We start from the raw sequence: 576,716 nt of genomic DNA on the forward strand, positions 1-576,716 counted from the left end.
GTTTTGACCATAAGCAGAATTAGGGGGTGAGACTGGTAGTGCCCCCAAAAACATGAAAATTACCTATAGAAATCATGCAGAATATTGTGTCATTTTAAGGGTTCAAAATATAAAAATCTATTAATAACAAAAACAAAATTAAAAGTAATAACTACTGAAAAATTACACAAGACATTTTGTCTCACTATTTTTGTAATATGAGTTTATATTTTATAGCATACAGCAGTAGTTTATAAAATAGTTATCTCCGAACAAGTTTCTAAATGTGAGATGACTGTATTAAGATAACTATTTTTATCTATCAAAGAAAATATGTTAAAAGCCGTGTTTCCAAATCTTTTTAGAATGATAAAATTACTAATTAGTCATCACTTCCTGTCAGTTTTGCTACATGTGAACGATCATTTTCTATGATGAAAAGATCCAACAATTATCAAAGATGCAACATGGCAGAAACTTTTATTTAAATTACCAATTCTTTATTGTAAGAGATTATTGTTGATACTGAAATTATATTAAAAATATTCACTACATATGATTAAAAAAAGTTTGGTAAGTGGATACTGCTCTGTTGTACCATTGATTAAATATACTTAGTATATTTACTATAATTAAATCTACATACTAAATAGTATATATACTAAAAAATGTATGAAGATGTATGCACTTATGCACAAAAAAAACAGTTTAATATGCAAGAAAAATAAAGAAATGTGGACAAAAAAATGTAATTATTAATAGAGTATAAACTGATTGCGTCGGTATTATTGTTATGTGCTCATTCTATTAACTATTGTCCATTACATTTTTGAATTTTAATATAAGCAATAGCATTTTTATTTATTTTAAAATATTAGAAATTTATGCTATAAACCTATTTTTACAGTATTTACAGAAAGATGTTATGTATTAGATTTTGAGTTATATAATTTGATATTACCTATATGACATAAATACACATAATTTTAATAATTAAATACTAAAACGATATAACAGTGGCAGGTCTACTATTATAAATTGTTATTATTTTTAAATTGAATCACGACAAATACGTAATCAAGATTCTTATTTCGATTTAGTTTAGTTTTTATTGTTAGTCAAACACAAGATGTCAAGATTTCTCATGAGCAGTTTACTCAAAAACCAAAGATTTTACAATTATAAAAGCAACATTTTTCTTTATGTATTTCAAATTTTGACAAAATTAAATATTTTAACAAAGTACAGCAATTTTAATTATTTTGTTGTAATTCAAAAAATATTATTCGTGGGGATTTGAAACTACATAATACTCATATATTATTTTGTTATATACATAGTACATAGATAAAATGATATTTTCAAATGTTATGTTTTCGGAAAAAATAATAAGTATGGCATATAATGGGCAAATATATTCAATATCGCATATATATATATTATACGTGGACGTAGCTACCTACAAATGATTAATATATTTATTTATATTTTTCGGTATTCGAGTCAAAAATATCCTCTATAAAATTCTCTTAACATCGTGTGTTCTATAGCAAAATAGATAATAGCGGTAATCAAACTTATTGTTTCACGCAATTATTGTATGCTACTCATAAGCGTAACTAGGGGGAGGATCTTTGCCACTCTTCGGTGGGCTTATATAAATAGTTTTATATGTTATCAATACTAGTGGTGTAGGGGTAAAGCCCCCACGGGTTGCTGATATCAATCTGACGTTGTTAGGGGTAATCTCTTAATATATTTTTCCTTTGTGGTCATAAAAATACATGCAACTATTGGATAGAGTCTACTGGAAATTTTATTAAACTAATAAATATATAATAGTACATTCTAAATAATAACGCCACTGCCGTCTGACGTATTTCACTTCCATTGCATCTTGCGATTGTATTAAAATTTATTGTATCTACTGTTAGCCCATATTGCAAATTTTTTCTGAAAATAATTTTTTGTTTCATACATTTACATCGTTTTTTCTTATCAAAATGTATTACATTATTGATAGTTCTTACGGTAGTTTTTTTTTTGAAATTAATTTTTGTTTCATTTGTTTAAATTTTTTTATAATCAAAATTTATAATGCTGTTAGCCTTTTAGGCAAGCTTTTTTGTTTAAAGATAATTGATTTTTTTTATTTATATCAATTATACATACCTTGATTTGTTATTAAAATATGAATAAATTTAAAATCATATTTACACAATAAATTACTGTTTAATTTTGTATTTATGAGTAAATAAATCAATTATTAAAAATTAATGACTTATAAAATCGTTAAAATATTTTCAAAGCTTATTGCAAGAGAGATTTAAAAGAAGAGGCAGCAAAATAGGTTCAACAATTAGTAGTTATAGACCTATCAAGAACACTACTTGTAAGAAAATACATTGGAAAGACTATAAGAAAAATAAGCTAAAGGTATAGCTATAGGTACTAAAGAGTGATGTAGCAGCAATAGAATATGACGGATGAACAAGAATTTGCAAAATGGTCATAAGAATCAAGAATCTCTCTCCCCGAATTGTAGGTGTATAAAACACTTGCATATGGTATAATTAAACTAAATTGGTATTATGTCATTTAAGACTAAAGGTCTATAAATACATTGTATTCAACTTCAATCTGTATAAATTACAATGTAGGTGAGTAACGCATCTCTAGTGGTATAGTTTCAACTTTCAGGTAACGAATTTTAAATCGTCTGTTGTCCCTTAGGTTGTTATTAAAATATTAATAAATTGAAAATCGTATTTACACACGAATTATTATTTTCAAAGATTGCATATTGAAAAGAGATTAAAAAGAGGAGGCAGCGAATAGGTTTAATAATTAGTTATCAAAACTACCGAGCAGAACGCTACTATAACTTATAAGAATAAGCCAATAGGAAGACTGTTTAAACTGATTACCAAAATAGGTATTTAACCAAATAAACTATAGAGTAGGATTAGAAAAGGACGAATGATGAAATTTTTACTAAAAATATAAATCCTGTTATTAATATATTAGAGACTGGAGTTGTGAACGTGATTGTACTGTTTTAAAATAGAAAAATCGTGGGCAAGTGTATCGCTCTGCTTGTATTGTAGAGATGGAGAGGTCATTATAATGGATGTGTTAAATTTGAATGCAATGATGATAGGTATCATTATGTACGAAAAACGATTCTGAATGGAGATGATTTGTCAGTCTAGGATAATTAGTAGGATATTTTTTAGAATGTAAATTTTTTTTTTTATCGGCATTTCAAAATAAATTTAGAAAAAATTTTAATTGTCTACAATATTTAATAGCTTAAAAGAAATCAAAATATTTTTAAAATTTAATCGTAAATAGATAACGCTAATATAAACATTTGGTGAACATTTCAAGTATTTATAATGTTTCTTTTTTGAGTTACAGCAAAATAAAAAAATCGATTTTGTTAAAAACTGGTTATGCGTGAAAATCCCGTTTTTCGTTACTTTTTTAGGGGTTTTTCTGACACTTTTGAAAACTACTGGACATTTTTTCCTATTGAAAGTACCAACTAGATGATTTTTCCTTTTTAAAGAGGGGCGTAAGTCAAAATTTTTCAGTAGTTTTCAAAAGCGTCAGGAAAAACCTTAAAAAAGTAACGAAAGAACCTACATCGTTGTAAAATCAATACATTCTTCACTCCGTTCAGAATCTAATATAGTCACAAAAAAAAACCTATTGGTTTTTTAACATTATCTTATAAGCAGAGCCGTAACAAACTCATTTGACGCCTGAGGCAAGTTTGAGTATATGCGCTCCCCTTCCGTCAAAAAAAATCTCATTTTGAAAATGTTAAACTATTATATATTTGTTTATTAGAGAAGTAGTCAACTAGTATTTATTTTAAAATTCATTTTAATTGACACATAAAAAATAAATCTCATATTAATTTATACTCTTTTTGTGCAAACGTCGTTTGAAATTTATTTGTTTACTTATCTTGTATACCTCTTCAGCAGTCTTGTAAAAAAGTATTAAAATACTGCTGTAATACTAGTGTATTCGTATGAAACAGTATTAAAAATACTTTTAAAATACTTATAAAATAATGTATTTTACGAATACTCACAAAGTATTTTTTTTAATTTTTACAAATCTACATACCTAAACCGTACCTACCTAATACTGTATATTTTAAACATTTTACAATCAATTCTCTGAAGATTTTTAAAGATAATAGCATGTTGGCCCAAAACAGTTAAAATATGTTCTTTTATAAAGTCAATTTTTATCGGAACTTTTTTTTTAATATTTAACATTTTACTATTTATTTTTATAAGAAATTGATAAAACTGATTTATTTATAATATTTAAATACGAATATTAAATATAAAAATATTTCTAAAATTTATTCAGAATACTTAAAAATATTTCAAAATGTATTTAAATACTAGTTTCCAAATACCTGTATTTGAATACTTTACAAGACTGCTCTTAAAGTCTTAAGTGTTTTGTGGCTGGATATAACTTTGGGTTACCCAAACAAAATAAAATAAATAAACAGCAGGGAATAAAACTGCAGAAGACGTGATCTTAAAGTAAGAATAAATGCTAAAATGCATTATGTGCCATACAAACTTTAGTATGTTATTTGAGCCCTCATCGAGAGTTAGTGCTCCCGGTGACAGTTACAAGTAGTGTAATTGAATATTTTTTTTTAAGTAAGACATTTTTAAATGCTTTTTAAATACTATATATTGGTAGAATAATATTTTAATTTAAACAATTTATCAAAGTTTAACGCCCCCATTTCATTGGCGCCCGAGGCAAATGCCTCATCGCCTCACCCTTGCTACGGCCCTGATTATAAGTTATAAAATGTAGAAGTAGCAAAACAAAATTCGTTATAGACTCGACGCGTGGCCTGGCGCGGCAGTAAAGTACAGTGTTGTGCGCATGCGTAAAAACGTAAAATCGCAAATATTGGAAGGATAAATAATGAATATTATTACATGATTTACCATTTGTGCAAGTTTTTTTTTGTACCATCATTTTTAGTTCTTAATATATATTATGTTTAATCGATATCATGATTTTATACTTTTGTTAATGATAGTAAATTAATAAAAGAAATTTCAAAATTATAATGATAAATGATGAGTGATAATCAACAAAAGCAATACAATATTTAAATTTTCAAACTATAATTTCACCAAAAATAATACAATATAAGTTATTGGTTATTAATATTCTTACTAAAAGTAATAAGTTCAAAGTTGATATTGGAATTAAGCGGAATGCTAGATGGAACTCACTGAAACCACCTGAAACTGAATTATATTAGTGGCTACCGCCACGATTAAATAAAAACAAAATCAGGGAGGGGGGATAAAATTTGTTGTTTTCAGTCGCTGTACGTTATCAAAATCCAATTGACGTTTGTGTGTTTGTTTATTTTCTGTGTTATCTTTACGTGTTCGTCTGTGTTTTTGAGAGCTTAGGTTTGTTTTATTGAATATTTTATAATATAAGATTTTTCTCTCGTGATAAATTATTTTCATTATAATACAACATTAATTATTATTTATGATTATAATTGCCAATTGTCACCAATTTCATTAATTTTAATTATTTATAATATAATTCAAAATCATTTAATTTGATATTAGTATATAGTGTTGTTTGTATACTTTTATTATGTTCAAATAATCGTTGCCAAATAATCCATCATAATCATGCCGCCAGTACTAAAATGCATAGAAATGGACAACTTCAAGTCCTACAGGGGTCATCATATGATTGGTCCTCTGAAGAACTTTACAGCTGTCATCGGACCCAATGGTTCTGGTACGTAGGAAAAATCTATTTTTTAACAGTGTAAAGTATTGTTTCACATTACTATAATTCCATTGTTTGTTGTTTTACAGGTAAATCTAACTTTATGGACGCTATAAGTTTTGTTATGGGTGAAAAAACTACCAGTCTCAGGGTAAAACGTCTTAGCGATCTTATACATGGTGCTTCAGTTGGACAACCCGTTTCTCGCAGGTATTTGTTTTGTATAATAAATTATTTATTTTATGTATTGATCAGTAAAATAATTGGTAATTACGGTGATCTACCTTTTTTAAACAGGTTTTTTTTTTAATATAAATATTTCCTTTTTGTACAGTGCTAGTGTAACTGCAGTTTTCAAAATGGATAGTGAAGGTACTGAAAAACGATTTACTAGAACTGTGCAAGGATCATCATCAGACTATCGAATCAATGATGATGTATATATTTTTTTGTTAAATAGTTTATATATTCGAATTGTATAAATAAATGTCTGTGTTATTGTAGTCAGTATCCAATCAAGAATATTTTGCACAGTTGGAACAGATTGGCGTGAATGTGAAAGCAAAAAATTTCTTAGTATTTCAAGGTGCAGTTGAATCAATTGCTATGAAAAATCCAAAAGAAAGAACTGCTTTATTTGAAGAAATTAGTGGGTAAGTACCTATGATAATTTATGTATTTTTAGATACATTCTTTATTTATTTAATAACTTTATTTTTTAGTTCTGGCGCACTAAAAGAAGATTATGATAGATTGAAAGCAGAGGTGATGAAAGCAGAAGAAGAAACTAACTTCACATACTTGAAAAAAAGAGGAGTTGCTGCTGAACGTAAAGAAGCAAAATTAGAAAAAGAAGAAGCAGAAAAGTATCAGAAACTCAAGGATGAATTAGTAAATACTAAGAATATTATTTATTATATTAGTTTAAAACTAAATAATTACATTTGTGGTATTTACTATGAGAATCATAACTTTTAAATACTTTTAGGCACAAAAAGAAGTTGAATATCAGTTGTTTCGGCTGTATCAAAATGAGAACATGATAAAAAACTACGAACTGGATTTAGAAGACCGTAAAAAAGAAGTTGCCAAAGTAGAAAGTAAAAAGGAAAAAGCCGAAGAAGTAGTCAAGGAAAAAAAAAAAGAGCAAGGCAAGGCTAGTCGTGATTTGGCTAAAGTTGAACAAGAAATCAGAGAAATTGTAAGGCACAATTTTGATTTACATATATTGCTGACTAATGAATTTTATGCTGTTCATGTATATTATTAATTTTTTTATAATCATAAAATATTAATTCCAGCTGTTCTAATAACTTACATTAAAAACTAACCAATAATGCACATAATTAGTACTTAATACTTATCTATAGTTATAGAGAATAGAAAAAAAATCTAAAAAATATATATATTGATTTTTAATTTTTAGGAAGTAGAGATTAATAAAAAACGTCCATCTTTCATAAAGTCCAAAGAAAGAGTGGCACATATACGCAAGAAATTAAACACTGCAAAAAAATCATTAGCCGAAGTAGTAATGGCTAATGATGCTCACAAGAAGGATATTGATGAATTGGAAGCTGAACTTAAAGAAGTTGAAAAACGGCGTCATGATTACGAAGAGCAAGTGGCTGGGGAAAGTCATAGTCAGGGAAGAGATGTACAGTTAGAAGATGCTCAGGTACTAAAATTTATAATTAGTGATTTTTCATAAAATATAAATTATAAGAGATAATAATTATATTCCTTATTTGATTTTTAGGTTTCTGAGTATAATAATTTAAAAATTGATGCTCGTAAACAGTCAGCATTATTTTTACAAGAATTAGACTCAATTAACAGAGAACAAAAAGCTGATCAGGATAGGTTAGATAATGAGTTACGTTTGAGATCAGAACTTGAAAATAAAATAAAACAGAAAACTCACGAAAAAGAAGAGGCTCAAAAACGAGTAGACAAATTAACTGAACATATAAAATCTAGTGAAAATGCATTGGAAGAACAAAGACGTTTATTTGATGAACTCCGTAAAGATGTTGGTTCATCTAAAGACAAAGTGTCAAAGTTACAAAGGGATTTGGATAATGTTACAGAACAGTTAGGTGATGCTAAGGTTGATAAGCACGACGATAACAGACGTAAAAAGAAACAAGAGTTAGTTGAAAATTTCAAAAAAGCATATCCAGGAGTAGTAAGTTTTTTGTTTAATCAAAAATAATATGTTTTTGTTTTAATTTAATAATTTAAATAATTGTTTTTACTTTTTAGTATGACCGTTTGATCAATATGTGTCATCCTATTAGTAACCGTTACAATGTAGCGATTACAAAAGTGTTAGGTAAATATATGGAGGCCATTATTGTAGATTCTGAGAAAACTGCACGTTTGTGCATTCAATACTTGAAGGATCATATGCTGGATCCGGAAACATTTTTGCCCATTGATTATTTGCAAACAAAACCACTTAAGGAGAGATTACGAAACATAAGTCGTCCACACAACGTCAAGCTCATGTATGATGTTCTGGAATTTGATCCAGAAATTGATAGAGTTGTTTTGTTTGCAACCAATAATGCATTAGTGTGTGAATCTCCTGAAGATGCCAATCATGTGGCTTATGAACTTGAAAGAGATGGAAGATATGATGTAAGATTAAAACAAATTTAAATTATTTATACTTTTATATAAAAAATAATAAATGCATATTAATGTATTATTGTTATTTCTTATAACATTTTAAGTTTTGTATTTCTCTTTGAACAAATTTACTTTTCAGCCAGTTGAAGAATAAAAATAATTTTAAAAATATTATCTTAATAAAATTAATTAATTTGCTTTAATTAGGCTGTAGCTTTAGATGGTACATTTTATCAAAAATCGGGTATTATATCTGGAGGTAGTTTGGATTTAGCTCGTAAAGCAAAACGTTGGGATGAAAAACATATGACTCAATTGAAGGCTTCTAAAGTAAACTAGATTTTTATATTTTTTTCTATAGATACTGTTTTTAATTAATTTTTTTTTTTAGGAAAAATTATCTGAAGAATTGAGAGATGCTATGAAAAAATCACGTAAAGAATCTGAATTAAATACTGTAGACTCCCAAATTAAAGGTCTAGATATGAGACTCAAGTATGGAAAAACTGACAAAGAAAACACTGTTAGTATACAATTTTACCTAATACATATTTCACGTTATAAAAATTGTACTTTGTTTCTTGATTAGCTTAAACAAATCAGAGATTTGGAGAAGGAATTAAAATTCCTAGAAAACAAATTAGAAGGGAGTGGAGTAAGTATTTTTTTAGACTTAAGAGTTGAAGTATTATATATAGAAGTAAAATTATTAATTAAATTAATATTTTATTTTAGCCTCGTATTGAAGAAATTGAAAGAACAATGCGGACACGTGATATTGAAATTCAATCTATGCGAGGTCGCATGAATTCAGTTGAGGATGATGTATTTGCTGATTTTTGTCGTCAAATCGGCATGACTAATATTCGTCAATATGAAGAACGTGAACTAAGGTCACAGCAAGAGAGGGCAAAAATTCGTTTGGAATTTGAAAATCAGAAAAATAGAATAATGAGTCAATTAGATTTTGAACGTACAAAAGACACACAGAGTAGGTTAAAAAACCCTGATCACACGATTGTAAAATATTTATCATAACATATTGTTTATCTAGACAATGTAACACGTTGGGAGAGAGCAGTTCACGATGATGAAGATGAACTTGAACGTGCTAAACAGGCAGAACAGAAACAAATGTCTGAAATAGAAACTGATATGAAAGAAGTAGATCGATTGAAAGCTCAACGACAAACTAAAAAACAAGAAGTTGATCAAATGGACGAAGTGATAAGCAAAGTATGTTAATAAATATTATATATTGAGTTATAATTAGACAGTTGAAAAGAACATTTCTTATGCTATTTAGGCAAGAAAAGAAGTTGGTGCTATTGCTAAAGATATTCAAGCAGCTCAAAAGCAGGTGACTAACCTGGAGAACAAAGTAGAAATGCGTAGAGCTGATCGACATGCAATCCTAACTCACTGTCGGGTATAGTAGAAATTAATGTCATGTTAAATTTTTTTTTTTTTTTTTATTAATGTTAAATAATTTATTTAGATGGAAGACATTAACATACCGTTATTACAAGGCAATTTAGAAGATATTATTCAAGAACAATCTGTAAATAACTCTGAAGAACAAGGGCGAGACAGTACAGCTAATACACAAGAGATTTATGATCAGGAAGCAAGGTTAATTATTAACAACATTAAATAAAATGTATTTATATTTTTAATATATTTATTTCTTATTATATTACATATTTATAGAATTACTGTTGATTACTCTTCATTGCCTGATAATCTCAAGGATTTAGAGGATTTAGATGATATAAAAAAATTAACAGATAAAATGGCCAAGACTATGGCTGAACAATCAATGAAACTGCAAAAGATTCATGCCCCTAATTTTAAGGTAAATTCATTGATTCTATCAAAATAACTATTTGATTTTTTTTGTTTATTTATAAATACTTGATTAAAGTATATATTTATAATTATTAATTCAATACAGACAGTACAATTAATAGTCTCTTAAATGAGGTATTATACTGAATAATTAATTATTTTTTTAAGTCTTAACCATTTATTAAAACTTGATTTGTTATGTATTTCCTGAATATTCCCAGAGAAAATTCTAAATTGTATAATAATGAATAATCATCAATATTGTTTTATTATTTGTGTAACACATTTATATTTATTTTAATGTGTATTTTTCTATTCAAAATTCAATATTTAAACAAAAATATATCTCTAATAGGCAATGCAAAAATTGGATCAAGCTAGAGAAAAAATGCAAGAAACTGACCGGGAATTCAATACTGCCAGAACTCGTGCCAAGAAAGCTAAACAGAATTTTGAGCGTATTAAGAAAGAGAGACACAATAAATTCACAGAATGTTTTGAACATGTAGCAAATGAGATTGATTTGATATACAAGGTAAAACTAATTTATTTAACTTTTAATTACATGTGTTGGTGTACACTGGTGGTAAGCATCCGGCCCGCACGGCTATTGTATGTACCAACTGTATATGGTCCACTTTCAATTCTAGAAAATAATTTTTTTTTATACATTTTATTATTTTAGTTCAAAATAGTATTTTTTTCCTAGTAAAGAATTTAAGAATATAAAATTTTCATTTTTGTTTGGCCTTTTTATTTTGTGAATGTGGCTTGAGAGTTTAAAAAGGTTGCCAACCATTGATGTACACAAAACTTATCATTTATCTTGTTTTAATTTTGGTTCATAATTGTTTCCAGTTCTTCTCCTAATCTAACCTTACTTGTGATATTTATAATAATTAAAAACCCATTTCAGTCGTCTTTCGATGTTTGTAGCAACATCAACAAACGCTCTGTATTAAATTATTTTTATGTTAATAATATCAAAATTTTTATTTTTGTGTTTTTTTGGATAGGCCTTGTCTAAAAATCAATCTGCTCAGGCTTTTTTGGGACCTGAAAACCCAGAAGAACCTTATTTGGATGGTATAAACTATAATTGTGTAGCTCCTGGTAAACGTTTCCAACCTATGTCCAATTTATCAGGAGGGGAAAAAACTGTCGCTGCATTAGCTTTGTTGTTCGCCATTCATAGGTACAACACAATATATTTGTATATATAACCATGAATATTATTATCTTTAAAATTTAAAATTTTAATCAAATATTTTTTTATAGTTATCAGCCAGCTCCATTCTTTGTACTTGATGAAATAGATGCTGCTTTGGACAATACCAATATTGGGAAAGTCGCTTCCTATATTCTACAGAAAAAAACTAATTTACAAACCATTGTCATATCTCTTAAAGAAGAATTCTTCCATCATGCGGACGCTTTAGTTGGAATCTGTCCAGATGTAAGTAGTTATATTTATACAGTAAGCTCTTGATATCTGCAGAATAGGGCGGGGTACTGCTACTAAAAATTAACAAATTCAGATTTCATTTTTTTGAACTTTATCTTGTCTGGAATTTATTAGATTGTATTTTTTTATTTTTTAATAAATTAAATTTACACTTGTAATGATATACAAATTTAACTAAAACCCTGTTATCAGGTTATTGCAATCTGATTACATTGATTCATGAACTGTAATGATTTTTGAAGTATACATAATTCTTATAATTCAGTGGGTCTACAGTTCTATATTTTAAATGTTATGAATTCTATCAAAATTAAGAGCTTGTTTGTTATCGTTCTGCCACTGATTAAGATCTTAATACTAATAAAGAATTAATAACTAATATAAAAATATAAATATGCATAATGAAAACAAGAACTAAATAACAAAAAAAGGGTTACCCATTTTCATTATTAGAAATAGATGAAAATTTAACAAATAATTATTATCCAGTTAGGTAAATAATTCATTCAGAAAATGAGAAATCGACATCTTGTTAGTATGCCGTCAACTTATGCTCTAACCTAACCTTACAAAATATTGTTATGTACAATTAATTTTAGCAATTTACATTATTATTTATTATATATTTTTAAATTGTTATTTAATAAAATTATGCTATTTTACAATATTATTGCTGGGCAATGTATGTTGACAGGACAATAATCAAACAAGTATCTAAAATTGTTATCAATATTAAAATTTTGCACATTAGCCACAGCCTTTAATCGCAAGCTCACAATAATTGATATTAAATATATACATTTATTTTTATTTTTAGGAAGGGCAGTGTTTAATCAGTAAAGTGATAATGATGGACCTGGCAGAGTATCCTTTAGCCGAAACTGACGAAAGTATAGCATTTTCTCTACGTTAATTTATGATAAATATTTCAGACAAGACCTTCAAAAGAAAATGTACAGCATATGCCACCTGATTTTTAAATACACAATGAGTTAACTATTTTTTTATTTTTTAAATTTATTTCTCATTTATATTCTTACTAGTTTTATTACAATTTAGTTTTTTTGTATACTTAATTTAATTACTCACTAAATTATATCTATACTTGATTTATTTAGACATAAATAGATTAAGATACATACAAATATAAAATTACTTTTAGCTCTACTATAATAATTTTATTTGTCAAATAATAAAACATAATATGAACAGATAATTAAAACTAATTATTTTAAATTAATACCTAGCCATAATTTGGTTAAAAAAAAAAAATGCACATTAAATATTCATAATGCATTTTGTTTTTGGTTCACTAGATTCTTAATATTAATTTGTAGTTCTTCATGATGACGTTCCTTTTTTAATAGTTTTACTAATAATTCATTTCGATAAGTATGATTTGATACTTCCAAATTATTTGTATTAACCTAATATAATACGGTTATATTAATTTAAATGAATACACTAAAAAATAATTATTAATACCATCATTAACAAAGAAAGATAATATCTAGCAACTTCTACTTTGTCAATCCCTCCTACTAAATCTTTGAATAATTTTTGTTCCCCAATAGATTCAAAGCAGTTTAATATACGTGTTCCGTATTCATGTACATCAAACTCAATCATTTTTTCTTCTTTTTCCAAAATTGATCGAAGATTATCATGCCATTCTAGAACTCGTTTTTGCATTTTCAATTGTTCATTCATCTAAACATTATAAAAAATTAAATACTATTTCTTGGTGCTGAAATTAACTTACTGTTTCCATTTGATTTTTTTCATAATTCTGCATTTTAATAGAACTTCTTTGATATGTTTGAACATTTTCAATTGATTCTTAAACAAGTTCAACAAATAATAAAACTATCATTGTTTGACATATTTAAACCATAATGTGGCAAGAGTAATAATGATCAAATCTAACTTAAACTACTTTTATAAAAAAAAAAAATTTGGAACAGTGGATATATTATATAAGATGTAAATTTTATAAATATAGAACAAGACTTTTTAAGAGATATATTATAATTTAAAACATACCACCATTTTCCAATGTTTCTTCTACTCTCTCATCGTGAACCAAGGAATTCAATTCTGTATTTATATGCATAGGCAATAATATTTCTCCATCCTGCAAAAATTGTATGTTCAAATAAAACAATACAAATAGATCTCAATTAGATTAACTTTCCAGAAGTCATTGGAATATATTGCAAGTTGGTACATCAGTACTTAAAAAGACAGCTAATATCAAATAACTTTTTTATATCTTAATGTCCATGATCAGTAGTTAAATCATATACAGAGTCCGGCTAAAAAACCTCCCATATTTCAAGAGGCAGTTGCAAATAAACAAAGAAGTAGAAAAAATTCTTTTATTTTTTTCTAATAAATATTATGTCATTTTTAATTATTTATTATAAACATTATCTCGGTTAAGTGGTGTTCTCCATTGTTAACACAAGTTTTTGATAACTTTTTGACCTTTGTGTCATTGCTGGTGTAATGGAGGCCAATGCCTGGTGATTGGCTCCTTAAATGTCTATAGGGATGCGGAGCGATGATTGTACACTGTGCCTTTAAATATCCCCAAAGAACATAATCACAGGGTGATCACGTTAAAAAATTTAAATTTAGAATTTTTTTTTAAATCATGTCTTACTTTTGTTATTTTTGTTTTGTTTTTGTTCCTTGCCATTATATCTACTAAAAATAGCACGTATACCACTATCCATCAATACCCTCTCCACTGTTGTACCAACACCAAAACTCACTCAGCCATAGGCGTGTACAGACTTAAATTCCCGGTCAAGCCTGGAAGAATTAGTGCCCCAATAATTGAACAGTGCCCTTAATTTTTTTTTGACACATTAACACAGTAGGTACATACATTCTAATTGTAATAATTGTAAATATAAAACTGTATAAGATGTATATACCTATACAAATAGTTGTATGTGCAATGTGCATATGACATTAATGTGCAAGGCATACTTGTATATTTTTTAAGTTAAAAATAAAATTACATATTATATTAATACATACCTAATGCATGTTTATATGTCTAACTATACATATAAACTTGGTAGGTAATATATAAATGTGTAATTGTGGCGAACGCCTATGCACACAGCGCTATTTCTAAATAAGGGAGATTTTTTTGCGGGACCCTGTATATTATTAATAAAGATTTATGTTTTAAAATCTTAATAGTTAATACCTTAAAGGGATTCTCAACTTAATAAATATACCTTTCATGTCTGCTGCTATATATTTTTAAATAATCTACCGTTATCATAAAAAATAAGGTAACCAATATTAATATTAGTTAATTTTGAAGAATGAATGTCCTAGATTCTGCATTAGTATGGTAAATGTTTGCTTACTTTTTTTGGGCGTTCCTTTTTTTTTGCATAAAATTTATCTATATTATAATTACACTTGGAATTTAAAACTTGAGTTCTTGGATCATTGAATTCATCATTTGGAGTTATTTGACTAACATTTAATATGTTTATTGGGCTATAAAATATTATATAAAGGCATCTTAAGAATATAAGTATTAATTCAAATATATTTTATTTACTTTGGTAAAATTTCATTAACACTGCAAACGTCATTGTTAATATTCTGATAAAAAATTACTGAGTTGGAAGCACTTGGTAGTATTTCATCAACATTCAATAAATTCATTGGTAACTAAATTATTATAATTGTTAAACAAATTGTAGCTCATTTAAAACATATATTAATATTATTAATTATAATATAGGTACTGTTAGTATTGAGTCAATGTTATTTTGATATGTGATAGGATTTTTAGATTTTGAATCTTCTTTAGTGGGACAATAAAATTCTTCATTTACAGCCAAATCATAATCTAAAGGGAAATTTATCCTTAAAAAAATAATTTAAAATTAATAAAGTAAAATAGTACAATACCTAATAATCATTATTTTTTTATTAAGTAATATAAAATATATTCTTACTTAAAATCATATTTTTTTCCAATTTTTTCTCCATTTTCATTACAAATATATGGCAATATTTTACTGTATTTATTATCTACTTTTATATTGGTGTTTAATACAATTTTTGCTACACGTGGTTTATTACCCAAATTTATTAGTTTGCAGTCAAAATTGTTCACTGTATAATTAAAATTTCATATTATTTATTGACTAATGACTATAATGTAACAGCCATAGTATATCAACTTACATGTTCTAACAAGATGACCTTCAATTGGCCCAAAAAAAGAATAATATTTGATCTTTTTATTACTTTTATTTTTTTTATTTCCTACTTTCTTTTCTGTAAAATAATCTGGATCAATGTTTTCATTTAATCGACTGTCATATAAAATAAATACTTAGTATTAATTATATTTAGAATCAAATCACAATATTAATATAACTATTATAATTTATATTAGCTAGGTATGTTACCAATTAGAAGTTATATTTCAAAAAATTTAAATAAAAAAATAAATAACTAAGAAAAAAAGTAGGAATGTCTAATATTGAAAAGCTTGTACAGTTGTACGCATGTTGATGTTAAATGAAAACACACTAAAAAAGACGGCAAATGAAAATTGAAAAAAGTTATCTTAAAAAAAATGGACAATCAAATATTACAATTTATATCAATAAAATAAAATGCCAAACAATATTGAATTAAAAAAACATATCAATACTTTGATTAATGTAATAACAATAGAATAAGAATATAACTCATAAATGTTAAATAATAAATTCTCAAAATTTAAGGGAAAATGTATTAATATTAAATGGAATAGAAAACTTGATAATATATAAAAAATTATTTTATAACTCACTAAGATCTGAATTTCCCAATAAGTTTCATCATGGCATTGATTGTGACGTCGACTTTTTTTTCATAAATAAGTGAAATATTTTGAATGATTATAGCAGCTTCTACGAAGACTGAGGAACTATCATTTGGAGATTTTCTCAAGTGATTTGAGTAAGAATTCAATTTCTAATATAAAATACGCATTACAAAATGCAAATATAATATGTATAGTTTTATATTGAAGTTCACCTTAGTAAGATCATATTGAAAAATTTCACATTCATCTTTTTTTGTAATTGATTCAATAGGTTGCAACAAATGTTTAAATGCATTGTCAAAATCATCATCTTCTTGATATTGAAGTACAGACATTTCTGCTGAAAATAAAAATATTTGTGCCATTTAAATTTTGAATTTTAATAAGTTTATTAACACATCAATTTTATATTTTAAGAAAATACTGATTGATTCATTTTTTGGAATATTAATGAGACATTGAGACATAAACATAAATGACGCATTTTAGAAATTCTCATTTATAGTTCTTAACCTATACTAGAGTTTCTTTTTTTTTTTAAATATTATAATTAACGATATTACTATGAATAGTAATATTATTACTATAATAGGTTATCACTTATAGGAATATAATATTAGTTTGTAGAGACTGGATATACACATTTCAGATTTCTTGTTATGTTTCCTACCAATATTACATGTTTAATTATTAGTTCTAAAACTATTGGGGTTGGGGTATATTGGTAAATACCTACTAAATATTTGAATATATATATACGCACCTTAATTATACCGAATTTTCCAAGGAATTCTTTCTCGCTTCAACCGACTTCCTTCAAACGTACGTAGGTATTACATTTCTTTTATCTTATTTTTTTATGTAAAAATGTACATACCTATTTTATACTGGTCTTTGCAAAGATGGAGTACAAGAGGTCTTTAATAATTTAGGTAACACAATATTATTGAATATCGATTGTTCATCAGCCATCATCAAAATAAATATAATAAAAAAATACTAATAATCACGGGTGCGTTTAAGCTGGGAGAGAGGAGGGTTAGGTTCAATCTTCGGTGGACTCAAGATCAGTGGTACAGTATGTTATTACTTAGATAATAATAAAGTGTATTTATCAGTAAAATTAATAATTTCTTATTCTTCGTGAAAAGCCAAATGTCGGGCGGGCCGCGTTTAGCATTTTATTAATGTTAATAATAGTTAATAATATAATATTATTTATAGATTTACTATTCGCATTTACCGGTAGGACCTATTTAACTATAACGAAATATAATATCTACCTGCATTCTATGCATAAAATAAACATTGGGTTTTGATGTTTTGAGACAAAACAGTTGATAACAACCTGTATTATTTTTAATTTCGTATGACATGATACAATATTATATTATTATATTTATTATAATATATACATACCTATGTATAATTAATGTAAGTAATAATGATTAGATATTGATTAAATATGCATATGAACATAAGGTCGTAAGATACCACAGATATATATATTAATACATAGTTCTGTGTAGGATACATATAAAGACTATATCTATATCTAATACATATATCTAGAGTCTAGACTCTATGTATACGGTCAGTTAGTCAATAATTTTGATTTCTAATGATATTGTATTACATGTTTATAAGTATTTTTATTGATAGTAATATAGTACATTTCAGTTAGTAATAACTAATAAGGTAAGTTGAATAGGTCGGAGTTTGTCGATTGCGTCCCAGACGCAGGTAAACGATGTTTTTCCTACCTTTTCCGTGTTCCAATTGCGTCGTAAGCGTTAATGTGACAGATAAATTGACACATTAAATCTAATATTTTTGTCATAAATGTCATATATGGTGTATTGGTGTGCAGGTATATTTAAACACGAATTGGTTTTTACCTGATGAGTTTATGTCGTTTATGAACATTCAACATTTTATCTTAAGGCTGGTATTTTTATCGATTTACGATCACGTAGCGATTTAGTACATCAAGTGCCTTAGAGTCGAAAGACACTTTAAAGTTTATAGTTTATATTGGAAATTCAAAATGAATTCCATTTTTAGTGAAAAAAAAAATATAGAAATCCGTATAATTGATAAGTTTAAATATTGTTTTCACAAAATGTTGGCCAATGATGTCGAGCGTTGGAGTTGCACAAACAAGAAATGCAAATGTTATTTTAAGAGAAGTGGATCACTGTTATTAGAAAATGAAAGTAACCTAACTAATGATTGTCACGAGTAGGATTTCTCTGAATTATTAAAGAGACAAAATATTCGAAACCATTTATAACGAAAAGCAATACTGAAGATACCACTTAAGGTCCTCAAAGTTTATACATACGTTGATGTATACCCAGAGGAATTTATATGGTCAGAAGAAAGATATTACCAACTCTACCAAAAAATAAATAATTATTTTTTAAACATGCACCGTTTTGTGGTGCACTTTTGTTGGCATGTGCATTTGAAAAACCCTTGACCATAACCAAGTGATTGGGATTCGGATGCCTTTCGAAGACAAATATCTACATCTGCGACGTTGGGTTAGGTTATTATTTTTATTAATAAAACGACAACGGTAACTAATCTTGTATGTTATCTAATCCAGTCCCGGTCATCTACCTAATTAGATATATAAATTTCATACATTAGCAGAAACCCAATCGGTATTTTTTATATTAACTAGTAAAACAGTATAATTTTTGTAATCAATATTTATTTGTTAACTTATTCTTATCAAGTACGATGATTGGATACAAATATGGGGGAACAGAAAAAAAGTTTCAGGGAAAAAATGTATCCGGAAAAAAGTCTCGGGGGGGGGGGGGAAGTACAAATTGGAATGTTTAAAATTAAACTTATATAATCACTCTGTAAAACAGCAAATGTTTTCTAAAAAAAACCTGGTACATTTATAATCATAATAATAATAATAGCGAATAAATATATAAAACAAACATTAAAAAAAAATAGTAATCAAAAATTATATAAAATTTATGTCAGGAAAACTTTATACGTTTCAAAATAAAAAATTGACATTACAAAAAAATTAATAAAATAAAATAAATTATTATCACTTTAACTTAATATTTTGACCTATAGCTTTTAAGATCTTCAAGTTCTATTTTATTTTCTCCAGAACGCGTGCATAAAGTATTTAATCTTGTTTCCATATTTTTTTTTCTTCTTTTTATAGATAGTTCACCCAGTTTGTACTGTTTTCCACAACAACTTAACGTATATTAGGTATAAACTATAAGTCTATAAATGTTAATATTAAGCGAATAGTATAGATTTTATCATTTTATTTTTGGTTTTTCACACCAACTAACATATTATACAGAGTGATTACATAAGTTTTATTTAAAATATTCTAATTTGCACTTTTTTCCCTGAGACTTTTTTTGCTACCATTACAAATATGTAGGTAAAGTTCTTAAATTCCTAATATATAAATTAATACTTAGGTTGTTTCACTTCTTATAGATACGATTCACGAATCTATCGAATCATTCGAATCTGTTTATATTTTAATATTTAAATCATAATTTTTAATATTTACAACCTTCAGTTAAGTAAATTTGTAAATTTTCTACAATACAGAACAACAGAACCAGTTATAACGTGTTACGTGTGAATTATTAAATGTTATAGTTTGATACTTTGATAATAGTTATTCGTTTTCGTGGTTCACGTTTGCAGTCGATAGATAGCATTGTCGTTACGGTTTTTCTATTTTTAATTTAATTTTCACGTTTCTAAGCTAATAACTGACGTAATGCGCACAACAATGTTTTCTTTTAATCCGTGAGTCCACATGTAGTACATATTGGTATTAAAAACTCAACAGGAGTGTCGACTGAAATTCATATAAGGCATTGGTGCAGGTGGTGAAAATAATATCTATAACCAATAAGACATTTTTTGGCTTCATTTCAATATTTAGTAACTACAGCACTAAGTATAGGGCGTTAGAGTAAAACTTTTTGAAATATGCTTATTGACACCCCTGGCAAAAATTAAGTAGGTGCCACCGTTTGCGTATTATTGAGGGGGTACAGGGAGTGGCAAAGCGGTAAGTGTATTCATTGTCCCGGTCCTCGCAGCAGTCTTTGGCTTATTTAGATTTATATTTTAATAAAGAATTGGTAGTTTTTGGTAAGCTAACGTGGGCACGCCCACACGTCTATGGTGGTAACATATTAGTGTGTTTATCGTTCGTGTTCAACTGTTCGAGTATGTTTTTACGACAGGTATTGAGGTTTATTTGATATAATAGTAGCCAGTAGATCGTAGATAACTATACAATTAGTGTTTAGTAGATCCAGAGTAAGATTTGATTAGAATAAATAGATGTTATAGTGTTAGATAGGTTAAAATTATGTGTGGAAAAATCGCATCAGATCTTTTTTTCTTGTTAGGAGAATGAAATAAATTATGAATAACTAATATAGTTGCCGGTGCTATTTCAATAGCCAACCATCTATTTTATCGGTACGGTTGCTCTGGTCATCTCTACTACTACAATATGTACCAATTGGCTATAACATATAGGCCATATAGCACGCTCGTATGTTCGTCAATGTAATATATTATAGTATAATATAACGTTATATAGATATGGTATACGATTTATTTTTGATTTTCTCGTACTGGACGATATAAAAATATCTTACAATAATGTACTGTGACAACAATGCACGTGTATGAGACAGGCGGTGTCCCATAATCGATCAAGTCTCGTCGATGTTCTATATTATATATTATTATTCCATACCTAATACCTGCAGTATATATATACAAGCCACAGTATTACTCTCTCACTCAGTCTTCTGCAACTATTTATATATATATATATTATTGCATTAACAATAACGCAATTCGTCCAAACGATATAAAGCCAATAAAAAAAAAACAACAAAACGCGACTGCAGCAGATGAGGCCGCGGCTTCCGCGACGCGCGGTGTGTCCAGGTGTGCGCTTTATCATAAACCAATAAATTTCCAGGCACGTACCCCGTCGAAAATAGGTTACGACGCCTATAGAAAATAAATCCTTAGCCCGCCGCCGCCGATTCCCCTCAACACATCACCCCCTCATCGTCGTCCCGTTGGTACATTATATTCTCTCATTCCGAAATATTATTTATTATATATATAGTTACTATGTATAATGGTATATACCTAAATAATAAACGCATGCACAGCGCCTAATGCACACATAATAAGACAGATGTATCTCGTCCATATATATGTGCGTGTGTGTGTATTATTATTATAATACATATATTATATAATATACATATAGGTATACGCACTATTACGGTCTAAATATGACTCGTTATATCGTGACCTATAATAATATAATATGTATATACGGAGAGATCGCGTACGTCGTTTCCACGTGCCAATACAACATTTTATTTTCATTCTAATCGATATTATTCAAATGTGATTTTATTCTCGGTTTACATCCGCGCACAAGTTCAAAGTTGCAGACGAGCGAGTAGACGACTAAAGACGTCACTTTGTAATATTCGATTGTCCGAGATTGTTGGCCAATTTATATTTAAGACTTCCTAGCATTTTAACTACGATGTCCTTAACTAGATGTCGTTCTCTTTACGAATGTCCATACTCTATGTCAATATTAGGTATCGTCCTTGTTTCCATTGCAGTTTTATAGGTTCTGACCTTTGTTTACTCGTTAAATCTAAAAACTCATTTATCGAACATAGGTGTATAATTGAAAAAATGTTACATTTTTAGGGGTTTTATATAAAGAGTGTTGCTACTGAATTTAAGCTTGTTAAGCTCTTTAAATAATGCTCTATTCTGTGCTCCAGTTAGGCCTTAGGTTCACGCTTGAGTTTGGTCAGTTTGAGTTTATTACTTATTCTACATATATTCTGTTGTCTGGAATTCACAGTCAGCTGTCTAATATACAGTCATCTCAACAGATTGAGCGCGCATTCAACTCAAATTTATTAGTTTTGTAGGTTTTTAAACTACACATTCCACACATTTATGACTTAGTGTTTTAGCGCATTTCAATCCCCAGTAAATACTAGACGACTTGTTCATTATCTTATTAAAATAAAATACGAATCGATGTTATAAATACAGAGCGTTGGCTTCTGCAGTAACAGTGTTGATGGGACGTACCCGTTGTAGGGGGACATACTATAAACCCAAGTATAGTAATATATATATATGGTGGGTAGATACCTGCGCAACACGATGGATACTCTGTATACAATTCAAATATAACATATAAAACGCATATTATATAAAATACAATTTATATATTCTACGATTTAGGTGTATTATATTATACACCTACCTATAGCGCTTTTGCCGCTTTATATATGTTACAATAATAATATATAACGTGCGGATATTGTTATTATATCGTTGTACATATATTATTATTATATATTTTTACGATCCGATTCACTGTGCGTGCGTATACATACCTATATAATGATATATATTATATTGTATGACGACGGTCCAGTACAGCGGCGGCTGTGCATGCATATAAAGAGAGCATACAGGAGGTTATTTGTCGCGAGCTCTAATTGTTCGGGTGAAATTTTTCTGTCACCCGTATAATATATGTATACATGTATAAATATATTATTTAGTGACCGTTTCATTTTATATAATAAAAAAATACTATGTATGTATAGTAAGGAACACATAATGTATACCGTCCCATTCATACGTGATGGTGTAGCCGCCGCTGTCTTCTTTGCAGTCCATTCAACGTGCCGACCCAAAAATGGTTATCTCGCGTGCTGTACGCTTGTACATTATATTATTATTATTAATAATAACAACAACAATAATAATTTATATAATAGTATATAATATACAGTAACCAGCCGATATCCCTCCCTCAATACGCACATAATTGTGCAAATACCAACGCCGAAACGAGTCGTATTAATTTCCGCCAATTCACTGTTTAATACGAAATAGTGACCGACGTACGTAACTGTTGGTGCACACGCAATACCTATTATAGGTACGTTTAAAATTTAAATAAATATTATATAAGTAAACAATATATTATAAATACATCATTCGCTAGATTCTTGACACATATAATCCGATAGTTGTTTGTAAATAATGTTCGTTGGTGACGTTGTTAGAGGGAAACGGGATGAGATGGTTGCTTTTACCCTCACAGAAATTTTAGGAAAATTTAAAAATGTTGTTAGTTATGTTCTGTGAATGCATTATGTAAAACGCAACTAATTATTCAATTTGTAATTTGTATAAAGGTTATTGTGAAATTCTAAAACACTCATAGAGGCCATCACATCAGCATACCAAACTTATGAGGGATTCTAGTTAAGCTATCCCACTATATAACAATAATTATCAGCCCATCCTAATGATATGTACATCTACTTGCTTTCGCATAATTACCTATGTATCGAGAATATGTATTATTCAAATATAGGTTAAAATATTGTGTAATAAAAAATAAAAATAAAAATATGCATTAAATATTAAAATATTTTTCTACATTCTACATATTTTGAAAATTTCATTGCATACATAATAAAATTCATAGTATACATAAAAGTTAAATCCCCATCACGAATAAAGTTTTTGAATTATAAAAAAATAATCTACATTGTTATTCATCGTTAAAATTCATAATTTATTTTAAATTCAAATTATAAAATTATATATAAAATAACTGCAATGATTTAGATTATGTCTTAGATTTTATAGAACCAGATTGATCTACTTATGAGGAATATTATATTAAATTTTCATATGTTAGCTATAAATATTGAAGATTTTACACATATTTTACTATAAAATATTTATAGATAGCAAAATTCGTGACTTCGAATGCATGTATCATATAAAATAAAATGGTGCCTATGTATTTTTATAATTTGTTTATAGATACAAGAACAATTTATATGAGATATTGCACTAAATTTTCGAAAATTTTGAACCACCGAATAATTTGTAATCAACATTTACAGAAAAAAAAAATTAAAAAAAAAAAACCAAAAATTTTTTATGCCGATAAATAGCTTTAGTAGAGTCAAAATATTTTGTAAATAGTACCATGGATAGAAAATGATAATGTAATTATTATTTATGATATATTAATATTTTTATTAATTTATATTATATACTGCATAACTTGCTTAAAAATGACAGATCAAATTACCAAACTATTAATTTATTTAACATAGATAATATTATTATTATTAATTATGCTATTGATATTTATATAGTTTAATTATAGGTTAATTCAATCTACAGTTAAAACTAACAATACAAAATAATATTACTTTTAATAATATTATTTTTGATTTTTATATTGAAAGCAATAAATTGTAAACAGGACTACATTTGTATAATTTTTAGCTTTTCGATTACTACACTACAAAATTATAAATAAAAACAAATACACACACATATACACATTAAAAAAAAAGATTTAAATGTTTTATCCATTATTTTATGTAAATAACTCAAAACGATAACAAACGTCCAGATGTGATATTTCATGACGTATTGACTTCTGGGTGAAATGTACGGACATAAATTTCCGACCAATACATAATACCCATCACATACATTTACATTTTGATTTTTTTTTTTAAATTATACTATGTAATATATTACTTTTTTTAGCAGTATTAATCATATATAAGTAATTGTAATTTGGAAATTTCAAATGTCTATTAAGTTTAAAAGTAGCGTTAAATTAATTTTATAATCGCTAAAGCCTAAAATAGTACAATTGTTTTTGTAGATGACAATTACAGACTACTATAGCGTGCAAATAACTCAAATATAACTTTCATAACTATATAACGATGATGGTATACATTTATTTCTTGTAATAATTACTAATTTGAAAATCGATAAGTTAAACTATATGAACTTACTTTCAAAGTTTAATATTTTTATATATATTTTTAAAGATGAATACATTTGTAAATTTAACTCATTACAATAAATTAATAAACACGTGACAGTAACATATCGTATATGCAAGGCCTGATTTAGGCATTTTGTGGCCTTAAGCAAAATAAAAATTGTTGCCCCTTATTGCCAATAGTAGCATATATAGCCATAGCCCCCTCCAAAAATGAGTTGTATAAAACAAAATAATAATTTATTACAATTTAGTATTTAGTTATACATTTTCACAAATATAATTATAATATTATAAATTTTTTTATCTCTACAGGCTACAGATTTCTTGTACTTATTATTTTCATTTACATTTTACGCTGATAAGTATTAGTTATTTTATTTTTTTGAAATATTATATATTTCTTATATTTATTTTATTGGATGAAAGTAGTACTCTAAAAAAAGAAATAAAGTGTATAAAAATCTGAAGCCATAGGCAGTTGCCTTTTCTGCCCATTGGTAAATATGGCCCTGGGTATATGGTATATTGTATATGTAATAATGGTAGGTATATTGTATACATTGGTATATTTATTATTTATTTAGATATTTAGATATATTATAAATATATATAAAAAAAGTTTGATCATAAAAATTATATTATTTAATTACCTAATAATAAATGGAATAATTCCGTACATATAAAAATGATTATATATACCTAGTACATATACCTTTATATAATAATGAATCTATTAGTAGGTTTTAGTCTTCATTTACATATATATGTAGGTATTTATATGCGAGGATTGGAGAGTTTTATAATGCTTCTTCAATAACTATATATTTTTTTAAATCTGGTGTAAATAATAATTTAGAATAGTATTATGCTTTAAAACACATGTATACAAAAATCGGAACAAAGTAATGTATAATAATTTTAAAATCATTAAACCAGATTATCAAAAAATGTACATATGTGCATAGTTCATACTTTCAGTCCAAAAATAAATAAATAAATGTTTATCGATCTATAGATTGTAAATATAATAATAAACAGAGGAACAATAAACTGAAAAGAATTGAAATTCGAAATAATAGAATTCCAATCGTAACCAAGAGTATAATTACTAATTAAAATTGTAAATTATATAGATAACTTTTTTTTTTGGCGAATTTCGTTGTGTTAAAGTCTATGCTTTCCCATAGTTTAGAAAAATTGGCAAACTCTAGTCTCTAAGATATATAAGTATATAACCATATATATCTAAAGATTTCCGCTGAAGGTATAGTCTACCTTATACCGATACACTGATTCAGTTATATAATTTTTAATGACTTTAAAGTAATGTTAATTATATTCTTTACCCAAGTATTTAGTATAATATATGTATTAATATATATGTTAATGACTAAAGACCAATTAGTATTCGAAGGATTGTTTTGCTCGTATAGTTATAAATTATAATATATAAAAAAAAAGTACAAACGTGAACATATCATTGTTATATTTGTTATAAAATTATAATAAATTACTAAAAAAGGGGACGTTCTGGCGTAGGCCATGACGAATAAATTATGCAGATAAATCAGAAATTTTATTTACCTATTATTTATCGTTGTTTTGAGCTGAATGAGAATTAAAGGATAAAATATCTATTTGAACGCATTTATAATGTGTAAATGTTTTTATATTATATACCTATTTTAGTTTTAATTATTATAACCAAACTTTTGGTAAATTAAGTTATTGAACTATAAATTGATGTATATTTTAAATTGTATATAAGTAATTACTATAATAAACATTAAATACTATAATTAATTTTGTTTTTATGAATTTTAATTGGTAAATTAATCATAATTATATTCATTTGATAACATTTTCAATTGTTATAGCTAAAATTTGAAAAATTATAAGAATTTTCATAAGTTTGTATTTAAAGCATTCTAAAAATACTAAAAATATATTGAAACAACTTTTTTTTATAGATATTTGAAGTTTCAATTTTATCGAACTTGGATATTGAAACTAAAGATTATAGTTAAATTAGGCTGTAATTATAAAAGCATAAGTCCAGACTATTAAAACTTTTTGCAATTATTAATGCCATTATTTTCCATACGCGATGGAATTTTCAAAATATTTAAACTTATTTTAAGCTATTTATATCACAAACCTTTTCAAACTGTTCTACAATACAATAACGAAAAAAAATCAGTTCAGTAGTATGTTTAAACTAACTAAATAACTGTTATAGAAATTAATTATAATATATACTTTGAATGTTTGAAATAGACGCTGACATATTGTTTCCGATTAGAATCGAATTACGTATGAAATGATTTACTATTGAATCCATATTATTTAGGAAATATATCCATTACAGTGAGACTTACACAATAACGCGATACGCTCGAAATCTGCTATACAGCTGACTGACTTCCTAGTTCCTTGGTTTTTTAAATTTAATGTAAATGGTTATAATGGTTAATAGTCGTTTTAGAGTAAATTCAAATAAATAATTCTCTGCAGACGCAGCATGATCGAAGAACTAGGCTCGTGTTCGATGGAGGGGTTTTGGGGGTTCACCCCATTGACTTTTTTGCATTTAGGTCATTAACAACTATTGGTTTTATTGTAATAAAAGAAAGTTTACTTCTGCAAGACCTCTGAAGTATAATATTAATATATGATTGATAAATTATTATAAATAAATGCTTTTTAAATATTTAAAAATTAATATAAATATAATACTAATTTTATTTTTATTATCCCTTCAATGAAGAAATCTTGCACACGGATTTTTGAAGGACTCTTTGAGGACCACAATAATAATTATAACATCTTACATATTCATGTGCAATGTGCATAGGTAATAGGATATCTATATAGTATCTATTATAATGTCACAATGAGGATTTTCAGACTTATACCGATTTACAAAATTAAGGAGTAGATTGTCTTTTTAATATATTAGTATTTACTATTTAGTACCTATATAGTATATACTATTCTGAATCCTGTTATCAGTAAGTTATTGTTAACAAAACTTGACTGTTTAGAGTATAGTTTACCCGGAGGAACGTTGAATTGATGTCAATAAAATCCCAAAATCTTTACGCAATTATAATAGAAATGAAATAAATTCCATTCATGGTTTCATTTTCATTCATGGAAGGTCTCGAATGTCTTGTAAAAAAATAATCGTAAACACACTTCATGTGTTGCTATATAATACCAATAATAACAGCGGTAATATGGCCCATGTATTTGTCACCAATACCTTTCAAGACGATTTATTCGTTTAGAAATGTAATTTTTCACTGACGGGTGCACAGCGATATAGTGTCGATTATTCCTGTTCAATAGATTTTGACACACATGCATATGTACGTGTACATACCATACCTTCTTCAGTTGAATCACAACGGATTTCGATTTCTAAGTCACTCGCATGGAAAAATCTTGTTTTTACTGACCTTATAATATGGCTTGAAACGATTTCAACGAGGCATTTAGCAAAAAAAAAAATAATAATAAATAAAAAAAATACTAAACGTATTCGACAAGAAGGCCCTATACATATATATGCTGCATTCATCGACTTTAATCAGGGTGCACTTTATCCCCCACAGTTTAATTCTCTCTACACTTTTCTACCCTCGAAATAATTTCGTAGACAATGTCGAACAAGTCTTAAGGGACAGTAACCACCATGAGCCACCCGGATTTCGTTCGAAATTGAAATACGGCTATATTGTAGGGGAGAATCGGCGCCCCAAGTTCAAAAAATGGCGGACCTTTCGTCTGTGTATAGGCTGTTGATTTTAGTTTTGTGTAATATTTACGACCGTATCTGATCACGGTAGTGCTGTATTAAACGCTCCGTATAAACTCATACAGAGGCAATTGCCGTTTTTATTATGTACCTAATTTAATATGGACGAACAAATTGTATCTATTTTTCAGGAATTACTATTATTATATATATACTACGTTATTATATATATATTTATATATTAGATGAAACAACGTGGCGTGCAATAAAGGTATGCGAGTATTACGATAAATATTAGTGTTAACTCATGGAATTTTTTATTACTTTATAAATATTATAATCAATTTTAGTTAAACATAATTAGCGTTGTTGTTATAGTACTTAAATAATATACTATATATTATGGTATTACATCTAAAAAATATGTTAGTATAAATATTTGTGATGCACTGATGCACGTATAATTTAAATAGAGTAATTCACAAATATTTATTTTATTAGAAAAATTTTATGTGTTCTCAAGGACAACATTTTTAAATGCTTCAATATTTTATGTAATTTTGGGAATTTTTCTTGTGGAAACATTATAAACTTTTTTATTTTTTTTTTTAAATAAGGACAAATATTTCTTATGTAGGTATTTGTTAACTGTTAAGAAAATTATTTTTTTGAAAATTTTAATGTAGTTTTTAAATTATTATTAAACCCTGTACTGGATAATAATCCATGATAATAGTTTGAAAAATATGAGGCTTATAAAATGGTATTAAAATTATAATGATCGATATACAAAAATGTAAATGTATTAAAATTTATAAAATGTAAAAATTGTAAGTATACAATAAGTTTACTATACTAAATATTATATAACATACTTAATATTTTATGTGAAATTATACCCAAGACTTTTATCCTTAGTACATAAAGTTTAATAACCCAGAAGCTATTTGTTCAAATTTCAAGTTGCAACGCGTCAACATTTTGAAAAAAAGTCATCTGAATAAGTAACAATTTACAGTAAAAAGATGGTATTCAATTAAAATATGTATATTTGTTACAGGATTAAAAAATTCTTTAAATGATGTAAAAATCTAAGCATATAAAAATATGGTCTTTAAGTAGGTATAATAAAAAAATACTAACATCAGAATTTCACTGAATTCGAATAATTTTATTATTAAAAGAAAATATGATGACGAGCACGGTGAATCATTCTGTACATAGTATTTGATAATATATTTTTTGAAAAGAAAATTATTTGTTTCACTTAAAATATAAATACAAAAGATTAACGAAAACTGTATTATTTTTACGGTTTTGTTGAACAGAATAAGTATATAGAAATAGACGTTGTTTATTAAAAGATAATAATTATTATATCGATCATCTACTATGCGATTATGTTTGTAAACATTATACACTTCCTAGCTAACACACTCACACACACACACAAACACACAGTTGGTAATTTAAAACAATCATAAAATATAAATATTATCATTTTTTTGTACGCTAAAGGGGAGTAAATTGTGGGCGTGTGTTTTTTGTTATAATATAATGAATACTGTACAGCACACGCCTACCATCACATAATTTATCAATGATAAAACACTTGTTAAACATCATTTTTCGATTTATTTTTTTTAACGCATGCCTTCGAATTGTTTAATACACCATTTGTATAATTTATGTATCGCACGCGATCACGACACTGTTCATTTTTATATTTTAGCGCCTTGCACACATTTTTCTTGTATACCTACAATATATTTTATAATGCAAAAATCTATAATGCTTTGCGTGTTGCGTCGATACATACTTTGGATGTACATTATCGTCGTCAATATTAAGTTTTAATGGCCATCGATTTCTCGTTTCACAGTTCGACGGAAAAGAGTGTGATCAAAATAGGGTAAAACTTGCTTATGTGTATTTATTACCTAGATAATATTTATACATATATATTATTAGCAACACGATTGATCACGTGAAAATACTTTATAAATAAAAACATATGATACATAATTGTATGCACCGATTTATTATCACCATACCTATAGGTGTAGTGTTTTGAATAAAGCGTGTTCAATAATATTGTCGACAAGCAAATAAAGAACAGGTGTGAATTTCTCCTTGTAAACCGCCATTTCCGAGGCCACCCCTCAGCCTCTAATCCGGTTGAGCTTATTTTTAATGGTCATATGACTTTATGTGCTATATTTAAATTATATATAAATATATATTATAAGTTATAACATATGTCAATAACGTTAAATTATACAATTTTATAATTGATTAATTTCTACGACAATAATAATGTAGATTTAAGTCAACAAGTCGAGTAAAAGAATAATATAGGAAACCAACATAAATATATATATTATAATATGTTGCATACAATAATAGTATAGGCATATAGGCATTATATATATATATATTAGTATGACTGGTTCGTCGCTTATCATTGTGGTTAGACGACAAACCGATTGAAACTGTGTTGTAAAAAAGTGGGTTTGTGGACATAATAATTAATAATTATGTACAATACACATACATATATGTTAATACATATGAGTATTATGATATAGGTATAGGAGGTACCTACATTTATATACATCATATTAATATAATACACGTATTTATCATAAACTATAAAGTATAATAAGTATGAAGTCAGTTCGTATAATACACTCGAATGTTTACTCAATCTATAGAAGAATGTATTTTTTTATTCTGCAAAGCAATTCAATATTTAATCCATGGTAGGGAATAAAATAGCATGATTAATTGTCATTTGTCAAATGCATTGTGAATACCAGCTGACGGCATGATGTGCGCAATAATGAATGTGTATATATACATATGTATTGTTATAAATTATATAAGCATATTATGTGCATTTGTCGAAGTATTACAATTTTAGTTATGATTTGTGAGGATTAAGGATTATTTAACAAGAATGTATGGCATATATTATTATGTCTACAACAAGACGGAAGTATTTGGACATTTTTTTAAATTTAAAGTGTGTTTTATAAAGACTTAATTTATTGTATAGGCACCATATTAAAGTGTATTGAAAAAAGTATAATATCGTATATTAAAAAAAAAATAAATAATTTTCGTCGTATTCTACATTTGCTTGATGAGTTATTATTTATTAATTATTATGCATTTATTGTATATATTATTTTATTTAAAATGAACATGTATACTTAATTTAAATACCTATATAATTTCGAGATATATTTTTATTATTGGATTAAAGTATTAGTATTTTAGCAAAACAATTAATGTAGGAATTTTTATTTTTATTAAAAATAAATAAATATGATAATTTCCAATCTGAAAAATTAAAAACAATATGTAAATTTGGGTTCAAATTACATGCATTGGCTGGCCGGATGAAAAGGCCCTTCTGGTGACACTACTCCACCAATGTAGGTATTAATTATAAAAATAATATTTTTTTTTATAATTATATCTGTAGATATACCTATATAGTATATACTTATTACATATTTTCATTGAAACAATGGACAACGTTTTGGATACATTTTGAAAAAAGTGATGTTTATAATATGTAGTTTTTAACAAAATAGGTTTTAGTTTCATAGATTTTAATTTAGATTTATTTTGAATTTATGTCAAAGAAAATTTTTAATATTTCTATATAAAATATTAGAACTACACTGCTTAAATTTTTAAAATAACCATTTTATGTTACCTAAATATTAATTTTTTTTCTTTACAAAAGTATGTATATGTCGTTTAAAAGTACACGCGTTGTATCATGTGTCTAAAGCCACTATTTTTAATCTTATAGTTATGAATACATTTTGAAGTTTGGTGCCATAAGGGTTTTAGCATCATTCACCCTAAATGCGGATTATTATATATTCGTGGAGTCTAAGTACACAAAAAAAATATCATAGCCCCCACGGACATTATATTTTTATATTATGTCTAAAATGTTTGATGTTTAGATTACGTATAATTTAGTTAATAGGATAATCGGAGATTTGTTTAATTAAAAAAGTTAATAGTTTAATGAATTTAATCTTTTAGCGTTATATTATATTATAATCGAATACATATTTATATTATATATAATATATATATGTATATTACATTATATATTATAATATAATGGAATTTTGTTGAAATAATGTTAGGTTATTTAACTATAGCTAGATTAAAGGGAAATAATTGAAGAGGTTGTTATAAAGAGAGAAAGAATAATATGACTATTCGAAGAAATTGAGATGAAGGTTATGGATGAAAATTCTTATTAACATAGTGTGTAATTCTAATAAGTTGAAAAAATAACAGTTTAAATAAAACGTGATCAAGAAAATTCAATGTATTGAGCATTGTAACTATTCAGAGCCAGTCATGAGTACTACAATAGCAGTTAAGTCATTTTGGTTTGTTTTTTCGTGCGACTTACGGTAAGCAAAAATAAGGGATTATAAAAAGGGAAAATTATCTACAATACTAGGTAACTCATGTATATTATATTCATTACTTATTGTAGTACCTATACTAGTGACATCTATATTTTATTAAAATTCCATAAGAACTTTTCGATTTTATTTTCTGGGTTAATCTGATGGACTAAGAATTTCATAAAAAGTAGGTGTTAAACGGTATATAGTGACATTAAGATAGCTTAGTAGAAATTTCTAGAAGACATGATTAAGGGTCTAAAGCAATTAAAATCTTATTATTATTTTCTTAAGAAAAAAACCAAAGAATGCTAATTATATAATATAAAAAAAATATAAATAAAATTTAGTGAGAAATGGTGAAGAAAAGGGTTGTAATTTATCTGAGAAAAAAATCCTGTAGAATTCAAAATAACTTTAACAGGAGTAAAAGATAAAAAAGAGAATTTAGTAAGTTCGACAGCAAGAAATCGTTAAACAGTGAATTAACCAAAGTGTAAAGTAGGCGGAGAAGTTATTTTGGAGGGTGCAAAGAAAATGAGAAGTAATGGTAACGACCGACAGGTGTGAACAATTATATATATTTTTTTAAAAAAACCTTATATACAAAAACTCACAGATTTCCAGTTCTAAATATCGACTATAATAATATAGTAATTACTAATAATACGCATGTATATTTTTTTTTATGAGAAAAATCTTTGTCGTGAAAGTTAGAGACCGATTTGCATGGGGATAATTTTGAAGTATTAAAAAAATAATTCAAGGATGTATAAATAGTGTGGTTGTTGAATTGTATGCTGCTTGGATAATATACGGTAATCCTAAGGAAAAAAAGAGATGAGTAAATCAATATTTTTACAATATGATTCTTATATTAAAAATGTTTTACTTTTTTATTTTTAACGCAGTCGATAATATTTAAGATAATCCATTAACACAAAAAAAAAAAAAAATCGTTATAGGTAAACGGACGACTATAATATATTATATAGACCTACTGTATACATGTTAACATCACACGAAGAACACAATAAATAAACAAGTCAAAAACATAAATAACGTCCACCTGATTAATCGTAAATATAACATCATATACTTTTTTGTATTGTGACGTAGGTAGAGCAATAAATTTATGTTTTTTTTCTTGCGTTTCAGTTTCTCACACGATGTAAGTACACCTAATATTATTATAATAACATAATGTACCTATATACGTGCGTCGTCGTGTCACATGCCGCATTATACTATGGATACTAATAGATCGAAATATGTCGTCTCGTTCTGCACAATGTGATCTCCGTCGTGTCATCGCGTGTGTGCAAATTAAATCGAATTAATAATAATAATTGGGTGCTACAAAAGAGAGAAGAGGGGAAAAAACAAAAAAAAAACCGTCGAGGAAAAACCATCGTACGGCCGACTGACGGCGGAAGATGAACAGCTGCTGCCCGCGGCGGCGGCCGAGTTATGATAATAATAACAATAAAATCATTTTCCACATGTGCGATCGTCAAAAAAAAAAAAAAAAAGGAAGAGACCGAACCACCACTACCACCGCCGCCGTCGCCACTGGCTACAAACTAGACCTGTCAGCCTATATAACGCGCTGCGGCCGTCTCTTTCCCCCCATATATAATCCCTCTCCCTCACTCTCACCTCCGTATCTCCTCCTTCTCACCGCTAGTCATATTTATACATATACTGTGTGTTATTGTAACATATTATGCCGCTAATACGTCCCCTAAAAGTCACGCATGTACAAAGGGCCCACTTTGTTGAACCTCTGATGGCGGCGGCGACGTATACCTATATATATATATAGTATAATAATAATAATAATAACAATAATACGGTATAAAGATACATACAATAAACAACAGATTTATATTGTGCGCGGCTGCAGACGTGGAGCTCAATCATCCGAAAAACGCTGTATTAGATCCGGCGGCAGATTTATATAGATTTTTTGCTTTCTTTCCACCCCGTGTGACATTTAAGCGTTTTTAGCGGATCACCGTTGACGTGTATAATATAATAATAATAATAATAATGCGTATGATATTATATAGCAACTCTCTACTCTTCGACCCGCCACCGATAACGACGGTTTTGTTCACGTACTGCCGTGCACGGTCGTCGTATACAATAATTATAAATAACATAATATACAGCTTACAAGCCGGGTTGGAGTGTGTAAGGGGTTCCGCTTTAAGTTTAAATTTTCCCAAGAAATATTTTCACAATTTTTTTTTTATAAAAAAAATGATAGGGGTATTATTGAATTGCTTGTCGGCGATGGGGTGAACAAATTTATTGCTCTGAATTTATTTGCTGAAAATAAATTCTATGTCCATTCGCCACTGTGGATTTCCACTGATCGGTTCAAATTAAACCACATTTGATTGGCCATGCTGCAATATATAATATAATACGTGTTTAAATAATCATTCGTGCTCCGCCAATAATTTGAATTGGCAAATTTGTGTCTAGTATTTGATTCGTGACCATAATATAATTGTTTGTCATTAAAACTGTGACCAACACATGGGACATTTGCATATATACTTGTATTTGTATGAAAAACAAAATCGAAACGATCACGAATGCAAATATAGTCAAATATATAAAATGATAACTAACCGTTTAACTGTTATAAACATATTATTGTATGCAATTAAAGTAATTTAATTTCTATTTTTTTTTCGTTAGATATATTTTCTTCTATATTTAATTTTACGACAAAGAGAGAAATTGTCAATCGACTATAATATCGTAAACTGTAATTTGTAATAAGTACATAGCTTATACATACATATTTAAAATAAACAAAATAAATCTATGCTAAATAGAAAATAATATAATTTATTACAGGCACGAATCCAGAGCAAAGATCTAGGGGGGGGGGCATCAATTTTTTTACAACACAAATAAAATTATAATATTATATAGATATTTTATTCATAATTTAAACATTTTCTCATAATATAGTAGGTATAGGTAATCAATGTAATAAATAAATTATTGATTATTTAATATATAAGCATTACTATAAAGCGACAATATGTAAAAAGAAGTTGAGATTTCAATAGAGAGAAATAATATGTCCGGGGGGGGGGGAGGCTGGGCCCCTGGGCCCTCCTCCTGGATCCGTCCCTTATTTATTACGATCAGTTCAATAAAAGTCCTATAAAAAATAATGGAGATGTTGTTCACCAATTATTATGTTTGCACTTTGCACTTGGTATTCAGATTGTGTAGATAAATATGTTAAATAGGTATATATTTCTGTAATAATTATTAATATTTACATCGTATGGTAAAATTAGTGTTAATAATTATACCTACCTAAAGCATTCTGTTGGACAAGTATGGTTATTGGTTACCTATATTAAACGATTTGAACGAAATCAATTTTATGCAAATAACACTTAATAATGTATATATTATAAACTCGTATAACAGCTTGAGCTTAAGACCTTAAGTTAAAGTTAAAATAAACATTTAATATTATCTTAATTCTTAACGAAGAATATAAAATGTCTAAATTTTATCTATATTATACACATATTATTATCTTTATTTTATACGTAATATATGACATTTTAAATTTCTATTTAATTTCTAGCTTGAGTTGAGGATAATTGCATACATTGCACTTGCATAGTTGTAAGATGATTGCAGTACCGTATGGGTAAAAATGTACTTATATATATACGATTAAATGTTTATTAAAACAATTAAAACAGGCCATTTAAGACATTTAAACGGTTATTCTATTAAAATCAGTTAAATTTGAGACAATTAGATCCTTTGGAGACATTTATATAGATGTGGGTAAAATTTAATTACTGTCATTTGTCATTTAGTTTGCCGTAGAAGATAAAGCTATCAAAGTAAATTATATATACTATAAAATAATACGCGCGGTGAAACTGACAAGTTAATAATATATATAGGTAGTGTGGCACATATTACAATGTTAGTTTGACGTCATTTTAAAAACAGCTTTAAATAATATTACCTGTACCATTGTTACATATTAATATATATTATATTATAGAGTAAAAAAAATCTTAAAATATGTAATAAGATTTTTATTATTAATTATTTTCATACACCTGACTAATCAGTTTATGAGTTTGTTGCAAAATTAATAATTTATAAACTAATGTAGGTATTCAGATTAATTAATAATAATTGTCAAAAATCTATTTAAAGCATTATAATATACAGTTATTAAGATATGACTTATAAATATTTTATAATTATTATAGTTATCGAAATATTAGAATGTTTTTAGTGTATATATATATATATACAAATGGATTTTAATTTAATGAATTATTTATAAGTACTAACAAACATAAAAATATACTCGTATTATATACATTTTATTGTAATAATAATAAATTTAAATTTATAAACTAGTTTTGTCTATGGACATAAAATGTGTGTTGATTTAATAATAATATTTTTTTTTAACTAAGTATGTATATAATATATATATACATATATATAATTACAAGTAAAATGGTATTAGGCACTTGATAAATTATTTTTCGTTTAAAAACTATTAACTATTAGTAAATTATTATTATAATAATAATCAATAACAATATATTAGGTATACGCAATACGTATAATATGTATAATGTACATAGTTTATAATCATTATGTATGTTCGTAAATCAGAACTTTCAGCGCCACCGGTGGTTTGAATATACGTTTTAAAATACGTCGCTACTCGAGGGGTGTCCTGAATAAAGCAGCCTAATTGCCTTGGGGACGATTTTCCGGTATTTAAACGGCTGTTGTTTTCTCAAAGAACCAATACCGCGGTTCTCTTGTTAATCCCCTCTGTGAGAATGTACGCGAATATTTAGCGTCGCATAAGCGGCTCCGGCTGTAATACTGCGAGCACGTCCCCGCGTCGTCGTTATTATTAAAATGTTTAAAAAATCGAGCGCGTGCTCATAATATATAAATATCGCAGTAACTATAATATGTGTATAAGTTCAACGTATACTGCAGTCATTATGTTAAATAATGTAAAATCTCAGAGCGTTATTTACTCGTTAAAACTACGCATGTATAATAATATGGCACTTCGACGATTTATAATATAATATTTATTTATTACTGTTATCATCGTGTGTAATATACACGTGATATTATAATGATATTAATTTTGAGTATTCAAAAATTTTCTATGAAAAGTATAAATTGATTATTTAATTTAGTGTACATAAGAATCATAAGATATTTTATTATAGCTTATTACATATTTTTATTTCTCTAATCGTTCGACAAAAAAAATGTAGAATTCATACAAGGCTAAAAAAAAAAAAAAAATTATAGTGTTTTATTTTGTAACAAGAGATCATCCTATAGTATGCTCTACACACAGTAGTACACAGTACGAATGAAAGTATATTATAATAATATATATATAATATAATTTTTAAACGAGATGACCGTGCGACGCACATAATGTATTATAATATAATATGATATAGAGCCGACTGCTCACGTGTGTATGTGTATAGGAATAAACACAAGGGGAGGATTGCGGCGACGGTCTTCGTTGTCATGCAAATCGGAACAAATTTAAATAACCCTATCCCTCGTTAAAACATTACGTCCGGGCGCAGCCCACGGACGCGTTTCATTGACTTTACCGACCCCATATCATAGCACAATGCTCCTTTTATCGTTCACATTATTATTGTACGAGTATAATAATAATAATAATAATAATAATATTGTTATTATTATTATTATTATTATTATTGTACATAATGCGCTGTAGCCTCGCACCGGTTAAGTATTATTCCATATTGTCCGAAACCTCACACTCATTGCATTATAGATATTGCATATATATATATATATATATACACACACACATGATGTCATATAATATATGTAGGCGCATACTATAATGCATATATATATGCTGTATATACGGCAGTTGTACTCACAGACATTTTTTTCTGACCAACACACCGAAAAGGTTGAGACGAAAGTATAGATTGTTCGCAGTATGTACACATGCAACGGTGGAAAAAGTACTCGCATGTAACTATACTCTACACCCGTTTAGGAAAAATTATAAATTCATCGACAGAATGTCTGAAATCGTGTTTGGTCACTTAAAAATTCATATCCGAAACGATCAGTTCCGACTATTCGCCGTTAATGGGCGTAAAGGCTTTTTTTCGGCAATAAGCATAGGCTACATAAGCTCAGTCGCTAATGCTAGATTATACACCCGTCGATGCCCCATAGTCCTTTGTTTTCTTAAGGGATTACATATTCTTGTTTTATTTCAATTCTTTAGACTGGAGGTTATTACTTTGATCAACATTTAGCAAGCATTATTTTCGTATGGGGTGTGACACCAATTAGTGAAATCGCTACCGAAGGGTTTTATACTGACCGTTTTTCAACCATTAATAATTGATTGAACCCTTTTAAAGTACTTAAGCGTCTTAAGCAAGTAATCGTATTTCATCTCTGACATAAAAAATATACCAGTAGCAATTTTGATTGTTATAGTTCAAATTACACGAGTAAATGACATATATTTATACTTAAAATATATAGTAAATACTGCATTTTAGTAATATTATTGGTTTATAATACTGAAATCATATTTTAAATAAATAAATAATTTAATTATATCAATACAAATATTAAACAACATCTATCGGTTAATAAATCATAATAGTATTATAAAGTTAAATTTTAACTTTTTAAAACATTATTAGTTACTACTTTATTAGTACATAAAAAGTAAATCTAAAACGTTTTTAGTTGTATTTTTATTGCACGTGAGTTTCATTAACCGATTTACTATATTTAAGTGCAATTTTCTTTCTTCGTGTTTTTTTCTTAAAGCGTCGTTTGATTTTTGTAAAAGTTTAAAATGTCAATGAAAATATATAAGTAAAATGGTATCGGATATCACTAATAAATAATAATATAATATTATAGTAAGTATTTATCTAAAAACTAAATACTTATATGCTATTTATGAACACAATTTGATAATTGTATGCTAAATGTATATATGTATACAATTATCTAGTGTATATATTTAACATATACATATAACATATCTAATATATTTTTTGAATACATAAAAGTGTAAACTTAAATCATATTTTTATTATTGAAATATATAAATTTAAAATCATATAATAATAATTAAGAGGTATCTACCAATAACATAAATCACGACAGTTATGTGCCTAAATTGCCTACCCAAAACGCCGCTCGATCATTATTTTATTATTGAAATGTATTAAAAAAATATTACATTTGTAAATTATGAGATATCAAGAAAGTTGACCTACTTACCTACTTTTTTAGGTGATATAATAGCCTAAATGAAAAAGAGTGAAATATTTTAATTGTTGAATTTAAATACCGATATATGGTGAAAAAAGAAGAATACAGAAGTTTGATAGATTTATGTTACATACAATTATAATATTATTTTAAAAAATAAGGCAATTTATTATAGTTCTTATCCTTACACTAAATGTTAGAATTTTTAGCATTATAGGCAACCAAACTTAAAACGGGAGCATTTTTTACGGGCGACGAAGTGCACGGGGACAGCTATAGTATTATTATAAGTTTATCACGTATCGATATTCTACGCTTTCAATCCAATAATTAATTATTATAATCATATTCCTAATTATTTCTAAACATTTTATTTCAACAATGAATGTTGTTATTTTTTTGTTATAAAAAAATATGTAATTAAAAAAGTTCATCTCAAAAATTGCAAACTCAATTAATTAATAAATATATATTTATTGCTTTCCTGCGAGGTGGGTAGTTGGGAGATAAATTATTCACTATTTATTTTAATCAGGGCTTGAATAAAATTATTTGTTGGATTTTACACCGTTGATTGTTAAATTGTGTCTTATGTGATAAAATTCCGTCAAAAAGTTTCGTTCCATAAATGTATATTTGAGAAAAAATTTTTTTTTATGAAATCGTAATTATATACAGTCTGTATATATGCATATGAAATATGTGTGTGTACTATAACAGTGTGATATGGTCATTTTTGGGCCTATATATAAGCGTGATGATATTTGTACTGGTCGTCGGCCATCAGCTATATTATATGTTCTTATATATATTATTTCTGGCCGCATCTGGTAGTCATATTTTTATCTCGTTTTTATACATGTTCTGGTGCTCATTTTGTCTGAAAATCTCAACGGCAAACACGAATAAATGATCTGTACATGTTAACAGGAATAATGAGGGACCTGCGGGGGCGGGGAAACGAGTTCTGGAGAATTGTTTGAAAGTCGTTGCTCAACTATATATCGGATGTTCAGAGAATGCACGGACGAAAGACAGGGGAGGGCAGTGATGGAGGGCTGTTTACATTGGCGATTTAGCAAAAAGGTGCGCGCGCGCGTATAAATATATACATATACAGACGGATTACCGTTGTGCATCACGACCGAAGGATTAATGATCGGATGGTGATGTGCACGGGGGTAGTGATGAGTGGATGACGGCGTGAGAGAGAGAGATCGAGCTTGGGGGGGGATGATCGTACAGTTGTGGAGGGTGTTGTGCGCGCGGGGAACGATAAAAAGTTGAAGCGATTTGTCAGGAAGGCTTTCATCGGTATTTCCTTTACGCCCCTCCCCACCGACAGCGCATATTTATTATACGCGAGTCGCGTATAACGATAGTATTTGTAATTTTTTTTATTATTATTATATTTTTTTTTGCGAGGCGACAAAATATGACGTCTTGGCAAAATCCGATGTTGAATGATTGGACCTCATCAACAATGATCGTCTATATAGACGCGATCGCTATTGCACAGTGCACACAAGCTTACGCTTACGTTTATATATAAACACACGCTCGCGTGTGCGTTTGAATAAGCGACCTAGCATTACACACTCTCACCCGAAATGGTTTCGGGTCGTTCGTGACATCGTTTTCGTAATAATGAAATATGCGTAATGTACATAAGTGTGTTGGTGGGGAGAGAAGATACGCTTCGAACCTCATGTATACATATATGATATATTTATTATAAGTACGAGTATATCGTTTATCTGCATCAATCGGAATGACATTTTTTAATATTTATATTGTAATAACTAATAGCGCAATTATAATGCATTTGGCATATCAGTTGTTGGCTGCAGGAATCTTACTCGTGTTCGATTTATGTATTCACCATAGGTATGCTTATTCTAATTTTTTCTTTATTAATCTCAGATTTTCGGAAATTTTCAAATAACATATTGAAAGACCGTATTTTTAAATTCTTTCTACTTTTAGTTTTACTACTTAAGCAGTATGAACAGTTTGGCAATATGAACTTTTTATTATCTTTGTTAAATTTTTACTTTTTGACTTTTGTTTTTAAAATGAGAATTAGTCTTTTGTAAATTATTTAGTAGATATTAATATAGTCCTTAAATACGATTTTATAAAAATATATAAAATAAATGCATATTGGATCAAGTGCTTATTATACTTGAACAATTATTTTTAAATATTACAAATGTTCATGGAAAATACTATTACTAACATTTTCAAATCAATCATCCATATTAGGACCATTTCCACCAAATCCTAATTAAGTACATGAAGTTGAATAATTAAAAGACTAGTAATTTAAATTGTGATTTTGATATGTACAATTTTCAGAAAAATTAATAATTATCCACTAAATAATTTACAGTAGAAATAAAAGGTTTTAATTTTGAAAAATAGAAGTTAATACCCTATAAAGTACTACTTAAGTAGTACTAAAAATTATGTACTTAAAAATTGCATAAATTCGATTTTGAATAACTGCAATGTTGAAAAAAGTGGCGAGCATGCTTGAAAATGACTTAGTGAATTATCCTTTATACAGAATAATGTGCATCAGATAGTTTTGTATATACACGAGCGAGTACACATTGCCTAACATTTTATATAAATATAAATATAAATTCGAATTCAAATTTTTAAATTTGTAAGAAATCACAAAACAGAAAATTATTTATTTATTTTATAGAAAAAAAATAGTGAACTATTAAGATATCTTAAGCCATTAATACTTGGCTGGCATAATTTTTGTATTTCAATTTTAAAAATAACACAATATTATGTGAATGTGATTTACAATCTAGAAAGGCGCGGCATTGAACTTTAAAAATTTAAAATTTTTAAATTTTGATCACTACAAAACAAAATTTTGATTAAAAATCTTAGTCATTTCAGACATTAGTGAGATAATTAAAAAAATGATGTTGAAATATTTTTTATTTTACAATAATTATACTCCAACATAATATTAATAATTTTCATAATCAAAGTGAAGCTATTCCATTAACGACGTGCTTAAATGTATTATTTTTAAAAACCTATCAGAGCATCGGCTGTTATATATTAATTGTTTTCAAACTCTTTATCAAAATTCTCAAATATATTTAATTATTATACGAATTTTTTAATGCTTATTATCGCTATTATTTTACACATTATACAAATAATTAGACAGTTAAAGCTGTTAAAGACAGCTCTTAAACAAATAACTGTAGTGATCGTTCCTATAAATTAAGTTAGATCAAACTGCAGCCATTAAATTCACTAACCTATAAAGGGAGACAGCTGTCTTACATAAGTACAATAAGTTCGTTTGTGTGTTATTTTTGACTGTGAATATTATACAGTCTCTTATTGTGGCCAAAACGTATATTTTTTATTTCAGTTTTTTTTTCATTACACAGGTATAAAAACACCTATATAATACCACAAAAATATATTTACACAATTAAAATTAAATTTTCGTTTTATCGAACATAGTTAGTTTTTAATATTTTAATTAATCTTAGAAGAGACCTATACTATACTGACATATAATATAAAAATTGTTATAAAGGAAAAATATAAAAATATTCACATATATCATGTACAGTATTATAAGCATTTAAGCTACTAAGATGATCAAAGTTTTATAAATCATGGTTAAATTGTTGAGTCCTATATTATATAATTTCTAGTTTTAAAATATATATGTTATAGTTAAAGTGTTAAATTAGTTAGTTTATGAAATAACTAGATAATTCATAAAATAACTAAAACGTGTAGATAATGTACATAATTTATGCTTAAACAAGTTATTTTATACATTCTCTGGCATCACTTCGTTAATGAGTTAAATTGTACAAAATATTATGTATGTATAAAATATAATAAAATATAATATAAATATATACTATATCATACAATATCGTTATTTTACTGTCCAGCATAGTAATAAGATACATAAAACTGAAAAGATTATTGTTGATATTACTAAGATTGTCAATAAAATTGATAAGATTTTAAGTTTAGTAATAGTCTTATACGATGGTTTTTATCAGATTGGATGTAGTGATGGTAAAATAAATTTAAATAATACAAATTATTTTAATTTTTAATTTTGTATTTATTTGATACCTAACCTATACGTTATAATTACGGGAGTGTTAAAAAGCTATACTCTCGGTCCCAGTTAACAGTATTTCCAGAAAATTTGTTAGGTGTGGAATCTGTTCCAAATGAAAATGTTGCGTGTACCTACAAATAAATAATTAATTTAATTTAAAATAAATAAAATATTTTAATATATTTTAAATTGTAATGTATTTTATTCTTTAACATTTATCAAATTAAAATTGTATAGAATAATTAGATATTTTATGAAATAATTAGTTGTAGGTTTACATTCAGTATAATTTTCATGTATAATTTCATACTTTAACTAACATTTGTAAGTAATTCATTAACTACCTAGTTATTTCGTACAAAATAACGGAATTCAATACTTTTAATTCTAATATGTTATATATGGTTCAAAATGTTAGCATAATCAGGTAGATATATAAAACTCATTTGTACATACAATTTGTAAAACGACTGAAAGCATTATTGCGTTAGTTTAAAATAATTATCTTTAAAATCGAGTTGATTGTATTAAATACACATAGGTAGGTTATGGAATTGCATTAACATTTTATGATGTAAAAAATGTATGTGCATTTCTATGAAACGCCCAGATTTCAGTATTTCAGCCAACAGAAAACATCGAGACTTAAAAGTTGTATTTTAGAGGGAGGATCTTTCCAACATTTATATATATATATATATATAGTATGTAATATTTGTTGAATTTTATGACCATTTAACAACTTTTTGTTTTTCCCTCCAAACTACAGTCACCCGCAACGAAATATTTATTTACTACATCTTAATTTTTTTAAAGTAATATCATAAAATGTAAAAATAAACGAAACAAGATTAACAAAAAGGGCTTTATTAGATTAAATATAGTGAACCTAGAACGAATTTAAAAAGAATTGTTCCATTTAGTTATTAATGTAAAACAACGTAATTTACAGTCAAGTAGTTGAATTTATTTGGACAAAACAGTAAACACATTGTTAAAGTAATAAAAAAAATATGATACTTTACGCCGATAATACTAGTACAAAAGAGCTTTTTGTTGTCAGTTTTATAACTGAACATTTTATGATACTAAGTCTAAGTGTTTTATTAATTGATTCATAAAACTAGGAATATGTGGGACATAAGAATATTATTGCTATATGTTTAATTTTTTCTAATAAAACACAAAACAGTTCGATTATTTTTTAAATGTAATTTAATAGTTTTTAAATACCTAATAGTAATTTATTCTTAAATATGTATAGAACAAATAATGAATATATTTTAACATAAATTATAAATAATAATATTTTTAATCAATATTAAGAAATAGTTACCTATTCAATAAAGCAGTAAGATTGTTAAATTGTATTACTTATTTTAAATTGAGTAAAATAGATTGTTAAGGATCATCAACGTATAACATTTCAAGTTTTACAAATTCCTAATAAAACTTCATTCAATTTCAACAATTTCCATTAATTTGATTTATATCATATTATGTTATTTCTAAGGTTGTACTTGAACTGTAAAAAAAAAAAATGAAATAACCGTAAATGTCATGGTATTTTTCAACAGTTTTTAAGCTTTGCTTAAAATCTAACCATAACAAACATCCAAAACAATCAATACAATAATCCCGATATTACGTAATTAAAAAGTAATGAAGTAAAAATAATATTTTAAATTTGTAACCATGCAAAATATTGTCAATATTTAATCTATTTATTTCAAACATTTAAACATTTCAAACACAGATATGTATAATTTTAACACATTAGTAATTCACACACGTGAAGATAAATTTCTAAAAATATATTATATTTGGTTATTGTAAATAATACTTAAATTTTGATTATTCATATTTCATAATTGTAAATTATTAATACAGAATTTACTTGTTAGGTTAACATTATAAGTACTTTGTAGGAAATATTTTTCTTAACTTTTGTGAATTGCTTTATTTTAGTATGATGTAGAATATACAGATAATTATTCGTAATAATTAAACTGTGTTACTATCATATTATATTATCATATCTCGTAATTTATGCATTATAATTTGAAATGTTATTTATTTTTTTAAACTCCATTATAGCATAAAACGTTATGTTAAATGTTAATGGTCTCTATTATTTAAGGCAATTTCGTGTTACAAATGAAATTAAAATTAAGCAACGTGTTTTCGCGTTTTATAATAGGATTATTATTTTGAAAGAGCCATTAAAATATTAAAAAAAAAAAAATGTTTTTTAATAGCATTGCATAGCCACATAGGTAGTATAGCTGGTACTTATGTGATGTATATATATATATATTTATAAATTAAATGTTTTATTACGAGATATTCAAGGAGAGTGTACAAATTAAAGACACTATAAAATAAGCATTTTTCCTTGCAAATAGCTGGTGCCTGAAAGTTATCATGGTGTTTTTACGAGTTACAATTGTAATCAGCAATCACGTAGGTACCATAAGGATACTGGTCGGTTTATCAAAGTAGTTTTTTATAATTATTATTTTAAACATAACCTTTTGCATAACAAAATGCCACTGTTGTAGGTTTATCCTAACCTACCCGTTTTACATCTTTACGGAGAGTATAGCATTTTTTTAACTCCATTAATGATATTCCCTGCAGTCAGGCGGACGGAATTAACGAAATGGAGTTCATTTATACGGATTTTAATCAACGGCCATTTCGCACTAAAGTTTAAATAATACATATATTGTCTTCAATTCAAACGCTGTTTGTAATAAATTAATGTGATTATAAGGTTATTGAAATATAATGCAAATGTGTTAGATTATAGGTGTTGGAGAATATTTATGTATATGTATAGTTTACAGGATATAGGGAGGTCTACACCAGTTTTCTCACAAAGTTAAAAATATGGACACATTTTAGGGGAGAGAGGAGTGCATGTTTAGGGGCGAGGGATCGAATGTTCTACAGATAGTTTACACAGCAAAAGCAAAGGAACCCCTGCAATCTAAAAAAAATCGTTTAAAAACGCGTTAAAGTGAATTACTCAATTTTTTCTCTATTTAAAACCTACACGTCAATTTAGTGTAGGCCAAATTTTCTAATATGCTTTATTATGGGAATACACATTCTGTTATATACTACCTAGCTATTTATCAACAGAAATTTAACGTGTAATAATTAAATAATAAGTGTCCCGTAATCAATAAATATATTATCAATATACGGTTGATCTGATGAGAACATTTAATATATAATTCACAATCTTTGTGTATTCTATACATCCCTGTAATGTCATATTATAATATTGTACACGATATAATATTATTATAATTTATAGTTTGGATTTTCGTGCTTATTACTATGACGCGCGGGCAATTTCTCCGAGCGGATATCGAAGTCGTCGAGCAGTAGCGCGGTCGTACCTAGTACCTACACCTGTTTTCCGGCGCAGTTTTGATGCGTTTTGATTGGCCGTTTAAGCCCGAACAAGGGCAGTCAGCCAACAACAAGTCATTATTATTGTTGTTGTGTGGAATAAAAGCGAACAAAAAAAAAGTTTCACCGCACAATCAGGTTAATCGGTTTATAATTATTGCAGTGGGACGTAGATTACGGTTATATCCATTGTTGTTCCTCTTAACAATGGCTGCAAAACGTTTTTTTTTCCTCTAACACTCTCTCATTCTCTCTCACTCTTTTTCACTCGCGCACAATACATAATGACGGAAAATACATTTTTTATGGCCTGAGAAGTTTTGCCAGGCACACACACCGACCGGGCTATTATTATATTTTACATCTGCGCTAAAGTTAATTAGATTTGTGCGTCTACGTGACATCTCGCTTATATTATATTACATACATACCTCTATTCCTATGCATTCGGGTATCGGTGCGCGCAGCAACGCCATTCGGTAATGTGTCACGCAATATTGACCTTAACAATGATAAACAAAAATTAGCTCTTTAATATCGTTTAATGCTGAACAAATTGTTGTGCGAACAATGCGGCTGTTTATTGGAGGTATAGTTTAATTGTATATATTGTATATATGTATGTATAATATATCATATTATATACTTATATGTGTATATGTAAAAATATTTATTGTTAATAAAATACGATTAGGATATACTGTTAAATTTTACAGGTATGCGGTGTTCTATACATATAAATATATAATTCGATGATCAATTTATAGATGATTTATTAATTACTATATTAAAACAGTCAAACGCACACACGTATATATTATATAAATAATATCATAATATTTAAGAAGGTAACAAAAATTTTTTCTATACAAACTCCACAAGAATAATAAAAAAAGGCGATTTAATACTAACATATATTAAAATTGATCTAATGAGTGTATACTTGTATTGTACGTATAATAGGTATATAGTAAGTCGGAATTTAAATGCAATAAGGATTTTTTTTTTAAATTTTTAATGTGTTGGTATTTACACATTTTTTTAGTTTGAATTGTAAAATTAGATACCTAATTGATATATTTTCTCAAAATTTGTTTATTATATTTAATACAATACTCAAAATAATATTTGAATGAGTATAAAAACACATAATTAGTAGATTTTTTTTTAAACTCATTTTTTATTAAACAATTTATTAACACATATTTATACAATAACTGCAAGTGTTATATGATAATTTAGTTATTTTAATATATACATTAGTGAAGAAACCTTCCAATGAAGACACTTCAGCGTTGTATCTTGTTCTTGTATTTTGTATGTTAAGAATACAATTCCGAGACGGATGTTACTTATATGGATAAAAACTATAGCATCGATGAGTCATTTTCAATTTTTGATCATAATTATTAAATTTATATTTTGTAATATAAAAAAAGAAAATATTTAGCTAATTTTTAAAGTCATACCAAAAAGTACTGTGTTATAATAATTAAAAAAAAAATATTTTTGAGTGTTTTTGATAGTTTTCAGGAGTCTTAGTAATAAGTAATAACTACTTAATATGTAGTTATATTAATTTATAAAATATAATATAAGCAAATCAATTATTAAAATAGTTACAAATTATTACCTATTTTGTATTTATTCATTATTTTATCTGGCTACTGTTAAGTACCTAATTCATATACGTAAAAGTTTATATTAACAGTTTTTTAAACAATATTCAATATACTATGATGGTTGTATGGTTGTAGTCGTTGTAGAACCTTGAAATATACTACAAATAGATTTGTAATATTGTACTTTCTATATAACGTGCACTGAAATTTTCTTCAACTTAATAGTTAGTACATATTATTTTGATCGTGTTAATCACACAATACTGTGTTTATATCAAAATAATATGAAAATAATAATAATAATAATATTAATGATGACGAAAAAAGGGTAAACAAATCTGTTTCGTCTTGAACGCGTGTGAAACGCACTTACATGATATTATATAAAATAAGCGCGTATATACACACAATATTTAATCACGTTAAAACTGTGTGTCGCGTGTGCAGTCGTGTAAATGGCGTCACGTGGTGGTGCGAGCGTGTATACGTGTATTATGTGTGTATGCGTGTGTGTAACGATAGTAACGATAATATATACACGTTATAATAACAAGTTATATATTATATGTATGTGTGTGTGTGAACATCTCTCAAATCGAATTTGGCCGTCTCTCGGCGCGGTCGCTCGCTGCAAAGTCGTTTAGCTATGATCTGTACATACATTATATGGTGTGTGTATATACATACGTGTAATCTAATAACGACCATATAATCTTTATAAACGAACACGGTCAAAAGGACGACGTTAACTCGATATGTTAAAACACCCTCTGCAGCAAAACGTAATCTGATTAGCGAGTTGGCCCCCGCGCTTTTGAATAGCACAGGCGGCCGCCAAAATAGGACTATATATACACACGTCACACATACACACCGTGTACACTGTACTTCTGTACTTACACACACACACACACACAGACACTCATACACCCATATATATATATATTTATGTAGTAGTCAGTATAACATATATATAGTGTCGTAGAGCTGTATAATGATCTGCGAGAGAGCTAAATACGTATATCATAATATATTGTATTAAACATGTCACAGTCTGTGCGTGCACCATTCATGATGATGATATGCTGTTTGGACCATCACAGCGACGGGATTTTGAAATACGGCCGATCGTTTTGTTGGATATTAACGGCGTCATCGGTTCGCGTTTAATCGAGTTGTGCGTCGTCGTCGTCGTCGTCGTTGTCCGACGGGTGGGTGGGAGGAAAGTCGGAAGCGACGGCAGTGGTGTGGGCGTGTGGCGCGCCGCGGACGAGACGGGGCCGCGGCAGACATCGAGGGTGTATCGATTACGATGTAATACACTTTGCTTCTTTTAAAAGGGCTTTAATGAAATACCGTCAATGTCGATTTGTCGGCTCCGGACGACTGCATTTTATTATGTTCCACACTACAAGGATGCACGCAGAGGATCCGCGATATTGTCCTACATATAAAACTAACATAAATAATAATATATAATATTATATTATAATGTGAAACACGCGATTGCGTCAAGACTGTTAATTCCTTATTAATTAATTTTATTATTAATTTTTTTTGTGTATACGGTCGAAAACAAAATCAATTTGCTACAGCGCTCAATAAAATCATATTGAGCAAATAAAATAATGAATTACACAAAATATTACGTGTAAATTATAGAGTATCTGTATAAATTAATATTATATATATATAGAGAGAGAGAGAGATTCACTAAGTATGGTTAGTTTTTACCTCCATTTTCTCTTTAATTACGAATTTCGGATATTAAGAATTTTGAAGTTAATTTAATTTAAAATTAAACATGTATACTCTATATTTTAAAATAATTTAGTTTTTTTATATTTCTTAATAAGGAGTATCATATTATATAATGATACAATCTTTTGTTTTCATATGAAAATTCTTCGTTTTAACAGTTAATTTTTAAGTGGATGATTTTTCTGAAAATGTTGATTAAGGTTGTTTAACAATTGATTTTTAAATTTAATCTAAAAATAATTTGTTCAAATTTTGATTTCGATAGAATAAATTATTTACAGTAGTAAAACAGGATTTAAAATAAAAATAAAATAAATAAATACAAATTTATAGCGCTACAGGACACTTAAGTAGTACGAAAAATATAAATAATTTAAAAATACGACTTTTAGGTATATTTAAAAATTTAATAAATGAGAATTTGAATAACTGAATTATTGATGAATAAACAAAGGAGTAAATATGTTTGGTGTATCACCCTGTATATTTAATATATATATAATATCGCGACGGTAAAAATAGTTAATTATTTTAAAAAAAAATATGAAAATATACTGCTTAAACTTGAGCTTTCTTTAAGTTATTAAAAATATAATTTTTCATAAATAATATCAGTGACTACTGTTAATATTGATAGATCTCACTCACGTAGATAAATATGATTACATTTCACGTTGCGGGGAATGTCTCATTTCGTCGCAGTCCTGAGTTATACTAATTTTATCATACAACTCGTGATCATTGATTTCTTTGACAAATTATCATTATGTCATATAATCTTGAAGGATATAATATTAAATGAATTAATTTATGTCTTCTAATCATTCCAAAAGGAATTCATTTATCAATATTTTATAAAATTTTACAGTAAAACATTGTCACAAGTAGTAGGTATATGGGTTTTACCACTGGATGATTTTATTGATATTATTTTTTGTATTTTAAATAACTATCTTATTTTCTTATTGTGTTTGAGGCATAGACTGTAATTATTCGCTTAATGAAAAATTAAATTCTAGGCATTATTTAATAGTTTTAGAGTCAAAAAAATTAATAAAATAACTAATTGTTGTTTGTTTTTTTATTACTCTTTTAGATTGTCAATGCATTATTTTGTCAAATTTAATTTTAAACTGTTTAATCGAATTCATTTAATTAAATTAAAACTGGACATTAGGAAGTATTATAATATTATTTATATACTTTGAATCACATTATGGTCCAAATTGAATATCGTTAATACTAACTATAACAATAACAATACCCACTCAATATCTGTGCCAAATAATGTATGGGTTATTATTTTATCTGTCCCCTCATAATAGAGGTAAAATGTTTAAAATCGAATTATCAAAACATCCATCCATTAAACATTATACGTATTAAATGTCATTAACTATTAAGCATTATTACATTTTCAATTACTATCGATAGTTTTATTTAATCCCGTTGTCAAGAACAATAATATATTTATGTGAATTATAATCTAATATAATAATGCGACCAATATTAATACATACAGCGTACGCTATTCATTTAGTAAATCCTACTGTAAAAGTGTAAATATATATAAAAATTGTTTTTTTTTTAAATTTAAAATTCATTGAATTAAATTCTATAAAATATATTTTACAACATTTTAAAATGTATTTTCTTATAAGTACCTATATTTATTTTAATTTTGTATTACGATTTAAGAAGTTAAAACACGATAATGATAAACGTTTTCATTCACATATTTTGTATAAAATACAATATAATATATATTTAGGTACAAAATAATATTATAAGAATTATTTGAAGTTTTATTATAACTGTCATAATATTTTAATACAATACACTTATTTACTGTACCTTCTAAAAAAAAAAGAACATGGTTGTACATAAATCGACTTATCTGCAATTAGATTAGGGTTATTTGAATCATAAATTCCTAAGACTTTTAGCCACATTCGTTTTCCAGAGTATTTTATGCTTTACACATTTTTACTTGAAGTAATATACATGTATACACAGTAGTAAAATATAATATAGGTACATTATACAATATGTTATTGAAAAATTATGTAGGTAAAAAGGTACTTCGGTCATAATGTGAAATTCGTAATATCTTTAAACATTTTTATATTTATCAAACAAGTCCAGTAAAATTCAGTCATAGCATTTAACGGCTCATAATATAGTCATGCATAATACACACACACACACACACACATACACATATATATAAATATATATTTATCATTCGCTACGGATACGTATACACGAAAGCTTAATTTACAATAAATCTGATAATATTTGAAGCGCACGTTCCTATTAGAACTCAACATTTTCACACAAGAATCATGATTGCCGATATTTTTAAAAACAAACATTTTGGAACTGATATTATAATTACATTTTATAATATGGTAATTTGTAACTATCTAATAAACGTGGATGGAGATATAAATCAATATACCAATAGGTATTTTGTGTGATATATAATAATAAAATAATTTCGAAGTAAATGCAATCGTTTACTGATTAGGAAGATTTTTAAAAAATAAAATATTAACCGTTATTATATATTTTTTCGTTTAACTAATAACAAGTAATGTGATAAAAATTTTGTAAAATGTAATAATTAATAATGTTTAGTCTTGTTATTATAATACTATAATTTATTAAAATGAAATTCAAAATTTTAAATATTAAAGTCATGAAAATGTTATTATTTTTTTAAATATGTTAACGTCCATTGCAAATAAGCGTTACAACCAAATTTAACAATAAAAACTCCCTTATATTGTTCACATTATATTATACGCCCTCGGACGATGATTGAAAAGCATACATAATATATTAATATAATAATATATTGTATAATTTTTATGTAAGTAAGTAGTATCAATGAACGAATGTCGAAAACCAGCAGCTGCAGCTGCAGAATTTACACAGGACGGAAAATTGACGCGAAAACAGCCAATTTAAGTTGAAATTATTCCCAAGCTAACACTAATATTATTATAATAAAATAAAAATTCCGGAACCGAATCTTCTGCAGCACAAAAAGTATGAACTCTGATTTTTTCTTCGTAAGCATCATGTAATGTCATAATTTTATATAAATATATAATATAGTCAATTAAACGCGCTGGTTGGATTTTAATGTTTAACACGATAATAATTATTAATTTATTATGCTTGTAATAAACATGATAATAAGTTATAGTAGTGTGCCTTGTGTGCCTATATAAAGCGGTGATATTGTTGGGTCACCCTGTATACAGAGCAAGTATGTTATATATGTATTTATAGAGATGCACACGTACACGTGTTATACCCACTTTGGACCGAACTTCATTGCTCGATAAAAGGTAAATTTATGTCACGATAACGTCCCGGTATATTATGTCCGTTATTGTTGTTGTTGTTGTTATTATTATTATTATTATTATTATTATTATATTCGCCGGTCCGCAGGAGGATATATTTTTATAGCCGGGTGTACACACGGGGGTGAATTGATTAGATATATCCCGGTACGATACCGATTGTGTGTGTGTGTGTGGGGGAGGGGTGGTGTATAATATTATTGCCCATACAGATATAATGTTGCATATAAATAAAATATAATAAATTTAATAATATGGACTCGGGACGTTACGAGTCCGGAGATGCGTGTCTGTTCGTATATAGATCCCAAGCGGGTTGTTCGGGGGCTCGTGTTTCCGACCCGTTCGAGTACTTTTCGCCGCCACTCGGGTTATAAACGCCCTTCTTATATACATATATATATATAAACACCCACCACATACCTTTTCACTTCTCCTCCACATCATCACCGACGACTCCACCTTTATCCCTACCATCACCACCACCGACATCATTCCCATCACCGACTACCGCTGAACTGCAGTATCAGTGAACTCAAACACTCGCTTTATTGCTGCAGCGATCGTCATTGTCGTCTTCGCCGTCGATATTTATCTGGGAAAATGCAGAGTTGTATAATATATATGCGAAATATTGCACAATAATTGTATACAACCACGCCATATTATGATTTTATTTTTATCAGAAAAAACAATTAAAATAGTATTATGATGTTTACAGACGTTTTTCACTGTAGATAAAACGGAAAGAATACCAAAAAAAATTCGGAATCCCATCATTTTATACAAACCTATAAATGGTATATTGTATGTATTATAAATTATTATGTATAAATATAAAAAGGCATTGCGTTTCCGCGATGTCGTTATAAATCTTCTCGTTACTTGCGTATATATGATGCGCGCCATGTTGGTAACCATTGACCGTTCAAGAAATTCTGTATACACATATATATATATATATGTATATATATATATATATATACATATGAGTATATGTATAGATATTAAATAAATATGTGTGTGTATATGATGTACGTATTATACGAATACATGAGGAAACAAAGACCGACCTTTTCGTCTGTCCGGAAAGTAACTTTAAATGGATGTTATGGAATTAATACAAATGATAATAATAACGGCGTATATCCTTTGCTGCCGTATATATATATATATATATATATATATATATTACTATTACTTATATACATACATATACGGCATCACGTCAACCCCGATCATCGGTTCCCGCTGCTATTTATATTGTTTTTATTGCCCTCCGAGCCGTTTCCATCCAATTTTATCACTGTTTTACTGTATATACATTTCCTATATTATATACAAGCCTTATATACTATTATTATTTCCACCCCCTTGTTGCCTATAGTTAGCTGTCGTACGCCAAATGTGTACTTTGGTCTTGAAGTCAATATCTACTGCCAACCGGATGAGTACATCCGGTATATTATTATTATATCGCCACCGTCTACTTAGTATACTTATAAATACGCGCGTATATTTTCCGGTCTCCGGAGTACTCCGGAATACCACATCCGCAGATTATCCTCACGCCGTAGCCGCTTGTTCAATTAAACTGCCGATGGCCACTTGTTGACGATTTATATCGTTTATAAATTATTGTTAATTATTGATTAATAATCGTAAATATATAATATATTTCACAAATATCACTGTAGTATATAAAATAAGAAAATAATTTCATAACAGTGTGTCAGTCGAAATATTTTTTTCATTCGATGGTCGTCATTTATTGTGTGATATATGTCTTATACTCGAATATTACACACAGAAACACCATTATTGTTTTAAAGCTTACTACATAAAACATAGAACCTATGTAGTACACTTAATGTATATTAGTATTTCAAATCATTTTACTAGATAAGTAACTCGAAAGTGTTTATCAATATGATGCAGTGATGATATTAAGCAGCAGAGTGCATCAATTATAGAATAAGCTGATCAGCTTTAAAAACTTTAAATTTTATAATCTATATGGTCCTAATCTTACATAAATAGTTAGTATTTCTCATACCTAAAATTAATATAATAATTAGTTAAAGTTAAAATTAATAATTAACACTTTTTTTTAATAATACATAATTAAATAATCTTATTAAATATTAATTAAGATGATGCTTTATCTTTAATATATATATATAATATTATATAATGGAAGCATATTATGTACATAAAGGTATTATTTTTACAGAAACATATAATTTATTATATTGCATAGTGTATATAATCTATTTATCTATAGGTATAGTCATAAGTTATGACTCACAACTAATGGCCTAATGCACAATCATAAATATGTTCGTGTTACTGAATAATGATGACGCTCAATTATTTGTTTCAGAGAAAAAAATGTATTCAATAGCATTTAGGAAATAAATTTACAGATAAGTATTTTTTTAAATTTTTATTCTCAGTATATCACCAAAGTATATGTAATATAATTAGTACTTACTTACTTCTAAACTTCTAAAAAAAAAGTTTAAACATTATTATAACATAGCATTATATATACATCCCATATTATACTATTTATTTTATTAGCCATTAGTCATTACTTATCTATTTAACAGGTAAGTACCTGAACGTATTGCTCATTGTAATTATTCGTTTAATTTTTTTATATTTTAAATTAGCTGTAGGTAGATATGGTTATCATATATTTTTCACTTTTAAGTATAAATATACAATTATTTTGATAAAAAAGAAAACAGATAAACGTTCTTATACTATCATTATCAAAACACATATATAAACCATTCAATGCATTTCGCATTATAGATAGGTAAGGTAATATAAACAATGTCGATGAGAAATGAGTTTGAGCATTAGTGTAAGATTTTCGACTGCTGTAGTATGGGCTGTCGTTTTCCTCTCTCACACAGTCACACGTATAGGTATTGCAGATCCCGTTATTAATGAGACTCGCAATTTACAAAACAATGATACCGATATGAATGTCGACAAGTTGAGTGTGGTATACTCCAATATGCAATACACTAATACATATTACATGGCAATAAATAAACAGTATGTAATATCAACCGTTTATTATTATCGGCGTCTTAAAATAATATATTTATAATATTAAACTGTACGCATACTATATGAACGCGTTGATACATCTACATAAACATATTTTTATAAAATACAATATGTGGCGTAACAAAATTGGCGAGAATAACATAATTAATGGATTTCAATGTGACTTTAAAAAGACTTGTGACGCAAAATTGTGTTGGCTATTTGTACAATATATGCAATTTAATACTGTACTGTATTGTACTTACAGTTTAATATACTTTAACTGTCGTTATCGCAGAATCGCGTGTCGGTGTCGCAAAGTGTCCTTGTTAATGACCATGGAAACTGAATTTTTATATTAGATATAATATAGTAATAATATTTCACGGTGCATCGCTGCAACAATCATATTGCTTTACCATGTAACGAGATGGAAAATATTTGTGGGGCGGGGAACGTGATATTTAGTCATTATTATCCGAATTAATAATAATACGTGTTGCACGCTCATTCCCTTTCGCTCTATCAACCCCTTAGCCATCGTTTTACAATAGTCATCACTATTCACGTTGTATTATAAATATATGATGTTCGTATTTCATCTCTCGATAACGTCAATGAGCATCGATTACACATTTTCATATACGAGCAATCATCATAATTTATCTATTTAAAATACAATAGAAACTCGAAGGAGGGGAATTCGACGTTTGACCGGGTGAGAGCAATTGAATAAACTCGAATAATGTGACAGCATGAGATATACAATCGGACCGTATGCATTAGACTAATTCGCTAGTAAAACGTTTTAGTACGGTGATTTATAATATTATACGCATACTATTATTATTATTGTCATTATTATATATATATATATATATATATATATATACGCTAGTGATTCGTTTTAATTTTTTTTAAATGTCCAGTGTTATTGCTATTTTTTCGATTGTGTAATTTTTATTTATTGTTATTAATATATATATTTTATTATTATAACGATATTAAACATCACATGCATTTTTTTATAAAAATATTTAAAAGATAAAATTACTGTAAATATCGGTTTATAATTTAAATATATAATAATATATTATATAAAGTTCAGTTAAAAATGTTAACTATTATCATTATATAAACATATTATAATTGTTAATAATCTGATACAACTATTAAAAGTAAATAGTAATGTTATTATATTTTTATTAAATTATCAAATATATAATATTATTATTTTAATTGATTTATATATTTCGTTTGGAGTTAAATACGAACTGTTTTTCTATTTACAATATTACGTATAATATTATAACATATTATATTTACAATTTATTAATGAGGTGTTAAAAATTGTAAATAGATTTATACACTATAAAGAGCATGTACTATATAGCTAATAGCTATGCGTGTATATATATATATAAATACGTCTAAGTATACATTATTTTGTTTATAATAAATAAAAACATATTATTAATTGCAATCGCATCTGAAAACGTGGGTGATGAGTGTTCTAAAATATTTCAATTAATATTTGAATGAAGAAGAAAGCGAAAACGGAGAAATCAAGACTTCACATTATTTAAAAATAAATATCGTAGATAAAATATTTCCTTTTAATATCCTAATTATTTTTTAATTATAAATAGATTTTTGATACTTAAAACAACTGTTTTATATTACAGACATTAAATTTGATAATAAAAGCTACGATTTACTATAAGAACTTTCAATTAAAATTTAATTATACGCTCCTTGTTGAAATATTTTTATTAGTAAAAAAAAAAAAAAAACAAATTATAAAATCGCGTTTTAGACAAAACAGTATATTAAACGATAATAATAATTGTATTACTAGGAGTTTTATTTTATTTTATTTTAAATAAACGAAATAAGAAGTATAAAAATAAGACTTTAGCAAATCAAAAATACAAATGTACATACATAATATATGCACTGCTTATATTATTCGTTAATTTACTAAAAAACATTTCATTTAATTTTAAATGTTCAGTCTGTAAACAAATGTTTTCATGATCGTTTTGTAAAAAATAAATGTTCATTTAGTTATACTAAATAAATAATTACAAAAGGTTTTGGATACATAATTTGATGATAAAATCGTAACTATACATATAAATAAGCTTACATAAGCTAACTAAGTTTTAGCAACTATTTTAACCTACCCATGTAACGATATTGAACCTTAGTTTAAATTGAATTTACAAATGGGTGCACGTAAACCGTATTAAATAAATCTTTTTGCCCACAAAATGTTAATTTTCTGCAAAACGGTTTGTTTTTCAAACAGAAATCAACGATGTATATAAGTGACCTATACGGGTATAGTGGATAAGAGATGGTGTGTTAGTGTGATGAGGGGCGCGGGAAAAAACAAACAACTTTGGGATTAACAGCCGAAAGATAAAACAAGAGAAAAGCCATTATTGAATTTAGAGGGTGTGCGGTCGAAAGGGTTTTAAGAGTTACAACTCGAAAGTCGCCCCGACCTCACATTTGTCTAAATTAACCCCCGTCCCGTCCATTCGGCCATCGTTGAGGTATAAGGGTGGCTTTGGAAAGTTCCCCAGTCGGTGTGTTATTTTTGGACAAAACTTTCTGGCCATCTGACCACCACCCTTGAAATGGATATCTGAACGACTTTTGACTGCTGTTCATACCAAAGATTCGCTGAACGCTTGCCAACCCTTACGCGCTGCGCCCGACCACTTAACTCCCGCACTAATGTTCTCGATTTGAATTATATCTCAGTCGGTATTTACAAACTTTCGTCTTTATTAGAACTGACATACTTTATAGTCACCGTTACACACATTAGCCGGGCTAGTGTGTGCGCGTATGTGCATATACCACATCGCCACAGAAAATATATATAGATACACATAAATACGTCGTGCGTATATATTAGAGTTTTTGGCGCAAAATTGTCTTGCGCTGAGATTAAAACGTTTAAATCATATTATCGTGCACAGCATTTACGCAGTTTGACAGAAATACAACCGGCGAAAATAACCGTCGTACAGCCATATCGCAACCGTTTCCGATTGAAATTAAAAAACTTCACCCCGACTTGGCACACACACGCGCCCGCGATATATTATCACTGGAAAGAGCGAAAAAAAAAATCAGAAAAAACCTTTTCACCGTGCGCTGGTGTTGGTACAAAAGACGTTTTCCTCCTATTTCTTTTTGGTCATTATTACCAAGCGTCTTCGGGACTGACCTTGCAGGCGTATACATTGTTATTGTATAGGTATATACCTACATAAACTACGCTGCACATAAACGATTAACTCCTATGAATGTATAGACCTTACTGCCGCCGCCGTAGTAAATGGACTCATTCACAAATTATACCCCTTTTCTCATTCACGTGATGCTGTATACTTTTCGTTTTTTTTATTACTATTCAATGGGATTTAATGAACCCACGCACACACCGTTTATCTATACATACAGCACTACGGCGGCAGCTTATTTAATTTTTTTTTATTATATAAAATATACGAGTTCGGATTTATTACCCGATTTTGTTGCGTGTGTTATAACTAGTCAAACTGCGCGTAGATATTTATGTCGTTATACATCATGTACACACACGCGCACGCACACATATATATTATATGTTTAAGCATTACACATGCACACACGTCTGCCAGAATGATGACAATAGCAAGTGCATAGGTATTTATAGGTACGCAGGTTTGTAAATCATTAGGTAAATGATACGAATGATACGGTTGGAATATGATGCGTGTCTGAATGGAGCGTCTCTATATTGTCGAAAATAATGAATGAAATGTATTTTATTGGATTCTATCTTGGTTTAAACTCCAGTTTGGCTGAACGACAAGACGACTGTGATTGATTAGACTTGACCGATTTATGTAATATTTTTATTCGGTCAATGGTCGAAAATGTATTACTATTATCTACGAAAACTATACGACGAGCGTATAATCTTAATGTGTCGGCCTTATTTTATTCGATTATTAATTATTGTAATAGACATTAATTTAAAGTAGTGATATAACACAATCTTATTATTTGTTGAAATATCAAACGCACCAATGATTTACAAAAAAGAAAAAAAATAGATACATTACATATTATTATTTTTAATATAAAATAATTTTATTACACACGCATATAGTGTACCGTTTTTTGAATTATATTATTCTATGTATTAGACGATTGAGATTTTGTATATTTCATTACAATAATGTAATAAAATGCAATTTTATGATATTTTATGGAATTATCTTTTCATTAATATTAGTGTTCTATAATTTTACTTATTCTATTTTAATTTTTGATTTCTATGTAACTTTAAATTTATGTTGAAATTGGTAATTATAGTCCAATACAATTATTTAAGATTCTAAACGAATGCACAATTTTATTCTGTAGACACAGAATAAAATTAAACAGTAAAAATTTTAATTTCAAATTCTGACAAAATTAGATATTTAAATTTTAAACAAAAAACAACAACAATAGTTATTTTGTTATAATTTAAAAAGCATTACGATTCGTAAGAACTAGCCAGAAGCTTTTCGCTATTAAGTATATTTAAATTAACTACACAGAGTTATATTTTCAAAATATATTAGTGTATACTACTATATTATTATTAATAGAAAAATATATGCGGGCGATTCTATTCAAATTAGTTTTTTAAATTTATTCAAATTCTTATTCTTGGAATTTTTAAGTATACATCAAGACTTTTTTTTTTGAGTTATTTAGATTTTTATACCATTTACAAAGTGACCGCGGTAGCTAAACCAATTTATTTTTTTAAATTAAAACAAACTTTTTTTTCTCTGTAAATTGTTAAGCAGATAGTTTTGTTAAAGTGTATATCTAAATCAAAATTTGAACGAGTAGTATCTGATTTATTAAACTGGATATAGATGCAGGATAATAACCTTTAACGACAATTAAAAAAAATATAAAAATATTTATTAATGTATTTAGTATTTATAACTGTAGGTACTTAACATTTTTTTAAAAATGATAAAATGTTGATTAATTGCCTACTAATTACTAAAACTTTCTAACTATCAACGGTATTATGCATCAATATTTTCATAAAAGTTATCTGATGCTCAAAAATGTTTAGCAAAAAAGATTTATATTTGACAGATAACTGTCGAAAGTTCCAACTTCTCGTTGAAACTTATTTTATGCACTTTTCTTTAGTATATATTTACTCAATTATTAAAGTTAGTTTAAATAAAAAGATATTAGTTTCAGATTATATTTTAAGTTATATATATGTGAACTAATGTAAAAATATATGTTTAGCAAACGTTTGAAACAAATTAATTCTAAATTTAATCCTTTGATAGTGCACTCAGTATTTTCATTTAGAATTTTAGGTCCATACTAGAATTTATTTGGAATCCTAAAACAAAATAATCCAATAATTGTCAAATTTAAAAACCCAACGAAGTTTTTTCAAATGATGATGGTATACAAATTAGGATGAGTGAACATACCCTAGACATTTAGCTACATAATTTGATTTAGGATTATTGTCTTATAGATGGTTATATAACGATATAGATTTTGATTATAAATTAATAAACAGTTAACTACCTTGCCCAGAATTCGTAAGGAACATTAATTTCAAAATTCCAATATTTAAAGTATCAAAGCACGAAATAATTATCTTTTCCTAGTATCACAAATCACAATGTTCTAAAAATATAATTAAGTATAATATATTCCGGAGTATTTCCTTTTATAGATGCTTGTAACAATTTACTGAACTATGATATTTTTTTTGATTCACAACTTAAACTAAAAAATATAATAATGGATATTAGTTTAACTTACATCTATTTATTGTGTATATATTTGATTCTTATTTTTTTTTCTCTATTTAAATACATTTAGTATTTAGATCTATGCTGTAAAACTAGAATAGCTGTACTCGTTATCCTTTTGGTGAATTAAAAATTTAAATAAACAATTACAGTATGATGTTTTAAGGTAAAACCTATATTTTATTGTTGACTTTGAAATCACTTTTTTTTTTTTAATGAAAATGGAATATTCTTTCTAGTGTTTAACAAGTTTACATCTAGAGCACCATGTGCAATTAACAGTAATATTGTCTATTCGTCTATAGATTATACATTTATTGTGTAAAGTGTAGAAATTATAGTCGAAGACAATTGTCATTAATCATAATGCATTAGTAAAATTAGTGTAAAATGAATTTTCAATCACAAAAATAAACGTGTTAAATAAAATCCATTTCTACAGTTTAATTAAAAAATAATCTACGTTTAAAATTTAAACACACTAATATGCTCGTAAAATAACAAACAAAAACAAAATTACCCAAAGTTTTCGAGTTCTTAATTGTATTTTCTGGAAACAAACACAACAGTGTAATATTGCGACTAGATTTGAATTTTGTGTAATAAAGTTTGTCGGTTGTGCATGTAAATTGCGACCGTGTCATAAAATAATAAATGTCCTATTAGCTCACATGCTTAAAGTATAAATGTAATTTAATTTGTTCAAAGTATATATAATTAATGTCTACAAAAATAATAATAAATTATAAGTCATAGTTCTTTAAGTAAATTATATTTTGTTGAAAGTTATTTTGACATATACTCTGTGAGAATAATTAAGAATAATTTGTGAAAAATAATGATAATGTAATTCAATTGTATGAGTATGATTTTTTTTTTTTATGCTTTTATAAGTATAACGATTAATGAGTACTGTTAGTGAATGAATTTGTTTTTACTTTTTTTTATTTTTACATTTTTATAATTTATAACTTTATGTAAATTTGTTTAAAATATATATTTTGTAATAATTAACAATTTTTTCCTATACACCTATATTTTAAAAACTAAATTACTATTAATATACCCTGACAGTGACTCGATTAGAAAATTTTCTTCATTAGGTAAAAATAATAATTAATTAGATTGTACACAAAATATAAATAATATAATTATATGAACCTATTTTAATGATCACTCAATAAATGATGTTCATATGATCATATTTATTGTTTACAGGCTTACAGCAATGGTTCTCAATCTTTTTAGAATCACGATTCACGACCCAAATTTTTCCTTGAAAATCTATCACAACCTACGTGGTTTTGCTTTTACAGGACCAATAAGAAGTCCTAAAAAATCAAAATTTGTATAATTACTTTATAGCACGAAGTTTGTAGGTTTATAATTAATTTAATTTTACAAAGGTATTTTTAATAATGATACCTACGCATGTGAAGTGCGTGCTTGTTTCTTGCTATGGTTGATAACAACACATTATAATTTTTATTTATACAATCTAAATAACATAATAATGTGGATTATGACGAGTATGTTAAAATCTAAATAATTAAAAAACCTTGACGACTAACTAAAAATTAATTTGCGACCCACAGTTTAAGAAATTGCTGGCTTATAGTCCAAGTGAAAATTTGAGTAAATAAAAAAATCGCAGTAAATGGTGGCTAGGCAAAACCATATAATTACTCTATATTGACAAAAGCTCACCGAAGAGCAGTATAAAATATATGCGTATACCGCATGCGGACTGATTGTTGTTATCTGAATATGTGACACTAATATTATATTATTATAGTCTACGAGTATACAACGCCGTGTACGGGTTTCGGACAGCGTATAAATTTGGAATATATATATATATATGCACGACTGCTTGCAACTGAAGCAGTCCGTCGGCTTACTACATTATATATTTTAACGACAGTGTACGCACACACACGCGCGCGCGCATATATATACATAGAATATTACGCATTATTACAGTACAGATTATATAATCGAGCGTCGGCAGAATCGGTAAACGAGCTCGCGCGATTTCACGCAAAAACGACTTGTCGGTCCGGTCCGCGCCGCGCCGTTGTTATTATTATAACACCATTTGGCCCGTGTCAGTCATATATTATATAGAACATCGAACCGGCCGCGTGTTTGATTGACACCGTGTAGCAGCTATATAAACTTGTAGTGTATAATATATATAATATAATATGCCGTTTTCAATTAAACACCGCACACACGCGCAATCGTTGACTGTAAACGACGAGCGGTGTCGACAATTACATCGTGTTGTCGGAAATTAAACGCACTATTAGTCATTGATTGGATTATCGGAGAATTCGCGGCCGTCAAACGCACATGTCGCCTCCGTTCCGGCTTAATACCCTCTTTAATAAATTACGTCTGGACGGGGAAAAAAAAAACGAAAGAAGTATATTTATATACACGCGATATACAATAATAATATGTATAATGTATTAAATATAATAATATATAGAACGATCTCATTATACCATATTATACTCATGTATATAGTCCCTTTTTTTTTTACAAATTTTTCTTGGCTTTCGTTTCTTTTCGGAAAAAAAAACATCTCAATACAATGATATATACATTATAATAATACGTAGACTCGCATATGTAGGTATACTTATTTATGTATATATACGTATACGACACCGCACCCGCAGGGACCCCTGGACTCGAATTTTGTTGTGGGCGTGTAGGAATTTCACGGACAAACGAGCCCGGAGGAAGTGAACCCGATTGAATGTCCGCCGCGGGGTGTACCTATATAATATTATTATTATAATGAATTATATTATTATGTATAGGTAATATATTATGTACATATTATATTATATATAGGTACACCGAAGAGGTGTATATAGCTGCATTGCCGCTCGCGCAGGTGACACGACGAAAAAATTATAAAGATCATACCGCCATCGCCACCGCCGCCGAACCAGATATCGCGGGTATTATTAATATACAATATTATTATTACGATATACACGGCATAACGAAATAGTAAACGCTATACGTCGTATTATGTATTATATTATAATAATATACACTGTGCGTCTGTCTCTGCTGCAGTTAACCATGGTGGCTGGTGTCCGTGTATGACCGGCGACGACTCTGGCTCGGGTTCGCGCAGTGTTGTGTATTATAATATGAGTTTACGATTATAATATATATATATATACAATGCACATTATATGCACATGTAATAGGTGCCAAGCAGTCTGTGACCTAAAACGCGCGTTTCTCCGATTTTTATCGCTGTACACGCATGTATATATATATATATATATATATGTTTATTATATAGTAGTATATATATACGTATACTTATATATGTATATATGTTCTTGCGCGTGGAATGCAAGATTATAATATGATATATTATTATATCTACCTTTACCTGCGTATATATATATATAGCTGTGTATATACACACATACAATATGTATAATATAGGCGGCTCCTCAGTGTTGTAAAAACATTGGGCATATTAAACGGTTTTAACGGCCCTTTAAAACGACGACGGCCGTCAAAACACTAACGACAGCCGCCGTCGACGTTACGTATGATACGTGCCGTAAAAAAAAATAAATAATAATAATAATAGTAATATAATAGCCAGTATAAGCGCGCATAAACAGTGTTATAATGGGTAATGTTGGTTCGGATCGACTGTCCCGCCGCTGCGTGTTACTATATAACTGTTGTGCACAATACCACGTGAATGTAATATTATAATGAGTAATGATGGACGTATACGTTATTCGATATATTATTATTATTATATAATATTACACAGATGGGACGCGATCGCAGTACGACACTTGTTTTGATAATAAGACGCTTACTTCCGATTCTGCGAAATACTAACAATTTATTATCCGTTCCTATGTTATTATAGACGCGACATTTTCATACGTCGTATTATACAAACTGCACATAATTTAAGTATAATATTACGGCACACTGTTATAATGGTTCACGGACTATTGAGTTTTATTTATTTTTAAACCTTTATATATGAAAATGTATTAATATTATCGTCGATAGGAACATGGAATTATATAAATCATATTTTTTTAATGCAGTTCAATAGATTCGTTGCTTTTTATGCATGAATACAATAATAATTACTTTTTTGTAACCAATAGATTTCTCTATTTCTATTTATAAATTTTTGAAAATTGTTAGTATCACAATGAGTATAGGTAAGTGTGCATTTCATAACGTGTCCGTTGTAGTTATTGCATACAGAATACTCAATATAATAATGATGATGATAATTATTTAATTTATTATATACATATATTTTTAACACAAGGACAAATATAAATTAGTTATATTTTATAACGAATATAATTAAAATCAAAGATTTATTTAAAAAAAAAAACTATATGAACGATTTCTTGTTTTTAAATTTGGATAGATTGATTCATACAAAATCAGCACTTAATTGAATTCCCATCACTTTAAAGTTTCTTTTTTCAATATGACAAATAATAATACTAAATACGTATACGCCCAAATGGATATATAAATGGATTTCTACACGACAGACCATCATATTATATACATGATGTCTCAAACGCGTTAAGCCACACATATGTATGTATATAATAATAATAATAATAATAATATATATTCGAGGGAATCACTAAATCGAACCTCGCGGGAAAACTTTATCACGTCACAAATGTTCCAGCCACTTATCCGCACATACAATCTTATTGCCTAAAAAGCTCCTTGTTCCGTTTCTTTACGCACTTACTTCCCGTCTGCGGCACCGCCGTCGTGGCGTACACCCACCCTCTATCACCGCCGTTCTTGAGCATCTCCTCTAAACTGTCCTGAAAAACTTTTCGCCGCGGCATAATCCGATATCAGTATCGTATTACGGCTGATATGTATATGAACTTATAGTAGTGCCAAGATGGCGTCGGGTTGTTGTTGGGTTGTTATCGGGACGTCTGTGGAGAGATAAATGACTCCATTTTAAAAAGCGTCCTCGGTTTTCACACCGCGCGTGAAAAACAACCTTATATTATATACGCTCGCGACTGTCGTTCGTGCCCTCCACCCTCCTCTCGACCCGTCAGCGAGTTTCCGGTGCGGTTTTCTCCTCGCCCTTTGCAGTTCGCGTTCCAGCGTCGCGGTGTAACCACCCTCCTCCCTATATATCCGCCACTGAACGACGGAAAGAGATTTAGAAAATGCTCTCAGTTTATTGCCGTGGCGACGGTAGTGGTGGTGGTTGGCGGGGCGGTCGGCAAACGGCGGTAAAGAGAAAAAAAACCTCCCTATATATTATATACGGCGCATCTTCCGGTGTATGATCGGATATTTGTAAAACAATAATGCGTTCGGTTCGCCTTAAGCGATTCTTAAAACATCAATAATAGTCGAGAGGAGGATACATATTATATATATGAAAGTGTGTTGGCGATGGGTGGTAGAGCGTGTACACTGTTATGGATATATATATATATATAAATAGTGTATATTTTTCGTTGCGGACAGGACGTTTCGGAGAGTTTCGGGTCCCTCGTTTTCTCCTCTTCACTATCCTGTGGTCGTATATGAACTTTCTTGAGTTTACGCCGAAAGTTTTCAAACACACTTACACCGCAAACAGTTGTCTACTGTTCGTCCCGTGTTTTTCGAGTATAATTCCTCTTGGAAGTAAAATTTAATGGCCGTGTGTGTACTGGCTGCTGCTGCAGAGTGTGTTATTTCGTCATTTCGTACATGACTATATAATATATATATATAACTCATCCCGATATTATTAAACAGCGTACTGCATGGCTACATTATATCATATCTACACGTTCTATAAATGAATATATATATATTCACATAATTATATTTGTACCCATATACGTTTAAATTAATTACGTTTTAAGATTAAGCACATAAAAATGGTATACCATTAAAACAACATAAATAAATAAATTCTGTTTTCCTTTATAAAAACGATTATGGTAATTACTTTAACAATTAGAAACACTTTGTCACTTAAACCTATCTATGTCATATATTTATAAATTAATGCGAAATTGGTAAATTATCCATCTATACGTCATAATATATTATTATTATGATGACGCCGTCATACAATAAAATCTTCAGAGTACTTAATAATTAAATACAAATTAATCTAGTTTTTATAAAAATATAGTGTTAATTATTTCTATAAGTTTACTTGCCTGCAAACGATATGTAGAATCAAAAATAATAGCATTGCGTCCAGAGTTCATGTAGATGTAGAATATATAATATAATATTTACGAATATACTAAACAAAATTATTCTGTATACTATTTGTTTCCGAGTTGAAGAAAATAACTTTAAGAAATAATGGTTTTTAGAGATTTATTTTTTAAGTTCCAGTAGAATAATTTTATTATATTATAAGATTATTAGGATATTAATAACACTAAAGATAATAAAGCAGTTATGAAAACCCTGATTATAATAAATAAGTGTAACTTTTTCTCGTTTTATTATTTTTGAAAAACGCCAAAAATAAAAAAATAATAATTTTTTACGTAAAAATCAGAGTAGGTATACATTTATTACTGTTGTTGAACTAAATGAGTATTTACAGAGTTAAATTTTATTTGTATTATTATATTTACTGATTAAAAATCGATTTGACGATAATCAGCGTAGTCCAATATTCCGACGACATGTACGATGTATCAAAATCACTGGTCGTAATAACAGTATCGCAGTTACACTATCATAATATAGCAAGTTGTTAACTGTAGCGTGAGTGCGCGTACGTGCGTATGTGTGTGTGTATGTGTATGTGGACTGAAGTTATTTCATTTTAAATACGATTACGTTGATGGGTTACCGGCCATTTATGGACGTCCGGGGGGTCGAACCACGGTGTTCGCGCAGTTTTTACAATTATTATTATACTCGAATATTTCGCTACGGAATTCAGTTCATATCCGCCGCTCAAAGTCATATACCACCCGGCGGGTTTTTATAACTCTCCAATGTCGTTTTTATGAAAGACACACTGTATAATAATAGCATATATACTACGACGCGTACACATTATATTTACGATGAACACGGTGAATAGAAGGACGCGGTACAATGGGAATGCCGAGACCTCATTCAGCGTAGACTTACCGGCACCGGATTGTCTGGTGTTGCTGCTGCAGGTGTATCGAAATTGATCCGATTTTCTTTCCGTTAAATCGAATTCCCTTGTATCGTTAAGTATATACGAAAATAATTCGGCGAAACTCGTGAATGAAGCCTTCGTTGCGAGACACGATCCTAAACATTAAAATATGTTATAAGCGTATAATTCATCTACAAAACTCCTATATTTTTTACGAACAAATTACATTGATTCATTGTTTATTATCCAATGTAACTTATTAGAAAGCGCCTAATTGTAATTAAATACATAAGCATTAAACATACCTATTGTTTTATTATATAGACATGAGATTAAAAATCGAAATTCATGAAACACGAAAGAAATTAATCTACGTGTCGTTATTTTTTATTATTATGTTCATTGGTGTAATGATGGTATACAAATGTAATAATAATTGTTTTGAATTTCAATCATAATGAATAATAAATGAGAAGTATACAATAATGTTTCCGGAGATATAGGCTACAATATAATATAATATATTACACATTAAAAAAATAAAGTGTTACTTATACAGTTGAAGAAAGAAAGAAGTGACATTATTTAATGTGAATATAAAAATTATGAAAAGAATTCTCAGTTTGTAATATGTACCTTTTACTTGCTCCTAAATAGTCTATATTCTAAGTAAAGTTGTGATAAAATACATTGTTATTCAAACAACCGCATGACAGTATAATTAATAAGATTTAAATCTTAAACCCATTAATAAATTATAATAGCAACAAAGTACTTGTGTACAGCGTGTCCGTTTCGGGGAAACATAAAAAGGTATTATAGGAAATAAACTCAAATATCAGATTTTATATAAAGCTTATATTTATATATACTATACATTTAATATTAAATACTGGTTTATAGTACCACAGAATAGATAGATCATAATTTATAATGTCTATAATATTATAATAGTTTTAGAAACAGCAAAATTCCAGCGCGGCATCATCATTTCTCTCATACTATGAGAGTGTGATTTTCGCCTCAATGGCCATATAATGACTTGACTATTTACTCTTTTCCTTATAATATATATATAAAATATTTTTATTTTTATTCGTATTTTTTTATCGACCGTTATGGTAATAACAATAATAATTCCCGACTGTACGTCGGATGAGAGAGTCGAATAAATATGAAATTAATGATGCTCTGGAGGTGCTACTGTCGGTTTTTCTCACCTGTATTGAAGACATTATACACACGCATATATATATTTTTTTTTCATTCATAAGCCGGAAACCGAGATGAATGAAGCCCCCCAGCACGACTCCACGCACGGATTTCTACACTCCCGCACCCCATTAAAATACATACAATGTAATAATGATAATAATACATGTGAACCGTATAATATAAAGGTAGTTCTTCCCGCCGTGAATAAATCGCTGTGGTGTACTATATAGGTTATTATAGTCACATAATATATATATATATGTATACAGATTATGGAATAGTATTTTTTTTTCACTTCTTTTCTGACTGCAAAAGGATACGTAGTTGGCGGGACCTTTAATCGGATTATTGAGTGCCGTACAGTATACACGAACACTTGACTTTCGGTCCAACGCGGACCTGCCCATATGATGATATGCAGGTGAACATACAACTGCGATTTTCGGAGGTCGTTCAAATATAAAAATACCATTCGAAACCGTCAGTGCATATACATAGTATATTATTCTACACCGATGATTTTGTGCGTACTGTATTATGTATATATTGCTATATTGCTACTCCGACTATTATACATTTATACACCTGTTTAAACATACCTACTTAATATATTACAGCAATTTCCTATAACGACAAAAAAATATGTACCACGTTTTAGTATTCTTACAGTATATATTTTCTATTATATCCTAAATATTTTTAGAAAAAGAACAATGAAATAAACTAATACATAACAGTAACATTTACAAATGACTTCTTAAGTTGTACATAATATACACATTATAAAGTATGTACTATAATATATTTAGTATAGTATAATTATATTATATTCGTTTAGTGAATCTTCGTAATAAAATAAACAATTTTGCGTTTAAATTTTTTTATGTATTTTAATCAAATGGTTACAATTTGAAGTTTTTACTATGCACAAACTACTATTACATTAAACCTAAAACTTTAAAAGTATAAACAAATACTACGATACATTTTTAACTACTACTCTTGAGTTTATTTAAATATAGTAATATAATCGTATTGTTTGTCTTTATATACGTATATGTATTCAATGTTTCGACTTGGAAAAAATTAAGTAGAGGAACTCGTATACGATTTAAATTGTTCGTTCCAAGTGCAAAATTATTTAACGCCGGAGGTTCTGCACCAACCTCTCAGATATTAATAAATTTTTCAAATACTAAATTTTTACTTTATTGCTTTATATATATAAACTAAAAATATAATTTATTTTAGTGAACATAGATTTATGTTCATCTAAATATTCACCTATTGAATTAAGTTGTCACTGAAAAAATAATTTTTTTATATAAATACAGAATAAAATTTACAATTTTATATACAAATCAGATAAAAATATAATAATCAACACTTTTATTCATTATTCTTAGTTAATAAATAAATATATTGATAAATAAGTAATAAGAAAGTTATTATTGTGTTTGGGAGAAAATGAAGGATTATTGGACAAATAGAGTGGGCCGCTACGAGCGGAGTGACTACTTTAAAACAGTAGAATATAATTGTACAGACAGGTTACCAAATAAACTAACTAGCCAATCAAAATTTTTAAAAATTATTACTTTTATCAAATTTTTCGACTAACTTATTGATAATGTTATGAAAAAAATGTGATGAAAAATGTATTTATTACATTATTAATTATTGGTTGTACCATTGCATACCCCCGTTACAATCAAAAATTAAATAACAATAATAATATGTAAACAAAAATAGTAGAGGATACCAGTTTCCTCAACGCACCACTCCATCCACAAATTCGAGTTTTGTATGTAGTTTATACAAATACAATAAATTATTATAGTTAAAATCAAATTCAAATATTTGAAGCTATAACATTTAAACGATTTCTATTGTTATATAGTTGCTCAAACAAAGTGTTATTAAGATTGAGATAAAGCTTCAAATTTATCTGACGATTTAAGATTATTGCTTACCCATTTAAATACTCCAAGTACTTAAAAAGAAAATTATGAATAAAGACTTTTAAATTATATTGAATTAATAATCTCACTCAATAGATAATCTTATTACCTATACTGATGAGATAAAATTTCATGGTTAGTAATAAGAAGACAATCATATTGATAATTATATGATAATTTCTGTTAGTATTTCTTTGATAATAATAAAAAAAATATTTATTGATATATAAGTAGTATAAGATATTATTTTTTTTAGTAACTAGGTTTATTATCTTCAATTTTATAAATTATAAATCTCAAAAATACAACTTTTCTCCGAAGTGGTAAAATTTTCATAACATCTTTACCTAAATACAATAAAATAACTTAATGTAGTATTATATATATATATATATATATATTATATACATATATGTATCCTAAATAAAGACTAAATTATTTTTTTGTTTAGGTACTTATATATTCTAATCAAACAAACGATAAATGATAATTAAATGTTTTGGAAAAAAACATCAAAATCTAAAATCAAATAAATCCTAATTATAGACAAGGGTTCTATAAGTATAAATAATATAGTTTTATTCGGTTATAATTACAGTACTAAAATTTACGCAGAAGCTATATGGATAATTTATAAACAAACTTTGAAAGCTTTGTCCTCAATTCCTATAATATACAATACAAAAAAATATAGCTTTTGCTATGACAAATTATAATAAAGTTTTTTATTTATATTTTTTATTCCGTTTGTTATGATTACTATTCAAAATCCCTCGCAAAAAAGTCGGATGCAATTCCAATGATCCGTAATTTCAATTTTTCATTATTTCGTCGTTTTTATTCACAAAAAATATTGTTTTACAATTCAATTAATGTAATTCGAAGCCACTTTTTTTCATCCCCCGCCATCACTAATCCCTTGTCGTCGTTAGCTTCTATGAATATAAATTAAAACTACAAATTGAATCGTGATTGAACCCTCGATCGACTGGTAAACAAAAAAAAATATGAAAACAATATCAATATATATAATATATTGAAGTGTATGTATGTATATATAAATTATTTACATTTTTCCATAAAACTGCACGTATTTTTGGAACGTTACCAGATTATATGAAGAGATTTTGGGGCCATTAAAGTGTAGTGGAATGCTCTATGCATGTGTGTGCGAGTGCCGGCAGTGCTCAGGTTTATGAATTATTAAAACCCAAATATCCCGTTCTACCACCGGTAACTCATTTAGAGATGCTAACAGATTTTGAAATTATATGAGTAATTTTGTTTACAAATGGTCTCTGGTTGGAAAACTCATTACCCGGAGGATCAACGGCTGTAATTGAAATGACCCGTAGATTAGGATGAAGGAGATTGCTTACTAGACGTTCATTAATTGTGCTTGGAAAATGCGAAATTAAAATTAATTCCAGGTCAGGTCAGGTTGGATTCGAAAACTACAGGACTCGACGCGCTAAAATGATTACCCTCCTACACTAATTCCTGTGCTAAAGTTGTGTATTTTTGTATTAAACGAAATCCTAAAGCCCGCGTATAAAATAAAGGATAAAATCACCTACTTCTATAGACATATAAGCAATAACGTATTTTCCTTTTAAATATAATACACAATTAGGTACCAATAATGTGCCTGTTGAACATTTAATAATATCATAGTTTTAATAAAATACTTGTCCTGCAGTAAATATATATTATATTATTATATATTATATTCTTAAAAGAAAGTTGCTTAGCTGCCTAAATAAAAGACGTAGCTATTTAATATAAATAATTGTAAGTTGATAGCCCATCAGATAACGACGATGTTCATGCTCTCGTAAAAAGGATATATTGTTATTGTTATTATAAAAACAAAAATAAATATGAACTCGATAATTCAGTAGGTTATATAACTTTTTTAAAATTAAAATATAATAAAAATATAAAATATAAAAAATACTATTGTTCCGTGTGATATATAATATATAAAAAAAATATTAAATACATAACGTAGTAAAACATTAAATATCTCTTTATTATTTATAAAGAAAAATCACTACTATCGTTGAATACTTGCTAAGATATCACCCTAAAACGTGAACACTCTATTAAAAGTTGAAAAGTCTCATTTCAAATGCAAAACGCTGAACTTTAAAGTATGGCAGACTTTTAAAATGTTTATGGTAACTCGTGGCCTGATGTTGCCATGCCGGTGTGATCACCATTTTCCTTCCTTAATGCTGTCATACCCGAGCGATTCGATGAAAGAATACATGCCATTATTTTTTACTACGCAGCTATTTTTTCGGACCAATATCAGCGGCTGTTTAAAAAAAATAAATAAATAAATAATAATAAAAACCCATTGTAAATAATTTGGAACCATTATGGAGCCGGATATGAGAGCCAACGCGTCCCCAGAATGGCACATAGAAGACACCTGGAACCTTTGTGTAATGCCATTGTGGCACGCACATACAACTCTTCTGACTTGGGAACCGCACTGTATAAATATAAAATTACGTACACGCTGTATTAGATTGTTGTATATATAATATCCGGGGTTTGTATATTATATACTGCATGTATATATAATATTATGGTATTATATTATTATGGTACACGTTATGGCCAAGATCAGGATTCACAATATAATAAAACCCTTAAGAAAAATGATTACATCCGTTAATAAATATTTGCGGTCCTTCGATGATATATTACTGGGTATTATGTTTGAGGAAGGGAGGTGGGTGCAATGCGGATCGTACATCTCGTAATTTTATCTTTTAAAAGAAAACAATTGTGTCACATAAAATGTATATACGTTTTAAAATATCAAGTCACTGAAAATATCTTTTCGTAAACTGCAATAATACAATATACCATACCATAAGTATATATTATATAATGCTGCTATGGTTATGCATATTTAGGAAATTTAGGTTATAAGTTTATAACGATGAATATAATTTAAACTGTAATTTTCAACTGTATGATTAGTCGTTAGATATACCTACTTTATAACATGATAAAATACCATAGATACCTATCTACAATATATATAATAGCTAATAAATTATTAGCTATTATACATATAAGTATGTGTTTAATTTTAAAAAACCATTTGAATTACTATCTCAATAAAGGGTAATGCATGTGGCTCATTTATTTTATTATATTTTAAATCTGGATTATTTTTTTTTTTTTTTGAATAATACGTTATGTACGATTTAAGAATATTATATTATTATTAGTTATAAATAATAGACCAGAGTACTATAATATTTAAAAAATATGTATACAAAATTTCAAAATTAAAATTATTCAGTTAGTTATATTTTTAAAATTGTTTTTTCAAATCAATCACTAATATTCTTTTTTTCATTCTTCAAAGTATTAATGGGAACCATTGAATACATTATAAACAATTTTATAATTTAAAAAATATTTAAATAATGAAAATAAAATGCATACCAAATATAAACATTTAAAATAATAATGCATTGTGGTAACATTTTCATTATAAATGTAAGAGTTTATCATTTTAAAATGTATAGTTTATTTTGAATACTTAAAAATAAAATGTATTTGTTCAATTTTTAAATTAATGCGAAACAGCTTTATAGCTTTATGTTTAAATTCGGTGTCTAATTACATTCTGTATCAAATAACGAGTTGCTTGTTTTCAACTCGTTTTCACGAATAAAAGGCTGAAACAAAACTTTTCATCTGCAGATTAACTTTGCGGTCCTTTTTTAGCATCTCTAAGAGAGTTTTGTTATACCAACAACCTAAATTAATCATATGTATATAATTAGTAGACTCGGAGTATAGAATGAAAAGTTTATAGAATAGAAATAAACGTATGGTAATAACGACCAAATGAAAAGTCTTGAGCACACAAATTAAATATATATATAGTTTTGTGTACTACACAATTGATATTTTAAACATGTAAATGAGTAAATATAAAATTAACGATCGATGTTTTTTTATCGACCTAGTAGAATCTACTTGTTTTGAAGTGAGAAGAAAATAGATTTCGTAATTTTTTTATACAACTTTCGATAAAACTATACGGTGTAAACGATCGATCATATAAAAATAAATATAAATCTATAAAAATAATACTTTGTGTGTGGACTGGGAATTTGTACTTGTGTGGATATTTTTATATATATATGTGCCAAGGGGTAAAAAGCGGCGAATAAAAATGTTGCACGGTGTATTACAAGGGTATAAATGGCGCGCGCGTGTGTCCGAGCATCAATGGTTGGGTGGAGGTGAGGGTATAAGTCCTTTTGAATTCCGAAATTGATTCGATAAGAATCTGTGCGGACCGTTACCATGACTACTGTCGACTTATGAAATGGACAGTTTTTCGACCAAATGTACCTTTATCCCTCCCCTCCACGAACCCCACTACATTGCCCTCTCCCTAATTCAATTGAGAAATCTGTTTCCACATATAATACAACACTATCCAACAAAGACCTAAAAATATATGTATATATTTATTTTATATATATATATATAAATGTATATAAAAGCGAAAGTCGATATCATCATCTTCAACGACAACAAATACAAACAACAAACTGTACCTTACATAGTTATAATAATAAAGTGATGTCACGGCAACGGTGACCTCAAAAAATAATATACAATATTTTACTGTATGGGTATAGTCTCGAATCAACTATTTATACGTATTTCTTTTTTATAAAATAACGTTCAATACACAAATATAAATTTGAAATTATAGCTACACTTAATTATTATAGTAATGTAATACATTTATACCGAGCAATTAATAATATGGCTATAAACTGGCTACTGGCGTTACTGCACATAAACATGAATATAATTTGTATTCATAGGATTTACAAATTTCACAAATTAGCCCTAACGGCTAACACAATTATTACCTTTCAGCGTTACTGATTGACTATAGACGCTTTAAATACTTTAAATCAAATAAAACGTACTCATTTCATTCGAATGAATAAACAACTAGGATGCTAACACACTTGCACACTATTAGTTTTTCATCTCTGACACACAGTACAGAAAATTAGCATTCACCAGAATCAATTTTATGCTGTTGGATTTAATGTACCTAATTGAATGAATTGATCTATTATTAAACTTAAAATTTGAATATTATTTGTGATTTTGATTTAGTATTTTTTCGATATTTTAATTTTTTCATGTCAAAAGTGTTTGATATTATAATAAAAAAATGCTTACATACCTGAGAAAAATGCTGCAGTTATCGTAGAATAATTTCAGCTAATACACAAACACAGCTAATGTTCTAAAATTTAAGTTTGATAATAGATTGGTTAATTAATTTTAATATTAAAGCTGACAACACAAGATTGGTTCTGCTGAACGCAAATTGATTATGATTCACGTGGATTAGAGAAAGAGAGAAGACAAATTGTGTACTGACATTCTATATAGCAAATACGTATAATATTCAACAACTATGTATAAGTGCGATAAACAATGTTTATGATTTACAATACTAATTTTGCTCTACCGTATGACGTGCAGTATGCACGCACACGTGTTTAACGTGTAAATAATTGTTACAAAAGATTTAAAATAAAAATCGAATGTTGAAACATACTTATTCCTAAATTATATTTACTTACTTTCAATAGTTCGCAAATATATTATTATATGATTTCTATACTATAACTTGTATGTCGTAATACACAAATATATTTGCGTGAAAATACATTAAATAAGATAAAAATCGTTTTTTAAGTTCGTACTTAAAGATTACACGGAATACAAATTATTTTGCAAATAATAAATTAGTTTCTTGAAAAATGTAATGTTTGAGGAACATAAAAATATGTCAATAAATTAATTTAACTTTCGTAGTTTGCAAAAGTACTTTCCAACAACGATTTCATAATATTATAAAAGACATAAACAACGTTTATTAGTTATATTTTTATTTCTAATAGGTATATTTTAATAAAAGTAAAGAAAGTTAAAGCTTATAAGGTAAAATTAAAAATGTTGAGTACACGAAGCACATTTTTCTTATTTTTGATTTCAAAATCTTTTTTTTTTTTGTACTAATATTTGTTAAGCCTATCGGCTATCAATATAAAAATAAATTGATAATAATTAATATTATATATGCCCTCATTAAAGCACATAATAAATCTTAAATTTAGATTTTATGACGTTTTGCAAATCAGCTATACAAATAATAATAATAATAAATGGTAAAATAGTTTGTTTTATAGAAGTATAATTCAAAATTATAATTAAATTTTTTATTTAGTGTTACAATTATTTTTTTATTTTGAGATTGTTGTTATTTTTATCATTTTAATTATAATAATATTACTACCTTCAAAAAAAAAAAAAAAATTAAATTTAGGAAACTTAGTGATGAATGAATTCTTAAAAGGTTTAAACCATAAACAATCATACCAATGCTTTTATTGTGTTAAAAATACACAAACAAAATATACATCGTTATTACACTAACAAGTAACAGCTGGGTTATATACATTATATTAAAAAGCTATACAGAATTCTATTGATCAATTTACCTTGTGTTTTCGGTTATTTGACTAGATATAACAGTATATAAATCTTTAAAATTGTTTAGAAAACTTCAGATTTTTATTTTTTGTTCCTTATTACTTTTACTTATGTTAATATAAAAACTTGCCTTACATTACACGTCAATCGGCTTCTTGTTAGTGTTTTGTGTATTATTACGGCTATTGACCATTTCACTAAATGGCATTGACTAAATGTAGAATTCATTATAGTTGTATTATTTGCTATGTAAAGAAAAAAAACATTAAACATTGAATGACTGAAAAATTGAAATTTTATCAAGTATATAATATATATTATATATTGATGTTTATTTTGTATGCTAATGAAGTTGATGTCATGTTGAAGTATGACATTTGACAGTATTCAGTAATGACCGTTATTGTTGTAACTATTATTATATTTATGTTATTCTTGAGTAGTTTTCAAAGATAAATTAAATTATGGTATAGTTGTATCTACGTACCTACCTATAGTTGTGAACGGAATCGTAAAATTCTTCCGTACATCGCCACTCGTCGTAATCGTGAATAGTTCTAAATAAATGTTTCAAACTAGTTGCTTAATAACAAATAGATTTACGACTTACGAGTTTGATTATAGCCAATAATGTCTATACTCTATAGTCTATATAGACATACCATGTATTTATACTCACAACATAATAAATATATAATATAATATTAAACTTTTTCAAAATATTTATTGAATCATATTATATTATGTCTGTACTTTATAGAGTGTAAATTATGTTTTGTGCGTTGAACTTTGTAAATTTGTATTTTTTTTTTTTTTTTATTCATGTATACGTATTATGATATGATTTTATAGTTGAAAATAAATAGGAAACAAATAAACTCACCGTAAATTATTTAATGTACGCTAAGTGCCACACCAAAAGGCAAAAACACAGACTATTATAGTTATTATAGTATTGTATTATATTATATCGTATTCAAATATTTAATAGGTAATAATCGTCAGAAATAAATAAATAACGCATAGATGTATATAATAATATTATGTCTTTTTAAATCAACATTTCACTTATTTTTGTTTAAAGATTACATGATTTGTTTAACTTAAGGTTTAGTGGTAAATTAAGTATAACCGTACATGTGTGTATAAGTGCAAACGATTATCCAAACGTACCTTCACTAAATAAATAATATTATTAACAATCATTAAATATAATATATACAACGTATTTAAAGGGGGATATAATATCATAGTTTATTCACATTGTAATTACAAATTATTATTATATTAAATTATTAAAACCATTTATTCCCGACATATTATTATACAACAGATATTACAAGCCGTAAACAAAATCGTAAAAACGTATTTAACGTATTTACTTATTTTTGTATTTTGTATATACATTAAACATACTTGTACATTAAATAATATGTACCATTATAACCAAGTAAGTGTTGTATTATGTATTAATATATTATTGTAATGATCGGCGGATAAAAAAAAAGCTAATAAAGGCCTTACATAATATTAATTATCGAGATAATAATAATAATAATGATCGTCGTCGAAGCGTCGTATACCTACGCGTGGCCGGGCAACGCTATACGATGGGGTAATTGGGTGGGGGATACACTGAATAAACAAAAAGAACAAAGTATAACAAAAATCGTACACACCGCGGACTACGTCGTAATACGTATATTATGTACAGAGTGTATCGCAAAGATTTGACGTACAAATAAAATGTAAAACTGTCCATCCAACACGATGCTCTCTGTAAATAATGTCGGCTATAAAGATTATAATATGATAATAAGGATCGATGGGGTTTATATGAAGCACGGCGCTATACTTAATATTATAATATTATGATACCTATACCGTAATTATATTGCTCTCTAAATGTTTATATAATAACAATAATATGCACAAATACCTAAAAAAAAAATTATATGCGATGACTAGACGTTTTGGATAGGCATAAGTTTTATGTATTATATATAATAATAAAGTTATGTATAAAATATTTATGTACTTATGAGTAAGTATATAGAAATGTACAAAACAATAAATAATAATATTTATCATCATCATCATCTTCGGAATTGTACAGCGTTCGCGGTTATCAATGTACCTACAATATAGTAGGTGCTCGCATCTCGACGTGTTCATTCGTGAGTCTTCAGGTCCAAGGTGCCAGGATGTCCGACGCCTGGCCAAGCCTGATGCTATATACCTCCACCGATGCCACCGCCACCACCGCCTCCGCCACCGCCTCCACCACCGTAGTGCGCGGCCAATTCCCTTTTGAGCCGTTTAGCCGCACTATCGTCACGCATGTCTTCGTCTTCGTCACTCTCGTCCGCGGCCTCTTCTTGCTTCCTCTTGGCCGTAGCCATCTCGGCAGCGTGCTTTTTCCGCCACTTGGTCCGCCGGTTTTGAAACCACACCTGGAAAACGACAACAATACAACGTTTACAATTTAGGTATACGAGCACATGATTTTTGGTATTCGATATGTTGAATTGCACGGTCAAAGAAATGGTAGCCAAATAAGTCATCGAAGTCATATACGCTATAATCGTTTTTTAATCAACAGTCCGTTACACATGGTGTATATTACGTGCGCGTAGTCGGTATAACGAATTAATAAAAGCTGCTTAAGATCGGCGGCGAGTGGTAGGAGTATGAAGGTGGTTGCGTGATCATATACGATAGTACATATATATATATAAGAGCGAATATATTATATATACTTCTTATACTGCTCGCGTATACATACGTGTATAATGTATATAATTAAATATATATATAAACCATATATAATAATATTATCGTTTTCCACATAATTAAAAGAGTTAAGACCACGGCCGTTATTTCGTAAGCTTTACCGGTGTGACGGTGGTGGCGGAAAAGGGTTTTTACCGGGTATATACGGGTGGCGCGTATACTGCAGCGATACACGACTATACATATATTATATACCTATTATGTATATAGGTACGGGGCGGCGAGAGGAGACGGAAGGGCTAAAACTTTATATTATATCGCTGTATGCGATTTTAATTATAAAGTTAAACCATTTGTGGGGGGAACGGCCCGTAATTAAGACCGTCCGGGGGCCGTTTGTGCCGGTGTATTTGCAAATTACGCGGTATTTAGGCGTCCATGTATTCGCCATTAATCAACCCCCGGGCTTTTGCAAAGGTCGTTAGACGGTCTTGTTTTTAATAACCGCATTAAGACGACGCCATCTGGACTGCGCGCGCGCCCACCACCGCTACCGCACCTACTCGTCGGCCGTCCCCCTATAACGCCCCCTCTCCACACTTGTTCCATTGAAACTGCTATCCGCCACTCGGTAGTCCGTGGCGCGCTTACCCCTTCTACACCCCCGACGTATCTACGTTATACAGCAATAATCTCGGCGTCACATCTTGCAACGTCTTGCGAATGCCGCCGCTGCCGCTGCCACCCCCGCACGAGCGTGTTCGATAATACTACTAATTGCGGGGGGACGGTTTGCTTTACAAGCTGACGAGATCAAAACTGCTGCGAGCGGAATCAGCACGGCGAGTGGAGTGGTAATTCGCAGTGTTGCCAACCTCATAACGACGACGATGGTAGTTTATGTCTTCCCCATCATACTGCCCCTCCTCCACAACAAATCGCCACCTCGTCGGACTACACACGCGCAGCATAGCCCGTCGATGTTCGCGTATATAAAATACATATTATATATTATAAACATAGACGTATCAATGATTTGGGGCGAGTAAACATATATTATGTACCTATTATGGTTTTATAGGCATTATGTATCCACCGCAATAAACTCGATAATATCTTGTATAAATGATATGTCAAATGATGTCAATAATGTCAATTGTAAAATCGTCTCAATTGCAACTAATTTTTTTTTAAATTTAATTTCCGGTATTCAAATACACTCTACTTTAAGTTTGTATGATATGATGTTCTACAGTTTCTAATTTAGTGACCGTTCACCGACCGTATAGCACGAAGGCGTATGTGTAATTTTTGTTATACGCATATTATACCTAAATAAGAACGTAGGAGAGTTAAAAACAGAATGAATATGGCTTATGTCTATAGTGATAACGTGACTTTTGAACAAGTTGATCCGATTAAACAGCCCAGTGATAAAATATGTTATAGATATAGGAATATAAAAAGAGTAACGAACGGTATAAAATGAATTTGAAGGCAGCTTTAATTTAACATTTTCGTTTTTATGTTCCATTCAAATTAATTAACGACGTCGAGCACAAGGTATTAAAGGAAATTAAATCGGATGAAAATTAAAAACGGCTCTCGGAAGTGAATATTAAACCGCATAATCTGCGACCTGGTATTAATAATAATAATAAAAAATAAAAAACACACGAAAACTGCTTTTTTTATATACGCGCAATAGAGACGATTTTTTTTAACGCGGTGTACGTGCCCTCACCTCAACACATTCGCAATCATTTTTTTTTTTCATTCCGTGTTTTTATTATCATCATTTTATACATTTAAAACAGGCGGGCCAAGTGCTCTCCAGGGCGTTTGTCATTTGAATAAAAAGTGCGCGCAATGTGCGGTTGAAAAGTTTTTTAACCTGCACCCCCGACGGTATTAATTTACATTTTGTGCCGCCAACCCATCCTCCCACCATTCTTCCGCCGTCGTCGTGTCGTGTGTATATATACGTGAATATACCGTAACAACGGGTTATGTCATTAAAAAAAATAATCTACCCCAGGACAAATTAAATAAGACCGGAGAGGGATGCATATCTATTGTTTATACTGTATATACATATATGTTCGTTTGCATGCAATCGTTTTCGATGGAATTTTACTACGTGGCTAAATTGGGCAAAAAAACCACGTGCGGCCATCAAAACTCGCAGTTTTTACTATTATGGACACAATGTGGCCCATTAACTCAAAAAAAAAAAAAAAATGCTCATACAAAACGCTGTATGTATAATCTGCTAAATTTATAATATATAAATACAATTCACAGTGTGTATAAAATTACAGGTTACGTTGTGACCGTAATCTGGTATAAGTACCTACGTTATTATAGATAAAATTAAATAAAAAATCATTCATTATAAACCTTACATGCGTGTTTAAAAATTACACATTATCCTAGAGACGATATAACGGCAGCAGTACATCATAAAAGTTAACATGAGCCAAAAATGCTTTAAATAATATTTTTTTTCTTGATTTCTTCGTTTTATAGGTAAGTATAAAGTTTAGTTGGGGTAAATATCCCTTTGCGGTCGTATACACCCCACCAATGGCACGACAACCATTTAAATGGGCGAAATAGAAATCGAAATACCTTATATACATTTATGTTAACTGAAAATGAATACATATTACATTATATTATAGTATTGAAAATGCGAATTCGATATACCTATAATAATCTACATAACCTATGTATAATATATAAAAATTGACGGATTTTCAGAGGCAAATATAAACCTAATAATATATTTTACATTTTAGAATAAAAATATGTAGCACGATTTCTCTCGTATTTTCGGGTTGAAAAATCGCGCGTGTAATTACCCGGAAACTTTGGGAAATTGTGCGTGTAAATACGATTATATAGCTGCAGTGCATTTATACTGTATACCCGTGGAAAATATGCGCACATGCGGCTTACCTATATATAATATTATATACACAATATCCGTACACCAAACACTTCCCTCTACATATATATATTATTATGTACATGTTTGTCCGGTAAATTGCTCGTGTATAACGCACGTTGTGATTATGTATTCGTTCGGGACCCGCGGACGCTGCGCGGCTGAATAATATAATAATATTAATAATGGAAACGTTAATTAACCGAATCAAAATCGACCCGAACGATATTGTTATACATAATACGTACGTATAGATATATTATACGTATACCTGTACACCACCATATTATAACGGGCCGGATACGACTACGCCATTACGGGATTAATAATAATTAGCCTATTGAGTCGGACAGCGATAACACACGCATATATACTTACAATTTGGAAAACGGAATGGCGGCGGCGGTGGCGGTGGCAGATAGAACCCGTATTATAATTGGACCGATGATAGCTGGACTCGGCGATCCCGATGGACCTAACGGAGTTTGCGGCTGGCAACGTTACAATATACAATGTGCGTGGATATAATGCAACGAGACATAATATGATATTATTATGTTTATATTTAATATTAATATATGTATATTATACGGATTGCGTTCGTTAGAAATCGAATAATGCGTGCGTATATTATATATAGGTACCGGTTCGAGTATGTCATACGAATGATATAAAATCATTTTTACATGGAAAATATAATAAATAATATTATAAATATTATAATTTATAATGCAGTGTAATAAATATGTATGTATACGAGATGGAGTTGGAGGGATCGGAGAGGCGATAAATCATCGAAGGTAATCTGATTATGTCGCGGGGTCCGTCGCTTTTTCGCCAATTCCCGGTGCGGGGAAAATGAAAAAAAAAAATCCTTGATGTATGCGCGTCACCGTCAAACGAAAAACTCGGCCACCGCCGTGGTAATATCGGTCCAATGCGCGTGCGATAGATTTATTAGGTCGGTAACACGCGATACCATTTTTATTATTATTCTCAAATTTATGTTTTCACCCCGACTCCGTCATTCAATCACTATATATACTGTATAGTTTGTTGTTCATATATTATTATTTTCGTGCGTTAATAACATTACGGACAAACGGTTCATTTTATTCCTATTACACTATAATATTACTAATGTATTAAACATACAATTCGCATTTTATTTACAAAAAAATAAAAATGTATACCTCTGACGATGTAATATATGGGTAAACAATAGTTATCTTGTCGGACCTGACGCGTGGTTACGGCTGCATGCAGTGTATATACTATATATTTATGCCCAAGAAAGCGCATCAACACCCCGCGAATTATATTAGACGCGCACAGTCCAGTGATATATATATATATATATACGATATGCCATAATATTATAGATATCTATATGCATATTTATATATTATCCACAAATGCACAATACTTAAATATACCGCAAATCGTGGTAGACGAAGTAGGAGTGACGTGTAGACTTTATGGTTATGGCCGACTATAGACGTCCACAGTATAATTTATCGCACACGGCGTGAAACGGAGAGATCGTGGAGACGAGTAATATATATATGATTGTAAAAAAAAAGTATTATAATTATTATCAGGCTGACTGACGGTACCGCAAGTTTTGGATGGGTTGCGGAGAGGTGATGGTGGAGGCGAGAAAGCACATTTCGGGGCCGGATGAATGCGATGGTTTTTTTCCGCTTTATTTATATTTTTTTTCGACGTTACCGCCGCCTCTCGTATGTACATGTACATACGATGTTATCGCGTCACCACTGCCGTATATTTATATACATATATATGTTTATGCACAGTGCACACACACACACACACACACACACACACACACACACGTGCGATAAATTTATTCAAATGCTATTCGGAAATTATCTCCGAACATGATCGAGCACTGCGTATACACTGTGTGCACACATTTAAACACATATACATATATGTACGCGAATTCAAATTTGTCGCGAGCTCGCGATTTTTAGACGTGTCGTTCCGCCTATACATGTTATACCGCTACCGCTCACCCCGCACCCCCAACCCTCCTAAATGTACCGCAGATGGTATCGAACACACACGCTCGCGAGACCGGGGATGGCCGCGCGGTACATTATTATGCTAATTCGGGGATTTCCGGGACGCGCGTATACACAATGTATATGGACCGTGTGCGCGCGCGGTGTATATACGATAGTAGGCGGGGAAGAAATCCCTAGAATTATGTTTTAATTAATCGAGTGTTAGACAAGTTAATGCCGAACCAACGCCTCGATCGCACATCTATTGCATATTATGTATTATACTATATAGGTATATACATTATATAAATAGATAGATATCTGGTAAAGGTATAATAATGTTTATATCTGTATAATATGGATCATGGATGCTAATATTGTACTGATCTGAAACTTGGCCATTAAGGAAAACGGCGATGAAAGAGTATATTTCTAATACTCGAAAGATCTTTGGATCGATAAAATATAATTTAACCGGGGAATAACGAAAAGGAAAACAGATAGATAGAAACCATATTATCTATGTCGTTACTCGTGGTAATACAAAGGCAACACTGAATCAAAAAACAAAAGAGAAAATATCATTAGAAAAACCAAGAATAAGTTGAAGTGACGTTATTAAAAGGTCGCGGAAGTAAGAATAAGAGTTGGACCTATAGGATTATAGAATTGGAAAAAATGGAAAAAAAGTTGGATAATCGATTGAAAGACGGAATTTCCTTTGGGCTATAAATAAACCCTAAAAAAAATGAATATAGTTGGATCGAAAAAAACAAAATAATGTTTTCGTTCTTTCGTCTTGTCTCGCCATGGCAGAAGCGTATATCGTTTATTTTGCCAAAAAAAAAAATGTTTATATATATAATTACAATAAAATTGTTATACCTAATATAGACAATATATATATATATATATATATATTTCTTATATATATGCGGTCGTGAATCGTGTATTTATGCATGTAAACTCTCACGCGTGTTTGAGGATAACGCGTGTCGTCCTTATCGCCGACACGCGCGCCGGGTAATCCGTGGTAATGCCGTATCGGCCACAACACATCCTGAACAACGCCGCGATGTAATTACGTATTAAAATTCAAATTTAATCCGGTAGGGAAAAAAAACAAAACGAAACGGTGACTTTATATAGGATAGCGATTTTATACTGTAGTTTATTTTATACGATGCATCATCTGTAATAATATGCACATAATACATTTATACATATTATATTGACGACACGCGTTATACATTATATAAACATTATTCGGAAGAAATTATGTCGGAAAATAATGGATATACGACCTATAAAACTGTACACGCGTAAGCACACGTATCTTTATACTGATATTATCTACAACTATACTGTATAAAAGACGTTAACATTGCGATTATAATATTATCGTATTATAATAGTAATATATATTTAAGTTCATTATTGCGCGTGATTCGACGGGAAGAATATAGAACATCACTACACTTTCTATTTTTTAAATAATTTTACTAAAAGTACAATTTACCTATTAGACCTATATATATACCCACGTTACTATTATTTCAATGTTATATATTATTAGAAGTCGTTAGTTCTTTAGGAACACGTATTTTGTATTCCTTTATTGCCCTTTTTTTCCAATTCTGAATTCCAATTTCCAAAACACTGAATATAATGTAATATAATATACTATAATATACATGGATGTAATAAAGTCACGAAATTTGTTAACGATACCGAAAACATTACAGAGCTCGCTAAAAATACATGCGTATATTTTTAATTAAGTTTTTCTAAGTGTGAGTTGGATATGCGTTTATTTTTTAACTGTTACGCTCACGTATTTATATACATTGTTTTTACAATTTTCAAACAAATTAATTTTAATGCATTAAAACCATAAACCATGTAAACCTTTATTAATATAATAATATAATACTAAATACACGAATATTATTGTTGTATAAAATAACATACCAATAAAAATTACACCGCATCCCACAATTAAATGCAACACGCGATATAATAACATATTATTAACATTTAACATATTATATGTCGTATAATGCGAGTACCTATATCAAATACCTCGTAATTTTGTACAGCGGTAAGAACCAGTGACGTATTGTATTTTGAGGGAGTTTTTTTTTTTTATATTCAAACTGCTAAAGTAAAATTTCTTTTATTAGATCTGTTGATACGTTTCAAGGTATATTTTTAAGCTAAGTTTATAGTTTATGTGGATATTCCAAAAATTATTCAGATTTTACTGGACCATTAAAGGATATTTTAAGCACTCCTTCAAAAATCACCCAAAATACTTCACTGGTAAGAACGATTTACGAAAAAGAGTCGGACTTTCTGCGTGCAAGTCTCCGTGTACGATGAACTATACATATATTCCCAGTTCAGCCGCGTCAAAACGTTTTTGTGGCATCATCATATTTTATTTATATTATATACACACGACGATGTAATGGGCGGTGTATTTATCGTCACCGCGTCTAACGGAACACTTTATTTATATGTACGTCGCGTGAACAACCCTCTCTCGCGCGTTATTTTATTATTATTGTGTATATAATGTATAGGGTTTATTTTTTAAATTGATTACATCGCGAAAAACCGATGACCGCCGTTCAAGCTCATATATATATATATATATAAGTGTAAGCATATAATAATTGGTTTATCGAGTCAAACCCTTCAGGCTGAAGGGGTGCGCGCCGCCAAAATGTATATATACGCGCGCGTTCACGGACGGTTAACCCGACGCACGAGGATCCCATCGGCATCACGGCAGTAGCGTACCCATATGGCGTTTTCTCAACGGCTAATCCGATTTGGCCCGCTAATGCGTAGTATATACGTGTGCAGTGTGCTAGCACGTTTTGGGCTTCGTATATTACATGTTATTGCATAGTATATACACAAGCAAAAACCAAAACGAAAACATCGAAATCATTTTGTATATATACGTTCCATTATAATATTGTTGTGCCCCTATCGCGTGCATATAATATGGAGAAATATAGAAAATGAGAGAGAAAAAGATGGAAAGATAAAAAGATAATTTCGTTTGAACAAAAAAAATAAATAGGTAATATACAAATGACTGGTCTTGTCATCTTTATTACACACATACATAACATATATTATACACATTATATTAATGTGAACACTTTTGAGTCACATGCTTCCAATGCGTACACATAATACATATACTTATATATACATATATGCCACAGCCATCGAATTAAGCCTTCTAGCAAACGCTATTAAGGCCGGATAAGTCCAACGTCTCGGGAGACCACGAGAAACGGAGGTAGCAGGGGCGGTGGTTTTCTCAACCTCAAATTATGCGCGTATATAATGCGATATCGAACTGCAAACATGCAACGGCGGCGAGTTGATTGCCGACTAACGGTGTCTTAAGGATTCGACCGACTATGTATACAAAATTAACCCGGCAACATTATTATTATTATATTATTCCCGTACACACATTGTGGATATATTATATTATTATGTACGTAAAATTATGGTATTCGTGTAATAGGATTATATTATTATGATGTTTCGAATTGTAAATAATTTTTTTAATTATTTTAATATTGCTATCGCTTGTGAATTATAATTAGGTACAATAATCTATGAATAAATGAAACGAGACTGACGAAAAAAACTGTAAGTAATATAAGTACCGAAGGATTTTCACAAACGGCTGCACGCGCGGTTGATAAATGAATTGTTCTGAGGAAAAACACGAAAAAAAGGAAAAACCGTTCCAAAAATGTATAAACAAGCTATTATACCTCCAAATATCGTTATTGTGTGTATATATATATTATGTAGAACGTTTCAGAAAACATAAAATGGATTATTATACACGCGCGGGAGTATGAATCACTTAAAACCCGTATCAGATGATGCGATGAGTCTTTTACGCACAATAATAAAATTAAACGTTGCGGACGTGAAAGAAATAATATATACGTATTATTTTGGAGAAACGGGACGATAAGGGGTAAATGTTAAAACAGAATCGTCGAGTAGTATATATAATATCAACGCGACAACGCCACTAACACCATACCGTTATAAATGTATTATACATAAACATAATACATATTAATTATTAATACTACGTAAGTATATAGAACAAGAAGGTGTAGGCAATGTATGCCTAAATTTGTAATACGAATGACCGTGTCGGTCTTTTTTTTGAAAATCGGTCCACACGCAGGCATATTGATATCAGACTGAGATCCAAAGAATAAAAAAGATAAACATTATCGTATTCAGGGTTGAAGACATTTTGATATGTATATTACACTAAACTGATCATGCTATTATAATATATAGGTACAATATACCTATATAAGTTAACGCTTATCTCGCAATACTCACATATTTAATAGTCAAAACGGCAAAATATACCGAGTATAAACGTAGGTAGATAAACAATTTATTATATTATTACCGTAATATTATACATTTTAACATTTTAAACTAATAAGCAAAAGTAATAACTGTAGTTATTTCAACAATAGTATCATGATGAGGTATACGACTAATACGCAAGTGTGGTACAAAACGTTAAAAATAAAATTGTCGAGATATTAAGATGTCGACAGTCGAAATATTGACGATTAAAATAATGACCATCGCTGTATTTTCTATAAATAGTATAAATCAAAAAAATTAAAAGCATTGATAGAAAAAAAATTATAAATTTAAAATTCTGTTTTCTGATAACAAAATGGTCAAAATCTATATGTTTTTAATTAAATAATTTTATAGTGTGTAATAATATAAAATAAAATAATAATTTATAAATTGGTAGTAAATAACATATAAATTTAAAATTAATAGTTTTGGTTGTAGCACAAGGTATTAAAAGGAAAAAATGGTCTGTTTCTATAAATATTTTGTTTTTAATTTTAATTATTTTTACCGCAAAAAAAATGGGCACAACAAATTTCAATTTGTCAATATTTACTTGGGCAACAATTAACTTTTGTTTGTCAAAACTCTGCACTTTTCAATATTTTGACCGCTAACATCTGTCGACATTTCTACTATCGGCGTATCGACGTCACGGCTTCCCTAATAAGCTATCTATGTAGTCTCGTAGGGGCTATTCAAAAGGTCGCATCACCGTCTCGGAGTTCTTAGTGGGTGATTGATGAGTCACTGATAGTCAATAAGTGATGATTTAACATTAACCATAGTAGCAGTATATATGTTAGCAATAACTATACGAGAGCAGCAGTTACAATTAATATGGTATCGAATATTCGAATGCCTTTATCCGGTTATTATAGTGCTGGTGCACAATGGGTGGAGTATCAGAGCATCTAAAAAATGTCACGTAATAAGCCACGCCATAACCGCGCTGACGATACTCACGAGTATCGTCGTTATTACTGCATTATTAAACACGTATCTACATACACGCGTATAATATATCAAGCAGTATGCCGACATTAGGGACGCCGCGGCGAAAAGACGTGTTTTGACTAACGCGAAACACGCTTGTCTGCACGACTTGCCCCGCGCGCGCTCGTGTACGTAGATGTGTACACACGCGATGCGCACACGACCGGGACACGTGCACTTTTTATATAGAGATTAATACGACGGCGCGCGGGAGGCGTTGTACAAGCAGCGGTTACAAGCGGCGGACTCGTCGCCGGGAGTGTGGGTGGGTGGGGGGGACGGAAGATGCGTGCACTAATGAAGCGTCGTCATCGAGTGTCGGATGTTTGCGGCGGGCTGACGGGCGGGCGAGTACGGGGTACGGCCGCGGCGTGACGGTGACGGAGGGTGCTGCGCTGTTCTGCCGCCCCTGCACGTCGGCGTGATTTATGGCATCACCGACGCCACCGCCGCCGCCGCTGTCGACGGACAGAATGTAACGGTGTCGGTCGGAGTAGTTCGGCGGGAAAAACGACGGAGCGGATCGTTAGCGCTTCTTCGCGGGGCAATTAAAAGCGCCCAGCAGTGTCGGCCTCCGTGTCGGTTACCGTGGTAACGGTTGTTTGAGGAAGAGACAAGTGCACAGTGCTTACATACATATATATTGTTGTGTACGGGAACGGGATAAACGCGGCGGCGGCGACGGCTTCGCGGTGGGTGTCGGGTCTGACGGGCGGCGGTTCGCGGGGTTGTGCCGTGGCGGCATAACAACCCGAAACCCCGTCACTATAATTGGAGGATTACACAGATAATTGAATCGCCCTCAACGCGTGGCGACAGTGTGTGTATATGCTATGCGTATGTTTATATATATATATATGCCGAAAGGACGTTAGTACGCGGTAGCGGATGCGGTCGGGATGAAGGAGCGGGGACGACGCGTTGAAACCGTACGACGACGCCTTTCAATAAAAATGTAAATTCGTATAAAATATAATATTATAATTTTTAATAAAAAATGACGAAAAAATCCTCCTCGTATTATATAATACGTATATAATAATATTGTATCATATATATATATAAGCGGGGAAATAATTCAAACACCCGCCGTCACTTAAGCCCGTCTGCATAATTATATATATGTAGCCGCTGAATGCGCTAACTATTATAATACGCGTTGTAACCGACGAAATTATAATAATAATTTGTTATCGGGGTCCCTTAGATATAGGTATTATAAACATACGCCGATATATTTTATCCGTGTTATATATAATAATATAACAAAAATACGTTCGCGCGATATCTGGTAACCACTGTTACAGTTATGCCGAAATTATACGGATATGCGTTTTACAAATGCGCGTACATAGGAGGTTGAGGGGGCTTAAAAGTACTATTATGGCAACAAAAAAATAACAGTGATAATACTAAATGTATTATAATAATACTAACATAATAATACTTATGTAAGATTAAATTAAAGTATATCAACAAAATACAATGTATGAAAATAACTGTAACTAATTATAGTGTTGATAGAACATAGAAAACTAGAAAATATTGTAGCTAATGTCTTACCTTCACTTGAGACTCGGTCATGCCCAGCGCGTACGCCAGTTTCGCTCGTTCCGGACCCGCCAGGTACTTGGTCTGCTCGAAAGTTTTCTCGAGCGCGAATATCTGTTGCCCGCTGAATGTGGGCCTCGTATGCTTTTTTTTGCCGTCCTTCTCTTGATTCGAATTGTTCACTAGAAAATATAATCACAATTAAACCACATTATTACTACTGTTTCTATAATATTTATTATTTGTTACACGCGTATTTTTTCCCTAAAATATTATTGAGTACGCACTATAAAATATATTAATACATTCCTGTAGAGTTGTTGATATTATATGCAATACATATTTACTTGTATACGTTATTATTACCCGTGCAGATTTTATAACGACGAGTTATCAGTATAAAAATAGGAGAATATAAAAATAATACATAAACGCGTATAAAATGAAAGGTTGCGTTCATGTATTTATAAGAAATTCTTGCCATGATGTATGTATTATATATAAATATACTGCAAAAATCACAGTGTTAGGATTGTATTATATAAAAGAAAAATAATAAAAAATATACTTATACTCAATTTGTTTCGTCTATATACACCACCATCCTGCAATTGTCATATATATATATATATATATATATATGTATTGTAACATCGTAAACTCTTAGCGACAATTTCAAACAACTCCGGAATAGCTCTTATTATTATCGAATTTTGGTATATATAGGAGCGGTGCTAGGAGAAATAAAGGAAACGTCTCCGAGCAATATAGAAACAATAATATATAAAATAACAACGTTTCCCCTGCGGCGGCGGTGGTGGCGTTTCCTTTTCGATATTGCTGGCAAATAGTTATCGTAAACACAACAATCTGGCCGAATGATCGTTGCGGTCGATTTTCAGGGCGCCGAAAACACGCTGTACGTAATATGTATTTATATATATATATAACATCCTCTCCACGCATTCGGTTTCTCTCTTTCTTTCTTTTCGTGTCTTTTCCCCTATGCTCCTTCTCCACGTGCGCTCACTCATACACACATACATGTATAATATATATATATATATATCGTTTAAAACAACGAGCAAAAGTAATATAATAAAAGGAGCAGCAACCCAACAACATAAAATACGTTTAAAACGAACGCGTGTGGAGAAAATAAATAGCTTATATACAGTGTACGTATATCTTCGTACACGTGTGTGTGTGTGGATATGATATATATACGCGTATTTTTTTGCCGGAGAAAAACCGCGAGGGAAGCAGCCTGGTGCAAGTGTGCGTGCGTGCGTATAAGGTACTGTGGGATGTCGGAAAATAGCGGCTCGGCGCTATATGGGGAGGATGACAGAGAAAGGGGCGTTATGTTTTTATCACTCGCTCGACGAGACGAGCGATATGTGGGACGGGAGCGGCGGGCGATATTCAGGGTTCCGGGAAAGCGTGTCAACGAGAATTTCATTTTGTTAACACAATCCGCGGCGGCGGTGGTGTCGCACACACGCGCACACGTGTACCCCCGAAAAACGTTGTTTTCGTCTTTGCGTCCCTTCGTCGCCATCATATCGTACATATTATCCGTACGCATCCACGGAGGAGAAGAAGAAAAACCAAATAAACGATCTATTTCTCGGCGGCGCCCGGGGACCGCCAAATCCCGTTTACTGCATTTCAATGTAATTCCGTCGGCTTTCGCCGCAGCCCGCCATCGCACTTTAGCGCGCGCACGCGCGCGCGTGTGTATAAACGTATACATATATACGCAGAAAATTACTTCCTTACGCCCATCGTCGTGACTTTTTTTTCTTCGGGATATGGATAAAACGAAAAGAAGAGACAACTAGCACAACGCTGCGACGGACTGCTTATCGTGGAAATCGCGTCCCCGGTATCATGTACCGTCACGCAGCAATTGAACGTACGACTTAAAACGTGAATAACTATAAACACTTCTAACCGTTGTATACTTATGTGTCATACGCGATAAAAAAAAATCGTTAATGTCGTTAACAAAACGGTATAATTTGTCGACTGTCAGTGTAGGGACCTATTATATTTGTGTAAATAATATGTATAATATATATATATATTATATACCTATTCTCTATTATAGTCTTTAATACTGCAGTTGTGTACTTACTACCAAATTCAGTTTCCACGTTGCCTTTGACAAATATATTTCAAATATATAAATATATTCACAGAGATATCCTCATCGATGTATTATTTGTGATAATAATTATTATTTCTTATTAAACAGCTAGGTTATAATAGGTTTTAATAATTTTATTATAAGAAACGTGCAGTGTAAAACATATAATATTTGTGTATTCTCAGTTTTTTATGCGTACGATTATTGTACAGAATAATTTAACTACTAGGTACTCATAAAACCTATATATAGACTCGTATTCTCGTGATGGGGAACTGTATTCTAACAATTCGATTTGGACATTGACACATTCAAAGTTCTGTTCAAAGACTTCATTATATAATTCAGTGTACCTATATATATATATATAATAAGACGTAATAATGCAAAAACTATGAAAAGCTGTGTTGGAAAGTATAAAATTAAACGACTACTGGTATATAAAAATGTAGACCATTAATTAATATTTTAAATAAATAAAATGAAATATAATAAGAAAAAAAAATTCACTAAATGAAAATACTAGTAGGAACTCACATGTACCCAAAATATTATTATATTATTATGACATATAAATTCATTTTTTCGGCGTGAAAGGCGAGGAAAAGCAAAACAATAGTATTATGAAAGAATACGCGAACAATTTTTGATAAAAAAAAAGCCTTTTCAATTACCCCTTCGTATATATTAAATGGACGATACGCACTTGCGGATTGTGTGTGTATGTGCTGTGCACATCGTTTCGGAGACGGCACACATGCCGTTACACGAGATTTCGGGTCGGCCGGCGATATTATTAAGCTTTAATACGGCGCGCGCTCGTATATATATTTATATATGTATATATAACACGAGGGCGGAAGTTGCGGTGCGGTCCCTTTAAATCATTACATAATTTGACCCTTATAAAATTCACCTCCTACCCACCATTCCACACACATCGTCCGGTGGGTGCGCGAATGAGGGGAATACGACAGTGGCGGCCGATAGATATATATATATGTGCATTACAGCGCGTTATTGTGTACCGTAAACGATGACGACGACGACGACGACGACGACGACGACGACCACGAATACGACGATAAGGGCGGGAGCGGCTATATAATATCGTTGTCCCCCACATTGTTTGACACTGTGACGGAAGCTAATTGAATAGTTTGTAGATTGAAAATACGATATCGCGGGCCTGCACTATATTCTCGCGCGGGGAATGATGACCGCGCAGCGGGCGGGATATAAGGGTAGGTATATACTCGCGCGCGCGCAAGCAAGCACTCGTGCGATTTCGGCCGACCGCCCGAACGCCCGCCCGCGCAGTGGTGCAGGCGGCAGCGGCGGTCAGTTCCGCCGGAGATTACCACACGCCATAACACTTTCGCCACGCCGCAACAGCTTGCGCCGCGAACTCCGCCGGACCGCCACCGACGTATAGAGAGAGGCTGCAGCGCAGCTTTAAATTATATTGTATAAAATTGTTCTCATATAGTCATATACATATATATATATATATATTTAACACAGTAGACACACACACGTGCGGACCGGACGAATAATAATTTCGTCATGTGGGTTTGTAGGTGTGCGCGTGTACCTATATAATATGTGTCATATCATATCATTATGAGATATTATAAGAATAACGAAAAAACGGTTTGTGCGTATGTAGTAAATACGAAGTGAATTAAAGAAAATAATGAATCTATGTGTAGATATTATTGTAATATAATTAATATAATATTATAAATATTAGTACGCGATTACGTCGATACGTGAGAAAATTCGACAAACTGATGACATATTAATAATATATTATAGTATTATAAACAAGACTTATGGAATTTTTCCGATTTATTTAGGTATTTCTATGTATAATATTTCATTTTTAATTTACATAGTTACGGCGAATTTAAGTACCGATCACATCTACATTTATTACTTTTAAAGGCATGATGAGAGATAATTCTCGTATGTACGACGTATGTAGGTATATAATATATAAAAACTAAAGTTCTGCAGACTTCTGCAAATTGAAGGTTTTAATCAAATACTTCATATACCTAAGTTAAATATTATAACGTAACTTATAATTAAATATATACGTATCATCCAATCGTTTTTATTTTTCCAATAACGTTCATCAGTCTGCTGAATGTTCTTGAAAATTCGTAAAATCAGTATGAACTTATAATATAGGTATTGAATATAATGAGTTATAGTATAACGTGCAAATATATATATAATAATATTAGAAAATTCAAGACTCTTCTCTTATCGATTTCGAAAACTAATAATGTTTAGATGTGATACATCGTTGTTTGAGTATAAACTAGTTTTAAAAAGAAATGTGTTTTAATATATTATTATGAGCCTCCGCCGTGGTATTGGCAATAAACCCAAACGAATATAATATTATAAACGTGTACAATATAAAATCTTTATTTCATTTTATTTTATTTTATTTTTTTTTTAATAGTTTTTATACAGTCTTTGCTATTGCACTGCGATGACCGATTGTAATTTTTCGAGAACCATAAAAATAATATACGCGACGAACGGTCGAAATTATTATTATTGTTTATAATATAATACACGTAACAAATCGCCCGGAAAATTGCGTAGCGTTCTAATATTTTATAATGATATATTTATGTATATGTATATATATGTACACATATTATACAGCTTATTATTGCGTTAATAACAATTTTCGAACAACAGAGTTATTAATAATATTTATTTATATTATATACGAAAGTACGAGACTAATGTATTATTAGTCATTAAACATATTATTGTCTATTATGTACGCGCACATACACATAAACGGTCTTATAAATCATTTAAAAAAACCACACTGTACGCCTCCATAATACATTAGGTATATACCTATACATAATATTAAACGATTATAAACATTATATAGCCGTCGCACCCCTTTAAGGAAATATATATACATATAACATTTACGCACGTCCGATATACATATTCTATACGCAATATACTGCAGTTAATATGGCGTATACACACGACGGCCATATTGCAGCCCCCAGACCGGATTTTCCCTCGAGGGAGAACTACTGCAGCGCCTATATACATATATATATATATAAGCGTGCAGTTTATAGCAGTAGCAGCTAATATATACATATATAGACTGCACCGTGGTGAATGCGTAGCCGCGCACTGCAATATATTTATACATAATAATAATGCATTATTATTATAGGGGGGCTGTAAATCCCTTGGCCATGTACTGCGCTTGCGCAGCCGCGAAGACGAGTGTACATAATATATAAAATAATATAATAAACCTAAAACCAACCCCTTTTTTTGCTTCTTCGACCATTATATAAAATATATAACCTATACCTATACGACGATAAAAGACGAGACTATATTTACTATTGTTTTGTGCTGCTGCTGTATAGGTAAAGGCACACATAATAAATATCTTGTATGATCTGCGCGTGCGGTATTCATATTGCAATAATTTATATAGATATACATCTATTAAAGCTAAATATATAGACTCGACTGATGTATACATCGATATCGTTATACATATTATATTATATATAAATATATGCGAAGAAAGAGATAGGAGAAAGGTCATCCTGCCATTATATGAGAGTGTGTCAGATATATGTACTTATTATTATTATTATTATTATGCCCATAAACCAAACCAATTAATTCCTCCTCACTAGGTGGTACACCAGCTATAATATTATATTTATTGTTTTTTATGATCCTTTGTTGTCAGTTTCGCGACAAACAATATAATAGAAAAAAATACACCTACACACATATAATAATATATGCGCGTGGTACAGTTTAATATATATAGTGTGTGCCAATTAGACACACGTAACAGTCGCGGTATTATCTGTACATTCATATGCATGGAGCTATATATTGCTATAAATAGCGATTTGTTGTTGTTGTTATTACGATCATTAAAACATTTTAAATGTCGCTCAAATAGACAGTGTATTATATATTATTATATCCCACACATAACACGCCGAGTATTATACGGTGATGACGTGTCGACGTAAATATAATATATTATAAAGGGTAGGTACCTAATCCAAAACGGTGCAAAATTACGTGGTAGAATAATATGAAATTTTAGCATAAAATCCCCAACTTCACATACATATATTATACACTTGAAATTTTGTAACGCAACATTTTATTATGATAACCGCGTGCAGTGCCCATTTTTGTGTGTTTACCTAATATACGCTATCACGTTACCGATATTATGCATAGATATTTATAAAATATATATAGTCATTATAGTCAGTACGATGAACACGTTCACTTATTACATATAATATATACATCCTGATGTAGGTATTTTATACTCGTATAATATATCTGTATATACCTACTACGCCGCATACGAATATATAATATGATATGATGTGACGAAAGATAATGGTATACATTATTTTATACACACATACACACAAAATATAAAAAATACGCTCGTCACGGTGAAACTTTAGCACCCCTAATAATCCTTTTCGGATATATGTGGGTTGGAGGGGTACACAGAGCTTTTACCACAGGCTGTATGTGTGTGTATATGTGTTTTTATCCCCCTCGGTTATTTTTTTTTTTATGCTGAAAACGAAGTTTTGTGTCCGCGGTGTGCCGGCAGCGGACGAGGGGTTTGCAGCAATCGCACACATCTGTTACCGCTTTTGACCGCCGCGGCGGTTGCCGATATTTGCGCGGACGTCATTTGTCACTGGCCGGTCGAAATCATAGGCCAATAAAAACGCCGTTTTCCCGTCTGTGTATACATAATATCATTATACACACACACTCACTCGCATAATTCTCATATGTATATTATTGAATATCGTATACGAAAGCTTGGAATCGCTTAAAATATATATGTATAATAATATATTGCATACGAATGCTTGAAATTTATGTGCGTATTGTGCCGCGTGAGTGTCTATAATAATAAGGCGAAATTCGATAGATAAAAAATAAACTGGTGCGGTAAACCTATTTAGTCTATACAAATAACAGTAAACCGCGGATATGTCATATTATATTATATTATGTCATATCAATTATAATAGGTACCTACGATTCAAAAAAAATATGTAGGTATGTCTGTTAAATTTTTCAATCGGATAATTTGGTTTGTTGTAGCGTTATTTTTTGACATTTTTTATATTTTAAATTTATAAATTATTTCCTTCTTATGGAAAATTATTTTTGCATTAAACTTATATGTTCCTATAACACCGAACATTTACTCCTTAAATATACCTTATATTTAAACAAATAGTTTTTAAAAACAATCTAACTAAAAAAATTCAATTATCAAACATAGTTTTTATTTCAATGAGAATTTTTCAAAATAGAATTTACAATAGAAGGACCCTATTTTAAAATATTTATAATATTATAATATCTATTTATTTTTATTTATTTATCTATGTAAAATTATTAGTATAAGGACTATTATTATCTTAAGAAATTACGTATAGGTAGGTGATCCAAAGAATGTTATACTATTTCGAAATTTGATTTACAAATGAATTAAAATTTTCAAAATATTATCTATTATAATAATAAACAGTAAAAAAATAGTTCATTTTAAAAATAGAGTTGTTTATCACCAAATTACATTTCTTCAGAACTCATCAATCAAGAGTATAATTATGTGAATTATTGTACTTTTATATTATTGTATGTAGTAGTTAAATACGTATTTGTATGATAGAAATGAATATGTATAATATTATTTTCACCTACTTAACCATTAATATATTTCAATTTTTTACTTTTTTTTTTTAATATTATATACCTATAATCCTACATAGATAATAGATATACCATATTATGAAATCGAGATAGATAAAATATCGACTACATCTTTATAAAATCCAAAAAATATTACACCATGACAGTAGATTTAAGTACCTATATTATAAAGTTATTTGTTTTTTATAATATTTATGTGGAAACGTTATATAACAAAAACCTATTTTTATAATATTATATATATATTATACATGGTGTTACTTACGACTAGCCAGCCTGTCCCTCCAGGCAATCGGGTTATTGACCAGCCCTTGAAAGCCCGGCCAGTAGAGGTTCCTGGTGGTGAGGTCGGCCAGCGTTGTGGCCGGATGTTTGACGCCGCCGTTGTGGAAGTATGACGCTGCCGCAGCCATACCGGCGGCCGCGATGCCGGCCACGCTGTTGAACGCTCGCTGCTGGTGGCTGATGGCGGCCGCTGCCCCAGTGGTCGGCGGCCGCGACAGTATCTGTTCGATACCGTGTGGGTTGCCGGCCGTGCACCCGTTCTTCATCTCGGTCATGGTGTGCAAAGCAGCCAAAGGCGGACTGCTGCTGCACGGCACGTCCAAAAAGTTGAACATTGGCGACAGCATATTATGGTGATGGTGGTGATGTTGCTGCTGAGACAACATCATCGTAGAGCCCAACGACGACCTATATATTTAAACAATACAAAAACACATAATACCAACGGCTTATAAATTGTTTCATATTGTATTTTATTATCAAACATTTGTAACAACAGCGCATACACCTATATAATATATATATAGTATTTATTATTATCAGTAAAACACGCGGAAGTTAAATTAAATGTTAAGTGTTTTTCAAAATGATTGTTTTTATTATATCTATCTGTTTTCTTAAAAAATGTTGTTGCTTTAAATAAAAATTACACTAAAAAATAAAAAAATAAATTTTTGTTATTATACCTACACTTTATTCAAATTGATAAAAAAAGAGCCTTTAAATAAAACAATAACCGTCGTATTTATATATACGATATACCTACTATATGTCTATATTCGTCATGTGTAGTGTAGATATATTATTTTATGTATAATGCCTAACGTTAAAATAAGTTACTGTTGTCGTTTTGAAATAATTATAAAAATATTGGTACTGCGCTATGTATATGTGTAATACAATGTTATTATGTACACACGCGCTGCAGCCCGCCACCATAATATAATAATAATATTATATTGTATACATATACACGCGTACCTATATATGCTTAAGTACGAATAAAGGTTTTACTACAGTGCAGTGTCCGTACATCTATTATATATATTATATATGTGATATGTATATACGTGCGCTGTCGTCACGTCCAACCCACGAGGAGACCGTTACATCACAATGATCCCGCGTCACGACCCTCCGAAATGTATTTACCGATGTAGAAACTACATATAATATAATATATTATTGTTAATGTTCATAATACTGGAAAATTCCCATTCTCATTGCTGAAACTGCTGCAGTTATACACGACGTGGTAAATTATTCTAGTTTCATATTATATATATACCATATATACTATTATACTATATTATTTGACGTATCATGAATATTATATATATATATATATATATGTATATATACCTACGGATTTTGAGTTCCGTAGCCAAATGTAAAATATCTTTTTGAATGAAAACGATTATCACATACGACATACATTACTATAGGTATACCTTAAACATAATATACATATTATATATGTATATATATATATACGCAATATTCCTTAAACTATATCCACAATTTGTCAATGTATATATACATATATAAAGGTACCAATAATAATATATCATCTATAATGTGTGTGATATTATGTTTTTGAATAAAATAAATAACTATTATTTAAGATTATAATATTCCATAAGACGTTCAATTTTTCGGGACAGAAGCACATAATAATATAGATTGCAAAAACACGAATATTCCATTTCACAGTGGAGAAAATGCAGCAGTAAACAAAATAATTCATTGGTAGTAACACTATTTGGCATTAAATGCATTATTATTATATACTTTATATGTAAATAATATATAAATTATTATATATATTATTTTATTTATATACTTTATTGTATAAAGTCACATGAAGCAAAAATATCTTATGATTTTTGTCTGCAGTGTAAAATTGCTTTTAATTTTAAAACAATTTTTAATATAGGTACCTACCTACAAGAATTTAAACAGTTAACTATGATATTTATATAATATAAATAATATAGTGTCATGAGTGAACAGAAAAAAAATCTTAAGAATTATACTTTATACTATGATGATGTGTATGTTTAACAGTATAATATGTATAGTAGTAGCAGATACATTATACTTATAGCTAGGAGTGCTTCTATTTCTACGTAAATTGAGTTTGAGCAAAATATATGATGTGCCTATACTAATTTCGTAAGTTGATGACTTAATAATAAACAACGAACTTATGTTTAGCAGCGTAAACCTATAATACCGATAATGTATCACAGTACCTATATATATGGAGTTTACTTTATTGAGATACAACGATCACGTGTTGTTTTGTCTCAATAAAGTGGTTTACCTCAATAAATCAGAATATATATTTTATTTTTTATATATGAATATTTATTATATTATTGGTTATGTTTAGATTTATTGACATGAAATAATAGGTTAATAATCGTATAATAAAAACAAAATCCAAATGATGAATCTATATTATGATGTATATAACATAAAATATTAAGTGTATATATTATGCCCACTAATTGTGTACCTATATTTAATATAATATTATATAAAAATATACTAACCTGGACGAGTCCTCAGCCTCGCTGGTCGTCCCGCTCTGCGCACCCGGCGATGCCGTCGTGGTGAATGTTTGACACACCTGACGATTTCAAAAGTCACCGTTCGGCGACGGCGACGAGTGCAGCGACGCTATAGATTATAGGTCGCCGTACGTCCACTCGGTTCCGAGCTACGAGACGTTCGCGTTCTCCGACCAGTACATGATGAAAACGATTTATTCTTATACAATATACAACTAGAGTGTCGATAGATTTAACGATGGTAAGTATACGAGACACGCGCGTCTTTATCAAACCGTACCTATATATTGTACTGTAGATATTTTACCTATTCAAACGAGTACTGTCGTCTATTTAAAGTCGAATAAAAATAATGTATTTAATATACTGACGATGTATATCAGATAAAAAAATTTAAAAAAATGATAATAATATAATTATAGTGTAACGCGAATCACGATATACGCACGACGACGACGACGCAAGTATGAACGGCAACGTACAACGACAACAACAAACCGTATTATAATAATATATGATGATACGCGAGATCGAAAAGTGGTCCGCGGCGGCCGACCGGTGGATGGATGTGACCGAAAAAAACGACGCACGATAAATGAATGCGTGTGGTGTGCGGCGACACACATACACCTCGGGCCCAGAGTCGACGGCCGAGCGGGGGGCTGGTCCCGCGCGCCAGCCGTGGGCACCGCCCACCGGGTCGCAGATTGGACCGCCGGCCGTGCCCGCCCATTGGCACCGCCACCTCCGCCGCTCCCACCGCGCACACTTCGACCGGCGGCGGCGGCGGCGGCCGTGTTAATCAATTACTACTCAACCGAACTCGATTTTAATGCTTTGTTATTATGATGTTCGTTCGTTACGGTTAACAGGGGTTTGCGTGTGTCCCCGCGTCGCCGAGCCACGCCCCGCAAAAAGAATATCATCGTATTATAATATTTTAATACAGATATAGGTAGGTGTGTGTATATATGTATATATATATATATATATATATATTACACGGGATGGCGAAACTAAAAAAAAAACTTAATATTAATATATTATAATATATATAATAATAAAATATAATATACGCGTGCATGTGGCATGTACCTATACACCGCTATATATACCTAACCTATACAATTATAGTCTATATTTAATTTTTACGGCTTACATATATAGCTAATTACGATCATTAAATATTTTATGTTTTATCATTATAAATTATTATTATACTGCAGGTAGGTATCTATTGTTCTATATAATATAATATATATATATGACGCTAATAAACTATATCGCGACTAATAATAACCTATACATATATATTATGTGAGATGCGTGTAATACGCTTTTGCACCCTATACGCGTATACATAGTAAAACAAAAAAAACGCATCTTCTATACGACACTAAGACTTGGCGGTATTTTATATAAAATTATTATATTGTTTATAGCAGCGCTGCGTTTACTACAACGGCGGTGCTGGTCGACTCGCGACTCTAGACGACGCGCGTGACTAATGGTACGACCGAGTTCGTCGTTGTCTGACATAGCTAGGTCTCGTGTACCTATACCTAACTTATAATCTACCAATATATAGGCAGAAACAACTTTCCCTGTAGTCATCGGTTTAAACTGAAAAAACATAACACTTCTTGATGCAATAATATACATGATAAATGATAATATATATATTATTATATTAAATTTTTATATTATATAATAATATATAATTATAGCTGATGTTTATACGTTTTCCGTACGGATCGAATCTTTTTTAATTGCAATGCGGTCTAACTCATCCATTAACAAATGATAAAAAAAATATTGAATTTCACCCTCTCACATAATATCATATAATATTATTTATATATACACTGTGTTAACGCTAAGAGGTACAAGGTATATATAGGTACCATTAAATATTTCAGTTGGATGATCTGTATTGAAATGGGGTTTTCGCTGAATGAAAGTGCTCTAGCTATATATAGAGTAAGAGTGCTTTAATACACATTTTCAGTTAAACGTTAAATGTTTAACTCTTTCGATACGCGTTGCGCGATACAACTTTTTAGATATTTAAGTATTTTTTCTAAATAATTTTTACATAAAAATGAGATTTTTTTCTAATTACAAAATTGGCAAAGTTATAGGTATATAGTCAAAAATACTCTATCCGAATCTGTAAAAAAAATTTGTGTTACTATTAAAAAAAAAATAAGGTATATTACACATGCACGTATCAAACGGGTTAAAAGTTTGACATTTATCTGAAAATGTGTATTTAAGTACTCTATTTTATTCAGCGATAACCCCATTTCAATACTAGATCATCCAACTAAAATACTTAGTGGTATGCCTCTTAGCTTGAACACACTGTATATAAATATATATATACCAATAAATATACCTATATTCCTATAAATGCTGTGGTTTACAATAAAGCTATATATTTCATAATACTTGGGTAGATAAGTATATATAAATATTATATACTTATATAGTTATATACATTGAACAATAACCGAAAGGTTATATGTAATACAAATACTAATTATAATATATAAATATATATTTATACTTATAATAAGGCGTCTTAGGTAAAGGTGCCAATAAGGTAAACGATGCATTTATACTATATATATATATGTAATATAATAGTATTCATATACGGTATACTATATATGCATATTTATAATAGGAACATGATTATTATAGTTGCAAATTTGCAATATTTTTCATACCTCTTTATATTTTATATATTATTATATTATTCTCATTCAGATAATATAAGACACGTGCATTACCTATATATAAGCATAATAATGGTCAGAAATGATTCATAATTTCCAACAATGATTTGTCATTAAAATGTCTAATATATTATTGGTACCTATATGTATCATAGATAAATGTACTTATAAGTTATTATGTAAATAGTTGCGGTAAATATAAATTATATATACATTTTTTTTAATATGGCGTAGATATATATATATATATTCAATAAAGATTGTTTTTATATATTTTAAAAATGACTATGAAAACGTTAAAATTGAATGAATTGGATTTCAAAGATCACACCCCTCCAAAAAACAAGTCAAGCGTATATGATGGTATATATACATATATATAAATATATATATACATAATACATCATACAATCATCACGAAAATTCGTCAGTCATTTTTCATTATTCCCCTTTTTAAAACGACTACGTGCTTCTTATATTATATTAATGTTACATATATATTTACACTTAACATTGATAAATAATATTCATATTTAATATTAATAATAATGTGTTTGTTGCCATTATAAAATCGATATCACAATAGATAATAGTATATAAAATATATGTATATAGTTTCACAAATTTCATAAATAATAAATGATAATGATAAAAAATAAAACAATTTTATTTAACTTGATTTTACGTTTGTGGGTATATATATAGCGGTGTAAGCTTACAAAATAAAAACATACTGATCATAAAATACATTATTCAAGTAAGTTGCAGCAGAGCAAATCTAAAACATTAATATAGGTATTAGGTATATAATATAGCTTTAATCTTTTATTTTTGATTATATAGATATATATATATTATTTGGAGTAATAAATATAATTATCAAATATAAGTACTATTATAGGTACATGTAATAAATTACCTAAAATAATTTATCATTTAAAATTTAAATAAAAAATAAAATATAATATATTATAATCATAATATATATATACATGTGTACCTATGTCCTATACTTCTATATATATAAATAATATTATATATTATATATTATATTTATCAATATAATATAAATAAATGTCGTGTTTTTATAAACAGTACCTGTAGCAATAATTAGTACACTGTTTTATAACTTTTTACAACTGTATCATTATTAATTATTATACTTTTTTAGTATTTAATTATATAAATTTAATATTTAAATTTACCTAAATACGTATATCTATTATATAACTTTATTATTCTGTGATAGTTTATGATTATTTATTTTCAGTTTTTATATATTATATTAATTAGTTGGTATACATTATTTACCCCAAAAATATAGATATTTTATTTATTTTATTTTAGATAAATTTTATTTGAATTCAATAATTATTAAACTATATATAAATATTATAATGTATATCGTACATATAGTTTAAACTGCAGCATTTATAATACATATTTTATAAATGCTAATTATATTTACACACATTATTGCACCATATAATCTAATAATGATGACTGCGCTATACTATAATACCTGAACACACATTATTGGTATATTTACTATTACAGTTATATATACTATTACTTATAAATATATATATTGTAATTAATTATTAAGCTTAATATTTTCATAATATTATTATGTTAATGAAATCAGGAGGATTATATAATTTTAAAATAACAGTTAAATTAAAATATAATCTAATGTATATTATATTAAAGTGATCTCGACTAATAATAAATCCTTTAATACACCATGAAGTATTCTGTTGTTAATTAAAAAATATTATATAGAGGGTGGATCCCTCCAATTTTTGTGTGTTATCATTGACATGTCATACTATTGTATTCAGTTATAATAATATACCATTACTAAATAGTGGGGATTCAAAAGTCACTAATTTAACAATGTCCCCTACATTTTTCAAATTTGATTTTTATTCTAATAACTGTTTTTGATTTCATAAATGCATTACCCGATATGACGAGATAGTATATAATATGTGATGTTATATATTTATAATAACTACGTGCGATAAAAATCATTCAACTTGTTTTTTACATAAACTATATATCATTTTTATGGCTTTGAATAGATTAACGAAAATTATAAATTTTAGTTCGTTAGCATTTGCCACAGTTCACTCATAAATCTAATCGAATGTATAAATATCATATAAATCTACTATGTATGAAAAACGAACAAAAACTACGAAACAAAAAAACAAATTATAGACGATTTACAAGCCACATCTATCCCAATTAAATTATTAAAGTATAATGATTATTCTATTATAATAAAAAATATTATACGTAATATTATATTTTAGGAGGCGTATTATATGTATAGGTTAGTAGTAGTATCGTTCAAAATTGAATTAACTTAATTTAATTTACCATCATAATAGATCACATATATATATATATGTAGATAAATTTAATATTATTTATAGTCGTGTTTATATAAATAGTTTGTCCTTACATAAGCTTTGTGTAATGTAAAAAATTAAACATTGGTACATTTTATCATTTATTATTTGTATGAATTATGTAGTAATTATAATATATTTCAGTGAGTCAATTTTTTCTATTCAATATATTACAATAAAAACTTAAACGAGAAAAAAAATAATAAATTATATCAGAGACCGTACACCTATACATATAATATACATGTATATACATACAATAATATCCAGGAAACTAACAGCGTTATTGTAGAAATTAAATTAAAATTGTTTCTTTAGAACAGAGTTTAAAAAAGTTATGATCCGGCAAACAATTTTATATCTATAAACTAACTAAAACAGTAAAAATTATTTATAAGCTCATACCTATATTAATTTTGTTCAGCTTTGTACACAGAATATTATAAAAATACTTTCTAGTTTTAGAAATCATTATTTCGATATTTTTTTATGATACTGTACGTCTGTACATTAATTGTATCACATTTAATTTGAATTAATTAAATATATCAAATAGTTTTAAACTAAAAATATATATATTTATATAATAGATAATCATCGTGTAAATAATATAAAATTATATCATTTAATTTTTAAATCTGTCATTGATTACATTTATTTTATTTTTCCCCTTCAAAATATTATAATAATTAATAATATACAATGGAAATAATTGATTATATATAAGTCAGTTTTAAAATTAAGATAAAAACAATTAATAAAGTGAACTCTTGGATGTATAAAATTACTGCATTATCGAAAAATTGTTTACAAAATAAAATGTATACCTATATTATAAATATATGATTATAACAAACAAATTAATATTCTCTCGCGAGCTTGTATAATATAACCGATTTCCATTGAATACATTATATATATATACACTCTTTGCTAGTTAATATTAATATTAATTATTCGTGGGTATATACTTACGATATTATTATGTATGTTATATAATATTAGTATCATTATATTAGGTACCTAATATATTGCAATAATGCAATAATTTATTTCTAATCTGATACCCAGCATTGACCATACAATTGTTATTATTTATTGTTGAACACAACACTAAAGCAACGAGTCATAATAATTTCTATGTGAATTATAAATATAAAATGTAACATGATAAACGAAATACATTTGGAAGTAGAATACATTCATGCCAACCACCACGTCTATACATATATCTTACTGTACGTTATAGGTGTATTTTATATAATATGTAATATATGTAATTTTCATATGTATTTTTGAACGTATTATTTTCTACACTAATGTATACGACATACGAGAAAATAGCAAAAAAATATATCGTAATTATTTACGTGCCATCTTTTAACAATCATTATGAATCATAACACATTCATTACGCCGTTTTCATTCTATTATTGTATATTGTTGGTATAATATTATAATAATACATTTGTATGCCTTGTATGCCATTGATATTTTTGAAAATAATAATAGTAATAATCATTTACGGTGTACTGTTATAGATTTAACTGTACTTACATAATATTTGATATCGTAACACTATCAAAACGATGCAATATGTATCGAAAATACATATAGAATACGATTACAAGATGAATACCTACGTATATGGGATCGGATCCCCTAAATGGTAATTTTGTTTGCCCTAATTTGGCGTCAAAAACATCTGTCTGCCTTTATGCGAAGATATACCTATAAATATAGAGTAGGTATAATAGTGTGTCATAACGGATACGATATAATGAACCAAACAAATAATTTACCCCTTACAAATTTCGAAACACGTCAATATAAAAGGGAGAGGAGAGACAATAAAAACTACACACTTTATTGTAGGTCAACTATAGGTATATAATATATTACATTTTTGATATTATATATACCTATACTTAGAAAACCGGGAATGGAAACTGAAATCCGCGTATTATTCTAAATAATTAATGATCACAGTTGTTAAAATATAGGTAAGGTACACTACGAGGTTCCTTTTTAACACAAATGAAAATGTTTATTAAAAAAATAAAAAATGTACATTACATTAATATCATAACGACCATTTTTTATATTTTATACTGTTAAATATCGTAAATGTATATCAATAGTATAAACAAATTCAAAGACCATTTGTGTTTCAGTTTTTGTTCTTCTAAATAAAAAATATAAATAAAAAATATTGTTCAATATAAAAATAAAAAAAAACAAATGGAAAAAACAGAGAGAAGAAATCTTCTGGCAGGGATATTGTATTAAAACAGAAAATTAAAAAACATCAATTTACGCCGTTCTTTCTACATTGTTTATTGGATGCTAACTTTTTAATACAAAACTTTTTTTATACCGATAAGACTGTCGCAAAAGCAGCCAATTTTATTATTTCTTTTTGTTCTTTTTTTATATCCTTGATAACTTAAAAGAACCACCCCTGCTTATATACAAATGGCTTCGATATTGGCAAAGGTTTTCATAACTTTTTTTGATTTCTATATTAAACGTGTTACAAGTACAGTAATAAATTATACGCCCTAATAATGTTTTTTTTAACCTATCCACCTCCTCAAACTCTGCATTTACTTTTCGAAAGAAAAAACCTCCCGTCATCCCTTTGCAAATTAAGTTACTTTTAGTATAATAACGAGAAAAGAGGGGACGTTCTTTTTTTACACTCCATTAGTCTTCTAAACTATAAACAATCTCGTTTATTTTGAAAACATTTACAGCGTTATTATGCTACTATGCCAATTTTTAGTGTAATTGATATTTTGTCGCACATGGTGACAACACCCAAGTTATTGAACAAAAATAAGATAAATACATTTAAACACTTCAATACAGCTAACCAATTATAGATTGTAATAATTGTTTTAAATTCAGAACAATAGGTTTAATAATTTACCTATTTTCCTAGGCCTATAGGTATATATAGCTATGTTCCTAGTCGCTATATCATTCCATATCTGATCAAACAGTTTAAAGCAAAACATATTTTTACAAAAAAAAAAAACCCCATTTGATTTTAATTTATAATTTTATATATAATTAAATATATTATTGTTAATAATATAATTTATAACAGCCAGTTCAACTTAAACTAATAATAAGTTATAATAAATTTAAAAGTGCATAACACGTGCTGTATAAAAATTAAATAATATACCTATTAGCTATATTATAGGTACCTCTACATAGATTATAAGACCGCTACAATTTTTTCGTTAAGCCTTTATCAAGAGCTATAGATATTTTCTTTTTTATTATTATATAAAAGAGATGAAAAATAATAGTTTTCCTAACATTCCATTAATGAATAGGAACATTTTATTAAATCCATATAAATCTTTATTTTGTAAACTAAAATCATTTTTTTATTAGTTAAATTTATATCGTGATTATTTTCAAAGAATATCTAACTACAGATTATTTTAAGTAGCCCAATATTTTATAATTGTGTAACCTGTTACTTTAATCCAGTGGCGTAATTATGGGGGGGAGTGCACCCCCCACAAGGGTTGATGATTAAGCAAATAAGAACAGAAGGCTCGATTTAATTTTATAATTTGACTATAAAGTTATAAATATAAATATATAATGTAATAAGCTTTGTTGTAAATACGCCATATACATCTATGTTTTTAAAATAACTGGTTGATAATAGATTATATTAAATATAAACATTTTAAGTTTAAGTATAAGTGAAAAACTTCATGACAATAAATTAACTAGCTGTTATATTAATATGTTTATAAAGTTATGTAAAATGTTATTGAAGACCTCAAAACAAATGATCTCACCTTTGGTGGTAGGTATCATATTATATTATAAATATTTCATCTGTTACTACATGCTATATTTTAGTATTGCCTATTTTATTGAATTTTTTTGACATTTTAAATGTATTTCTTAAGGTTTTTTAGTGCATTAAATTCACAGCCCTAGTTATTACCGTATTTTTAAATAGCTCCTTTTAAAATGTTCAAAACAACTCTTGTTTATTTTTAGTGAAAGTTTGTAATACCATTAAAACGATTAGAATGTTCTTTAAAATGATTCAATTATCATGTTATGGTGATCACATTAAGCGAAACTCACTATACCTACATACTATAAGCATAAGGTAATATATCAACCAATAAAAACGTGTTGTTTATGAAATCCCTTTTACGTGAACCTTTTATATAATTATGTTATTATCACAATAATAATTTTAAATATGTAAACAATACATTGGAGGTATATAAAAAATTATTGATAGTTATTACCTAATTGATTTAACAATATAAACAATAAAAAGTTTTTGAGTTATACCTACTAGACAATTAGGTAAAATGACCTATGTATATGATTTATAAAATTTAAAAATAATTATAAAACAACACATATATCATTATTTATTATACATGATCACCTATATCCTATTACGTAAACTATCATAGTGTTATAGTTATTCATTTGAAGCTTTAAAGTTTAAACAATAAAGTATATATACTAAAATAACCTATATCTTTACCATTTACGTCAGCATGCATTACAGCACTCGAGAAAGAGTATTAGAAAAGTTTTAAAGTAAATATTGTCTTTCAAATTTCTCCAAACATATCTCGCATGATATATAATATGTACAATAAATAGCTATCAGTCCAATAAAATGTATGATATATATTATATAATATATTATTTCAATTAGCTCCATATCATTATTGATTGTTATGTACGAAATTATATTGAAAATTCATTAAAATATGTTGATGCAGTGTAGATCGATTATTATAATTATAAATAATTCTAATATGAATTTAGAGGTAAGACAATATTTATAAAAATTATATTGATAACAACAATTCATACGAGGGTCTGCTAAATTTTTAAGTAGGTAATTTGAGACATTTAATTTTACAAATATATACACCTTTTATTTTATAATAATACTAAAATAAATTTGAGACGTCTTTCATTTTCATAAAATATATTTTATCTTATAGCTTTAATTATAACTCTAAAAATAATAAAATGATACAGCCGATATACGTTAATGTTTGTGCATATACAGAAAATTGCCTGTGAAATATCCTGTTTGTAAAATTGTTTAACTTAAATAATAATTAAAAATGATAAATTAATCTATTTATAGAGAATCAATATATTAATGAATAATTATTTAAATATTAGATTAAACACATAAATTACAGATACGAAAAACTATGATGTAAATAATAACAATTTAATCATCAAGTTTAGTGAGTATAATAAGATCAAGATTGATTTTAGAAGTACTAATAACGATGGAATCAAATTCTGTCTAACACTTTGAATAAATATTATACTCTGTATAACTACATATACGTATATATAGACATAGTCATTCTGAGATGAGGGTAGTGAAAAATGGACAACGTCCGCATGGATATATCATATAATATAACATTATGCGTACACTGCGGATCAAAAAGAGGGTGCTGTGCTCGAGGCACATGTGGTCAGCTTGATTTGTTTTCGATAAGCGAAAAGGTATGACCCTCGGGACCCTTTCTTGTACAAAGTATAATAAAAACCACGCCCATGCACTTACATACGCGTCGTAATAATTTAAATTTTTTGGTGCGTGTGGAAAAAGCATGACTTCTACGAGTGAAGTGAGCGGGGAACCAAAAAAGAAAAATGAATTGTGGAATTACGAGTTTTTATAGTGAAAAAAAAGAACATATAGGGGCAATACAGTTTTACGGTTACCTGTAGTCGTAACTCGGACGGAATATTGAAAACATCTGATCAAGTCGTAAAATGGTGTGTTTCGTAATACCGTTGTGGCCAGCATGTTGGATGCGAAATAGGAAATATCATTTCATTGTAAGGGATTTATTAAATTCTGAATTGAATAACCAAAAAAAGAAAAAAACATTTTCACTATTTCTTCGACGAATGTCATTATATAAGGCATTCTTTAAGTTATATACCTCTGCAGCTATATTATATCTATTGATTATTAAATCTTGTATATTTTTTAGAAATAGACTCAAACTTACAACTATTGTAGGTATACTCATCGTTACATTCAATCAAATATTATAGCCTTTTAGTTATACCCTTAATATTTCAGAAGCACTAATCAAAATTATATATAATATATATAATACACAACTATTCAGTATTCATGCAAACATTCATTTCAGTCTATTAATTTTATCATTTTAACTCATAAGACTGGGGATAAAAATTTTATACTTTGAAACAAATTCTCCTAACCGAAAAATTGTTTCAAAACATCGTTATATTTTGATATTTTTTTGTATTCTGCCTTAATAATAAATAATAGTTATTAATTACAGTGGTTAGTACTTTTTTTACTAAACTTACCAAAAAACTGAAAATAATTTTAATTTTTAGAAATTATGATTCTCATCACTGATAAAACTTGTATTGTGATATATATGATTTGAAATTTCATACACAACCATAGTATGATAAATATATTAAAATCGAAAAATATACTCATATATTATAGTCATATTTAAAAAAAAATACAACAATTTAATTTAACTGAATACATTTTTTTTTTTTTAAGAAATTTGTACTTTTCAAATGCTCAATTACTCTCGTTTACTACGTAAAAAGATTATAATTAAAATATATAAAGTTATACACCTTTTCTAACCAATGTCAAGTAGCCGCCATAAATAAACATAACAATAAATTATATTGAACCATTTAAATTAAATGGTTACACAGCAGTTTTTCCATTAAAAAATAAAGTATATACATTTCAGAAAAGTTTCATGTGATATATTTATCATACACCTATACATAAAAAAGAGCTAGAATATCTTAAAGTTAATCATATTCTAAATTCACATTTAATAAGAGATATTATAAACTTAAACTTAAACAACTTAGTATTAAAGTACATAATTTAATGTTCGTATGTGTATTTAAAATAAACGCATGCTAATGATATAATATAATCGTATTATAAATGTGATTTTTAACATACTGATTAAGTATATAAGATAAACAATTATTATAAAAACTAAAAACCAATAGAAATAAAGAACGGTGAAAAACTAATATATAAATTGAGTTTTGTTAGGTCGATATTTATTATTATTATTTTTTTTTAATCAGCTGTAACTATCATTTGTTTTCTACGTTTCTCAAAACAAGCAAATATATCTATTATTCATTGGTGGGATTTAATTAAACCTAAATTGAAGACTTAATTCTATGTGATAATTTAATATTTAATAGAAAACAGTTTACCTTGCATTATTGCGGTATAATTTATGTACAATGCATATCATATAATAATTCTCGTGTAGTTAATCGTGTTATGAAATGGAGAAAATAGAATTAGCTCGTTTTGATTTCCCGTCTCTAATTAAATGGAATTATTGATCGGTGTTTTGACTAATCATTCATCTACGCTGATAAAATAAAATGTTATTGTCAATTATAATGAAAGTAAGTATATAGATACCCATATATTATAAATAACAAAATTGTAACAGTGGAGACAAAAGTTTTTCTCAAAAAACTTTTCAGAAAAAATCTTGTAATTAATATAGACATCACGGTCTGGTCTTGCAATAAAACAATATCATAACTTAATGAATTTGTTTTAATATAGACAATATAAAGAGACTTATTTAGTACATACAGTTGGTATAATATATACTCCACCAATTATATTCCTATACCTGGCACAATATTATATCTATATACATCAGTCATAGTTTTTCTGCAATATCTTAAAGCAAAAAAAAAAATCACTACAAATATTTTTTTATTTTATATTCATTTAATATTCATCAATATATATTTTTTCATTCGAATACGTCGTAAAAATAAAAATAAAATAAAGATCGTACTTCGTCTGTCAGTTTGTGTACGGCTACTGCAGTACAACACGATATTGTACAGTGAGGACATGTTTACGCCTCAATTCCAATTGAATATTCTAAGGGTCCGGCGATGGCATCAATATTTTGTACTTTCGTGCATCTTGGGGGATTACCGTAGGGTAAAAACAAGGAAAGAAAAGAGAGGGGTAGGGTCGGCAGAGGGCGAAAAAGGGGTGGATATCGTATTCACATGCGAAGGCGTCAGGAGAAAATTGTATATATCAGTTTTGAAGCGCTATAAAATATTTCATACACGTTGTTATATATCAGTCGGGGGTAAGCGGAGGTTTGTACGAAACCCTTGAGTATAGGAGAAAAACCGAAATCAAAAAAAAAAAAAAACTTGGACAGTCCGAATGGGGATTTTTATTATTATATATATTCTCCATCCGTATTCAAAACGCCTCGACCAATGATAATTCATTCGAACGTGTTAACAGGACAGCTATACGTGCATGTAGCACATCTAATGCTTCGGTTCTTCCTATAAGGGGAATAAACAATGTTTAGAATGTATAAAATAAAAACTTTACAACAGTAAAATAAAAAACTTTACTATAACTCGTAACTTATGCGACCATCGTTTCGGCGAATGGCGACATTTTGTTTGCTCTATACACAAAATCACTATATTATGTTGTGCTCTAAATTATGTACACAAGGTTCGGTTTTTATGGCGGCTATATAAATAAAAATGCAATTTAAAAAAATCATAATCTTAAAGCGATATAATTTTTTTTTGGAATAGATTGAAAAAATTGATACATTACTGCAGTGTCCGAGTCAATAAATTAGTCAATAACTAGATAGATTGCAGTTATATTATTATATATTATTTTTATATACTTATACTATGTACTTAAATATATTTAATTACCTCATATGTGTTTTTAATTAATTGTAATTAGGTTTACCCACGATTAATTAAAATTTTTATTATGATGTTGAAGAATGATTTCCTTTTTATAGGTATTAAAGCTGCCAGTATAACATGCATTGTTTGAATGATTTATCTAGTACCACAAAAATTAAATATTCTATTGTAAAGGTATAGTAGGTATAGTCCTACGCCATAGACAACCTTATATATGATGATATAGATCTACATTAGTCGGCAACGACAAATTTTTTTTTATACATTTTATTATTTATAAAGTTTTAGACAGTCTTTTAAATTTTTTTCATAATAAATAATTTAAAAATATAACATTTTTATTTTTGTTTAGTTCGCGAACTTTTCTTAATTTGTGAATGTGGTCTGAAATCCCAAAAATATTGCCGACCACTGATATAGATTGTATAAATATTATCATGGTTAAATAAATTGACATGCATAATAATTATTGTAATAAATAGTTAAATACCATGAAAATATTATAATAATTAATATTTTTCAAGTAAAAAAAATATTCTAACAAATAGGACTTAATGAATACGGTTAACTGAGTTCAATCATTTTCAATTTTTAAGTTATAACGTAAATAGTTCCCACAATGTTTTTCTAAAATGTTCCCTGGTGCAGGATTATTAATAGCAATATAAACATAATATAAAATATCTTAGCTAGGCTAATTGTCTTCACTCAAACCCTTTTTTCGTAAACAAATATACAATGATATAAGACATAGGTATTGTACCTATTATTGAATTTAAATTTAGAGAATCTATTACGATGTCCTACTCCACACCGACCACAACTTCTTTATTAGCAGAGATACAGAGTGGTATCAACTTGTCCATTTTTTTTAAATTTTGAGCACAATAGTAAACGTATTTGTTCTACATTTTTTTTTTTTTTTTTGTCATATACCTATACAATGATTAGTTAATAAAATGTTTCGATTTTCAACTTTGAAGATGGTTTATAATAGCAAATTGTATCTACTTTGTACTAAATTACTATCGACATTTTACCATTTTTATTTTAGATATTTGAAATTCAAATTTAGACAAAATTACATACCTATTTAAACGATAAGTGACGATGCTAATTATATTATTTTTCTTTAATTCGAACGCATTCAAGGTGAGAGTTAATAACAATTAACAATAATATGATATTAATATTATATATTATTATAATAAGTATGTATCTATTATTAATAAAATAAATTAAAATATTGAATCAATCTACCTTAATATTACTAGTAAAATAAATTACTTTAATAGCAAATATCAATAGCCAATAAGCAATAGGTATCAAATAACATATCTTGAATTAATATAGTCAATATATGAACTTAGTAATATAGTTTGACATCGAATATTAGTGACCCAATTGACATCTACTATAGGTCTGTAGAGCAGAACAGTATTCACTTACTCACCTTTTTTGGTATTGTTTTTACTATTATTATGGGAGGATAGTGCAAAAAAACGAAGACAATATCAGGCTTTTAAACGGGTAAAAAGTTGAATTTGTTAGTATTTAATTACTTTTTTATTCATAGGTACTTAAATAGACAATACAGCTATATGTTTTATACCGTTTTAATATAATTACAAAATATAAACATATTTATTGCTTAAATAATATAGTTGGATATTTTGTATTTTAATATATTATTATAATTATAATTGTTATTGTTAGTGCGCCATCTATAAACAAAACTATAAACAATCTTTAATATCATTTTACAGATTATAAAAAAAAACTACACATTTACTGATAACAATTATTTACAACAAATTAGTTATAATTTATTTTCAAAAATATTGTATTCAATTTAAAATTAATCTTATAACTAAACAATTAACATTGTAAATGAGAAATTGGTAATATAAAGTGTAAACAAAAAATATTTTTATTATTTTTTAAATTCTTAATTCATATTTGTATTTAAAAATGAGCTTCAATAAGAATAGTTCTCAAGACAAACCTAATTTAGCTACAGAGGAATAGTAAGTGAATTTTTGTTATTTAATAAATAATTTTATTTACCCTCTAAAAGTTTACTAAATTCATTTTCTAAAATATTGATTTCTTCTTGTAACTTTGTTCTAACATTTTGTCTCTTCAGCGAATCTATTAGTTCCAATTGTTTTCTGAATCCTGTAATTAGCACATCTTTTTCTCTAATACATTTTGCCAAGACATCGTCGTTCTTAGATAATGCTTTTGTAAATTTTTCTTCGGAGTCTTTATGTGCGGCTTCTAGCTTTTTTACAGTTTCTTTTAGCTGTTTATTCTCATCTGAAGTTTTTATAAAAATTGATTTTTGTTTTTCATGTATGATTTGTTCATGTTTAAATTTTCTTTCTATACATCCTATTTCTTTCAGTATTCTGTTCACCTCAGAATCTCTAATTTTCAATGTTCCCGTTAAATTTTCAACCTCTTTATCATGTTTCCTTACTTTTTCTTTGAGTAACGATACTTGATGAACATATTTGTCTTTTTCCTCAGTTAGTTTTTTATTTTCTTCTTGTAAATGATCATTTAAATCATCTTTTTTCACTAGTTCATTATTTAAACGATCAATTTCTTTTTGTAGTACATAGTTTTTGATAGTTATTTCTTTACTTGTAACAGTCTTAAATTCTTCAATAGTATCGCCATTGTCAATAATTTTCATAAATGTATTAAATTCTGAAGATCTAATTGGTTTTGATTTATGTTTAACATCTGGTGTACTATGCTTATCATAATCGTCTATCTTACTTTTCATTTCATTGATTTCATCCATAAATTTTTTTGTTATCTTGTTGTTTTCCTCATACTTCATTTGTAGTACTTCTTCATTTTTTGATATTTCCCCTTGTTCCTTTGGTATGCGAGCCATAATTTCTGAACTTAATATATATTTAAAACCCCGCTGCAATTTAATCATCTATTTTATTACTTATTTTTTATTAAAATTAATTATAATCGATATTATTTCATTTTAAATTAATAAAATAAAAATTAAGTAAATACATAAAAAAAAATATTGCTTTGTTTACATTATTCATTGTCCTAATGATTATGGTAACTATGGCATTATCAATTTGCAGTGCTACCAAAAAAATGTTTTTGTAATTCCAAACTTTATAATACATATAAAAAAATGAGTATCTACATTATTTTCTTTTAAATTTCAGTTGGAATGATACTTACAATGTAGAATTGGACAATTTTAAAAACTTTGGCGACCCTGGTGCTGAATGGTTTGGCCATAGTATAGGATTAAAGATGATCAAGTAAGTGTGGAGCTAAACATTGTATGCAGAAAAATTAAGCAAAAAAAAAAAAAATATTAACTATTTAGAGATGTGCCTATTGAAGTATAAGAATGACAATAAAGCACTATCTTAAATGATGATTAAAAATTATTAAATACCAATCTACACTAATAAAATATAAAGATATTTGTGATGCCAAGTATGTAAAATACTAAAACTAAATGCCTTTCAATCATTGAACGATAGAACACAAGTTTTTAAATAAGACTAATTACTTATGGAAAAAATATAACTTAGTAAAGTATATTTAAGTTTTTAAAAATAATTAACTCTATGGTTTAGGATTTTTAAATGGTATAAAGAAACAAAAAATTAATTGCAAGATTGAAAGATTTCAATAATTCATTGGCCTAAAAATATATTACATTTTAAATACAACAATGTTCATAGTTTTTTGTTCTCAATTACCTATATTTTAACTATAAAAGTATAGTGATGGTGATAAATTAAAGCTTCTCCAAGTATACTTTTTATGAAACCTCCGAATATGTCTCATTAAATAGTAGACTAATTCGTGAATTCGTCCTTGTTGTATTTTAAAAGTAAATTTAATAAAGCAGAAAGTTCTTGTAATTTTCAACAATTAAATATTGGTGTAAAATATTTTTCTTACTTCAATAACTCAATATTCTTAGTATTGACATATTTTGCCATCCAATCTAAATTTTAATTATATTATAATTGTTAAAATTTAAAATTACAAAATGTATTCATGATAGATGCAATATACCTATGTTAACTTAAGTCTTAAGTTATAAATAATTTAACACATAAACTTGTATGTTCTATTTTACTAATAGCATCTTAGTTGTGAGAGAATGTTTTTTACTATCTTTCTTGAATTTTCTCTTGAATAATTGACACACCGCATTAATTTAAAAAATATATCTATAAAGATAAATTTATTTAAATAACTAGATTACATATAATTTTTTTAGTATTTTTCACATTCACATTCAGGTTTTAAACTGAATTATTACTATTTTGGTCTTCAAAATATACATTTATTCTAATTGTGTATGTTTTAAGTAGTTTTTAATTACCTCATAGTGAGATTAATTTAAATTTTAAATATATTTAAAAGATTAACATTTTATCTTAGTTTCTTATTTTATAGTTTTATTCTAAAAAAGTTACTAAGTTTCTCTTGTATGTTTTCCATGAAATTCATTATTTTTGTATATCAGAGGTATCTAAAATATTAAGCAATGGGAATTTTAAATGTATAAAAAAATAATAAGGATAATGATTATTTAAATTGATTATATAAATACATAAGTGAAAAGCTTATCCTTTTTAAACTTTAATTTGTTTAGTCATCTATATTTTAATTATTAATACAATGCATATGTATAAATTAATGCTCGAATTTTCAAATGTATATAACCAATTCATATTTTCATAGATTAAAAAAATAAATTATTTATTCAAAATATATTCGTTTATTTTTTTTATAGGTGTATACAATCAAACTGTAAAATTAGTCAAGAAGATCCCATTTTAGATGTTGGATGTGGAAATGCATTACTTTTAACTCAATTAGTAATTATATTTTTATTTTGTTATAAATATGTGTAATAATTAGCGTTGTTAAAAAATAACAATTGTAATCAGGCTAAATTAGGATTTTCCAATCTGTACGGCATAGATTATTCAGCGCCTGCAGTAAAATTAGCAAATTCAATAGTTAAAGATCAAAAAATAGAAAATATAATACTAAAGGAATTTGACTTTTTGACTGATGATGTAAAAACTTTACCGACATTTTCATTGGTCTTGGATAAAGGTACTTACGATGTTATTAGTATGGACGATGAAAGTAAAGAAAAGAGAAGTCGGTACAAAGAAAACATAATCAACTTGTTACAACCAAATGGAATGTTTTTAATTGTTAGTTGTAACTGGACACAACTAGAATTGAATGAACAATTTGGCGATGGTAAGAAGTTATTTATTATTAATTTTATTTATTAATAAAGAATAAAATTGTTTTTCCCTTAAGCCTTTCAAGTTGTTCACACTATACCAACTCCGTCGTTCCAGTTTGGAGGAGCTGTTGGTAATACATTGTCAGCCACTCTTTACCAAAAATTATGAAAAAAGAAAAATATTATGTTTTATTTGATGCTGATTAATTTACTATTGTGGTTTTCTTTACAATAAACTCTACGCTATTTAATTGTGGTTATTTTGCAAGACAGCGGCAACTAAAATCGCCAAACATATGGATACCATTGCTCGAACACCACCTGCAACATAATTTAATAAATTTAATCATTTTGAAATAACCTATATTAAACTAACTCTATTTCCAAACATTCCACTCACTACTGCAAGTCCCGTCATCGTCGGCAAACTCTTCTCTACATTGACATATTTTTACGTCTGCATTTATTTCACTAATGTTGTGCGTACAATGTGCCAGCTGAATGCATTGGATGTCTCGTTCACAAGGCATTCCCAGTTCTGTAAACCGTTGTCGATGAGTACTAAATAGCTAGTATACTTAAATATGACATTTTACATAAAACGAACTCGCCATTAGTTATTACTCATTACCTTGCGGCGATGTTATGCAATCGTCGTTGATTGGATGCGTTTGATCTGCGCACAGACACCGCCGTTGTCCGTCCACCGGATCCTTGCCGCACGAAGTCTTCGGCCATGCCTTGCAGTTGTAATCGTTACGGCATTCAGACCGTCGAATAGTGTCTAAAACCAAGTATAATTAATGATGTGCTTACATGAAATGAAAAATGAATATTGAATAATATGTAATGTACTTATGTAATATGTTTTTAAAACATTCCCATGGAGAACGGTAGACAATAAATTAACAAAGGCTTATTTATAAGCACTTAATTACAGGGCACAGATTTAAATGCAATCATAATGTTTTTCTAAGTGTTATAAAACGTTATTGGGTTTTACAAAACACAAAATTAATTTTATACTTACATCAAAGAATCTAAAATTAAAATATTTGAGTCCCATTATTATATTAGCTTTACTTTTTTGTTTTTGCTTATATGTTTATTATTATTGTTTAAGTATTAAAAAAAAAAATCAATATCAGGAAAATTATAAAATCAATCATTTTCATTCCTCTGTGGTATCTTGGTACATTTCTAATCTTTTTAGAATAAATATTATCAATGTTTTATCTTAATTATTTTAATAATAATTAATAATTATATTAAATCGTAAGTACATATATTTTTAAAAACAAGTTTTCGTCGAATATTCACACCGGATAGTGGGTAGTCAGTCGATAGATCACACGTACCAAAATTCATTTTGCGTATTTTGACATTTTCATTTTATTTTTTTATTTCATTTTTTTGTGATTAGTTTGTAAATTTTTATAAATGTTAAAAGTTAATCATAGAAATTAATAAGTAAGTATTTAAAGCGGAAGTTTAGAAGTTAGCGCAATTGCTTTGCGTATAGGTACAAAAGAAAATTTAAATTTAAACAATCTCAATTAGTTTACAAGAAACGAAACTAAATCAAGAAAGTTAGGGTCACCTATAAACCGTAAATAGTGTATACACATTATACTATTCATACGAATAAATAAATTATTTTTATTTATTTTTTTATTAAACACGCATTTTTATAACATCTAAGTGCATTATATCGATTTTTAAGGCATTTTTAGTTTAAAACATTTTAATACACCTTTAATACCTATTAGTATTAATATATTTTAGTGACCGTGACTGCCTATCAGAGATTTTATCAACGGGTGCGGTACCGCGGTTGCATGTAACCTTTATAATCTAGACCATGAGCATAATATATATATATATATATAATAACAGAAGCTTAGAGTCTAGACTTTTGACTATAAATACATATCAATGGTGAACGATACATTCGGGGGATAAGGACTTCATTTACTCCAATTTCGTCGGGGTCACCGGAACTGGCGAAAATGATAAATGAGACTGACCCAATCTTATAAACCCTTTGAAAGTTTTTAAGTTTATTATCAATACTGTGTGCTGTTGCAACAGTAGTATAATTATTATAGTAATGTATGCAATACTACTAATAATAATATATTATATACATACCTTTAGGCCTGGAGGCCGCGTTACCGGGAACTACACCTCGTTTGGCCCTCGGTGCTACAGAGGAGGCATCGCAACAGGACAATGTAATAATCGCGCATACCGCGACCAAGATCCTGCTTAGAACGCGCATTTTGGCAGAATGACCAAAACTCAAAGTCCTGCGGTGGAAGGGTCGGTTTGGTCGTTTCCTGTCGTGCAACGCCCACGCCCTTACCATTATTTATTATGTACATAAACACACACACACACATACACATAAATGGGTTATATAATAGTTCTATATTTCGCTCACGTTATCTGAACATTTCGACATAAACCTTGAGTCTTACATATAAGAATTCAAAATTTTAATACATTCGTCGAAACAATTGTTTTGATTGACTATATTATATAGGTAGGTATATATTGTTACTGTATATATATATATATAGCATATACATAAACCTATAACACGATTTGAATGATATTACATTTTCGACGAGCGTGATCGGGAGCAATATCATTGGTATAATATATTATTATGACACTGTTGTCAATCTTCGTGACTACATTTAGCCAAATATTACATGGAAATCGGCAAATGACACTCTTAGGTACACTGTAGCTTAAGCCCTTGAATAATTATAATTAATAATTTATTATTTTATGGCCATACAAAAACTTTAAAATATATTTGTATTTCTGTATCTAAAAGTTGGTGTATAGGTGTCCACGACAACTAAAAACATTAAATACGTCTTAGCGTAAAATTGTTCAATTTTAATGTTTAATCATAAATTTTTTATGTAACAAATGGCCGAATAATAATTTTTTGAATTTTATACATAATTTAGGTAGAAGTGTACGTTGCAATGTTTTAAATGATTTTTATTAATCGGTGATATTTGACTTGACTGAGATAGGTTTTTCCACTAATTTGATTGAATTTTTTTTTAGTATGTTAACTATAATTACAACTAAGTAACAAGTAAGTGAGAAAATAAGCAAATATTACATTAAGGTTATCATATTTGCTTATTGTGATTTGTGATTCACTAGCATACATTGTAAATTTTTTAAATAAAAAAAAAAAATTTTAAAGTGTATTAGTTCGTAAAAAGAAAATCAAATGTACCTAATGCTAAAAATTATAGATTCATAACTAAAAATGAATTGTAACTTGTAACTACTAACTTGTATTTCAATCCAGAAACTATTAAAATAATCTAAGCTACAAAAATAATTTACCCACCTATTTTAAAGGCGTTTTTTTATAAATACATACTTTTATGAAACCTATCACATTGAGCTCAAAAATGTACAATTATTCATACGTTATACATAATAAATCTAAACATAGTTTAGGTTACCTACCTACCCATAATATTCAAAATTTTTTTACACAACCATTTTGCAACGGGAAGTTAATTCAATAACTTAAACTACTAATGTTCGTTCATGCAAAAATTACAAAAATCAATCATAGTTCATGATTGATGGTGAAAAGGAAAGGTTGGAATTATAATTAAAAAACTATAGTATGCAGGCTTAAGTTAAGGATATAGAAAAAACCTATCTCATAAAAAAATATTTTTTTATATACCTACTTTGAAGACGAACAAAAGAAATAATATAGTTATAATTTAACATTTGAACAGTTTTATAGGTATAGATACGTTGAGATATTAAATAATATAATTTTAGTTATCGACGACACACCTACACTACCTATATATAGTATAGTCAGCCACCATGTTGGTACGAACCTACTTAATTTTACAAAATTATTAAATAGATCTCTAGGAAATTTATAGTGTGTACAATTATTTTGAATTTACCTACATAGATATTAATAACTAAAAAAATTGTCTGGGCAAAATAATTATTGGGGTGTCGCTGGTTTCCGCCAAAAATGTACTTTCCGTTTTCTGCCAATACCTTTTCCCGTCAAATTAGAAAAAACGTCATTCCTTTTTCGTTTATCCATCAGTTATAAATTACAAAATTTTAAAGTTTGGGAACCCTCCGAACCCTTATATAAATATTTAATTATATTATATTTTTGAATAACTATAATGTGAATTCAATTTCAACCAATCAATCGAGCTGAGCTATGATATATTGCTATCAAAACTACCTATGTAAATATAACAAAATATTCAGTAAAAATGACCGAGTAAATAATATAATTAAATATAAGTAAATACAATAGTAATTTTACACAATAATATGTACATACCTAAAACCTAATATATTTATTATTATTATTTTTTTTTATATATACTTACAACTAAATGCTGGTAATTTATAACTTTTAAATAATTGGATTTAAATATTATGTAGTGATTACTTTAACAAAAATAAGTAATTTCATAAGAATAAAATGTTTTTTTGAAAGACTAGTATTGAGTTTTGACGATATTTTTTCATGTGTTTTGTCTTGGTTATTTTTTACGATAAAAAATCGTGCATAATGATTTAAGTAGTTGTAGGTGTACAATTATATTATTTAATTATATAGTGTATCAGTGTATCTATACTGTATACTGTATAGATACATTTAAGTTATTAAAAAATATAATATTATACATCAATGCAATTTACTATACCCATTATCTAAATCAAAATATTATATAATGATGAGATGGCCGTTCATCGCGTCTATACGTCAAAGTTTCAAACGCATGAGGCACGAACTTTGGGTTAGTAGGTACGACATTTTGAATTATTTTTTTTAACATTGAAATAATTTTATTTCCTTGTTATTTCCTTTTAATCTGGTAAAAAACTTATACCTTTATACTATACCTATCACTATGGAACACTGCAGGAATGGTATTGGCTTACAATTGATAAAATAAGATTGATCGAGATACAAAAAGGTAGAGTTCAGTTTTTTAATGAATTAAAATTCCTGTCAGTAAAAAATAATAAAATCTGTTGTATAATGTCACTATTATCACTATAAAACAACAAAAAATTATAACTATCTAAAATAGTAATAGATATGACCTATTTAAGAACTTAAAAAAATGTTACGTGCTGAATTTTCATCGACCAATTCAATAATTTTCCTAATCCGTTAAATTGTTCATTTTAAACACTGTGATTTTGGTATTTAACCTACCACTATAGAGAGTGGTAACTAAAATAATATAATGTTATATATAAAATAAATAATATAATTTAGACTTTTTAAAGTTGAAATTAAAAACAATTATTTAAAACTGTTTATAAAAGGTTCAAACAATTTACATCGATTGAAAAGAATCAAACTGAAATTTAAGGATGAAAATAATTATTATTAACATTAATATTATGAGTATCTGTGGAGACAAATAATTTGCTTATATACCTTTCGAAAATTTGGTCAAATATTGAACACATCTAATTTTTGTACATCAAAACGAACACAGCAAATTGACTTACGATGAAATTCCCAAATGACAATACATAGACAGATTATTCGACAGCATATAAATTCGAAAACGACTGAACCAATCCGAAAATAATGTTTTCAATGAGCTTTTTGTTAGGTTATTAATTCTCATTACTATGTAATTGTTTCATTCAAATTCATAATTTATATATGTTTATCATAATCATATTTGTTACTCATTGTAGGTATATGCAGGTATGCAACCAATTATTAACCATAGTTTAACATCGTTATGTTATCGTTCGGCAGTTTATGGACCCAACGTCCATGAGCTACATTTTTGAAATTTTTAATTAATTTACTATTATATTGTGCAAGTGGTTACTTACTTCTTGTATAATTAAACGTTAAATATTTTCACTGGGAAAACATGCACATATAAAGGACATGCTCAATATGAATAATAATTATGATCTTCTTTATACTTTTACTAAACAAAAACATAGAAGTCACAAAATTATGCGCTCACTAGAGCAAGCATTTAATTCTAATAAGCACTATAGTGACATAGTGTAAGTATAATCAAATGAAAATATATTTCTATACATTTATTTTAGATTTTAGAACACTACTTCTATAACAAGAAATTTAAAATGCAATCAGTGTTCTTTTCTGTACATCTGCAATAATAAAAAAAAAAAAAATTGAATAACTGATATAGATTATTTTACGTATAGTTATATATTAATTATTTAATGATCCCTATGATCATCCAGTGTTTATGAAGGTATATGTAATATTTTACGTACTAGGTTATGGTATAAAAATATTAATCCTAGCGTAGCCCGCAAACCCGTTTAAGTATTTAATAAACACTATCATCCTATTCAATAAATTCTTAACTATACAATCCCGATAAATAGATTTATATTTTAGTATGGGAAATCACTACCCTTCATATTGAATATTCAATCATACTTTTTGGATATAAACAGTTGTATTTCCAAACACGAAAAAACATATATATATAACCCGATGCATTCATTACTCCGCTTAAAATTTAAAATATCTATTCGAAAACAATGTAAATGTTAAAAATTTAAGTATAATAACTACAATAAATATACATACTCTTTATGTATACCTATATAATATACATATATATATAAGCTCAAGGCGGTCTTGATGACCCTATTTTTGATGTTATAGGTCGCATGGCTCGTTTGCACGCTATGCTCTTAAAGTTTCCACTTTATCAGATACAATGACGTTCGTTTTATTATATAGGTACCCTTAGATTGTGGTACGTTGATAACGTTTAAATGTGACTATCGAGCGAATAAAAAATCGTTGTCGTTGTACGTTGGATATATGTAAGTACGCAGGATTAACTGTTTTTTTATGGGTTTTGCATTATCTCGCTTGTAATCACGAGCATTATAGTTAGGAATAAATGGAAATTAAAAACTATACGCGTGTATTTCATTATAAATAATTAGTATACTATGGGGTATATATATATATATAATTGTTAACTTTGTAACAGGTAACAACCAAAAAACACGGTATCTCAATCACTTGCGATTGTTAAACAATTCTAAAAGTAGGTGAACATTAAGTAGACCCAACCACGATAAGCAAATACAGCGAAAATTCATCGAACATCCGTTAAGTATCATCAGGTACAGTAGATTCGTGTTATTTCGAATCTTAAGGGAAACAGAAAAAAGTTCGAGATATCAAGTTTTATTAAAAAATAAAAATAATAATATAAATGTATGTTGTAAAATGTATATGAATAATAAATAATACGAATGCCTAAAATACATAATTTGAATACTTAAATACTGAAATGATTTAATAAATTATTTTTTTTTAAAGTTATCCTCTTTTTTTCATATTTCCACAATTGAACTTCATTATTTTCTCTTTCTGTTTAATAATTGATGATAATATATTTAGTGGAATATTGAATTCATTAACGATTTCACATTTTTTACGGTCACCTTTTTCAACTAACTGTATTAAACGAACTTTGTCCGAAATTGAAAGAACATTTAATTTACGCTTCTTTTTTATTTCACTACGAACGAACAAACGGACTACGAAAGACTGCAAACGTGACTACCAACGCGCTAAATCGCAATCACTATACTGAATGTACTGCACAATTCCTGTTTAAACCGTAATAAAAATATTATTTGTGAACTCGAGATAACGAAAAACGATTAATTTTATATCCAGTTATCGAGATCAAAACACTATTAAGTGTAATAGTAGTTTCAAGGAGAATTCAAAGTAGTTCGAGATAACGAAAAATTTGAGATAGCAACGTTCGACATATTAAGAATCTACTGTAATATCATTTTTTATTTGAATGCAAATAGTATTCGCGTTTGAAAAATAAAGATTTTAATTCACATTTAGTCTATTTACATCATGATATAGCATAATAAGTTGATATCATCATCGTACAGATTTAAAATTTAATACCTATCAATAATATATAATATGAAATTATAACAATCAATCAAATAATGTACTCAATGTTTAAAGTTAAAATTAATTCAACGAGCTTTCTGTTATACTAATATAATTTTATAAATTATTAAACGTCCTTAAAATTAAAGCATGACACATCGTCTCAACCTCAAAATTCGTTTTTAGTATACAATAATTTATTGTTAAAAATTAATTTCAAAATTAACCATCCATTACGGTAGTGAATTACCCAATAAAGAGGTACACTTGACATCTAGTATATATACAGTAGAGCGGCTTTATCCTTGAATTTTTTAGCACTGTTCACTTATTCATTATGTTATTAATGCAAAATGATAATTTACACGTTTTTGATCAAAATAACTAAATATAACATTATATACCTTCAGCCATCGTTTTATCTATTTCAAATTATTTTGATATTTTGACTATAAAGTGATAGACAAAAGTTGTCGTAATTTATAGAATTAACTACTTTTAAGAATATTATGGATTTTATGATGTCTCGCTACAACACGAACATTGTAATTAAGACTATAAATGGTAATTAAAATATGCGTGTTTATCATAGTAAGTTTATATTTTTCACACTAAGTAATGAGTTATATTAAAATAATCGTTTAAAATAACAAATAAAGAAGAAATAGAATTTCTAATGATTTAAAAAGAAGACAAAAGTAACAAACTTTGTAGAAAAATCGAACGTTTACTCAGCGTTTGACTACTCTGCCACTTAGTATATTTTTTTTTTCAAATAAATAAGAAGGTTTGTGATTAAATTAAAATTTAATAATAAAAATTATAAACGTTTATATAATATATACATAAATATTTTTATTAGATAAAATTACAAATTTAAAGTTAAGTAGGTACCTAATAGTAAATAGAATGAAACTCAATAAGCGAATATTGTGTTAAAAGCATATTTTTTTTAGGTTCTCTTATTGATTTGAAATAATATCATATACTTATCAATAATTAATATTTAGCATTTTGTATTAGTAATAAATAATAATACATTAGATTCATTTTATCAGGAATCGTGGATTATAACTATATGAGCATTTTGAATAAATTTAATTTTTTTCAGTAATTATTAAATCGTTAAGAACTTTGTTAATTTTTTGAAATTTTTTGAATGCAGATTCACCACAGTAGTCCACAGATAACGTATAAAGTAGTAGATGATGGATTTGGCCGAAAAACTACTGCTGCAAACGTCGATGTAGACTGATATTTCTCTTAAACGAATTGAACTAATTTATCGTATATACCAAGTCGATGATGTTTTGGATCTGTACAGAATTTAAAACTATATCTTATCACTGCTAAATTATATACAATCATTTGGACTTAGCATATTATATTTATTTTAATAAAACACTTAGAATATTTTTTCCAATAAATGTCAATTCTTAGCCATTTGATAATAATTAATAAAATCCTTATCATTTAACGTTTTATACCAACTGAGGCTTGTTACAACTTCGGCATATATACAATGCTTTTTCGTACTAATATAACGATTTTTCAATAAATAATACTCAAGACAAAACATTCTATACAGCAAACTGACTATTCCATATTTATTTTGTTTTTTCTTTCTAAAATAGAAAATTACACCAACTCTAGCGACCTAGCGTATAATAGTACTTTGAATTCTTGCCAAGTAATCAATGTATACAGTGATTTTAAATTATTATTTTTTTTAAATCAAAGTTTGAATAAATCTTCAATATTTTTAATATACTTTAGTTAGTATTTACTTAGTTTTCCATCGATATTTTTTTACACATGCAATAATGTTATTTTTTTTTAATTAATGATTAATAGTATTAAAATATTATAATATCAAAATATCTAGATTCTTGAAAGTATTATTAACCTAACCTAACTTTTTTTTTTATATAATATTCTTTTTTACGATGCTACCTACGTACTCGCATTGTTGGCGTATCTTACTCATTACTTTTAGTTCTTACTAACTTCCATCAGTAGTTTTTAGTTTAACCACGATACACGAGTATTATATATTTTTATTGCAAAATAATACTACAAAATGTATATTTTATAATGTTCCTATAATATGCCAATAGTTTTAAACAGAAATAATAACATTTACTATTTAATGAATGGCTGCACAAATAAATTTTAACGGTCTGTTAAAAGTACAAGTACCTATAACAAACTGGCATGAATAATGAATATACTAAAACAATAATTATTAATTTTAAGTATTACATATTATAGAATAAATAAACTACACTAGATAAGATGGGATTCAGAAGCTTAAGAAAAAGCTAAATATATCAATTTTCAATTAAATCAACTTTTACTTTAAGACAAACGTCTTTATATCACATATTGAATTTTTAAATTTGTCACTTGTTGTTAAATTAATTATACATAAAATATATAATTAAATTGTATTAAATTTATAGATACATATTAATAATTATATAAAATTATAAATACCAAGAACCAAATGCAAAAGGTTAGGTTAGATTAAGTATTTTAGTTGATTAAAAATTAAAATAGTAAATATTCAACCCTCCAACGCTATAAATTCATCGCTTAATAAAATATAAATGTTTAAACCAATTTACTATATGAAGAAAATTTAATTAAGTAATTGACACCATTATTATAACATTTTACTATAAAATATAGTTAATTTAACTAATTTAACTTCGCTTAACTTAACTTATTAATTCATTAATACGCACTCTAGATTAATTTTTTATCAAAAATTAAGTACAAATTAGTAAAAGTCGTAAATAATAGTGACTAAAATTGAATAGTTAAGAAAATAGTAAATAGTTTCCAATATCGAAGTATAATTACTAACAATTATTGAATAATGTCAATTTAAATGGAATTTCGATGTATAAAATATTGAAATAATGTAATTTACATAAATATTAATATATATATATAATTTAAAATTAGTCTACCTATTATTTATTAATTAATAATTATTATTATATCATTTAATACGTTTACGATAAATGTATTAATTTTGAGGCATTCTTATTGTGCTCGACTCATCATATGATCTTAACTTTGTGTATCCTATAAACTTCCTCGCTGCTTTTTTGTGTAGGTATTGATATTTGTATTTCAAAACCTTTATCGTCATCTATATTTCAGTGTCATCAAAAATTTAAATATAAATAATTTTTAGATTAAAAAGGTGGATAAGGATCACTGTAATGGATATTAAATTTAAATTTAATGATAATTATTTAATTGTATAGAAACAATTCAGCACTAAACCTATATAACTAAGTAAATTTCATGGTATGTTTTTTGATATTGCAATTAAAGTAATTTATTTTATTATTAGCATTACTGTAGGTTAATTTATTGTTTTCCAAATCCATTACATTACCATATTATTAATATTTAATTAGGTACCTACAGGGACGGCCTGGGAGATAAATTCAGGCCGGGAAAATTTATTACCCAAGCCACATATTAATGATTACCTGAAAGACGTTACTTTAGTGGTAGGGGTAGAGTATGGCTAAGTTTATGTTCTTCCCCCTCCCCATCAATACTACCCAATTTATTTTATAACTATTCATTTATCTAACATTTTAGTTTTTATTACATGTAAGAGGACATAAAAAAAGTAGACATTCAATTAGTATCAATATTTTAATGAAACTTTTCATCTCAATTCAATTTGAAGCTTGAAGACCTAGTTACACCTATCTTTATAACTATGTATTATCTTTAAACAATTGAACAAAAAGTTCAATTAGCTGCTATATGTTTGAATTTTTTACTATAAATTATATTTTATAAACGCTAATAAACAAACCAAAAAGAATAAACACTAAATTCAGTTTTTATAATTAATTTTATATTTTAAATATAAATAATGTTATGACATTTTATAGACATGTTGAAAGATGCTACTTTTTATAACAATAAATCTATTATTTGATCATTATCAATATTTATCAAAATTTATTTTTCAACTAACATTAAAATAAACGCTTTAGCATTTACATTACAAAGTTTACTTCTTAACATTTTTTTTATATACTTTAATGTAGGAAATGTTCGTTCGCAGGCAACTTGGGTAACAGTAAAAGACAATAAATACTTATAAGCAACTGTTAATACTTGATAAGCGATACTGTATAAATTGTATTTTATCAATAATTTGTAACAACACAGTGTACTGTTTCTAAAATTATTACACATAACTTGACTTATTTTCTCAATCAACTTCCAAATCATCCTTATCATTTTCAATCCCCCAATTTATTATTTCATACTCATCTACAATCGACATTTTTAAAAATGCCCAGATATTTGAAAAACGTATTGATTCTCCACCAAAACTACACAATAATAATAATAATGCTTTCATACATCCCAAAATACCCATTTTAAATGAGCAATTCTAGTTATTATTTATTAGTAATAGGTAGCCTAAAAACTACCACAAATAACTTATTATAATATAATTTACTTTACGGGCTACGGGTGTTCGAATCGGGATTTTTATAATGTTAACCTAACTTAACCTAACCGCGGTTTTGGTATAATCAGGCGCATAGATCCACTATCGATTTTCTATAAATTATAACTAACATATAGTATAAGATAGTATATGAAATAAATCTACGTCATCGATCGACTATAGGATTCTTATTCACAATCAACGACGATGTCCATAATCAAGTGTACTGACGCAGAAGCTAAAAGCTCAGGTATGTTGAGTAAGAGGTCATCAAACAAATACAATTCGGCATTGCTCATCACCATAACCAAAAGGTTTGGATGTAAGTATTTTTTCGACTTTGTATGCGCTCTATATGATCAATGCGCTAGACCAATCAGATCACAGAGGCCTCTCGCTTCACATCGTTCTTTTTCCCTCATATTTTTTTTATCGGATTGTGCACATACATTTGCGACAACCACCACAAATACGAAGCAACTGACCTGACACTTGGAATTTGCAAGCGCTCTACTCCTGTTGTAGAGTATTATAAACAATATCAATCTTGAATATTATCAAGTGGTCCTCCGGGTATTCCATGCACATATGGCGAAAAAAAGTTCATTACTTATTGGGTTTAACAGACTACAATACAGTTTAATGACATTGCGTATAAAGTATAACAAAATATATATAATATACGTACAATTTTCTAGTCCCATGAATAATTTTTTTCAATTAAGTTCAGTAAAATAATTAACTCGCTTAAATTATAGTTATAAATCGCTTATAATTCGATTAAACATCTTATTTTGTCCAAATTTCAATTCTAAATATCTATAAAAATAAATGTGCTTAAACTAGTATATTTTTTTTAGAGTTTTTGGTTTCGATATGTATAACTTATAAGAAACTATTGTATTACTATATTTTCAAGTTTTAAATATAATTTTGAAAATTTAATAAATTTTTAACTATAAATTAATTTGCAATATCTTTAAAAGAGTTAAAATATTTTAAAAATTATACCACGTGTATAAAATGATAATATAAACATCTTAAAATATCTACAGTTATTCGTTTTTGAATTACAACAAAATAAAAAAATTGTGTGATAATTAATCATTATTTTACGAGTCGATTATTCAATTTTGTCAAGTTTAAACTTCAAGTAGACATACAAATATTTTATCAAATTATGTTCAACTTTTGTTTTTAATTGCAGTAGTAACAACTAATAAGGAACTTTGTATTACATTTTAAAATTTTAAATAAAAATATTATTGATATATATTTTATATAAACGAATTTCATCAAAATCCTAACTTTAAAGAATTATAAAAATAAAATATATTTCTTTGATTTTTTGATTTTAAGAATAATATGATGAAATTGTGAGAAACCTCGTATTTAATTTTCAGAATTTTCGACAAAAATTTTCCAACGGAAACCACCCCCTTTATTTTAATGCATTATAAAGCTCTAGAATAGTGGTCGGTGTCCTGTTTTAAATTCTTGAACGACAATATTTATTTTTATATACATTTTATTATTTTAAAAACCTTAACAGTATTTTTTTTAATAGTCAATAATTTAAGAATATAAAATTTTTGACTGGTCCGAGAGTCTTAAAAGGTTTCCGACCACTGTTCTAGCATATGATGAAAACACAAAAATACATATCATTATAAAATCAATACATTTATCGATTCGGCCAGAGTTTATCATATTAAGTATATTATATATTTATACCATACATATTGAATCCACTTGTATAATTAATAATATATTGTATACACAATACACAATAGTTTAAATCAAACAGTAAATATAAATAATTATTAAGATTTTATTTTTAATTTGAGTTTGTATTCGGTAAATTATTTTAATAATAAATGTATTCATATTAGTACAAATTGTACAATATATTCATAAATTATATTAAATTAAAATGCAACATATATAATATCTTTTCACTTATGTATTATCAATCTTAAATAATGTGTAATAAAAAAATGATATAATATTAGTACCTATATTATATATTATATTATAAATTGAAATATTAATTCAACTAAAATTAGGCAAACAATTTGTAAGGTAATAATATAACAGGACCTTAAAATATTATTTTTAATTTGTGCATCAATTTAGTGAAGTATAATATAAAATATTATAGTTAATAGATAATAAATAGTGTGTAAATATAGAAGAAACATTTTCAAGTCTACTATGATTATGCACGGCGATCATTCCAAATCCATGAAGTGAAAACTGCGATCAATAAAATCGTGTAATTGAAAGTTAATAAATCAGCATCTACAAACATTAATTTCATAAAAAATATTAGTTTTACATCTTAATATGTCTATATCTTTGCAGAAACATAAAATACTAAATATTAATTGCATTAGTTACTATAATTATAATCTTGATACTTTATTACCTTTATTAATATCTATTTTAACATAACAATAAGTGTCAACATTATGAACTCAATCTATAAATACGTAAAATTTTATTCAACCTTTGTTTTTATCCAGAAAATAAAATACCTAAAGGTCTGATCAAATTAAACCATTGATACTACCTACACACTAGAAAATATAAAATCACTCCGGCTAGTTTATTTTTTCAAATAAAGCTGTCAAATTCAATGAATCTAGTTGTGTAAAACACTATCATTATATAATATTAATTTAAATTTATAATTTTACAACATACCTACTTGGTTAAATAAATTTAAAAAAAATCTCAAATATAATATTTGCGCTTATTTTATACGCTATGTACATTTTAGAAAAACCTTGTCGGTTTATTGGAATATTTTAAATTATGTATTTTATTTTAAAATGTGACACAAGAAACTTTTACCATATTATATTAAAATACTATGTATAATACAACTAAATTGTTTTCTACGCATATCTGTACCGAAATTGCCTATCCAATGCACCGTTTTCATATTATTATTGTCAAATAATTGTTTTTTATTTTTACATAAATAATTAAATGATTTATTTTTTAAATTAATTTTATAAGTAATAATAAAATATTATAAAGATAATTTTAAGAAAAAAATTGGACAAGTGGATACCGCTCTGCTGTACAATAGGTGTCGATTGGGTCACAGTGTTGGTCGATGAATGTATCAAATTTGAATCCATTGATTTACCACTGTAAACAAAAAGCAATTCTAAACAGAGACGGCCTGTCAACCTGTATCACTAAGAATATTAATTCAAGATAATTTTTTTGATATTGCTATTAAAGTAATTCATTTTACTATAAGTATTAAATACTCGTATATGATAAGTTGATTTTTTTTCCGAAAACATTGTATTTACTATAATATTAAAATTTAATTATTATAAATTATTATATATTATTTATATTATATTACTTGTATATTATTTTTAACTTTTTATTCAATAAACCACCTTATCAAAAAACATTGTGAATAGCCTCAAGGTAGAAATAGGTAATATTTAGCTTAAAATGAATACATATTTTGAAAATACCATATTGTGTATAGTATGTAAAAGTTTAAGTTCTTAAAAATAATGTTTTTTAACTATAAAAAACAACTAACATCATTATCCTTCGTTCAAATATGAAATTTTGTCCAAATTTGAGCTTCAAATTACAAAAAAAAAAAATGGTACTTTTATATAATATATTTTTTAGATTTGTTAGTTTTTAGCATACTATGCTTAATTTTTTGTTTTGTATTTCAATTGAATATTTAAATGAAAAATAATATATTTTTTATTATTTTACTTTAATCAAAGAATATTATTTGTAGAAACTTAAAATTTTTGAATATACATATATTACTATAAACTATACTCAAATATATTTTAAAAGTATTATTACAATTTACTATAGTAGAAAATATCTTCAGAAATATATGTAGACTAACAGATCAGCTCAGAATTGTTTTTTGTATAATTTAATTCAAATTTATCAAATCCATTAAAGTGACTATTTTAATTGATTGTTTTAGGCTATTAGATAACAGAAATCCCAGTAACCAATAATATATCTTAACATACTATAACAGATTGAGTTTCCTGAATTTTATATATATTTTTTTTTTTTTAATTAATAATTTAAATAAAAAACGTAGTGCCTTTAAATAATTTTATAGTTTAATTTTCAAAGTTTTCTTCAGTCTTGACAATTGAATAAATAAATAATGTGAATATCCATTTTAGTGTTATTATTTCTCTTGATAAAATCAAAGTCTTAAATGAAAATAAAAAATCCATTATTTAAAAATTGATTGACTATCAATATGTCTAATAAACATGAACACTAAAGGTCAGATGTCCAACCAACTTAGATAGTTGCACTATTAATAATTTGTCGGTCAATCACTCTAAACTCGACCAAGTCACGCAACCTTTAAAATAACAGAGAACAAACGGTCAATTAAAATAATTTAAACCGACTTATTGGTTTCTGTGTTGATACACCTTTACTACTACTGACATATTATAACAAGTAAAACCCATAAATATGTACCATCAAAAATTATCAATTTAAAACCAATACCTATTAAATAAAATACGTAGGAAATACTTATCTCATCCATTTTTAAACAAAATACATAAAAATTTAATTTACCCAAAATATTAAATGTAGATACTGATAAACATATAAACATACAACACAAAGTTATTTTAGATAAAAAAAATTATTCATTTGTCTGTACTTAATTTCCATATTATTTCTTCTGATACAATTAATTAGAACACGGGGTTTACTCTTGGTATATTTTTCCTATATTATTAGTTATTTCATGCATTACTTAAGTGATTGTAACATTTAATTATTTATATGTTAGTAATAACTATGATCAATATAAAAAGTTTTAAATTAAAAAATTAAATAATATGTATTTACGTGGAATAAAATATGATTGATTTACAAAATAAAATTTAAATAAAAATATAACAAATATATTTCTTGATAAAGCGATAGAAGAAAATGTATAAATATAAGAAGTAAGAAGTCACCTATAAGTAACACTTGTCTAGGAGTTGTTTAAATATCTATTTTATATATTTTTGTATTCATTTTTTTTTTTTTTTAAACAAGTCATGGCACCAATTTCTTTATACTACGCCTGGAGCTGCCTAGTATAATTTGGGGAAATTGGTTATGGTGGGTTTGAAGACGATAATGAATGCTTTTATAGAAACGTGCAGGTTCATCTTTCACAGTTTTCACTGAAAGATCTTTATGTACTATACGTAGTTATAAATAAAAGGTGGGGGACATTCATTGTTTTCTTGAGAACAATATTCTGGAACTATAAGATATTGTTAATACTAGAATTTTTTGCCATGCCAAATAATTATTTCATTTTTATGTTAATGTATTTCTATACATTTTTTTTTTTTAAATAATAATACCAATGAATAATTTTTAGTTATGATATTATAGTATATTATTGTACGAATAAATTTAATATATAATTACAGTTGCAAGACTCCTTTTCCTCGGTAAAACCGTCTTTACACGCACATATTTTCAATCTTGGATTCGTTAATGTGGCGTTATTTTTACATATGGCATTTGGCAAACACTCCACGTCTGTTTCGCATGATGTTTTTAATGCTGGAACAAAAAGCGGTCCTGGCGAAAAATTAGTACATACTACATACTAATACGTAAAACTTTTAATACTTTGTAATGCATTTATATACGAGTAAACTAATTATTGGAAAAATAATTGATCTTAGTATAAATTATATCAATCCAGAAATTAATGTATTATATGTTATTTTAGTTTGGAAATTATGGATTAAAATGGTCTATGGTATGTGAAACATAATAGTTACATCAATAATAACAATTAAAATATTAACTTATTGAAAGATTCAATAATTAGACACAAAACCAATGTATAACTAAAAATTAGAAGTTACTCACAAAAAATAAAATATTATAACAATTAACAAAGGATTAGTCAATGAATAAATTCCATATTTTATTCAATTATTATTATTAGATTATTTAAGTTAAAAAGAGTTAATAGTTGGATATGATTAAATTTATCATCAAATAGTAAACAATTATCAGTAATTACTAATCCATATAATTAATTTTATTCATAAGTATATTTATAAAAGTGATACACGAAATATTAATGTATAAAATAAAAATATTTTGTGCTACACTATAAACTATAATACAACTTAATAAACTATATATTAAGTGTTTTAATAGAATTACTAATTTTGTTCCAAATAATTTCGGACCTTATATTATATTATATGAATTGATAAATTATTTATTGCTCATACAGTTATACCTCTTGGTTTTTTTAAGCAATCACCATTCAATGGCAGTTTTCCATCTGCACACAGACATTTTTTTTTCTTATCACTTGGATCAAGCGCACAAGATGTAAATGGCGTATCTAAACAATCAGAGTCTGTAGTACAATCTTGAACTGCATTATTAACTGAAAAAAAATATTTAATTCAATTATATTTCTAACTATAATTTTATTATATTATTTTAATATTATATTTTAAAATTATCCATTATTTACCCAAAATATTAGTCAATTTTAGCCTTTTAGAAACACAATAAGATGTTTGAACAATAAATAATAAAGAGCAACGCAGGATAAAAGTATAAGTATGACGGTGATTAGTTTTTACATAAATAACGCATTTATTAATACAAGTTTTCAAAAAATCTATTAGGCACACCCTCGATTTTTTAAAAAATAGTTGTCATAATTTACATGTACATTGAAGTGTGAATTTTATAACATAATAACACATTATATACATTTTAGTAATTACCAAGTTTTTCAGTTTTAAATTTATAATTACAAAAAACTATTTAGACAATTTAAACTATAAGTATTATTATATAAGAATTTTTAGATATTTTTAATGTGTCTATTTTATAAATATGATTATAACAATAATGTAATATAGGTAAGTATCTAACATATTTATTATTAAAATATGATTTATGAAAATTCATAACATGATATTAACTATTTTATTCATTTTAGTTATTATATGATTTAAAAAAAACTTTAAAAACGTGACATTTTTTGTTGAAAAAAAACTTTTTTTTAAATATGTAACTTAATACACCAGATTTTTTTCAATCTTTAATCAAAATAACGAACAATAATTGATAATATACATATCTATAATTAATATATTTATCGATAAAATATTTTATCTGAGAATTGCAATACTGTGATAGAATGAATAATGATCAAGTGACATAACAAGTCTTGTTATAAGTAAAAAATCAAATTATGCTTAACTACCTTTTTATTTTTATTTGTAAAAATATTGTTAATTTAAAATTGTACATCAAATAAAATTGTTGAATATTAAAATATATACTATTAAAAAATAGTATACATTACTACTATATTAATACCTCTATACACTAATACAATATGTAAGTTTTAGCACAAAATATATATACAAGGTATGAATATCACGAAAGAAAAAGAAGTTAATTGACAACACTTTGAAAAATAAATAAAGAAGAGAGTAAGGTACTAAGGTATAAGAATGCTAAGCTGAGTTAGAATATAGTAATATGGTTTCTTTCAAGTAGGCGCAGGTTTTAATAGGGTTAAAGAAATTAGAAGATTGGATATTAAACGGTTAACATTTTCTAAAGATTTAAATTTAATTATTTTGAATAGAAAATAAAATAAAATAATTTAAAAACTTTAAGAAGTATTATAATATACCTGGTCCTACAATAGTATCACACTTCTGCATATAATTCTTTCTATGATATCTTTCATAATGTATTATGGATATTTTTAATCATTTCTAATATTCAATAAGCTTATCATTTAATTTTTTACTGTTATTTTTTCTTGTTATCTTCCTTTTTGTAACCAATAATATATTATTATATAATTATTAAAATCTAAAATGTTGTTATTAGCTAACATCTGTAGTTAAACTTAAAATTAGACAATAACCTTATCATAAGCCAAGCGTTGTACATTACTTGTTAAAATGTTTAATATAAGTATTTTAAACTATATGGTATGATTAGACAAAAAGCCTATTACATTTAAAACTTGACCTAAGTAGATAAGGTGTCTATAATTGTTTTCGTAAAGGTCGCTTTGTTGACATATTATATTACTTTAACTTGTATATGCCTATAAAAATATAATATCTAGCCTATTTTCTATACGATCCCAAACCTGACTAATGCACTTGAAAAGGTTGTCAGAATTGAATAACATACCTATTATTTCTATATTGGCTATTCTTTACCAAGTTGAGCAAATCAGTGTAGTATACTATTCAGAGGTGGATTTACGCATAGGTAACCTTGGCACATGCCTAAGGCGCAAAATATTTTAGGGGCGTTAATTTTTATTATTACCTTTTTAATAATTTTTTTACTTTTTAGTGTTTTATATTAAATTATTATATATTTACTAATGAAACTAATATATTGAATATTTTTAGTTGATATGATAATATTTGATATAGTATTTAGTATTTATATATTGTAATAATTATTAATTAACTATAGATATTTAGGCAATATTTTCATTTTCGTACGTATTTTTTTTCATAAGAAACTATAAGTGTCGACGACACCCGGTATTATATTTATATCTTTATGTATTATTACTGATTTGTCAAACATATTTTATTTTCATTATTTTTTTAAGAAAAATTAATTAATTCTATTTGTTTGGAAAATGGTTTATCGTCTTTACTATCGAAATAGTTAAATAAAAGGATTAATAAATAAAACGAGTTGATTAGTAACTAAAATCATGTCAGTGGTGTGATTTTTTTTCTTAGTCAATTAAACTCCGCAAGAAGGTATTAAGTTATAAAATGTAAATACTCTTATCTAATCAGCTATATGATATTATGAATGAGTAAATAATAATTATAACCGTTATAAATTAATTTTATTTTTACTTTTACGGAAACATAGGCCTATGCTAATTGCATAGGCTCAGATCCATGGCTATACTTGTACCTATACAAGTCTCCCACTTTTCCTTTAACAATGTACATCAGCGTACAATGTACCTTCAGGTTTCTGAAAGAATCAATATTTTAACGAAAGTATTAAATTATATTTTGACGCTGTTGATTTAGTATACACATACATTATCATTAAAAACAATCAAAACGAATAGACCGAAAATTCAAAAATATAACAAGAACATTGAACAATAATAATACAAATGTTGACACTTCGTTATACAGTTATTACAAATCCTTTATTAGGGGCGGGAAATCGTTGTGTAATAGTATTATAGATATCTCACTGCGGTTAAAAAATGCAACCAGTAAATCGATTAAAACACAAACTACTATATCAGTAAATGTCATCGGAATATGTTTGCGGGCTCGCTTGGACACTATATAATAATATTATTTCTGCACTATAAATAAATGTTATGTAAAAAAAACATGGCCGATGAGTGTAAAAATAGTTTTTATATAACCAAATCAGTGATTCCCGAATTCAATAGAATAGTTTTATGGGCCCGAAAACTACTCTAACCCGCGATGTGTTTCACGAACACGCACAAACGCGTGAAATTCGCGTGAAATGGAACACCGAAAGAAACCTCAAGGGGCAAAACGCCAAAACAGACAATCGTGTGTATACAATATAATACATCATACTTTAACGTTTATAATAATTATTGCGATTGTTTGCACCGAGTTTTGTGTACATATATATTATGATATAAATTATATAATACTATAACGCCACATAATTTATTTTCCATCGTTACGTCATTATTTTAATATTATACTGTAAACCAATTTATAAAAGTACTAGTTAGTATACTACTAGTAAAAAAAAAAGGTCTATTTTATATATATTCACGTGGGTGGCAGAAACATGGTACCTAACTACAAAACAAATTTTTAATGTAAAATTGTATGCACTTAGAATTTTTTCTCTCTATTTACGTGCTCGACGAAGGCGTCAAACAGTTCGTTCGCAACCGTTGCCGCCATGGTTGTAGCCAGTAGCCACTACCACTATATAAAACAGTACACTTATAATACATAAACATTATGATATTATATATATGTATACATAAGTACCCGTGCTGTTACCTTAGCTGCCGCCGCAGCCTTAGCGTGCGAAACAACCGTAAATAGTGAATATAACATATAATATAGTATATGTAATATATATAGGTATATATATATTTTTTTTTGCTCCCCTTACAATTTTACTTTCTCACCCCCCGTACACCACTCGTAACTCTCTCCTTTTGCGTATTTTTCCTATCCACCACCGATTTTTTAATTTCCCTTCATGTCCGAGCACGAGCATTGATAATATTATTCGCACAAATACAATATATACACATTGCACTGGAAGTGTGTACTGCGGATCAATAAAAAAAATAAAACAGTTGTAGGTACATATTTAGCTAGTACTGAGCACACGTCAATGTATCAATGTGCAGTATAACATTTGACCATTACTACTGGATGTAAACTAAAACGATCGAAATTACGTGCACGCATGCGAAAGTTTTATCGTTTCTTGATGTTTATAAAGGCTATAACATCATGTCCTCATACACCAAGTAATTAACCGGGATTTGAGGTGGGAATGATAAAACACGACACTTACGTGTAGATTTTATCATCTATAGATTTTAGAAGTGTAATCACAGCACTGCACACGTATAAATATATATATATAGAACGGGCGGTATAGCCTTATTAATATGTTCTGTATGTGTACTTACTGATCCGGCAATTGCAATATTGACGGTTAAGATTTTGTTTTTTTTTTCGGCGATTCCTAATCAAAACAAAAATCAACGGAAGTACCAACAAAATATGTATGAATAAATGAATAATATCATAGTCTGATCAGAATTTTTTTTTTTTTTTTTTAATAAACCAAATTCGGGTATTTACCGATTAAGAGCATAATCCGGAACCTAAGTATAGGTAATATAACTACGCAAACTTAAGATAAGTACCTGTTTAATACGGTTAAAGGCCTATAGTCAGAACACCGCAAGCGTACAGGTCTTAGACGGTCATTAAGATCGCGGTCGTGAACAAAAAACGAAGAAGTTCGTGTGTAATTCAATATTATTACGTGTACGCGGATTTGCGCAAGTAGGGCGGGAACCGTAAACGAATCAAACGTACACGCGTCGCAGTAGGTACACAAATGTCATACCGGCATGCGGCCGGATCGCGCTCACCTGTCACGTTCTTGTTGCTCGAGTTGGCTCCGAACGTCGTGGACCATCGCTTGTTCCGTGCGGCGGACGACGGCGACGGAACGGCTACGCCGGCGGCGGTGTCTGCCGCGGCGGTAACGCGCGAGCGGCCGCCAACGACGACGGCCATGCCGGCCGCCGGCTGCGGCAACAGCAAGCCGGCCATCAGGCAACAGCAGTACGCCGCCAAAAACGCATGCACCGTCCACTGGGCCATGACTGTCTCGTAGACGTGTCCACGGCGCCGCGTCTCAACAGCAAATGGCCCGCGGCGTCGGCCGCCGATCGCAATTGGTGTGTGTGTGGCGTGCAGTGGCGCGAGCGTGCTGTACGTGTGTACTTGCGTGCACGCGCGCGCGCGTGTGTGTATGTGTTTGGGTGTGTGGGCGAACCGACGTTAAGAACTATATAGGTAATATGTATTATACATTATTAATATTATACGAATATTATATTTTTTAAGACTTTTTTTAGAATTCGACTGGCGCGCGCTCGCCTCACGCCAACTGTGGCGCCCGCGTACCCACATAATATTATTATTATTATATTATTATTATTATGTTTTGTGTAGCGGTTTTCGTTTTCGTTTTGTTTTGTTTTTTCGATTTTTCACATTCAAATAAGGAAATCGGCTTAACACGCAAACTGATTAATGAAGTTTTTATTGGACCGTATACATAAATAAGTACTGTGGGTGAGGGGGTGACGGGTGCAATGAAGGCGGTCAATGTATGTACATAATATATAATATAATACGAACATAGCGAATCCGTGACGGCAGCGATGGGAGGCCGACCGACAGAATTTCGTTATTTTATATTTTTTCATTCGTTAGGTTATAGCCTTATAGGTTATGTATATATATGCACAAACTCGGCTATAGCGGTCAATGGAATTAAAATTCATTATTTAAAACGCGTCCACCGTTCACGATTTTTACAAAATAAATATACACATCATACACACAAACAGGCCAGACCACATAATATGTAGGTACATAATACCTGTTATGAGTAAATGTATGTGCAATAATTTATAAAATTTATTAGGTATATAATATGTTGTATATATTATGGTTCTGTACACCTATACATATGCCCATGAGAGGTCACCTATACAAGACTTTTGAATACTACTAATATATATATTAATATTATATACACAACAATATGCACGCTTATATAGGACACAGCAACGCTATTGTGTTTTGCGTTGTTTTAATGTACATAATATGTAGGTATTGTTAATTTATTATGCAAATCGAAAAACCAGCGTTGCTTTATTATTATAATGTATTTATACGCGAATTATAGTTATTTATTATAATACATTATTTTTTTCTTCAAAGTTTCACTATTTTTCTTAAACTTCATAATTAAATATTCCTATGTTTTTTTATCAAGTACTTATATTTTTTTTATATGTTTATGATAAAATATAAAATTCTAAACCTGGTTATTCTTCTATAGCTCTTAATAATCTCTTAGACACACTAGTGCCCAACTCAACTGTAATACTTGCTAACCCGAGTCGACAGAAATAGACATTTTTCTATACAGGCTTTGTGGTTAAATATTTATTATACGAAACAATATATACCATAAGATTTAAGTTGTGCGTTAGTTTTATTAAAATAACCGTCCATTAAAAAATTAAATAGACATAAAGCCTTAGAAGTTAAGAGGATATAATATAAATTTGGAATTCAATGCCTGCAGTGGAGTATAAAGTATATTTATTATAACAGTATAGCACATCATCATAAAGTTTTCCCACAAAATATAGAATATTTATGTGTATCTACCTTATATTAGTTGTATTAAGGTGGTTAATGAAATATAGAATGGTTATATATTTCGTCTAGTCCTTAAATATTACTCTCAATCAATAAAAATAACTAATAACTAATAAGTAATAAAAATTGTTTATTTCTGTATTTTAACAGATTTTGATAAAATTAGGTACTAATAATGGACTATGGGTAGATAGGTAGTATTATGCACAATGCATATATGTACAGTAAACTTTGGGGAATAATAACATAATTTGATGAGCACATATTTATTAATAGTTTATAAAGCTAAAAGTGTTGACGTTATACATTGCTTGAATATATACTGTATAAAATTACATAATATAACAATTGATAACTACTCGTATATTATATTTTGTACTTTTAAATTAAATAATAAATTACGTTTTATAACTATAAAAAAAAATGTATATTACAAATTTTAAGAGAGTGAATAAGTCATTCGTACTTTTTAACTTATTACTTTAGTAGTAACATTAATTATAAATATTATTTATTTATTTCAAGGTTTATGATCAATAGTATTAGTTTCATTAATTAAAATCATAGTCCACGCAAAGCTTGTATTTTATGTTCTAAAAATATTCATAATATGTATTTTTTAAATATTAAAATATGTACATAATAATCATGAAACAACTTAAATAGAAAAACTTTAACTTTATTAAGGTGACTTTTTCCAATGTACAACATTGGGGCTATAATTATTGTGTCATCTATAAATATGAAATGTATGGTATTGGGGCTGATTGAGTCGTTGGTTTTAGAGGTTGAAGAGAATCGATGCAGCACTACCTCAAAGAAGGTAATTTATTTGGTTTTTCTATCCATATAGATGAGCTATCCTGTAGAAACGTCCGTCCGTTTGTCGTCAGAAATTTGACACAGAGGCGTCTGTTACTTAAAGTATCATTTTTACCACGGTTACAAGTGTAATGGATTTTTCATTTTGACCTTCTATGATTGAGTGCCATAAGCAGCGTTTAGTACCACAAAACACGGTTCCTGTTATTTTTTCTTTTACCAAATTCGTATAGTTAATAGCTGTGACAGAAGAGTGCTATATTATAGCCTGTAGATATTAACTTCAGTAGGTTGTTTTTCTGACTTTAGGGTAGCGATAATAAAATGTGTTTAATCTTTAGTATTGTTGTCTATTTTGTACATTCGTTGAAAAACTAAAGGTTCCACTCATGTGCCACTAGTCCAAAATTGTTCAGGTACTCAGTTCCGAGACGTCATATCCGGCTGTATTACCTGATTTTTGATTTTTTTATCGCGCATGTTAGCTTATCTATTGTGATCTTTTAGAGATATTTTTTTGTAGAATTTTTTGTAAAATATTATTTTTTTTATTTTCATTGGTTTTTTTTTTTTTACTTTCTTATTTATGAGGATTTAGTAGGCTATTTGACTATGTTCTGATCGCTATATATAACTTAAGTAATTTTATCTCTAAAGTTATTTGGAAAACGTACTTTTCACTCAAGAGGTTTATACATTGATGATACCATAAGTTTTTCCAAATCAATATTTCTATGTTGTTAATGGTAATACCAACGTATTTTACTATGGCGTGTCTTCGACAAATAAGACACTTCCATATATTTTATAAGACCGTTCAATGATGTCATTCCCTTTATATTAAGTCTTTTTTATTCTTCTTAACTGTGCGTCTCTCATCGAGGGCGCAATACTTGTGTTAACGAGTTATAGTGGTTGGTAGGTTTAGTTGACAAGAATTACGTTGTAATCACATCCATTAGATACCACATATTATATACAATTTATTTATATTTGATATAAGGCATATTTCATATAACGCGAATCTCGCCGTTCCATCAGTTCCACTAAGGTAGAGATTCCTGCTATACCTCTTATTATTATATAGGAAGTAAATATTATAGAATATAGAATATAGATAAATATTTGCTCAACTATAACACAATAATATTCGTGTACATTTTAAAGATGATAACATCCAAATGAGAACTCTTAGCTTTTCTTATTCACGCCACCGCCGTGCCAATCTATCTGACGACGACTATAAAACTTACGTATAGGAACTTACATATGTAACCGCTTATACTTAGTATGGAAACTCACCAAACCCTTTTTTTTTTAATTTGAGTGTGAATGAATTTATCGATACAAATTTTAAATTAAACACGCGCTGCATCTCAAGTAGACTAAATACAATTTAGTATAGTTACGAGTGATTTAATATATATGCGAGAATTTCAAATTATATTTTTAGGAAATAAATTACACGCAAAACTTTAGACTTGCGTAGTAAAGTAGTAAACCTATATACTTGGCCAAATTGTATCTAGACTTGACTACTTGAACAATATTTTGTAGGTACTAATTTTTATTAATGACGCTTTATTAACTTAAATTAATTCAATCATCATCCGTTAATTATACAACCATTAGAATATGATGTAAGCATGCCGTTAGTAAATAGCTGTAGTATACAAGAAATAATTATGTTTATTCTTGTGAACTACTTCTTGGAGCATGATATGGTTATACATATATTTATTATGTTTCATAAACTATGTGTATTTATTGATCACATCTCATCATATTATTATACAATTTAATACGTTTTAATAATAATTTCTAACAATAACATTATAATTGAATATTTTTAAAATTATCACTACAAACTATTAGATTACATTCTAGACTTTAATTTATCGTTTATCTAAACGTAAATACTTTAAATGGATTCCTAACGTACCATAAACATTAGGCATATGAATGTCAAATAATATTTTTAATCGTATATTATGTTGGTGCCTAATCTAACATTTAATAAAATAATGTTTTTGTTATTATTAAGAATTTTTCATCGCTACCTATATGTCTGTTGTTTATTAAATACTTGGTTATTGGTTAACAGTTAACTAGGTAAGTAAATATATTATTACTTATTATATATATTATTTAATTTATATTGTATATTTTCAAGTATAAAACATTGTTCCTTGTCAGTTTATTAAAGTACCCATCTATATAGTAGTTTTAAATTTGTTGTGTAAAATATTTTAATAAAATAAACCTAACCTATAAACAATGCAGACTACAGCAATACAACTACACGTCATTAACTATATTTTAAACTCACAAATCTATATTTTGTAATATAGCTTTACTAGTTGTATGAAGTTTTATAAAATTCATATTTTATAGGTAGGTATAGTTGTATAGAATATGTTTAAACTTTTAAAGTAGATACCTATAACAATGAAACTTTTAATATCTGAACAACTAAAAACTAGTGAGGTATGTCATTTCGAAATTTCAGGTAGGTACCTACACAAAAATTATTTTATAATAGAATAAATTGTACTTATTGGTTACGTAACATATTTACATAGGTTAATTAACTATAAGCATGCCCACTCCTAGTTTTTTTAATTAATAATTTATTTATTCAAATTCTGATTTTTGGAACTTTTAAATATACTTTATTTTTCAAATTCTTGAAATTATATGCACTACTCAAGAAGTTTCCTGTAACGATATAAACTATTGTTTTTCAAATGAGAACCCTTTTATTTTACTTTAATTTTTTAAAAAATATTTATACACCCAATTCAAAATTTGAACGATTAGGTTTACAGTTATTAAAATATTCGTACTAAATTACTTTTATACTAAATAGTATAAACTACTATTGGGTTTAGTAATTATTATACTTTAGCCATCTTAACAAATAATATTAAATTAATACACTTTTTAAGTCATCATAAAAAAACATATCTTCTAAATCTATTATCATCAGTAAATCATAAGGACGTAGGTATTATCTTTAGTAATCAAAGTTAAATAACTATGAATCTATGAATTTTGATTTTATTACTTCATAATTAAAAAAAAAATTTATATGTTTAATTATTTGATGGAAAATACCAGTTTTTATTTGAAAAATATAAATTTATATTTCCACAATAAATATTATTCCTGTTGAAACTAATTGTAAATAACAAAGTTTAAATAAAAAAAAAATATATTACTCCTTAAGTATTGAAAAAATCTCAAAAAATTGAAATTATAATTTTTAAATAAATTTAAAAATTTAAAAATTAGATTTTAAATAACTACACATTATTAAAGATAAAGTAGTCGATTAATATGCTCGGTAAATCACTTTGTATACAAGGTATTCGTTATTTAAAAAAACTTTTATATTCAAGTGATTTGCTAAATCTGATAACAGATCATTATTAAAAAATTAAGTAATTATACTGAACGATAAATCGCAATCATAATGATAAAAATGTATGTAGAATTGATAATAATATTGTCAACATTAAGTCAACAGAGTTTTATTGTTTTATCGTTAAATTGATAAATCTGTTATAAAATGTATAAGTACCTAGTATCTATAGTATAATAATTTGTGTCTTATAACCTTATAGTCTATAGTTGGTCTCAGGACAGCTCTGAGTGTTAAAGATAATAATTCAGACTATCCAATCAATAGTTAATTATATGTTAAAAATGATATATAAAGTAAAAATATATTTTTTTTTATCTTCTTGCGTTGTTCAAAGAACAAAAATTTTGATACTTGATAAAAATTGCAGGTATATTCAGGCATTTGTAACATAAAAACTCATCAAGAACATAGACGTCATAGACTGTGTTTTCTAAATAATAATAAGCATGTCTGTTTGTACGATATTATTTATTGCTACCATTACCGTTTCGTGGTCCAATATACCAATCACAGCTATGAACATTCTTGCTATAGAGCCAGTTACAGGTAGAAGCCATTGGAATTTCATGAGCGCACTTCTCCGTGCTTTGACAGACAATGGCCATCGCATTACTGCATTTACTCCACTCCCCGACGGAGAGCGAATCAACTATACGGAGATCGACATATCAAATGAAATTTCTGCGATGGATGTCGGTATTGACTCCCATTTCGTAATGGAAAACTTTAGAAAATCTACGGTAATGATACCTTTGGTCATGAACTGGACCCGTTGCATTTGCAGTATCATATATGAACATCCTAAGATGAAAAATATCATACTTAATAATAAACAGTTTGATTACGATTTAATTATTGTCGAACGAGCTGCATCGGAATGTGTCACTTACATAGCCGCCAAATTGGATATACCGATCATATTCTCGTCCCCCTCACCGTTGAAAACGACAATTGAATATAGCATAATAGGAAACGGTCCCAATCCAGCATCCGTGTCACATATAATGGCCTATCACTCCGTTCCCAAGACGTTTTTTCAACGATTAACGAATTCTCTATTATACGCCTATAGCTCATTTTTAAGTATACAAAAAGAAACTGAAATGAAGATAAATAACCCTGGTGAGCACGATTTAATGGAACCAGTTAAACCATCTATCGTGTTTCTTAATACCCATTACATTACTGAAGCACCAAGACCGTTTCCACCAAACGTAATACAAGTAGGTGGCATTCATTTACAATCGCCCAAAAAAGATATACCCACGGTGAGTAAATATTCCATAAAAAATCATTATCCCAGTAGCGTCATTTCACTGCTATATATTTTTTATTCTAACCTACAATACCCATATTTTTGCTTTAGAAAAATAAATAATAATAAATATAAATTATCAATAATGTATATTGATATTTCATGTTGGGTGAGCACTAAATAAAACTTTTAGTTAAATCTAAAAAAGCTACTATTTATGGGTAAAAAATTATAATTTAAAATGTTATTAAAAAATTAAAATGTATGATGATTATACGTTATGATGCAACGACAAAATATTGTAATCACGTTTTTAAAAATATCGATACAGCGCTTCGACCACCTTAAAACACGAATGTTCCCTTCTAGGCTTTAGCGCAAACGGTCATTCCTATATTAAGTTTCGGGCCGAACAATCTGAAATACGAGTGCTTTTGTAAAGAAATTGCCTATACAAAAAATGAATAAAAAATGAATTAAATTTCTTTTGAAAAAACCTAATAATTTTTTTTAAATTGAATACTTATAAAAGAATAAATAAATATAGTGTCAATTTTAATGTATAATAACCACATTGTCATATAACTTAATAAATATCAAACTTTTTATTTCTTCCTTTTTAGCCGGGCGTGAGCCACTTACCTAGTTAATAAATATATGCAACTTATACACACCTACTTTTTAATTATAATTTATAAGTAGAAATGAATAGTATAAATTCAGTGAATAACCAAATATATTAAGCTATTGCTATAGAACAGGGGTGGCAAATTATTTGAACATTTTTTAACGCTACGTACCAAAAATTAACATTTTTTTCGAGCGTGTCATATTATTATATATTATATTATTTCCTGCAATATTATAAGAAAAAAATTATTGTAATTTTATTGTATGATTAATGTATTAATATAAAAAAAGCTTAGTTTAGGTAATACATAATATAATAACATTACTTTTTTAATTATTTATTTTTTTAATTTTTTTTTTTTTTTCAATAGGTACTTGATGCCAATTTGTTAATATTTGGATTAAAAAATTATTTTAACTTTTCACGTGTCATAGATTTTCCATCCCTGCTATAGAATAAAACTAATCTGTTAAAAAAAAATTGTAATACAGATGAATAAAAATATGAGCAAATGGATACCGCTCTACTGTACAAGTTATCGAGTACATCTTATACCTAATGGATATATGTTAAATTTGAATTTAATGATATATCATTGTTTTTTAAAAAAAAATCTGAGCAGAGAGTGATGTTAATCAACATCACTAAAGACTAAAGTATATTCAATTTTGTATATTTATTAATATTGTTATTATTAAATTATATTGTTGTTTATTTTTAAGTCATTACCATCCTAACTATAAAACAGTGTAAATAGGTTCATAGTAAATAAATCTACATATTTTTGAAAATATTAGGATTAGTAAAATTCATAGTTTGTATAAGTTTTAAATCCTCGAGAATAATATTTTTGAATTACAAAATAAAATTGACATCGTTATATTCATTTTAAAAATATGTAGGTAATTTTAAGCAATTTTAACTTCAGATGCCAACAAGAATAATTGTATGTGTGTATATTTATAAATATATTGGATACAATATGAATTACTAATTATTTATGAAAAACATTATATTAAATTTTCAAACCTTAAATGTAAAATTTGAAAATTTTACAAATTTTTACTTTAAAATATTCACTTAATTGTCAGAAGTTTAACGTATTTCGCCAAATTATAAACTTAAAATGCATACCAAAAAGTAAAAATTATATTGTGTTGGAAATACTAACATAAACATTTGGTGAAAATTTAAAATATCTACAGTTATTAGTTTTTGAATTACCTACAACAAAATATCAAAATTAATTAAGAAGAAATAGTTATTATAGGTATTATACGAGAATATATTATAATATTATATGGAATGTGCAATGTCGTACAAGTCAAACGGTCATAAAAAATAATGTCTTTCTGGTAAACATTTTTTTTTTTTTTTTTATAAATAACTGTTAGAAAAACTAATAAAGAATCTGATATAGTGATATCCAATTTTAAAACCTCAGATATAAAAACAAAATTTTCATAAATTTTTGACTACAAAAATTGTGTACCCTTTTTAAAATGTTATTAAAATTCTAACTTTGATAATCTATTATATTCTAAAATGAATAAATTATGCGGAAGAGGAACCTTATATTAAATTTTCAAGTAGTTTAACCTAGTGAAAATTTTATGCCAAACACCCCAGTCATCAATACCAAAATGACACTACTTATTTCTGAGAGTTATAAATTAATACAGACTATTAGTCTGATACTAATAATATAATATAACAATTTACATTTTTTGAACTACAGGATATTTTAGAATACATCGATAATTCGCCGCATGGAGTAATTTACTTCACTTTTGGATCGATCGTGGAAATGTCAACGTTGCCGGACCATATCCAAAACGCATGTAAAGACGGCCTGTCGAAAGTTCCTCAGAGAATATTATGGAAGTATGAAGGCGAAATGAAAAACAAACCAATAAATGTGATGACACGTAAATGGTTTCCTCAACGTGAAATACTATGTAAGTATTTATTATTTACTTACATATATGTTATATGATACAATGAAATTGTTTTTAAATTAAACGCAACACAACATATTTTTGTATCATTCGTTTCTTATAGTGCATCCAAAAGTAAAATTATTCATCAGTCACGGAGGTATATCTGGTGTATATGAAGCTATAGATGCCAGTGTTCCAGTTCTTGGACTTCCCGTATTCTATGATCAACCTAGAAATATAGAAAATTTAGTGGACGCAGGAATGGCAATTTCTATAGACTTATTATCTGTAACTAAAGAAAATATTTTTAATGCGGCTAATAAATTAATTAACAATAAAAAGTGAGTTGAAGCAAACATTAAATTTAAGTATCATAATATAATAGAATGTTGTTGGTTAAAATGATAAAAACACGACACTGTAAAAACTTTTTTTAAAGATATCGGAAAAACGCCAATTTAGTTTCTAATCGTTTCAAAGATCGACCTATGACTCCAGCAAGATCGGTTGTTTATTGGACAGAATATGTTTGTCGTCATAAAAGTACACCTCACTTAAAATCTTACGCATTCAATCTGACGTGGTATCAATACTATCTTTTGGACGTGATTGCTGTTATGCTATTATTAATTATATCTACCGTTTATATCACTTATAAAAAACTGATATAGTGATGTGTATGTAGTTAAATATTTTTTAACTGTTAACGAAAATAAAAAGACGTATGCATAATAAGTAACTGATTAAGATTAAATTATTATTTATTACTTTTTAGGCATTTAGCAATTGTAATAAATTACAATGTTATGATATTTATACATCGTTTTATAAATTATCATAATCCATTATTATTAGATGACATTAAATTAAATAAATAAAATGTGTATTAAACTGCACAAGTAAAATAATAACTAACTGTTGAATAGTTATTTATTTATAAATTACTGATATATTTCATACTGACGATATTTATTCCATGTGATATATTGGTTTTGCGATATTTCATCGACGATAGTTTGTCGGTGATCAAAAAATCGAGTACTTACTTGGATATATTTAAAATAACCATTATCCTTCTTTGTTTCTCATCACAATCTATCCATTACGTAATCACCACAGCAGTTCGTTAGTTTTAAATACTCTTTCCCTATTGTAATAAAGAAAAAATGTCATAATATTATAACATTTAACTTAATTCGTGGTCTTTAAATATCAAATCGTGATTTTTACTTAATAGTCTAACCAATCTAAGATCCAAGCAATGTCTCTCTAGGAAATAGTAGTTTTGTAGTCATTATTGTCGTGGAAAAATGGATATCTGAAAATGGTACAAATTAATATTACAATAGGATCGATACATTAGTAAATTACCCATACTACTATTGCGTCCCAGAATTTATAATTATACATTCTCCCATAGTAATAATATAGTAGATTAGTATTAGTATCATTGAGTAAATTGTAAATAAAGCATTTATATTCAATGATAATACTTTAACTGTATATCACACTGTATAATATAGGCATCTGTGTTTAATATATACTATAGAAATAATAGTTTATATTTATATATATATGACATATGACTGAAGTGAGACGAATGGCGGACTTAACGATTATGAATTCTATCTCATCTAATCCTAATGACTGAAATATTTATATTGTATGTGGAAAATAACTTATTAAAGTATACATTTTACGCATCACCTAGGTACCATTCATAGGTATGGAGTAAACCATTTTCATGCAGATAGGTTACAATGATAAAAACACTAAAAACTATAATATCATTACGTTTTAACAAAACAAATTGAACTAATCATTCAAAATTTTTTGTGTAAGTACCAAAATTCTCAGTATGAAAAAATACCTTTTTTCAAAAATGACTTCAAATTTACAACAAAAATTTGTTACTTTTCGAGATAATGAATTTATGTATTAACTGTGAAGGGAAATAATAACTACCCGGAGAGTTTTTATGGAGGGGCTGAAAGGGGCTTCAGTCCTCCCCCCCCCCCGAAAACCAGGAAATATTGATAAAGTCCTATCATAATATGTAATAAATTGTAGAAGTTCAATATAATTATTAGCAACAACTAAGAAGTTATTCATGTAATGAATCTGACGATTTTGATCGTAACAATCATGATAATCATACCTTTGAGCTCGGTACATGGTGCTTAATTTTGACGTGCGGTACTACTGCATTATCGTAATTTCTATTTGTTTTACCTAGAATTGATTACTGAAATATACGCGTCTGTCGTGTCTCAATCGCGAGCATTACGATCCCGTATGAGCTAAAAATAATTCCGAGAAGTTGTGACGGCGACGTCCGATAATACGGTGGTCGGCTAAATCAGCCTTAATGGAAAAATATTGAAGGCCAACAACTGTAATAGAGGCTTTAAGTATCTGTGATAATTTAATGTACACAAACACGTATGAACAGTGCCGTAACTACCCTCCGTGGCGCCCTTGGCAAATTTTATTTTGGCGCTTATTTTTGTTTTATTTCATAGGTATCTATAATCTTTATATAAATAGGTATAATAATATTACATTATTACTTGTTAATCAAAATACTGCCATATTTTTTAAATAATCAAGTGTTATTAGCAGGGGCGCACCTAGGATATTTTTTTTTATGGGGGAAGGAGGGGGCTAAACTCAAATCATTTTTAAATATTAATCATATTTATAATAATATAAACAAAGGGCCCGGAATGACAGGTATAAATATATAATATTATGTTATACCTAATATTTCAATTTTGTTAGTTGATAAATTTTTCATATAATAATTTAAAGTCAATATAATTAATCAATTTATCAAAATGTTTGGGGTTAACCATTTTTTTTTTGGGGGGGGGGCTAAAGCCCGTTAGCCACCCCCTTGGATGCGTCCTTGATTAATAGCAAATTACAAAAAAAAAAACATTTTTATTTAACTCAATTGCGCCCCTTATATTACTGCAGCGCCCATGTCGCCAACCTCTAGTTACGGCACTGTGCATAAATTACTAAAAATACTAGCTATAATACCAGTATCCACCATTTCAAATGAACGCAGCTTTTCGACGTTGGGAAGACTCAATAAGTATTTAAAAAATAAAACTTAAAAATTCAGGCTAGTAGGAATTGCAATTTAACAATTCATATTTCATAGACATTGACATACCCATGTATTTACAAAAAATAGGGACTGAACGACATTTTATTAGACAAATTTGACAACAGTGGCAAAGAAAGAAATTTTAATTTAATATAATTATTAATTAGTTATGTCATTATATATTTTATTTCGTTATTAATTTTGTGAAAACATTAAAAATTATAACAAAAATTAAAATTGTGTAAGTACTAAATTCCTAACTCTAGTTTTTAATAGGCTAAATTGGGGAATTTTGGTTGAAAAAATACCTCAGTCCTTCCCCAAAAAAATATCTAAATACGCCCCTGATAACTACCTTGTATAATTTCATGTTTTCATACGTTAACACTATAGAATATAGATGTCTATTGACTATTTATCATCATATCAATCATACATTTATATTAAGTAGGTAAATAAAAACAATATATACCTGTGGAACACCACGATGTAGTACCATAGACCTATAAACTAAGTTTATAGGTCTATGTGTAGTACCTATATTATTATAATTTTATATGTATGATAATTTTCAATAAGTTAGGTCAAGTCAGATAAAAACATATAAATAATCTACTAAATACACTAAAACTGCAAAATCATTACTCATTAGTCATTAAATTAAAAATTGTTTTAATATTCATGAGTACAACAATACCTAATACATTGTATTAATGATAAGTTACGCGCGATCTAGTATTCTTCATGAACACTATATCTTACGACGTTTTGACCTCTCCAGCAAGGTAGAGCGTTAACAAAACAATTATGTGAATTATTCACAGTAATTCAATTCTGAGCTACACCAAAAACACAAAATTGGTTTGGTCAAATATTATTTTGCGTAATAAAGGTTTGTATTTCCTTAATTGTTATAATCCCTGGTTATTTTAAAAAGAATTATGATTATAATTAACCTTTGACCTTCCCCCCTTAACAGTAAACACGAAGTACCAACTAGATCCGATTTGCTATCAAAAACAACCATCGAAGTTGAGAATCCAAACATTTTTATATTTTACTGCTGAAATATATAATGATAGATAGTAGATATCAAAAATTTTTTTAATTATTATCGACATATTCGACATTCATAAAAAAAAGACGGGCAAGTAAGGTACCTACCATTTGCCTACCTTTTTTTAGTGTTTTTGAAATGTTTCTTTTGAGTTACAACCTTATAAGACATACACCATAGAAGTCATAGAATAATCTGTGCAAATATCCACTAATAATAATCTAAAACATTCAATACTTACAAGTTATAATTTATAAACAAATTTTAATATCAGACAATAAGGGCCATACCACTCATACCACGAGCCATCACATTATGTCATAATATTATTTCCTAAATGCTAAATTTAATTTTTACTATATAATCTAATTGATTAAGTAAACCAAACTTAGGCTAATAATAGAAAGATAAAGTTATAATTATAAAATATAAGACAAGTATAGGGTGCCTCCAAATACGCCACTGCCAATTCCAATGTTTAATTTGTATAAAATACTATAATAGTATACTATACTACGTATATATAAAATTATTATTGTGACTTAAATGAGTCGAACATTATGATAAATTTAAAAGCGATTCCGATTAGTAATTTGTTTTTGATGTATATATTATAATTTATAATATACCAATATCTTTTAGCTAATCATATAAGAGATAAGTCAAACGATAGGACTTCTCCCTTTCTATAGTATAATAGTATGCATAACAATTAACTAATTAGCGTAGTAATAGTACATATCACATATGTAATAGCTACCTATAATTACTAATTAGTAATTAATGATTGATAATGTAGGTATTTGATTAAAATTAAAACCGTAGATTTAATTGTTTTATATTATTTTAAAGATTCCTCACTCCGCAGTTTAAATAAGACATATTAATGTGAATTTCTTCAATTAGTTAAACTAACAACTAACGATGTTCATTCTAGGAGATTAATTTGTTATTGATTACGATTATCGTAAACTGTTAAAATCCCCAAAATGTACTGGTTGCAAAATTACAGCATTACAAAATAGTCCGCTAAAAAGTTGCATTAATGATTATAACTGTCTAGTGACCTTCATGATTCGACGATGAAACCATCTCATGGAACCTACCAAAATGAAGTAGCATTAAAGTCCTTGAGTAGCTCATTAAACGCAATTACCTTGCAAGTACTAAGTGTGTCATTATGTATATATTTCGAAATTATGATGACAATAATAGTACAAGTTCAGCCAAATGTTTAATACAATTTTGAACATAATCGAGATTACTTAACAAATTAAAAATTCAATACTGTGCAATTTATTTTCAAATATGAACGTATATTTACACATTACCACTTGCATTATTATTTCCATGTTGAAATACAAAAACCATTAAAAATATTAAACAGTACCTACACGTATTTTATTAATATTATTAAAAATTATTATTTGAAACTATATTAATAGAGTTTAAGATATCGGGTAGATACTATAATAATAATAATAATAATAATAATTATAAACGTCTGTCAATACAAAAACACTGTTATGAACAGAATTATTAATACAATTACTCAAAATTGTAAAATGTAATAATAATAATTGTATAGGTAAATAGGTTACATACCATGTATCTCGGAAGTTAGCATATAGCATTCTACATATAAAATACGGTATATTTAAACTTTTAAATTTTAATTCTATGGGTCGCAAAATTGTTTTTATTTATGAAATATAAGCAATAATAAAAAATTAAAAATTTTAAAATTAGTAATTTAATGTACAATATACAATATATTATGATAACAGAGTGTACCAATAAGTCATTAGTACACAATGTAAGAGGGGACTGATAACCATTTAACAATATTAATGATTAGAAAATACTTAAAGGTATCTACTATATCTAAACCATTGTAGAAAACCAGACCACATACGTCCCGATCCAATCATGACTAAAGTTATCACAGACTGACATTTTTTACCCTTGCTATAGATTTTAATATTTTACCAAACATTGGAAGTCCTACAAAATTTCCCCAGCTCAACGTCTTCAACATTTTAATTTATCATGTATTAAAAATATGAAAAATTTTGTTAGTTTTTTTAAAATAATCATAATATTATAACCATGTTATAAAGGCTATATTTAAAGATATTTTGTATTATTTATCCAATTTATACAATTATATCTAATTAGTAATAAGTAAATACAATAATATGTACCTACCTAATAACTATTATAAACTACAACTAAACCTATTCTTTAGTATGACAGTATATAATTTAATTCCAAATATTTTTTTTAGTATTTTTAGTTTTTAAAATGGATTTAAGATATATTCCATTAAATTTGTATAACATAATCATTTTTCCAGGTCAATTTATTATTTTAAACATTATTAGGAATGGAAAACAGAGTTAAAAAAATTAAATGCAAATTAATGTTTTTCAAATGACAAATTATAATACTATCTCTTTCACATCTTAACAATTATTTATATTGCAGGTCAAGTTAACAAGGAAATAAACATATCTAATGGAAGTTCAAATAGTTCATATAACATAATACAATAAAAAAAAAAAATTTTGATAATTTTGTATAAATTGTTATTTCTGAAAAAGAAGAATTTCATAAAACATAATAAATTAAAAATTTTAAACAACTTATTATTCAGCGCCAATTCATATTGCACTTATTGTACTATTTTTCTAGATCTACAAAGTAAATATAAACTTAAATTTTATAAAATATTAATACTTTAATTGAATTTTATAAGCACTGATTTTACTAAAAAAATCAATTAAAAATTAATATTTATTGGGATGTCAAATTGAATATGTTAAAAAATTCAATAAATCTGCACTAAAAACCTTCCCATAAGTTTGAGATCAGGAAAAGTTTATTTCAAATTATACAAAGTGAATGCTTTAAAAAAAAAAAAATAACATAAAATTAAAGACAAATGGCACGCCATGTTATTTAAATACGTTGGTGGTTTAGTAAACAATAGTAGTAACCCCTTTTTGAAATATAATTGAAACTATTCAAAAAATAAAATAAAATTATTATGTATATGCATTTATCAAGTTTTCCATTTAACATAAATATGTTCAATTATTATTATAAAATACATATTTGTTTGTTTACTACGTCTTATTTTTATAAGATACTTGAAAAATGCATAATTGTCAAATGCAGTAGTAGATTGGATATCTATACTTTTACTTATTATTAACATATTTATTTTGACTACCCATAATATATTACTAATAGGTCTACATCAGCACTATTCTTAAATAAAACAAGCATTTAACCTTACGTAAAATTAACTTACATATAATCAAAAATAAATTATTTTAGGTATTTTTAATGTTATACATAGAAATATAATTATACACTTAAAATAATTTTTGTTAAATAACCTTATTGCTCAACTTAAATCTAATAAAAACCGTTAGTAAAACACTTTTAGTAATTCACTGATGAGACTGACAAATTTGAATAACATTTATATTCATTATTCATCTCATGTGTTTTGAACTCAATTTTTATAACAGTCTTCATTGAAAAAAAAAAAATAGGTATATACAATAAAAGAAGACGAAAATCAAATTGACTGTACAGCAGAGCTGAGATGTATTTGTTGACGTTGATTACACTCGCCTCTTCCGGTGGTAGGTTCTACTCTGGTGCGAGATACTATACGAGCAGTACTGTGTTTTATCGCCATTTGTAATGTGTGCCTGCGATTTAATCTTTGAACACATGATACACATAATGTAAGCGGCAAACCATCAGAAGATTTAATCTAAAACAGAATAAAACATTCTTTTATCTCAGATAGATCATAGACCAAAAATCGTCTTTTTTATAAATACCTATCTAAATAATATAGTAAACAAGAAAGACAGATCTTTAATTAAGAAATAATATATAAGATTAACTCCTTATATATTTTTTTAAAATATTAACTTGTAGTGTACAACTAAAAATCCACGAATTAATTTGACTATAAAATCTTTTTATATTAAACCTATTATTTTAAGTATATTGAACCACTGCCCTACTAAACATGTCCTTATGACTTCACAAATATTTAAAAATATATATACATGATATTTAGGGATGGATTAATAGAATTTTGTGAATGCTTTTAAAATTTTATAAATCTGGGTAAAAAAAATAATTTTTTTATTGGTGTTAACAAACAAAGATTACTTAATAAGTTCATACATATTTGTTATGACTATTTATATAAAAGTATAATATACACTATTCAGAATAAAACTGTACCCCGAAGGCAGACTTGTGTGCAGGGCTTGGCTTCACTATACAACAGGCATACAGATGCAAGACACAGTTGGGGAGATAAACAAGCATTCCACGACCACTGTTGATAGTTGATACCTCATCAATTAAATTTAACAATATTTGTGTTTTATTTTTAGTAATTTATATTTGTTTACATTTGATCTCACGATCTCACTAGGAAAATTAGTTAATTAATTCAATTGTTTTTAAGATAATAAACCTTATTACAGCTGTATTATCTATTTAGAGTAAATTTTGCTAATAAAATATATAATTTTTTTTCAATCCTTGTTTCAAATATAAATATTAAATATAAAAAAAACAATTTGATTCTAAGAAAGTAGATTCTTGATTTTACAATATTTGACACTAGAATACATTTTTATAAGCAATAAATTAAAATTTGGAAAAGAATCTGTTACTCATAATTGTTAAGATTGATTTTACTCATTCAATATCTATATAAATATATATAATATCTATAAAAATGCAACTTCTACGAATATTGCATTTAATTTTTTGATAGATCAAAAATACAATGCAACCTTAGATAATTCTACAAATTTGAAAACATATAAATTCATTATATACCTTTAAATATTGGATGCCTAGAACGTAACTTAAACTGGGTACTTAAATTGGTAGGTTATAAAAATAATTTAGTAATTAAGACATTTTTTTTTAATTGAGGATTTTTATCACTACTATTTAAATATGACTTTAAACTAGTTAATTTATACAAATCATTTATAATAATATTACTATTGTAGCATAATAAATAACACGTAGATGCTTATAACAAACAAATTATTATTATTATTATTATTATTGAAGCACTTAATTTGTTAAGAAGTGAACATTTATGAATTAAGTATTGATTATATCATAAATCATAATTAAAACTTACAAATTACTTTAGAAAAATGTATTAAAATAACAATTAGTTACAAATTTATCTACAGCATTTAAATGTTGACACTTATGCAACACAACATGTGTGTTCATGTGTTAACGGTTTAACACATAATTAAATTTTAAAATTATTCCATACTTTATGAATATCTAGTAAACAAGAACCTAAATAATAGTTGAACTGGGTATCTATTTTAATAGTAAAGATAATGAACTTGATATATAAACTATGATTAATCTAAGTATTTCCCATTTGGAATAAAAAAAATGTGATTTATTATAAATTATAATTCATCATTAAACATGATTTGTAATAAGCCCACAAATCTCATTTTTCATTAAGTAACCAAAAATAAGACAATGCATTCAATCAGTGGCATATTTGGGGGAGGGGGGCTGTCTACAATGTCTGGACACCCCCCAAACCCAAAAAAAAATTAAATATTTAATGTCGATAAATTTGGAAGGGAATTTGGCAAACAATAGTATGTGATTCGTTACTAATTTAATATTATACAGTCATAAACAAATAAGGAAGGAAAATAAATTTAGTTTTAAACAATGTACTTATTATCCTATTATATTTTTAATTATTTATATAACTGTTATTCTTATAGAATCACTAGTATCGAATGTAACAAACAACATATATAGTAATAATTAGTAAATTATTGTGACCGATAATGGTAACTAATGTGTATTAATATGTCTTAATTATATATATTACTATATTAAGTATATTATATAATATTTACTTTTATTTTTAAATTAAAATTATGTTTACAGTAGGTATTTTATACCTGTATGATTTAAATTACATAAAAATTAATACTTTTAATTAATTAAATAAAAAATATTTCATTACAATATTTGATGAGTATATTATGAGCTTAGTGGTAGTAGATGTAAAACAGAAATATTGCAACCAATTAACAAATAAGTATATACCTATATTATCTGGACATCCCCCTAAAAAAACATACAAAATATGCCACTGCATTCAATAAAAAAAAAATGAATAATTATAGTAACTTTCTTTTTAATTTATAAAAAATATGATTTATGTTTTATTCTTTGTTAATTATATTACTTTTTATATCCAAGTAAGTATGTTTTACTTAAAACATCATAAAATAAAACATTTTCTATAATTTTAGAGAGTATGGAAGAAGGCAGAAAATTATCAACTATTAGTTATAAATCAAGGGCACTTGAATGTTATTGTTATCACAAACTAAACAATAATAATTAAAAAAACATAATTGTCAAACCCACAATCAATCTACTTGATATTCAAATAATTTAATATAGTTCAAAACCAAATATACAAAAATTATTAAGCATCGTTTTCTTATGCATAAGACAATTTTTCAATAAATAAATAGCCTATCTCAGTAAATTTAAATTAACTCCTATAAATAAAAGGTAGGTAGCTAAAAGTAAAGTAAAAGAAAAAATGTTTAAATTCTATTCTACATAGGTAACACAAAAAATAATATTAATAAAAATCTATTTTTATTGTAAACTTATGTCCTCAATAAAAGCAGAAATTGTTTTCCATGATTTAATTTTAAACTTGATAATGATAATATAATGTCTAATACAGTTCAACTATTATTAATCTAAATTTTAAAATAAAATAATTGTATTTACAAAAGGTAGACATATAACTAATTAGCTATTAATACAAATTGAATTAAATATTTACTTAATTCCATAATCATCCAATACCCAAATCAATATGACATCACCAATTTAATCATTGTTAAAATTACATACAATCTTTATGATTTCAATAGTGTAACCAATTTAATATCCTTGACTTATTTTCAAATACTTTTAATTTAAAATATATCCAAATAGTAGATAATTAGGTATAGTTGGGTCAAGGTTACAAATGGACCATGGAAAATGTTAAAAAAGGACATCCAAATTTATATTCCAAATTCGACATATTATTAAACTGCAATCAAATAATGTGTAAATAACACAGCGAAAATTGAAAGAAAAAAATAGCAATTCACTTAGAAAGCCAATATTGTGTAAGACCTTGAAATCACAGCTAAAAAAAATTGACAGCAAGTGAATCTAACGAAATTTCACACGTCATGTGGGTACCAATGTATTTATACGATTTACAGTTCGAGCAAAACATGGTAGGTACGAGTTATAGATGTGTCACGTGTAATTAGGAACTATACCAAATTTAACACGACGTAGAGCCGGAGAAATTAAATTTCAAAAACAGGCATCTAGGTGGTAGTACACAACCGTTTGCGTTATAATATTGTGATATTGCCAGCGTATATTATGCGTAAGGAGTTCGAGCGTCAAGGCTACAGCGTCCTCGGCGCCTATGAAAGTAACACACTTTTAATAACCCTGAAAAACAAAAAAAATAGTTCACCGAAAACCCGAGGTCAAGGTTGCGGTGGCGACGGAGAGCTCGGTCGGAATCAACAGAGAAATAATTTGGGTCTCGTAAAAATGTGAAACATTTCTAGGTAAACCATGGGCCAGGAAAACGTCGAAGCTATGAAAAACGACGACGATGCAGTCGGCGAGAAACTCGTCCCGTCGCCCCCGCGACCGTCTCGGCGATGGCGCAAAAAAACAGACGTGTTTCTACACACATTTAGGTAGTGCTAAATCGCAACGGCCCGGTGATAACGCAACACGCACACAATCTACGGGCGCGCACGCGTGTGTGTGCGTGTGCAATGTGCATAATAATATACGACATGGTATACATTACTACACACACACACACGCACAAGAGAGCGCGCGTGCGCGCACCGATTTCATCATACGCGTTTCGAAACACAATAATGAAATTCAATAGAGCCGACGAAAACGAAAATCGCCGCCCGAATTTTTGTTTACAACCCAACCCACCAAAAACGATCGTAGAACCGACCCAAATTCCGGACTTTGAAGCGTCAGCTAAAACACGACAGTAGAACGATAATACAATAGTAATAAAAATATATCGACGTCAATGACCGCCGCGGTGCTATCGATGTGCCTTACCTTTATGGGCAAATAGTCTCTGATCTTTTGCACCAAATTGTATTTTCTGCCTAGTTCGCCGTAGATGTGAACAACGCGCTTGTCGATTTTCGAACACAGACGACATATGAAACCGCAACGGACAGCGTTGTTCACGCTTCCCATTTAGACGTGTCGTCGTCGGCAACAAACGCAACGAAACGGCAACACGCACACGCACACGCACGGCACCACACATACACACGCGCGCAAGACAGGAGACAGCAACGAACAGCGGCGGCGGCGTCGGCGAACTGCGCGAGATCGGTCGATCGACACGGCAGACGGCGGCACACGCACACGAAAATGGTGTGAAAACGACGACCGCGGTGGCGGGTAAGTGCACTACAACAATAATAATAATAATAATAATAATAATCAGTCTGCGGCGGCAATCACGGGACGAATGGAACTTGGAAGCGAAAACCGAAATATTTTGTCATTCAAAAAAAAATTAACGCAACTCCGTGCTCCGATGATAGTGCGACAGGACGACGGGGCACGGACCGACAACCGGTGGCGCGCGCCAACAATCGGAGGTCAAACCTACCCGGCCGCCCGGCGCGCGTTCTGTTGGCCATACTGATCGGCGCCTGTCGATCGCAATCACCGAGGTCTTAACCTCAAATTCGTCCGAACCCAAAAACCCGATTAAAAATCTTTAATGATAGGGCTCGTAATTTTATAGGCATTAAGCAATAAGTATTATTACTTTTACTTTTTACTTAGTGGTGCATTTGCAATTTGCATTACTATCTGCCTTGCTTATCGCTGCATTTGCATTTGGCATAAGGCACCTTTCATAGCCTCATAGGTGCATTCGTTGTCCTCGAAACCGTGGTGGTTGCATCAGTTTTTTGTATATTTTTTTTCCAAAATACAAGACACTATAGTAGCTGTTTTTAGTGCTTCGATATTGAAAAAATATTGCGATAGAATACAATGTTGACAATATACCGATTATGTGTTCTTATTACTTCCTAGAAGTCACATTGTGAGTGAATAGCTGTATCTTAGACGTTCAATTGTTCAATATTTATTTATTTAAATTTATTTATATTAACTGATTCTATTTTCCTCTCTAGAAGTGTTCTTGACAGAAAAGGGGACGACGTGAACGTGAATGACGGAAAATTTTCATTTTACATTAAGGAAGCGCTTAAAGAAGTTTTTGGCCAGGTACAAAATTATGTTTACTAATATGTATTGAGTTGTATAAACGTTTGTTGTTGTTGTTTTCTATTTTGTTTAATGACCCAAACTGATTATAATTCAACACCCACAGTATTTTTAAAATTTTGCTGACACTAAACCATTTTAATTTTTAGTTCATTACATTTGTGATCAACAATTATGTTGTGCAAATATTTTCAACAACAAAAATTCTAAAATAATTATAATTTTATAAATTGTAACATTATATGTATGCTATATACATTTAAAACTTTTTTATTATTTGAAATTCATATATTTAATATTTAAATAATATCAAACGGTTAAAATGAAAATAACTAAATATCTCCATTTCTTTGAGTATACTTACCATTTTCTATAATTATTGGTAAAATTCTATTTTATGATCTGCTTAATTTTTACATAAACTTTATTTAAATGGACTTACACTATTAACTTTTGGTTATATTTACTGCAATTAAATATCTTATGACCACAATAACAATATTAAACATTTTAATGTATTGTATATGATTATAAACTCTTAATTTAAAACATGTTATTTCCATCTGTTTTATGAATTGTGTTTTGTTTTTAACAAACAATACCAAAACTTAATGTTACTCTAAATATTGGAAAAACATTTAAATGAATAATAATAATGATTAACAATTTTAAACTGATTTTAGTTTGGATCAAGTGTCAACTTTGATATACTAAAGTTTGAAGCTGGAAAAGGCATAATTCGGTGTCCATCTACTTTTTACATAAAATTTCGAGGAGCTCTTACTTTGTTTGGACGTCACAATTCAAATACTGTTGCATTCAACGTCCACCGTGCTTCACCGTGTTTAATATCATTCATCACAGAAGATAGGATTTATAAACATGTCACAAATAATTAAAGATGGTAAAGACACAATTATATTTGCCACAAAAGAAGATCATCAGTCACCTAGTAAAGTCATATTATCACCTCCAGAACCCTCACCTGGTCTCATATTTCCTGATGGCTCCATAAACTGGAATTGCCCATGTTTAGGAGGAATGGCGACTGGACCTTGTGGGGTTGAATTTAGAGAATCATTTACGTGTTTTCATTACAGTAAAGAAGAACCTAAAGGTATGGAATGTAGGGAAAAGTTCACAGCTATGTGGGCATGTATGGACCAATATCCAGAAGTATATTCAGAAGGTTTAAAAGATGATGAAGAATTTTTAAATGCAGAAGAACAAGCTGGTGAAACCGTGAAAAATGAAAAAACGAATTCGTAAAACTTGTTGTTAATCTGTTCCGTTTTAGAATTTTTTTCGTTTTAAATAGATGTTTTAGATATTAAATTTATATTTTTGTTTTGTTTTTATCTGTACTTAATCATAATAATTATCAACATATTCTATTAGTAAAAACAAAGTATTTACTATTCTGTTTATGAGTCATACTTAATCATTATTTCATATTCCAGATCCTCAAAAAAATATGGAAGCAAAAGGTAAGTCTAATAGTAGTACTAATTATTTAACTGATTGTCTCTTTTATTTAAAAAATATTAGAAAGAAATGAAATTGATGAGAGTAATTGCCTCTTATAAATATTTTACGAAAATGCTAACTGATGATCAGATTAACAAATATTAAAATATCAATAATTTATTTTTCATAAATTTAATCTATAGATGTCAGATTATGACTATAATTGTATGATGAGACATGTTATTCTGGCGGACATTTAGTTTAATAATATTATACATTGACAAATATCAGGGGATCTTGGACATCATTAGACAATAATCATTAAGCTACCGAAAATATCATTGTAACATTTTCCAAGTGTGGATAACTACTAAATCATAGAAAATTATAAGAAAATTGTCAATTTTTGACTGTATTATCAAATATGAAAAAAAAATCTAAAGAGTTTAATTATACTTACTATTTTCCTTTTTTTCATCACTGCCAGACGCCAGTACTCGAAGTATTTTAGATTTTTACTTGTTAGCGCCCCATCACTATTAGTCGAATTCAATTAAGTCCTAATAATTGTTAATATATTCAGTTAGCTTATCATTTATTTTTTTTATGAGAAGTAAACCTTAAAAAAAGTGGCACCTAACAATACTCCTGGGAACTTTCACCACTACTCATTCTTTGTATTCCAGAGCCCAAACTGGAATCTTCAATTCGATATTCATAATAATATCTTTAATTCAAAATAAAACTACTTGCTCAGAGAACAGATTTTGTCCACTATGATCGACAATGCTTGTCCGTCCCCTCTCCAATTCTACCATCTCTATACCTATTGTGTGATGAAGCCACGCCCCTGCGCACAAAATCATGGCACACATATTGGGCATTTGGAAATCGAAATATATAATTCAGGCCATTCAGCGATTATATAGCTTAGAAAATATCAATCTATGGATTTGTACAACCGTTGACGATCAACACTTCATCTTATACTGTGGTGTTTGAATGCTTGATAACCATTTAACATTTACCAATCTATCATTAAATAATTTGTATACTATTTTTTTCGACTATTGCATTTTATAATAATATAGTTATTAAGTTTATAAAGTTAGATTCTTCAAAACAACTACCGTATAATATGTAAGTAAGAAGGTATTTAGTACCATGAGTTGTGAAGTTGACAGATAATGTAGTACAGGGGTTACCAATTATTACTTGCAATACGTTATATAAGACCAACTGGTATTAATGTAAAATATCTGATCGACTTTGCAACTCAAAGTGCCAAAACAGTGGCGTATGTAGTAATAAATCAAGTAAAATAATACTATCTCTATACTCTATGTGCTTAATATTATTTTTTAGTAATAATTTAATAATAAAAAGTATTCATTTTAATCATGTCAAACTACTTTTAGATAATAATATTAACTCTTCAGTTGTATATACCTAACTGGATACCTAATAGATTTAAAAACTAATATTTGAAGCAGGGGCAGATTGGGCCACCGGAAATTGGGGAGTAAAAACAGTACTTCTTCAAATAACTATTTTTAAAAGTATTTTTTATCAAAAAATGATGATGAAATATACATTTTTTCTACTAAGTAGTAAATACTAGTGGTTGCTCGGCTGCCCGAATCGAAATAGTTATTGGCATTTTCATTTTTGGACATTTACCAAGGTAGTGTCAGTACTCAGTAGTGATCACGACCATGATGATATTATAATTTTTTAAAAGATTTACTTTTTTGAATGACAATATACATTTTTAATTTTATATTCTAAAGCAGAATATTTTTTGGAATATTCTGGTACATAAAAATCAAATTTTGGATAGAGCTTATGAGTTACCTATAAGTATTTAAAGTTTAGGTGAGTGGAGTGGAGAGGTTCGTGGATACTTCGTAAAATATTAGTCTATTAGTTATTACTCCGCTCACTTAAACTTTGAATTACTTATAACTCATAAACTGCTGCAAGAGTCCCTGCACGTATACGTACAAGCGTGTACAACCAAGGATATTTAAAGGCCAAGGGCAAATTTATGAGGGCTCTTCGGCCATCAAATACGATATGATTACCAAAAAATTCATTGAGATTAACAAAATTTTCGCAAATGTATTTTTCCTAACCTTAACCAAGTAAGCTTATTTAAATTTACGTACTGCATTACATTTTCAATAATTTCTTGGTAATGTGTATTACCAAATATGCTAAAAATATAATTTAGCCTTAGATAATTATAAATATTCATGGGAAATAGGAACTTAGATGTTTATATAGCCTTATTATAGAACTAAATAGATAGATATAAGATGAATTAAGAAAATTAAAAAAAGTAAGCTATTATTTTAAATAAAATATTAAATTTATATCAGAAAACTATTTTCAGTAAAGTTGTCTACTAAACTATTACATCATTATAACCTATACCTAGTCTCTAACTTATGTTCAATGATGAGAAGTATTAAATGATTAAGGCAATTCTCTTCTGACTTAGAAGTTCTGAGTTTGAACATAAATAACTTTTTATTAATTTTAATTTACTCTAAGATCTTTCTCCTGGAGACACAAACGTAGCAACGGTTGAAAGTATTTGAAGACAAATACATATTTAAGGAAGTATATTTTGACAAGGATGCCCGTAGAAATTTTCAACGGGCGGGAGGAAGGCAAAATGTATATTATACATATTTATATTATATATATCCATAACTTACTATAGTGTAACTAGCTGCCCATATAAAATAATTAATTGATGCAACGAAACACAACAAACATTAAATTTAGTAAACAATGATTTCTTTAATTGAAAAAATAAAGTTTTTAAAAATATACCATAATAATATACAAACATTGAAAACATTGAAAATACAAGCGAGGGGCCTGGTACCTCGTGAGTCATGACTCATGACACCCTGTGGATGCTCTTGTATTTTTAAGTCCTTTTTTATACAGGTATTTGTTTAAGACTTAAGAATAGAAATTGATGCAACTTAGGTATCAGCAAGCAGCAACAATAATCTTTCATACATTACTTATTTTATAATAAGTTGGGGTACAGTACAATGGGTACATATACTGATTGCGGTCTAAATTTTATGAATTAAATATTTTTGAAATACAAAATTATATTGTATATTTAAAACTTCATTTTCCTTTTAATTTTTGTACAGACTTAGAACTGTCTATAGCATCAGTACCTACTGCTGGTTGGTTAAAGATTTTGTTATTTTTTTTTAATTAATAATATAGTAAAAACTAAAAACTGATGATAGTTTTTAGGTTAAAAAAATTATTTTGATTTTATTTAAAATTATCTATTGTCAAGTAGATATATTGTGTAAGATATTTTTAATTAATATTATGGCACTGATAAAAACATATATAAAAATCTCTATGTAGAGTGTCGTTAGATAGGTACATATAATATGGGGCTTTGGTTATTTGACGAATGACAGAAACATTTTTATTGGAATATTTGAATTTTATTTAAGTTGGACGGTTTAGCTGCACCTCATAGTGTTGAACATGAGCGCCCGCAGAAAATTTATCAAGGAAGGGCATAATGAAATTAAACACCAAAAATTACATTAAAAAAAGTGTATTCTTTGTAAAGTACAAAATGTACATTAAATTAAATACCAATCCCACACATTAAAGTAAAAATATCGATGAAATGTTTATAAATCAAAATTAAAATTAAAATATTCAACATTTTATTTGAATTCCAAGGAGGGGGCAAATGCCCCGTCTTTCCCTCCCCCACCGGGCGCCTATTTGTTTTTTAAGTTTATTTGTTGTGGTGTGAGTATATAACGTAGAAGACGAGAGCGGTATTCAATGCAAGTCTTTTGGTATGGGCAGAGGCGAATTTAAGGAGGGCCTAGCCTCCCCCCCCATTGGCATAAGTTAAATACACATATTTGTATGTATTTGTTAATTACTGAAAAATTTAAGATTTGCGTTTTGGACTATGGGCCTCTCCAAATTCTGGATCCGCCACTGGATATGGGTGTGTTGCCCAGGTGACGACGGCCAAAGTGTAGGCCTAGGTAACAAAAGTTTAGGGCGAAAGGAAGTGGTAGTGAGGTACATTGTTGGGGTAGACGGGAGGGCAGATTATTTGTCTGAGAGTGAATGTACAATGGATGGATTTTGCTTCATTGACTTTTATCCCCCAATCTTTGCATAGATTGAGATGATTTTGGATGAGGTTTGAGGCTGTCAGGATCAGAGTGGATCGCTAGAATAAAAACTTATATGATATTATTTTTATATATTCAATAGTTTGTATGTGTCGTATATGCCTTGCACATGTTATAGACTATATACATATAGTAGCATAGTGATAGTTATATACATTTCTAAAAACCAGTAGATATACAGGAGGAGGGGCTAAAATCTACGATAATATATAATTTTTTTATGAGGAAAAAGATAAATATTAAAAAATATCAAAAATAAACTATTATATATCTAGATTTTAGATAGGTACATAAAATATACAGTCAGTTGTGAATGTATAAAAAGGCAGTCAGTCACACTTCCTAGATCCGCCACTATTAAAATAAGCAGAAAGCCTGACATACCTCATATCAGGGGTCACCAAATGGCGGCCCGTGAACAAATTTTATCCGGTCCACAGACAAAAAATAAGTAACATACACTACGACAACATTATATGTGTTATTTATGTAATATGTACTTAGAATTTTGATGGCCGACGAAAAATTTTCGGATTCCTATTGGGGCCCTTAAAAAATATTAATTTCCGGCCAAGTACACCTATTATAACTCTTGACTACCCAATTTAGAAGTTTTCTTGCCACTTCATCTATTAAAGAAATGTGTACTGGTGTACCTCATTAGCCTGGTTAAACACCACTTTGTATATCGTGAATAGCAATAGTATTTCCGCAATATACAAAGTGATCCTTTGTCGTTAAGATTACGGATCCCTTCATAATTACCGGTTACGAGTGTCACGTACGAATAAAATATCTAAATATAGTTTTCTAGTGTTGTTTTTATGTATAAATTCTATACGATATGAATGTATGCAGTACGCTGTATTTAATTTACTTTATCCATCACTTGAAACCGGGCAAGGTACACTTTTCCCGGGCAATCTGATCGTATAATGCCCGGCCAATGTATGTATAATTCGAGTATTAAAATGATCATTATTATATTGTCCAAAATGTTTGGGCATTGTGCAGTGTCCGGATTTTCTGTACTTTGCCCGTAACATATTTAAATAATAATAATGGTAATAATGTATTTTTTTTTCACAGTACCGTACAATGGAAAACCCTAAAGCAATTCCTTGTCCATGGGACTTAAATACGTATTTTGGACGATGGATGTATTATTCTTGGATCACTAATCCAAAATTGAACTTCACCTCTTCCGCTATGATTAAAGAAGCCAAATTAATACACTTCTCTTGTTTGTATGTACATATTTTTTTTTCAAAAAATAAATAAATTTAAATAATTATATAATGAATAATGATCATATTAAATCGAAATTGTCTTACTAAAAGTGGTTATCTATAGCATGCTAAAAAATATAAATAGGTAATATAAGCAATATAACCAATAAACACATATAGCAATATACCTATTATCTACATAGTTATTTCATTTTTGATTATCTCTACATTTTTATAATCGTTATAAATTAATCATTCATCATCAATAAAATAATAAAAATATAATTTAATATAATATAATTCTAATACAGTTAAACGACAAAATCTATAATTTTTATTAGAAATCTTTAATGACTATGTTTATATTGTATAATATTATACTTAATGATATTTATTTATTTAATCATTATTTTTTTTATCATTATTATTATTTTATTTATTTATCATTATATATTTGAATATTTCTATATATTTTTTAATATATTGATCACTGTCAATGATTAATAACCAATAGATATGGATCAATTTCCAATGATATCACTGATACAAAACTGTTACATGAACATCAAATCTACGAAAATGTAATTCACCCCGACACGAATGAAATACAAAACACCTTTGGACGATTGTCATTTATGCCAATCGGAAAAGCATTATTAGTTGCTGTTTTACTATCTCAATTGACGTAAGTTACAGGCATACTCTAATTATGTCCTTATTAAAAATTTACAATTTTTAAATTATTAAAATATTATAAATACAAGATTATAAGAAAAATTACAAAATGCTATAGGTTAAATGTTAATCACAATGATTTTTAAGTTTTTCCTATAAGCACATTATTTTTCTGATGATTTTGATTTACAAAAACCAAGTAGGTATATAGTAAATTATTTATTATAATTTTTAAGTCAGAAATATTATTTAAGTTTTGCTTATCTGAATAATGCACCAACATTTGCATGATTGTTTTACCTAAAATTTAAAAATTTCATCTTAATAAAAAAAATTTTGTCGTAGTCAGAATAAAAATAAAAAATGCGCCAAAATGTCTTGATTTTCATATTTGACATATTTATAAATATGTACATTTCTTTTAAAATTGTATTTATCTTATTTATATAATTATACAGATATTACTATTTTACATTGAGTAAATTATTGTGTTTACTTATTTTCGCATAAAACTAATCCTGTAAAGAGAAAAAATAATATGATATGTAATAGGAACTTGCTCTCAAAAGTCAATCCTTCACAAAAAAAAAATCACTCACTGAATTGTGCTTTTTTGATATATCTACCTATACATAATTAACTATCAACTAATAGGTATTATAATCTATATTATTTCTATAATAGATAATATTTTAGAAATTAAACATAATTTTATGTTTGTATAATTAGAACTTAGGCCTAATTAGTAATTAGTAAATATTTTATATTAATAATCAATATTCAATACGTAAAATTTACTCGTAATATAATAATTATCAATCAGGTTATGGGTTAGATTATATATACAGAATGTTCAGTGAGGATTTATACATTGCAATACCTCCTAAAATAATGGAGATCATAATTCTAAAATTGAAAAATTTAATAATTTAATAATAAATATGAAAAACAAACTTTAAGGTATTCTAGGTATTATTCAGTAAAATAAACAAAAAAAACTCATACTAAGTATTGAATTATTTGGAGTAATACAAAATTTATTTTTAAAAATTCTAACTTTCAATAAAAAATGTTTATTTTTTTCAATTTAATACTAATAATTTGCATAATTTCTGGTTTAATTGCATATGTTAGTTGATAGGATAATTAAATAACTTTCAAATAAAAAATAAATTATGTGAAAATGTTGAAAAGTTTTAGAAAAACATAAACAAATGTATAGTATAGGTTTGGTTTTAAATTTAAAAAAAAGTTAAATTGTCCATCAACTTAAAAAATAAAAAGTTGGACCCCCTCTTTAAAGGGTATTTCTTCATCATTGTAAGTTTAATTTGTATAACGTCGGGCGTCGACCGGTTACTTCCCCCCGGAACAAATTATATATGTCATTAAATATAACTCGTGAGGTATATTCTAGTTCAAAGAATATATTTATTATAATATTTTAGAAAGAATACTTCCAGCTATGCTTGGCATGGTCTCAATCAATCATACGATGCATTTGTAAATTTTACCAACCGTAACGGAGATACCAAATTCATTCCAACTACTCAATTTAGATTCGGAATATCCATGTTGGCTGCAACAGTAACATCGACTTTTGCTGCATTTCACATTGAAAGATTTCTTGTTAGCAAGATATGTCATCCAATACCTTATGTAATTATTTAAATTAATCCAATAATATACTAAAAAGTAATATAGATAGTAATATGTTACCTAATCGTTATTTCATTAAGCCTTTTCTTTCTTATCTTTATTTTTCTCCAATTAAATAATATATTATACACACCAGGGGCGTATACAAGAGGGGGGGTCGACCCCCCAACAACCCAGAAATAATTTCGAGTAACGAGGAAAAAATTATTATATGTTGCGGCACAATTTGTATTGCTATATTTTGTAACCCCCCCCCCCCCGAATTTTTTGTATATGTGCTTGTCGTGCCTTATATACATATATATATAGATCAACGTGATTATTAGTAATTATATTGTTAATTAATAATTTTATAATTACCTATTTAAATTTCTTGCAAGTGTAATAAGAATATTAAAGGCTTGATTAAGTAAATTCATTAATTTAAAATTAAAATAATATTTAATAAGTATTTATTAATTTCCAATTATCAATAGCGATTTGTTCCATTGATAACACTCGCGGGTGCTAGTTTTATAAATGTCCCAATAATGAGACATAAAGAAATCATAGAAGGTGTGAGGATATATGACTGCAATAAAGAAAAAGTTGGATATTCAAGAGTTAGTATTCAGTATTTTAAGTCAAAATTAGTGTAGATTTCATTATTTCAACAATATTTTTACTATTTGTTTACAGTTTGCTGGATTAAAAGGTATAGGAGAAACCATAGTTACAAGAATTGTAATGCTCGCTCCAGGAATAGGTATGTGAGATTTCTTAAATAAGTTAAATATTAAATAATGTAGGTAATTAATTATTAATACATTATGCATGACTTAAATTATTTTAATGCATCACACGAAACAAAAAATATTTCCTACTTCCTATAATAAATAAATAAATAAATCAACCTTTTTAATTTAATTTTACGATTAATTTTGTGATTCAATCAATTATAGCTGTGGTAATAATAAGTGGCTAAACGTTCAAATGATACGAGTCAAATTTAAAAATAGTACCAAACCTAATTAAATAAGTACCTACTTTAATATCGTAACATGTAACTTTATTGGCTTATTATTATTATATTCATAATATCCTAATTACCCACCTTATAAATCTTAAATCGTACCTGCTCTATAGCTCTATTCGAAACATATCATATATCATATTCAATATTATGAATACAAATATTTTCTAAGAAATTATAATACGTATTAAGTACCAGTATATATAATAAATATATTATATTATATAGCTGTAGCTTAGTGCCCTTGTATAGGTAGGTTATTAGTGTAAAATATTTTTACTTATTAGGAATATTATATATTTGTATTTTGTACTAAGAAGAGTTGAATAGTCGAAAATAATAAGAATAAATTTATGTTAATAATTGACAATACGTCAATACGTTACAAATATATTATATAGGTAATATACCTATTGCAGTGGCGAATCCAGAGGGTGGTGATTGGGACGATCCCCTTCCCGTTCTCTCAAAAAAATAATTTAAGTCCCTAATTTTAGTTTTTGACGTAATTATACTTCAAGGGTAACAAAATTATAGTGATATATTTTTTTATTACTAATATCTTTATAAAAATTATTTTTTTTTGTTCTGTACGAAATCGTGGAAAGTAACATATGTATGTACCTAAATAAATACTTTATCAAAATTAATGTGTGCCCTTTAAAAATCACCCCCCCCCTTGTTATCTTGGTCTGGATCTGCCCCTGACTTATTGTATTATTAAATATACAGTAGCATCACGTTAATCTGAACATAGGCTAATCCGAACGACTTCGATTGTACATCGCCGCCGTTCTATTATTGTACTTATGTAGACCAATTATGGCAATAACTGAGTATGTATATAATTTAAAATAATTGTAAATTATTCAAATTAATTTAAAAAAAAATGTAATCAATTATTATATCTATTGAACTCAAATAGTTTATACTTTATACAAAAATAAACTGAAAAAATAATTAAAAGCTTAAATTGCAAGATAATTTTGTAACAAAATCATAGGAATAAGTAATCCACACGACCCCTTTCCCAATTCCTTTCGGATTACCGCGACGCTACTGTACTTAAAATTTAAATAAATTCTTGCGATATTTGTAAAAATATAATTGTTGCTATTTTTAGTTTTAGTTCATTATTTAGAAGACGTTTTAGATAACAAAAGCTGCTGGTTTAGAAAAAATAAATGGGCACATTTTCCTTTTAAATCAATTGGATTTGGAATTATGTAAGTACTACATATTATATAATAATTAATTTTTAGAGGTATTTTTTACCAAAATATGTGACATACCTACCTACGGAAATTAAATAAAACATACAGTTATATAACACTACAGTCTACAGATAATAGGTATACATCATTAGAATTATAGCTAGCAGTGAAATATAATATAGAATATAATGGAATTATTTTCATTATGGACCAATAGGTATTTGTAAATATGTTTTAAAGGGGGATTATAAATTATAATTATAAATGAAAAACATGCATTATTATGATAAATATGTTTATTTGAACCGGATACCGAACTATATGTGTCATGAGATCCTTCTCTCTTCTATAAATATTTACTGATAAGTGATAGCTAATAATATAACACATGCACACGGGTAAGGTATATTTAGTGATTATAAATATAGGTGTATAATTTAAACGATTTTAAACTTTTTTTTTGTACATACACATTACACTGTTATATGCATGGATCATGGATGCGATAATCCGAACGGCTTCGAGTGTACATCGTCACCGTTCTATTATTGTAGGTACTTACTACTATACATAATTTAAAAAAATACTAATAATTTTAATTAATTTAAAGAATAAATGTAATCAATTATTATATTTATTGTACTCAAATAGCTTATAGTTTTATACACTAATTAAAAAAAAAATTAAGTTCAAAACATTATAAATTACGTTATAAAACGTTATAAATTACAATCATAGGTGTAGAATGGGGGGTTTAGGCTTAGAAGGCTACAGCCTACAGCCCTCCAGAATTCTGTTTAGCTCCCTGAGTAAAAATGTACTACAATAGAATCTCGATAATCTGACAGATATCAAACCACGCTACTGCCGGATTAACGAAAACGGCGGTTTAATGAGAGTTCACATAAAAACGCATATTTACTTATTGAAAAATTAAAAAATGAATAACCTTATTGTACTTCAACATTAACTGAATAAAAATAAAATATCTAATAAGTTTATTCGGATTAAATCTGCTATTGATTTAACCTAGTTTTATCTAACGTTTTATCGTTTACGATAGTAACTTTATATACTTATACATCGGTACATTAGGCTAATATAGCTGGATTACTGGACGTATCGGATTTTCGAACGACCGGATTACCGGATTCTACTGTATTTTATACGTCCATGTAAGATAACTAAAAAAGGCTATAGCCCCCTCCCCCTGCAATATAAATTCATCTCGCTAAACCTAATATAATATGATTATTACGTTATAACGGGAATAAAATAAAAACAATAAACAAAATCAGTAAACCAAAATACCAAAAATAAAATGAATACCTCCTACCATTAAAAATATTATATCATTAATCATTATTAAAAATTAACAATAAACAAAAAATATATTTGTAACGTAAAAAATTTACAAACGTTATTAGATTTTTTTTTTTAATTAATCCAATAACCTGGCCAACAAATTCTTTAAGTTTTGTAGTTCTTACATTACGGTGTGATTATAATTATACCACAAATGGCAATATACTTATAAAGTTATAACGTAAAATAAGGTTACCTAAACGAAAAATATCAAATAACATTTGAACGTACAATAACGTTAAAATAACCGAAAATGAAAATAAGATATATTTTTTTTTAATTTAAGCCCTGATTCAAAATGCAAGACAATTTTATAACTAAGTCATAGGTAGTCCGAACTCCGAACGAACCCTCTCCCTAATTCGATTTGCAACAATTTGTAGTTCTATCAATATTTTTATCAAATCTCGCCCAAATTATCGGTGGAAAGGTAGGTACTGTCTGTCATAATGTATACTTAGTCAAAAACTGATATAATTTTGGCCAGTATGATCATCAAATTATTATTATAAAAACAGTCTTCGATGTTTCCGGGTGATAAAAGGGCAGTCCAAATCAATAATCATATATATACATATGAAATATGAATAAATGATTTTATATTGCAAAAAATTTTAACTATTTTACCTGAACAGGAACGGAAACCAATTCGGTATCAGTCACATGGCTGATTGGTTCCTAACCGGCTGTACCTGAAAAATGAAAATTAACATCCAAATTAGTTCCAGACATTCAAGGAAACACACATTCGAATAGGTTCACGATAAAGACTTTCGAGAAAGGCTAAATACAATCTAATAATATTATTTAATATTATTATAACATATTTCCATCATTTTAAGTACATATGAAATAGAAAAAAGTCTTAAATAAAAAAATATTTATAAAAACAGAAATAGACAGATATAAAAATAATGAAATTAATAGATTAGTTGAGTATAACTTATAAAAAATGTTAAAAATTTTGTTAAAAAATTGTTAAATTTGTAAAATGTTAAAAAAAAAAATTCTACATGTTGAAACTCTGAGTTACCCAGGTAATTTAAAACATAAATAAATCTGAAATAAAAACATTTATTTTTAGAGGAAATTTTAATTTATAAATAAAATATATACTTACCTATTGTTATATTATATTTAGTTCATTTACCTCTAGTAATTAATTATATTCTATTTTAATTTACTAATATTCCCATGATGCCATAATTGCTTTACAACTGTAATATACAATACCTACAGCTTTGTAAATATTTTATTTTTTAATTTATCGCACTATATTTTTGTTATATATATCGTATAATGACTGGTTGGCAAAAATAAACAAATCAAACTAATCAGTAGACACAATAAACATCAAATGAGTAAGAAGTAAAAAAGAATGCATAATGCAAAAGTAAACACTGCTAAAATGTATTTTAAACTAAATATATTTAATTACCTATTTATAAAAATAAGTTGAAAAATCAAGTGACGCAGATGATAATTAGTTTAAAAAAATTAATTAAATATTTTCAACTGATTTATCTCTTAATATTATTTTATCTTTTAAAATTATTTATAACTTACTATTCGCCAATATTCTAACTCAACTTAAAAACTTTTCATCAACTTAGGATAAAATAATAACTCCAAAATTATTATAGATTCTGAACGGAGTGATGAATGTATTGATTCTAGAATGATGTGTGTTTTTATTTTTGTGTGTTATCACGTTTTGGAGTAGTAACAATTCTTTGATTTTTGACTTCAGCCCCTCTTTGAAAAAGAAAATTTTGGGTCAAAAATAAAAAATGTCCAGTAATTTTCAAATGCGTCAGGAAAAACCCTCAAAAAATAACGGAGAAAAGTGAATTTTTACGCATAACTAGTTTTGGACAAAATCGATTTTTTGATTTTGCTGTAGTTCAAAAACAAATTATTGTAAATACTTGAAATTTTCACCAAATGGTTATATTAGCATTATCTAATTACGATTACATTTTTAAAACTATTTATAAGGCCTTTGAAATTTTCGATTTTTCTAAAAAAATTTTTCTTGAAATGTCGATAAAAAAAATTGGCTTTCCAAAAAATCTTTAAAATTTAATAAAAGTATTTTAAGTTGTTTTTGCTGTAGTAAAAAAAAAATCAAAAATCATTAGTCACAATTTTTATTTATAATAAGCATTTTTAAAGTTCAAATGTTTACAAAATATGTCAAAATTTGCAAGGAATAATTTTGAAGTTGAAAATTCATAAAATTTTTGTTATTTATACCTAAAGTTAAAAAACCCAATTCAAGGGGTTATCCAAAAGTTTTCCTTCAAGTAACTGTAAAAAAAAATTCCAGTATCAATAAAGAAAAAAATTTATGAGCATATGAAATTTAATCTTTTACGAAATCGCATAAAATAACGATATATTACAATTTAAATATAGGTAATAATATAATATATCCTACTAATTATCATTGACTGTCAAAGTGACAAATCATCTCGGTTCAGAATCGTTTTTCGTGTACAATGATACCTGTCATTGCATTCAAATTTAACACATCCATTATGGTGACCAGTGACCTACTCTCCATCTCTACTATACAGCAGGGCGATACCCACTTGCCCACCTTATTTACGATTTTATCTTATTATCAAACACGAGTATAGACATACAGTATTATTTTTTATTTATATATAACCGGCTATTTATACCACAAATTGGAAATTCGTTAAGTGCTATTAAATACGTTTTTATTTACAAAAAAATTAGTATTGAACTGAACATGAACCCCAAATACAGATCACAGTCTTTACCACAACTGTAGGTCAATAGCTACATCACTTCTAAATAGCTAAAAATACATATTACAATGATTATTTACTCTATATTTATCATTATATTTTTAAGTACTCATTTATTTCATAACAAATCGTGTTAATATAACAAATAAAATAAAACATTTTAACTAAATTTATTTACAGACTCGTTGGTATGCTGCCAACAGCATGTGCTATATTTCCACAATTTAGGTAAGTAGGTAAACTAGGTAATTGTTTTTAGTTCATTGATTTTAGCTGCATAATATTAAATATTTTCACTTTCTAGTTCTATTCAGTTGTGTACATTAAAGCAATTTGATAAAGAAGCTTACAATCAAGTCACAGAAAAATCTACTGAACTTACAGATACATTATATTTCAATAAAGGACTTTAAAAAATATCATGAACTCATCATTATATAAATAACATTTGAATATTTTGTTGTATCATATTATTATTAACTAATGTATATTTAAAATTTAGTAATAAAAAAGAAACCTAATAGTCTATTAGTAATAGACTATACTATTACATTCGGTCTTAACATAAGTTTTATTGACAATTTAAAATTTCTGGATATACATATTTGTTTAATTTTATGCTTTAACAGCTAATAATAAAGTTCACTTTGTAATTTATTGAGTAGTTATGACTAATTAATTGTCAAGGTTTTTTTAACTCAATATTAATGGGGAATAGGGTTTACCACTAATCAATCAATAAACATATAAAGAATCTGAGTATGTTGAAATGACTATAGTTTATCCAGTAATAACTATCCTATTCATGGTAAAGCTGATAGGATTTGTCAAAATAGATTTTCATTAAATTATTGGTACCTTTGGCTAAAAATTAATCATGAAGATTAAATGGTAAGTAAATTACAATTATACAATAACTATAACTGTAATTACAAAAAAATATTTTATTACTAAAAAATAAATACATGTCTTACATAATTATTAGTTTTAAATAATATACAATATTTAATAAGATACATTTGAAACCGATGTTGCCTAAATTTAAACCAAACATATTTGGAATCTTTTAATTACAATACCTCTGATGAGGTAACTCAAATAAGAATTATTTACACATATGTAAAAAGTAAATTTGTTATAAGAGATGCCAACAATACAATTAAACAAAATTATCAATCATAAACTTTTAAATAAATAATAATTTGATCATACTTTGAGTTGGGGGAAAAACTAAAAATGGATATCAAACTAAATTACCTATATTATTAAACATAATAATTGGTAATTTATTTTATTTTTTAACTTAATTTTTAAATGGTAAAGAGAAAATTAACATAAATAAAGTAATTAACTGTAATAAAAAGTAAAATAATTAAGCATTTGTATAAGAGACACAATAGTATCATATGCTATCTATATAAAGGTAATATTATTTCTCATACTAACCATTTAAAAATTAATATTAATTTATATATTAAACAGTCTGTACCTTACCAACAAAAAAAAGTTAAATAATTATAAATTAACAACAAGGTAAAACAATTAAACATGTAACAAGAATTGTTTTGGAAAACATAAAAACTTAGTGTTCTGGGTACTGTATAAATACTATAGAATATGATAAATAATACAAATATAATAATCATAAGCAGGCAAACATTGACTCATTTGAATAAATCAATGGAACTGTTAAGTTAACATTGATAATCATCTGTTCAGAATTAGTAGGGTCAATAAATAAACATCTACCATCAGCATGAAGTACATCTAATGGAACACTGTAAGGTTGTACTGGGCCACTCCATGAATGTTGATCAGTATCGTTACACAAGGAACTGGTGGTCAGTATAGCTGTAGTTTGTGAAGCGCTTGTATTGTCACCATATGACGAAACATGCTGTATATAAACCAAATTATTATAAAAAGTGTTAACTATATTTTATTATGAATGATTAACTTCAGATAGTGAACAATTTTTGTTCAGTCCGGTTAGACCACACCATTTGATTAAATTGTATATTATCAACCTGTTTCGGACTATCAAACCATAGCCAAAAAATTACTTTACCATGTTTAGTAAAATAAAAGCTAGACAGTTTTTGTAATAAAAAAATGTGGTATTACTGTCTCAGCTTACCTCTTAAATGAAACAGCTTATACAAAGAATTACGCATTATAAAATAGTACCTGAATGGTGGCAACAAATGTGTGACTGTAGCCATCAAATGCAACTGTGATTATATAAATAGTATTTTGTACGAATTGTAAATGGGTAAAAAAACAAAAGTTTTGTATATCTTGACACCTGAACATGTGTGCAATTGAATTTCCATAATATATCATTTCTTGGTGGCACTAATAATAAAACAATTGATACATTTTTTTATATTTTAAGTAATTTTTAAATAAAAATTGTATAATTAAATTAATAAAAAATGAAAAATAAAAATGTCTTACTGTAAACAAATGAACATATAAAGTTGCAGAATGTGAATACCATAAGCAGCCAGCAATTGGACAAGGAAGCATGTTTGCAAATTCTGCTAGAGTGTGGTTTGACGCTGTTGTATTTAATTGCTCATTTTGTCCTATCTGATGGTTTGAAATAGGCTCATGATTCTGTAACTAAATAAAAAATTGCTTTATTAAATATAAAATAATTAAATGTATTTATTGTGTTACATGTTCTGGAAAAGACCAAGGACTTGTTAATAATCTTGACTCATAGTACTGCAAGGTTCTGATCACTTCACAACTTGAATCTGGTAGCTGCATGAACTGGACATCATTTGTTTCTATGTAATTTTGTATAACATCATTTTGTACTAATGCTGTATCTTGTGGCCCTAACAGAGAAACCTAAAAATACACTAAATTCAATTTTCTGGATCTAATGAGAATACTAGCATATGTGAAAATAATTTACATCGTCTAGTGGATTAAATGTTTCACAATTAACAAATGGTCTTGACATTTCTCCACTTTCCATACGAACTGACATAGCCCAACGTTGATCAAACTCTTGCTGCTCTTGTTCAATGTTTTCTGCAGACTCATTACTCAAGGTATCAGAGTCATCAATACATAGCACTGTTTCTATATCAGTTTGATCATTTCTATAAAAGATAAATTATTTAAAATATGAATAATTATGTAAAATATTTATCTAATTTTACATGCTATAGTTAGAATTATCTAGCTCAAAACTCGCATTAATATCAACATCAGCCAGTTGTGGGATATCAGGAAAAGCTTGAAGGTTAGGTAAGTAACTATTTCCAGATACAGTAGATTTGATTTCTTTTGTAGGTATATTCAACTTTTTATTACTGTTTTTCCACTTACTCTAAAAAGTAAAAACAATATTGTCAATAAATCACAATATCAATAAAATCTTTAACAAGCACAAATTACTCGGCACAAATTTTCAGCAAATGATGAAGTTCTATGTGAAACTTCTAAATTTAGGGGTTTTGATTTATCCAACTAAAACATATTATATTTTAATTTATTAATAATATAATAACCGATGACATAAATTCACAGATCATTAATAAAAGTTTGTAAATTGTATTTTATAAATAAAGATAATTCATCATTAATTTAATACTATGAGACAACACTGAATAGTAACCTAAACATGTGCATACCTATTATAAAATACATATTATAGTGTTTTAGCCAGAAACTTTCATTGGAACAACAGCAGTTAAATCATCTTTGTTGTGGACGTTATAAGAAGCATGATAATATTATGTTTGATAAACTATGACTGATGGTAAATTTCAATTTAGTGTTGTAATTTAGAAAAATCAAAAAGGTATACACACGACAGTTATATCACAAAATTATGTAATTATAGAAAATTAAATACAAAGATTAATTTTACAGTTAATATAATTTTTTGTACAAGCATACTTAAACCATTGTTTCTGATGTGATTTAAAAATATCTCAAAAATGTATGTGTATTACAGGTTTACAATAAAAATCAAGTTATAAAGCATAAATAAATACTTTGTTAGTTAATAATCACTGTAATATTATATATTTAGATTATTTGTTACTCTTACTTTGTTAGTATTGAAATAATTAGGAAATTAAAATTTTAAAAAAAATACCTGATAATAATTACAATATGGATTGTTATTGTTTGAAATAGAGAGACAAGTATTTGTTGTAGATCTATTAAACCTAGTTCTATCTGTTGAAAGCAACATATTTCTTAAAAGTGCACTTGTAGTCTTTGCAATTGGAGGTTGATAGACAATGTTTTCCATAGAGCTAGAAGAGGACACCTAAATTTAAAAAAATATATTAATTATAGAATGCTTTTTTTACACATTAAAATAAATTTAGTAATAAAAGAAAATAAGATATAATTAATCAAGATAATAAAAAAACTTAAATAGGTACTGTATGTACATAAAATAAAATAATTAAATATAGATAGTGGCACACAATACATTTCTTATATGCCCAGAGCAACAGTAACTATAGATCTTCCTAATTATTATTTGTAGGTGAAAATGGGAAAAAGAGAGGAACTCATGTCAATATTTCAAAAGGTGTCAGTAACCTACCTTGTTTGCTACTGTTACAAATAATTATAATTAAAAATTTACCGTAAATACATACATGAATTTCAGAATTAGTCTTTAGTGGTCTAACAGTTGAACGATTTTGAGTTTTTTCAACTGAAATATTAGTAGATACTTGGGTATGCATCTTTATACTCTCTAATGATGTTTCAGAAGACAACTCATCATATTTAATTTTTGATTTTCGTGGTCTTCCAACTGATCGCTTTTTTACCAACTTCTTGGTATTGTTTCTTTTCATGGTCTGTCTTTTCGTTTTCATAATGTGTGCCAAAGTATTACACTCGAAGTGAAATCCCATTCGATGCAAATTCAATAATTCAACATACTCGTCTTTCTGTAAAATAATGACTCATGTTAATTAAAAAACCTTGGACGAAATAAAAAATAAAACGAAAATAAAATTAGGTGAAAACGAAACTATTTCGAAGACAAACCACCCAAAACATTTGGTATAAAACACAACATAGGTACATAATATTTAAATCGAAATCGTACAGTAGACGAGGTGGACGGCCATAAGGAAATCGACAAAAGAATGGCACTGCAGGCAAACACGTTGGTGGGCGGCCGGAAAAATATTCGTTTGTGGACCACGGGATAGATGTCCGAAGGCTGTTGGCGCGAATCACTGGGGCGACCGTGACGACGAAAATACGGGATAATAGACGGAGCGGGACAGCGACCTGAACAATGTGCGATCGCCGATTATTGATTAGGCACCGGACGATCGAATCCCGAAGTTCGATTGTCGGCCGTCGTCGCCAACGTCAAAGTCCCTTAAACGCGGCAACCATTGGCCGGTTTACCTATAATTCTCAAGCGTTCAGTGCGAACGCAAAACCGGTTTGCGGCAGCGACGACCGCATTCTAAAAATACACGGAATGGCGACGGGAAACCCGGAAAAAACACCGCACGACAATCGTATCGCGAACGACCCACATAATACGGATAGAGTGTACAGGTATATCTTTATGCATGTGACATGAGTATATACTAAACAGTATATATCGTTAATCATTGATATTACGAATTAGGATATTATATTGTATGTTTATATATATATACGTATAAATGCCTACGAATTTACGCGATAATGAACAAAACACCGACCACGTCTACCTCAATCATCCCGTCTTGTTTTTCGACGATTACAATTATTATTATTATTGTTGTCATTACAAAATGTGTAACTACAACACAATAAAACCACCTGCAACTGACCTTTAGATTGCCGGGCAGACCGAGATTCAGAGCACGCTTTACCAGCGTCCGGTACGATGTCAACTCCTTTATCGCATCCGTCATTATCGCGAATCATACGGTGACGTTAATTGTCTCGGTGATATTACTCTATTACCGGCTCGTACATGCGTAATGTCGCACGTGACCGTTAAAAAAAAATTTTTTTTGAACAAAACACTTGAAGCTTCTCGCGAACCGTGATTTGAGTATGTGACGCGTGTAACCCACGGCAGGCGTGTGTCTCGTGGAATGGCCCGTCGATACTGTTGTTCGAATTCTTTAGGTTATGATGACCGTTTTTTTTTTTTTTTACGAACAAATTTTAAAAATAGCCATACAGAGCAACCGATTTGAAAATAATCCGTTTGTTGATATCTACGTGAATTTTGATTTGTACAATCATTATCTTTTAATCGCCTCATTCGACTCTTTAATTTTGAATGATAAACATTCAACTCTTTAATCCAGCATTCCAGCGCCAATTTATTATCCTTTATACACTACATAATATTGTGTTTTCTAATACATTTATTTTTTTAAATTCTATTTTATCAATTCTTTTGAAAACATTAATCATTAACTAATCGTAATATCTTTGTTTTTACAACTTTACAAGAATTATTTTGTTTGCAATTATACTTCATGCATTAAATATATTTATTATTCAGTCACAATTATTCAAACATTCTATATGTATGTTTCGTTTATTTGTGTATTCGTGTATGACTAAACATGATTTATTTTTTACATTACATTGTAACTTATAATCTAAAAGTAGGTATATAAATTAATAACATTCAATTTTGTTAAAAAAAAATACATTTTTTTGTTAATAATTATGTCTGTTGTTTTGTATAATACTATAATGTTATCAAAATTATTATTTTACAATAAATACATTAATATTTATAACTTATAAGCATCTTTTGGTTCATAAATCCTAATATAACGGCTATAACGAGCCATGAGTTAGTATAGAATATGAAACTTGGACTACACAATTTAAATAAGATCTAAATAGTCAATATGATAAAAATGTTGATCTAAATCATCTAAATAGGAAACATAAAACACAACGTATTCCGTAGCCTATGAAGAGTTCTAGAATTGTACCCCTTTAATCCTAAATTATCCTAAATGAATAAGGTCAAGTTCCTATTTCAGTCCTTTTTTAAATTACAATAATATTAAAAATGAAAATAATAATATTTTATTACTATTTTGCTGAAATATTTATTATGCAGACATGCAGTTAAAATCGTTTATAATATAATAATAATAATAATTGTATAATTGTATGTTAGTATGTAAATAATAAGTAATATTACTAATATTACACAGGACTCGTATGAACGTAAAAATGTGATAATAGCTGTATGGTGTGGTAATTCTACTATTACTACACGAATAGAGGGTGCCCGTACCAAATTGTTTGGTGCCCATCTGTTAAAAAGTTTAATGTTGTGTCTTTTTGATAAGTAAAGTTGAAAGAATAAAAATATTTCACTATTTTATTTTATCATTTGTTTTATTTTTCAAACTTACCAGTTACAAATGATACACACTGACTTTTTTTTTTTAATTGTAGTTTAATAATAACATGAATGTATTATAAAATATTGTAAAGTTACCTATATCATATTATTATAAAATACATTATATTTTGTATAAAGAATAGATAAAATCTATATTTTTTTAGTATTAATATTTGTATTTTAACTTTTAAGAAATAAAAGTTTGAGGACAAAGGATTTTATGTTATTACAGCTTATAATTATAAAATATTCTAACATTCATGTACTTACGTACGAAATTTTAGAGCCCTAGAACGGTTAGAACTATCCTTGTTTATATGGAAAATAGTTAATAAGATGTACTTCAGCACAAACTAAGAAGATATCACAGAGATAAGATATAGGTATTGATAATTTATTACTTAATCATCGACATAATTAAGATAGATACGTAGAGCATGAAACTGAACTCCCTATCACGTTTGATGTCTGTGTAATGTCCATGATAAAGTATAAACACTTAATACCTATCTAAAATATCTTTATAGTTCACATTATTGTCTTAATGTCTAATGTCCTTTAATAATATATTTATATAATATATTAAATTATTACTATTAATCGATGGAATAGATTATTCTAAAATCAATGATAATTGATAATATTTAGTCCTACGTAGTAACCAAAAAACATTCCTGTACTTAAAGCAGATCAAACATTTGTAAGCTCGTTAGATGACGTAAATATACCAATATAATATATTATTATTATATATTTATATTTCTTTAAATAGGAATCTTGTATCATTTAAAAAGGTTGACTAATGAGTTGACCATTTCAAGTGCCTACCTATCTAGGTGGATGCCTTTACAAAAAAATGATGTATATATTAATTTCTGAGCAAAGTAAATTTGTTTTATAATAATTTTTTTTTTTATTTTAATAATTTAAATAATTTATCAATCTTTAATAAAAAGCAGGTAAAAATTGTCTGGTCTGTACTTTGTACAATTGATAATAAAAATCTACCAATACTTTGAAGAGTAATAAAACTAATAAGAGAAAAACAAATTCGAAAGAATTGCACTATTTATTTACACAAAACTATTTTTTATTTTTATTTTTAATATTCTAATAGTGTTTATGCATGACAAACAAATTAAATAAGTTCAATAAATAAAAAAACTATAATGTAATTATATAATAAATGATTTGTTTGAAAAATATAACGTTTAGAACGTTTAGTGGAGGTCTGAACATTTTATATTTTTGTTGTCATTTAATTAAATACTATATATATTATACAAGTATATGATTATATTTTACATAGTATATTCAGTGCTTGATTTGTGGAGATTTCTTTTTTAAATTTTTTTAGCGTACCCATTCTATTTATTTGAAACAGAACGCGAGGAACGCAACATTTGAAATAATGAACCTAATCTTGTAAATCATCAGTTTTTTTGATGCAAAATTTACCTATAACCTATAGCCATAATATTTGAATATTTGTATCGACTATGAAAAAAAAAAATTGATTGTTAAAATTCCTTACCGTAAAATATAGTGATAAGAAATTGTATTATGCCCACAGAAATATAAAGATAATATGTATTTGTGATTATACAAAGAATAATAAATATTCTATTTTATGGATTATATCTTTATAAATCGTAATATAATAATATAAATTATATAATTGGATGATGTAATAACTAATAGTGTTTCTTTCTTTTAAAATATTTTTGTATAATAAATTGAATGGTTTTTGGTATTATAGGTAGCTGAAGGGGCGTGGGTGGCTTTGCCCTCCACGATAATGTGACAGTAAATTTTGTGTGGAACACTCATTCATCCAACATCCACCGAGTCCCCCTTCTAGTTTTTTTTCTAATCAAGCACTAAGTATATTACAAGCACTGAGTATGTTATGGTATTTTAATCGGATTCAAAATATACATATTACATAACATTTCTTAGACAAACACATACGGAAGGACATAATATTCTTTGATAAATGCTTCGGCTGATCTGGGCATAATAATTCTGAATACAGATTTCAGTTTGTTGTCAAGTCTACTTGAAATAGAAATTTAAGTAGAAATTAAAATATTGTCATACTTCAATTTTTGAAGAAATTGTAATAAAAAATATTAAAAATGTGATCTAAAGTACACTTGATGACAAATTCAAATCTGTTTTCAGAATTATTATTTAACTATTTAATCTAAGTTCTACAGTTTACAGTATAAAATATTAAAATCCCCATTTTTAGCATTTAGTGTGACACTTCTAATATATATTATTATCACATATTAATAACCTTACACTGCTTGAATTTCTATGCCAATATCGTAAATCGTAATGTGTAATACTGTAGTAGTGAGTGTATTAGTGTAAACCGTTTAGTAATTACGTAAAACAAGTATATTATTTAATACCAATAAATTGTATTGTATGTAACCACCATGGGCGGATAGGCCATTTTTGGCCAATCAGGAAATTAAAAAAAATGAGCCCGCACATGAAAAAAAAAGTCTAAAAAGGGCCCCATTACTGAAATACGAAGGAGGGCCCACCGGGAAATGCCCGGTTTACCGGTAGGCCTATCCGCCCATTGTATAATACCACAAATATCTATACTATACTATTGTTCTGTGATTATACTAGATAGTAGATAAGACACTACCAGCGTTATAGTGTAGGTTATAGATTATAGATCATCGTTTTCCAAAGTGTGTTCCGCGGTGCAATTTCAAGGGTTCCGCCGATGTATATTGCGATTATTTTATACTATATAAAAAATATTTTTAAGATTTTAATTTTCATGGTTGTATTGGTGGTACTTTGTGCAATGTAGGGTTAATTAAATAATAAATGTTTGTTATTTAAGTTATTTTAATAAATATAATTTTAATTGAAAATTGTTTTTTTTTTTAGCTAATTTAAATAAACAATAATCATTAACATATTCTTAAAACATTTTTTGGAGTATTGATTTTTCTTCTTTTTAGAAAAATTGGGGTTGAGTTGGAATTAAAGAGATTGAGGTTCCGTGAAACACTTTTTTTAAGGGGCCGCTACACCAGCATTTGTTTTCTATGTCTATCTCATACATAATATAGGAACAAAGATACTCCGTATTTCCACGATTACGACTCTCTGGTTCAGTTTAGGGCGAAAGTATCCATTATATATTTTATAAAGAAGAGTATTTCCTGTGCATTGACCGGATAATTATTTTATAAATACAACTTATACAAGCATGTTTTAATTTAAAATAATTTCGATTATTTTTAACCATTAATAACTTATTCAAAAATGTAAATATTAAAAATCTATCCCAATGGTTTTTAAACTTTTATTATAAACGGCACACAGTACACTTCAAAAAATTTTCACGGCATACTGACCTTTTTTTTAGATGAACAAAATTGTTTTGAATTAATTATAATTATATATACATTTAATAAGAAATATGTGATTGATGAGCTAAAAAATATTTTTACGAATGGTTGAACATACCCGCATTTTCTTAAATCACAACTCAATGCAATCGGTAATTTATGGAAAAACCGCGGCACACTTAGTGAATACTCGCGGCACCCAGTTTGAAAACCACTGATCTATCCGATCAATGCACAGGAAATACTCTTCCTTATAAAATATATTATAGGTGCTTTTGTCCTAAACTGAACCAGAGAGTTGTAATTGTGGAAATATGGAGTATCTTTGTTCCTATATTATGTGGGAGATATACAGAGAAAACAAATGCTGGAATGGCGGCCCCTTAAGAGGACGTTACACCAACATGGCATCATGTGTTGTCTCTGTCTTACTAACGTACATCATAGCAAATTTGCGTTTAACAGAACATAATTTTTATGTTAGCTTTAATAATAGAGTACATTTACCTAATATCAAATTTAAAAGTAAGAATATTAATTATATGTTATATATAGAAAATATCATATGCTTTTAGTGATTATATCATTTTAAAGTTGTAGTATTTTACCTAATTACCTTGAAGTTTGAACCATATATTATGAACCAAGTATTTTACATAGCTATAATTCACTTTAAAATAATAATATTAATAAAAGCATATTATGACGCAAATTTGCTATGATGTACGTTACTCGTTAGTAAAAGTTTGGGAACCGCTGGTATAGTGGTATAGATATCACAATTGATTATTTATTTTCACACCACTGAACTAACTATATAAACAAAACTCAATTGTTTGATATGTGTTATCTAAGTTTGTGGTTTAGCGCCAGCACAGAATTTAATTTATAAATTGCTTAGATTGTAATTTGTATTTTTTTGGAGACTGTGGAGTATAGGTACAAATTTGAAATGGTATAATATACCTAATGATGTATGATATGTGTAACCGTGTCTAATATGTTTTTGTTAATTGTTTTTAGAATTTAAAAAGTTTTAACTTAATAATATTAATACATTATTCACTAGTGCTAATAACAAGCTATTTAACCTACGGAAGGCATTTAAAAAATAGTTTATTTTCTCTAAATATTCTAGTTTATTTTGATTGTCACTGAAGCGTATCTACTTTGGTCTGTTCAAAATCATTTCTTGCTCTTTCAAGCAAAATGGAAGACGATTATGATGAATATCGTCGTTGGGATGGTGACGTTGATGTAGAGGTTTGTTTTATAAAACTATATAGATTATCATCAATACTATGTTAACATTATTTAAAATGTTAATATTTTTTTTAATTATATTTTACCGTTTTGTTGTCTAAATACCTACTCTTATTTAGGCTGATGACAATGACGATATATTAGAAAATCCACAGGAAACTCTAACTCAATGCTTAGAGAAATTTAGTAGTGCTGACTATATTATGGAACCAGGAATATTTTCACAGCTTAAAAGGTAATCTGTAGTTTAAGATGCTGTCTGTTGCATTTTTGATAAAGTCCTGGAGAAGGTAAAAATTAATAATAAAAATTATAAATATTTTTCTCTGTAAATGAGAAAAATGAACAAAAAACGAGATAGTATTTACATTGTAAATTGCTAGATTGGCAAAATATCGGCCTACCGATTTTTAGAATTTTTAACGTTTGATTACATCTATAGCTACTTTACGATTTAAATAATTCAAATCAATTATATTTTCTATCTATGTTTTTTACTAATTTATCACAATAATAAAAAAAATACATATACCTGTTTTTGTAATTTTAACATTAATAATACAATTTTTTGAAAACTAAAATTTGAAAAATAACAAACCACAAAAAAAAAACTAGTAAATAATATGGTAGGAAATCTTATTTTAGATTTTAGAGACATCTAGTGAATTTACAGTTTTATTGTGCATTTTTTAAATTGCGACACCAGTTTTGCTTGACTCATTTAGTCAGGTTATATATAGCCTATATTTTATTAATTTATTTTTGTGCAATATAGCAATCTATAGCTAAATAATTAATTTTATATAAATTTATAGGTATTTTCAAGTGGGTGGAACTCCTGAGCATGTTATAGAATTGTTATCAAAGAATTATATTGGTGTTGCTCAGATGGCAAATATGGTAGCTGAATGGTTGATTCTAGGAGGTAATGATATATGTTTACTATTTTTTTATAACTTTACTTCATATTCACTTGTATAGAATTCATATTTTATTCAAACATATTTTTTAGGTATTTTGTTTTTTAGTTTAATTTATTAATGTATAATTGAAATTGAAATATTTTATAAGGTGTTGCTGTTGGTGAAGTTCAATCCTTTGTTGAAAATCATCTCAAAGATATGGTACTAAAAACATTTGATCCAAAAAAAGCCGATACAATATTTAGTGAAGAGGGAGAAGTAAGTTATTTATTATTGATATAAATTATTATTTAAAAGAGTATTAATTGTTTTTAATATATATTATGATCAATAGACTCCAGCTTGGTTAACAGAAATGATTGAACACAAAATATGGAGGTCATTAATTTATAGATTAGCAGAAGAATATCCTGATTGTTTGATGCTTAACTTTACAATTAAGGTATTATTGAAATAGATTTTTTTCTTTTACTTAAATTTATTTAGGGCTGCAAGTAATAGTATGGTACTATTGTGTATCATTTTTTTAAATAGCAATGAAATAAATTTTATTGCTAAAATACAATTTATTTTTCTTTACGTAGTTCAGGTAATGCGAAATTCCACTTTTTATTATTAAAATAATAAAAATTGTACATATATTTGGCCGCAAACCGACCAAAATTAGTTATTCTGTGCATTCCCCGATGATACTCAGCCATAAGTGAACCAGTTTTGAAAGCATTAAGACGTGGGGGGATGCGCAGAATCGGCTGAAGTTCTCTCACTGGACAGATCATATGTAAAAAAATGTTTTCAAAAACATCAATACTTTTTGAAATAATGAGTGTTTTATGATAAAAGAATCACCCTGTAAAATCCATAATCTTTACTTTGATCACAGAAATTATTGATAATTAACAGTATACATTTATTATTGAATAATATATTTTAATTACCTTAACTTTTTGGAATTTGCTTAAGATTATTTTATTTATTAATAGCTGATATCAGATGCTGGATATCAAGGTGAAATTACAAGTATATCTACAGCTTCTCAACAAATTGAAGTATATTCTCGAATATTAAAAAATTTTATTACTGAATCCATAAAAACATCCAGCGAAAATCGTCAAAATACAATTCAAGAATGTGCTGTAAGTTAATTTATATGAGCCATATTATTATAAGTAATACTTTTTTATAGAAAATGCATCAGATTTTTATAGGCTAAATAGACTGTGAAGCATAAGTCCTAACAATAATAATAATTATTATTATCATATTATTTTATTTGCCAATTTAATACATTTGAATAATGTATAACATAATAAATAAGCATTTACTAATGAGTTTATATTTTATTCAATATCTCAAATTTTAAAAATGAAGTGTAACAAAGTATTTGCAAAAGTACATTTTTTGAATATCTATTATTATGAAATGTACATTATCATTATGATTTTACAAATTATTTAAGTATTTATTTTTTTAGTCTAAAGTAATTAGTGAATTTACTAGTTTTTAATGTTTTTATAAATAATATTTATTTTTTTTTTTTCAGAAAATGGTTTGTCATAGCCAACATACTTATGTTTTTACATTAGTTGCTCTTCAAGTTTTAGCTAAAGAAACTAATGGAGGAGTAAATATGAAGAGATTTTCTCAAGAAATAACTCGCTGTGCTCAAGAAAGGTATTAGATTCATTTCAAGACTATTAAATAAAGATTTTTTTATTAAATTTGATGTTGTTAAGGAATGATGTGACTCCCATTACTATGGCATTAAATGGTGCGGCTCCGTATGACCAGCCTTGTGCAGCATTAAGTTCTATGTTATCACGAAATGCCTTAAATCCTGCTGATATAAATGTATTACATAAGCATTATTCATCAGCAGATTCTCCTCCTGTCAGTTTACTAAGAATACCACAATTTCTTGGTTTGTTTAATTTTTAACATATTATTACTAATATTATTTTATTGAATTTTTTTCAAATAAGTATCCTTTTTTCAGAATTATTAGTCCAGGCTCTATTTAAGCCTGGAATGAAATTAAATCCAGAATACAAACCTAAGTATATATATCTTTATGCTTATTCTGCTAGTGTCTATGAAGTCACATCTGGTAAAAAAAGAAAAGTTATTAATAAGGACGATTTAAAATCTACAATACAAGCAGTTGATAAAGTTCATAGTATTTGCAATTTGAATAAAAGTTCAACAGAATTAATTGCTGAAGTAGCAACTATTTACCATTGCATCAGGTATTGATTTTATTTAAGGATATTTCACTATGGTAAATAAAATATACTTAAGCATTAGTTAAGATATATATTATATTTTGTCTAATAAGAGAGCATTGATCAGTGATAGTATACAACTCTTTACTATGTGAATGGGTCAAACTCAACTTGCACAAAAAAATTATATTCTTTTATAAAATGTATAAATGCATAATATTAAGATTGTTTTAAATTACAGAATTATAAGAATTTTTATTGTTTTTTTGTAGATATCCTGCTGTTGCTGTTGGTTTAATATGTTGGGTTGAGAGTACTGTAACAGAGCCTAGTTTCTTCAAGTTATGTACTGAACATACACCTACACATTTAGCACTCTTGGATGAAGTTGTTACATGCCATCCACAGCTGCATAATATCATATTAAAATTATTTGTGTCTCTTTTTGAATCTAAACAGGATGAACTGGAAATTCTAGTACATGTAAGTTAAAAATATTAAATAATAGTTAGATGAATTCTCAATTTAAATTTCTTAATTTTATAGAATAGTTCATTAATTTGTTATTTTAAATTACTTTTTAGTTAAAATTAATATAGAATCATTCTTGATTATTGTTTTAGTTAGAGATGAAAAAGATGTTGCTTGATCGTATGGTGAACTTGTTGTGTTGTGGTTGTGTTGTTCCAGTAATAAAATATATTGAACAATGTTGGCATAGAGGAGATACTGATATTTCTTTGATACGCTATTTTGTTACAGAAGTAATTAACAATTTATACAATAAGAATGTATAAGTATATTTATTTATTTTTATTTAGGCTTTGGAGGCAGTCTCTCCTCCTTATTCAGTTGAATTTGTTGATTTATTTTTACCAATTGTTGAAAATGAAGAAATAACTGGTACAATGAGATGTGACGGAGAAAATGATCCTGTTTCAGAATTTATTGGTTAGTATATTTAAGTACTGACCTTGAAAATTATTTTTAACTTATTATCATATTTCATATTTTTTTTTTTTGTTGATTTTTTCAGTGCATTGCAAGGGAATGACAATATAAAATTATCACGTTTCAGATATTTAATAAATTTAAAAAAAAAAAAATGTATAACATTTTATTTCCATGTATAGCTTACTTCATTAGTGTAAATTTGTACAAAATCTAAGGTTTAAAATAAATAGTATTTTCTACAAAACATTTGTAGTTTATATTTACTTATTTTTTTTATAACTAACAATGATAACTTAATTCAGGTGGTCACATGACATTTAATTTCTTAAAACATTTTATAATTAAATAAAATCGAAGTATAAATAATAATATTTTTTTTTTACATTAATAGAATATTTACAATCTGTAATAACAGTTTACAATAAGCATATGAGTACGAAAAGGTAAATATGGGCTTGAATGCTTGAGGTGAGTAGCTACCCAGCAGTAGCACTCAACTAAAATAATAATATAATATTTAATTCATGATAAAATCTGGGAATAAATAATGATATTAATGTGATGTCATAAGAAATATGCATCTGTGTGGTCTTTAGATTAAATGAATAAAATGTTTACTTCAATATGGTTATTGGTCATTTTTATGTCATTATTTTCAGGGGTGCAAAGTACAGGGGGAGCTCGAAGGTTGCAGCCCCCATGAGCTCAATGAGATGGAGATCAGCTCCCTAAAATTGAAATTGCTAATACTATTAAAATGTTATAACACACAAAATAACAAATAACTATATTTTAATAATTGTTTAACAATTAGTAATGTTTAGTAATTATTTAGGTGAAACTGTACATGTGTTTATAAAATAAATAGTGAACCCCATGACATTTTCAAAACCTGGTGCCTCTGATTATTTTAGGTCATCAACATTCTTATCTCTGGATACTACTTTATTATTCTACCATATTATTAACTATATTACCCATAGACCTCATAATGTCATATGATTTTATCCACAGTCTTAGAATAAGATAAAATAATTTTACCATTGCTATATATCATACTAAGATAATACATAATATTATATACTGATTATGCTAATTGCTTATCATTACTTTATTTAAAAAAAAAATATCTATATAAAATTCAACAATATATATAGTGCAGTGGTCGGCGACTAGCGTCCCGTCAGTACATGGCTGTTGTATGACCCGCTTTAAATTCTAGAACGAGCAAATTTTGTTATACACATTTTATTATTTTAAAGTTTTAGACAACGTATTTTTTTATTTTTTATAATAAATAATTTAAAAATAAAAAATTGTTATTTTTGTTTGGCCCACAAACTTTATAATTTGTGAATGTGGCCCACGAGTCTATAAAGATTGCTGACCACATACAGGGTCCGACAAAAAAACCTCCCATATTTCTAGAGGCAGTTGCAAATAAACAAACAAAGAAATAGAAAAAATTCTTTTATTTTTTACTAATAAATATTTTGCCATTTTTAATTATTTATTTCAAACATATTGGTGAAGTGGTGTCTTCCATTGTTAAAACATCTTCGAAGCCTTTCCTGATAGTTTTTCATAATTCTTTGTGTCATTGCTGGTGTAATGGAGGCCAATTCCTGGTGATTGGCTCCTTCAGTGCTTCTAAGAATGCAGGGTGATGATCGTACACTGTGCCATTAAATATCCCCGGTGATCATGTTTAAAAAATTTTAATTTAGAATTTTTTTTTAAATTACGTTTTATTTTTGTTGGTTTTTATTGCGTTTTTTTTGTTCCTTGTCATTACATCTACTAAAAGTGACATGTATACCACTATCCATCAATACCCTCTCCACTGTTGTACCACACAGTACTATTTCTAAATAAGGATGGTTTTTTTTGCCAGACCCTATATGATTAAGTTAACAACAATAAATCATAACTAATAAGCTTTTAGATGATTGAAATTCAAATATGGTTTTAAAAAGTTTGCATTAATTACTCTTATGAAAAAGTAAGTAGGCAATACAAGTGCAAGTACCAAAAATGTAGTTCTATATCTAATTTATAATGTTTTTGATTACATTTTAATATAGTACAATAGTCGGTAACTTTTTACAATCCATTTTAAATCCAAATTATAGATCATCAAGCATTGTTGATCATTAATAAAAATACAGCATAATTTTAATCATAGAAATAATTATAAAATCACAATAAATGCTATAATCACTGTGATCTGCAGATAATGTTGTATAGATGAGTTAAATTTTTTACTAGTTGATTCTAAAAATTATCACTGTACATACAAAAAAAAAAATTACTATAGATTAAAATATATTACATGAATGTTATTTAATAAATAATTAATATAATACATTTAAAAATATAGTTTTTTAATATTTTTAGATATTCCTATTAATGTATAAATATTAAAATAAAATTAGAATGTTTTAAGTATTTACAATTTGATAAAATATCATGAATTTTCTTCATGTTTGACTCTGGACAGGGCTACATAAGATTGCTTAGTATTGTCATCATACCATCCAATTGGTCCAATTTCACAGTCAGCACATATAAGATATTTAATGCCCGATTCTACAGTCTTTGAAAATCCAATATTATCAAAAATATACATATCTGGAACCATCCAGTAATCTGTCAACAATTCGCATTCGACGGCCTCACAATTTTTTTTCTGAGACATGTGTGGAAGATTGAACTACAAAATACGAATAATTAGTAAATGATTAATTAAATAATAAGAAATGTTTGAAAAGTTACTTCGATTCTCAAATACTTTCCCATTGTAGATGACAAAATCTTAGACGGGCATTTTGTACAATAAACAGTATGTTTGTTTTTTTCTTCAGTAATTAGATGGTTAAAGTTATTAATAACATCAATTGTATTGTCTTCAGTCATTTTTAAGAGTAAACTATTTTACATTAAATATTAATAAAATGAAATGTGAAGAAATTATTAATTAGTTAATAATAAAGTTGGACTTAACCGAAATTGTAAATCCGTCTTATCAAGGTATCACTGCGGTTCTTTAGTTTTGATAATAATATTGATAACGAAACCAGGTTTGTTCTGTGCTTGTAACAAATATAGTAACTTACAGTTTGTAATAATGATAAACATAGATGATAATAAAGGTTTTATTATTCACTTGATCCAATAGACCAATTTATTTATTATAGGTGATAATAATGGAATAGATTATTATTAATTAAGATGTAGATAGATAAACCATTTAGTTGTTGTGGTTTAGCCATATCTTAGTCCGTGTGTTTAGCGAATAGTGTTAATATCAAAGTCCTGAATGTGTATTTCATTGTAATAGTTTTTTTATGTCTTATATTACGATCATGTTTTTTTAAGGTCAAGGATATGAGTTCCACAAACATTTTATTCACTCTTTAATTTACAATTTATATTTAATTTGAACGTCGATATTTTGAAAATGGGTAACCGATCATCGTTGCTGTTGCGTAAAGAAGAAATTGCTCAAATTAGAAATGAAACTGGATGTAAGTATTGAGTTGGTATAAGTGCATATAATTATATTGACTTAACTGTACATGTTTTTTTTAACTTTTTAACATTTCTTATGTATAATAAAAAAATAAAAATTGTGTTAAATTATCTAGTTTCAATGAATTTAATCCCAGTGTTTCATATGTATTTATATTTAAATGATATTAAAAAATAGAATGCTAGCTTTTATGACATTAACAAACTGGTTCTTATTTTGGGGATAATATAACTACAGGCTCATTAGCACTCATATTAATAATTTGCTTTCCAACTGTTTTTGTATTGTTTAATTCTAGTGAAAAAAAGTGTTAATTCAATTATGACTTAAAAAAATTGTTACCATTTTTTTTTTAATTATCTGTTTTTCTTCTTATATTTTGTGTACCAAGTCAAATTATAAATCTATGATATACACAGATTAACATATTTAACCGAGTTATATGACTAAATAAATTTTTATTAAATTATTTTACAGTCACTGCAAATCAAATAGAACGTCTCTACAGTAGATTTACCAGTTTGGATAGAGGCGATTTAGGTACACTCAGTAGAGAAGATTTACTGCGCATACCAGAGTTGGCTATAAATCCTTTAGGAGAAAGAATCGTTGATTTATTTCACGCAGACTCTGGGAATAATTGTGATCGTATTAATTTCTTACAATTCATGAGAGGGCTATCTAAATTCAGACCAATTCGACCAAATAAACCAAACAAACAAAATAATAGAATGGAAAAAGTGAAATGTAATCATTAATTATTAACAATAAACTGTTATAGGATAGCCTTTTTAATAGTGTATCAATATGAACAATATGATTTTAGTTGCCTTTGATATGTATGATGTTGATAATGATGGTATGATATCAAAGGATGAGCTATTGGTTATTTTACATATGATGGTTGGTGCTAACATCAGGTAACATTTTAATGATTAGTATGTTTTTTTATTTCTAAATTTTTAATCTTTTTTTAGTGAAGAACAGTTGTCTATAATTGCCGATAAGACAATTTCTGAGGCAGACATAGATGAAGACGGTTTGATTTCATTTGATGAATTCAATAAAACATTTGAAAAGTCTGATATCGAACACAAAATGTCAATTAGATTTTTAAACTAATTGAATATGCCCATTATCAACAGATCATTCCGCTCATATGTTCTTTTAATTTTACAAAATTTTCTAGGTACACTGAATTAGTTTTAATATTTAAAGAAAAATTATTATTTCAATCCAAAGACCAATAATTTAATTATTTTTTATTATTTTATTACTAATAGAGAAAAAAATTTGAATATAATATAATGTTATAATATATTAATATATATAATATTTATAATTTACAAATTTTACTGTGTTGTATTTCTTTAACAGCAAAAGGACAATTTTAACACAAAAATAATTATGTATGAACATACAACATTCAAATTATCTAAATTTCAATTACCGAATATATAAATAATAATAATAAAAAAATTAAATAACAGGACATTACAATAAAAAATACTTTCTATGCATTGGATGAGACAGCTAGTTTCTTTAAATGTTCCATAAACAGTTGCAAACTTACATCATCTGTCAATACTGGTGCTCCACCATCCTAAAATTAAAAGTTGATTTTAAAATGATCTGTCATTTACAATAATAAATATTAATTCAATACTCACGCCTCCATAAGCATACATATTATTATGTGTTTGAGATGGGTTAACTTTGCATAATAAAAATCTTGCCTAAAAATAATTATGAGTTTTAGGAAAGTTTATTATAATAAAGTTTTCTTAAAAACTTACTTGACTACCACCTTGTTCGGTGTCAATATACCGAGGCATTGGAAATCGGGTTTTAAGAATTTCTTGAGCATCATCAACAGGTGCCTGAAGCAACTGTTTGAAGTTACTATACTCTGGTCTATTTTGATAATCCATTGCTCTCCATTGAGCTATAGTCTGATATATAAATAATCACTTTTTTTTTAAGTCTATAAAAGCTAAGTGGGAAAAAACTATATACAATATTAACTCACCTCTCCGTGGAATATCAAAATATGGAAAAATGTGTCCATTAATAATATTTTGTCAGGTTGAATACTACTAGTATCCAATAGTACAGGTTCTGGCCTACCATTAAAACTATAGCTATAAAGAATTGGTTGTATCATGATTAAACTTTGTGTAACATCTTCACGCATCAACATGTGTCTAAAACAAACATTTTTATATTATCTGTAGATACTTTTTTTTTATTAAGTTTCTTTATAAACAAACCTATAATATGATGTTTCATCGGGGCTGTTATTAAAAACTTGTAGAAATTGAGACCTTCTTAAATGATACATGAATTGTGGATATAAACTGAAGTTTTCTGGTAATCGGAAACTATTTGGATCATCTTTTTGGTAATCACCAAATTTTTGACACTGTATTTAAATTTCAACAATAATTAAAGTTTATTTTTTATAATAAAAAAAAAATACTAAATATTTATTACCAAGCGTATAAGCGTACGATCAGCCCACCGCATAACATCCGGACTGTCTTCAGTTTCTGCGCGATTCACTACCATACGAGCCATTAAAACTGCAGATGCTTCTTGATCAAATGCAGCACTAACATGCATCATATTTTGAACAGGGTCTGCCCAACTTAAAAAATAAAACTTGCAAGTATAAAATAAAATTAATTTTATATATATACAATTACATACTTCCTGGCTAATGTAGTGACTCTAATCCGTTTATGACCACTGGAATGTTGGTACTGAGTAATAAACTGAATACAACCACGTCCTCCTTGAGGTATTGGTGATCCATGCTAAAAATAAGAATATTTACATAAAAATAAATTAAATGTTTGTGTTATAAAAAAGTGTTTAGGATTATTTACTTGATTAACAATCTCAAAGAAAAATGCACATGTAGTGTTAGGCATCAAACTACACATTTTCCATTGACATGTGCCACCTAAACCTAAGTCACAGTCAGATACACATGGGTTCTTGATACTTAATGATACACATGGACCTATTGCACCCATGACTAAATAAAATATATTCATTAAAATAATTTACATTATTGAATTGTAGTACAAATATAGTATATAGTACAATGAGTATTTACTTTTTAATTCTCTAGATGTTTTTACTTCCAAAGTAGCATTAAATGCCATTTTTAAATTGTTTTCATGATCTCGTGCCAATACCCTTTGGAACGTTTGCTTGAATAAAGATGAATTAAATGAATCACCCATTACCATATGGCCACTAAAATAAAATAATTAATAAAAATAATTATTTTTATCTTACACAATAACAATAACAAACCCAGTTGTATTACAACATTGTTTCATTTCCATCAAACCAGTTTGATCTAAAGCACAAGCATAGATATCAATTGTATGTCCATTGGTTGCTGCACGAACTGCCAAGGTATCATAATGCTTAGTTGCTTTTTTCATATATGGAGCATTATCTTTCATTATTTGATCATGAGAACGAATTGTATCCGATAACTTTTCATTTACTACATGACCTGGACCTTGGGAACATGCTCCACCAACAAACAACATTATCCGTGCACCAGTTTGTGGGTAAGTAGACTGGAAAAATTACTGTATACATTACAAAATATTTTCATTAAATAATATTAATTTGTGATTACCTCCAGTAAGCTAACTGCAATTGATAATGCCATTCCTGTACTCCTTAATGGTCTCATACCTTGTGAAACAGGCCATGGATCTTTTAAAAGCTCATTTAATAAGTCTGACATATTTACATCACAATTTTGAACTGGTTGTATAAATCTATGAAATAATAATAATATTTATAAAAGAACAAGTAAAAATAATATTACTATGAAAATACCGGTTTGCTGGTATATTAATTTGTTGTTGTTGTTGTTGTTGAGGTACACCAGCTTGTGCAGTTGGAGCAGCATATTTACCAATTCCTAATATATCTTGGATTTGTTTTGGTGGTAAGTCTTTAGTACCTCTAAACACATATGACTTGGAAATACCTTCACAACCCAATTCATGAACCTAAAAAGATATGTAGACACATACATTAGATTCATTAAATACCTTTATAGTTATATAGTATATTTTTTACCTGAACAACATTCCCAAATGTGATTAATCCAACAAGAGCATTTGGTGGTAATAAACTAAGAGACATTTGTAAAGAGTCTTTAAGAGCACCAAGTTCTTCATCATCCATACAAGTATCCACAACAAATAAAAATATAGGTGGCATGGTTTTAGCTCTCTAAATGAAATATAATTTAATAAAAATCAATATATAAATCTAAAACGTTATTACTTAACAATAAATATTTAAATTATTACCGTTATTGAGTATTCAATGGTAGAAAACGCTGGAATAAGTTCAGCTGGTTGGTGTTGATCTGAAATCGCTCCATATTGAGGAGGAAACTAAACAAATTAAAAAATATGATCAATATAAATTTAAATAATAATTAAGACAAAAGTAGTCATACTTACAGAATTACATTGAAAACAAAAATTACATATCCACATTTTTCCTCTATAATCCACTTGACATAAAGGATTTAAAATTGCTCGACAAGTATTTCGTGTACATAATACAGGATCATACTGTATTGGAGGTAAATCTATTTTTGCATACATAAAATATTAGAAATTAATTTATCTCAATTTCAAAATAAATTATATACTAACCCGGTCTTTCTTTCAATGGCTGGTAAAGACAACCTACTGGTACAACAAGACGGGTAGCTTCTAGCCTACTAGCTGGCCAAACATTCCACGACAAACGGACACCATCGCGCTCCTCATTTTGCTCAATAAATTCTTCGTATGTTGACATGTTTACTAAGATTAAAAAAAATATAGTTTGATGAGCGTAATTTTTTTTATAAAAGGGCAGTAATCTGTGATGAACTACAAATTGATAATAATACTTTTATATTATGTTGTTAAATTTTATCAAAAAAGTACCTATTCAATTGCAACTTAATTATGTTAATAAGAAACAGGATAGTTCATTTTCAAAATGATTTAAATTATAAAAATAAATTAACTAAGAAAAGTAGGTTATCTAAATAATATTTAAGAAAATTTAAATGCTGTATAAAATAGTTACTATAGTCATGAATCATAGTATTAAAGAAGACCTATTAATTTAATTTAAAAACAAAATAATCATAGGTACGTTTTAAAGAAATATTTGATAATAAAAAGTATAAATAGTAAACTTGTAGCATATTTTATATTTTCAATTTACCTTAACAATGCGTCAATGAGGCGATTTTCATTACTCTTTCATTAACTTTTATAATTTAATATAGTATTAATTTATATTAGAAGGTATTAAAAATTTAGAAACATTGAATACTGAAATGAAATAACACCTGAACACGTCACTGGTAACTGGTAGGCGGGCTGTGGCATATTCTGTGGTATAACTTTTGATAATAAACCATAGTTACACGCACGGCTAAATTATCACTAAATTTATATACCATATTTTAATAACCACTTTTACCTATACCGTGTCGTGTCGTGTCGGGAAATGGCAGCCATTCTTTGATTAGCCCAACCAAATGGCAAATATCATCTATAAACTTACTGATCTATAGTATTTGGTCCAACCATAGATATCTGAAAATATTTTTATATATCTGTGGGTCTATGACCAACTACCGTGCCAGACTTGTATTTATTATTTTGTTAAAATCTCAAATAAAAAAAAAAAAAACTAAACGTTCACGTAACACATATTTTGTTTAGGAATAATGTTATTTTTTTTTCTAGTAAAAACTTGAAATTTGTTAAAAATCTTAAAAAAAAATATAGGAAAGTTATACAAATTATTGGTGTGCTAAACTTCACCCCTCTCAATTAACGCCCATGTCCAGGGGTCCGGACCTCTTCCTTATTACGAAATTTTAAAAAGTAGAAAAATTTTAGTGGTGAATAGAGTTTATTGTCTTATTGACTATATATTTTTAATATCTATATTAAAAAAAAAATGTTGAACCTCCCACCATCCGAAATTATTAAAAATTGGTGCTAATTATAAAATATAAAACAATTTGTAAGCCTCCCTTCTTTACTGAACAGAAGTTCTGTATGCACGCCTGATATGCCTCATTCTTTAAAAAAAGTTTGGAATATATTCTATGACTAATTTGGTTTTTGAAATAGTCATTTAACACCATGAACTTACATCGACTTATGAGAATAAAATCAAAACTATTCTTGAAAGCAATACTGTTCGGGACTTTTCTTTGATATTGCTCAACCCTATAGAGACTATCAATTCAGGGGTTAAAGTGAGGGGGGACGTAAGAGAACTCAGTCCCCCTACATCTAATGGTGGTTAAAAAGCGTCCCCTTTAACAAATTATTCGTAAAGTATACCAGAACACTTCAATTATATTCAAACATTAGTGAATTTAATTCAAAATTTCGTTGAGATTAAATCTTCTTAGTTTTTATTTTTTACAAATGCATGTTATTTAATAGTAAACATTTATTAAACAAAATACAATTTATGTCCCTATTCAAATATTTGTGATGGTTTTTTTTCTAATTGCTCTTTATTAAATAATGTAAAGTATGAATGTATGGTATTAAGCATGCTATTAACCTCGCCCGTGTGTAGAATTTGAAATTTTTCTTTTATAATTTAAAGCACTAAATATACTACATTTTTATGATATAAATATTTTTTGTTTGGTTGATTTCTTTAATTTTCTTAGTAAAAGACAACCAATACTTACGACTTATTTTTATGAATTTATGAGAAAAAATATTCTCTTTAAAAATATTAAATTTGTATAAAACGTTTGTAATTCGTAAAAATGTATTATTTATGATATAAATTTTTCATGAAATAAATTACAAATATAAACATTATTCAGGGATAAAAATTAGTGTAAATTCCAACTTCGTTAATAATTTATTTCAGGAAATATAATTGACAATGAAAAATCCATATAAATAGATATTGAAGAATAAGCGCAAGCACCTTAGAACAAAATGCACAATACCCTAATCATTGTTTAAAAGGACTTTAGATAATCAACTGATCATAGCTTCTATAGGATAAAAAAAATCTGCAAACATTGGATCGGAAATCCTTTGCCCTCTTTTCAATTCTAAAACAGAATATTAATTTATGAATCAATTTTAAGATCTATTATTTGATCACATAATTTTTTTTAGTAGGAAACTGTTAACTCACTTCTAAAAAATAAAATCTTTAACTTTATTAAGAACACAATAATTTATAATAGTATAGTTGATATTCGTTGGATTACTATGAAATTATAAATATGGAAATATATTACTATATTAGTAAAATAAGGAACTGGAGGGGTCTATCCCACTTATCTTATTTCCCTCTAAAAATACACCTATTATACGACAATTACTAAATTTGTACAAACATTTATTTTTTACTTATTAAAGCTTATTTTGGAGATTAAAGAATATTCAGACTATGTTTGAGTTTAAAAATATATGTATTATTGTTAAAAAAAAAACCAATGTTAATTTACGTGAACACAACGTACAAGGTTTGTTATCACTATAAAATAGTCCTCTAGTTTTAGTCCCTCAACTTCAGTACTTCACACACGTGTTAATTAATCAAGCTTGTTTAACTCTAGTTAAGGAAAAAAATGGTCTTTTTTTTTTTAAAAAAAAGATAGATTGTTATATTGTTTCAAATGCAATTGAACCATTTGAACCTAAATAATTTAACAAAGAAATGAGATTAGAGTGCAATAAACATTTTGAAGCTTTAAGATTAGATTATTTTAAGTTTATAACATAATATTCAATTAATGGATGGTAAATAAAATATTATAAATTGAAAAGTTAAATGTAAATATATAAATACTATCATAGTATTATATATATATTTTCTTATTGTAATTACTAAGGTTTTTTTTAGTTATTAGAATAATATCATCTTAAAATTTCCAAAACTTAAAAATCCACTTTTTAAAGTCATACAATTGGAATAACAATCCGGGGTCCACTAAACTTCAGTCATTTTGGTTTCATAACAACTTAAAATTAGCTCAAAATATACAAAATTGTATCCACTATCTACCAATATACAAATATGCATAGCAATCCATTTATTTCTCAGATTCACTACAAATCTTCTGAAAAAATCCGTAAGAGTATAATTGCCAATTGGTGTACTATAGCAGTGTTTAATAGGTGTGAACAATGTGGCAATGTTCAATGAATGATTTGTAAACATTTTCAATTGTTTGTTGTAATACTTTTTTTTGTAGAAATTGCTATTAAAATTTAAATAATATAAAAAAAAGAATAGAGCTATAAACTTAATTTATACTTTATTAATCTACTATGCATAGACCCAACTATCAGTTTAGGTTGATAGTTACAGATATACGGATATAACTCTTGGAGTTATACCTAAATACCTATCATATATATATTTAAATTCTATTAAATTTATACCGAGTTACATGAACAATCACTAAAAATTAAATTAATGTGAGCTAATGATCCCTTGAAAATGATTTAGTGCTTCATTAAATTAATTAATTTTTAATGCAACTTGACATTATTTGATATTAACAAAATAGACATTGGTCATATCGAGACCAGGCACCATACTGGGATTTCATTTATATATCAATTCAATATTCATATAATAGTTTTGCACTAGATTTTAAAGTGGCGATAATTTATTTATTTAGATAAAATCAAAAGTGTTAATTTTAATTAAAAGGAAAATACTCTCTTTCAATAAAAGATCATTACATATATAATGATCATTATCAATGCCATTTTTTTCCTACCTTGAACAGGTATTATTTTTTTTTTCAATAAATTATACAATACAGTAAAATCATATTTTAATTACCTATTAATAAATATATACAAAAACAACAATACCAAAAAGTACCAAAATAATATAATAATGAACACGGAAAAAACTAAAATTAAAAATGCATAAAAACAATACAATTATATAACATATTTTAGCTGGCCACAAATCTTTTTCTTAAAAAATATTGTTTTAAATTAAATTGAAGATATTTGTAGTCAAATAGAATCACAATAAACAGAATAGAATGTTTTAATTGTTGAATGTAAGAAATAATGAATAAACTTTAAAAAAAACTATAAAGTGTTAAATTTGCTGAAAGGAAAGTTGTTGTTAAGGTAACAGTATCCACAAATTACTGCTAATCCAGCAACAAGCCCACTGATTATAAATGTCGTGCTCTAAAACAAGACACAAATCCAATTTAGTTAACTAATTTCTACATCTAATAATAAACTAAAGATATTAATAGGTTAGGTTTTTTCCTCAAAATCAAGTTAACTCTATAATAATAAAACATATAGTTGTTTTCATAAATATGGAATAGACTGTTGAATACCACATACACAAATTATTATTTCTACTAGTTTCAAAAATAAACTCGTGGTAAATTTGTTTTGGGAGAAGGCTTAAATATATATATTTTTACTACTCTACTGTAAACTAAATTGTCTGTGCACAGTTATGGTTATGATTTTTAAGGATACTTAGGTATAATATTTGGTAATTTATTGAAAAACAAAGTATAAAAATAATGTAATATTATACCGTATTTTTTTCATCTTTTGGTGATTTTTCATTATCATCTTTATGTCCCAACATTTTTTTATATAATTCTCTTTCTTGCACTCTCTCTTTGACTAATGCTGCTTTAACATTGCTGAGAATGTTCTGGACAGTTTTATTATTTGGATTTATTTGCAATGCTTTTTCAAGCTCACGAGCAGCTGCCACATTTTGTCCTTTTAATGCTAGTACCTTACCCTTACGCATAATTGCTTTTTCATTACGAGGTTCAACAGCGAGTACACTATCCAATGTACTTAAAGCTAGATCTAAACTATTCATAGACATGTGGACAGCAGCCATATTATTTAATGTCTTGACACGTTCGCATAGAATATCATTTTGTTCTGAATCTGAACCAATCTAAAAAAGATTAAAGAATAATCTAATTATTCTGTGATTTTTGGTTTGTATTCATAATTAAATTGTATATATATTATGCATATATAAAACTTAATCATAAATGTTTACATTTTACAATCAACCATCTATATTTGAAGTAAATAATATAAAGTAATAATTATTATTGTTGAATTAGTACAAAGAACTAATATTAATTTATAAATTTATAAGTACTATAATTTATTTTTATTTCATAAAATATATTATACATAGCATATGAATGTGTCATGTCATTTCTATGTACCTTAATAATGTAATGTATGTGGAGAGAAGTAGTTAGTGATTGTTTTTAATTCAGATTATTTTCAATTACTATATTTAATATTGACTCTTGGTTCCTAAAATATGTCATATTACACCCACCCATTTGATTTTTTTAATTTGAATTATTTTTGTTATACTAGTCATTGAAACAGATTGTATAGTTCCATGTTTTATATTTTTCTTCACTAACTAACTTGTCAAACATTTAGTTGATATGAAAAATAATATAATGTTATGTTGTCAGTATTTAGAGTGTTAAATTAAAAAATTTAACCATAAGTGATAACAAAATACTACTTTATGGTACACAATAGTAATCCTATTAAAAGGACAACTGAATTATAAACATGTTTAGTTTTTGTTTTTTTTTTGTTTTAAAGAAATCTATGATTGAAAATCGAATATTAGTAAAATGGAATTTTAAATGTTAAGTTCTAATATTGTATAACTGAAATTATTTCTAAGATTATGAATAGCACTTATTTTGTCAAAAAAATATTGATAATTAAATTATGAATGATAAAAATACATTTTTTTTATATACATTAAAAAAAATGTAGTAAAAATATTGTGATTTATGAAAACCTCAGTTAATTTCATAGTTATTCCTATATTAATAATATTAATATATTATCATACTGTATCTCCTGGTCCGCCAAAATATTGAAGAGCTTTTCGATAAATGTGTAAAGCCATAGTGTTTTCATTACGTGCATACCACCAGTTTCCTTTATCTTTTTTTTTGAGCCTATAACAAAACAAATAAAACTTAAAAGTTATTATATGATTTTCTTGTTTTAAATAAAAAACAATAAATAGAAATATTTTAATACAGTATCCTAACCCCCAAGTCAGTAATATCACTGGTCTATAACTATATAGCAGCACATAAGTGTGCCGTGAGTCAAAACCGTAGTATAATTAGGTGTTAAAAATAGAAATTTCTATTAAAATTTTTATTATTTTATTACTATAGTGTACCGTCAAAACGTATGGTTATAAGAAATGTACAGTGAACATAAAAAAGTTGAGAACCACTAAAATAAATAAAATAGAATAAATCTAACCTAATTCCACCATGGCACCATGGTATTATATAATAAATAAAAATTTTAATAAGTCTTTTTACAATTATTTTTATGTATTTTATAAGTTATAACTCATAATAAATAAAGTATATGACTAATCACGTTGTCCACCCTTAATACATTTGTATATACATAGTGATATAAATATATGAGTTTTTATTTTTCAACGAATTATAACCATTTGTATAAATTGTTACGTTTATATTATATTTAAAATATTATAAATATGACACTAAATCTAGAAACGATCGATATATGCATTTATATGCTTAAAAATGTCAAATATGTAAAAATAATCAAGAAAAGTTAACTTATTTGTAATCTAGACTTCATAAATTGAATTTATATCATACTCTGATATAATTCTGACAGCACAAAAAAAAAAAGTAAATATGTGGTATAAACATCCGACCTTTAATAATGAACCTAGATTGTCAAATGTAATTTCTAGTTTATATTAAATTGTAATTATTAATGAATGGCCAACCAAATATCTAAATATATTTTGCACACATAAATATTAATTATGTGATAGTTAAATTCAAAAATAATTAGATACAAATGTACAAACCCAATTTTAAGCCTTTCATTTGGAGTAAGGTCATCTGGAAGTATTTCTGGTTTTACAGTAAGTAGTTCTACAGTATAAACTAATCTAGCTCCACCTAGAACCTTTGGACTCAATCCCTTTTCACCATAACCAAAACGTGATGCTATTTTCAATTCAGCTATTTCACCTACATTCATTAAGCTTAAAGCTAAATCAACACCTTGAATTACCTAAATAAAATAATCATTTAAAAAACATTGAATGTACTTTTTAAATATAATATTACCTCACAGTCACCAAGAGTGATTTCAAAATTTTCTTCTTTTTCAAATATATCATCATTATCTTCAAGTCGACCAACTAAATTTATAACAATTTGTTCACCTTTCATTGGCCGTTCATCAAGAGTTCCTTGTTTAATGATTTTTTTCATTAAATCTCCAGAACCTAAAATATCTTGATAAGCTTGTACATTTGGTTCACCTTCACTCAATGGTTGAGGGAGAAGAGCTTCTTTATTTTTTTCACCGTCCAATTGGATATTATTAGAATTAATAGAAGATTCCATAAAACCGCCTTGTTCAGCATTTATAAAATCAGAAACTTTGGAAGTCACGTTTGGTGAAATGGTGTTATTCTGCTCTAGATTTAATTCCATGTCTTCCATTTTAAAATAATTAAGTGGTGTTCGGAAAAATAAGTTCAATAATTAACACTGTTGATCACCACAAAGACAACCGGCAAACAGCATGAATTGTGACAGTCAAAAATTGAATTGAATTATTTACAGTCTGAATGAATAAAAAAACTAAATAAAATAATAAATGATTAGAACAATTTACAAAAGTATTATGTAGAATTGTGAATATAAATTAATAATTACTGAGTAGTGAAATTATTTTAGTAGTTATTATTTTTCTGGTATTTCAAGTAAAGAGTAGCAATTGGTACAAGGTAACTAAAATAAATGATTTGAGTTTTTGATTTTGGAATAAAAAGAAACTGATAATAAACCTCATTATCACAATATCACTGAAAAATAAGTTCATGTCATCAGAACAGCAGGCTTGCCGTTGTTCATATATTATAGCATAGACCTATTAACTTGAACTATTATTATCAAACTAAATTCTGATTTACACCTATATTGATTATATATTTTTGTTTATTACTGTTCAAACATTTTAAACTTCAAGTTCTAAATATTTTCTATTTTGTTATGTCAGTTTGTCAGTTTGGTTGTAGTGTTGAATAATTCGATTTTTTTTTAAAACTCGTGGTTAAATATCAGTCTGTACTTAAAAATACTTCAAATACCTTAAATCGTGGATCATAGATATATTAAATGTAGAATATCTAAACTGTACTATTATCCAATATTTTTATTCTATAAAAATTTAGAATAAGTATATATATATATATGAGAATATAATACATATTGTTAACTAATTTATTTGAATGTATCATCTTTGATAAAAACAGATATCAATGTTTGTAGACGAAAAAAAGTAATCATAACTGTTATATTAATTATAACAATATATACCTACACGCACAATGTCTCAAAACGAAACAACGTTTGTAGACGAAGAAAAGTAATTATCCTACTTGTCTTTTTTTGAGTATTAGATTTATTAATAAAATAAGTTTTAATGTTAATGAATGTCAACGATTATATATTCTGATGAATTAATTTCTTCTATGGTTAGGCACCTATCATTTTGTATATCAACTTCTTACATTATACTGACAAATAATAATGTTTTGATTAACACTCATTAAACTTTTTTCATTTTGTTAAATTATATAATTTTTTTCCAGTTTACATGACCTAGTTAGTTCCTACGATATATATTACACCCTACTCACTTCCCAATTCAATGAAAATGTAAAAATAAACTTAAATTGGTAATATTTATTATATATTTAATTCCTTTTACTATTTTAATCAAAAATACAGTTTTTAACATGTAAATTTATTTTCTGATTAATACTAAAATATTAAGGAAAAAAATATTTATTAATTTTTATTTTATCTAACAATTAAATTATTACAGTTTCAAGTCATTAGTTTGTCGAAGATTGGTTGAATGTGGTTGGATGGATGAAGTAACCATGTTATGCAAAGAAAAGTTAAAGAACCGTTTATCTAAAGGACAAGCAGTAAAATCTATTACTGAAGAAGATTTATTTAATGATGTTGCTCCTGATGCTAGAAGTATGATATTTAATATTAACAAAATACTTCAATAAATAAATAAATAAATTACTATTATAGGAATGTTACCAGATACAATCAAAAGAGAATTAAAAGTAAAAGTACAAAATAAATTATTACAAACAGCTGGATATTTCGACGAAACAGATAGTGAATCGTAATTCAACATACAAGTCTTATCCTATTATGTATACAAAGTAAAATTAAAATTTCATTTTTATTAAAATATTTAATTCATCATAAACGAAAACAAATTTGAAATTATATTTTTTAAATTTTCCAGTTTTTACACCCATAAGTTATTACTTACTAGATATAATTTCCTCTTAGAAACCACTAACAGTTAAAAATCAGTTTTACAGTGCTAAAGTGATAGCTGATAAAAAAAAATAAAAAATATTGTGTAAATTAGAATCTAAAATCCATGACCTAGAGTTGCTAATAATTCAAAATTAAAATTCAAGAATCTGAAAGTTTATCTGTTGAAAAAGAAATCCTGAGACTGATGGTTATTACTTATTTGTCATAGATTTAATGGAAATAAACCTAGATATATTGTTGAAAGGGTTAACAATTATCATTTAAGGTCTAAGGAAGTATAGATTATTTACAATAGCAAATTATACAAAAATATAAATAATAGTTGGTAGGTATATTTATTTTTATATTAAAAACAATTTATGTTATACAATTTAATAAAACATATCAAAAATGTGCCGAGCATTTAGCATTTAGCTTATTAATTAAAATCTACAGACAAATTATCGAAAAAAAATTTTCTACTAGACTGAAGAAAATTAATTATTTTTATTTATATTAATTTAATATTAATGCTAAAAAATTAATTTCTAGGACGGTATAAATAATAATATAGGATATATAACCCTATTATTTGGTAAATTATAAACTAAATTTAAAAATACAAAAAAGTTGATTATAATATATAATGATTATTATAGTAATTAATAACAAACTAAATATCAATGAAGATAATATAGTGATTGTTCATAGATTTTAATACTTGTAGTAAAAATCATTTATTTTGGACATTCAGCAAATACAACAAGTATATTTAGTCATTCATTGATTTTGGCCACAAAACCATAAATATAAAATAATAAATTTAATAATTTTTTCAGTAATATAAAAACAATATTTAATGTTTAATTTTAATTAATCTAGTATTATTTGGCATTTATTTTTATTGATTAATGTACAAATATACTTATGTCTGAAATTAGTATTTGCTAAATGTCTAAATGGAAAATAGTAAGTATACATTTTAAACAGATTCAGTAGGACTTTGAAATTCACTTAAAGCCTTTATTGGATTTTGTACTTTCTTTTGAGAGCCTTTTCTTACTTTAGCTCTAACTTCTTCGGGTTTTTCTGGTCTTACAAGTGGTTTTTTTTCAGGAGCTTTCATTTTCCAAACAACAAGCTATGGAAATAAATAACATGAAAAATTAACATATTTTCTTCCTTCATAAAATAAGATAATTACTTTTTGGAGATCTGCTCCTTGTCTAGGGTATTTAGTACTGGCTACATATGAAGACTTAACAGTTAATACAACAGCATTCATTAAATTTTTTGCTGCTTGAATTAGAGATGTAGCACTATCCAACTAAAAATTAATTTTATTTGATAATGATGCATTAGACATTTATATATACAATAATATAAAAACATACCCCAGAAACAATAAGTTCACCACTTATATTTTGTACATCAGCTTTAACTTTAGACGTGATATTTAGCTGATGACAATACAAAGCAATACGTTGTAAATAAGCTAACAAATCTTTTTTGGTTGATGATTCTGGACATTGGTCGGCAATTTGTCTAGTAAGTTTATCTAATTTTGTTCCAGCTTCTGAAATTTTCTTAGCTGCATTAATAACATCCATGGTAGTTTTTAATGGTCCACGGCCACTTAACAAATTAAAAAATATGATTAATTGATAAAAATTATAAGCTAAGAAAATTTAAAATCAGTTATATAATAAGTTAAATATTATTAATAAATTATAAATTATAAAATATTTTTCAAAACATACCGGGTGAAATCTGTCATTTCCATCATGATCATGCACATATGTTTGGCAAGAACAATGATATCATTTCCTGTATCATCCCATTTAGCTACCTCACGATCAAACTTCAGTTTTTCACTCCTAAAGAATTCAACTTGTTGAGCGATTTTTTGTTTATCTTCTTCTGTCATTTTTCTCATAGCTTCCTAAAATACATCATTAATACAATTAATAAATAAATAAATCAACAATTACATCAAATTATTTTAAAATATTATAGTAAAAAAAATGAATAATAAATATTGTCAATACATACACGTGCTGTAGTAATTCCACTAATATCTGGATACTCATCCAAAGGTTCTCCAGTATGAGCACTTGCTATAAAATTATTTAAAGTTTATTATTTAAGTATCATAAATACTTTAGTTAAAAAAAGAAAATCGGAACTTATTTGACACATAAAAACATACTTAAAAAAAAATGTATCTTAAGAAATTTTTTTAATCCTAATTATATTACAAACTTAATATGTTTTATAGGTAACTTATAACACTTACATCTACTCCTTGTCTCAACTGTATAATGTTCATCAAACTCTATATCTTCAGGATCTAATTCTTCATCAGTCTGAAATATTCAAATCATTAATCATTTATATTGTTTAGTAAATAAAAATATGGAATAAATTTTATACTCTATTCATGAGAACTGCTCGACGTATCTCTCTTACACCATCATAAACAAGTCTAGAAGCATCAATAAAATCATTTTCATCTACTTCTTTAGGAGGATTGGTTGATAAAGCTTCTACAGCTAACTCAACACGTTGAGCAAAGTTGGGCATAACTAAATTGAAAAAAAAAACAAAAATTATTCATTATTTTTATGAATTTAATTAATTATTACTTTATATTTACCTTGATCACGTAATACTTTAATTGCTTCTAATACACGTTCAGTATATATACCCGGTTCATAATTATCCATTTCAGCAGCTACTACATTACAAACTCTAGCTGAACGGCCTCTAATTGCTCCAGCAGTTCTGTCTAATGGGTCAGCTGATCCTTCTTGAAGTGCAAGAACACATTTATTCACATCTTCCAAAATATGACTTTCTAAAATCAAATAAAATAATGTTTGTACGAGCTTAAAAATACAATTGATAAAAGTAATTCCATACCCGAAACAGCTAAAAAGTCATCAATGGTTGTTATATCGTCAACAGCTTCAGTCAGTAATCTAACTTGTGCTTGCCAAGCATCTTTAAAAACATCCATATTGTCAAGTGCTAATTTAGATCTGGGCCGAACAGCAAGAACTCTAGCTGCATTTATCACTTGTGGACATAAATTCTCAATTTGTGCAGCAGCTGTTCTGACCATTTTTACGCCATCTTCATTGTTTGACATGCTACACGCAAGATTAGCAACCTAAAAACAAAATCATCAAAATTAAATGAGTAATAATATAATTTAAAATTATTAAAGCTTAACTTACTTCAACAAGTTTGTTTGCATGTTCAGTGAATACTAAAGCACATTCTTCAACTTCTTTTTCATCACCTGAATGTGCTGCTTCAATCAAAACAAGTAATGGAACACTTGTTTCTAGAAAGCTTTAATTTAGAAAAAAAAATAAATTAGTTAAATTAAAAATTAATTTACTTTGAATTAATTTTACCTATCAGACACATGATCTACAACAGCTTTACGTAATTGTCGTCTCAAATCTCTGGTCTTACGGCACATATGATCAATAGCACGTTCCAATCCTTCACTAGTTTCTTTTACACTCATCTATTAAAAGGAATGTTTAAATTATAAAATTATTAACTCATATTTTAATTAAAAATTTTAGTATTTATCCTATATCATTAAAATGGCATGCCTTACTGTGATTTTTTTATTCATGCAAAATTGAAAAAAACAATTGAACATTGTAGGTGACATTGTTACAGAACGACAGTTAAACACAATGTATAATATTAAGTATTAACAGAACTAAAGTGTATCAAATTGCATAGTAACTACAAACTCAATTATGTACATATTAAAATTAAATTGAATCATGAAGGTAACAAAGGTGTGGTTATTGTTTTAAATTTGTACTTACAAATTAGTTACAATTGTTATATGTACAACTGATACTTGAAAATAAAGAATTTATGGGAATACAAAGAATTAAATAAAACTAAATTATTACTTAAATTGTTTTAAGACTATATGGATATAATAATATATAATCATTAATTCTAGTTAAAAATATAATTGAAACTGTATTATTGTAAATACTCAGATATATTCATATGCATGTATATCAGCAGTTCCCAACCCATGGGCCGTGGGCAGCGTAGAACTGGGCCAGGGACCATATAATATTAACATTAATAACATATTTATTTAAAATAATATTATTGTATAATTTATCATATACCTAATAATATTGTACATATTATATATACATGTATATAGGTGTACTATTAATCATTAGTGGGCCTCAAAAATTTTTTTACAAGATTAGTGGTCCTCACAACTAAAAAGGTTGGGAACCGCTGATGTGTATCATTCAAATAAGTATATTATATAAAAACAGTAAATTTATGCTATATCATTATTTAAAAATTTTAATTAAATGTATTTAAACATTAAATATACTTAAACATCATTGAAAAATCTTAGATTTGTAATGGTAGCTAATCACTAATCATAAAATATAAAAATAGTCAATGATTCAAGCTTATTAAATTATACTGTAAGTAGTGTAAGTTTACCATTACAAATTAGTATCATTTTAAAATCCCTAAATTTATGAATTCTAAAAAATTTAGACACACTGTATTAATGTATACTGCTATGGTGCCATAAAGAAAATGCTCAAATAGAATTCAACACAATTAAATTGAATTTCAAGATAATTACTACATTTATGTATACTCCATTCTAAAAGAGAATACATCAGGCGGCAACCAATTTCTGTTTGGCAGTGTGCATTTCCCAACTAACAGCATAGGTAATGAACGGTGGAAAGGGGTAAAAAGTGTGCAGAACTGGTACATGCTCTTTTGGAACAGAGTATATGTAGAGTGATTCTTTTATTATTAAATACTCATTATTTCAAAAAGTGTTGACTTTTTTCAAATTGTTTAGTTTCATGTTTAAAACCATATTACATTTTTATTTTTGTCAACCTTCTATTTAATAGTGAAATTCCTATAAACTTTTGATTTTCAAATGGAAAACTATATTTAAAATTTCATAAAATAGTAGGGCTATTTTTTTTTATGAATTTGAATGTTAAAATTACTATTTTTCATTTAACCCCGTTAGTGATCTATCCTCAAAGTTGAGTTGTTTGAAATTTTTAGATGTTTGTCCTACAGGTTATTACTGCTGTGAGGAGGCGTTGGTAACTACAGGTACAAAGCATCTCTGCGTCGATAGTCAATAATGAGTTTATTACACATGATTATATGGAACATGAAGTAAACTGAAACTGTCCAACTTTGAAAAGCTATATCTTGCTGAAAAATTAACGAAAAAAATAATAATTTGAACATTAAAATTCTTAAAAACTAGCCCTATTAATTTAGTATATTTTAAGTATAGGTTGCCACTTGAAAATCAAAAATTAATAGTGGTTTCACTATTAAATAAAATTGTCATACAGTTAGAAAAAGCACGAAACAAAATATTTTGAAAACAAAAAAAATGAAAAAAAATCAATACGACGAAATAATGAGTGTTTAATCCGAGTTTAATGATAAAATAATCACCTTGTATACTTAATACTTAACATCATAAAATATGTGAATAATAATTTAAATACTTGGACTGAATTGCAAAAGATATTTAATAATTTAATTGAACAACCATGAGCAACTAATTGTATTTAAGAGACCATTGATTACTAATGATTCATAAAATGTTTATTAGTTTATTATATTGAATTAAACTCCACTCGACTCATTAAAAAAAAAAAAGATTAGGTAATCGTGCATTCAAATATATTTTAGTATGATAATAACTATAAATATGAATTTTAAGTTATAGAACAATTCTTTCAATACACACAACTAAGAAAATACAGATTAGTGATTTAAGTGTAAAATTTTGTTTAAAATAATTACACAACAGTGATAAAAAAGGGTACACATAATGGGTATATTTTGTAGTCTATTTCTAAAAAATTAGTGTTAAGTGCAAGGAAGAACAATTTTGTTTTAACAAAAACCATACCCTTTTTCCGACCCTTTGGAGTTGCAATTGCTGCAAACACCAACATAAAAATAATAATTCTTAATGGAATATAAAGTTAAATGTATTATTTAAAAACAAATTTGATATTGATTTCTTTATTGAAAAAATACTTACATTAGACATATATTCAGAAAGCAAATCCTGCAATGCTTGGCGTACAGCATTACACTCTGCAACAATTCTTTCTCTACGCTCATCACGAGTACATGAAGAATCAGCCATTAATGCAGCTCCACTAATAATACTTTCAAGTCGTTCTTCTAAAGATGGACGAGTACGCACTTCGTTATAAACAAGAGGATCCATAACCATTCTTTCCTAAAAAAAAAAAAAAACATAAAATATATTTAATCATTATCATAATTATTGTAATATTTTTAAGGCAAATATTGATTAGAAGGTTACAAAGATTCTAATAAAAATTGTTTAATGCAAATTTGAGTTAATAGTTTAAAGTATAATAGAAAAATGTCATATAATTGAAGAACTTCATTAATGATCATTATTTATATATTAAATGTGTTCAACTAACATACCAACCATGGTTTGAGTTTAAGCAGATCACAAATAGTTTATTTCAAAGGAATTCATTAAAGGCAATATAAAGAATGCGCGCGCATGAATTGTGTGTATAATAAGTGAATTAATATTACTTTAAAATTAAATACTTTTTTTAATTAAGTCTTTATTTTAATTTTTTATAATAAAAACAAATTTCTAAATTTCTATAATTTAAAGATTTAAAATTAAATTTGGGCAAAATCTAAGTTAAATTTAAAAATGAGTGAGTTTTCTCACTATTATAAGAAATTTGTTATCAACTTATTAGTTTGATCAGCTTAACCAACAATAAAATAGGGTACTAATTAATGTCCATTTTTAATCATCTAAAAAATAACAAAGAATATGTAATTACATCAAAATCATCAAGTGCAGCAGCCAATTCACCAGGTCCATCATAAATTTGATTTCCATTATCGTTCATTGCTGCAGATCGACCTTGGGCAACATCACTAATAGTGTTGACAGCTTCACACACTTGTTTTAATACAAAATCACGATTAGCTTTAGCTGCAGCAAGTTCTGGATGTCTTACATAAACCTTGAGAGTAAATCCATATTTTTTTATCTTTACATTAGTTAGTTTTTAAATTATCAAAATTTTACTTTGGAAGCAGTTAACAGCATAGTTGAATGTTTTTTTAAAATAGCACGAGCTGCAGCTAGATCATCACGTAATTGAGGGTCTTTTAATTCTTGTTGACGTTTTGCAGCTTGACTCATAAGTTCACTAGCACTTCTACCAAATACTTTAATATTGTCAAGGAGTTCAGCTTGACTTGAAGCATTTTTAACTTTTTCTAAATCATCTTCAACCTAAAGTTAAATTAAAAATATATATTTTAATCTTTAACCTGTTGAATTAAGTTATTTCATAAAATATTATATCAATTAATAAATAAAGTTAATAATACTTACAACTCTTAATGATTTCAATAATAAATGTACATCAACCATATCTGCAAGTATAAGTAGGCGTGTTACGGCTGATAAGAGATTTCTTGCCGCTCTTACCATATTGCTACGTTTAGCAGAAGCACAAGGATCTTCAGCAAACTCTCTTGCAGCAATACTCATAGCATCACCTATATAAAATAATAAAGATTACGCCACAAACATTTCCAAACATAACTTCGTATAACATTAGTACTTGAAAAATCATTATAAACTACCATATTTATTAAATCATGCTACACTGACATATAATAACTTCTCAATTAGTATAATGAAAAAAAGTTTCATTTTATCTGCCTAAATGGGTTTTATGCTAGAATTAAAATACATCATTCATAAGTTTTTTAATAAATTAATAGAATTAGGTATTTATCTATATTAGTGATAGTAAGAAAATATCAAAATAAAAAAATCTGAGGAAATCATTTATAGCCGATTTGCTAGCATTATGTACAACCTAAAATTTAAAGTCTCCCAATATCTATTAAAGAATTATACCAAGTATATTTATCACATTATACAATTACAATTTACAAGCTACAGGTATTATAATAAATTAATTACATTGTATGAAATTATTTATTTAAATTCATTAATAAATAGTTATTAAATTTAATGGATATTAAATATGAAAAAATGTATATCGTTATTAATATATACATATGTATCATATATAAATTAATTTTATAATTTTTCATTATTTTTTAAATTGGACTACACTCATAGATTTATCTATTTTTTTTTTATGGTTTTCTCACGTTAATTTCAATATTATATAATATATAGGCATAAATGGTAATTATTTAAGATGTTTTTTTAATGTATCAAATTCTAAGTTTAATGGTACTTTATACCAATGCATTTTTGACCAAAACTATTTTTCTGTTATATTTATATTTGTAAAATGGTTTTTTTTCAATGCTTAGTTGTTATTGGTAAAAAAATATCTTTCTATATACTATACATTTATTTAGTCCACTATGAATTAAATATAGTACAAGGTTTCTTGTCACTATTAACTAGTAAAAACTTATGAAACAGATTTTAAAGAATTAAAAATATTTTTTTGTGAAATTACCAGTTTTTCGAACTTCTTCAACTGCAGCTAACATTTCTTGTTTTATATCAGGATTTTCAAAAGCGATTTGTTCTCCAACTTCGATAAAATTTTCTGTCGCTTTTTCAACAGCAGCAACTAGAACATGAGCTCTTTTTGAACGTCCTTTCTTCTTTCGTGAAGTACCTTTAGTGTTTACCAAAGTAGTCACCTGCAACAGTTACCAATATTAGATACTATTTGACTAAATAGTTTTTTTTTGATACAACTACTTACTTGTAAAACTAATGGTTCTAATGTCTTTTCCACAGACATAGTACGTATCTCTAGATTTTTGGGATCCCATTTTAGAGTAATGGGACCGAACTGATCAGTCATGATGTATAATTTATTTCTCTATAGTTATATAAATGTCAAGAATTAAAAACTGTTTGTAACTTTCATATGAGTGTATGCATATAACGTATAGACAACACCCAAGCTATGACAAATATTGAATTACAGTTACACTACACAGAAAACTGAATACGAAACGATGATATCATCCAATGACGATCACGAATACCATAGTATTGTTAATTGTAACAACATTATTTCAAAGATTAGCAATATTATACACAACAATATCAAAAAATAATAATACAAAGAAATAAAGAATAATCAAATGTTTAGCCAAGTTTATGACATAATAGATAGGTATGTCAGTAACTTATTGATACGCATGCCTCCTGGACAACTATTACTACGCCCAACCATAACCCCAGTTCACCAATTCTCATTGGTCGTTTGGAAAACCTTAAATGGCCAAACACTAGTAACATAAGGGAAAAAGTGGTGTTGCGCAGATTTGGTTAAGACTCTAATCGTTGTTGATATACCTCTCTATTTATTTTCGTCTATGATTTTTGTGTTTACCTTATTTCCTCAACGCAGATAAGTGGGACGTCCAACGTACCTATACAAACGGTGAGTCATTATGATTCATCCGGAACGTCCATTTTGATTGAGTACTTTCAAAGATATTCCTAAATAGGCGGGATTTCTCTTGTAAATTCAAACATACATTTATAATAATACACGGACAATTGGTTTCCGGCTATTTTTTTTGTTTTTGTTTTTGAGATGACTATCAAACATCATGTATCAGTTGTAGTTTTACCGTGTTTAAAATATATAAATATATTACCAATTTTTTTACTATAGTTATGGAGTGTATAATGTATATAATACATCAAAAAAGACTATGCCCACATTAATAACATATCTGAAACATTTAACAATACATTTCAAAATATTAACAGTATTAAACATTCAAGTATTTATAATTTTTATTGAATCAATACAAATAATTTAGTCTATAACGATAATATCTTTGACAAAAAATAATGAAGATGTTTTTTTAAAATTATTTTTTAAAACTTTTAAGTGATAAAGAAAAAACATTGTATTTATTTGTAATAGTTTTTATATTAACTTTTCAAAAGATGAACTTTTGAATTACGTGTATAGCCTAAGATAAACTTAGGCTAAACATTTACGACACTTTCGTAAATTGTAAAAAAATATTTTGTATTTAACTTTTAAGGTGGGGACTAATTGTCAACATATGGTGTTTTTTTGCAGGGACCAATAAATGTCTTATTATGATTTGGATTTGGATATTTATATTTCAATGAATATAATACTGTTTCTATTAAAAAAATAATTTGAGAGTGAAACCATAACGCTTAAAAACTTAGTAAATATATTACATAATATGGAATAAATGCACCACGCCTCTCACGAATTTCGAATTTTTTTTTTAAAGATGTGTTTTTTTGAGGAAACCATTATTTTGGAAGTTATAGCCTTCCAAAGTTTGCGACTTTACGTTTGTACGCATACGCACCACACTACTGCTGCGCGGAGTGCCTATAACATATTTAGATTTTTTTTTTACGGGCACAATTTTAAAATTCAAATTCAATTTAATACTATGGTTTATTAGACTTATACACATATAAATATAACCTAACAGTTGATACAATTAACGGAACGATTCTAGTTTAGCAACCTATCGACTTAAAATTTTTTTTTTCAAAATGTATGGTTTTTAACGCTTAATAGATTGGTTTGGAATTAGTGTCACTGGACGCTCCCTTCCCTCACATTGCCACCGTAATATAGTAATCTATTTTATCTATTTATTTATTTACTTATTGTTTTTCTATGTAATAACAGATTGTAAATGTCTTTTATAATGATAATAAAAATAAAAAAAAAATAGATCGGTGAAATCAAAACTTATTTAACATTACTTACTTTTGAAGTTTTTGCATGTAAACATTGACAAACACTATTTTCAAAATTCATAATAAATCCTTTCTTAAATTAGCTGAATCGAACATGTTTATTTAAATAATAATAAAGGTTAAAATTAAAAAAATATATATTTTAAGGATGTGCAAATGCTCCTTCATGCCACTCTTCGATTACAAATGTACATAAATATTATACAACAATAAAACATTACTTTTTAATAGTTTTTATGCACTTTAATTACATTTAATGTAATAATATTGTTTTGATTAAATTTGGCAACAGGCCAATATATAACATATCTTACTAATTTTACTAAAGTTATTATTCAAAACAAATAAAAATAATTAATAATAACTATAGTCTACATTAAAAAATATACCTAAATTGTTAACAGTGTTAACACTGTTTAAGTATAATGTTATTTTTTATATGATGTGTTTTAAATTACGTACCTATGTCCAATGTCCCATATACAAAATATACAAATTGTATAGTTACGGGGCGCGTCAGATAGGCAATTCAGGTATATCGCGGTCATTCGGTTTTTTGAATCTCGTCAAAGAGTAATTTTGATCACTTAAGCAATGATGATCTTAATTTCCGAAATTTGTACATTATTGACCTATTCACCTATTGATATGTATTATGTATAACGTAGTCACATCACTACGTAGTACTTATTAACCCAAACTTTTTAACTTTAGTTTTTAGCTCATATATACACACACACATATGTATATATATAAATATAAAATTACGATAATTATTATTTTTGTATTTGCAATAATAATATTCAAAAAATTATTTATAAAATATGCGTGGATATTCAATAAATTTGTGAAGATTTTTTGCTGATTAGACGTCAATTTTTTTTTAACGAAGCATCGAATGGTTTTTAATGGTCCTAAGATGAACTTTTCATATCAAGTTTTGACTTTTTCTGGCCAAGTGATCACTTTCTGATTGTACTACTTGTACTTTGCATGATATATTATGATAAACGTCAATTTTTGCTGGCTGTGGGTTATCTAGTATTTTGTTGATTTCTGATATTTTATAGAAGGAGGGTATATTCATTTTATATATATTATTTCTAATTTACCTACTAAAATAGTAAAATTATATAAATAAATTTTAAATAAATTCCATCTGTTTACAAAATGAAAACAATAAGTAATAAGGATTACATAGAGATAAGTAGATATACAGGGCGATTCATAAAGCGTAAAACACTCATTATCTCAAAAAGTATTCACTTTATTCCAATTCTTTTTTTAAATATTAAGTTATTGTAACGAGTTGGCACAACGATTATCAGTTATCACCGATACTAAGGCACTATATATAGGTAGTAGGCACTACATCTCTAGTGCTCTAGTCGAACAATATCGAATTTATATTAATAGTTTCTGGTCAAAGGTCTTTGTAATTGATAATTATTATTATGACCAGTGCCGTAAACACCTTCAGTAGAGCGATCCGCGATCGAACGACACAGGCATTATAAAATACATTTAGAGGCACAACTTAAGTTTACAGTACTTACTGAATTGATCTGAAAAAATAATATGTTTTATCCTAGAGCATACAAATGATAATTGTTACGGTATCTACCGACTAGGTATAACACATTAACTCACAAAAACCACCCGACTTTGAGGAGCTCTATTTCGTCAACGAATTAACAAAAACTGAAAATTTGAACGTGATAATTCATAAGAAAATAAGCCTTACTAAATTATGACATTTCTAGTATGGATTGCCATTTGAAAATTAAAAGTTGATGGTGGTTTCAGGGATTGAAACCGATAAAATCGGTTTTCTAAAAAACCGGTTAAAATCCCAGTTTTTGCATTTTTGCATACAGTAACAGTAACCGAAACCAAAAGCTTTGAAACACCGGTTAGAAAACCGTTACTGAAAACTAAGATCTTAAAAAACCCAAAACCGAAACCATAGAAATAGAATTGAAAAACCGTTCAAAAACCAATTGAAATTTAAAACTAAAATCGGTTTCTTTTGATTTTATAAAGTTAATTATATTATTTATAATTCAAGTTAAAACGAGTATATTTATAAATATTATGTTCGAATTTATTATTAAAAATCCCGATGCTTTTACAGAGTATTACGAACCTACGAATATAAGGTATCCTATTTATATTTATTATTTTCTATTATTACTATACATATTGATTCAAGAATCCAGATTAAAATATAAATATCACAATTGTTATTTTATTCACCACTATGCGGCTATGCACGTCTATATTGTTCCTTATAATAATTTTGAAGTTTTTATAACTTGTGTATATTATTATAATTAAATATTAATGTCATTGAATAATGATCTCAACTATTTGTTGTATGCAAAAGGAAGTACAACATGTTAAAGTTAACCACACGAAAATAGTTCTGTTGAACATATACTTGTATGTAGACTAATTATACAAATCGGAGATATAATTTTAGGGCTTTAGTTAATAAATAATAAAAATCGGGTCTACAGCTATTAGGTAGAGGAAAATAAAATCAAAATTTAAAAAAAATCATTCCAAAAACCAAAACCACAAATTTCCAGAAACTATTCTTGAAACAATAAATTTGAAAAACCTTTTTTGAAACTGAAACCAACACCAAACAATTTGAAAAACCGATCTTAAAACTTAAACCAAAACCAGAAAATGTAGGAAACCGTTCTTAAAAACCGTAACTGTAACCGTTGAAATTTAAACGGTTTTGATCTCTGGGTGGTTTACCTAATAAATATAAGGGTGAAAAATATCAAACAATTATATAATTCTAGAACGGCATAGTTCTAAAATTTTGAAAAAAAAAAAATTGGAAAAAAGTAAATACTTTTGGAGATAATGAGTGTTTTACGCTTTATGAATCTCCCTGTATACAAAACATGAATCACACGAAGAGACCATTCATTAACAGAACCTGATAAAACTTATTACTTTTTCACTTTTTAATGAAGGGGTTTATATGGTTAATAGTTTTGAGAGAAAACTTTTATAGTGGCTCTGTGTTTGCTTGACGTTGAACGATCAATTTTTTCAAGTTATTATAATCTATCAACATGTATTCTAAGCCAAAACCTTAAAAACGACTGATTTTCTAAATATGATTTGATTATGAAATAATTTAGCGAAGGGAGAAAGTGTTATAGTTTAAATAGGAGCCCCTTCATACTGAATGTGGTCAAAGGCCTGGAATATATCTAGAAATACTTTAGGGTTTAATTATTTGCAAAATATTTATAATGACATGGACTTTTTTTTATTGTACACTTAAACAATGAATACACTCAAACATTGTCTCCTCGCACCCTTTAATTATTAAGCACTGTTGTCGGTTATCACGAATATCTCAGAAAAAATACTCATTAGTGCCAATTCATGATTTTCTTTAAATTCTGAGCGGGTCGTATTTAATTGCTAGCGATTACAAATCTAATTTTTTTAGAGTGCACCTAGAAATAGAATCAGAGTAACCAGACTACTGAGTCATTATGGTTGGCTGGTAAATTCTCAACAGAACTATCTTCCTAAGTGAGTACGCTCGATGCCCAATTAGTGAAAAATATGTCACCTTATTCCCTCCCCTCTGGGCGTCCATGGCAATACTAGAGAAAAAAGATTACTTAAGAAATGGAGGAGTACTGTAACAGCAGTCTCATAACATTAAATACAAAATAAAAATATTTAATGCATAAAATTCTGAAGAATAAATTATAATACGCAAATCAACTGAATGCTATAAGTCTGATTGTTTATTACTTTATTAGTTTTAAATAAAAATAATAATAATTAAAAAACTTAGTAATATTAGATATATAAAAAAAAATTAAGTAGATTAAGATATATCTAATAACTATATTTTATGATTAATAATAATATAACTGTTAGATACACTTACTAAAGATCTATTCATAAGTTCAAATTAATATAGTAAAATTCTATAGCTCAAATAATTGAAACATTAATACAATGTTTATTATTAAATATGTAATATTGAGAATCTTTAATACCTTAAAAAATAATTTAATTGTTCATTTAAAATTTAACAAAAATTTATTCAATAATTGCTGAAGAAACCATTTGATTGACACCACAAGATCCATCACCTCTGTAGAGCAAGTAGTAACCCTAAAATAAATATTACATTATAGTATTGTATATTATATAGTTCAAAGTTATACTCTAGTAAAACAATTAGTAAATAATAGTATGAACAAATACATGGCATTAAAGTAAAAACATAACATATTTTTTTCACGCTATTTGGACCATTATTTTAATTGTTAATAATAAGCATCATATAATTATTGATAAAATATTATGATTTATTATGAGCCTTAACTTTTACATCCCATTACCTGCATGCCCCATTTGTCTCCCCAACTGTTTTTAATGGTCCAAAACGGTAAAGTTGTATTTAAATAAGGATATTCTGAAAAAAAAACATATTTTAATATATCTGTATTTAACTTACTTTTTCTCCCCATCCAGGTCCCCAACTATTTTTAATTAACCAATATGGTAAATTTTTATGGGTATATTTAGTTCCTAAAATGAAAATATTAAAGGTTAACTTAAGTAATATTTTAATTTGAAAATTATCATTAAGATTATTTTATTTGTATACAATTGATTATTAATAATAAAATATAATGCAATAACTTACTGTGGACTCCATATCCAACAATGGCTACACCATGATCCAGTGATTTGGAGCTACATAATGCATGGATTGGATGTGATACACCACCCATATAAAACTGAAATAACAAAAATTATGCATTATACAAAATTGTAAGTCAGTCAAGAATGTAGTTAGTTAAAAAAAAACATTTTTAGTCATAGATTTAGAAAACAAGAAGAGTCACTTTATCATATAGTAGGTTGTTAATCTAACCTAAAATCTATCACTAAGTAGGTTTATATTATGGATATTTTAAATTTGAATGCAATAGAAAACAATTTTTAGCGGAGTCACTTTTGGTACATACAAATTTTCAGAATAGGGAGCACAGCTAATTGTCAACACGGATAATCAAGGAACTACTAAATAAATAATGGTAATGTTTGGTAAAAATTACAACTTTCAATAATTATTTGTTTTTGAATTTCAACAATGAAAAAATTGATTTTTTCCCCAGTTATTTCGAAAAGTACTGAGAAATATCTTTGAACCTTAAAGGAACAAATAAATGCATCCACTTTTCCACGAGAAACCTTTTTGAAATTTGAAGAATCAGAACATTTTCTTTTTTTTATTATAACTGTTTTCAGATACAAAAAACTCTGATATCATTACAAAACCAATATTATATACAGTAGAAACCGCTTTAAACACTTTGGGACCAAGGTGAAATGTATCAATTAACCGATTATTTCTAATAAGCGATTGGTTTGATTTGTACTATGAAAAAAGAATGAAAAATATGTGTATGTATAAATATTTATTATTTAACTATGTAAGTATATTGTATAATTAAAAAAAAGTATTTACAAATGTATGTATTTTACTATATTATTTAAAATATGTGTATCAAATTTTATTTTTATGCATTGAGTAACTCCATGACCATATTTTCATACGAGTAATGCTGCAGGACACTTAGAGCTTCTACAATTTGATTAACCGTACTTACGACAAAGCTGAACTACAAACAATACGCACAGAAAGAGCATTCTTATATGTATAGGTACTGTACTTATGATCAAGTACAATAAAAATAAACGTAACGACAGCAAAGATAAGATTAAAGTACATTAGTTATTGCCAAGGTCGACTGACCTTTGCCTAATTGTTTCAAATAATCTATGTGATGTTTTAATAATCCGATTTATTTTCAATGTTCTAATATACAGCCGATCTGTCCTGGGACATTTTGTTTCAATAACGGAATTGTATCAATTACCCGTGTTCCTAATAAGCGACTTCTACTGTACTTGTACATATATATTCTTCTAGTTAGAAGTTTTTTTACTTATACCAACATAGCATGAGGATTAATACAGGAATATATTACATTTTTAGAATAGACATTTTGTTCTTAGATTTATTGAAATTTAGATATAGATTATAAAGTAAAGAACATAATAAATAAAATACATAATTTCTTAGACTTTCAAATACCTCAAATTATAGAATGTTAAAATTTTATGTGATGTACCTGCATAGCATTAGCATTGACTCCGACAGATAGGGGACCATGTTTAACTAAAAATTTGGCAATATCTTCTTCATCAGTAGATACATTCACAGCTTTGGATATTGATACTTTCACTTCACCTTTTTTTAACTGGCAACCTTTACGATCTGCGTGACCTTCATAAGGATAATCAGACTCTGTCTCTAAGCCTCCTAAATTTTCTATGGCTTCAAATGCTTGAGTCATTAAGCCACCACCACATCCATTATCCAAATTATCACAGTCAACCAGTTCTATAAAAATAAAGCTAATATTAATAAAACAAAAACCCAATTTTGAAATACTTCATTTATAATTCATAAATTACCTTGTTCTGAGAGCGATAGAAGTGTTTTAGATTTTAAGGCATATTGTCCTTCAATATTGGCTATGGCCGAAAATGCCCAACAAGATCCACAAGCTCCCTAAAATTACAATTACAAATACAATTCACCATTTAATTCTTATTTTTTATTTTATGTAATCTATATTTGTACTAATTTTCAAACAATTTCTATAGTTTAAATGTAGAAGACGTAGACAACGAATACGCTAGGTACTATAGAACATTTATTGTAGCTTAAAATTATATAAAAACAATTTTTAAATACCTGATTTTTTACTGGTGTTACTGCATTGTAGTCTCTCCAATCAAATTCATTAGGAATAGAAGTATTTTGTGGAATGACTGCCATGGGTAATGACGGTAATGTGTTTTTACTTGACAATGATAAATCCAGACCCAAATACTTTTTTTTAAATTCATTTTCTATCAAAACATTAGTAAAATATTAAATTCTTATTATATTATTTAATTATGTCTGTAGTAACCACAAGTGAATTTGTTTAATTTTAAAAAATGAAAAAAAGATAGACATTTAAAACAATAAGTTTACTACAATATTTTAACTAGAAGTGCTTCAGAGCATTAAATGAAACTTCTTAAAGTTCCTAATAATTAAAATTTGGTCAAATATGTTAATAATCATTAGTTTTTTGAAATGTTGAAGTAATTTAAAGAAAGATTGAAACATTAAAAAAATACACATTGCCAATACAAGTTGTTACACATTTTTTTAAAAAGTTTTTTTGATGTTATTTATAATTAAATAATTTCAAAATTTAAAATATCGTTTCAGAACATGATAAAATGTAATTTTCAAAGATTATTTTTAAATTATATAATAAATTTACTTGTAAGATCTGCAAATTGCGTAGCTCCATAAATAGCACTTCCTTGTTCATGTTTTTGTAATAATTGTACTCTCTTCATATTAGCAGCAAATATTCGAAATCTTCTATTCTTTTCTTCAAGACTAGAATACATTTTATTATGTGTCGTAATAAAATTTTCAAAATTTGTCTTTAATCGTAATCGATCATCATTTTTCTTTGCAATTAATGTTTTCTAATAAAATAATAAAAACTGTTAAACAACTTAAAATTAAATAACATGTATTATAGTATCTTTTAAAATAAAATTAATTATAGTACACAGTGTATAAATATTTTTTAGGATTGATGAAAATAATGCAAATTCTTCAGTGATCTAATTAGTTTAGCATAATATTCAATAAATGAATAATAAAACAACATTCAAAAATGTAATATAAACTAAATTTAATTTAGGTTTAAAATGTAATTAACATGATTATTTAACATTAAATATCATGTGAACTTACAGAACTTGATATATCTATGTTGGTTTTATTTGGTGTATAACAATTGAATTTTAAAGTATTTTTGTTGTACTCCCATGCTTGTTCCCACACTTTTATATTACAAATTCTACATTTCTGAAAAAACATGAGTAAAAGTAGCAACAATTAAATTTTAATAACAGTTAAATATTCATAAATATTTTACAATAAATTTGTTTCAATGAATCTTAAGGGAAATAAACTTTCTTTTTCTTCAGATATGTTGTTTAAGAAAGAAGCTATTGGTAAAAAGAAATATAAAAATCACAAAATAAGATGAAATAACAAATAATAAAGAGGAAGCAACTATTATGCTAGTGCTTGTAAGTACTAATACTTTATCCTCATTCTATAAATGAACTTTCAATTTTTATTTAAAAATTAAAATAAAATAAATATATTTTAATATAAACATAAAATAATAGCCTCAATATTGTATCAGTTTATCAATATTTGTTGACAGTTGTTGAGTTAATATATAATATACATTTAAAAACTAAATTACTATCAAATTATTTATTAATTTGTTTAGTAGATTACCTTTTTATCAACTTCGCCTGTAGAATTCTCACATATTTCCAATTCAATATTATAGATAACTCCAGACACAATCTATAATATAAAGTTAATTGAGTTATTTAAGTTTTTATTCAAATAATTACATAACTATTAATAAAAGCTTTTTTTTTTTGTTTTTACTTGTTTGGATACATTTATAATTTTTGATAATATGTGTGGTTTGTTAGATCCTTCTTGTTTATCAATAGATAGTAAAGCGTAATCCACTATATCTTTAACTTTCTTATCATCAGTACTTAGATTTATTTTCGCTCCAAGATTTACATTTTCATGTATGTCCTAAGTAAGGTTAAATTAATAATATATTTTCTTTTCGCTTAGATATATTTTAAATTAATATTACTCTTTTAGTCACAGCTATATTAGAAAATGAAGCAAGTTCAGAAGGTCTAGAACAAGCTACTTTAGTCACATTTTTATTGTTCAACCATGATTGTTCCCATATGGTTACATCACATGAACGACAATTCTAAAAAAAGAAGTAATTATAAAAAATTAAATAATTTACCAAATTTTCAATGAAAATAAAATAAACATACTTTGTGATCCATAACAATATCCTTGCCATTTTTTGAATCTTTTTCACACACCAATAGTTTTATTTTATAATTTATTCCAGCTACAACCTAAAAGTTAAATAATTATGAATTAGTATTTTATCAAATATTTTTTAATAAAATTTAATGTTATACCTGACTTTTTGCAGATACAACTTTGATTAACCCCAAAGATCTTTTAGACATTGTTTGTTGTGTAATAGAATCTAAGGAAAATAGAGCCAGTTGTTTGATGTTCTCAGTATCAGCATTGATTTCATTGTAACCTCCCACTGGCGATGGCTAAAAACAATAAATTAGGTACTGTAATAAAACTTAGTTTCAAACTTAAATTTTATATGTAAAAAAATACAACTTTTGAAATATTACTAAGTTTTGTCCTGTGTTCTTATGGAGTTTGACTGTCTGGCTCTGGCAATGTGATTCATTTAAAAAGTAGGTTTAAGCGTCCCCAACAAATTTAATAAATATGTATAGGTAATTAAAATTAAATACATTTTTCTGTATTTAAAGTCAATAATGTGATACTTTCTTATTCATTTATATTAAAACTTTATTTGCTTAATATTTTCAAATATTATTAGCAGTTATAATCTATGAAATACAAAACTATAATAATATATTATTGCAGTAGAATTCTTAAAATATGGCCTCCTATTAAATATGTTCACTTTATAGAGAAATAATTTTTCTACTTATAAAAAGAGGCCAATTTAATAAAGCGTTGTCAGATTTGTAAAATTGTATTGCTAAATTTTATTTTTTATTTTATCCATGTAGTAGTTATAACTCAATAATTTTTACAAATCATGTAACTAATAAAATACAAAAATGCTTGAACAAAATTAATTATTGTACAATAATTAAGTGATAGGTACTAGCATTTAATGAACTTTCACATTTTTAAATTATATTTAATACAATTGTAATCTTTAATTTGTAAATATTTATTATTTAATATAAAATATGTCTCGTTTTGCAAAAAAAAAATTTAATTATCAAATTTTTGCAGAATGAAACTTATACTAGATATTGCTCTCAATAAATCTAAATGAATATGATTCTCTATATTGTTATACTAATATCTAATACAATTACGAAGTCATAATGAATTTGAAATCAAAAATCAAATATATATAAATTATTGTTCAATTTAAAAACCTTAATTCTTATTTGAAGTATAAATTCATTAAACATATTTAATATTTTCCATACATATAAAACCTAAAATGGGTTTTATTGTTAAAAAAAATTATAAATTATATTTAGCCACTTAACTTAATCAACACTAAGCTTTCTTTTAAAACCTAAAACATACCACAGAGCAAGTTTTAAACATAGTCTCATTAATTTCCTGCAATTTGCCTAATATCCTAGAAAATTAAGCAATTAATAGAACTACTATAGTATATGTATGGAGTCACCTTAAGTTTTTAAATCAAATTTTTTAATATAATATACAATATTCATTAAAGTTTAAAAAAGTAGGAGTAGTAAGACAAAGAAAATTATGTAACTATGATAAACACTTGAAACACTATCAATTTAACAATAAAGTTTTGACATACGGATAAAAAATTATTAAACAAATAGTTGTATTATTATTATTATTAGTAGTAGTAGTAGTAGTAGTAATAGAAGTAATAAAAGTTTTTCTTTTAGAAAAAACTGCGTTGGTTTTATCATATCAATGTAATATTAGTTCTAAAAAATGTTCTGGTCTTAATATGTTCATAGTTATAATCAGGGTTTGGATTTTATAGCACCAATAATATTGAAATATGCGCTATAATATTATCAAAACAACCTTTAAATATGCCCTAAAAATATTAAAAATAGCAAAAATTTTAAATCGAAATTTAATTATATTTATAAAATAATTTTATGAAATTATACATTTATAAAAAAAACTAATACTATCTTATGTTACAGTTTCAAAAAACTTATATGTACTGATATACCTACGTTTTACATTGAATGATGACATCTTTTGTATGTAAATATTAAAAATGTAGAAATTTTTCTTTTAGAGTCACATAAATGAATACTATTTTTCATTCAATATAAACAAAAGTTACGAAAAATACAAAATAAAGCATTATTATGTATATCAGCAAAAAATATCATTAAAAATCTAAAATACTTAAAATATGCAAAAAAATACCAAAATAAAATTTCATATTAGGAGCCCCTGGTGCATAAAACAAATTAATAGCCAACTCTGCTGTTTTTATCTATATACAATAATAAGTAGAATATGCTACAAAATCCAAACCTTGGTTATAATAAATTATAATTCATTAATCTAGATCAGCGGTTCCCAAACATTTTTTTCCGCGGTGCCTTATTTTGGACCCAATTTAGCCATGGTGCCCTGCTGTGAATAACACGAAAGACAAAACAAAAAAAATACTCATTGATAACCAATTTTACGTAGACCGCGGTGTCCCTAGGGCACTGCAGTGCACATTTTGGGAACTGCTGACTGCTGATCTAGATAAATAGTTTTATTACTTTTACAATAATTATTATAAAATAAAATTTAATTGACAGACAAAGTTGGGAAAAATAATAAATTAAATTTTAATAAAAAGTTTAATCATTTAAATACAGACAGTGCGAAATTAACAAGGTATTAGGTAGAGTTTAAGGATTTTTAACATTTGATTATAGCTACAGCTACTATATGATTTAATAATTTGGTTCATTTATATTTTCTAGTAATGTTTGTACTAATTTGTTATTATCATTACCACCAAACACTCATAACCGGCCTATATTTTAAGTGGCCTACCGAGTTTTACTCGGTAATTCGTTAAGCCACTTCCGCCCTGAATATAGAAAATATTTGAATGTTTTTATTTTATTACTTCATTTCATATTTATTCAACAATAATCATAAATTATGAACTAAAATGGATTTATTTTAAATAATCTATAATATAAATAAATCTGACAAAACAAAGATATTTCTTAATTAAATTATAAAACAATGCTTTAACAAGTCACAAGTCTACAACCTCAATAATGACAGTACTTTTCATACAATTTTTATCTTTCTTATATTCTATACTAATATTTGTTGGTAAAAAAACCTTTTTTTATTTTATTTTGATGTTTTGAAATTTTTTGATTCTGATATCTGTAAAAATTACATTGATTATAATTATTAAATTTTCATTTTTTTAGCCATTAAATTTTGAAATAAGTTCTTACAGAAAAACTCTTTTTAGTGTATAGTACGCTAAATATGATTCCCAATTCAGATGTTTTTGTACCTAGTTTTAAATTTGCAAATATCTTTTGAAAAATCATTTATTTTGTTTCAATATTTTGATCAGATGTATAAATATTTTTATTGATATCAGAAATATTTAAACTTGCTGTTAATTTCTATGAATATAAAACAAATTAATAGTTTCTTTATTCAAATGGAAAATAAAATTTGTTTAACCTCTGGAGCAGGAATATAAATACGAGAATCGTGTAAAACACATGACATTTCTACAGCTTTATATGTATTGTTTTCTGTCTTATTAATTTTAACTTGACATACATCACAAACCTTAAAACAAAAAAAATTGTTTGTAATCCCAAGAAAAATTTAACACATAAAAACTCACAAAAAAATCATTTATTGATATTTTTTTTTCAGGATGATTTTCTATTTCTTTTTTCTGATTTAAATCATTAAAACGACATGCTGTTATTTCTATTTTGTTTTGATTTGAAGTCTGTAATTTCAAATTTAAATTTTATAGTCTTATTTTTAATTATTTTTAACCTTACATGTGATATATTGCCAATTTCTTCAACTTCAATTAATTTATGCCCATAATCTGAAAATCCTTCCATTGATTGCATTGCAATATCTGATAGTTGTTCTATAAATTTATTATTCTCAATCTACAATAGAATAATTTAGGAGTGTAATGGGTAGTATAGTAACAATCATCAAAATTAATGTTTAAAACAATCAAAAGGTTGATATTCAATAATGGTATTCTTACTTATTTTCTTCTTTTAAATTACATAATTATGCAAAAATATAATAAATTATTTGTTACAATAGTTAATACTATAGTCAAAAAACATTTAGGCCCACGGGATATATTTCAAATAGCTTCTTCTTTTTTTTTTTTTGTTAAATATAAAGGCTTATACATCGATGTTTTAGCAAACCTGGCGTAAACATAATGATTTTTGTTTTTTTTGCATACAGGCGAAAAGATTGTATAATTACAGGCTATAAAATAATTGATATAAATAATTATTTGTCTATTTTACCATCAATACAGTTAATAAGAAAAAATAATAATTTTAAAACTGTATTTTTATTATGTTTTTTTAGAACAGGAAGTATAATATGGCTTTTAAAGTTTTAGGGCCAAATATATAAGCACCAATTGATATTTATATAAATCTAGATCTATTGAACCTATAGGACTACTTATTAACAATAAATCCTTCATAAGATTTTAATTATATTTTTATAAAACATAATAAACTACCAATTCAAATTATTTTTAGAAACCTGGTTTAAATTTTAAAAATAACTGCAAAAATAAGATATTAATATATTCAGTTTTATAAATTATACTTTTATTTAGCAGCTACCATGAGTGAATTAGAGATAAAATGAAAGGTATACTCAGTGCTAAACTCAAGGTAGCTACTAAAGAAGGATACTTTAAAAAATATATTAATAAAAACTGCTTTATTTTGTTTTTAAAAATATAATAAAATATAGTACCGATACATATTCATCAATTTAAACATCCATAAAAATATAGTGTAACATAATATTAATTTCCAAGTTTCTACTTACCACATTATAATATTCTTATAAGTATATTTATATCTATCTATCTAAGCTTAAAATACTAAAAATAAATACTACTATACACAAATTATTTCTTATATTGATTAACACCTTTTTTTTTTAGTATTTAACTAGGAAATTTTAGGTAAGGGTTTCTGGATTCCTAGACAGCTTCCTATTTTGCTTAGGTGGAAATTTGGTACTAGGTATACTAAATATAAATAGTAACTATTAGAGATCAACTTTTTTAAAGTAATAAAAATTTGAAGAACAAACTAGTCTAAATTTTAAATTAAAAATATATGAGTAAACTAAATACAAATTGGCACACTATGGTGATCATACAATAAGGGGACAAACAAATAACCAATTCCAATAACCAACCAAAATATATTATTATATTACTTAACATTTCTATTTTTATTTAATCCAAAAATATAAAAGGTCAAAATATAGTATATTTCAAAGTTCAGTCAGTAATTATAAAGATAAAAATAATTGAAAAATAAAAGAAATAAGAATCATTAAGTAATCGCATAATTAATGTAATTTTCACTTCTTATGTTAAATATTATCTATTTATCTATTTCTAAGCCAAGATGCAAGTGAGTAGTGGCCTTTGGTTAGTAGAGTATTTTATCAATAACAAGTAGTTGATAAGTTAAAATCAACATTTAATTGTAAGGTGAATAAAGTAAAAATATAATAACCTAGAAAAGTTTCATATTTTTAGCGTAAATTATATTCTTTTTTATTTAATTATTATTTTTCTTAAAACACTTTGCATAGAAATACATTTTAAATTTAACTTTGATAATAAAATATATTTTATAATATAATATAAATCAAATAAGTAAAAAATATAAATTTTTTTTGTTATATTTTACAAATAATTAAATATCTGAAAATATTAGATTCCTACTCATTCCGTTTTATGTTACTGACTCTATTACTAGTACTAATTATAATTGTTTATCTAAAATACATTTTTATCAAATAATTTTAATTGTACGTTATAAAAAAATAAATAAAACTATTACAATTTACAATGAAATCAATAAATTTTAATTAGGTAGTAACAAGTTTATTGTTATTTATTATTATGTAATATAATATTATATGAAGTGGCGAAGTCAAAATAGGGCAAAACTCAGAAATAAGCAGACATAAAATCATATTTTGCTACAATTCAGCCTATACAACATTTGTTACACTTAAGTTTGTTTAAATAAAAGCCAAAAATAACATTTCCTCTATGTACTGGTAGCACTAAATTTGGTAAAGTTTGACTTTTGCTAGTAACCATGCCGTGGGGGGCCCCAGGCGCATGGTTTAAAGGAGCGCTAAAAAATTGAAATGCTTAATGATAAATAAAATAGGGGTGAATATTTTTAATTTTGCCCTGGACACCAAATATTAACAGTACGGCTCTGCATGTACATTAAATTAAAATTTGTATCTACTGATTAAATCTAGTCATTTATTGATGTAATTTACTTAACAAGGTTAAAGCTCAAAACAAAAATTAATTTAAAGTATTAAATACTTAGTTTAAAATAACTAATTACTTTTTACAATTTTACATCACTAATGAGTAAAACATAAGACAAAAACCAAATATTATTATTATTTAATTTTAGTAAATTATTACAACTAGCAGCTATTTAGACAATAATTAAAAATAATTGTTTGAATTAATTAAAAATATACATAAATTTATTAGTGACATATAAACATTTTGTATTTTATCATATAGCCATATCCACCACCATAAGAACATAATATTGAATCTAAGTCGATAGCTAAATGTAAATTATCATGGATAATGGACAATTGGCACCTGTATGCAAACAATTGAACTATTCGTACACATCATTTATTATGATTAAAATGGGGCTTTAATGATTCGTGTTAAACTTTTTTTTTTAATTTCAGTAAGATCAATTTATAAAGAATCTTGATTTAATTTTCAAGTCATAGTTATAAAAATTAAAAATTCTATGCATTTTAGCATTGAAATCAGATTAAGATATCTTAATATGTTTTCTTAAAATCCAACATATATTTTTTTCTATTTATTTATTTGAAAAAGCATAATAAGTTGTTGAATACAATATTATTACATTTTTAGAGCCAAATTTGTTTTAAAATTGTTATTAGGATCTAAAGAAGATAAAACAAGGAAACCAAACTCTTTTTTTTAAATTGATTATCAGTATTCAATAAATATTAATTAAATAGGTCTTTTTAGAATGAGAAACAGTTTGATTTAAATACCTTCAATGGCGTTTTTAAAATATTCTATTATTCAAGCGATAATTGACCATATACCCACAATTTTAACAATTATCTGATTTAATATTCTACATAGATAGTTTTGAACTAAGAAAAAATATGGTAATGAGATTGAGTAATTGCTAGGATCAAAATTTTAGATACCTAAAAAACAAATTAATTTTGATTTCTTAAGAAAAATTTAAAAAATCTATATCAAGGATTAAATGAAGTTCTTTATTTAGTGAATTATAGATTTCACTGTTCACTTAAAATTGAAATCAATAAATATACATAAAATTGTGCAATAAAAATAACAAATTCAAAATTCAAAAAAATACATGCAAGTATAAAGTGAAATACAAAAAAAATTTTCACATCTTTATAACTATTTTGTCATTTTAAATGCACATAAATTTTTAATTACAAATCAATTCCACTATTAATATACTAACCTTGTGATTTTGGGCGGAAACATTTTCTCCAAGTAAAACAATGAAAAGACAAAATCCTAGAAATAGAAATTTCATCTTGATTCCTTAGACTTTGATAATTGTAGTGATTTTAAAACATTGATGAATAAGAAGAAATAACGAACTGTAGGTGCAAACAAAACAATCTAACAAAGTAAATGTGTACTGCGTCTTAGAATTTAGAAATTAAATATAAAAGTATTTTGTTGTTGTGACTTGTGGTGTAACTTTTAAGATAATAACTACTATGCGTATATTAATAATATAATATTATGTCTATATACAGTTGTACTCTTTATCTGTGTATGAACATTGAACGGTCGATATAAAAAAGATCAACTACTGATAACACGAATAAAACAATAACAACAATGTTATTATTATATCTTTATTTATTTGATTGCAACTGGAAATAACATCAACAATAATAATTTTTTTATATTTCAGCATTTATACCACGATTAAATATAGTATCTTTAATCGTGATTTATACCTTTAATTTTTATACAATAAAGAACTTAAAAGAAACAGGAACACAAATTGTTGAAGAAGCAGGTTGTACTTTGGCACCCCTATTTTTCTTTGTCATAAAATTTACAAACAGTTTAATGATTATAGGGAAAGTAGGTAGGTGTAAGTAGTTTAATTGTGGAAGGATGTAAATAAGGGCACCGTCGGTTTAAAAAAAAAAATAAATTATATTCTAACAAAAAAAACCTTCAAGTGCATATTTTAGATTCTGAACGGAGTGATGAATGTATTGATTTTACAATGATATGTTTTTTTATTTTTGTGTCTGTCATCACGGTTTGGAATAGTAACAGTGCCAGGGGCGGATTTACGCATAGTCAACATAGACATGTGCCTAGGGTTCAACATCTTTCGGGGCACCGCAATTTTTCAGTATATTTCTACTTTTATTTATTTAATATAATAGTCTTGTAATACCTTGAGGCGGAAAAATGGTGAGTCCGTCCCTGAATAGTGCTTTGATTTTTGACTTCTGCCCCTTTTTGAAAGGAGATTGAATCTAGTTGGTACTTTGGGGGTCAAAAGTAAAAAATGTACAGTAGTTTCTAAAAACGTCATGAAAAACCCTAAAAAAAATAACAGAAAAACGGGAATTTTTACGCATAACCACTTTTTGACAAAATCGATTTTTTTATTTTGCCCCAACTCAAAAACGAATCATTGTAAATACTTGACATTTTTATAAAATGTTTATATTAACGTTATCTATTTACGATTTAATTTTTAAAATATTTAGAATTTTTTTAAACTATTTATAGGCCATTGAAATTTTTTTTCTTGAAATGCTGATAAAAAAATTTAGCTTTCCAAAAAATCTTTAAAATTTAATACAAGGTTTATTATAAGTTGTTATTGTTGTAGTAAAAAAAAAAATTAAAAATCGTTAGTCACAATTTTTGTTTATAATAAGCATTTAAAGTTCCAATGTTTACAAAATCGCGAAAATTTGCAAGGAATTTTGAAGTTGAAAATTCGTACAATTTTTGTAATTTATTATATCTAAGGTTAAAAAACCCAACACAAGGTTCTCCATCTCCAAAACTTTTTCTTCAAATAACTGTAAAAAAAAAACTCCATCGTCAACATAAAAAAAATTTTATGAGCGTATGAAATTTATTTTTTTACGAAATCCATTATAAAATGACGATATATTACAATTTAAATGTAGGTAATAATATAGTATATCCTACTAATTATCCTAGACTGACAAATAATCTCCGCTCAGAATCGTTTTTCGTATACAATGATACCTGTCATTGCATTAAAATTCAACACATCCATTATAATGACTTACTTATCTCCATCTCTACTATATAGCAGAGCGATATCCACTTGCCCACCTTTTTTTTTTGCACTATACATTCTATTTACGTATAATAGACCTAAATATATTGTTGTGTATAATTTAGTTTAGGTCATGATTGATATTTAATAAACCGACTATATTATAATGGTCAGTGAATTATAGGTCTATTAGATCTACAATATGTTAGTATTATATGGATTCGATTATCTATAAACTTAAATTATTATCAAAATACATAAATATTCCTACTAAAATTTTTTTGTCCCGATATAGTTTTGAAAATATTCATTTCATAAAAATTTAAAATTTACGAGCTAATTTTTTTTCGATAATCAATGTTTTGTATATTTATTTTTGAGAAAAAATGCTTGAAAATTTAATACAATGTTACTTAAAAGTTATTTTTACTGTAATTTCAAAATATTGAAAACAAATTATTATAAGTGATAAAAGTTGAAATTTTTACAAAATTTTTATAAATTATGAAATTTATTACGCAATTAAAATTCATAACATTATTAATTTTAATATCTTTGGACTAAACATTTTGTATAAGATTCCTCGAAATTTATACTAGTAGATGCTTACAGATATTGAAAGTACATAAACAAAACTATTTTATAATTGTTAGTAAACTATCTACTGATAAAAAGTATTTAGAAAATAAATTGGAAACTCATATAGTCAGATACATCTACTAAAGATTATTATATTTATATGTTAATATTCAGTATATGGTAAAATTGTTTACCAATATCTTAAACTTCAATAAGTTACCATATACGCTATTTGAGAGGGCGCAAGAGAAAAAAAAATGTTATTCATAACTTGTACTTTATTTGAATAAAATAAAAACTATATTTAATTTATTTTTACATTTATTATTTTATAACTTATAAGGCATACTTCTTTAATACATTAAATTGGAAAATATAATTGATCTAATATCTATATACTATAATACAAAAATTTGTTAAACAAAATAATAATACTGCAATACAAAATATTAATAATTTACAAAATGTTGATTAATATAGAATACATTTATTAATATAATATGGATAATGATGTTGAGAGAGGGCATTTTCTGTGTCATATATTTGTAAAATACACATTGGATATTTACTTTTTATTAATGTAAAAAATATTTATTTAATTTTTTGTTTTAATATTTTAAGACTCAATTATTATATAATTAAACAATAAAAGTAATTACATGAATTAAGAAAACTTTAAGTTAGAAAGCTGATTAAAATCAATTATTATATTAAAAATAATATTTTATACCTTAGGTGTTGTTACATTGGATCCCAAAAACCTGGAGGTGTTGGAGCATGATGTTGATGTTTAACAGAACGATGTCTTGAAAAGTGATTCATGGCATTTTTTGCGTCTATAGGATTATCATTATTTTCTTCATAAAATTTGCAACAGTCTTTACAATCCCAACCATTTAATAATTTTCGTTCATTATGTTTTCTAACAGGATCTTCTTTAAATTTGTAATTTGGTAAATCATTTTTTTTATCATTTAGACCAGGAATGATATCAAAACTGTCTAATAAATCACTATTAGGAATTTTGCTTTGTTTTTTAAGTGTTGTTGCATTATTTAATATACTCATTGATATATTGATAGGACTACAATTGGTTTCATCATTTGATTGAATGTGATTTTCAGTTTTATCATGTGAAATACTAGTTTCTTTTAATTTTAAAGTATTTGTTTTTACTATAGATAATATATTTTTACTAGGATTCATCATTTTATTAAAATTACTCGAAAATGTATTATCCAAATCATTTAGTTGTGTGTTATAAATTATATTTGTTTCACGTATATCTTTAGTTGTATTATTTTTGAAATTAAACATTTCAGGACTAAGCGAACTAGAAGAATTTAATATAGATATTTTAGGTGTTGGACTACTGAAAGTAGTAATATCCATTTTTACCTTTTCCTTTTTTGGTTGAAGCAATAAAGTTGTTTGTTTGGATTTCTTTAATAAATCTGAAGGATTTCCATCACGCTTAACTTGTAATTTCCAAAAATTATTTAATTTATCTTGAGATTTTATTTTGTTTTCTTTTTCAGATTTTTTTTTAATACTTTCATTAAATTCAGTTTTATCTTTAAGAGATAATTTTAGAGGTGAATATGATGAATATAATTTTCTTTTTTTAGCATGTTGAGTATTTTTGTTTGAAAGCGATAAAATCCATTGAGCCAATATATCCACAGCAGACAAATCTTGGTCAGTACTAAAATTTAACAAACTTGCTAATGTTTTAACTTGTTCATTAATTTGTTCTAATTTAATTTTCAATTTAGAACAAACACAATGCAAATCATTAGTTTCAATTTTTGACATATTAGTTATTGTCATCGTTTTAATAAATGTACATACATTTTGGCAAACATCTGTTAACATTTTAACATGGACCTCACCTTCATTTTGAATATTCATTTTTTCAAACAAAATTTAACGGTGGACAAATGCTATTTAGCAATATTATAGTTACCCGATGTTAATTAGCACAAATTTTAATATTAAACTGGAGACTATATGATTATGATTCGTGAAAAATGTATTTAATTATTAATTACAACAAGATAACATTCAAATGAAAATATATAATATGGTTTATTTTAAGTCATACTACTAATAATAATATAATTATAATATTATATAAATTATATTATACCTATTTATTATTATTATTATAGTGTCACAGAATAAATGTATTTCATATTCTGCATTGTATTGAGTGTATTCCTTTATTCTGTGATAGTGTACAGTGTATACAATAACAGATTATATTATATAAACATTATTATTAGGAAACAGGAATTAAGATACTATCTTCGCGTTAGGTACATATTATTAAGTAATATATACCTTTAGTACGTATATACATATTTTAAAATAATTTGATATCAAAAACTGTTAACAAAATAATAATACTTTATCATTTTTTCAGATTAACCAACAATAATTAAAATGTCAATTTTTCTTACAATGTGTTAAAAACTTAAAATTACTCATTAAAGAAATGTTTATTTAAAAATCAATGTATCAAAAGGTATTAAAATTATTAACAAGTGTTATTTAAATACAACTTAATTTAATTTATGATTTACACACTTGTGTAATGTTGGTTAACATGAAAATAGATAGACGAATGTTGTTTGTAGTTGGGCAAAAATTACTGTTTATTATTTTTTCGCACTGGATTTTTTTAGTTTAGAACTTAAGTGTGATTGCTTTGAAATAAGTTTATTTGGTGTGATAAAATTTTCAACAATTTAATATTAAAAATAAGGTTGTTACTATACTTATTTCTGTTGGATGTTTAATGGCTTTTGATGGAGATGGCGGACGATATTCAGGCAAGTTTTAATCGACCAGCATGGTTACGTTTTTATTGTTATTTTATAAATTAAAATAAAATTATAATTAGGATTATGATAGTATATTTACATTTTTGTAAACTAAATGATAATCACTTAAAATTTCATTCATTAATTTTATATTTAAGTGTAAGATTGTGAACATTTTCCTTTTATCTTATCTACTCAAAATAATAACTTGATTTACAAATATGTTCTTAAATGAAAATCTACTCAACATTATATATTAATAATAAGCAATTATTATCTTAAATTATTGAAAAATGTGTATAATTAATTTTAAGAAATATGGTACACATTTAATGCAAGTAATGATTGGACCATCTACCTAGAACATATTAAATAACTATTGTAAATAATATTTATATAGAACATCAGTTTATTAGAATTATTAATAAATATTAATTAGCATAACATTTTTAGATATAATTTATCGTAAAAACAGTCTCGTACTTATTTGCATACCTATCTTGATTTTAGTATATATTATGTACAATACTAAAACTATTATATTTAAATATTTACTAATAAATACATTTATAAAAACAGATATAATTCTAAGATGCATAAGTTTATATTGTTTCTAAAAACAACTAAATTTTATGTTTTTTTTTTTTTTTATATCAATTTTTCTGTTAGAAATATTAATGACTTTTTGCTAATGTGTGATACTAGTAAATTATAACCTAACTTTAATAAAATTACTCATAATATTGTGTTTAGTTAGGTCTGAACATAGTCAAATCATTAGTCCTAATGTAGTATGTTTTTAATCCTTTCTTCACAAATTATAAATCATAATAATTGTATATATGTCTATTATTATTTTCTTTATTATCCTTATTACTGTTAGCAAAATTTTAATTTTTGACTTGGAGGACTAAAATAGTAATTAAACAGAAATTTTGATGTTTACCTCTAAATCCCCATTGTAAAAATATATTGAATTAATATGTTTTAGATGTTACACTACTGAAATAATATCTAACATGTGTTAAAATTCAATGGTATTTTAAAACAAAAAATATTTTACAACAAACTACTAAAATTAATGAATAACTTTATATTATTGTTACTATGATTAAACTTGTGTGTATGAATTTTAGATATTTTTTAGTTTTAATAATCCCACTGTACTAATTTAAATCAAATTATTATATACTAATTAGTAATTATATTTAATTTTGTTAATTTAAACTTACTGTCAATAGTAAATATAACATTTTAATCTTTTTTATACTATTAAAATTTTTCATAAATAATAAGTGTTTATTCTTGTTCAATAGAAACATTTATTGTTTAATTATTACTTAAATATTTTTATCTAACCACTTATTATTGTTATTCATAATTATTTTTGAAAATAAATTTTTACTTTTTTAACTATATTATGTTAAATATATTAATTTGTATAATTATTATACAGTATATCAAGTAAAAATTTCTTAAAATAATAATTTACATATTTTTTTAGAGTATTCCACGTTTGGAAATGCTATGCAAGCAAATGTACGAATCAAGGGATGCTACTCTCTGTGTAGAAGCCGAAAAAGCTTTGGTTTCATTTCAAAATAGTAATACTCCTAACACACTATCCAAATGTCAATTGCTATTGGAACGAGCTGACTCACATTATTCTCAATTATTAGCAACTACAACTATAACTAAACTTTTATCACGCACTCCATTAACCTTAAACCTTGATCAAAGAATACAGATCAGTAAGTTATTTAGTTTTAACTATTTTTATACTTACCATGATTTTTAAAAATATTTTATACTTAATATCATAGTTATTAATATATTTTTATTTTAGGAAATTATATTTTGAATTATTTGGCTACACGTCCTAAATTGCCATCATTTGTAGTCCAAGCACTTGTATTATTATTTGCAAAGATTACTAAACAAGGATGGTTTGACGGAGAAAAAGATTCCTATGCATTTAGAAATGTTGTGTCTGATATTTCAGTTTTTTTACAAGTAATTAAAATGTTGGGTCTTATAATTTTAGGTTACATTTTTGTTTTATTACATATTTCTTTAAAACTATGTCCTCACAAAAATAATTGTAAACATTGAAAATAATAAGATGAATTCTTCATACTTAGTAGAAACTATGAAATCTAATATTTCAGTATGCTTTCTAGATATTTCAAAATTGTAACTTTATATTCATCTTAATGTATTATTGTCACATTGCTATTAATGGTCAGTTTATTAAAGATTAATTTTTCTCAAAATCTAAAATAAATATTTATAACATTTAATTTTAATTTTTAATTACTATTACATTTATTAGATTTTTATTAAAAAGTTTTATTATTAGTATTATTTTCTTTCTTTAATTAAGGTTATTTTATTTTATTAAAATAAGTATACATTTTATTAGATACTAAAGCTTAAATGTTTTAGGGAACAAATGTTGAACATTGCATGATTGGAGTACAACTATTATCTCAGTTAACAACTGAAATGAACACTGTAGCTGATGTAGAATCTCACCGAGCTGTTTTAAAACATCGTAAAGTTGCATCATCATTCAGAGATACACAATTATTTGAAATTTTTCGAATGTCTTGTCAAATGTTACGGGGTGCTAATAATAATCGAAAAAATTTAAATTTTACTGACGAAACCCAAGTAAATGTTTGGTTCATCTATATTATATATATAATTTGTATATGTTTTGAATGTATACATTTTTGTTTTTTTTTTTAGCATGGATTTATGTCTCGATGTCTACAATTAGCTCAGAATTGTTTAACTTATGATTTTATTGGTACAACTTGTGATGAATCGGCTGATGATATTTGTACTGTTCAAATACCCACAGGTTGGCGACCAGCATTCCTCGAACAATCTACTTTAACACTATTTTTCGATCTCTATCATTCCCTGCCACCTAGTTTGTCAAGTCTTGTAAGAATAGCTTTTAAAAATTGGACACTATACCTCATACTGAAATTAATTTTATTTATAATTGTTTAGGCTCTATCGTGCTTGGTGCAACTAGCTTCAGTCCGACGTTCCTTATTCAGTACTACTGAAAGAGCTAAATTTTTATCTCATTTAGTAAATGGTGTTAAAGATATTCTTCTTAATCCTCAGGTATTAAGTTTTTGAATGATCGTAAATCTTATCTTGATATTTGAATACATTTTTGATTTACAACTTATTAAATAATTTAATGTTACATAAGCTATTGTTGTATTTCTTAGTATTCAAATTATGATTAAAATACTGTAATAATTATAAAACACACATTTTCTTTGTAGGGTTTAGCTGATTCAAATAATTACCACGAGTTTTGTCGTTTATTAGCTAGACTAAAATCAAATTATCAGCTTGGAGAACTTGTGATGGTTGACAGTTATCAAGAAACTGTCGGTCTCATTGCTAAATTCACTGTTGAGAGTTTACAGGTAAAACTGGTATATCAAATTTATAAAGTTTATTTCATATTTAAGAATAATTAAAAAAATTAAATGCATTTTCAGTATTGAATATTTCACATAAATCTTAGCCCTAGTAGTAATAAAATAATATAAGTATAACTTTTTTTGTATCACATACAAGTTAACAAATAAAATAAGGTTTAAGCTATAACTAATACATTAATACTGTAAAAGTTTTGTTATTATTTTCCTAATGTTTTTCTTGTACAACAATTATTACATTAATATTAAATATTTTAATAACAATTTTACATTTTAGTATTTATTATTTGGCTGAAACTCCAAAAAACTATATTATGTATTATTAAATATATCTTATAAAGTATTTTAATATAATTGTATATTCGATTGATGTATATATAAAATTAAGAATCTGTATTTATTTAGGTCTATCAATGTGCTCCAAACTCTTTTCATTATTTATTAAGCTTCTGGCAACGTATGGTAGCATCAGTACCTTATGTCAAAGCTGCAGAACCTCATTTGTTGGAAACTTATACTCCAGAAGTTACCAAGGCATATATATCATCCAGGATAGAAAGTGTTACACTTATTGTAAGAGATGGATTGGATGACCCATTAGATGATTTCACTAATGTTCAACAACAGCTTGAGCAGTTATCTGTGATTGGCAGATGTCATTATCAAAAGACATGCTCATTAATTGCTCAGTTATTTGATCAATCAGCTACCAACTATCAAGAAATTATTGCTTCAGCTTCTGCTTCTATTTATGATCTAAAGATTCAAGAAGGTATGTCAAATAAATTATTTTATAAATTGAATTATTTATATTTCAGTCATATTTATAAATTACTGGTAAAACTTAAAACTGTTCAAACTATGGATGCAATAAAATATAAACTTAATATCGCTATTACCAAACCAGGATTAATAAAATTGTAGGCCCTAGGTAACTGGTCAAGGGTCCAGAATCCCCCTTCACATGCCAAATTTTTTAAAAATAGAAACATTTTATAGATGAATTAAGTTTATTTATTGATTAAAAAATGTTGCTCTCTGAAATTTTGGTCCTAAAGTGTTGAATCTCAGTCTTAATTCTTTAATAATCAAAAAAAAAAAATTAAACTTTTATTTAATAACTTTTGTAACTTTTTATTTGATTTAGTTAATTTTAACAAATCTTAAAAACAACTTATTTTACACTAATTTTCATATTTCTTTAACCATTATATTAAAGTATAAAACCAAATATTTGTAATACAAAAATAATAATAATAACAATATTGTCTATTATATTACTTAAACATAACTTTATAGTTACAAAACTTTTGTGACTTTTGGTATCGATTTCTTGGATATCGACTAATCATATTTCACATCTAATTCTTATTATTAAGAGGTCGTTATTCCACATGGCAACATGTGTTGTCTCTGTCTTACAAATGTAAGACATAAAAAATTTGCATTCAGTAGATTCAATTTTATGCTGTTAGCTTTAATATTAGAGTTAATTTACCTATTGTCAAACTTAAATAACTATGTATTATTAGTAACAATATTATCTTGGGTATCTAGAATATGTGTAAGTGCGGTACATTCATATGCGGAACATTCGATCAGTGGTCGATATTATTTTTCTAATATTTCTTAAAATATTTTATACAGTAATTGTGGTTTCATTCATCATAAACCGTCATATGCCCATTGCAATGTACATTTTATCGGTTTATGATTTATTCAATCTAATTTTGATAGGTAATTACGAATAAACATAAAATATCACAAAAACAATCATAGCCACACGTTTTATATTTGTAGGCCCTAAAAATGTTTGTAAGCCCTAGACATAGTGTCTACACGCTAATACGGCCCTGGCTATGACCAAAGATACAGCAACAACAACATAGTTTGCAAATATCTTTTCCTCTTTAATTATATCTTTTGAGTTGCTTACATAATTGGAAATGTTGATCTATCAATGTACCATAGTTTAAATCTTATTTTTTTAGAAAACTTCTCTCTCTCATTCAATGTCTTTGTCTCACAAACCTACTAGTATACTACATATTAAATTTGTGTTCAGCAGTATTTTGTAATGTTAGCTTTGATATTAGAATTAAAATTGATTGACCAACTATCATGCTTAAAGACGAGAGTAGTATCTTTGTTTAAACATTTTCTATGATATTTATATTTTAAGCCAGTTATAATAGTTTGATAATTGATATATTTTAGTGGCGGTCAAACGGGGAGGAAAATAAGGGGTATAGATCCCCCCATGACTTTTTCTTTAATATTTATAATAATTATAATTAAATATATGTATATTGTACTATAATGTTAATGTATTAAATTTTGTTATATTTTTTTTTTTTAAACAGCCTATGAGTATATTATTATTATTTAGATTCTACACTCATTCTAGGAATAAAGCAGTTATTAATATTTAGTTGCTTATACAAAATATATACGAATTACTTTGCTTGTTGATCATGAATATTTAATAACAACACTCTCCTCATTTGTTATAAATAAAGTACTAATTTACGTTAATTTAAAAAATTGATATTGGGCATAAGTGCATAACCATAAATTATATTTTAATAATTAAAGTACATATTAAAAAATCAGCCACATCCCCCTCCCATGACAAAATCTTTTGACCGCCACTAGGCATTGATACATTTACATAGACATAACTTGCTTATAAATTGATATATTTTTAAATATAGTTAATTCTTTTTACCTTTCTCATTTTGATATTAAAGCCAACATTACAAAATTAATTCTACCGAATATAAATTTTCTATGTTGTATGTTTGTAAATTAGAATCAATATGTGCGGATAATAGCTCATAAAAATATATAATTAATTTATAATGATATTGTGCGTAATGTGAAATTTAGGTATATGTTTGTTAATTTGTAGTTAATATTTTGTCTATATTAGTATCTATATAATTATTGTCCATCTATTATTTTGTATAAACTATTTTTGATAATATCTCAAAAAATATTGTTAGATATTGATTAAGTATTTTCTTCAATTGCTTAACACCACTACACTCTTGTTATCCAGACTAACATTTAAAACTCCTTATTATCAAAAGTGTTCTAGTCAGGTCTAGGAAATGTATTTTAATATAAATCATCATGTAATATTGTATCAATGTATTATATTATTCTGGTATTTCATAATGTACATTGTGTTATTACCGTTTATGTTTTAATATAACAATAATTTTTAATTTAGGTCGTTTAACTTGGTTGGTGTACTTAATTGGAGCAGCAATTGGTGGTAGAGTAACATTTAATAGCAATGACGATGGGGATGCAATGGATGGAGAAATGGCTTGTAAAGTTCTGCAATTAATGACTTTTAGTGATTCAAGGCTGCCACAAGGGGGTTATGAAAAATTAGAACATTCATTTTTATTTTTCTTTGAACAATTTCGAAAAATCTATATTGGTGATCAAGTAAGAAAAATAAATTATATGGATTATTTAAAGTTGTTTTGGTCGTAAAATCCTAATTGGTTGTTACGTTTATTTACATTTTTAATATTTTAAATGATGTAAAATTATGAATTACATTTATTTAGGTACCTAAGAATTCAAAGGTCTATCGCCGATTGCACGATGTCCTTGGCATTAGTGAAGAGCACATGGTTCTAAGTATTTTTATGAGGAAAATGTAAATTATTTGAATTTTAATTTAATACTATTCATTAAAATTTTATTTTATAATTTATTTTTCAGTATAACAAATTTAAAATTTTGGTGCTCCAGTAATACAGTCATTCAAAAAACATTAGCTTTATTAAATGATCTTTCAGTTGGTTTTTCTAGTGTTAGAAAATTAGTAAAACTTGATGAAATTCAGTTCCTATTAAACAATCATACAGTAATTTCAAATTATTTACATTTTTTTTTTACTAAAAATATACTAATAAATGAATAATTATTTTTAACAGAGTGAACATTTTCCTTTATTGGGTAACACTTTTAGTGTTAAAGATATGAGACATCGATCATCATTTTATACTTCATTAGGTAGACTACTTATGATTGATTTATTGGAAGATGAAGATAAATTTGATAATTTTATGATACCTTTAACAGGTAAATGTATTCAATAAATATAATTCATATTGTATATATAAATAACTGTTGTTATTACTTTTTGTACTTAGCATCTGTAGAGTCTATAGGAGCTTTATTAGCTACAGTCAACGGTGTAAATGATACATCAGTATATTCAAATATCGAAGCAAAAAAAGCTCTAATTGGCCTTATTAGAGACCTTAGAGGCTTAGCTTTTTCATTCAATACTAAAACATCATTTATGTTATTATTTGAATGGTTATATCCTTCATATACACCAATTTTACTACGTGCTATGGAACTATGGTATGCCGATCCTGAGATTACTACTCCATTATTAAAACTCTATGCAGAATTAGCTTTGAATCGTTCACAAAGACTTCAAGTTGATGTATCATCTCCAAATGGAATATTATTATTTCGTGAGGCTAGTAAAGTTGTTTGTACTTACGGTAAATATTTGTCAAACTTTTTATTTTTATAAACAAATTAAATATCAATATTTTTTACAGGAAATAATATTTTAAATCTTGATGTTCAACAAGATATGCTGTATAAAAAAAAATTAAAAGGCATATCTATTTGTTTTTCAATGTTAAAAGCAGCATTATGTGGAAACTATGTTAACTTTGGTGTTTTTAAACTTTATGGTGATGACACTTTAGAAAATGCTCTAAATATATTTGTAAAATTATTACTGTCAATTCCTTTGAGCGATCTTTTGGTAAGTTGTTTAATATTTGCATTAAAATTAAACTTCAAACTGATTTTCAAATTAAAATTTATTCTTCTTATTGAGTATGTTCTTTGGATGTATAGTTAAAGGTTAAATAATTTTTAACCTATTTATTAACAATACTATATCAAATTATCTTTTATGTCATAATGATATGAAGTATTAAGGATAGGAAGATTTTTATTGGATTTGCTATTACTATAGAACAGTAATTCCCAACGTGGGCATACCACCCTCTTGTGGTCTTTTTTAGTTTTGAAGGGGGCATTTTATTTAAGAGAGGTGATTTATCTGTGACTTTCATTTTTATTATTCATAACTTATTGCAATAAAATATATAAGTAACTGCATACAATCAAAAATAATGCACCATATTAAGTAATGTACAGAATTATGTAAATATGCATAATATATAGACACACTAAGAATTTAGTATATAAAAATTGTTCAAAGTTTTATTTTTATTATCTCGAACTTCATTAAAATCCCCTTGAAACTATCATTACACTTAATAGTGTTTTTCTCTCGATAACTCAAAATAAAATAAATCATTTTTTTTTATATCTAATACACTAATAATATTTGTATTACGGTAAGAACAGAAAATTGAGCAGTACATTCAGTATAGTGATTGTTATTTCACGCGTTGGTAGTCAATATTGGCAGTAATTCATACAATATAGTGAAATAGAAAATAAGTGTAAATTAAATGTCCTAACAATTATATTCATACAAAGACAAATTAAGCAAACTTCTAATCACATTTAAAAAACAAAATTATTTATTCTTTATTGTACTTAATTTATATGTATGCAGTATTAGCTAATATTTTAAGTATTCAAATGATTTACCGATTATTTTAAAAAAAAATTTAAGAATTTTAGTAAAACTCGATATCACAAAGTTTTTGGTATCTCAAACTTTTTCCTGTTCTCCTGGAGATTTGATATAACGAGAATCTACTGTATATTATATTTATCATGTGGAGAGCAATGTGAGATTTTTGAAAATCTAAAAGAGGTATTTAGTAAAAAAACCTTTTTATTTTTATTCTGGACCTCTAAATTTTGAAGTTTTATAAATTTGTCTCTATTAACTTTGAACTGCTATAGATAACAAAACCAAAAGTAAAAATAAATAGTAAAGTTAACTATTTTTTCTTATACTTTTTTTAAATATAATGTCACTTGTCTAAATATTGATGACTTTTATTTTTAGATTTCATTGCTTTTCGTTATTATTAAAATTAATAATAATAACATAAGATAAAATTGTATAGCATACAAATATAAGGTTATTCTTTATAAGGTAAATGTTCATTTTCACTGTGTTTATACTTATACTATTTTTAGAAATATATTTTTTTACGTGATTACTTCAAATTATATAAAAAAAAACTATTTTTTTTATGTTAAATATTATAATTTTATTTTGAAAATTGGGGGGGGGATAAAAAAATGTATATTTTTAATACTTTTTTTCATTTACAAGCAATATACAGATATACAATATAATTTAGATCTAAATCAAAGTGATTTAGTCTCACTCCGTTCCTGTATCACTTAAATTGTTGTTTACCTACCTTAAATATATTTGTTTGTTTTTTCTATGTAGTATTACATTATTTAAAAATAGATTAAATTGCATGTAGTTATATGTTTTTTTATTTATCGTGCTAACAAATTGATTCTTACTGAATGTATAAATTTTCAGGAACATTGAGATGTATCTATACTTGTCTTTTTTTAAAAGAATTCACTATCTAAATAATACAGATACATGTTTTTACTACCTATTAGTTATTTATCTTAAATTCATAACTAACCCATGTCTAACTCAATACAATTGAATTGCATTGCATATAATCTGTTGAACTCAACCGATTTATTGTTTCATTTTTACAAAACTGAGTATAATGTTAACATCTGCAATTATCATATCATAGTCTAAAACCTATCTAAGATTTTTCTCATACTAATGTAATATATTGATAAATATAGTAGATTTAGTTTTTAATTTTAATTTATTTCTAGCATTATCCTAAATTATCACAAACATACTATGGCTTACTTGAGTGTCTTGCTCAAGATCATATGGAATTTTTATCTACTTTAGAACCTCAAGTATTTCTATACATACTTTCATCCATATCTGAAGGACTGAATGCATTAGGTGAGTTATTTAATATTAAAAGATACATTACCTATACCTATTATGAAATAAATGTGTTAATTATAGAAGTGATAACTATTGCTGAAGAAGGTATAATAACTGAAAAATTGATACAAAATTTTTGGTACTTCAGAAGGCGTAAAGTTAAATCTATCTAATTTACTTGATGTTTTTTTTAACTTTATAGTGAACACATTATATATATATATATTATATATTCAACTTTTATATTTACATAAAAATTCACTTAAAGTTTATTTAAAAATTAGTTTTGACCTTTAAGATATTAAATTTTATTGACAGTATTAAAATATCATATTGGAAAATATAAATTATGTAAATAAAAATGTATGATCTATTTATGATGCATTTCAGGTTGAGTGAAAGATACTAAATTTAAAAATCTAACGTGCATCATTTAAAGCATGGATGGAAAACAATTTTAATTTTTCTATTTAAGTTATTGTTTATTGAGTATTTGTTTAGTGTGTAACCTACTGATAGAAATTTGAGTTTTATATGTGACTTACCTGTATTACAGAGTTTAGTATATGACTTACCAAGACTATTACCACAAAATAATGAAACTAATTTACAGTGGTATATATAAGAGGGTTTTAGGGGTTCAAACCTCTCCTGAAATGTATGGTTGGTGCAGGCATTGATTTTGATAGTAAAATTAATTGGAATTTAAGAATAGAAATTTTTTAACCCCCCTCCCCCTTAATTAATTTCAATAAATGTTACTGCTGATTTATGCCATAGATGTCATAGTGAAACAAAAATGTAGGTACATAGGGAAAAAGAGATTTCAGAAAAAATTTTGAGAAATCAGCATTATGCAATGTATCATATGTTCATGGGGAGTATTAAAAACTAAAATACTACAAAAAATGCATGGAACATAAGCTGAAATGTTGCCACGTAATTTGATTGAGGCATGGTACTAATTTATTAGTAGGCAAGATACAATTTGTTTTAAAAATTTTAAGGGATGTACAAAAAGTGTATTGCCAAACATAATTTAATATTTATAATAAAATAATTTTATGACATTTTTTTAATACTGATATTTTTTTAACTGATATTGAATGTAATAATAAAATAACCTAATTTTATGATTTTTTTATTTTAACTGTTTTTAATTATTTACTATTTAATTATCAGTCTGGCAGGTCATATACTAAATGATTTAAAAAATATAGTTTTTGTTTAACATTTATAAACTATATTTTTTCATATTGTTTCCAAATAATGTTTTTGAGAATTTCGTTTTCGTTTTTTTTTTTTTTATATATATTTTTATAAGTTATTATAGTACAGCGCAAAATATGTAGATACAAAAAATAAAATAGTTCAAATTCAAAAATTCAAATTAAAATGCTTTTAAATTTTAAAAGTGCATGGGTAAAGAGAAACACTATTTTTAGAGTAAATAATAAAAATAATCCTGAACTCAGAAGTTTAATATAGTTATATTGTTTAATATATTGCTTATACTTTATATTAATCAATTTTATTATTAAAAGTAATTATTAGTTACCTATTATTATTAATTTTTTGTGGTATTATTTTTTTTCCATTTAATAACGTTTTTTAAAAATGTTTTCCATCCCTTGTTTAAGGTGTTGATAGCTAAGTCAATATAACACCTATTGTAAGAAAAATAATTTATGTCATCTGTGTATAGTAGATAATTGTGACCAACTAAATAAGAACAGTGTAAGAGAATTAATAAATTTAGTTAGCAGATCAATCAAGTAATATTTACGGAATCAGAAGCATCACCATTGTCAATAAAGGTTGCACCTAGGTTTTCTCTGTTATTTGAAATATTGATTAATTCTTACAATTAAATTTGGTTCCACTATCTTGTCTGAAGGTATAATAGTTTTAAGATAGAGTTAAATTAGATTCTTACTATCAGCAAAGTCTGTTTTTGAGGATGTGTCCGACTAGTTTACAAAATACAGATGTAAGTAATTGAACGGATAGAGTTATTTGAGTAAGGATAAACACAACTTTATCTGAGGGATTGAAAATTGTATATGCATCAATTAATTTATTATATTAGTTTGGTAAAAACTCTTAAGTCATTGATGAGTAGATATTGTATAATTAGTTAGAAAATTCCGTGAATACTGAAAGCAACATATTTGTAATAATACAGTGGCTGCACCTGTATTTAACATATTTTAATACTTAGGTTTAAAAAGTTGATAATACTATATTATATCATATTACTAAGGGCAGAAATAAGTGAAGAAGCTTGGTCGGTATAATGTACATTAATAAATTCACCTCCAATAAAATAGTTATTCGTTAATTAAAATAAAGAGTCGCACAAAAATAAGTCAATTTTAAAATTTTATAGACGTAGCATAATCGAAAAACGTATAGTAAAAAGATATTTGATGTTTATAACTTTAAATTATTTATTAATTATAAAATATATAGTCAATGTGCATTGTCTATTGTTAACCTTATTTATTGCCTGCTCATTATTAATATTAATATTTTTCAGATATGTCTATATGCACTGGATGTTGCACTACTCTCGATCATATTGTTACTTATGTATTTAAACAATTATTATTAAAAGGTAAATTGTTAACTAAAATATTAAAAAAAAAGAAATATAAAAACTTTTAAAAACAAATTATTGTAATTGATTACTAAAACTAATAATTTTATTAACCTAGGTAAAAAAGTGAGACGCCGTATGCAACAAGTAAATGAAATATTTTTACGCACTTTAGAAACACATTTAGGTGTATTTAGACAAATCTTGCAGACTGTACTCAACATAATCATATTTGAAGAATGTAGAAATCAATGGTCTATGTCCAGACCACTCCTTGGGCTTATACTACTTAATGAAGAGGTATTATTGATTATTTAAAATAAATAAATGCTTATCTATTTATCTCATAATTTTGTTTAGTATTTTAATCAACTAAGGGATATTATTCTACAAAGCCAACCAATTGATAAACAATCAGCAATGGCTCAATGGTTTGAAATGTTGATGGAAGGGGTTGAAAGAAATTTAGCAAGCAGGAATCGAGAAAGGTATATTAACTATAGTTAACTATATAAAGTATTAAATACTTCAATTTAAATTTATATATTTTTTAATAGGTTCACTCAAAATCTATCTTCATTCAAAAAAGAATTAACCGAGAAAGGATCAGCAATATCTATGAATTCTGTTAATAATGAAGTTATGATAACCACATAACACGTTTGGTTGTTTAAAATGTGTAATTTGATATCTTAATTATTTTGTTTTCAAATGCCAATATCAATATTTCAAGAAACAATTGTGGTTATTTATTTATTATTTTTTGAGCCATGTAAATAACAAAAAAAAAAAACTTATCTTTGTAAACAGTTTTAATTAGAATATAGGGCCTACCTCCTAGTCATAGGCTATTACTGGATATTATTTTAAACATTTAATGATTATTAAGTGCATTAATTATTATGTATGATACATAAGTGCGATTAAGATAAATGCAGTTTTTAAACTATGTGTAAATATATTTTATTATTTTTTAATGAACAAAAATGTTAGATAATTATTGTACACCTTTAAGTCTGTTAATAATTTATTAGCAATAATGAATCAAAGGTCCAAATGTTGACCTCCTAAAAACTTTCACAAGTGATCTTCAACTTAAAAAAAATATAATTGTATTATATCACTGATATAAAATTTGCTAAATGCATTTAATTAAGCTCATTCAATCTACACTTGAAAAATTAAATATTCGTTTATTTAAATCAAATTGAAACATTTTATTATATATATCAATGTTTGTTTTTTTAATGTCACAGTCTACTTACATTAGAACTGTGATAGTAATATATATAGTAAATACATCAAACATGAAATTTTTTTACACTTTTAACATTTAAAAACTTTCTTTGTATGAAATAAAAATGCATATATATATAATATAAATAATAATAATAATAATAAATTCAATAAATTCTAGACCCTGTTGACAATATATTTATATTTTTTAAGTATAATTAATTTGTATTTTGACTTAGTTATAATCTTATCTATTAACTTATCTAATTTAATATTGTCTATTTTTGTATACAAGTTTTGATACATCATAACCCTATCCAACGAGAGAATACGCCCACCAAAAATTAGTTCTTCTACGTATCCCCAAATGACATTTTGTCACCGAGACTTCTTTCAGTATGGTGTGATATCACATGTAAATATGTAGAATGGCATGTTTTCTCGCTAGACAGAGTAAATAATTTATTATTATTTTATTTTGGAATATAAGTAAGACACTTTTCTTTAAAATTTCAATAATATGAATATTAAATAAATGAAAATCTACATTTTGTGTTATAGATATTTTAAAATTATTTAAAAATACTAAATATCTTTTAGATTAGTGATTGATTTCAATATTGATAAATTCATATTATATTCCAAGGGTGGCCAAACTATTTTTGATCACGATCTACTAAAAATATATTTCACCTTTGAGGATCGACTTCCATAGAAAAATTTTTATTATTGAATAACTATAATTATTAAGAAACATACTGACACTAAGTGTGTATAAACATACGACAAGAGTTATAAACTAATTACTAATTTCTAAAAAAAATATAATAATATTACAACCTCGATTAATTTTTGAGAACATGGCCCTAAAAATTCTAACATGATCGACTTTGAAACTGTCCGCGATCAACCGTTTGACTGCCCCTGTTATATTCCAACTATTAATAAATAAAAATAAATTTGATAATTATAAGGTACTGTAACAGTTACAAACTTAGAATAAGATAATATAGTCTGGTCTAGTTACAACTATATCAATAAATTTTGGTAAAATAATGAAAAAAAAATTAAATATACTTGACATGGTTTTAGGTGTAAAAAATATGTGCATCAACGTACTTTAGTTTATGCCATCACATTAATTTCTTTAGATTTATAATAATTAAGTAAGTACAATATAAAATATATCACTTGTTTCAACAAATTGATAAGTACTCTATAAAACCTATACCTCAATTATAATATAAAAAATAGTGGCTTTGTTTCGACCATATCCTATTTTAGTAATAATAGTAATAATTACGATAAATATTAATTAAACTATCACAGTATTGTAGTAAAACCTTAATGATACTTTAATATAATTCATAATATCATTAAGTAATCAACCATAGTAATGGTATACAAAAACAATGCAAAATATTTGAATACTTAATAATTAAACTTTAGTTTCTGTATGTTGTGATAACGCAACTTCACGTAAATTATCATTAGTTACATCAATAATACGTAATCCTGGTCCATAACGATTATATTCATTTGTATCAATATATTGAGATTGCATATGTCTTCTATCCATTTCAAACAATAACGCAGATCTAAAAAAAAAATTGTTCATACTCTGAATATTTATTTGTCATGTTGTAGTACAATAATTTAAATATTTATAAAATAATCATTGAACTATTAAAAAAAAGTAACCATAAATTAATAACCATTAAATAAAGTTATTTGGGTCGATGAAATACAGAGGCGGAGTTGTTATATGAATACTAGGAGCGATTGCTCCTGGTCCAAAAACGAGTAGTGTGTATCTACTATGAGTGGTATACTGAACCAATATAAAATTAATCTATATAAATCTTTTATATTAAAGCATAGTAGTACTCATTCGCCCACCTGTTTTAATTATTATAACATATTAAATATTAATTAATATATATATATATATATATATTAATAATAACAAACCTGTAAACTTCATAACGCATAACAATCTCTTCTAATTCTTGTTTATATAAACGTGTCAACATGGCATTGAAACAATCAAGTTCTGGTAACCGAAACATTTCCCATCTCAGTTTATGATCTAATGTTTGTGCTGCATGAGAATAAACATTGAGCCATACAGGAATTTCTTAAAGAAAAACAAATAGTTAACTCAAAATAAAATATTGAAAATTATTTTTTACCTTGATTTAGGTAAGGATTAGCAGGCACGAGCATATTATGAGAATGGAAATGTGTAGATCTTGGTGGTGGGGGAGGTAACAGTGGCAATGGAATTCTTACCTCTGGTTGATAAATATAGTGAGGAGCACATGGATGCTCATATTGTGCTTGTCGAGAAATATGACTGAAAAAAAATCAAAATGCACAATAATATTATAACAAATAAATACTATATTAATTATAAAAACTGTTTTTATAAATTAGAAAATAGATAATATATTTTTATTTTTTATTGAAATAATGCTTAAATTGCACAAAATTTATTGAATTTTCATTCTCTAATGAATTGATATAAAAATAATTTATACTATAAAATTCACATTATAAAATCAAAAACAATTGATATTTATTGCGCGTCTTTAAAATATTTATATAATTTATTTTTTAACATTTGGTTCTACAAAGAAATGAGAAAAAAATAATTACAGGCCATATAGTTTTAATCAAAAACTAAAATTATTAATTTTTCCCAAACCTTAACATGATTTACCCTTTACCCTACATACTACAACATGTACAAAAATAAATAAAAATTATTGAAATAATACAACATAAATCAATACAAAATGCGTTACATAAATATTTATATTTATAAAATGTAAAGACAACCTTTTGAGCGTCTATGATAATACTATAAAAATGACTATTAATCTTGTTAATTTTATTAAATTATCTCATAAAAATATTTGTGTATACAGTATAATATCTTATTCTTAGTATTTTTAGAGCATAAATATTAAAAAATAAATTAAACTTTGATTTTATAAAATATGTATAATATACATAATTATTTATGGTTGGTATCTATAACACCTTAACTGAACTGATTAAATATAAGTATTACAATTTAATTATTTACTCACTTAACAAAATATACTCCATATTCATCACTTTCAATACGTTCCCATCCAGTAGGAAGACCTTCTTTTTCTAAAGGATGTGACCAATGTGTAGTTTTGGTATTATGATCAATATAATACTTACGACCTCTTAATGTTAAGTCTACAGACCAACCAGGTGGTAAGGGAAGTTCTTCTCCTCCGCCTAAATAAAAACAAGTTTGAATGCTGTATCATTAATGTATCTCTATACATTTTTATTTCAAGATTATGATGAATACACTTTTACCGTGACATTTTATAAACAATTTTTAAGTAAAATATTTATGCATAACTATTATAGATTTTATTTATAACTAAAATATAAATATTCACCTGAAGGTAAAGGTATTGGAACAGGTTGTCCAATATTATGTAAGGCTGGGGTAGAATGATGGGTATTAATAATTTCATTCTTGTGCTGTAATTGAATCTAAAAGTTAAAAACAGTAAATTGTATAAGATTCAATGCAAAGCAGAGAAAAACATTTTTGCCTAATCATTATTTAATACTGGTAAGTGATAATTGATATTTAGATTTCTAAGGTTAATGAGTATTTTATAGATGAATTAAATCAAATTACTATGTTACATACCATATATTAAGTTAAATACTGTAGGCTTTTACTCTTTAAGATTATTACATAACATTATTATTTAAATTTTAAAATCAAAAGTTTCAGTATAATAATAATGAGAAAGATAGTGTTGATAGTTTTAAAAATAATTGATGGGGGAAAAAATCACTAATTACATTTAGGTTGACTTAGTTTTTTCTTATAGTTTAAAGATGATTTAAAATTTTTTTATTAAATTGAACTTACAATAGCCTAAAAAATAGAGCTAATGTATGAAGATTGTACTAAACTATTTTGAATTCTGAGGATCAAATAATATAGAGTGTCCCAAAAAAAAAAAAAAACACTTTTTAAATCGATTGCCATTTTTTTTGTTTTTATGTTTAAAACATTGTTCTCACTATTTTTTTAATCTACTATCATTTCAGTTTATTGTTGTGAGATTAATTTTTGTCAAGTGTCACCATGAACCGAATGTCAATTGAAACATGTGTGTTGGTAGATCTTTTACCAATTTAACAAAAGTGGTGCGGAAACTATGTGACGACTGACGACTTTGTATCTTAATCAGTCGGGGAATTGTTCCCAATGTGTCATCAATATGTCAGCTAATAAAAAAAATTAGAAAAAACTGGTTTAACTATTAATCTCAAAAGTCCTGGTTAGGTTAAGGCATCACCGTGGAACTCACCAGAGAGAACTAAGAGGCAGTTATTGTTAATTTTATCACCTTACTTAGTAGAAGACAATAAAATAATGTTTTTTTTATACATAAACCGGATGTTGTATTGAAACTGTACATATCGTTTTTTTATAATTTGTTGAAAAATAAAATGTTTTTTTAGCTAATTTAAAAAAGCATTTTTTTTCCTGTATAGTATATACTCAACTGCTAACTATACTTTTAATTAAAAAAATAATTTCTGTTTATTCCCATAGTAAACAATTTAACAGTCATCCTAAATAGACTACAGTTAGTATAATTTAACGTTTTTAAATTATAGCATATATATATTTTCTTGGTTGGATTGTATATAAAACATAAGCATACTGTTAGGAAGTTAAGTACTTTAAAATCTAAAATGAATATCCTTAAACCTCATTCAAAACCACCTACATCTTTTATCAATTTAGTATAAAAAATAGAGGATAAAAGTTAATGAAATCAAATCCATCCACTGCATGTTCACACTTTGTCAAGCTGTTTGCCCTGCTGTCTACCTTAATCACCTTCCGCTGTCATCTGCCCAAAATATTTGTTATTTAGGTCTACACCTAGACCGATGGCTGGCTAACCTGGGCAACACATATCCATATCAAAAGGCTTGCTTTAAATAACTGGTCTCGTCGATTACATTTTCTCTTAAAACTAAACATGTAAACCTTAAAAATAAACTTCTCCTTTACAAATTACTCCTCAAACCAATATGGTCTTATGGTATTCAATTATGGGGTGCCGCCAAACTCTCTAATATTACTCAAATCCAATCATTCCAATCTAAATGCCTGCGACAAATACCCATACTATGTCTCCAACAACACTCTATAAAGACCTATCTATTCAAACAGTTAAAAATGTTGCCAAGATTTTCTACAAACGCATGCACTCTAATCTCTACAATCATCGCAACCCCTTGATATCAGAACTATCTGTTTCCACTATTCTTGGTGACCCCAGAAGGCATCTAAAACGAACATGGTGTCATGATCTACTAATAGACTAACCCTCAACACCACGTCATGAAGTACCATTAATTGACCTCTTCACTCAAGCCCTCTGTCTGAATTGATATAAATAATCGTAATTTAATTTAACTTATTACTGTTTATAACTTTGTTACTTTATCCTATGTTATTTTTTTCTTTTCTATGTTAACTCTTTAATCACTTGTGCTTATTATAAATAATTACTTTACAGATTGTACAATTTTTCTAGTTTAAAAATAAAAAATGAATATGAACTTACAGTTGGAAAACATTGTGATAATGCTGGCGAGTAAATTGTATTGTCACCATATCCATGTAAAATAACAGATGATTCTGCTAAATCAGAGTGAGAATGATAAGGTAAACAAGTGGCATTATTATGTGTTCCTATCTAAATAAAAATAAAAAAATTTAATTATTTAAATATACATTAGAAACCAGTGCTATAGTTTTACATTATTCCACGATAAAAATACATGTATAATTATTGCACAAAAAACAATCACTTTCCTTGCAAAATGAGAATAGATATTTATATATAAGAGCTTAAATAAAAATAATAAAAATCATGGGATGTAAATACATAACCTTGAATCCCATAAATTACATCACTATAAAAAGTTAACTGAAATATCAATAATAAAATTATAAACTTGCTTGATGATTAATGTGACAGTCATTGGAAATATATCTATTACTACAATTTCTAACACTTATTGATTGATCAGCAGCTATACCTGGCGAACTACTCCATAAATTAGCATTGGCAAATCTTTAAAAAATAAGTAAATAAATATTCTGTAATAATTCATAAATTAATAATAATATATACTTTTGAGCTAAATCAGGAACAGAACTACTAGGAGTATATTTCCCTTCATGGCCAATTAACATTGATGGAGATGGTGTATTTTTCACATTACCAAATTTTTGAACTGAACCACTTGGTTGGTTTGTATTCTAAAAGAAAGTGATAAATAAAAAGAGTTAAGTTTAAAAATAAATTTTTCCTTACATTTACATTTAGAGATTCTGAAACATTAGTCCGGCTGTGGTTATTTTTTCTGAAAGGTTCTGTCGTCCATACATTTATAACTAAAAATAGAATATTTAATTCATGAATTAAAATTCATGAAACATTAATTCCTAGAATAGGTATTCTAGATTAAAGTGAAATAGTTATTAAAATATATACATTCTTAGAATATTATTCTTCAACAGTTCCTAAATTTGAAGCACTTAATAGTGAAAGCACAATATAAATATTTATACTACACCTATACATTTTAAGTACTAATAAAGTACTATACACTGATTAAAAATGTTACTTCATTTCTTCAAGGGAGGTGCAAATATTTTTATTTTTGGGGATAGATGAGCCAAAAAATTTTGAAACCGTTGTTATTTATCATTATCTTAGTATTATTAATTATCATTAAATACTTGAAACGATAATACAATATCAATAGTATTGCTATTATATTTCTCTTAGGTTTAGATATTTATAAAATTTTAAATATTAAATAAAAATAAAAATAAATTGATAGTAGTCTGATATTTTATCACCTTGGTATTATTTAAGTTACTACTGCCTATTGTATCAGTTTATTGTCATAAGCATTTATGTACTTGATCAATTATACATAATCAAAAACATCAACAGATTTTAATCAACTTTCAGTTGACAGTATTCATCTTACATGATCTAAACTGACATAGTGAAAAATAATCACAACATATACTAAATAGTATTAGTACTTAATAATTTAATTTATAATATACTACATGTACATGACAAGATAAATATTTGAATACATACATTTTAAAAGTGATTATAACTAACATAAATATAACAATAAACATGATTTGATAATTTAAAACATAAAAATGATTGACATAAATTCATAATATGCAACCAATAAAATATTAAAAATTAATGTGACCAACAGATTAAACATTACAGAGTAGACTATAATGTTTTATAAAACTAAATCTATAATGAAAGGATAAATCCTGGCATATTAAGAATTACCTCAATAACTCTAAAATTACTAAGAAAAAATAAAAAATTTCAATAATATACTAATACATTAAGTATTCTTAAACAATAAAATAAATATTATATTTTATGTTATTATTATTTTATTCTACAAACTTACTTGGTATTTCAGGTGGCTTGTCTTTTTTTACATATTTTCCAACCACTCCTTCTTTAATAGTTCTAGTATCTTTATTTTTTCTTGACAACATGTTAAAAAGGTTAAAGTTGTCCAAAGGTCTAAGTTTTTTTTATAAATAAACCAAAATAATCGTTAAATATATTTTTTTTAAATGTTCATGATCTAAGTCATAAAATGTAATTAATTTTTCTTATTATTTTAAAATTATTAATTTATATAATATGAATTAAATAGGTACCTCCAGGGGTGCAGAATAATTACACGTAAAAAACTTAGGCATTTATATTAGAAGTAAAACAAAATATTTAATTTCATTGTTTTACATTAAAAGTATTTAAAATTTGTAGTGATTAATTATTTCAATGGATCATGAACATTAAACAATTCAATTAAAATTTCATATTCATACTAAATAATAGAATGTAAATACTTATGTTTGTAGGTAGGTACTTAATAAGATAATAAACAACAATTATTAATTATTAATTTTTAATAAATAAAAACCTTATCACATAAAAATAACCTTAAATAAATATATTACTCATTTTTATCAATGATATCGATGATTAAAGTTCTCCTAAAAAGTTATGAAAAATATTTTTATATATAATAATATTATATCGATCCATTTGGTTATGATGAACGAATTGATCAATTTGATTCGTGATCAGTGCGGCTGTGCTGAGTGTGCTGACTGCTGAAACCAAACAGTAAAATTATTAAAGAATTTTAATTGTCAACAACAGTTATCAATTTTATTACTTATCGGTTGTTTTTTATCAGATTACGAGTTTAAACTTTAAACTACGGAATACAAAAAATCATTTATTCTGTGTTTGAACTTATAAAATTAAAACGTAAATACTAGTAAATTATAAATATGTAATTATTTCCTATAAAATTATAAGTATTAAAATAAAATTTAACAAAATATAATTATTAAATAATAATATAACTTTTCTACGTGGATTTTATTCATAAATAATTTATACTATTGCAAATTGCTACAATTCAATTTAATAATCTGGTTAGCGATATTATTTATTAAATAAATAAGTTATTGAAATATTTTGAAGGTAAGTTATATATTCATATATATTCTTTTTTTTAATTTGAAATACTATTACTTCCTTGTTGATATCTTTAACAAAATATATATATAAATATACAAATTTTAAATTTTGTTCAATTTATTTAAAATAACTTATGAATTAGGTATATTTGTGTACAAGTAAAAATTAAAACTATTATAAATAGTTTATATTTTTAATAATATAATATGTTTATACAAGTTATTACAATTCAGTATTCAAACTTTCCATAAGTATTTATATTAACTTGATAAGTATATTATTTAATAAATAATATAATTTTTTCATTTTGGGCGTAATAGTTTGTGTTTATTGTTGACAAAAATTTTAAAATATCTAATTTCAAATAATTTGCTTTTATGAAAGTTTTATATTTTTTATTTTAATTGTTCAAAAAACTACTGCAAATATTTAAAAACATTTCTTAGTGACTACTTATATAGTCGTATAAAATCACTAAAATAACTAAAATATTTTATATCTATTAGATTCTGTTCAGAAAAATATAAAATATAATCATAAAAATATGAATTGATTAGGAGTGTTGCAAACTAAGGCCTAGATGGGAATGAGAAAACATTTATTAATTATCTTATTTAATAGCATTTTTTAAATTTTATTTCAGTTATATCAGTCTCCAAATAAAGGTGTTAACATTTATTTTTATTAAATATAAGTAAAAACTTATTTAATAATTATTAGTTATCATTGAATTTATTTGTAATACTAATCTAATATAATATGTATAATATATATTTTTTTAAGTCTTATAAATGAATAGGTATCAGTATCATTGATGAATCCTAAATAAAATTTTCAATATTATAATTTAAATGCTGGATTGTAATTAAACTATTTATAAGTAATATAAATAAATATTATTATTTAGTTATCATAAATGTATGTTTATGAAATAATTATAACAGTTTTTTTTTTTAATAATATGAACATCCTGTATTTAAATCAAGTATACTCAAATTATTCAATAATTAATTAGATTATAACTATGATATTTCATTACATTGGGTGTGGCAATCATTTAATATTTACTCAAACAATCTTACATTGTCTTCTATTACTACTTAAGTTATTTAATTTTTATAAACTACTTATTAAAAAAATATATTTTTTTTTATACTATTATAATAGATGGCTCAATCTTACAACACAGTTATCATCATAGGAGCAGGTGTAGCTGGAATTGCAGCTGCTACTAAATTATTAAAGAATAACTTCAAGAATTTCATCATATTGGAAGCAGAAAACCGTATCGGTGGTCGCATTCAAACTTTACCCTTTGGCGGTAATTATAATTGATTAATTAAATTTAAAATTAAATATGTTACATTAAGAAAGTTATACATTTATTTTATTTATTTAATATAATTTTATACGAGTCCAATAATTGTATTTTATTATTTTATATATAAGTACTTTGTATTCTAGTAAAACATATGTTGTCTGTAGTTTGTTATGCACATCTAAAACAGTCAAGTTAAATTGTATTATATTTATATGATTATATTTTAATATGTTAACATTTAAAATAGTATTCATACTAAAAAAAAGATGGATAAATAGGAACCGCTCTGCTGTAATTATATATCATTGTACGTGATGAACAATTCTGAGTGGAGATAGTTCATGGCGCAAATCCTCATTAAATCCTGGGGTGCTTAAGCCCCAACAAAAATTACTCATCATAGACCCATGCGTGGCTTGAGTGTGCCAACCTCACACTCCCTATTACTCTCAATAAGTGTTCTATGTGTTAAAATTTAAAATAATAAGTTAATTTAAAAAAATAAATAATAAATTTAATAAAAATCTTAATTTTAATATCAGTCATTTATAAGTTATAACAAAAAAAACAGTTACTTAAAGATAAATTAACATGTTTATCGTTTATGTAATGTACAATATATTATGTATTTTAAATATATTTTGACAATAATCAACTGTAATTATTTTCTTTATCATTTTAATCATACATAAACCAACATACTTCTACCACAGAATTATTCTGTACTTCCATAATTATATTAGTTACTAGTTAATATCGGACAATTCCTTATCACTACAACAAATATCGTTTTCATACTACGATAGATTTATACACCAATAAATTATTAACTATAGTAGTTATAACGGAATACATTGAAAAAATAATTGGGGGGTGCTAATTTGTATTTTGGGGGTGCTTAGCACACTTAGCACTCTTGGGATTTGTGCCAATGCATCAGCCACCAAATATATTTCATAACATATTTATTGATGTATACATTTGGTAAAGAAATTGATTTTATTATTAGTAATACCGCATAGATTAAATTAATTTTTGCTGAAAACAATGCATTTTAGATTTTTTGTTTGTCCATAGATATAGATAGCTTATGGCTAGAAATGTCTTATTTGTACTAAATAAAAAAAAAAAAAGATTTTTTGTTTTAGTATGAACTACTTATGAGGAACTTTTAATTACATTTTCAAAACATAGATATAAAATTGAATATTTTAAAAATGTTCAACTGTAAAATAAATTGGAAATGTTTGTAATTTTTATGAATTTTTTAAAACTTGAATTTCAATAATATTTTTACATATTTGTAACTATGCAAGAACCACTAATGGACCTTGCATTACATTTTTGATTATTTTTACCGAGCCAATAATTTGTATTGACTTTTATAAAAAAAAAAAACTAAAATAAATTGTAGTTTTCAAATGTTTATAAATTACTCAAGAAGAGCAGAAATATTTTGAAAATTTATCAAGTATAGAAAGTAATCATATACACTTTTGGTTTAATTTCATTAGTCTTTATTTAAATACAACAAAATCAAACATTGTTCAAGGAGAAGTAGTTATTTACGAGTGATATGGTGAATATGCAATGTCATAAACTTCAAATTCTTAAAATAATTAATTTTATTTTAAATAAATTTTCAAATTTTAGGTATAAAACTAAAAATATATTTTAAATATTTTTAATTGGTACATGAACAACTTATGATAAACCTTTACTAAATTTCCAAGCATTTTTACTAAACAAATAATTTTGTTTCAACATATTTAAAAAAAAAAAAACTAAAAATTTAAAATGTTCATTACTAACTTAAAAAGAGTTGAAATATTTTGAAAATGTTTTTATTTGTAAAAAATGATAATACAAACATTTAGTGAAAGTTTCAAGCATCTAATACGGTTTTAGTGTTACGCCAAAAACCAAAATCAATTTTGTTACGTAAAAATTCTAGTTTTACCTCAATTTTTTTTTCCTCTGTTAAGTATTTTGAAAAAAAAAACTAGACATTTTGAATTTTGATCTATTTAAAATACTAACTCAATCCAATTTTCTATCCAAAACCACCTTCAATATTGAAAATTAAAGCCTTTTTTCGGCTAATTTTTGTGTATACAGATACAAAATTTTTTAAAAAACATAGATTATTGTAAAATCAATGCATTCATCATTCCACTCAAAATATAAAAAATAATAATTTCTTTAATTGCTTAAAATTAAAGGTCTACAGAGAAATTTAGTTAGGTCACCTTTGCCACCATATGGGCAAAGCCCTCGTTGATCGATAAGACAAACTCGTTAAGGTCAATAAAATCACTGCAAGTTCCGCTAAAAAAAATATTTAAGCTAAATACAGTGTTATCAAATATAGCATTATCGATTATAATGATTCTATAAGCTATTTCCTAGAAAGTTCATTGAACATTACCAATTTCCTTACTTACTAAAATACACCTCGCCCAATGTGATCTTATTTCACATTAAAAAATGAAAAAGCTCCAGGTCATAATCTCATTTTGGCCCCATTTTTAAAGAAACTTCCACTTACAACAATTATTTTTCAATCTTATACATTTAACTCTATGCTCTGGTTTTCTTACATGCCATCAATATGGCAACATGCAGAAATAATCATTATTTATAAATCTATCAAACCTTCGAAAACTAATCTTGATACTGCCCAATAAGTCTTCTCTCAGTTAAAGACAAACTACTCAAAAAAATACTAAAAATTTCCGAAAATAATAAAACATTTCTGATTTCCAGTTTTGTTTTAAAGCCTAACATTCAACTAACTACAAGTTGCACAGAGTTGTCAACAATATTTCCTCAGCACTCTGAAATAAATCATTATGATTTAAAATATTCTTAAACATTGCGCAGCAAATTTTGACCTCGTTTAGCATTCCGTACTTTTAAACAAACCAAAACATTATCTACTTCCATCGTTCTACTTATTAATCAAATCTTACTTACGTCAACGCTTATTTGTTATCAAAATCAACGGTGTCTATTATAATATGTACTCTTTCTCCAAACTGCAATGTCTGGTGTTCTCCATCATAAAGCGAATATATACTTCTAGGTACATATGCTGACGATACAGCCATTCTTATACCACTGATACAGATCCTTTCCAAGCATCTCTCAAAATTCAAAACCATGCTTGATAACTATTTCCAAAAATGAAAGTCCGAGTTAACCCTTATAAGTCAACCCAAGTTATCTTTACTTTGTGACTCATCGATTGTTCCTCAACCTTTATCAACAGCCGTCCGTAATTCCAGTTGTTGCTCAAATTAAATTCTCTGGGCTTAATTCTCGACAGATATTGACTCGGGGACTTCATTTACTTGCCAAACGGTAAGCGCTTAATCTACATCTTCATTTATTTAGATCTCTATTATGCTCTAAACTACATTTAAAAACAAAACCGAAGATTGACATTACTCTCCGAGACTATTGTACTCAAACGTACTCTACAGTATTTAACTTTGTGGCTCATCTTAGCCTACTAAGACAATAGGTACAAACATTCTAGTCGATATGCTTATGGTTATAGTTAATTTCAAGAGTCTCTTGGTTACCAATGACTTCTTATATAAAGACCTTTGCGTTCCAACATTAAGGATACTTGCTTCTCTTACCTACAAAAAAATCACAAAACATTCAATACCCACACTAATCCACTAATCAATAATCTAGCTTCCATATAAATTCCCAACAACCCACCTAGAAACTAAAAATACCTAGTGTAGAGATCTACTTTTTATTAATAATTAAAATTGCATCCAGAGTGACATCAATGGGGGTCTTTCCTTCTCCTAACGGGCTGTCCGACTGTTGAACTAGTATCATTATTATCTCATTTGCTTATTGTATAGACTTTTAAATAAACCTTTTTTTCAAAAAAATTTTGAAAAAAACTGTCTAAAAATTACTAAAATAAGTATCAATTTAACATATTCTTTGAAATTATTATAGGATTTTCATTAATATTATATAGAGAGCTTTAATCTTATAAAAATTATGTAATTTTAAATTCATACGTCTTACCATTTCTGATCCGTCATTATTAAATCATAAAGATAAGATAATAATTAATTATAACACAAATAGGTAGTCCTAGAGTATGAATTGTACAGTGAATTCATTGAACATTGTACTTCTATGAATTACTCATAATTTATTCTTAATTAATTATGTTGTGTACAGTTAAATTATATTAAAGCCCAAAACAATTTGTTATGCAAAACATAAAACAAAAATTATAGTTTTTTTATTGGATGGACTTTTTTAAATTTAAAAGTTTAATAATTGTAATAAATCATATTATTATATAAAAAAAGATTTTGTGTATAGCTCATTGTACAAATTTTATTGTTATTTTTTTAAAAAACTAGTGTAATTGAAATTTAAAATAATATAAAATTATTTAACTGCCTTACTTAATTTTTTCAATACCTATACCTATACCAGTGGCGTACTAAGGAGGGGGGTTTAAGTATGCTCTAGTAATTTAGGTCAAAGTATGCCACTGATCTATACCATCTAAAGGTTTAACAAAGTTGATTAATCAACTTATTTTCCCAGTTATATAATCTTCCCTGTGACTATCCTCGTTTTATAATTAAATTTTTTAACTAAAAATTTGTCTAGTTAAATTGTTGAAGAAAAATGTATGAATAAAAAATTATAAAATAAATTTTAATATATAAAAATAACCTACATAATGAAACTAAATACTTTTCAGTTTAATTAAAGCTATAAATTATAGATTATAATGATTCCTAATCATATCTCTGAGGTAGACGGAAAAATAAGTAACCAAGGAAAAGAAACCACGAAAATAAAAACCAAGTTTTTATATTTTGCTATATTATGTCATATTTAATTAGACATAAGTTTTAATTTTCTGATCAAACATAATATACTCATAGGTACTTATACTATGAAATAAATAAATAAAAGGAAATAAATTAAATACAGCCATACAGGAACAAATCAAAATAATTTAAAACTATTGCATTATATTATAAATTAAATTAAATTAGGATTTAGGAAAGCAGCTCATGTGCAAGCAAAAGTCCGTTTTGAAAAAAGTTGAACAAAAAGTCTGGATAGGTTATACGTTTTAAAAAATTATAAGATTCATAATTTGATCAGTTGAATAAAGTAAAAATAATAATAAAAAATATAAGTTATCAATATCTTATTGTATGGCAGTTAAAAAGTTTTCAATGTATACCATTATCATAATCTTCACATAATTTTTTAATTGAATTTGTATTTATTGTATACCGTTTTTCATTGTTTCCATTGTGGTACTCTTAGTTGAATTTGGGCTAGCTTTGTTTCATCAGCTGCCACTTCTAACCTTATTTTAACGATAATAGTCCAAATTGTTGGATGTGTTTGTTCTACTAGTTTACTAAACTATGATTCCATTCTTTGGTTGAATTATCTATATGTTCTTTATCATTTAAAGTTGAAATGTTGAATTGTGTACATTCCATATATTTGGTGGAAAAATAGGTGGGCAATTTCTTAAGACTATTTTGTTATTTTCATTTCTAACTTTCCTGTACTTGCCATTACCGTATGTTGTATCAAAATAATTTAAGAAAGTTTCAGTTTCCTTAGGAACAGTGTTTTTTAAATTTACCATACCATTTTTGACATTTCCGACAGGTAAAAATTCCAAACCATCCAATTTTCCATAAAATTACTTATGGCTATATACTTATACACATGTTATGGTCATATATAGAACAATGATATAAGATAGAAGATGTTAATTGAATAATGTTACCTAAATTTTCTCAACACAGAAATACTACTCCCAAAACATAGTATAACGAAGTTAAGCTAGTTTTTATATATTTTTAAATATAAAAAATATAAATATATTATTTAATTCTTCAAAATTTACAAATTTAGTCACGAAAGTATTTAACATATAGAACACCTGGATAGTTGGATTATTGATCTAAATTTTTAATTAGAAAATTAAAACTTATTTCTAATGAAATATGACATAATGTAGCAAAATATAAAATTTTGGTTTTTATTTTCATGTTTTTTTTTCCATGATTCTATTTCTGAATGTAGCTGTTGATACAGTACAATAAGAATAGCATACAAGTTATAAAATAAATATTTTGTTTATATTAATTAAATAAATTATTTATATAATAATATACATATAATTACTTTTTAATTCAATATTATCAATACATTTTTTTTTTGTACTTTTTTAGATGGACACATTGAACTAGGAGCACAATGGATTCATGGAGAAGAAGGGAATGTAGTATTTCAAATGGCTACTGCTCAAAATTTAGTATCTGATAAAAGAGAAACAATTCAGCAATTTACTAATTCTACTTTTGTAACATCATCGGGTAGAGAAATAAAATCTAACCATCTACGGGAATACATAAATGTAGCTTATTCTGTATTGGATGATAGCCCAAAGGACGATTTAGAACGTTTTATGTCGTTAGGGGAGCTTTTTCAAAAAAGGTAATAATTATTATTTCATGAATATTGTTTTGTTATAAATATAGATATGTTTTTATATTTTTTATAGAATTGAAAATGTGTTAGTTGACACTGAAGAATTACCATTAAAACAATTTATTAATTGGTGCCAACATTTTCAAAATTCTTATAATGGAAGTGATAGTTGGTTTGAAGCATCTGCAATTAATATAGATACATATAAATCATGTCCGGGTTATCCTGCAATTAGTTGGAAATCTAAGGGATATTCAACTGTAATAGATTTATTGCAGGCATGTACATTTTACATTAGTATAAGCTTTTTATGATTTTTTTTATCTCTGTATTTTAAATAATATTTTCTACATTCATACATTTTATTATATTCTTAGGAAAGATTCTATTATGTAACAGTTACGAGGTATTAAAGTTGACTAAATGTGTGAATAGTATGATTTACAAAATGCAATTGACTTAGTTGTTTAAACAACTGTGTTATTCATGGTTTCTTTCTAATATTTTAGGAAAAGTTCAATGATGAAGTAGAGCATCTACATATTAAAGATAAAGTAATATTTGGAAAAGAAGTTGTAAAAATATATTGGTCGGGTGATCAGGCAGAAGTATTATGTGCTGATAATAGCCGTTTTCAAGCACAATGTATTTTAACTACAATGAGCCTTGGTGTTTTAAAAAATTTGTGTAATGAATTATTTGAACCTGATCTTCCTGAATATAAATTAAAAGCTATACAAGTAATGGAAACCTTTTTGATTTCTTAAACTGTAAAATAATTTTAATTATAATTATTTTTAGAATTTAGGTATTGGAACAGTAGATAAATTATTTTTGAAATTTCCATATTCATGGTGGTCAGAAAACAACACAGGATTCAGTTTTTTATGGTCAGACAATGATCGTGAAAATTTCATTAAAGAAAATAAAGTAAGTAGTTATTATTTAATGTAATATTTAATCATATTTTAAGCTATTCACTTATAATGTTAAAATTTCTACTTATTTTTAGTAATTTTATACAGATATTTGTATAGTGAAGTATTTTAATTAACTTAAAAATATTTCCATCAAATGAAATAAAATAATTGTTAATTAATTAGAAATACAATTTAAAAACGTAATCTGCATAAGCATACAAGCCGTGTAACATACAGGTACACAAAACTTATTATGTTATATCTGAAAATGCTATACTGCAAAGTACGGACTCTCTTATATTATATTGTGTTCCCATTCTTTTTTTTCTTAACTATAAAAATAAATAGAAGTAATTGTAGAGGTCCTACAATTTTGTCAATGTCCTTAAACATGGTTTTTGAATGTGGATGTTATTTTCATTTTTACAAATAGATAAACCAAAAAATGAGAGTGACATTCTTTTTAATACATTGAGCAGGTTACCTCTTAAATGCAAAAGTACTTACAATAATTTTATAATAAACAGCTTTTTAATAAACTCATTTGTAACTAATATAATTTTGATTCAATTACATTAACATGTTATTTTCACTGAATTACAAATTAGAAATAATAATGTGACAGATACTATTAGCCTAATAGTCTATGCCTCTATAGTCAATCACTTATATAACATGTTTACATCTTACTGAGGTTAAATCCTTGGTGACATTTTAATAATAATTTGTATTGTAAACATACTTATTTAAGTTTTTAGTAGTAAGTTTGATTTAATTTTTGAGTCCACAGCTTGCATAAAAACATAATTACGTGTTTGTTTTGACTATATATTTCATATAAATATATTACTTTTTAAATTATATTAGTTTATGAATTTCTTACAATTATTAATTATTTTATTAATATATTTTTAATTTAGAGACGTGGCTGGGATTATCTATGTGATGTATTTGGTTTTTATATTTGTGATAATTGTCCAAATACACTGCTTGGATGGATAGTTGGTCCTGCTGCGAGAAACATGGAACGCAAATCTTTAGATGAGATAAAAATTGGATTGATGTATTTATTGAATAAATTTTTGGGAGACAAATACACTATACCATTTCCCGATTTAGTGACTAGGTAAAAATATATTATGTTGATTACTAATAAAACATGATGTTATATATATAGCTACTTTTAAACAAATTTTTAATTAATATTTTTGTTTTTCTATGTTATTTTAATATTACTATTGCAATATTATTGCATTTAATAATTAATTCTGAAAACTACCTACTTAAGATCTCAATGGGGTTCCAATAGCCACTTCTATGGTTCATATTCTTTTCATTCTATGAATACTGATAAAGAAGGAAAGGCCAATTGTCAATTAGCAAAGCCTCTAATTAATTCCAATGGTAAAAATGTATGTGACCCATGAAATATTATAGGTTTATATGTATGTGTATACTGTGTATACGCAGAAATAGGGCACACATGATCAATTATTACCTTATAAATATTTTTCAATTCTGTTTGCGAAATGTTAAACTAAACTTATGGGTCATAAATTTCCATGGCTTATAATTTTTTCAACTTATGAGTCATGAATACATTCAATAAAACTTCATTTTTTGAATGACAACTCCCATTTTAAATATCAATTTTTCAAAGTAATTTTGATCTATCAACTTGTAATCTAAACCCAAAATTGGTGACCTTAGAGCTAAATATAATTTTTTTTTTAAAGTATTAAATTTCAATTTTTTTCTTTATTTAGTTATACATATTTTTTTGTTCTAAACACCATATGATACACAATAGTATAGATTTATTATTAAGTATTATAAATTTAGAATTTTATTTTCCAAAAATACATAGTTTTATAATACATTTTGTAATTTCATAATGTGTATTAATAAAATAAAATAATAATTCATAAATAGTAATTAATTTATTACTTTAATAATAAATGTATAATGTATCATATGGTTCTCAAAACAAAAATATGTACTGTTAAAAACAAAATATTAAATCTATCTCTAATTTTGCCAATTTTAGGTTTAGAATACAAGTTGATAGTTCATAATTACTTGAAAAAAATTGATTTATTAAAAATGGGGGTGGCTATTAAAAAATGAGTTGTGTTGTGCATGCCTTAAGTACATGAATTAAAAAATTGTAAGTCATAGAAATTCATGATCCATTAGTCAAGTTAAACGTCCCTCAAACAGAATTGAAAAATATTTAAAGGGGAAAGATTGAAAAAGTGTACCCTATTTCCGCAAACACACAGTATATTTAAGAAAAATACTATTTATTAATGTTTTTTTTAGATTTTGCTGTTTGGTGGTGAAGCTACACATAGTTCTTACTTTTCAACTGTACATGGAGCTATTGAATCTGGTTGGCGTGAAGCAGATAGAATATTGGAACAATTTTCAGAATAAATATTAGGATTTAGAATAACATAAATTTAACAATGCTTGTTATAGTTTTTATATTTCATTACTAAAGAACAATATATTATTGTATTGGTAAGATTTTAATTATTAGTTATAATATAACTTTTCCATGAATGTTAATTATAATAAATTATATATATATCTTAAAAATTCTAAATTAATTAATGCTGATTATTTTCCAATTATTGTCTGTTATTTATTCACTTTTTAACTGAATGTTATAATATTATAATTTTTTATCTAACTCAGAGCTGTTCCATACGGTAATTTATTTTGTTTATGATCCAATCGAATGTTAAGCTTGCATAGTCATGTAACATATATAATATTTTCTTAAGAGCTCTATACCCATTGACAATTTTTTCATTATTTTCGGACACATATTGATTATTAAATTGATTTCCTATGTTTTCTTCCTGTTTATCAGTATATATCTGTGTATTGTTATATGGTTTTGATTCAAATTCATTATTGTTGATTGATTGATCTTGGGTATTCTCATTTGTTCTGTCTAGAGTTTCATAAATATCAGTAGGTTTATTTTTAATATTAGAAGACTCTGATTCCCACTCATTATAATTTTGATATTCTTGATTGTCTTCATTAGTATTGATGAAATATTCAGAATCATAATAATTATTTTCTGTCAATTCATCCTCAGATAATTGTGGTATTGTAGTGATTGTATTATTTATTATTAAAGGTGGATTTACTTGGACTCCATTAATTGTTATATTTTTTGTTGGTATTAAAGTAGTACTATGATTTGGTTCTTCCAAATATTCTTTACTGTTATGACCATCTTTTTCTTCTACTACTGCTTCATCATAATCTTCTTCATAATCATCTCCTTCTTCATAATAATCCCCTTCTTCAAGTTTGTCAAATCCTCGATTGTCATTTTTCTTTTAAGATAAATTTATTAATAACTTTGTCATTCTATTAAAAATAAAATTACTCTCTCCTAGGACTTACTTGTTTCACAATTTCTGGTACTGTAAGTTTAGAAGTTGGAGAACTTAGTATGGGTGCATTTGTCTGAAATTTGTTAGAACTATCATTAATTTTCATTGAAAGTGTTTGTTTACTTTTTTATGTACTTGCCACAGTTTTACTATTTTCTAGAGGTTCTTCAATATCTCCGTCTTCTACTTCTTCTACTTCCTCTTCATCATAATCATCTCCTTCTACAAATTTGTCAAAGCTTTGATGATTGACATTTTCCTTTTAAGGTATATTTATTAATAACTTTGTCATTATATTAAAAATAAAATTACTTTGTCCTAGGACTTACTTGTTTCACAATTTCTGGTACTGTAAGTTTAAAAGTTGGAGAATTTTGTATAGGTGTACTTGTCTAAAATGTGTTAGAACTATTATTAATTTTCATTGAAAGTGTTTGTTTACTTTTTTATGTACTTGCCACAGTTTTACTATTTTCTAAAGGTTCTTTAATATCTTCATCTTCTATTTCTTCTTCTACTTCCTCTTCATCATAATCATCTCCTTCTTCAAGTTTATCAAATCCTTGATGATTGACATTTTCCTTTTAAGATATATTTATTAACTAACTAATAGACATTCTTAGAGCTACATTAACCTAGATGCAAAAAGGAGCATTTGCTCCAATCGCTCTAAACAGTAAAAATAAAGGTACTTATAAAAAAATAAAAAAAATAAATTAAGAAAAAAAATAGATGTTGCAATAACGTTTTATAAATAATTTGTTTTTTTAACCAGTTTAATTATTGTAACATTTTTAAAAAATAATTTATAAATATAAATCATGACATAAAATTATAACACTGATAAACTTTTTATTTTGATTTAGAAATATATTTTGAAGAGATATTAATACAATTATCTATAATTTTAATGCTTGTAATTTTGATGACTTAAGTAAATTTCTATCTCAATTAGATTTTACATCAAATTTTCATAAACTAAGCTTGGAAAGTGCTGTTAATAAGTTTTATAAAATTATTTTCCACTCATTTAATATCTATGTACCAAAATTAAAATTAATCCATGTTTTAATTGTTTTTAAATATAACGTTTCCTGGTCGTACCCTTTTTTAAGAAATTGTATTAACTTTAAAAAGAATAAAGTCGATAAAGCCAACATTTTCGCCGAACACTTAGCTAACGTTTTTAAACTACATAATATCATCCCAAGCATACTAGCCCGGGTGAAATTCAATACATCAACCGCAAACTACCAACCAAAAAAGCCTCTGGTCACGACCTAATAAGCAACTTAGTTATCAAACACCTCCCTGACAAATCTACCATTCTACTAGTACTCATTTTCAATTGTATGTTTCGTTTATCCTATTTTCCTACAGCCTGGAAGCACTCAAACATAAACCTAATTCAAAAACCGGACAAACCTCCTGATATCCCATCTTTCCATAGACCAATCTCTCTCATCCCCACGTTCGCTAATATATTTGAAAAAATACTCCTCCAAAGGCTACTTCCACGATCGGAAAAATTCAACATCATCTCAAATCTGTTACAATTTGGATTTTGGTCCAAGCACTCCACCGCACTGTCGACTTAATATCTATCAGTATGGAATCAAAACTCTCCTGCGTGGCTGTACTCCTTGACGTGGGTCAGGCCCCTTACTACCTTATTTTAAAATCATACCTTTAAAATCGCACCTTCTGTGTTCGCGTAAATAATAGCTACCGGTCAAATTTCCAAATACTAGCTGGAGTCCCTCAAGAAAGTGATATAGCTCCCTTCCTATACTCTATATTCGCCCACGACACTCCGATTTCCCCACATACAACACTGGATACTTACGCTGACGACACGATAATCTTGGCCTCCAATAATGACCCTCAGGTAGTGTCTCAATGGCTATAAAATCATCTTAACTCTATTCAATTATGGTCAAACCACTAGAAGATTAAAATAAACGAAGTAAAATCATCCTTTATCATGGTCTCTCTTAGACCAAGTGACTGCCCCTTTGTATTGTTCAATAACAACCAAATTCCAATCACCCCGACAATAAAATACCTAGGTTTGAAATTCAACAGACGCCTAACATGGGCCTATCACCTTAAAAACAAAAGATAAACAGTCAACCCCAGACTCCACTTGCTCCGCCCACTTCCAAGATACAAGACAGCAATCAGTAATAAACTACTAATATACAAAGCCATCATCAGACCTGTTTGGTCCTACGGCATCCAGATATAGGGCTCTGCCAAACCCTCCAACACGAGAACAATTCAAGCATTCCAGTCAATCTGTCTGTGACAAATTGCCTCTGCTCCTTGGTACATCACAAATAATAATCTTCACAAAGATCTAAATATTCCGATGCTCTCTCAACTAACCAAGTCCCACAGTGGGACTATTCATAATACAATTGGTATATTAGAAGCAATTTATTCATTTCAGTCGTGTTCTTCACTAAGGAACAGTTTATTTTTGGAATCACAAGAAGAGAGTGATAAAAAATTAAAAATACCACAGCACTGCGAAACAAGATGGGTTTCAAAGTACAAAGGGATACATTTCTTTAAAATACGTTTCAAAATTGTAATTAAAGCTTTAAAAGAGTGTACTTTGAGTAAAAAATCAAAAAAAGCTGCAGAAGCTAGAGATTTATTAAACCAATTTGCAACTTTTGATAATTTATTGACAATATTTTGTTTAGATGAACTTCTATTGTGCATAAACTCGTTGTCAGTTTATTTACAAACAAAATCTACAGATTTAAGTAAGTGCATAACACTTATTGAATGTACAAAAGATCAAATAAAAAGTATGAGAACCGAAAACAAATTTCATGATTTATATGAAAAAGTAATTAAATCTGTAGAAGAAATCAGTGGTGAAATGAGCATCCCAGTTACGGAAAAGAGAAAAAAGAATGTATCATCAAAACTTACAGATTATTTTGTGACAAGTTCTATAGGACAAAATCAAATGGATAACATTTCTGAACACGAAATAAAAATGAGAAGTCAATACTTTGAAATAATTGACAATATCGTCATGGAAATGAACCGAAGATTTAAGCAAACAAAACTAATTGAAGCAGTGGAAGCCTGTAATCCAAGCTCCAAAATGTTTTTAGACTTTGACACACTTATAAAATTGCCAGGAATTTCTACAGATAATCAATTTATTGAAAAGTTGAGAGCACAATGTGATTTAGGAAAAAAAATGTTTGCTGCAGATTCAAATTCTATAGAAGCCTATTTATCAATTAAAAGCATGGGAGCATCATTCTTACAGCTAGAAGAAGTGTACAGACGAATTTTAGTTATTCCAATTTCAAGTGCTACAGCTGAAAGGAGTTTTTCTACAATGAGGAGAATTAAAACGTATAATAGATCGACCATGACCGGAAAACGTTTACACAACCTAGCTCTGCTATCGATTGAACGAGAAAAAAGTGAAGAGTTAATACAAAATCCAGACGAAATTTTAAATGAATTTGCTAGTAATAAGTTAAGAAGGTTAAATTTTTCCATGTAACTGTATTTCAATATATATTTTTTTTTAAACTATTATTATATTTATAACTAAATGAAAATTATTCTTTATTAAATCTTAATTTTACTGCATTATCTTATGTGGTTAAATTTACGGGCCCGCCCAAAAAAATATTCCTGGATCCGCGCCTGGTCCCACTACGTCTTCTTTCACTCCACGCTAACCCAACGCAATAATCTTATTTTATAAAACACCTATTTTCTCTTACAATCCCCGATAAGAGACTTCAAATTTTAATAAACGTTCCTGGCCTAGAGATCTAATTTAATCCATAGATAATAATCTATGATTTAATCTGTCGGGTGGCACTACTGAATGCCTTCGCTTATCTGTCAGTCTCGCCATATAAATATCTATATCAAAATTACTTATTGTACAGAAATGTTGTATAGATTGTAATTATATATTTTTTTTTTTTTAAAAAAAAAATTAATCACGACAGTATTAAATAAATCTTACAAGATGCATGGTTTCATAAATAGACGCAGTAGTTCAAAAATGTATTTTGATTGAACAATTTGTACTATTCTCTTGTACGTTCTTCCTTGGAATTTGGCTCATTAATTTGGTCACATAATTTATCGACATATATTAATGATTATTGATTAATGAACTTGAATTTGTTCAATACAAATTTTTAAAAAAAGTTGCATATATTAATAATATTCATATATCAAGAAAATCATTTGATACAGCCCAGTTTTCAATTGGTCTAGAATGTCTAGATACTCTGTCCGTTAGAATAAGAAAACTAGCAGATGTATTATTTATATATGACTTATTAAATGGAAATATTGATTGTCCCTATTTATTAGAAAAATTAGGCATTCGCGTTCCATCATATTTCTCTAGAAGTAAAGAATTATTTATTATTCCCTACTATCTAAAAAAATTTGGTGCTGATTCATTTTTCCCTTGTGCGTTAAATATAGCTAATAACATCTCTTCTTTAGTTTCATTAAACTTTTTTTTTTTAATCTACTCATGATAGTTTTAAATACTATGCTATGTTACTTTTAAGAGATAGTGAACTACAAGCTAATTTTAATTTTAATTTGATGTAAACTTCATATACCTATGTATTATTTGTCAATTAATTTATTGTAATAATTTTTTATCTATTTAGTTTATTTTCATACACAATTATATATTATTATAAAGAACCTAGGTCTGTTTATAAATAAATAAATAAAAACAATTTAAGTGCATAATTCCCATCAGAAGGCAAATTGTCATTTGCTTCCTTATAAAAAACACTTATTACATTATTTTTTTTTTAATAAAGTTACCTTAAATAGATAAAAAAAATTAAGAATATTTTATGTATTCTACATTTCTACCTCCTTTAAATGCAAGTTTGAAAGATCATTTCCTATCTTAAAAATTTTAAAAATTGTTTAAGGTTATTAACTAATGAACAAATTTCAAATGTATTGTTGTTATGCATTGAATAGGTATAATATAATATTTAAATTAATTTGGTTAAAGGTATGAAGAAGGAATAAGTAATACATCAATTTATTACAATGAAATCCAAGAAAAAATATATTTAATTAGTAATTACAGAATAATTTAACATTTTATTTTTAAGTAACTATAACATAATAAACTACTTTTAATTATAAACCTATTATTATTATTATTATTATTACAGAATGCCTCATTAAAATTGACTTGCGTATCATGTTATATAATATATACATTTTGATTTAAAAATTATTGTGAAACTATTTATAATAGAGAATCATTTAAGATTGTCTATTAATGCATTTAAAATATATTAAAATAGGTATTATAAGTATTTTTATGTCTTTTGTAGGAAGCAAAAATTGTTTGATCCGAGACCATATTCATTCTTAATTTATCTCTGGACATTCTATTACAAATATAATTATTCTACCTAAAAATGTCTTTCTTTATATGTGTTGATGATATAGTTAAAGCATAAAATAAAACTTACTTTTTTTATATTTTGTAAAAATGTAGGTGCTGGAGGTGTTGGTGGTGATAGAGGTGTTGGAGGTGTTGGAGGTGCTGAAAGTACTGGTGGTACTGTAGTAAGTTCTGGAGGTGCTGGTGATACTGCAGGAGGTAATTTGGGTGATGGAGGTCCTGGTGGAATATTAAAAGGAATAACAGGATTAACTTTGAAATTCCCCAAAACAGGATGCTAGAAAAATTAAGTATACATATTAAAAAAAAAGTTGAATTATTTTATATTAACAACATTTGATTTTTTTGAACCTATAAGTTTATACAGATAAATTTGTCAATTTATATAAGTTTAAAATTATTTAAGTATTTTATAATATTTAAAATACACTTACATGACTTTTAATAGGTTGATTTTGAACTAAAATGTTTTTAGATTGAACTGGACTATTTTTCTCATTCAAAGATATAGGTTTGGGTGGTTTAAGTATAGCCGCTGATAAATTATCCTAAACAAAGCATTATAATCAATAAAAATCAGTAACATATGAAATATAAAATGTATTAAAAGGAATTGAACTAATTTTTTTTTTTACTTCAATAATGCTAAATTCAATAAAAATTAGTTAAAATAAGATATATATAATTAACTATTTTTTTAGAATAAACCATTAATGATAATTTAATAATTAAGATAGAAATTAGAAAATATATTCAAGAACTTGCCAAAAAATATGCAAGGAGCACAACTATTAAAATTTTGGAATACATTTTCATGGTTTTTTGAAATGTTCATTTATGACTTGCTTTTTATAGATGTTATACAATAATTTACTGACAATTTGTTAGTACTATATATAACACTATAACACACATTTTGCCATATTTTTTTTTGTTTTTCATATATTAACTTATAGAGTACAATATTTTAGACAAAACATAAACATTTCAAAAAAAAAAAACCTTAAAGCAAAATGATTATTCACCTAGTTATTTAAACATATGCACATTAAATAAACATGTTTTATTCTTTTAAATAATACATTTAAATAGCAGGAATATAAATTTATCTTATTCAATGATATTTTAACAAAAATTATATCTCAACTATTCACAATATAACACAATAAATTTTATATTAAGAGGATTGGAAGCAGTGATTTTCTGTCTTTGTCTTATACACGTGAAACATAGAAAAAATTAAGGTACTTCTAGTTGTTCGATTTAAAATATGTAAAGATGATTGAATTGGTATACAAGTTTACTTTGCATCGGTCGAAGCAAATTTTTGAAAAATGAAATAGAATGATTGGGCTGGTATATTTGAATAAAGGTACAAATACCTTTGTACTAGTTCAAGGAATGAAACTTTTATTCATACAAACACAATAAATGAAGAAATACAAGAATTAAATATTTTTATTTACCTAACAGTTTCTACACAGAATGTGAATGTGGATTTATTGGATTTAGTTTAAATAGTTTAATGAATATAATATGTTCAAATCTAAAATTAAAATAAACAATAAAAAATATATCAAATCTCATATTCACCAATATAAATGGGCTACTTCTTCATATATGAATATGGAATCTAATCAAATATGTTGGCTGTTATAGCAGAGATTTACTAATCATAATCGTTCAAGAAAAGTTGAGCCATTAGAATGATCAACAGAGAAAAAAATCATTGTGGAATATTTTATAAATTTGCTATAATGGAATTAGGTACCTACCTATACATTATTATGTATTTAAATAAATTTATAATAAAAGATAAATCTATAAGTCAATTGGAATTTAATGACACCCATTATATAGCCAGTGTAAGAACAGAGCTCCAGACATATTTTATATATTTGAATCGCACAAATTTGCAAGAAACTTTGAAGTTGAAAATTCGTAAAATTTTTGTGATTTATACCTAAAATTAAAAAACCAAATACAAGTTTATCCATAAGTTTTCCTTCAAGTAACTGTAAAAAAAATTCCAGCGTCAATATAGAAAAAAATTTATGCGCGTATGCAATTTAATTTTTTATGAAATCGCGTAAAATAACGATATATTACAATTTAAATATAGGTAATAATATAATATATCCTACTAATTATCATTGACTGACAAAGTGACAAATCATCTCAGTTCAGAATCGTTTTTCGTGAACAATGATACCTGTCATTGCATTCAAATTTAACACATCCATTATAGTGACCAGTGACCTACTCTTGCCCACCTTATTTTTATTATATAAACACTTAAATAAATGATACATAATATTATAATAAAATATACATTGTAAGTAGGTACCCACTAAAACTTAATTGATACAGATAGAAGACAATATAATATAAATATAATATGTTTGTAATAGCCTGTGCTATTACATTAATTTAAAATGTAAATCAAGTTACCAAGTGAATATGCCTTTAGTTTTTACCAATTAAATACATTTATAATTTATAATTAGTTCAATTATAGTACATAAGTACATTAGTAAAATAGTAACTATATATATAGCATATGCTATGTAATGACATTGTCTGTTAATTGTTATAAATTATAAAAAGTTTTCATTAATTTATAACTAAGTAGGTACCTACTAAAGTTATTCACTATCACTAATCCTTTTTACATTTATAGTTAAATACAAAATATACAATCTGTAAATTTTGTTTACAAATAAATTACAATACGTTTTAGGCGTTAAATTTATAATACCGTGAGAAAAACACGTAGGTACTTATGAAGAAATCACTCATCGATGATATTCAGCTGTTATTTACAAAGTTCATGATTGTTAAAAATTTAAAATTGTTTTTATTTTTACCAATCGTATATTGGAGTAATGATAATATTATGTATTGTAATATTGTGAAATAAACACAGACAAGTGTAATGTGTATAAAAACTATACCTATTTCATTGTGTTTGTTTTATATAATAGATATGAATATTTAAAAAGTTGATTTTTTTAATACCTACTATATATAAATATAAAATATTATACAAACTATCACGTATACTGTATACATACATATAGGCACCACCTATTTAATATTTAAAAACCATCCTACCTGCTAAGTACTTAATTATTATATGTATGTAGCAACTACATAGATAGGTATATAATATAGCGAATGTTCTAATATTAGAGAAGTATACCTATATTAATTATTATAATTTATAATACTATACAGTATACATTTCGGTTACTATGGATTAGTAAGACTATCCAAGGGAATAATAAAAAAAAAAATGTTTAAAATATTAATAAAAATTATAAAGATACATATAATAATTTGTTTTCTCTCTCAATAACATAATATCTCGTATAGTGGGTATGTAACGTAAATTAATATATATACTAATATAATAAAGAGGTAAAGTTTGTAAGTTTGTGAGTTTGTATGTAGGAAATATCTAATCTCTGGAACTATACTTACTCAACTGATTTTGAAAATGCTTTCACCAGTAGAAAGCTACATTATTCCTGAGTGACATAGCAGTATAGCACATAGGCTATGTTGATAGTGATTTATAATATTTAATATGTTATTTATCATAGTCCAGTTCATAGGTGAATATTCCAAAATATTTTTCTTTAGTTGTTTTATATAAAAGTCCGTGGCACTATACATACCTATATATTTAAAAAAACGTCTATTGTGTATTAAATATAAAATATGTATAAAGGCGTACGGTAATATTTTAAATTGAATAAGCGCTAAAATAAACCCGTGTACTATATACATATATATATAACTTTATATGTCTAAATATATTTAAAATATGATCTTATTATAGTTATTGACCTATTGATCATAGTAAATTATATATCTATGTATTATATAACTGTGAAAATGGAAATATTTGTCACGCATGTTCTCTGAAACTACTCACCCGATTATCTTTTAAATTTTTGGCTATGATTTTCATTATTGAAACTTTATAAGTTGTTAGTTTTTGGTTCAGAAAATAAAAGGGAAATCAAATTTGGGTCGTTCAACAAAAAATAAAAATAATTTTAAAAAAATACTGCTGTTAAATGATTAAAAAAAATCTACGTTGGTCGCTTGACGTCCTAGCTATATAAAGTTAATATGTCGGAAATATCATCTATATACTAAATCAAAAAACCAAAAATATTATTTATCCACGCGTATTACTATATTGTTAGCATTAGGAACCAAATTTAACACGAATGGAATTTGTGGAATAGGGGATAGTACACGGGGATTGTTATTTGGTAGTTATTAATATATAGTTTAAAGTTTTAGACCACAGCTAGATTATATAGTATACTTATTATATTTATTATTTAATCGTAGACATATCCCATTATATTTAAAATGTATGCACCTCAATGTATATTTTAGACATACATTGGGTAAGATTCTAACTAACCCTTATGTCGTATCAGAGGCAGACCCAGTGGAAGGTTTGGTAGATCATCTGACCCAAAGTTTCTTTCTCAGTAAAATGTGGCTCCTCAAAATTATAAACTACATAAATATGTATAATACTATAATAATCAAAAATGAAATAATATTAAATAATAATAATTTATAAAATGTACACAGACTCAAGAATATTTCTATAAAATATATAATCATGATTAAACATTTATATATAAATCATAAATGTATAAATATTAAATATATTATGATGTATAGAAGGACGTGAAGACTGGGTAGGTATTGAAGTATAAATATCGAGTACAAATCGTGCGACTGGCGCATATCGTTTTACTTGTCATACCGGTGTTTTGTCAATCAATTATGTTGACAAATAGACAAATCAATGTTAATATTTGGTGACTATTCATATGATGCAGCCACTATGAAGTGCTATAGTGTAGAAATGATGCAAAGGTGATGATGGCACTTTCATCATTGCGTTGTCGCTGTATTCCTACACAATTTCAGGTCCAGTTTTATATAATACTTTATTACTTTATATTTACCTACTATATTTTACGACTAAGTATGAAGTTTACTCAATATTAATAGTTATTAATTAGTATTAGTTATTTATAAATTTCAACTAATTAAAACTAATAAAAATAGAAAAGATGTCTTATCCCTTTAAATAACTTAAAAATAGTCAAACAATGTTGAAAATTATACCATTTAAGAGCGAATGATAATATAATACATATTTGGTGAAAATTTCAAGTATTTGAATCAAATATTTGATTTTTAAATTGTTAAAAAAAAACAAAATCAATTTTACCAAAAACTGGTTTTATGTAAAAATGTATGTTTTAGGTTCAATTTTTAATGAATAGTAAAAATTTTCATTTTTGATCTCAAAAATATAAATTAAATTCAAATTTCTATCCAAAACTCCATTCTCAATCTAAGTTAAGGATCATTTCAAATTGTTAAATGATACATAATTATCGGATTCAGAAGTTACGATCACCGGTGTGCAACGGAGCCTACCTCAAAGAAGAGTGTGGCCGAGACAGGTGCGCCCTTGGGGGATAATGTAGAATTTGGGGGCCCTGAAAAGGGCGATTTTATGTCTTCCCTATGAAAGAGCACCGGGTCGGTATTAACCGCCCGGCAGGGAAGAGAGTTGTCGTTGATCGACGCACATTCAGTCATGTAGCGTGATGCCGCGGACGTCTGTAGTGTACACCTAACCCTATACGCGACGGCACTTCGAACAACCAGATAGTGCCCTGCGCCTTTGCACAGGGTCTTATGTGGCACACCACGTTACTTCACCCCCAGCCACAACGTGCCGTAGACGGAAGTTACCAAGCCGGTAGTGGCCGGTTAGCTCATGAGATCGTCGTCGCGTGTCTGGACGGGTGAGACTGGAGTGAGGAGCTCCGCGTATGTTCCCCACCGATGCCAAACCAATGTTCACTCTGCACACCTGATTTTTATGGCACTGATCGTAGTGTATATCATAGGGGTGGCTACGACGAGACTTAGTTTGAAATCAAACTTAGAGTAAAATTATTAACTATTTATTTATACTTAATTTATTTGTATTTGATGTGTCTCACTTAGAATTAGCTTCATAAATTTGCGGCTCTCAAAATTAATGTTAGTGACCATCTCTGTTATATCAGCGTGAGTCGATTGTTGTATCTGATGGTTATATACAAACTCGGTTTTTGAAGTTCAATAACTTACCCTTAGAATTATTATAAGTTAATAATAGTTATAACAATTAACAATACGCTTTTTTATTTTCGTATCACCTACCAACATAACTTTTAATTTGTAACTTTTATTTTTAATTTCTACTTTACCTTTTTTAAACCCACCTGAATTTTTTCTCATTACGCGCCTAGTAAAATCAAATATGCTTATTGTTTTTCTTCCATTTATATGCATTTATTAGATTTTGCTCCAGGATGCGTCTATAACCTGTAATTATAACCTAAAATAATCAATACTAATATCGTGTTCAAACTTCAAAGTAAATGTGTTTACACTTGATTTGAAATATCAATGTGGTGGTAGTGTGGTTATTCATTATTCAATTTACATTTATACCCACTGCGGTTTTTTCACTACTCAGAGTATTCATTTCTAATTATTATATTTATTTTCTTTCTAAATTTAACCTTTTCATTTAAATAACTACTATTAAAGGTAAGAACATTAATGTATTGTATATAATTGTAAATTCATATTAATTACCATGTTACATATTAATTTAATAACGAAAATCTCACGATGTCTAATATAAAATGTTAGAACAAATTGTATATTTTCAAATAATTATTTAAAATTAATTACACAGTAGTCACTTATTTCGGTACAGATCAAATGTCGATCAGCATAAAGTATCAAAATCATCTATCATTTTCAAACTTATTGTAATTTTGGTTCTATATGCATGGTTTTTTCCGTTTTTATAATTTGTAAAAATCATCATTTTTTTTTGATTTAGATCGTCTTTAGTTGTATCTAATATTTACAAACGTTTTAAAACTGATTTTGTTACTGACTTTTGATGAGGGACTAATCCCCTTAATTTTGGATTAATATTATATTATTTATTGTTTAATATTATACACTATCAAATTTGTTGATTGTAACAATGGTTTTGTGGCTTTTAAATTATTATTTATTTTATTGTTTTAGATGAAGCTTAAGACTAATAATTCTGCTAAGAAACCAGTGAATACAAACAAGTAATTATAAACTAAATAAAAATGTAGTATTTTATGATATTACTAATAAATATTTTGACATTCTGACTGTTAGAGGTACTTAATACAGTTAACTTAATCTATATTATTGGTTACCAATCTGTACATATATATAGTTCTACATTTATTGAATTAGTATACAAGGTATAATCCTTTGTTTTTTTAAGTATTTATTTTGCTACAAATTCTGAGCCCTTATTATAATTAATAAGTTTTCCTTAGATATTGTAAAATGTTTAGAGCGCAATTGGTGTACAAAAAGTAATTTTAAGCTCAATTGTTAAATTATGGTCTGTTCAGGTTAAAAGTGCCCAAACTCGCACATGCATACTGAGCTGCTGACAACTGTCAGACCCCCCAGGCGAGATCAGATGCCCTGTGATTGTTCGGCATTGTACGACCGCTGTTGTTGATTGTTAGAGTCATTATGTATATACATATGTTGTCACACTAAAGTGCTCCCTGTAGCAAAATACGTGCACAAATAGAACTGGTTTTTGTCCGATCGACTGGGCACTCTTAACCTGAACAGACTTTAATTTACCAATTGTGCTTGAAATTACTTTTTGTATACCAATTGCGCTTTAAATATTTAACAATATCTAAGGAAAACTTATTAGTTTTAATTAGGGCTGGGAATTGCAGCAAAATAAATATTTAAAAAAAAAAAAAGCATTTATTAAATTTAATTCTAAAATAACAAATTTAAATTACACATATAACTAAATATTGAAAATTATTTACGACCATATATTTGGTCAAGTTACTTTCATTAAATCCTATTGGGTGCTAATATATTTTTATACATAAAAAAAGACCTAAAAATGTGTAGATATAATTCAGATAATTTTCCCTTTCCTTAAGTCATAAATATAACTGTAATTACAGTCATTAAATTGTAGATAAAACTACAATTTCGGCACAATAACTATTGTTATTTTATCAGTCATTCATTTATTACTGGTTTTATAATTTCTGGCAATAATAATATAGTCCAAGCATAGTATAGTTAAATTTTCGAGAAAAATGTGAAAATTCAGAAAAAAGAACCAAATTGGGGAAAAAGCAATAAAAAGTTTACTTCATTGAATCAGAACGGTTCAAAACGTATTTATATAAAAGAATTATCTTTCAAAAAGAAGCATTTGCTCTAAAATCCAAACCCTATTTATAATTAAAGACCTGATTTAATTGCATTGAAAACATAAAAATTGCATAATTGGACCATAAAATATGTACACATTGCATTAAAAAATTAGATAAATATTGAATTAAAATTGATAATTAATTAAATATATTCCAAATTATATTAATTATTATTAAATCTTCTATCACTTATAATATGTTAGTACAAAGAAAAATTACGTTTTACATTAAGTTATTGGTGAATATTTAAAACAATTCAATAAGATAGGTAAATTAACATCTGCTTTACCTGACATGACTTTATAGTAAGATTTAATAATTTTATATTCTTCATTTTTTTCAATTACATACGTAAATTTATTATTAATTTTTTTTCTGTTTGAACCTGGAATATTTGTTTTCAATTTTTCTAAACATATTCAATATACCTTTTCAATGAATTACATTTTTACTACCCAATTATTTATTTTAATTATTACTTGTAATTTTTTGGGGGTATTTTTTCAATGATTTTCCAAAATGTCTATTAAAAGTATATAATATCAAAATAATAAACAGATTGATCAGTATGTATTAAAGAGCATAGATACTGCAAAAAAATTAACTAGTAGCAGAGAAATAATGAAAAAAATAAGAATCTTTGAAAATATATACAGATTTATATCAAGACTTAAATACATTTTATGATAAGTGTCAAAGCATTCTGTAAATATTATATTGTGTTAAAATTTAAACATGTACTGTATTTGAATCTTATCCCCACTATTTTTATACTGTACCTAAACAGTAAACACATTCAAAAATTAACACGCATACCACTAATTATACATAGTTCTGTGCATAATATAAAAAAAAAATAGTCTTGAAATAAAATTTAAAATTACATAATTTCTAAATATGATGTATCTACTAAATTGAAAACAAAATACCTATAATCTGTTTTAAATGAGGTTGTGACTTAGTGGCCAACTTATGAGCATGGGCATGGCTTTATTATACAGTAGTCGTATAGATAGTTGACTCGGTGGTGTTGTCTGACCCCCACTCGACGAAAACTAGTCGCCACCGAGTCACAATCTCATTTTGAATAAAGTATGGTTGAATACACCTTCATGCTAAGAAGCAAATCAAACATTACATTAAACAGAATATAAAAAACAGATTTTTATACATGTATATATTTTTTATTTTGATAAAATTAATGAATTGTAAAGAATTTAAAATTAATAAGAGCATTATTTATTTTGTATTTGTTCAGAATTCACTATATCTAAAATCTTTTAATATTAAAACTATTCAATATTATTAATTATTTTTTGGTATGATATATAGAAATAAATCTCCAAAAAAACAAGCTAAAGGTGGTGTACAAGTTAGAAAAGAAAAATCAAAAGATGTTGTCAAGCCAACTATATTGAAAAAAGAAGGAGAAAAAGTCAAAGTAGTAACACCTCCTAATCCTGAAAAATTAGCATTACAAGAGTTGTGGGCTAAAGCTATTCTAAATGTTTCGAATATGACAAACCTTTCTGAGGAAGAGAGTAGTGTTGCTAAGCTATTAGTAGATTACAAAAATAAATCTTCTGTTCCACAAAAGCGTACTAAACTGAAAGTAAGACTTTACTTAATTTATATTCACATTCAATGTTTTTCTAATAATATTTTTAAATATTTTTTCAGAATATGATTACAAAAGGATTTTCTAAATTTAAGGATACTAGTGACGAAGTATTGGATGGAATTTATGAAAAATTAATTAATGAATTCAAAGCTATTGGTGGTAACGTAGATAGTATAAACAAAGATAAATCCAAAAAACCAGAATCTAAAACTCCAAAATCTAAAAAAGAAGAAGTTTCTAATGATGAAGAAATGGATGACGATGAAGATGAAGTTGATGATGATGAAGACGATGAAGTTGATGATGATGATGAAATTGAAGGTCTTGAAATTGATGATGATGATGATGATGACGATGAAGAAAGCGAAGAAGAAAAACCTAAACCTAAAGGTAAAGGTGCTTTCAAAAATGGTAAAAGTCAACCAAATAAAAATAAAAATGGTTCAAAATTTAAAGGTGGTAAAGTACAAAAAAACAAAAAGTTTGGTAAGAAAAAGTAAGTTTTATAGTTTGTAACTTAAATCTTTACATTTATGACGTTTTTGTATGATTTTTCAACTTTGTAACTGTATAAATTTACAAATACTTAATTATAATAAATATTACTATTTATAAATGAAATTGTATTCTATTTTTTTAGTCAGTTTTTTCTAGGTAGTTGGATATTTAAATATATCAATGGTATTCATAATGATTTATCATTATGAATGCCTAAATATTTTGTGACTTGGCAATTAATGTAAAATAGTCTAAAAGGTAGATGACACATTTAGGTGTTTTGATTACTCTTGGTGTACACTTCAATTTTTATGACTTCTGATGTTAGTTAATCAATATTTAAACTTAAAATTATGATTTCATCAGATCTTTTGAAGAAAGGGAATTTTATTTATTAACATTATATTTAATATAAAATAGTTGAATAGATATGTTGCTAAAATCTATTTTTAGTATAATTAAAATCCTTACTGTTATTAATGTTTGTATAAAAAACTATTGTTTTTGTTATTACAATGATAAAATATCTACGTTTTACTCGACCACTGTAAGATGGTTTGTGAATTGTTGATAATTATCAATTTCGATCATCATTGGTATAGGCATTATACAGCTAAAATTAAGGGATAAAGCACTTAAAATTTAAATTGTATTTTTACCTCATTGTTTTTATTTTAAAAACGGACGGTTTATTATGTGTATTAACGTTATACCATTTAATTTGCTTCTAATTAATCTAATGAACATTTTTTAATATTAAAAAATATTTTGCAATGGAATATATATTATCTTAAAACTTATTTTTAAATTGAAGAATTATTAATACTAATTATGTTTGATGTTGCTATGTCTAGTACCATTATTATTATATTATTAATTATTATTGGGTTTAGAAAAAAATAATATTTAATATGGATTACTAATTTATTGTTCCTGTTAAACTGTATGTTTGGATTAGTATGCTCAATATTCTCTTTTAACAATAATTGAGTTATATAATTTGGTACGTTTTAAATACTGTGAATTCTAGCTGCTTAATATACTACAACATGAAGTTGTTATACGTTATGTCCTTACCTTAATTCCTTTTCTAGTCTTTATTTATTATAGTACTATAGTTTGAATTGAACTTAGTGTATGATCAAGATGTCATTTTTTATTTATTGTAACAACAAAAAAAAAACCAATATAATCTTTGAATTTTGTTGACTACGATGTGTGTGATGTTGTTTTTCATTGTTTGATTGTTTTATTTAGTTCTTTTAACATTTATTTGGTATCACAAGTTAATACAATCAAATAGTTTAATGTATACTTAAGTAACTCATTAAGCATAATTTCACAAGTATTAGAATTATTAGACATGGTATGTATAGCTGGAATAAGTACAAGCCACAAGCTAAGATTAAGGACAAAAAATTAAAATTTATCTGAATATATTTAGTAGTGTTAATAGTGTTGTATTATTTTAACCAATTAAAAAGAAAATGATGTATGCTTATTTAATATAAAATATATTACTATTTTCTATATATTTTGGTACTTAACAATCTACTAGCCTACCACTTATCAAGGGTGCAGTTATGTATGACTTGCATAGGAATATGAGTTTGATGATTGATAAGTGTTTAGTAATGGTCTATTCATTATTCTATCTAATTAACTTAATCATACCACCTTTCCTTGATAGCAGCAGTTTATTGTTCAGGGCATACGTAAACTATGTCCAAATTTTTATCTATATCAAAAAGTTATAATAAACTACACCCTTCAATACTATGATATACGATTTCTTAGCCCAGACGTTGTATCTGAGTATTTTGTAAATAATGAAATCAAAGCCTGATGTTAAAAGACACAATATGCGGATTATTTAGTAGATGTATAAGTGACTATACCTATGTACTATGTATATATATTATATAACCACTAATGTGTCTATCAATTTAATTCTAGCTTTTATGCAAATATATTATATATTTAAAGAAAAATTTATTAAAGTAAACATGAAAAATTGCCAAGTTTAATTGATATAAATATAATGGGGATACTATAATAGATAAATATATATCAACAGTATGTTTTTATTCGTCCTAATATTTTACTTTTTAAAATTATATATTTTTTTAAATTTTATTAATTATTCATATTATGTGGCTGTAACAAATTAAATATAAATTAAAATTTGTAATTGTTGTTTAATTTTATAAAAGTTAAGTTATTAATTTTGTAAATTTTACTCAGACAGTTTATATTACCAATTTTTTTTTTCGTTGTAGTCTGAAACATTGAGACTTTTATAGAATGCATATTTTTCTGATATTTATTTTCAGAAGAAATTATTGTTTATTTAATTATTACTATCTATGAAAACATTTATAAAAATTGATGAATGTAACAGCAATTATTTTTGTTCCAACGTAGCAATAAATTCTTAAAAATAGTTGGGTTACAAGATTAAATTAATAACAAATACACTTTATTTTACTTTAATAAGTACATAAAAAAATTCTGTTTTCCCAATTTACTTACTATAAAAACAAAATTTTTTAGGAAATTGGTATTTAGTGGAGGATATATGTCATGTAAAATTTGATACCTTCAGAAAACTGTTATAATTAGGTAACTTAATTTTAATCTTTAAAATGATTTATTATTATTATTATATGAAAAGTAAAATTGACTTATAATCAATATAGGTTTAACTGCTATTTTATAAAGCGTGTTATAATGTAATGATACATAATATTTAAAAACATGTATATGCTACCTCTTATTTCTATTCTATTAACTTTTTAAATTTAAAACAGTATTATGTATACAGAAACTAATATATAATAATTGTATTACAAATAAATATAACAATTGATTACATAATCAAGACTTAGAAAAACTTACTAATACATTTATTATAAATATATTAATATTTAATGTAAACCTAATAATGAGTTTCTAGAATGTGAGGAATAATTTGTGTTTGACTGAAAAAACTTTTCATACAAATATCACATTTATATTCTTCATTTAAATACATTTCTTCTTTTGCTGTTTTTATTTCATTGGTGACATTAAATGTAAGAGGCATGTTTTTATCACAAAGAGTGTGCTTTTTTAGATGTTCATTAAGACTAGTTGAACACATAAATGATATTTTACAAATATCACAGTCAAAGAGTTCGTTGTTTTTTTGATGCATGTATCTATAGTGTCTATTAAGTGAAGAAACATTATTAAAGACTTTTAAACAATATTTGCATGTAGATGACTTACATCTATGAGTAATTAAAATATTCTGGTCACTAAATGATTCTTGGCATAAATTACATTTAATACATATGGTATCTTCTTGTGGTCTCTTGTGTTTGTTTAATGATGATTTTTTAACATTTTTTCTGTTTTGATGTGTTTTTAGATGAGCACTTAACAACCATGAATGAAAAAATGATTTGGCACATAATTTACAATTAAAATGCTTTCTTCTAGTATATTGTCGTCTTGTACGTACTTCTAAAGTTGAAAATTGATTACAGCTTTTAATTTGACGTTTTTCTTTAGCGTGTATTCTTTTATGGAACAATAATGAAGACATCCGAGTATACGATTTTTGGCATATATTACATGCAAAAAGTTTGTAGGGTTTTAAATGGATATTTAAATTTGATGTCTCAGGAAACCATTTGCCACAAAAATTACATCTGAATGGTTTTTCTCCCGTGTGCGTTCTTTCATGAGACAAGTAAAGAAAACATTTTGAAAATGTCTTAGGACAGAATTGGCATTTAAAATTATTGATACCAAGATGCCATCTATAATGCTGTTGTAGTCTATGAGATGTTGTGAATGATTGGGGACAAACATCACATTTGCAATGGTTTTTTGCTAAACATAAAATATAGTCACGTGAAGAATCACTAAAATTTGTACATTCATCACAACTATATTTGGAATAATCTTCTCGATGATTTTCAAAAATATGAGAAATTATTTCTGAACGTTTATGAAACAATTCTGAGCATCTTGAGCATTCATAATTTTTAGATGTGTTGAAGGCTTTGTTGGTATTTAATACACTAGAATTCATGTACTTTAAATGAATATTGGGTTGGTTGATACTTTTTAAATAGTGTAATCTTTTATGATCTGTTAAAGTTGACTGTTTAAAGAATTGTTTATTACATATATTGCAATTTAATTTATGAACAATCTTATGTTTTTCTAAAGCATTTAAGTTTTTATAAGATTTATGACATTTATAACAATTGAATAATTTATTCTTTGGAAAAATACATCTGTGAGTTTTTAAAACAGATAATTTAGTAAATGTCTGCCCACAAGATTTACATTTCCATGTATACTTTTCTTTAAGATGTTGATTATTTCCACATGCAATACTATTTAACACTGAACATATATCACATAATAAGTTATTTTCTTTAGTATGTAATATTTGTTGCCTTTTTATTAGATTATTATTTCTAATTACATTTTGACAAACTCTGCATTTGTAAGTCGTAGCTTTCATATTATTTGTTTCTAAATTATTTATATTATTGACAAATGATATTGAATCTTCAGAATTATTACATAAATAATAATTTGGGCTGTCAAATTTAAAATCAAAAGGACTGTCTGGAAAGCATAAACTAGTTCTAAAATGTTCAATAATCGCAATACGCCTAAGGAATATTTTCCCACAGATATCACACCCATACCTCCTCATTGGTGTATCTATTTTACTTTGGTCTTTGGTGGATATTTGATGTAAGACAGATTGTGTATTATGATTAACATTTAGCTTGGATCGGTAATCAATTGACTCAGATTTTTCAAATTTACAACTATCACTTAGAAGCAATACATTTGCTATTGACGAAAGAGGTAATTCATTGTCTAAGCAACTAAAATTTAAACAAAAATAATTATTAAATAACTAATATTAAAATATTATATTAAACTTACTTTTCATTGTCAGATTGAGTATCATCCAAATTGATTTCTTGATGCTTTGGAATTCTATGATTATCATTAAAAGTGGATATTGATGAAAGAGATAACTCATTTTCTGAATCACTAAAATGTAAACAGTACAATCATTAATATTAAAAGGTTTTAAATAATATTTTTGATTTTATTTATACTTTTTCATGTTAGACTGAATATTATCCAATGTAATATCTTGCCATTTTTCGGTATTAATGTTATTAGTAGTTACTATTGACGAAAGAGGTAATTCATTATCTGAATAACTAAAATTCAAACAAATCAATTATTATAAAGTATAATAATTAAAATAATGTTATAAAACTCACTTTTCAATATCTGATTGAATTTCATCTGATACAATTTCCTTCCATTTTTCAGAATCAACATTGTTATTGGTAGAATTTAACATAATTTCTCAGTATCTTAGTTTAATAAGTCTAAAATAGTTAATTAGTTAAATAAATAATTAATTAACATTTCATTTTGGTGTAAAATAATATATTATATAATATTATATTTCAGATTTTCAATAAAAATGTTATTATCAAATTCGATATGGCCAGTTACATACTTTTGAATTTTTTGATAGCACCAAAGTAATTTTATATTTATTATTAAAACATTAATATTGTAAATAAAATGTCTATTCTTATTAATATTAAATAATTACTTCTTTAAAATTATTAAAAAATGATACCAAAAAATAATTAATAAATCAATAAAAATGATATTTTTACTAAACAATTTATTAGAATAGATTTAACTTTTTTAATATGCTAAGATATATTTGATAATCTAACAACTATAAGGATTATTAATATATCAATATATATTAAAAAATAAAAAATTTAAAACAATAAATTATATTAATATTTAATAATAAATTTAATTAGATTCTTGAAGATCGTAGTTAGATATAATCATGTAAATAGGAATACATATTGAAAAAGAAATGTATGTTTTATTTTATTCTTAACTACTTAACCAAATAAATCAATGAACTGTTCACAAAATTAATAATACATTTTCATCAACCTACTTGTAAAGAAACATAAAAAATATTTGTATGTACTTCTTTAAAAAACAAATACACACCTTTACAAGAATATCAATATTTCTATCATGCTTATAAGATTACAACAAAAATTAAAATAACTGAAAACAGTATTTTTTACCACTAAATAAATATTTTATGAAATACATATTTAAATAATAACTAAATATTGCAATAGCTTAACTCTGTCCTCTGAACACTGATAAGAACAAATTAGGTGTGATAGAAATAATTTTTCAATCTCATTCATTATTATAATATACATATATATATATTAAAAAAGTTTAAATTTGAAACTTATTATCATAAAAGTTACACAATGAAAATTGTATTGTATTACCTAATTATTAGTACAAGTTGTATATTGTAGCTTTTTACTATGAGTTTGAAAGAAATATTTTTATTTTATATAGAAATATATTGTAGGTAATAATAATACTATATTAAGCCAAAAAGTTTCAAATTAAATTCACATATAACATAAATATAAATAGGTTGCAACAAGAGTTTTAAATAGTTACATTGAACAAGAATCAATTATGTAAATTAAAATGAAATAGTTCTAATCATATTTGAAATCATGATATTTACGATTATAATACTAATTTAAAGATTACAACTATTCACAGGAATATATTAATAATATAATATTAAATTGTATCAAGCAATTATTTTATTATGTTTTAGATGATTGTTATTGAATATATTAAGAATAACATTTTAATTATCTAAGATTTAGTAGTATACTAGTATACATTGAAAAATCTCAATAAATCGTAAAAATAAATATTTTATAATTAGGTAATTAAAGAAAGAATAGAATTATGGTTTGTTTACAAAAAAAAAAAAATACATTATTATAAATGTATTAAATGATTCCATATCTTTGAATTTACTTTTAAAATAATGTATTATTTTACTATTTGTATATTCAATGACAATCTGTAGACTCATGAACGACATATGCACTTTCTTTAACATATTTTTTTCCTACATTATATAATTAGTTAAGTATATAACATAAAATGTAAGAAATATAATAACCTTCCAGTTCAGAAATTAATGGTAAAGTAACAAACTATTAAATAGATACCTACAAATTGTAGGCTACAATGTTAGTAATGGGTGTATAAGTGAATATGAACGATACATGTAGGTACTCAAAAACCATACATATTGTTTTTTTTACTCAATAAGTACATAATTACAGACTTAAAGTATTTATAAATAGTCTGTTTTTCAATAATTTAACATATATATTGTGCACTTAGTGAAAATAGTAGAATTTATTAAAATTACTTATAACAAAAAAAAATTTAACTAAAAATTAAATATTTTAATCTATAAGTTCTTAATAGATACCTTAAAAATGATTCAGTATTTAAGTGATCAGTTAAATTGTATTCATTCTTTTTCAAACTATAATTAAAATCAATAATAGATCATATTTACTACTAAACAAATTACATATAATTAAATATTCCAATGCCAACTAATATATTTTTTTAAAACCTTTACAATACTTTAAAAGGTTACAACTATGGTAATAATAAATATAGTTGTAAATATTATAATAAAATATTTGATTCAAATATATTATACCAAATTATGTCAAATATAAATTTACATAGATAGTGGACATCGAACTATATACTGCAATGCAAAGCACTACGAACAGCTAAATAATTGTTATTTATTCCATTTCAATCATAAAAATTATAAAATTTAAATTTATTTTAAATATGTTTGAGGATTTTATAATTTTTTCTTTTAACATACCAATACATTTATTAATTAAAAATTTAGTAAAATATACCTATACATATTTAATGACTACCTTACTTCATTAAATGACAGCTTAACAACATACCTAATAATATATACAATTTGATTTTTATCGCGGAAATTGAATAACTGTAGTAATATAATAACATAATATTTGTATATTAAAATATATATCAAAAATAGACAATATAATAAACCAAATTGTTATGACTTTAGAAATACAAATGGAAATTGGAATTTGCACCAGGCATACTAATAATATACTATATTTTAATATTTTACCATAATAAACTGGCAAGTGACTAGGGACGACCTAAAATAAATTATTTAATTTTTAGTTGAAATTGAATCATACCAATAAAGGTAATATTTAATATTTTTATTGTACCTTGGTTAAAGAGTAATTTGATAACTGTATAATTGAGAGATTATATTATCTAATTCGGGGATAATTGTTATACTGGTTTTAGTAATATCTTATAGTGTGTATGTTGGCCAACTATATAAAATAACTGCTTGTTTATGACAGTTTAATAATGTGGACTACAATAGTTTTTTTTTAAGATTTAAATCAATTGCCGAGTACATGTTAATATGTTATAGATAAAAGATTAACAGGTTGACTGCAGTACCTTTATTGTTTTTTATGTTGTACATCAATAGTATTATCTATTATCTATATCATTATAAATAATTCATTACACTGCATAGTAATTTGTAATGAGTAGTTATATCATGATAGAATATTATTCTATATAGGGTAATTCGGGTTCTACCTGTACACTAGTAACCATTGTTCTGTGGTACCACACATTAATATATAACTGAATTATGCAGTTTTATGCTTTTATATCATTTACTTTTACTTTCTAGTTTTTATGAATTTATAATTGTGATTTAACTGTCATTTGAAAATCCAAATCAGATTTCTAATTCATAATCAAACACATTTTACACAAACAATTTTGAACATTGATTTTTTTATTTTTAAGTTCAAATAATATTGTATTATAAACCTAATTATATATTATAATGGATGATTTATGTTCCAAAGTTGATATAGTTTTAAATGAGTGTTCTAGATATTTATATAATATTGAGGAAAAAGAATTGCATGAATCATCTTTTAAACTAATATTCAAAGTAAGTGGGTAATAGAACATTTAGTTTTTTACGATTTTCATTAACCATACCTATCTAATTTATATTAATAAAAATAATTACAGGATTTTATAAATGGACCACTCCTTTATTTTGTAAAATCTGTTCAAGTTTTTTTAAAAACATTTAAAAATAAAAATGTTTACATGCTTTATGTATGTTTAAGTCAAATTCGAAAATGTCTTCTTCTGTATGAAATAACAATATCAGATCAAACCACTATTCTGAATTTTGAAAAGGTATGTATTATGACATTTAGTATTTATTTATTTATTTAATATTAATAATTGTATAATTTATAAATATTTTTATAAGGTTTTAAGCAAGTACTTAATTAAGCGAATTCAAAAATGTTTTTATAAGTTGGAGGACTGTTTAGAAATGATAGATATACCTGATTTAGATGAACATCCAGGAAAATTTATTGATCAAATGAATGTGGTTTTAAATTCATTAAATAATAGAGATAATTTTGAACTTATTAAACCAATTATCAATAAAATTTTATTTCAAGCAATAACTATTGCTAAAGTTGCAGATAAAATAGATAACTTAGAAATAACATCTTCATCTAAACATGTAAATATTTTTCATAATTGAATAATTTATACTTTTTTAATATTTATACTCATTTAAAATATTATTAAAGGTTTTAAAAGCGATTCAGCAAATTGAAAACATAAATATTAATGATACTGATAGTTTTTTCCAATTTGATTATTTATCTTCTTCATTATCTATTCTTGAAAGACGGATTAATACAACAGTTTTACATCTTATTTCTGAGGTATAGTATATAAACTGAGCTAAATACTATAATTTTTATACATTTTTTTTTAATACTCACTGATTTATTATTTTCTGTACATTATTAACATTTTAGATTTTTAATGATCCATTTGATATAGTTAAAAAACTGGTTAGAAAGTGCGGTGATTCTGTTGACATACAACTAAGAAATTCATCAGATTTATCAATTATAATTTGTGATTTGGATAAATATACTGACGTATTAATTCAGGTTGGATTATTTTCTGTGGCCTGTTGTAAAAATGATGAATGTAAGTCACAAACTAATACTTATTAATTCTTAAAAACAAATATATACAAGGTTCACCATTTAAATATTTACACTCGTCTTTTAAAAATTATACATTTAAATAGATAACCTTGTATTATAATAACATTATTATAAAATATTGGCTTAATTTATTAATTTATTTTAATTATCTAAAAATATTTCAATAGATATAAATTATTTAGTCAATGAAACATATTAGAAATATATTATTATATATTTACAATGAGTTAGTCTCTATAAGCAGAGACGCTTAATATTGATGCAAGGTTCTTGAAATCATATTTTTACCTATTGAATATCCCTTGATAAATATTTATTTAATACAATTTTTTTTAAATGTTTTATAACTTTATGTTTATAATATTATTCAGATGTTATTCCTTTAAAATCTTGTATATCAAGCTTGGAACTTTTGGACAGTGATATGGTACCAGCCATTATTGAATTTTATTTAGATCCAACTTCAATAGTAAAGAAGACATTTTTAAAACTGCTTATAAACCATTGGGTTTCTGAAATTTGTGAAATACAAAATCTTTTGGACAAAATTGTTGACCCTTTTGCATTTACTCAAGTAATATTAGTAATATTTTTAAACTTGAGTTTTTTTTACTAATTTATATTTTTTTTATTTAAAATTAGACAACAGTAGAAACTTCTATGAGTATTATTGATACTATCTCTAAAAGTGATGAAAATACCAACATGGATTTATTTATAAAGTTTTCAAATGGAATGAATAATTTTTCAAAGTTCATGGAAAAAATATTTGCTACAGCCCTATTTGAAAATAAAGAACTTTCTTCAACTTTTGAACAGTTTAAAAATGGTAAAAATATTTTTTAAATAAATTGTTATAAAAAATAATACTGAAACATTTCATTTTAGCTTTGAGAGAGTATAATGCATGTTTAGTCTATAATCAAAGAACAAATGACAGTTATAATGATGAATTAATTAAAAATAAATTACTTAAAAGATGTGTAATTGTAATAAAATATTTGAAGAATAATCAAATTTTAATTTCTAATATATTAGATGATAAAAATTGTAAGTAATATAGTAATTTTTTTAAATTAAGTTTTAATATATTTAAAATTATGTATCATTTTTTAATATATTCTATTTTTCTCTTAGTGTCTGAATTAGAAAACACAAATTATATTTTATCTAAAACAAAACAATCCTCACTGAGTTTAATGCAAACTGATAACCTTGATAATAATGAAGATTTGAATTTGTTACTTACAACTATTCAAGTTCAAAAATCATTTTACAACAAGTTAGAACGTAAAACTTCAAAAAAAATGTCTCATGAAGATTATAATTGTTTAATATCCACTAATGAAACAATTTATGATAATGTTGTTACAATGGATCTTACAAGTAAATATTTTATATTTAAATAGTCATAGAAATTAATATTATAATTATTTTATGATTTGTAGAAATTTTAGATAATTATATTCTTGAGTCATTCAATATAAATAAGGATAATAAAACTACAGTAAACATATGGGAAGAAATAGGTATTGACACTCCAACAAGGATACAAGATATAGAAGATGTTAATAATAAGATTTTAAGTGCTAAGAAATGTTAAAATATTTATTTATTTTTATATCAAATTGTTACAAATATGATTTAAATGAACATCCTAATTAATCGTCTAGTTTAATATTTAGATTATAATTGTATAGTTTGCATTGAATGTAAAAACTAATGTTAAATATCAAGAAAAACTTAAATATATTTTAATTTCAGAAAAGAATATATTTAGAATTTGAATGATTTGATAAAAAAATATTAATTAAATTTTCACTGATTATAATATTTTTATTTTGTATTTATAATATATAATTATAGTATAAATTTAGTTTGCATTACTTTAAAAGCTATAAGTGGATATTATTATACTTTTCTTTCTTTATAATGCTGATCTGCTAAATAAAAATGCTATAACTTCAAAAAATGGATATGGCATCTGATAGATATACCAATTTTACAAATATTTGATTAAAAAGTATCCTTGAAGTTACATAATTTAAGCTTTAAACATAATTATTGTTCTTTGAAAATGTTGTAAGTAAATATAAACATGGATTTTGCTCAAAAATAATGTATTACAGCACTTTTATACTTTGACTTAGCAGGACTTATTACATATAAACTGTGTACTTACAAAATAGTACACTATATACCTCAATACCTTATTTATTACTTGGCTATGAAGAATATGATGAGAGGCTAACCAAGGTCGAAGCAAGAGGCAATCTATTGGCAGCCACCCTACACTACTGAGCACCTCCTGGGCAAACAGTTGAACAGGATCACAGATCGGTGGGTCCATGTGTTAATGGGCCAGGAATAGGATCAGCAAATGAGACCAATATCTATTTGTTTATATTGTATGTTGACACAACACAATCTACAATCCCCAGATGTTACTGATTCGTATTATGTATATTATATATTGTGTGTATTTATAAACTTTATTCACCAATAAATAAAATTATTTATAATTAATTAAAAACATATAGGTTTTAATAAAATATATAATTTATAAACGCAATGTCACAATACATATTTTAAAATTAAAATTTATAAATTTGAAGTTTATATCATATACATAACAGGGTGATTCTTTTATCTTTTATTATACCATATTTTATTATTTCATTTTTAGATTAAAATCATTTTCAAATGTATTCAATATTGTTTCTTAATACTTCATCTTGCACAAACTCATTTGACACCTAAGGCAAGTGTTTGAATATATGCGTCCCTCTTCCATAAAAAAAAATTCTCATTTTGAAAATGTTAAACTATTATATATTTGTTTATTGGAAAAGCAGTCAACAAGTATTTATTTTAAAATTCATTTTAATTGACACAAAAAATAAATCTCATAATAATTCATACTCTTTTTGTGAAAACGTCGTTTGAAATTTATTTTTTTACTTATTTAGTATGCCTCTTCAGCAGTTTTGTAAAAAAATATTAATATACTACTGTAATACTTGTGTATTTGCATGAAAAATGATTTAAAATACTTATAAAATAATGTATTTTACGAATACTTGCAAAGTATTTTTTTTAATTTTTACAAGTCTACATACCTAAACCAAACCGTACCTACCTAATATTGTACATTTTAAACATTTATATATATAGACATTTTTTCTGAACTTACTAATTTCTTTATAATATTTAAATACAAGCATTTAAATTTTGTTAAACATATTTCTAAAATTTATTCAGAATACTTAAAAAAATACTTTAAAAAATTGTATTTGGAATACCATAAAAATACTTCAAAATGTATTTAAATACTAGTTTCCAAATATCTATATTCGAATACTTTACAAGACTGCCCTTAAGTGTTTTGTGCCTGGGCGTAACTTTGGGTTACCCAAACAAAATAAAATATATAAACAGCAGGGAATAAAACTACAGAAGACGTGATCTTAAAGTAAGAATAAATTCTAAAATGTATTATGTGCCAAACAAACTTTAGTATGTTATTTGAGCCTTCATCGGGTAGTCAGCGCTCCCGGTGGCAGTCATAAGCGTACGCAGGTCTTCTTGGCAGGGGAGGTAAGACTCCAAACACCTCTCGATTTTTCCCACCTAAGACCTTGATGTGAAGCATTGATAATTTAAATAAATTTTCACACAAACTCAAGTATATGGTTCTATTTAACCATGGTATTGTTCTATAGGGTTAAGAGTTAGGTTAAACATAAAATTACCAAAAAAGTTTTCAATGAGTCCTTTTTAATAATAATATCTTTAACGATAAAGAAGAAGACATAATGAAAATAATTATGAATACAAAAACGCTTGCCAAGATTGAGATCGGCATGTAAATTTTCTTGATTTTCAATTTTACTTTTTTATAAGAAACTTAAGTCCATCAACTTTTGTTTCTAAAATCTCGACAGTAATTGAGACCATTCTGTTAAACAATAGTGATTAATATTATATCAATGATACATCACAAAAATTAAAATCCCGCATTGTCAGTGCTGTCATTATTCTTTATTGACTTTGAATAAAATGAGAATTGGGAGATAACATTTTAGAATAAATTCCTTTCTACACATCAAATTCATAATTTATTAAGAACCTCGTGAGGCCATGAATAAATATCAAGTATGTGATCTGTTTTCGATAAAAATTAGTTTAACTTCAATGTATAGCGTATAACTAAATACTAATAGAAAAATAGATTAGTAAATAACGATATGGAAAAAAATATTTGCAATAAAAAAGTTAGACAGCTAGAATATACTATTATGTACTCAAAACTGTAATTTGTACTCAATGTTTTTAGTCCATTCAAATTTAAGACATCTATTACAGTCACCCACTCAATGAGGTCCAATTGACAACCCATAATACAATAGAGCGAGTATTCCCTAACTATTTTTTAATTGCTTGAATTCAAAACTTAAATTCACCTTGATCACCAATAGTATTTTTTTTTTAAGAGATAAGAAATTCATTACAAAAACTAGGATGTTAAGAGGACGTCTCACCCGCATGTATTGTCTCCAACTTACACACTTATTAAATATTTGAAAATGATCATAATTCACATTTTCAAATATTTAATAATTTCATACTCATAACTCACCTAAAAATTAAAATATCGTAAAAATCCAACGAGAGAACACAGATAATGTTCTTACCTAAAAGTTTGATAATAGGTCAATTCACTCTAATATTAAATCTAAAAACACACTATTGAAACTGGTGAACGAATTTACTATGTCATACGTGTGTGTAAGACGGAGACCACACATCCTCTTAAATGTAAAATTAAATGTCTGATATAATATTATGTATTATGGTCATTGATTCAAACACCAAGAATATGTACATTCTTGAATTGTTATTTGTTGCAATCTGTTGATTGTTTCAGACTTAAGTAGTAATAAAAAGTATATTTTAAATATAAAATTTATCTCTAGATAAGAATGTTGTAATGAATTCTTGATTACTGATAAAGTTTAGGTATGAAAGAGAAGCAAGTAAACCAGAGAGAGAAAATAAACATTTATACTTAAGATAGAAAAAACATCAATCGTCAATTTTTGTCCAACAAGCAGTACTTTTCACCTATCACTCAGCTACAAACAGTGCTCAAATAGAGGGTAAGTGGCTAAACAATATTTTAGCGAATCCCTTCGAATCATATTTAAAATAACATTAATTTTTTTATATAAGCTAATATTCAGGGTATCCAAGGTATCAGTTTTTTTTTTTATTATTATACTAGGTACCATCAGACAAATTGGATGAGAAAACAAGAATTTAAAATATAAATAAATAATTATTACTGAAGTTCAAATACAATTTAAATATAAATTTAGAATATCAAAGAGTTTTATTAAAAATATTTTAAATAATTATAATACAAGCAAATGTATTATATTAAATCATCTTCACATCTAATAAATTCACCGATATCGGCTTGATTAAAACAAACTACAGATAATGGATCCGTGTGCTTACATTCAGTAGTATTTTTTGCCGCAACACCAAAACCCTGAAATGAAATAAAAATTAATTCTAATTAATTTTATAAAAAATATAATGTTAATATTATACTTATTAATTGTCATATTAAATAGAATGCAAATAAAATTCATATTTTTGAGAAAATAGAATAATTCTTAAGTTGTTCATCTTTTTAATGAGATTGTATTAACATTTTAGATACATGCTAATATTGAAAAATTCATATTATTTATTATTTTATTACTAAATAATATTTAAGATAATTTTGAAATCTTTATAAAAATTGTATAACGCATAGTAATGTGGTATGTTCATTTGAGATATTTATTTACTGTGCTTGAAAAGTTCCTTTAAAAAAGGAACTAGTTTACATTCACATTCCTCTTGTTAAAAAGGAACTAAATCCTTTATTGTTTCTGTCTTTCCTTTTTAATGTGAATTAAAATAAAATAAAAAAACATAGGTACATTTTTATACTTTAACTGTTTTAATTTTAAAATTTTTAACATGATAACACATTGTTATTTAGTCATAGTTTTAACTTTTGTAAACATTATAATATTGTCAATAATATCGTATACAGAATTATCTTTATATTAGCTACTAAATTTCAAAAGAAGCTATACATTTTTGTTGATTTAATTACTTTCATTTAAAAATATATGAATGAAGAAAGAAACAAAAAAATTGTTCATGTTCTTCTAAAAAGTGAACGAAATTCCAATATGTTCCTAAACATAAAAAAGGAACTACGTTCCTGATAAGTTCCTGAAAATGGAACAAAAAACGGATTCATTTGAACCCGTTCCTTCCAAGCACTGCTTATTGAGTATTTATTTTATGCATGTTAAGCTTAAGAAAATACTATACTTTTCTGTGTTGTCTCCGGTTTTTTTAATGAACAATACGGAAAATTTAACGTTCAGAAAAATATGTATTGGATTGTTATTTTTAATATTCAAATAAATTATCAAAATTAAAGTTAAGAATATTATCTAGGGTAATGCTTCTCAAACTTTTTTGTCATGGACCCCCCTAAATTGAATATTAAAATATCAAGGTTAGTCAAAATCATTAATTATTTTACAACCCACCAGGATTAAGTTGGGTAATTATTATATATATTTCATGACCCCCAGTTTTAAAAGCACTGATCTAGGAAACCTCTAATTTATATTTTAATTTTAAAACCAATTGAGAGAATTTAAGTGGAATTTTTTTTGTAAAACTGTTCGATTTTTATAAATTTGTTACTCTACTATTCTTAAAGTAAGTATATTATAATAACAAGTATTTTATTTTATAATTTTATATCACTTAATAATATTATGACATATTTAATTATTTATACCTTATACTTTACTAAACGTTTTATTTAAATATTTATGAAATAATAATTAAAATGATCAACCAGATGAACATGTATACATTTTATTTAGAACTAGTTGTATAACCTGACATTTCCGTTATACCCTACGTTTTTCCGATTGGTATTTTACCTAAAATAAAAATTTTGTTACAATGAGGAGCTATAGTGGTGTATACATCATATTTTATACTAATAATTAAAATACAGCTATTGCTATACATTAAATTCTATCAATAATCACTTTTCTTTACGGTAAACACGTGTAAAATCACATATTATTTACTAAAAAGTACCTTTACCTAGGTATATGTTTATAGTCTTTCATAATTCTTAGGCGTGTCTCATTATTTATACACAAATTTTCACAATTTTCAAAACAACATAATATTCATGATACAGTTGCTGTACAATTTGTTTATGTACTGTTGTCGTCAAAGGAAAGTGTTCAGTATGCTCAGAGCAGTATAATATTCTTTTAACAAACACAGAATTGTTAGTGAACTGATTAAAATCATGACTGACCTTTAAGTCACACATTTTATATTATTAATTTTATTTTTTATATGTATTTTTTTGTGTATTATAATATAATTCATCAATGTTAAAATATTTTATGATTACACTAGAAAATGAATTATGTTATTATTAGTTTTAATTTTTTATATGCATTATAATTTATCGTATTTAATATAGATTTGGGTAAAAGGTGTTTGGGTTCATGGACTTTCAGAAAAAATGACATTCGGAAATTTCGATTCATGAAAAAAAGGTTTTGGGATTTCAAATTTTCGGATAAAATACCGTTCAGTAAAAAGTTCATACAGGAATTTTGATTCGGAAAAATACCGTTAACCATAAAAAACACGTATGAAATTAATGTTTTCCATTGAAAATTTAAGCTTTAACCTTCACAAAGTTTCAAGGGATATTAGTGTAAAATTTAGTGCTGATTAGATCAGTAGTTTCCAAGTCTACAAGCTCCATCTAAAATTACATTACACTAATTTTAACTATAAAAGTATAAATATGTAGTTTAAAGTTCTGCTAGAGGATAAAAGAAATCATAACTCAATTTGTCTAAAATCACAATGAATATTTTTTAAATTTAAATGATTATCTGAATAATAAATATGTTAAGAAATAAATAAATATGTGGCTTAAAAATAATATTACAAAGATTATAATTATTTTTACCAAAGGAACATCACTCATTGAAAATACTATAACTCCTTGGTATTGAGTAGTACTTTCTGTAATTCGCCCAAGACCAGACTTTAAAACATTATGACCATACAGAAATTGCTGTTCAGCAGCAGGTTTAATCCACATTTTATGCTAAAAATACAATAAGTATAGTAAAAATAATTCATATACAGTGAACAATAATATATATATATATACATATATATATATATATATATATATATATATATATATATATAGGTTAATATTATTTTACCTGAGCATATGGAGCTAGATAATCTAAAGACGTTATATGTATTCTAAATTTTCCAGACTTTGTAAATTTTCCAAAACATGTGCCTATACTAATTATGTTATCAGGATTCATCATGGATCCCATATTTAATACTTTTTCGGACACATAATAAACTCGATCTTTCTTCTCGCGAAAACAATATTTTCCATCTGAACGATCAATTAATAATTTTATATTTGAGCCAATGCTAAGATAAAAAAATATTTTTATAAACAACAGAAACTATTTGTTTTGACAAGTAAATTAGCTATAAAAATATGTATATATACTTACCTATGTATTATATTTATATAAATATATCTAAAGATTTACTAAAAGCTATATAAAATACAATTAACTTAACCTTTATATATATGCAAATAAATTAACTTACTATTTGGACAATTTTTCAAAAAATACTTTCATTCGGTCATCTGTCAATTGTTTCATTGTAAATTTGGCAAACTATTTTAATGTTTTAAGTAGTATTACTAGTTGCTAACTAATTAAATAATTTAATTCGTTCTGCGGTACTATAGGCATTAGCGTGTAGACACCAGTCAACATTGTGAACATTGGCAATTATTGATAGCCGGTTGATAAAAATATTTTGTGTGATAAAACCAGTGATATTATTTTTAAGTAGGATGTTGAAACCATAGCTGATAATATTATGGAACTAAAAACTTTTATAAAAGGGAAGTTAGTAACATGGCTTCATTAACATTTTATCGATGTGATATTATTCAGTGGGAGCACTGGGAGAACTATTCTTTACCTTACTCAAAACCACAAAGATATAATATACAACTTTACTGTTATAACATTACAGTATTACAGGGTTATAATGTTTATAGTATAGAAATTTGTGAGATCTTGCTCGTGTGGGTATATTTATAGAACTAAAATCTAGAATAGAATAGTATAATATATTATGGATCAAAAATAATTATTTCAAATCTATTGTCTATCGGAGTACAACTAAAATAGTGCGTAAGCAGCTGCAGCCCATTGCAAATTACTAAGCCGAAGATCCTATAAATATAATGTTGGCGTCACTGTCAACGTGATATCGTGTTATAGCCGCATAACCTACTTTATTTTTATTCTTAAAAGTTAAGAAAAATAGATAAATATATATTCATGTATATATATATATATATATGTATGTATATATAATATACATACATAATATGTATATAGTAATTTTGTGTACATTTTGTTTTCCCAAATTTTCGTAAATTTTTATTAATTTTGATGAGTGATTTTTATTGAATTATGTGTTATACATACATCCCTTAGAACACTGGCTCGTACACCAAAAAAATGTGTGAATGTGAGACATGTATAGAGTTTTCAAAACTATTAAAACCATGTATGTATTATAAATATCTCCTAAAATAAACTTTTATCTGGTTTTAATTGTTAATTTTCTTACAGATAGAGATGCTAATGCAAAGAACGACTTTAGTTGTGTAATTCTATCTAAGTCTGAAGTGAATCAATTGGTTGTTTTTGTTCAGGCTTTTATGCAAAGGTAAGCAAACAATTATAAAATATTAATACTATCACTAATTTTTTTTTTAACAGGCAATGTCTTGGCGGATTTCAAGATAGAAAAAACTATGAACAATTTCAGTGGATTACACAATGTTTTGTTTTGTTGATGACCAATTTGTTAAAATCTTATAAAGGACAAGATAATATTATCTATCCAGCTCGTGACGATGATGATGCTGAAAGTAGTCGTAAATGGGAAAATTTACTAGCAAATTTTAAAGACGAAGGTGAATTATTAATTTTATTTTAAATTTAAACCTTAATGGTGCATGTTGTGTTGTTTCTCATTAAATAAACAAGTTTAGTATTAATTATTTATTAAATTTTTTATCATATATATGTGTTATTTATCTATTATAGTATAATGTATTTCTTTAAAAAATGTAGAGTTGCAATGGACATTAGCAGAAATGGAAAAACCATTACATCTCATGACAAAAGTTTTTTTAATGAATTTTCCATTATATGTGGCTGTAAAACAATACCCACATTACAAGACAGAAGAAGTAACTCAACAAGAAGTTTCAGCAATGAATCATTATTGCGATGTTCAAGAAATCGATATGCCATTATTACTTTTAAGAACTGTCAATATGTTTTGCCGGTACATTATTTGATTTAATTCTTTCATATTTTTTGTAAACCAAGCATTTTATTTATTTAGGGTTGGTGGTTTGGAAGCAATTATGTCTTGTTTTGATTATGAATCATTGCCATTAACTATTGCAAATCCAATTGTTATTCTTGCTTGTAATGTTAAACTATGGCTAAATTATCACACAAATGTTCATGTATTTGTTCCATTAAGGTCAAAAGTCTTAAGATTTATGTGTAATTTATCTGATAAAGATTTGAGAACTCCTGCAGCTAAAACTATGGCTGGTAAATATATTACTTAAAGCTGTACAAATTCACAAGAAACCTAATGTTAAATTTGTTTATAGATTTTATGTGGAGTTCAAACAAGGATGGCCATACTTCTAATTTAGATAAAGATGGTCTTGAATTGGCATTTAAGTATTTTACATCCCCAACATTAACGATGAGACTAGCAGGAATATCACAAATAAATAGTCATATAGGATCCTTAAACGAACTTGTTCATGTAACTGCAGCAACATTATCAACATCATCACAATCCAATGATATGGTTACTATCGAACAGATTGGACACAATTTAGCAACTTGGCTTGTTCATCGTAAAATTATATCTCACGTGTTTGGGCCAAATTTACATGTTGAAGTATGTTGTGCTTAGATTTGTATAATTAATTTAAATTATATTAATTTAAATGTAAATCTTTTTTAGGTAATTAAACAGTGTAGTATCACACTTAATTTTTTAGCCTCAGAAGGTAAGATTACAAATGAACATATTGATACTATTTGGCAAGCAGCACAGTTAAAACATTGTAGCAAACAAGTTTTTGATTTATTACCTGGTTTTATTAAACACTTAGAACCCGCTCCTGTTTTACATTTATATCATTTATTAAGGAAATTAGAACCAAAAGAGCATACCGAACAAGTAAATTGATACATAAAACAAGATAAAATGAAATAAATATTAATTTACTAAATGTTTTTCTATTATCTGTGTATTATAGAGCTTATTTTTGGCATCAGCTCTTACAAAATTTATTTGGTCAAGTATGGCAACTACAGCACGAAGTCATGAATTTTCTATTCCAAAAATGTCAAGAATTGTAAGTATACGTGATGGCCGTCGAATAGTGCGTTCTAATGATATGAGTACATCAGAAAATAGTGCTAGCCTCAATAGCAATTCAGAAGGTGAATCTAGCGATGAACGAAGTGATATGAGTGATGGTCCGACTCCTAGGAAAAAACCTAAAAAAGAAAACATTTTTGTTTATTCTGATAATGGTAAGGATTTTCATAAAAAAAAAAAATGTATTATGTTATAAATTGTATAAATTTTTTTAGAATCATTAGTTTTAGAAGGAGCAAAAATTGAAGAAATAGATGATGATTTTGATATTAATGAAAAAGATATTATTAGACCATCTAAACCATTAGGTATGTGTAAAATAAGGCATTGTGTTAGAAAGAAAGCAATGAGAGATACAAGAATGAGAGTTATGAAACCATGCAACTCTAGTGATGAAGACTCAGATAAAGTTCAAATAAATCATTGTAAACTAGTAAAAGGAAGCAAACTTCAAAAACCAAGAGGAAAAATTAATAACCGTAAATTACAAATTCTTAATATTATAGAAATTATAATTTTTATGACTGTATTTTTGTAATGTTTTAGACAAAAAAATACGAAATCTTAAAATGAGGTGCATTAGAACTGATTGTACAGAAGATGATTCTGAATCTGATGGTGAAGAAGATGATGATGAGGAAGATGAAGATGAGGATGAAGATATTGAAGATGAAGATAGTGAATCAATGGAAGCTATGGAAATTGGCATATCACCCATTGATACTACTTCAGACCAGCAGGTACCATCTACACTTATAAATAGACAAATGCTAGAAGATTATAGTGGAGATGAGAACAGTATGTCATCTCGTATGTCAAATAAATCTGACAAAAATATGGCTGATTTTGATGGAGAGGATTCAGGCTGTGATGAGGAATTATTGCAACTTGCAGCACGTGCTCAGACTCACTTATCAACACAACAGTTAAACCATATGGCATTCCATTCTAATTTCCAAACCAGTAAAAATGTACATCCTTGTACTCAAAATATAACTACAACAATATCTAATCAGTTCAATATTGAAAATGTATGTAAACCTGGTTCAACATTATTGTGGGATTTACTTCAAGATGATAATATTGTGAGTATTACATAAACAATTTTTGATTCCTATTTTTTTTTTATCTATTCATTATTTATATATCTATATATATACAGGGTGATTCTTTTATCAAACAACACTCATTTCAAAAAGTATTAATGTTTTTGAAAATATTTTTTTACTTTTTTGAAAGACAACATAGATTTTTAATTTCATATTCCAAAGCAGAATAATTTTTTAAGTATTTTGATACATAAAAATCAAATTTAGGACGAGTAGTTTATGAGTTTATGTATTTAAAGTTTAGTTGCGCGGAGTGGAGTGGTACAAGGTTACTCCGCAAAATGTTTGTCAACTACTCCGCTTATCTAAACTTTAAATAAGTATAACTCATAAACTACTCACCTTAAATTCAAATTTTATGTATCAAAATACTTAAAAAAATATTCTGCTTTGGAATATGAAATTAAAAATCTATGTTGTCATTCAAAAAAGTAAAAAACTTAAAAAATTATAAGGATAAAAAATATTTAAAAATATAATTTTTTAATAAAACGTTGTTTTTTTTAACAATTTGAAGTTATGTAAAACAATATGTTCAAAAACATTAATACTTTTTGAAATAATTTGTGTTGTTTGATAAAAGAATCACCTTGTATATAAAAAATCATATCAAGTTATAATTATTTTTAAGTTATGTTTAAATAACATAATATTAATAAGGATATAAATACAAATAAGTGCAGTTTTGACTTAATGGTTTTTTTAGTGTTTTCTTTTTACACAATATTCAAGTATGGGATTTTTTTTAAAAATCATGAAAAAAATTGAAACAAAATAAATCTGCAAATAAAATTTAGGATTTGGTGCTTAAGTTATTTATTTTTGTGAGATAATTCCATTTCAAACTAAAATATTTCTTCAATGAGAAGCTATTAAAAATCATAAATAATTTATATGTACAAAAAAAAAAGTCAAATATATTTTTAGTCCATTACTGCGTGATGTATTTTTCAATTACTCATACTATATATTCCAAAATAAAATTCAAACACTTCAAAACTATTCAAAATATTTTAATTTTTGTGAAGTTAAACTTTATAGTTAAGTACATTTTGTCTCTTTATTCTGCAAAAGATTCATCTATTGAAATATCTAATTAAAAATATATTGATTTTTATTATGTCTTATAAAATAAATATATTATAATATTATGATTTATTTTAAAATTATTTTCTTTTGATACTTTATTTAATTCAGGTATTGAATGATTTAAAAAAATGTATTTATGTTTTTAACAATCATAAATATCTTATATTTTTTCAGACTCTTTTAGGCGAATCATTAGCTTTGGAAGCAGAAAAAGCATTATTTAATTTAGTATGCTTTAATACTGATCGTGCTATCAGAATGAAATTCATTGAAGGCTGTTTAGAAAATATACAAAAAAATAAGTATGTTCAAATATGTCTAAACTTTTTCTATTTTTTAATTCTTATTTTTAAAAAATAACAGAAGAAATAGTAGTATTGGTAAAAATTAATAACAGTGCATGTAAAAATAATAAAATTTCTAAATAGTTTATTTATATATTGGGACGAGTGTGTTACTATTATGCATTATTTAATTTAATAGAATGTATAATTTATTGGTATATATTTTGTTTTAGATCTGTAGTTATTTCATTAAGACTATTACCTAAGTTGTTTGCATCGTTTCATCAATTCCGTGGAGCTTCATTGGCTAACCTTAATGTTGGGATGGATACTCGTCAGGTGACTCTTTGGGCTGTTAAACATCACAGTATGATTGATCGAGTATTTAACAATTTTCGGGAGTACTGTAAACAACATGCCGATAACTCATTTGAAGATTCGGGATTTTACTCTCACCAAATCCATATAGAAGCTAGGTTACAATTTTTGACTCATATATATTCTTCAATTGGACTTCCAGATACTATTAAGTAAGCATTTAATTACAATTTAATTAACATTGATTTAAAAAAATGTAAACTATTTAGGTTAACTATTGATGAATTGGATACACTATGGAATTGTTTGGTATCTGATGAAATTTGTCGAGATGAATTATTTAATTGGTTATTACGCCAAGTTCGTTGTCGTGAACAACATACATTTAATGTTGAAACATTGACACATTTATACTGTGAAAAATTGTTATCATTAGCACCTGAAAGTTATACTATGACTGCTCTTAGTTTATTTACACAGCTATGTAATATGGCTCAACAACAAGTATCCAGTGATTATTTGTTGTTAGCAAGAAATGGGCATGCAGCTGCTATGGAACATTTATCTAGAATTGCATTAAAAGCCTCAAACAATGGTTAGTATAAAAACTACACTAAGTTAATCTAGATTAAGATTTTAAAAACAGTTTACAGTTCAGTTTACTTAAAATTAAAATGTAGTAACTACTTAACATGTTAAATATTGCTAAAATTTTATTTTAAGTGTTATCAAAGTTTTTAATTTTACTTGGCATTATTGTATATAATTGGTAAAAGACAAAATTTCCTAAGTGACATTCTTACTACTGCTTAGGAGTAATTACTTTAAGGGTATAGTTTTTGATTGACAGCAAATTATTATTATTTTTTTTAAGGAATAAACACTAAACTTTAAAACTAAAGTCCATAAGTAATTTATTACTATTAAAATTTAAAATTTAGTATTTTTATATTTTTAAAAATTTGAATAAGATTCAAGAGTTTGAACTTGTAAAAACTTTAGTTCCTATTCTTTTCTTGAGGAATTGTAGTTATAAATGCTGCTTTAGGAATTAAAGTGTTATATATTTCTGTTCTTTATTACCTTAATAGCTTGAGTACTTGAATACTATTTATTTAAACTGCCTTTGATTATGTTACTATATTATAGTTTTAAATTATAATACTTTATTGAGATAAATATTTAAAATTATCAGTAACAGATGTTTTTAAGCATTCTTTATTGCGTATATCTTAAGCACGCTACAAAAACTGAAGGAAAAATATAAACATTTAATTGTGTAATCTTTATCAATATAAAATATCAATAGTATGTGTTTAGATATTTAAGCTGTCAGTAACCACGTTTACAACATATTGCTTAGATCTTAAATTTAATTTAGGCTCTATTACCTTTAACCAGTCATTGTATCGTTCATAGGTCTTACTTAAAAAATTATACATAGTATCATTTATTTATTGAAAATAAAATTATTTGTTTTCCATAAAATATTAATGTATAATTTAGATAAAAATATATTTTTAGTTAAATTATATCCTTCATTTTTCATTTAATGCTTTAACAAGTCAGTTTTTTTTTCATATTTCTATGCAACATTCTCCCATTGTGGAACTGGTCTTGATTCTGGGGTATCATTTGGGGATCTATAGAATCAACTTATTGTCTTGCTGGATACAGCAGAATTGTATTTATGTATTTAAAGACAAATTTTCTATTATTTTTTTTTGGAAAATATTCAAACCATTACACATCAAATTATCAAATCAATATACTTATTGTTTATCAGTAATAACTGTAGTAGTATGGTATGTGTAACTTATTTATTGCTATTAAATATAATAATTTAATTAATTTAATGAGTTTAATATTTAATGTTTATAACTGAATAAATTATTTAAGAAAGAAAAAGAAACTTAATAAATATGATATTTTTTTGTTTATTGTTAAAAATATTTTAATTCTATTTATAAATAAACATTTTGGGAGAAGAAAAATTCTGAGCAATAATATTTGCCAATTCAATTAATTAATTTATGAAACACTTAATAATGAAATGTTTTTATAGCTGTATTAATTTTTTTATACTATCAATGTCTCTGCTTATGTACTTATAAATTATGATCTATATAATATGTTTATTATTAAATCAATTTTATTTTAGATGTAAGCATGGCTGCTATACAGTATATAAACAATTATTATATGATGAATTTACAACTTGATAAGGAAGACAAGTTTATTAGTGAATGTGTATCAAATTTGTCAGTAGCTGCAGATACTTTGAATGATAAAGAAGAATCCAGTCTTCTTTACATACAACGAGCTTTGTTACTATTAAAAACTCACTTAGAAACATTTAAAAGAAAGTATGCTTATCATTTAAGAAAATGGACATTAGAAGGACATGGTATTATAAGTCATGTAATTCAGAATGACAAAAATGCAGCAACAATTAGGTTAAATATCAGTCCTGCTATGTTAGATGAAAAGTTAACTCTTGACATGCCTAGTACAGACTATATAGCTGATATGAGAGCTGAAATAGCTCATTGGTGGGAAAGTCAGAATGATAATTTAGCTGTTCAAAAAATATCTACAGATGGTAATATACGCATGATTGCACTAGGCCAAGAAATAACATCAGATTTTGATGAAAAAACCATTCAAGAAACTGGATTAAAAGATAACCAAGTAAATAATTTTGTGATAATCTAGGTAACAAGTTATTTTTTGAAATATTTATTTTAGATAATATACTTATCATTAAGTACTTCTCGTAAGAAGAAACTTGGTGATCAAGATTTACCAGGATCTACACAATTTGTACCAACTAAAGAGAGTTCACCAACATTATTGCTTCTACAACCAAAAAACTTTGAAGTATTGTTTGGTCTCATGCATACTCTTGGATCAATGAAAACAATTGATGAAGAAGAAGTAATTTATTTATATTCCTAATTAAATAAGAGGGATAAAAAATGTTTTTTTTTATTAATTTTAAAACTGACACATAGAAAGCTTAACTAAATAAAAACCTAAACATAATTTAATAAAATAACAATATATAAAAAATTTCTCAATTTTTCTTTTATTTTTTATTCAAATTTTTAATAAATGATTAACAAAAAAATAATTTTTTTGCATAGTAATTAACATAAAGTACTTAATATTATTATTAGTTATTTCATTAAAATATATTAATCTTCATTCATGAGAGATTCCTAACTTAAGTATAATAACATTTGTTCTTTAAGAAAATAAAAAATTGGTATAATATTATTTAACATAAAAAGAAAAAAAATATTGAAATTTAAAAATTGGCTTAATTTTTAAATTTTAAAAATTAATTGAATTTTAATTTCAATGTTATTGTTATGTATAGAATGAATTATTACATGGAAGAGCTCAAGTGTTATCAAGAAGTGTTTGGGATATTTTAACTATACTTCCAACCAGTCCTTCAATGTTAGAATGTTTTAAACATTTTCCGACTCATGAATCAAAAGAAAAATGTCAAGTTTGGTTAAAAAAAGATTTAGATCCATCAAATTTACAAAAATTAATGTATTCATTATACATTGTTGAATCATTAGTTCAGGTAGGTGTTGAAAAAAATTCAGATGAAGACGAAGTAATGTCAGAGGTATGTTTAAATCATAAAAAATATTTTTTACCTTTTAAAAATTCATGTTCTGCTTTAAAAAACAATTTCAATCTATTCATAGATATCTACAAATGGATTGTCTAATTCGTGGGGTGAATATTTTATTGAAAAGGGAGGTTTAGAACATCTCTTTACTATTTTGTTATCTGGTAAATTATGTTGTATATTTCTTATAAAAAATATGCTTAACAATTGTGGCAAAATAAAATTTATCTAATAATAAATTATTAAACAATATTAGGTACACTTCAGGGTAACAGTGAATGGCATCAAGATTGCTTAGCTCATTTACTTAAATTACTTTGTCAACTTGGTGTGTCACCAAATGATAGACGACAGTTAGATCAATTTGAAGGACTAGGTTTTGATCCTTATTTTCGACCAAGGAAATCACACATTAAAAAGCAAGCTAATTTAGTTGTGCCAAAACTTAACAAAGTAATTTTTTCAGTACATTTTATAAAATATTTTTTTAATTTTGCTTTATATATTTTATTTTATTTTAAGGAAATGTTAAAACTTATGAAGATAGATTTGGTAATACCTAGATTGATGAGTATTTTAAACGAGTTATCTTACCCTGGACACCCAAAAGATATAAAAACTGGCTTTTGGGGTCGAGCTCAAGTTATTCATTTCTTAATGACTTTGGTTTTATCGTGGTCTCACAGTGTAAATGGTATTTGCGAAGCACTTTTAGAATCTAATCAGTTTTCCATGTGGCTTTGCAATCTTGTTCTTGAAGATCCAGATCCATTAGTCAGACATGAGATATGTGTTGCATTATATCGACTTTGTGCTGTACCCCCAGCAAATCGTACTGCAGCTACATTACTTTTATCTCAGTTAATCAAGTTCCTAGATAAGGCTGAATGCATGCAACCACAAAATATAAGACATGAAGTTAGTAATTTTAATTTACAAGTTAAAAATACTTACTTTAAACATTTTTATTGTATTTTAGAATTCAATGAGGATAACTGATGAAGATAAACTTAATTATGGACCAGCTTGCCGAGATTATTTTTGGCTTATGTGTCGACTTGTTAATTGTTTACCAAATGACATCATTCAAGGTAAAATAATGAAGTTTTTTTTATTTAAATAAGTATGTAATCTATTTTTATTATTTTAGAAAGTATTAAATTTCCACCAAAATGTATTATTGATATTGAAGCTTTAGCAATACGTGTTTGGGAATCAATTGCTTCTAGAGATTTTATTGAAACACATTATAGTGGCCTTCAAGATGATGGTTTGATTGGTCTCTTAAATTTAATGTCAAATATACTTGGGCATAAACCTCCATTTAAATTTAGTAAACATAGCCATAAAGTCTTAGACACAGTACGTATTAAAAAATGTATATATTACAATATATATAATTAATCATTTTTACTTTAAAATTTTAGGTTTTTGAGTTTTTGTTTGCTTTGCCTGATCCTCAGAATCGACAGTTACCTAAATGTAAATCTGAAAGTGCTCGATCTTCAGCTTATGATTTATTAGTTGAATTAGTAAAAGAAACTCCCAAAAACTATGAATATTTATATAAAAAATTATTAGAACAACATAGTAATGGTAAATATTCTAATGATAATTTTGTGCACTTAATAATTTTTACTAATATTTTTGTAGATCTAAATCGGCTTCCATATTTATGGGATTATTGGCCTCATGATGATGGTCGATCTAGTTGTGGGTATGTTGGTTTAACAAATCTTGGTGCCACTTGTTATATGGCTTCTTGTATGCAGCATTTATTTATGATGCCACAAGCCAGACGATCTATACTTGAAGCAAAATGTGATGAGTCTAATAAACATGCGTCCATATTGGTTGAGCTAAAAAGAATGTTTGCTTATTTATTGGTATGATTGATTTAATAATAAAGTTATTTAATTTTAGTGATTATATTAGAATAGTATATCTTATTGAGCTAGACTAGAAAAATACCTATTTTAAATGTGTAAAACAAACATTACCCAATGATTTCCTTATCTTTAAATTATATATATTTACATTTTTTTATTATGTCTGTTTTTGTGCTAGACTACAGGAAATAAGAATTTTAGGGGCAGTTTATTTATTTACTTTTTTTAAAATTTAATTTGTCACTTAATGATTTTTGAAATATGCTTAATTTCCTTTTGTTTATCTCAGGTTTCAAGATGGTTATCTTAGCCCACCGCTCTTTTCATAATTTCTAAAAATATGTGTTTTTTGCTAAAATAATTTTATTTAATCACAATATTAATATATTTCTCAATATTAACTCTGCCATAGATTGTTCACTTTTGTAGTGCGATCTTGATGCCATCTTTATTTTTGGACACAACATATTAATTTTAACTTTATTTTTAATATTGGTTTGTATCATACCTTATTCTCTGGTAACAATCGTTCTCCTAGGCAAGTAATGCATTTACCTCTTTTTTCCTGGCAATTCCCTTTTGTATGTAGATATTGTCAAAGACTTTATTATTTTATACCCTATAATTTTTTAACACTATATCAATTTGAGAGAGTCTTAAGTGTCTAGGGTTCATAAAGTATACACCCTTACTACCTGTCTCCACACTATTTATTTATTGAAAACTGTTATAAGCTGATTTGGTTATAGTTTCACTATTTTTTCAAAAGTTAATTGTAAACAGTTGGATTCCTTATGTAGTTATAAATAAAGTTCTTTCTCTATGGTTTTAATCCGTAAATTTGTTTGCAGCCATCTTCCATTCTTCTCTATCTTCCACTTTCCTTTTCATTTCTACATATGAGTTGCATCCTTGGTCCTGTATTATTTGTTGAATATATTCTAATCTTGGTCTTCCCCTATGGTTCCTTTTATAATCAGTTTTAGACTTATGTAGTCCCTCTTGTCGCATTATATGGCCTATCCATTCGTTTCGTCTTCTAACTAACTTTTTTTCTGTTATTCTTGCCAGCACCTTTTCATTGGTTACTCTGTCCATCCAGTTTATTCTTCACATTCTTCTGTAGCACCACATTTCAAACAATTCTTACCTTTTTCGTTCTTTCGTTGATATTCCTTACATCTTATGGCTATATTTTTTTCTCATCTTCTATTCCTCCGGCTCTGAGCTTATATTGGCCAAAGCACTTTTTTACCATACTTACCATACATATACTTCTTCTCTGCTTCCTGTTTTCATTATGGTTTCAATTTCACTATACCTTTCTTCCAGATACTTTTCTTGATTTCCTAATAATTAGATTCCTCAATGCTCTGTATCTTTTCTGTTCTTCAGTACTGTTCAAACTTTTATATTTCCTTCTTTCTTCTATCAAGTTTACAATTTTGATTGTAATCCAATCCTTTTTTGTTGTATCGTTTTTAATCTTTATGTTTTTTCTGCTAAATATAATTTAAAAGATTATTATAAGATTTGAGAAAATAGTTTAAAAAAATGCTTATTCTATATTTTATAATTGAATATTATAAAAACTAATCAGTTAGTTCAAAAAAGTTGTCATCAAAAATAAAATATAAATAAACACTTGTATTTAATTATAATATTTTATTTCAGGAAAGTGAAAGAAAAACGTATAACCCTCGTAGCTTTTGCAAAGTTTATACAATGGATCAACAACTTTTGAATACTGGTGAACAGAAAGACATGGCTGAATTTTTTATTGACCTTGTCTCTAAGTTAGAAGAAATGACACCTGAATTAAAAACACTTGTTAAAACACTATTTGGAGGTGTAATTAGCAATAATGTTGTTTCATTGGTTAGTATGATTATGATACATAGTTTTATATTATTGATAATACATTTACAAAACTTTTATTATTTTTAATAATATTTTTATGTAGTTAATTATTAATAAGCATATCAATTTTGTATGCATTGAGAAAAATATATATTTTTCTCCACCTTACATTTTAAAATATTCTAATTTTTCACTGAATTTAAAAAAATAACAACATTGTAATATGTTATTAAGCTTTATATATTAGTTAATTTAAAATTTATTTTTATTAATAATATATATACACTACACTTATACTATATTTCTCCAGTATATTATTTAAACTGTAAAACACTTCATTACATTAGAAAAAAATTCTTTATTGTTTGTTTTTATTATTTTTGTGTAAATTTACAGTCTCTAAACAATTCTCTTCAATAAATAAATAATTATAGTAAATAATTTTAAAAGAAGTTATATTTTTGTATTATATATTACATTTGAAACATTTAGGATTGTGATCATGTTAGTAGAACTTTAGAAGAGTTTTACACTGTAAGATGTCAAGTAGCTGATATGAGAAATTTGTATGAATCTCTTGATGAAGTTACATTAAAAGACACTTTAGATGGAGATAATATGTATACCTGTTCTCAGTGTGAGAAGAAAGTTCGTGCAGAAAAAAGGTAACTCCATTTTAAATGTCATATTTTAGAGTTTTAGAAGAACAATATAAGTATTTTACAATGATGTGTTTTTTTTCTGTCTTCACTTTTTGGGCAGTATAAATAGTGTTGATATCTGGTAGTAAAATAGATCTAGTTGATATTTGGGGGGGGGGGGTAGAAGTAAAATAATTTCTAAAAATAAATTTTATAATCTGGGAAAAAACTGAGGTATAATAGAAATTTTTAACAAAATTAATTTTGTTTTTTAGTGTAGTTAAAAAATAAATTAGTGAGATACTTGAAACTTTCACTAAATGTTTATATTAAACTATATTTATTAATTTTTTTTAAATATTTCAACTCTTTTTAAACTATTTTAGTCATGAGACTAATCTATAAATCTATAATCTATAACAATCTATAAATGTCGATAAAAATGTATTTGTTGGTTCATAATTCTAAAAATAAAATTTAAAAATGTAATACTAGATCCTGCATAAGTTGTTTTTATATATGTATTACAGATAAAATTTTTCAAAATCACATTTTCTGTTAAATATTCATATTAATTTTTAATTTTTTTCTAAGTTTTTGAAAATATAATACATTTCTCATACAATGCAGATAGTTTTCATTAAAACCATAAAATCTAAGAAATATAAAAAAACAATTATTTTTTATAAATATTAAAATTTGGACAAAATTACTTATTTAAATGATTAACAATGATGTTAATTATTTTGTTATAATTTAAAAAAGATTATTCGTGTTAACTCAAATTTTTTACATATATTAAATTATTATTAATATTTTTCTATGCAATGACATTATTGATTTATTTTAAGATGTTATCTATTTATACTATGAATCTCTTTTTACTTATTTAAGGTTTGAATTATATGTTAGTTGATATACTATTTTAAAAATATTCAGTAATTACAAGAATATCAATAATATATATTTTCGGAAAAAAAATACTTCAATGTACTGTAGTATTAAAAGTAAAATAAATTACTGTAATTGGTATCAAAAATGTATATAAAAAAAATATATTATGAAATATAGTTTGTAATGTTTACTGACTATCTTCGCTTAGAGTCGTTTTTCATATAAAATGTTATATCATTGAATTCAAATTTAATATACCCATAACAGCCACTCACTCGACACTTATTCTTATTAAACACTGATAATTAATGCATATTATATTTCAGGGCTTGTTTCAAAAAATTACCACAAATTCTTTGTTTTAATACAATGAGGTATACATTTAATATGGTGACTATGATGAAAGAAAAAGTGAACACTCATTTTTCATTTCCTATGATACTTGACATGTCTGGATATGTTGAAAAACACTTGATGCCTCAGCATTATCTGGAAGAAAAAGAAATGAACGAAAATAAGGGAACAGAGCGATTTGATGAAAACTACCAATATGAACTGATAGGTGTTACAGTTCATACAGGAACAGCAGACGGTGGTCATTATTATAGCTTTATACGAAACCGAGAACGTACAAATAAATCTCAAACGCCAAGTACTGATCAATGGTATTTATTCAATGATGCAGAAGTTAAATTGTTTGATGCTAGTCAATTAGCAGCTGAATGCTTTGGTGGAGAAATGACAGTAATATATTAATATATATTGTAATTTCATAATTTTCCATACACATGTTATACAAATTTATTATTCTAGAGTAAAACCTATGATTCAGTAACAGACAAGTACATGGACTTGAGCTTTGAAAAAACAAACAGTGCGTATATGTTATTTTATGAACTTGTTAAGCCAACAGATCCAGAAATTGAAGAACATGATACTTCTAATGATATAGAAATATGTCCACCAATAAAATTGAGTAGTGAATTAGAAGGATGGATTTGGAGGGATAATAGACAATTTTTACAAGATAAAAATATATTTGAAAGTGCTTATTTTCAGTAAGTGGTTTAGTATTAACTTAGAAATTTATGATTACGTTTAATGTTTATTGAAATTTTTTCTAAGATTTATGTGGCAAATATGTGCATTTATTCCTCAATCTTTAGAAGATACGGAGGAATTAGCTGAACTTGCTACAAAATTAACTTCAGCTTTTTTTTTGGAAACTTATATACATGCTAAAGAACGAGTAAGTATTTTTAATTTAATCTGGGCTATTTTAGTATTTTCTGTTGAATTTTAAATTTTTAGTCTACTATAATGCAATGGACAGAATTGTTAACCAAGCAGTTTAGTGCTTCACAATCTGGTTCTGAATGGTTTCTACAACAAATGAGTGTTGATGGATGGTGGCCACTTAAGATTTTTATTAAATGTCCTAATCAAATAATAAGACAGACATTTCTTAAATTGTGCATACATGTTATTCAGCAAACTAGGTAATAAATATTAATTATTTATTATTAATAAAAAAACAATGTTTTTATTAAAAATTTATATTTTTTATCCTTATAATTTTTTAAGTTTTTTACTTTATTGAATAACAACATAGATTTTTAATTTCATATTCCAAAGCAGAATATTTTTTTGAGTATTTTGATACATAAAATTTGAATTTAGGGTGAGTAGTTTATGAGTTATACTTGTTTAAATTATAGACAAGCGGAGTAGTGGACAAACATTTTGCGGGGTAACCGTACAACTAAACTTTAATACGTATAACTAATAAACTATTCACCCTAAATTCGATTTTTATGTAACAAAATACTTAAAAAAATTATTCTGCATGAATATGAAATTAAAAATCATGTTGTCATTCAAAAAAGTAAAAAAATATTTTCAAAAACATCAATACTTTTTGAAATAATGAGTGTTGTTTGATAAAAAAATCACCCTGTATATATGTGTTAATTATATATTTCAAAGAAATATTAATACTAAATAATATTTTATTTATTTTAGACCATATATTTGTTTTTTCAATGACACTTTTATGAATGATGATAAAAGTGAATATATGAAACCTTGTGTGTCTTGTCTAACTTCATTTATCCGTACAGTAGTATCTTTAGTAAGTATTTATTATACTTTTACTGAATCAAAATTATAACGAATATTACACATAATTATTTATAACATTTTAATATTATAGATGGAACAAAATATCAAAAATTGTATTCGAAATATGACTGAATATTTTGCAATGTTACATGAATTTAGTAAGTTAGGTGATGAAGAAAGCAAATTTCTTATAGCTATTCAATGTATTACTACAGTTGTAAACTTTTACTTGGGCTTAAAAGGACATGAATTTGTAAGTTAAACATCCATGTTTATAGAGTATATTAAATAAAGTTTATAATTTATAGAATGATAATCCTAATAATATTAATGGTGCTGACTGTGAAGAAGAAGAAGAAGACACAGTTCCAATGTCAAATGCAGATCGAAACAAGCCACCTTTATCTCTTGAAAAATTAATTGCTCTTGTAGTTTCATTGGTAGAAAAATCAAGAAATATTGGTGGTCAGTTAGAGCTATCAGATAATGATTTGTATGTTTTACAAGGAATGAAGGTAACATTTAGTGTTGTTATTATTTAATATAATATACAGATTGTCCAAATGTTTTATGACAAAAATGATGGGAATTATGTAAGAAACAACATAATACCCCCTCCCATTTTTTTCACACAACATTTGAAAGACTGTATATCTAAACCCACATACTAAAATACAGATATCTGGACACCGACATGTTGGCAGTGATACTAGTCAGTCAGTGAAATCTTATGGAATATATAATTTTTTATCATATTTGAGTAACTTAACTTTTTAGTCACTTGATTTTTTATAAATTTATCAAGACTCAAGAAGAATTTAAAGTAATGACTCAAGAGGAATTTATAGTGATGTACTGCTGTTACTCACGATTTTTCACTAATATGTACTGACCACAAAAATGACTATTTTCATTCTTCTTTATTTTATTTTGTGTTATAAAATATTTTATTTATATTTTTACTTAATAATATTTTTAGGGGTTTCCATTTATAATTCAGCAAGTAAAAGATAATACAAATTTACATATGACAAAAAATCTTATATTTTCTCTATGCCGTAATGATTCATCGCAAAAGAATGCTTTACTTGCTAATGAAATTATCAGCCAAATTTTAAATGTTATACAAAAAAATGTTAATAATTCTGAAGTAAGATCATTTATTTAAATTAATTGAAATATAAATGTAGAAAAAATAAATAATATTTGTACTTTAGATTACTCAGCCATTTTTCAAAATGTTAACTTTACTATCAGAAGGTAGTGTCAGTGGTAATGGTGGATTACCATCATTTACTGAATTCATATTAAGACTTTTGTGGCAGTCAACTGAAAATGGACCCCAAGTAGCATTGGAATGGCTTGGTCTTCAAGTACCTCGTAATAAGCAAGTATCTGCTTGGGTACTTAATGGTATGGACACATGGGTTGAACGATTTTTATTAGCACATGGAAATGCTCGAGTACGCTCAGGTAAATATATTGCATTTAAATTATTGATTATTATTACAGTATAAATGTATAGAATTTTGATTATGTATAGAATATCGTTAATTTTGTGAAAAAAATACTATGTTAAATATTTGCTATTTAAAAAATTGTAGTATAATTTGATTGAATTAATTACATTTTTTTCTAACATGACTAATTACTAAAAGAATATTGGTATATTTAGATTTAATAAAGTGAAAACAATATAATAATAATTTTTTAGTTACTAAGTAATAATTTTGTAAGACCATATTATATGTAAGTAAAATGTAAATCATTAAAATGGTATACTTACATATAAATTATGTAAAAGAAAAATTCAACAATTTTTGTTATCTTCAGAACCAAATTAGTCAGTTACTGAATATTATATTAAAATATTTAGCTGATGAACTAACTGAAAATATAAAAAAAAACTTAAACACATATAATTACTATGTTTGTAATTATTAATTAAAATGTATATTTTAGCTGCCAGTATGTTATTAGTATCATTGGTACCAAATACTCAATTTCGACAAGCATATAGATCAGCAAGAGGTATGTGTACATTACAAAAAGAAGTATTATTGGCATCAGATGCAAAGGAAACATTGCATGAAATATTCAAATTTCTTTTAAATCTCTTAAAAATGGCTAAAGAGTATACAGATACAACCCAACATGGATCATCAAAACTAACTGCTTACTTTGTTTTGCTCAATTATTTTTTGATATCAAGAACAGAAAAATTAATGGTAAATATTTTAATAAGTATTTTATTTTTATTTATAGAGTACATTCAAATTATACTAAAACGCAGTTTAAAAAAATACAATAAGACAAGTATAATTATAGTTCAATGTTATAGTTTTAATGGATTGTACATTTTTTTGTGGCTATCACATTTTACAGCGCTAGTTTACTTAAATTATCAATGTTGATGTTGGTTTCTAGTAGAATTTTTATCTAATTTGTACTTAGGGGGTAAAAAATAAGATATTCCAAAGATTTTGCTTTACTAATTTATTTAGCTAAAACAAATATTTGTGCAGCATCAGTTTTCAACAAAATCTCCAAAAAGTAATAATTGTAGACATTTGCTCAGAATTGTTTTTGGTGCCTACAGTTTATTGTTAATTAGAATTTAATATATCTATTATTCATCATGATAACTATAGGAGAATTATTAATTTAAGAGAGACACTCAATACTTATTAAGAAGCAGAAACAATATGTTTTTTTTTTACAGAAAATTTTAAATTTATTATAAATGTTAAATATAAAATGTATGTGAATAACTAATATCAAGATTTACACAATAAAGTATTTATTAAAATTTTTGATTCATTTAATATTTTCAGTTTGGACCACATTTAGTTGAACTTTGGCAATTATTTCATCCCAAACTTTCTGAACCAGCCATAGCAATACATCATAATAAACAAAGCTTATTGATGTTATTCTATAATGTTTTGTCTGACTGTATAGAAAATGTACAAATACTTGTTCAAGATCCATACTTTGTGAAAAATATAGCATTCAATTATATTTTGTAAGTAATTTAATTAAGAATGTACATCTTAATAATTGTAAGTTTATCATTAATGAGAATTTTTTTAGAGCTGATCATGATGACCAAGAAGTGGTAATTTTCAATCGCACTATGTTACCAGCATATTATGGCCTTTTAAGAATATGTTGCCAACATTCTAGAACATTTTCTAGACAATTAGCTGGGCATCAAAATATTAGTTGGGCTTTTAAGAACATTTCTCCTCACCCTACTCAATATGCAGCTGTAAGATAACTATGTTATATTTTATTTGAATTTGTTTTATTAATTTTTTTATTCATATAATTATTTAGGCTGTTGATGAATTATTTAAACTATTACAACTATTTATTAAAAAATTCCCGGATTCAACTGATCAAGAAATTGTTGAAATAAACCAATATAGAAGAGAAACAATACAACTATATGTATCAAACTTAGATGGAAAAGCTGGCTGGGGTACTTTAATACCAGTTGCTAAAATTCTTTTGGAAAATGATGAAGATAAATTATATTTTATTCATAACCGTGGCTTAGAAATGTGTTTTGAAGTAATAATTTAATATGTCAAATAATAATTAAATACTTTTAAAATATTAATAAATTATTGATTGGTATTTCAGGGTTTTCAAACATTACATAATATGTATCATGAAGCTACTGCTTGCCACGTAACTGGCGACTTAATTGAAATGCTTGCTTTAATTGTTGATATCACAAAGTGTTTACAAAGAAGTCATGAACAAAATAAATTAGCTGAAAAAGAAACACCACGTACTATAGTATTGACATACAAAGAATGGCCAGATTTATTAAGAAAATTGGTTACATTACTTAATACATACAATCCTAAAGAAATGAGACAATCAGTATTAGGTAATATAACGTCAATATGTATTTTATTTATATGCTTTTATTAAATTAATTTAAATATCTTCAAAGGCGTAAAATAATTAATTTTAATAGTAAAAAATATAATTTTTTTCCTGGTAAAAGTCTAATATATTATACTGTATTCAAATCAAGAAAGGTACCAAGTGGCCAACTTATGTAGATGGGTATGGGCTTTGTTTCAAAAAAATTTGGTATGAGGAACTCAATGATTGACTTGGTGGGGGAAGCATCTGACCACCCTGATGAAAAACATTCACTGCTCAGTACCTTTCTTATTTCGAATACAATATATGTATAATTTTATTTCTATCAGTAATATTTTTATAATTAAATGGTTATTACTCATTTATTAGTATAGTGATATCTATACTGATGTAGTGATATAGTGATATCTATTCTATACTTAGTTTCAAAAGATAACTTGTGCACAAATGATCAAATTATGTTCATATGTAATTCTTACATTATAATAATAAAATGCTGTCTAATGAGTAACTAATGTGTGACTTGTTAGCCACATTCAAGGTATTTGAACTTATATCATCATATTTTGAACAGAGTATAATTATAGTTATCATGTAGGTTGCAAAAATTCATTGTACTTTATCTCATGTGTTAAAAAATTTCTTTGATGAAACACAATATATTTTTCTTTTATATTTATTTATTTTAAATTTAAAATCTATTCTTAAAATAAATTTCAATTTATTTGTAAATGCAAGTTATTAAAATCTTATCACATTAAAACCACAAAAAATAATATAAACAACTATAAAATAGTTTAAAATTAATAAAGTAATAATTTACCCCATACACAACTAACCAGTGATTAATATAACAACATTTTTTCTTTTAAGTATGCTTGTGTGTAACAATTGATGTTAATCTTAACCAGTTAGTAATAAAAATTTATTGTAGTTAAAATCGTAAATATTATAAAAAGATTATTTTATTAAATTCCATAATTATTTTTTAGATCTACTAAAAGTACTTGTTGTATTAATGCCAATTGAAGTTATTAATGTACTTCAACCAATATTAACACATTGTCATGCTGTTTGTATGGACAGTAATAATGGTATGCCTATTGGTCCGTATTTTCCTCGTCGTGGACATAAAGTGCCCATGCTAAGCTTAAAATCAAATACTAGGCCTATTAGACCCATGGTTCAAATGGCTTTAACTCATAACCAATTAGACTTGACTAAAGTAAGAATATTTTTTAAAGAAATGTTAATTTTAAGCAATTATTCTAATTGTTTAAATTATTTTAGGGCTGTGATCCTCATTACGATACAGAATTATCTGCATTTTATGCACCATATCACGATTTCATTGATGTGATGTGTCGTACTGCTGTTAATAATGACTGTTTGACTGAACCTCTTGTAGCACTTAATGCAATGATTGGATATGAATCTATTCCTTTACATCATACTTTTTTTCCAAAGTTTTGGCTTGATGTGCATAATATGAATGTAAGTATATACAGAGTAATTCAAAATTTATCTTACAGCCATTTTATCATATAAATATAAAATATTCATGATAAAGGAATGTTAAATGTTTTTTTTTTATTTAGAAATATCTAAAATTATTAGTAATTTTTATAATTTTTTTATAATAGTTTAAGACAGTGGTTTTCATACTTTTATTATACACGGCACACCATACACTTCAAATATTTTCATGGCACACTGACCTTTTTTTTTAGATAAACAAAATTATTTTGAATTAATTATAATTATATATACATTTCATAAAAAATGTATGATTGATAGGCTAACAAATATTTTTAATTCTTGGACGAATAGTTGACACACCCTCATTTTCTTATATCATAATTCAATGCAATCGGTAATTTATGGAAAAACCGTGGCACACTTAGTGTATACTAGAGGCACACCAGTGTGCCGCGGCACCCAGTTTAAAAACCACTGGTTTAGAGCAAGAGATGTTGGGGAGTCTACTTAAGAAATTATTATTATTATTTAGTTAATAAATTATAAGTTATAAGTATTTAGTTTATGTTGAGCGAAGTGGAATATGGTGATATTTAACAAAATATTGGTCTACTACTCCGCTCACCTAAAATTTAAATACTTATAATTTTTAATCTATTTGCCTGAATTTCAATTTTTATATATAAAAAAATACTACGAAAAAGTTCTTTATATTATAATTGCAAAAAAAGTATAGGTTCCCATTTTAATTTCTTAAGTTGATACCCAAATCCCCTCCTAAAATATTGTAAAAATATATAATAATTACTATCATTTTAAATATTTTTAAATAAAAATCTTTGGTAATTAACATTTTTTCTATTTTCTATTTATATGATAAATGGCTGTAACATAAATTTTGAATTACTCTGTATTTAAGTTAGAAATAATGAATGATTTTTAATTTAGCATATATTTGTTTTTTTAAGGGGTCTAACTTACCATATTTAAGATTATTATCTAAGAATAATTATTTTGTGGATTATTTGGAATCTACACTTATTGAGGAACGTCTCAGTTTGAATAATGATATTATATATGATTTTGTTAGAACATTTTTTCCCGAGGTAATTTTAATTCATAGTACTTGCTTATAACAATTCACAATTATTTTGGGTCTAACATGTAAATATATGTATATTTTGTTTAAACTAACAGATGGCTGCTAGTGTACTATCACATCACACTTTTGAATTATTGGAAAGTGTTATATATAACTTGCCAAATGACTTGGAAAAATTGGGTGAATTAGAAACTGAAAAAAGGATGTTATCTAATTTAAGAGCTCTAAGAGTTTGTTCATTAGTTAAACCTCCTGTGCAAGAACTGAAAGTAGTTTTAAGCAATATTAAAACGGCAGCTCAAAAACTAATAGACAAAGTGTGTCCTTCAACTTCAGGTAAACAAATATACTTTATTTTTATTTAAAAGTTAGTAATAAAATTACATTATAAATTAAAGGTATAAAAAAAAGTAAATTTAAAATCTAAATTTCTCATTTCACTATAAAATTGAGTTAGTTTTGTTAACTTAGAAATTGAATTATACAATGTTTTTAGTAGAGTAACCTTGCATAGTATAATTAACATAAGTTTGTTTTAAAACTATATTTGGAAGTAAGTTGATTTACACTTCACTAAAATTATTATTATTTATTTTATTTAAGAGAACGTTATACCCGCAATGTTGTCTCTTGTCTTACTAATGTAAATCATGGCAAATTTTCGTTCAGCAGAACACATTTTGTGATGTTAGCTTTAATATTAGAGTAAATTTACCTATTATCAAATTTAAAGGTAAGAATATTACCTAAAAAATGTCATATGCTTTTATTGATATTATTTTAAAGTTGTAATATTTTTTATAGCTATAACTCATTTTTAAATGATATCAATAGAAACATACATTTTCTAGATAATGTTCTTATCTTTTAATTTGATAATAGGTAAATTTACTCTAATATTAAAGTTAACATTACAAAATGTGTTTTGCTGAATGCGAATTTGCTATGATCTATATTAGTAAGACAAAGACAACACATGCTGGTACTAGTTCTCCTAAGATGAAATCATATATTAAAATTTTAGTTTTTTATTTGTTTATACGCAAAGTTTTCAATTTGGTCATCAACTATTGTTTTTAGTTATGTCTTAGAAAAACAATTCAGTGTACAGTATAAAAAATATTTAATATTAATTACTTTTCATAATAACTTTAACATGATTTTATATTTCATTTTTTCACCAAACTCATGTGTATTTATAAAATATAGCACATATTAATTACCCTAATCACAAATGCGGCCTTGTAACCTAGTTAATGTAATTTTTTTTTTTAATTTAGATGAAACCAATGAAAAAAATGATGATGAACAATTATCATTATTACGCAGTATTGAAACTACTGCTGCTGAATTTATAGATGCCATTCCCTTACCAAAACATGAAAATTTACCTAGCAACTTAGAAGATAAAGACATTGCTGGGCCACCAGATAAGACTTAATACAGGTTTTTTCTGTAGGTTTAAAAAACGCTGCTAGTCTTTCAAAACAAAACTGGATTATAATTTTTTTTAAATGAATTTATGTTTTTTTTATATAAAAAAAACATTTATTTGTGATCTCCAAAAATGTTGCAAAGTTTTGTTTTTTTTTTTTTTTTTTTTTTTAATCAATCGACTATTTTGTAAAGCCAATAACTGTTGGGATTCGTTATTTTTATCAATTACCCTTGGATTTTATGTGGATAAATTCCATCCTTTCCCTACCTTAATTATATTCTATAATTGTTTAAAAAGTAATAATTTTAGTAAAATTTAAATAAAAAGTAATATGTTTTTATTATGTAATTATTAATTAATATTATTTATATCAATGAAAGAACTTTATATAGACTTTCTAATCATAATTTATAGATTAGTTTTTTTTTACAGGGAAATGTTGTTTTTCTATTATCATACTGTACATATTATAAAAATAAAATTGAGTCTTAATGAGTTGTAATTGTATATATTGAAAATTTATACAACTGTAAATGGAATGAAAATTTCTATATAAATGTACAAAAAAAAATAAATATAAGCAAAAAAGACTTCATTCAACTACTTAAGTTCTATGAACTAACAAACTGTAAGAGTTTTTTGATCCTGTGAACCATGACTTGCACAAAACTGTCTTCTGACTTCTCCTGTAACAAATTATAAATATTTTTAAAATTTAATTTATTTATTTCTTCTAATCAACTTCAATAAATCTAATTGTGGCCTATTGTTGGGGTTTTTTTTAAACTTGAATTAAATATAAAGTAAATAATACCTAATACTTTAAAAATGGTTTGGGACAAAATCAATTGTTAAAAACAAATAACAGCAGACTTAAAATTTTCAATAAATATTATTTTCTATAGACTTTTTTTTACGAGTGATAAACTTTGTGTAAGTAAGATAAGAAGTTTAAATAAAGTTAATCTATCAACATTTTTTTTTTTTAAAGTGAAAGGATATTAATTTCTTTTTTATCATTTTTTCATACTTCAAGCTACGCTTTTGTAAAAATTACTTTAAATTAAAAATATGTACAAAACTTATGTTTAGTTAGTAGCCAATAGGTATATTATGGCTGTTTAACAGTTGTATTATGTAATTAAAGAATTTAAAAAGTAGTAATAACAGAAAGTATATAATATGTAGACCGAAGTATTTAATTCCTAAATGTGACTCATAATAATATTTTAATATTAAATACTTGAATATGTTGTTTATATATTAATGATATCAGTAAATTTTATTTACAGTTCAAATTGTATGTAATAAATTTAATATTAAAGTAAATTAAAATTAAAATATCATGAACACACCATGATAAAACAGACAATATTCTTACAAAAGATAAGCTTGATATTAATTTTATTCCCCAAAGTGCAGGGTCAAGTTTGTGGCTTGGTATCAAAAAAATCTAATACAAATAGTGAGGTTTGTCAGATATTGGTACGTTGTGACATAACTCATCTCAGAAGCAATTCCTTGGACATGAATCGAAGTTACCGCAATGCAAAATAGTCCAATGCTTACCCAAAAAGTGTGGTTTGGCTACAATTTTAAAATATTAATGCTAAATACACAAAACTGGAATTTCTAAACACAAATTTGAGGTATTTTATATTTATAAGATGGAGATGACATATGCTGATGTAATATCCTATGAATATACTTTGCTACACTATTAATCCTAGTAATGTAATTGATTCATAAATATTTACATCATTTGTTGCATAAAGTTTTTCAAGAAATGCTTCATTAAACACCTTCACCAATCCCTGTCTTAATTCTTTTAATTCATCAGGTGTTACGCCATCTTCATCGTCTTGGTTTGAACTTCCTGATCCTAATTAATTAATTAATTAACAAAAATAACTCAATTTTAATTTATTTGTATTTTGTAATAAAATACACTTACTGTTTAATCCTTTAGGACGATGAACATGTTGAACAGGACTTTGCATAAAATAATAATCTGTATGAGCCCACAAAATATACAGACATACTTCCACTATTTGTTTACAAAGTATGCGTTGAGTTTGGTCACCAATATCCTTATTTTCTATCTCGTTTTCATTGTTACTTTCACCAAATAACTGAAATCAAATCAAATAAAATAATAAAACAATGATAAACATACAATTTGAAAGTTTAAAATACTATATAAACCTTAATTTAAATGTTTTAGGTAAAATAAAACATCTAGAATTTTTAATATTTTGGTTATTGTTTCAATATTTAACATGTTATATATTTTTTTAGAACCTATCTAAATGTAAACCCAAACTCAACTGCATACAGATTATTTACATTTAAGTGAACTGTAGTAGAAGTAGATACTGAAACAATCTAAAATTATATAATACAAATGATTGGAATTTAAAAATAAATTTGTACACACATTTTATAGTGCAAATAATCAACACTCAAGTGTAGTATCTCAGTTTTGTATTTATTATAATTAAAAACACTTGTAAATTATTTTATTAAACTTACATTGATTCATTTATTAAATAAAAATTGTATAGTTACTTGAATAGGTGATTTTCTATTTTCAGCTATAGTTTTAGTGTTAAATTGCATGAAATAATGTTCAACAGTTTGAACCATTATTGTGACAATTGTACCCATCGACAAAACATTACTAGGATTTAAATCGCCTAAAATAAATTGTTAAGATATATAAATAAGATAAATAAAAATAGTGAGCCTTAATTATATACCATGAGAAGTAATGCTAAATGAATCAGTATAAACAGAAACATCCAAAATCCGTCTTTTAAATTTCTGACCACTTGTAGCCCATCCGCCATCCATTAAATTTGATACATAATTTAATAAATTTAATGTTATCTAAAATTTATAATCACAAAACATTTCCAATATATTACTAAAATATAAATGAAAATAAAAATATGTTAATTTACTAACTCTCAAATATAAAGTAACATTTGTTTCACCATCATTTGGACTAGATTCTTCAGAACACTTTTTACGTATTGCCCGTATTATAGATAAATTAACAGAAAATCGTATTAAAGTTCTTTGCATTAACACACTATAATGATAAAATAATCCTGCAATATCCTTGTCACCACTTGAATTTATTTCTGAACTTGTATCTATTTAAATTTTACAATTAATTAAATATTATTAGGTAGTTATAAAAAAATTATAATATATTAAGGGACACTCAAATATTTTTGTGACAAGTGGCAGCGATTTTGTTGATACTTTATTATTATGTAATATCCGCCAATTTTGTCACATAGATTAAAATTTTAGTATACTTGAAACTTTTTACTAGCAAATAAAAAACAATTCCTAATATGCATAATTGTTTTATTTACACCAAAATTAAGAAATGTGTACATTTGTAGTAAAACTTACCATCATTAGTAACATTAACAAACAAAGATGTTAATTGATAAAGTTCTTTAAGGTACCACTGCTCACATAACGGTGCTGAATTAGTAAGAGCAATTGTCACAGTGTCACGATGACTAATCAAATAATAGACAACCTAAAAGATATATTAAATTAAAATTATATTTATAAATTTACAATTAATACATTACTTGGAGTATAGAAGTCATGTTTTGATTTCCTAATGTACTTATAACTGTTTGACATAAACACATTGCTGGTGAACATATCATCATGTATCGATCACCTTCATCCGGCATAAATTCTTTTATAGAACGTTTGAAACTATAAACATTTAAAATAATATTAATATAAAAACAAAATGTTAACAATATTTACACATTTATTTTATTAATATTAATGGATACAAATAATTTATATTCTATATTTTAGTTTGATTTAATGATTTACATTATAATATAATATTTCAATCCTAATAAAAATAAAATAACTTTTAAAAATGTATTATACATAAATCTCTTTAAATAGTATGCATTTTTTGTAGATGCTATTCAATTTTAATTATATAATAATGATAATAATAATTTGTACTGAAAACAATTAATTTAATTTTAAAACATGATACAATACATTTTATATTATTCAATAATAAAACATATTATACAAAATAGGATAAAAATGAAAATGTCTTTAACATTTTACCTACACAATGGAACCTCAACGTGTCGAAAATCTCGATTACTCAAACATTCTGTGTTCTGAATAAAGACAGAAGATTTTTATAATGTTGTTCCTGAATTTTTTGTTTATTTTGAAAAATAATCATAATTTTTGACATATAAAGTACAAATTAGTTCTACCTAATTTACTATCTAAAACCACCATTTTTTTAATCTACTTATTGTGTATTCAATAACAAATAAAAACACACATTTATTGTAAAATCAATACATTTATCACTATGCTCAGTATCTAAAATAATAAATAAGTAGTAATACTATTATTCAGAAAAAAAAAGATTTAAGGTGGTTTTTGATTCGAGATTATTTATTGTATTTATCTTCTGGACTCCAGTAGAAATTGCCTGTATAGGATATTAAAAATCTTATCAGAAACTTTCCTCAATATATAATTAGCCCAATAAAAAATGTATAAATTTGTACCAAAATAAAACTAAGATCGGTTATCATATTTAATATAATTACATTCAATTAAATTGAGATAATTTTATTTAATTACCTTGTTTCAAAATTTGGATGTGCATCAATTGCCTTTACTGATGACAAACACGCTATAGCTTGGTGATTAAGTAACGCATCAGCACCAGTTGTGTATGTAGCAATTTTATTCAAAAGACTCTAAAGTATAAAATATTATTAAAAAACGAGTTTTAACAGTGTAATAATTAAATTTACCATTTTATTTTCATACACATAAATGGGTTTTAAGGTTTTATTTTTAGCTGTAATCAAATCTTTAAGTTCTGAATCTGACTCTAAAATGCTAGATATAATGCATTTAAGATAACCTTGATTAGATATATAGCTAATAAGTTTTGGATTGATATCTATTAAAAGTTCACATAATGTATAAGATAGTACCTATAACAATTAAAAATATAAATAATAATTCAAATAACATTGGGATTGATAATTAAATATATTCATAGTTATAAATACTTTGCATATATCATGCCCAGAAGTTAAGTCGACACAAATTACTTCCAAGATTCTTTCGCTTAAGTATTGGTCAAAATTTAAAGACTTAATGAACTTAATGGACTCAGAATCAAGAATTTGTTTATCAGTAGAAGTAAATAAAATACTTTTTTGTTTGATGTTTCCATTAGTTAGAGTTCGACTGTTAGTAGCCAAAAGATTAATCAATGCAATTAACGATGAGTATAAGCTTGCTCGTAATTTTTGAGAACCTAAAATATCTTAATTAATAATAATATATTATTAATTTATAACATTTACTATATACCTGATTGTTGTATACATTTAAGTATATTTTGTAGCATGCTCGAATAAACACTAGACTGTCCAGTAACAAATGACCCTAAATTAAGGTCAGGATTTAGAACACATAGCTCTAAGTGTTGGTCAATTGTATTTTTCAAATTTATTAACAAAAGTAATTGGGAATTTGTGATGAGTGTAGATAAATCAGACATTTGTGGATAACGAATCACCTAAAATCATAATACAAAATAATTCTAGATATTTACATAAATTTAAAAAAAAAATAACATTTATATTTTATAAATGTATTTAAACTGTGATCATTTGATATAATACCTATAAAGAAAAGTTATAAATTAATAAAATTGATAATAAAAACTCAAATAATATGTTCAGACTTTTGAAACCTGAGAGTAAAATAATGAGTACATTATTCAAATTGGATTTTTTGACCAATTGCTATTAAAGTAGATTAGGTCTGATATATTATTTTATTACGATATTAATGCCAATTAAAAATACTTAATTAAATTTAATAAAAAATGTATATATTATTAAACAATAGTCACCTTGCTTTGTAGGGATACCAAAAGATCAATTACAAATGTGAAGCGTTGTTGGAATTCCATAGATGGTAAGTTAGCCATGCTGAATATTACAGCAGTCAATTGATGCCAGGCATCAAAATACTTTACCATACAACTAACTTGAAGGCGTTTATCATTAATTCTTACAGCATATGCTAACAATTCCTAAATTATAATACATGAAAAGTATTATTTATTGAGTACAAACAAGTTAAATTATATGTTACTAACTTGAATTTCTTGAAGCAAACTAGTTCTAATAGTTGAAGAATTATCAATTGATTTTAATTCATTCATCAGTATAGAATGCAACTGCTTAATATCTATTAATGGAACTTTCCCCGAAATTTCACACTCACTTAATAACTGAAATACAATTAGAATTAAACGTTATTAATATTAACAAAAAAATAATATAATCTATAGATATTACCTGATTGATAAGTTTAGACTCGAGATATTTTAGTTCAGGCATATCATCAAAAGTTGTTTCAAATTCAAGATCCACAATTTCTAATAAGCTTAGTAACTTTTTACCATCATCTTTACTATCATCTTGATCTATTAAATTATTTTTTTTACATAAATTAATAAATATATATAACTAAATAATTATTTAAACTATTTTACCATGGTCTCTAGTCAATGTTGAATGATCAAATAAATTGTTTGTTGATTGAGATTGCAATAATTCAGATCCAGGAATACTTTAAAATATTATATTACATTGTTAATATAAATTAAATAATAGAGAAATATAAAGATTTAAATGTTGTTTACCTGTTCTTTTTCTCAGTAGTTCCAATGAATAATAATACTAATTTTGTCAATGTCATCAGCAAATTTTGATGCACATGCATTTTTATCTCAACAGCAATTATACGTAACAACCAATTCATTTGTATTAAATCACTACCTATTAAAATTTAATTAATAATAAATAATTTATGGATTTATAAAATAATTTTTAATACTACTAACAGTTAACTTTTTTGCTAGAACTTTCTGTATAAAATGGCAATGCAGAAGCATGACGTAAAATAAAGTCACTACGGGATTTCAAGTATACCAAAACTGGCTTGGATGTTCGATTACTTGAAACTAATACATATATCAACTGATAACATAACTCTAACAATTTTGAATGATTTTTACTAACAGCTCCATTCTTGCGACTCTTAAGAGAATCGTCTAATATATCAATAATTGAGTGCAAACAGTTTCTAGGATTTCCTCCAACACCTAATGAAGTATAAAATAATAAGTATACATTTAAAATTAAATAAATAATACAAATATCTAAATCATAAATATTTTAACATACCAGCATTTTCAAAACAAGTCTTTTGTACATTGTCTAAATTAAAACCAAGTAAATAATGTGCTAAATTTGGAGGCGAAGAATTTAAACATTGAAGTAAAAGTTTCAATATGGACTCTTTACATTTTTTTACAGTAGACATATCATTTGATTCTTCTAAAAACTAAAAATTATAAAACTATTAAATAAATATGTCATTAACAAAATTTAAAAATCTAATTTAATATAAATTTAAAACTAAACATAATTATTAAAAACTAAGTTATATTTAGATAAATAAATAAAATTTTACAAAATCAAATTGTCTTATACCAGGCCTTTTATAAATTTGACAGAAGACTATAAACTAAGTACTTATGAATGAATTTCAATCAATCTTCATACTTAAAAAAAAAAAATTATTTTCATAAAAATCCTTAATCTTTGAACTAATATAAACTCAACTTTTTGCACTTAATACAAATATAATATGTATCACTAATATTATAAATTAACATAAATTACCTAGCGCTAACAATATTAATATCTATGGCTATACATTTTTTTTGTCCTAACAATTTAATTGTATTGTGAAGTATTTCAAAACTGCTAATTGCAGACTTGAATCTTTTTGCCATTAAGTATGTTTTCTATAAACAATGACATTTTCAAAAAATGTAATTTATTATAATTTTAAATTAATTAATCTTTGATAAAACTGTATTTGAAAATTCAGGGGTTGAATTGTACTCCATACACACCTCATCCATACCTATGTCTGATAGAATATCCATATTTTCTGGGATTTATTCTACTTGAAAGTTAATACATCTAAGTTAAAAATCTTGTTAAACTGCCTAATCCAAGAGACACGTCTATAATTCCAATATTGATAACCAATAAGAGTAAATTATGCAAGAATGTTATTACGTATTTATCATATAACGATAACTATAGCTGATATAAATCTATTAGTATAATACCTTTGTTGATTCTTCTTCTTCTAGGCATTCCACAAAGCCATGTCTAATACCAATTGTAAGTTGAGGATTGGAAGTAAAATATGATACCATATGAGACTGTGGTATTGGATAAGAAGTTATAGTTATCAATATTCGAATAGCATGATATGCATGCTCTGGTAAATGTGTATAAGTTATAAACCTTAAAAAAAATATATACATAAATACAAATAAAATAAACTTAAATTAAAATGTTTATACTAACTTGGATAAATCGATTATATAATCTGGTTCATTTGTTGCTACATTAATACTAACAAGAGTTTTATGTAATCCAGTATATATAAGAGGTGACCCAGAAGAAATAGATGCATTTAAAAATTTTTGTTGCAAATATAAAGCTTGTTCTAAAAGACGTAATACAACTAATGTTGTTTTTTCCATTGCTTCTTTACCACTAAAAGAGGTATACAGATCAAACATTTGACAGCCCGTATGCATTATATTTAAAATCTAAAAATTGATTATTTATTTAGGTATTACAGAAATATATTTATATAATATATACTATAGAAAGAACTTACAGTTTTCAAAAAATCAGAATTTGTACATAAGTATGTCATGATATGAAAACCGGGAGGTGGGTTGATATTAATAGAAGTATTATCTGGTAGCATAACACTACTACCCACAAAATCTGTTTGCTGAGGTTCATATTGATTCAAAAACTTTAATGCTAGTTCCAAACATAAGCCGCTAACTTCCCACTTTAAAATAATAGATTAATTAAAATGTATTAAAAAATACAAACAATGAATTCATTACTTTTTCATTTTGTTTTTTATAACCTCTAGAAAGACATTTCAAAAAGATATTATGTAAGACAAAATTTAAATATGGATCAAAACCAGGCGTTCGGGTATTTGAACCTAAAAGATTTGGTACTGGTTGTTCAGTAAGAGTAGACAACAATTTCAATAACGAAATTGTCAAAGGGTATTCTTCATTTCGAGGTTCTAGATCATCCAACTCTGCCTATAAAAAAAAAGAAAAGAATAAATAAACTAAATAATAAATATTATAACTTTAGATTAAATTTACCATAATACCACGACTTTGATAGCTGCTAATAGTTGGTACAGTTACAATTATTTGAGATGCTTCAAGAGTTTGCCAAAAATTGATAGCTATTATTGATGGTGGGGGTTTAACTAATGTAGACAATGTCAAAATTAAATCTGCCTTTAGAGAAATTCTTACAGGACATGACACAAGACCCAGTAAAACTGGAAGAGTCTCCCATTCAGAACGGTCCACAAATGTTACTTTTGACTTCATACTTTGGTCTAAAAAAAATATACACATGATTAGATCACTTATGATATCATGTACTTTATAAATGTATATAATATGAGCAGAAAGGGAGATATTTTTAAATAGGCTATGTTTATAGCACGAGACGAAGGCTATATTTGCCCAAGTTTGAAATTGCCTTCCCACAAGTCACACATATTAGTTTTGTCAGGGTTCTGGCAATATTACTGTAATCCATAATGAACTGTTCCCACTATTCTCAGTATCTCAATTTTCAGAACCATCTCATAGAACATTAAAGGAGTAAGTTAGGAACCCACCTATAAATTAATATTTAATAAATTAGAATAAATAAATCATTACATTTATGTCTATTAATATGATTTGGAACGTAATTTTTTCTTCTATACTAAAGTGGAAAAAATATTAAATGTCTGCTGGATAAAAAAGAAAAAGGTAATTTCCAACGCTTTAGTTGGAATCAAAAATTCAACATTCAAAACAGGCATAACAAAAAACACATCACTTAAATATTAAGAAGATGTAATATCTGCATGTATAGCACGTAACCATTAATTGATATCATCATTATTAAATAAGTTATGATCTTTTTGAAACTGCACATTTTAAAATTATTATAATTTACTTAAAAATAATTATATCAATAAAAGGCTATGTGGGGCCCGAGATAATAATCTTAACTTTAAATTTTATAATAGGTCAGTTCACTCTAATGTAAAAACTAACAGCGCATTATTGAAACTGGTGAACGAAAATTTGCTGTTGCACGTCTGTATGACTGGAGACAACACATCCTCTTAATAAGATTTTAATAGAAATTAATAGTACCAACCTGCTACGTTTCTGATTAATTTTAGTACAGCTTGAAGTCCTTGTATTTCAAGAGCAGTAATACCTTTTTGATGGCCTCTTTTATATACAGTATCAGTTGGAGGAATATTTTCTTGTCTTAAATTTGTATAATACCTCAAAAAAGTTTTGAAAAAATGATCCCAAGTAAGATTTGAATTAGTTGCATTAGAATGAAAATGATTAAACACATTTTCAGCTCCAGTTTCAGATGTTGCTAATGAGCTTAACATATTTAAATAGGGAACAAATAACATATGAGGCAACATGTCACCAGTTTGACAAATAAATCTGTATAATGATGCCTGAAATTTTTGAGTTGTTAAAAATGATGACATCTTGATCGTTTTTAATTGTTCACGAGATGGTGGCCAATAATCCAAATTTAAATTCAATTCTAATGGATCTTTTGCATACAATGCTGCCATCAACATTAATAGTTGTTCAAAATGATTTTCTTCACTTGTTGGAGGTTCTAATCCTTCCTAAAAATACAATTAATGAAAATAAGTTCACAAAAAAACATTTATAGCATTAATTACTTGGTAATAAATTAAAATAGTATGTGCTATCTCATCTGATTTGTTTCTTATTTCTTTAACAGTATGTGGCATCATAACAATAAATTCAGTGATCAATTGATGAAATTTTTTTATCATGAATTCCTAAAAAATAAATTACATTTGTAAATTATATAATTAATATAAGTTGATCTACTTATGTGTTACAAATGTATACATTTATCAGATATTGTTAATGTTGATTGTATTGAAAAGTTGAGAAGTAAAAAGAATAATTATTTATTTTTGGATATATCAGTTACTAGTGTATTAAAGAACCATTCAACTCAAACAATTTTCTTTGGCTTAAATTATAGTACTTATCTATAACAAAAAAGAATATACTACTAAAATTTGATTGTAACAATCCGTTTGCTAGTTACAGTGAATTTTGACGTTTTGGTTTAACGTAAAATAACTGCTAATGAACTTATTTTTTTTTTTGAATTTACTAATAAAATATATTTAAAAGTAATTTATAACCTTTCTATTCATATAATTTATACCAACTTCTAGTACTAGCTACAAGTTAAAATTAAAATCTATAGGTACACAATGTCACGATTGTCAAAACAATATTACACACATTTACTGCAGTGAATATATGGAAAATTTGTAATATAATTTATTTAAGTCTTATTTTTTTTTAAAAGATTAAATCAAAAAGTTATATAAATAAACAAAAGAAAATATTATGAGATATTCTTAAATATATTTGATTAGGTTATTTGAAAAAAAAATAAGTTCATTCGCAATTATTTTAAGTTAAACCAAAAATAGATAAATATTGCCGTGTATTATACATGGCCACCATTACGGAAAACGAATCCGTGAGTCACGCACAATGTCAAAATTCTCGGTAACTAACTAACTAATAGTCATAAACAAATTTTAGTTGTATCATTATCTTATACAGGCCCTATTCTATTTAATATGATAATAAAATAATTATTGATTTTTCGAGTTGGATGGCCCTTTAAATTTAATTAAATTAAATCATTTGGTTATTATAGATTTTCTTGTACATAATTTATGTACTTAATAAATAAAAATTATATTAATCATTTAAGATATTATCTTTAAAAATTTAGTTTTTAAGTACTGTTCAATATTCAAAATAAATAATAAATTGTTTGATTTAAACTACATAATTTATAATAAATATATAATACATACTACATAATGCAGGAATTCTGAAGGAGCTACATTTTGGTTTATAAATCTAAATACTTTAATATCCATAGCATTGCTAATTAATGTTTCATCAATTTTGAATAAATTTTTATCCTTAAATACATGCTGAGAAGAACGCAATTTTGAAAATGCCACAGCTAATCCAAAAGTAGCTATACTTTTCAGTTCTGGCCATTCCCAATCGTTTTTAGTAAGTTCAGCATATGCAGAAGATAAAAATAGTTCCTTAGTATCTGAAAATGTAATTTAAAATTAGTAATATAACAATAAAGGGCATTTTGTTAATTGTCGAATTACCACCACTAATTTCTTGAGTATTATTCATACAATCCAAATCAATAGCATACAAAAATGATGTGACCATAAATAAAGGTACTTTACTGATGACTCCATGCGAATCTACATCAGGTTTTATCTTTTGCAAATGTTGTATTAAACTAAATAAATTAAATTTTATTATGAATAAAGAACAAACAATTTTAAAGTAAATTATAGTATTTGTTTGAAAATTTAAAATAAATACTATAATTTACTTAAAAAATAAACAAATATAACTTACTTTATTAGTTGTTGTTTTGATAAACCAAATTGAATAGAATAATAAAATACACATTCTGCTAACATTGTACGAATCTCAGTAAATAAGCTAACAACAAGTTGGTGATGTTTTGGACCACCAATTGCTTTATTGTTTTGAAGCAATTCAATTTCTTTAGTTAAATCTTTGTTCTCCAATACAACTAAATAATACATTAACATTTTTAGTAAAAATACAAATTAACTTAAATTAGTATAATAATTACTTAAGATGTTAATAAATAAACCATCATTCATTAGTTGATCAACGAATTGGCCAAGATGTTGTGCACATGCTGGATCTACACGAGGCATCCAAGTACGACCTGTGCTTCCTTCAATGAGAAGTCTTAAAGAAGATACTAGCATGCGATGTGCATTATAATATAACAATACTGCTACCAATCCTCGGCAAAGTTCTGGATATTTTGGATTTTGGTATCGTGCTATTTCAAAAACAAAACAATATTTATTATTTCAATTTTTATAAATAATGTAACAAAAATTAAAAAAAAAATTATTTCTAATAAACCTTATATATTTGTATACTTAAAATATGTGAAATAGGTATGTATATAAATATTCAGTTACCAGTATTTAAAAGTTCCAAAGACATGAGTTCATCTAAATCATACATGTCTGATAGAATAAGCACTTCTTCGGCCATATCTTTGGGTAACGCTAACATCTCAAATTTTTGAATTGGTTTCCCATCTGCCAAAACTTTTATTATTTGTTCTCGACTTTTGACATTTTTTGGCTAAAATTATTCATTTTAATTTAAAAATGTACAAATAGAATCTTTAAATAAAAACTTACTGGATTCTTAAATACATTTAAAAAATGTGGTTTAGCAGCACGTAAAATACGTTTTAAAAATGCTACGTTGGGTCTTTCATTTGTAAAAATATTCTCCAATACAGGTAACAGCTCTGTATATGGTGACCACGAACTTTGCAACAATTCAGCTAAAAAAAATAAGATAAATGTTATTATGTGCAATAAACAAAAGTTTTTCATTCAGCTTATAATATTTATCATAATTAATAACAAAAAGAAACAAATAAAATGGCTAACTAAATAAACTAGGGCTCTACTGTTTTATATAAAAATCCAAATTCAAATATAAAATATTTTTAACAAGTTCAATTTAACTTACTCTCCATGCTTTAGACGGCTTATACTAAAAATGTTAGCAGTTTCTACAATAAATTAATCAAATGGTTTATTTTTAACCACTACTTAATAAAACTGACGCACAAACCGCTCATTTCATATTAAGACATAAGAAGTACATGCTACATAGCATTTCATGAATTAAATATATTAATGCCATAAAATAAAAACAAATAAATATATACGGCTAAACATTATACAATTATTTTTTAGGTTATGGCGGTTAATTTTCTGTCTACATCGTTATCAGTCATCGTATCACATTACAATGGGCCTACGGATCTATTGTGACCAGTCTTTAGACCATATTCTATGATTATCGCGATTAAAGATATACTGGTTTCACAACTAGTCGAACAAAAATGGCCCTTCCCGTTCAGTCATGAAAGTGCATGTAGAATTAAGTTTAAGCGCTCCTGATGTAAAGAAGTTGAAATAATTACATTATTTCTGTATAATACAACTATAATCGTGATAATATTGAATGTATGATAACTGTCAGTTATCGTATATTTCCGCTAGAATCGCCAAGCATTAATTCTACAATGCGTTAGTTGGAAGCCTTATCGTGACAACGGAAGGAGCCACAAATTCGTATTATTTTACATATCAATTGTGTATCCAGTATATCTTTAATCGTGATATCCACTTTGTCTGTGACCATGTTAGATACTGATCACGGACTAAGATTATAATCATAGTTCGTGATACTGATACTATACTATCACAGAATGAGACTATCAGTACTAATCACGGACAGTACGTATTTCACATTCTAGTTGATAGTGACCGTGATCGTCGTTACCATAAATCATGACTATAAATTGTGTATCCATGTGTGTGGCGTTCGGCTTAATAATAAATATAAAAAATAGTTATAGAAAATAAGTTGTGTCATACGTTTTTATATTAAAATATTTTGAATTAAGATTAACATGTCATCCGATTATTGTCGTATTTGTACATCTATTTTGCGTGATTACTTTGGTCAAGATGTTTCTGAAATTGCAAAACCTTTGCAATGGGGTCAGAAATCTTTGATGACTTTGAGTACCATGTTGGATGGAAAATATCCTCGGCACTTGATACAGGAAACTTTAATTGTTTTATTGCAATTCAATTTTGTATCGGCAATTTGTAATGTTCACTCAGTACAAATAGAATACAAATTGAATATGGAAAACATTCTAATGATTTTAAGGTACCCAAAATATTTATCAATTATTAAGAGAAAATTTGGTAATCAATACAAAGAACTTGTTGAAACTTTACTTTGTCTTGGTCGTGCATCTTTATCAAAAATTGTAAGTGAATGTATTAAATTACAAAATAAGACTGATGATTTGTTCAATAATTATTGGGAAAAAGCTATTGAATTAATTAGAAATGAATATTTTAAAAGAACATCCACATACGTTGTTTGGACTGAAGTTAAACAAAATAAAATGTTTGCACCACCAATAAAAAATCAAAAAGGAGAGAAAAAAATCTTGTTTACTCTCAATTTTAATAAGTTCCATCAAGACATGAGAAATAAAATCATCATAGATGCTGTTGTAAGAACATTTGATGATTCAATTGTAGGAGAAGTAATGTCTACAATATTAAGTCAATGTGCTGACAGTAGTGCACCAGTTTCAAACCCTATATCATTACAATTAATTAGAAGTAATTTATCTGTTGGTCATAATTATTTATTAGAATATATAACAATGATAGAAGAAGATCCTACTAAATTTTTATCTAAGTCTTATGGTACAATGTGTAACATTACTGTTAATTTTAAACAAATAATAAATTGTTTAAATGATTCAATAATGGATCAAGTAGTAAGCTATAAGTTTGGTGAGAGTTCTGCTAGGTTATTTAGAGCAACTAGAAGCAACAAACTTCTAGAACTTGAACGTCTCCAACAAACTGCTTTAATTCCAGATCGTGAAACAAAAACATTAACATCTGAACTATTTATGAACAATTACCTTCAAGTTCAAGAATTAAGAAAACCAAATACTCGTTTGGGTCGAAATGATGGGAAATCTTTTTATTTGTATCATTTAAATGAACGTCAACTACATCAAGAATTAACAGAAGAAATATTAAAAATGATTGGGAATTGTATGATGTGGAAGTTTAAAACTTGTGAAGATAATAAGAGATTACTAAAAAATAAAGCTCGATTTGATGGTATGGTTCAAGGATTGCAAGATAAACAGGAAGCAGACAAGGATTTTTTTGAAGAAGCTATGGACAATTTATTTTCACCAAGTGAGCGAATATTGCTTGACTCAATAAATAGACTGTTGCGTAAGTGTCAGCTAAATATTATGAGATTAGATGTGTGTTTATTTTTATTTCATAATTATAAGCGTTACAATGAAACTATTAAATAATTCTTTTTTTGTTTTATAACTATATTTTTATTATTGTAGATTATTTCTTCAGAACAATTGAATAAATTGATAATCTGCTGCTTTAAATTTAAATACTAAACTATTTTGTTTCATTCTTAAATCAAAAGGTATATTCTAATTAGTAATTTATAAAATTAATATTTAATAATAGGTACTTTGTTTCATACTGATCGATGAATGTATATAAAGATATAAAGTATACAATTTTGGTTTATTGCAATTATGCATTTATATGCATGTTAAAAAGTTAAATGTTAATTACATTTTCACAATAATTCATGTAATAAATTAAGCTAGTATATTGCTTAATATTTTTTATTATGTTGTTTATAATTAATAAATATTAAATAACAATTTCTATGATCAGAGGCGTAACTGGGAAATAATCTAGGGGGGGGGGGCAACGTATAATGAATGTAATATATTAATTATTATCAGAACCCTGATACCCCTCCCTCTGGTTAAAATGTATACCTTAATCTCTCAAAAACTTGTCAGGGGGGGAAGTCTGCCCCCTTCCCTCCTGCAATTACGCCTCTGTCTATGATAGTTGAAACTAGCAATATAGCATAGGTCTAGTGAAAGATGTCACAGAAGACAGAATCACAAACATAAAACAATTGCAAAATTAACTATAAAACAAAAATTGATTTAATGGCTGTAGCTCTATGCACTAAGCCGATTATCAAAAATTCCTATCTAAGTATGCATAATGCAAAAACATGAAAAAATAGTTTGTGATGTGAATAAGGATTAATGAATATCAGTCACTACCTAATAACTATTACCTGACTATAATCCATTGTAATGTGTGAGATACTCATACTGCCATTGGCATACCACTTTATTGGGATGACTCTCTAGACTTGATACTTATACCTTAGTAGTTACTAGTTAGTATAAGGTCTATGTTTGTCCCACGTAGAAACTTGCTAACTTTAACAGTTTTTTAACACAGAGCATACCTAGCATACATAATAAATACATGAATAGGGTATTAAACTAAATATTTAGGTATCTAATTGGAAAAAGAATAATAGATTATAGTTAGTATGTGACCTATATAGTAGATAAAATTATTTTATTAAAAAACAAATATTTTAATGTTTAATATAATATTATAATATATGTTAATTAAATTGTTATTAATGTACTATGTTATATCAATTGTACTTTGAATTTGATTTAACTAATTTCAACAATTCATTTATCATATTAAGTAATTTACTGACGATTTAATATTATGTAGTATGTCCACTGTTCAAGTATGAAATAATAAATTACTGAATAATAAAATTGTACGAATACTTTAAGATTATAATACATGATAATATAATATATAAACTAAGAATACAACCAATTGTAGTCTATCATATCTGTTGCATAAACCATGACATAGAAAATATATTATCGTATAATAAACGACAATTATTATTATATAGCAATGATAAGAATGACCACTTGCCAGCACCAGAAAGTTGAAAGGTAATATCATTATTTTTTTATTTTTAACATTTATTTTAAATAAATATATATATATATTTTATTTTTAATTTTTTTTGTAAGGGTAATTTTACAATAGGCATATGTGATGTAATTTATATATATATTTTACATGATTTTAAGGAACTACCCTACAGTAATACTTATAACATAAAGAACTTATATGTATGACTTATTTAAATGATTTTTATTTATTTATTTTTTTTACATTGTTGCTAGGTCTTAACACTACACTAGTTTCTTAACCTTCTCGATGAGTTTCCATGGATGTCAGGAATCGCGGACAAAAAGTCAGGGAATTCAGTTTTTATAATCAGACAAAAGTTTAAGCACATTTTTAGTGTCAGACAAAAAGTCCGAAAATACCAAATAATTTTTGTAATTAATATTTATTTTAAATATTTAAAAATTTAAAAATGTACACATATTATATAATTATATTTTCTTATAATTAATAAAAATATAACGGAAATCCACTATAGTTAGGTATTTATAGTAATGTCAAACTTATATTTTTTTTTTTAGTTTTAGTTTAGTTGAAGTATTTTTTAATAAAATAAAATTCATTGCTTGTTGAAATGTATTTAATTACAAATAAATTTTGATATTGTTGTTTTGTTTCCAAGATATCGTGTGATTGTATGTTAATATTTTTAAATAGGTACATGTATCTAGTATTTACGTACCTATTAAAATTAATTAAAATTATATAAATATAAATGAAAATAAGAAAATATAATAATATATAATGTGTATTATATATACAATTTGTATTGCTATATTTTGAAACCCCCCCCCCCCGGAAATTTTTTTTGTTTACGTGCCTATAATGTCTATAAACATTTTTAAAATAAATATTAATTATATAAAATATTTTGTATTTTCGGATTCTTGTATGACACTAAAAATGTGCTTGGACTTTTTGTCCGACTATAAAAACTGAATCCGGACATTTTTTCCAACTATTTTTAAAACGGACTTTTTGACCGATTACCGTTATCAAAGCCAAAGGTTTGAATGGTTTGCTATTTGGGAGCGAAATAATTTGTAGGACGATTTTGCTACCTCTGAGACTATTTGGATATTTAAATCGGAGTGAAGAGTGTGATTTTATACGTAGAAAGGAGCAAGGAGCGTTTGTATTTTTGTAATCATACCTAATTTTATTGATTAAAATCGCTGTATTTTATTAATATTTTTTTCTTAGCAGAACCCCATTATTGGATGCCAGTATGCCATAAGACCACATTGGTTTTGGTACCTAATGTTTTGTTTAATAGAAGTTGTTTTTTAGGCTAGGTAATTGTGGAGTTTTTTCTGAAGAGCATATAGAGGGATTTACATCTGGTGTTTAATTGGATTCGTTTTTTTTTGTGCTCGGCCCAGGTTAAACGTTTGTATAGTGTCAGACCTAGATAACGGACATTAGATGTTGGAGGGATGATTTTATTGACTATTGTTTAGAGTTACACGGAGGGACTGTATGTCTATATTTTGTTTACGACTAAATGTGATGTGCGAGGACTTCGTTATCGATTTTTATCTTCCATTTAGAATACCACAATTCCATATTTCTATCATATTTAAATGAGTAAAGTTTTGTGAACGTTGAGAGGCAGTTTGCGGCATATCATGCGAGGTGAAGATAATGTTGTCGTCTACGAATTCGGCGACAATGGTGTGGGGGTGGTAGGTTGATCCGCTGTGTATATATTGTATAGGGCTGGAGACGAAATTGCACCTTGGGAAACACCAGCTAGGTTTGGAAACAAGTTTGAGATTGGCTACATGTATAACGAAATAATGATTTTCTAAATACTACTTATAATTATTTATAAAATCATTTAATTCTAATACTAATATATCTATTTTGATGAATGATGATTAAAATTTAATTCCAGAATATATTGTTATCCTAAAAAAATTTTCGGGACACTGGCACAAATTTTGAAACCCAAAACAATTTTGGAATTGCTATTATCTATGGCAGCAGTTGAGTAATTTACTCTTTATTCTCAAGCCATAAACGGGCTTAACTCTTCCTCGTTCCAAACAAAAAAACAGGTAATAATATAAAAATAAAATTAATACCTACCAATAGTTTAAAAAAAATATATATAAATATTAAAATAATTATAATTTTTATATTAATCGTCCACATTAAATAATAGTTAGGTTTTTATATTTTCACATTTTTTAATAATAAATATTGTGTTCTTAGAAATATTTCGTAACGTACAACTTACAGTAAGACGCAAAGTTAAAATGTGTAGAGTAATAACTAATAATAATGTTTAAAATTTAATTATAAATAAGGACTATGGGCTAAATGATACATTGACATACCTATGTATACATCATACATTTTACAAATAAAATAAAAAATAGATAAATCTTTTTTCTATATGGTAAAGACTATAGAGAGGATAGTTTGCAAATGTATGATGTATCAATGTATCATACTATCATTATTCATTACTATTAAGTATAATTCTATTAAATCCATAGACCTTATACTAATTACTATATAGCTACTAAGTAATAACTAATAACTATAGTATAAACAATAAAATCTATGAAGTATGATTAGTATATTATTTTAGTGTTTTGTATCATGTTATTCACGGACTAAGATATAATAATTAATAAGAAAAATAATATAATATCTTAGTCCGTGTCCGTGATGTATAGAACATATCACACAAAATTGTGTTATCTATAGAGTTATTATCATGAGACACGAGTACATAGTAGTTATAGTACTATACTATTATAACAGTATAATTACTAAAATTGAATGTTGATGATGTTTGATACTTACTAGTGAGGTATTTTACTTACTTACTTAGATCGATTAATATTTTACAATGCTCAATGATTGTATTTTAAATTTTAATTTGTGTATATCAGTGATCACATATTTGATTTTATTCAATTTTCTAATTCAATCATTTATTCATTTATTGGTTTGAGGAATTATATTAAGTCGGAGATGTGAAAAAATAGTCTACAATGGATGACGAAACAATTGATAAATTTACCAGTCAATGTATGGGTTTATTCTGTCTATCGTCATTAATTATTTCTGTTAAATTATTAGAAATAATTTATTGAATAGTTATTTATTTTAGCTTACATAAAACTTATCAGAACTGTAATCTATTATAAAAAAAATCTTATTAATTAATTTTGATGGGTATCTAGAAGCTTGTAATTAAGACTGAATAATGTTTTTATGTGTATTCTATGTAATAATTACAAGTAATATATAATTGTATTATATTGTAACTTCATCAAAGTAACAAATAAAGATATTTATAAGTTTAGTTTTAGTTTTATCGACATAAACTACTTTTTAATACTTAGAAATAAATTCATGTTGCTAAAAAGTAAAATAATTTTAATATTAGTCCAGATAAATCTTATTTTTAATTACTTTCTCCTATAATATTAAATACTAAATGTTGCAAATTTGGTCTGAAAATTATTCTCTCTTTCTAAATTAAAAAAAAAAATAATACATTTTTTACTGGTTATTGAATAATGTAAGGAATGTGTAATACTAGCAATGCCTATTAATTACTATGAAATTATGTACTATTTAATTATATTATTATTTATTTTTAATGGTTTTGACTAAACCTTTTGCGTAATAATTGATTTTATCCATTTTAAGTCGAACAATTTTATGACGCACTAATTTATATTTGAACTTTATATTATTTCAGCTGTATATGATCATGATGGTAGTGAAAAAACACCACTTTATGCTAAAAATAACAATGAAAAAGCTCTACTTAAATTGATTATAGGATTTTGTATGGTATTTTGCATTGGATTATTAATAATTTTATTAATTCACATTCATTATGGATCAAATCAGGTATGATCAATTTAAATTTATGTTTCTAGAAAAATGTTTAATTAAATTTTTTTTAATTTGATAGTTAGTACCTCATGGGAATGTAGCAAGTGATAATGATCAATGCTCCCAATTTGGAATTGATGTGCTCAAAATGGGTGGTAATGCAGTTGATGCAGCAATTACTGCTGCATTATGCAACTCTGTAGTACTCCTTCATCTTTCAGGATTAGGAGGGCAAGTTAAATTATATATAATTAAATATGATATAGTTTTTTAAAATAATTTAATTCTCTATCTAGAAGTGGTGTTATGGTGATATACGATCATCGAACTGGTATAGGAAATACAATTGATTTTAGAGCTACACATAGTTCACATAATATTATTGGAGTACCTGGTTTTTTAGCAGGATTGTTTTATGCTCATGTAAAGTATGGAACTCTTCCTTGGAAGACACTAGTTGAGCCTTCTATAAACCTAGCAAAGTATAAAAGGAACAATTTACAGATAATTGTATAAATGTATATACGAATATATTATTGTACTTATTTTTAGGATAGGTATAACTATTACAGAAAGTTTACTTGAAGCAATTAATCAGAATACTACTATGTTAGTTGAAGATGAAAACTTTAAGCATTGGTTATCTACAGTATCAAATAGTTCAATTGGTCAAATAGTTAAAGCACCAAATGGTCTTATAAAAACTCTTACCTCAATATCTTTACATGGACCTATTGGTATGCTATAAAAAGGGGATACTACATAAATAATAGGGCTACTTTTATATCATATGTATGTTTGTAGCACTTTTATGTTATATACCTAAATACTGCTGCAGATAAATTACAAATGACAAATAAGTGTTTATTTTAAATTTGGTACTGTTATTGTGCTATGAGGAATTATATATAATGTGTAGTATTAAAATAATTATTTATAAATATTTTTGTACCAAGGTTTTTACTATAATAATATAGTATTATAGGCTTTAGTGTATGAATGTGAAACAATAGTAATATTGGTATATTACCTTATCATTTAATTATCTTATATAAAAAAAAAAATTAAAAATATTTAATTCCAATATAATATTGTTGATTTTTTTTTTTTAAGAGTTTTATAAAGAAATGTCTGAAGAATTGAAGTTGATTTTAAAGCCAGATGATGTAATTAGCTACCAACCGCTTATTTTACCAGTATTAAAACAAAAATTTATGAACTATTGCATCATAACTTCAAATAAAGGTACTGGAGGACCAATTTTAATGAAAGTATTAAGTAAAATGAATAATACTAATACATATCTTGAAGATTTATCATTATTGAATAGTTTTAAAGGTACACAATTTGGAAGCTCATAATTTATTAATTATTCGATTAAATTCTTAATAATTTTCTAAGATTTAGGAGATGATTGGGATCAAAATTACGGATTGCAAGTTTCAACTACTGACGTTTTTGATCTTTATGTAACTATTATAAGGTATAATACTTATTACTTATATTTTATCAACAATGTATTCAGATTTATATTTTTATTTTTATCTTAGTGGTCTTGGTTCTGTTTTTGGATCCCATGTTTTAACTAAATCTGGTTATATATTGAACAATGCTTTGAATTTAAATCTTAAAGATTATAATCTAAATCAAACAGAACGAGTAACATCATTACATTTACCAATTATTGCTGTAGAAATAGAAAATTTATGTGGAAGAAGATTAATCTCAGGTGCTGCTGATGTACGTGATGGTACTCAATTACTTTTATCTATGTTAAAAACAGACCCGCAAGATATATTAAATGTTGATACTATTCCTCGTTTTCGTTTAAAAAATTATGATGTTGGAATTGAATATCCAAATAATATAACTAAACAGTTTTCGAAATTTTTGTTAAGTTTTGGATTTAAATTATCTAAAGCAAGTTTGCCTTATCCTACTTCTAATATAGTACAAAAAGAGGAAGATAGATCTGTTGCCTTCTCAGATTCTCGTGGATCTGGTAAATCTTATACTTTATAGTAAATGTTACAATATTGTATGTATAATTTTTTTTAAACAACGAATTGTAATTTGTGTTGTATACTTATGTATAAAATATATTTTTTTAATTGGACTTGTAATAAATATATAATATACAATATTTTAAATCTTGTGGTTTTTTTATTGGAATATGTTTGAAATATAATTGATACATTTTATTTCATTGAAATATTAGTATATATTCGCAAAAGCTTATGGAATAATAATTACAAATAACAATAAAATAACTAATTTTAAGAATTATAAAATAAAATAATATTGTGCAAGTTTTAAATATGATAAATATAAAAATAATTTATATAGATACTATTTTTAAAACATAACTTATAAGTTAGTTTATTTATTTTATATGGACAATGGTCCAATAACAAATATACAGTAATAATAATAACAGTAGTGAATATAAGTAATAAATAACATTAAAAGTATAGTAAATAGTCTATAATGTATGGGAATAAATAAAATAGAAGGAAAACAATGTAGGTATAGTAATTATACCTACATAAACACTAAACACATAGTCAATGACTATGTTTAATCAATATATATTTTGGTTTTTAATTGTTAAATATTTAACAGACATTAGTTCAACGTTCATGAGTTAATAATTAGTAGATAACAGTTAATGAACAATATATATAGTTAAACGACAACAGTTTATAACATGTTTTTAACATATAAAGATATTAGTTCTAAAAATAAATTACAGATTAAAAAATTTAATTTCTAATTTCTAAACTTAATATTATGAATTATTAATACATTTTTACAACATTATAGTTTTGAATTAGTATAATTTTTGACTTATTTAATTATTTATTTGTAATATTGTAATTTAAACATTAAATTATTCATTAAAAATAAATGTATTCATTGTTAATGAAATAATGAATTTAAATGAATCTAAAGAAATTAATATGAATAATGGAACTCTGGTACAATCTTAAATTAATGCCTCTAATCATTATGTTATAACTTATAAATACATATTTTTACTGTGACTTGATGAATTAAGTTAGGTTAGTGATAAATTTATTTCAATCGATTTCCAATGAAATGAACTATTTTTTATTTTACTCATTTTGCCGTAAGTACATGTTTGATGTTTTTACATATTTCTCAATAATTCCATTTTTTCCTACATATTTACTGTTTATTAAATAAATTATTCTGGTTTAAAATACTCAAAATTAATTAGATATATATTGCAGAATGAATGGGGTAATATTGCAGAATGAGCTCACTCCTTTGAGCATTGCAAACATAAAATTCGCAGTTTTCACCCATTACCTCTGTTGAAGTCGAGCTTTCCTGAAGTCGGTATAAATCTATGTTACAATCAAACCATAGATTATTAAATAATTTAACTTTGGTCTTTGACAATTTGAGCATGTAAATGGTATTTCATTATTATCAAGATCTAGATGAATAAGATTCAATTTCATAATAATTTCAATTTAAGTGACTTTTTTATTTTCATTTTTTGTCATTTATAAAGCAATTTGTTATTATATATTTACATATTTTGGTTTTTTTAATATATTTAAATCTGAGTCCTACTCTCCTACTAATTACTAACTATACTAGACTACCATATACTTGGTTTAAAATAAAAAGCAACCTCGTCGTCGACCAGTTTCTTCGACAGCAGTAGTTAGGTAACGCTTTACCGTTTCCCCTACTAAACTAAATTGGTGACAATACTGGCATTGTACATTTGCACGAGTCCATGCGTATAAAAATTAAAAATAACCACGCCCATTGCGCAGAACCGTTCGTCGAGTCCGTTGAGATTACTTCTTGTTTAGAATCGAGTAAAGAGTAATATTACCAATATTATTACTTATTGTCCATGGTAATATTCATTCAAATGAATTATGAATTTATGTTAAATAATATTATATAATATAATATTATGTGGATAGAAAATAATAGTATTACTTATTTGGTAGCCGTAACGTAGTGTGTACGAGGTGTTGGTCGGTTCGAAAGACGAAGATTGGTTCTTACTTTCTTAGTGGCCCCGATATACTATTTTTTTATATATACAACATGACGGCTGACGAGCCATGCGTTCGTAAGCATTCCCGAATATTCTAACACCCCGCCGCGTGAATAGAACGTTTGAGGAGAAGCTTCGCAGATATAGCTCATCGCTACAGTAATTTGTGAATAATGATAAAAAACTGTAGGTCCATAACTAGGGTATACATTTTGGGGGCTAATCGGATACTTAGGAGGCATAGTCTATGTCGCATAGCCAGATAGCCACCTAAGCCAGGGGGGCTCTAGTTCCGCCTATGACAAAAAACCTAAAAAGTCACCTGAAAAAAATTAATTTTTTAAATTATGTTTAGTTATTTTTTAAGTTAGTAATTAATTAATACAACTTTTTTATATACATATGATACAGTATATAGTAGTGTTTATTGATTATTTACAATCTATACATAGTAATATACAGTAAGTAAATTTTATGAAAGAATTATAATATAGTTTGTGAATGATTTGAAGAAAGACTCGCAGTCGAGTCACCTTTTACAATGAATTTAGTATTTTAATTAATGTATTAATAACTGTGTTAGTATGTTTTAAAAGGTTAGTAGTTCTCTGCATCAACTGCACCAATCGCGTTTGAGGCGTCTAGAGGGGTTGTCAGGAAGTGTCTTTGAGGCCATTTATGAAATGAGGTGCTTTAGTAGTTGGAGCGAGAAAGAAGTTTCTCGTGGAAATTAAATAAACTTACACTTTATAGTTCATTTAAATTATTTACCATAAATTACAATTGTAATACATATTACATTCATACGATGGTTACTTAGGATTTTGGAATACTCGATATGCAATAAGGAAAGATTATTGAAACGATCTTGTGCAGTTGTGTCATATAACTATTAAAGAATATAGATTATTCTATTTTTTAATAGTACAGTTTTTAATACAGCGAATTTCTGAGAAAGATTGTTTACGTGATGCAGAATTGCAGAACCAGTGGTGTACTAACGGTGAAAAATAGATTATATTACTGACAAGTGACAGGTGAGTGGACTGGCCCATCTAAACGCCGGAAAATTTCCCAGTAGGCCAGTGCCTATTGCCTAATGTGGCCTCCAGCGGTTGTTGTTTAGAAAATTAAATAATAAATAAATATAATTTTGGATACGTTTGTTTAAAATACCAAAATACGTATTTTTTTGATAATTATGTCACATAAAAAAGATGTACATTCATTCTAGCTAAACTTATTAATAATTTAACTATTAAAAGTGCATATTAAAAAAAAATGTTTTAATGTAAAGATATTTAACCACTAGGGTACTACTTATAATAAATTAGCTAAAAATACCGCAATTTGTCGCATAAGTTATATTTTAAATATGATCATTTTTATTAAAAATATAGAAGATGTTAAAAGGTAGATTTTTTAAATATTTTTTCGTTTAAAAACAACAGTGTTAGTTTGGCTATAGCTGGGACCGTTTCGTTTTTTTTTTTTTTTTTTAGGGCCTTGTAAATTGTGTATTTTCTTGGCATGTTCTTGGTCTGTGTAATGTAGAGAGTAGAGACTCTGTAAAGTATCTATCAAAATATTTATCCGTTCGTAATTTGTACGCGCGATTTTTCTTTTACAGAGCCTAGAGCCATCCTGAGAATTTCTGGAGTCTAGGTAAAGAAAAGTTGAAAGGTCTTAAGAATTGGATCAACAATCAGATGCTTGACTATTAAAGTGTTGTCCATAATATATGCTAAACTGTCAAGTAACTGAAGTAACAAGTAGGAGGAGGATTTTTTGAATTAATCGTGCTATTGCAAGTTAAATTAAATTTTATCTTCCTTTTTTTAAAAAAAAAATGGACACGGACGAGTCCCATACTTTCCCGACCATGCAGAGGCTCCGTTATTGGTCGATTCAGCGATCATACAAATATATTGCATACCTACAAAAATATGTGTGAAGTACAATTAATACTATCAATACTATACATCTATATACCTAAATAGCTATTTATGTATAATAATTAATAATGATGAACATTAGACATTTACTTTTGAAAGTTTACTTAAATAATATTATGCTTATAGTTTATGGTTACTGGATAATCCAGTAATGAAGATAAATCTAGACTGGATTTATCTTCAAAGTTGAAATTTTATAATAGAAATATATTTTTGTTACATGTATATGATATCTTCATAAAAATTTTAGTGTAGAAAACAAATCAATATCCGTCTTCTTAATGTTATATTATATTATATATTAAAAATATTAACCAATAGGTATCCAATTATTTACTGTACATTCACTAAATATCATAAAATATTTTTAATCGTAATTTATTCAGTTATAAAAATATTATTAATAATATAATAGCATTATTAGCAATAATAACATACAAACATATAATACTGAGGGTTGGAATAAATAATATATTTTAGATGAAATGAACTAAATTTAAAAATTAATTTAGATATTCTGCGATTAAGGTACTTTTCTCAAAAATGTTAAATATATAATATAATGGTACTATAATACTACTATATACCTATGCATTAATAAGCATTATACAAATTAGTAATTACCATTAAGTTTATAGCTATTATATTACTAATATTTACTATCTATGTTCTATACCCAATGGTATTACGTGAGTTATATTGTGTTGATAGAATAGTATCAAGTCTATTAAAGTGATTAAATTGGAAAATAATTATTTCATAATAATTGTTGAAATGGATTTAACATAATGTCAAAAACCAATAAGCATAGGTACCTATAATAGTTATTATAAATTATAATCGTATCATTCGAATCATTATGACATTATTAGTTTATAGTTCATTGACAACAGACAACTAAATACTAATGCAACAGAAGTAGAGTAGGTACTTCAACTGTTTTCAACTTAATGTCATAAACTTACTTTTACGATTTATGATATATATATATATACATATTATAATATGTACGGTTTTATAATTAATGTATAATATCTGAAATCGTAGTTATTACCTACTTAATAATCAATTGTCAATAGTCAATACTCGATACGCAATTTACGCACATGCAACATGTATATCAAAAATGTATTGATGTTGTATACGTTTGTTAGACAGATAACCGAAAGGTTTCCTTCTCCACTCAACAAAGCTGTTACGCAGTTCATTATGTTGACAATAAAAAAAACGAAAAAGTACCGAGTTTCGTGGGAAAGTTTAATACGTTTTGACTTTTTAAGTTTTGAGTTTACACATTTCTTAAAATATTCGTATATATAATTTTATTGCGTTTCAGAACGTATATGACACTGTGAGCGAATTGAAAATGCCAAATAGAATATTACTAAAAAAAGATAAGGTAAACTATTGCTCAACTTATATTTGTTTTGGCCTATCGCCTGTATCATAATGATTTCTTACTGCATGATTTTTCATACATATTTTCTTTTAATGTTTACTGAATTATATTATTTTGTAGGTATTTTTGTTATATGTATGTAAATATATATAAAAGTAATCTAGTAAAAGTATTTGAATTAAGTACCTAACAGTAATTATGAAGGTATATTTTATAAAACTGTTTATTGGTTATACAGATTTTCAACTGCACATTTTTTTATGTATTATTCTAAAACATTTTCAATTTGAAGATTAATTTAATATAATTATTTATTATGATACATTTCACTGTAATATACACATTTATATCATTATGTTTATGAGAATAATAAATAGATGAATGATAGATAAATTAAGATAATATTAAAATCATCAAACCATTGTTTTAGAGAAGACATTGAGAGAATAAAGGAATACATAAATACAAATTAAATGTATGGCAAATGTATATACAAATTTAACTTTGAAAGTTATTTAAGTATAATTTATCTTGTCTTCAATTTATATAATTTTGTTTGTTAGATATGTATGATTATGTTATTTACATGATGGTATATTATTTATTTTGTATTTGAGTAAAAAAAAATGTATATGTTATTTTAATAATTATTTATATTTCAGGACATTTCCAAGTCCAAAAATGTTGATGTAAAAAATGGATCAGGAGTAGAAATGTCTGGGGATGATGTAAGTTGTGTGAACTACTTATTTATTAAATATAACATAACAAACATCATAAAAAAAACACCTCACTGCCAGTGTCTCTAATCAAATTATTACAGTTATGCTTATGACATAACTTTTCTATGAATCTATGATAAATATTAAAATACGAATTCTGATTGGTAAACTAATTTTTACCAGGTATTCTGTATAATCTGTAGGGAACCAGAGAGTCATTATCTAAGATTTTTATTTCTTATATAGCATATAAAATAGATTAGAAATAAATTATTAAATGTTGATTTTATTATTAGATTTTGTTTTATAATTTATTACAATATTAAAAATTTTAAATATTATGGTATGTGACATGTTACATGTTTATAAATGGTATTGGCTTATGTTTTTTATTTCATATTATTCTGAAAATATATTTTAACGTTTCAAGTGTGTTTAAGTACTCTTAAACCTTGTTTAATTCGTGATATTGATAAGTCAAAATGACTTAAAAAATAAATTTACTTAAAACCAATATGAGTTATAATTTATAAAAATGCTAGTTTTTACATCTGCTTGATAGAAATATTTTTTGTAAATTAAAGATAATTTAATATTTTTGCTATTAATTAGTTTAGTTGAGAAAAGATTATCATTATAAATTTATAATCATATTTACAAAAAGGGTGTTATCAGATATTTTTAAAAATAACTATCTAATGTGCACAATTAAATTTTAATAATAATTATGATAACATTTATGATGTAGTATCGTCAGTGGTTAAAATGACTGAAAATAAGTTGGAATTGCAAAAAATCCTATCTATAAATTTAATGCATATGTGTTTTGACAGTTAAAAAAAAAATTATATTTGATATTCAGTATAATTAGGCTTGCCATTTTGCCTAGGTTTTAAAAGCGTGTCTTGGTGTTCAATAGCCGAGAGAAAATATGTATAACTTTAAAATATTAGTGATAAATAATTAGTGTCTTTATAATAGTTAATAAATATGATCAATGATTTAATATAAATTAATTCATTGTTCAATAAAATACTTAATTATTTTACTGTATTTTATAATAAAATACTATCTATAGTTAACTCCAGTGGCGGCTATCTCAAAAAATTTAACAGGTGTTCACTTAAAAGAATAAATATCTCCTTACCTACAATCAAAAAAATTACTCATTCCATAAAAAAAATGATGTATTTACTATTGTAATATTATTTACAAAATATACTATGTAATAGTATGAGTATTACATAATACATAATACACATATACCATGTACCAAATACCACATGGACATGGCATTGTGATTTTTAAAAACAAAGCACTGAGCCTTAAATATCAGTTTGGTAAAAAATAAGTCTTGTGAGTTGATGCTAGCTTCTGGATATCTGAGACCCAAGGGTAGCTACAATCCACTTAACCCAATTATGATAGGGGTATATATTTCTTGAGCACCTATTTATTTATATTTATTTATATTTTCATAATTTTAGTATGATATAAAATTTATAATTTTAAAATAATCAATTAAATAAATAATAAACAAGACACACCTTGATAGATTTTTATGAAACTCATGAAAATCATTAAAAATACTTCTTTTTATACAATATTAGTTCAACTGATAAACATTGTTTTGAGAACGGTTCAGAGTATTATTGTCATCATTACTCTATGTGCATGGCAAATTTTAGTATATACACGCATATGATTGTGAGTTTATACAAAAATATCATAAAAAATCATTAAAAAAAGTCTTTTCTGAATGTTTTAATTTTCAGGACAACATTTCCAATTTTTTAAGTTATTTAAAAATGTATAAAGCACATATTTGTTCATGTTTGACTATTGTTTAACTGTATTAGAGTGTCTTCGTAATTTTTATTCTAGGAGTTTCTTAATTTACTAGTAACATTGGTTGCGGGATGCTAATTTATTCATTTATCTCATTGTGCGTGTTGTTTCTATTGTTTATAATAATATCTATTATTATTTACAAGTATGCAGTCAATATTTAAGAGATACTCTTTGTTACCATTAAATATTTAATTTTATCTTTGTTTACTCTCAAACCTATAGATTTTCTCGCAATTTTTTCATTAGAAGATTCATCAAAAACTGACCCTTATTATTATCAGTGTACATAATTACTCAATATTACCCATGATCTATATATTTCTATTTTTCATTTATCACATACATCTCTTACTGCATTCTATAGTACTAAATTAAATTGTGTAAGAGATGAGGATCTTCATGAAAAAAGACTTAATCTCAAAACCCTCTAATATATTTTGCAGGAAACATACTCTGTAAGTAGTTGTATTATTACATACTTTCTTCAAAATAACAAAATTTTTAGGTTTTTTTTATACCTCCTATGTTTTTCAACCTACTGTATTATTAATAGATAAATAAATTACTAGGTACTAGCCACAAGGTAATAATACTATAAAGTATAAATTATTAATAAATTATCAAAAATCCTTTGAAATAGAGATTGATGAATAGTCTCCATTCAGATTTGTTGTTCGTTTCCAATGATTTATTATTTAATTTAAATTTAACACATCCATAATAGATTTAGGTCACTATAATAGTGATTTAATTAATGACATGATGGAGTAATTACAGAATATCCTATTCTATATTTTAATATTGATTCATATGATTGTAAAAATTTAATTGATAGTTGGTTATATAATAGCCAATTATATTGGTTGATGGGCATAGGATTAGTAAGAAGCAGTGGTATAGTTATGATTTTGTTCTGCGGGGGGGATATTTAATTAATTGGATAAACATAAAGTGGGGGGCTTTGTCCCCCAAACCTCCCTAACAGGTATTTTGTTTTTTAAACATAATTATATACACAGTTACATTAATACAAAAATTTAATTTCCATAAACTCTATTATTTATAAGATAAAAAATCCAATTTCCTAGGTTTTTTGGCTAACTTGTTTATTATCTCCTCTGTGTCAATATGTATGTTTTTGTGGACAGCCAACATAGTTAATCCATTCAATCGATCCTGTTTAAAAACAAATAATGATTATTAATTAATTATTATGAAAATGTAATAACAATCATTTTATGACAATGAATAAAAAGTTAATGATTTTTAGTCTTACTTTAGACATGGTATTTCTTAAGTATGTTTTATTCTTTTAAGGGATGAAAACATCCGCTCAAGTGTTATAGTGGATACAGGCAATGTACATAAAATTTTGATTATTTTAAATATATTAGCATCATATTCAATAAGCGCTTGAAGAGCTGATTTCGGTACATTATTAGATGATCTGTTTAGTTTGCGCCTCCACAACTTTAGCTCAACCAGTAAAATGTCTAAGTTTTCCACATCTGGTTGGTAAAATTCAACTAATTTTTTAAATGAAGTTTCTTCAACTTCAGTTAAAATTGTATTAGAAGAAAATAAACTCTCAAACCCTAAAAATGTAAAATAATTTCAAATACACTAATAAATAATAATATTAATATACTAAATAATACTATGTTATATTTACACATAAGTTAATCTTTGATATTAGACTATATAATATTATATTATTATACTACCTTTGAAAATGTCTGAGTGTGTCAAAAATCTATTTTCCAATTCAGTTATGAAATAATCAACATTTGGTATAAAAACAGTTATTTTATAGTAAGTTTCCGCTTCTATTTTTTGATCAGACAATGGATTTGCTCCATTTATTTGTCTTTTATTCAACCGTTTGACTGTCAACTCAATATCCATTTTAACAGCCATTACCTATTTTTTTTTTTTTAATGCTGATATCAATAACTAGTATATACTTAACATGTATTTGTGTAATTTTCTTAACCTTTGCTTGTACGAATATTTTTTTAAACTCGTTATCACATTTGCTTCTCATAGATTTCAATTTTGAAACAATGTCTTTTGTCAGGTCAAATAGAAATGTGTAGAAAAACACTTGGTGGATCTATGGCATTACATATGATTGTATGAATGCATGATAATATGATAGACGAAAGATATAATTGAGACCATTAAACATTAAAAAAAAAAAAAGCTATGGGGGATCTATCCCCATCATCCCTCCCATAACTACGCCACTGGTAATAAGGTTGAAGAAGGGATGTAAATGACTAATATATGATATTTTCATCATATTTAATATGAATTATTTATAAATATACAGAAACATTATCATTGTCATTTTTTATAGTTTTATCTGTAAATAGCAATTAATAATTAAGAGGACATCATACCCGCATGTGTTGTCTTCTTATAACTAACATACACAGTACCAAATTTGCATTTCACAGAATCCATTTTATGCTGTTAGCTATAATATTAACTCAGTTTAAAATTAAAATTTCAATAAAAGCCAACATAATACATTCGATAATATTCTTACCTTTAAGTGGAATAATTAGTAAACCTATTGTACTATTAAATCAAACAGCATAAAATGGATTATGCTAAACTCAAATTTGCTACGGTGTACGTTAGTAAGATGAAGACAGCACATGCAGGTATAATGTCCTTTTAAAAGTTGGCAACAAGTATTTATACTTGGATTTTCGTTTAAATACCTCTATTCAATATCAATTTTTATAAATTATTATTTTAGGTACAAGATGGCACTTCTACTGGACATTCAAGTACTGCTCCTAGTCCCCCACCAACACAAATAAACAAACTTAAGTTAGGACCAATCACAATTAAAAGAGAGAAAAGACAAAACTCTTCACGTTTTAATGTTGTAGCTACCAATCGTGAACTTCAAGTTCTACAATCACTTAATGGTATGAATAATATTTTTTAAATATTTAAATTACAAAATAAGAAATTGAAAATGATACAAGTCATTTTTTTTAGGAGACAGTTTAATATACATAGTTATATATAATATATTTATTAATATATATATATTAATCCTTTAGAATATATTGTTATAGTTCTTAAGTATTAATTAGTAACAATTTATTTTTCTATATATAATATATATACACATATTTAAATTAAATATCAGTGACGGAGTTTCTCACACTCATAAAATAATTGTGCTAAACAGCTGAAGCATTTATTTTAGATTTTTTAAGAGAAAAAATTGAACTTTTCAAGTTCAACATTTTTTTTTACATAACCTATTAAATATTATTTTCTATGTGTTTAATTTTTAGTTAAATTAAATCTGATCATTTCTAAAATAAAATAAAAGGGTTAATATAATCATTAGGTATTAGATTTAAGATTTATCAATTATAAACTATGTTGTGTTGTATATCCATAAACTCGATATATATTTAATCATAATTTGGAAAAATAAAAACATACTTTGAATCCAAATATTTAATGCAACATCTGAGCATTTTTGTAAATTGTAATATTTTACATAATCATAATTCTCATATAAATTTAAATATTATACATAAGCTAATGTGGATAACACAGATAATGTTCTAACTTTTAAGTTTGATGATAAGTAAATTCACATTTGAGTAAAACAGAGAAATCAAATAATACGTTGACATCCTCTTAATAAACAGTTTAAGTTTTATATTGATGTAGGTTTGTCATCACTCATCAATTAACATTAAATTAAAAGCCCTAGTGTAGTCTGTAGTTCAAACTTTTAATGTTTGTGTTTAAATCTGTAAAAATAATTGTAGTATATTTGATATTATATTGATTTTCGGCATCGTGCATACTTATTTTTTATTAATATTCCAAAAACGATATGCGTATAATTTACATATATACTCTATTGTTTTGGATAAAATACCATCAGCCGCACTTCAATCATAAAGTTTATCCGTTCTACTCCGTTTATACATTAAATGTATAGGTATATCGCATATACACACACATATATATATTTATTATTGGATACCTCGTAATTTCTATTTATACACGCGACATTGAACCTTCATTCGTGTAATTTACAGCCTATGTGCATTATTGCCGTCATAATTATTTTCACTTCATTTGTCGTATATTGCAATCCGCTCTATCGGTAACGGGACGGTTTTACGCCGGTTGGGGCATACGACCAACACTTGTTACGCCAGTGGTCGTTCACACGTGCCCCGCGCGAAACGGTAGCGACATCTGGCCACCCGGTCACCGCGTCTGTCGCTACGCGCGCCGGTCTAGGCGCCGCTAGCGTTCGGCACTCCGGTCAGCGGCGACCGCGGCTGGTGTTCGAAGTGTGTTTCCTTGGTTACCCCACGGCAGCGCTCATCCCGGCCACCACTTTCTCGTCTCACCAGCGCCACTACCACCCCGCCGCACCGCCCACGCACCTATTTGCCGCCACCATCGATCCATCGCGAATCCAAAGCTCACAGACGCCGCGCTAGTCCTCGAAACACCGTCACCGAAACGCCATGCACGTGCGCGCGCGTCCGTTTTGACAACAATTGATGTTTTGAGTTTTGATCGTCGTCGTCTTTGATCCACGTACGCTGTCGCGATTAATTGTCAGCCGCTTGAAGCGAAATTATTTTAGTAATTTGTCAACTAACAAAATTGAAATAAATTCAATAAAATCGCACTCGGTCGGGGCGCGCGCGCGCGCAATTGTGTCGTCGTCGCCGTCGCACTCGCGAGGTTTCTGTACACAATATTCTGACATCCGCACATCGCACACACTTAATAAATAATAATAATTTATTAGTATTATTATATTGTTCGCTGTTCAAGAAACCTTAGAGAGTGCTGTAGTTGTTGGAACGAACGTTGGAATGGTTTTTTTATTCCGTCGTAGATTATTGTAACCATAATAATAATATAATAAATTTTAATTTAAGTATTGTCACCTGTCGATTGTAGAGTGTATATAATAATATGAATCATAATGATATTATCGCGTTTGTTTTTCGCTGTAATCGCGTAAAAAAATGTATACGCATTCGATATAATATATAATATGCGCTTTGTACCTATTATTATACCTATATAGTCTTCATATTACAATGATATAATATTATGATATTATGGTATATTTTTATGCGATGGCTACTTATCGCTTAGGTAGCCACACTGCACACGCGGAATTCGCGTAGACGTTGTTTTTCGCTTACAACTTGAACGTTCGTGGTTAATTTCGTTTTGAGTCCAGTAAATGCCAAAAGGTCGATCGAGGGTGGGGTCACTTCGCCATGGACGGTTTAATTTAAATACTTACTGTAAAACCCTAGGCTTTTAACCGCGATTTTCCAATACTACGTCTGCCTATAGGTTTGAAACTTTTTTTTTTGTATTATTTATTATTTTGTTTTGATAATACATAAACATATATGTTATTAAATAAAAAACAATTTTTTTTACTTATAAAGGTTGTTACTTTGACTATATTCAATTAGCTAGTTTCAATTTTCTGTTTTTTTTCTGGTTGATGCTTTATGGCTAACATATGTTATCAATAATAAAATAATTTATGAAATTCGAGCAAAAAAAGAAATACACTAGGTGTAATGTGTTTATTTAATGTTTAATTTATATTTGTCTACTAATTTAAACATCATTGTTAAAAATAGAATATTCATAAATCATAATGGGATATTATTCAAATGCTAATCATCTTATATTTGAAATATTATTGAGTTATTACAACTAAAACTGACAACAGTATAAGTTAACATGCATATTTGTTAACTATAATTAGCTAGGTTGTTTTTTTAAACACATGAGATATCGGATTATACTATACAAAATAATATTTAGGTAATTTTATCTTTTACACTCTACAATCGAACATAAATCGTAAACTCATTCTGTCTAGGTAATAATTTTTTTATTTATTTCATTTCGAATTTAGCAAGAAAATGAACAAAAATGTCCCATATGTAAAATTATTGTTTTGGACGTTTAAGTAACACTATCTACCCCGATTCAAGCGGCGTGGTGGTATGCCATTGTTTTTTGCGAGTATCTGCGGTGGTGCTTACGATTGTATTATTATATTATGGTAACGAGAACTAGATGATCTTAAATGGGTGTTACGGTTAAGAGCCTGTGGCGTGGTGATTATGGTAGTGAACAAATCTGCGGGCGGTCGTACGCTCTCGCTGAGCACAACTGCCAACGGCACTGCTGCAGCGGTGGCGGGTAACCTGCAGTCCGGTGTACCATTTCTGCCCAAAAGCCCAAGCTTCCATAGTGGTTTGGATCTGCTTGCTGGCCGTGAAAAATCTCCAATCATTATGTTTTGCGATCCAACAATGCATTTGCCCAGACTTCACGGTGAGTCATATATGAAGAGGTCCAGTTTATTATTTTCATTAGTAATAGCACTAATAACGTATGTAATAGAAAATTTAATTTTAAATGTGCGCTAATGCGAACATTTAATGAGAAAATTTTTACTTCAATAATGGTATACTATATTAATATGCACATACTTTATAGTGCATTTAAAGAGTCAATCACAATTAAATAAATTAAAATATGTAACGACTGACGAATACACGGTGTTTCAAAAATTGTGTATATCTATATTATTTATTATGTACATTTCACGTAAAAATCAAACTTAAAAATTCAATGATTTTGATTGAAACTTTTATTACACCTGTTATACAGACTTGCAGGGTTACAATTTTAATAGAAAACTGAGAGTGATGATGAAGTGAAACTTCCTATGTTTTCAGTTATCTTGTGATCATGGATTACACCAGTGTTTTCCAACTGGTATTTCGTAAAACCTAAAGGTTCCGTGAGCCAACAACAAGGGTTCCGCGAAGAATTTAGGAAAAAATAAATTGGTAAAAGATTTTCGATTTGAACTATGATTTGAGTATTGATACCGAAAAATTCTCTAAATGTTCAAGTTCTATAGAAAAGGTCCCTTTATTAAAAGATGTTGGGAAACACTGGATTACACGATAAGAAATTTTATCCCTATATCAGCGGAACATTTAAAAATTTAAATTTGTATTCTAATGTTTTTTTATGATTTAGGAAGTAATTGCTTACATGAGCATAGATTTAATATTCATTATAGAATATTAATAATGTAATATTATTTTGAAATGTTGATAATAGTTTAATAAAAATATTTTGATAATAACTAAATAAGATATAATTATTCATTTTATTTCTTAAACATTGTATGTTTTTGTATTTTGTCTAGTACTTATATAATATTATAGAATTTTATCTATGATTATTTTATATGTCGATTAAAATATTAAACTTTGTATGAAATAAAACACTATTGTAGGTAATTTATCAGTTCAAAACTATTAAGTTATCTAAAATAAGTACAATTTAATATTGATGCTTTTTTTCTAATAGTTCAATACACAATAATAGTAATAAATAATTATTTTAACCTTTACTTTTTATGTTAAATATAAAAAGAAAACATTGAAAAAAAGTTACAATTGAGTAAAAAATAGAAATAGCCATATCTGCTTATTAAAAATTATGAATAAAATGAATCGATTTTCCCGAAAAAAGTAAAATAATATACATAACTTCTTTGGTTATAAACTTCTGATTGAGGAACCATCTACTATGGCGAAATCCGCTCTATTTGTTTTGTTAGATGCGTATGTCTAAATTACATGGGCTGTGTACGAATTGCGTCCATGATATAAAAATTGCGATTATTTATATACTAATTGCGTCCCGGTTTTCTATACAACTATACTAATTGCGTTCCTGAATTCAGAATTTATAAAAAATAATATTAATAATGTGAACAAAATAACAAATTTTGATCATATCAAAACTATCATTCAAATTTTTACCAATCTATACATTTTCGTATTATTTTAATTATAACATTTTTAATATAATAATACAATAACCTAATTTTATTTATATATTTTTATTATTTTAATGTTTAACGAATTAATGATAAAAAAAAACAGTATTTTTAACCTACCTTTAGCAATATAATATGTAATATTGCTATTGTCCTAAGTCTGTATTAAATTGAAAGGAAAATAATAAATTTATATCGGACGCAATTAATGAAGTTGACAAATATTACCGTAAGTTAGTGTGTGGTGATATTGGTGATCTACTGATTCGTGGAAATGAGAGACAATAATTGTCTTTGTGATTAAATGTTTATTGTACTTGATAAATTCTATATTTATATTAGGAGACCAATTCCATGGTGCGTGTGAATTAATAGGGATTTTGTTGATTGGATCAATATAATCAGATTCAGTGACGAAGCTTTAGTTTTTAGTTGGGGAGACATTTAATAAAATGACACTAATACGCTTGGATTCCTCCCTTTTTATTTTACCTATTTGATAATACATTTTTTTCGTATGAGTAATTAATAATTCCATCGTTCAAAATGACATAAATTAAATTATCAGCCATGAGGACAAACTACAATATAAAAACAACAATATTAAGAAACACGTAGGTTGTAGGTCTACCTATCGGCTATCGGTAATAGCGATTTACTGGGGACGATGGTGTGACAACGCGATGGCGATGGCGATATCGATAATTGAAGAAATCCTAATAGCGAGACATGTCTCATAACGAAGATAGTAAACCCCACTTACATTAAAAATTAAAATCCCTCCTGTACCCGCGCGCCCATAATTGGGAGATGTTGCATCGCAGCGTAGATATAATAATATAATATTTGGAATGACCCGCGCGGCCGCATTGCGTGCATCTAATTTATTTTAATAATTCTTAAAGATTATAACTGTACAACGAAAAACCAATTTTAACAAATATTAAAACATATATAATTTTTATAATATGAATAACGTTAAAATTTATAAATATTTTATAAAATAAAATTATGTCCTGTGTTTTAATTTCTTAGTGGCTAGACGTTGTTTCATTGTCTTCTATGACGCTTCGCTACTGTTAAGATTGATATTCTTCTTAATTCGGTTGAAGTTTTAAAGATCTTGGTGGGTGTTTTAGCTTTAGTATTTTGGAAGTTGTGGTGGAAGTTGGAGGCGGATATATGGTTTGGCAGGTTTCAGGTGTTGATAATAATATATTATATTTAATCGTATTAATGTTACGAATGACTTGCAGAGGATGTTCTCCGGCATTACAAAGAATGTTCTCAACTAGTCTAGTTCTAAAAGCTAGTCTGATTCCTTGATTGTCAATTTTTCTTTTTATTATTAATATTAAGAAGTGCGATCACTGGATAGTTTCTTCCCTCACCTTATTCATGTTTTTTTAATGTAATGTAGTACATATTCTTATTATGCCTTTGGGTATAGATTGTATATTCTCTAATAAAATTAAAAATTATTAATATTATTTTTGATGAAAAAATGGCATTTATAAATATTATAAATATTTAATTAATTATTATTAGTAAACTACGATAGCTCAACAATAAATTGAACAATACAATTCAGTTTTAAGGTTTATGAATTATAATAAAATAATACATATCGCTATCCAATGTAATAACTAAATTAATTTTCCGACAAGAAACCACACTTAAAGTTGAACATCTAAGTATTTTTATTGCCTCAAAAGATAATGACGGACAAAAATTAAATAAATATTTTGGAAAATGTCATTATGTTTACTATAAATAATACCATGTAGAGAAAAATTATCAGACCCCCTGAAATAATATTAAATTATAATAAATTAAATTAATGGCATTTGGTATCGGATTTTTCTGTCTATATAATATATGTATAAATTTAGACGTGTTTTTTGCCAAATGTACTGATTCATCTAGATTTATTATCACTTCACTTAATCAGTCAGTTACATGGTTATCTACTCTAGTACGTTTAAACACATTTTAATTTGTATGTTTCATGTTTGTTAAATTGAGACAAAAACGGGGAGGGGGGTATTATTGAATCCCCTTATGTAAATTAATTAAAATCGTTATTCATTCAAATATCTAAATTTGAATTTTGAATGGTTTTTAAATAAAATTGTGTATTTCTTATTTATTTTTTTTTTGGTTTCAGTAGAAACTACTTATGAAGAAACTTTTCTACCCTTAATTATTAAAATTTTCATTTTTTAAATGTCGAACTTCAAATGTAATTTTAAATTTCCATTCTTTATAAATAGCTCAAAAATAGTCAACATTTTGGAAATTATACTATATGAATGTTAAATGATAGTATAAACACTATAAACACTCGACGAAAAATCCAAATGTCTACGGTTCTACGATTATTCGTTTTTGTAGAATAATAACGAAATAAAGAAATCAGATTTGTGAAAAATTGGTTTATCATAAAAATCGCCGTTTTTGTTTGATTTTTTTTCAATCCAATTTGCTACTAGAATCCATTCTAAAGTTTAAAATAAAATCATTTTTTTTGCTCCAAAAAACGACGACAGATACAAAAAAAACATACAACATTGTTAAATTAATACATTTATCATTCCATTTAGAACTTATAATTTAATACAAATATATATATTATAACTTCAATATAGTTATACATACATATGGTTTTACATACATTGCTTTGTGTCTATTACAAATTGTGATAATTTTATTATTATTAATTACTGAAAAATACAAAAAAATGTAAATGTCTCGAAAAAGCATTCTCTCATATTTTTTTCCAGCTCGACAATAACTTATAACTATAACTTACTAGCTAATAACTTAAAATTTGTTGCAAATGTTAATTTAATTATAGAACATATTTATTAAATTAATGTTTTAGCTGAATGCTTTTGTATTAACTTATTTTATCAAACAGTTAATTGCACGGCTTATATTATATCTCTATTGACTGTTACGTCCTTCAATTTTAAATTCCTAGTTTACAACTAGTAAAGCCCCTATGATACACCAGTATAATCACATAGTATAACATAACAACTGTTTGTATTGCTTAGCAACCTTATGCACTTTAGTCCTTCATTATTCTAACTTATTAAGTATGCTCAAAAAAATTGTTTTATTAACTATCACAAAATACGAATTACAAGTAATAATTTTTTCAAGATTATTTTGTCAAGAAATATTAAGTTTAGGATTTAAGGTCTATTAGCAATATAATAATAAGAAAAATTAAGATTTTGAGCTGTGGAGTAGACGCAGTAGTTTTCAACCTGGGGGTAGCGAATGATAGGTTTGGAGGTCGCCAAAAATAATACACTAAATGATTTTTCCATATTATTTAAAAATAAATAAAATTATAACTTTTTATTTTTTTCTCTATCTATATAATAACTTGCTGAGGAGCGTAATCTTAGCTCAAGTATTCCATTAACATGTGAATAATAAGTTAAATTGTACATTTTTATATATTGTATTTATGTATTTTTTTATATTTAAATGTATTGTGAATGCTTAACAATACGTTTTAAAATAATGTATTATAAATTAATTAAATTTTTAAGTGTAAATTTATTAAAATTATATTCCATATAAATATTTTATCAGTAATTAAATCAAATTTTGACGAAAAACGAAGTTTTTTTTAAGGGGTTCGCATTACAATAAAATGAAAAACGGAGGGGTCGCGATCTAAAAAATATTGAAAACCACTGAGTTAGAGCACCATTCTAAACTTGATTATAAAATAACTATTTATACGTTTTTATATATATTATAAAATTAATAAATATATACCTACATTGTACATATTATGTAAGTTATACAATATCATTTATATAAATGATACGTCTTTATTATTTGTATATATAACGTATACTTTATTTTTAGATTCAAAAATACAGTTTTTGAAATCCCTATAATAATAAACAAATAAAATTTGAATTTGTTTTAAAAGTTTATCCATGAAGGATTGATTCATTGATTACGTCAGTCATTAACTAGATTTTGACTAAATATTTATTTTTAATAGCTTCTAATATATAAAATATAAATTAATACAGCTCAAAGATTACAACTATATATATAAATAAATAAATAAAAAAACGGCCTTTTTAAAATATAGATAATATATATTAGTATATAAAATAACTGAAAACTTAATAATATTAATATCAAATTAAGAACCCACTAAATATAATAATTTTATTTTATTAATAACAACTGGTCTAGAAGAGGAATTTAAAACAACTTGAGCGTCCATTAAGCACTAAATATTTAAATTTGCATTTTGTACAATATGATAGCATTTTCTAATTTCATATATTTATTTTGTCAATCTTTAGTTTACAAAATCTCAGAACATTTTTCTTATATGAGATATTATATTTTATTATTAGATACAACTTTTTAAATTCGACAATAAACAAATTAGTTGTTAAAACTAATATTGGAGGTTTGAACTTAAAGTTTCTTTAGTTATATAACATCTAATAATGTAATATAGAATAATTAATCTGTTGAGTAAATATTAGCAACTATACGAGTATGTTACTCAAGTTAATAATTAATTGATTGTAAGATTTACATAATTGAAATTTGCTATTATTGAATATTAATAATTTTTTCTGTTGTTTTTGGTTATTGTAAATAAGAAATTTAATATTTTATTCTTCTTGGGTTTATAGCCAACGGCTCCTAATTGTATATTTACATTATTCATTTCACTTAAGTTGTATCGTACAAATTTATTGTGTTTGTATATAGTTCAGAAACGTGGTATACACTCCATAGAATAGCAGAAGTAACAGTTACTATACAATATATAAATATTTTATATTACTGTAATATTTAAAAAAAAATTGTTAAGAAAACATCTTCATTATGTTAGTTGTAGTTTTAGTTTTAATTCTAATATAAAATATTTTGCATAAATAATCGTTTTGACTAATAGGTTTGAAAATTTAGTGATTATTATTATAACTGACGTTAATCTATTTTTAGTAAACATAAACTTTAATATTTTGCCAGTAGTTAAACAAAAATAGTTTCAATATTTAAATATTATGTGTTATATTGTTATAACTCATAAGATTTTTGACTTTTGACTGATGAAAAAATATTTATTTAAATAATTTAATAGAAGGTGTATAACCATATACATAGATATTGTACATATTATATTAATATAATATTGTTATAGATTAGAATACAATGATAATTACATTAAAAATCAATTCTGATGGGTGTTTATTTTACTAGAGTAGTCAAATTATATGGGAAAATTTTAAATTTGTAGTTTTTAAATTGTTAAAATAATTGATAATAAATAATTTTGAACATTTATTTAGTGGAGTTATGAAAATGGTATTATGATATATTATACCTTATCATAGCAGCGTCTATAACAATTTATTCATAAATCTAATTGTTCATTTTTTCTTATTAAATCAGCTCTCTTTCCTAAAACAATTCTAAATTCTAGTATTTAGTTTAAATTTGTCAAGTCTGGGCGATCTGGCCATTGTTAGATTGGTAACACATGTAAACACACTTATGTACCCTGTGTTCTTGTGGCAAAAGCATAATACCATATTTTACAATTTTAAACAACTCTATTGGCCTATTTTGTTGTTGAAACTTGCGGCATGTCCTTTTTTTAAATTCATATTCACATTTAAACCTTGGAAGTGTGTTTATATTTTAAATAAATTAACTGTAATTGTTTTATTTTTATCACTTATTAATATTTATTTATAAATATTCCATATTATCTCGGTCGAGAAAAAAAAATTGTTGTAAAACCCTGTTTTATGGAAACAGAATATTGTTCTACCATTGTCTTGAAATTAATGATATTATAATATCTAATTATTATTAATAAACAATAATTATCTAATAATTTAAAAATGTTTTACTTGTTTTATGTACTTAACCAGCTTAAATCAAAATAAAATATTATCATTAATAGAATTATTGGAAAATACTTCATATAACTATTATGTTATTTGGCAATGAGCACAACATTTGTTTATATTCAAACCTATTTAATTATCTTAAAGAATTGGACCACATAAACATTGGTGGAAAAATATGTTCACAATTTAGTTTCAGTTTATAATGATATGTAGTATATAGTTTAGATTTCTAAAATAATTCAGTTTTAAAATTAATAATATGTGTTTAAAATAGTGTTAGTTTGAAAGTTGTTGATAATGCAGTTAAGAGGTAAAATAAAATAAATTTTAATATTTAATTATGAAAGTTGTATTAAGTTGACTAATTAATTAAATACTAGACTTTACTATTTACTATTCGTTATATTTGTTTTATTTTAATTATGTTTCTCATTTAAAATATTCAATAGAATATTTTGCTAGAATGTAGAAAAAATATTATTTAATTATATTATTCTCTAATACAAGCATTCTTTAATTACAGAAGCCAATGCATCTGAAAGAGAACAGTTACTTATTCAGAAAATGCAACAGTGCTGTGTATTATTTGACTTTATTTCGGATCCACAGTCTGATCTAAAATGGAAAGAAATCAAGCGAGAAACATTACATGAAATGGTAGATTATTTGTCATCTAATCATGGAAGTGTGCTTACTGAAGCTATATACCCTGAAGCTGTTAGAATGGTATGAACTAAAAGCCATAATTTACAAATGTATTATTAATTTAATAGTTTAAAATAATAATTTATATTTTAAATTTTAGTTTGGAGTAAATCTATTTCGTAGTCTGCCTCCATCAAGCAATCCTAATGGTGCAGAGTTTGATCCAGAGGAAGACGAACCTCTATTAGAAGCAGCCTGGCCTCATTTGCAACTGGTATATGAGTTCTTTCTTAGGTTTTTAGAGTCTCAAGACTTTCAGCCCCATATAGCAAAAAACTATATTGATCAGAAATTTGTTCTTCAGGTAATAAAAATTAATTATATTATTTTAAATGGGTTCTAATTATCAAAATATATTTATTTACTTGTAGTTGTTAGAGCTATTTGATTCAGAAGATCCACGAGAGAGAGACTTTTTGAAAACTATACTACATCGCATTTATGGTAAATTTCTAAGTTTGCGAGCGTATATACGGAAACAGATAAACAACATATTTTATAGGTAATAATAAACAGTTAATATTTGTATATAACTTTTTAATTACTTATACATTTTTATTTTTGTAGTTTTATTTATGAAACAGAACATCATAATGGCATTGCTGAGCTTTTAGAAATTTTGGGAAGGTATATTCAATTTATATGTTTTGTAAACTATGTATTTAATACATTTTTTTTAAAAATAGTATTGTCAATGGTTTTGCATTGCCTTTGAAAGAGGAGCACAAGGTATTCTTGCTAAAAGTTTTATTGCCATTACACAAAGTGAAATCTTTATCTGTGTATCATCCACAATTGGCTTATTGTATAGTACAGTTCCTTGAAAAAGATCCATCTCTTACAGAACCAGTTATCAGAAGTTTGTTGAAATTTTGGCCTAAGACTCATTCCCCAAAAGAAGTAACAATATGTCATATATTTAATTAAAAATGTAAATAATTACCAAATGTGGTTTGCTATTTACAGGTCATGTTTCTTAACGAATTAGAAGAAATTTTGGATATAATTGAACCATTGGAATTTCGAAAAGTGCTAAAACCATTAATACATCAATTAGCTAGATGTGTCTCAAGTCAACATTTTCAAGTATGTCATTAACAAAACATTTTATTTTTATTTTTAGAAGTGAATTGCAACTAATTTGTGAAACATTTTATTGAATATTGTAATAATACAATGTGTTGTACAATTGTAGATGTAACTTATATAATCTTTAAATATGCTTATACTCTTTTTATTAGTGAAAATTTAATAGAAAACTATTAATTTGATGAATAAAAGTTTTGTTTGATTCTTATTATGGAAATCATATATTGACAAATCTCTGAATTTAGATGTTCATTATTAAATTAATATTAATTTATGTAAAAAAAATAAAATATGTATGATTTGTCACTATATTTATGTTAAAAAAAACAGTATAAATGTTAAATAAATTAATAATTCAATCAATTATATATATTATTATTCAATTTAATATTAAAATGTAATCAGGTTTTCGGAAGTTTATTAGCTTAAAGAGTAAATAGAAATATTTATAATACCACTTAAAAATATAAATAAATACTTATACAAAAATAATATATTCATTTAAAAAAATCATTATTTTATTGCTAAAGCATTAAATTGTTATTTTAATTTTCTTATGAATAGTAAATACTGTATTTGGATTTATTTCAATAAAGGTTATTTATATTTTAGGTTGCAGAAAGAGCACTTTACTTTTGGAACAATGAGTACATAATGTCACTGATGTCTGAGAATGTTGATGAGATTTTGCCAATCATGTTTCCAGTGTTATACAAAAATTCTAAAACTCATTGGAATAAGTAATTAACTTTAAAAATTACATCTATAAAATTAAAATTACTTCAATGTAGAATAATGGTGTATTATTTTAAATTTTAAATGTTTCAACAATGACACAATGAAAAATGTTTTTAAGAAATGCATGCTTTTTTTAAGTACCTTAAAAGCTCATAATTTTGTTTAATGGTGTATTTTTCATTATTTTTTTTTCTCTAACGCCTATAATTCATATAAGTGTGTTAAAATACAATTTTTGACGATTGAAGTGCTTCTTGATACTATTTGTTCTGCCGCTAAAAATGTTAATCAACCATATTCATCTAAATTTTACTTTTGGTTTCTTTGATTAATTAAAAGTGTAACACAGTTGTAGAAAAATCACAAGACTATGGTTTGTTGTGAGTCAGGATTTTTAAAAGTGTATAAATTTATTATTGAATTATGGCTTAAAATTCTGTACTATATACATTGTTCATATAATAAAATAACAAAACTAATTTATAATCTTAATTTAATGATCAAAGTCTATTAAACTTAAATAAATTGTAAAAATGTATTTATTTAATACCTAGTCATAACAATTATTATGGCTTCTCTTAAAAAGTGGTGTTTGTTTTTTGAAAATTGCTAAAAATTAACAAATAAACTATCTGTTTTACGATCCATTTGTATTAAATTTCCAATTTAGATGTATTTATAACTTAACTATTTTATAAATATAAAAGTTATAATTAACTTTTGGAACACTTATATCCTTACAAATATTATCAAGATGAAAAAAAAGCATACTACATATTGTATATTTTGTCCATTAGAATCTAATATTGTATGAATTAAATTGTTTTATTAGCTTGTTGGAATTGTGTTAGAATGAAATGTATAATAATAATTAAAGTATAAAAGTCTTGTATTATAATATGCTTTTTATCAATGAAGTTAGAAATATAAAATTTATTTTATTTTTATAACGTATGCAGTATACTAATGTGTACTATCAAGATGATATAATTTGAAAGAACTATAGGTCATGGATTTTTAAACTATTGTAAATTATTTGATATTATGAAAAATAGGCATTATTTTATTTATTAGTAAGGATAATACGTTAGGCTTAATTATAATTAATTAGTACTTATGTAGTATATAAGATAAGTAGGTACCAACCAACCTATTAATTTAATATTAATTATCCATTAAAAATAAAAAAATAATATAAAATAATTTATAGTTTATTTTAATAATGTATTCTAATTTTTTACAATATTGTTTATAAATTAAAAGTTTTTTAATTTTGAAATTATAAATCTATTAAATTATATGATTATTATTATATTATATAATAATTGATGAAACATATAAAATAATTAAATTTTCATTATTTTATTTCAGAAATATACATGGTTTAATGTATAATGCATTAAAAATATTTACTGAAACTAATCCTGTACTATTTCACACATGTACCCAACAATTCAAAGAAGATAGAAAGACGTATGTATATTAAACTATTTAATAACTGATATAATTTTTTTTAATTTAATGGTATTGTTTATGCTTTTAGTGAAGTGGATAAGTTAAAAAAACGAGACGAAAAGTGGCATAGAGTTGAAGAGTTGGCTAAAAGAAATCCTAATTTTACAGTATCCATTGATAGTAGTTTATCATTTTATACTGATTTTGCGAGGTCACCAATCAATGATTTAGACCCAACTATTGATTTGAAAAATTTAGAAGAGGATACAAAGTATCATATTGATACTGATGTAATATTAATTTTATGATTAATATTTTCTTAAACCTAACATTTTTTTTTTTTTTTTGTAGAACCGTAAAAATCGAAAAGAAAAACCTTTATTGAGACGTAAATCTGAACTACCACATGACACATATACTTTGAGGGCATTAAATGATCATAAGAGAGCTGATGAATATCTAGCTACACCACCTGATGTTAATAAATGCTAGCCAATCTTTTCAATTGTGATGACCCTTATTATTTATATTCAGAGTCTAAACAACTAAGGTGAATACATTATTTTGATTTAAAATACTTTTTAAGAAATTTCAATTTTTATTAAACACATAGTATGTAATTTGTGTGTATATGATACCCTATAGTAATTTACAAAGTGTATCAGTTTTCAAACATTTATTCTATATTTTATCAAGTTATATAATACTAAATAAATGCAATATACTATTGTATTTATTTTGTATTCAACAAAGTACTAATGTACTTTGTAATTCTTAAAAATAAGCTAAAGAGTAATTTAATCAAATTTTATTTAGTTATTTATTGATTATTATAAATTAATATAATATATCTATACATAATTATATGATATTGATTGTGTAATAAACACCAACTAGATAAAAAAGTATTATAACATTTTACCAAATATTGTGTTTTTTTTTTCACAGAATTACTCAAAAAAAAAAAAAAATTAAAGGTTATAATGGTTATTCATCTCATTAGGGGTCATTTAAATGTTGAGTGTATCTTTGTTAGGATTAACATGTTATAAGTAGTTCAACCACCAAATTTTTCAAAATGTGAATGAAGAAAGTCATGTGAAGTGATTGCACTCTTATCTACTTCGGTTGTGTTATTTATTTTTAAAATAAACATAAATGTGTCATTTATTTTTTTATTTATTTTACTACAGTATATTAGTTTTAATTTTTGTTTCTATGAAAGTATGCATTTTTAAATGTTGCGTGATAGAAGACACAAAAATTAAGAGAGATTGCATTCAAGAATAAGTTCAGGGATTTTTTATTAATTCTCTTGTTGGTTTATTATTATTATTATTATTATTATTATTATTACTATTATTATTTTATTTTTCATTTTTAACTTATATTTTTTTTTCATACAGATGTAATAAAACATATTTTGTACATAAAAAAAAACATGGCTACATTTTATTACTCTATTCATTTTTAGCATACATGATATATTTGAATTAGTGTAATAACGTACCAAAAATAAAAATTTCTATTTAATTGAAAAGTATATTTTTGTTTGGAGCAGAATAAAATGTAGATATATATATATATATATATATATATATATATATATATATATATATATGATACATGCATACATACATACATAAAATAACATATTATATTTGATTTTTAAACATATATTTTTACTCAATGTAATGTACTTGTATAGTGCACTTATTATTAATTAATGTATCTGCTTGAGAAATAAGTTTTTTTTTTCTGTTCTTGTATCAAAAAATGTTGATCATATTTAATGTGTACTCATTTTAAGGGTAGACCCGTCAACAGGGATGAATTATTGTTTTTAACCACTTGAAATATTATTATATTTATGTTGTACATTTTAATAAAATATTTATGTAAAACAAAACTATAATTATCAAGTAATTTGAAGCATAATATTATATAAATATGAAAATGATCGTTTATTGTAGGCGGATAGGCTTTATATTATATTATAATAATATATTTTTTTTTAACATAAATTGTCCAATGTCTATACAAATCAAATTTACAAAATATTATGTATAGTGTTGATAATAAGCTTATACTTAATACAGAAAATAAATTTATATATACATAATATAAAAAGTATACATGTGTTTATTCATATATAATATATTATATAATGTAAAATATGTTTTAAATAATTATTGAATTTTGTTTTATTTCAATTTTATTACACAATGAGGATTTCAAAAAAATATATGTTATAGTTTCATGTGTTTGTTATTATTTTATATCACCTAAATGATTATTCTTAAGATTTTGAATATACTTTCCTAAAAACAGTATGAATTATAATATAAAATTATTTTTATTAAAAAAAAATGATAATTAGGTGACTTTTCTACAGTACATTAAGTATCGGCTGTCAAGTGTACTTCATTGTCAAGGCGTAAGTCACTATAATCTATCTGTATGTGTTAAATTTAAATTCATTAATAAATAATTTAACATGAAAACTATATTCAGCGAAGGCTGTTAACCTGTATTTTGTGATACATTATTGCCAAAAATATTGCATTTAAAAATGTCATTGTATGTATAAAATTAAATTTTTTATCATGTATTGAAAATGATTTTATAAACATTTGTTGAAAATTTAAATATATAAGATTATTTGTTTTTGAGTAGCTTAACCTTCCTTAATTTTTGAGAAAGTTGTGAAACTAAATTGATTAAATATAAAATTGTGTTTAATTGTAGTAGGTACTTGTTTTCTGGAAGTTGGGACATATATTCAAATAAATATATATGTGAGTTTGAGTACAATGAAAAAACAGTAAAAAGTTTATACTTAGTAAGAAATATCGATCAATGGTTGAAAATATGACCTCGTCTGACAATACAAAGTTTTTTAGTAAAAAACATTTTATACATTCTGGTTGTGATTAAGTATCACTGTTGTCATCTGTTTCACTGTAGAAATATTGAATTTAATGAATAATAAATTTAATGAGTTTTGATTCAAATAAGTACTTAAGCCTCTTTTATAGAGTAATGTAGTAATGTATGAAATGTCAGCTGCACAATACTAAAAGGCAAGTTATAAATTAAAATATATAATAGGTAATAAATTAAATATTGATAGGTAGGTACCTACTAAAAAAAAAAAAAATTAAACCATGGCCTCACATGGATTACTCAAAATGTCATCTCAAATGTACAATATCTTGGTATTTTGATACATTTATACAGTAAAAATACAAATATTGAGATTTTTAGATATTATTAACGACTTATGTGTTATGTGTAATGTCTTGGAAGTTTGATGCTGGCGGCAAATATTCAGATTAACCGATAAACGTTAATTTATGTGCCGATATATAAATATATATATAATATAATAGGTATTAGGTAAGTTTAACCAATCAAAATGAACATTATGTAATAGCCACAATAGTTATCAACATAACTATTGTGGCTGTAAACCAAATAACTTTATCCTCCGTACAAATTATAATGAAACTTGTAAAGATATTCAACTAAATCCAAGTTAGGTATTATACGAAATCACTATAAAGGTAAACTTTATTTTGTTAATTTATTATTGCATAATATAATTTAGGTAGATATTCAATTATTGGTGTTGGTGTACCTAGTATCTATGTAAGTATTGCAATATTATGTCACAGTGTATAATATAGTTTTAAAATTTAATCATAAAAACACTCGTATTCGAAACGTGAAAATATCATTAGGAATGTATCAATGAAAACCGTATTATAATAAAATGGTGATTTAATCATTGGCACATTTTTTTAAATAACAGTAGATAGGTATGTATATTATAAGTGACTTATGCAATATAGGTACGTTTTAATCGGGATTTTATTTTTGTTTTCTGATGTAATTATTTTTTAATTAATAGTAATTGGTAGGAAAAACATATACATATTCAATGTTATAATTTATTAATATATTATTACCAGTGAGACAGTGAGTAGTGTATATAATATTATATTATACACGCTCTACTTGTCTGGAATAATAGTAAATACATTGTATTCAACAATCGATTTATATTTTATGATAATCTGACTGCAGCCGTAGATGTTGAATAGTAAATTTGAAATAATTATTATACACACTAGTTGTTCAATATTTTTAAATTATAAAATTTAATAATTAATTAATAATATAAATTTTAAAGAGTACCTACCAAAAACAATATTTTATTAATTGTATATGAATTATACAATTATTGTCTTCTATTTATGAACATATATATGGCTATAACCTATAGATATTATAACGTGTTAATGTGTTATTTTCATAAGTAAATTAATTAAATAAAAAAAACATTTAACTTTATCATTAATTTTAACTAAAAAACTCAAGAGGATTATATTCGTGTTTAAAATAACCATTCAAAACAAAAAGAAGTACGAAATTAATAAAATTTATCATATTTTACGTATAGATAACTTATAAAAAAAGTTAATTGGAGATGAAAATAAGTTAATAATAGAATGCCATAAATATCAAATCATACATTTTTTTAAATAACATATTATGATTCATATTATCAATAAACTAAACATTTCTATAAAAGTTAAAGTTAAATTAGTACCTATCTAATTAAATATTTTTGACGTAATTTGTTAGCTCAAAATAGTCAAAATGTATTAGGTACCTAATAAGAAAATTAGGTAGGTACCTATGCGTTTTATGTACGAGGTATACGATACAAGATATTTAATACATAGTGTTATTAAAAACTTATATAATTGTTTGTTCATGTATTATAAAAATACATATATTTATTATTATTATTGTTTTTAGAAAATTAATTTACAACGTTTAACAAGGTAATGTGAAAATTAATTAAATTAATTAATCTTTTAGTAATTTTCTCCAAATATTTTTGTTTGCTACTGCATAAACAAATTTAAAAATGTATATCAATAAAAATACTATTTATTTTTTCTTCAGTACCTATGTATCTTTTCGATTTTTTATGTAAGTTTTATTTGAACTTAATATTTTATAAAAATTACTATTAACTATTACTAAAAAATCGACACTTGACTACTTGTCACTTGTAGTATTAAAATACCAAAGATCATTATTATAATTCACCATTTTTTTTCGCTTGGTTTACTACAAAACTGTAAGTCTTATATATTCATATATATATATATATATATGTATTGTTTAATAGCTACACTTTTATATAGACCATAGGTACAAGTGGTGCGACTAGAATCAATAATTTATCCAATTGTAAGAGGTTTACATCAATTTAAGCAATTTGGGTTGGTAAATCACATGTCATATCATTTTATAGACGGGATTCCTGTTCATATAATATTTTACTCAAAATATAAAAACAAATTTGGAATCAGTCAAATATAGATGTTGAGGGACTGATTACAATTTCGTCAATTCTTATTTGGCCAAATTAAATTTATATGGAGAATTCGTCAGGCACTCAATTGATAGATCGAGGAAATTGTTTATAATATCAATTCAAATTTTTGGACTCTAACAAAATTATTACTATGTAATAATATAGTTATATAGGTAATAGGTACTATAATATTATACTCGTATTCACATATTTTATTATTATTAGAACAACTATATTTTTAATTTATTAGTTATTACCTACTTTAATATAATATAATTTGAATATATGATAAATAAATTAATATAGTATACAATAATATAACATGAATGTATAATTTTTTTATCTTTATAGTGTTTACATATAGTGTAAAAAAAACTGGTGAAGTTATAATTATTATCTATTTCATGAGCTTATATAATAGAGTAGGTAGATCTATTGGGAAACTTTATAAGTTTGTTATACCAACCATCATGATGAATGTGTTATAGGTTAACTGTGTTGTTTAATATGGACTAACTATATTATTTGTGTATATAATATAGTTTATAGTTTATTTATACCCATTAAACTTACTAATTATTACTTTCAATAAGTAGGTATAACTATTCAAATAATGCGTAGAACTGGCCTATCCACTAGAAATATAGGGGCTATAAGGATCGATGAGTTATCTAGGACACAGTGAATGGCTGTGCCTGTGTTAAGTGTTTAATTATATTAATTTAAATATTTTAAAATTTTAAAATTTTTAATTGCCTGTAAAAATCTTAAAATAGACAATTTAAAATAAGCCTAAGATAAAACACAGAAAATGTCGTCCTTTATCATTTGTTGTAAATAAATGATTTTTAGTCAATGTAATGTACATGCACGAAATACAAAACTAATATTTTTACGGTCATATTTTATGAGTGTGAGTGTGTGACATCCTCTTAAATGAATTACACAATTAAAATAAAAAAATGCGATCGATTACAGTACATGAACGTTATAATGTTATAGATTGCGTTTGCGTTGTCAACTTCTACAGTTCCAATAGTTCGACCTATATAAATCATTTTTTTTTTAACAGAGATTATAGCAAAGCCATCACTCCTATCCCATGCACCTTGTATTCGCGCTTTTAAAGTACCTAGTTATTTTTGTACAAAAAATGTATTAATATACATAAATAAATTTGATTAAATGTTTTTAAATAATATCAGGTTACAAAAAAATAATAACGAACAACTTTTCAGAAGTTTTTTAAAGAAATAAAGTATCCTTAACTTTTTAATGGTCTACTTAATTTTTAACGAACTCTGTAAAAACATCAGAGTACCTATACACTTTGCTAGTTTTTTTATTTTCTCAGAGCTTGGAATCAAATGAGAAAAATAAAATACAATCAATAATGATATAACACTTACATAACTTTACAATTAAAAACCAAAAATAATTATTCAGGTATATCAGTCACTATTTAATACATTTTTTTTTCATATTGTTGTGATCCTAATTTTTGGTTAGAAATTTGAGATAATTATATTTTCAGTAGCTCGATTAATAATATTCAACATATTTTTGCTTTCTTAATAGATGCAGACTTTGGATGATATAGTTTCATAATATATTTACACTATACAGGATGTATTATATACGAAAAGTTGATGATTTAAAATTTTTAAATAGTTTTAAATATTTTTAATCTTTGTGATACAATTCTGAATATTATATGTAATTTGTGACATGAAGTGCAAACACTTTTGGTTTATTGTTAAATAATTTTTGATGAGACTTTTAAGCTTACAAACTTTTATAATGTAACTAAGAAGAATACAATATCAAAAATAAAACAAATGGTCTAATGGCTAAGTTAAAACTAGTAATAAACTTAGTTTTAATTAACTATATCAATATATAGCTTAAACTCTTCAAAGTTTAAACCGTAGACGGAATGAATGCTATGTATATAATTATTAAGTATGAAATTTTGGTAGAAGACCAATTCATATTTTGATAAGATTATCATTTTATAATAATAGTAATAATAATAAGCTGTACTATTATTTACAAATTATAATTACATTTTTAAGTTTAGGTTACGACCAAAGTAAATATTAATTTCAATTAATTAGTATCAGTATAATAAGCAGCCAGTAAAATAGGTCTAAAAATTAATACGGATAAAACAAAAATAATAGAATTACTAAGCGAGGAAGACAACATTGATACGGGATCCCTAGCTTTCGACAAGGTCAATGAATTTCGGTACCTAGGTACAGGATTGAGTAAAAACGATGACTGGAATAGGGAAATAGGCGTAAGGATAATAAAAGCAGAAAGAGCAGCTTACGCTCTGAATAAATTCTTAAAGTAAAAAGTATTCTCAAAAAAAAAACTAAAGCAAGGCTGTACATAGTAATAATAAGACCCACACTCACATATGGGTGCGAGGCATGGACTACCACAAGTAATACGGAAAGAAAACTCAGAACTTTTAAGAACAAAATATGGCGGGTAATATGTGGACTAGTGTATAATAATGAAAAAGAAACACGGAGGAGAAAGTATAACAAAGAGCTGCAAGAAGAAATGGAAATGGCATCAGTAGTAAGTTTCATCAGGGGACAAAGGATTCAATGGTTGGGCCACATGTGGCGGCGTAATGAGGACGATATAAACAGAGTAGTTATGAAGTGGAAGCCTATGAGAAAAAGACCTCGAGGACGACCAAGAAAAAGATGGTTAGATGTAGTGGAAGAGGACCTGTACAGAATGGAAGTGCAAGATTGGAGAGAACTAGCACAGGACAGAGACAAATGGAGGGATTTAGTGATGGCGGTAAAAACTCTTAAAGAGTATTAGGGCCAGATAAAGAAGAAGATGTATCAGTTTAATTTTAATTTTTAACTCACTGTTGAGTTTATTCATAAAAGATTTGTAATTTTTAAAAATTGTTAATATCTCTAGTGATAAATGATGATGTATAAAAAAAGAAAAACAATACGTCATACAATTTCAAATTTTCATACCAATCGAGCTTTTAGGTTTTTTCTCGGAATCTATTGCAGTTTGATATCGTTTGAAATACCTATAGAGTTCATTTAAATACAACCTGTAACGGTTATAATTTTTTATTTTTAATAATTACATTTATCATTTATTGTCAGCTATCTAATTGTTGATGTCTTATTATTGCTTTAAAGTAACTATTGAAATACTACATTTTTCATTTTATATAATTTATTATAAATCATTATCCTCGTCAATTCCATCAAACCTTTATTTAATATCCAGATAATTTTATTATACAACAATATTATTTCATTGAATCTATAGTTTATATTGTATTATTATTTATAATTTATAACATATACGCAATATTATAGTTATATACGCTTGAGTAAATATTCAAAGTTTAGTGTAGAGATGCTGGAAAATTATTTTATGTTTAGCAAGTTTTGATTGTAATGTAATAATAATTTGTTTCTTGGAACTATCCCATGCCATGTAATAGATATTAATTGTACTATAATTTGACTTGATATGTACTATGCACGTGTCACACGATTATGTTAAAAGTATTAGGCTAAACCTGTTTTAATAAGGATTTTTCAACTAGGGTAACTTATGAAGAATATTTTAGGTAGGTATGAGATGATCTCCATAAAACTAAAGGGGATATCTTAACTATTTATACATGAGATTATATAATTTTGTGGACTTTTTGTTTTATTCCCTTTCATCAATATATTTATTAATTTATAAATTTTATAAAATTATTATTAATTTAATTCTTGATATATACCTGGAAAAAAGAAAATTTTGCTTATTCGGTATAGGCCATTGTTAGTAAAGTAGAAACGGAATGGAAGAAATCAAACTATAAAATTAAAGATAACGAGGATGAAAAATGTTATTTAAAATAAAAAAAATCAAGGATGGTAAGTTATCAGAAAACATTAGGCAATATTATATTAATATTTTGTGATAATAATTTGCTGTATGGCAATTATTTTTTTGGTGATACGAAATATAGGTTAAAGCTCAATTTCTTTTAAAACCTTGTGATGAACAAGAAAAATAAAAATTCTAAGAATAATTGCTCACCAACAAAATGTGTAATATTAATACTGATTGTCCTGAAAAATATAGAGTAGTGATAATAGGTAATAATAAAAAGTATAAACTGCACACATCAATTAATTACTATATGTCTATATTATTGTATTACGCATATAAAAAATAAATAATATACTTTTTGAAAATAAGAACAATAACACAAATAATAATAATAACAATAATTAATGCGTAGAGCATTCAATGTGTACGACTAATGAGAACAATCAACAAATCACGATATAGTTAATAGTTATATTATATTATATATATAGGTATACGTGAAAAAATGTTTAGGATATAAAGAATCGTACTTGGATTGGACTCACTCTGTATAATAATATTGTTATATTATATTATTATTGTGTGCGTTTCCGGTCAAAAACTGTTTTCCGGCAAAATATTTTATCGTTTCCAACGTCATCGTCATGGTCAGCAGTCCCGACGGCGCGGCGGTGTCTGTAGTATATATTATTCAAGTGTTTACGGTGCCGGTTCAACTACAGCTATTGTTGCGACGGATCTCTTGTTGACGATAGTTGTACTCCTTCTTGCTGATTTCGTCCCGTTCGATCCGATCGTTTTCGCCGTCGTCCGGCCCTGACCGCATCGCATCGGAACCCTATTCGAACACGGGTCGTCAGGATATTCGTCATGGATCTGCAGGGGTTCGATTCTTGTACTGACGCCCAGACACCCGATGTCGCCGACCAGAAAATCTACGTAATTGCTCTCCATGGACCACTGGTAACCCTGGAAACCCGTAATTACCATCAACGGTATCCTGGACTTTCGACCACGCTGCACGGACCTACGATAGCATACACGTAATGAGTATAACAACGATATTATACGTATATACATTATTATTATTTAGCCTATACGGTAAGTTGATAGAGTGATCGATTTATCACGGCATTGTGAGTTGTGACATACTTTATAAATATCATATAGTTGTCGGTGATAATCTTTATAAACTATAAAATGATTTCATACATTACATATTATTGCTTTAATGTATAATTATTATTATAATATAAGGAATGTCTTATAACTTACAATGAAATTATTGATTTGTCTTATGAATTTAAATGATATTATATTTTTTAACTTTTTCTAAATAACATTTCATTCAATTTCTTAAAAAAAAAAGAATCATAGAGATATGAACAACACATCTCCTTTATATATGCACATGGTTAGGTTACGCACTCATATATATATAATATGAATTCGATTTTTAGATTCTAAAATGGTTAATAGCATTCTTAGACCAGTTATGTAATTATATGTATTGATTTTAGGTATTATGTGTGTAAAAATATTCTTCCATCAATCGAATTTTATTGATCACAGAGATTTAGCTGTCTATATCCATATAGGCACTGAAAAGCTGAATAAATAAATAGGTAAATCTAAATCGCTCTGCGTTGATACATCAGTGATGGGAATAGTAAAATATAAAAAATATATGGAGAAAATTTATTTTAAGAGTAAAGAGGGTAAGTCAGATGTCAACAACTTTATTCATTATTAATGCGCGCTGTGTGTTGATGGATACGCAGAATGTACAGTAACTTCACTGATAACCATGGTAAACGACTGAATCATATTTAAAAGAGAAGTTCACATTTTGACTTTGTGAGTTATCATCAAAAAGTTCTCTTGGCTCTGGTCTGATTACGAGGAAACCATTATAATGATTTTTGTCATTGAAAATGGTATCCATTATATTATTTAAAAGGAATGATATTATAATATTATGCAATAGTTAATTTTCTGTGTTAGTGACTAGTGTCCACTATATTGCATTAATTATACTATATCTACCTAATACCTACATTCTATTTTTTTGATCACTTCTTAAAAGCATCTATTAACGTTATAAATATTAATACGGATTCGTTAAATGTACCAACACAAAATAATTACATTTTATTGTTTTAATTGTATAAGAAAAATGGAGCTTTATGTAAAGATTCTTAATGAAAGTACTAATTTTGAAAAAAAAAAAAGTTAAGTCCACAAAAACAGTTTTTTCTTTAGTACTCATCCGCTGTAATATTATTCTCTGCTCGGCCGAAGCATTATTTTGTCTCCCCGAGTGAATATACATTTTGGATTTTTCATAATTAAGATTTAAGGGTAACGATTTATGTACAGCAAAGATAAGACATGACAAGACAAAATTTATAAATATTAAATGTTTGTTTTAATGTTTTTAGAATTTTAACAGAATAAAAACATTGTATAATTTGTAATAAGAATTTCAAACTGAGTTTAAGGCTTAAATATGTCTCTGCGATTAAACCTAATTGTAAAGTATTTTTGATTAAACATTTTTATTTTAAAACACTAAAATTAAATTGAAATAAATATAATTATTAACAGAAAATGTATACAAATATATATTACTGCTCGTATAAATGAATAAATTAAGATATTATAATATTATTATTTATAGATATTTAAATTTCAATATTTAAGAATCAAAAAAAGTATAACATGTAAAAAAAATGTCAAATTATAAAATATAGAGTAAAATTTAAATAATGTTATATGTTATATTTATATTTAAGGCATATATATAATTATTAAAGTAATTAATTAAAATTTGTTTGAATTTTTTTGTATAAACTAAAAATTCTATTAATAAGAAAATAGAGTATTTGTACTTTATAGGTTAAAATTTCCATTAGACCAATTGTATATTTAAACTTAATTAATTTGAATTTATGTGCTATAAAGAACAATGGGCATAAAGTAATGTCAAAACATTTGACACTCAATACTTACTATTATCTACTCAATATTTGTCGATGCAAAGTTATTATTTTCCCACTTTTCATTACAATAGCAGACTGATAGCAGGACTCAATAGTCAATATCGACCTATCAAAATTAAAGATGAATTAAAACGGCTAACTACCTAGTGTAAGTTGTATTAATAAATGCTATATACGTTTTAAAAAGCACAGGATCATTAAAAAAATGTAATATTTAATATTAATAATTACTATTACTATGTTAAATAGTATATGGTTTAGATTTCATTGGAATTATTACTATACATGATTGATTATGAAGATAAAAAATAACATGGTCAAGTTGAAAACTAATACAGATCACTATAGACACTACAGAGTAGTACAGTACAATGTCATAGCTTGAACAACATATTTATGATATATATAAGGTAGATAAATATAATGCATCAACGTTCATATTATCTCATTGCATTTTTCTTGTTTACTTATATTTTTATTATAAATTTTTCAACTTTGTTTTCAAAATTGATACAATAACTGAAATAACATGACATTAATTTCATTGTATTCGAAATTTCCCTTTAATGTTTTTAATAGTTAAATATTATTATTCAATTAATTATTATTAATGAAAATTGATTAACATTTACCTAGAAGGTGCATTTAAAAATGTCATTTTATTTTAAAACTTAAATATAATATTATTACTAGTGTAGAATTTAATGAAACCAAATAAATAATAAAATGCTATAAATAATAGATACCAAGTAATAATATGAGTTTGAAACGAATTATACAGTACTTTTTTTAAAGACATATTTTTCATTGCATAATTTATATATTAGATAATACATTATTGGATTTTTATCTTTCGTAATAAATTAATATTCTTACGTTTTGTTGGGAGTAATAAGTGTATCTGACAGCCGTCTATTTCAACAGTTTGTAGAAAATATTATTTAAAGCTTAACGTTATTAATATTATTGAAAATAATATATTTTGTTTACATAATACAAATTCCTTTAGTAGCAACGTACAGTAGCGTCTTGTTTTATGTATCATATATTTATAATTATTTATCAAAACTTAAGATATTATTTTTTTCTTTGTGATTTTACTTCTACTTTTTACAGATTTAAAAAATAAATAAAAATATTTATTACGATATTTCTTCAATAAGTGGATGTGTTTATGAAATTATTTAAAATTATTGGATTTGATTAACAAATATAATAATTATTTTTCGTCTGGCATTCGTATAACAAATTGTGTGTAACAACTAACGAGTTGTTATTATTATTAAAATAAATTCACTGCAATGTCAGTGTACCTAATTATTATCATAAATAAATGAAATAATTCATCTTAGACATCGATAATTTTTATTTTAGTTGTGTTATGATAACGATTTAGCGTCTATTTTTTTGGCAGTACGATTATATCGCTCAAGTGCTTAACTGTAAGTGGAAAAAGTTTAATATCATAGAATAAAAAAGTTTAAATACGCGAAATAGCGATCTAATGTTGTAAAACCTATTTTTTTTTATATTTCGAGCAGAAGAATTAATTTTATAACAATGGTTAGGTATACACTTTGTTTTACATTTTTTTTATAAATATAAATTTGTTTACATGTTATTGTCATTATAAAACAATTAAAATGAAATAAAATAAAAAAAATAAATTAAAATGATTAAAAATGTATTATTGATACTTAATTAATATATTTTATTTTATTTTCACAAATATTTTATTATTATATGTTAAATTGTAAAATGACTAATGTAATAGTAAAAATAAAAATTTTCGTTTGGTATAAGGTCTTTGAACTTCAACCACTGGCGCTTCTTAATGGGACTCAGGATTTGGCAATTGTCCCCTGAAGGTGGGGGACCTCTCTAAACACGAGCACATCATTGATATTATAGGTATACTATTATGCATAATATAGACTATGTAGTTGATATTTAAAATGTTTTATAAAAATACGGGTCATATTAAATGTTTGCGTAAGTATAATATATCGTTGTATCTATATGTCAAGTAAAACATATTTTACTGTATAATAGATAACAATAGTAATGCAATATAGCATATGTATAAGTATTTAATCATAATAATCCTACATTATTAGAATCATACTGTATTATTAGATTGTTTTATGTGAATATACTATAATATATATTTATAAAAAATATATTGATATGCAAATATATATTAATATTAATAGTTATTGTCAAAGAAAAAAAACAAATCATCCGCTTTACGCTTATATACACGATTAACAATAATATCATATAGTAATAATAATCATTACATAGCTACTGCGGTGGCAGCATAGGGCTAAAACAGTAAAATGTTAAACCTTTGAGCACAGTTGTACACTGTAGAACACGTCGTTACACACGCCATAACATACTATATATATATATATATATATATATATATATATACATAGGTACTAACTATAAAACAGCACATTATATAGCCACGCACTGCAGTGGATAAAGCTGGGTTTACACGGGATGTGAGCCACATGTCGGGTTTATACAAACGAGGCGGCAGCGGTTCATGAATTAGTCGTCGTTGTTGTATTATCAAACGGTGTTTGACATTTCAGTCGTGAAACAGTTGTATGGACCAGCTATATACGATATGTATATAATAATACATGTTTCACGATAACGATCCATGCATAAACATACACACGCAATAATACGCACGTGGCCGTATTTGAAATTAGTTTTTATTTTTCATCCTCAAAGTAGTCAAAGTTTATTTTACGAACACGGCAATATTTAATAATATTTACATTGAAATAGCAGTTTATTATTTCAGACATTGTTGTTATTAATAATATTATTATTCTTTGAACAAATTATTCCGTGGTTATTATTTTTAAAACCCAAAACGGAATGAAAAAGATATGACATAGGGAAAAGCACGTGTAAACACAATAATACTTTGTCAGTAGAAAGTTTTTAAGACTAAATGCGTATAAAACAAGAGTTTAATCATGAACCTCGTCGTTTCAAAACCCTATTTTTCCATTGCGTTATGATTACAATTTAATATATTTTATGTAAGTAGTTATGTAAAAGGGTGGCGAACTAAAAATTTTTTAGAAGCAAAGAAAATTATAGGTATTAAGAAAGTAAGAACCACCTATAATAATAGACGCAAAAGATGGGGGGGGGTCATTATAAATTTATATAATTAATGCATTATAATATAATTTAACTAATAATATTTCAGATCTACTTTTTAAGTATCATACTACATTTACAATTAGAGGACCCACCGACTACCACCCACCCCCTATTTAAACAGTAATTTCAGAGGTAATCGTCCCCGAAACTGTCAATTTTCGGAATTCAAAAATAAATCCTTCAGCGCGAAATCTTACATATGAGTTTTTTCAAAAAAGTGGTATTTAGTGGCCTTGGGTATTGAGTATTTGGATTTTCGTAATTTTATTGACATAAAAATAAAGTTCGACGGTCCCTTGTGCACGCTAACACATTTTTGGACGCTTCCCGTACGATATACACATCTAAAAAGACGTAAAACTAATTTTTTACGGCAAATCAGTTAAAAAGTGACGAGCAACAGGTGGCTGTGGGCCATATGAGAAATACAAATGTGTTCTATATGAATATATCATTTCAGCAATTTACTTAATCGTGAAAGTGAAGTTTCGAAATTCAAAAACTACTCCTTCACGCGAATAATTCATATAATGTAGTTTTTCTAAACAATTCTATCTCTTTTAAATTATAGGACTATAGCAGTGATCAGTAAGCATTTGTATTTATATTGCCTATTATATTACTTTGAATCTTGATTATACTGTCATTATCTATAAATACGGTTCATACATTTCATTTATAATGAATAATATCATAAATTTAAATCAATTTTTTAATTATACAAATAAAGCAGTAAGCATAAAAAAACATAAAAAACAATTTATGTTAGTTGATAGCATGCAGTTATTTTAAAATCAATAATTTATTGTTTGAAATTAAGAGTTCTTAAATAATAAACAGAATGAATAAAGTGAGATTGTGTTTTTCCTAATTTTTAATAATTAAATTATTATTATTATTAATTATAAATTTTAAGAAGTCAATAAGATAGTGATAAACTGATAACTATATTTTTAAATTTTGAACGTGTTCATAATCTTACAACTATTAAGTAATTTCAACTACAATAAAGATTAAAACAATATACTGTTTATTAAATATTTTTCGATAGTAATTGTTGTTGTAGTAGGTTTATTAATTATCATATTTTAGTTGTACCGGTACAACATAAAATCGAGGCAGGCCACAATACGGTACAGGAAAAAATAGGTCCACCAATGCAAGCCCTGCGATACCCCAAATGGCACCCATACTATATACAATATTATACAATGAATATAGGTATAGTTGTTATGGTATGGAAAGATTACGTTAATGTATATAGAGTCGGTTATTCAGTATCGTTTACACGTCGTTGGCCGGAGCTAAAGTGATCAACGATTTATTACATGTACGTTGTGGTATAGTATATGTATGGTATATAGGTACAACGACTCATTATCGGATATAATGACTCTCGATGAAGATAGCCACGGGAAAATAGAACTTACGGAGAAGAACGTATCGTTAGAATGAATGAGTATAAAGTGCGTAAATGACCTGTCTGTTATTTCCACGCTTAAAAAACTATATTACCTAACATTTGGGTCAGGCATCGGATTTTAAGCGGGAAAAAAATGCATCCGATATCAAATATACCAAACGTCGGGTTTCGTTTAATATCGGGCTTTCTTGATAAAAAGGTTTTTATTTCTCTCTCTCTCTCTCTCTCTCTCTCTCGCTCACTCTATATCTCACTCTATATTCTCAAAAATATAAAACCGGAGATGGTAAAATGTGTTTTTTGAATATCAAACCGGATAAGCTCAGTACGTTACCTTTGCGTGTGTATCTATATTATTGCGCGAGTGCGTGCGTGCGTAGGAGCTGTTGGTAAAAAAACGATAACGCTTTTGTTGCTTCTCGTAAAATCGACGCGGCCTATATTTGATTCACCCACGCATCATATTGTTATATAAACCTACGGATAACACGTGTACCGGTCCGACTAGTAATAATCGTTGACGAATTGGGCGGTGGATTGGTGGGTGGGTGGGTGGACGAGCGTGATATGATGGCACTACTTTACTGACGCCAAACTCATCACAATGATTATAGCTCTTGAACAACCAGGTCAATAAATCGGTACAATAATCGTCTGAATGTGTACATAACGAGTGAAAAAAACATTTGCTACATTAAAATAACGTACTGCAGCGAAAAGGGTTAATATTTTTGATTTAATTTACCTAAAGTTTTCGTGCCGAAACAGCTTGTTGACGTCCCAGCTGAGAATTTCGCCGGTGTCGCCGTCGGTCCGGAAGTAGATGACGGACCCGCGGTCGGTTCCCAGCACGATCATCTTGCACGGTTTTCGGCCCACGTTGACGGTTGGCAGATCGACCGTCGACTCGTCCACGACATGCACCGGGACGTATATCATGTCGCGCGACGACAGGTACGTGACGTAGAGCCGCCGGTAGCGGGCTGAGCCGCGGCCCGCGGCCATGTCCATCACGTCAGCCAGCACGGGTGCCATGTACATGACGTCCCGTTGGCCGCACGGGCCCACCGGTACGTGCACCTTGAACGAACTGTCGCAGGCCACGTTGTAGACGATCACGTTGCCAAGGCCGGCGTCAGACACGTACACGAATTGGCCCGCGGTCGAGCTGTGATCGACAACGATCGATTGCAAGCAGCTGGCCTCCGTGGTCGCCCGCGATAAGTCGATCGCCCGCACTATCTGCGGAAGTTATTATTATTATTCAAATTATTTTCAAGTACAATTATTTGTTCGGATAAAAAAAAAGTATTCGAGTGATTGCGATGGAAATGTATTCTGCTATTACCATTTCATTCGAATAATATCATATTATATATAGATATATAAATATATGATAATTATACAACATGTTTGTTTGAATAGTTATTTTGATAAACATTTGTGTAACTCAGCAGTTTGCAGACGGCGAAATTCGTATAGATAAGCTGCACAATGAATACACAGGGACTTGGCACGCTTCTGGTGATGAAATGCTGGATTCAGGTTATCGGGTGTTCTGCAAACTTCGGGATAAAACATTTGAACAAATGCTTTGGTGCTTTCATTTACCCTTATTATGCGGGTTAGAGTGGTTAGGGTGTAATTTAGGAAGGAATCTATAGTTCAGGATAATTCTTAATTTGAAATCCAAGTTAGTAGGTACCAATTTTTCTTTGATTATAGAATATTTCATTCCATAAAATATTACTGTTGGACAGTACAAACAAATGAATAAATACAACAAACTATGGACCATAATGCATAAATGTTAAAATGTGTTGATAGATAGCGAGAAATATTTAGTAATTAATACCAATTGATTGTGATTTGTAGGCTAATTTCTGTCATTAGTTATTAATGTTGTTATTAGACGAAAAACTATTACAAGATCGAACTAACCGCAAAATTATATAATATCTACAAATATAATTTGTAAAATAAAAATATACTAAGCTTTCGGCTTAACCAGTATGATTTATTCAGGTTTTAGTTAATTCAGCTATTGTGAAAATAAAACTATTTGGATTGTTTGAGTTTCGGGTGTTGGAGTTTTTTAATGGCTTTTAGAGGTACAATGCATTCTGGTTTATTTAGGTGTAAGCCCTGCGAGTAAGTGTATATTTTTTGTTATTTAATGTTCATTTATTTGAAGAGAATAAATAGTCCAAGAAAAGCATTGATAGCATAAATAAAATAATACACAATATATAGTTAGATGATTAATAAATTACAGTCAAGGTAAATGGTAATATAAACTAAAAACAAAACGAATGTAGTTGATAAAAATGGATGATAGTGCAATATAGGTACATCATTCTGTCAATAAATTTGTTGCATTCGTTATTTGTAGTAAACGAATTGGATTATAATAATTATATCTTATTACAATTACAGACGTGTTCATGGAGAAGGAAAACACATAATGTGTTTCACAATAAATTACACATAAATTGAACGTTGTTTGACAAATTATCTTGAAATTACATTTATTTTTTTGTAAAAGGTGTTTATAATAATAGTTTAATTAACGATTTGTACAATATTATACGGTCAATATCAATATAATAAACCGATTTATAATAAATCATTTATTATAATATCATATAATATGCAATATTTATTGCATTTCTGAACAACTCAGGCCACTCGATTTCTTATTTTTTTTTCAAGTTGGAAACATAAACGAATTTTTAATATTGACCTCATTCTGATTTATAATATTAATATTTATTGAATTCCTGAACATATCGTTTCTTCTTTTTTATTCATAACGTTAGAAACATAAAAGAATTTTTAATATTAGTTCCGCTTTCGGATAAATCCTAAACATCGCATTTCAAAATAGTTTTTTAAATACGCACTAATTTGTTATTGTTTATATTTTAAATATTCAATGTCAACTCAAAATGTCCTGCATGTCACCAATATTATAGTATAATGCTTAGCGTACACGTTTATACGTATTATTATAAATTAGTTTTAACAGAATTTTGCTCAAAATATGTTTGTGACACTTGCATCGATAATAAAACCGTGACGATTAATTAGTTAATTGTTTTATTTGATAAAAGTCTGATGCTGCAACCGTTAAGGGAATGAAAAGTTTTTGTTTGGTTATCGGTAATTAAAATAGGAAATCAACTTGAACGTCAAATCCGTTTAAAAAGAGCGAATAAACGTTTATATTTTTCAAAAATTAATTAAATTTGAAAACGACTGAACGAGCTTGGTTAATGTGTACATATATATCCCCTATGTTAGAACGTATGATTTTTTTTATAATTATTCATTTTATGATAAGAAAATCGTTAAATTAATTTATTTCATGATGGTGAAACAGTTCAATAGACCCATTCAAAATATAATATCGGTTGTTGGTATAAATTATTATTGAATAGGACTTTTTCAACCAAATTATATTTTAATTTTTTATAATATTATAGTTTTAGGATATTCTATTTTATTTGATAATAATAAAAAAAAATTAATTTAAATTTCCATTGTCTGCATAATGTTTGTTCAGAAATATTTTATCGATTATTAAGACGTGTTTACATAAATTCTTATTTATTTTATTTGTAACATAGTTTAACGTGTTATTGGAAATTCAAAGAACAAGGAATTCTGATTTTGATTTTTTTAAACACATTTTCACACGTTCACGGATTTTACATTTAGTTATTTATTTTTAGATACATAACGAAGAGATTTTCAGAAATCGTTTATATTTAGTTAAATGTGTTTACTATTTTTTTTTTATTAAAATGTGTTGTTTAAAGTATTTGTGTGCTCATTTTGACGGAGACGTTTAACTTTCTTTGCTTTACTTAATACTTAGTACTAATAAAACCATCAATTAAACATTATTTTTGTTTAAATCTATTTTTAATAATAATATTATAATAATAAGTGTATCTACTAGTTATTACCACGATACGTCTATAAAATTCGATACATGCACACGTGTATAAAGTATTATCTAAGCTCGATGCCGTGCAAGTGTTTAGTGTAGTGTAATAGAAAATAAACATACTAATTTGTTTTTTTGTATTTTATAAAATAAAATTAATCGTACAGATTAACTATTTGTAAAATACTTATAGTTATGCGTACGCTGTTAATACATTTTAAATTATTTTTTAGAACTTATATTTTACTGTAAAAAAAATGTAATGATAAAAAAAAATTGAACTCAAATTTAATTTCTCAAAGTTTAATTCGGGTAACAATAGTTGTGTTTAAAGTACATACGAAGAAATCGGAATCGAGTAAAATTACATATTAAATCAATTTCGATCATAGGAGATTGAATAATAATAATATACAGACATGTTCTTTTTAAACTGCATTATTGAGAATAAATTTTATAGTCTACCGCTGTAATTGTAATATCATAATTCCTAATAAAAATAGCAACCAATAAGTTGTTTTACATTTTGTTCCCGCACGACTGGAGCATCGAAAACCGAAATCAAAGCAATAATCTTTTATGCCTTTTGGTAATTACTTTGAATAATGTTTGATTCCATAATATCATTTTTATACCCGCGCGTGATCCTATCAAGTCGTTTCAGTCAGGTGTAATCAGTTATAATAATTAATTGTATAGTTATGGTGTCTCGTTAAACAGGCAGTAGAGGCTAGTGGTGATCAAATTTATTTTACAACAGATAGGCCAAAACCAATCATCTACACCCTCCCACCGACTAAAGTGTCAACATACTTATTTAAAAAATAATATTTCAATCTTAAATGCATAATATACTCGTATCTACGATATTATAAATAATTGGCCATCGTTTCGGGGTGACCACTCCACACCCACCAAACGTTATCGAAAGAGACAGGGTGACTGCTCCACGCGTTATTAGGGGCGGGACACTCATATTTCATTACGGTATTGCCGTGTATACGGTGGACGGCGTACTAACTTCATCGGTGTCCGTGTCGAATGCGAACACCATCGGCGGCCGGACGACGACGGTCGCGCCGCCCTCGAGCAAGTTCACCTTGCCGACGTCCAGCGCCCACAGCACGCCGCCGTCGTCCAGGTGCACGTCCACCACGTTGACCACGGTCCAGTTACCGGTACCGGTGCCGGACTGGGCGACATTCCGGTGAGCGGCCGCGCACGGGTACGGTGACACGGGCGGCTCTATGGTGCTCACGCACGGGTCGTACTCGACGGCGCCGAGCGTGAACGGCACGCCTCGCCTGAGCCTTGGCATGGCCAGGTAGATGACGCCGTCGTGTCTCATCGCCATACGGGCGGGCGCCACGTTACGGGCCACGTACTCGCCCGACTCGGTGGCCCGCGACCGATCGCCTGGCCTCGACCACTCGAGGTGCGCCCCGCTCACGATGTACGTCAACCGGGCCACTGGCAGTCCGATCCCGTTGACCGGCAATAACGACGGCAGCGATATCGTCATCACCACTGCTGCGGTCACCACCAGTAATATCTACATCATAGACACATATACGTGACATAATCGTGTATAATGACGATGATGATTTTTATCAATATATGTGTATGCCAATCAGTGGTTGGATTAAGCGATTTGCCGCCTACAAGCAGGAAATTTGCTGCCGTCTCAAATTATAATATATTAACATAATATTACCCCACTGTCTGTACTTCTAAATTGTAAAAATCCAAGTCTTAAACACCTCATATACGATCCGTTTAGCTATCCATCTTATCAAAACGGAACTGAAGAATTCAAATACGCGCCCTATGTAAGCTTGCAAATCTCGTGATTCACAATAATCCATTTGTGAAGTTATCACACTTGATTTTTCTAGCAAGAGCGACTGACTTGTTAAAAATGAACGTGCGTGACTCATTTTATTCTTTATTTGTCAATGTATGCGAAATCGATGATATGTTCCGATGACTTGAGAAACGCAATACAATTGAATTACTATGTACAAGCTTGCGCGGAGTGTTTATGTGCATTCTTCAGTTTCACTTTATTTAACTTTACTGCAGGTATAATGGGGGAGGAGGACTAATAAACAGATCACGTATAGGAGTATTTTGAAACAAGGTATATCATAATAACTATTTAATTTTTAAAAACAATTTTATTTAACAACGAGGTGTATTAGTAAAACGTCGTTGGTCTATAAATAATTATTTTTTGATTTTTTTTGTTATGTTCGGACATAGGTAGATAATACATTTTGTGACCAGTCGACTCGTATAGTAAATCTTATAATATACTGTAATGTACCTATATGATATTCGTGAGCAATGCGCTTTTATATAATATTCATTTTATACTTACACTCGTTTCGATTTGCATGATGACGTGGAAAAAATGATCATTTATCCTTCAAGAAATCTTACTTCTCCCCCGCACGATGTGACGTATAATTGTCTGCATTTTATGGTATCCATTCATAAAAGTTGAGGCAAAAATAATAAAATAGTAACAATAATAACACATTTTTGTTTACATTTAATTTGTTTGTTGCTATACTATTGGTATAGTATATATTAGGCATGATAATAATATTATATTATAGGTTTATTAGCTATTGATTGGACGTGTGATTTATAAATGTTATAATATGTATGGTAGGTACCTACTTGTTTTTTATCTGTCCGCTACCGAGCCACGCGTATAAAAAAATTATCGTTCAAAGTCTGAATTAGAAATTTATGATTGATATTTCTCTTTATCTCGTGATATTGTATACGTGTAGGTTGTAGGTCTAGTAAGTTGAATACGTGATACATATAATACAGAAAAAGGATAAATACCAAGCAGCATTTGTTTTAAGGTATTAAACTAGGTATAAAAGTTTAATTTTGAGATAGGCAATGTTCAGTAATTTTAAATATTTAAAAAATTTATCATCGTATTAGTTAATAACATATTGTTAATTTATGGTAGTTTTTTATCGTCAAACCTTTGGAACGATAATATTGTACACAACTAATATCATTTTAATGAATATACATATGTTACAATGATGTGTATAAACCTAGAGTGACGCATTTAATAATTGTGTTTGTGCAATTGTGCTCGTTATCAATTTAAATAAATAAGCCGATTAGATTAAAAAACGAATATTTATATTTAATATTTTTTGATAAATTTTATGTAACCCGAGTAGTGTCGATTACAGATTTAAAAATGATTTACTGCTTGGCGTTTATACATTAGTTGAAATTGTAAATCTCACTATCGTAATAATTGTCAGCTTTTGTATACGTTGTATTGGAAATTGTGTTTGCTAAATCGATATATTAACACTTTTTAATTATAAATATTCTACAGACTGATTTTTTTTAACAGTAAAAACGAATTATAGGTACTGAATTTTATAATTTTGATATTTTTTAAAATTATTTATGACTTAATTTTTCATTTTATAATTTACAGAATTAGAAAATTTTCTGAAAATTTCAACAAAAATTAATTAGTAAATAAGTATATTTTAATTGTATTGAAGTGACAGCAATGATGCAGTGGTATCCTGAACAATTTTGACCTAAATTATAATGATTATTCCCATGACTAGTGCGCCGGACCATAATGTTTTGCAATAATTTAATAATAAAATTGTCCGACATTTATCCGACCTATGCAAAACATTACCAAAAAAAAAAAAATATTATCTTTAGGTTCATGTTAAAATAATTGTGTATGGGTACGATGGGGGAAGAGAAGGAGAGGAGAAGAAGTTAGAAAGCGTGTCTACCTGCAATGCATTGTCAGGTTAATACCTTTAAATGGTAGGGAGACACTATTGCTTATCTGTTTTTCACATTTTTTTCTCAAAAAGTTCTTTTTCTCAATATCATTTTCGAAAAAGTTATTTATTTTTTTTCGAAATCATATCTCCCAATACAAAACAGATTTTTATCAGAAATATTTTTATGGTAAATATTGAAATTGGAGAAATTAAATTGGAAATATTAAATTTGGGAAAAGTAAAATTGGGAAAAATTGTTTGGGAAAAACTGATAGAGAAAAACGGATTGGGAAAACTGTACTACAAACCTTTAGATACCTGTAATGATTGTGTTACTTATATATTTATTGTTATAAAAATGAAAAAAGTCTAGAGTAAGAGAGCAGCTGAATTGAGTGAAAACAACTGGGGAATTCCACTATATGACAAAAGATATTTTATACCTAAACAAATGACACGTTTGTGGGCGAAATTTAGTGAACCGTTGTCAAGTTGTGCGACGCAGTCTACAGAGCCCAACGATTATCAATTTTATGATCGGCTTATCGTTCAGACGTAACAAATGAGTAGTGACTACACAATATTATTAATAACGATAATTGATCATTATTTGTATATAATATAACCCATCTTTCTGCTGTCGTCTAAATCGGTATTTATTAATAATAATTACCTCTTAACCATGTTCAGATGAAACTTAATTATTTGAGTTTAAATCAATAACATAATTAAAAACAACACAAAACAATATCAATTTAAGTGCCTAGTTAACAACTTAATGCGCTGTACACGAGTATTATAACTGCTAACTACAGTATTTAACTAAAATTAACTGTAAAATACTTTTAACTTACATTTAATATGTTCAGAATTTCTGTATCATCGAAATATTATTCATACATTTATAAATAAATGTTATAAGTTTGGCAACATTTGTTTGCAATCGAGTCGTTTTTGGGGGTCATATTCTTTTATAGCAGTAACCGTGTCCATCCGCAATCATAGTTTTACAAAGGTCATCACGATAAGAACCGTCCATAATCGTGTATCGTGAATTGGCTCCCAAATTCAGTTAGTTAATATTTTTACCTATTGAATTGTCTCCTTTAATATTTATTTCATAAATACATTGATTATAACAATTGTAATTAAGTAAGTTACACAAATAGAAAAATAAATTATTTTTAAATTAAACAAATTTAAACTAGTAAATTGGTAACAACGTTCATGTGTTTGAACATTTAAACTAGTACAATTATAATTTATAGTGCAACAATAACAACATAAGTGGTTGAATTATATAGGTACCTTAAAAGCAACGGCGAGCACAGAAATCTGAAGATTTGTTCGTGGCTCTCAATTTTCATGTATCTATCATCGTGTATAACTATCCCAGACGCATACAATCGTTTATTTCTACGATAATTATTGTGAGATATAAAAGTATTGGTATATGGTATTATATTTAGTCTTTCGCTAAACGATTTGAAATAAAATTATTAAACCAAATTGCTATATCACAACTTGCAAGACGCAAACCTTAGTGTACAGTGAATAATAATAATAATAATAATAAATCAATAATAATATTTCATACAGTAATGTGGGACGTTGTCATGTGTCATCAACCCCAAAGGATTGCGAGCTGATTTGCTGACATACCTACTTATATAAGCCAAATTTATCGCTTATTATTGTTTTATTTTATATCGATTCGAGACGAAAGTCATCGTTTTGGCCGTAACCCTTATGTTCTTGGAGGATACAACGCCCTCGTGTTAGTGCTACCTTTATGGAAACCAGGTTAGATCTTTATAATTTCAATATTTCATTTTTAGTCATAATATGTATTATAAAATATGATTAGATGATAGGTATTAGAATAGAATACATTTAACGGGTTAGGGCGTACACCGGTTCATATAATATCGATTCTATCGAGCCTTATTTTATTTATACATATTTAATGTTTAAATTATAAACTTTAAAAGTGTCAGTAGTTGCTAGTTGGTTTGTTTAGTTCATTGTATAACGTATCAACATATACGTTGTAATTTTAATTGAATATATATTTTTAAATAAATTATGCTGATAATAATCAACTTAAGATTTTTTTGTTGAATGTATCAATATAGGTCATTTAAATCAATAAATTATAGATATTATTAATTCGGAATATTATACATAAATAAATTTAGCATTATGATTTGTGTTATGAATTAATAATTTAAGTACGAAATTCAGAAAAATAAAAGTCATTTAAATCATTTAAAACTGCGAAATCTAGAGATAATAGTATGGATTGTAAGTTGTAACCAATGTGGTAAATTTATAATTTTTTTCAAAACAAGATGTTTCGGTGAAAATAGTAAATATTCCAATTTTTAAATTGTTTTAAATAATATGCTAAATAAATAAAACTGGTAACGTGTTTGATAAATTAGTAGGTTTAATCACTTAATGTATGTTATTGTAGTTACTAATCCAAGCTTATAACAATAATATAATAATAATTTTTTACTACCATATAAACGAGAATAATGAATTAGTTATGAAAATAATCCGCTCCCAATAATCGTAGTCAATGGGTAAAGTATATAGCGACTAAAAATGACTGCAAATTTGTTATTTCTGAATTTATAATGTTTTTAAATAATTTAAAATTTTTTAATATTTACAAAAAAAGTATACTGAAAACAAATCATTATAAATTTACTTTTAATTAATGTTGGTTATTTTAAATTGTTTGTAAAATTGTTATTTTTTGGAGATGTGGTTGAGTAAATTAAAAAAAGTTGTATCTTAGTTTTAGAGCCTTTGTGGTAAATGTTAAAATGAATTGATTTGTTTGAACATTTTTTATGGTTTTTTTTTTTTTAAAAAGAAATGGGTTTAGTTTGAATCCTAATACTTTAATATTATAATATTATAATTCACGATGCAGTGAAATTAGTTTACGAAACAATTTTTTATCATAATATTTTTCCAAAATACACGCTTTGGAAGTTGGAATTAAGCCAAAAGTCAGAATCAGTGTTTTGATAATTTCAAAACGTTTTAATCGCGATACCCAAATGCTAAAAATATTCATTACTCATAATTCATCCATATCAACCATATTTTTTTTTATCATAACATAATATAATATGATATATTATAATAACCTATATTTAAATGTTTTTTTTTTGGTATATCTATTTAAATAAAATGCGATTCATTGCCTTAATAAAAGTAATATATTATGTATAATATTATAGGTAATTAATTCAGAATCATTGAAAACTTTTATAGAGGTTTAAAGGGTAATATATCAAGAAGTTTTTCAGTGATGTGGGGGATGGGTTTTTGTCTAAAACGTGTAATAATTTTATTAATGTAGCACTAATTAATTACTACGATTCGATTATATTTATCCGATGGAAATGGTATAATGTTAAGCAATATTTCTAAAGTTTTTCCAAAAATCTTTTCTAGAAGATCCATGTTTCGTTTGATTATGTATATCATATATTGTGATTGATGGGTCGTTGTGGTGACCGATCAGTCAGAATTTCAAACCAAATTGTAAATGTACGTCCTTCCTTATGACTTTTCCTTCATCTTCTTAAGTGATATATTGATTATATAATTTTGTTTTATGTTATTGTATAATGACATTTACTGTAAGAAAAAAAGTTAACCGATACAAATTATTCACCGAACTAAAAATGTAACCACTTATCTTGTCATTTTTCTCGTTTTATTCGTAACAATTTGTTGTCATGAAAATAAAATAAATCTCCTTGTTTGTGTAATATATAATATGATTGACGAGTTAAAGATTTTGTAAACAACATACTTTCGTATGCTACGTTTTTTTTTTTTTTGGAACAGTGGTTGAAAATTTAATTTTGAATGAAAAACGGCCATATCCCTATAATAATATAAAGGAAAGTTTTTGTAGTATATATGCCATACTATAGCTTTGGTTAAACTCAGACAGTGATAATTATTGATTAACAATAGTGTTGTGTCATAAAAAAAAAAAATATGTTTGTAAATGTATATAGTAATATATTGATTGAATTGAATAATTTTATTATAAAAGTATAAACAGTGTGAATTAACACAGATTAAATTGTCACTGGTACTGCTGGAATTAGCTGTGGGTTAATATGTATTATGGATATAGAAAGGGATTCAGAATACGAGATTTGACGTATATTCAAATGAATGTTGGAAAAAAGATAAAAATATTTTTACTAAAATACTCGTAAATCGACATAGAATGATTGATGCATGCATGGTACATATAATATATAATACACGCATATTGTATACACACCCACAAAAGGTTGTGTATTGTGAAATGAGCCTAATACGATATGACTCGAAGTCTTGAATATCAGAATATGAATGGATATTGTGATTGAATGTGGTTTAGATGAGTTAGATAATGATTGCTTGTATAGTGATCAATAATATGGGAGAAAATGTATTTCAAATTTATAGAGCGATTGATTGAAATGAAAAAACTGTGAGTAGATTTTACAATGATATAGTATTTTTTCTTAAAAATTCGTACGTTTTGAAGAATTTTAAATGATTTAAGAATTGCACATAATTATTCAATTTAGACTTAAATTGTAAAACTGATTTTTAATGATTTTTCTCTTCATTGGGTAGCTATGAAAATATAAAAAAAAAGAATCAATGAACAATGAAATAGTTGGTACAATCGGATGGTTAAATTGTTGTAAAAATGTATTAGGATGCACAGCCCTAAATCATAAACTATAAGTATTCATAGGTTAGGTTACCTTTATATTTTTTTGTTTTAGATATTAAAGAATTATCTATATTAATGAGATAATATTTTATGGTACAAACTATAAATAAAAACTGAATTTAAGTTATGAATACTTGTCTGTACAAAAATTAATCTTTTTATTTTGAAATAATATAAGTTGTAAAATATTACCCGACTATATTATAAGGTTAAAAGTTAAATCTATAATATAATGATAAATGATAAAACTTTTTGAACCGGTTCAATATGTTATCTGTTACGGATTGAAGTATACTATACACACACACATACATAATATATATTATGGTAGATACTGCAGCCGAATTACTTGCTTCAGTATAATCATATATCAATCAAGAGGGGCATATAGCTTATTCATTATTATTTTATTATGTCTTTGATGTTAATGCAAGACTAAATGTATATTATTACAACTTTTATACGTAGTTTATATTCTTAATCAGCCGTAAGCAAATTTTAAGATGGATGTATGCTGAATATAACTAAGTTACAATTTAAACTATATATTATTGAATGGTAGTTGATTGAAAAGTTGAGGTGTAATCTGTTAACTCCAAAATATATCAAAAATTAGATACTTTATTTGTTGATATAATGTTGATTAGTGTGCCAAAGAGAAGCCCACACCACAGAGAAAATTGTACACATTATCGATACTGTTAACAAGACCAATATTGTTAACAATTGTAAAATACTTAAAAACATTAAATTTATATCTTATATTATAAAGTAGATATAAAAATTATAAACAAAAATGTACAATAATTATATATATATATATATATATATTATATTATACAATTATAACGCCACACGGTGACCATAAAAATATAATAAAAGAAACTTGATTAGCTTTTGAATAGCTCCATACATATTTAAACATATTTAAGGACTAAAACATAAATAAACATCGCTTATGAAAATCAACCTTTTCAAGTGTTCATAATTTTTGTTTACGAAAAAATAATGCAGGTATAATTTTAATAATAATAATAATAATAAATGTATTAAAAATAAAAAAAAGCTGTTGTACTGATTCAAAAAATAATAAAATAAATGACATAGATTTTTAGATATTAAACGGACTGATGGATGTATTGATTTTACATTAATGTGTTTTTCTTTTGTGTGTCTATCATCACCATTAGGAAAAGTAAAAATAAAAAACGCTTCATTTTTCAACTACGAGGGTGATTTCAAGTAGAAAAATTAAATTTTGTGTTTTTAATGGGTCGAAAGAAAAAAATTCCTGGTACTCTTCAAAATAGTAGAGCAAAAATAAAAATGAAAATATTTATGTATATGATAACATATTTTTGAAATCAAAAAGCTTGACAATTTAATTAAATGTTCATCATAAGTTAATATTAAAGAATTATGAAGAATCGGTAATACACAAATAAAACTTTTTTTTTATAGATATTTAAAAGTTTTATTTTTAACAATAATGAATATTTAAATGAAACTTTCCATCATTACGTATTCGTTATACTACTTATGAATTATTATAAATTCATATATTATTTTCATGCAGTTTTATAATTTTAAAATATTTAGATTAATTTTAAATTATATATGTCATAACTGGCATAATCTATTTACACTATACGTCAGTGTTCACTATTATAAATAAAAAAAACAATAATATATCATACGAGATATACTGATACGATATTATAATAATTATTAATTATCATACAATATATTTGCTTTCCGTTTAAAATCAACCTATTTTCTATATCGTTTATTATTAATAGAAAAAAACCTACTATAGTAATAGAAATCAACTATAAATTGATGCTGACACATCGTTTCTGCTTAGAATTATTTTTCGTACCTTTGTAATGGTTTATCATTGAATTAAAATAAAACACATATATTATAGCTACCTGAACTTTGATGAGGTACACAACTTAAAACCTACTATAAGAGCAACTTTCTCGGTTTTTTTGAAATATTTATTTGTAAGTTTCATTTATTTGATGATAAAACACATAATTAATATTTATTGCAGGTATTTTGAAATAGCCTCCTATTGCAGATAGATCTATATTTTAATGTAATTATCTGCATATTAATTTTGGTATCTAATAGAATATAACACAAAAGACATACTCGTATCTATAGTGCCTTTTAAATTTTCGATGTCTTTTATATATATTATAATGTCACACGCGTATTAATTTAATCACATACACTTAAATAACTTTTTATCACTGTTTGACTTGTATATTATCATCTGACTTCCTACATTAATTGCTGTATTAAATTTTTTTTTTTTAATGTACTGGAAATTATCAATTTTTACCACCCTCAAAGTTGAATATTGAAGTATTTTTTTAACTATAAATCGTAAACGCATACACACACATAAGCCAAAAAACATACATCATTGTACAATTAATACGCTGTACATATTCCGCTCAAAATCTAAAATAAATGTTTCTAAAATACAAGTGTTTTTTTATTTTTAGACTGAATTTATGCTAAATGCGATTGGCAATACAATTATAAAAAAAATAATAACAATAAATAAAAACATCACATTTATTTTCACATTTATTATTCATTACGTTAACTTTTTGTAAATTATAATACATAGTTTATACAAATTTTCTAAAACTTAAATAAAAAAAAAAAAAAATTGCATTATAAAATTATAAATTTGTAGAAATAGGGCATATTCACGTAAAGTTGTTGCAGAAGTTAACTTAATGGCGCCCAGACGATTTCCTGCAGTCCATGTATTGGATAAATTATATATTATATAGTTTTCACCTCACATTTATTATATATTATACAACCTAAAATCCATCACATTTCTCTTTTTAAACGAGCTAGATATATGATTATCAAAATTATCACTGACTGATTGGGACTAGGTTAAATTAATTTTTTAAATAATTATGTAATAGAAATTAGAAATATTATTAAATAATAAATATATAAAAACACGTATAAATATTTTTATAAGCATTTTAGATTTTACTGATAAAATTTTTAAATGTAACTAAATTTAGTCTATAGCATGAATATTTTATTAGTATTGATTAATGTATACTGAATATTACAATAATTTCTAATGACATCTGTTTTTATTATAGAGGATGAAGTAAATATACGAATAATTGATCTAATTTAACGTAATTGTACCGTTGCCGTGGAAATGACGAGGAAAATCAAACGACCTTTTATAACGTAGGTATTCCACATTTATACGTCAGAAACAGTTAGAACATTTAACATAATATATATATTTATTTTATTTTTCTGTAGTACTTAATTACTTTTGCGTCAAGTACATTCCACTTGCAGTAATAGTATGGCGTGGATGTAATTATTTCCGATACGATAGCAGCAAAATTCAGTGTCTCAGTAACGTGGTATTAAATGATATAATAGTTGTGGATTCAGTATATAGTTAACACTTTTGAGCTAAGAATATAATATAAACAATAAACGAACGACTTTGAACTCTTTAAAAAAATATATTATTTAGTTGTTTTTTGTTCTTAGTAAAAAAAAAACTAATTGTTGTAATTTTAGTTATACTTATACAAATATAGACGATTTGTATACCTAAATATGATTTTAATATTTAACTTAATGTATTATTTACCAAATTAACTGGAAAAGGCCAAGTTATTACAACTTACAAAAGATACGTTAATTGTTTAATTAGAAAACTAACTAACAAGTATTAATAGTATTACGTTAAAAAGTTTTAAAAAAAATAACTATCAACTAATATTATTAAATATTATATGTATTTAGTACACATAACGTATTAAAGACTGGTGAGTCATGACGTAAACGCGGCTTGTAATATTTACGTATTATTATTTTTATTTTTATAAATTATAATTTCACAGTAAATAAAGGCTTAGAACTAAGAATATCATATTTTAACGTTCGTTCCGGCAACAATCCTATTTTAGTTCTGAGCGGTGAAATGAATGTATTGATTTTACAATGAAATGTATTTTTTTCTGTCTACATGTCACCACCTTTTAGGAAAAATGTTTTGGATTTTAAAAATGGAGTAGTTTCTAGTAGAAAAGTAATTTTAGTTGGTACTTTGAGAATCGAAAGTAAAAAAATTCTCAATATTTTTATTATAATAGAGAAAAAAAATTAAGGAAAAACAGAAATTTTTATGTAAATCAAATTTAAAATTTTTTTTTGTTTATTTTCCATAATTATTGATAACATTATTCACTAGGTCAAAAATCAAATTTCTTGAAAAAAATCAAGAAAGATCCCTCATAAGTTCATACTGAAACCATAAAATCTAATAAGTATATAAAGACAATTATTTTTTTCTATAGATATTTTAAGTTCAAATTTGAACGAAATTAGGCATTTTTTTAAAAAATAAAAAATGATCGTATTAATTATTTCATTATAATTTATAAATATTTTTTTTTGAGAACTTAAAACTTTTACTATAGGTACGTTAGTACGTAACATTTTTTTATTTTTTTTAAGATATTATTATCCAATTTTACTATGAATATATTTTTACTGTTTCACGGTATTTATAGAAAGATATTAATTTTTGAGTTATAAAAATTAAAATTTGATATACTATGATATAGATACATACTAATATAATAATTAAATACTAACAATATATAATTGAAATATTTTCGGGAAATATTTTATCAACCTACCGTGTTATACTAGATGTAAAATAAATTACTTTAATAACTATCTCAAAAAACACATCACGAAATATACTTAGTGATATAGGCTGACAGATAGTCTTCGCTCACAATCGTTTATCGTATACAATGATATATCATTGAATTCAAATGTAATACACTCATAAATCATAATAGTGACCCACTCTACACCTAATGTGTAGCAGAGCGGTACCCACTTGTCTACTTTTTAAGTTTTTATACTAAAAATGTATGTTACAGTATAGCTATATAGAAAAATGAAGCAAACAATAATATTGTTAGTTTTGCAAAATTATATATATTTCCTCTATTATACGAAATACAAGAATACGGACGTCCTTTAAAATTCTTAATATTCACAGGAGACAGAACCATATAGTATACGGATATTCTGAAGATCAGCCGTTGTTCAACTATACAATTCAGATTTAAACGTTTTTATGTATAAGCGTATATATTTTAGTACACAGCCGATGTCACTGTTATGGCCATAATACATTTATACTTACTGCTATAGCTGTATATTATATAAATTATCACGTATACGCACTATCATTGGATAATAACTGTACTTCAGGAAAATACTAGGATCAGTTTGTAAGCATTCTAATAAAAACATAAAAAAAATATGTATATACAGTTACAGGGTTGGGGTGGGATCTAATAATGTATTCAAATCTGAAAACCGTAATTTTATTCGTCCGGGTCATTTATTTCTTGTTTATTTAGTAGGACCGAGTTACTCGTGGCATCCAAAAATTATTATATTGTGCTAAAAATAAATGAAATGAAAACTAAGTACAAGATATTCAAATTGTAGGAGATGAATAATAATCATAGATAATTCGTATCTAATTAATATTTATAATTATTATACATATTGTAATTCGTAACGATATGGAATATTATTATATTAGTTGAATGTTGTGCTTAGGTCTGACTAAATTATACAATAAACTTACCTACCTAATTTTAATATTGCTACTATCATAATATGATTTATATATATATTTTAATATAATAAAACTACTGATATTATGAGCGTAGTAATCTAATAATTTTAACAAAGACGGCCAATCAGAATAGCACAGCTTTTATTCTTTATGCTGATAATTATATTATATGTGCACGTCGCACGGGAAATGCAGACGAGAGAGTAATTTCACTTACTATTATATAGTATACGTTTTATACAAGTGGAATTTTTCAATTTACAACATTAAATTTTGTTGTTACGTGTATATTTTTAACATTAATTTATTATTATTTATTAGTTTTCATGCTTTTTAAAAAAAAAATAACCGTAAAAAAAATATATAGCTACTTATATAATCTATTGGTTGTATATACACTCGTAAATAATTCTCTATTACTTACTTAAATATACAAATGCTTCTAAATATTTAATATTGTGATAACACTATATTATTTTATTTTAGAAAATTAAATGAAGATGATCATACTGCATCATCTTAGGAATTAAATCACCAACTATTAATGACAAATAATGTACAAATATAATTTGAGTTGACATTTTTATTAAGTAAATTAAATAGTTTTAACTATAGAGAAATATTACTTATTTCAACACATCCATAATTAAAATTCATTTCCTAAAATTTAACTCTTCTAAAAAATTATTTTAACCAAGTCTATATAATAATTCATTATATAAAACATATTGTAATGGCAAATGCTTTAAAAAAGATCATGCATTGCGTCTACGCTGATATTTTTTACAAAGAGAAAGGAGATTATATTTTTTAAAATTGCTTTACTATAAATACTAGTCACTTTAAAATTATTTTTATTGATATATTCAGAGTAGCTCACATTATAACAGAGTAATGAATCATTTTATTCACATAATTTATATGTTAGGGATTTATGAGCTTTGTAAAATCTACAAAAGTAATCAGCTGAAAACGATTTACAAAACTCACTTATACTATTTAATAAAAGATTGTTTCCAATAAAAAGTCCTAAAATGAAATGTACTTGTTTATTACCTTTTGGTGTGCATATACTAGTACCTATCAACTTCGATATAATTTAATCCATCAATCAAGTTTTGAAGATAATAATTATTACCAAAATTCTTTATATTGACTGTTTTTATTAATGCAGCTAAATTAATGTTATTACATTTCGATTTAACTAATAATGGAAAACTTTAGTAAATTTCTACAAGGAATTGGAGCACGCAAGCATAGTGGATTACCTAATACCTATTGATCTTAAACTCATTAATATACATTAAATATGGAATAACAATTTATTATTATGATAACAGAAAAAAATTGTCCGTTGTTTCCCTTGTATGTAATATTTTTTTTAAATTGTCATCTGAATTAGGAATTCGATCATTAAATATTCATAATGCAATAAAGATGTGTTTAAATAATTCTTATTCTTATTATATTCAAAATAATTTTATTTAATTGAAATTTGAATGGTAACAACATTTTAATGTATAAAATAATGATAATTGTATTAACGTAAATATTGGTACTTATACTTCTTACAAATTGTCTGATACTCTAGTTAATGCCAAAACACCTGCACACATAATTAATTAGGTTGTAGACTATATAACAGATCAATTGGTGTAAGTTCAGATTACAATTTGCGTTGTTATGAACGAAAGGTAATAACGAAATTTATTTTTAAATATAACACATACCCACTAAAAATAATATATGGTTGAATTAATCACATCATTGAAACTACATGTACTTATATCAAAATAAAAATCTGTTCATTGGCTTAATACTTATTCTGTTCGTTGTTAATGTGTTTATTTAGTAAATTGAACAATTGAATATCTTTATTTTAAATATATCCTCAACACATTCAATAATATTTTTGCAATTACGAAACAATTATTGTTCTTTTAACAAATGTATCATTGTTAAAAATCGATAAATGTATATTATTATTAATTTTACCAATGATTTTTGGTTCAGTGCATAATTTTTAGTGACTTTGTAAGTACTATAAATATAGTTATATTTAGGTGTGTTTATCTTATAATATGTTTACTATTTTGCTATTGAAAAATTATGATGGTATATTATTACAGTTGAATAAAAATATTAAATAAATAATAATTAATGCAATTAATGTAGTTTTGTCGCAATCAGGAATAGTTTGAAAAATGTATCTAATTATATAGTTTTTAATTTCATTAACAATTATTTACGACGTCAAAGAGAAGAAATATTGCTTTATTCATTAAATATTAAATAAATTAAAAATTTAATTGTACATTATATATTATTAAGTGCGTTAAAATGCACTTTAAATGGAAGTATAGAATCAATCTTAAGAAGAACGCTTGAAAGTTAACTTTACGTTTCGCCATATATAATATTTTATATTTTATGATTACCGAGAAAATTTATTTTGAATAAAAATACGACGATGAAATTTGGATGGATCAAATTTGGAGCATAAAATTCTGGATTTTTTTAATGTGGTGGACGGGAGCGTTAGTAAAATAGATTCTACTATAGGTGTGTTCAGGTATTCGGTGTTGTTGAATAAACTATTTTTGTGTTTTAAATGTAACTTCAAAATATTTTTGTATTATATATACTAAATAAATTTAAGTTGAACTATAAATACATTTAACATAAATTACTATTATGTAAATAATACATATTTTTCATAATATTTATTGAATATTTGTATTTATGCGATACACATATAATTAATTCATAATATTATATAATAAATACAACTATAAAATCTGAAACTCATGTTTGTAAGTATTATTTTATGAATTTGTGTAAATTTTACAACTATTTTAAATTTAACGAAGTTTTATCAATGGATGAATTATTCACATAATTTTTAAATTAAATTAATACTAACTATCTACTCTAAACTAATTTCGTTTGTTATAAAAACTATAGTATAAATTGTAAAATATAATTAAAGTAACAACAATAAATAAAAAAATAAAAAATATTTAAAGCCATATATAACCTAAAATTCAGGAATTAAAAGTCTGCAAAATCTGTATAATTTCGAAACGTTTACTTATATAATTCTGGAATTTAAAAACACAATACAGGAGAGCGTAAAAACTAGTAATATAAGAAACGGGTGTTTTTTTTTTTAACATTTCTTTTGTGTTTTTAAATTAAATTATATGAGTTTTTTATAAGCAATATAAATAATAAATGTATTAAGTATATTATATTATATATTACATAATAAAGTACCTATAACATTGAACTTTTTATTGTATGACATTGACATGTCTGTATGTTAATTTATGTATACACATATAATACATATAAAATCACACGAATTTTAATTGCATTAACTATTATAACTGTACTATTTAAACATTTATTTATAATATAAATATACATTACATTAATACGCTGTTGATTTTAGTTGTAAGAGTTGTATTATACAGTTATTTATAATAGTTACAAAGACAGAAAGGCGCATCGAAGTAACACTATACCTACATATTATTCAATATACATACATTTTGTATAAATAAAACAATAACAGAAAATAGTTCACGTGTGTTCTATAATATAATAAATAAATACGTGATATTTATTTCACAGATGCTAATGCTTTTGCCTGATGGTTTGTGCTATTACAATATTGTAATATGATATTTCGGTTTACCGACGTGGTAATATTAAAGAGATGCGTTATATGAGTGTGTTTGTACGTTTACGTGACAGGAAATACATCAAAATCTTTTCGATGAAATCGCGACGCGGTTGAGTGTGCAGTGTTTAAAAAAAAAATAATATTAGCTCAAATATATGAATCCGAAAGTTTTCCAAAGCTTATACAATATATTAATATGACTCGTAACATTCGTTTATAGGTATATTGTGTCGAAATGTATCATTCGGACACACGTTTGATACATAACTACCCATATTTCGTATAGACAGCATGACCGACGGCAGAGATTAATGGCAAAAGGCAATAAAAGTCCTCCGTGTGGAACGAGACCATTGAGGCTGAAAACAAGACTAAAAGCTAGGCGTTTGAAAATGTTCTTGGGTAATCACTCTGCAGCTGCGATATACTTGGAGAAAGACGGGTGACCAAAAACCAGTGGGAAGCTTTATCGAATCGATAATTTTCCTCGTTCATAATACTATATAATATATTTTAATATAAATAAATATGTATATAGTATATGTATGTATTATTTACCATATTAAATTTTCCGTGATAAATTGTATATCTTCACATACTGTAGTATACATATAATTTTTATTTTCAAAATATCATGTAATACAAATTTTTATATTAAGTAAAAAACTAATGAATACATTATCACGAAGGTTTTTGATTTTATGATGATTGAAAATAAGGTTCATGGTAAAAAGTAATATACTGTGCCAATATTGTTAAATTATATCAACCAATAACGAATCATGTACTTATAGTTAGTTGATAGTTTTTTAAATTTGATTTAATGGCCCATGATTGGTCCATTAAATTTGTGTGCACCTTAATGATTTAATTAATCAATTTTGTTTTGCAACTCGACATAATATAATGAGTTGTGATTTTCAATGTTTTCACTATGATGATTGATTGTAAATTACACATTATTATAAATTATAAGTAGAGCAATGAATGACGAATGTATTGATTTTATGATGATGTGTATTATTTCTTGTTATCATCACCTTTTGAGATAAAAAAAAAAAATGCTTCAATTTTCCATTTTGGAGATAGATTCTGGTAGTAAATTGGACCTTGTTAGTACTTTGGGGAAAAACGATAATTTTACACTAAACGAGTTTTAGACAAAATTAATTTTTTAATTTTCACTAACTGTATATTTATAGACAATTCAGTTTTTGATTTAAAACAAATTATGAATGTATAAAAATATTTGAAAATTTAATACAAAGTTATGAATGATGGTTTATTTCACATTTAAAAAATATTAAAAATTTATAGCCACAATATTTTTTTATAAGCTTTTAAAAAAAAATTAAAATTTTGATAAAATTTGTCAAAATTTCGAAAACTAAAAATTATTTTGTAGTTAGAAATTCCTGTTATGAAATTAGCTGTTTATAGATACTTAAAATTTGATACAAAGTTCTTTAAAAATTTTACAATCTATAGACTATATTTAAAAAAATGTCTACCGAGTAGTTAAAATACTTTTAATGAGCATTTGAAGTTTAAATTTTAACGGCATTAGTTATGCACTCGTAAAATAATTATTTCTCCTCAAACAATTTTTAATTTGAAAAAAAAACTGAACTTGAATTGTTCACCAAATTTTTATATTATAATTCTCTGTACATGATATAATTTTCAAAATATTTTTATTCTTTTAGAAGTTAGGCATAAGAAATTTTTTTATTTCTAATTTAATACAAAATCCCACATAAGTTGTTCTTATATCTGTACTAAATTATTATTATAAGAACGTTGTTTTAAAGTAAACAATTTATAAAATCTTTAATTTGAATTTTAAAGGTCTAAAGTTTGAAAATCCTAAATAAATATTTATAAATATTTTATACTGGAACAAAAAAATCTAAAATATATATACACAGTTATTTTTTATAATTGGAACGAAATCATGTATTTTAACGATGAATAATGATTTTAATTATTTTGCTATTTATCAAAAATATTATTCCAGGGGATTTAAAACTTTTACGTGTATTATATATTATTATGAATTTTACTGTACATACTATACAATATTGATATAACTAATTATCTTAAAACAACCAAAAAAGTAAAATACCTACATATTTTACATAAGTTATTTACTTAAATAATATATTATGTAATTATTTTATAGAACTACCAAATTTTTACGAACCACTAAATTTCCCTATTCTTGCACATATCATTAAAGTGCGTATTTTAAATAATATAATAATATAAATGATTTTTTATTATAAAGAAAGGAATCCCGTACGGTTCAAACTTTTTGAACTTTATAATGCATGAACCAAATTTTATAGAAATGAGTTATAAATCCGAATTAAGTGAAGTAGATTAATTTAAACAAAGTTTTATTTTGTTCATGATTGCAAACTTTCGCGTTTATTAGTTGGGTCCACAAGACCCTTATTTAGTGTAGTTAGGTCTTGGTGTTTATTAGGTAGTAACTAGTTGGGTCCCACAATTTTTCAGGTACTACTCTAGTTGGGGTCATGGAGAACACATTTTCTTTTCATTTTTACAGACTTAGGACTGCCAATGATCTATAAATTAGGGTGCCTACGATTAAAAATGTATTTTTTTTAAGTTTCCAATTTATAGTAAATAATTATAAAATGGTATGCAATGGTATGAGATGGTTAAACAAATTTACATGGTTGGTAAAAATTTAAAAAATAGAGCTTTTACAAAATCTAATCTATTTATTTTACTTATACATTTTCCGACATTTTTTCTTCAACAAAATAATGTTTAATTTGTTCTGTCCACTTATTTTTATGTAACTATCGATTTTTGCAGTTTTTAAGACTTCAATAAATTGATGTAAGTAAGGTATATAATATTATTATCAATACTTGTAAGTTTTCATAGTTTTTATAGTAGGATTTAACTAATGTGTTATCGTTTTTATAGTCGGACCCAATTAGTAGTTTATCATAAATGTTATCTTGGACCCAACTCGAATACGCAAACAAATCTCATAGTATTCGAATTAAAATTCATATTTAAAATTGGATTTCATCAAAATATACGTTTTTATATTAATATAGGTATTATTTGTGGTTTGTACTTCTTTATCGTTGTCATTAGACTTTATATAATACTAATTACGATATAATCATGAAAATAACAATTAACAATATTAATATAAATTGTGAAAGTACAATATTGTCAGCCAATGGTTCAGACGACATGGCTTATCTTAATAAAAGAAAAAAAAGAAATAAAGAAGATGTAACAACTCTCTTATATAAAGATAGGTGGCTACTTTTATTAGGAATAGTCTAGCCGCAATGGCTAGGTGGATGTAAGAAAGAAATCTTATAATCTTATAATTTTTCTCTATGGAAGAAACTTAGAAATATACACGATGATTAATTTAAATAAAATTCTATAAATTATATTACATTTTGTATGCTTATTATCGGTTTAATATAAAATAAATACCTATCTAATTATAATAGTTATGAAAAAATAAATCAAAGTATACGTACGCTAAAACTATTATTATTCTCTAGTTCTAGAGTTTTTTAGTCATCAACATTTTAATTTTGAACGTTTTTCAGGTGCACGCTGCATAAAAATCCGGTCTTCAAATATGAAATTCATATTATATGTTTATATTACGCATATTTTAAGCTTATATGTTTTATTATTTTATTTATTTAAAATTATTGTAAGCTCGCGAGTGGTGAGCGTTTTCAAGAGCAGCATGTACTTACTGTTTAATATTATCATTTGCATTAATTGTTAAAGTAAAATACTAATAGGAAGTCCAAAAAAACCTAACAATAAACTATCATTTTTTTTGGATTCAAAAACTTGAAGTATGAATTGAAAAATATTTTAACCAATTTTCAACGTCGATTATTAAAATATTTCGGAAGGGTATAAATTTACGTTCCATGTAATATTATAATTTGTATAAACTATTGATTGAGAGTACTCTGCCCCGTAAACACGAATTTAAAAGTGCAGCGCGGAAGGTAAATGCTAAAGCCCCATGGCCACGCGTGGGTGGGATTTCGCTCCACATACATGTCTCGTTTAACGGCATATAAATATAAGATGAAGTAAATAGGTATAAAATGACACTGAGTGTCGTCTACAGCACTATTGCGTGTATAATGTGAGTATTATACGTTAATAATAATTACTGTTTTTAATAAAAGTGATTAACATTTGGATTGAATTATTGTAAAAAATCCGAAATATCGTTTGAGGGGATGGCCGTGGCACGGGCCCTTGCCCGGTGGGGCGAGTGCCCTTGATCGTGACGACGACGACGACGGTCCGCGTCCCACTCCCTCGGGCGTTATATCGGTTTGCGTTCTCCGATTGTCCGGTACGACGATGACGACGATGGTGACGACCGGTCGGACGACCTACCCGCGACCGGCCGACGGACGAGCGGTCGCGGCGGTGGTTCGCGTAGTCTAATGGCGCGGGTGGAAGGGGTGAGGGCGGGGAGTGGGTCGGCGCGGGCAAGGTCTTTTGGCGGCAAGGGCACGGGCGGGCGGGCCGGCCGATCGGCAGCCACCGAGCGCGGACCCGCTGCACACCGGTCGCGCGCGCTAATCGTTAAACTCGCATGCACCGCGTGATCGTCCGTCGTTGCAGTCGTCGTCATAAACATCAGAGCGCAACCGGCTTTACAACAACAACAACAACAACGACAATAAACGGCAACAGGAGAGAAGAACGCGCGGCGCAATAGTAATAATAATAATAAATAATATCATCGTCGTATTTTTATTGCTATGATATAAATTGATATTATACCTTCGGACGGTCGCGAGTTACTCGCCGGGGCACGCGGACACTCGTGTAACGCACACGTGTTAACCCTGACCGCGCTCAACAGAACGACATCGCCGTCGCAGTAGCAGCGGCAGCAGCAGCAGTCGTCATCAGTTGCTCAACGATAACGACTCGCGTGATTCAGAGTTTATTATAACTTTAATAATAATCATTTTATTATATTATTATTAATAGCAATTTCGAATTTTTTTTTTTTTTATAAATTTTCGTTTTCGATCGTAACACGAGGAAAATTAACGAATCGGGCGCGATGCAATTTTTGACCGGTACATCGCAGACGAGTGCCGGCGGTGGCGGTATGTTCGGCGGCGCCGATGGCGCGGAGCTGTACGCGGCCACGGCGTCGGCGCCTGACCATTACTTTTGCCAGCGAATGTTGTACGCGATGCAGTTCGATTCGGTGGCCGCGGCCGGCGCCGGTATGTGTTCGCCGCTGTTACCGTCGTCGTTGTCGTCGCCGCCGTCACCGCCGTCGTCGTCGTCGCCGTTATCGTCATCATCGCCGTCGTCGTTATCGTCGTCGTCTTCGTCGTCGTCGTCGTCGTCGCCGTTATCGTTGTCGTCGCCGTTATCGTTGGCGTTAACGCCGTCGATCGGCGGTCGTTGCTTCACGACAACCGCCGCCGCCGGAGACGTGAAAATGATGGACGCGTGCCCGGCGTCACCGGTTAACGATCATCATCTTCATCATCATCTACATCATCACCATCTTCAGCTGCAGCAACAGCACGCGGTCGAGAACAGGAAACGTCCGTTACAGGACACGTTGGACGGCGCAAATGTCAAAAGAACTCACTGTTCGTCCGTTACAGGTAAGACACGTCTAATTAAATATGTAACTCGTTTGAATTAATTACATGTACACCAGTTATAAGACCATTAAATCGCGCAAAAAATTATATTAACCTCGCACATAATGTATATTTTTATATTATCAATTAAATATATGTACAAAAAATACAATTTTAATAGTATTGAAAAAGAACCTCAATAGGTACCTATTTATATTTTACGTTTCGTGTCTCCTAAATTATTTCTACGAAAAAACCTTAGAAACATAATATTAATGACAAAATATAATATAAGCATATCTTTATAAATGTTTATCAAATATCAATTAATTATGAGGTATTGCTAGTTAATTTATGTTTCGTTATCGTCATTTAAATTTAATGATCAGACATTATTGTTATTATTTTGTAAGTTTATTTATTGAAACTAGACTTTACTTTCAAAGTTAAAGAAGACTAGTATCATAACTATATCTATATAGCTGGTGTTCAATATAATATGATAAATTAAATAAATAAATCGATTGAAATATGAATAAATATGGATTATCAACGTAAAAAACCTTCAAGAATGTTATAACTTATACTATTTAGTATTCGAAATCCCTATGGCGTTATAAATATAATTTTAGCGTAATGTCATAATACCTGTGTTTCAAGTACAGCGATTTTTGTACAGTTTAATTAAGTATTTAATTATATTGATTATTTTTTAGAGAAAAAGTTAATATTTTTCAAACCATCTACATATATGAATCATTTTGGAACTTAGATTTCAATTTACATTTTACTAAATTATGTAAAATTTTTATATTTATTAACTATTTGTAAAAAAAAAAAAAACTGGTTTTAATTTTTAGGAGTTTATCTTTATTAATGTTGACTTTATTTTATATTACATATTAATGCAAATAAAATAATTCAATTTGTATATTATACAAAATTCCCAAAATAACTAATAGAATTTAGAAACATTTTGTTTATTTTTTATTATTATTTGCCTCTTATTTAATATAACAGAATATTGTATATTTTTTTTCGTATAGATGAGATTAAATTTATTTAATATAACTTATATGAACATGCTTTGTAATAAATTAAATACTGTAAAATATTTTTTCCTTAACATTTTAATCGATTAAATCAATTAATACTGAATTATATTTATAAAATAAGATTATATTTATTTTAAAATGTTCATATAATATTTATTTTTACTTAAAAAACGTTTTAAATTTTTATTATTTATTGCTTATTATTATTTATAAATTATAATTAATTAATTTTGAGACGTTTATGGGCCATTATTATTTTAAACTACAGTTTATCTGTTAAAATACACCGATTAGCTACCTACTCTCTAGTTAAAATCCCTTCATAAAATTCATAAGCCACATAATAATATGGAATATATTTCGCCGATAGGCCCATAGGGGATTATTTATACTTATATATAAATATAATACAATTTGTTATTATAATAATAATGAATATGCTTTGTTAGAGGTAAGAATATAATTTACAATAAATAATTATAAGAACATATTTATATAAAAACTTGAAATCATAAAAAGTTGTTTGAATAATTATTTAATATACATTTACTGCTATCAGTTGCAATGGTTTTTTCCAATATTTGTTGCTATAACTTATACAGTTAATACACCTATCTTAAAAGTAAATACATGACGAATAATTATGTTTATATTTATATATATTTTTTATAATAGGTTACACGAATATTGTTAATTTTTACTTTTTAAACAACGTGATTTACATTTGTTTTAATAATTTATCGGTATAATGAATGTATATATAATTAAGTTATATATAGTAATAATACATTTAAATAATATTTGTTGTAAACAAAAATAAATAATATCACCCACCATTACCATTAAATTGTTTAAACCATTTAAATTGTCAGCTATACAGTTCATCTACATAAACTAATAATTATGAATGATAAATTGTTTTTAATTATTACTGCGAATTTCTAATTTATACAATTTTAAAATATACATTGATATTATGAAATAAACTGAAATTATAAAGGTATTTTTATAAATCAAAATTCTCTAAAAAGTTCCACTTCTGGATAATAATTTAATAAATTTGTTATTCAAATAAATAATAACTTTAAAAAACAATTTTTTTTAAAAACATTTAAATATTTTCTGACAATCATTGTTAACTGAATCAACCTGCAAACAATTTTTTTTAAAAATTTGAAATGTTTTACGTTCAATGGGTTTAAAAATCCCCAATTTTAGTAACTAATTTTCCGACAATAATAATAATAATAATAACGTTCTTAACCAAATACCTATTTATTCTAGATTATTATTTTTCATCTACATGCATAATCTCTAACCACAACAACTTATGTTGTACTAACTTACATGCATATTTTTTAATGTTAGTTGTTTTGCTAATTTAATTCTTATTATTTTTCCTTTTGATCTATTTGAGACTAATGTTGATATTAAACTGTTTTCTTACTTCTTTGATCTATTTATTTTTTGTCTTTTTAAAACAGTCGATTATCTACTTCGGAGTAATCGTAAAATCTTAAGAACTGTTATATCGTCGTAACGTTTATTAGTAATAAAAACCATTTCGTGCATAATATCATTTACTGAAACAAATCGTACTTATATAACTGCGGTAACATGCCTTAGTTAAATTTATTATTGATTTTTCCTGATTGTTTTATTATTATTAATTGGACTTAAAAAATATTTTTAACACAAACGATTGTACTTTCTATTGCAAATAAAATGTATAAATATAATGGAAACGATGAATACATATTATTTTGATTCTGGAAATGTGTATGAAAATGTTTAATGAAAGCTAGAAAATATATTTAAGTGGTACTTTACAGTTATTTGAGGACAGAATAGATGTTTTTTTGTTTCATTGAATTGTTTATTTTATTACAATTAACGTCTGTAATTCTTTTTTTATAAATTATTTGAATAGTAGTTTTTATTTTAAGATTAATTATATAATAATTATTTACATCAACTTAAAAATACTTATTTATTAATAATTTTCTATTTGATAGCGATGATTTAATAATAGTTATACTGGATTAAATACACATTCACTCTACTCTTGTTTGTATTTACTTTATATTTTATAATGTAACTACGTATCTATGTACTATATAGTCGTTTAAGAATATACATTTGCAATGGTTAAAGGTCACTATGTTGCTGTGCAGGAAACACATTTACTGATATAGGTAGGTACTATATTTAATAATATTTCAAATCGTAGTAATTAAATTTACATTATTTAATTCCATAGGTTATTATGTTATATTTCACAAAATTATTTCTAAACATCTAGAGGAAAATTAAATTAAATTTATAATTATTAAATACATCTATTAGCTGATAATGTTAGAGACCATGATTTATAAGAAAGTAGAGTTATCTACATAAATCTATAACAAATTCTGATAAATTATAATACCTAATACAAAATAAGTAATAACATTATTAAAGACAAAGATTGATAACACTACCAATTTTAGCGAAGGTACTGTATACTGTATATTCATAGCTATTATATAATATTAATGTTTTATTCAATTTATTTTATAAATTATCAGAATCAAAATATTTAGAAAGATTAATTTTCAGAAGAATCTGTCAGTATTTCGGTCGTACGAATAGGTTTAGAAAAGGCATAAATAACAAATGTTAATAATTAATAGTTTATTTATTAGTTTCTTTTCTTTTTTATGTTAGCTCATGACCTTTTAATAAGTTATATCTAGTGATATATTTAAGTAATTTTTGAATGAACAAGATTGTTGGTTTTTAAGAATTTAGTGATTTAAAAAAAGCTATGTGTGTTATATGAAAACTATAAGTCACATAATATCAAAAACAATAATTAATGTTTTAATATGAATTTTGTAATATTTTTATGTCTAGAATTTTCAAAGTTTCTTTAATGGATAAATTTTTTATTCTGAGAAACATATTTTTTTCTTCATTATACATCACATACCTACTTATTGTACTAATATACAATATATATAATGTTATTACGTATTAAAAAAATAAAAATAAAATTGAGAATTCCCTTATAACTTTTGTTTCGATATGATGTGGACTGTATTTAAATTTATATCAAATTAGTGCACACACTTTATGTAATAAAGATTTTATATTTTAATGAAATGTTATGAGTCTCTCGTATTGGAACTGTTTACACTATACAGTTATATTCACAACTGACTGGAAAATACAAATTACGAAAGGCACCGATAGACCCATCACGGCACGTACAACAATAAATATAAAAATAATATGATACAAGTGATACGACACAAACGAACCGATAATATTATGTTGCGATTAGAGCCTTAACAAATTTAATAGGGAAATTTACACATATAAAGTTATAAGCATCATAATCAAATTTATTATTTTGATTTTTTATGTCAATTCAATTATAATATGTAGATTGTAGGTTTTTAATAATAAATATTAGCATATTATATTTAACAACTTAAATAATTATTTTATTTACTTATTGTATGGCACCATAAATAATAAAAGCAATATAGTGTGTAATGCAAATATTTCGATTTAATTTATTTTTTATTTTTGTTCAAGACATAAAAAGATAAATATTTAAAAATATTACGCTGCATTTACTGTATTAGGAATATGTAAACTACGAGTACATACGAAACGCGTAAAATGTGTTTATGACTATTAACTATACTATAAGAACCTCAACATTCACACTAGAAATATGTATTTTAAGGAAATCTATAAAATTAAAAATGTTTAATAAGTATAAACTTTTCAAAAACTATGATATTAAGTAGGTTATATTTCAGAATTATAAATGCATAATATTTTTAAGCGTTTATAAGTGCTACACTTTGAAAGTATGTATACATCGGTATTATATGTTTGACCTCGGAGTTCTTCCATATTCTGATATAATGTATGTTAAGAATTTCAGTTGTATACTTATACCCTGTAAATTTCTTATAAATGATTTTAGTTTATAAATGTATTATAAATTTAGTAATTTATGGAAGTTTTTTTTTTATCATATATATTATTATAAAATACTTAGTTCTATACTAAATTTTTTTTTGTTTATAAATTAGATGAAAAAACGTCAAATAATATTTTAAGTAGGTATATTATATTGTAATTATTATTTAATTATAATTAAATTAGTTGATGATTTACTCTACGATTCGTTTTAAATTTTAAATTTTGATGTATCTCAGAAATTACAATAAGTTACAATAACAAATTAAATATTAAATTATAGTTTGTAACTAAATATTTTACTGTATAAATTGCAAATTTAATTTAGATAATAATTATATATTAATATATCTAATATTATAAAAAAAAAAAAAGTATATACTAACTACTTTGTTTTAAATTTATACTATAACACTATTATAGTGTATTTTATATTATGTTCTATTATTGTTGAATAATATCAGTTAATAGTCATCGAGTCATCGTGATTTCCAAACAACGTGTTAGGTTTATTTTAAAATGTATTAATAATAATGCTACATTTGAATAACCGTATTTTTTTATTTGTATGAATAAATAATAATTCATTATATTTTACGCTTACCTATAGGTTATGAAATAATAATTTTACGAATTAATGATATTTTCATTAAAATTCTTAATTAGTTTTATATTTTTAATACTAGATTTAATACTCGTGTGAATTTAACATATTATGTTATATTAATTAATTAATTATACCTTCTTATACATACCTATCTATTAAAAGTTACAAAAGAATATACATAGTAATTTTACTAAAAAAGAACGATTTTTTAGACAGATGTAGATAATCACTTAAGAATCCTATGCAGAATAATTTATTTTATATTTGAATTTATCACAAGGTGATCTAGTGTTGCAAATTTCTTTGATTTGATTCTTTATATAGGTATATTATTTATTACATTAAATTGTTGACATAGAATATAGTAGAAATGTGTGATTTTTTCATGTTGAATGTATAAACAATTATGCTAAAAATATTACTTGCGAAACAACTTTATTTTCATTATATACAGTATATATTCTACCATTATATATTTGTATATTAATGTTGAATTAAATATGATAGGTGTATTATAGTACCTATATATATATTGCTTAGATTCAATGCAGTTTTCAATAAAAATAAATGTCAAAATTTGTGTATAAATCGGAAATTTATTATACAAATTATAAAGGGTAACTTATCCTATCATTTGTAAAGTATAAGTATAGTATAAACATAAGTGATATATTGCTGTCTTCATATAATATGTTTATAATTGATACTTCTTAGAAATAAGTATATGATTACGTAATATTATAGTAATTTTTTAAATATACTTTTTAGTGTAGTGTGAGTTTACTAATAATTTAAAACATAAATTGTAAGTAATCACAATTTATTATGCGTTTTTTAATAATATCGAGAATTATTCAATATAAATATAAATACCTATTTAAGACGTTAAATATTTCGACTAGAATTGAATATATACCTATTAATGAAATTTAACTTAACCCAACCTGTCGGCTATCCTAAAGATTTTTTTTTATGACATGAGAGATAAATAACTATTTATTGTTTTAGTAGACTGTAAAAGATATTAAAGTAAACAAAAAAGAAGCATAATATATGAAATTATGGTTAAAGTATTACCTATGCTATTTTAGTGAGTTATTGTATAAGTATACAAGATGAATGTTTTTCGTGGATGTTTTTTGTCTGTATAGTAAATATACAATAAGTATATATTACACATATAAATTCACATTATAAATTCTGTATATCTGAGTGTTTTTTTAGTTTGTTATAGTGCGGTTTTTAAACTACTGTTACAGTATTACACGTCTTAATCAATCTATTATTATTATTATCTATTATCATTCGTGTGGAAATTATATTAATTCTGTTTAGGTTGAAATGAAAAAAATAATTTTTTTTATAAATATAAGAACAGTTAAAGTCATCTTGAAATATTTGTGGTTACGTGATTTTATCGATAAAAATAATTAAAAACACTTTTATGTAATCGTATTATCATGGAAATTTTATTTTATAATTCAATAGTTTTTTTTATATATAGGAAAACAACAATTTTTTTTAAACTCATACTTATACAATACTTATATTCAGTTGTTACCTGTATTATATTAATTCACAATAATAGACAAAAATTAGCTAAAAAAAAAACTTTTCAAATTTTATTGCTTGACTTAAATATTTAAAAATATTGTCATAGAATAATACCACTTTTTACCTTTTAGGTTGCAATACTTATTTTACCTTTAAAATTTTATTATTAGTAATTTGCCCACGTATTGCCTAATGTTCCAACACAATTGTGCTTTGTGACAGGTTAACTGAATAGGTAATTAAATATAAATTTTTCGCTCCGTTTGCTTCTTTACAATGTATTATTATATTATATTATATTATATTATATTATATTATATCATTCATGTGGGTTTAATAAACTATTCAAAACGATTAGACAAATGTCACTTTTTGTGTGAATTGTATAATTTCAATTATAACTATTTTTTTTTCATACACTACCTATATGTGCGTTGGATGACTTAAAATAAAGCGCTGTATTTTCATAAGCAGATTGAAAAAAAGACAGTATAGGTAGATATGTAGAAAATGGTGCTTGGTTACGAGTTTGTCGTTCTTCGTTTATTTTTAAGCCTATAAATATTAACATAATATATGACAAGCGTTCGAACAGCTTGGCAAATAACAATAGTATGAGAAGGTGAGTGAAAGAGGGAATGAGTGTGATGAGATACAACGGCAGTTAAATTATGAGTAAAAATATTCAAAACTTTTTTCATAGAGTAATTTGCATATTGTTTGTCCAAGAGCATGCATACTAATCTAAAAAGTTTACATGGCTGTAAATGAAGCGTGGCATCATAGTTATTATGATGTATATAATTGTCTACTGAAATGGAAGTTTTTTCAAGAGGTCTTTAAAATTTTCTTCAAATTGTAACCAAATTGTAACGTTTATAAATATCATTATCAGTATATTTTTATGAACGTTTTTAATTTGGTTTATCCGCATTATTGTGTTTTGGTATCTTGTGTCTCAAAAATTAATGTCATTAAACGTAGCTAGGCGGTGCATTTTATAGATAACGATGATGATGATTGACTAGTCACTAGCGAACTATTGACATTTAATCTGACATGAACTGTACTAAATGTTCGAAATATATTAACTATAGGTAGATAATTCAAGGGGTAATTTATTTTATAAAAAATTCTTGTAAATTTAATATAAGAGCAAAAAAAAAAAAAAAATTATATTATTTCTTCGTTTCCATAATAATATGATTTTTCTTGATTACCATAATATACGTGTTCTTGAAACCTGTTATCAGTGTGCGATAATATGTATTATAGTTATAAATAGTAAATATAATTGATTGTGGTATATTTTTTTAATGAAGAGTATTATTTAATTAACCCACTAAAAACCAATATCATTCTAATTTATTAATAAAATAATTATTTATTATTATAGTTTTATTAAAGGTATCCATCTAGCCGTTAGCGAATAATAATTGGCTGGTTGGATACGATAACTTTTTACACACAAACAGTAGCTTACATAATTATAAACTGTTGATTTATCACTTCATCATCATCATTCTCGATATAAATGAAAAAATTCTAAAACCTCTATTTTTTCAAAATGTCTGTTTATACACGTTTAAAGTTTGGATTACAATGAAATTGATTGTTTTCATAGTAATGCTTTCATGATAACAAAATCTGTAAAATTTATTAAAACTGAACTGTAACTTAAAATAATTTATAAATGTAAGAATATTGTAACTGTTACTATATGATTCGTAGTTATTAACCATTGAAAACTTTTATATTAATATGACATAATTTTAATCTTCCGTCGAAATGTTTTAAATAAACGGTGTTTTGTACATTTTCAAAGTATATGGACGTGAATTTTGTTCAAACGCTACAAAAGTTTAGACGTTTACAACCATAAAACTAAACTAAGTTTTACTTCTAAAAGCAAAAACACTGTTTTTTAACAACTTTCAAGTTTATTGCAAACTAACTGAGTATCAGCGAATAAAAAAAGTGAAAAAGGTTTCGTGATAATTTATACCAAGTGATTGTTATTGAAGTTATTCATCTTCTATTTGTTTTGTACTTCAATGTTCTGATCTTTATTAAGAATTTCCATTGATGTTTTCTACTTTTTAAGAAAATTCTAATTAGATATTATCTATACCAATGAAGCATAGTATGTTCTCATGGTATATACTATACACTGTACTGTACGTATAAAAGCTCGTATTACTATATTGGAAATGTGCAAATGAGAATAATTTAGCGAAAAAATGACGGTGGTCATTAAGGTGCTTGGTATGGCATATAATTAAAAATACTTTATACTGTGTCATTTAGATGAATTTAATTTTTATGAAGTCATATAATATGTTGGATTATTTAGTTGGTTATTCATGTTGGATTTGTAACATTATTAGTATAATATAGTATATATTATTTGCATCATAGAATAAAATAAATGTTGATAGTGCAGCTTAATATATTGATTTTGTTTTTACCCCTCAAACTATAAATTCTAAAATTTCCAATTATTTATTTGAAATATAAGTTTGTGGAAATATACTTGAATGCTTTTTGTGCTTTTGACAAGGCAGCAACTAATATATATTAGAACCTGGCACGAGAATTGGTTCGGTATCATTTTACACTCATAAAAATTACACATCATATTTTAACTATGGCATCGATGTATTAAAAACATTCGAGACAAAACTCGAATAAAAATTTACCACGTTTTCATAAAAAATAAGTATACTTGTAACTAAAATTGTGTAAATATAACACAAATTTAGGTAAAATATGAAGAATAAAAGTGAACAAAATAATTAAATTGACTAAAATTGATAAAATTGTATTAATTATAACTTAATATTATTTAATATACAAAATCACTATACATTTTTAAAAATGCATGTTTATTTATGTTATAATTACACAAATTAAAAAATATAAATATTTAAAAAAATCTATATTTTTGATTTTATAAATAATTTTAAAACATTAATATATCTTTTAAATTAAACTTTATCGAAGTGTTCATAAACATTTTTTCGATTTCTATTCTAAAAATTTATAAACAATATCGTTGAAACTCTGGATTAACGAGTAAAAGAATACAGTTATAAATACAATTAATTTTGTTTGTCTATTGTCGGTGGGTTCTCCCTAGCAGTACCAGTCCAAATGTTCCATAATTATGTTCTTGCGTAAATATGGTCTTGACGTCGATGAAATATGAAGTTAACATGTCGATCGAAAATATCACGTCAATAATCAAAATATATGTAGGAATAAAACTATAAAACCTTTCTTCGGTTTTGAAAATTCTAGTATTAAATCTTTTTTTTATATTCCTATGATATTATTTTGTTCTCAATTAATAATTTTTATACAGTTGCCATTGTCAATAACAGGATAGATTTTTTTTTGTATGCAAACAAAATACAAAACTCAGATTTTAATAAGATTTAATTAAAATTAAATCCTGGTTAATTAAATTTGCAATAATCTTTTGTATTATTAATTAAGTTTCGCTGAGTTATAGACGTATTTATTAATTATAGGTATAAACTGTATATTAAACAGTAAATACTTAAATAAATATTGGTGGAAAGTAACTATTAAATTTTAACTTAGGTATAAAGTAATTGTTTTTAACATTTTCGTCATTGTGATAATACCGTTTTATTTTTCTTAGGAATGATAAACTTTATTCTAATTTGAGCGTTATTCTTTTAAAATAAAATCTTGTAAAAATGGTCTTTGCATAATATATTATATAAATTGAGTAAAAAGATTATGGAATTGATTATTACAAGCCGTCTATAATACTGGTATTTTCGGTTTGTTTGCGATAAATACAGGTGAAAATATTATTTTTCCCGGAACAGACAATATTATTATCTACTTATGAATTGCAGCAAGTATATCGGTGTCGGGAATTTAGTTAAGGCACACGCCAACACATAACTTACCATATAAAATATAATAATATCGATTGTGTTTGCTCTGCTACAATTCGTTAGCATAAAAAATGTCAAAATGATTAAAATGTGTACACATTATACATAAACAAATCAGCTATACAGCAGAAATACAACAACAACAACAACAACAACAACAACAACAACAACAACAACAACAACAACAACAACAACAACGACAAATATAATAATTATTATTATTGCGCGAGCCGTGTGCCAGCCGCCGTGGTTTGGACGACGAACACACGTCGCACAGAATTCGGTTGTAAACCGTTCGATGATACTAACAAATTCAATATATTATATCGTCGTAACATCGTGTGCAGGTACGATTGTGCGAAGCGCGCGGCGTGTAATGTGTAATAGATAGGCCGTATGCGCCACAAAATATATCGGCTGTATAATATAACACGTTACGAATTCACGATGATTGTATTGTGTGTGTGTGTGTGCACGCGCTGAGCCCTCCGTCAATAATACTCAATATCATATACACACACACACATATATATATATAGGTACACACATTACAATAATAATATTATGTATATCACAATGATATTATATACGTAAAGGTACGCCGTACGGGTCACAGGAAATTAGAGTCGTATATTATCATATTATTATTGTAAAATTTGGTAACATACGACATGTAGGTATGCATATTACGATATTATTATTATTTGGCCATTGTTCGTCCGATACGCCGCGGACATTTGTCCAAGGCGGCCGGTGGCTAGTCGTCGTGTACTACACATAAAATAACATAATATTATTATAATATAATACGGCACTTGAATACGGTTAAGTTATTTGAAATCAATTTCAAGCTGTTTTTAGTAAACAACTTGAGCGTGTGTACAAAATAAATGTTTATACGCTACTTAAATATTATAAATTTTCACCAGTAATAGTAGGTAATCATTAATCAGTAATAATTAATAAATAAACACATATATCGCCGATAGTGTCGCCGAACTATAATTAGTTTCGATGGGGGGGGGGGTTTGCAAAAAATTATTTCTCGTTATCTACCACCTTTTGCACCGTATATACATAAAGAGTTGTTTATCCCTGTATTCCTACGGCCTACTACATTTATTTGGCGATTTCTTCCTTCAATTCTACAGGAACCATTCAATATTTTACCTATCAAAGTACAGCAATTTTATGGCTACTTTATATTTATTGATATGTTGGCTTCACGTATTAAAATGTAGATTTGTTTTATTCATTTTGTGCCAAAATTCGTGATAGCATCCTAACTTATCAAGCCCGTTAATCGTTATACTATTTTAGTTTTATACTATCACATGAATGTATACTTAATATGTAAAATTGTGATTATACACTTTAAATGTTTAAACATTTTGTGTATTTATTATCTCTTTATTAGATTTGTATTGATTCTATACTCTACGATATTTGTTATTATATATTTGTACATTAATGTATTTTCGGGCGTTTATTATTAAAGCATAATATGCTTCGGGAATTGGTCATCCGTGATGATGTTACGATATGATAATGATGTATCGTAATAACATATCGATATTTTGTGTTATTAAAATATTACATATTGTTATTACGCCGCCGTGTCTTCGAAACACTCCGCAGAGCAGTTGCACAGCTGCTTTTCAATTAACGACGTCGTGTTTATCACCGCCATTCGTCACTCGGGATGGTGTTGTGCAGTGGTCCGCGACGAGGTTTCTAATAATGTGATAATATAATATTATGACGCGTATTACACGGGACATAGGTGTATATATTGACGAGCTGTATAGTGTATACGGCCGCGGTAGTATAATTAACACACTCTTCTGCCGACTGCCGTACACGTTTGCAGGGTGCAGCGGCGACGGCCCTGTATCGTGTTAGTATTATTATGATTATGTTATATCATACAATAATCATTATTATTGTACTCGACGAAACTTAAACGGTGTGAATATCTTCAGTAAACACGAAATTCGGTAATAAATGCTTTCACCAGTCGTCGGTGTGCGATTGAACGCCACTGTGAAAACTGTGCCAGTGTGTTTGAATCGGTTTAATACATGTGTAATATTCAATGTGCGTGTGTGTGTTCGTACAAGGTCGAGGCTTTTAATGACACGGGCAAACATTCAAGACATAAAATAACAAACGCGCACACGTGTAGTGGTGCAGCGCTTATCGAATCCCAAGAGTGTTCAAATCGTACACGCGCCTTTACTTTTTAACATCTAATTAGTAATTAAATAAATAAATAATTAATCGAAACGTATAGGTTATGCAGCGCGTTGTGATATTTTTCTGTGTGTGACTAATTATCATACGGTCATGAAGCGCATGAATATTTTTTTCTTTTTACCGAGTATTGTTTCTGGAAATATTTTTCCACGCGTTTTGTTATATAACTTCGTCATTAAGAGGTTTTTTTTGTTAAATTTTTTACATCACTTATTATTACATACATTTAATTTTTTTGTTCATATAAAATACCAATAAATATTAAGAAATACATAGTGGTATTATAGGTAATTAATTCTGGTTATCGTTCTTAAACATGATGACACCAGGGTGTCAGGTCAAAGAGATAACTATATGTATAGCTTAAATTTTTTTCTCTATTTACATAACATATTTTATATATAGCTAATTTTATAGCGAATATAGTATAATGTTTATTACTATGTGTATTGACCAAGTTATGAATAAGACGTATATTGTATACATTTTTTTCGTATAATATTGATGTTTTTTTTCAAGATAATACAACCTTAAAGCTTAAGGTTATATTATTATATTGACATAACTTTTTGATTTTGTTGATACTTCAGTAAAATATAAATTATAATTATCTCTTCATTTATTATGTTTTTTGAACGGTTTAAAACTCATTTCAAAGCTCGATATAATAGTTTTTGTACACGTTATATTGGATTCTATATAATGAATATCAACTGCTTAACTTTTGAATAGATAATTAGATTAACAATATTGATTGCGTTTTGGATTTTTTAGTTTCAATAAAGTAAATAAATAAATCCGGTGTCACAGAAAAAAGCAGAAATAAGTTTGATAAAATAACTTTTTAAATAGAAACTTTTGATAACATTTTGCTATAAGATGTAACCTGCAGGAAAAAGTTTTTTAATGTCATAAATCACTAGATTAATTGTAAGTATAGAATTTCTAACAACAAAACATATATGCGTGTGTTAGTTAATATATACATGAAAAAATAGAAACTGTAATGAAGTAGATAATATGAATGCAAAGAATTTGTTTCTTAATCACAAACAAACGTCTAGACGTAAATATTTGAAATGTCAAGACATAAAATCAATAAACTTTAAGGCACGTGACTTGTTTCCTTTTAAAAATTCCAATGTTTGAAATAATATTTAGGATCAAGTATTCAAGCATTAATATACATTAGCAATAGCTGGCGTTTATTGTATTATTTAATTGATATTATTGGTTTTATTTATTGTGACTTGCTTTCCTACAGTTCCTTGACAAAGGCAGTATAACTGGAAATTTAATGTCCACTGAAACTTACCTATACATAATATTATAGTATCAAACCATCAGTTGAATATTTATGCTATAATTTTAATATATTATTAACATTTTATAATTTCCGTTATAAGTAGATTATATTATTTTTATACAATCATTAAATGATTTAAAATTAGAAATATCAATTGTTTTTGTAATTTTATATTTAATGTAGTACCTATATTTATCGTAAATTTATGCATTTGTATATATTATGAACAATAGATTGTTTATTTGGATATCATCGTTTTTATTATTATTATTGTATTAACTAATTAACTAAAATATTAATCAAAAACTGATTTAAATTCGTTAATATGTCTGTCGTATGTTTACTTGAAATTGATCGTCATATTTTAAAATTTTTATTTTTAATTCTAAATAATCAACATTTTAAACATTCAAACCAAATGTACGTATAGGTAGAGGAAAACCGGAAAAGTTGCTTGATCGATCTCAAGTAAACATCACAAATTCAAGTCAGTTTTAAAATGTTTAATCGCATTACTAAGTCCAACGATTAACAAAATATGGTAAATTTTAGTTGAAATAACTAATCGTTTGCAAATTTCTTAATTACTTTATGCAATTAGTATTTTAATATTATATAATTTAAATAGCACAACAATTTAAGTTGTTTTTAATACTATATAGGTGAAGTAGATTATCGATCGATTTATTTTTAACAACATATTTACTATATTATTATATGTCTAAGTTACCAATAATAGTTCAAAATACGTCATGATATAATTAAGAAAAATAAATGCATTATAATTTATAAATCATGTATTGTTTATTGTATTAACTTATAAATTGTATTTCTTTATTATATAAATATACCTACACATTGCAAATGATCAGTATATTTCAACAAGTAAAACATTTTAATGAAATATTTACTATTTTTAAACTTTGTAACATTAAAACTAGTCTTGTAATAATTTTATAATTTGTAACAAATCTAATAATTAGGTACGTTATATTTTTTTCATGAGTACACCTACGGTAATGTTCTAGTTCTATTTTTTTTTTAAGTAGAAACCTCCTACTTGTGCGATGGTTGTTAATGACCTTGTGAAGCTTTGACCATTTAAATATTTATATCTACATTAAATGTTATAGTATTTTTAGTTGAAAAAAAAATTAAATCGAATTAAATCTGTGTTGCATAAATAAGTTTTTGGAAATTGTATTAATATTATTAGTAAGTTATGGTAGGTACTTTGAGTCTATTAACAATAATTACATAATTTATATTATTTTTATAAAAATTATGGCTAAGTAGTTGTAAAATGTTGTATGATTATAGATTATTTATGTTAAAACAGTATAGATTTAGTTAAAGTGGTTTTTTTCTTCATAAAAATGAAAAATGTATAAAGTTATTTATATAGTATTAAGTATATATACATATACATCTATGTCATACTAATGTCATTATATGTCAAAAATATCCTATCATACTTTTTATCTAAATCAATTGTTTATATTTTAACTTTTTAATAGAAAGTACGACTTATAAATTTCCTTAAAGGAAGTTTAAGACTTTAAACAAAGCGTATTAGTTTTTACAATGTTTTTTTATGCATCTGATGACATTTCTATGGTGCAGAAAAATCTTTAATTTTTAAGGTGATTTATTATTGCAAATTAGATCTAGTCGGTCCTTTACTGGTTTAAAAGTGAAAAAATTCCCGTAATTTTCAAAAAAGTCTGATAGATTATGAAAAACCACACTAGGTTTTGGGAGTTTTTAACAAAAACAATTTTATTTTTATTTTTTTTAATGATGATTAAAAAATTAATTACTAATGCTCAATATACTTACATATATTTCGAGTTTTGTTAATTTTTTATAAATGTATTATCAATATTCTTTTTTCTAAGTTGAGAATAGACTTTAAAATTGAATACGAAATTTAAAAATATCAATCTTAGATACATGAACATCCAACTGTTATTTAAATAATATTTTCTACTTACATATATATATATATATGTACAATGAAATGTAAAAACTATTTAAACTACTTTTAAAATATTTATACCTCGCACCTATTCAAATAGTTAAAGTGTACGCTGGTATTCCCTTATAAATTATTAGTTTTCTAGTATAACAATAAAGATAGTACATACACATTTTATTATATATGTGATATTTTTTTGCAAAAATGTGTTCAACTTACCGTATTACTATGACTTATTAGTAATATACCACAAGTACGGCCTATATATTTTAGTTATAATGTTTAGACGCTTATTTTTCTAAAATGTTCTTTCTACCGTACATCGAACCCGTGGTCGAACATGTTTACCGTTTACAGTAGAAATTTAATTGGACACGAGCCGGGGGGTGAATTTCACACTGTCTATATCGTCCCTTTTTTTGTTCTTCCCTTCCCCATCTATCTCTGTCTATGTCTCTCACTTCCTCACACTCGTCCCCACTTCATACCCACACGTTCACCACGGCCAATTATATATCGAGTAATATATATCGTATATCTACCTGCAGCCCAACGCACATCTGGCCGCTGTGTACAAGGATTTAATACCGTATAGGTACCTATTATTATATCACATACAATCGATCTTGTCCGACGGGAAAACGGTCATTACATACCCTTTTTTCTCGTGTGATGGTACTACGTGGTGTTGTAATGTTGTATATATAACAAAATATTATTTCATATACGAAGCGGGAGTCAACAAATGCCGATTCAACAAAAATTAATAATTAAATTGTCGACGGCGACGACAAGAACTGAGCAATCGGGCAGTCGTGGTGTGTTACGGCTAACAACTGTTTTATTTTAATATTTTTAATTATTTCGTTGTGCTATTATTTATTTATTTTATTTCGATTAATTTAATTTTTGTTTTTATTCTCATATCGAGGTACGCACCAAAGCGTTTGTGGCGAGGAAACACTTTAGTAGAAAATAGCAAGATACTAATACTTTATTTCTCTTCCAGTACTCGTTATCGTGGTCAGTTGTATGTAACACACACGTTTATATATATATATAAGTACAAGCGGTACAATACGCATGCGTAGTAGCGGACGCCCATGCACGATGATACTAAATGTAATCCGAAAGATAACCCGAGCCAATATCCAATTTGCATGTGCGTTATTCGGGGTCGTGAGAAAAAGCAGATATAGTATATACTATACATGTATAGAATATATACCTTAGATGCGGTTGTGTTGGCGTTTCGGGTGTCGTCACACACACACACACACACACACACACACACACACACACACACACACACACACACACATACACAAGTTCAGTTACCGTGGTTACCGCAATCGCGTGTGCGGTACAGCAGGCACTCGGAAACGTTTTTGCCGCCCGGACCTTAGCGTGAACATCTGACACGGTATTGTATATAAATACACAATATTATTATATATTTATATAATTTTCGTGTGTACCATCATTATTATTATTATCATCAGGTACTATCTGCATAGAGTTATTATTACAGTACCTATTGCTGCGTCCGCCGTTTTATGTTCTATGTCAAATCATGTTATATTTTATTAAATAAATAGTTCACAAAAATAAATTGGTGGTAAAATCGAATAACAGTCTCCAAAAAGGTCGCTCGGTCACTTGTTATACGTAATTATTAATTTTACATTTATTTTTAATTTGTTTATGGGGTGGTCTCGAAGATTGTTCTACATAGAGTCGGATATTAGCTACGTTACAACAGCACCTCTAATTCCGAATTTTTGCACTAAACTTTCACATAATTTTTAAACATTTAGTGATAAAATATAACAATAATAACTTTTTTGTAACTTAATAAGATTTTCATAATTCTTATTTTTAAAATCAGGTGATAATATCTCAGTGGTCAATACGCATTTAAAAAAAATTTATCATGGTTACATTTCGTTACAAAATGGTTATAAAATCTTGTGAAAGTTTCATGCAAAAATCCAGAATTTAAAGTGACGTAGCTTCAATATTATTCTCTAAATTTTGTTTTTTTTTCTTCAAAAATTAATAACATATAAACGTAATCTAGATACACAATATACTTAAATTAAATAATTTATTAAAATTTTTTAACTGCACGTCATAGTATATTTGTTATATACTTGGGTATACGCCGTTACCATATAGTATTATAGTTATCTATCTGGTCTTTGGGTAGCTAGTTGCTCTCAAATTATTATTTATGGTTTACATATCTATTATAAATCTATCAACGAATAATCATTTTCCTGAGAAATGGTTAAACCTTGACATTTTTAGCGAAATTATAGTTTCGTATGTATAAAAATATTAATTCATGAAATATATTTTATCGTTATAAAATTCATAACATTTTGACTCAAACGTAAATATGATTTGCCATTTCAATTTAGTTTTGGAAAATCTGACTGATAATAAATTATTGATTTATAACGATAAATAAGTTGAAAAAAAATTATTGTTTGAGTTATTTAAATACAATAAGTTGAAAAAGAAAATGAACATTATTTTTGGAATTAATTCATAGTAAGCATTGAATTCAAACAGGATAAAAATATGAAATGTTTTTCGTCTCGTATAATGTAAATGATAATATTATAATATGTGTACATGAATTTTGTATTTAAAATATGTTGTTTTCAAAGTATAATTTAAACTTGAAATAATTATGCTTATTAACTCTCTATAGGTAAGCGTGCAAGTGCTTATATACAATGAACATACTATGGTTGTACGTGCTTAATTAAATAATATATACAATTTAAAATTTAAGTTTGATTAAAAATAATTTAATTATCCATTTATATTTTTTAGTAATTTATTTTATTACCATAAATAATGTAGTATTCGGTGATTTAATCAAATTGATTATCCATAAACTATAACTTATAGTTATAAGTTGTGGCATACCTAATACTACCTATATACTCTATTAATGTTATTTTTATTTGTTTTTCTTTTCTACGAATTATTATTACTAAATTATAACGGTCTTTAAATAAAAAATTATAATATCGATGTGTTAATAATACTAATATTTAACTCTTTCTAGAAGAATAAACTTATCATTAATGTAAAGTAACATTTATAATGTATAGTTAAAACTTTAAAAGGTTATTATTTGCAAATAATATAAATAAAATAGTACCTAACTCAATTTTCAAATATGAAATAACTTTGTTATAATTTTGTTTATCAAATATAAAATAACACAAAATTAATGACAATGATATGTGTATGTTTTAAATTAATTTTGAACTAATCGACAATTATATTTAATTTTGTTATTTTTCTAACCGATGGGAAGGAATTATTATTTATTAGTATCATGGGACAAATTTTTAAAATGAAAACAGTTTTAAATTTAAATTAATAGGTGCTTACTGATTTATTCAAGGTTGTGTTCCACTAATTATAGTATAACTAAATAAAGTAATGATTATTAAAAATATTTAAGGTATTAAAAAAAATATCAGTGACAGGATAATAATTACAGTTAAAACTTTAAAGTTTGAAGTATAAAATATATACTTAATTACTTATAAGATATAACTGTTTTATTGTCGTCGTAAGCGCTTATAACACAATAACATTTAACATACCTATTAATGAATAATGGTGTAGCTATTTAATCTGCGTTTTTAATATCTGTATAATATAATATTACGTACTAAAAACGATAAATTACACAGAAAATTGAATTGATGATCCTTTATAAAAATTATTAATTGTATAATTTATATTGAACTTTATATCTAATTTAATATATGATGGTTAAAAATACATATATATGTGTATTTATATCTTATTAAAATAATAATATATTAAGTTCTATATATTTTCAGTTTCATCATTTCATAATAAATATTATTGATTTATATAAATATATTAACATCATCATTTTAATATTTTTTGTATGATTTACTATTTAGTATAGCTAATAGTTATTTTATATAATATCATCTTCCATATTCGTGTTTTTCAATTTAAGTTAAAAATATTTTCTTACAAGTATTTAGTATTTATGTGTCATACTTGCTTATTCATACTATATTATATTTATTATATTAACGATATATAAGTAGAAAAATCTTTAATCAAAGAGTGTCGATTAAAATTATTTTGCTTTATTATGTGATAATTATAAAAAATTTATATTCGTGTATAATATTAAATTGTTTTCTTAAATATTTTTTTTAATATACATTAGTAACCTTGGTAAAAAATTAACTGGTATACGTTATATCATATTATAGCTATATAAATTATAAGAATAAGTATAATATTTATACAGTATACCCAGTTAAAACTAAATATAATTGATTATTTGAAAAGTGTGAACTTTTAGAAATTTTAAGCGTGAAACTTTTTTTTATTAAAGAAGATAATATAGGAAGTTGTTGTGTGATAACATGAAAGTAAAACAATATCCAACCATTCTTCTTTTCTTATTAGTTATTATACAAAGCGCTTTAAATTTTAGGAAAACTCGTGAATTTAATGTTTTTCAGTCAAAGTTCTTAAAACAATTTAAGAGGAAACCAATAAACAACAAAAACACATTTTTCGGAACTTCATCTATTACATCACTGCTATTTTTCAATTTTTCAAAAAGTTTTTAAATTAAATTGAACGAAATTTGTAAGTTAGTACGATCAATGTATCTACTGTTAAATTTAATGTAGTAAATATACATGTAAGTTTAGGTATATATACTGTCTAGTACCCAGTAATTACTTGCAATTAAATGCATTAGGTAATATTAAACATTTATATTTTATTGCCAAATAATTCGTATTTTCTGGACAGTACACATTGTGAACAAAATCGGATAATTAAATGTCCAGTTGGTAATTGAAAACCACATTTTCTAAAGAACTACTTTTTACTTAAAAAATTGTTGGAATACATGCGCACAATAGGAGAATACTTAACCTGTGACATGAACGTTTTTTGTAAAAGAAGGGAATAAGATTTATTATATCATAAATATTGATCTTTCATACCCCCAAAAATATTTACTTTGTTTAATCTGCAAATTTTCAGTTATTTATTATCATTCTTTGGATATACCCGTTTGTTTCTTGGTGTTGTGAACTATTATACTATTATATAGAATTATATTATTATAATTTATAATACTTTTTTCATTGATAGGCAATAGTTTAAAACAACTTTATTTCTAGTTAAAGGGAGTTTCTATGGTGTTAAAAAAATATTGCCATGTTAAATCGATAATTTTAACCAATTGAGTAACAACAATGTTAAGCGATAAATCATACTGTTGACTTTTGGAATAACTTACAGTAACATTGTTTTAACTTATTAATTTTATCAAGTATTTTAAACCGTATTAGTAATTTATTTTATCGTAGCGATTTATTTATAATTAAGACTATAATTATTTTATTGCGTCGATAATAAATTAATTAGTGTTGATATTCATATTATTAGAGGTGGTAGGAAATTCCATGTTTGCTTTTTTTAGTTATTGGTTTGGTGTTAACAGACTAAACTGGATAAATATTTTCTTTTATAAATTTCATGAATATTTTTAATTAAATCTGATAAAAAAATTACCATTTACTATCTAACATTTCAGCAAAGCATAATAGGATTTAATTTAAAAATTCTAAATGTTTTGATTGATAAAATTATCATTAGGAGCTTATTATTTTTTTAAAACCTTATTACTTTAATAGGATGTCAGAACACTATTTTTTTTCTCTAACTAACGTTAACATAGAAAATTTGCATTTAGCAGAATTAATTTTGTGTTGTTATTTTGTTAGCTTTAATATTAGAATGAAGTAACCTATTATTATTTAAGTAATATGTTATCTGTCTTAAAGTAAGAACCTTGTTGTGTTTTTACTTTGGATTTTTTACAATATTTTAATTTTGATGTTAGTTATGACTTAATGAGTATTCAAAATGTTACATATTATAAACGCTCATAACTAGCATTAATATAGGTCAATTCACTCTAATACTAAAACGTCTTAAGCTAACAACACAAGGTTGGCTTTGTTCAACGCAAATTTGCTATATTGCGTGTGGGTCAGGGAGAAAAAAAATGTGCACTGACATCTTTTTAATAAAACAAAATACATTTATATAGTAATTATAGTTATATAAATCACAATTTTAGAATACTTTTATACACCTATAATAGTAAATACAATATAGGTTTGAGTATTTGAGTAGATTATTATTTGATTGTTTATTATTTATTTTAAGTTACAATTTATAAGTGTTAGTAAAACAATTTCCTTCGATTTAATTTTAACATTTCATTAGCATACAAATGTAAATTTTTGTTGAGTATTGTTTTGGTTTTAACACTATGAATAATAATCAGATATTTCCACATAATAACATCCGTCAGTTATATGTAAACTGTAGAGACATGAGCTATTAATTTTTTATTTTTTTTTTAAAGGTAACCTAACCTATTGTATAGATTACGTATTGTATGCATTTCAATTTAGAACTATGAATTTATTCCATGATGGACTTTCATTTTGATTTAAAATAATTGAAAGTAATATGTTGGTAAAAATTTTAAAATTTCCATTTTGAAATGATTAGAGATGTACATTGTACACATTATGTATTTATGCCACAATATCGTTAAAGTGGTGATACATTGGTAATACCTTTAATTAAAAACAATACATAGGTACTTGACAGTTGAGTTATTAAAATACAATTTGTTAAGCAGTGTTGACAAATAATATGATATACATTAAGACATTTAATAATATAGTTAGTAGTTATGTACAAGGTGTCTCGAAATTTAGAACATTTTGCAGATAAGTAAGAACTTTATTTTAAAAGTTTTCAAACTTTGTAGATATGATTATGCACACGGTGGACATTGAAAATTTAAAATTATGTCTTTTATATAACTTAATTAAGGTACAAGCAGCAAAGATAAGCTAAATCTGCTAAAAATAGTGTTTTAAAATATTTTAGTAATTATTCAATTAATTTACAATGTTAAAATTTAAAGAATTTTTTTTAAATATCAAATGTTATAAGTATTCAATGTAACCTCTACCATTGGCTAATCTAAATACAAATATTTGGTATATTCCTTTATAATATTTTCTATTTATAAAATGGTTTTAAGTACTAATCTATAAGTACTATAGTATAAAATAATTACTTAACTTTGAAAGTACTCTGTACAGCACTAACTTTTATAATAATAAAGTTTTAATTTTTTTTTTAAATGATTTGAATATTATGATTTAGTCATTAAAGTTTGAAGTATATGGGATTCTTACTCATTAATTATTTTTAAGAGCTACATAATAAATATCCAAAACAAATTATTTTCTACTTCTATTTTTCATATTAAAATTAATTTATTTTGTTTATTTAATTTAAATAAACAATCATTCAATATTAATAATAAAACATAATATCATATTAATTATCAATGTACAAGGAATATAATAACAAGCATTTTTTTAAAATGAAAATGTAAATTTGTGTGATACATATTAAGGGTTAGTAAAATTAAACTTATTTATATAAAAATGTATACAATTTATTAAATTACTAGTAATATAATAATTCATGCAATTGATCGTAATTATAGTTTTTCGATGAATGTGTGACATAGTATTTTATTAAAGTTATGGTTATATAATTTTCTGTAAAACCTGGATTTAAACTTATTTTAAGAAAATTATAATATCAAAAAATGATACGTCATACATACAAAACAGTCGATGAGTTCTCATGAAAATTATTAAAAAAAATGAAAATAACATAATAGTTTAGTTTTCATATTCAAGGTCTTAAATTAAATCAAAGTATTTTACTTTTAACTGTAATACATATATGTAGGCATATAGAATATTTTTATAAATCATCAGTTGAGTTTTATATTTACGCACAGATGAAATTAAAGTGTAGGTTTAGGTGTACCTATTATCTATCATATTGATTTAAGAATAATTTCTAACTTAAATGATTATTTTTAATTTCACACATTACTGTAGAGAAACGATAAGTAATATAAAAAATATATATATTAATATATAATCTTTTAATTTATGTTAACTTATTACGATTCCCAACATTCAAAGTTATAATAATTATTTTGTAATGATTATATACCGCTTCACGCTTAGAATTGTGTAATTATCAAACACGTAGGTTGCTTAGTACTATATGATTGATATAAATTATAATATAATATATAGTGTAGTTTGTTTGATTTAATTGGCTTGTGAAATGAGTATAAAATGTATTGAACTTGTGAAGTATGATGTAGGACTAGATATAATACGTTTAACCATTTTGGATAGAAATATATAGTCGCTCTTTAGCGGATAAATGATTATCATTATACTTTTTGGAACAAACAATTAATAATTTGATAATTAGTTATTATAATTGTACAACATTTTTTAGACTAACGATGTTCGTTGAAACATCATCCAAGTATTTCGTTTGAAGTTATTATAATGGTTCTACGATTTCATGTACTATGCATTTGAGAGTAAATATTAAAAAAAAAACAGATAGGTAATAGTCGTATAATTATATTTAAACAAAAACTCGTTCTTCGATAGTTCTCGAAAAACATTGAGTGTGTTTTTTATTAATATTTTTACTAGGAGGGACAACCGTCATACATTATGCGGCGTAAACGTAATACAACCAGTCGACTGTTGTAGCACCGCAGAGGTGTCCAGTGTATAATATATACTTTTGAAGGTCGAACCGGTTGGCATAAGACTCGCGCGCGGCTGAACCAGTAACAGTAACCTAGTAGAGGTCGTCGGGGTTAGGTAGTTATGTCTTATGTATATAATATGGGTATACATACTATGCATGTGTTTATTAGGATGAATCTGCTCCGCGGGACCTTGACAATGTTGTGTTGTGTGTGTGTAATGATCGGTTATTTGTGGAGAAAAATATGACGGTGTATATACTTATATAGGTATATATTATTATTATTTGTGTGTGTATGTACTTTTGCGATCTTCAGATAAGTGTTGTCGGTGAGGGAAGAAGTAGGAGAGACAGAGATAAAGAGTGTGAGAAGAGAGAGAGAGATTGAGATTGATTACGTCAAATGGTAAAATAATTGATAGTATAATAATTACGTGCGGTAAAATGACTATTCGTTTGGTATATAATATATTTTTTATTTTACGGTTTACGCACACTCTAAACGTCTGCGCCTGTCGTCGTGATCGGGCAGCATTATACGACATATTAGTTTGTGTATTTTATAATATAATAATTTATAGACTCGAAAAGTTCGAACCCCGAGCTCGTTGTGGTTTTCCACGTTTGAAGGTTCAGGGTGAAATAAAATGTTCACATCAAAAGTTTTTGACTTTTATATATGCGGTGGCGTCGACATCATCATGTGCCTCCGGGGCCTTTGCCTACAACCGGCGGCTCGTATATAATATATATTATAACAACGGAAACTGGATTGTCGTCTACGCCTCTCTCGCCTCCGTTCGTTGTGTACGTACAGATCAATATGTTCGACACGTACAACCGGTGTAGAGAGACGGGCGAGCAAACTTTTTAGTTCAATTCTGGATCGGCCATGAGTAAATTGCCACTGTCCGCCGCCAACACGTTCTGTGCGACCGATTTTCAAGTACGCGTGCCTGGCAAAACGTCTGTCGTCCGTTCATCTTTGTCATTATATTATTGTCAATGTTATATTTGTATTATTGTTATACATACCAAAGATACCTACGGTCGACCTAACTACTATAGCCATTTTAAATTGTAACCGTGTGCGATGATCGATGACGACTTCACATCGACATCCTTTATACGGCTAATCGTATTTCACGGTTTTACAATAATACCGATATATTATATTATTGGCGACGTGTGTGTATTTGTACAAACACACATGCACGTTTCCTGGTAGAAATGCATAAATTAATTTTTGAAATCAATATAATATATTATTTTTATTATTAATCGACTCGCTCGTTACGCAAAGCAGAGGGTGCACAACGTCGCCACCGTATATCCACGCAGTTGTTTGCCCTACACAAATAAGCGATTCAATTACCCGAAAGATGTATCGGAAACGAAACAAAACATCATGATATATTTAAATTATTAACTTTACTATAGAATTAAAGAGAAAAACAATTACAGGATTACGTAGTGTTCATTATATTTAGTGTAAACAGTTTTAAATGAGAGTGATATATCATATATAGGTAAATTATATTCACACACCCTTTAATGAATATGCATTAAACCCATTAAAAGTTTTGAGTTTTGGTAGTTGACTTCAGAGATAAATTAAATTAATTCTTTTTTATCAATTTATCTTATTTTAAATATATAACCGTTAAATTTAAATGTTGGTATTATATCAAAATTTAAAAGTGATCATGTGCGTATAAGTAGGTTACGATCTACTTGAAAAAGTATTAAATAATATGCCATTAGTTTCATTATTTATAGTATCTATTATGTTTTAACTGGAGCTTAAACCTCGACCTTAAAAGTAATAACATTTGAAGTTTTCCTTGAAAAAACAAATACTGAATAAAATATAAACTAATATTAAAAAAGGAAATGTAAGGTTTTTTAAGTAAAGACCTTACGTTGTTTATATATGGTCTGTAGAACATTCTTAATAAGTAAATTATAATTTATAATAATAATACATAGATTTTGTTATAGATAGTTAAATAGTTTGTTGCTTTCATTAGAGGTTTCGTTATTTTATTTTAATATTAGTTGCAAAATAATAATTTTTGACTTAGATATTTCACACAAAAATCAAATTATTTATTGAAATGTCTTATTTTTTACGGGTTGTATTTAATTTAAACTAATATCAATTTTCTATTTATTGTTTTAAATTAAATCAACGAGTATTAAGTAATACATTTCTGAATACTATTAAAAAAAATATAACAACAAATGTTTGTTCAAACTTTAATAAAACATTATGTATATAATTGAACATAATTTTAAAATTATGTTACAACGTACTTTATTTATAATGTGTATATACTATAATATATATAACATGTATTTAACATAAATTTAAAATCATTACGATGCACCTTGTATGTATGATATATATCACATAACATGTATTCATAAAATAAAACACTTAAAAAGTTACTCATTAAGTGAATGTATATTGCACGATTTGAATAGGTAGGTAACTTAACTAATAATAGTTGCCATTTATTATTTCGAGGTTTGATACGCTTTTATCATACTTTGAACCTTAGTATTTTGAACATGAAATTGTTGTTCGTAAAATAAAACCGGGTAATTATTATTTTTGAAATTGCACTATCGGAACACAACCCTAGTTATAGAAATGACAAACTCGGAATTTTATTAATAAGCTCATTAAATGGTATTAGATAATTAAACCTTTAATATATATCATGTTTAAATGTAATTTATTTTTATAAAACTCTTCTTTACGGAATAACTGGTGTTATAACATACATTGGACAGCGTAACGTTTGTGTTGTCTAAATTCCAAATAATCGTTTGTATATTGTATAATATATATCTTTCCAATACAATTTGAAATGTAGGACTTACAATAAAGAAAAATTCGATTTTTAACTATGAGTCAAATATAATTTTATTTTTATTACCTATTTGATACAATATTAATATAGCATACGAGATACGTTATATATACTATATATTAATACTATGATAATATATAATATTAATATTAAACGGATAGGGGTTACGAACTATTCGAACTAAGTTATAAAATGAACATCCAAATTAATTTTAAAGATTTAATTAAATTCAGAACCTTATTTATATTTAATTAATCAAAAATAGGATATATTTAAAAAATATTGTTATTCAATTTATTTAGATTTCACGAAAGAAACCTTATATGTCCATAGAAAAACTATTTTCCTAGAAGTATAGGAAACTAATCAACAACATTACTTCAATACAGCTTCTGAACGCACCATTTCGATTTGACAACAACTTTAAATTGAAATTATATTTTCATAGACCATATTAAAACATTATGCAATGATTATCATATCATACACGATAATATTATATGTAAGACTGTAGCAAATGAGATAGGTACTGTAAAATAATTCTAATAATAAAATAATATAAATACGCAGTTAAGTATAAAACAAAAAATATTTTATAAATATAATGATTATTAATTTTAGGTTAAAAAAAATAATCTATATTCTATTATTTCTATACAACTACTAAACTATTACAATTCATTTAACAGAGATTGCATTATTGATATTTTATTGAATGTGTCAATAATAATAATGACTATAACAATGTACTTTATACCTAAAGAAAAAACTGCTACGCCTGCGCTTAAAATAATATCTGATTATACAATTATTATTTATTATTATTATTATTATTATTATTATTTTTTTTTTTTTGTGAAAAGTGGAAAACAATACACATATAATGTAATAAATTATCCACACCCAATCGATTAATCAAAACAACATTTTACAAAGAGTCATCGTCCTTTGAATAACAAAACACGTAACAGTCGTAGTTTGCTTAACTTCTAAACAATTTGTTTACTGTAATGTTTAAAATCAATAGTATAAACTCATGCATTTATACAATCTAACCCGACAAAACAAACATAGTTAATATGTAAGAAAAAAATAAACTAAACAGAATCCTTAAAAACTAACTCATTAATTACAGAACTAAAGTACTTAATATTATACAAAACATTCATTTACACATTGACAGGGGTATTATTTGAGTTTTAAAAGACTTGGCAAATGAGCTAGTGATTTTGGCAGAATATCCAACTCTCGGTATATAGTCAACCATTCCAAGTGCAATTACAATCAGTATTAATTATGTGCCAACGGACCAGAACTACCCATTTCGGTTTAATTTATACTTTAAAATTAAATATTATGAAATATAGACGAAGACACAAAATAATTACTTTAAAAAATAATTTTAGATTATAATTGTTATTAAAATTTTTATATTTACTTATGTACAAACACATTATTGTATAATATATTTACGCTTTAAATTTAATATTACAAATATACTTTTATTTTACTTTTAGGTCCCAAATTTTCATCCTGCAGTATTAAAAATAATTAACATTAATGTTTAACTTAATTTGTACTTAGACAGTGAAACAGCTTAAAGGCAAATACTTTACACATAAAATAGTACTGAATGTTTGTACCTTATTACTAATATATATACAACTCGTTACGAAAACTCGACTCAAAAATATTATCAGGAGCAATTGAATTATAATTCATTCTTATTAAATATTAATAACTAGAAGTATACCTATTTTGAAATATTGAAACATTTATTTGAAGATTATTTAAATGGTTTATAAAATATTATTTTCTGTATTCAAAACTGTTACGTTACAAACCACAGTAGAAATGTAATAAAACTAACAATTGAAATCGTCGTAATTGAATTTCTTTTTTTAAAATCATTCTTTTGAGTTGAAATGTATTGATTGATGTTATTATATGTATTATTCGCTTAACATAGTTTTCTTTTTGAACGTTAAATAAATTATCAAATCATGTTTAATGTGTGCGAGACTTGAGAACGTTTCGAGGATATCGATTTTTAAGTACATTGCATACGAAATATTCACACAATCACTTTAACATGACACTTTTGTGCTTATGCGGATATTGTTATTCGTGACATATTGAGGGACAGATAATAGTGATGGCTGGTCGTGAACAATTTCATATTAACTATATTACTATATATTATATACAGTTATCCTGTTCTAGCAAGACGATTTTTATACAAAAAAAAAAAAACATAGTTAGCAGTTAAATACTTCTTATTGTAGAATAATATAAATAATTTTGATAACAAAACAAATACAATATCTTAAAAAATATATTACATATAACTCGGAATACTCGATCGTTTGTAGGGTGAAATTCTTAGAGAGACGATTCGAAAATCACCTGTTGGACTGATGTAAATTGTATATATAAATGTTATATATAAATATTTATAGGTGTTGATATTTTGTGTGATATTTAGCAGGTAATAACGTATTGGTATAGTGTTTTTAACTAGTGATAATTTACTTATTAGTACTATTCGTATTCAATAACATAACTTGAATTGTTTTATTATTATTGTTTAATGTTACTATCTTGGTAGCTAATGGAAGAAATTTTCAGTTATTATTTGAAAAAACGAATGACAAATAAAACTTATTATGTCGAGATATTAACGAAATTTACTACAATTTAATAGTTATATTTAAAGTTTAAAGAAATGTATGTAAAATCAATTTTTCTAAAGTGTAACTACATTTTATGTATAAATTTCATAATTCCAAAACTCATCTTTTAAATATTAAACTAATTGTTTTGAATAATTATAAAATAAGTTTTTTTAAATTTTTTTTTTAGGAAATTCAGATGGAATGTATCACATGAAAATTTTAATTCCTTGTATAACTGCTGGTGCCATCATAGGTAAAGGTGGGGAGACTATTGCGCAGCTACAAACAGAGACCAATACTAAAATAAAAATGTCAAAAACAAATGATTTTTATCCTGGTAAGTTGATTTAGTTTAATTTAATATTTTTTGCATCAAAATTAATGTTTATTTATAAGTATATATTGTTTATAATTTATGTAATTTAAAACTAACATTACTTTTAATTCGGCAATAATAGAAATTGTTATTCGATATTCGCATTTTACATCTTGACACACAGACTGACGCACTATGTTATTTTCGTGTACAAAATCTTTCATTAATATAGTATTTTATATTTCATTTAATACAATGGTTTAGTTTATGACAAATTAGTGTTTACACTGTTACTAATCAATGAAGGGTGGTATGAAAATCGAAGAAAATCAGTTATATGTTTGTTGAAAAAATATGTCATGCAGATATTTTAAGTAGATTGATTTTTAAGTTTCTATACTGGATAATTGATCTAAAAAAATTATAAAAAACAAAAAGTACCTTTTATGCAATTAATTTCATCTATAGGTTAAAGGTTAACATTGTATTTTAGTTACATTGGTTATATTTTTCTTAAAATGTTGCATTTCTTTACATTCCTACTTTACAAGTTATTTGTATGCATTATCATTTTACAACCGAATACTATCATGTATTGATCGTTTTATAGTATAGATATTATAAAATCTTACATATATTGATAAAATTGATAAAAATAAAAATATAATACATTTATTGATTCAGGCTAGTATAATTTAAGCTTTAGGTATGTTTCACAACTCGGGTTAGGTTCAGAATATTTTTCCATATGTATTCACATTTTCATTCAATAAATATATATTGAATGATTCTACAAGAATGCTCACTTCTTGAATAATGTATTTATTAATATACAGATTTTTTAAATATAAGTACTTAAAGAGTTTATTTTCAAATATTTAGAATTTACCATTCATGGATTATATTGTAGCAATATAAATTCCTATTTTCAAAAGAGATTCCTATATAATTAAAATACCCATTTTCATTATAAATTATTAATAACATGATTTTTTTTTTCATATAATAAATTTGATGGGTAGTTTTTAAGTTATGTATAAGATTGAATAATAAGAATTAAGAAATTTTTTATGATTTAAAAATTGTAGTAATAAATATTAATCCAACAACATTTTACCATCATCATCGTATAGCCTTAAAATTCTTTACGAATTTTAACTGCCACATTTTATATTTTGTAAAATGCCTAAAGTATATATAATAAATACTAGATTCAATGTTATAATCATTTTAAAATCATTTTAAGGACTATTTTTTTTATATGCATATCCAATTTAATAATTTAAAAATTATTCATTTAAATTTGGATTTAGATAAATCAACATTTTCAAAAAGGCTATTTGCTTAACAATTTACAGTAAAAAAAGGCTCTCATTAAAAAAAAAAAGAGGTATATATGGTCACAAAACACTCCTTAAATAGTATAAAAATTCAAATCATTGAAAATATGATGGGCACATATATTTAAAAATTCTAAATGCCAGAATTAAAAAAAATACATTATTTAAGTAAAAAATGGAGGTGAACCATGAGCATCCTTAATGAAGAATCATGCTATATATATTTATACATTTAAATCATACACACACACACACACACACACACACATATATATTTCAATTTTATTTAGGTACTTCACTACCTCTTATTTTAAAAATTCAAACCTCTCTCTACGTAATAAAACGAAATGTATAATGTTATTCAGTCAATTGAATAAGTTCATGTTTCTTCGTGGACTGAACACTATAATTTAATAAATCTCTATCTTTGAATTGGATATAGTCATATAGGTGTATCCAAGATAGTAAATCCCACTTTTCGTAGTAAAGTTAGGATTGTATGTATTTAAGCCGCAGGGACACTTACAAATTGAACGAATCTCACTAGTTTGATTTTAACATTTATATATTATATGCTCTCGTGTTATAAAGATTATTTTTTTTTATAATCTTATATAGCAATCATTAAATACCTTACGTGTACATTTTAAAGATTTAAATTTTGATACAAACAAATTAAGAAATTTAGATGAAATAAATAATAGTTTTTATTATCATTGTTATTATTTATAAATTATATAACAATTAAAATAATTCTATATAAATATATATAATTTTTGATGATATTAATTTTTTTAACTTATTCTAAGTCAAATGATTTAAGTTTGTATAATGCTACAACTGCTGATATAGAGTTTAAAGTTATAGTTAGTTTTTAGTTTATAATATTATGTATATCTCTATAGTTTTATTTTTAAGTATATCATAAAAAACATTATTTTTTATTTTAACTTTTATAAAATCGACGAATGGAATACAATTATAACAAAAACTTCTTTACATTTCTTTAAATAAGAATAAAGATAATTTGTTTAGTAGCAAAAAAATGGTATAACAATTTTTGGAGAAAAACATTTTGTTATACAAAAATACCGTGTTGAGTATTGCAGCCATAGATAATACTACCTATATATTTTTATTAAAAAATATAAATTTAAGTTTAATAAAATCTTAGAAAAGTAAGAACATTTTCAAATATTTAAAGGGAATTCATAATGTCATAAATAACGTTTTATATATGTATATCTACTCAATTTCATACATAATCATAAGTTTAAAAATGTCTTCAATATATTTAAGATTTGTACTCGGCCATATATTTATACACTTAATTATTATATAATATGTATGAAGTAAAAACAATTTTTTTTATGACAGAATTACTTAACGTCTTAACACCTGTTTCTTACATGTCACAATTTTTTATTTTATTTGTTTTAAAATTGACTGATGGAATATAATTATTACATACATGTTATAATACAATGTTAGAAGCAACATATAGGTATTATTTAAATATCAAATGAGGTTTATTATGAGTAATTTAAAATTGTCTTGTTCAATGACATCGTGTTTGGTTGTTAATGTACCGTATAAATAAGGTGATTAGGTATATGTATTTTTTAAGCGGCATTTTTTCTGACCTTCTTAATATAGTAACGTGACACATATAATGACCACGGAAATAGAAATAAAATAAATCTAGAACAGATATTAATTTTATGATAACTGTTGATTCATATTGATTTGATATTCAAATTATTTTGTTTTTATAAATTTTAATTAATTAAAAGTGTTCTGTTCTATTGTGCATAGAACAGTTGAAGAAATTAAAATATTATGTTCAATGAATTGCCACTATCATTTTTCTCGAATATGTTATAGAATATTTAGAAAAAAATTTAAAAATGAGAGCATTTCATAATAATGGCTGAGTAACATAATTATAAATTTTCGAAAATTATTTTTCTTAAGTTAGTATCGATGAAATATAATAATATATTATATAAAAAATATAAAGTGTTCGAAGTTGGAAGGAATAGCATCCCGCCATTTATTTTATTCAAAATTCCGTTGCTTTTTAAAAATTATACTCGTACTTTTGTATAAACTATTTGTGTTGTTGGTAAGTGTTTTATTGAGTCTTATATAAATTTTGGATACTATGATTATTTTATATTTTAATTACAATCTAATTGTATTCATTATCAAATTTAAGTTATTTTTTGAACCTTTTATTTATAATACATTTCAAACATTAATAGAACAATCAAATTTATGATAGTGTAAGTGTTTGTTTTTTTCGGCCAGGATATTTTTTGCGGTTATTACTAACAACTTGTGGTTGATAATATTATTTTTTACATTCATCTTTCGTTATTTTGTTTTTATAATCCTCGACAAGTTTTACTCCTCTTTATAATATAGTATATAACTGGAAATTTTTTTAAAATTAACAAACCTTTATGATAGTATTCATTGCTTTCAAAATTTCAAGGGTCTTCATTCAAAAAAGTTGTATTATTGAAAAATCGTTATAGTTTTTTAGTATTAACACATATAAAATTATTGATTTTCTTTTCTAATAACTCGTTTTCATTTTGGAAATATGATTGTTATGTACTTGAAATTTATTCTGATGAAAATTTGTTGTTGTTTGGAGTATGAACCATTTTTTTTTTTTAGTCTCAAGTGGCATAGTTTCATTGCAAAAAGTAAATGCATATAATTCTAACAATAAATACCATAGGTGGTCACAAAATTTTTAACTATAATCTAAGATAGATCTTTATCTATAGATGTATAATGCAAAAGGTTTTTTTTTTATAAAAGTTAATTTTTGTAAAGGGGCTTTGATTGAAGAGGGTGAGTTAAACCATGCTCTTATGTATAATTGTACAATAAAAACGCAATATTTCTTAAGGAAATTAGAAGGTTCATTGATATTTTCCACGAAATAAATATATTTTCAAGTTATAAATAGCTTTGGTCATCCACCGAGCGAGACGAATGGCATCTTTCGTTTTAAAACGAATACCATTAAGAAGTTTTCCACCCAGAGGAATTCCTGTTAATTCTAATAACTCTCGGTAATCATCTTTTAGATGATTCTTTAAAAGTCGATTTTTAAAAAAATTAACAATATCATCATATACGTCATCATTTATAGAATCTATAACAATATTAATTGTATACACGAATTTAAACTTTTAGTTTTTATTGTTTCCCAGGCATGTTAAAATCTTATAAAAATAGCTATGTCTGGGCTTATGTTTTCCCAAATTTAAAATCAAAAACAGTATTTAATATAATTTGTATAATATATTATGATGGTGACATGATGGTTCTTATAGTTGCTATAGCGACTAGAAAAACACAAGCTTCACTTAGTTAACCTATATTGCATGGTTTAGTACCAGAATAAATGCTTGTATATTTTCACAAATCTACAAGCGTTTTGTTTACTGCGTAAGCTTGATCACTTTCAGTTATAGTATTTAGCGCCGGTACACGTAGCAGTTGTTCATGGCCATTAACAGAAGCGATAATAAGAAGCCTATCAACTAAGCCTTTTTCCGTTAAAGTAGGAAGAAGTTTCCCACCCCAGTGTACTTTTTCAGCACGTTCTATACGATACGATCGCGTCGAATTATATATATTATATACACGTATACATTTCTAGCATTTACTTTTTTATTTGAACTATTTTGACTACTGATATGCATAATATATGTGTAAATCAAAAACGGAAATTTAGTAATTTGTATATGTCTAAAGTTGGATAAGTGTATTGAATTTTAAATGGCAAATACATTATGCTTCATGTTTAAATATACATAAATATATATTATATACTATGTTGGTACTGTAAAATCAATAACCTCATTGCTATATTAAAAGACCAGTTTATGATTTATCAGCTGTTATGTATAACAAAAGGTTTAGCAATATAAACTTATATTAGGTATTTAATCTTAATTAAATTATTTTCATAAATATATAAGTAAGTAATTTTTACTTTTTATAAATTATGCAGTGCAGCTAAACATTTATATTTTATTCTCTTGAACTTAAGTTAAGTTTTATATCATTATTTTGACATATCAACAGTTTTAACTTAAATTTTTCAAATTTCTTGCAAGTTTGAAACTTCTTAAACCTAAAATATATTTTATTTTTAAGTAAAAGTTTTTAATTGTATTTTGTCGAGTTTGCACTATGTACGCGTGTATTTATTTTTTTATTTAAATACATAATATCTTTTATAAATATCAGTACTTACGTATAAGTTTATTGTTTTTAGTAAGAATATGTAAATTATTTTCTGGTATAAAATAGATCGAAATAGTTGATAAGGTTATTGACACTTGACACGATTGCTAATATACCAATATAATACATTTTTATATTATATTGTAAAGTAGGATTTTCACGAGAACAATAATATATTAATCCATTCTTTTTGCAATATCTGATATTCGTATTGTTCAGTTAAACAGTGTTATCATGTGGAAACAATATTATAAAATCCATTATTCGATGGATAAAATATAAAAAAATCCTTCAAGTAGACTTCACATAATGGGAGTTACAATGTTATATATTATACAGTACAAGTCATTTAATTCAGCACTTTTTTTTGTAAAATAAACATATTTTTTATTATATGTTGTGTTTGGTGACATAGTTGTTTAGTTGTGTGTATATGGTGTATACTTCACATTGTTTCATAAATAGAAAAATGCCAAGCGGTTTTAACTATTTATAGTTCGCCAAAGTGTAATAAAAATCATTTTTTGAAGCTAAATACAGTTGTTTTAAAATATTAATTATAAGTTTTACTAGAAATACTAGAAATGTTTATAGAAAACTTAATAATTTTAAGCTGTTTAAACGTGGTTTAATAAATTAATTTTAAATTCGAGTTGAATAACCTGTAATGTAAAATAAAATGTCTTATCAAGTATAAAAGGTTTGATTAAAATAAGAAATTAAAATAATACTGTGGTCGAATATTAGATATTTGACTTGATTCACTTATCTTTGCACAAGTATCAGTATTACATTACCAAAGTGGATTAATATAAATTTACCTTACGTATTAAACTAATAAATACAAATTCAAACTTAAAAGAAATTATGGCATTAACAGAATGAATAATTTTTGAAAAAAAAAAGATTCTAAATGAAACTGCAGGTATTTTTAAAATTATTATAAATTCACTAAAATCTAGCTAATTACTATTCAGTAATTCTATTGTTCATCGTGATGGATATCATTTTATCATTAATTTCTGAAATAATCATTTTTAAATATATATATTTAGTAATTACGAATATTTTAAAATAAATAAATTTTAATTCTCTCAATTCTAAATTTTAACAACCATATAATAATAATACGAAAATAATTTAAGGTTTTATACTGTTTTAACATTTTTATAGGTGAGATGATGATTAATGAGTATCTAGGAATATAACACCAATTATAAATTTAATTTATGTTAACTAAACCCAGATTGTACTAGAGTTGTGTTTTTCCCGTTTTTCGTAGTACTTTTTAAAGCTATTAATTTTATTACAATGTTAAAAAAAAACAGATGTGACTTTGCTGTAAGTCTAAAGTAAATCACTATAGTCTGTTTTTGAGATGTGTTGAATTTAAATTCAACAATAAATCACGAAAAACGATTCTGAGTGGAAACAATGAATTAAATTCTATGTCTGAGGATATTTTTTATTTTTTTTCTATTAGTAATACAATCGAACTAATTTTTCCTATAAATATCGTTTATTATATTATAAAATTAAGTAATAAAGTTCGTGATACCAATAATTATAATTATAGTTTAAAATTATTATAAATATTTTAATAACTTCATTATCAATAGATAAAAAAGCTTCAACTCCCGAATTAATATTTTTTGAATAACAATAAAATAAATAAAAATTTAATGAAAAGTTTACTATTTTTCGTTTAAATATTAAAATGTTGAACTCCGAATGTTCAGAAAAAATATCTTTTAGTGCCTACTTTTAGATTTCTGTAATATTACTAATGAGGAGACTTGTATACATTTTTCAAGCCTGAGCTATTGAAATAGAAAATTTGATTAGTTTTTAAAAATAAAAAAATTGTAATTTTGTAATGATTTGAATTCTAAAGTTTTAAAAAAATATATTACCATGTATAATATTTCGTATTTTTTTTAATAGCTATAAGAAATACTTATGAAGAACATTTTTTAACATTTTAAAACTAAATAAAAACTAAATAAATATTTTATATTCATTTTTAAATTACAATAAAAAATCAAAATAGATTTTGTCAAAAACTGGTTTTGTGAAAAATTTTTCGTAATATTTTCCCAATGCTTATATTTGAATTCTATTCTACTACTCACTATTCACAAAAAAAATTGAACAACGCGGAAAACCACCTACAAAGTTGATGATTAAAGCATTTTTACTGCTCTAAAAAGTACTGACAGACACATACTCACAAACAATAATAAAAAATACATCATTGTAAAACCAATATATCATTACTCTGTTCAGAATCTAAAAATAACGATAAAACAGTAACATTGATGGTACAACAATGGAACGGTTTTATGAATGTTATGATTTATCATTGCTTTTAAATTTAAAAGAAAAGTTACACAATACGTATACTTGCGCCGAGGTTATTGCGACAATACACTATAAGCACTGTCCCTTTTTTTTTATGTATCACGATTAACCTGATTTCACGTGTAATATTTCTACAAATATGAATTTTAAACGAATTATTCGAACGATAAATAATGGGTATTGCAAACATACTGTTTTTAAGGAGTTCGATACAGGCAATTTTATAAACGCGTGAGCGTATACGACTAAATGGTCATCATTAGCGTGTATTATATTCCACCGTACCAGTAGGTACAACAGGACACGCAACCAATATCGATACCAGGTCGCAATCATGCGTTATTTTATCGCTGAATAGACTTAATTTAATTCCATAACAGTATCGACCGAACAAAACGATGTCATTGGAATTCATTCATTTTCGTTTGAAATCCTTCCAAAAATTCTTCAAGAGAAGGATTTTTCGTTTTTTTATATTCATATTATATTTTTATGACTCAGTTCAATTGGTTGTTACATTTCAGACTTTTGAAGTCAAATGTTTACTATAGTGGTATAGATATTATGTTTTATTGTAAAAAAATTGTTTAAAGTGGTTAAAGCTGTTTCGAATAAGGCATGGTTAAGAATTCAAATATGTTTTCAAAAAATTGTTCGTATCGTCGTCGTCATACAGATGAGACCGGAACGAAAATAAGGTCATAGCTCTATAAGCTTTAGTCGGGAGAAAAAACTGTCCGTTTGTAATCCTCTTATTATGTTAATAATGCAATTTGTAAAATATGTTCAAACTTTTTTTTTTTGTTCTAGTCTTAAGATCATATAAAAAAAAACAATTGAATTAAAATAACAATTGATTTAACAATTCTAGGCACGACCGAAAGAGTTTGCATAATATCTGGATCAAGTTCCGAACATATAATGGCAGCTCTTACATTTATTATGGAACGAATCCGGGAAAAACCAGATGCATCAAATAGGGTTCAAAATTCTGGTGATGCAATCGCAGATCGAGAAAAACAGGTATACCTTATATTATATATTATATCGAATTCAACGACAACACTGATAAATAATTAACGAATAAACGTACCGAATTTATATACAATAATTATACTGCACGTCAAAATAATATATATACTCAAAATAGATTCTTAAAGGTATATTAAATTAGCTGAACATATTATAGGTGAAAATCCTAATACCCAACTCAACAGCGGGTATGATTATTGGTAAAGCCGGAGCGTACATCAAACAGTTGAAAGAAGACAGCGGGTGTTTTGTGCAGATATCGCAAAAAGCAAAAGACACTACACTCCAAGAACGGTGCATTACCGTGTCAGGTATAATACTAAATGTTTTATATTATTAATGTTTAGCTCATTTTATTCGCATCACCGGTACAAGTTCCGTATTATAATATATGATTATACACTGTCAGTGTTGTAAAGAACACTTTAAAAATAAATCATTAAAAACACTTTACTCAAATATGTTTTTGTTTTAAATCATTTAAAATACTTATCGTTTAGTTTTCAAATGCTAACAAAGAAGATATAATTTAAATTTATATTTTATTGAGATGTCACATTATTCACATTATTATATTATATAATTTTTTTAATACACTGTTGTTACACTTCGTTAACATTATTTGTATAAAATGTTCATCCGTCATTCGTGCCACAAAAACATATATAAAGCATATATTTTTTTTCTTCAAAGTATTACCTAACTAATGATTCTATGAAATTATATATTTTGACATTAAAAACAATAATATAGTATTAAGTCGTTGTACCGTATTAGGTCATCATATTGTAATTTATTATGTTCAATTCAAATTATGATTCACGTAATTATTATTGGAAACATATTTATGAACACAATGAACTAAGTGATTAACATTAACTATTAATAATATACATAATAGGTTTTTAAAATATAATCTAAATAAACAATAGTAAAAGTAATTAAAAAAGTATTGATATAAATAACATTGTATTAATGTACAGCGCTTTTGCATAAAAGTATTTTTTGTATTTTTATTTGTTAACTTGGTTATTATTTCGTTGCAGGTAACACGGAAGGGAACAAAAAAGTGTGCTTATGCATACTAAACAAAATAATCGAAGATCCGTTGAGTGCGTCCTGTCCGAATTTAAGTTACGCCGACGTTAACGGGCCGGTGGCGAATTTCAATCCCACGGGATCGCCGTATGCCCTGGCTACCACAAATTGCTGTATGTATTATTATTACTATTTGTTATATAATATAATTAATAATTATTGCGTTATTGTTATATACTATGATTGTATTGGGCACAACGTAACAATACAATATGGCGTATATATTATGATTTTGATTTTTGAGGGAGGATTATGGAAGCAGATCTGCGGGATATAACCTAATCAATCGCCTAAAATGAAAAAAAGTGTTCATTTAATGTTTTTTGTTCTATGCAATAAAATTATCAAATTGTATTTTATTTATTTTTGGCCAATTCGTTACGATTAATTATTTAGAATAGTAACAAAAATGTTTCTAAGCACTTTCATTAAAACAAGGTTATTAAAAAAAAAACTCCATAGAGAAATCTTCCTTCTCTTGCATCATACGCTCCTGCGTAGCAGTTATACTATACCGTGTATAATAGCAATCATATAGGCTAACTGTGTATTCGTTGTATGTTTCAGCCAACAATCAGACCAGTTACAACTTAAATACCACATCGTTATCCGCACAGGATGTCAGTAATGGGATATTCACGAACAAATTCTTAGACAACGTAAAGCCGTTATTGAGGTCCAGTGGATATCCTGAATCCGCAGTCAATGAAATAGCCATCGCCTTTTTGACGTTAGCCAAGTAAGAGAAACATTATTAATAAAATTTAATTACCTACCTATGCGTTTTTATTACCTACATGTGCACAAACTCCTGTATTTAAACGAAATGCATTCCGAATTTTTAAAACGCTAAGAATGTTTTTCACAGAATGTTATTTATTCTGCTACATTAATTTTCTTAGAAAAAATCACTATAATAAAAAGTTAGTTTTTTTATACAACATGTTATATTATTATATTGTAGGTACTTACGTTTATTTAGAAAAAATTTTTTTTTATATATAATGTTGAAGTAACATTTGATAAAATGTAGATAGCCAACTATATAGGAATGATCTATATAGTTGGCTACACTATACATGAATATGTGTTTTGTTTTAGTTAGGTAGTTTAGTTGTTAATACTATTAACAGTAAATTATATTGTTCCTATTATAATACAGTATCATACCTGATTATTGGACTCTAATATTCACAAAGTAATTTATAACGATTATTGCGATTTACTTCTTTTCAATGATTGAACTATGATCTCGGCTTAAAGACTGCAGGTTAATCTACCGTGTTCTTATCAGATATTCTTATTAAATTGTTATATTAATTATTTTTACTTTAAATTTAATGGTTTAATTAAGTTGCTAGACATAAAATTATTTCAAATATTTTTTTACTAAAATATTTATTTTATTTCATATTGCATGATGCTTTGCTGTCAATGATAAAATGTGATATATATTCCTCATAGTATAACATCATTATTTATCAATTATATAAAAATAATATCATGATCAGGTATTTACAGTATTCAGTACTTATTGTTAGTTTGAATAAAGAGGCTTTGAGTTCAGACTTTTCATGTACATAAACTTTTCATACAATCCTTTGTAGAGTCAACCGCAGAACATTATCTTTAACATGAATATTCACAAATAATAATAATTATTATTTATAACGACATGGATTTAAAATACTTCCTATTTTGATCAATAATATTTTTCGTTTTTGATAAAAAAAAAAGTGTGTATAATAAATATTATTCACAACGCTTATCTCTACAATACAAACAAGTTGATGGATGTATAACTTATGCAATGAGAATATTGAATGTAGTAAATCAAAATGTTAAATATAATATTTTGTCAAAACAAATCTTGACTAGCTTGAAAAATTAATATTTCAAAATAATGAAGTGTAACATACATTAAGCACGTAAGAAAATTGTATTCAAACAATTAACGCGGTGTTTTCATATTGTGTGATAGATTGTAGGTATTAAATTTAGACTCGTTTATATTAATGTTTAATACATTTATTTGTAAATAAGTGAAGATTGACAAATTGGCTAGAAAGCGACTTAATTGTACAATGTTAAGTACAATTATCAAATTTTCTAGGTTTGTTTAAAAAAAATATTAATTTGTTTTATTATATTAGATAATTATAATTAGTCTTGTTGTATTATAATATATATCCATACACATTACACATTCTAAGAAACGAAGCAATTCATTCACAAGGGGTTTTTGTGATTGTTAAAATGAATAGAATTACATTTCGTACCATTCACAATAAATAACTCATTTTCATTTCAAAAGTCAGAGTAGTTAGAATACAATGGGTTTCAATTGTATACTTGTAATTTTGTAAAGTAGAACGACCATTGTTTTATTACCAAATGCCAAGTCACTTTATTATTTTTTGTTTATTTTTTTTTTTAACAATCTTTGTATAATATTTCAATAGTTAAAAATGTATTATTGTATACGTTTGATTCAAAAAAAATAAAAAAATTTTAATTTATAAGAAAACCGAAATAGTTGGGTTTTGTTAATATTAGATAAAAAAAAAATAAATGCAATTAATGATTATATATTACACAAATCATTGATGAGTAATTGACATAAAAATATTATTATATAACAATTTATAAAAAAACACAACATAATTACAAGTAACACATTAATGTTTTGAAAAAAAATCTTGACGATCTACCATTTATAACGCAGCAAGATTCCACTTGCCGTTTAAAATCAAACGGGAACGCAACTTCTTAGAAGTTAGACGAATGTGACACGCGTACATCATCGTTATACGACGCAGTTAACTGCATGAGGTAGAAAGCAGAACACATAATATTATACATAATGTATGATATATAGGTATCTACTATCTAGTAATTATTAATGCGCAGAGGGTGTCTTTTCAACTATAAAGTGTTGCGAAAACAAATTAAATTATGCATTTGTTTATAAATGAAAAATAATAATTCAAACACCTAAGTGACAAATAATATGGGCTGAATTTTAAACAACGGATCCAGTTTAATCCGAATTCTCTCGTATGGAATGCACTTACCTACATGTGTGTAAAATATATTGGAGCGTTAAGTTTTCTAAAAAATTCACAAATACTGGGGAAACGACGGGTAGAAGAACCCGATTACCTATATTATTACCTTTTTGGAAACACGTTTGCTTAAATATTAGGAATCCCTATTAAAAAGGAATCCCTTAAATACGACACAATTGAGTACGAAATAGGTTCAAAGGTTGTAAAATATAATTTAGTAAAATTAAACATCTTACAAAATAATACGATCACATTGAATGTCATTGAGACAGCATAAAAAACAACTTATATTCTTGATGGTTACATTTAATTCATTTTGATTTAATATTATCAAGCTCATATAGACATATAGTACTAAGTATTACGAGTAAATATAATCATTAAACTATTTTTTAAATAAGAAAAAATAATTTAATTTAAACGTGTTAAATTAAATCTTGCGTATAATATATAAATTGTTTGTATTTTATTAGTTATAAACTATTATAAAAATTGTACTTGTGTCTTGTTGTGGTGCGATCGTACACTCAACTGCGGAAACGCTCTGAGTGTACGTATCGGCCGGTGTTGCTAGCTCCCGGATGGGCGACCACCCGTGATTTTAGTGACAAATCCTTGCCACACATACAAACAAACGTGTTTCAACCTACCGTTCCTCCCCCCCTACAAATTAATAAAACCATCCAATGGCCTTTGTTGCGGCGGATTAATTAATAATAGAAAAAAATAATAGTATAATTTGGCAACGTTGTCTAAAATAAAACTAATTGAACGTACACCAGCAGAGATAAGTATCGTATACGCAATTGTATTTCTATTCGAAATAACACAAATAACATTAACCGAATTTGTGTAAATTTGTCAGGATACAGCGGTAGACCGATATCCGGAGTCGAATGGATTAGATGATCTCTATCGAAACGATTTACTACAGATTCACTCGTATTACAACAGCCCTAATCATTACCATAGACACTATACTTTGGGTCCCCAAATTGCAGTCCTCGAAAAACTTAATCTTCTCAGCAGACAAAACATTTATATTTTTAATTGTAAACTAAATGAGGTTTTTATTAATTTTATTATTTCATACGCATATTACATGTACATTAAATTTAATGGCCCGTGAAACCTTACTTAATTTTTAAAATGGCCCTCTATAGATTAGGTTAGGTGATATAATTGGTGATACTTGTACTTCACTATAGTATTATGTATAAATACAAGCTATATGGGTACAGTAGCAATCGCTTGTACGTCATCGGTTAACACGTCATATTGTACGTCAAAATCTTTAATCCCAGTTGATTATATTTTCTATACGATTTTTGTCTATCGGATAATGCGTATACAAACTACGCGTGGTCCTTTGATGTCGTATTAAGCAATTTATACTATAATGCAGGGGTGGCCAGACTGCAGTCGATCGCGGACAATTTTAAAGTCGATCATGTTAAAATTTAATTTTAGGGCCATCACGCGCACGAAAATTAATCGAGGTTGTAGTGTATAAATTTTCTATGGAAGTCGATCCTCAAAGGTTGAAGTATATTTGTAGTAGATCGCGACCAAAAAAAGTTTGGCCACCTCTACAGTATAACGTATAATATCAATATACAAATCATACAAATAATATAGAATTATTATTATGTAGTTATGTACATAATTGTAGGAGGCGGTAATCACAGCGAGAATATTTTTTAATATCTTCTAAAATCCCCTATGTACGTGTGAACTTCTGCCAAAAAAAAAAAAAAAATTACGGATTACTATAATTATTGTTATTATTATTTTGGGACTTCACCTGATATCCACACATTCTATGCGTTTTATTTTTTCGTTTTCGCATTCGTTACCCTCTTGATCTGTCCCCCTAAATCCGCCACTGACTACAGTGTACTCAATCGACTCTATTTTTTTTTCATATGACCTACAGGCACAACGTACTCAGCCCGAACAGCATAATCGGACTGATCAACCAAACCAGCATCCTGCAGCCGGCCCCGTCGGTGCCGCACCACAACGGCACTGGGCTCCTGAGCACGGTTACCAACGACCTGTTCGACCTGGGCCTGGCCGGCGGCGCGATATCCATCAACGCGATCCTGTCGCAGAACGCGGCCAGCCCGACGCTAGTCCAACGCCAACTCGTACGGGTTAGGCGTGGCGGCAGCGGCGGCTGCCGCGGCCGCGGCCGCATCCACGCCCAAGGCGATCGGGCCGACGACGAACGCGGCAGCCGCAGCGGCAGCGGCCGCCGCGGCTGCCCTGTACGAGATGACCGCCGACGACCAGCAGTCCGTCAAGCGGGAGATGGACGTGCCCGAGTCGATCGTGGGCGCCATCATCGGCCCCGGCGGCCGGTCGCTGGTCGAAATCCAGCAGATGAGCGGCGTCACCATTCACATATCCAAGAAGGGCGTGTACGCGCCGGGCACCACCAACCGGAAGGTGACCATATGCGGGTCGGCCAGCGGCATAGCGATGGCCAATTACCTCATGCAGCAGAGGATCGTCGACGAGGAGACCAAGCGGGCCCGCGCGTTCTGAGCTGCATGGCGCGCCGACGATTCCGCCCGCGTCCGATTTGTTCTATACCATATTATATAGTCTAAGTATTACAATAACTCGCCTTCTACGTAATTTTCATATTCATATTATTATTCATGTTATTATTATTATTATTATTATTATTTGTACTGATGCTTTTTCCTCGACCCATCTACAACCCCATTCATTACCCTGTCCCATCCCCTAACTCTGATATCACCCCTCACCCGTGTCTAGTATGTGTGCGCGCGCGTGTGTCTGTGTCTGTGTGTACGCCGTGCGTGCGTGTCTATGTACATTATAGTAATATATTATTAAATAAAACGGGTGGACGTCATTCGGTCATTCGATGACGTTTTTTTTTTTTTTTTTTCGTGGGCGAGTTCTTATTTTTCTGTCGTTATTATTGTTTTTATTTTTCAAATTTTAAATTTTGAACGCTAACAGTCCGACAATAACGCGGACGTGGAAATTGGCGGCGGGAATCATCACAGTCATATTATATTGATTCGTACACGGGTATAATGTTTTATTATATATTTATTATTGTTCATGTGTGCCTTACAAAAAAATTACACCCCCTCATACATTAAGCCTATAACATCACTATATACAACGACCGTCGAACTTTTTGTGGTCTTTCCATAGTAATTTATATTAAATCGTTAAGGTTTGTTTGTTTCATTAGCCGCAATGACCATATTATAATATTATAATAAAAGTATACTGAACCAGATAAATGAATTAATTAGGTAGGTACACAATTATTATTGATTGTTGTTATTATTATTATTATTATTATTATTAGAATGTGTTATGTGGTTTTTCGTAGGGGTTGTATAGCTTTCGTTTAATATTGAATATGCTAGCAGTTTTAATAAGTGGACCAAAAGTGGATAAAAGTTAACATGTATGTTCGCTGAAATGAATATACGTTTTCACTAGGAAACGTTATGCGCGAGTGAGAAAACGTTTTGAAGGTCGAAACGTAATCAGTTACATTTTATGGTTTCCACTTTCGTATATTCGAACAGCTCCTAGAATTTTATCGACATTGTAAATATTACACAAATTTATTTATTTTTGAAATATTGTTCAGTCCCGCCCCGTTCAACAAATTGTTTCTGTACAATATCTGGTCCTACATGTCATCATATTTACCAGTAATATTATTAAATTCATAAATTAATCTTATTTTAGAGTTTAAACCGTTGCACTAGACAGTAGTTTAACTTTTCATCTTGTCGAGTTCGCAATGTGCGTTTAAGACTGAGACAATAATACAACAATATACGGACTAATGAGCACAACACAATATTATTCTATATAGTTTTACACTCATCCGACATTCATACATTCTCAACGGATTATTATTTTAGCCATGCCTACCTCTTCGTCCCTTCGAAAACATATGCGCAGAAAGAAGAGGACTTGCGTAAGTGATACGTTTTTTTATTTTTTTTGAACAGGGTATATAATATTCACGGGACGGCTCAAGTCATTCATTACTCGAGTCATATTAAAATATATATATAATCACATCGATGAGAGGGGCTTCCCCCATAAACTAATCAGTAAACACACTTATTCCGTGTAGATATGTATATAGTATATATTATTAGGATTAAACAACGCGAGTAAGAACCTTTAGTGAATTTACGTGTTTTATTTATTGTTTTCATTTCGTTACATAATATTATGAATAAGTCGTCCCCAAACACAAACCATATTATTTAGCTTATTGAAGAAAAAAAATATTTTTATTGTTTAAAAGTAATTTGCTCAACAGATCCCAACAAGGCGTATAGTTAATTACCGTTAACCAAAACTTTATTCTATTCGTCACATCCGTGGTCCGAGGACGACCAAATAATTTCTTTTCTATTTTTTTTCTACGGAATAATGTGATGTAATAGTTTTGTTTTAAAATTGGTGTGAAATGCATTGGTGCTTTTTAAATATTATTTGTATATATAAATATATTTCATACGTATAGGGTGGTAGAACTGTTTAATAAACCTACAAATTTATTTCAGCATGCATTGCATATAGGTAAAGTGTATTATATTAGGTACATAAATAATATTATAATAATTTGCAAAAAACAACTTACTCATTTTGTTTCTACTAAAGTAGATATTTTTCGATTTTGGTGACAAATGATCTGTGGTTTTAATCTTATTACACACTATAATATACTATTTTTTGATGTCTGAATTGTCATACTACATTACATTTTAATCAGTTCGTTTACATGTGTGTATTTATAGAACTTTTCATAAACCTTTAGTCTAAAATCCGTCCTGAAATAAACGTTATTTAATGGTCAATAACTATTCTATCATCATTCATTTTTTATTTTTCTATTTAATGGACTGTAGCTAATAAATTATCATCGGGTAACAGATTTGCTATCGTCCAAAATGAAAAAAAAATAAAAATAAATATTGATTATGAACTCGATCTCAGCGATACTAAAAATATGATTGCTCGATCTGAGTATCAAATTTCAAAATAAAGTAAAACTGTTTGATGTACCCCTTTTAGAATTAAATTTTGAAAATAATTAAAATTTACGTATATCTAAATATTTATGTGGCCTCGTTATTATTATACTCCCATGTATTAAGGTGGTTAGTGATATTATCGAAGAATAACGTTTGATGTTAAACTCAGGGTTATGAGTTTTAATTTTAATATTATAATGGGGACTGTAGTAAAATAGAAAATTATGATTAGTCTTTATTTATGTTTATATAGAGCTATAATAAAAGCCACATAATGAGTTCAAATACAAGATAATATTTTCGAAATAGTATAATATATTAAATACATTTATGAACATAGTTTTAATGTACAATGTCTATTGAAATGTATTTTCGTAGAAGTGTTTTAATGTCAAAATATAATAAAAATAAGTCAGTAACTTGAAATTTAAAATATATATAATAATAAAAATATAGTGTTTTGGCTTTGTCACAACACAATATTTCGGCAATCAAAGAAAATATACCAAAAACAGATTTAAATTATTTTACCGTTAAACGAACATATCACACATTAAATAAATAATAACATATAATGTATATTATGTGAATGTATACACATGACGATGCACATGGATATACGTGATAGTGATATACTGATATACTTTACCATTTTCACAACATTGTGATTTTTTTTTTTCTTATACTATATTGTTTATTTATACTTACCATTCATTAATCATTACATCATTCCATAACTCATTTTCACACGTTTAAAACAAAGAAAATGTGATATTTAAATTTAATGAACTATATAATTGTATTGTATACATTGTTTATCCTATATAATATATATGTAGGCATAAGTAGCTGCTAAAAAATTCAAAGCTAAAACACTCCTACATAAAAACGACATTAAGATCTTAACTCAGTATAATTTAAGGTGTAACTTTATAATTGTTTTATCTTTTAAGTTTTTATTAAAGGGAAATTATTATGTCCAAGATTAATGGAATTGGTACAGAAATAAAAATGCATTTTGTTGTTGCGGTAAATATTGTATTTATTTCTTATCATTATTGTCCGTCAATGTCCTATTATACTGATATCCACTATTTGATACTTCAAGCTGAAATATTAATTTCAAAAAAATTAATATCTTCTTCTGTGTGTAAATTAATAATTTCTATGCGGAAAGCAGATATATTTTATCCTGTGTTCATCATATCATGAATTATGAATGATTTTCATCTCTGTATCACGTAAGTATACCTATCTATGTAAATAAGCTATTTATTATAACGAATAAGCTTTAAAGATAATGATAGGTTTTAGTATAAAATATATATTCTGAGAAAAATATTATTTTTATATAATTAAAAACCATTTGGGTGATAGATCGTTTTTAATAAGAGATAACTAAAAATATAAAATGTAATAAAATATCTTAGTGTTACAAAAACCTATATATACATGTCCATCTATACCCGTGTTTGATTTATTCATAAGAATTTGTTTTACTCATTTGGTGTTTTTTGGTTTTAGTTGTACCCGTAATACTCATACTTAATGGTCTTCAAATTGCAGTAAGATTGATGAGTTGATTTAGAGTATTGAGTGTTGACCCATATTTAGTTATTAAAAAAAAGGAGTTACAATTCTTACACCGAACGAATCTTATGGTAAATCGTACACATTTACAAAACTTCGAAATTATTTTCTACATTATTTTTTTACGTAACGAAAATAATTTATGATTATTACAGTAAATAAAACTGTACATCAATATTTTAGTACTATAGGGAGTTGTACGTAATGCACAATCATTATTGTTTTACAACGTTTTGGCGGTGGCTTGGGACTTGTAAACGTATTTGGTTTGCGTAAAACCTAATGTGATTTCATCGAACACCCTTCCTCTTTTCGTTGATCATCGTGAAGTCTATATTTGAATGTATTATTAAAAATAATAATAATAATAATAAAGAAAGATTAAAAAACAAAACTATTTTTACTCAAAACATTTACATTTTTATAACGAACACAGCACCATTTTGTTTAAGTACCGTTCAATATATGCGAGTATATACACACACCTATTATCAATAATATGCAACCCATATATCATATATTGGTACTTACTTTAGTTGTATTATAATGTTTCGACGACACTGTTGCTTACCGAAAAACATAATATAGTATTATATCTCGAGTGTGGGTAGGGAAAAAATACGGTTGCTGTAGTATTATGTATACTTAACTATTATAACCTAACCCACGGTGACCCGTAAGCTTGAAAACGAATTTCCCGACGGTGAAAAATACTTCGATGGGGGGCGAGTGTAATATGTTTTAACCCACGCGAAACGGTCCAACAACTGGATACAACGCTTTTGTACGAAGGCACGTCATGACCCATCTCTGTATAGCGTTTTCAGTGAATCGTGTGAACCACAACTATTGATTTTTAGAATTACAAAAAAAAAAAAAATACGTTTGAATCACATAATATGCACAGTGCGACGTTTAGACTATTGCAATATTATAAATGACAAATGAGTAAAAAAATAAAGTATCTAATTTTTATAATTGTTCAATATTATTTTGTGTATAACAACAACTGTGTCGAGTGCAGATAAATATTATTCCTGAAAGGGTATTGAATATTTTGAATATTAAAAATATTTGCTCGTGCGTGCACGCACGTGCGCTTGTGAGTGTATAGGGGATAATTAGGAACTTATTTACGTTTGGGTGATTTTTACCTGCTATACGTAGATATCACATGAGAGAACTTGAATTCACCCATAATTGTCCCCTATACACACGCGCGCATGCACGAGTGGATGTTTTTGGGCGAATGTAGGTATATTATGACTCTATGAGTACCTATACGCATACAGGTAAAAATCAACTACAGGGATACTCATAGAAAAGAAGAAAATCATAACATTTCGATACCCAAACAAATTTCTTTTTCAGATTTGGGGTTGACAACTCAAATGTAGTCTGCGAATTTAAAACGTGTGCGTTTAATGTATTTAATTTCCGTGTTATATAAAAACGTCATTAATTAAGATTTTAATAATCGACGAGTATTGACAAAATAGATTTTCACACTATACCTAATGAAGATTATTTTACAATATTATGAATTATTATATTAAAATGCATGAAAGTATCGTCAGATAGATAACTTATAAATCATAATATTATAAAAATTGTAGTAGTTGTAGTACATTTTTTTTTACAATTATCGAATAATTATATACAACAATATATGCAGTATAGGAACTTACATACGTACTTTTTTACCACGCAGCAACTTACATAAGAATTATTGACCTGTTAGGTCTCGTGTAGAAACTTACATTCACTCGCTCTATGCACTTCTAAGGTTAGGGGGTATCTGCCGTATAGAATGTTGTATTATACTTATTATAGTATTATTAACATAATATAACTCTTATATTATGAAAAACGGATTTTAAATACACTAAATTACAGTTTTTTGACTATTACACAACTTTTTGCGTACTTACCCATATCGACTCATGCTGTAATATAGGTAATGTTTGTCATGTCATTATATGCTATGTAGTTTTACATCACTTGTACGGCACAAAAAGTAAAGAATTTAATTTTATCTCCGTTTTAAAACTTGAGTCATAAACTATGTGTACATTTTTAATCGTGTAGGAATATAGGGTATAGGGAATTTTAAACTTACGTTTATTTTGCCATGTTTCGTTTCTGAACTTAACAAACTCTATAATTATTGTAGGAATTTGTTTATAACACCCGAGTAGATTTAATGATTCATTTGTGTCCATAATAGTTAAGTTACAAATGCATTTCCTTTGCCAAAATAAGATACTAAGGAGTAGGTACCTACTGCAAGATAAACATATTCTTAATTGTTAATTCTTATACTAATTATAATGTGTGCTCAATGTTTTTTTTTATAAAACGAAAATTATTCAAAACCAGGTATATTATACTACTGATGTTATTATGGCTAATGTTATTGGTAAGTATGTATTATACGTAACGGTATCAAATAACATTTGATAATAAGTATTATAACATTATTGTAATGTATGTCTATTTTTTTGCGAGTTCTTTCAATTTATATTAATTTTAAACAATCTGATTATATAAATATATATATATACAAAACTACTCGTTAACACAATAAGTAATATAGATTTAAAATTTGGAACATTGAAAAATAATTCGTTTTAAGTAGGTATATATAATACTTTATAGGTGAAACTACTATAAAAGGAGATTTAAATTCATATAAAACATGCTTCTGAATTACGTTAACAACTTTAAAACCAAATAATAGCAACTACTCTGGTCTCTGGACATGTAGGTAGGTAGTTGGTTATTGTTTTGACTAATGACTTATCATTGCAGGAAAAGTTTCCATTTCAACCTTTTAAATTGCATCTGAGTTCCTGCTATAAATCATTCTTTTCAGTATTTATTAAAAAAAAAAAAAAAAAAAATGGAAGGTTCCAAAAAAGTTGTACTATTGTATAACTCTACTTGATATTATAGTTTTTTACATAAATACATGACACATATTACATAATGTAATATCTATATAGTATAATATGGTAGTATATACTGTTTTTTATAGTGTACCTATACTATGAATACATAATATAGCAAACTTAAGTAAATATAGTTTTTTATTAACTTTCATATTGTATGTAATATAAGTAGAATTATATGTCTTTAATCGATATTCTAATTTCAGGACTACCTACCTATTTATTTAATCTGCTATTTATTATGGTACAATAAATCTAATAACTAATTTTAATAGATCTATATTCTTATCATAAAAATGGCTGTTCACAATTGTTCTGGATTTCTGATATTGAACCTAATATTTATTTATTTTTCACGAGAAACTAAAGATCAATATTTGGTTCCTGAAATCGTAAATTAGTAATCTTAAATAGACTTTTTATGATTGTTATTATAGAGAAAAAAGGTAATTTTAATGAATTAAAAGAATAAATACGCATATTATTAAGTCATAAATTGAACTATTTCGTTCATCATTAGAAAGAGAAGCGATATTCAATATGATTTACAACATCCGAAACGAATAGGAACTTAAAGAAGAAGAAAATAATTAAGTAATTAGGTACTTTAATCATTTTTGATTTTTATTCAATTAAGTTAATTAAATAAAAAAAAACTATACATTTCTATTGATGTAAATGTTATTTTGAATTAAATAAATGAAAAGAACAAAACATTAACAAAAAAAAATTGCTTAAGAGAGTTTAATTAAATGCTCATTCTTAAAATTTACCATGGCAGGCATTGTAAAAAGAACATTTATCTCCTTAAAATATTCAAATTAAATCGATGTTGTTAAACAATTATAAAATGTTTAGCATTTGAGACTGTGAAAAGTGAAGAAAACCTTAAACAATTTACAGTTGTAATATTATACTTGTGAAAACTTTTAAAAGGGTTTTTTTATTATTTACTAAAAAAAAAAAATACTATGCCCAATTACATCCACAGCTTTGCATTTAAGAATGTCAATAAATAACTTACTTAACTGTGGAAATTAAGATATGACAATTACAATTTAAAATGTATTGTTACAGCTAGTCATTAAAAAATTATTTTAAACCAATTAACGTGGAATATTATTAAATATCAATACATATAATCCTCACGCTCAAGTTAATTTACATCATACATTATTTATACCCTAGTGAATTATCACTTGCTTAAATTAATCTAATTAGACTTTAATAAGATTAATTTTTCCATATAGATATACCGATTGTATTAAAAAAAAAGTATCAAAATATGTGTGTGAATGATACATAAATAGTGAATCTTTTTTTAAAAAAAATAGGGGGAACAAATAAACAATAAATAACAACTTAACTGGTATGAGTAATAATACGTGTGAATAACGACGACTATGAAAACCAAATTTCTCAGCACCGATCATAACAACGTATAATAACAGATTATAAATTACACTCGTAGAGTGCAGTCTAAGATAAACGAATCAATAATTGTTTAGTTATTTGGAACACATTTGATGGTGAACATCACATTTCAACAAAATATTTCAATTTCAGTGGACTTCCTAAATATACAGATTTCAGACACTATAGCGATAATGTGCGTGTTTAAAAGTTTTACTTAATAAGTTAAAATTTCTGAAATAGCATATTGGATGCTGGCTAGAAAATCAATAATGATCTATACAATATAAATTCATCAAGTTTAAAATTTGTAGGTAAATCAACGAAAAATTATTTTTAATATATGACACTTATAAAGTTTTTTTTGTATTAACCCAAATAATTGTAACTGTATTTTTTTAATTTACTTTTTTACTATATTTACTTTTACGTAAAAAATTAATTTATGAAATTAAGTGCTTCCATCGTTACAGAAAAAATATACAGTTATAATGTACTTCTCCAGATTCGAGAACACCAAAATTAGAAATACGCTGTTTGGAATTCATGTGTATCTTTCGTAATTACAAGTGGTTAAGTGTGCGAGTCGAGTGGTGTGGAGCAAGATTTATCGATCATCGAACAAAGAAAAAATAGGTAAGAAGTCTTAAATCCATTTGAAAAACAAGAACACGTTTAGGTATCTTGTATCTTGTATCTATATTGTAGTATTATCATATACATTTTATTTAAGGGCGTAAAAGTGTAAAATGCTGTACACTGGAATAAAGTAATCGTCTGTAGCAGAAAATAAAGAGAACAGAAGCAGTCAAGTTCGGATAGAGAATTGGAACATTGTGCGTGGTGGATAATAAAACAAGAATAGCGTATAGGTATTGAGGGAGAAAATACGCTCTTGCTAATATAACACATGGGGTCGAGCACATTTTCACTAATAATGTATTTTCATCTGCTGTAAACAAAACAATTTACATATGACATCGCAAACCCCACCACTATATACAAGATTCCTCTTTATTCAAATTCATAATGCCAACGTGTTTGAATCCTGCAATATATTTCATTTTCTCGTTTGTTCATTGCTCATACATAAAAGGTCAATGATGAATATGTTATATTATACGACAATATTTCTTCTCAAAAATATATTTACAATATTGAAAATATTTAAGTTAGTTTTAGTTAAAATACAAAATAATAGTAATAGTTAATTCCAAACATATATAATATCATAAACTATTAAAGGATTAGTGAATAAAATTTACCCTAAATAATAAATCCACTTCATTTTAAATCAACATAAAGTGTTGAATAAATGATTTTATTTTTAAAACATTCGCATCAACTATTCGAAAATTATTTAAATTTAACAATTATAATTTTAGATTTTTACCAAAAATTTAACTATTTAAACATAAGTATTGAAGTGAACCCCGAAAAAAATATTATTGTATTTGTTGAACGATGTTATTACACATAATTCTAAGATACTTTTAATCAAAATTACATAATTACTGTATTATCACTAACTGTTAATATTAGTTATGTGATGTACAATGTTTAATCATTATAATAGGAATTGTTTTATGACTAATATTATACAAACAATTATTACGATATAATATAAATATGTTCTATGATTAAACATTTAAAACTAATATTATTGTATTAATTTTATCGTAGTTATAAATAATTATTCTATGTAATATTAATCTCAATCATTTTATTAATGAATTTAGGCATATAAATAATTAAACAAAATAAAAACAATTCTAAATACAATTTATAATTTAAATCTAAAATGGTTAAATTAATCAAATAATTATAGGTATGTACTTAATATAATTAATTGAACGATAAATAAAAAATTAACAAGAAAATGTATTGATTTTACTCATACAATTTAAAACATCCATAATAATACATGATGTATAGGTAATAATATGTTTGATACAATGTTATTTTATTGTGCTCCAAAATAATGATGTATACAGACTTACGGCTCTGAAAAATATTGCAAGCTGTCAAACTTTGCTGTTAATATTATGTTCACACATCACGAGTGCACAGTGTAATTTCATCATGGAACTCTGTATCCAGTATTTCCGTATAGGTACAGTTTTCGAATTTAATATTAATGTGTAAGACATTGTTACAACACAAACTTATTATTGATACGGTTTTACGCGTTCATGTATAGTATATATTATGATACAAATTATTATATATATTTTTTTTTTAATGAACTTAAAAGAGTATCAACAACAAAGTTTATTACTTTTAAGATATAGGTAGAATGGCGGAAAGATTTTAAAATTATGTAGTGATTACATAAATACTATTTAAGTTTTAAATTTAGAATATTTTTGAATAATAGAATATTTAAAAAAAACATTTTTTAAATCAGTAAAAATGGAAGAAAGATATTTTTTTAAAGTTAAACGAGACTCGGTTAGTATGAAAACACAGACTCAATCAGTACATACCTTAAAACAATCGGGGACTCGAAGGTTTTATTGGGACTCAGTTTGTATGCAGCCGTTCATTGTGTTGGAACCTAATGGTTCGTTCATGTTGGGTGGAACGTTATATTTTTTTTGGTCGTTGATGAATTGGTTAGCATTTTGTTGTTATGTATTTTACTATTAGATTAACACCGCAAGTGGTGCAAGTTGTACATTGCAACTGGTGATGAGGTATTTCTCACTGGCCATTAGGATTAGGAACTTGTGTGTTATTTTAATTTAAGCACAAGCATAATACGATATTTATTGTTACGTCTGTTTTTGAAATCAGGATCAAAAATAATAATAATAATAATAATAATGCTAATAATCAAATTATTTCTGCCGTCGAGATCGCGGCGGCACATGTGCACGTCTGGGTAGAAATAATAAATCATACAATATACATTATACATATAGGGCAAAGGACGGCGCAAGCGATGACTGGTATATTATAGTTCATATATTATATATAATATGAAAGGTTCTCGTGAATTGTAATAATAATATCATAAATAAAATATGCATAGACATGGTGACTACAGTGTGTTCTTAGTCTGTGTCGAGGTAATATAATAATATTGTTATCATGTCACCACCTATCGAACAGGCATTTTATCGTTATGAATATAATATTATAAAATGTATAAAACTGTGTGCTCAACGACTGTGTACTACATTATAATTATCTTTATTATCATTATTCATTAGTATTATTATTACTACGAGGTGCTGACGTCAATCCATTTGGCGTACTCGGATATTCTGGTGTACAAGTCGGGAAAAGCGGGCTTGACCGCGCAGCCCGTCACGCCATAACTCACCAGGCCGATCAAAACGTTTCTTCCGGTGTCCCGTTCCACGGTCAGGGGGCCACCGCTGTCACCCTACAGTAAATAACACACGCGTGACAAAATTATTTCGGTAAATGTAGCGTATACGGACTAACTAAATTTAATAACCCGTAGCTAGGTTAAAAGTTATAACTTATTACTTATAGGTGTCATAGAGTGACGCGGACATCTCGTTTCTCAGGTGCGTCGCGAAAACGAAACAAAAAAAAAGCAATAATAATTGTGTGTATTCGTGTATTTATTTTTCTAAATTAAAGTCGGTGCTGTCTTTTTATTTAATTTCAGGTCTTGCGAGGAAATCGTAAAAAATCTACACGAAATCTGTACAGCGTTATATAATAGACGCAGGTCGTTCATTTCAATTTGAATTGTTTGTTTGTTATTATGGGTGAATCATTATTTACATGCAAAAATACGTTTAGATCGTATAGCCCGAAATAAAACGCATTAATGTGGTTCTGAGACGACACTCGACTCCGGTTAGAAAACCAGCCTGATGTGAACTCGAGAAAGATCAGAAATAGTATTTTTTTTTCATTCTGCGTGAGCTAGCGTTATATTATGTTATGTATAGGTATGAGATACCAATGATATAGGTACTGAATTTAGAACTGCAAACGATTTATTATGTGGCACAGTCCAAAAAAACGTGTTAAGAATAAAAATATACAACACAAGTTCAAGGTGTTCAAAGAGGTGTCTACAATATTTTGCAATAATTTTTTTTTTTGAATTTCAATGTTTCAAAGAGAATACCTCTGAAACAAATGGGTATAATATATTACGATAAATATTGAACAATAATTTTAATTCTGTAAACTATTGAAATATTATAAGTAAATATCATAAGTTTATGTAACATGTAGTTTAATTAGAATTTATATACAACTGCACAAGGTATGTATATAAGTACAAGTAAACAGTACCTCATAAAGAAAAATAAATATTAGTCAAGTGAACTTATATTTATAAACAGTATGTGAAGTTTGCTTAAGTACCAGGTTCATATAATATACAAATAATTGAGTATAATATTAAGAATATCTGCAAAAAGTTAAACCGAATATAAAAAATAATAATAATAACTAATTTTCTGAAGTTGAATAAATTATAAAAGTAATTTCATTGCAAAAGTTACTGTATAAGGAAGAATTATACATAAATTAATAAAAATCACATTAATGTGTTTTACGAAAAGTCTCTAAAAAAAGAAATGAATTACATTCTACATTAGTTAGATACTAAAATGGTAATTTTTAAACATAAATAATACATTAAAAAAATATACAAATAAAATATGTTTATGTTATATTCAAACATGTGTATTTATAAAAAAAAGTTTAAACAAAATTGAAATATCTAAGAATATTATGTTAATCAGATATATGTTAATTAAAAAAAAATATAATAATAATAATAATAATAATAATAATATATACAAAGAGGTGGAAAGGAATATTTTTTTTATTTAAAAATCGTGATTTTTATGGTTTATGCTTGGATTAACAACAATATAGTATTAGGAATCAAATTTGAAATGAAAATCCAAGCTTAATCAATAGGCATGCGATAAACAAATGGGGCGTAAAACATAAAAATTTCTCTCGTATTTATAATTAAAATATACACATTTTGTTTTTTGCTCTTCTACAATGCGCTAATCATTTTATATATATTATATAAAACCCTACATACCCTGTGTAAAAAACTCGAATATTTAATTTTAGTTATGGATTACAAAGTAGCACGTATAAATATATTTTTAATTAAGTGTCAACTGCGACGAGTTGTAATAAATAATATAGATTAGAAGTCAGAATTAAGCTGAGTTGTTATTAAATTATTATAGTTTGATAATTGAATACCTTGTATACGTATTTATATATATTTATGTGTTATAACTTATACTTTATTCATGTAACATAAAAAAAAATCTTTTTTATTATTTCAAGTTATAATAAACTGTACGTACGTATCCAACAAAGTTATACATTTTTGGAGTAAGTCGATATTCGTACTAAAAAGTTTTCGTTGAAATAATGTAGGTAAATCAAAATTGGAGCAATAAACTATTAAATATATCATTTTTTTATGCTTTTCAAGTCAATATTAAAGTGTTTCAAAGTGATTTCTTTTTAATTTTACTTTTATTTTTTCATTAATACTGTATTGTATTTTATCATCAAAAACTACTACTTTTAATTTAATAGTGTAACATAAAACAGTTTTTATGAAAATTCAAAAGTTGTTAACATAAATTCTTTTAGATAAAAAAAATTATTAATAAGCTATATAACATATTATTTAAAAATCAATATGATTTTGTAAAAGTTCTTAATATTCTCGTTAATTTAATGTTATAGATATTTAATTAAAGTAGTATGATTTGTAATTTATGTAAAATAGTTTGATCTTGTTTTTTTTTTACGATACAATAAATCAATATAAAATACTTTACAACAGTAAATATAATACGTATACAATTTACGGTGTTTTAACTTTTTATCTCGATCAAAAATATTTTGACTCTGATTTTTAGTTTTAATCTTACGATTCGTTGAAAAAAAAGTACTGCTTTTAAGTCATCAAAAAGTATAAAAAGTGTTCAATCTACTGCGACAAAAAAAAAAAAAAAAATTCCTGTGAAAACAGTCAAAACCCACTCTGTACATATACAATAACAGGGTTTCTATATATACGACTTAGGTTCACACATTATTCTGTTAATCGTAAATATAATTTGAATAAAAACGTCGTTACATTAATACTAAATCGCCGGACATGTGTGTACATCAAACACAATTAAACATCGTGCGATAAATTATATAAAATTAGGGGTTTGGGCGGGAAACTGCGCGCATCCACTAGCCAGATCGTAAACGAAAACATTATAATATACGAATTTTATAATAATATGCACAAAACAATAGGCGTACAAAACGTTTGCGGTTATTTAATATTGTTTCATTGAACAACAATATATATCGCAGGGACGCAGGACATTCCGCAATGTTGATTTTGTTTGAAATTATTTTGAGTGTATCGTATTGTGAAAACGAGTTATATATGATGATTATTATTGGTACCAGGAATTTTAATATATGTACTAAAAACGTTTATACATCTCATTATCATAGTTAAAATATTATGCTGAAAATTGATTGCAAATTAAAATTAATATCTAATCAGCGAATCTAAACCGTCACCAGCAGGTATACGAGCTTATTGGTAGATTTTGTCAACACGAGCGCACACATCGATTAGGCAAAATTCCATCAGCAAATGCAAGTAAAAATAATTAAAGTATTGTAATATACTTTTATTCGGTTAATTTACTGTTGAGTTGTACTCATAAACAATATATATTTTAAATTCAATTTTGTTAATGTAAGTATGCATTTTATTTTCGAAAAATGTTATATGCACGGGTAATTCACCAAGCATGCCTACCCCTTTTTTCTTTAATAATGCAGTTAAATAAAATCTGATTTTTGGAATTTTTTAATATACAATATATATAAAGATCATTTTCTCAAATTCTTGAGATTTTTTTGAACTAATGAAGGAGTTTCCCTCGAATACGTACAAACTACTGCTTTTTTCATATAAGAACCACCTTCTCTACAAAATTTATTAGATTATTTTCTCAAAAATAATGTTACGTATTAAAATCAAAATTTGAATGAATAGTTTTTAAGTTATTAAACATTGTGTACTAATGATAATAGCTCAATAATTAATAATAAATGAAAGATATGGGGACTATAATAATTTGAATATTATAGTCATTAATATTATTGTATTAACATTTAAAAAAAATTGTCAAGTATAACAAATGCTAGATTAATATTACATCTAATTTATATTTTTGTAACATTGTATAATATATATATTTTATAATGGCTATTATTGATAGTATAAACATGTTAATAACTGAGAAACTGTTTATTCGTAATTCTGAACTAAGTGCCATCAAAAAATTATTTACTAAATAATTTACAATAAAAAGGGCGGTTTTCATAAAAAAAAAAAATATATAAGTTTGTATCACCACAGAACATTTTTTAAGTAGTACAGAGAATCTTAACAATTTAAAAACTTCTTAAAGTGTATTTAAAAATTTCAAAATCAGAATTTGAATAAATTTATTATTAAAGAAATAAATGGCGATGAAAATACTTGAAGAATTCCAAGTATGCAATAAACGTGTGGAGTAAAACTTTGCCAACAGAATCATATATTAGGTTCGGATTGATATGTATAATTTACCTACGCCTACTTTTTAAACTAATTAATAAAAATATGCAAATGTACACAACTATTTGGATACTAAAATTAAGTTATTATAATACTATGTTATTAAGTGTGCCAGTAGTAGTCTTATACTTGTCCAAGTGGTCATACGCGCTGCAGTGCACATGACATAATAATGTTATAATAGAAGCACTACACATTAAACAATGTGATACGTTATTATTACCGCGTATTATAATGTTATATTATTATTATGATTATTAGTTTATTACGTCGTAAATATCGTTAACTTACGAAACACGTCCCCTGCAACGATGGCGCAGCGGCGCACAGCATGCCTAGACCTACATGATCGTCGATGACGCGGGAACACTGGAAGTTTGACAGGACTTCCACGGAGAGTTTCTGCAACGTGGGGCTAGGATCGCCCGCCGGGAACGCAGTGATCCCCCATCCCACGACAGTGCCTTTTTGGCCCACATACGACTCGCCTGATGTATTTGAATGCATATAATATGAAATATAGAAAAATTATTATAAATATTATGTAGAAAACACCTCTGCAGATATTTAGCTGTTTTCGTGTATTGTATAATATTACATTATTGTGTACACGCCTATTATTATAGCTCGTATTTATACCAAAGCGATGATAATTAAAAACGTAGAGCATTACATAACCTATATAATATAGGTATAATATACCTATAGGTATTATATAGTATACATTTGTGTATTATTATCTACGTTTTTATGAGACAGTATTTTATAATACTGTGCAGGACGATTCATTTAACATGAAATGATTATTATTGTATTCAGGAACGTGCGTGGTGGTGGGCGTTGAGGAGGGGGTATGCCTTTTTTCATCTAGATTATTGGTTTTATTGAATTAAAAAAAGTGTACTTCTGCAAGACTCCTGAAGTATAATGTATGATCAAAATCTATAGTTAATAAACACTTCATGTACTTAAAATTAATTAAAGTTCTTTAAATTGTAAAGTCAATCGGCAAATAAGTATTGCTTTGTTATACAATAGGTGTCTTGTAACTTGTAAGTTACTATGATGGATGTAGTACTAAATTTTATTTCAATAATAATGTAATGTCATTGTACACGAAAAACGATTCTGAGCGTAGACGGTCGGTCGGTCAACCTAGGTCTCTAAGTATTATATATTTCATAATATGTATTCAGATTTTGAGCAAAGCGATGAATGTATAAAGATTTTATAATGATATGTACTTTTGTGTTTTTATAACAATCTAATAACATACTTTTATAAGCATACATTCTATGGGATCTTGTATTAAAGTTTCAAGAATTGTATCACAGAGAATAATTTTTTTATTGACATTTATAGAAAAAAACTAATAAAATGAAAATTGTTCATGCCTAAAAATAACTCAAATAGTCAAAATAATTTAAAAATGTTATCATATAATAAAAGTTATAATATAAGAATTTGGTGAAAATTTTAAATCATTGTCAATGTTATTTGTTATTATTATGTTTTTGTAAAATATTAAAAATTGTTTGAGGAGAAATAATTATTTTACTAGTGAATATTGAAAATTGTAAGCCGTTGAATTTGAAATGTTCATAAAAAAATGATTTGGCCTTCTGGTAGAATTTTTTTTCATACATACGTTAAAAAACTAATAAAGAATCTTATATAATATAAGAATTAAGTTTTAAATCTTATGTATAAAAACAAAAACAAAATATTTTATAAATTTTTAACTTCAAAATAATTTACTAATTTATGCGACTTTTGTTAGTTTTATTAAAATTCTAAGTATAAACGCATATAAACAATTATTGTGAGTATTGATTTTTGATATTTTTTAATTTATAAAATTTGAGGAGTTTTATATTACATTTTCAAGCATTTTTACCCAAAAAATAATTTTTGATCAACATTTATATATTATATAAAAAAGCTATTTATAAATAGCTCAAAAATAATTGAAATATTATGAACAGTTTGTTGTAAATAAAAAATAATAATAAAAATATTTGATGAAAATGTCAAGTATTTATAATATAGGTTATTCATCATCGTTTTTGAGTTATATGAAAAAAAGAAAGTAAATTTTATTCAAAATTTGATTTGAGTAAAAATTCCCGTTTTCTCGATTATAAAGTTTGCTAGTATTTTATTTAAAAAAAATAAACGTATTTACCTAAAGAAAAAAATTAATTTATTGTAAAATACGTATTTTAAAAACTATATTTTTCTTCAAATGTACAATAAGTATTGTTTACCAACACTGGTGTGCAGGGATATGCAAATTTTATAAAAAATTATTATGACTTTTTATAAAAAAAATACTGAACGTTGATTTATAGATTTATAATCCATAAGTTGTATAAAATCAGCTCGGCGCAATGACCGTATTAAAAATATTTTCACATTCAATCACTGATACAATACGAAATAGACGCCTATCGTATTATGTATCGTGTGTATGTAATATAGGTATGTTATAATAATATATTGTGTTATTCGTGCACGAGCAGTGAGTTGTAGGTATTGATCAGACGTGCCAGTTGTTATATTTTTGCCACATGTTACATGTTGACGACGAATATCGATATATTATAATATATTTTATTCACTATAATATGCGTGTGCGTGTATTTTTGTATCACGACGACGTGGCATAGTAAACGTATTGCAAACCTCACCAGTGGATTTCCATCATCGAGATCGATATAGGTAGATTTGCAAACGAAATAATTTTACAAGTCTTTTTTCTAGGAATAATAAACTATATATATATAAATATATTATGTTATCACAGATGTCAATAATTATTAATCATTATCATTAATGAATAAGACGTCCAAGATCCATAGCCAAAGTCACCAAAATTTAAAATATTCACGTGATTAACTATATAGTCGTTAATAAATAGTAACTATAGTGTAGTGATGTATTTTGTTTAATATTTTAAATTAATGAACCTAATTTATTACCATTCTCTGTGTGTTAGTATAATCTGAAATCACTATTTTGTTAAACTTCTGAATGCCGATCATCATTTATAGTTATGACTTAGTTATGATTCATTACTAGTTATACGATAGTTGTTCGGACCCTTAGGAATTAGAATATAAACTAAATTTCGAACATAGAATAAAAATATTTTAATACAGATATATTATTACGTTATATACAATATTTCAACAATATTCAAATATGTAGTAATATTCAAACGTATAAGGGAAACATGATAAATATACATTTTAGTGTCCAGGATATAAACAAAAATTGAAAATACATTGGATGCGTGTGAAATATATCATATATTAAAATATGCAGCAAATTTTTGGTTTTAGGTTTTGATCAAAATGTATAATATTATTGTAATGAACGAGAAAAATAATTAAAACCAGGTTTCAGCAGGTTTTACCTATCAAATTGTGAGTGTACTAAAATTATCATCGATTTCAGAAAATTATGAAAATATACACATTTGACAAAAAATAGCTGGTACCATTGATTTGACATTAATCATATTCATTTTAAAATCAATACTGATTTAGAAGAGCAATATTGACAATTAACACTATATATGTGTGCAATAATGTAATATATAATATATATCTTTACAAGAATGTATATTGTTTAGATTATTAAAATTTACTAGTCAATTCACTAAATATGGTCATCTTTATTATTCCATTCAATGATGAATTTATTCAAAATCAGATTTTTGAAATTGTTATTAGGTTAGATACCTAATAACAATTAAATGACCATCTTTTAAAATACTTAGATTATTTATCATATTACACTCTTTGCATGATATAAAGAAAATATGAATATCTAAATATAATCCGTAAGTAGTTCTAAGATAAATCATTCCAAAAGTTAGTTTTTGAAGAAATTAATTGTAAGAGAACTGGATGAAACATCATATTATTGTATAAATTCGTCACGCGGCCTCAGAAAATGTACGCTAGTTTAGTATTTCAAAAACGTTTATAACCTACTATTATATTATTTACATCTTCTTCAGAGCATATTATATTAAGTTATCCAACCGTGTCTAAAAAAATTTAATGTTTATGAGGATTTCACTTAGTGTCTAAGGCATATATTATAATACATCATAGATTAATAAGTATTATACATTATATAAGCACACCCAGTTATTTATTAATTTATTATTTGGGAAGGGGGCGATACCGGGCTTAATTGTTTCTGGTGGGTAATTTATGTATGGCTATACTCAATCATCCATTAATTTATACTATATATATATATATAGGGAAGTATTATTAAATATGTTTTGGGTTTAATAATACGTTATATTTCTAAATAAATAACCAAAAAATATACCTATTATATTATTATCACAAATGTACTAGGTACAGTAAAACTTCAGATTTCTTCCGTTTTATTTTATTTGTATATTTGTATATGTAACAATACACAACTTTTTATTTTTTAATGTATGAGATTTTAGAAAGCTTGCAGTTAGTATTAACTTTATTGAGTATTTTTATTTCTAAATACGCAAAAAAAGTATGTTTAATTTGAATATAACAGTTAAACTTAAAGTAATATAACTTAAGTCTAAACATTTTTTAAATTAATTAATACTATATTTTATATATTAAAAATTTGCGGGGTACTTGCCCACCCTTAACCCCTTGTAGCGTCGCCCATGAACACCACACTATATAATAGACCAACGCCGCTATAAGCCTATAACAGCGGATTGCAACGTATAGCATAGGGCTATATTCATCATACGATGGTTTTCTGATCAGTATTTCAGCCTTCAGGTGTAATATTTTAAGGGTTCATACCCAATTTGCCGAATCCCAATTCGCCGACAACTCAGTTTGCCGAAAAATATACCAGTTTTAAAATATTTTTAAAATATTTCCTTTTCGCTGACGTCTTGGTTCGCCGACAAACTATTAATAAAGTTTCAATTTTCCCGATTCGCCAACAGTGGATGGTACATTTGAATCAGCCCCCAAATTATTTAAGCAAATATACACATTACACTGTTTTGTAATGGGTGTTATGGTGCCAATGGTTATGGTATGTACTATATTATCATTTAAAAAATTAATATATATTTTAACATATTATATAAATATATGCTTTTTTACCGAATAGAAGCAGTAACACTTATATAAGAGAATGTTTAATATAATTAAAGAAGCTGCCTTGAGAAATGATTTAGCTTTTAAACCAAAAACATTTCAAATTGATTTTGAAATAGGAATGATTGTTGCCAATATAGATTTATTTGGATATAACACATAAATAAAATAATACTCTTTCATTTTAGGCAATCTATATGGCGTCAAGTACAAGAAGTTGGATTATTGCACGATTATACACACAATGGTGGAGTAAAAAAAAACTGTTCGAAGAACATGTGCCTAAGCTCTGTGCTCTGTATATAATAATATATCATAAGCCACTTTTATTTTATATAATATATCTACTGACAATGTATTAATAACCATTTATACATGACAAATTTGTATTTACTTTTATTTTTTAATAAGTCGGCAAATTGGGAACATGTAAATAAATAGTCGGCAAACTGGGGTGTCGGCGAATTGGGATTCGGCAAATTGGGTTTCGGCGACGTGGGAAGTCACGATTTTAAGTTCTGTTTGGCGATAGGTATTTTGATACAGAAAGTTATATGGACAACGAAATGTCGAACAACCGACGTTTACACAGAAACTACGCGATGGACACAATTTATTTGTTTTGGAGTTGTATCGAAACTCAACAATAACATTTTTACAATATCTCGATTTAATTCCATGTGCAACTTATAAATGGCGCTCAGTGTAATATATTATTATTATACGTGTATTTTCCGGTGGATTAACTACGCGCGAAAGCGCATTAACAACACCATTAAAAATGTTTTCCACATAAAAAACTAAATAAAAACGCGTAGGTATATATACATAAATCGTAAAATCTAATATATAAGTTATTGCAATTTTATAGGAGTTTTCGTAACAGCTGATGATATCAGTACATCAACCAATATAAAATGTACAGCTAATGGATCTATCTCCGCGTGATGCATAATATACATAATTACTTATCATATTCACCAATCGTACGCTGCAGGGCTGTAGTCATAGACATTTTATAGGTTATGCTATAGGTACATAGGCATAAATAATTGTGATGAGGGTTTAGTGAAGCTTAGCTCCACCAAAATATTTTCAAACTTAACCTCGTCAGCATAATTAATTATGCTAATATGAGTTAATTGAAATTTATAACTTCCTCCCAGATTTTTACCATATTTACCCATATGATTATAGGTGTCTATCTATCTTATAGACTTTAGGCGAGAAAGATGAAATACGATAATATTTTAATATAAAATGTATATATTTGTCAACGAACCAACGGTTATTATATTAAGTTTACGATAATAATTACTTTTTCATTTTATTTTAACTTTAACAATTACATACGATTTTTATTAGATTGGTTTTAAGAAAAAATTGATAGTCTCTAATCTAACTCGAATTGCTATAGTACTATGCGTGTAAGTATCTGGTGTTAAAAAACTATACAAATTGTTTATAGAGAAATATAAATTATAATAAATGTATTATAATATATTCAGTAAGTTATGATCACTAGTAATACAATATTTATTTTTTAAGGACTTGTCCACTTGCTATATTAACTACCTAAATATTATGAATTAGTGGTTTATTATTGAAAACATTGTATGATTACAAACTGGTGCAATGATTAAAAAAAAAAAAAAAAAAATTGGCGTAATGTACAGTAAAACAAAAATTTACTATTAATAGATTAGGTTAGGTTGGGTAATATATAATTTAGGTACTTATCAAACACGTATATTATACTAAATAACAGGATTGGCCAACTTGTGCGACAATCATCTTATTTATAAAATTAAAATTTACGTATTGTTATTATGAAGTTAATTATTTTGGTATAGATAATTTAAATTTATTCAATTATATAAAATATATTTATTAACATTTAAGCTTTTTATATCATTGTATTTATCCACGTGGCTTACAAACATATTTATGATGGCCACCTCTGCTATATAGTATAATACCACGTGTTCAATAAGTATCTAAAACTATAAATTTTTATAGAATGACTAGATTTATTCGAATCAGCTATATTTGTATAAAGTGCATACTCTAGCTGTATTATACATTTTAAAATAAATTGAAATTTTGTAAGTTAATAATGCCTTGATAAAAAAAATCAAATTATATAAAGATATTTAAAAACCAAATTACGCTTATTTTTTTGTTTATTTGGGGTTGGTTATAAAAACTCGACCGTCGAAAATATTTAATTTTGATGCTCGGTCGCAGACATTTTGTTTTTTTACTCTCTTTTTTTTGGTAGAAATCATTTTTTTTTTTTTTTTTTATTATTTTCTCTATGTAGACCAAAAATAATCAACTCTATACATAATTAATATTTAATCTATTTTTAGGATTTATAAAATATTTTTTTCTTATAAATATACAGATAAATCAAATTGATTGACTACATTAATTTGCTCTATATGTGTAAGTTATAGTTTATAATTTTCTATTTTAGAATCTAGATTTATAGACTATGCGGGTGTTGCAAAACATCAAAATCTTTAGTGTTATTCGTTCGATGTATTTTATATATTATACCTAAGCGTTGACGTGTCTATTGACAAGTAGGTATTTTCTGTTCCTGTGCTGAATGAGAAAATTAATTATAGCAGCTGTTTTTAAACCCTTTTTGTTGTAATCCACACGTTTTCTAAAGCGATAGTGGAAATTATACCTCAGTCAGTTTAATACAAGATAAATGTATCACCGTTCGCGTATTTATACCTACGTATTCACTGTATACTTTGTTAGGTAGCTCTTTTAACAGCAAAAACTTATTATTTTGAACGTTTTTAAAATATTTATTTCTATGTTATTTATGTAATTTCCTTACAGTGCTATTTAAAAAAAAAAAAATTATTTTTATTTATTTATTTTTTATTTTTTATTTTCAAGCAAACATTTCATAATAATATTCTTAAGCCAGAATAAGTTAATATTTTAAATACGATTATCTATACTTATAAACATTGTAATTATTATCGAATTGTTTAAGATTTATTTTTTAAACATTGGAAATCTCAGGTAAATATTTTGTAAAAGAATATGAAATAAAATATAAAAGTAAAAACCTTTAAAAAAAATAGTGACAGCGATAAAAAAAATATTAAATATTTATAAACAAAAAAGAATACATTTTTTTCTTTCAAAAATATTGTTATTTTGCTGATTACAGCAAAAATTCCAAAGTTATTATACTTAAAATAATTTATAAAAAAATAAAAACTCTATCAACAAGTACTTTACGATCGTTAGCCGTGAAATAACCACTATCCTGTAAAAATCGTATTTTTTTTTTTGCTTTTATATTTATAGTGTGTATACGTTTATATGTATATAATATTATAATATCATTGTGCTGATATTACTCACCGTCGGTGAACGGCAAACACACGGGCCGGACTGTGTCGCTAGCGGCGACCGGCTGATCGAGCTGTAACAGCGCTATATCGTTAGCCAATAAGAACGGATGGAAATGAGAGTGGAACAGCACGCGAGACACTTTCCGAGCTTGGTGTTCGGTTTCGTTTTCCGCAGTCAAATCGTAGTCGCCCAGATGCACCATCAAGTTGTCCATCGGCGTGTCACGTCTGCGTGTCAAATAGAAATGATAATATTATATAATTATAGTAAAATTATATTATTTGTTGATGAGTTATGGCAACTTTCAGTCAAAATCTAATAAAAAAAAAAATTAAACAATATTATATTATATTTTGATCATCAACATTTTACAACAGCATCATAAATACACACACACACACAAAATTAATACGCAAAAAAATTATCGTAACATCAATAATTATTAGTTAAATAGTATTATATTACACAATATATTTTTACCATAAAAAGTAACAGCCATAATATCAATAAAATGCAACGAAAAACTGGTTGTCAAAAATTATAATACACTGTAATAATAATAACGTCAAATCAAATTATTATTGTTGGTGGAAAAACTTGTTTTTTGGCACTGCATATATCTTAAGGAAAATAAAATATCAATGATAATCGAGTATAAAATACTTCGCACTTTTCAGAAAATATAAAATATGCATAAAAATACAAACAAATTAAGAAAATCCACTTTTTCTCTAAATTTTCAAAATATACAAAACTATTAACATTTTAAATTTGATCATTGTACAGAATAAGTGTCTATAATGGTCTGCTTTAAAAACGTATGCTTTCGAGCCCTATTAATGATGAACATACTTTATACTTACAACTACAATATAACTCGTGGATCTCGATAATATTATAATATATTATGTACCATCGTTTTATGGTTGAGATTATATCATTATTATAATATGCTATATTGCTCGATGGTTATACGAGTATTAACACGATACTAGCATACGTTTTTGTATTTTTGAACGTTTATACTCGTACTTATAAGTTATTATAGTCCCCACTGGGCCAGCTATTGTATATTGTATATTTAGTTTTATTTGAGAAAGAATTAATGTTTTACAGTAACGATTCTTTCTTGTAATATTTGTACTTAAATAAGACAACACGTGTATAACACTATTTGTTTTAAGTATTTCATTTTATAATCCATTAGAAATACCATAATTTTACGTTTCTTAATTTTTTCTTAACGACATTTAGATTTTGTAAGTATAAGCTTAATGATAAAATACATTTTTTATTGATATATGCATATAAATTGACTGGGATAATGGAACGATTTTGGTAAAACGATTTAAATGTACCTAAGATATATTGTTATTATAGATCTCGAGATTGTTAGCTATTATTATAACGATGACTCATATATACTATGTATGTTAGTGAATCAAATTATGTAAATTAATATTAATGGTTAATACCTAAACTCTGCAAAAGTAATCTATATTATTTTTTTCTCAGAGCTTGAAACTTTGAAGGTTGAAGGTTAAACGTTAAACTATCCAAATTTTCGCGTATGACCGAGCGTACAGTCCGAAAACCGTATTCGTTCTAAATCTGCCACTGGATGGTGCGTGTGCATACATCGGTAAAGGTTTTCTCCCCGTTTGTAGGTCAGACGTTTCCCTTCGGTGATTTCGATGGAAATTTAAGTGCAAAAATAAATATTACAACCCAGTGGCGTTGTATTACTGCAGTTTATAATATAAACGCGGAAGTTTTAGTATATGTAATAAGCGGCCACGTGCGATGTCAAAATCAATCCACTTAATCGTTAAATTGCATAAATTATGTAACATCCCAAACGTGCCGGTACTTTAATGACGGTCGCGACCCAAGGTAATTTAAATATTGGTCCAAAGTTGATAGTGGCCAGTGGCCACATCATCAGTATTGAAGCAATTTAATCATCGGCCAGGTTAAGTTAGGTTAGGTACGCACGATAATAATTTGTTATATATAAAAGTCTTGTTTTTTTTTTTTACTTAAGGTTAAAAAATTCACTAAATTATGAGTGAGCTAATGCCGATTTATTTTTTAATTAATTAGTTGCAATATAATAACAATATGTCACTTATAATCTAATGAAACATTTCTAAAATTAGTTTTAATTATACGTGTGTAATAATTAAATATTGTTTTAAGTTATTCTGATATAGACAATTGCCCTTAATATATATCAAAGAACACTATAATAGAAGACCATAATAATAAACAGTTTAAGTCAATGCGTGAAAAAAAGCGATGCACAGTTATTGATAATCGCCTAATTGTGTTTTTGACATAATAAGTTTCATATTATAGCATTATCGTCGAGTATTGTTTTACGGACGGATAGAAAATTTGAATTATTTATGTATTGTTTTTTTGTGTGTATAGTCGTTAAAGTGATGTAGTCGGACTGTTGTAGTGCAGTGTACTCATCGATGACCGGTCATCGTTAGGTCAGTCGGGGCAAATTAAAAAGTTAATAATAATTGTTTACTTGTTTACTTTCATCGGTCAGTACGTTTTTTTACGTCTGAATAATTTTTTCACGGTTTATTGTCTTTTTGAAAACAGTGAAAATACTGCATTTTACTGTAAAAATGTGCGTATAAAAAAATATATTTTATGTATAATACTATAATGTAATAGGTAATACTCGTATAATGGGTGTTTAAATATATTGACAAAGATGGCATTTTTTTTCTTCATATTTCTTAAAGTGTATCAATTATATAATAGTTATATTATACATTGAATGTGTTAATATATTTTATAGGTATTCAATATTCAACTAACCGAATATCGTTCACGTATATCATTTAAATAAATATATACATAATATTATATAATGTTACGACACGAAAATCGTAACTATTGAAACCGATTAAGTAGTTTGTTATTTTATATAAATCAATGAAAATGTGTGAAACTAAAACTTAAATTTGAATTAAAAAAAATCCATACACTCAGCATAATTATATACTCAATAAAACTGTTATTTAACGAGGATAAAAAAGTTTTGATTTCAAAATTGAATTATACGGTGCTCGTTAAGATTTACCAACGACGACTGAGTATTTTAAAAGAGGATGTTCTCGTGGAACACTGTATAAATTAAATAAAACCAAATGGAAAGCAATGAGATGAAACTTCTTTTATTTCTGACAAAAATAAAGAATAACAATAACAGCAACAACAACGACAATAATAGTCATAGTAATAATAATGATATGAAAATTTCTGATCCCAAAGGCGTGAGGTGCATAAATAAGACAACGTTGTGAAATTTCGCTGTGTGTGTATATATATATATATATATATATTATATATTGAACCACATGTTCATAATATGTATTTTTATGGTCTGCTGTTATGATCCAGTATAATGTACGATATCCATGGGACTTAACGAAATAATATTCTGGTGACAAATCAAATAAATGTGTAATGAAGATTTAACAACATTCACTTGTTTTAATTTATATTATATTTAATTTAATCATGAAATATGTGCCAAATAAAATTGTACATTTCACTTGGGTCACGCTTCTTGCTTATAATCTACATAATTTTAGCATATTAAATAGTGCACAAATAATTATTATTGTTAAGCTCATTATAAAGACTTATTTTTGAGCTGACGTTTCAAAAATAATTTACCCGTGTTACCCAACTACATAAAATTAAAGTATTATTACTTTTATTCAAACTAATTATAACACTTTTTCAATTTAAAATGTGTTTTTAAATTTCGGTTTTTACATCTATTCTCTAGAATATGCTGACCTATTTTAAACTACCTATACGTAAAAACATAAATATTATTTTTACTAGTTATATTTATTCATCTAATTATCTCTTTGAATTCTTGTTTGTATAATAATATTAATTTATGTTCCACGTAATACAAATATTGAATATATGTCGAATAAATTATTTTCAATATATTTCACGTAACATATATTTGATATTATGATATTAATATTAAGCATAAGATAAAATTATAAATATAATATAATAAACATATTAATTATTTACTTATTGATAATATGCTTATCACTATAATATTAATTATATTATTAGGTATAGGTAGATCGGGAAGTATCTGCAAATGTGAATAGTAAACAAAGGATTCTGCTAGCAAGATTTGAATAAGCCACTAGTATTTTGAATTTAGACGGAAAATATTGTAATGAAAACAATATTGTATACCAAGGGAATATATTATTACAAAATGACAGGGCCACACGAAGGGCTTTTAATAATAAAATAGTTTTAAAGCAAGAGCTTTTTATATGATTTACAACAATAATCGTTTTGAATTATACTACTCAAGCTCATACAGCTTATAGGTGATAAATGTACTTTTTGGATAAAAGAAATTGTGTACGTTTACATACACTTTTACCAATGCGCTCACCAGACATAACATTATTTACAATAGGTACCTCAGGTATTTTGAAACTAACGTTACTACGTCGGTGGTAAATAATGTCTGGGAATGTAAAATGCTCGGTAATTATACCATTTATTAGTTATGCATATTGCAATATAAATATGACTATAGTTATGTATTTACAGTATAGGCGTTCACATCAAACGACAGTTAAAATATCACCTTAAATAATATCGGAATGGGGATGGGTGTATATTTTATTATACTTTGGTGCTTGACTTAAACAGAAAGTGTGTATATTATGCTAAGCACCAATAAATATTACAAGCATACAAACGATTAATTATTTTCATACCAGTGTATAGTTACAGGTTTTAATAAAAATTGTTTGACTTTGAATTTGACAAATATATATATATATATTATAATATATGCATTATAGAGTATCACGAATGTTTGCATTTAAGTTAATTATGAATGGTTTTTTTTATTTGTTGACTTAATTGTACACAGGTATAATTTAAATACACCAAATACTTACTACAACATATTGAATTTTGATTAAAGTACGATGTGTAGGTACTAAAAAATATGAAATTTAACTTTTAATAATCTGAGTAGTAACCAATTGTATACTAATCTATTTGTATAACAACAAGAAATTGTTGATAATCCAATTTATGAAGTGCATAAATATACATTAAGCAGTATCTACCTAAGTGTCCTAAGTACATATTTAATAGAGATCTCTAATAATTACACTAAAATACATTTTAGATCTCATTATTTGATGTAAATAATTAATTAAACTAAAATATGTATTAATATTCTTAAAAGTAAACTTTTTTTATTTGTTAGTTTATATTTTAAAAAGAAAATCTACGAAAATTAAAGAGGTTGTGTGTCAATATTTAGGATAAGTATATATTTTGCAATTATATTATAAACTATTGGACGACTTTGATCAGATTTTGTAGTCAAGTTCACTAAAAAATTGTTAAAATATATCTAAAAAAACATAAAAATTTTAAAATGGTCTTTACTCGTGTTATTTACAGTCTAGAGTCTAGACTCTAGAGACATCATGTTGAAATAATTAAATGGTTTTACTTGTCCAAACAATGTGTTCATGAAAATTCTTCATAAAAAAAAAATGTTAACACTCAAAATCTAAAATACTTTAACGTAAGATTGCAAGATGAATGTAAATAATTGTTTATTAAATAAACGATTAACAAGTTCAATACCATATAAATTTCACTAATCTTACAAACAACTTAACTACTTGAATATCATACAATATGCTCTTAGTAGTCTGATGAACCCAGACTTAGTATCATATACTAATTATTAAATTATCTAAGTTTTTATAAGAGTTTCTGCTAATTGGCTTATACAATTTTCTTGGTTTAAAAAAAATCAGAAAGATCACATTAACATTTTTATTGTACTAATATATATGTGTGTGTTTGAAATATAAATATAGTGCATAATTTTCATTTAATATTTTAAGAAAATATAAGATCGAGAGAATACTAAAAATAGTGAATGTGTACAATGTGTTATTCGAGGATAATAACTATAGGACCTTGTACAATTGGTATACAATATATATTGTTTATACAAACAAATGAAGACAACCGACTAGATTTTTTTAATGGAATATTTGTTTATATTGAAATATAAGGTTTTCGGGAGTCGACTATAGTTACTATAATAAAATATTATACCCTAAGTTTAAGATCGACAATTTAATACTATTTATAGTATACTGGTATACATTTTATACAGAGTATGTAAATATAGAAAAATATTAGATTATTTATTTTTAACATTAAACTAAAATTGAAAATTGTAAAATTATATCTCCATTTTTAAACTGATCAAAATTATTTCAAATGTTTTAAACAAATCTCAAGTGCAATATTATTATTATCTTTTAAATTACATTACAAAAGATCCAACTAAGAAACTTGTCATAAAGTTTTTAGAGTAGGTACGTACTCTTTCAACTTTTTATCAAATATAAAAAGGTCAAAATATAAATCCAAAAAGGTTTGCACAAAAACACCAACAATCTTAATAAAACCAATAAATTCCTTGGTTCACTCATAGCCTAAAAATAGTATTTGACTGTCAAAAGTTGTATAAACAAAAAGTATTATTTTTTAATGTATTATTTCGTTATTTCGAGCTTTGGTAAAAAGAATAAATAACATTTTGAAGTTTCATATTTTTGAAAAACAATAATAAAACTTTTCGTGGATCAGTTAAATATCATATTCGACTATACATATAAGTACACTTCACTAATTTAAGTTTTTTTTTCGACCGACAAATATTTAGAATCAATTAAAAACAATGCGTTTTATTAAAAATTTAAACCTCTGTATAGAAATCAATTGAGATAATAAGCTCATGTACAGTGTACACACGACTATACGTCCCTGGTCGCTAGTATGGATACGGTTGTAATAGTAATGCGTATTTTTGCAAAATTATCATTCGATGCATTCGTTTTCGAGAGAAACTACGAAAAACTGCTATACAAGATACAACTGTAATGTATAATAAATATGGACTTTTATAAAATATGCAGAACTAGTGGTGGAGAAGTCACGCTCGAAAGAGGTAGCTAAAAACGGTAACATGAATGTGAATAAAAACTTGATTGACAAAAAAAATAACCAATAATAATGATGATGATGATGATGATGATAATAATAAATAAAACGCCATTTGAATGTACGCCCGGTGAATTCGCAAACGTGTGCAAATACAAGCAAAATCGTAAAATCGTGTGCTATGTGTCAAAAACCAAACGGTACGAGATGGCACGTGGCGAAAACAAAGTGCATATATGTATATACATATATATACACAAATATGTAACACTTTATTTTCATAAAGTTCATGTTGAATATTTCTTAGTATAGACGTCAAAAATAACTTATGAAAGACTTTCTAACATTAGACATTTGTCGTAAGTCTTTTTCAGTGTTTTCCATGAAAATTATTCCATATATAATAATATGAGATACAGGGTATATCAGTAGACAGAGATCGATAATCATGAACCCTAAATCGACAAATTCTTATTTCTGTTTCAACTATTATAATATAAATCAATAGGTATATTAATATTTTCACTTTAAATCGATTATGATGAATTAGGCTTGATTTTAGCATAGTTATATTAGAATATATAACACAACTACGTGTTTTTTTTAATAAATATATTTTTTATAAGCGGTTTTTTTTCAATTCATTCTCAATTCTTATAATTTGTTTTTCATTAGTTAAGTATTGTATGTAGAATAATATAATAAAGATGTCTATTATTACATATATTTTTTAATTCAACTGTAGTCGAAAAATGATGATAGACTTAGTGTCTTAAAATCAAAACTGATTACCTATTGTTAGATTGTATTTAATATTTTTTAATTTTTTTTATTTCAATGATTTATTTTATTTTAAGTTTCAGGTATTAAACTATTTATTTTTACCACGAATTTTCAAAATATTTAGCTGTACACTTGTTTTTCTTTTATAAACGCATGTAATTGCGAAAATGTACTATAAGCAATAAGTATTATACAATATAAAATATAATAAATAATAGGTATTGTATATTATAAATATATTATATATTTAACTGATCTGGACTCAGAATTGTTTTCCAAGAACGATGATTTATCATTACTTTCAAATTGAATACACAACTGTCTTGAGCCGAGGTGAACGAGACGATTGTCCGACACCCGGTCTCTCATCAACCTCTTTAATACCTTTAATATTTTTTTTTTCTTTTAGGAACTATTGTCCATATTATATTGTCGACGGAATTCTCAAGAAAACCTTCTTTTTTATTAGTGATTTTATCATCATTTTTATTATTGTTATTGAATTTCTTACCGTCAATTTTCATTAAAAACTAATGTAAAATATTATGAATTTAATCATAATGGTTTTATTAATCAATTAATTTTAATTAGTTATGCAATTAACAATTTTTTTAATTACTCATTTTTTCAGAATATACATATTTCGTGCACTATACAGATTATGAGGTGTGGTTATTATAATAATATGCTATGATTAGCGTGGTTAAATTTTATCTTAATTTTAGTGTGATTTTTAATTATTTTGTAAGTAAGATGTTGTTTTAATTTTAAATAACGAAGAGCGAATCCAGTGGAGCGAATTCAACTGTTTTCTGTTTCAAAATGTTACATTTGTATTTATTAAAATACGCAGTAGTTATACTGCAGATGTTTTATCGCGCGATTGCGTTTTACATGTAAATATTAATTATATTTTCGTTAATGGTATTAAATCCGAAAGACCATTATTACTATTCGCTAAAAACAATTCTTGCGATTGCATTATAATCCTTCTTTCGCAGAGATGATGTCTAGCTTCCAACCTTTCCTTTTTTTCTTTTATTTTAGTAAGCAATAAATGTAAGTGTTGATATTATAATACTATACGTATTGTGTTAGTATTGCAGTGCTATTATATAATAATAATTATTCATATGCTTATTACGTCATGACACAGTGGGCAGCAGTGATGACGAATCGATCGGCGATCAACGCACCACCGCAGAAGAACACCCCGTCCAAGGCGATGGCCACTTGCCAGGTGTGCTCGCCAATGTCCGCCTCGTCGCTGCCAATAATCCTCCGGTTGTCACCGTCCCTGAATTCTTCGCGCCGCACGGTGTGCAACCGTTCTCTAGCTGACCCGAAGTGACCTCCAGACCGGCTCATTCGCCACGGTTGTAGGACGTCGTGCACGCCGCCATAGACCGCAGAGCGACGCTTAAGCCGTTGACTCATAGCGTTGCCGGCACCGTCGCTGCCACTGACGCCATTGCCACCACTGATACCCTTGTCACTAGTACCGCCACTGCCACCTCTGCCGCCACAACGTCCGGGTTCTAACGACGGCGTCAGGTGCGGTGATTGATCGTCGAAGTTGTCGTTGTTCATTTGTCGGACGGACCTCAGACCGCAGTCGGGTGATTCTGAAACCGAAGAATAACGTCTCCATCGTCTTTATATTGCCGTGATAATAATGTCACGTATAATGGCCTTAGAAAATAAGGTCGATATAAGTACATTGATTTATCGACGAGTCCTATACCTGACAGCGATACTTAATTCGTACTGGGTACCTCATCTTTCATTTAATATTTATTACTCGAGAGACCAATCAAACTATTATTGATATATTATTATTATAATTAGGTATAAAAGTTTTTTGAATTCAAAAAATTTAATTTCTGGTTTTATATTTGAACATTTGATTAGCCCAATTACTCGTTAGAATATGACAAGTGGTACTTTCTTGAATGAGAAAAAATACCCGACTATAATAATACCCTCTCTGTGGTCTCTATATACAGAGATCAAGCCACACAACTCGAAAATATATGAGAAATATCTTTAACCTTATCTTCTGAGGCAGCTGTCCGAAAGCTTTTTACAGTGATATAAAGTTAACGAGGTCCATAAACTAGGAACAACCTATAAATCTAAAAAGAAATACATATATATATATTTATGTATACATAATACACTTGATATTATATATTACACGATAAAATAATAATATATAGTTCGTTATTATTTACACTGGTCGCCTCGATCAGATGAGGAATCACGTGAATATATTATATTATACCGAGTCATGTACGGAAATCAATATGGAATACCATGGACGGCCGACGCCCAGCATCATTAAACGATGGGACGGGAAATTCGAGCTAATAAATTAAAGGCGATTCACCCCAATTTAAACAAAAATGAAATATCGGGGTGAGTCCTCGGACGGGATATAGATTCGTATCCTCCGCGGCGGAGCCCATTAATAGAAGGTATCTTTTCGACCTCTTTTGTGATGGCTTATCCAACTATACAATTTATTATACTGATAATAAAAGTTTGTGACAGACTACAAAAAAAAAAAAATGAGAAAAAGAACACAACAGTTCAACTCAAACCTTCAAATCTCACATAATACCAGCAGTCCTCAATAAATATCAGATGAAACGCATAATTGTACATTCATTGCATGTACACACACATGAGACCTATCGCCGAGGTACGACTGTAAATTTCAAAAAATATAAATCATTTTTTTATTGTAAAAATTAGACGCGTTCCGGTCCAGGCAAGCCCGAATGCACGAGGTCGTGGACGCTCATCCAAGATGATTCGTAATATCATTATCAAGTAAATACAATTTTTATGACGGTGTATTTTATTGTTTGCCGAGTATAACAATACGTCCACATAATATTATTTGAATGTAATTTTATCTCGAAACTTATTTGAACGACAATTTTTCCTAAACAACTATTGCACGAAAGCTTTTTTTTTTTATTCGATTACTTAAATTATTTAGATATGGATTTACCAAACTCTGCAGTTATAAGAACTTCTAAAAGTTTCGATTAATCACCACCGCAGCTTCAAGCCGTTATTGTGTACCGTGTCGCATAACTGGTAGTGCGTAACGCTTTTATACGTAGCACCGTGTTCTAACTTGTATCAGTATGCATATTGTTATAATCTACACACTATATACTATACAAGTACCGTGGTGGTTGCACGGTTCCATATGGCTTTACCCAAAACGAATAGGCCCCAGACGGTAATCCCGTTATAATTAATATTATTATAACAATACAGTTGAATATAGTTTAATACTTTGTTGTTTACACGCGAATGAATTCCGACATATTATTTTTTTATTAAACATTAATAATATCATAAACAAATATAACACTATGTAAAATATGTTTTCCTGCAGTTTTTATTCTGTATTATGTAAGATTTGAATTTCACTTTAACGTTTTTTAAAAACTTTATGTTCCTAAATAAGATTATTACGAATACTATTTGAATAGTTATATTAAATCATTCATCAACAAATAAAAAACACTTACATTTTGTATAACAACTACGAAGACGAGTGTACCTATTATATTTGATAAAACAACGAACCTGCTTTACATACGTATTACAAATTAATTCAAAAATTTTTATTAAGTTATAACTCCATAAATTGTTTTGCACAAAACACAAAATCTTGTTACATTTTAGAAAAAAAAACTATCCAATATCATCATTTATGCACATGCGTATAATAAGAAATTGCATGTCACTGTATCGATTGAAAGTCGTGGCCGTCGTGGATAACGAGAACATAAATTACTACAGAATGGTATATTTTACACAATGTATAAGTAAATAATATAATATACTTATATATAATTAGTATGTATAGTATTTTCCGTTAATGCGACTTCAAACATGAAAATTGCTTGGAAGCTCAGCCATATTATTGAGATCTGGTGCCAATTTATTTATAATAAGTGGTACAAGAGAAATATGAAATCACCTTCAGTTTTAGAAACGAAGATAAATTTAAACACTAAGTTTTAGTAAAAATAATAAATTCGTAATGGTAGAAAAAAGATAAATCCTTCACTGATTGTATTATTAGCAGCAGCAGCAGCAGCAGCAGCCTAGCAGTGACTGTCTACAAAATTTTATCATCAATTTATAACTAATCCGCAATTTAACAAAATATATAGTATCATTATTCATTATGCAGTATAAACTGTACATATATATTTAATTTTTATATGTCACGGCGATTCGAAAAAATAAAATTATCGTTTTATGCATAAAGTTGTTCAGGCTGCTGGCAATTGATCGATATTTGCATAAGGTATATATTACATACTCGTGTATAATATTATGTTATGCTGACGATTCAACAGTTGAGTATTACTGAGCAGAAATCTAGGATTTTAATAATTTTTTTATGAATCAACTAAATTTTCTAGAATCTTACAACTGAATAATATATGTGACCTGAATACGAATGGCAATAATATAAATAATAAAAAAAATAAAATAAAGTTATTTTACCGTTAGATTTATTTTTCATGATTTAAAAAAATAAAGTTTATTCCATCTTGTAAATAAATCAGAAAGTAATGGCGCGATTAAGTATTTTTATATATATATGTATATAAGAAATTAAGCCGCTGTCGTTCCCCTTGATTTATAAATTATACGAAAGTTTGCGCGATATTTCGATATATAAACTCGATGGTTTTTGAATAATTAATAATAATTTTTGAACGTGAAATTATTATAAAACGATTTAAGTAAACCACAAAAACGTTTTCCTATGCATTTATCTTAATCACCCGATTAAAGTACGTCGAAATTAATTATGTTGGTACAAAAAAATTTTATGGATGGAAATCACGTTGGAACGATTATGTATACAGTGCATACTGTAGTGCACCATTACTTCCCTTACAACCTCCAGAATAGATTTGTTGTGCTCGCGTGGATTGTTTGATTTATAGTGCAAACAATATAACAATATCGTTCAGACTCATAAATCATTGTAACAATATCTCAACGATTAAAGATTTCTGAGTGTACATTCAAGTTTAAACGTGAATTACAAATAATTACGTCCATACATGTAGATTTTACTTATATCTTCGAGTAGACTCCATATATATCTATTACAAAACAGTATACCTTACACTATAACCTCTATCTATAACTCTATTAGCATAAACGGAATAATCATTCAGTTACAGTAAACAATTTAAGAAGCTAAATTATAACAAAAAGGATAGCAAACATTATTTTATATAATTCTATAAAATGTTGCGTTTGATTACTATTCGTGTCCATCGATCGAGGAAGCCTTGTATGAGGAATGCCATAGTATAATTTTTTATCATTCATTATTTGAGTTTTCTACAGAGAGGTTGAATTATTTGAATGAATTCAAATCGTATAATCAAATGAACACTACACTATTTCCAGATATACTCTTGTTGGTATATCATTATGTATTAAGCAATGTTTAAGCTACTTTAAAAATTATGATAATATGCTTACACACTATATTATTATAATATTTGTGTTTATTTACCATTTTAGCGATCGTTAAGTGATAAAACAATAATTTATGACGGCTTTTTTGTTTTTTTTTTCAGCGCACGTTGGAACTTTTCAAATGGAAACTTTCTCGGCCGTTTTTATAGTTTGAAATATTTAATATATATTTTAAAATATGGCGAATTTCGAGACAGCGTTTATACTGTTCTGCGTGTACGTATATACATGTAAAATGTAAACATAAAATAGCGTGAACCGTAAAAAAATCTATTTCCAGACAGTTATTGTTCTTCGCTTGTGGTATATGACGATATTATGGCGTAGACGCTGTCGCCCAACTAATCAGCTTTCTATATTATACAACTATACGAACTTTTTTCCCTCATGTTTCACATATATATATTTTGAGTTTACTGATTTATTAGGCTTTGTTTGTAAGGGAGAAAAAAAATTACCGGATAAGCGTGTCAGCGTGGTTATTGTAGTAGTCTCCTGGGACAAATATATAACTACAAAAATATGGTTTTTACAACTATATAAATTGTGTTGTTATTCCTACCTTTGAGTGGTTTTATTTCGGAACAACCTATTTGTGACACTTTGATCAGCCAATATTCGGTCGGTTCACTCTGAACAACCATTGCTATTTTCAAAGGTTTTTCTTGGTTAGGTTTCACAGCAACGACAGCTAATAAAAAAAAATAATTAATGTCCTACAATTCACTGTGCTTTGATATTAAAGTGCTGTCTTGGTGCAATGAAAGAACATTCACTAAATATTTTAATAACATCGTTTATTATAATGCATTGATGATTTTATGTCATGACTTACTGCTGTAACCAGTCAATGCTCCACACTGACCCGTCGTCGGTCCATCGTTGGAATTCAAAATGTAAACTTGATCTATGTCACATACTCCTCCTATCTTGCTGGCGAGATTCACTTTTTCATAATCCACACTTCAAGAAACAAACATTTTTATAGTACTTTATTTATTAATAATATAAAAAATATTTTTAATATTTTCATACGTTAAAGTCTTATTAACTATTATGTGATTTATTGATAAATAAAAATATTCGTATTACAGTAAATTTTATAAAATGTTTGGACTATAATATTATAATAATTTTTGCTTTTTAATCGAATTAAACTATTTAGTACTTGTGTAATAAAATTACACGTGTTATAATGTTATATTATTCGGCAAGTACATCGTATTTCGTTTATATTATAACGTTATATTAAATTATACGTATTCATCCAAATTATATTTAAATTAATCGGTTTGAATAACAACATATTTGTCCTTTCGTAGTTATAGCTAAGTATATAGATAAAATTATACAACGAAAATTGTTATTAATGAATAATAAATAAACAGTTTATATTATAAAGATAACGTATAACAATTATTATTATAGGACCATTGTCGTACATAACGTATCCAACAACAGTCACTCACCGACGATTCCTGACGACACACTTGTTTAAAATGTTCTTCCGCCACACCACTACACATCCATTAAACGTTATGCATTATATTTCGTATTTTTAATATTTTCCCTAATTTTTTTTTTTTTTTTTGTACAGAGATTAATTTTTTAATATACCTACACAAATACATATATATTTTGTTGTATAATGTTACATTTAACTTAATACGACACGCGAACTTAATCCGGTACCTGATTCGTAGACTCAGTTTCCGTATTTTTTATAAAATTTGAATAATGAAATATACATCAATATTGTATTTAAAAAGTTTAGTCATTTTACTTAAAATAATGAATTCATTTTGTAAAAGAAAATTTAACATTATCGAAATTTATGCATTTAAAGTTTTACGTTAGATATTTTGAAATAATATGGTTCAAAATCAAGATAATAAACATAATAAGTTATAAAATGTTTTCAACAAAATATTTTTCATGAAAAATATAATTTCAAGTATAACAATAATTCATTTTCCAACTTTTTATGTGCTCCCGTGGTTGAAATTCAAGAAGCTGTTTAAAGTTTTAAATTAAATAATTAAATCCAATTTTACCTAATAGATTTCTGATACGATAATTTATAGTTTGTACTTGTATATTATACAAACAGTATGTCTAAGTAAGTATATAACGTTTAGTTTTCGAAATGTAATTAAGATTTTCGCGGGCCTTAATATAAATATGGAACATTTTGTATAATTATTTGCCGTACTTTGTAATAATTAATTATAATATAATGTTATGTTAACTTATTGTATTAGTAAAAAATATTAAACATCTTTATGAGTTACATTTCTAATAATTCTGAAATATGATAACTATTTTCTACATGAACACAATAAATTCATATCTTATAAATGTATAAAAGTTTGAAGTTATTATAGCCTACCACATAATTTATTAGTGGCGCAACCGATGAATTGAAAAAAATTATAATTATGTTGTTATAATGTTTGAACTTCCTTATTATTTATAACTTTTTAATATATATTGTTTAGTATTTTTAACGGTCACCATAGTGATATTCATACTAAAAAATGCTCCACAAAAAATAGAAATAGCATCAAAATTATTGTTTTTAGATTTTTGAAAATTAGTACTATAAGGAACGTTTAAGATTTTTTTTAAAAATAATTCATACTTATAACCTATTATTCAGTATTTCTTCACCGAAGATAGTTATTACTTATTAGGTAAAAAAAAAAAAAGGGTAATAGTTGAAAATGTTATATTAATATATTAATGACTTAGAATTAATATAATAAATAAAAATAAGTTTCTAATTTTTAATTATTAAAATTATTTCAATTTTAATTTAAAACCATTATTATTAATACAATTTATAGGATGTGATACTAATCGATTTATACTTTTTCAATCGGAGTAAAATATGGAATGATCACCTTTTTCACTTTATGCTTAATTATCTTTTTTTTTTTAATAAAAATATTTTGAAACACTTAAAAAACTACCACTATCCTTCTAACATCATATTTTGGTCATTAGAAATACAATGTAAGGTGTATGTGTGATAATTTTTACATAATATTATGATTTATCACTTATGAATGATATACATTGCTCAGGATTCTTTTTTAAATACGATTTTATATTTTTTTCTTTGACATATGCATAAAATCTATATATACTTATAAGTCATAACTATTTAAAACTTCATTAGGTAAATGTTGAATATTGAATAATTTAATTATTTACCAACATAGCATGTCATGCTATAAAAATCCGTATAACGTTGATAGTAATACAGTCAATTCCTAAACGAAAATCATGAAGATGATGATTAATAATCGAAATATGAGTACACCGATTGTTAAAAGAACGCCAATTAATAGTTAACCCTCTAAAACGAAATCAATAGGTTTGAATAAGAAATAAAAATAAAATTGCAGTTTGCATATTATAAATTATACAAACATGGTAATAAGTTTGCGACAAGCGCCTCTTTTTGCCAAATATCTTTTTAAATACGAGTTTAATGTATACTCTTTGACCCTAAAATATTCTAATGTATTACCAATTATACTGAAACCGTTCTGTATCAAGTTTTAAGTGACCACATAATGTAAAATGTGTATAACAGGTCGGCCTTAGGCCGATATTGGCACGGATATGGTTCAGAATGTTTTTTATTTGTAATTAAACACGATAAATTACTATTAAAGAGAATTCTAGTTAGAATTTAAATCAACAAAAAAATGTCAATCGTACCAATATGCTCTTAATTCAAAATCAAAAGATTAAATAAAAGCGTTTACACATTGCCTCTACGATACCCGCTTTCCGCGTATATTAAATAGAAATTGTGAATCCTGTTAAAACTTTAAAAGTAATATTTATTTTCTTATAAGACATTTTTATAAATTTTTACATGTACATTACGTATTAATAATTATGATTTTACACAGAAAAAGCGATTTTTTTTTTTTGATTTTTTCTAAGCAATATAATATTTTTTCTTACTAATAATAACATACTCGTATATAATAAAACATACAACAAAAATAATTAATATTCAAATGTTGAATTTTTAATATTTTTTATATTTTACATACGATGAAAATGATGAACTCACCGGACGGCACACGTATCCTTTTGAACCATTACATCATAATCACATGCCAAACTGCCCGTATCCATTTTTAAATTGTCAGGAGACTGCAGGTACGTCACTTTTTGATTGGAGACGTCACCGCACGTAAGTATAACTGCATTATATTACCATACAGACAATAAAAAAAAAAAAATAGTTAAAACACGGCAACACGACGTATTTGGAAAAAATATAGTAAACGTGTCGTATTTCCCCCCACCCTCACAGGCTTAAAATTATAGTTAAACATGTTATAGCCGCAAACATAATAATGTTATAATTTAATTTATTAAATGTATTATAGATATACTACTGTGCTCGGATACTGACATGTGCAACAAATCAGATTACTCGATCCGTTGCAAGGGTTTCCGGTCTGACCACCGTGTTTGAAACACGATTCGCCGCTAATACACACTCCTTCCATTTTACCGGCTTGACATTTTCTCGGGTTGCACACTTCAGTAGTTAAAACTAAAGGGCTGTTAACAAAGCCGTCTACGTTCTCATCAATATTCATGTTCACTGAAAGGAGAACAGTAAAAAATCCATTAGGTACGTTTCGCGTAGGTACCTGCACTAATTACTACGCTTAACATCGTAGTTATTAATATATCGCATAATAATATCGTAACGAAAGTAATCTCTGCAGTTTACGAAACATTACACACACGGTAGATATATGTTAAATAATTAAGAAATAATATTATAAATATTATACATGATAAACACGTAATTATATTGTTAAAAGTTAAGGTTTTTACGTACTAAATACATTTTTTGATAAAGATTTTTTTCCGTGAAATAAACCACCTTGGACATAATTTAGTATACTTAAATCAAAAACAATGAATATACATGTAAAATAATAATCCCTCAATAGGTACCTACAAGTAGATTCCGGATCTTTATGGTTTTACAAATTACACTTGTGAATGTATGCAGCTTAAAAGAAATAATACTTTAATACAAATTATTAAACTAAAAAAAAAAAAATTTTATTTTTTAAATAGTATAAAATCATATTTTAGAATTATTGAGAAAATATTCAAGTATTTGACAACAACAATACGAAGTTACAACCAATGATAAGCACCACTAAACTTTTTTTCGTTTTTAATACTTTTTTAAGCAATGGACCACCTGTTATTTTTAAAATTATCACTGGCCGTGTGCATTCGTAATAAAAACATGTATAAAAGTGTATTTAAGATACATGCTATGCCTATAAGATGTGTTAACGGATTAAAGACTCCTGAATTAATATATTTATATAATTTAATTAATAAGTATTAATTTTTTATTTTTAATTAATTTATATTTGACTAAAATACATAAAGATTAAAAATTATATTACAAACATTTTAAACTTATTAGATAAAATAATGAAACCTTACTTAAAAAAAAAATTAATGTTTAGAAAAACATAGCGAGATTGCTATTTATTATTATTACTTTATTTATATTGTTTTTGTTTATTTTTTAGCTTAATTTAACGGACCATTATGTATACATATACGGGTTTCTATAGATACTGCATTATTTTAAAAAGAATAAAGTAACTTAAGTACTTTGTATAAAATGTATTTATTTTTATTAAATATACTTTTTAATACATTTTACGTTAATTCCTTACAATTAAAAAAAAAAACATTAAATTAACTTTTCCAGATATAAATATATAAGTTGAAAACATGGGATTTATGTTTTAATGGTAAAGCTTTGAGGGAAATTGGGAAAATTAAAGTTGTATAAACTTAATTAAAAACTTTCAAATTCGATCATGACCAAAAAGACAAGATTGTACCAATATATATATATATATATATATCTGTATGCATGTATAAATAAGTATATTTTAAATATATTTAATAATTTAAAAAAAAAGTTAAGAATTTTGAATATATTTTGTGGAATAATTAAATATTTATTTTCATTTTAAGCAGAGCTACATTTTTGAAAATGATGATAGAAATATATTCTAAACAAAACAATGAGAATATATTGATTTTATAACGATATGTGTATTTTATGTGTATGTGTGATACAATTTACAATTTAATGTAAGAAAAAATGCTATTTGATATTCAACTTTTTCAATTTAATATTTTTCTTAATATTATTTTCGATAAACCTACCAACACCGTTCTATGGTAAGTCAGTATTAATTCAAATGTTAATAACAATAATATACAATATAAATTTATACTAATAAAATAATAAAATATTAATTATTTTTTAAATGCAATGTTGTCTGCAAAAAATATAATTCACCCCATCATATTACTAACAATAAAATAATTTATTATGATAGCAATATGAATATACTTATTATAAAATACACTTTAAGGTTATATAGGCTGACTATCTGTTTTTATTCCGAAACGTTTTCGTATGCAATGATTTATCATTCATATTTAACATATGCATTATAGTGATTTACTCAGTGACAAGATCACACAACACCTACTAATTACTGTATAGCGGTTATCTACTTCCCACTTTTTTAATTGGATAGATAAGTATTGGAATTTTTTATAAGAAATTTATTTTTTATTTTACCAATGGCCTGAATCAGAGTTAAGTACTTGAGACTTATCAATAAAATACAATTTAATCATTGATAATTTTCAATTACTATTTGAAACTTAAATATAAATTATTATTATAGATGACACTGGAGTATAGTTAGATGGTCTACAAGTTGAGTAATTCAGAATATCTTAAGCTTTTGAATAATATTACTGAGCTGTAATATTTACGGTGACCTAAATACCAATATGAAAGCTATACCTACGCCAATACCATTGCAATATTCAACCCAAGCTTTTAACGACTTAGTCGACATAGTCAGTTAAATAATTAAAATACAATAAAAGAGATGTAATTTTATTAATTTTTAGAGAATGGTTTGATCTCATTATAAGTTACAAATATTTTATGAACCCAACACAAATATCACTTTTAAATATAATTATTAATCGTTCAATATTATATTATTATGTACCTATGCACCAATAAACCTTATAAAATGGCTTAAAATAAAACCATAACGTTGTAAATACATTTTTAAAACAAATCTACTGCGGATTTTTGTTATAAAAAAAGGTACCTATTGATTTTCTCAGAAAATATTTATTTTTATACATTAAGGTGCCTATATATTTATATGTAAGTATTTCATCATATTCGTGTAGCATTTTATTAGAATTTAGCATACATATTATGTAGAGATATTGTACAGGAAACGTGCCAAAATTATAAAATTCCACGGAAAATCGCTAAACACAAAAACTCATTTGTCCAAATAATTTTTTTTTAAGAATACGTAGATCGCTTTCTATAAATGTCCTAATTGTGTGACATTCAAAAAGGTTTAACCTTAATACCCAAATACCTTATTATCTTATATGTAAAATATTCTTCTAAGTATTTCTGAATAATTATTAATGAAACGTTTTTTTCTTTCTTTTTCTTTTTGTGCGTATTTCGGATTTCCAGAATACACAGTATAATATTAAATACTACACGAATTATTACAATATGCAATATAATGATTAAATATATATAAATTTATATTTTGGTTCTGACGCAAAATTATTATTTATTATACTAGTTAGTAACTTTAAATACTAATTGCATATGATCGCAACGATGCACGTTCTGTGCTATTAACTCGATTGGAATATACATTTGAAATATGATATGCATAAGGTCTTGCGAACAAATTTTGTTTCAAACAGTCACGTGGAGACGAATTTAAGATATTACGTTTACTTCGGCGAATGACGTTTGATAATACTGTGATAATTTTAAGTCATCAACTGCATAAGACGTTAGATGTTTTAAAGCAAAGTCACCTCAAATAACAGATTATTATGGATGACATTAGTGCGTACAAACAATCATCAAGCAAATTATTTCAAAGACAAAACATTTAAATGCTCATCGTTTACGGCAGATTTGCATAAGCTAAAAGTCAAGCTCGAAATGCTCTCAATGCTTTCATCACTGTGACAGATATCTGCAAGTAAGCACACTAAGCCGTTATAGTATATATGTTAACCTAATGACGATTAAAATAGGTAATGATAATAATATTAGACTGTGGAAAAGGTTGATTAAGCGTAGGATCAGAATGTTTCTCTCCGCGTGGGTCACCAGTGTTTTTTGTAATTATTAATATATTTGAAAATATAACTGTATTTAATCAAAACTTAAAATCCACATCAAGTATAATATTTAGGGTTATTCAATTCTACCGGAGTTGAAAATTGCAAATTTTTTTCTCAATATGGTTTTTAAGAATCAAATGTTACCGATTTATTGAAGGCTATAATTTATATATATATTTTAGAAAGAGAATCATATAATCATCATTTTATTAATGATGTATAGACACTCGGACGGTTATGTAAGTATTGTTAGAGTATACAAAATATTATAATGTGTTATATAGTGTCAAGTAAGTAGGTTTATATGTATAAAAGGCCAAACGAGGTGAGACACTATATACTGTAGTATATTATTACACGTTGCACGGTTTTATTAATATTTTACAGTCTAATCTACATCAATTGGGTGTTTATTTATTTTTTTTTTACAGATATCTCGGAAACCTATACTTGACGAAGAGCAGTTACACTATATATGTATGTGTAATGTACAAAGTATATTATATGAGAGTCACACAGACGACGACGCATAATAATGATGTATTATTATATCGCACGTGCATCGTCGTTAGTTTGCCAACGTCGAATTGTCGTCGTACGAAATATTATTATAATACGCGTAATACCGGTATGGATGTACGGATATATGATTCACCTGAGGTTAAAAATATGTTGGTACGAATAAACATGGCTATAAAGTAAAACACGTTTATAATGCAGGTAACAATTTTTAGCACTCGATCCGCTGCTAAGTTATTATTTCAATATTCGATTACGGAATGTATGGGCTGCTAAACAGCGTACAATAATATAACGCGCGTGTGAGATTTTCTATCCATCGAAAACTGTTTATTTATCTGAATTCCAGCGAATAATTTCACGTCTTTACGAGTGGTTCGTATTCGTGTATAATATATTAAACTGATCGCTTTGATGAGTTCGTTATTTTTTTTGTTGTCTAATCGATTCCGATTAATACTATATATACCTTCACAATAGCGAGTTATACACATCGGTAGCGTACAGCGCCGCGCATTATCTAAATACAAATAGATAAAATAATATTATATTATACAAACTAATCGTTTGTACCGTTATGGCCAGTGATTAGGGGATACAACAATTACGATATATTTTTTTTTTTTAACCGATTATTGCAAAGTGCCATATTCGTTTTTACACATAATGTTTTCAAACGTATTTGCACTGCGTAGATTTTTACTTTCTACACTATTTTCCGCTATACTTATTTGTATGGATTAATAATTTATTGTATGATAGATGATGGATGTGTTATTATTTTGTTTTACGGTTACACCGATTTATACGGAATTTTCAATAGTTACTCAACAATAGACACATGGTTACGAAGTTATAATCAAATTAATATAGAAATATAGAGTATAGAGATAACCAACGGACCAACGCGTCCGTGAATATCATCGTATTGACGTACATATTACACGATAAACATTTTACCTGATAAACTTCAATTCCTATCCATCAAATACCAGCTCCACGCTCGATGGCCTCCTGTACCATGTATACTATGTATATATACAGGTGATTTACCAAGCATTATTATTGCTTTTTTTTCAATAATGGAATTCTTAAAATTTTGTTTTTGGAAATTTTAAAGATATTCGTATCCACGAAACGTTTACAAGACACTCCTAAAAATGAAATTATTGAAAATGTTCGGCCTTTAAGTATGTTTAAAATTTTCAAAAATTGTTAAATGAAAAATGGGAATGAACATGCTTGACGAATCACTCTGTACATTACGTATAAAACGCGGTCAGTGTTCCGCGGTAGTTACCTTCGTTACTCGATTCCTGTACGTCAGTCGCGCGTTCGTGGTCTTGCAGCAAATACCTCTGGTGTCGCATAATGAAATTGGTGGCATTCAGTAGGGTCATGGGCATGGTTTTAAAGTCAATCGCGTGGCCTCGTACGCTGTAAATTATCGCATAAAGTATATATAGTATAGACAATAACTAGTTTTAAAATTCTGTATAATTGTATAATATAATATATTTAACTTCTAATATACTTATAAAAAGACCCAGTTCCACTATTTGAAAAATTGTTTAATAACGGTTTTCAATGTATACGACGTTGTTTTTTAATTAATGATTTTGATTCATCCAAAGGTCTCAAGCAAAAAAAGTATTTACTATTTAGTTCTTTACAAATAATATTTTTTAATCAAAAAAACAGTGAAAGTTTGAATTGGTCACTTGTGTCAGCATAAATATATGTTGTATAATATACTTCCAGTTATAATCTATAATTCACATTTGGTCGAATGTTAAAAATTTACTTAAAATTAAATTGGTACATAATATAATATAATTATTGTATTTTAGGAAGAGGTAAAATATTAATTCATATTATAACATAGTCGTATATCATATATTATATTGTGCACCAACATTTTCCAATTGCCATAATATATTATATAACATGTAGTTTAAAAGTTTATTTTCCATAACTCGTGGTTCAACGTTATAGTCACTTTTGACGTGTACTCATTATTTACTAACTTAACGAATCACTAATCACTATTACTGCGGCGACGTAAATTACAACAGGTTATTTTTGACCTGAGAATCTTACTCGGAACAGATTATTTTATTTTTTGGTATGAATTATTTATTATTATTTTTTTAATTAAATAAAATAATGTTTGTTATTCAGTTATAAGCTTAAGCATCAGATCACAATCATATTATTTTGTTGTATACTCCGCCATCTAGTCACCTTACGTCAGCAGCCTTTAATCTAGAATGTTAATATATATGACCTATCTATCTATCTATCTCCATATTTAACGTAATGACATGTAGGATAGTTTAGTATAATAAGATCTATATTTTCTGAGAATGGTAAATACTTCTTATAATGTTTGAAATTTTTTTTTTATACATCATAATCATGTTAGTATGTATTGTAGAATCTTCGCTATAATATTACCATTACATTTAATTTAAAATGTATACTTAGTACTTATCTATCTTACAAACGCGTTATATAAATACAACAAAATATTTTAGATTCTCAGTTAAGTGATAACTGTATTGATTTTATAATGATGTGTGTGTTTTTTTATCTGTTAATACTTTTTGGGGAAGCAAAAATGAAGGTGGTTTCTGGTAGCGAATTGAATCAACTAGTATTTCGGGGGTCAAAAGTAAAAAGTTATTCAATAAACGGAGATTTTTACGCAAATCCAATTTTTGATAAAATGGATTATGTTCTTTGGGAGTACCTAACTTAAAAACGAATAACCGTAGATACTTTAAATTTAATTATCACCAAACGTGTATCTTTTTTTATCAAATATTATTTACTGAGTAAAAATGCTTGAAAATTTAATATAACCTTCTCATAAGTTTTTAATTTTTAAACTGAAAAATATAAAAAACCATAATCACAACGTGTTTTTAAGTGTTTAAACGATTGTATTTTAATACAATTTGTCTTTTAAATTAAATCTCAAAAATGTACAAATTAGTAGTTGGAAAGTCATAAAAATGTTTGTTTTCACATCTAAGAAATAAAAATTAAACATAAGGTTCTTTAATTTTTTAACCTATTTATAAAAATTCTACTGAAAAGCCAAACTAATTTTTTATGAGCATTTCAATTCAAATGTTTATGATACTGGATATTCGCCGGTAAAATAATTATTTTCTTTCGAATAATTTTTTATTTTCTGTTATATTTAAAAAAAAATAACAGTAAATATTTTAAATGCTAACATTTTTATTTTTAGTATATGATAAAATGTTTAAAATATTTTATTTCTATTTTGAGTTAGTTATAAGTATGACAAATTTTCATTTTAATGGTTTTATTTCTATAATATTGTTAATAAAAATTATTCGCTTGGTTAAAACTTTTGAAAATTTTATACGAGATCCCTCATAAATAGTATTTGTGTATTTCGAAAATATTTATAATACATGTAGGCATAATACTTTTTTTTATATGCATTTAAAGTTAGAATTTGACAAAATTCATCAAAATTACAAACAATTTATTGCTAGTTAACTTTGTAGTTAGGAATTTCATGAAAACTTTGATATTTGTATTTAAGTTTTTAAAAATTAAAGTAAACACTTGATACCATGCAATCTAATAAAAATATAAAGGCAATTATTATTTTTATACATTTAGAACGATTTTAGATTTGAACGAAATTGCTCACTTAAACAATTAATAACAATATTAATTATATTGTTACGATTTATAAACATATAGTTCGTGGGAACTTAAAACTTTTACGTATATTAAATTTTAAGAATATTACTATACACAAAGACATTTTGGATTTCTTTTAAAATATTATTATTATTTATTTAGACTATAAATCTAATATTTACTGTTTTACGATATTTACTATTTACAGAATTATGTTATTATATTTTGAGTTGTATAACATGTTGATATTGTAATATGATATAAATATATATTATTACAATAACTATAAATATTAATATTGGGATAAATGCAATATTTTCGGAGATTATTAAATCATCCTAGTATAATAATACTAAAAGTTAAGTAAATGAGTTTAATAGTTATATCAAATAAACATATAATTTGGGTATATAGGCTGATAGACCGTTTTCGCTCAGAATCGTTTTTCGTATACAATGATAGATGATATAAAATTCAAATTTAACAGATGTATAATAGTGACCCACTCGACACTTATTGTACAGCAGAACAGTATCCACTTGCTATCTTTTTAAACATTGATTTTAACGAGTTGTTTATCGTCATATTTAATAGGTACTGACATTCAATGTTTGTAAACAAAAACATATCGTTAAAATAAATACATTTTGGGACATTTAATAATCTTCAGTAAATTATCTTATTTTGTTGTATTTATTTACATCTAATTATGAAATATTAATCCTCAACTATATATCTATTAATAACAATGCAATTTACATTCAATATTTATGCAATCTTATAGTTGAATTATCATAATATTTATATAATCTTATAGCAATGATGTTTTGCTGTCTGGGTAAAGATATATAAAAATTTAAATATCATAGTATAACAGTATAATATTGACGATCGCCTTTTGGCGTGGTAATACATTGTTTACGTCGCGGTATCGGGGGGTGAATTGACATCGGATTTACAATAAAAAATACATTTATTATTTTTATAATCTATTTAATTTATTTATTATATAATTATAGAATAAATAAATGAGAAATACAAAAGAAAGTTAATACAAAGTGTAAAAGACAGGCAAGACATCAATCTTGATAAATGAGTAATAATTTTACGACAGTTAATATTTTTACACTTAAACAGGATTGCAAATTATAGCTAATTAATATTGTGTAACGAAATTTTTTCAACTAAAAAATTTTCCTGTTTGGCAAGGAGCTAGTATTTTATTTACAAGGACATGATACCTTGACCCTCTGCAGATTTACCAATGGCCTTTGCATAGCCGTCTGCCCAATTATATAATTCCCTTACTTGTTGTATCAGAATATTTTTTTTGATTTTATTATAATCTTCATAAACATAATATGTTTTCTGGTTAATTCCAGTTTGTATATTGTATACGAATTTCTTTCTAATTGTTAAATAATAAGTATAATAATTTAGATGTTAGATCTTCGATCTTCTGATGATTTCGAGTATATCAAAAAATTTTGTTTTGTAAGTTATATTAAATGTTTGAAATGGTACAATATTTAAAAAGTATTTTATGTACTCGTATATAATGTATATTATATATCGTTTTAACTAACATTGTTTTAAAAAACTGTGAGCAATAAAAATATTTATTTAGTTTTTTTTTTTTATTGCAGCTTATTAAAAAAGTCACTAATGAAATATTAACTTATTAAACATAAAGATTGTATAACCATTAATGTTCTATATACATTACACATCGATTTGGACGATATCTCGAAATGATCATGTATTGTATATGGCTTCACTACCCATTCATACACCCACATACCCAATGCCTATGTACATGTTACGGAGTGCTCGTCAGAAAGAGCAAAAATATTGATTTCGCAAAGCGAACGTGACAAATAACGTATAAGGATACTTACCGCGTGTTTGTGTTTACATAATATATACAGAATAAATATTATGATATCGAGTATATAATATTTATAGGTGGGTACCTACCTGGACAGCCAGCCACAGCAACAGGTGAACACTACGGCGACGTATGATACGCGGATTTCCATGGTCCGGAGTGCCCACGAAGGTGACCGCCCCTCGATAATCGGGTGCACTTTATCGCCCGACGCGTCCAAAGCTATACGATATAATATTATGTGGGTGTATGTTTACAATACGAAATACTACACGGGTTTATTATATTCATATAGTATTACGCGATTTATAAACTAAATATTGCAGTACACCCGTGCGCCAGTCGGGTTCGATGTGAACAGAAGAAAACATAAAAACGAGTGTACCTACCTATATTATTCACTCATCGTCGTAATTACGATGGCCACTGCATCAGTACACCGCGCGCTGTCACGCTCCCATTCGTCGGGATAGAAGTATAGAGCAGGCCGTACCATACCAGCCGAAGATTCAACCAAACGCTGGTCTGCTGCTGCTGCTGCTTCTCAGTATCGTGTGGATAACTATAATACACGCTCGATGTGTAGTTGTTATGATTTTACGGTCGTCCGACGTCCAGTTTGATAATCAACAGATTTTACTTATTTTTTTTTTTCAAAATAATATAGTTGTTATGGACACTAATTTTTAACGTATATATTATACATGCATAGTTTACATATATAAACAAAACTCGTATATTTTTTTTCGCTACGTTTTACATCTAATTATACGTCTCGCGGTGTTTTACTCATTACTATATACGAGTATTATGAAAATATTATATGCACACAGTAACAAAATACGATGATTGTCACGACGAACAAATCTGTCTGGAATATCTCTAAAATATAATACACGTATAATAAGTAAACATTTGAAATGATCGAGCATTTATTTTTTTCGTGCAGGTTATTTTAGATGTTCTATATGTACTATATTGTACACTATACCACGTCAGCTATGAGATACGTAAATTATTATTATTATTATTTATCTATCAAACGGCTAGTAATCCAATGTCCAGATAACATAAAAAATATAGGCATAAAGAATAATAATAAAGATGTACTATAAAAGTATAAAATATAAAAATAAATATAGTCAACTTATTGTTCTACAACTAAGAAAAGAAATAAATAAAACAATATGATTTTTATAAAAAGGATACAATACAAAGTCTTCGTATAAATTATTTAAGACAAAAAAATCTACATTATTCATCGTATTTCCGACAGACTACAGAATATTAATAGATGGTCGTGTATATATATAATTCTTAAAATAATTCTTTATTTTGGGTATTATTATTATTCATATTAAACGTAATATAGCTGAGTAGGGAGAGTATAATGTATATATATATATGTATTTGTATTTATAATTATGTATATATAATACACAGAGCGTTAATGTGATACACCCAAACATGCAGCTCAGCTACATTTAAAATTGTGAACAGTGATGGGTAAATTAGCTTTGTAACGATATGTGTTCTTTTTGTGTGTCTGTCATCAGTCATCACTTTCGGGGCAATAAAAATGTTTAACTTTTAACTTTGGAGGCTATAGCAAATTTGATCTTGTTACTATTTAGATGGATCTACAGTAAAAATTTTCCAGTAATTTCTTAATTATTAAAAAAAAAAAAAAATGAGGAAGAATAAGAATTTTTTACGCTAAACTGGTTTTCAACAAAATGTATTTCTTTGTTTTATTATAATTAAAAAAAAATAACTGTAGAAATTTGTAATAATCGTCAAGTATAAAATATAAATATTATAACTATTTCTATATCGTATAAAATGTTTAAAATACTTTGATATATACTTTTCGAGCTATTTATAAATAATTTAAATTTTCTATTTTTTATTTTTATTTTTTTTTGTTAGTGTCATTAAAAATATTTTTGCTTGATCAATAATTTAATACAAGATCCATGCAGTATATGCATAATTTTATTTTACATACATTTGAATTTCAAACTTATACTAAATTACGTATTTAAACTACAAATAAAGATAATCAATATTTTGTTACCATTTCAAAAAATTATTCGTGGAGACTTACAACTTTTATCTAAAATTGTATTGACTTAAAATAAAGTTAATAAGAATAATGTAACATGGTATGAATATATACATTATTTTATTGATAAAATACTTATAATATAATAAATGCATACTATTTGAAAAAAATAAAATCAATACCGGCTATCAAAATGCTTGGTTATATAGGCAGACAGAATTCTCCACTCAGAATGGTTTTTCGTATAGAATATTGATGACGTATCATTGAATTCAATTTTAAGATATCTACTACAGTGATCCACTTGACACCTATACCATAGGTTAGTCAAAGCGGTACCCACTTGCCCGATTATTTCTCAATCTCGGGATCGTGAGTTCGAGTCCCTCGTTGAGCGTTACTTTGTCATATCACTCACACGATTAAAACCGCGCTAAACACCTGAAACGTCTTGCCTTTGTACACTCTAAATAATGACCATATCCCAAAACTAATTCAGCAGTATCTGTCACCTTATAATCAGGTACAATGGTGTAAGTTAATTACTTAACAAACGTTCCTTTATAACTTATGACCATACGATATGTTCATTCCGGCGCTCTAAGAACTTTTAAAGGCGAGAACGACGAACAATTAAGAACAGTTTAAATCAAAATATTGTTGTCGGAAACACTTTTATTATAAAACCTAATCCCTCACCTTCTTGCTTCTTTATCGTGTTAGGGCTTATAACTTTATAAGAACCGCGTGATAAGATATTTCGTAATACTCAGTGTATATTACGAAATATAATCAGTGAATAAGTTGCGTCTAAATAAAAAAAGTTCGGTAAAGGTCATAACTCATAGGTAATTTACGTCTCAGCATGCTTATTTTTTATACTTTAGTTGCATATTCGTAAATATGAATGATATATTTATAATAATTATTAATAATTTATAAAATGATAATACATGAAATATTTTAAATGAATATCAAAGTGTACTGATTAAATTTATCACGTAGACAATAACTTTAATATTATAATTTCTATGATCTACTAAGTACTAAAAATTCACGAAAAAAAAAAAAATAAAAAATAATTTTCAATTATCAAACAAAAATATTTTTTGAAAATGTATTTTTGATTTTCAATACATATACATATGCAATAATAAATTCATATATTATTATAATAAGTTAATTTTCTAAAATACATTAAGGTTTCTAAATATAAAATTTACATTTATTACTATTTATTGCAGGTATTTGGTATGTATAGTTTCGATTATTGTAGCACTCTAAATGTATGCGATTATTAGCTATAGAATATAAATATTGTAAATCAATTGTAGATACAATTAAAATATTATAACTAAAATTATTTTTAAATACGCCTATAACGATAAGGCTTTTCATAATATATCATTAGTATACAAAATACAATTAATGTAATGTATAGTATACAACAATATATATGTACTATAGTATAATAGTATTTACCGATACTGTCGTTTAATCTACCAAAACAAATTAATAATGCACTCTAGAATGTTTTTGTTAATAGAACGCCCTCTTCGATCGGGTTTCATGTCGTACTCAGAACGCGGCCAAATATTGATGGTAGACACGAGACCATTTGTATAAATCGGATTGCGTGTACCTGTGGAAATTCACTTATATAATAATACTATAATATAGTTATGTAATGCGCGCATGTATAACGATATGCAAATTCACCGAATTGTGATCGATCAATTATGTGTATACAATATTATATGTTCACACATCAAAGTTGACGTCGGAACAGTGCTGCAGGCATAATATAATATGTATATATGGGTTTTCGTCGCGAGTCGCGATGAATCTAGCGAAATACGTAAATAATATAATATTATATACACTTACTCAGCGTGTATATATATATAAATATACTCACGCGATGACGACCCAACGTCCCAACTTCCGATATATCACACAAGACGGGCACAACCACGCCGCGGGCGGAAATCCATTAAAATTTCACGGCGAGAGGGTCTGATAATAATATGTTTAACACTGAGGTTAGCAGCCCGAAAAATCCGAAAGAATAAATTGCCTTGTATTATACCTACGCGCAAACACGAAAAAAAAATATTTCACATAAGTATATTATTCCCTCGACGTGCACTTATATATAAGTATATATATATATATATGTTTAGGTACGCGCACTACTGCGTATACGCCGTCCTGTGCCAGTGGTTGAATTTGTGGTGAGGTGTGGGGCGAAAGGGAACTCGTCCCCACACACATCTCGTTGCGTTTAAGAAGCGTCCCCTGAAACTTATTCTCTAAGAGGTATACTGATCCGTTGAATTTTGAATCATAAAAAAATTATTTCGTTCAAAATAGCTATGGTTGTTTATTTTTTAAATTATGTCGTTTTAGATTTATTGATATTTATTATAATATATACCTAAATATATACTTTTAGTTTAATAAAAAATATCGAGCTATCGCCTCGCCATCCACGTGCCACACCCCACATAATATAAGATGTATTTTACGTTCAGTAATTGGTGTGTCTATTTCATTGTTATTAAAGCAAATGATTTAATTTTTCGAACTAAGCTAGAAAAATTGTTTTTTATTTGGCAAATTATAACGAACGATCTACATTCCTTAAACCGAATGAATTTTTGTACGGTACAAAACTACTTGCGTACCGCATAAAGTGAAATATAGGAACGACAGTATATACTTTTTGCCATTTTATGTCACTCTAAACCCCTTGTGAATGGTCGCACGCATATATATAGTCATATCTGTCCCAAACGGTGTAAGATAAAAATATAAAAACATCGTGACATTGTTATTTGTTTCATTCGTTTTTCAAACTAATGCAATAACAACGCGAAATCGAAATATTTCAAAACATCACGGCGTGATGGCAGTACACGAACACCACAATATACGAATTATATACGAGATATGTATGATGGCTGTACACACGAGACACGACACGATGCGATAAACCAGCCGTGCATGTCCCCCGCGTAAATGTATTTTTTCCGCGTCGAGATGGTTTGGATCAAAATTTTGTGTTATATAATTGCTTCGGAGACGAAAACACGTGGGAAAAATGCATTTCTCTATTGCAGTATTTGTGGACTTAGATACAGTGATTCACCAAACATACTCTTCAATTCCTTTTCTCAACAGTAATGCAGTTATTCAAAATATGATTTTAGAAATACACTTAAAGATTACTTTTTCAAATTTTTCAAATATTATGATTTACTACTTATAAGGAGTTTTCTATAAAAATACAAACTTCTGATTTTCAAAAAAGAACCCACATTTTCTACGGTAAATTATTCAATGGATACATTTTTTTTAAAAAAAACTGATGTATTAAAATCAAATTTTTAACGAATATTTTTGGCATTATTTAATTTTATGTTCTAAGGGTTATTATAAGTCCATGGCAATAGGTTTAAAAGATATGGGGACTATAATAAAGATTTGGACATTTCAGTAATTAATATGAATCTATTAATAAATCGAAATTTATAATTTGTAAATTAGTCAAATTATAATAAATCCTAGTCTAATATATTACGCATTATCTCTGTATTTCTGTAAAATCATTTTTATAGGCTATTGTCCTCAATAAAAACATTTTAATAATGGAGAAACTAATCGTTTAAATATTTGATTGCCAATGTACTAAAAAATAATTTTCAGTTAATATGAGGGAAAAAGCGGGGTAAACATTATCAACAAAAAAAAATTGTATCGCTGCAGTACATTCCTTAAGTTGAGCAAAAAATATCAAGAAAAGGAAAATTTCGTTTTAATGTAAATATCTATGTTTAAAAATCAAAATTTGAACAAATTAATTATGAAAGAAAAAATTAATATGTATGTTTGATGAATCACGCTGTATATATACGCCTTTGCGCGCAGTCATCCACATTTGTATATACTCTATATCAGTGTATATAGTATATACTATACACACAATGTATGCGTCATATATCTACCTACATGCCACACTGTTTTCAAATATTTGTTAAATCAATTTTATGATATATCTCTCGAGCGGTAAAATATCTAATTTAATAAGAACGTTGCGTTATGGAACGTGATTTTTGCCGTAAAAAATAAAAATAAATTAATCCCAAGCCTGTAGCTATAACCGCGGATGCCGCAAATGCTACTTTGGCTCGTTATTATTATAATATATTCAGTCGTGTAATGTGTACGAAACGCCAAGCATAGCAATTTTTAATTAAATGTTTATTTAATTGTTATAAAAGTTATACGGCGAAAAAAAAAGTATAATTTAATTAAACATTTTTTTTACATAATTTTTCTTTGTAATTGTACACTATATCTATGTATAGCCACTGTGCTGCAGGTTAAGGGGCAATTAAAAATATAAAATTTATAATTTGTTTCTGGTTTTTAAACAATTAACACTTACAACATACATAATAATATGTACAATCCTCGTAAATTACAAGCGTGTACCGGGTGTGGCAGGCACCAGCCGACATTTTAAAATCTGACCCAAAAACAATTTAAAGCCCGCGGGACTTATGGTTTCATATTCTCTCATATAATATCGTTCGTCAAAAAGAAATAAAACACTATAGTGGACAAATATATAGCGGCAGAGTTGACGAAATCATCTATTTGAGAAATAAACGAAAATTTTGCTTTTTTGTGTTCAGATAGATAGTTATCATTTTATTAAATTTCAACTGCAGAAAATAAAAATGTTATTTGCCACGAACATTTAAATTATACAGCGAGTATTATCTAAAAAACCGATCGGAATTTTAAGCAATTTTTTTCAGGAAGACCTCTATCTTTTACTCCCAGAATGGCACAATCGATGTTTCGAAATTTTTTATTAATTTTTCAAAATGGTACATAATAATAATCTTAAACCACCTAATTTAACACAAAAGTTTACAGTTAACAGGCATTTGCTAACCTGCTGAGTGTTGGACAATGGCTGGTAGTCGAGTGTGTCGTCATTTCATTATGTTGGAGAAACGGACCGTTTTATACCTAATGCAAAGTGTTTAGGGTGGTCGGACAACTGTGTGGTAAAATATGATAATATTGTTGCAGGCCTGAGATATTGCATGAACAATTTCGAAGGTCTTGCACCCTCCCTAAAATATACGCTCATATTATTATGGAGTCAAACCGTGTTCTAGGACAATGTCGACAGGTTAGGTCTGTAGCGAAATTGCATACACATGTCGCCGTGTTATTAAAATAATCGGGACCAACTTATTATTATGACGTATTTCCAACTTCCAACACATATTATATATCTCATACAGTAGGAACATATTAGATATAATATATGTTAATGATATATTATTAACTCGTTATTAATATCCATAAAATATATCTTTTAACTGCTCCTAAAAAACGTATTAATATATATATATATATATATAAATAAATATCTTTCGAACAAACTTTATTTTAATATATTATATCAGAAAGAAATATCTAATTTATATCAACACTAATAATTCACATACAATATACCTATAGGAACATCCACTTGCACAGAATATAATCACGGATGCGGCAAAAACGCAAAAATAAATAAATTTGAAAGATTAATAAATTTAAGCTGATAATATTCATGAAGATGTTGAATAACAGGTTTTTAAGTTCATCCAATACTTCTGATTTCTGACCAATATGCAGTAGATTTTTGCGATCCTTATATCGAAATAAATACCCATTCTCGAATAAGTTTTTATTTTATTTAAATAATATAATTATAGAGCATTAGTCGAAATAAGAGCATCATTATTAATATACTTAATTTTCAATATTTTATATTTTTTATCTTGTAATGATGTTAAATAAATCAATTTTGCACAGATTTTTGATAAAATTTTAATTATTCATCAAAATGAATTTTAAAAATTAAAAAGAAATTGGAATTCGTCTTTTTTATTTTGTCTAAATTCATTTTTTTTTAAGATCGTCATCAAACTCTAGTGTTAATACGAGCGTAGCTTCTACGAATAAGCAATTAACTACGACGACTTACACCAATATGGCAATACAGAAATATAAGTATATAAATAAGCTGTAGAAATAGTATGGGTTGCACCAGAATAATAAAGAATAAAGATTATACGGACGGATTACAGTACTAAAATAATTGCTTTTACATTTGTATATAAAGTACATTGCCAATCAAGTCAAAAACTCATAAATAAAAATTGATAAAGATTCATCAAAAATTCTTACGCTCTCTGTAATTTAAATATTTCATTTCTTATACCTACCTAATCTCAAAGTTCATATTATACACATCACTTTTATCTACTCCTAACCTTGGAACATAATAGAATATTGTATAGTTTACTTCTAGACGTATAATTATCGTATAGTTTACATCTAGACGTATAATCTTTCTTATTTAAGCTTTTGGACAGCTTTATCCTTGTATACCCTTTCGCTATCAGAGTTCACGGTTTAAGAACTTATTGTATCTAAGACTTAAAGTAATTAACGTTGTAAGTAATAGCCACAGTAATATACTTATAAAAACTATATAAATGAGTTTGAAATCGATTCGTCCATCTCACCAAACTTTTACTTGTTTAAAACCTATTATTTACTTATTGCGTAATTTCTTATACTTCGTAATCAATAGCAGTATAGCAATTTGCCTTTGAATTTTTGTATTACCACTATTATTTTATTGTGTTCATCATTACTTTTATTGTTTTTACTTTTATTACTCGTGCTGTTAATATAAAAATAAATTATTAACTATTAAGTAATTGAGCCTATTTTAATTTTAAAATTAAAAATAATATGTAATTATCGGACGATATATACATTGATATATCAACATTTGAATGTAATGCGTAAAAATTAAGTGTATAGTGGAATACTAAAATTAAATAATTATATGTATCATATATTAAATGAGCCAATGTTTTAGAGGTAGTAAACAATTTAATTACTGAACAACGTGGCTCTAATATTTCAAATTAAATGTTATGTGTCAGCTGAGTCAACTTAATTGGGTTCAAATCGGTTTTTGATTTTATAATATAATTAAACGATTTATAATAATTCTTAATCAGGCATCTGAGCAAAATTGTTTTTTTAATTATTCCAAAATAATAGTTATATCATATATTGTTCCTAGTATATATTATATATATATAAATTCCTAATAATACGATATAATATAATATTTTATATTATTATTATTATTATTATATTTTTAAATAGTATACCGTGCATATCCTACATTCTTACGTATATATCAATTAATTTAGACTTCGATATTTCTGTATTTTTAAACATATTTTACTGCAACTTTCGCAATTTAAATTTAGTCGTGTTTCGTGTTCACAGTACCCAAATAATACATACCTTACTTATATATTTTGTATTTTTTTAATAGACGACAATATACATGTCATTATCATGTTCTATTATTTTATAAATAGAATCGAGAACAACATTTTAAATCACAGTTTTTTTTTAATTTAAAATAATAAACACCATATGGATTTTGTTAACACTAGCTATACATGTAGACACATATACCTAGTAGTATAAAAAGGATAATGCAAAAACCTCAGTCGATCCTGCGCGTTCACCCGCTCAGCCCTAAACTTCACAGCCACTCATTCGATCGTTTCGAGTCTCACCTACTCGCCATCGTCTGTCGCCGCCGCCCTTTCAAGTCACACGTAATCTAAACATTCTAAACCGACATTGTATCGCTGCCGCCGACAACAGCATCCTCTATTCATAACCGGTCCTACATTATCGCTGCCGTTTTGCGTAGAACATAAATTCTATTATATTTTTGAATTAAATTGTTAATTGCTATCATACATTAATTTAGTAGGATACACGCGATTAAAGAGTAAAGACCATAGTCGGATACGACAAAACTTGAGGGTGCATGTTTTTTGTACACTATAATATAATATTATTATATTATATTTATAAAGTTCATTACAAAAAATGTAAAAAGATATATGCCGGGTTGTGTGAAAAATTGAATAATTTTATATATTAATAACACACTTTAAAAAGCCAATCATGGGCCACTAAACCATGTGTAAGAGACCATTGGTTTATTATAAAATTAGGTACCTAGTGATTGTTCATGCAATTCGGCAATAGTATTCTTGTTTTTCATGGTTTAATTAGATTCAGATATAATCACACTCATCACATGAAAAATATTCATGGCATGTATTTACCATGTGCACGTAATAATTAATCAATATTTTATTTATAATTTTTTTTCAATATCTAATTTATTTCAGGAGATCCACGTCCGAGCGTCCTGGAACTACAAAACATGTTATGAAAAATAAAGGTTGAACATTTTCCGCTAGTATTAATGCCAAATAGTTTATAGTTGAGCGATTAAACCAGCGTTCATTAAGTTTATGGGACAATGGCGTCAATAAAATGAAAATAGTTTAGGCGAGATAATAACTTTTAAAAGGATAACGAAAAATCTATATATATATAAAAAAAAACGAAACAAACACGTGAGAATGAGTGCAAAACATAAGAATTCAAAGAAGTTATTTCAGTATTTTACGATTAGTGTAAAAATGATTATGGTATTAGTCGAAATAAACATCTTTTTAACTGAATCGTTAATATTATGAAAACATTTGAGTTTAGAGTATGTTGGGAAGGTTTATGAATGATATTGTAGAATGTGTTAGAAACATTGAAAAATAATAACATGCAAACTTGCTACTAGTAATGACTAAGGATAATAATAAAACATATAGTAAAATCAACAACCGAGACGAATATATGCAGGCTGATGTAAATCATATATTATTATACTGATCCAGAAATTTCGATTGCATGTATGCTCAAAAATACATTGAGGTTAAGTAAGAACTTTTATCCAATTAAAACAAAATGATGGTGTTTAAACAAAGAAATGTATAGTTTTATTCAATTTGTTTACAAATTTCATTATCAAAATTCAAAATTACCATGTATAGTCGTATGGGTATGCCAATGGCATAACTACGGGATGGCAAGGCTCGGTAATGCTCCAAGGTCCTTAATCCTTGTAAATTGTATATATACAAAGTTGAATTTTATTTTAAAATTCACGACATACAGACAAAAAAATAACAAAACCTATCATAATTAATTTAAGAATATGGATTGAGCTTTTATAATATCAACTAAAATAATTGTAAACAAGTCTCGCACTATTTTTGTTGTATAAAAATTATTTTTGTGAAAGCTGTTGAGTGTTGGAACACAAAATTTGAATATTCATTATGCATGGAATTTCTTAACATCTATATATTATACGTATATAATTATTATAATTATTGATATGAGTGGTAATATTCTCGTAAAATAGGTAGGTACGTATGTATTATAATAACACAACTGTACCCATACAAAATATACGTGGCTTGTCAAATGAACATTTCCCATTGGGGGGGGGAGGAATACAGTCACAGTGGTTTCTTAGTGGCACTACGAAACGGTTATCCGAGGCCAATAATATAATCTAAGTATATCGACTATGATGTATCCAGGACCGGCCCAATTAATGCGGTAGCAAAATTGGCAACTGCCTATGGCGGCACCAGTTTAGAGGCAGTGAATTTCAAATGAACCAAAATGATTTTATCATTATATTATCTAGTATCCAAAAATGTATGTCCATTGTTCGACAAATACAAAAAAATACATCTAATAATATTATAGGTAATAATTATATTTTATTTACCGCGGGCGTGGTAAATTAAAATTACCTAAGTCGACATAAGACTTAAGGCCATCCCGGGATGTATCAAACCCAAATCATAGATTGTACACTTGACACGACCAATCTGTATGTATTTATAGTTATAATTGAAAGTCAATTTATGTCCAAGGACAGATAACTCAAACGTTGAAAATATTTTAAATTAGTTAGGTATATGGGAAAAAAACATGGGTATATGGGAAAGAAGTAAGATGGACTTTGGATGTTTAAATTGAAATTTTTTAACTTTAAATTCTCAATACATTTTTGTTATTTTTAGGAAAATTTAAGTAGTAGAAAGAATATAAAGCTGATGCTCTATAAAAAAAAAAGACATTCTAAATTAATCATAAAAAATATAGGTAGGTACATTTAAAAATTTCACAATATACATAACAACAGCCTTGCAGCAATACACTTAAAAAAAAAACCATTCAAATTTAATAGACCTATATATATTTATATTATATATACGGTATTTTCTATTTTGGATACATAACCTTAATTAATCTCTGTTACAGTTCCTTGAAACACTATGGCAGAAATAATGAACTAATGAAAACGAATACAGATATTTCATGTAACAGATATAAATTTTTCATATTTATTAAATAAATACCTACTTATTTTGGATTCATTTATGTATTAAATTAAGACTTATATGAGTCATGACTTCTATGCGGATTTAGTAGTTGAGCATTCTAAACAGTTTAAATTGACAGATTTAATTTAAAAACAAATCAATATAGGTACATCTTTATTTATCTTTAAGATGTTAATTTTACATAGATATTTTAATGCTATTTATATGGTTCTAGTTAGATCTATTATGGATAATGATTCAATAATTTAGAGCTGTTCTTCAACTTCAGAATGCGAGTCAAAAATATTTCCTGATATTCATGACTTTTAAACTAAATCTCCTTTGAAATCCCATTGCTACAGTCCAATTTGTATATGACTCCACTTGCCCACTTTAAGCAATGTAAATTATCTATACAACCTTATCAATGACCACATCAACTCTCCGTATTTATTAGATCATAAAAAATTAGAGTCACTCTTCATCACAGATCTCACTTTTCTTAGTTTCAACTCAAGATACTAATTTCAAAATACCTTTTCATGTACTATGAATATTATATTCTTTAATATCTATTTAATTCAATAAATTTAAGAATATTATCATTTATTTTGAATTGCATTTCTGTCCATTTTATTCAAATGAATAAATTATTATACCATTATAACATTTTTAAACAAAAAGACAAATTATTATTTAAACTTGAATTATACTTCATAAATAAATGAAATACCACTATATTCAATTTAAACAATTAGATATTAAACCAAGTATATTTTAATAGATAATATTGATTTTATTATAAGACTAACCAAACATTTTTTTTTAACTTATATAAATATCGGACAATTCTAAAATTGGATGATTTGGTTCAATAGAATTTTAGTAATCTAATGGCTGAAACATTATTTAAGTGTGTTATTTAAAAAAAAATATTTAATAATAATAAGAAATATATAAAGTATAATAAAATATATTTTCCAATTCGTCTTTCACACTTATTTCTTATTGCTTTTATCCTTTTCGTTTTTTTGATCTTTATCCTTTGAATCCTTACTGACAAGACCAACAGCTTGGCGTACAGCATCGCTTTGAGAATCAACACCTGGTAAATTTTCCAATACACTTTGAATAAATTCAGGATCAATCACTTCTGAATAGTCTTCTTCTACTTCCATAGCTTCCTCTTTAGATTTAGCACTCGATGAAGTTGCTTTTTCTTCAGCTGCCGAATCTTGCATTGACATTTGCATAGCAAATGCTATCTGCTCTTCTTCAGTCATATTATTGAAATCCACTTGAGATGCAGCTGTACCAGAAGGTCCAGAAGCTGAAGCACCTGATCCTTCCTGTACAATCATTGGCTCATCTTCAACAGTTTCCATTGACATAGCTAAAGCACGTTCCAACATAGCTTCTTCAGTTGGAGCTGAAATAATTATAGAATACATAAAATATCAAAGTGGTTAAAATTTAAAAAAAAATCAAATGATTATAAATATAATATTAATATATTATTATAGCTTCAGTTTAAACTTAAGTTGGTATTTTATGTTACCATTAAATCAGTTTCAAATTACATATATTATCTTTGTCTTACCAACGTTTAACATGACAAATGTATGTATTAAGTCAATTATAACTTTGTGCAATAAAATACTTAAATACATGACCTTTATCTGTACTATTGCAGGAGATTTTTACAATATTTTAATTTTTAAGTGAGTTATGAGAATTTATTTAACTATAATATTTTACATATGGTGAACTGTTCAGTTATTAAACACCCTCCAGTAATTGGAGGGTGCACATTGCTCACGAATATTTTAATTTTAAGACAATTATGTATCTAATATGAAAAATTAACAGTTAATATTGTTATTTGTTTGCTGTTCATACACTGGGCTCGAAGTGTTTGATCACTGAGATTTCAATTTTTTTTTTTTTAACTATAACTAATATGTTTAAGAGTAATTTGGTTTTATATTGGTTTCTTAGTAATAATTTTAAAGTATATAGGCATACCATTTTCCAGTCCAAATTTATACATACATATAAAATAAAAAAACAATTTATGATTACTTTATAAATGTAAACAAATCCTAAACAGTATATATTTTTAATTATATTTTTAGAAAGGAATGTAAAGTAAGCTCAAGTAAATATAAATATTTTCCAAATGTATTTATTATTTTTAAATGAGAGTTAAATATTTAAATTCAAATAACTCATTTTAAAATAAATATATGAAAAAAATTCTTCATTCAACCAGTTTGGATTATCCTGTACAAAATGTATAATCCAGCATGTAGATATGCTATGATAATTGTGTGAAATACAAAGACAATACTAACAGATACAATGTATCATATAATATAAAATAATACATTTAGTGAAATATTATGATTATACAATTTTAAAATGTTTTAAAAATATTCATAGTAATTTTAAAGTTGTATTTGCAATGAATATTATAAAAATATTTAATATTGATATGCAATAAAGAAAGCAGGAATTATGATTTTAATAATTGTCAAGCTTTTCTATTTTGCTCATAATACATATCTTATAATTTATTAATAATTAATATATTTACTAATGTGACTAATATTTTCACAGCAATAAGTGTAATAGCCATTATTTTGATATTAAGTAGAAAATCAAAGATACATTCTTTAATTTATTTTTGTAATCTATAAGAATAAGTTTTTGATAAGTTTACTTACTTTCATTAATAGTTTCCGGACGAATAGTTGAAGTTTCAGCACCAGCAGATGAGGATTGACCTCGACGAACTTCTTGTTCCTGCCTAGCTCTTTGTTCTTCCATGGAAACACGCAAAGCCTAAAAAAAAGCATCACATTATAGACTATGCACTTCTTTTTTAAAGAGATTAATTTAAAAACTAACTAAAGCTAATTCAGGATCTTCATTAGGATCAACTCCAAATTCATATCCTGTTCCGCCAAGACCAGCTCCGCCAGCACCATCTTCTCCTTGAATAACTGGTGATGATACTAATGCTTCAGAAAAATGTGAGCCAGGTGGTACAGCAATAAGATGACTGCCACCACCATCTTTACCATTTAATGTATTAACAAAAGCAGTTAATACATCAGAATTTTCAGCCTAAAAAATGAATAATAATGTTAATCAAATTGAAAATAATTTTAAAGGTTAATTCAGTTTTATTTTTACCTCTTCGCCAAAAGAAACAACATCCACATTAACCTTTTCTTTCTTGAGCCTTTTGGCTAACTTAATAATTTCTTTTTCATCTAAGCCCACCGGGCTGCCAATAAATGCAATAATACGCATTTTATGGTTTTTTCCTTGACGATGCTTCAATGCTAACTGTAATATTAAAAAATATTCTGGATTAAATATATTTTTGTATCTATATTATTTATACATAATGGAGTGAAGCAACTATTTATTTTATTTTTTTGTATAAACTATAAACTTATTACATTTTTACTTAAATATAAGTACTATTAAATGAAATATGTTGTTGAATATTATTAGTAATAAAGCTTAATATAGGGCTTATAATATGGAATTGTCAAAATTATGAAAGAATCAAAAAATCAAAGAATTTTATCTAGAAAGGCTTTAGTTATTGTTTAAATAATTTAATAAAACTAATCAATTAATCAAAAAAAAACAGTTTGACAAACTTTGAATTTTAAAAACAAAATTCATTATGATAATAAAAAAAATAAGAGGTTTTCAGGTTGTCTTTGAGGACTAAGATCAAAATCCAATTAAAAGAAAACTAGAATAGAATATTTTAAAAAAAATTATGGATTAACGGAAACAATCGAACAGGCCTAAACATAGTAATATTTATTTAAATATTTTTGCATAAAATAATATTAATAATCTATCACGCATGTTTCAAATATTTGAAAACAATAAAAAATACTATCTACTTTAATTATATTACTGATTGTTTAAAATGCATATATGTTTTAATTGAAAAGTTGAATAAGATAAAAGTGTCAATTATATTTTAGTATAATATTGAATAATTTATGTAATGATTATAAATACATGAGCAATTCTAATGCCAGTAGGAAAATTGATGACACCATTGGGTTGTACTTGATGCAATTTTGATAAAATTCGACCAACATCTGCTGTTAAAGTAGCCAATACACGAACACTAAACAAAAAAAAAAAATGATCAAACATTAAAATTTAATGTTATTTAAAAATCTAGAACTTCATACTTGGCTAGAGTTAAGAGACCAACGTTGTTCTCGGGATTAGAACGAGTCTTAGAAAGACATACTAAGTTGACAGCATCTTGTTGAGCTTGTAGACGAGTAGGTACAAAATCTCCATTGCGCATGTAATCGCTGTTGTCAACACTAAAAACAAATGTATTACATCAATTATTATAATAACAGATTACACTAATATAATTTGTATATTATTGTTATTGTCCAGTGAATAAAAAATAGTGTTAAAAACCAGATATTTGAGACTAGTTATAGCATATGGATGTGAAACTTGGGACACTTCAAAAGGTGATTATTCAAAGAGTAGTATAATAAAAAGAAAATTGCTTAGACTACATAACATTAGTGTAATAACACCGTTAAACAAAAAGTTTAAAGAAGTCCCAAAATTGTATTAGTTATTAGAAGTAGAATTGAATGATTTGGACATGAATGAAGAATTCCAATGGTAAAACAATAAAGCAAGTAACAGAAAGAAATGTACAGGCAAGAGACTAGTAGGAAGGCCCACAACACAATAAAAAGGCATGATGAAAAAAATCAATGAAAATGTTAAATTCGAAGAAACTTATAATAGGGAACGGTGGTAGCAACGATGTGACTTCATGGCTCGCTAAGCTGATGAAGAACATATATTTATATAATTGTTCATACACTAAATATCTATACATGATTTATCACGGATAAAGAATTCATTTAAAAAAAAAATGTGATAACTATGTATCAGAATGTATTTTGTAGTTGTTATGTTAAATGTCAGCTATTGCCACTATACAAAAGAAGGTAAAAATGAACGACTTTTAATAACGAACATCGCTGTGCATACTTACCATATCATTGTACTTTCGAGAACCATAATGAATGTCTGTTGAATTTAAAGAAATACCGAAATGAACAACTTTAAACACTAAACAGAGAGCAAAGTGAATTTACTAGTTCTGACTTGTGAGTTGTGAGTTCTGATTATTGTTCCAAACAAATTGCTAACTCATTGAAGTGATATCCTAATTGATCAGATATCCCAAAACATGATAACAGCGATTCGATATTTGAGATGTCAGTGGTGCCAACATTAAAATCCAAATATCCCATATAAATGTCTAAATAATATAATAATTTTGTTTATTTAATTTTCGGAACATATGCAATTTGACTCCCAAGCAATATTTTGGAATTGTAAATATCTATTATTACATATATAATTTTATAGTTTTTAAAAAAAATTGCTCAAACGGAACTTTTTTACAATACTAGTCACCACGAAAATTTACCCATTTTTTTATAAGTACTTAAGTTGAAAAAAATTATTTACGAAAAAAGAATTCGGGGCTATAACTTAAAGTTATAGCTATTTGAAGTTTTTCGTTTTATTACAAACCTTAAATGCCCAATATGCCATGAATTTCGACAATGCAAAAGCTATTTTGTATTGGTATTATACTATTATCTATGGTTCAGTAGTTCCCAAACTGTGCATTGCTGTGCCATAAGGCACTACAAACTTACTTTAGGGCAACTACGGCTCATACAAGAATAAATAGATATTTATTTATTATTTTTTATTATAATTAAAAAGTAAAAATAAAACCAAATACCGAAACCATCTTAATGTAGAACCTTAATTACGTGTCTAATTTTCATAAATTGAATCTGCAGCAGACTGTCAACCTTTGTCAAAATAATAACTAGCAGTAAAAATCTCATAAGTTATTATTTATTAGACTTTCAGCTAAATTGTTCTCTTTTAAAGCAATTTTTCAGTTTTGTAATATTTTTTGTTTTTATTATCAACTATAACTTTGTTATTTGTTTATAATGTGTTCAATAAAATTATTTAACTAAATTATTATTGAGAATTAATGTTGATTTTTATCATGTTCCTCCTGTTATTTACAATTCACAGAAGAACTAATCTATAAAATATATAGGTGATTAGAACTCCTGAAGTATTCTCCTAGTTTAATTCTTGTTTATTTGAATATATTTTTTCAATTTTTTGTTACTACAATTTAAATTATATTTTGAAATGTATAACTTGGCAATTTAAATTGTTTTTCTAAAGTGATTTAATATTTAATAAATTAATTATAATTACTAAAAAAAAAAAGGTGAACAAGGGGGTATTGCTCTGTTGTACATTAAGTATCAAGTGGGTCACTATTATGGGTATATTAAATTTAAATCCAATGATATATATTATATACAAATAACAATTCTGAACGGAAACGGTCTATTAGGCTGTAATACTATACTATATAAAGATATTTTGTGATATATTTTTTATACATATAGATTTAAGCCATTTATTTTACTTTTGGTATAAATTACGGTAGGTTGATATTAAATATTTTTTTGAAAATAAAGTATTTATTTTATTATAACCATTTAATACTCAACTTTTTTGTATAATTAGTCAAGTAAATATCCTATAACCAAAATTATAGTTTATACGAATATATATATACTTTTATGGAATTTGATTAATTTTTTTCGGATTAAAAGCATATCAATTTCCAAAATGTTTGAATTAAAATATGTAAAATCACATACGCAGTGTAGGTAGGTACTTTGTTTTTTTATTAAAACTTTAGAATAATTTCACAATTTTTATCAAATACAGTGTTATCGCAAAAATACCCATCCCCAGATATATCATAGCCAGACTAGCGCTCCTCAATTTCTATTTTCATCTAGGAGTGAAGAGGAGAGGATATTATAACCTCATGTGATCAAAGTGAAATTATTCGGCTATCTAGTAGATAATATATTATATTATATCGTCTATTATATCTTATACGACAAAAATCTAAACATAATATCTTATATTTTAATTTCTTGTGGATTATAAGATTTTAAGAGTTTAAGACAGTAAGTTGATGAATAAATGCCCACTATATTTTTACTACGCGAATACAATTATCGATTTAAAAATTAAATTATGCAATCAGCGATGAAACCAAAAGAGCATAATATAGTGACTATTACGAATTACAAAAGATTCTAATATAAATTAAAATATTTTTAATTTATAAATTATTTAAGAAGACGCAGTAATGTGTAGTATCTCCGTTTATTACAAACGTAGATACAACATAGCAAATTTTTGTTGAGTAGAAACGGTTTTAAATTGTTAGTGAATTTAGTATTTACCTATGATTAAACTGGAAGGTTTTAAACATTATCTATATTTTTACGTAGATTTTTCATGATATTTAAAATTTTAATATGTAATGAATATTTTTAAATTGCTATATTTAACTTACCCATAGACCATAACTCGCTTAAAAATTTCAATATTATAAAAACCTACGTACAAACATAGTTGATAATATTTTTACCATCAAATTTGATCATGGCTCTATTCACTCTAAAACTTTACTCTAAATAAATTTTATTTTCCTGTATTCAAACTTACTGTATTTTATAGATTAGATTAGATTAGTAATTTTCAGCCTTTTTAACCATGCGGCATACTTCATCTCCTACAAAATTTTTACGGCACACAAATCCATATAATATGTGAAGCATAGGTTAATCATATACATATAAATACATACTAATAAAACTATTAACAGATTTTTCGCGGTACAGTTCAAGAGCGCTCACGGCACACTCGGTGGCGTATAAAGAAATTAATTTCAGGGGGGTTAAAAAAAATTTCTATTCTTATATTTCAATTAATTATACAATCAAAATCAATGCCCGTACCGACCATACATTTCAGGAGGGGTTTGAACCCATAAACCCCCCTATATACGCCACTGGGCACATCAGTTGAAAACCACTGTATTAGATAAAAATAACACATTACTGCTTATAGCGTCCTTTTAATATTATAAATGTTATTCACTAAATATTCTGAAGATACGTATATAACCAAGGCCATACTAAGGGGAGGGGTTGAACCCCTCCCCCACGCCCAAAATTTTTTTGTGTTATATTTTGTAGTATTAAAGTAACCTATACAATATTATAATAAAATTAGAACACAATTATTTAGCTTGAAACCCCTCCCAAAATTAATTTCCAGTTACGGTCTTGTATATAACATATGAATAGGATGACATACATTTAGGATTAGGACATTAAAATATGATCACTGGTCAGTTTAACTATTAATTAATAAATTACCATTTTAATTCCGTCTAACTATAAATTATAAAATTATAAAGATGTGACCTAATTAATTTTGTGCCTGAAACTGAACACTTTGTTGAAGGTTTATCATCACTATGATTAAATACATACGCTAATGCTATATTCTCGGTATAATTAATATATTAATTATGTATTTAAAACTGATCAAATTAAATTTGTATTAACCAATGTATACCCGAATTATTACAGCAACGTTGGACCTTTATTATATATGACGTAGCTCTATATAGGTAGCTCTTTTCAAATTGCCACTGATGCTCCACAGGCATTGAAAGTGTTAACTCGCCTGTACGTCAACACGAAAATGTAATTAAGACCCGCCCCCGCCCATGCTTTGTCACTGCAACAGCCTCTTGCCCGGAGACCTTTCACACGAGCGCACTGAAATCTTTACATAGTTGTCTTGTACTTTCCGAATCGCTAATAACAAAAGCTTGGGCACCGGAACTAATTACATTACCGACTCAGGCCAATCCTATTATAATACACCATCAAAAGTCAAACCCTTGGTTATGTAATGAATGATGGTACAGAAAAGAATTAATAATAATGACACCAAAGAAGCAAAAAATGCATACCTATAAAATATATTTAAGATTTAATTGGTTAGATATTATAATACATATCTACAATATATTTATATTATATTTAAGAATATTTTTATTTTTTTTTAAATTCTATTTTGGATAACTTAAAATTTATAAAAAAAAAATACAATAATAATACAGGTAATTATATAACAAAATAAAGTACAGTGATGTGTCATAACTGTGATATAAATATTAATTTTAACACTCAGTCTAAGACAAAATATATATCACACGTCAACTTACTTAACAAATACTAATAAATTTGACGCGGTAGGGTCTGACATAATGTACACTTATTGAGAAAATCTCATAATAACTATTGTAGCTCATCTTTTAAGTTAGGTGTAATAAAAATATAAAATTGAATAAAAATCTTTAGATAATAAATTAATATATAGCGTGTTTAAAAATGTCTAATAGTTAAATATGTTATAAAATATGTACCTTTTATTTTGTTTTCATAAAATTGTTTGTTTATGCATCTGAAAAATGCGTAAAGTATAAGCATCATTTATCATGTTTTAAGTTCATGTAATAAGTAAAATGCAAAAACAGAATGAGAAAAATAATAAATTTATAAATGAGACCACATTCAATACGTAATAATATGATTGTATTAGCAATTGACTTTTGTAATAATACAATTTTCCAAAAATATTAGGACATCATGGTGTTGCTTAAGTATTGTTTGTTTAAAAATAAATTTAAATTATGTTATCATTTTGATATTCTACAAACAAAGAAAAAATTAATATAATAATTAATAAGTATTAACTATATATCATTTCTAAGTATAATATTTGGTATAAAAAATACAATTATATTAATCAACGATTTCATAAAATCAATAAGATGATATCGATTTCGATTAAAAAAATAAATAAATAAAAAAGAAGGATTCGTCCTCGATCTTCCTACAAATCTACTCCTTGCGAATACAGCCAAGCACGAGTAATCAAATTTGAAGAAACGTTACTTAATTGAAAACAATATTAGATTTTGAACATGGTCAAATTAATATAAAAAAATAACTCTAGATACACAGATACATGATATCAAAGTCGTTGGTATTGATCAAAATAAGTTCGAAATTGTTTATGTTTATATCACTAACAAAATATGCTGCCGGTATGGTAACAAACAGTTCCCTTAGTTACTTCACCCATCTTGACAGAAAAATATGTAATAATTTTATGTTTAAAACATAGTTTAGTTGTGGTACCTATATAATTGATATCTATATATGAAACTATTATATTTACAACAGTCAACATTAATTATTATCTGTTGAACATATATTTAATCTGATGGTAAGTTAAACTTTAATTATGACATAAAATAATAATTAATAATCGAATTCTATTGCATATCGTTCATGTATAAATACGGTATAGATAGGCACCTATATATAACAAACTTAAGTTTTCTTAGTCTTAATAATATTATAAATATTATTATCTAAAGATTAGGAATTTTGATACTATGCCACTTTTGTTTTTAGTGTTTTAAAACATTGATCGTCCTCAAGTAAATAATGTGTATAAACCGAACTGACAATTTTAATGTTATTATTTTTTTTTTTACAAATTTAACAACATTTTATATTTTAGTGCATTTTCAAGTTTTGGAGCAATTTTTATAAATTTTAATTTTCTTCTATAAAATATAAATAAAGTATTCGTCATTTTATAATTTATTAATTATCATCGATACTATCAAATAAAGAACGTAATTTATTGTTAACTATTGAAATAAAAATCATCATATTATACTGATTAAGTATAACAAGTAACCAGATAGTGACGATATTTTAAAATATATACTCTTGTTGCATCGGTTGATGTTGAAAGAAGTTTTTTTATCTACAAAAATTCGCTGTCCAACCAACAACTTAATTTTGCTTGACAATATTAAACAGCATATTTTATAGTGCAGCAGCAACAAATAGGTAATAATAACCAAAAAAAAAAATGTATTTATAATTGATCAATTAATAAAAATGTATTTTTTCAGATTAAGTAATCTGAGACTACTTAATCTATATTATTAAAATTTAAAGTATTACGCTAAAAAAAATATTAATGAATTTAAAATTCAACTTTTTACTTTTAAGCTCTAAAAATTACATTTTCGACGCAATTATTATAGCTTTATTAACTTTAAAGTCCCATCCCTAATTATCATACATAAGTATGCGATTTTCTGACGCCTATGTTTATATAAATTATAATTTATAGTGTTTATACATATATTTACGAGTATGATATATTTAATATTTCAAGATTAATTATCGTATGAAATAATGTCCAAATTAGACTATATGATAAAATTATATATTTGTACGTGATATTCATATTTAATACTACAAACGACTCATCACTCACAACGACAACCCCATTATGCGTTACACTACACCTTGGAGAAATTAATTTGAGGTAATGGTGTTAAATGTATAATGATATCTTTATTACACCCGTAACATATGTATATAATATAATATAATTATATACAGTGTAAACCTAACCTATACCCATAGGCCATATTATAAGCCATCGTATATACCTCTCTTGAAATATAAAGTACTCGGAAATTAATTATTTAAATAATTTAAATGGGAAATTTTAGTACCTATGTATACAGTTTTATCACACCTATACAGTTTTTACTACATGATAATATTCATATCATATTAAAATTATTTAATTCATTTAAAATATTTAATATATATATATATATATATATATATATTGGTCTTAAAAAGAAAAATGTACTAATGTAATAATACAAAATATTTTGTGTTCGAATCGAATTAAAATAAAAATATAACTATAACTATCTATCTATTCATTTTTATAATATAATAATAGTCAGTGTACAGATTAAAAACCCGTTATTATACTATTTATACTAGAAACATTAAAAAATTGTTTCTAAACAGATGATGGAAGAACTAAAAGAAAATTTTACTTTTAAATCGTTGAGTGAAGAAGAATTGTACAATCAGACAGACAATACAGATGAAAGTGAAAATGTATCCAGTAAATGTGTATTCGCAAGGTAGGTATATATCTGGATATATGTTAAATGAGTCAAACATAATATGTATTATACTTACCTACATTATGCATTATACATATATATATATACGTATAAATATATATATATATATATTGGTATGAAGTACCATTCATTAGTTTACAATGATTTTTGTATTTTCGGGAATCGTATATACCGTAATATATGCGTATATCATAATATAGTACCTCATTAGGTACTTTAGTAGGCTTATATTACATATAGTTCAATTTTTGGTAGTGTCTTTGAAACTCGACATATTTTTATACTTTTAAGCATCATATTTATTATGTATCTAGTAGTACTACATTATTGGGTACTTGTTACTTGTATTACTTAGAATCTACATATACATAATTACATTGTATATATTATGTAGTCTCTTTGTAACTTATAAAATATAATGTATCGTTAGTATAGGTATAACGTCTTACTTGTCAATATAAAAACATGTAATTAATAATTACAAGATCAAAAATCGAGTGGAATAAAAAATATATATTGTATAATAATAATAATTAGGCATAATTGTATAAATAGTTAATTTCTGAATAAGTTAATAAATAAAATCCTTTTAATAGGCCAATATGACAATAATAAATTTGGCTTCTTATTATTTTTGGTTTTTTCAAAGAGAGAAAAGCCAAATTTACAAAAATCGATAATCGTTTGTTTTTATTCAAGAACATTAACTTTTTTAGATGGTTAAAACCAGCAAGTGTAAATGAATTGAAATTCGTGTCCAAAGACGTTTTATTGATACATGTCGAAAAGACGTTAATATTTTATGACACGAATACGCAAAAAGAAGATATTCTCATAGTAGGCAGTAAATCAACTCCAGGGAGCGGTGGTGATAATAATCTATATTTAGAAGGTATTGGGTGTTTCGATTGCTGTGAAATAGATTTACTAGCCTTGGCTGAACATCCACCTATATCAAAGGTGGTTATATGTTTATATCCTGCTCTGAAAGTGTTGGCAACTCTTATTGGTAAGTATGGAATAAATAATATTTTAATACCTAATAATTGGCTGATGTGTTATGATTTTAAAATAAATATGATATAATACATAACACGAGCACAGTGTGAGACAACTAAATTAGATGGCCGCGTAGCAAAACCTCGTAAATCGATTTTATCAAATTATGTAGGAATGATTTTACAATAACTATTATATGAGTCTATCAATATTTATAATTTATATATTTCATCATTTTTTCTTCTTTTCTACTTTCTATGATATATTAATATCTTAATTACTTTATTTAATATACAATTTAATTACCCATGTGAAAAAAAATTATTTCTACTTATGAAGTTTTGCTACATAGATATCATAATTATTTAATAATTAAAAATGTGAATATATGTAACAATATTTCATTTATAAATAAAAAAAATCAAAGCTATTCCGACATCCGTAATATGTATATTATGCAAAATAGGAACATTAAACCAATTTGTATTTACATTTACATATTATATTGCAGTAGTCGTTATTTGGTTTCTAATATATTTCAAATACATTACAGGGAAATTTCGTCATTTTATAATCGCCATTTCACCAAATATTTTTGATGTGTTTTAATTTTTTTTTTTATTGTATATTAGAACGTCAGTCGATAATCACCCAAAACGTTGAAGCGATTTTTAAAATAATTTTTCAGCTATAACAAATTAATTAATTTAAATAATTGTATAAGATAATGTAGTCAGTTAGGTAATATGGATTTTGGTTTTTACAAATTGAAAAAAAATATATGTGTGTCTGATGTATAGTTGCTATATGTATAAATGACCCATTTTTACCCGTATTACACTATGATTTATTATGTCAACTTTTATGATTTTGAAAAAAAAAATATTTTTACAGTTTGAAAAGTATTTATACTTAAAAAAAATATTAAAGCTACTACGATGAAAAAAATATTTTTGACAAAGTATAGCTACACTTAGTTGTAGAAGAAAATGCTATAAACTAAATAAACGAATTTTTTTTTTTTACAAAAATTAACTGATGAAATTATTTTTATGGTTTTGATGGAGCAGTATATTGTATACAAGCTAAACAATATTTATGTTGAAGAGGATTTTAACGGATTTCAGATAGTAGCTGCTCTTCACCATACAAGTCTATACTGTTTCTGAGGTTGGAATATTTAATCGGCTTGCGTGATTACCCGGCATTCGATCTGATCGTGTGGGCGTGGAGAATTGGAGAAAAACTGTTGGTTGTCGACACCGGATTCATTCAGCCGAACCAATATCTAAAGTAAAAGCACGCTCCGTCTGCTTGGTGTGCCAAGTGCCGCGAGCATAATAAACAATATATATATATATATATATATATATACATATGATATATATACTACCCAAAACTGATTGGTTTTCTCTCGTATAATGATAATAATAATAATAACGATAGTGCGGCAATATTATCATAGAGTTTTGGTTTTTGGGATAACATATTACACTACAAATATAGAAAACATATTATTCACTTGAAATTATTGCAAACATATACTAAATTAATACAATTAAATACTTATATTTATTTTCCGTTCAAGCAAAAAATAAAATATGTTATAAAAATAAAAATATCAATACCAGTTAGGTACTATATTGTGTTCTTTTTGCTTTAAGATTAATGCACAGCTAAGTGATATATTTTTAGTCAGTGTATTTCTATAGAAAATATCTAATTTTGATTTTAATCATTCGTAAAAATATTATGGAATGATAGGGTTTCACACATTTATCTGCACAGCTCAAAAATTACTTATTTTTTATTACAGACAGTGTATTTATTTTTAAACACTACCTAATTTTAACCTATTTAGTATAACTATTATAATGTAGAAAATGATCTTATTTACGCCATACTACTGTCATAATACTTGTAGTATTGTGTTTTTGAATATTTGTGATATTGAACGCCTATACTTATATATATGGTTTCACGATGTTTGTAAAGGTAAATCATTCGTATTCAATAAAGTAATTAAGAGCAAAAAAATATATTTTATCAAATTTTGAATTTTGAATATGTATAATATGGATTGTATATACTCGTAATATAGTTTAACATAACTATTTTTAAATATTAGTTTTTTTCGGCATTTGAAAACTTGTAACAAAAAATATGTATGCAATGAATAATACATGATACAAGATGCAAACGTATGAAATGATGCACAAACACTTTCTAGTTTTTATTTCGTCGTACAATTTGTATACCGCTATGGAAATATTATTTTCACAATAAAAAAAAATAAGTTTACATACTCAATAATATGGTATTGGATTGTTGATAAAAAAGATATTATAAAATTTGCTATATTAATCTGTATGGTTTTACTTGTATGATATTATAGTACCTTTTGGAAATTTATCTGAAGTACAAACAAATACTATACATTAAATGTTGTATGTAAATTTGTATTTTATTTGGAGCGTTCATTAAATAATTATTAAAAAAAAAATGTTCTTTACAAAATATGTAAAGCTCTAATTCTGATCAGTGTAATTATTATCGTTATTACTTATTTTATTACCAAGGTACTATTTTCCAAATAATAAAAACAAAATACTAAAGAGTTAGATTATAGTTAGAGTATTAAAGCTTAAGTTGTTTAACAGATAATTTAATTTCACATAAACAGTAAATAATAAAGTAATGTTAATTTAAATAATATATGCATGTACAACTATACATTAATTTTGTATCGCAAATGCAATTGTCATTTGGAAACTTGATCTAAATTAAAATAATAAGTATCAATTCGTTAAAACCTTTTGAGATTTAGAAATTTTTCTTAACTTATAATACATCGATTTTAAGAATTAGGACCAAAATGGTTATACTTATTATCTATTTAAATCATTGATCAAAAGTTCTGTTTGCATAAATATATCCTTTTTTTAATTTTTATGTTTTTATATGTATATAATATTTAGTCGGGTGATACTACCGAATATCTTCTTACTATTTATATAATTTTCAGTTATTTTAAACTGTTATAAAAATTACTTATTGTACAAACATTAAACATGTATGGATTATAATTACGCTTTTTAATAAAAAAGTTGTTTGTTAACTAATTCATGATTCCATTCGCGTAATATTTTAAAGCTTTTAAACTTATGTAGTACAGACCCTACCATTATTAAACGCGTACGCGTTTATCTAAACGTGTTTTAATCGTTTATATTGTTATATCGTTATAATAAGTTATATATTAAATAAAATGTTTTCGACAATTTTTAATTTAGTATGTCCTAATTTATAAACATCCATTATAATAATATCCACGATTATAATATGTATAACTCAATACACTGATGAATTATGTTATTTGATAAAATATAGATTTAAAATACACGACATTAGGAATTTGAATAACATATATTTTGTATTAAGTTAGTTATGAAAGCGTAAATTTACACGCACATTGGGACACCCCCAAAAAAAATAAATAAAAATGTATCAATCGAGTATATTACTGGTCCTCTCCCCAACTCGACAAATTTCTGGGTAAGTGTACGTGAAGTATACCTATATATTTTATGTATATGAATCTATTTTGAAATCGAGTCATCTATACGCGCGTAATAGAATACAATATAATATATATAATAATATATTTATATGTCATATTACACGCAGTTTGTCAGCGATCAATGCCGCGGCGGGCCGAAACGACGTGTACCTGAGCCAGACCGAGCACGACGTTGGGTGTAAGCTCCAGTTGTGGACGTTGTTCGTGAGCTGTAAGACAGTGTACGCGGAGAGGACTCGGGTGGAGGTGCCCCCAGACGCCTTGCCATCGGGTTGTTGGACACCGTACGGATGGTACGTGTTCTGCGACTCGTTGGCGAACGTCTACCGAGTGCAGCCTGGCGCACCGGAACCGGAAACGGTCGTGGCGACGACGGCAGATCCGATCTCGGCGAAACACGGAAACGGCGGCGGTCCGGGCGCGTTGGTGTGCCCCAGCAAACAGGGTTTCGTTTTGTACGCGGTCAACCAAGACAACCGTCTAACGGTGATTATTATTATTATTGAGATGGTTATTTCTATGAATGTACGCATGGTATAATGCGTGTGACACGTGTAAAAAGAGAGCTTTGCGACTTGTGATAGTCATATTTATAATTTTCTAATGACTGAGACGTTTTTATTGTTGTAGCTCAATTGTGGCCGACGGCCGTACAAGAGATGTGGACAACCATATTATATTTTGAGATGTGTGAGATAGTAATCGAAACGAAAAAATAAATAACCCGATCTTGTCACAACACGTCGATATTATATATTTATATGTATACAAAACTGCTATAGAACTTTATAAATGATATATTATACGCTAACAGCTGTCATTTATCATAACGGTGGTGGTGAAAATACAGTATTTATGTCTATAAGTCTACATTATAAAATCTGAGATAATAACTAGTGAAATAGAGGAGTTTTAATATACTATAGCTATTTAAATTATTTTTTCTATATTAAAGGCTGGGCTGTGGGAGAATCGAAAAACAATATGATGTCTTCAACTTATTATTACTATTCATTTATTTAACTAGTAACAAATAAAGTTAAACGGTTTTGTAATCCGCCCTAAATGTCGGTTTCTAAAAACTGGAGTAAATAATGTATCGAATTGAGTAATCTATGTAAACGATTTCATTCAAAATTAATTATTATTTATTTATGTATTAGGATTTTCATATGTTTAATAACAAAATATAATTACCTCAATACACATTACAATATGAAACAATAAATTTAATGATAAATACAATTGAATTTAAAATATAAAAGAACCAAATAACTAGGCAATAAAAAAATATTACATTTTGAGTTCGTAAAAATAATAACTAATAAAAGCCCATTAATTACCAACCAGCTGCAGTATTTAATTAATTATATTTTATTGGCATAGGTATTATAGGTATACCACCGTGAATATTAGGTAATTTATTACCATTATAACAATAAATAATACGTGTTATTGTAAAAACGTAGATGTTCTTGTTACCTATAAATAAAATTAATGTAATTATTTACAAATATATATTATAATTTGTTTGTTTTATATTTAAGCTAATTGATAACTTTAATTTTGATATTTTATAAGCTTATTAGTTATTATTGTCGTGACACAATTAAATTGCGAGTTATGCAAATATAGCAAATAGGCTCAGATGCTTATTTAGCTACTTTGGTCCGAAATCAGATATATCCGTTCCCGTGACGAGAAATTCAAAAAATTACATCATTGAAACAAAAACAGTCAATCTGAAAAAAACTTATAATAATAAAATATGTAATATTATATGCCGTAATATATCATTAAAAAACCTTACGATATTTTCTAAAGATTTAATAACTAAATTGCGTGCTTCAATAATGATGAAAGATTTTTAACCATCTATATACTATTTACGTATATTATAAATATATTGTATTATGATATTATTGTTAAACATATACGAGTATTATGATATATGTCGAGTTGCAAGGACTGACCTCTTGGGGAATTTTGTATATTTTTTTGTATAATAATATTACTGTTGCCGAATTGCGTTTTTTGTTAATTTATATTATATTCAATATAATGTGTATAATATATTAGAATACTAGCTGATTCTGCACAGCTGCCCGTAACAAATTAAATGCCGCAGATTTATTTCTTTTTAAACTCCGTTAAATGTAATCTGCACAGATTTTTAATATAGTTATTTGGGTTGCTTTGATCAAGTATAAAACACAAATCAAAAATTACGTATTTTTGATGAGCCAACAAATATCTGGTGCGATTTTTGTTTTAAAATTTAAAAATTTGGCTCACACACACACACACAACTTTGTGTACAAATAATCGAAAATATAAAAATAAAAGATTATTTTTACAGCAGCGTATACTGCAAATATGTTATTGGGGTATGTGTATAATGTGACAACCCTCACTGACCGTATACTATCACTAAAATTACTTTATTTTATAATTATATTATTCATATAATATGAGAAATTCATATTAAAACACCATTAATTATTATATTATAAATTAAAGTGATGAGTTAATTTAAATATTGCGTTGAACTTAAAAATAGGTATTCCAAATTTATAGTGGATTATTGGAAATATATCAGTGATTATGCGCGCAGTTTATACAAAGCAGCACTTTTATATTATGCACATTATTTTCCAATATATAATTACACTCGTCACTCAATATAGGTATGCCTCAGTGATTATAATATAATCATTGCACAAAATCTACCTTAAAAAAATCTATTATATATTGTATACAACCCCACAGTGCTTCAAGGACACCAGGGGCATTTTTACAAAAATATGGACAATAGTCGTTGATTACATATTGCAGTGTATGACAGCTGTAAAAAATGACGTTTACGGATGGTCGGACGAGGTATAAAACATAATTAAGTACATAATATTATGATATAATATCATACGCACCTAAACAGTATTGGATAAGTCAATAAACATTTATTTTTAATCCTGCAGGGAACTCTGTTACGACTAACACAGAAAAAACAACAAATATTGAAAGTGTACGGATTAAAAATCAAGTATTTTACTTTTATCAAACCAACGGACGAAATGGTGGCCACCATAAACCATGCAAACACTTTGCAAGTGTGGGATGCTTCGACTGGAGAATTTGTGAACATTTTTAATATCCATTAAAGTAGGGTAGCATTCTATTATTGTCTTTTGTTGTTTTACAGAAAAGCAAGATGAAACTAAATGGAACTGCAACGGATTTGTGTAGTAATCCATTTTACCACTATATTGCCATTACGTTTAAAAACGGTAAAATGGAATTGCTAAGAACTGTTCCCAAAGTAAACAAAATAGAGTGCATTGCAAAAATAGTACTATGTGATGAAGACTTATCTTCGATAAAATTTTTCTCTGACGGAAACATTTGTAATGTCACTAGTTTTCCCACAGGTCGCTTCTATTATATAAGTGTGAGTAAATATAAATAAATTTGATATTATCGTTTTATATACCTAATGTCATTTAATTATTTTATTGAAAATTAATTCTTATTAAAAACGTATGATATAAAATTTTAAACTATTAATTAACACTGTCTTTATGTGCATTAAATGATGTTATGGAATAATAATAAAATAATTTAATATTTTAATATTTAATTGTAAAATTAAAATATCTATTAGATTACATTAGGACAGAAATGTGCAGTTTTAAGAAAACATCAGTTGGGAAAACATGTAATTGACATTGATATAGTCGATAATAAAAAATCATCGTTTTTGACAGTTTTATATTCAGATCTGAACAACGATGAAAATGCAGGGAATAATATTTTAATATATGATATATTTTTTAATATAGTTTTTAAATTAAATGATATACAAAATTATTATACGTCAGTATTTAAATGGAGTTCATATAGTATTCCTGGTGCACTAAACATTGCTTTTACTGTCTTGCATTCTAAAAGTATTCACTTGATGACTATAGATATCGTAAAGGTATATGATTCAATATTTACTTAACCTTTTTATTATTTATTATGATATTATGTTAACGTTTAAGGAAAACATGTTGAACTTACAAACTATACCATTAGACCATCAATTAAAATGTATTAAGGCATATACGAACGGAAATCATTCTATTACATTTAGTCCGGATGGTTCATATAATATTTATGAATTTGACGATGATGGTCAGTGGAAAAAAATGATTATGGTAAACTGTAGTCATTGGCAAA

At 26.5% G+C, this 576,716-nt stretch overlaps 39 protein-coding genes across 70 annotated transcripts in view; 18 read left to right on the plus strand and 21 right to left on the minus strand.

Annotated features, from left to right (window-relative positions):
• The first annotated feature begins 5,539 nt into the window (after positions 1 to 5,539).
• On the plus strand, positions 5,540 to 12,823 carry LOC113548267 (structural maintenance of chromosomes protein 1A). The gene is made up of 21 exons (XM_026949064.1): positions 5,540 to 5,802; positions 5,883 to 6,003; positions 6,128 to 6,230; positions 6,298 to 6,446; positions 6,516 to 6,684; positions 6,782 to 6,994; positions 7,220 to 7,471; positions 7,553 to 7,981; positions 8,059 to 8,436; positions 8,635 to 8,757; positions 8,819 to 8,950; positions 9,017 to 9,082; positions 9,163 to 9,418; positions 9,482 to 9,663; positions 9,734 to 9,856; positions 9,926 to 10,059; positions 10,138 to 10,282; positions 10,631 to 10,810; positions 11,292 to 11,470; positions 11,554 to 11,731; positions 12,558 to 12,823. The coding sequence occupies exons 1-21, from the start codon at positions 5,691 to 5,693 to the stop codon at positions 12,651 to 12,653; spliced, it is 3,720 nt and encodes a 1,239-aa protein (XP_026804865.1). The 5' UTR covers positions 5,540 to 5,690; the 3' UTR covers positions 12,654 to 12,823.
• Positions 12,824 to 12,996: 173 nt separating this feature from the next.
• Positions 12,997 to 17,751, minus strand: LOC113549233. Of its 6 annotated transcripts, none has more exons than XM_026950441.1 (13): positions 17,473 to 17,751; positions 17,359 to 17,405; positions 16,808 to 16,932; positions 16,581 to 16,744; positions 15,965 to 16,095; positions 15,733 to 15,892; positions 15,520 to 15,640; positions 15,330 to 15,442; positions 15,130 to 15,289; positions 13,784 to 13,874; positions 13,503 to 13,579; positions 13,226 to 13,450; positions 12,997 to 13,167 (listed from the first exon to the last, which is right to left on the minus strand). In XM_026950441.1, exons 3-13 carry the CDS (start codon positions 16,928 to 16,930, stop codon positions 13,027 to 13,029), a joined length of 1,506 nt encoding a protein of 501 aa, XP_026806242.1. In that variant the 5' UTR covers positions 16,931 to 16,932; positions 17,359 to 17,405; positions 17,473 to 17,751; the 3' UTR covers positions 12,997 to 13,026. The 6 variants fall into 6 exon arrangements, with proteins under 6 accessions (XP_026806242.1, XP_026806241.1, XP_026806243.1 ...); XM_026950440.1 differs by having other exon boundaries at positions 16,808 to 16,935; XM_026950442.1 differs by having other exon boundaries at positions 15,130 to 15,265; positions 17,359 to 17,409.
• A 64,481-nt stretch (positions 17,752 to 82,232) lies between these two features.
• Positions 82,233 to 107,328, minus strand: LOC113561336 (homeobox protein Nkx-6.1). The gene is made up of 4 exons (XM_026967683.1): positions 106,718 to 107,328; positions 104,140 to 104,567; positions 95,939 to 96,108; positions 82,233 to 83,679 (listed from the first exon to the last, which is right to left on the minus strand). The coding sequence occupies exons 2-4, from the start codon at positions 104,546 to 104,548 to the stop codon at positions 83,458 to 83,460; spliced, it is 801 nt and encodes a 266-aa protein (XP_026823484.1). The 5' UTR covers positions 104,549 to 104,567; positions 106,718 to 107,328; the 3' UTR covers positions 82,233 to 83,457.
• Positions 107,329 to 122,524: 15,196 nt separating this feature from the next.
• LOC113560593 (EEF1A lysine methyltransferase 2) lies at positions 122,525 to 126,221 on the plus strand. Its single transcript, XM_026966569.1, has 5 exons — positions 122,525 to 122,722; positions 123,902 to 124,000; positions 125,500 to 125,584; positions 125,657 to 125,981; positions 126,045 to 126,221. The coding sequence occupies exons 1-5, from the start codon at positions 122,667 to 122,669 to the stop codon at positions 126,137 to 126,139; spliced, it is 660 nt and encodes a 219-aa protein (XP_026822370.1). The 5' UTR covers positions 122,525 to 122,666; the 3' UTR covers positions 126,140 to 126,221.
• On the minus strand, positions 122,693 to 123,712 carry LOC113560592 (testis-expressed protein 9-like). Its single transcript, XM_026966568.1, has one exon. It carries the CDS (start codon positions 123,649 to 123,651, stop codon positions 122,755 to 122,757), a length of 897 nt encoding a protein of 298 aa, XP_026822369.1. The 5' UTR covers positions 123,652 to 123,712; the 3' UTR covers positions 122,693 to 122,754.
• Positions 126,155 to 128,276, minus strand: LOC113560594. The gene is made up of 4 exons (XM_026966570.1): positions 128,122 to 128,276; positions 126,602 to 126,754; positions 126,371 to 126,508; positions 126,155 to 126,291 (listed from the first exon to the last, which is right to left on the minus strand). Exons 1-4 carry the CDS (start codon positions 128,249 to 128,251, stop codon positions 126,218 to 126,220), a joined length of 495 nt encoding a protein of 164 aa, XP_026822371.1. The 5' UTR covers positions 128,252 to 128,276; the 3' UTR covers positions 126,155 to 126,217.
• Positions 128,277 to 140,470: 12,194 nt separating this feature from the next.
• LOC113549304 lies at positions 140,471 to 149,940 on the minus strand. Of its 3 annotated transcripts, XR_003404918.1 has the most exons (5): positions 149,680 to 149,940; positions 144,763 to 144,915; positions 143,928 to 144,083; positions 141,538 to 141,617; positions 140,471 to 140,759 (listed from the first exon to the last, which is right to left on the minus strand). XR_003404918.1 is itself a non-coding variant. In XM_026950538.1 (4 exons), exons 1-4 carry the CDS (start codon positions 149,912 to 149,914, stop codon positions 140,677 to 140,679), a joined length of 627 nt encoding a protein of 208 aa, XP_026806339.1. In that variant the 5' UTR covers positions 149,915 to 149,940; the 3' UTR covers positions 140,471 to 140,676. The 3 variants fall into 3 exon arrangements, 2 of the variants coding, with proteins under 2 accessions (XP_026806339.1, XP_026806340.1); XM_026950538.1 differs by lacking the exon at positions 141,538 to 141,617; XM_026950539.1 differs by lacking the exon at positions 141,538 to 141,617 and having other exon boundaries at positions 140,473 to 140,759; positions 143,928 to 144,065.
• A 6,247-nt stretch (positions 149,941 to 156,187) lies between these two features.
• Positions 156,188 to 160,238, plus strand: LOC113548824 (UDP-glucuronosyltransferase 2B15-like). The gene is made up of 4 exons (XM_026949903.1): positions 156,188 to 157,009; positions 159,366 to 159,585; positions 159,689 to 159,908; positions 160,007 to 160,238. The coding sequence occupies exons 1-4, from the start codon at positions 156,188 to 156,190 to the stop codon at positions 160,236 to 160,238; spliced, it is 1,494 nt and encodes a 497-aa protein (XP_026805704.1).
• A 5,985-nt stretch (positions 160,239 to 166,223) lies between these two features.
• LOC113550208 lies at positions 166,224 to 172,404 on the minus strand. Its single transcript, XM_026951918.1, has 2 exons — positions 171,975 to 172,404; positions 166,224 to 167,529 (listed from the first exon to the last, which is right to left on the minus strand). The coding sequence occupies exons 1-2, from the start codon at positions 172,116 to 172,118 to the stop codon at positions 167,329 to 167,331; spliced, it is 345 nt and encodes a 114-aa protein (XP_026807719.1). The 5' UTR covers positions 172,119 to 172,404; the 3' UTR covers positions 166,224 to 167,328.
• A 205-nt stretch (positions 172,405 to 172,609) lies between these two features.
• On the plus strand, positions 172,610 to 174,510 carry LOC113550206 (mitochondrial intermembrane space import and assembly protein 40-B). The gene is made up of 3 exons (XM_026951916.1): positions 172,610 to 172,986; positions 173,078 to 173,171; positions 173,855 to 174,510. Exon 3 carries the CDS (start codon positions 174,054 to 174,056, stop codon positions 174,438 to 174,440), a length of 387 nt encoding a protein of 128 aa, XP_026807717.1. The 5' UTR covers positions 172,610 to 172,986; positions 173,078 to 173,171; positions 173,855 to 174,053; the 3' UTR covers positions 174,441 to 174,510.
• Positions 174,511 to 174,581: 71 nt separating this feature from the next.
• On the plus strand, positions 174,582 to 189,208 carry LOC113550205 (sideroflexin-2-like). The gene is made up of 9 exons (XM_026951915.1): positions 174,582 to 174,658; positions 179,939 to 180,096; positions 180,593 to 180,763; positions 182,202 to 182,412; positions 182,889 to 183,014; positions 183,091 to 183,157; positions 184,548 to 184,650; positions 188,961 to 189,008; positions 189,085 to 189,208. Exons 2-9 carry the CDS (start codon positions 179,948 to 179,950, stop codon positions 189,191 to 189,193), a joined length of 984 nt encoding a protein of 327 aa, XP_026807716.1. The 5' UTR covers positions 174,582 to 174,658; positions 179,939 to 179,947; the 3' UTR covers positions 189,194 to 189,208.
• A 1,067-nt stretch (positions 189,209 to 190,275) lies between these two features.
• LOC113550204 lies at positions 190,276 to 194,135 on the minus strand. 2 transcript variants are annotated; one of them, XM_026951913.1, is made up of 10 exons: positions 193,879 to 194,135; positions 193,418 to 193,717; positions 192,901 to 193,077; positions 192,195 to 192,266; positions 191,957 to 192,126; positions 191,707 to 191,896; positions 191,463 to 191,639; positions 191,238 to 191,405; positions 190,968 to 191,135; positions 190,276 to 190,677 (listed from the first exon to the last, which is right to left on the minus strand). In XM_026951913.1, exons 2-10 carry the CDS (start codon positions 193,679 to 193,681, stop codon positions 190,423 to 190,425), a joined length of 1,641 nt encoding a protein of 546 aa, XP_026807714.1. In that variant the 5' UTR covers positions 193,682 to 193,717; positions 193,879 to 194,135; the 3' UTR covers positions 190,276 to 190,422. The 2 variants fall into 2 exon arrangements, with proteins under 2 accessions (XP_026807714.1, XP_026807715.1); XM_026951914.1 differs by lacking the exon at positions 192,195 to 192,266.
• A 6,285-nt stretch (positions 194,136 to 200,420) lies between these two features.
• Positions 200,421 to 205,142, plus strand: LOC113550203 (negative elongation factor D). Of its 2 annotated transcripts, XM_026951912.1 has the most exons (14): positions 200,484 to 200,502; positions 200,686 to 200,810; positions 200,930 to 201,045; positions 201,626 to 201,735; positions 201,882 to 201,991; positions 202,068 to 202,175; positions 202,717 to 202,869; positions 203,277 to 203,407; positions 203,470 to 203,654; positions 203,730 to 203,979; positions 204,228 to 204,438; positions 204,579 to 204,719; positions 204,777 to 204,906; positions 204,992 to 205,017. In XM_026951912.1, exons 2-14 carry the CDS (start codon positions 200,757 to 200,759, stop codon positions 205,015 to 205,017), a joined length of 1,725 nt encoding a protein of 574 aa, XP_026807713.1. In that variant the 5' UTR covers positions 200,484 to 200,502; positions 200,686 to 200,756. The 2 variants fall into 2 exon arrangements, with proteins under 2 accessions (XP_026807712.1, XP_026807713.1); XM_026951911.1 differs by having other exon boundaries at positions 200,421 to 200,810; positions 204,992 to 205,142.
• A 2,085-nt stretch (positions 205,143 to 207,227) lies between these two features.
• LOC113550207 (guanine nucleotide exchange factor MSS4 homolog) lies at positions 207,228 to 207,923 on the minus strand. Its single transcript, XM_026951917.1, has 2 exons — positions 207,685 to 207,923; positions 207,228 to 207,622 (listed from the first exon to the last, which is right to left on the minus strand). The coding sequence occupies exons 1-2, from the start codon at positions 207,823 to 207,825 to the stop codon at positions 207,377 to 207,379; spliced, it is 387 nt and encodes a 128-aa protein (XP_026807718.1). The 5' UTR covers positions 207,826 to 207,923; the 3' UTR covers positions 207,228 to 207,376.
• Positions 207,924 to 208,048: 125 nt separating this feature from the next.
• LOC113560521 (calcineurin B homologous protein 1) lies at positions 208,049 to 209,596 on the plus strand. The gene is made up of 4 exons (XM_026966444.1): positions 208,049 to 208,436; positions 208,919 to 209,188; positions 209,268 to 209,361; positions 209,419 to 209,596. The coding sequence occupies exons 1-4, from the start codon at positions 208,370 to 208,372 to the stop codon at positions 209,561 to 209,563; spliced, it is 576 nt and encodes a 191-aa protein (XP_026822245.1). The 5' UTR covers positions 208,049 to 208,369; the 3' UTR covers positions 209,564 to 209,596.
• A 95-nt stretch (positions 209,597 to 209,691) lies between these two features.
• On the minus strand, positions 209,692 to 213,863 carry LOC113560519 (protein transport protein Sec23A). 2 transcript variants are annotated; one of them, XM_026966443.1, is made up of 17 exons: positions 213,710 to 213,863; positions 213,145 to 213,297; positions 212,947 to 213,077; positions 212,791 to 212,877; positions 212,555 to 212,710; positions 212,309 to 212,484; positions 212,103 to 212,247; positions 211,766 to 212,040; positions 211,563 to 211,705; positions 211,330 to 211,481; positions 211,151 to 211,257; positions 210,935 to 211,088; positions 210,712 to 210,863; positions 210,471 to 210,645; positions 210,238 to 210,393; positions 210,112 to 210,177; positions 209,955 to 210,044 (listed from the first exon to the last, which is right to left on the minus strand). In XM_026966443.1, the coding sequence occupies exons 2-17, from the start codon at positions 213,290 to 213,292 to the stop codon at positions 209,955 to 209,957; spliced, it is 2,313 nt and encodes a 770-aa protein (XP_026822244.1). In that variant the 5' UTR covers positions 213,293 to 213,297; positions 213,710 to 213,863. The 2 variants fall into 2 exon arrangements, with proteins under 2 accessions (XP_026822243.1, XP_026822244.1); XM_026966442.1 differs by lacking the exon at positions 213,710 to 213,863 and having other exon boundaries at positions 209,692 to 210,044; positions 213,145 to 213,292.
• A 3,453-nt stretch (positions 213,864 to 217,316) lies between these two features.
• LOC113548238 (peptidyl-prolyl cis-trans isomerase FKBP8) lies at positions 217,317 to 221,396 on the minus strand. The gene is made up of 6 exons (XM_026949013.1): positions 221,277 to 221,396; positions 220,680 to 221,201; positions 220,415 to 220,623; positions 219,395 to 219,503; positions 218,072 to 218,452; positions 217,317 to 217,704 (listed from the first exon to the last, which is right to left on the minus strand). The coding sequence occupies exons 2-6, from the start codon at positions 221,058 to 221,060 to the stop codon at positions 217,600 to 217,602; spliced, it is 1,185 nt and encodes a 394-aa protein (XP_026804814.1). The 5' UTR covers positions 221,061 to 221,201; positions 221,277 to 221,396; the 3' UTR covers positions 217,317 to 217,599.
• Positions 221,397 to 221,552: 156 nt separating this feature from the next.
• On the plus strand, positions 221,553 to 222,861 carry LOC113549068 (enhancer of yellow 2 transcription factor). 2 transcript variants are annotated; one of them, XM_026950219.1, is made up of 4 exons: positions 221,553 to 221,988; positions 222,215 to 222,301; positions 222,451 to 222,611; positions 222,672 to 222,861. In XM_026950219.1, exons 1-4 carry the CDS (start codon positions 221,951 to 221,953, stop codon positions 222,770 to 222,772), a joined length of 387 nt encoding a protein of 128 aa, XP_026806020.1. In that variant the 5' UTR covers positions 221,553 to 221,950; the 3' UTR covers positions 222,773 to 222,861. The 2 variants fall into 2 exon arrangements, with proteins under 2 accessions (XP_026806020.1, XP_026806021.1); XM_026950220.1 differs by lacking the exon at positions 222,215 to 222,301 and having other exon boundaries at positions 221,556 to 221,988; positions 222,672 to 222,848.
• Positions 222,862 to 223,640: 779 nt separating this feature from the next.
• LOC113548065 (catenin alpha) lies at positions 223,641 to 232,155 on the minus strand. 2 transcript variants are annotated; one of them, XM_026948724.1, is made up of 18 exons: positions 231,758 to 232,155; positions 231,503 to 231,692; positions 230,389 to 230,555; positions 230,077 to 230,286; positions 229,826 to 230,011; positions 229,024 to 229,227; positions 228,889 to 228,918; positions 226,334 to 226,449; positions 226,151 to 226,268; positions 225,834 to 226,083; positions 225,568 to 225,768; positions 225,345 to 225,496; positions 225,208 to 225,277; positions 224,964 to 225,028; positions 224,672 to 224,853; positions 224,306 to 224,546; positions 224,116 to 224,238; positions 223,641 to 224,052 (listed from the first exon to the last, which is right to left on the minus strand). In XM_026948724.1, exons 1-18 carry the CDS (start codon positions 231,857 to 231,859, stop codon positions 223,894 to 223,896), a joined length of 2,766 nt encoding a protein of 921 aa, XP_026804525.1. In that variant the 5' UTR covers positions 231,860 to 232,155; the 3' UTR covers positions 223,641 to 223,893. The 2 variants fall into 2 exon arrangements, with proteins under 2 accessions (XP_026804525.1, XP_026804526.1); XM_026948725.1 differs by lacking the exon at positions 228,889 to 228,918 and having other exon boundaries at positions 231,758 to 231,868.
• Positions 232,156 to 237,643: 5,488 nt separating this feature from the next.
• Positions 237,644 to 250,634, minus strand: LOC113550633 (cathepsin L-like). 5 transcript variants are annotated; one of them, XM_026952588.1, is made up of 15 exons: positions 250,375 to 250,634; positions 246,613 to 246,729; positions 242,959 to 243,105; positions 242,806 to 242,892; positions 242,610 to 242,735; positions 242,399 to 242,545; positions 242,228 to 242,299; positions 241,670 to 241,783; positions 241,182 to 241,395; positions 240,599 to 240,756; positions 240,316 to 240,412; positions 239,970 to 240,241; positions 238,475 to 238,568; positions 238,283 to 238,356; positions 237,644 to 237,936 (listed from the first exon to the last, which is right to left on the minus strand). In XM_026952588.1, exons 1-15 carry the CDS (start codon positions 250,447 to 250,449, stop codon positions 237,862 to 237,864), a joined length of 1,869 nt encoding a protein of 622 aa, XP_026808389.1. In that variant the 5' UTR covers positions 250,450 to 250,634; the 3' UTR covers positions 237,644 to 237,861. The 5 variants fall into 5 exon arrangements, with proteins under 5 accessions (XP_026808389.1, XP_026808387.1, XP_026808390.1 ...); XM_026952586.1 differs by having other exon boundaries at positions 242,387 to 242,545; XM_026952587.1 differs by lacking the exon at positions 238,283 to 238,356 and adding an exon at positions 238,167 to 238,240 and having other exon boundaries at positions 237,781 to 237,936; positions 242,387 to 242,545.
• Positions 250,635 to 251,922: 1,288 nt separating this feature from the next.
• On the minus strand, positions 251,923 to 254,839 carry LOC113548895. The gene is made up of 2 exons (XM_026949995.1): positions 253,517 to 254,839; positions 251,923 to 251,980 (listed from the first exon to the last, which is right to left on the minus strand). The coding sequence occupies exon 1, from the start codon at positions 254,695 to 254,697 to the stop codon at positions 253,528 to 253,530; it is 1,170 nt and encodes a 389-aa protein (XP_026805796.1). The 5' UTR covers positions 254,698 to 254,839; the 3' UTR covers positions 251,923 to 251,980; positions 253,517 to 253,527.
• Positions 254,840 to 255,424: 585 nt separating this feature from the next.
• Positions 255,425 to 269,616, plus strand: LOC113561164 (exportin-7). Its single transcript, XM_026967430.1, has 19 exons — positions 255,425 to 255,620; positions 257,116 to 257,362; positions 257,458 to 257,624; positions 258,057 to 258,284; positions 258,363 to 258,563; positions 258,633 to 258,752; positions 258,920 to 259,066; positions 259,487 to 259,853; positions 262,317 to 262,540; positions 262,666 to 262,757; positions 262,823 to 262,967; positions 263,038 to 263,185; positions 263,257 to 263,619; positions 263,680 to 263,891; positions 265,937 to 266,075; positions 268,600 to 268,677; positions 268,778 to 268,959; positions 269,020 to 269,147; positions 269,217 to 269,616. The coding sequence occupies exons 1-19, from the start codon at positions 255,597 to 255,599 to the stop codon at positions 269,314 to 269,316; spliced, it is 3,312 nt and encodes a 1,103-aa protein (XP_026823231.1). The 5' UTR covers positions 255,425 to 255,596; the 3' UTR covers positions 269,317 to 269,616.
• Positions 269,617 to 270,073: 457 nt separating this feature from the next.
• LOC113555197 (protein salvador homolog 1) lies at positions 270,074 to 277,860 on the minus strand. 4 transcript variants are annotated; one of them, XM_026959588.1, is made up of 11 exons: positions 277,709 to 277,860; positions 277,450 to 277,568; positions 276,306 to 276,385; positions 276,123 to 276,250; positions 275,948 to 276,062; positions 275,550 to 275,681; positions 273,342 to 273,438; positions 272,991 to 273,171; positions 272,088 to 272,251; positions 271,867 to 272,032; positions 270,074 to 271,493 (listed from the first exon to the last, which is right to left on the minus strand). In XM_026959588.1, the coding sequence occupies exons 2-11, from the start codon at positions 277,538 to 277,540 to the stop codon at positions 271,334 to 271,336; spliced, it is 1,314 nt and encodes a 437-aa protein (XP_026815389.1). In that variant the 5' UTR covers positions 277,541 to 277,568; positions 277,709 to 277,860; the 3' UTR covers positions 270,074 to 271,333. The 4 variants fall into 4 exon arrangements, with proteins under 4 accessions (XP_026815389.1, XP_026815397.1, XP_026815382.1 ...); XM_026959596.1 differs by lacking the exon at positions 277,709 to 277,860 and having other exon boundaries at positions 276,312 to 276,385; positions 277,450 to 277,668; XM_026959581.1 differs by lacking the exon at positions 277,709 to 277,860 and having other exon boundaries at positions 277,450 to 277,667.
• Positions 277,861 to 278,484: 624 nt separating this feature from the next.
• Positions 278,485 to 289,857, plus strand: LOC113548910 (spermine oxidase-like). 2 transcript variants are annotated; one of them, XM_026950011.1, is made up of 9 exons: positions 278,485 to 278,546; positions 279,711 to 279,864; positions 286,125 to 286,389; positions 286,457 to 286,661; positions 286,893 to 287,123; positions 287,185 to 287,313; positions 288,224 to 288,429; positions 288,592 to 288,715; positions 289,626 to 289,851. In XM_026950011.1, the coding sequence occupies exons 2-9, from the start codon at positions 279,711 to 279,713 to the stop codon at positions 289,737 to 289,739; spliced, it is 1,428 nt and encodes a 475-aa protein (XP_026805812.1). In that variant the 5' UTR covers positions 278,485 to 278,546; the 3' UTR covers positions 289,740 to 289,851. The 2 variants fall into 2 exon arrangements, with proteins under 2 accessions (XP_026805812.1, XP_026805813.1); XM_026950012.1 differs by lacking the exon at positions 288,592 to 288,715 and having other exon boundaries at positions 289,626 to 289,857.
• Positions 289,858 to 289,914: 57 nt separating this feature from the next.
• Positions 289,915 to 297,054, minus strand: LOC113547774 (MATH and LRR domain-containing protein PFE0570w-like). 3 transcript variants are annotated; one of them, XM_026948259.1, is made up of 8 exons: positions 296,934 to 297,054; positions 296,603 to 296,716; positions 296,236 to 296,445; positions 291,178 to 291,300; positions 291,049 to 291,111; positions 290,859 to 290,978; positions 290,730 to 290,792; positions 289,915 to 290,659 (listed from the first exon to the last, which is right to left on the minus strand). In XM_026948259.1, the coding sequence occupies exons 1-8, from the start codon at positions 296,982 to 296,984 to the stop codon at positions 290,000 to 290,002; spliced, it is 1,404 nt and encodes a 467-aa protein (XP_026804060.1). In that variant the 5' UTR covers positions 296,985 to 297,054; the 3' UTR covers positions 289,915 to 289,999. The 3 variants fall into 3 exon arrangements, with proteins under 3 accessions (XP_026804060.1, XP_026804061.1, XP_026804062.1); XM_026948260.1 differs by lacking the exons at positions 290,859 to 290,978; positions 291,049 to 291,111; XM_026948261.1 differs by lacking the exons at positions 290,730 to 290,792; positions 290,859 to 290,978.
• A 5,605-nt stretch (positions 297,055 to 302,659) lies between these two features.
• Positions 302,660 to 306,773, plus strand: LOC113549795 (acidic leucine-rich nuclear phosphoprotein 32 family member B-like). Its single transcript, XM_026951257.1, has 4 exons — positions 302,660 to 302,822; positions 303,318 to 303,367; positions 305,864 to 306,143; positions 306,212 to 306,773. Exons 2-4 carry the CDS (start codon positions 303,318 to 303,320, stop codon positions 306,650 to 306,652), a joined length of 771 nt encoding a protein of 256 aa, XP_026807058.1. The 5' UTR covers positions 302,660 to 302,822; the 3' UTR covers positions 306,653 to 306,773.
• Positions 306,774 to 309,565: 2,792 nt separating this feature from the next.
• LOC113547777 (zinc finger protein 2 homolog) lies at positions 309,566 to 312,847 on the minus strand. 3 transcript variants are annotated; one of them, XM_026948267.1, is made up of 6 exons: positions 312,729 to 312,847; positions 311,960 to 312,070; positions 311,789 to 311,896; positions 311,610 to 311,720; positions 309,921 to 311,548; positions 309,610 to 309,859 (listed from the first exon to the last, which is right to left on the minus strand). In XM_026948267.1, the coding sequence occupies exons 2-6, from the start codon at positions 312,040 to 312,042 to the stop codon at positions 309,762 to 309,764; spliced, it is 2,028 nt and encodes a 675-aa protein (XP_026804068.1). In that variant the 5' UTR covers positions 312,043 to 312,070; positions 312,729 to 312,847; the 3' UTR covers positions 309,610 to 309,761. The 3 variants fall into 3 exon arrangements, with proteins under 3 accessions (XP_026804066.1, XP_026804067.1, XP_026804068.1); XM_026948265.1 differs by having other exon boundaries at positions 309,566 to 311,548; XM_026948266.1 differs by lacking the exon at positions 312,729 to 312,847 and adding an exon at positions 312,673 to 312,693 and having other exon boundaries at positions 309,566 to 311,548.
• Positions 312,848 to 314,938: 2,091 nt separating this feature from the next.
• On the plus strand, positions 314,939 to 318,389 carry LOC113548782 (serendipity locus protein alpha). Its single transcript, XM_026949845.1, has 10 exons — positions 314,939 to 315,615; positions 315,699 to 315,872; positions 315,949 to 316,212; positions 316,283 to 316,420; positions 316,517 to 316,694; positions 317,086 to 317,288; positions 317,357 to 317,543; positions 317,603 to 317,764; positions 317,852 to 318,100; positions 318,163 to 318,389. The coding sequence occupies exons 1-10, from the start codon at positions 315,505 to 315,507 to the stop codon at positions 318,315 to 318,317; spliced, it is 1,821 nt and encodes a 606-aa protein (XP_026805646.1). The 5' UTR covers positions 314,939 to 315,504; the 3' UTR covers positions 318,318 to 318,389.
• A 3,694-nt stretch (positions 318,390 to 322,083) lies between these two features.
• Positions 322,084 to 325,754, minus strand: LOC113548058 (60S ribosome subunit biogenesis protein NIP7 homolog). The gene is made up of 4 exons (XM_026948716.1): positions 325,481 to 325,754; positions 325,069 to 325,294; positions 324,804 to 324,944; positions 322,084 to 322,268 (listed from the first exon to the last, which is right to left on the minus strand). The coding sequence occupies exons 1-4, from the start codon at positions 325,534 to 325,536 to the stop codon at positions 322,149 to 322,151; spliced, it is 543 nt and encodes a 180-aa protein (XP_026804517.1). The 5' UTR covers positions 325,537 to 325,754; the 3' UTR covers positions 322,084 to 322,148.
• A 550-nt stretch (positions 325,755 to 326,304) lies between these two features.
• LOC113547754 (ubiquitin carboxyl-terminal hydrolase puf) lies at positions 326,305 to 350,502 on the plus strand. 3 transcript variants are annotated; one of them, XM_026948234.1, is made up of 44 exons: positions 326,305 to 326,461; positions 326,527 to 326,623; positions 326,677 to 326,873; positions 327,034 to 327,250; positions 327,311 to 327,528; positions 327,591 to 327,889; positions 327,956 to 328,174; positions 328,254 to 328,533; positions 328,594 to 328,857; positions 328,925 to 329,463; positions 330,751 to 330,878; positions 331,094 to 331,390; positions 331,448 to 331,773; positions 333,340 to 333,869; positions 333,927 to 334,115; positions 334,561 to 334,821; positions 334,904 to 334,991; positions 335,084 to 335,280; positions 335,350 to 335,745; positions 335,807 to 335,918; positions 335,978 to 336,189; positions 336,255 to 336,423; positions 336,481 to 336,713; positions 338,391 to 338,594; positions 339,069 to 339,241; positions 340,438 to 340,855; positions 340,925 to 341,169; positions 341,237 to 341,360; positions 341,423 to 341,610; positions 342,134 to 342,242; positions 342,324 to 342,485; positions 342,541 to 342,747; positions 343,212 to 343,382; positions 343,450 to 343,705; positions 344,195 to 344,460; positions 345,067 to 345,257; positions 345,326 to 345,503; positions 345,572 to 345,808; positions 345,881 to 346,133; positions 347,128 to 347,360; positions 347,426 to 347,629; positions 348,583 to 348,720; positions 348,812 to 349,052; positions 349,997 to 350,502. In XM_026948234.1, exons 1-44 carry the CDS (start codon positions 326,413 to 326,415, stop codon positions 350,155 to 350,157), a joined length of 9,876 nt encoding a protein of 3,291 aa, XP_026804035.1. In that variant the 5' UTR covers positions 326,305 to 326,412; the 3' UTR covers positions 350,158 to 350,502. The 3 variants fall into 3 exon arrangements, with proteins under 3 accessions (XP_026804035.1, XP_026804033.1, XP_026804034.1); XM_026948232.1 differs by having other exon boundaries at positions 336,255 to 336,713; XM_026948233.1 differs by having other exon boundaries at positions 328,609 to 328,857; positions 336,255 to 336,713.
• A 140-nt stretch (positions 350,503 to 350,642) lies between these two features.
• Positions 350,643 to 364,070, minus strand: LOC113547756 (nuclear pore complex protein Nup205). The gene is made up of 33 exons (XM_026948235.1): positions 364,064 to 364,070; positions 363,724 to 363,872; positions 363,496 to 363,664; positions 363,132 to 363,350; positions 362,888 to 363,068; positions 362,626 to 362,765; positions 362,311 to 362,561; positions 361,117 to 361,239; positions 360,558 to 361,059; positions 359,492 to 359,736; positions 359,216 to 359,425; positions 358,975 to 359,157; positions 358,656 to 358,903; positions 358,412 to 358,592; positions 357,453 to 357,612; positions 357,110 to 357,370; positions 356,909 to 357,044; positions 356,759 to 356,835; positions 356,562 to 356,689; positions 356,360 to 356,494; positions 356,111 to 356,293; positions 355,564 to 355,771; positions 355,257 to 355,507; positions 354,993 to 355,178; positions 354,817 to 354,935; positions 353,769 to 353,901; positions 353,581 to 353,713; positions 353,122 to 353,312; positions 352,914 to 353,043; positions 352,723 to 352,850; positions 352,109 to 352,286; positions 351,912 to 352,036; positions 350,643 to 350,840 (listed from the first exon to the last, which is right to left on the minus strand). The coding sequence occupies exons 1-33, from the start codon at positions 364,068 to 364,070 to the stop codon at positions 350,766 to 350,768; spliced, it is 5,745 nt and encodes a 1,914-aa protein (XP_026804036.1). The 3' UTR covers positions 350,643 to 350,765.
• Positions 364,071 to 364,839: 769 nt separating this feature from the next.
• Positions 364,840 to 374,006, plus strand: LOC113560710. Of its 2 annotated transcripts, none has more exons than XM_026966751.1 (8): positions 364,840 to 366,384; positions 371,723 to 371,877; positions 371,942 to 372,093; positions 372,159 to 372,344; positions 372,415 to 372,599; positions 372,976 to 373,200; positions 373,270 to 373,345; positions 373,413 to 374,006. In XM_026966751.1, exons 1-8 carry the CDS (start codon positions 365,016 to 365,018, stop codon positions 373,882 to 373,884), a joined length of 2,820 nt encoding a protein of 939 aa, XP_026822552.1. In that variant the 5' UTR covers positions 364,840 to 365,015; the 3' UTR covers positions 373,885 to 374,006. The 2 variants fall into 2 exon arrangements, with proteins under 2 accessions (XP_026822552.1, XP_026822551.1); XM_026966750.1 differs by having other exon boundaries at positions 364,841 to 366,384; positions 373,264 to 373,345.
• Positions 374,007 to 379,074: 5,068 nt separating this feature from the next.
• LOC113550398 (serine/threonine-protein phosphatase 2A 56 kDa regulatory subunit gamma isoform) lies at positions 379,075 to 400,821 on the plus strand. 3 transcript variants are annotated; one of them, XM_026952191.1, is made up of 14 exons: positions 379,075 to 379,261; positions 379,924 to 379,989; positions 384,602 to 384,776; positions 396,188 to 396,390; positions 396,470 to 396,673; positions 396,741 to 396,871; positions 396,937 to 396,996; positions 397,056 to 397,269; positions 397,336 to 397,455; positions 398,071 to 398,198; positions 399,568 to 399,669; positions 399,740 to 399,941; positions 400,003 to 400,201; positions 400,600 to 400,821. In XM_026952191.1, exons 1-13 carry the CDS (start codon positions 379,229 to 379,231, stop codon positions 400,141 to 400,143), a joined length of 1,779 nt encoding a protein of 592 aa, XP_026807992.1. In that variant the 5' UTR covers positions 379,075 to 379,228; the 3' UTR covers positions 400,144 to 400,201; positions 400,600 to 400,821. The 3 variants fall into 3 exon arrangements, with proteins under 3 accessions (XP_026807992.1, XP_026807993.1, XP_026807994.1); XM_026952192.1 differs by lacking the exons at positions 379,075 to 379,261; positions 379,924 to 379,989; positions 384,602 to 384,776 and adding exons at positions 386,323 to 386,746; positions 387,794 to 388,218; XM_026952193.1 differs by lacking the exons at positions 379,075 to 379,261; positions 379,924 to 379,989; positions 384,602 to 384,776 and adding an exon at positions 387,538 to 388,218.
• An 8,809-nt stretch (positions 400,822 to 409,630) lies between these two features.
• On the minus strand, positions 409,631 to 422,022 carry LOC113550419. The gene is made up of 3 exons (XM_026952228.1): positions 421,522 to 422,022; positions 417,294 to 417,790; positions 409,631 to 409,958 (listed from the first exon to the last, which is right to left on the minus strand). Exons 1-3 carry the CDS (start codon positions 422,020 to 422,022, stop codon positions 409,631 to 409,633), a joined length of 1,326 nt encoding a protein of 441 aa, XP_026808029.1.
• Positions 422,023 to 443,552: 21,530 nt separating this feature from the next.
• Positions 443,553 to 494,618, plus strand: LOC113556312 (RNA-binding protein Nova-1). The gene is given in 8 exon segments (XM_026961178.1): positions 443,553 to 444,114; positions 475,228 to 475,377; positions 484,201 to 484,352; positions 484,519 to 484,672; positions 485,408 to 485,572; positions 486,027 to 486,198; positions 490,464 to 490,662; positions 490,664 to 494,618. Coding segments are annotated over 8 exon segments (1,968 nt in total). The 3' UTR covers positions 491,078 to 494,618.
• A 6,891-nt stretch (positions 494,619 to 501,509) lies between these two features.
• LOC113561053 (coagulation factor X-like) lies at positions 501,510 to 543,764 on the minus strand. Of its 3 annotated transcripts, XR_003406142.1 has the most exons (11): positions 543,522 to 543,764; positions 539,158 to 539,294; positions 533,494 to 533,688; positions 533,146 to 533,278; positions 529,888 to 530,015; positions 529,615 to 529,743; positions 524,659 to 525,139; positions 515,679 to 515,896; positions 507,445 to 507,641; positions 502,025 to 502,929; positions 501,510 to 501,542 (listed from the first exon to the last, which is right to left on the minus strand). XR_003406142.1 is itself a non-coding variant. In XM_026967249.1 (10 exons), the coding sequence occupies exons 1-10, from the start codon at positions 543,581 to 543,583 to the stop codon at positions 502,765 to 502,767; spliced, it is 1,845 nt and encodes a 614-aa protein (XP_026823050.1). In that variant the 5' UTR covers positions 543,584 to 543,764; the 3' UTR covers positions 501,959 to 502,764. The 3 variants fall into 3 exon arrangements, 2 of the variants coding, with proteins under 2 accessions (XP_026823050.1, XP_026823051.1); XM_026967249.1 differs by lacking the exon at positions 501,510 to 501,542 and having other exon boundaries at positions 501,959 to 502,929; XM_026967250.1 differs by lacking the exons at positions 501,510 to 501,542; positions 539,158 to 539,294; positions 543,522 to 543,764 and adding an exon at positions 538,818 to 538,936 and having other exon boundaries at positions 501,959 to 502,929.
• A 12,854-nt stretch (positions 543,765 to 556,618) lies between these two features.
• Positions 556,619 to 561,102, minus strand: LOC113560643 (26S proteasome non-ATPase regulatory subunit 4). The gene is made up of 7 exons (XM_026966647.1): positions 560,939 to 561,102; positions 560,097 to 560,237; positions 559,918 to 560,029; positions 559,063 to 559,218; positions 558,775 to 558,993; positions 558,591 to 558,708; positions 556,619 to 557,293 (listed from the first exon to the last, which is right to left on the minus strand). The coding sequence occupies exons 1-7, from the start codon at positions 560,962 to 560,964 to the stop codon at positions 556,863 to 556,865; spliced, it is 1,203 nt and encodes a 400-aa protein (XP_026822448.1). The 5' UTR covers positions 560,965 to 561,102; the 3' UTR covers positions 556,619 to 556,862.
• A 6,695-nt stretch (positions 561,103 to 567,797) lies between these two features.
• LOC113550420 lies at positions 567,798 to 575,961 on the plus strand. Its single transcript, XM_026952230.1, has 7 exons — positions 567,798 to 567,913; positions 568,633 to 568,925; positions 570,043 to 570,208; positions 572,603 to 572,981; positions 575,265 to 575,375; positions 575,474 to 575,632; positions 575,698 to 575,961. The coding sequence occupies exons 1-7, from the start codon at positions 567,798 to 567,800 to the stop codon at positions 575,959 to 575,961; spliced, it is 1,488 nt and encodes a 495-aa protein (XP_026808031.1).
• Positions 575,962 to 576,384: 423 nt separating this feature from the next.
• Positions 576,385 to 576,716, plus strand: part of LOC113549543 (cilia- and flagella-associated protein 43-like) — a 5,551-nt gene continuing 5,219 nt past the window's right edge. The window contains exons 1-2 of the mRNA XM_026950896.1: positions 576,385 to 576,474; positions 576,539 to 576,716. The exon at positions 576,539 to 576,716 is cut by the window's right edge and continues 91 nt beyond it. Of these exons, the coding sequence (XP_026806697.1) occupies positions 576,454 to 576,474; positions 576,539 to 576,716 (199 nt within the window). The 5' untranslated portion in view covers positions 576,385 to 576,453. The remainder of the gene's footprint in view (positions 576,475 to 576,538) is intronic.

Source organism: Rhopalosiphum maidis, chromosome 1 (genome assembly GCF_003676215.2).
Source record: "Rhopalosiphum maidis isolate BTI-1 chromosome 1, ASM367621v3, whole genome shotgun sequence".
NCBI lineage: Eukaryota > Metazoa > Arthropoda > Insecta > Hemiptera > Aphididae > Rhopalosiphum > Rhopalosiphum maidis.

Coding starts and splice junctions, on each gene's coding strand:
- LOC113548267 (XM_026949064.1), top strand. CDS start 5,691: ATGCCGCCAGTACTAAAATGCATAGAAATGGACAACTTCAAGTCCTAC. Junction 6,995..7,219: donor AACAAGAAATCAGAGAAATT/GTAAGGCACAAT, acceptor TTTAATTTTTAG/GAAGTAGAGATTAATAAAAA. Junction 9,083..9,162: donor ACAAATTAGAAGGGAGTGGA/GTAAGTATTTTT, acceptor ATTTTATTTTAG/CCTCGTATTGAAGAAATTGA.
- LOC113549233 (XM_026950441.1), bottom strand. CDS start 16,930: ATGTCTGTACTTCAATATCAAGAAGATGATGATTTTGACAATGCATTT. Junction 15,290..15,329: donor GTTAATGAAATTTTACCAAA/GTAAATAAAATA, acceptor TATATTCTTAAG/ATGCCTTTATATAATATTTT. Junction 13,451..13,502: donor AAAAAAATCAAATGGAAACA/GTAAGTTAATTT, acceptor TATAATGTTTAG/ATGAATGAACAATTGAAAAT.
- LOC113561336 (XM_026967683.1), bottom strand. CDS start 104,548: ATGATGTTGTCTCAGCAGCAACATCACCACCATCACCATAATATGCTG. Junction 96,109..104,139: donor GAGGGACAGGCTGGCTAGTC/GTAAGTAACACC, acceptor TATATTTTCTAG/TGAACAATTCGAATCAAGAG. Junction 83,680..95,938: donor TGACCGAGTCTCAAGTGAAG/GTAAGACATTAG, acceptor GTCGTTTTCCAG/GTGTGGTTTCAAAACCGGCG.
- LOC113560593 (XM_026966569.1), top strand. CDS start 122,667: ATGAGCTTCAATAAGAATAGTTCTCAAGACAAACCTAATTTAGCTACA. Junction 122,723..123,901: donor AATTTAGCTACAGAGGAATA/GTAAGTGAATTT, acceptor TTTAAATTTCAG/TTGGAATGATACTTACAATG. Junction 125,585..125,656: donor CATTACTTTTAACTCAATTA/GTAATTATATTT, acceptor AATTGTAATCAG/GCTAAATTAGGATTTTCCAA.
- LOC113560592 (XM_026966568.1), bottom strand. CDS start 123,651: ATGATTAAATTGCAGCGGGGTTTTAAATATATATTAAGTTCAGAAATT.
- LOC113560594 (XM_026966570.1), bottom strand. CDS start 128,251: ATGCGCGTTCTAAGCAGGATCTTGGTCGCGGTATGCGCGATTATTACA. Junction 126,509..126,601: donor TTGCATAACATCGCCGCAAG/GTAATGAGTAAT, acceptor AACGGTTTACAG/AACTGGGAATGCCTTGTGAA. Junction 126,292..126,370: donor CGATGACGGGACTTGCAGTA/GTGAGTGGAATG, acceptor ATTATGTTGCAG/GTGGTGTTCGAGCAATGGTA.
- LOC113549304 (XM_026950538.1), bottom strand. CDS start 149,914: ATGGCCCAGTGGACGGTGCATGCGTTTTTGGCGGCGTACTGCTGTTGC. Junction 144,916..149,679: donor GAGCAACAAGAACGTGACAG/GTGAGCGCGATC, acceptor ATTTTTTTTCAG/TTAATAATGCAGTTCAAGAT. Junction 144,084..144,762: donor TTGCTTAAAAAAACCAAGAG/GTATAACTGTAT, acceptor ATTTTTCGCCAG/GACCGCTTTTTGTTCCAGCA.
- LOC113548824 (XM_026949903.1), top strand. CDS start 156,188: ATGTCTGTTTGTACGATATTATTTATTGCTACCATTACCGTTTCGTGG. Junction 157,010..159,365: donor CCAAAAAAGATATACCCACG/GTGAGTAAATAT, acceptor TTTGAACTACAG/GATATTTTAGAATACATCGA. Junction 159,586..159,688: donor TCCTCAACGTGAAATACTAT/GTAAGTATTTAT, acceptor CGTTTCTTATAG/TGCATCCAAAAGTAAAATTA.
- LOC113550208 (XM_026951918.1), bottom strand. CDS start 172,118: ATGGGAAGCGTGAACAACGCTGTCCGTTGCGGTTTCATATGTCGTCTG. Junction 167,530..171,974: donor GAGACTATTTGCCCATAAAG/GTAAGGCACATC, acceptor ATTCTGTTTTAG/ATTAAATCTTCTGATGGTTT.
- LOC113550206 (XM_026951916.1), top strand. CDS start 174,054: ATGTCACAAATAATTAAAGATGGTAAAGACACAATTATATTTGCCACA.
- LOC113550205 (XM_026951915.1), top strand. CDS start 179,948: ATGGAAAACCCTAAAGCAATTCCTTGTCCATGGGACTTAAATACGTAT. Junction 180,764..182,201: donor GTTTTACTATCTCAATTGAC/GTAAGTTACAGG, acceptor ATAATATTTTAG/AAAGAATACTTCCAGCTATG. Junction 182,413..182,888: donor TATGTCATCCAATACCTTAT/GTAATTATTTAA, acceptor AATTATCAATAG/CGATTTGTTCCATTGATAAC.
- LOC113550204 (XM_026951913.1), bottom strand. CDS start 193,681: ATGGGATTTCACTTCGAGTGTAATACTTTGGCACACATTATGAAAACG. Junction 193,078..193,417: donor AGACTAATTCTGAAATTCAT/GTATGTATTTAC, acceptor TTTTAAATTTAG/GTGTCCTCTTCTAGCTCTAT. Junction 191,640..191,706: donor CATTTAATCCACTAGACGAT/GTAAATTATTTT, acceptor GTGTATTTTTAG/GTTTCTCTGTTAGGGCCACA.
- LOC113550203 (XM_026951911.1), top strand. CDS start 200,757: ATGGAAGACGATTATGATGAATATCGTCGTTGGGATGGTGACGTTGAT. Junction 200,811..200,929: donor ATGGTGACGTTGATGTAGAG/GTTTGTTTTATA, acceptor ACTCTTATTTAG/GCTGATGACAATGACGATAT. Junction 204,720..204,776: donor TACGCTATTTTGTTACAGAA/GTAATTAACAAT, acceptor ATTTTTATTTAG/GCTTTGGAGGCAGTCTCTCC.
- LOC113550207 (XM_026951917.1), bottom strand. CDS start 207,825: ATGACTGAAGACAATACAATTGATGTTATTAATAACTTTAACCATCTA. Junction 207,623..207,684: donor GAAAGTATTTGAGAATCGAA/GTAACTTTTCAA, acceptor CGTATTTTGTAG/TTCAATCTTCCACACATGTC.
- LOC113560521 (XM_026966444.1), top strand. CDS start 208,370: ATGGGTAACCGATCATCGTTGCTGTTGCGTAAAGAAGAAATTGCTCAA. Junction 208,437..208,918: donor AATTAGAAATGAAACTGGAT/GTAAGTATTGAG, acceptor ATTATTTTACAG/TCACTGCAAATCAAATAGAA. Junction 209,189..209,267: donor TAGAATGGAAAAAGTGAAAT/GTAATCATTAAT, acceptor ATATGATTTTAG/TTGCCTTTGATATGTATGAT.
- LOC113560519 (XM_026966442.1), bottom strand. CDS start 213,292: ATGTCAACATACGAAGAATTTATTGAGCAAAATGAGGAGCGCGATGGT. Junction 212,878..212,946: donor TTTGTTTTCAATGTAATTCT/GTAAGTATGACT, acceptor TAATTTGTTTAG/TTTCCTCCTCAATATGGAGC. Junction 211,258..211,329: donor TCTTTGAGATTGTTAATCAA/GTAAATAATCCT, acceptor TCTTATTTTTAG/CATGGATCACCAATACCTCA.
- LOC113548238 (XM_026949013.1), bottom strand. CDS start 221,060: ATGGAAGACATGGAATTAAATCTAGAGCAGAATAACACCATTTCACCA. Junction 220,624..220,679: donor TCACTCTTGGTGACTGTGAG/GTAATATTATAT, acceptor TATTTTATTTAG/GTAATTCAAGGTGTTGATTT. Junction 218,453..219,394: donor TTGGCGGACCAGGAGATACA/GTATGATAATAT, acceptor AATCTTTTTTAG/ATTGGTTCAGATTCAGAACA.
- LOC113549068 (XM_026950219.1), top strand. CDS start 221,951: ATGTCTCAAAACGAAACAACGTTTGTAGACGAAGAAAA. Junction 222,302..222,450: donor GTAAAAATAAACTTAAATTG/GTAATATTTATT, acceptor AAATTATTACAG/TTTCAAGTCATTAGTTTGTC. Junction 222,612..222,671: donor TGTTGCTCCTGATGCTAGAA/GTATGATATTTA, acceptor TTACTATTATAG/GAATGTTACCAGATACAATC.
- LOC113548065 (XM_026948724.1), bottom strand. CDS start 231,859: ATGACTGATCAGTTCGGTCCCATTACTCTAAAATGGGATCCCAAAAAT. Junction 231,693..231,757: donor TAGAACCATTAGTTTTACAA/GTAAGTAGTTGT, acceptor TAACTGTTGCAG/GTGACTACTTTGGTAAACAC. Junction 230,012..230,076: donor TGCTGTTAACTGCTTCCAAA/GTAAAATTTTGA, acceptor TTTACTCTCAAG/GTTTATGTAAGACATCCAGA.
- LOC113550633 (XM_026952586.1), bottom strand. CDS start 250,449: ATGAAATTTCTATTTCTAGGATTTTGTCTTTTCATTGTTTTACTTGGA. Junction 246,730..250,374: donor TTTCCGCCCAAAATCACAAG/GTTAGTATATTA, acceptor ATTCTATTGTAG/ATTGAGAATAATAAATTTAT. Junction 242,300..242,386: donor TTATAAATGTATCCAAACAA/GTAAAAACAAAA, acceptor TTTATATTATAG/ATTGTGTCTGGAGTTATCTA.
- LOC113548895 (XM_026949995.1), bottom strand. CDS start 254,697: ATGAATATTCAAAATGAAGGTGAGGTCCATGTTAAAATGTTAACAGAT.
- LOC113561164 (XM_026967430.1), top strand. CDS start 255,597: ATGGAGATGGCGGACGATATTCAG. Junction 258,564..258,632: donor CACCTAGTTTGTCAAGTCTT/GTAAGAATAGCT, acceptor ATAATTGTTTAG/GCTCTATCGTGCTTGGTGCA. Junction 262,758..262,822: donor AGTATTTTTATGAGGAAAAT/GTAAATTATTTG, acceptor TTTATTTTTCAG/TATAACAAATTTAAAATTTT.
- LOC113555197 (XM_026959588.1), bottom strand. CDS start 277,540: ATGTTGTCAAGAAAAAATAAAGATACTAGAACTATTAAAGAAGGAGTG. Junction 276,386..277,449: donor CAAGCCACCTGAAATACCAA/GTAAGTTTGTAG, acceptor TTCTATTTTTAG/TTATAAATGTATGGACGACA. Junction 276,251..276,305: donor CAGAATCTCTAAATGTAAAT/GTAAGGAAAAAT, acceptor ACTTTCTTTTAG/AATACAAACCAACCAAGTGG.
- LOC113548910 (XM_026950011.1), top strand. CDS start 279,711: ATGGCTCAATCTTACAACACAGTTATCATCATAGGAGCAGGTGTAGCT. Junction 287,124..287,184: donor ATAAATTAAAAGCTATACAA/GTAATGGAAACC, acceptor AATTATTTTTAG/AATTTAGGTATTGGAACAGT. Junction 288,716..289,625: donor TTAATTCCAATGGTAAAAAT/GTATGTGACCCA, acceptor TGTTTTTTTTAG/ATTTTGCTGTTTGGTGGTGA.
- LOC113547774 (XM_026948259.1), bottom strand. CDS start 296,984: ATGAAAATGTATTCCAAAATTTTAATAGTTGTGCTCCTTGCATATTTT. Junction 291,112..291,177: donor TAGAAAATAGTAAAACTGTG/GCAAGTACATAA, acceptor AACACATTTTAG/ACAAGTACACCTATACAAAA. Junction 290,979..291,048: donor TACCAGAAATTGTGAAACAA/GTAAGTCCTAGG, acceptor ATACCTTAAAAG/GAAAATGTCAATCATCAAAG.
- LOC113549795 (XM_026951257.1), top strand. CDS start 303,318: ATGAAGCTTAAGACTAATAATTCTGCTAAGAAACCAGTGAATACAAAC. Junction 303,368..305,863: donor AAACCAGTGAATACAAACAA/GTAATTATAAAC, acceptor TATGATATATAG/AAATAAATCTCCAAAAAAAC. Junction 306,144..306,211: donor AAAAGCGTACTAAACTGAAA/GTAAGACTTTAC, acceptor ATATTTTTTCAG/AATATGATTACAAAAGGATT.
- LOC113547777 (XM_026948265.1), bottom strand. CDS start 312,042: ATGTTAAATTCTACCAATAACAATGTTGATTCTGAAAAATGGAAGGAA. Junction 311,897..311,959: donor ATTCAATCAGATATTGAAAA/GTGAGTTTTATA, acceptor TTTGAATTTTAG/TTATTCAGATAATGAATTAC. Junction 311,549..311,609: donor ACTCAATCTGACAATGAAAA/GTAAGTTTAATA, acceptor TTTAAATTTTAG/TTGCTTAGACAATGAATTAC.
- LOC113548782 (XM_026949845.1), top strand. CDS start 315,505: ATGGATGATTTATGTTCCAAAGTTGATATAGTTTTAAATGAGTGTTCT. Junction 315,873..315,948: donor CTATTCTGAATTTTGAAAAG/GTATGTATTATG, acceptor TATTTTTATAAG/GTTTTAAGCAAGTACTTAAT. Junction 316,421..316,516: donor TTTTACATCTTATTTCTGAG/GTATAGTATATA, acceptor TTAACATTTTAG/ATTTTTAATGATCCATTTGA.
- LOC113548058 (XM_026948716.1), bottom strand. CDS start 325,536: ATGAAACAATTGACAGATGACCGAATGAAAGTATTTTTTGAAAAATTG. Junction 325,295..325,480: donor TTTGAAAAATTGTCCAAATA/GTAAGTTAATTT, acceptor TTTTTATCTTAG/CATTGGCTCAAATATAAAAT. Junction 324,945..325,068: donor ATCTAGCTCCATATGCTCAG/GTAAAATAATAT, acceptor TTGTATTTTTAG/CATAAAATGTGGATTAAACC.
- LOC113547754 (XM_026948232.1), top strand. CDS start 326,413: ATGTGTGAATGTGAGACATGTATAGAGTTTTCAAAACTATTAAAACCA. Junction 330,879..331,093: donor GAAAATATACAAAAAAATAA/GTATGTTCAAAT, acceptor ATTTTGTTTTAG/ATCTGTAGTTATTTCATTAA. Junction 347,630..348,582: donor TTGATGTGCATAATATGAAT/GTAAGTATATAC, acceptor TGTTTTTTTAAG/GGGTCTAACTTACCATATTT.
- LOC113547756 (XM_026948235.1), bottom strand. Junction 362,766..362,887: donor TCAAAACAACAACTAATAAA/GTAAGTTATATT, acceptor TAATTTATTTAG/TTTAATACAACATTTGCAAA. Junction 353,714..353,768: donor ACATGACTTCTATACTCCAA/GTAATGTATTAA, acceptor TATATCTTTTAG/GTTGTCTATTATTTGATTAG.
- LOC113560710 (XM_026966750.1), top strand. CDS start 365,016: ATGTCATCCGATTATTGTCGTATTTGTACATCTATTTTGCGTGATTAC. Junction 372,094..372,158: donor CATCTTTCAGGATTAGGAGG/GCAAGTTAAATT, acceptor TTCTCTATCTAG/AAGTGGTGTTATGGTGATAT. Junction 372,600..372,975: donor ATCTTTACATGGACCTATTG/GTATGCTATAAA, acceptor TTTTTTTTTAAG/AGTTTTATAAAGAAATGTCT.
- LOC113550398 (XM_026952191.1), top strand. CDS start 379,229: ATGCCAAATAGAATATTACTAAAAAAAGATAAG. Junction 379,990..384,601: donor TAGAAATGTCTGGGGATGAT/GTAAGTTGTGTG, acceptor TTATTATTTTAG/GTACAAGATGGCACTTCTAC. Junction 396,391..396,469: donor ACCCTGAAGCTGTTAGAATG/GTATGAACTAAA, acceptor TTTAAATTTTAG/TTTGGAGTAAATCTATTTCG.
- LOC113550419 (XM_026952228.1), bottom strand. CDS start 422,022: ATGACGATATCGCTGCCGTCGTTATTGCCGGTCAACGGGATCGGACTG. Junction 417,791..421,521: donor TCGACACGGACACCGATGAA/GTTAGTACGCCG, acceptor TAACTTCCGCAG/ATAGTGCGGGCGATCGACTT. Junction 409,959..417,293: donor TTTCGGCACGAAAACTTTAG/GTAAATTAAATC, acceptor ATGCTATCGTAG/GTCCGTGCAGCGTGGTCGAA.
- LOC113561053 (XM_026967249.1), bottom strand. CDS start 543,583: ATGGAAATCCGCGTATCATACGTCGCCGTAGTGTTCACCTGTTGCTGT. Junction 533,689..539,157: donor ACAGGAATCGAGTAACGAAG/GTAACTACCGCG, acceptor TTCTCCTTTCAG/TGAACATGAATATTGATGAG. Junction 502,930..507,444: donor CGTTGCAGGGGACGTGTTTC/GTAAGTTAACGA, acceptor TATTTACTGTAG/GGTGACAGCGGTGGCCCCCT.
- LOC113560643 (XM_026966647.1), bottom strand. CDS start 560,964: ATGGTTCTCGAAAGTACAATGATATG. Junction 560,030..560,096: donor GGTCTCTTAACTCTAGCCAA/GTATGAAGTTCT, acceptor TTTTTTGTTTAG/TGTTCGTGTATTGGCTACTT. Junction 559,219..559,917: donor CTGGCATTAGAATTGCTCAT/GTATTTATAATC, acceptor TTAATATTACAG/TTAGCATTGAAGCATCGTCA.
- LOC113550420 (XM_026952230.1), top strand. CDS start 567,798: ATGGAAGAACTAAAAGAAAATTTTACTTTTAAATCGTTGAGTGAAGAA. Junction 570,209..572,602: donor CAGCCGAACCAATATCTAAA/GTAAAAGCACGC, acceptor TATTACACGCAG/TTTGTCAGCGATCAATGCCG. Junction 575,376..575,473: donor TTTACGGATGGTCGGACGAG/GTATAAAACATA, acceptor TTAATCCTGCAG/GGAACTCTGTTACGACTAAC.